General features: G+C 40.8%; 2 long non-coding RNA genes across 2 annotated transcripts; both read right to left on the bottom strand.

Annotated features, from left to right (window-relative positions):
- Window positions 1-115,233: 115,233 nt before the first annotated feature.
- On the bottom strand, window positions 115,234-559,020 carry LOC105868592 (uncharacterized). Its single transcript, XR_012919252.1, has 6 exons — window positions 558,935-559,020; window positions 500,578-500,745; window positions 399,341-399,434; window positions 318,118-318,163; window positions 215,553-215,746; window positions 115,234-116,845 (listed from the first exon to the last, which is right to left on the bottom strand). It is a non-coding gene; the product is annotated as an uncharacterized LOC105868592 (long non-coding RNA).
- Window positions 450,834-470,721, bottom strand: LOC105868594 (uncharacterized). The gene is made up of 3 exons (XR_001152789.2): window positions 469,874-470,721; window positions 461,971-462,097; window positions 450,834-452,014 (listed from the first exon to the last, which is right to left on the bottom strand). It is a non-coding gene; the product is annotated as an uncharacterized LOC105868594 (long non-coding RNA).
- Window positions 559,021-576,716: the final 17,696 nt, after the last annotated feature.

Raw genomic sequence — 576,716 nt, 5'->3', positions numbered from 1 at the left:
TTGTCACACACTCAACTCTCTGTCTCCCTCCTGAGAAAAAGAGTGACAGCAAAAGAGAGAGAGAAAGGCAGAAATAGCTTTGCAACCCTGGTAAGGTTGTCTGAACATTTTTAGAAAATTCCAAACAGAACAGATACAATAAATCACCAATGGCTCAGAAAGACATGCTATAGTATGACAGGTCTTGCTATAACCACAGAGAAGTAAATGCCATCAGACAAAAACTTTCTGAATGTAAATTTGCAAAACCACATGCAAATGCATTAACTAAAGTACCATGTGATAAACAGGTAGATGAAGAATTAAAACTAGATATATACCATCCCTTATATATCTACTCAGACCATCATTTGAAATGAGATGCTCTAGCACATCTATACAAAGAATAATAATAAACTCTAAAGAAATCCATATGGCGATGGGTTGGAAGTGTAATGTAGATCCTGACACAGGACAAATGATATGTCTTCCTGTCATCAACTCCCCTACATCACGGAAAAGACCATAGAATCAGAGTACGGCACAAAGAACTATTTCCTCTTCTCCTTCGCCCCCTTCCTTCCACCATGACCACCCACAGGCTCATAGAAACACTTGCGCACACCCGAGATGTTGGGATTTGACACACGGAGAGAAAGCAGCAAGACAGGAAGAGCACAGTCTCTGGAATGACACCAATCTGGGCTTGAATCTCATTTCTGTGACTTATCTGTAATTTCTGACGCAGTTTCTGACCATACATCCTCATCTTTAGAATGCAAATAATAATGATGACTTTGCAGATTTTTGAGCCAATAAAATAACATAAAGTTCTCAAAACAGTGCTCAATATGGTAATTTCCTGCCATCAGCACAGATCAAAGATCACCCTCCCTCAGCCCACCCATTATGTTTTAGGAACAAGGAAGCATAGAGCATAAGCAGAAAAGAGGCGATCAGAAGATTCCATATAACCCTGTTAAGCAATCTAAAATGAAAGCCTTTTTATTCAGTTAACAATTGTCTATTATATGCCAAAAATCACCTCTATGTCTCAGACCCCTCACCTTTTCTAACAAGACTACCATAACAGAGGGGTGATGACTTGCTGTATTAGTCATAATTTGTATTAGTTAGATGTACTTATAACTGTATATATTGGATTAATGTTCATTTAGTTGCATATTTTTAGAGAGATAAAGAGGGAGGGAAAAAGACAAAGAGAGAGAGAAAAAGAATGAGAGAGAGAAAGACAAGACAGACCTATATATTTAGGGATCTTGAACCCAAGGCAGCAATGTTATTAATCTATAATATGTATTCCAGAGTCCCTAAGAACATACCTGATTATTAAATATGTATGTGCACAAGGTTATAATAGTCATAAAGGAGTGTTGAATGGTTAAGGCTCAGATAAGGAGTGCCAAAGAAAATTTTGGGGGGAAGTTTCGCACATAAACAAACAAATAAAGTAGATTCTGGGGCCTCACCACCTACTTTACAGAAAGGAGACTTGGATGGATTTGACTGGTGGTCTCCATTACTCTTCTAGTAATTTTCTCTAACACCTTATTAGTCTGTCATGGAGTTGGTACCATCCCGGTTCTAGAACTGTCAAGGAATAGTGGCATACTCACAGCAAACACCTTTTGAAGGAAACCCAGGAATACCCAGGCAATAGATTACTGGGACTCAACTCAGAAGGCATCACTCTTCTTCTCTATATTTCTGTTGTGATTTGGAGAATGAATTCCCTGATTTTTCTAACTCTACTTTCTTTCCTTTTCTTAATAAAATAAAAGTAGTTGTTTCCTAGATTGGACTCAGAGAAAGTCATGAGCACATACACAGCAATTTTATAAGGAAGTTTTAATAGATCAGAAGTAAAAGTGTGGATGGGGCAGCACCCAGCATTGGTTGGCACTGCCGTTCCATCTGCTAGAGACTGGAGGATTCCACAGTCCAGTCACAAACTACTCCTGAACCTGCAGGCTCTGAGAAGAGACACGTATATCAGCTCATCAACGTTCTGTAGTAAAACCAGGGTAAGAATTCAGAGCCACCACACAAAGCTACCAAATGACAGAAGAACTGGTCACACCAGGAATGCTGTGGGCTTCCACCTATCTGAGAAAATAGGAATCAGAGTGGGTAGGTTTTCTTGGCATGCCCCTAAATAAGAGGTGGTAAAACGCTCCTGTTCCCTACTTCTTTTATAAACCAGGGAGAAGCATGATTCAAGGGAAAGGCTTGATAGAAGATCTAATGGGATGGGGAACCTTGGCCTTGGGGCCACATGTGGCTTTCTCAATCCCTGAGTGTGGCTTTTTGACTGAATCCAAATGGAACAGAACAAATCCTTTTAATAAAGGGATTTGTTCTGTGAAGTTTGGATTCAGTCTAGGGGCTGCACTTAAGCCATACATTTGTGTCTGTCCCTGGGTTGATACCTCACTGGAAGTGTCTCTGGGCTCTAATTCAAATTCATGTTGATGCCTAGAAAGAGATATTACTTGTTACAAAGCCATGCCAAGATTGTTTCCAGCCCAAACACTTCTTTTTCTAAACCCAGGAACCCATGTTGGGATGTCTTTAGCTAAAAAGTGACAAAGATTTAAAAATACAGGCCTGATGCTGCAGAATTTAAAATTATATACACATGACTTTTCAGAAATCTTTTTAAAGATACAGTAAATCCAACTTTCTAAATGCCCTAGGCTGCAATGATCTCTAACTATCTTTGGGTAAAGCATGATGCCTATTAATCTACTTTTCTGCTTCCTTAGCCCTGGGTTTATTTAGTACTACACAAACTACCCCCTTTGGAAGCCTGTTACAAGACAGGCCTTCCCTTAACTTCTTCAGCCATTGTGGAAGGGTCTAAGAATGTGGGGATACTAACTATGATGCTATAACACACTGCCAGAAATAAGTTTCCTATAATAAAGATATATTTCTTTGTCTATTAGGAAGATTGTGATCACTGAGCTTAGAGGATTTTCTTAAAAAGGTCTTTTTAAAAAGGTAGATAAGGTAAAAATGAGTGCACAAAATAAATTTGGGTTTCCAAATGATTTCAGTGACTTTTTGAGGGAAAACTTGTTGACTACATAAGGCAAAATGGAAAATCCCATTATGGATTTTTAAACTGGTTAAGAGACAGAAACTAAGGAGCAGAAATCAATGGTCATTTCTCAGCCTCAGACAAAGTTAATAGTTACTGCCTTAAGAATCTGATTATAGTTAATCCTCTAGTGCTAATTTTCTTCAATATATTTATTAACAACCTGGAAGTGAAAATGTGCTGATAAAAATAATTACACAGTCTGTCAAGGCTCAGAGAAACTGTAAGCAGGGCAGAAATAAGTCACAAAGATAGCCAAGGAAAGAAATTCAGCTTAGCTAAGGGAAAGTGATGTCCCACTGGAAATCATTTCCTATAATCTTCCCAAAATCCCTTAAAGTGAATAGGAGATACTAGGCAGATGCCATTACATGTAGCGAAAGCACAATCTCCCATGATTCTAAGAAGTTCAGTTTTAGCAAGGTCAGTTAACACAAGACACAGCAGAATGCAGAATTAGCCCGAAAAGGATGACCCAAGTAATAACAGGAAGAAGATGAGAAAAAAAAAAAAAAAAAGCTAAAAGCTTAGATATGCTATTCTGGGAAGGATGTTAACATATAATAAGCTCATCTAGCTATACCTTGACTCCCAAGAACTGTATCGAATAATAGGAAACAATAGCAAATGCAAAAGTTACACCTGAACAACTGGGTACTTGTGGGAACACATATGGTTGTACATGTTCCTGTAAGTTGGACCCAAAGACAATACACACATTACTGATAGAAATATCAAATTAATACTTAAAGCACTATACTCATCAGATCTGTAACTTTTGATTATTCAAATATTCCACATTCTCCATAATAATGTATTCCTTTGTTTTTGTTTTTTAGAAAAAATAATTTCCACTTGGGAAAACTACTTTAAACCAAAGTAATTTATTTTCTAAAAATATTTGAGTAGGTTGCAAAACAAATATTTAAAGGGAATGGAATTATATTTGCAAAAACCACAGCAATTTCCTATAATATTAAAAAATAAATTCCTCAACATTTTCTCTTAAGCCCCACCACACAAAGCCAACCTCTGGCTAATCCTTTAGTGGACCTTGTACTTGTTCCTTTACCAGCCACTGAAACCACCGAGATGCATAGGTAACTGGAGAAGAATCCCATGTCTATCAACTCCTGGGAAATTAGATTCAAGAGTTGATTCATGAATAAGTATTTACTGAGTGCCTGTTTGGTGATTTGCCAGCCAAGGGCTAAGGATGAGAAACACCGAACTCTAAATAAAGCAAAGGAATCACATGGAGAAGTGGTTGGTGACCTGAAAGGAAAGAGGAGGTGGAGAAATGACCAGAGATAGTGGCATAAAAGCAACAACAGCAGGAACTGAGTTATCATGTGTGCAAAACCACATATCATAACTCAGAGGTACTGAATAGGTTGTCCAAGGGGGTAATGTACAAAAATGTGGCAGGTCCAGGATTTCAATCCAAGTTGGTCAACCTCCAAATGAGCGTTTGCACATGGCTAATTAGAGTTTTCCATGCCATGGAAGGCTGAGGCACGTTCTTTATGAGAACTTTGCTTCGGAACATGGAGATCCAATGATGGGGTAATTCCTGGACTGCAAAGGAAAGGACTGGATGGTTAAAGAAAAACTAACCATCACCTGGTAATCATCGACAGTGAGTATAGCACTGTTTTAAACCCTGGGCAGAAACAGCAAATCCAAGAGAAAAGACTTGATAATCGAGTCACCGCACACGTAATAGTTGTGATCTCTAAATCTTTGTTGAATTAGTGCAGACAAATGGGTGAATGTCCAGATAAATACTGTGACCCTTACACCCCGAGTTTACTAGAATATGTCTGTCTGATGGAATCACTGCTGATGTTACTGAAGAAGCAAGCACCAAAGTACTTATTAGAAGATCTCTCTAATTTCTCTCTCTCTCTTTCTCTCTCTCTCTCTCTCTCACACACACACACACACACACACACACACACACACACACACACGGGCACACACAGCAGCAGCAAGGTGCACGTCCTTTCCTGTAGACACAAGTCCTGCCCCACACTTGGCAAACTGCCTTTTCTGCCCAACCCACAGGATTGAGAATCTGAAATGAAGTGGAAAATAAGGGCTGAAATAAAGCCATATTTGGGCACAAACCTTGAGAGATGGAAAGAAGAGAGGAAGCGCAAGCACAATTAGAGAGCATTAAATACAAAGTGTTATCAGACAGAGGGAGAAGAACATCGAGCTGCAACCTGTCAGCCCAAGTGAACAAATTCCAGGTGTTCGGTGCTTCTCGCTGCCTCCCCCACTTCTCTCTCTCCCTCTGCTAGACTAATAAGACCGAGGAGACACCCTCCAAATCTCTGCAATGTGTTTGGGTGGGATTATTTCCCTGCTGACAGGCAGGCATTGTGCTAATGCGCCGGCACTGTCATGAGGAAAGATTAGGGTTACTCAAATTCGTTCCTCGCCCTGTTGAAGCCTTGGCTGCGATCATTTTTTCCCAACAGAATAACCTGAACTGAGAAAGCGAGAGAATGACGCCTCCTCACTCAGGGCAAGAAGGATGCTCTCGGGGCAAATTGGAAGTGCTCAAGGCTGTTGGGGAAAATGTCGTATTCATCCTGGAAAGGCATTCTGTTGTCAAATACCGGCCAGGAAGGACAGGGATAAAAAGACACGGAAAGAGAGAAAAGGGAAGGTAGACTTCACTATGGTGGAGGCTCTCTGCAAGACAGGAGCGAGTGTGCCTTCCACGAAACAGAACATTCGGGAGGAAAGGCCTCTTATAATTCTGCCGCCCGATGCTGACAGCTTTTGGCATATTTTCAGCATGAGGTACATTAACAAATAAGGAAAAGCATCCCCCTGGGCCACTAATAACATTTATTTCATGCATCATTTCCTCAGAGGAATAGTAGGCTGTGTATTTTTTATTCCCGGTGTGTCCTGTCTAAGAAATAATGGCCAAGCTCACCTGCTTCCTTGTGTGTATTTTACAACCCTCCTTAAGCTTTGTTTGTCTTTCCCCGGCTCTTCTTCTTTCCATGCGCTCCACACTATGCAGGTCTACATAAAAGGGACACAGACGCTAATACACAAGCTGGAATTTCTGAACCTGTGGTATCTAGGGCAAGACATCTCGAATCTTTTCTGGGAGGAGGCAGAGTAAGGATCCGGAATAAATAAATCAAATAGCTTATGCAGTGTTTACTGAAATTAGAATAAATAAGCAAAAATGAGAGTGATTCCCAAGGCTTCTTCAATTCTGTTAGCTCTAGACACCTGCCAGGCCCTCGGGGCTCCTCTGCTGACCAGAGTTAGCCTGAATCTCGACATGGGCCCCCATCCCTGGCTGCACAGAATTCCTGGCAACTCGAGCCTCTGCTTGGCCCTGTGGTCAGGCTACTCTGCTCCTGAGGCCCAAGCCTGGTGATTGGGGGAGTAGTTCAAGGTCTGCATTCTCTCTTCTCCATCTTCCCATCAGACCCATTGGCAATATAACCCTAGCAAACCCCAACAGGGCCCCTGCTGGAAAGAAAATGGAAAAGTTGATCTTTCCATGCAAACTCAAGGACCCTCGTCCCCCAATCCTCAGTCCCCATGATAAAATAAGCCCCTACCAAGCATTCAGGCAGAGTGGGCAATAGGCAGGCCCTGCTGACCCCAAAGGACAGACCTCACCCAGCCCTGTCTGACGTCTCCTCGAGGGAAATGGCAAAGCAAGATGCAACACATGCTCCAGTGTTGCATCTTGGGGCTGCAGAGCCTGGGGCTGCAGTCATGACATAGAAAAATGGCTGTGATAAAATGTTAAATGAAAAACAGAATATGGAACTGTGCCTACATTATAGCTATAACCACATAAAATGTATTCATTTGGTAAGAGAACATAGAACACGAAAAAATGAAAATGGCCATTTATTGCAATGGTGAATCACAGGCAAAGTTTTTCTTTCATTTCAATTTTCATTAACGTGTTGTAATATTATTTGTGCGACATGGAAAATAAATGAAGTGTCCAATCACGCCAAGCTGCATACTAAAGTTCGTCCTGTTGTGAGCTGAGCTTGCAGTTCAATTTCCTGAAACCTGCAAATATACTGAAGATATAACCAGCTCACCACCACACCAGTCCTGCAACTCAGGCCACAGATATAACTGACTTCAGACCCTCTTATCTTTTCAAACCATCTCATGTCCATGTTGTCCCTTACTGCTGTGGTTTGTGTATTTGTCCCCTCCAAACCTCATCTTGAAATTTGATTCCCAGTGTTGGAGGTGGGGTCTAATGGGAGGTGGTTTTTTGACCAGGTTAATCACTCTTGAGTGGCTTGGTGTCCTCCTTGGGGTAATAACTGAGCTTTCACTCTATTAGTTCACCAAGAACTGGTTGTTTAAAAGAGCCGGGCACTCCTCCTTCTCACTCTTGCTCCTTCTCTCACCTGTGACACGCCTGTGACACTCCTGCTCCCCTCCCCCTTCCGCCTTGCCTGGAAGCTCCCTGAGGCCCCCACCAGAAGCAGATGCCAGAACCATACTTCTGGTACAGTCTGCCAAACCATGAGCCAAATAACCCTCTTTTCTTTATTTATCACCCAGCCTCAGGTCTTCCATTATAGCAGCAGACAATAGACTAAGAAACTTAGCTTATCCCAAAATTTATACCAGAACCAAAGCATTTGTCTTCTGCTGCCTTTTCAACCCACCCAGACTTTGGTGAGTGCGTTGTGTTGAATAAAAAGTCACTTCTGCATCACTTATTAATTGCCCGGTCTTATTTAATGTCATGTTAAGTTCTACACAAGATAATTTTCTGTCAGTTTAAAAAATCTTTGAAAATCATACCATGTCCTCAGAATGGCACCAGGTAGTGCCAGGGACCTGAAAGAAATAAAAGGAGAAAGGCTCCTGCCCTTGGCAATGTCCATCCAGTAAGGGAGAATTTGTGTTTGCAGGGGGCAGATGTCGGCGGGGGTGCTGGTCTTGGGCGATTGGGAGGAGGAGAGCTGCTCTCATGCAAGGTGAGCTTTTCCCCACGTGCTGGGGAAGCAGAATCACTGTTGTAACTTCAGAGCTGTGCTCTTTATGGCATCGTTTTTAAGAAGGACTTCAGAGCAGTGCTGTAAATCACCCACTGGGCACACATTGCATGGTAAGAAAGGAGAGAGAAGGAGGAAAGTAGATGGCAGAATAATATTTATGGAAGGATTAAAAAATAAGTAAAGCACAAAGTGAGTAATTAGGTTGAGAAAGAATTAGTATAAAGGCAGTCCCGAAAGATATACAGCAGTAATCCCTAATTTTTTTTCACCACTAAGGGTCACCTTTATTACATTCCTCAGTAGGATGCGCATTTTCACAAATTTTTGTCTATTAACCACAAAACAGTTATTGCTTACTAATTTTTTTCCTCATTTGTGTTCACTGAAAACATGCAGAATTGCCAGTTGGAGCTTTTAACCATCACAAACGAACTTATATTAGTACAACTGATTTAAAATGATTTCTTCCTCCCCAAATGGTGAGTCCATGTGTAGCCATCACAGCCTCACTGCAGATTCTCACTAAGCTTTCTGAAATATTGAAAATAGCTCAAGAGTCCAGTTACTACCTCTCAGTCCCTAAAGGTACAGGGTTAGAAATCCTCATGGTAAGGTCTGTAGCAATGGAGAATACCAGAGACTATCACAGACAGACTCAGGCCAGGAGGCAGCTGGGCTTGAGTGTGGTGAATTTGCTCAGGGGAAGATAATTATGAGACCCCTGAATAGTCTCACAGCCACCAGTGGGTGTCTGCAAATGGCTGGGAGGCCAAGGAAGTCTGGTGAGAGGCAGATGGCCTACCTGTGCGTAGATGAGTTTCATTTTCAAATCTCCTCCCCAAATCTATCTTTCCTGATGTTACTTTAGCTAATCACATTTTTAAGAATTGTATTTGCTTTGTTTTTAATGAAACAACGACTTAGTATTTTTCTAGAGACTTAAGGTGTGTTAGATTGTCATTATTGGCCGGGCATGGTGGCTCATGCCTGTAATCCTAGCACTCTGGGAGGCAGAGGTAGGAGGATTGCTTGAGCTCAGGAGTTCAAAACCAGCCTGAGCAAGAGTGAGACCTCATCTTTTATAAAAATAAATAAATAAAAATTTAATATATATATATATATGAAAAAGATTGTCATTATTGCTTTCAAATTTAGGCTCTTTCTGTTCCTACTCTGGACCTGATTGTACCTCGTATACTATTAATACAAAGGGGGAAGAAAGAAGAAAATTTTTTATGTGCTTCAACCCTAGTAGCCTCACAAATAGGACTATGGACTCTAATTGAAGTGCAGAATTTGGCATGAAGAAGGATAAAGCCTGAGCCCATTGGGGGCAGCAAGGTAGAAGAAGGGTGGCTCTAGCAGAGAGTAGGGAACAGGGAAGGGGATGGAGAAGGTCGTATTTTCTGTAGACAAAGCTCATGCATAAAGAGGCTCTCAGGACAGGAACTGGGGTTTAATCCACAATGAAATTACCACTGCGAGAGCCATTTCCCAAGGAATACTCCACAACAAGTCAAGAAGAAGTCCTATAATAAAGAACTATCATTCTTTCACTTTGTTTCACCCAGAAATTCTCAAGGTAATTCAACCATAAGAACCTTCTTATGTGCAATATGTATTAACACCCCTCACATCCTATTAAGTCAATGGAAACAGTGAGCAGGGGGATAGAATACAGAAAGCCCACAAGCTAGCTACATGGCAGTTGGAATCCTGTCACCAGAGATACTGATTTAGGAACTCATAGGATTCACAGGCTAAGACATGGACACTTAGGGAAGAGAATACAGAAAAAGAGAAGTTGAATAAAACCAGGAGCTTAAATTCTCACTTCTATTTGGATATCCTCAAAAACAAACAAAAAGCAAAGGAGAGAGAGAGAGAGGAAAAGTGAGAAGGAACTGCCAGAGAGTGTGTATCGGTGTCTTACAGCTGCTGTAACAAATCACCACAAAGTGGCTGGCTTAAAACAACAGAAACTTACTCTCTCACAGTTTTGAAGGTTAGAAGCCCAAACTCAGTGTCGCTGGACTGAAATCAAGGTGTCAAAAGGGTCACATTCCTTCTAGGAGAGAATTTGTTGTTTGCTTCTGGCTTCTGGCAGCTGCTGGTATTCCTTGGCTGTGGCCACATTTCTCCAGTCTTCAAACCAGCTTCTCAAGTCTCTTTCTGCTCTGTCTTCACATGGCCTATCCCACGTGTGTGTTGTTGAATCCCCTACTACCTTTCTCTTTTAAAGACACCTGTGTTTGCATTTAGGGCCCACCTGCGTAATCCAGGGCACTGTCTCCATTTTAAGATTCTTAAATCAATTGCATCTGAAAAGACACCCTGCTCCTTTTTTAGGAATTAGGACATGAATGTCTTTGGGGGCCATTTTTTATCCTACCACTGAGGCTAAATAAAATGATTTGGAAACAAAGGGAGAAGTATCTTTTAAGAAGCTTCTTGGAAGCCTGGTCAGGATTATCAAATGCAGCAAGGTTAACAAGAGAGAGGAGAATTTAAAGAGAAGCTCCGATTGGGCAGAGCGTTCCAGGGAGATGCTGTGGGCAGAGCCACACTTCAGCGTGCCGGGGAGAGATGGGAGATGAGGAGGTAGAAACAGAGAGACCCCTTTCCTTTTCTCTTTGTATTTTGGGGACCACAACCCACAACCAAATTGTATTTCATAAACATAACTATGGTTGTATAATAGGTTTTTAGGTAGCTTTTTTAATATGAAAAGAACAGAAACGTTGGAGTTAGGTGTATGCTTCTTTCCTTGTGAGTATTGCCGAGTAATATTTTCGCTATGCCTCTGCCCTCGGTAGGTAAGAACGTTTTCATGTCTTCTCTAATTGGTGCTCTACTTTGCTGTCACAGTTCCCTGCCTTCCTCCTTTCTCTCTCTTACATCCTGTTCTCTGTCCTCCCAGGGGACCTGGCCTCCCCCGTCTCCCAGTAAGGCACCCTGAGTGTGCGGCCCGCACCTGAGCATAGGTGGGAAGGAGGGGTAATGGAAGTCATGGGAAGAAAGGGATTTGCAAGAGTAAGAAAGATTTTATTATAATTCTTTTGGAAGGGCTAAAATCAGTAAGAAATAGGAAGGAAAATGAAGAGGAAAATAGTTGTAAAAAAACATTTGGCACCAATCACAGATAAACATGCATAATCAAGTAGGTAGAAATATAGCAGAATTAGCTAAAGATAATGATTACTGAATCAAAATAATATTTGTATCAGTCTCCTCCAGAACACATATCTTTGTAGTTGTTTTGTTCCATTTGATTTGGATATTTATTCTTAGCAAAAAATGAAAATCCAGTGATGTAGAGGAGCTCATCTAAGAAATACTATATGGTATCTAAGAGGTTAAGGGCTTTGGAATCCCAAAACTTTTGGAATAGAGAAAAGGAGAATTCATAGAAAAATTTGGGGAATGGATAAACAGACCATGGCACATCCACACAATCAAAAACCACTTAGCAGTAAAGAGGAATGAACTACTGATACGCACAGCAACATGGGCAGATCTCCAAACCATTATGCTGAGTGAGTGAAGGCAGGCCCAAACGCATACGTTCTGTATGATTTCACTTATAGAATGGATAGGAAAGATACATGTAATCTATAATGACAGAAAACACATCAGTGGTTGCCTGTGGCCACGGGTTTCAGGGGCATTGGCAAGGAAGAGCACACGGAACAATTTAAGCATGATGAAAACATTCAGTGTCTTCATGTAGTGGTGGTTATGCATGTGGATAAATTTGTCGAAACACACTAGAAGGTACATTTAAAATGGGTGCATTTAATTATGTGCACATTATGCCTCCATAAAGCTGACCTTTAATTGTATGTACTTTTGGGGGGGAGGAATACCATACATATTTCTTAGAAAAATACTCATGGTTTTCCCTCCGCTTTGGAAAAGATGAAGTAGGCTGACTACTGAGTCTAACCCGAGTGAGGGAGCATGTATTCTAGCCCCGGCAACCTGGGGCAGGCAGTGCAGTCAGCATGGCACACGTCCCTCGTCCTCTGGGGCTGTGAGGGCTTTGCTGGCAGAGGGGCCAAGGTATCCCAAAATCACCCACCAACATGAAGGACACAAATCATCCACAAAACAGGGACAGGGAGAATTCACAAATTGCTGCTTTCACAGAAAGAAAAATAATTATCTTTAATGGCAATAATAATATTTTTATGAAGCAGTCCCATCTGAAGCCCTCATGCCTGTCTTCTGTTCTGGCATTTTGGTGATCTATATAATTTAAAAAAAAAACAAAAAACCCTATTGCTATGAAACATCTAAAAATATTGAAATAAATATAGAAAACATTCCTTTAATGCAAAGCTGAACTCATGAGACCACCAGGGAAATTTTCAGAGGCAAATAAGAAATGAAAAGCGAGTGGTGATGGGCCGTGATATGACAGGGGCTTTATTAACTAAGCAAGGACAGGAGGTGACGATTTGTGGTTGCATAATGTGGGGAATCAGACTGTGAGGCAGAGTTTAGCATGCAAGAGAGCTTGCCTGGGCTGCTGTTAGGATCGATGGCTGTGCGGGGAGGAATGGAGCAGAACTGGGTAGAGGAAGAGGCCGGACTGCCGCACCATCACAGCAAGGCCTTGGCCAGCCCCACAGGGAGTTCTGAAGCTGGATGGCCCTTCAGGGGTGTCCTCAGCTGGCATACAGGGGTCCCAGCTTTTGTACCCCATTGGATGCAGGCTGTTCCTGGGGAAGGGGCCTGACCTTTGGCTGAGGACAATTCCCAGGCCTCAGCTATCAGTGGGTAGAACTCCCAGTAGCTGGGAAAATAAGTCCTTCGGGCCTGAAAGGAGGTATGTAAGTGAAGAAATCTGCATAAACTGTGTGGTTTCTATCAAGGCCAATTTTCTGGGGTTGTAGATCACATCCCAGCATACATTATATTGTCTTAGTCTGTCTCTCTTAGCCTGAGGAGACAAAAAAATAAAAATAAAAAATAAATCCCTAGAATTATTAACAAAATGGTCTACTCTTAGGTAGGTTTCAGGTTTGAATTTACACTAACTAATTGGTCTGCAAACTTTCAAGCAGAGGACTCAGTATAAAAGCAGTTCCAGACTAGTAATGCCCTGGGGTATCTGATTTAAACAAACAGAAAACCTCTCTGCAAGGGTACAGATTCAGCCCAGGCAGCAGAAGAGTCCCATAGATAAGGCCCCAAACAACATGAGCTCACAATGCAAAATAACGAAGACATGGGAAAGTCTGCTATAAGCAAATATAACAAGTTGAAGAATTCAGTGCCTAAGGAACCCACCTAATAAAATTCTTAAAGATATATAATAAAGGATATTCTATTACTTAAGACACGAAGAAGAATTTACAAAATTAAAATCATGAAAAAGGCAACAGAAACTATTAAAGGAATCAACATATATGAAAATTAAAAAATAATTTAAAAAGTAAACACAAGTGTAGATACAGAGAGGGAGAAATTTGGAAACTAGAAGATATAACTAAAGAAATAATAACCCAGGATAAAGAGATGAAAATTTCTCAAGAGGCATTAAAAGACATGGGAAATAGAAGGAGAAAACTCAAAATTCAAACCCTTTCTCAATTAGGAGAAAACAGGAGAAATGAGGAGAGGCAAAATTGGAAGTGATTAATGACTGCGATTTTGTAGGAAGCATGAAATATATGCATCCTGTGATTCATGGAACTAAATATTCTAAACAGGAAAAGTGTGTCTATGGATCACCAAAACAAAAAGATCTTAACAGCAACCAGAAGAAAAAAGAATCTTTCAACAACAGAAAAATAACTAAAAGTAACTTCCCAACAGCAAAAAAGAAGATAGAATACAGCAATAAATTTAAATTTTATTTTTTAAAAATTTACAACAGCTAAACTGCACTTTAAAGATGTGAGCGTGAATATGACACACCAGTTGCACTTTTGGGCATTTGCCCTAGAGAAACTTATGCCTACATGAAAATTTGTACATGAGTGTCCATAGCCATTCATAATATCCAAAAACGATTAACTCCCAAATGTTCTTCAATATATGAAAGGTTAAATTATTGTCCACCCATGCTACAGAATACTACTCAGCAACAAAAAGAAATGAACTATTGATCCACACGAAAACCTGGATGAGTCTCCACAGAATCACACTGAGTGAATGAAGGCAATTCTAGAAGGTTACACACTGCTTGATTTCATTTAGAAAACATTGTTGAAATAAAATTATGGAGATGAAATGGAGAGATCATTGGCTGGACACACCAGGGGTTATGGTGGGGAAAGGGTAGGTGTGTCCTTAAAGGGTCATATAAGGGAGCCTGTGGTGATGTTCCAGTTAGTTATCTTGACCTGGTGGTGTTACATTTAGCTACACATGTGATAGCAATGGGGGCCGGGTAGAAAAAGAGGAAGAGAAATGAATGCATGGGTAGGGGATGGAATCTGAATGACCTGTGGTTTGTACCAACACCAATTTCCTGGTATTGATACTATACTATACCTAGGTAACATGTTCCCTCAGGGGAGGCTGGGGCAAGGGTGCACAGGACTTCTCTGTACTATTTTTGCAACTTCCTGTAAATCTATAATTATTTTAAAATAAAAACACAGCATAGAAGAAATAAAAAATGGAATAAAGGCATGTTTAGAACAGAAGTAATAATTTATTTTCCACTGAAAGACTCTCCCTGAGGGAACTTCTAGTGGGTACATTTCAAGAGAAAGGAAAGTTATCCCAGAGGAAAAAAAGCAATTGTGAACAAAGAAACTGGTATAAATGTAGATCAATCTCAATAATAGTTGACTTTTTAAGAGGATAACAATACTATTGTTTTACCATTAATTTTGAGTGGTATAATAATAATAAGATAGAGTTGAAGCATTATAACAACATAGAAGATGAAAAAGAGTTTATCCAAAATAAAGGATTTTAAGATCCATAGGACATGCTTGAGGAAGCCGGAGATAGTAATTGATTTTAGACTTTGTTAGCTCCATTATTTGTGTTAACATTTAACGGGTAAACACTAGAATAAAAAATGAGCAAGCCGAAAAAGAAGACAGAAAATGAGGGGAAAAGGAAGAGTGAAAAGAACAAAATATGTTGGCAGAAGCAAATCCAAAAATTCAAAATCACAATGAATATAAATGGAATAAATTCCCCAGTTAAAGATTCGAGATCATCAGATCAAATTATTGTAATAAATAAAAATGAAAATAAACTCTAGCTATGTTCTCTTTATAGAAGTCCCAATTAAAACATAAAGATATAGAAAGTTTGAAATTAAAAGGAAAATATTAACCAAAATAAATTTGATGCAGCCATATTAATATCAGACAACAGAGATTTTAAGGCAAATTATAAAAGAATCAATATTGTTTGTATTAGTGACAAACTTGTAACAACCTATGTACTTGTCACTAAAAGGATGAATAAATATTGACAGATTTCTTTAATGAATACCATGCAATCTTTAAAATTGTTGAACTGGAACAACATATATCAATGTTGAAATTTCAAAAACGTATTGGTGTGGAAGAAAAAATCCAATTGCATTAAAACATTTAATAGATAAACTATGATACTTTTAATATGAAGTTTAAGAACAAGTAACAGTTTTTTCAACCTGCTACATTGTCAGTGACATTCGACTTCTCTTATAGCTGCATGCCCACAGAAACTGCAAAGCTAAGTCTCATCTCTTCACCCCGATCTCTATTAGGATAGGGGTCAAAAGTTTTTGAATAGTCCAAGGCCGGGCCAACTGGACTAAAAGGAAAGTAAAGTAAATCTCAAATTATCAGCATGGTGAGAACATGAGCACCAAGGACTGACCAAAACCAGCCTACGTTCTAAGTGGACAGCTTAGCTTGGAAATACGGGTAGCAAAGGCTGATGGTGGCATTTGATCAAGTAACAGAAAACATCAGATCATCCAACGTGAGACCTTCATCATGGGTAATTCCAACCCCTTCCACATTTGAATAAGGCAATGCCATTCCACAGTTATCAGGACAGATTAGGATAAATCGAGTAAGTATGCGTAATAATGATGTTATCAGTGCCAGCAGATGTTTACTTTCTTTGGCTATTACTGTAACACATTTAAGTGGAAGAGGTTTCACCCTGACCCCTCCTTCTATCTACCAATTCTCTATCCTGCTTTAAAAATTACTATAGAAATTCAGTCCTATACAGAAGTCTGTTTGGAATGTAGCTTCTACAAACAATCTCCCCTAATCCCTGTCCTTTTGGGAATTATTAAGGAATTGCTTTATTTAATGGCTAGCTTTTTGCATGCAGAAACTCCAAACTCAGCAAGCGCAAAACAGAATTCATTTCTCCTCCCTCCACCCAGCCAAGACACTTGTAAAAGTTGCGGGGGGGGGGGTTCTATACTCTCACATCCAGTTAAAGCCTCCACCCTCTACTCAGGCTCTCACATCGGGATGCTGGCTGCCAGCCTGCCCCTCCCCCACTCCTGTCCACTCCCAGGGACAACAGCCCTGACACTGCCTCTTCTGCCCGTCTCTGCTCCCTGCCTTAACTCATCTCTTCATGTCTTTCTTTCTCCTGGGTCTAGTGTCCTCTTAAATTCTAATTCTATGTGACCAAGAGTGACCAGTGGGTAGGGTCTGGCTATGCCACTTCCCTTGGAAAATCTTTCAGTGGCTTCCACTGCCCACAGAATAAAGTCCGAACTCCTTAGATGGACATGCGTGGCCTTTCATCACCTGGCCCTGCCAATTTCTCCAGCCCCACTCCATGCCCCTCATTTTCTTCTTCATCCAAACCAAATCGGTCACAATGTTACCAATGGAACTAGGTCTTTGTTCACATGGGACCCTCTCCTGGAATGCCCACTCACATTGTCTTTCTCTTCTGGCTTTCTCTCGACTTTCAAGACAGGCCCCAGGCTTCACGTCCTGCAGGAATGCTTCCCCCTGACCACCACAGCTGGGAAAAGGATTGGCCTCTCCACCCCAAAGCACCCGGAGGGGAGGGGGGCTGGGATGTGCAAGGAGCGCATGAATGGTTCACTCTCAGAACACACACCCTTGCATGGAAATGATCTATCAAAGTGATTTTCCATAGTGCAAGTTCTTTTTCATCTCATTCTGCCCAGGAAGCATAGCAGTTTTTGAATAGAGAGACACATGCCCTGCACTCTTTCAGGGCATTTTGGGTATGTTTTCTTATTCGCTTAAGATGCTAATTACCTGCTGATCAGGTTTTTCCACTCAATGTGTGGGAAGATCTAACAGGAGTCGGGCATTTCTCATCCAAGGCAAGTGGGTCCTCAGCCTCCTCCTGCCGAACGCAAGAAGGTCCCCAATGCCTCTCACATTTCAGGATCTCAAAACAGGTTGAGGTGGAGACGGGAAGAAAACAGTCGAAATGAAAATGGTTAAGTTAATTAATTGCAAGCTCGCTTGTAGGACCAGCACGTTTATTTAATCAGTTGCCTAGTAACCCTGCCTGTGTATGATGTGAATCTGATCAGCTGCCGCGCCAGCAAATGATGGGCCATTTTTTTCTTGCAGCCGCCAGTGCTCCCAGCGTCATGTGTCCCTGTGCTTTGGGGGTCTGCAAAACCCAAATTCCCCTCCTGCCCACCAGCAGGGAGGTGGTGAGGTGGAAACAAACCCTTATCCTTTTTTTCTCTTTTTGTCCTCTGGGTGTCTCTCTCCACAGACTGAGGGAAGAAGGTCTTTGCATGAACATGCCCTTTCAGCTGGTGAATCATATGACAAGAAAAATCACCCACTTCCATTTGCTTTATGGAGTAGCCTACCCACCAGGTGCCCAGTGAGAAGAGCTGCTCAGCACTCCTGTCCTCATATATGTACCCAGGTCGATAAACAAGTCATATTTCCACCAAACACTGCAGGTTGGGTCGTCTGCCCGTGGCAGAATAGAGAGGGCGAAATAAAGAGGCAGCTTTGGGCTGTTGGTTTTGTGTCGTGTGAGCTTTTTTTAGCGACCTTTAATGGGGAGAGAGGCTAGATGCTGAGTTTAATCACGTAAGACTAGCTCAAGACAAACTGTGCACTTTTGTTTCCTGTCTGAAAAGAAAAAAATAAATAACTCATGCACTAACAGGCAACTGAATGCTGAGCACTCCTTTGGTGCTCGATTTATTGGAGGATTTGACAACAAGAATTTCCTCCTAGTTTTTCACCTTCCGTATGCTATTTTCTTAGCTGGTCGTTTTGAACACCCCTCCCCCGTCTTTATCCCCCAAAAATCCCTGTTCTTAAGCCAAATAAAAAGGAAACATCAATGAAATAAAGACCCATGTTTCTGCTTTGACACACCATGACCACATTTTTATACTATTATGAGGTGGGGTATTTTTTTTTCCTATTCGTCAGTCTCTGCGGATAAAAGACTCCATCTTCCATAAAGAATTCCCACCAGAAATCTTTATAAACCCTCCATCAGAGAGACACTCTGCCATCGTGCTGTGCAAAAGCTAATCTAATTAAGACAGGATCTGCTAAATTTAATAGCCTGCTATGAATTTTTACAGACATCTGGTAGCTGGAAGTTGGAACAGCTCTAACATATAAAATTCACATTGTCCAGATGACCAATATCAGGGTCAAATATTTTCTTTCTTTAGGGAACTCATATTGTTTTGGTATAAATGCTATTTCCAAATCATGATATCCTACAGGTAAATGCACTGCAAAGAAGATTGAGGATTGAAATGTCTAAATCTTGGCTTTCCATCTGCACAGTAAAGGCAATGATATTGACATTGTCAGGTCATTTTATGGACAAGTCTGAAAATGTACACACAGTGCACGCAGCCTGTGCCACCACACAGCACCCCATGTTAGAAAGCCCTTATCTGCTCTCCGGTCTTGAAATTCTTAATTTTTGAACAAGGAGACCTGCATTTTTTATTTCCCACTGGAGCCCACAAATTATGTAGCCTGTCCTGTGTATATAAAATTCTTTTCATGATGCCTGTTGCATCGTAGACACACAAAAATTATTAGAAGCCCCTCTTCCCCATCTTGGCCTTCAGTATAAAATTATGAAATCCAAGCTAGTAGGTTTTCTCCCATTTCTAAGTAGAACAGCCTCTTAACCAATGGTCCTGTCTAAGAACCCCTACCACCACTCTCCCAACAAGGTCTACATCCATTTGTGTGAAATAAGCAATCATACTTACAAAAAATGTCAAATTTCATATATACCCTATATGCTCATATGAGCAAAAGTGAACCATTATACAAAAACTGACAATGCTTATCTCTGAGGCAGAGAACTGGTATCAGGGGCTGGGTTCTGAAAGAGAAATTATTTTCCATTCCCTGTTGTCCTTCTTGTTTTTATTGTTGTTTGTTGTTGTTGTTGTTTTGCCATGTGTATGTTCTGCCCTTAAAATGTAAAACAAAACCTAATTAGGCTCCAGTCATCCTCTCTATGCACATATGTGAGTATATAATCAGTCCTAACTTTAACTTGTCTGGAAAGGCAAAGCCAAGTAAGGCATACTTCCTAAAAATCCAAGAGATTGTCCTGAGTTCTAGAAGCATGAGTTCTGTTCCAGACCCAAGGCACTCACTGGGGGTGTTGGAGATTTCCTCTACTTCCCTTGTGGTCCATAGCCCCGTTGCCAGGGGAAAATGAGAAAAGGGTGTCAGTGTGTGTTCTTCAAGCAAAGACTCTGCCCCACAAAATCTCTCAGGCCTCAGAAAGCACGAGCACGCCCAGGAAACTTTCCAGTGCCGGAAAACAAAGAAAAGTAGAGCAACCCATTAAAAACGTATGTTCTGACAATATTTTGCTCTGGGGCTGCTAAGAAACATAGCATCTAATAGGCTTTGAAGTGAGAAGCAGAATTCCTGTGAAATGAGATTTTTCCAAAGTATCTGATGAAGCAGCTCCTTCCCCTGGCCCCCAGCACGGCATGAATGACCTTGGGCAATGACAAACAATATGACACACCCCCAATCAGCCTGGATAATTACCATGCTTAATAATTAAGCATGTGGTCTAAATTTGTGTTCAGCATTTCTGTAGAATTCTGTGGGGCACCCAGGGGTGACTCGGGTACAGAGTCGGGCTGACTGGCCCGTTCTCCACATGCCAGTGAAGAAATCTCCCGCCTCTTTTCATCCAAAGAGTTCCAGTCGCCCACGATGGAACCCGAGCTGTCTACTACTGAAAGGAGGAATAAAATTGCTCCGGTATTCTTTTAATCCATTCCTCTGGGGCAGCTAGGTATTGAAAACAAACAAACAAGAAAACACACCAAAGAAGATGAGGGCTACTCACCCTGTTGCAGAAGTGTTATGTATTTTCTGATTCTTCTGTCTGACAAAAATGCTACATAGGCTATTCAACTCTCTCACTGCTCAGTCTGTTGCTGCTTCTCTGCTGCGGATTGTGGGGGACCAGGCACAATTGGGGTGCCCTAGAAAACAGCTGCAGGAGGCTGGAGGATCACCTTGCCCAAGAACGCACCGAGACAGTCGATGCGTGTTGGGCAATGAACACGCAGGTCACCCCTGCTCCTCTCAGTCCCTCCCGGCTGTAGTCCCAGCACGTTTGCCATTCTGGTTTCCCAAAAAATCCTGTCCAGGGACATCAAATATATCTGTTGTTGTTGTAGCTGGCAGTTCTAGGAATTAAGGTGAGCTCTCATAAAAGCGACTGTTTGTGTGTCTGAAGTGACACTTGGCAGGATGGAACTGTTTTGTGCTTCACTTGGCTCAACGCTTGCTTTTCCTTCCCAGCAGTGCCTGGAACATCGAGAGGGCAGAATGGATATTTGTTAAAGGAATAAATCAAGACGGAGATTGGTATCGTTCCCTTGTGTGCTAAGAGGCCCGGCGTACTTTAAATTCCAAGTCGCATCTGCTTCAGCCTGTTCCTTTCTGCTGCTTGTCAGAAAGGAGGTGTTGACTTTCGTAGCTTCTTCATAAAGAGATGCATTTTAATCATTTTAGGCCATGGAGGAGTGCTAATGGAGAAGAGTGTGGACTCAGGGGCCAGATTCTCTGGAGTAATGTCCTCCCCCCCCCACCACCACCACTTAATAGCTGTGTGACCTTGGACAAGTCACTTTGCCTTTCTGTGCCTCAGTTTCCACATCTGTAAAATGGACATAATGCAAGATCTAACATCACACGATTGCAATAAAGATAAAGTAGTTAATACTTCAGATGATCAGAATGATGCTAGTACATAGCAAGTGCCATATAAGTGTTTACTGAAAAAACAAAATGCTATTCTTGGGAAAGGGCAATACTAACTCATGGATGATAAATAACTTTCAGCATAAGAGTGAACTTATACATATTGGCAGGAAATAACTGGAACCACGTTAGGAAGGAGTCCAAGGCCACATGTGGGCTCCGGTAAAAGTAGAAACCTGGTGAAAGTAGAAACTGAATATCGGCTGTGGGCTCTGATAGGGGAATTGGGAAGACACGTGCTCCATTGCTGCTATTCTTGGTTTGCATATAATTTTTGCAACCTCACATGTTCCAGGGATCCAAGAAAATGGGTCACAAGACTAAAAAGTTTGAAAAAAAGTTTTGAGAACATTCGTGTGCCAGATATTATTCTAAGTCTTAAAACACAAAGATAAATAAGGCCTCCACTGCTTTCAATGTGTCTAGAGACCAGACGGAGATATGGACCTGCAAACTCTAAGTTAAAATACAGTGTGTAACGGTGGAGTGTAAGCATAGAGCTTTGGGGGCACAGAGAGGTGGCAACTATCATACTCCAGTGTCAGGGGAGATGGAAGAATCTTTGGGGGATTCCACTTCCTCATATAAAAGCTCACATACTCCTCAAATTGCCCTCTTGTTGTAAACAACTATATTAATGAGCAAGATGCATGAAACAGTGTTTCTCCAACACCGGGCACCAATTAGCATTGGACTGTGATCTCAGAGAGAATGAAACGAGGCGATTGTTGCAACTGTTCTGGCCTAATGCTGGAAGCAGAGCCAGGCCACAGCACAGGCTTAGCAGGCTTAGCAGCCTAGGGCCAGTGGTGTTCCTGAGTGCGGAGATAGAGGTGGGAGTCAAGAAAGGCCAAAGCAGCCAGAATGGTAGGACTGAGCCTCAGAAAGAAGGTGCTTCATGGACAGAAAGCTAAGATCTGCAAAGGGCAACCTGGAGTCTTTGGCTGACAACTACTTTGCCCACAAGCCATAAAATATGTTCAAAGATATTTTTTTAAAAACATAAGCATGAGGAGGAGAAAAATAAAAGACACGTGCAACGTACACAAATTGAAACTCTAGAGACGAAGGAAAATACCTGAACTGAAAATTACTCAGGACTGGTTCACGATACATTATTAACTTATAAGCATGTACCTTCAAACAATACTCCACCCTGGATATATAAGAAGCTTCCAACAGCACACTTCTAACCCCCTCTTTGTGCATTATTATATACTTTATCTCTACATAGATAACAAATCCCACAGTACATTGTTATTGTTTTTTGTCTTGACAATTGATTACATTTTAAAGAAATTTTAAAATAAGGAGTGAAGTGCCTTTTATGTTGACACACATATTTACCACTTGGGGCACTAATAATTGCTTTAGGTCCTTCTAATCATCTGGCATAATTTCCCTTATGCTTGGATAAGTTTTTTTAAAACATTTCTTTTAGTGCTTGTCTTCAGTGATGAATTCTCTTACCTTTTGTTTTGGTCTTAAAGTCCTTAATTTGCTTTTATTTTTAAGAGGAATTTCTGCTGGATATAAAATTCTGAGTTGACAGGTTTGACCCCCAACACTTTAAAGATGTCTTTCCATTGTCTAATGGCCTATATGTTTTCTAGTATGAAATATGCTGTCATTCTTTTCTTTGTTTCTCTGTACAAAATGTGTCTTTCAACTCTGGCTGATTTTTAAATTGTCTTCTTATCACTTGTGTTCATAAATTTGGTGATGAAATGCCCTTTGTACTTTTTCTTATGTGTCTTCTGTTTAGGATCCATTGAACTTCCTGGATCTGTAGATTTTTTGTTTACATCAATTGAATTTTTTTTCAGGTATTACTCTTTCAAATATTTTTTCTTCACTCACTACATTCCCCCTACCACCACACACATATACATACATTTTTGGTCTTTTTGTTCTCTGTGTGTTTATTTTTAATAATTTCTGTTGCTATTTTTTCAAAGTCTCTAATCTTTTTTCTTACAGCATGTAATTTGTTCGGTAATTGACATACCAATTAAACAAAAGAAAAGAGGATATAAATTACTTGAACAAGACTTTAACTTTTTTTTTTCTAATTAAAATTTTGTAGGACTCTTCATCCAACAGCAAAAAACACATTCTTTTTAAGTGCACATAAAACATTCCTCAGGATCGACCATATTCTGGACCATAAAACAAAACTCAATAAAGTTTCAAAGCTTAAAATAATACAAAGCATGTCATCTGACTACATAAAAGTAAATTAAAAATCAATAAAAGACAGATTTCTGAAAAATTTCCTAATATTGGAACATTTTTAAAAACCAGTCAAAAAACTAGAAAACTATTTTTAACTAGATGAAGAAAAAATCAACACATCGAAACTTGTGGAAAACAACTAATAAAGTGTTTAGAGGGAAATTTATTGCATTAAATTCCTCTATCAGAAAATTTTAAAAAACCTCTAAACTCAATTATTTATACATAAAGAAATTGGAAAAAAGAAGGGCAATTAAAACCCAAAGTAAGCAGGAGAAAGGAAATAATAAAGATAAAAATGGAGTGAAATACAATAGAAAACAGAAAACCATACAAAAATATCAGTGACAGAAAGCTGGCGTTTTATGGAAATATCAATAAAACTGATAAAACTCCAATGAGTGATTAAGAAAAAAAGACAAAAATTACCAACTTAAGTAAACTGAAAATTACTGACTTAAAGAAAGAACACTCCTATAGTTTACACATGATTTAAAACCATAATAAGAGAATATCATGAACAATTCGATGCCAATAAATTAGATAATTTAGATGAAATGGAAAAATTCCTGAGAGATACAAACTACCAAAGTTCCTTCAAAAAGAAATAAGATACATTGACTAGCTCTAGATCTATTGAAGAAATTGAATTTATGGTTAAAATCTTCACATAAAGGAAACTCCAGGTCCAGATTATTTGATTGATAAATTCTACCAAACATTTAAAAAAGCAATAAGCAATTCTACAGACACTTTTCTGGAAAATAGAAGAGGCTGGACTACTTTCCAACCTATTTTATAAAACCAGCACTGCCTTGGTATCATAACCAGATGAAGATACTACAAGAAAAGAAAATTCTAGGCCAGTAGTACAACAAACATTGTGGCAAAAATGCTTTAAAAATTACTAAAAAAATAAACTCATCAGTAAATGGAAAATCAAAATATTATGACCAACTGAGGTTAATCTGAGGAATCAGAGGTTAGATTAACTTTTTTTTAAAATTACTTTTATTCACCATATCAACAAACTGAAAAAAGAAAAAATATATTTTCATTTCAATAGATGCAGCAAAACAATTTGACACATGTCCATTTATAATAAAAACTCTCAGTAAACAAGGAACAGGAGGGAATTTCCTCAACAGGAACAAGAATATTTACAAAAATCCTATCCCTAGTGCAACACTTACGGTAAAAGGTTGAAAGCTTTTCTCTTAAGGTTGGGAACAAGGTAAGACTCTGTTCTCACAACTATATTCAACATTGTACTGGAGAACATCAGTGTAATAGGGCAAGAAAAAGGAAAAAAGGCATCAGATTGGAAAAAATGAAGTAAAACTGTTTTTCTTCACATATAATATGATTGTATTTATACAAAATCCTCAAGAATCTTTTTAAAGAATGAATCTACAAAGACGTTAGGAGAACTAATAAATGAGTTTAGTAAGATCAAAAGATAAAATATCAATATAAAAATTCAATCATACTTCTATACACTAGCAATACAGATTTGGAAAATGAAATGAAGAAAAACCTACAATAGTGTCAAAACCTTAAAACAGGGATCAACTTACAATACATGTGCAAAGACTTTTACTTGTGAATTACAAAGCAGGGCTATGAGATGTTTGAAAAGATCTAAACAAATATAAAACTATATCATGTTTATGGGTCCAGCAGGGTTAATAATGTTAAAATGTGAATTCTCCCTAAATTGATCCATAGGCTCAATGCAATCTCAATCAAAATCCTGGGCTGTTTGTTGTAAAACCTGACAAGCTAATTCTAAAAATAGAGAGTAATGCAAAGAACCTAAACTAACCTCCAAAATTTTAAAAATAAGAATTAAGTTGTAAGTCGTACACTACCTTATTTCCTCACTTCCTTTAAGACAATGTGGTATTGGTGTAATTTAACCATATAGATCTATTGTACAGAATAGGAAGTCCAATAATAAACCTATGCATACGTAGCTAATTAACTTTGACAAGAGTGATGATGCAATTCAATGGGGAAAGGATCGTTTTCTTCAGCCAATGGTACTAGAATAATTGGATGCCCATGTGCAAACCAGCCTACGAGACGACCCGCAATAACCTTTGCTCCTTGGCATCCAGGTCTCTGTGTGGTGCCCTCCCATTGAATTGGAGCTGGTGTATGCGACCAATAGAATACAGCAGAAGTGAGGGGGTGTGACTTCTCAAAGCATGGCAAGCAGATCTCTTTGCTTTCTTGCTCAAAATATTTGAATAGCTTCCTGTCTCACTCCATAAAATTTGAATTCTTTACCTTGCCTTAATAACATCTTTGATGAATTCTGACTTCATCTTCCACCCCTCTCTTCCTTCCTTTGTCGGCACATTGACTTCACTGCCCCTCGCATCCACCTTGACCCTGACATCAGCGCGGTTTGCTCTCTCTGGTCTCTGCTCACAGTGAATGTCACGTTGACAGTGAGTCCCTCGTGACTACTAGTCTGAAATAACCCAGCCCCACCAAAATCACAGACACTCTATGCCTTACTCTGCTTTCCCCTGTAGCATGCATCAAGTGGCACATGTGACACGTGGTATATGTGCACGTTTGCTTGTCTGTTGCCAGCTGCCTCCACCTCCATGCATCACACCGGGGTGTGAGCTCCGTGAAAGCAGTGACTTCATTCTGTTCTATAAACGCGAATCCCCGATGCCTACAAAAACGCCCGGCACGTGGTAGGTGCTCTTTAAATGTGCTGAATAAACAAATAAACCTTTGTACTTCATCAGGCTGGGAGAACAGAGGACAATTAGAAGTTAAAATGAGCCTAAAATTCAAAAGATGATAAATGCAGAAAAAAAAGAAAATGGGGCCGACAACTAGGGGTTTAAGCACAGGATCACCCCTCTTCCAGAGAGTGTTTAAAAGCTTAGTCTGGGTCAGCTAATGAGGGTTAACTAAAGAAGTATTCCAGAAGCAAAGCCAAGATAGAAAGTCTAGAACCATCCAAGCGGCCCAGCTTGCAGGTATGTGGCCCTGTTGAGAAGACCCCAAAACAGAAAACAAAGTGGTCCAGGAACAGCGTTGGTACCACCTGCTGGAACAGTCATCACTCCGACACTGACCAATTCCTGGGTTTCATGAGGAAAGGGCAAGTCATGCGAAAGAGCCAGTTAACTTAGGTGAAATGGAAATTTGGGACCAGATCATGCTCTGCTCTTGACAAGCATAAAGAAGCAGCATCTTAAAATCCAGGATTCAGGAGCTTTCCTCAGTTCTGGTTTCTTCAGTGCCTTTCTTGCTGAAGCCCCAGCTATTCCTGCACTGATTCTTCCGCCACTGTGGGGGGCAGAGACACTGTGGGGTGCCTTCGCTGAGGTGACAGTTGTCTCCCAGTATCCATTCCCCCGTTCCTTTTTGTCGGGGAACCCTCTGGGTTTTGCCTGGGCACCTGACCACCAACTCTAAGCCACAATGCCTCGCCCCCATGGATGCTACGGGTCGACTTGATTTCAAGGCAGTGGGATTCAGGTGGAACTGATCTGTTCATATCCTCGGTCATCTTCTTGGGCACACTTGCCACAGACTGGAGGAGCACAGCAGAGCCACTGGGCCAGCCTGGATCCCTAGATGACTTTGTGGAGGAAAACCCTCTGACCTACACTGGTCCGTTTAGCAAGAGAGAAACAAACTTTCTCCTTAGGTCTCTTTGTTATGGCTTCGGAGCTGGGATCCTAAACACTACAATGGTGCAACAGTGTAGAGGAAAACGTCAGAAAGTCAGGAAATCCCAAGTTCACAGCCTAGACCTACCACTCACCGGGCATGTGTTACCAAATCTGGTTTCCCCAAAGTAAAGAGTGATAATAAAACCTGCCTTACAAGGGGTTACATGTTTACAACTTTAAAAATATGGACAATGCCCGATCTTTGGTATTCACTCAGTAAAGTGATATACCTGTTACTGGTTTTATTGGCCACACACAGATTCCTACCGGAAGTGATAGAACTTAGCATGTCAGGGAAGACAGGGACAATGGAGAAGATAGTCAGGAAGTTCCTTGGGTCTTCTTGTCCAGTTCACCACGTTGAGTCACACTCAACCAGGTATTTCATGGCGAACGGTGAAGACCCTCCTCACGGGTCAGCATGGCAAGTCCTCATGGCCTTTCCCTCCTCCAGCTTTCTTAATCTCACTGAAGTAAAGTTATTTTCCATCACTACTGCCTTGGTGATGATTCACCGCATCCTGCTTTTAGTTATGTGCTTTACCTTTAACTCCAAAAGCTAAAAACCGAAGACAAAGCAGTATTTCCATGATCCTCCAAACACGATGGCTGTGGTTTCAAAGCCCTCAATGAAGAAATGCCTGAAAATAACTTCTCAGCTGGAACAAGACCAGTGCCGTGCGAGTCCTCCAAAAATCCCTGGGGGTGCTCTCACTTTCCCTCTCTCTAACTTTCCCTTTTAAAAAATCTGTGCTTCGTTCGGATTTGCAACTTTCACATCAACTGCGGAAATCTCAGACAAACACAGGGCAAAAACAAAAAAATCTTTCCAGATATGATGTACTGTAATGTTTACCATTTTAAAAGAGTCACTTCTTAGTGTGCTGCACAGTAAATAACCCATTTGTTTCACTCAAATCACTTCACATAATAAAGGACTTGTGTAAATTCAGCAGGAGTTCTGCCATCCCCAGGTGATGAGTTGGCGTGGGAGGATTTATCTCCACCATCCACCAGTATGAGAAGCTGGTGCTGCGCTTTTTTAACACGACAAAAACAGTGAGAAAGTTGCAGTTCTGGCTTGTGAATTCATCAAGAGCTGACTTCATGAAATCTTAATGAACAGATTCAAGCAAGGGCTGGGAATAACTCATTCAGGCAAACAAAAATGCATTAATGCAACATTAAGCCCAAGAAATATAAACCTATAGAGCCTAAAAATTTACTCATTGCAGGTGAAATAAATAGTATCTCTTTGTATATGCATATTTATGCATATGTATATAGAGAGACAGACAGAAACAGAGACAGAAAGAGCAAGAGTGTGTAAATAAGCATAATCCAGGGTACAATGATCTAACGTGGTACTTTGAAACTTTCTGTAATGATGGGTTCATAACCTCAGGTCAAAAGCTGCCCTTGGACTTGCTCAAAAAAAATGCTATCAACAAGGGAGAATTTGACCTAGCATTATAGTAAAAACTCCTGAAAGTAGAATTTACTCCAACATATGCAGGTATATATACATAACACATTGAAGGTGCCCAATTTGTGGGTTTTCTCCTGGCCAAAGATTATTTTCCTATGCCAATGAACCCATCTGCCTTTCTCAGCCAGCATCTTTGAGGTGTGCTCTGTAGACACTAATGGTCTTCGAGGCCTTCAGAAGCCCATCCTTTCATCTGGAACTTGCAGTGGGATAGGATGAAGTCTGGGTGAGGTCTCCAGCAAAAATGGTGTTGGGAGGGTAAAACCTTGTAACAGGGCTATTTATCTCACATACCAATAACAGAGTGAAATTATGGCAGACTCTGAGCTTCAACAAATATTTATGGTCCACTATCTAGTATGCCAGATGGTCACTTCTTACCTCAACACCATGGAGGGAAGTTTCACTGTCCTTGCCTTTTCCCAGATGAGGGCCCCAAGACTGGCCAGGCGAGTTGCCTACCCATGCACAGATAGCAAGCTGCCTGACCAGGACCTAAACTTTCTCCTGCCAGATCTGCTTTTTCGCTTGTCCATGCTGCATCATGTAATTCTTGCCCAGTTCTGCTGTCCCCATGGAAGCCCTTACCATTGCCAAGAACACGTGGCTCCTTCCTTCCCAGCAGCACCTGCGAAGTAGCAAAGCTCTGGAGTTGAGAATGCAAATGCAAAGGCACTGGCCTCAAGGAATTCATTAGAATTGCAAGGAGGGTTGGACTAGGGCAGGTTTTGTCCCTGCATCCATATGCACCAGGCTGCCACAGCTCCTTTCTCTAAGCTGCTCCCATACCCAGTGGAAATCAGTCTAAGCAGCGAGCTGGCACGAACTGCTTTTTAAATAAAAGCGACTCACATCCGGAATTTCTCAAAATGACATAGAATAGAACAGAGCCATAGAGATACCAATTGGGCTGTTTGAGCTCATGGTCATTTTAGCTTCCTATAAACATTTTATTTTTAATTTTGTAAGTGGTTAGTATGAAAACCTTTATAGGTGCTTTCATTTAGAAGGACTTGCTAAAATCATCCACTTGTTAGGTATATAACTGGGAGAATTACAATGCAAATATAAATGTTCATATTTTGGTCACATGTGGTTAATTTTTCTTAGATAAAACACCAAGGAACCCAATATGAAAATGTCAAAATTGCCTCAGAGTGAAAAAACTCAATTTGAATATTTATGTACATGCTCCAAGTTGAGGCAATCCGGCAAACTGTTTAATAAAGACAAAAGGATTCGGCTGTTTGTGCATTTTAATTTGCGAAACAAAGAACATCCCATAAATGTGATTTAGTTATATTATTACACACTTTAATTTATTATTCATGCATCTTATTTTCTATAACCAAAACAATAAGACATGTGTTGGAAAATATCAGCATTACCACAATTCAAACCGCTCACAGCAAAACTTTGGTTCACCAGTGCACAGGCCAGCTGGCAGCCTAGTGCCACAAGGGCTGTGTCTGTGCACATCCGTGTGTGTGTGAAAGAGAAAAAGAAAGGACATTTTTATCAGTAAAGGTAGAAATAAAATGAAATAGGCCAGAATGTAGAAAATACTTTCTGAGCCCTGAGGCACCACCAGCTATTCCCTTATGTAATGTGTCTGTTTATCATCTCTAGCCCCGACTAGCATGTCCATTCTGGAAACCGAGGCCTTGCTGCTCTTGTTCTCTGTTGTTTCTCATCTCCTGCAGCAGTACGGGCCTCTTCACAGGCGCTCAGTCTCCGGGTTGCATGAAGGAATGAATGAGCAGTCTCTCCAGCTCAGTGCGTGCTCTAGACTTAGCGTCTGCACAGCCAGGAAGAAATGACACCATCATGACCTCAGGCCCCAGTTGGCCCACAGACACATTTGTGCTGTTTTTCTTAATTGTGGCAAAATATATACATAACATGAAATTTACTATTTTAACCATTTTCAAGTATACAGTTCAGTGGCATTAGGTACACTCACATTGTTGTGCAGCCATCAAGACCATCCTCACCAGAAACGCTTCATCTTGCAAAACTGAAACTCTGGAACCATGAATGACACCCGCTCATGTCCCCCTGTCCCCAGCCCTGGGCAACCACCATTCTATTTTCTGTCTCTATGATTTTGACTACATTAAGTGCTCCATATGAGTGGAATCATGTAATAGTGACTGGCTTATGTCACTGATGTCCCCATGTTGTACCATGTTTCAGAATTTCCTCTCCTTTTAAGGTTGGGTAACATTCCATTGTATGTGTACACCACATTTTGCTTATCTGTTCATCTGTCAGTGGTCACTTGGGTCACATTTGGTTTTGATGGCATGTCCTGTCTGGCATGTGCTTGTTTTATTTCATTTAATTCATTTTGAATGTCTTTATAGAGGGCACGTCTTCTCCAATTATTCAGCCCCACCCCCACCCCACCCCCGATCCTCCCCCAGGTGTACTATTCACTCCATCTGCTCATGCCTTCAATGAAGATTAAATTACGCTGATGATATTCTACTGCTAAGGCAGGAATAGGGATAATCCCTATTATATATCAAGAATCAGAGGGATTTTCACTTAACCTGCAGTTAATTTTGGTAACCACTTAGGAAAAACATTTATTCCTTGAGCACCTCAGGCATTTGAGGTTTCAATAGGTAAAAATCAAAGGGGATTCTCTTCTGACTACTAATTCCTAAATTATTTTATATCTAAGATGGTCAAATTGGCATTTTTGTGCACCTAGTATACTCTGACATAAATAAGGTAGGTTGTCTGAACTTCTTTTCATTTATTCATTCATTCATTCCATAGATTTTTATTGAGTACTTATGACTTGTGAGGCTTTGTACTAGTTTTGCAGACATAAGCATTTAGCAAAACTTATGGAGCTTTGGCCCTTGTGATGATCACTATCTCTAGTGATGCCAATAGTACTCAAAGTGGTGCAAAATTTCAACATGAAAGCATGCCAGGTGGATTCAAAACAGTGAAAGGAGTCAAATGCTGCAGTAGCAAATAGCAGATGACTCTGCCATAGACACACACATGAGCGTGTGTTGGGGAGGGCGGGGGTGAGCGTTCTTCTGCCGGTCTGACAGTGAGCATGGAGTGTCCGTGGGGGCAATAATGGCATGGGTATCCTCACTTCCTTCCCTTTCCATTCATTCATTCAGACAGTCAGAGTCAATCAGTCAATCAAGTTTAACACACATCTACTGCGTGTCAGGCACTGGGGATAAAATGATAAACAAGATACATGTGGCCCTCACCTGTATGGCGCTTCCATCCTATGGGAGAAACCCAATAAAACACAAGTAAAACAACAAAAACACAAAGAAACAAACAAAATAATGGCAAATGCTGCAGGTGCTGTGAAGGGAAGCAACCAAGGCTGAGATAGAGAATAACCTGGGGGAAACCACTTTAAACGGGTGGTCAGGCAAAGCTTCTTTGAGACGGTGTCAGTTCAGTGGAGCCTGAAAAGATGAGAAATACTAGTTGTTCAATGAAATGGACTGTGGAAAGGCAATGGAAAAGCATTGTGACCCAAAGAGAACAGTCTGGTTGCAAGATGAGGTATGCAACATGGGCAACAGAATTTTAGGCCTTGGCAATGAGTTTAGGGACTGCTGTTGGCTGTTTCACTGTTTGTTTGTTTGGGGTTTTCGACATACTCAGAAAAGTGACGAAATGAGACCTTGTGTCTTAGGAAGACTGCTGGTGCTGCTGTGTGGAGCGTGGATTGGGGACGCCATTGGGTGCAGCCCAAGCAAGAGGTGGCTGTCCCGGCCTCTGCCTGCCCATTGCTTTGTTTTCGTTGGACGCCCTCTCCCGCCAGGACGTAAGCTCCACAAGGGAAGTACTTCTGTCTGGTTTTGGTCACTGCCATGTCCCCAGAGCCCGACAGTGCCTGGAATGCAAAGGCTGTTCCTCAACAGATATTTATTGTTATTGTTAAGTAAGATCAGGAGCCCTCTGAATAATGCTCTTGACGTGTTGACTTTAACACGCTGAGATACTGACCAGGATAAATTTACTGAAACATTATCTGTGGTGGGTGTTCTTATCATTTTCACTCGGCCTGGGAATTCTCGGCGAACATGCCGGCAGTCTCACTCTACTTTCAAGCAAAGATTTAATATCTAGAAGCAGCAGTAAGATTGCAGATAGCTAAGGCTTCATTACCTTTACAAAACAGACTACAGGGCATTTACTTGTGTGCTCTGAAATATTATCATAAAACTAAACTGCACTTGTCAAAACAAACAAGCAAAGTAAATTCCACGAGGCATTATAGCCTCAATAGCAATTGCATTATTTTTACAAGCTAATTCATAAAACCAGATAATTCATAATGGTGCACCCTTTTACAAATGTGAATGTGTGAGACCCTATAGCATTAATACATCAATGCAGATGTGTAAATAACTATATGGAACCCTCAATAAAAATGTTTTATTCTCATCACTATTGGGTAAACATGCCACTTGAATAATTTACTTCTTCTTTTGCCTCTTGAAATAATATTTCTAAAGGTAAAAATTTAGATTCAGAAAAATTTTTTAAACTATGTTAGATTACAGTCTGCCACATTTCAAAAGAGGAATATGAAGGATAACTAATAATCATAACAGTAATAATAAGAAAGCCTTTGGTATGGAAAGCTCAATACTTCACATACTTCAGCCAATTAGTAACCTGAATGTTTCCAATTATTCATGTGTTTTGGCAGTGCACAAATTAAACATCCGAATGACTGACTGCATTTTTCTTTTCTCATTCAAATGGTTTTACTCAAAGTTATTGCAACTTTCAGAGGAGAGGCAGTGCTGTTAAAAGGTACTTATGCACAACATGCTTTGATTTGATTTATCATCACAGTAAAAAAACCTATTAGTCATTTAGCTAATCTCTTTCTCTACAACTCTGAGTTCTACTCGATGTATGGCATAGGATGGGTAAATCTTACAGATACTAACATAAAATAATGCCTAACATGCGTATGATCATTTCAATTCCAGTATCCTTTCATATTCCAAATTGAGTACATATAAAAAGAGTCGAACTTATTTGAGATCCAGTTGGAGACTTCTAGAAAATGATACTTCATACACATATGATGTGGAAAAGCAAACTCATTGTAAGACATAAAAATATATATCCTGATTGTCATTAAGGGCCCACTGGATTATATTTCCAGTTTAGTTGACCAGAAGTCCTTACCTGAAATGGCTTGCTGGAATCATAAGAGCTTCTGTAATTAAAGCTTATGGTTAAAATGAATAGCAACTTTGTTTCTAAGATTTAGTCATAACTGCAATTTTGCATCCAGTAGGTGTAATGGACCTTATTTCTGAATCTTTGTGCAACATTTGCTTCATTTGGAATGTAAATTGGTATTTTCAACTGAAATGATCATATGCTTATTAAGAGCTATTTCAAACTAGTATCTAGTAGGAAGCATTTGACTGCCTACAATACAGTATAATGTGTACTGGGGAGTGTGGGGGTGGGGTGGGAGTAATATTTGAAAAGGTGAGAGATTATTCAATAGAATTGTGAAAAGAAGAAACAGGAAGGTTTAAAATAAATAAAATCAGAAAGGAATGAACAATATCCACAAGTATTCTTGAAACATTCTTGTAAGACTCTATAATACAATATGATTTTGTTCCTGAAAATACCTTGACTTGAAAGCTTTTGAAATTCTTTGATGCAAATTGCCATATGAGTACAAAGCATTATTAGTAATTATTACTATAAAATGTTAGTAAAAAAGAGCAATGCAGGAATGTGTAGTAAGTTTCACAAGTGTAAGTATTACATATCTCGCTAACACATTGGCAAAAAAAAAAAATTAATGAACAGAAACACTGATTATTATTGTTACTCTTTCTGTACCTGGAAAACAAACATTACAACCAGAGGAGTAAAACTATCAAATGCATCAAGTGACATTCAATAGCCTAGAAATAGGATTCTTCAAAGAAGGGTTTCTTTTCTTACTGTGATTTCTTTGCACCCGTTTTATTTATTCAGCAATTGCGTTTTGAGCACTGACTACCTTCCAGGCCCTGCTCTAGGACAGGCTGACTGGCAGAGCACCTGAACAAGGTCCTACCTCCAAGATGCTAAGAGCTCAGTGGAATATTCACACATTTAACTACAACAGTTTTATTTTTATTAGTTGTAATAGCAGTAGAAGCATTAGTATTTGGTTGAGCCTCAACTCTGTATTAGTAAAAATATGACATGTTCCAGAGCACAGATAGAATGGAAATCCCAGGGGAGGTTCCTAACCCAACCCCAGGGGCTTAGGGAAGACTGAGGTCTGAACTGACTCACGGGATCACATATCCACAGTACAAACTAATATCAATACTTAATATTCCTCATGTCTATCATGTGTACTGTTCACATGAGGAAATGTACTTCTAATCTGAATAGTTCTCCTAGGCCTCTCTCAAATTTTTGTTATGGTGGAGGTTTAGAGGAGTGAAGGATAATTCAAGGAAGGATCATTTATCTCATTTCTGCCAGGGGAGTCAATTATCCTGTGAACAGAGGAAGAACTCTGGTTTCAGAGCTTTCTGGATGCAACATGGGAATAGCTGGTGGAGTAAAATGTTGCTGCCTGTGGGGTTGGTGGGGGGAACAGAGTAAGGCAAATGTCATCATGTATAAACCAGGGTGTGGACGGGAGAGACCTCAAGTGACTCCTCTGACTCTACTAATTAGATGACAGTGTTGTGGCTTTGCACTACAGCCAGGTGCGGACGCTTGGAAGGGGCGCGGAGGGGCGCAGTGCTGGTATTCTCCAGTCTAGAGGACGGGGGATATTGCTGCGGCTGGAGGAAAGCCAAGATTCAGTTTTAACTCGGTGTGTCAGCGTGGTAAAGAGAGTTATAGGCAGGACACCAGACAAGCTGACAGGGTGAGGCGTCAAGAGCAGGATTGAGGTCGTGCTGCTTCCAGAAATACTCCCCTGCTCACCTGCTTGGGGACACATCCACCAGATGGAGAGGATTTGATTACCTCCCCCGGGCAGGGGAGGTCACAGCCCCGACGCCAGAGAGAGCTGCCCAAAGCCCTTGGGAGTCCCTTGCCCGAGTCACAGTCCCAAGAGACAAGAACAGCACTCTTGCTCCTCTGCTGACCCTGGCCCGCCAGAAGCGTTTGCCAAACACCCACATCAATAACGACATCCCGGAGCCCAGAAGAGCAGAAACACAGGCTTTCGGCTGGTGATGGGCCTAGACGAGTCTCCCTTTTTTTTTTTCCTTAAGAATAGGATAGGCTCTGGTCCTTTGAATTTGCTTTTTTTTTTTTTTTTTTGGTTTTGATATTTTTTAATAATAAAAGAAACACAAAAATATAATCATAAATAGCTCAAAAGAAAGGCAGCAGTACATAAAATATAGAACTGCACTATCCAGTATGGTAGCCAATAGATACATGTGGCTTTTGAGCATGTGACATATGGTTACTCCAAACTGAGATGTGCTATAAGTCTAAAATACACCTGGATTTAAAAGTCTCTGGATGAAAAAAAAAGATTTAAAAATATTACATTAATAATTGTTTTATACTGATTGTGATTGTATATTGAAATGGTAATATTTTGTATATCCTAGATTAAAAATATATACTACTAAAAGCGTCACCTGTTTCGTTTTACTTGTTTAAATGTGGCTACTAGAACATTTAAAATTAAATATGTGGTTCACATATGTGGCTCTCGTTACTCTTCTGTAGAACAGTGCTAAAACAGAAGATGAAAGTTCCCGAAAGTTCCCCTTTACTCTCAGTATTTCTGTCCCCAGAAAAGGTACTCATAACATTTTGTGTATTCTTGGAGACCTTCTCTCATACCTACATATATAATTAAAAACAAAATGAAACCATTTTATGTGCATTTTACTGAAATTGGCTTTGTTTCTCACCTAACAGTATGTCTGGGAGATGGTTCAATGTCAGCACATACTTCTTCCTCATTCTTCGTTATTGCTGCATGAATGTTGCATTTGTGTCCCCAAGACTCATTTAATATTCCCTTATTAATGGAATTTAGGTTTTTCCCATATTTTTCTTCGTAATAACATTGTGGAAATATTGTTGGAATTGTTGGCCAAAGAGAATAGGAATTTTTACTTTTGATAGCAACTGTGAAGTTTTTCAAAAAGTATTCATCAAATTATATCACCCATTGGTATGAAAATATCCATTTTTCACCCCTTTGCCACATTTTAAAATTTTGTCCCATTTGATGGATGATATATATATATCATTTGAATTTGGATTTCCCTGATAACTGATGAGGTTGAGTTTTTTTTTTTCACCTGGTTATAATTAGTACAACAACTAAGCAAAAAAAAAAAAAAAAAAAAAAAAAACAACTTTATCCATTCTCAAACTTTCTGTTGAAAACCCAATGTGGGACCTAGACTTTTTCACATTTTCTTCTGGGACTTCACTTTTTGAGTGCAATCTGAGATAACCCCTTCGTGCTTCCATAATTAACAGAAGTAAAAGTCTTCCCATCTCTTTTGGTCACAAGAACAATCTTGTTTCGGGAACTAAAATGTCCAGTCCAAGCTTGTAAGCACACAGAAAAGTGTGTACTTTTCAACTGAAAGCTGATCTGCCCTCCAGCTCAGCCTCCTTGGACTCAAACATCTTCACATCTTCCCTCCTATCCACAAGCCCCATGGAGGAGCTGGTGTCCTCCTCCCATGCCCACCTCCCAGTCACACTCACTGGTTATCAGTTGCTTGGGTCCTTTTGTTCATGTTGACAGAAGCTCTCCACAGAGTCTGGATTGTCTGACATCTACGCCGCAACTATCTTTTCTCCCAGCCTGCCACTTCTGTGATTTTTTTTTAACTTTATCATATCTTCTACCAAATATAGATTTTGAATGTTGATTTATCAAGCTGTTCTTTTAACTTCTTCAGTTTATGTGCTTAGCGAAGCTTTCTATAACTTCAAGATTGCAGAAATAGACTCCTATTTTTATTTTTGTGAAACCATTTTTATTGAGATGTAATTCACATGCATTATAATTCTCCCATTAGAGTATACAGTTCAATGATTTTTAATATATTCACAGAGTTGCACAATCATCAGCACAATACATTTTAGAGCATTTTTTTTATCACCTTAAAAAGAAATCCCATACCCTTTAGCTATTACCCGCTAATCCTCCCATCCCAACCAGTCCTGGGCAATTAATGAATTAATTAATGGCTATTAATCAATTTTCTGTCTCTATGGATTTGCCTAAATTGGACAATTTATACAAATGGAATCATTCATGTGGTCTTCTGTAACTGACTTCTTTCAGTTAGCATAATATTTTCACGATTTATCCATGCTGTAGCAAGTGTTGGCCTTCTATTCCTTTTTATGGTTGAATACTATTCCATTGTATGAATATGCCACATTTTATTTATGCTTTCATCAGTTGATGGATATTTGGGTTGTTTCCACCGTTTTTGCTATTATGAATGATGCTGACATGAACATTCCTGCACAAGTTGTTGCATGGACATATGTTTTTAGTATTCTTGGGTATATATCAAGAATTACTGAGTCAAATGGCAACTCTATGTTTATCTGCTAGGCTTTTTTCCAAAGTGGCTACATCAGCAGTACATGGGTTCCAATTTCTCTACATCCTTTCTAACACTTGTTATTACCTGACTTTTTAATTCTAAGCCACCCTAGTGGCTGTACAGTGGTATCTCATTGCATTAATAGTTTTGATTTGCATTTCCATATGACTAGTGATGTCAGCATATTTCTCATATGTTTATTGGTCATTTATATAATTTCTTTGCAGAAATATCTATATGATTACTTTGTCAATTTTTTAATTAGGTTATTTGTCTTTTTATTACTGCGTTGTGAGAATTCTTTATATATTCTAAACACAAGCCCATGGCGGTCAGATATATGGTTTGCAAATATTTTCTCCCATTCACTGGGTTGTCTTTTCACTTTCTGGATTGTATTCCATGATGGACAAAAGTTTTAATACCCAATATCTCTGGGGTTGTTTTTGTTTTTTGTTTTTTGTTTTTTTTGTTTGGTTTTGTGCTTTTGGTGTCACATCTAAAAAATAATCACCAAATCCGAGGTCACAAAGATTTACTCCTATATTCGCCTCTAAGAGTTTTGTAGTTTTAGCTGTTACCTTTAGGACTTTGATCATTTTAGATTAATTTTTGTAGATGCTTTGAGGTGGAGTCCAAATTCATTCTGTGCATGTAGATATGCAGTTGTCCCAGCACCATTTGTTAAAAAGATTATGCTTTCCCCCATAGAATTGTATGAGTACCCTGGTCAAAATCAACTGAACATAAATGAGAAACAAGACTCCTATATTTTAAATCTCATATTCTTATAGATATTTTGTTTTCTTTTTTTTGAGACAGAGTCTCGCTTTGTTGCCCAGGCTGGAGTGAATGCCATGGCGTCAGCCTAGCTCACAGCAACCTCAAACTCCCGGGCTCAAGCAATCCTGCTGCCTCAGCCTCCCGAGTAGCTGGGACTACAGGCATGCGCCACCATGCCCCGCTCATTTTTTCTATATATATTAGTTGGCCAATTAATTTCTTTCTATTTATAGTAAAGACGGGGTCTCTCTCTTGCTCAGGCTGGTTTCGAACTCCTGACCTCGAGCAATCCGCCCGCCTCGGCCTCCCAGAATGCTGGGATTACAGGCGTGAGCCACCGAGCCCGGCCCGATATTTTGTTTTCATTTAGATTTATTTTTAAGTATGATGTGAAGTAGAGATCTGCTTTATTATTTTCTAAGTTGATGGCTAATTGTGACAATAATATGTTTGAATATCTTTCCTTACTAACTTGAAATTTCATTTTGTCACTTACAGTATTCTACATGTTTAAGAACTGTGTTTAAGAATTTTCTGTGAGGAAATCTTTATGTCCAACTGTTTGTCTTTGTAACATTATCTGTGTTAGCACTTTGACATAGTGGTTCAAGAACTCGGTTCTTTCTCAGCAATAAGATTGTCTTCTCTTATTTACTCAGTGATTTCTCTCCCCAGTCATCTCTCTTCTCTTCTTCTGGAAGAGATAGATATAAGAACTCTGGGATCCATCCCTTATCCTCAAATTTTATCCCATGCTTTCTAAACTCTTTGTGCTTTTCCATTATTTTCTGAGAGAATTCTTCAATGTAATCTTTATACTAGTTTATTCTTTATTTGTGATTTTTTCTATTTCCAAATCCTCTACTTGTTTTCTTTAAGACAGTGAAAGTGATTTCTTTTCACATCTTTCTGTGGATATTAATTTATTGTAAAAGTCAGGAGCATGCTCTGTCTCCATGCCCATGCGTATCTCCTCATTCTTAACACAATGTGCACCCAAGCCAATTGCTGGCACCTGTATTTCTTTGCATGAGACTTTTCTTTTACTTCTGAAGCCAATCTTGCTGCCAAAATCAGGGGCTAAAGGTTATGAGGAATTAATGTCCCTTGGAAGCAGCCCTCAACCAATGACTGATGGGAGTGGGCATATAATTTCCCTGAGCTCCCTCCCCCTCGGGTGGGATAATACTGACTCACGTGTTCCGCACCAGTTCCCACCCAAGGTTGCCCCAGAGGACTGTGGCCCAGTTGCCCATGGTGGTTGCTAGCTTGACCCTTTACTGGCTGCCTTCCCTCCCTTGTTTCACTTCCTCACTCCCCTCCTGCTGTGTCCTTCACCTCACAGATGAATTACTTCCACTGAGTTCTTGTCCTGGGGTCTGCTCCTTGGGGAACCCAAACTAGCACACCCTCCCTCTATTGACTCCATCTCTCTGGGCTTTGGTTTGTCTGTATTTCATATTTAATGCTTCTACTTTTGGTGGCTGTTAATTCTTATTTGCTTATATTTGTATTTGAGATTCCCTGCTACTTTAGCTATTTAGGCTAGGAAGTTCACCTTGGAGGACATTATGCAATTAAGCATTATGCAGTTAAGCATTTCTTTCTCACCCTTGTCTCTTCTTATGCACCCAACCCTGGGTCCATAGCCTCAGTTTCTGACACCTCCCCTGTTGAGGGGCGGGGCTAGGGGCAGAGAGTAAACACTAGAAACAAGGGAAGTGTTATTTGATCAGCACAGATATAATGTGGTATATTCCCAGCATGAGTTTTTAACACATGGGGCAGTTTGGTGGATTTCTCTGAGAGCTCCATGACAAACCTCTGGCTGCAATTCCTTTGATGCAGAGCGACAGCTGAAGACTCCAACCCTCTGATTTGGGGCTCCCACACAGGCTTTCTTTGTTGGGAATCATTGCTGTCTAGGGCTCCTTTCTGGGCATAGTCCCTTTTAAGCTCTAGGTGGGCTAGCAGATCTAATTGACCCACAGGTAAAATAATTTACAAAGCAACCATGTAAACAAACAAACAAAAATAAACCTTTACTCACTGTTGGGGTAACATGGCTTGCTACCAATGTAGCTACCAGAACATTTTCATCTTCACTCTCACCAGAACATTTTTAAAACTTTCAATTTCTCAGATGTAGTTCAAACACCAGCCTCTTGTTTTCCCACCAAATTACAAGGGAAACACATCAGACTATCCAAGTAGTTCCTGTAGTTGACTTAGAGTAAGAAGGAAGCCACCCTTCCCATGTCTCCCTCCTCAACCTTTTTATGTCCTCAAGGTTTCTTTTTGGTACAGTTTTGGGTTTCTTATTTAAGGAATCTTTCCTACCCTAATGTCATAAAAAGATATTCTTTTTATTTTCTTCTAAAAGTTTTGTTTCTGACATTTAGGATGTGAATAAACCAGTACTTTCTTCATTTCCTTTAAGAATCACACAGCCCTGAGGTTCCCTAGGCATTCCTCTGCTATCCTTCCAAGCTTCAGGAAAAGGGCGAACTCCAGAAACAGGTAACTTCAGCAAGAGCAAGGCAGGTATTGTTCAGCTTTGGTTTTAACTACCTTTTTCTTTTAAATATAAAATGAAATAATTGTCTTGGAATCTAGGGTTTGTTATGAGAGAAATTATTTCTAGGTTCCAAAGTCACCGTTATGTATTCGAAGAAATGCCTAACTCACTTGGTTTATAGAGCTTGATCCAGGGAAGTTTTTCCCCAGGTTGGAAAGAAGTGAAGAGCTTTTCTAGTCTTGGATGTGGAAAAGGGAGAAAAGAGGAAGAGCTGGAGAAGAGGCCAAATACCAGCATCTAGTTTCTTTGGCTGGATGAGTGGAGCATGGGGCAGAGGTGGGAGGGGGAGAGTCCCAGAGCTGTGGCCATGCTACCACTCCCTCTGGTGCAGAATGAAAACACTAAGTGTCCCTAAATAAGCACCATGTCCAACATGGCACCAACCACACAGTTGGTCAACCAGACTAAAGAAGAATCTTGTTATGAAAAGGACTGCAGATAATGCCCCCTGTGTCTCTTCAGCCCAAAGAAACTTTCCATGTTTTCAGTAGATGCACAGGACAGGCCAGGACAATCCCAAAGTTTCCGTAGGACTTGGGGTGCAAACTGAAGACTCTTGATGCTCTGATACAAAGATGCCAACATGAAACTACAAATGGGCACATTCTTAGACATTTATATTTCTCTAGGAAGCATTCCTGGTCTGAAATACTTGTTCTGGACTTAATGCTTCTGTCCAATACTCCCATCATCATTCCTCCTTTAACTCTACTGCCAATTTTAGGGAAGTCTCGGGGAGTTCCTAGTAGAAGAAGAGTAAGGCCGCAGAGTTGAGGTGCAGTGGACCTGCCAGCATGAAGCCTGCGGATGATGTCACAGGTGCTGCGGGGAGCTCAGCTAACCCAGGAACTGAATGGAAGATGGGGCTGAGATTTAGAGGAGAGATGACCAATGCCAAGGTCAAGGGTGTCGGTCACGCTGTAGAAAGGGTTCGTGTTCCCCCAGGGGAGATGCTCACATGGACCCTACTCTGTGGCGAGGTCAGGGAGACACTGCTCCTGTGGCCAGGGAGGACCAGAGGAGGACACTGTGACATGAGGACAAGTAGTCTTCTCCCCATACCCAGATACCATCCTGACAAGGAGAAGGAAAAGGTAGAAAAGCTGTAAAAGCCTAAGCATTTATCTAAGAGAGACCAAATTCACCCAAAGACACTTTCATAGCAACAAAATTGATCTATCTTTCATGGTCAGGTTTTTCTCCATCCACAGCAGAATGGGGCTCCAAGCAGAAGTTGAGATCAATTATAGAAAATTAAAGAAAACACATTTTCTTTTGTGACAAAAACTCATTTCTGTGTAACATTAGCTCCACTGCATAGAATAGACCTGTGACAAATACCTCTAGACACTGCTTGGCTCTGGTCTGATATTTTTTAAAGAAATGTTTAAATGCTAGATTTTATTAATAATATTGATGATGAAATGTTCTATATCTTTAGTGTCCCAAATGTCAGGAAAATAAGATGTGCTCCGCTCTGCACTTGTTTCTGATGTCCGCTGTGGTTACTAGACCACCGGGTGGAAACCCGTGGTTGAAGGTACAAAGCCCACCGTCTCTGCACACGGCCGATTGCTTTCCTTAACTGCAATTATAGTGGGGGACCAAAACGTTTATCCTTCTCTTAGCTTCCTTATTTGTCTCTTCCTTAGGAGGCATCGGATAGATGGGCACTTTGGGATGCTGCTGTCGACGGTCTCCCCCCAGTAAAAGGCTATTAGTGGGATTGCGAGTCGGCTGACGTCCCAGCAAAGTGCACCTTCCCTTGCGTGAAGGGCGTGGCGTGGTCTAATGGACGGCATTAGGGGAGCGGGCTCGGTGTGGGCCTGGGAGTGCTCTGCAGTATCAGAATGAAAGGCCCTCGATTATGCTGGACCCTGACCACCCAGGTCGGGGAGGGCTGAGGCGACTGCTCAGGCTGGAAAGGAAGGGACTGTTCAGGCCGATGACAGGCTACAGGGGAAAGATGAAGTGATGGAGAGAGATAAAAAGAGTTGGGAGTTGGAATTGTAAAAGCAGGTGAAGGAGAGAGAAAGTGATAGGCAGACGAGAAAATGCTTTTAGGGAAAATATTCTGCTTCCAAAGAGCCAAGCAATTAAAGAGAAAAAAAATAAAACTAAAATGTGGCCTCCTTGCTTCTCCCAACTCACAAGACCAGTGCCTTAGAACCCTTGCAAAAAAGAAAACAGCCACAGAGCTCCATCCCAGGGGTCGGTTAGTTACCCTCTCTCCCACCCCAGCCCTGAGTTCCCCTGGCTCCAGCGTCAGGCCATTAGGAGCAGCTTGTTCTCAACTTCTAGAGGGTTTATCCTGTCCGCATGCAAATATAATGAAGTGTTGAGCATTAAGGGTCATATTCCTATTCATTGTCTCCCTGGTCACTAAAAGTTACAGAATGAACTATCTTGTAAACCCCACACCCTTAGAAGCAGCCCAAGGGACTCCGGACTGGGCTACAGAAAAAAGTAAGAGAAGGAACCATCCTACCAGGCTTCTAAAATAATGTTCCCCTAATCGGGTATTTCCTGGCAGTCCCTGACCAGCTGTGCTAACTTCTACTCTAGTCATTAAGTTCACAGTGACCATCCCAGTTGCCAGGGATGCTTAATTACTTTAACAGATAATAAGTAGAATAAATAGCACATGTACCCTAAAATTGGCAGTAGAGTTAAAGAAAGTATGATACAATTTAGTTTTCGTATATTGGACAGAAACATCAAGTCCAGCACAAGGATTTCAAACCAGGACTCTTCCTAGAGAGACATAACTGTCTTAGAATGTGCTCCTAGTGGGAGATTTGTATCAGATGCAGTGAGAGTCCTTGGTTTGCACCTCCAGTCCAAGGAAAACTTTGAGATTATCAGGGCCTGTCTTTTACAATAAATGGAAGATATGGCAAGTCTCTTTGGCCTAAAGAAAAACAAAGAAAAGGAGAATTTAGAATCTGTAGGAACCAGCCAGAAGGGGTGGCTCCAGCATTGCCCAGGAATAGGGTCCAGCTCTTCTTCAGCCCCTTATCTCATCTGTTGTTGAATACTACACTACTATACTACTTTTGAGCTGGGAACAGTGCTGTACATTTTTGATGTATTATCTGATTTAATTATTTCACCAATGCTATGGTTTAATTAAGATTTTCACTTTTCAGAAGACAGTGAAACTGAGGGAGGTGAATAAACTTATCTACAATAGCACACATAGCTAAGAGGAGAGCAGTGTTTCAAATCCAGTCTGTCTGGCTCCAAAGCCTGCACCCATACAACCATACCTCAAAGTTGGACAATACATGCTGGCCCCCACTGCTGGGCCTGAAGATGACCTGGTACAGACCCTTTTACTGACCTGGCCCTCGGGGTAACCTAAGCAGAACCTCAAGAGCACACCTGAGAGCACCTGTCCTGGGCATAAGGATATTCCATGTTGAAGACCTAAACCTCCCCCCAAAACATCACACTGTGGCTGGTGCCAGAGTACAAAAGCAAAAAGGATCCTACACACAGCTTTAGGATTTATATTTACTTATAGCTTTTATAAACTACAATATATACCAATATACCATTCACCATTTTATGGATACTTGTATTTTTCACATCAGAATGGATGTTCTGCTGATACGCTGGTCACTACAGCTATTAGCTTATGGTTCCATGTGATGCCCAATTGACAAATATTACTTATGCTCCTCTCTGGGATAATTTCATTACCAATTAAAGGACCCTGTCTTTAGCAGCCTGGCTCATTCACAGATTTTTCCTGGTCTGGCTATTTGGAAAGCTTTACCTTTTAGTGGGCAAGTTAAAAATGTATATGCAAACTTTTGCTCTCATTTTATTTCTTAATATTCTCTGCTGTACCTGGCCAACAAGTGCTCCACAGGTTTCAGGTGCTCTGAGAGGAATAAAATGTACTCTGGGTTGAGTGCACACCCTGCAATGGATGAGGAAAGATATTGACGAAGAAAGGAAAACAAAAGAATTTGCTCATAATCTTGTGGACCTTAGTTTGGAAGACAGGGAGTCTGGAATCTTTGACGAGTTTCAGAGTTCAAAAATTGGCAACATTTTGGATAAATGATTCTTAAAATAAGAACATCTATGGCTATTTCTTCTACCCAAAAAAAACACATTTCTGCAGAGAAATAAGGAGAGTCTGTAATGGAATAAGGAATAATAACAATACAGGCAACAACAACAGCCACCACAGACCCTGTTAAATGTAAGGACAGACTGCAGTAAGTTAGGGGACGCTAAGATGTGAAACACATATGAATTGGGTATTAATCCAACAGGACACTATGTGAGTGTCTAACCAGAGAAACAGAACACATTCCAGGTGTGTCAAACACAGGGGATTTAATGTAGGGAATGAGTGACACAGGGGATGGATGAACTGAAATGCCAGACAAGGGTCAGTGCAGCAGCTCAGACACACATAACTGTCAGTAGCTGCCATCACTCCTAGAGCCACAGGGCCTAAGGAGGAGGTGCCCACAGAAGGGAGGCCGTGCAGCGTGAGTCAGACCTCCAGAGAGGCAGATCTCCACTGGAGGTGTCACCCAAAGCAGAGACGCGGGGAGGGAACTCCTGGCTTCCCCTCAGATCCCACCCACCAATCTCCTGCCGGCACCGCCCATTGCTCGAGCCTCCCTGGCAACTAGAAGGTGGGAACGTGGGGACTAGCATTCCCTGCAATCCAGGGGAAACAGGGAAAGGCCAGGAAAAGACCCGGGAAGAAACAGGTGAATGGCCAGCACCGAACCTGATGGTTTTCTTCATTTGCCAGGAAATAGATTTAATCGTTTCTCACTCAGAAGTGAGAAATGGCATTTTTCAAAAGTAACCAATTAAAATTTTTAGGTGTAAAAATGTTTACGTTGTAATGGCTGGCATTTAACTTAGTAAAAACACTAATACAGTCATGCACCGCGCAATGATGTTTTCAGTCAAGGACGAGCCACATATACAGCCTATGTGCATACGGTAGTTCTATAAGATTGCAATGGCACTGAAAAGTTCCTGTCACCTAGCGATGGTGTAGCCAACGTGACGGCGGTGACACTAGTGTAAACAAACCCACTGTGCCGCCAGTCCTATAAAAATATAGTCCCTACAACTATGTATAGTATATAATACTTGATAATGATAAGAAAAAACTATGGGACTAGTGTACATATTTTTCATCCTATACTTTTTATTGTTATTTTAGAGTGTAAGCCTTCTACTTATTAAAAAAAAAAGTGAACGGTAAGACAGCCTCAGGCAGGTCCGTCAGGAGGTATCCCAGCAGATAGCACCATTAGCATAGCAGGTGACAGCTCCATGCCTGTTTTTGCCCTCGAAGACCATCCAGTGGGACAAGACGTTGGGGTGGAAGACAGCGACATTGATGAGCCTGACTGCGTGCAGACTTGGCTAATGTGTGTTTTTGTGTCTTAGTAACAAAAAAGTTTAAAAATTAAAAAAAAAAATTAAGAATTTTAAAAAGAGGAAAAAGCTTATAGAATAAGAATATAAAGAAAATATTTTTGTACAGCTGTACAATGTGTATTTTAAGCTTGATGCTATTACAAAAGAGTCACAAAGTTGAAAACAATTTGAAAGTTTATAAAGGTAAAAAGTTACAGTCAGCTAAGGTTAATGTATTATGGAAGAAAGAGAAATATATTTTTTATAAGTTTGGCGTAGCCTCTGTGTAGAGCGTCTATACAGTCTGAGTAGTGCGCAGTGACGTCCGAGCTGGGCCTTCACATTCACTCCCCGCTCAGTCGTTGACTCACCCAGAGCACTAACGCCCTGCAAGCTCCATTCACCGTGAGTGCCCTATCCAGGTGTGCCACTCACTTCCATCTGTTACACCACGTTTTTACTGTACCTTGTCCATGCTGAAATCTGTTTAGATACATGAATACGTCCCATTGTGTTGCAGCTGCCTGCAGCATTCAGTGCAGGGACAGGCGTGCAGGCTTGTGGCCGAGGAGCAAGGGGCTGTACCAGGTAACTTAGGGATAGTAGGCTGCACCAGCTCAGTTGGTGCAAGTAACCTCTATGACGTTCATAGGACCACACCGTTCTTAGAACATGTTATTTACTCTCAGAAAGAAAAAACGAATTTGCTTCCCAAACACACGTCCTCCATGAAGTCCCTGGCCACCAAATCTTCCAAAATTTTTCTCTGTGACCCACGTCTCTCCCAGGCTCATAGAATAACATCTCTCTGAAGGACACCATCAATGGAAACGCTTTTATTAACATTATTTTCCAGAGGTGAAAGGGATTATTATAACGAACACTTACTGGCTTTATTAGTGGTTAAAAATAAAAATAATTACCAATCAGTGAATCTCAAGTTTATTTTTAATGATCAGGTAGCATTCAATGCAAAATCAACCGCCTTGTTAGCTTTTAGTGAAATCCTTTTAAAAGGCACAACTGAAAATACATCAGAAAAAAATCTTTAATGTGAATTTCCTGGGACCCTGTGTCTACTCAGCATTTCCCTTTATCCCGATTGTGCAGGGTCACCTGCTGCTTCAGCAGTGAGTCCTTCATGCCTTTGATCACTACACTGATGGGGCTATTAGAACACTTGATATTTATAATCAGAGAGCTGCATGCAGGTTATTGTTACATATTCAGAATGTGCTTTTCCTTTCAATGAGAAAGAGAATTATTCCCCCGATAACAGTGGGAGTGATGGAAGTGTTCGGTGGAAAAAGTGAGGTTCCAATAGGACCACCTTGAATTGAAGTGCCCGGGACGGCATCCTTCTTTGCCCAGAATGATGGACATAGGCTGGTATCTACTGAAGAGGAAAATGAAATGAGATCACATGAAATGAAGGCAAACTTTTATCTACTACAGAGAAAGAACCTCCTGGGAAAATATGGGCCTGCTAGGAAATAGTACTGGGTATCAAAGGTGATTTATGTTTCCTGTAGTCAGTTCTGAACTAATTCCCAGAATGGCATGAAGGGATGCCAATTTGAACAGAAGACAAACTGTGCTCTCTGTCCATTTGAAATCACATCACCTACAAGAGTAATACAAATGGCTTGGATTTTTTATAGTCACTTACTTCTAAGGAGGTCCAAGGGCTTCCTACCCATGATCTCATTTACTAGCACACTGTGAACTCTGTTCTCCCATGTGCAAGAGAAGTGCCACTTCCCCGGGTAGAAGAGAGAGGAACTTCCTCTACTCCCCTCTCTACTTAACCCTCTCTGGACAAGAAAAGAGAAAAATAGGCTGGCTGTGCCCAAACTGGTATCATAAAAAAATAGCAGGGTCTTTCAAATCAGAAGACATACACTTAGATTTGGGTTTGCTCTGCCGCGTTCATCTGGGTGAACTTGGCCAAGTCATTTCATCTTTCTGGATCTTAGAGTCTATGTCTATAAAATGGGTACAGCGACTCTTACCTTGAGAGACTGTTGCATGAAATAGAATTAATGCTGGTAAAACGCCTTGAACAGTGTTTGGCATATAATTGATGCTTAATAAATGGTATCATTTGTTTTTATTATATATTTAGTTGACCCTAAGCCCAACACCAGGCCTGTTTCCCTTCTCCCATTACTACCCTGCCATTTCCTCCCTTTCGGGCTCACTTTGGTATAACTTCAGAGAAATGACAGAGCAGAGACATGGACCTGCATAGGAGAAGCCCAGGCGAGGAGTTTTCTTACCCTAATCAGAAATGTGCATAGGTGGCAGGTCCCTCCTCTCCACCTCTCTGCTCTTACCTTGAGAAAGGCCGCATTCACCCACCAAAAGTCATTCAACCAGTAATCCCAGGCCCATAGCTGTCAGAGAGATATGGGAATTTCCAGGAAATGAAAAGAAAAGGAAAAAAATCAATCCTTAAAAACTCCCTAAGACTAGGAATATAGAACTTGTTGAAATTGGCATGGCTTGCTAAGTAGATCTCAGACATGCTAACTTCTTAGCTGTCTCCTATCATCGGTCCCTGCAATATCCGAGACACTGTCCTAGACCCTGGGAGCCAAGGCCCTCCCCTTGGGAACCTCAGTCCACTGGGAAGATAACATTTCTGCACATGTGTGAAATGAAGTGAGAAGTAGGCACATGGGTCTATAGGACTACATGTTTTCTTTCTTTCAAAACCAACCCCAGCTTGCTGCAGAATTGAGCTGGAGGAGGAGAGCCATGGTATTTAGAGCCCTGTTTTGTCATTCAACATTTCGAAATTATGTCCTAAGATTTTTTGAAGAAGAGTGACTGTTAACTTTGGAAGAAAAATCACACATAAATCATCATTGTTGCTTTCTCATTTTTTCTCCATACTCCTTCTTGGCATTACAAATTCATTCTCACATTACTTACTAAAGTAGTCTGAACTTTATAAACACAATACAACTTAATTATCCCTTTCTAAAGTGGTTTCTGCAGTTTAAGGAGTCTTTGAATGAAAGTGTATTTTCACAGCTATATGTTCACATAGGAAAAAAATAGCTATTATTATCATCAGAAGTTTCATGGGATTTTTTTTTTTTGGTGCCAAATATATTTACTTTCTAGAGAACAAAAATAAAAACCTCATTGCGTTTATGTGCCTCTACTGCAGATTGAACGCCAGTATTGCAAATCCGTCTGTAAAGAGTGTGTCCCTAACAGACACAGCCCCTCCAGCAGGCATCTGGGAGCATTCCCGAAGCCCTGCTAGAAAATTTCAGGATAAGCTCAACATCAAGAGCCCCCAACCCTCCTTCCCCATTGAGATGCCACTCTGCAGGATCCGCCCTGACACCTTCTACGCAGACTGCAGGAAAGGGATGTCTTGTCTGCTCTGGCTGGTTATCATTCTCGTTTCACAACGATTTCAGAAAAGACCATAAGCTTGTGACAGAGTGAATTTGTGATCTTATCCAATCATCTGGGCTGTTTGCAAAACTTCAGTAGGTGGCAGCGTTTTGTTGATAAATGTTTTGTTAGCCAAGTGATCTCATTTAGTGCAACTGTTGCAATATTAATAAACTGAACTTATGATCGTGTTTGCCAGGACTGAAAATATTGCCATTCTATCCAGCGGGTGCTCTTATTTGAACTGACAGCCACATTCATCGTATCAGAGAGCGGGGTGGGTGTTTGTGGGATTGTGTGTGTGCTATTACAGGAGAAAGTGGCGGAGGCAGAGGAAGGGGTTGGGAAGGGAGACCAGAGATGAAGAAAGAGGAGATAGTGGAACTAAGGTAAGATGCCATGCCCACTACCTGGCTGATTCTAACAAAACCCTGGTCTGGCTCAAATGTTCACTCCTTCCCTGGGCGCCCTGAGTGGTCCACAACAACCTAAAGGTGATCCCTGCATCTTAGGGAAACTGAGTGAGGGTTGTCGGCTCAGCCGGCAGCTCAGACCCTTCGCAGCAAACATGGGAAAGTGCACAGAGGTTAAACCCCCTAACACCCAGTTTATGAGTCCAAGTTAGAATGTTCCAGATGTGTCCCCAAGCTCCCCAGGGCTGGGACAGACAATGTCCCATTACCTTTCCAAATTAAAATAACTTCTTCCAGGCAAAAGGACAGATCCAGAGGGACCTCAGAAAGCAGACAGCAAATCCTTTGCCAAAAGCTCCAGCCTGTCACTCAAGTCTCTTAGAATCTGACCACATCAATCTCTGTCACCTCACTTTTCCTCATTCTTGTATGCAAACCCTCCTTTGAGGGTTGTGAAGCCCTGGCTGGGAAACAGAGAATCACACCCTCTCATTCTCAGAGGACTCGAGGAATATAGCCACACTCAAAATTTTTCAGGGTCACCTAGGCCAGCATTTCAGGGGGGGTTCTTGTGGCAATAATGGACATTATCTGCTTTGGCTGGTTGCCATTCCTCATTCCATAACCTCACCACCTTTTATTTCTCTGATTCCAGAACCTCGCTGTTGCTGTTCCCTTGGTCCATTTGAGATGTCCCATATTCCATCACCTTGACCCATGAGCAAGACGGATTTCATGAGTAGACTCAAGTCCTAACTCAGAGACAAAGGCTTCTCTGATCACCCAGCTGGAATGAATGTCTTTGCTTTGTGAATACCCACTGCGATTATTACTATGCCAACTGCAGGGCCTTCACTGCCTTGTAACAAACAGTAAGGTAACCTGTCATTGCTGCAGCAGGACTACACTTTCTCAAAGTCGGAGGACTATGTCCTGTATGTGCCCATAGGTACTCATTTCAAACTTAGCTAGTGCATTGGTTGCTTTGCTTTCCATTTCCACCTTTGACACCACTTCTTTTTACCTGGTACTAAAAATATCACATGCACAATGCCTACCTCTCCAGACTATAAGCTCCTTGCTCTCAAAAGCCTACTTTAGTTATCTTTGTGCATCCCCAACACCTAGCACAATGGCTTAAAAAATATCTTTTGATTCATTGATGCCTTTATATTCAAATTGACATGCTAGTCAGTCTCATTGCTATCTGTGAAGGACTCTTTCAATTCTTTTTGTAAAGTCATTCCCCTGAGATACCATGGTTAAATTCCTTACCAAGAAAAGATACACAAATACCACTTCAGCCATTGTAGCACAAGACATAGGCCCGTGAACAGCTCCTGTAACTATCTGAACAGGTAAAACAGGTAAAATTATTGAGCCCCTTAGCCTGCAAATCAGCAAAGGCCTTTTTGTTAATACCAATTAGTAATCTTTCTTATTTCTATTTATGATATCTTATCAAGGCAAAGAGATGACCATTTACATGAAGAAGATCATCTCTTCCTCCCTTGCCAAATCCTCTTATTAAAATCAATTGAGAACTTTAGAAGATTCTTTATCTGGTAACAGAATATATTGTATAGTCTCCTGTGGCCCCAAAGAACACAGCATCTTCCCTAAGAGTACTCCAAGTTACTACTTGGAGTAAATTAGAACTGAAGGCCATTTTCCTTGCCTAATGCATATTGCCCAATGTGAAATGCTACACACTAACACTGGTTTATTAGTCAGTCCATCACGTCAGAATGAGTGAGGGAAACTTAAGAGTGCATGGCATTCCCTGTACAGCAAACACCATCCTTACGCCCAATTACTTGCTGAGAACCCACAGTGAGCACAGTGACGTGTATGCTAAAGATGATACATAGAGTTGAAAAAGATAGCATGGTTTGGAGAAAGGATTTGGACAATGAGAATATTGGAGCAACACATATTTCTAAAACAACCATTATTTCTGTTAGACATATAGTATGAGGCAGGAAGGGAAATCAGGGCACTCTGGTGGCATTAATAAGTCCTTCAAGTACATGTGAGACCTTACTATACAAACTACAGGTTCATGACAAAGCTGGGAGCAGAGCTGACCCTCACAACGACCCCCCTGTCATGTATCCTATAGCAACAAAACCGTGTGGGCACTCCCACCCCAGAGGGATCCACGATCACACTCATTTGACACTAAATCACCATTGTTGTTTCAAATGTCTACACTCACCAATAAAATCATGCTCATTCGTTTTACTTCAAACTTCCAAGCCATGCTTCTCTGGACACTTTGCATCCAAGTTCCCTCTGTAGTGATCACTGGTGTAGTCACGTCCCGTCAGGTAATTTGCTATCAGGTTCAAGGAACAATCCATTGCTCCACTCGTCCATGCTTCAGGCCACACAAATCCCAACATGTTAAAGCCATGAAATAGCTACACTATGGACTAAAGAAAAAAACACAACACAGAAAATGTTAATCCCTTCACCATGATGACACAAATAAACCATATAATTATGGGAGACCAAGCAGAAGTGTTTTTCATAATTTGTTTCCATAAGATTTTCTCCTTCATGTTGTCATCCCCCATGTAGGGGCACCATTATTACTAGGGAATTAAAGTTACTGTGTAATGGATAGTATGGTATTCTCCTACTATTTCACATTTAACAATAATCAGCCTGTGGAAGGTATAGATTCACATGGCCAACCCAACATCAGTGGGTACTGGATATGTTAGAAGTAGAAATCTCAAGTTTAGGGTGTAGCCTTATGACATGGCATGACATGGAAAGGAGGGGAAGGAGAGATGGACCCCATTACCAGTTTTAAGATTCTCACCATTTCCCTGATTAGTAATGAAATCTTAAAATCTGACATTTTAGCTAGTTCTCTCAAGGTGGCATTATTTAAATCACTCATTATTACAGCACTGGCAATCAAATGAAATTAATTTCATATCAGTGTGGTCCATTTGTCTGTCATAAAGTGACACTGTAAGATACATCACAAGAACCACTTTCACTTCACAATTGAGAGAAGTTGTGCAGTTGTCTCGAGTCCAAGAAACCAGCTGAGACACGTGCCAGCAGGAGCCGTGGGCAGGAGACAAACATCTGGGTACCAGTTCCCTTTCTATTCCAAAGTAGTTGCTTTATGTAAATCACTTTTCCTCTCTGGGCTTCTGTTGGCTTATTGGCAAGATGAGGCCAGACCTTTGCTAAGGGCCTTCCGGTTTTAACGTTCTCTAACACCATTAACATTCCATGATACTGACTCAGGAAGTTACAAAAATTGTGGTTGATCACTAAAGCCTACAAAAATTTTTAGAATCTTTTCCAGATATGAAGCTAAAGGTGACCAGGTGATCAGAGTGCTGCCTGAGTTATGCCTACAACGACTCAACTTGACTAGGTGATAGTGGTGAAGAAAAAATGAAGACTCTTGACAATGAAAGTTTATACAAGGGTGTGTCTGTGTGTGTGTGTGTGTGTGTGTGTGTGTGTGTGTAGCACCATCTCTGGAGATGATGTCGAGATGAGCAAATCTTGACTTTGGTCCACCAACCTCTTCCCCGCATCAGCCCTCTTCCAGGCTTCCAGGGCCTTTAGTGTTTGGAACGTGTTTGGGGCAGAGTGGAATTGCCCTATCATGTTTTCTTGCCTTAATCTCTCACCTGCTATTTTTCACTTAAAATTCATGATCACTGGTGTTCAGGAGGCCCTGACTGCTGCCTGAGAATCATTCTAGATGTCTCTATTTTATTGATACCCTTCTTCTCTGGACAATTATTTCTTATCTCCCCAAGGCTCTATCACTTCCTCCCTCAGCTTCACTCTCATGTGATAACTTTCTTTCCTACACCGGTGGAAAAACAGAAGCTGATAGTTGGGTAGCAGCTTCAATAAGTTCTCACTGCCATATGTTGCCACGCAGCAGCAGCAGCAGCAGCAGCAGCAGTGCCCACGGACTCTGCTTCCTTTCCTCATACCATGGAGAAACGCAGTGCTCTGAGCTAAGACCAATCCCTTTCCATTTTCCTGCCCACTGTCCTTTGCTTTCTCTCCCACATCTCTCCAACCATCTCTTCGACCTTTTATTTTTGTTGTGCCCCAAGGCTCATTCCTTGAATTTCTTCTTACCTACACCTTTATTTTAAATGCCATATACATACACTAATGACCTCCAACCTTTTATCACCAGCTCAAATATCTCCCCTTAACTCCAGACCCAAATATTCAGTTGCCTATTAATATTTGGAAATCTAGCAGAATCACAGATTTAGCATATTCAAAGGGAAATCCCTGATGTCCCTGCTTAAATCTGCACCATCTCAGTGAGGGCTACTTCATCCTTTCAAATATTTAGACAAAAATCATGGAGTTAGCCTTGACGCTTCACTCTCTGTCACCCCACACGCACAGTCGGTCAACAAATCCCACTGGCTTTCTCTTCCAGATGTACGAATAATAAAATTACTTCTCACCCCCTCCACCACAACCACCCTGATCTGAGTTTATATTATGTCTCAACTGAGTGACCACAGTCCCCTTCTGACAGGTTTTTCTGCCTCTATCTTTGCTTTCTGCAGACTACAGACAAATACAGCAATCAGTGTGATCCTACCATAAGGAACTCAAGTGAGGTCATTCCTCTGCTTAAAATCCTGTAATGAGTTCTTGTCTCTCTCAGATTAGAAACCAAAACCCTCTCTGTGGCCTGCCAGCAACTAAGTAATCTCCCCCTTCATCATGAATTCACTGATCTCATCTTCTAGTATCCCCTCCCCATTCCTCGCCCAGCTCCACTGCCAGCCCTGCTGACCACGCCTAGCACACTGCTGCCTGCAGGCCTGTGTCAGTCTTTGCTTTCCTGAAGCTATCTGTTCAGGGCTTGCTCCTGCATATCTGCTCAACCATCACCTTCTCAGTAAAGGCTACCTGGCCTCCTACAAATGATTTATAATTACAATCCACCCCTTTGTTCTATTGCTCTTCCCTGATTATCTTTCCCATAGCAATAGTAAACTTCTAATATACCACATATATATAACAAAATGTAAGCTTTGCAGATACTTCAAGTCTCTGTTCTGTTGACTGCTCTATTCCCAGCAACTAGGAAAGTTCCTGGCACACAATAGGCACTCAATATTATTGAATGACTGAATCCCTTCAATTCCCAATAATATTCAGGTGTTATAGTTTTTAATGATATTCCCTAATATAAATTGAGGGCAGTAGATGCTTGAAGGGACTCATTTTTTTTTAATCTAAGTACCTTATGTATAGTGTTTGTGGTTTTATTACATTTTGTCTAGTGGAAAGGCCTTACATTTGAAGCCACGTTAGACTGGCATCAAATTCTGATCATGTCGCTTGTCACCCTAAGTCATTCTCAGAAAAGTTTTTGAGCCAATTATGAAATTGATGTGATGAGGTAACCTGAGAAAATGATGCGCTTTGATTAGTACAAAGCATGTAGCACAGCGGCAGGCACAGACTAGCTGCTCAGTAAAAGCCATGTTGAATGTTCGAATTGCATGAAGTAACCAGGTGTGCCAAGGCTCTTACGAGGTTCAGTTCATCACCCTTCTCTCCCCAAGAGGACACTTTGATCCAAAGGACAACATCTTAGGGAGAAATCTGTAGCATCAGCAGTAATGAGAGGGATTTTCACTGGTGCTGAAAGGAAAGTTGAAGGAGAGAGACAGGTTGGGAGAACCCCACACACACACACCCCTCACACTTCCTAGAAAACCAGGCTCATTAGAAACTCGGTCTCCAGGTGCCTTAATAGAGGGAGAGAGCGATTCAAGAGACCATCCGTCACTTCTGTGACATGGAGAAGGGCTGTCTTTGATGATGAACATCCCACCAGCATGCCCCCCCCCAAGAGATAAATGCTGAAGGGAGGGAAGGCAGCATGCTGGGGAAGGGAAGAGTTTAGAGAGAGAAAAGAAACAAAAACTAAGAAGTCATTTCTGGTGCAATCATTCCCATATTAACACCTGAATGGCTGATGTGCACGCCAGGTGGAATGCTAAATGAGAAATTTCAAATACTGTAAATATAAGAAGAATGAGCATATTCGACCCTAACAGTGGGGATCCATGGGGCAGCGCAGTTGGCATACAGCGACTTCTATTCGCCAGCCCGCACGAGTAGAGAGACACTTGTTCCCAACATCCCCCCTTCCGCTAATAAGCCAATAAATATTGATTCTGACCTGGTTGCCACTTGTTCTCCTAACATCTTCTTTCATTCCAAGGCTTCTCGAAACTATAAAAAGTTAATTTCCAGATTCCCAGTCTGGCCAGAAGGGACTCAGTTTTTCAATCAGATCTCCCAGAGGCCTGAGAGCAATCACCATGAATGAGCAAAGGTGTTTCGCATTCTCGCCGGCTCGCTCGCGGCAGGAGAAGCAGGGATGGTTACCTACCGAGGCAAGGCTGGAATTAAAACACTTGTGCCTGCTACTCATCGCGGGAGGGTCACAGAAGGCATGGGGTGGCGGCCTGGCGTCTAAATGCAGGGTCAGCTGTCACTGGCAGTGCCGCTGTCAGACTAAACTTATGACCAAAAAGTTAAAAGGGATCCTAATTTCTCACCACCAGGCAATTTCTCTCAGGCAGTGCAATTCTAAAGAGTATGATTTTGAACGACACATGTGATGATTAAATTTGAGTTTTAGAAAAAACTATGACGAGAAGGGGAAATTTGACCTACATTTTGAAGCAAAGTTTTCATTTCTCAGGGTTCCTCAGTAACGGATAAGAATGCTTTGACAACCTACTATGTGCGTCGCAGTAGGAGTAGGTCATCTGGGCAATGGAAGAGGATTGTAAGACTCAGTTCTCCAACTCAAAGAGATTTCACTAATTGTAAAGACAGAGAAGCACAAACACTTGGAGTTTGGCTTCTTAACATTTTGGGGGGTCATGGAGCTCTTAGAGAATCTGATGACAGTTGCTGAGACCTGTTTCAGGAAAATTCAAATATGCACACACTTCTCTGCTACATTTTAGAGATTTCCCATCCTTCATGGGACCCTCTATGGCCCCAGAGGAGGTTGAATTTCCTACCACGCTTTCCTGCAGTGCCCTTACTTCCTCTTTGGAAACAGACATCACATGTTTAAAGTGTATATTTCCCATTTTGTCACCAGCACCTACTGAAGTTCTGTCACATAGTAAATACTGTTGAATAAATAACTGACTCAATGAACATGCACTTCCAGGAGAGCTCTCTGCACTGCAGAGCACAAGCAGAGTGTTGGCGCTCGACAGTTCAGCTCCACGTGGGGTACAATAGATTACAGCAACACAAAGTCCTCGCAGACGAGTGTGTTAGCCAAGGCAGAGTGAGAGGATCTGAGCTGGAACTTGACAAATAGATAGACAGGGTTTATATAGGAACAGCAAGGAAAGGAATAAATGATATCACCAAATCATGACCTAAGAATGTAGACCTTTTATCTGTGGGAGGGTGAACTCATGCCCTGAACTTAAGGATCAAGGTATCAGTTGTTCTCTGGCTATGTTGAAAAGGAGGACTTTTAAAAGAGGTTATCTGGGGTGCCTGGAATCAGTGAAAGCCACAAAGGCTGGACTTGGAAAGCAGGCAGGAACCAAGGGAACCCCAGCCACTGGACACCTTGGACTATAGACAAGGTTGTACCGCTGCTGTGATGAATCTCTCCTCCCATCGTGCTTTGCATTGCGTGACCAGGACTCAAATTCTGGGGAGACAACACTGACAGGATGAACTCAGAGTGCATGTCTGCCCCAGGGGTACCAGATTCATGTAAACAAAGGCTCTGCTTCTGTAGTCATACGTGGCATCGAGAGACAGGCAGAATAGGAGGCACTACAAGCTGCTCTCCTGCAAACTCATTGATCCATTCATTTATCCAGCTGGAAGTCAGGGACTAACAGGCAGCAAAGGCACAGAGATGGATATTAGAAGCCCACACCACCAGGCATGGTGGCACATCTGTAATCCCAGCAGCTCAGGAGGCTGAGGCAGGAGGATAACTTGAGTCTCAGAGTTTGAGGCTGCAGTGAGCTATGATGGTGCCACTGCACCCAGCCTGGGTGACAGAGCAAGGCCTCATCTAAAAAAGAAGAAAAAGAAAGAAAAGGAAGGAAGGAGGGAAGGAAGGAAGGAAGGAAGGAAGGAAGGAAGGAAGGAAGGAAGGAAGGAAGGAAGGAAGGAAGGAAGGAAGGGAGGGAGGGAGGGAGGGAGGGAGGGAGGGAGGGAGGGAGGGAGGGAGGGAGGGAGGGAGGGAGGGAGGGGGAGGAGGGAGGAAGGAAGGAAGGAGAGAGAAAGAAAGAAGGAAGAAAGAGAAAAAGAAAAACAAAGAAAGAAGGAAAGAAAGAAAGAGAGAGAGAGAGAGGAAGGAAGGGAGGGAGGGAGGAAGAAAGGAAGAAAGAAAAAACAAAAGCCAAAACCCACAAATTTCTGAGTGATCTTGAGTAAGGTACCTAAGGTACCTTCCCAAGCCTGTTACATCAAATGTAAAAACAGGCATAATAATAATAACAGCCTAAGTGTTTGGGGAAGCTGATTGAGGTAATTCATGGAAAGCTCTTAGCTTGGTTCCTGGTGCACACTCCACAAATGTCCACTGCTACTGCTATTGTTATCGTTGCTGCCGTATTATTTGGCTGGACATGTAGAACACGATGTGGACACCCAAGCATATTTGACTTCAGACTTCCGGTGTTTCCCATTCTGTATTTAAGTCTACATCCTGAAGACACAGAGGGGACGGAAGGAAGCAAATGCTGGTGAATCAGTGAACACTCTAGAGAAAGAGTTGCACACTCAGTCAATTTCTAAGAAAAAGTTAATCACCGTCATCTCCCTTGGGAAGAACTCTTTGCTCTGCTCCATCCTAACGCCAGGGACTTCTTCCAAGCGTACTATTTTATCTCCCAGACCCTGGAACGGCTTTTTACTTGTTCTTTTATCACTTTTTCAAAGTGTAGGAGGGTGGCTTGCCCTCCGGAGGGCTGTCCAGACGGCAGGAGGGGATTTATGCTCGCCCACGCTCACCTCTACTTCCTTGCCTCACCTGCCATTCGAGTATGTGTTGACCCGATATCCAACCCGACCTACTCAGACTGGGGAGACTCGGAGCAAAGTTGAGTCCTGTACAGATCGGATAAACCCTTTAAACTTTAAGTGTTATTTACCTGACACTTGTGTTTCAGTCGTGCCCCTGAGACACAGTCATGCATTGCATAAAGATGTATCAGTCAACGACAGACCACGTACACAATGATGGTCACATGAGAGTATGATGGAGCTGAGAAATTCCCATCATCCAGTGCAGTTAAAGCCACTGTCACACCGTAGGGCAGCACATCACTCAGAGGGCTGTGGTGATGCCCATGCCTCAAACCCACTGCACTGCCAGTCATACAGTCTAGCACATACAGCACCGAACACATGCACAGTGCAGAATACTTGATAGTGATAATAAATATGTTACTACATTACCGTTACTGATATATTGTTAATATGTGTGTTTACTATACTATACTTTTTATTGATTATTTTTATTATTTTAAAGTGTATTCTTTCTAGTGATGAAAAAAATAAAAGTAACTGTAAAACAGCCTCAGGCAGGTCTGTCAGGAGGCATTCCAGAAGAAGGCATTATTAAGGTAGGAGATGATGGCTCTGTGCATATTATTGCCTTTGAAGACCTTCCAGTGGGACGACAGGTGGAGATGGAAGACAGTGATATTGACGACCCTGACTCTGTGTAGGTCTAGGCTAATGTGTGTCTGTGTCTTAGGTTTTAAAAAAAAGTTTTAAAAATAAAAATTAAATTTAAAAATGTTTAAATAGAAAAAGACTTCTAGATTAAGGATATACAGAAAAAATATTTTGGTACAGCTGTACAAAATTTGCATTTTAAGCTATTTGCATTTTAAGCTAAGTGTTATTACAAAAGTCAAAAAGTTAAGTTATAATAAGCTAAAGTTAATTTATTATTGAAGAAAGAAAAATATTTTTATAAGTATAGGGTAGTCCAAATGTACCCCATTTGTTAAATCTACCACAGTGTACAGTAATGTCCTAGGCCTTCACATTCACTCATCACTGACTCACCCAGAACAACTTCCAGTCTTGCAAGCTCCACTTACGGCGAGTTACTTATAGAGGTGACCATTTTTCATCTTCTATGCAGTATTTTTACTGTACCTTTTCTATGTTTAGATACACAAATAGTTACCATTGTGTTACAGTTGCCTGCAGTGTTCAGTGCAGTACATGCCGTACATGTGTGTAGCCCAGAAGCAGTCGGCTGGACCATCTAGGTTTGTGTAAGTAGGTTCTATGATGTTCACATGATTACAAAATCTCCTAAGAATGCACTTTCCAGAAAATATCCCCTCGGATGACTGCATGGCTATATTCACACACTTCCTCCCATGCTTCTTGAGGGTGGGCTCCTCACTCTCAGGCAGCAATGTGGTCCTATCCCTTGATTGGGAGGCTGTGATTAAGGATTGTTCGTAAACAGTTTAGCTGGTCCCCCTCATTTCTGAGTGGATGCAATTCACTCCAGAGACAATTTCCCACCATCCTCTCTCCTGTTCCTCCTCTGCCTCTGGCCCTGGGAGGGTGTGGGTGGCGGGAAGGCTGAGGGATGGCTAGAAGACAGCATCGGGATTTGGGGAATGATGTCAAATTCGAGAGGAAGTAGAGGAAATCTTACACTGATTCCCTTTCCCCAATTTCTATACCCTATCCCCTTAACACAAATAATGGGAAGCAATATAACTGAATAGTTTTTCTCATACTTGTTAGAGACAAACACATCCAATATCAAATTGTAGCCATCTTCATAACTGCATGTTACTTAACAGCCAAGGAGTAGTTACAAAAGTTTCCATATATTCCTAAAAATCTAAAATTATGCTATAATTCCTAAAAATTGTGCAGTCAAAACCTTGCATACTGACTCAAAGGCATTTTGTTGAAAGCAGGTCCCATCCAATAAGTAAGGTGAGAATACCTATCCTATTATTTACGGCCAAAGATGAACAGAGACTTAGGCCTGTGATGTACATTAATAAAGATTTTCTGTCATCTTGATTTGTCCATATACAGCCTTCTCTAAATCAGACGGACGGACACCATCAAAATGTGGACTGTCGTAATCCACAAACCAGGGCATACTCTGGAAGTACAAGGCTGCTGATCACTCACAAACATGTTGATGTCCTTATGTCTGTTCATTTATCTGCTGGAATCAAAGGGTTAGTGGAGGAGGAGGGGGAAGGAGGGAGGAAGCCTGGGCATGATTAACAATAGGTGCAAGGCAGGGTGAGCTAGATTAAACTGCTCCATATGCAAATTATACAAGTCTGATTGCATCAAACCATGCACAGTTTAATGAGTATAGTAAGACGCCTTTATCTCTGCTTGGATATGTTCCTAAAAGGAAGACTGTTCCCAGATAAAGGGCAGCTTAATAAGAAGATTTTTCATTACGGAGTCAATGAGCATTTGCATATCTCACCCTCAGCTTCGGGCCCCTTCTCTGTGTTGTGTCTCTGCCTCTCTCAATCTCTCGCCCGTGTTTCTCTCCCTCTGTCGAATCCTCTCCCCTCGCACCCACCAGCCTGCCTCTCATCCACATGGCTATTCTGATTCCTCTTTTTTTTTTCCTGTAAATTGAAGTCAGTAAACATTTGCATGTTGTTGGCATATATTTTAGGAATGTGTATACTCAGTGCAAATTACAGAGAGTACTACACAGATGAGATTAAAATCTTTAAAATATGATTTGAGCGGTTATTTATTTCAGAGGATTTTCAATTTGTTTAGCGTTGCCATGTTTCAAAAATTCTGTAAATGGTTATTTAAATATGTTCTGGTAATTTACTATTTATGTATTTTTTTAGTTTTATTTTTTTTATTCTCATCTCACTGAATTGCCGTGTAGGTTTGGAGCACATGCTAAGAACACAGGCTCTGGAGTTTGTACCCTGCTCTACGGCCTACACACATCTGGTCTTGGACAAGTCCGTTAAGCTCTCTGCCCTCGTTCTCCTCATCTATGAAATGGTGACAGTAATATATGTTTGTAGAATTATTTAAGAGTAAAATTATATAAGGTATGTAAGTTAATCAACACAGAGCTCAGCACATAGGACATGCTCAGTAATGGTCATTTTGCTTAATAGTACAGTTTCTCCAAAAAGTACTGACCATATAACTACATATCTGATATACACTACACATACACACACATAAATATACATGTACATGCATAAACATATATACATATATATGTGTGTGTGTGGTTTAATTATATCAACATAGGTAAACTGAACTTCACGTCTTTCAAATTCTCTTCCTGATACACGAGGGACATTTTACACAAGATTTGGAAGGCAGCAGTTGCATGGAAGCCATCTTGCTTTTAACTCTTGGAAGGCCAGAACAGAGCTTGGGGCACTATATGCAATTTGCTGCGTGCTGTCTCTTATTTATTGCCTTAGTGGATCAGCATTGGGCTGACTTGCTCATCTCTAGACCAGATGTGTGTTTAGCTCCATAGTGAAGTACACCCCTATTGTCAAAGTCATAGGCTTAGAGGTGGTGAGAGATCAGCTCAGGTTTGAGGCTACTCCCACTTTCTGTCTGTGGCCATCTTCTCTTCCTGCATACGGGGACGTCCAAACAGAAATAAGTTCCTGCACCAAATAGAAATGAGATTCACAGAGACTGCATTAGCTGTTCCCAGCATCGCATGTAAGCCCAAAGCCTTAAAATATATATATATATATACATATATATGTGTGTGTGTATATATATATATATATATCCCTTTGAAACATAATTAAGGCCTTAGATTTAAAATAATCACTCTCAGATGAGCTAATGGTGTGGAAATCAATATTTTACAGATTACCAAGCACTGCATAGAAGTTGCTTCCATATATTTTTTGTAAGACTGAAAACTCACTGAAGGCAAAAGCATGTCTGATTTGTTTCCATTTCCTGCTCCTAACACTGAGTGTTAGTATGCTCTTTTTCGTAAGTGGAAAATTTTACATAACAATTAGTATTTTAGAAAAACTACAGTGGTAGATTTCTTTTGGAGGGTGGATTAAGTACAAGTGGCAAACAATACACTGCATACATTTAAAGTGTGTAATTTTGACATGTGCATAAAACCACGAAACCATCGCCACAACCAAGATAGTGAACATAACCATTTTTCCCAAAGCCACTTTTTCCCTTTGTTGTCCTTTCCTTTTCTCCTCTTCCCCTCCTCCTCAAGAAACCACTGATCTGCTTTCAGTCATGCAGATTAGGATGCTATTTCTAGAATTTCATATAATGGAATCATAAACTCTGTACCCTTTTTGCTTTGGTATGGCTTTTTTCACTCTGCATGTTTAGTTTGACATTCATCTCTGTCATGTGTATCAATGACTCATAGTATTTATTAAGGAGTAATATTCCACTATATGAATATGCCACCATTTATTTATTCATTCATCAGTTTATGACTTTGGTTGTTTATAAATAAAGCTGCCATGAATATTTCTCTAGAAGTCTTTCTGTGGACATATGCTTCTGTTTCTCTAGAGTAAATACCTTAGAGTAGAATTGTTGCGTCATATTGTAAGTGTGTGTTTAAGGTTTTAAGAAACCAAAGTGATTGCATCATTTTATATTTTCACCAGCATTTCCTACGCATTCCAGTTCCTCTACATCTTCACCAACTTGATATTGTCTGTCTTTCTAAGTTTAGTCATTATGAATATATGCATAGTGGTTTTTCTTTCTCTTAACTCTTAAGATGGAAGCTGAGGTTATAATGTTTATTAAGATCTTTCTCTAATAGGTGTTTAATACCACAAGTTTTGCCCTAAATGTGACTTTGTATCCCACAAATATTGATATGCTATGTTTTCAATTTTTTTTCAGATCAAAGTAGTTTCTAATTTCACCTCTGATTTCTTCTTTAACCCATGAGTTATTTAGAACTGTGTTAATGAGTTTTCAAATATTTTAGGACTTCGCAGAGATCTTTGTTTCTAGTTTAATTCAATTGCAATAAAAAAAACCTACTTTATATTATTTACATCCTTTTAAGTGTATTGAGACTTGTTTTATGACCCAGAATATGATTTCTCTTGGTAAATGCTCTGTTCATGTTTGAAAATAAATAAATAAAATGCTGCTATTGGATGGAGTTCTATAAATATAAATTGGTTAGGTTTGGTTGACAGTGTTGTTCATCTTCTATGTCCTTCCTGATTTTCTATCAACTTGTTCTATCAATTATTGACAGAGGAATATTAAAATTTCTGAAATAGTAATGGATTTGTCTATTTTCCTTGTAGTTCTATCAGTTTTTGCTTCATGTATCTTGAAGATTTATTATTGGGTGCATGTGCATTTAGCACTTTATGTCCTCTTGGTAAAATGACCCCTTTATTATAAAATGATCTTCTTTGTCCCTGGTAATAGTCTTTGCTCTAAAATATACTTTGATAACAATATAGTCCCTCCAGATTTCCTTTGAATGTTATATTGCTTTATGTTATTTATGTTTATATTGTTTTATTTACTTATTTATTTATTATTTTTTTCCAGCATATTATGGGGGTACAAATGTTAAGATTATATATATTGCCCTTGCCCCCCTCCCCCCTCGAGTCAGAGCTTCAACCATGTCCATCCCCCAGTTGGTGCCTGTCACACTCATTATGTATGTATATATCCATCCCCTCCCCCCATATTGTTTTCCATCCTTTTCCTTTTAATCTATTTTTTCCTCGCATGTAAAGTGTTTCTTACAAGCACCATACAGTTAGGTCTTGCTTTTATATACAATCTCATAATATCTGTGTGGTGGTTAATGACTAGACTATTAACATTTAATGTGACTTTCAATATGGTTATGTCTATAATCTTGCTATTTTTTTCTGTTTGTTCTTGTTCTCCCTTTTTATTGGATTATTTTTAAAATTTCACTTTATCTCTTTTGTCAGCTCATTAGGTGTAAATATATTGTTACTGTAGTGGTGATTGTAGAGTTTATAGTATACTCTTTTAACTTATAACAGTTTACATAAAGTGTTTATTATACCTTTCCTTTTATAGTATAAGAACCTTCCATTTTTCCCACCATGGCCTTTATGCTAATGCTGCCAAACATCTTTTATATACATTTATATTATGTTTGTTTAAACATTCAATTATATTTTAAAGACTTTTAAATAATAAATAAAAAACTTGCCTATTTACTTCTGTCTTTACTATTTCTGGTGCTCTTTATTTCTCTATATCAATCCACATATTTACCTGATACCATTCTTCTGACTAAAATACTACCACTAACATTTTTTACATTGTTCTGTTGGTGATGAATTCTTTTAGCTTTTGTGTGTGTGTGAAGAAGTTCCTATTTTGCTTTTCTTTTCAAAAAATAATTTTGCTGGGTACAAAATTTTGGGTTGACTTTTTATTTCAGTATTAAAAGGTAGTGCTCCACCATCTTCCCATAAGGTATCAGGAACCCACCAAGCAGAGCCTGAATTCAGAGTAAGCCTCCAGTCTCAGGAAAGAACACAAGTGCTAAACAAGCAAACTAAACAAACACCCAACCTGGAAAACAAAGTGAGGATTCAAGCTATAAGAACAGCCAGGGCAACCCCAGAATATGAGTCACTAAATCTGTTGGCACCAAGACTAATTGAAGATCCAGTCACAGGATGGAATTTGGAATCCCACCTCTGCCCTGACTGACTCAATTCTGGGCCTACAAATAGAAACTATCCATTGGTGGGTAGCACTTGGGGAGCTAGAGAAGACAGACAAGGGAACACCTGAGAATAAAATGTTCAACATATGATATGTATTTAAAATGTAAATAGAATGCAAATGACAGATTCAGCACATTTCTATTCTTTCATGGTTTACATGAGGCTTTCCCTATATGAGCAGAAGATGAATTTGCCTTATGCAATTTATACAGTAATTGCTACCTCAGCATACTCAGAGTAAATATCAATATACTGTACTGCCTGGTGCTGTTTACCTGAGCTATGCATGAGCTTAGCTCTACTATTATAAGTAACTGTACCTCCAATGATACCACTCAGTATTTGGATTGGGATTAGCAAACACAGTGTACCATTGTGATCATAGACCATTTTGATTGAGGATTTCAATCAAAATCTTCCTCTATCTCAAGATGGTAAGCAATGGATAGAGCTTTGAGGGGTAACATTTCATGTATTTGCAAAGTGTTTGATTATTCAAAACTATTTTGTTCTTATTGGGGAGGATATTGATGATAATTTGATTGCTGCATGAGCTTTAGAAGAACTGAGAAAATCAATTTCATTTGTTTGGATGTTGTCGTTGAGTTATTAAATTATTTTAAAATGTAATTGTATTTGAAGAGTTATTTCTGTGCTGTGATAAATTCCAAGTTACCTAGAAAAGCATGTGGAAGGTGTCAGCCAATCAAGAAACCTATAAGGAAGAAACCAAATCTCTTAGCAAGAGCAACTGACTTTTCTGAGTGAATCCTAAACCTAGCTTCAGGCCCAAGGTAAAGTGAAGAGAGGCTACTGCATTCATTCCTTCATTCCATAGATTTTTATCATTGTTATGCATTTCAAACAAAGTTTCTAATGGAAGCTGCTGGAAACAATCTATGGTATCTTATATATCTGCAGATATTTATATTTATGAGACAGGATGTTATGTTGCCCTCATTTTTAGAATCTCTTTTTTGCCTTTTCATGTTATTGAAACTAAGTAGACAGAAAGGCCTCCATGGATAAGAATCGTATGTTATAGTTCTACTGAGTCTGTGCACATAAATACATACTTCTTAATTTATAAAATGATGCTTGCCTTTATAAATTAATTACTTTCTTAATGCTCTTCTTAGGTCTATCAGAGAACACATTACTCAAATGAGGAATTCAACTAGGATTGCTGAACTATTGTACCCAGAAACCAAAACAAAGTCTCAAATCTTCTTCTTAGGAGAAGTGAACAACCCTTACCCTCAAAGCCCAAAGCTAAAATGCTAATTAACCTATCTTTTGGCAACTCTAGCCCCTGTGCAAGTTGTACACTCTTTGCTGAAGTTCATGAAATATTTAGTAATTCCAAGTTATCTAGAAAAGAGTAAATAAAAATAAAATATGCTGCGTTGTGCATGTGGTGTTCTTCTCTTTATGATATTTTAGACAGCTATATAACTAATAAATCTGAGGCCTCGTGTGGCCCGGTCTCTGAAAGGAATCTTAACAAAGACACACAGCCCAGCAGCCAAGATGTAAACTTTAAAAGGGAACTCTAATCTTTGCTTATGCTTCTAGAAGCACATCAAAACACAGCGAATTGATAATACCCAACAACACCACTCAAATTCCTTTTCCCCTTCCCTCATTTCTCTCCTACACAGCTTCCCACAGCCTAAAATTCAAAACTGACCCCACAGTCGCAGCCATCATGACCCCCCTGTCTTCTCTCCTTCTCCAATCTTCACAGGTGGAGCAGCTTCCCTTGTCTGGCTGTGTCCTTCCTCCACTCTCTGTGCCTCCAAGGTATTAGCTTTCTCCCAATTCAAGATCAGAAAAGACCCAGGAACTGAGCTGGAAAAGAGTCTCCTTTAGTGAGAGGAAGGGGTAGGGAGAAGAATATGGTAGAAAAGACCTTTCAAAAAAAAAATCACATCCCTACCACACAGAGTAAATAGAACTAGAATCTGACAGAACCAGGCAGTTCTCATTTTGATTTTGGTTGCATGTGGCAGAAAATCAAAGTCCTGATACTACAAATCAATTATCTAGACATTCCAGTGTATTACCATTTAGGTGAGAATCACTACCTTAGTTCCCCGATTCTAATCAATCATGTGACATACCCCTCAATAGCATAACTCCACCACTAAGGCCACACAAGCTTTCACCCCAAGGGTCAGTAAATAAAAGTGCATAGGCCCGTTTTTGTGCAACCCACAAGCTAAGAATATTTTTTACATTTTTTAGATGGTTAGAAAAAAGTCAAAGGAAGAGTAATATTTTGTGACACATGAAAATTATGCGTAGTTCAAATTTCAGTCTCCATAGATAAAAGTTCTATTGGAACACAGCCACACCCATTCATTTACAGTTGACCTTGAAGAAGAAGGGTTGGACCTGCATGGGTCCAATTATAGGAGGATTTTCCTCCACCTCTGCCACCCCTGAGACAGCAAGACCAACCCCTCCCCTTCCTCCTCCCAGCCTACTCAACACGAAGATGATGAGCATGAAGACCTTTACAGTGATCCGCTGTCACTTAATGAATAGCAAATATATTTCTTTTCCCTATGATTTTTCTTACTAACTTTTCTTTTCTCTTGCTTTATTGTACAAATACAATATATAATACATATAACATACAAAACACATGTTAACGGAATGTCCAGGCTATCAGTAAGGCTTCTGCAGCCTATTAGTAGTTAAGCTTTTGAGGAGTTAAAAGTTAACAAATTTTTTCAACTGCTCTGGGTTTGGTGCCCCTGACCACTGTGTTCTTCAAGGGTCAACTGGACATGTTGTTTATGGCTGCTTTTGTACTATGAAGGCAGAGGTGAGTGAAGATAGAGACCATATGACCCACAAAGCCCCAAATATTTACTATTTGGCCTTTTACAGAAAAAAGCCTGCTGACCCCTGCTTGTCTCATAAAACTCCAGTCCTATTTGGTTCAGGAAATCACACTAGTGTCTGCTGAATATTTAGACAGCAAAAGGTCACTGTATGTATCTAACATGAACTTTTTCATCCTATGAAAAAACAGGGCACCACAGAATTATTTGCCCAGAAAAGCTTCAAGCCTCAAAATGGCTAGGTCTATGAAGAAAGTACAAATTTAAAGAAGTACAGCCGCAGATACTCGCAATAGTATTTTTGTCTTTATTCAAACGGAATAAAAGACTTTTTAAAATTTTTGTTATTATAACAAATTTAGTTAACAGCTAGGCCAGAATTCATTTGCCAGAATGAGTGCTTTTACTATTCATTGGATCCCAAGTCTCTTTCTTTCTGCTCATCATTGAAGAAGGAGTCCAATTATTTTCTATTAACTAGTAGCCCTACTCTAGCCTAGAGATGGCTATGCTGCATGCAGAGGTGACACTTGTGAGAAAGAAAAAAGATACATGTGAAGTCATCTGCACTCCTTCCAGAAGAAAAGCACCATGAGCTACTGAATATATTAGGAAATTAAGAGTTTCTGTTCATAGTACAATATTCAAATGCTGTATCATGTGCATCTTAAATTATAAAATTATTTCCCTCTGTTTTTTTTTTCCTCCTCACTTCTGCTTACTTCTCTTAATTTGAGTTTTGAATATCCCAAGTCTTCTTTTTATTTCATGTAAAAACCAGGCTCACTCCCTGTGCACCGTCTCCCTCCCCTGGTCTCCTTAAGTCACTTGAAAACAGTCACTTACCTGGCCTTGGAGGTAAAAGTACTTCAAGGTGACCAAATGCAAAAGCTGTCTTTTATTTATTTCACAGTCAGTAAACTGAGAGCACAGAGAGGAAATTTTAGTTGTACAGATCTGCCTGTGCTTAGAAGCAGCATTTAAAAAAAAAGCAGTAGGACTCCTTAGGACATTTTTTTAAAAAAGCAATATTATTCAGTTAATAGCCTTGTTTATACCAGCATAGCAGGCAAAGATGTACAGTTAAAACTGAGAAAAAGAACAAATAAACAAAAAGTATATGATTACAAAGGTATCTGAAAAGCTAAACCACCAGCGAGTAATAAGTGTTTGGTGTGTAAGGGGAAAACATTTGAAGCTATCAAAGCAGAAAGTCTTGAAGTCAAAGAGAAAGAAGCTCCAGTTTGAAGAATAATGGAAGCTACTACTTTTAAATGGTGTGAATTTTGAAGTCATGGAAAAAGACATAGAAGAAACCAAAATATTTGCGAGCTGACAGCTGAAGGGAAAGGAATAATTGGTGAGATCTGAGCAATGAATCAGAAAGTTCCAGGGAGTTTTGAGAGATCAACTACCCTCAACTGTTATCCAAGTCCCTGAAGTACAAACTTACCCTTCGTATAAGTCGTTTGTTCCTAACAACCCATGAACATACCACACCCACACGCGTGCACACACATGCCCCCGCGTCCCAGCAGTGCTGTGTCCAGTCTTGCTCTGGTAGACAAGCGGAAACACGTGCTAGGCTCTGACAACAGGTCAGAAGAGCAGAGGCGAATCCAGGCCTGACTACCTGCCATCTGTGCAGCTTTAGGTGGGTGTCATGGGATGAACTGTGTCCTCCAAAATTTTTACGTGGAATCCCTAAACCCCAGTTGCTCGGTCTGTGACTTTATCTGGAGATAGGGCCTTTAAAGAGGTGATTACGGTAAAATGAGTCTGTTGAGTGGGCCCTAATCCAATCTGACCGGTGTCCTTATAAGGAGAGAAAATGTGGACACAGCTCCCTGAGGGCAGAGATTTCGTCTCATTTGTCCGCAGTTGTATCCTTGGCAACCTGAACAGGCCATGGCCATAGCAGGTTCCCACTAAGCACGTACTGAATGAATGAATGAGTGAATGAATGAGTGAATGAACGCAAGCTTCCTGAGCCTGCGTTTCCTCATCTGTGAAGACAGAGCCATCATCATCCTACTGCACTGGTCCTGGTCAGCATCCGAGAGAGCACACAGCGTGTGTTTCTTTTACCCACGAAGGACCATACCGTACGTAATCTTCACTGCTGCCCCACCACTGGCGTCAGGGCAGTGTGTGGACCGTGAGTTTTCCAGATCTCAGTTTCACCGTAAAATGAATATAAGAGAACGGTTTGTCTCGGAGATGCTATGGGGGAAAATGAACTATCGGTTAGTATCTAGAAAGAGTGTATGAGTTTTTAGACGACAGGCATTTTGGAATCATCATCGTTGCTTTGTGTATTCCAAGGCTGAAAAGACACAGAGGTTGGGACATAGAGTTGTCATCACACCTCAAAGCAGGTGCAAGTGCTTCTTGAAATGAGCATCTGAATAAACAACTATGGACCACAGGCAATGGGAAATCTCCATAAAATGGGGTCATTTTCACAAATGTTGCTGTGCTTGTTGTACCCAAGTGTATTTTGGTATAACTCCTGTAATAATGCGGAATTGCCCTCTGTTTTATAGGTAATGCTACCCAGTTATTCTAAAGGAAAAGAAATATCAAATTTTCAAGCTAGGCATTTTCTTTCGGCATTCAAAATATGGCCACCAGAAATGTGATGACAATTTAATTGCTTCAAAGTCATATTCTGAGACATACAGTTGATAATTTTAAAGCAATCCATCCATGTTCAACCCTTGAATTACTGGCCCACAATTTCTTGCATTCTGTCATATTTTTGCCACTTAAAATTACTGAGGTTAATTTGATTTTAGGAAAGTGAGTGAGATTTGGAGACAGACATCTTGAGTTTCATTTTCCTTTACATTACTCCTGATTTCCAGTGATGAGCAAATTGCTTTACACCCTTGGAGCTTCAGTTTCCTTATCTATAAAAGTTGGCATGCGAAGGCCACCCACGCCATTGCAAACATGGGCTTTCGAAGTAGCTGACAGCCAGGATGCAAATCCTGGCTCTTCTCTCACTAGGCAGGTACTGGGACAAACTAATTAATGAACATTGCTAGCTTTGGGGTCCTCAGTTGACAGGTTTTCAAGCACAATGGACGGCTTGGCATCACACAAAGGCATCCGCCAAAGACATAAGGGAGAACTGACACCCTCTGCTTGCACAGCTGCCTAACCAGAGTGGGTTTTACCCACTCAGTCGCCATCTTCTCTCAACCACACTCTGAGCCTAAGGAGGCACTGCCTACTTCACTTAAAGCCTTATGTGGGCTAACTCCATCCCAACACCTGTCTCATTTTGTGCCTGCCCAGCTTTGAGGATTAAATGAGTTGTGCATAGGTAAAGTGCCTGCCCATGCTGGTCACCCCAAGTCAGCTTTGGGCTAGGACACGGCACTTCTCCTGCCCAATCACCTCCTTTCCATCCTCACTGCCAGTGCCAAAAGTGGTCCAGCTTCTCACCATTTTGCCACAGCAGCTTCTGTGGCTTCCAGAAGCTTCCCTGCCTCCTTTGTGGCCCTACTTCATTCTCATTTACTGTGCAAGTCTGAAGACGATGTCTCATGCCTGCCGGGATCCCACCAGGGCTTACCCAGCTCTCTGAGTGCGGCTTACAGGGTCTCTGTCATCTGCTCAGCTTCACCAGCCCAGGCCCTCTGCTCCGCCGCCTCTTGACCGACTCAGCTCCCTGCCGCCATGCCTTGGAACCAGTGAGGGTCCGGAAAGCCTTTCCAGACACTTCCTCTTCCAGAGCAGCGGCTACTCACTCTTCAAGATTCATCATCCACCACCCATCTCTGGATGCTTGCCCCAAGCCAGCCCTTCCACCCCTGCCCCCTCCTACCTTAAAGTAAGTTGCCCAAAGCCACCCAGATAGTAAATGAAGTTCAGATTTGATCCTCGAGCTACCTCACTCCAATTTCATCCCTCCTTCCATTGTGCTGTTCTGCTTCCTTTTACACACCAAACTCCTCGATTCTGATTAGTTTAACAACGCCTCTGGTTTCTAGTCATGAAGCAGACTTGGGTTAACCTGAGATGAATCACCTTTCTCTAGAAACCTGGTTTTTAACCTCTGACATCTAACCTAACAGTACTAGGATTGGTGACTTTTCTCATTTGTTTCTTCCCCCAACTGCTGGAAGCCTGAGTAGAAAACATCCCATTCGTGGGTACCCCGGGTCTTGCTGTGGCTCAAAGGAAGGGGGTGCATTGTGGTGGAGGTCAATGAGGAAATAGATAAAACGTTTTTAATTAGCTACCAAGCACTACTAAGGGATCATTTTGTTGCCTTGCGTTTTCTTGATCCCACACCCAGGGCATCATTCTTCTTCCCAGTGGGGCCCACAGTGCCGATACACATGAGGAGAAAATTTTGGAGTCGCCTGTGCACTGAAGAAGTGAAAAGTCACAAATTTCTACAGATTACATTTAATATTAAAGATGTTAAGCTCATTAAGATCAGGGACTATACCTTAAACATTTTTGCATCTCCACAAGCACCTAATTCAAAATAGGAGCTCCCCAAGTACTGACAGTTGACAGTCTTGTGTGGAGTTGTGTATGATTTACACCAGAATTCTAATGTTGTGCTATTTTCCACAACTCCTAAGGTAAAGATTCAACGGCCAACTAACATTAAACAAACAAAACAAAAATAAAAACAGTGCTGTTCGGATAATTTGGTAGTTCAGAGGCCATAAAAGACAGAGAGAGAGAGAGAGAGAGAGAGAGAGAGAGAAGAAGAGAGAGAAGAAGAGAGAGAGAGAACATGACTGCCTTTCAAGGAATAGAATTGGGAAGCTCTAGACTTATTAATGAATACGTATCCCTAACAACGTTTGCATTTAAGGGGAAAAAAATAAGAAAGTTTTAGACTCCCTTAGAACAAGATGTTAAATGTTTTGCAAGATTTAGGAGAAACACCTTATGGAATAGGAGAGCAGAATGTCATTGCTCAGGTAGGCGAGTCTGTGACCCGTGTCACCGGCCAAGGGGAAGGGAGGTTTGGGGTGTTGACATGTGCACGTGGCCATGAGCAGTGGTCCCCTGAGTGAGTCAGGGGAACAGTGCTGAGGACCCCACTTGTCAAGGTCGGAAGGCAGGATGTGCGGGAGCACAGACCGCAGCCTGGCGTCTGCCGGCTAAGCCGGTCAGGCAGTCTCTTCCACTGGGCCTCCCAAGGCGAGGCTGCCAGCCCCCACGTGGAAGGAAGCGCTGGCGTCCACAGGAGGAAGGAGGCTCAGAATTCAGTTGTTGTAGCCTTTCTGTGGCCAAGGGAGCACATGTCAAAGACGGTTGGCAGGGTGCCCCAGGAGGTGCACACGGGAGGGGAGACTCTTAAGACACACAACATTGGGAATCTGGGCTGTTTGAAAAGGCCCTGGGAACCCTATGTCTGCAGAAAGATTGCAAACTCAAGGCCACAGCACACAACCAAGCAGGCTGCGCAGTGCTGACACCTAGAGGTACCATTCACATTGACTGCACCCTCTGGAATTGTGCAGTGCACAACTTGCATGACTGACCATGATGGCCTTGAGTCATATTCTCCTGGGAGAACTGGCCTCTTGGGAGATGGCAGGCCATCAGAGCGGCTGCGCTGTGTTGGGACAGTGCTTCCCTGCCTGGTCTATTACCTATGAGTGAATTACAAGAAAATTAAGTCACTGAGGGTGAGGATTTTAAGAACTTGCTTTGCTTAATAACATTCTCAGCTCCGATTTCTCAGAAATGAACTTTCCACTGATAGGAAGCTTTCCTGCAGGAGCCTAGCCTGACCTAGCAGACAGCATTGACTCCTGTCACAACCCAGGACTGGCACCAAGAGCACCCAACGGGATTTAGTGGGAATGCCAATGTTTGAGAACCAAGAAAACCTGGGAGCCTTTCTCCGAAGAGAACCTGACAACTGTTACGCGATTTCCGCTCACTGCATTCCCATGTGGCAAGTCTTCCCATCATCCTGACGCGAACGAAGACTGGCGCTGCTTAACTCCTTTGCTCAAAGCCCCACAGCCAAACACAGCGAAGTCCAACCTGAGCCTCACGCTACCTGGCTTCATCTCTATCTTTCTTCCTACGGTGCTATTCTGCTGCCTCCTGAAATCAAAGTAGATTCTGATTAGTTTAACAGTGCTTCTGATTTTGATTCATTAATTAGAGCTGAGGGTAAACTGGGTCCAAAGTTGCCATCCAGCTATCCGTGGATAATCCACCATCTGCTGGTCAAGAACAGTCAATGTTCAAAGATAAACAAAAGTATCCACTGTCTCCTGGCCCTCTCACATCTATTTCAGCAACTATTTCATTTGGTCTTTAACCAGTGCTGCATTTGGAGTTCCACCTCGGGCTTATGAGATGTAGCTGCTTCATCTCCTGACCTCAGAAACGTGCGGGAACATCCTTGAGCTGGAATATGAGCAGGCTCGATTGCTTTTCTCCTTCCAGGTCAAAGTGACTGTCACAGCAGCGATAACCATAGCATTTTTTGACATGCATCCTTTTTACCTGCTGGTATTCAAAATCACTTTAACTTAAGTGGTTGAGGAAAACTCTGAAGAGTTGCCACAGTTTAAATAAAATTTAACAGGAAAAAAAAAACAGCAGAAGAAACCATCTTAATTTAACATACAAAGAGCTATATTTCAGTTCTATCTAATTAGCAGTGTTCAATATTATTAAAATCTGTTGACAAAAAAGTAGCAGATGCTCCATTTTCCTTGATGTTAATTAATGAAGTTTTTACCTCTAAAAAATTTGGAGAAACCGGATCTTTTATAATCAAATCACTTTCGCCTACACAAAATCTACGTCTGGAAAAACATGTAAGTGTGTCAATATTCAAAAAGGATAATTATCCTTTGAGTTCTCTAGAGCTACATTTCTCTTTCTTAGTGTTCCAACTCCAAATAGGCACCAGTTTCCACCAAGAAAAACAGCGATAATAATGACACAGTGGAGATTATTAGATATCTCAGGCTAATTCTTTTGTGGCAGGGATGGCTCATTGGCAATGCTCTAAAATTAAAAGATTCTAATAATCCTAACAAGCTACTCCACCAATTTTTAACCCACAGAGAATAATTTTTGTGAGTGTTGACTTTCTAATATCCTTATCCGTGGAAAATGTCAAGCATACACAAAAGTAAAATAATGTGGTGAAGTCCCAATGACACATTGTCCATCTGCAACAGTTAAACAACTCCCAGGCATTCTTACGTAGTTTATAACTCTGCCCACTTCCCTGTCGCCGGGTAATATGGCTTCATGCATAAGTATTGCAGCATGGATCACTAAAGATAAGGATTCTTAAACACAGGCAAACCAGTTCTGTTACATCTTGTAAAAGTGACATTGATTTCTTAATGTTAGTGTATAAATTTCCCTGATTATCTCTTCATTTTGAAGAGTTGTTTGGTTGCTTTGACTCAGAAGCCAAACAAAGTTTATAGATTACACTTAGTAATCTATAAACTAGACCCAAATCTTCCGTGTTTACAGTGACTAACGTTTACTTTTTGCTCGTGTTACGTGAGCAGTGACCTGGCTCGGCCCGGCTGGGCTGGGAACAGCCCCATGTGTCCCTGGTCCTGGAGGCCTGGCCGAAGGAGCAGCTCCTCTGTAGGGCATGTTGTTCTCCAGGTGCAGAGAGGAGCGAAGAGACAATGCCAAACCACGCAAGCACACGGAAGGTTCTGCTTGGACCCAATGCCCGTCCCTTCCACTTCCATTTCAATGACCAGAGCAAGCCAACGACCAAGCCCAAATTCAATTGCCTCCCAAGTCAAGGCCAAAGATTTGTATTCCACTGAAGGTGGGTGGATGGGGAAAAGGAAGTTTCTGTGCCCACTGAAGGGCACATGACTTCATACATGAAGACATCCCAGAACCAAGGATCAAAGCATGGTGGTTCATTCACATGGAGAGAGGCCCATTTCCACTCACCCCTCAAGCCCCATCATTTTAAAACTGAAGTATGGAAACTGGAATTCCGAGGTCTAGATCCCTCACTCCCTGGCACGTGATGGAGAGGAGCCTAAGCCACATGCCACGCCCGGATGGGCCTCAGTACTTGTCCTCCTCACCTCAGTTCATTGTTTCTGGAGCTCTGCAGGGTGTTAGTAGATGCTATGAAAATCAAAAGTGGTTTCCATGGAAAACTACTGGACTAAACCAAGGTTGACGGTTTTCTTGGCCATAGGTTTTCTCAGAGACAATAATATGGTCCATGTATGTAAGTCTCAAAGGTGGGAGTAGGTAGTAGGCAGCATTTCTCAAATTTATTTTCTCACAGAATTGTTTTCGGAGCATCTTGAGGAGGTAGTGTTCTGAGGAAAGTCTTTGGGAAACGTTAGCCGGTCTGGATGATGCGCCATCGTTCACAGCATCTGACTGTGCCTCGTATTGGAAGCTTGCTGACTGTGCTGTTAGTCCCACCCCACCCTGGCTGTGTCACCTGGGCTGCCTTTCAAAGAACACTGAGGCCTGAGTTTCCTTCAGGTTTCAGATGCAGATTTAATCAGTTGATGTGGGCCCTGGGAAGTAGGTATTGTATAAGAGCTTCTCCAGGTTCTTCTAGTGGAGCCCTGACCTAAAAACTGTCCATTATCTTGCTCATTTGCTCCTTGCTACACATGTGACTAGCAAGTTGCTTATTTTATCCTCTCTGATGTTCCAATGTCCTCAAGTCGGAAGACAGCCTTAGCTATCCTAGCTTAGTTTTTGGTCATTACTTAAACCATAAGGACTTAAGCCACCTCAAGGCCTATCACAGTGCTTCCAAACTTGGCTGATCATAAGAATTAACTAGAGTGCTTTGAAAAATGCATATTCCTGGGCGTCAACTCCAGACATTCTGGCCTATCGGGTTCATGATGGTTGGAAGCCAGGGAATCTGCATTTTCCCAAAGCTCTCCAGGTGCCTGTGATTAGTCAGCTTCGGCCCCCACTGGCCTTCCTGGCCCCAGCCTCGCCTTCCTGCCATCACTAGAAGGCAAAATCAATCTAATCCTGGCACATCCCAGCATGGAAGCATCACAGCTTTGAACCTACAGACTCTTATGTACATAAATCTGAAGTTTTAAAAACTCAAGTAGTATTATCTTGCAATGCCATGTCAATCAACAGTAAACATTTGTGACTGGTGCTTCATGGTAACATTATAAAGTTGAAGACACAATGTTTTGGTAAATTTCAGGGCAAAAAATGGCAAAGAAATGCTATGATTTTCATCATCTTTTTCTTGCTAATAACTATATAAATATAGTTGGCCCTTGAGCAATATGGATTTGAACTACGCTGGTCCACTTAAACTCAGATTTTTTTTTCAAGCAAACGTGGATCAAAAATACAGTATTCCTTGCATTCAAAACCCAAGTATATGGAGAACTGACTTTTTCTATATACAGGTTCCGCGGGGAAGTATGTGTGGATTTTGGTATATGCGGAGATCCTGAAACCAATCCCTGGCATATACCAAGAAACTACTGTAAATGTCAGATTAGCCCTGAATCAGAAGACACTTGGCTCAGGAGAGCAATTTATTTGGGGAATTTCTATAAACTCCTGTCCCAGGAGGAAGTAACAGACACAACACCAATAATTACAGCAGCATAAATAAGAATTATCCAATGGATATGCATCAAGTTGGTAAGAGTATTTAATGCAGATTTAGAGAGGAGGTCAGGAAGGGCTTTCCCAAGCAACTGATATTTGAGATGAGTTCTCAGCGTATACAGGAGGTGGCTTGGTGAGGAGAGGGCTAGCCCTATGGGCACCGCAAGTGCAAAGGCAAGAAAAGATTATGGCTGAGTTGAGAAAAAGCTGGTAGAACTTAACCAAGGATTAAAGGATTAAATCACGTCCTTAGCAGAGAGTGTTTAAAAACAAGGCCAGTCAAGTACTAAGAGCTCAGTTACCTGTTAGCTAGTGTTATCTGTCGCTTGTTCTCTATGGCATTAGAATGAATGAGGAAGGATGCAAATATGTAATGCAAAAACATCATTTTTATGAAAGTCTCTAACGAAAAACTTCGGAGCATGATATTATTAAAAACAAAAACAAACCATGTGGCATTCAAGGGCACTAAACTGCAGGGTCAAGACGTGACAGTCTGTACTGTTTTTAAAAATTGAACTTTTTGTGGGTTGTTTTTTTTTTTTTTTTTATTCGCAGAATGACATGTCTGTGTGAGAGTTCAGATGCGATTCGTGGCACGGAGGTGACATTGGCTGGCTGCGCCTCTGATCTCCCATGCCTGAGGAATGTGAGTTGGTGTCGGAGTGTGCGGCCGGCCTCTGCTTCCAGAGCCGGGAGGGGAAGGAGAGGAGAGGCCGGGGCCGTCTGTGCGCAGGCAGCAATTATGCTCTGAAACCCGGAGCCTGACAGTCGCCGCTCCTGGGCAATCGACACGCTTCCTGCCTGGCGCTGAATGCCGCGGAGGTGATGGCACCTGCAGGGAGCGCGCGCACAGGTGGTAATTGTGACTGACACGGGAGCGAGGAACACAACACGCAGTTAGCTAACAAGGGATCGGTGGAAGGTTTTTCTGCTGGCACTGTGTCTCCTGCCTGACACTTCTGGAATTGGAGGGAGGGAGGGGAAGCTTCGCAAGGCTCCGGATTCCGAGGGATAATAGGCCAGCAGCTGAAGGGAGGATGCTTAACATTTCTTCCTCTTGCAGCGATTAGATCAGCCACTGTTTTCATGTTGATCTGTCCACGGTGCTCTTTGCCCGCAATGCTTCCCTTTGAAAATGTGTCCTTTGGATTCTTTCTTTGATACGGTGCAGCTTTCACGCACGCCCGGCATTCGCAGCAGTTTTCAGACTGTTCGTGTATTTCTGGATGTCACAGTTCAGACCATACACAAGAGAGGTTTGACAGTGTGGGCCCACTTTTTTCCTCCCTCTGCCTTCAAGGTCCCGTGGACATACTTCACCCCACTCTGAAGATAAGGGAAAGAAACACGGGCCGTGCGCTCCCACCAGGACTTCTGCTGGTCCCTGTGAAGCTGGTGGATGTCACCTCAAGGCGGGTCAACTGCTGAGTCTGAAACAAACTAGTTAACAAATTCTATAATACCCCGTAAATGCATGTAAAGATTATTATACCAGATCCCTTCCCTAAGCTAGTTTTCCTTTAACGCCATTTTTGTCATCTCCTCCCCCGTGCTAGTTTGTCTGGCCCGGCCAGTTCCAGGCCTCCACCGATTGGTCTGGAAGCTGCAAGATTGGACTCCTGCTTCTGCCCCAGGGTGCCCCGCACACTCCCACGTGCTGAAGACAGCGGTCCTCGTGTTTTCTTTGAAGAACTAGACTGAATGCCATCTGCATGGAAACACGACATCAACAGTTGTTTGGAGGAAGAATGAATACACATTCTTTGTGCGAGAACAATAGTTTATTAACCCCTCCATCATGGGGGGGGGGCGTGTCCTGAGAATAATCCGTTAAAAAAATCTACCTGAAATAATTAGCATATGTTTGTCCCAATGATTGTGACAGTTGAAGTATAATTTAATTCTTTTCCGATCCCATTTGGAACTTTCTGTCCTGTAAGCGCATCATACTATAGTAAAAAGTAAAAAAAAGACCTATGCTGACAACTTTGCATGGGGGGGTCATGTGGCAAAAGGATCAACACTAGCCCATGGGCTGTGAGCAGTTTGTAGATCCATCCAAATGAAACTCCACTTTCTTACTGTGACCTGTAAGCACCACATTGTTTCTGCAAAACGTCCCTTGATTTGTTCTTTTCTTTAGGTTCTTATGGGGTGGTGCTTCTCTGAGTCTCTTCCGTCCCTGTTTGTCCTTCCTGTTAGGAGGGCTCCTCCTTTTCCACCCACCGACTCTCAGTACACTTTCGCACTCCGTCTTTAGTATTTGGCTTTATTCTCTCTAAATCAACTTCATTATCTACCTTCTATCACTTGTATGAAGGTAACCCCCAAATTTCCAACTTAAACCTGACATACAAACTGGCCTTTAATTGGATATGTTCCCTTTTTCTCAGATAAACATTCCCAAAAAGTTCTTCTCAAGCGTCTCAATTGTCACCCCTACCTAAAATTAGTTCAGTCTGCTGGTGCCGCTATTTTCCCGTATTCTTTTAAGTTTACGACTACCAGTATCACGATTGATTCTTTCTGCTAGTTGATTCTTCTTTTCTTACACTTACTGCATCAGGAGTTTGTAGTTCAAAAGGAACTTAGAAACCTAGGAATCGAGACCCATACTTCGACAACTGAGAAAATTGCGGCCCAAATAAAGTCAACTGTCAAAGAAAGCGCCACCCTCGCAGGCCTGGCAGCAGACCCGAGACTCATTCATCCTTGTAGACGCATCTCCAGAACACATGCGGTGGGCCGGGAGCTGTCCTAGGTGCTCATATGCCAACAGGCATATGAATCCCTGACTTCCCAGTGCTGAGGCTCTACTTCAGAAGGTAAGTTGCAATCAGATAACCAAAGAATGATTTCCATAAGGGCAGCAATGAGTTGGGCAGGGAATTGGCATGAGAGCTCTGTGCAAGGACATCTGATGGTAGGGAAGAAAAGGGTAGCCAAGACAGAGGCAGGAGCTCACTTTTCTCTTTCCTCTGAAGTATCCCTTATGCCACTGCTAGACACATCTTCCTAGCACAATACAATTAATGTGACAGCTCCAAAATTTCTCAGGGACAATGAATATAGGTGAAGTCAGAAGATTTACATAACTGACCATGTCTTTATTTTTATTGTATCTTTATTTGGGGACGACTTGAAGTTGCATTTTATATAGCCATTTTGTTGAACAAGCATCTATATGCCGCAAACAGAAGCCAACTTTATATTTTCTACTACATTCCTTTCAAATTAGTTCCCTGGACTTATTTTTTCCTGACTCTGAATGAAATGTCCATCCCTCTTTTAGGGTCCAATTGCCCCTCGGGTGGCCTTGTTGGGAAAGACATTTTTTAAGATGGCCCCAGGTTGGTTCCTTCTGTCAGGCCCTTGTCTTGTCTGGAGAGAGCCCATTGCCCTGCCACTGGGGTGTGCCTCTCGCTGGGACCTCAGGCCTCTCTTTCTCTGCCAGCTTCTGCCAGCAGGCACCTTGACAGAGTCTTTGCTTGCTCCAAACTCCAGGAGAAACGGCAAGCTCCCTGCTTGTTCTCTTGAAGCTCCCTCCTCCAGCTGGCTTCAGGGAAGGGGACACGTGTCCTTCTCACTGCTGGGGGTGGTGGAGGATGGACAACACATGGCCAGCCTCTCCCACGTCTCTTTTTGAAAGGCTGGAATCACAATTCCCCAGCATGCACAAGATGGTCTTGCAAATAGCTTTAGACGGGGAGACACCTGACACCTTTCATAGTGTCCTAAACATTTGAGGCTTCCACAGAATAAAGCAGAGACCTCAGGACAAATCATATTGAGCATCCTATTATGTAGGAAGAAATCTAGTCTAACCAGAAGAGACTGTAGGGGACTCCTGTTTTTACCCATTATTGGGGATGAAATCATGTTGACAGTAACAAAAACCGGCTCCCACCACCACCACTGGGCAGCTCTTGGTACAGACTCAACATCAGTTCCACAACTCGCTTGGTGAGAAAACCACAATGTCCTTTTTTTTTAAATCCAAAACAAAGTTCAAGGAGCAAATTATTTTGCTGAATTTTGGGGGCATATGTAATTCAACCAGACCCAACTATCCAAGTTTATTCCCTACTTCTCCACAACATGAGGCTTCTCCTTTTTTGTTGAATTAAATCTAATATAAACTAGCCAAATGTACATACTACCTTTCAAAATTCCCACCTCTCTGATATGTCTTCAGATTCACAACGGATACCATTTGCTAATAAGTTAACAAAGGATGGATAAAATGCCTTTATTCGAACTAGTAGTCACCATATTCTAAGAACTAGTAACATGGACTTCAATAGGGTTTTTATTGGACATTTTTTAGATCCAAGCATTCAAAAACAGCAGTTTCCAGGGAAGTTCCAAGGAAATTTTGGAGCCAGGGCTGCCAGCAGGGGGATTCCAAGGTCACACTCATGGCCTTCACAGGAAGAACATACAAATGATTGGTTAAATAGGTAGATGTCCTTACATCATTAGTGTTAGAGGAGAATTTGAAGCCGGATCAGTGAGAGACCCAAATTCTCCCTTTTTTTTTTTTTTAATGATTTTGAAGTCCATGAAAACTGGGCCATGAAATACACTGTAGGTGAGATATTGGAATGCAATTATAATCCTTAGCTTCAAGGTGGTACATCCCAGGCTTAAAACTATTGAGGAGAAAAGAGTGAGTTGAGACAAAAAGGGTTGAAGTCCCTTGAGTTCTGAAATGCAAACTATATATTGAATACACTAAATTCCATACACTCGAAAATCATAAAAGGTCTCAAACATTTTAATTCAGGAGAGCTCATGGTAAATCAGTGTGAAAGTGGGGAGCAGTGGCTCCCGGTGAGCCAGGGCCCTCTGCCCCTCCCCCACAGCCTGAGCTGTCCTTGCTGCCCCTGCCTCCTCCCTTCGGCTGGGCTGTGGGACCACCGGCACACCTGCTGTTACCCTGCGTCCCCTCACACAACACGGCTCACAAGTCCCAAGAAAAGAAACTTTAAAGTGTATAAGTCAAGGAGGGAAAAGCTTCTCAGACATCAAATGGACATTATTTTCAACTCAAAGAAATATAAATGATAACCCAGAGGAAATACTATTTAAAACAGAAAAGTAAAGGGAAACAGCCTGCCAGTTGTAATCATCCTGTTTGGTACTATCCCCAAACATTTGGCAGAGTATCTAGATCTTCTGTAGACAGAAGCCACTGACTACATTCGCTTAGTACTAATAAAACTTACGTTTCTATTTTTCTCTAAAAATGAGGAAGTTGTATTCAACTAAACGAGGGGGCAAGAGAGAGTAAACTCACGGTTCTAGTTGAAGGGACATTTGAATCAAAGTTAAGTCACAAGTCAGACAAGAGGATAACACAGAAAGATCAGGTCTCAGAATTAGTTGTTTCATCTTCAACTCAGTGTCCTTGCTGCGGCAAAACTGAGGTTGGCGGACCAACTATCCGAGTTTCAACTACACTTTCTGCAAAATAGCAGTATCTGTCTCCCAGGGTTACAAGGATTAAGGTAATCTTTTTGAGTGTGTCTGCCTCACACCATTGCAGATATCTTATGGGTATTAGCACACCTTCCTTTTTCCCGTTACCAAAGGAAAAGGTGGTTCCTACTTCAATCGGGACTTTGTCTACCCCAGTGATTTTTTAAAGCTGGCTACACATTATAACAACTTGGAAAGATTTTTTTTGAAATACCATTGCCCATGCCCTACTCCAGGCCAATTAAATGAGATTCCCTGGGGTGGGACCTCAGCATTGGTGGTTTTGAGAGGTCCCCCTAGTGATTCTGGGGTGCAGCCAAGGTTGAAACCCACTGACAATCTCTCTAAGCCCTTTCTTTGCAACGTGATGTACTAGAACATTTGTTCTCAACTTTCTCATATAGTAGCTTGTAGCCACGTGTGGTGGTGAAGTGCTTGGGGTGTGACCAGTCTTAATTGTCACACACTAGAATGTGCTATCATCATTAAATATGCTCCAGCTTTCAAAGACTTCTTATGAAAAAAAAGAACATAAAATATCTCATTAATAATTTTAATATTGACTCTGTTGATAATATTTTGGATATTTTAGGCTAGATAAAATGTATTATTATACTTAAGGCCACTTATTCCTTTTTGCTTTTTTATGAGACTACTAGATAACTTAAAATTGTCTGTGCACCTCATGTTATTTTTCTAGCGGACAGCACTACTCTAGATCAGCGGTTCTTCAAGCGGGCTCCCTAGGCTATAGGCATCAGCATCACCTGGGAACTTATTAGAAATACGGATTCCCAGCTGCCACCCAGACCTACTGTGTCTGAGACTCTGAGCATGGGGCTGAGCATTCTAGTTGTAAAAGCCCTCCAGATGATTGTGACGTGTTAAATTTGAGACCCACTGCCCTAGATGATGGTCAAGCCATGTACACCTTTTCAACTGAGTTCCTATTCTTTTGCAAAATCTCTACAATTTGTTTGGGAACAACATGCCAAGTGGCTCTCTTTACAGACCTTCTGGTGGCATGAGAGATAAGGGAACCTTGTAGAAAGAACAGCTTCTTCTTTATGACTGCAGGGAAAACTTTTATTGAACTAAAAAAATAAAAGATGCACAATTGTATTTTAAATGAAATATTAGACTCTTGATAACCTTGAATTTCTATTCATTTTTTAATACCATCTACCCAATTTTTTTGTAGAATTTGTTAAATAGCAAGAACTTTTGTATGGGAAATCATTAAAAAATAAAATACATACTGCAAAATTTGTATGGCACGAGATATAATCATCAAAAAAGGTGAGATGTTGTTTCTGTCGTGAATTTGACACCCTCGGTCTGTGACTTACTTGCTCCCTGATCTATGTATTTATGCTCATGAGCTCTTGCTGGCTTCTCCAGAGCACATTAAATCTCATCTGTCAACCCCTTTGTCATCTCTCTTTCAAAAAGGAAAAAGAAAATGACTCAAGGTCAAGCAGCTCCCTCATCACAAGCAGTTTAACCTAATTTGCTTGAAAGGAGATTTGAATTCTCAAAAATAAGCCTAAATTGGAAGCTAGCAAATTAGACATTGACATTCAGTGAAAGCTAAGCGCTGTGTCCTTCTAAATTGAAAGAACAGGTATTCCGAGCATCTCTGGAAGTCCTCGGGGTCACAGGTGGCCACCAGGCATTAATGACCAGACGCTCTGCTGTGTGTCGAGGAGACTGTCCCTTGGGCACGCTGGCGGGAAGGGAAGCAGCCAGACTTGACTACTGAAGGGAGGAGAAGAGCACAGCAGACCCAAAGTGAAATTCGAACAAGTGAAGGGAGACTGACGATAAAACTCACTAATCCATAATTTTGTCTAGATCATAGTGCCTGGAATGTTTTCCCATGCAAATTAATAATCTGAGAACAACAAATTTATAGTTTTGGTTCAATATCATAAGCAAGACATATATGTGGCAGGAAGCAACAGAATAGCAAGGAGTCCCCAGTCATTGCCCTACCTATCAAAATCTACAGGAGTTGAGACTACAAAAAGACAGTAGGACCTGAAAATTCAGCTACACCGAAACAAAAAACATCTCAGCTCAGTCAGATGAAAATGAGAATATCAACTACCCTAAGTATAAAATACCATTAACATTGCTTCATTTCTTCCAAAGATTCTTTTAGAATATTAACTAAGCAATGTAGAGTAAGAGTTAAAACTCAGGCACCTGAATCAGCCTGTCCTGGGTCCGAAACCCATTTCTGCAACATATAAGCTATGGGATCTTTAGGAAGTGAACTTCTCACAGTGTCAGTTTCTTCACTTGTCAAGCAACCTTTCCACCATAGAGCTGTTGATAAAATTAAGAGAGTTGATGTATTTTAAATGAATGCTCAGTCTAGTATTCAGCACACAGGAATATCTACCATATAATCAATGGTAGATATTAATTTAATAGCTATTGCTATCATCAATACAATCCCTATCGTCATTTCAAGAATGCACAGGTTCACACATATCCAAGAGGGAAGCCACATTTTTAAAACATCCATTGTGTGCAAGGCACCATGTTGATATTATTTCATCCTCACAAAACACTTGAAAAGTAGGCACCACTCCCTGCCTTTTACAGGTGGGATAACAAGTTTCGAGGATATTAAACAATGTGTCCACGATCTCGCAGGTAGAAATAGAGAGAAAGGCAGAACTTATCCCCAAATCTAGTTAAGCCAAATATTTGATCTCCCCACTGTTCCATGTGGTCTACTTGGAACTCTTATCATTAAGGACGAAAAAAAATCCCACTATAGTTTTTTGAGGGGAGGGCATACTTTCCCAATTTTATAAATAGTTTAATTTTAACCAGAATGAGAAGTGCATTACGTGCAGGACTTAGTATAAGTTTTTTTTCAACTTTCACTGGGCACTCTGAGACTTAAGGCCCTGAAACTCTGGGCTAACACTGGATCTCATCCAACAGCAACAGGAAAATTGGTTCTTGAGAGATTTGATACATCAGAACAGATGCCCAGTTGCATATACATTTAATTTTAACAAATAGTTTTTCATAACTATAGGGTTTTCTATATTTATTAAAAAAATCTGGCACACGAGAAAATATCAAATTGTGCTATTCCACCTCCATATGTGCCAGTTATCTATAAATATAGAAATGCAATAATTATCACTAAAACTGTTACTTGTTAAATTTTTAAAAACAGATAAATTATGAATACGAATCTGAAAAATAGTTTAAGGAGTTAAGAAATGAATAAAGATCTAGAATCACCGACTCTGTAACTCAGAAAGGGACCCCGAAAGCCACCTAGTCCAGATGCAATGTTTGAATCCACTCAACCAAGTGGTTTTGAAGCCTCCATTTAAACACCTACAGTAATACCAAGCACATTACTTGTAAAGACTCTCATTTGCTTGGATAGCCCTAGTTGTTGACAATGCCTTCCTTATGTGTATGCAAAGCCTGCTAATACTAATGCTAGCATGCATGAAGCCACCACGATATGGCAGGCATCCTACAAGCAGCAATCGGTTGCTTGCCTCATGGACTCTTTAACATAACCTTCTGAAATGCTCACATGTTCACATGTGCCCCATTGGTCAGGGTGCCAAATATGTCACAGCCAAGGAATGGCCTGGTCTGCCTGGCTCTAAGGCCTGTGCTCTTTCCTCTGCACAGCAGGGCCTGCTGGTGACGTGTCACAGGTGGTGTTGGAGCCAGTTTGTCCCACTAAGCGAGGGTAAGTTAAGTTCAGTCCTATTTCCACAGGACACCTCCTCCTGGAATACATAACAGACACCTGTCATGTCTCCATAAATATCCTCTTCTCCAGGCTAAACATCCCTGGTCCTTCCTCATGTGGTGCACATGATAAAAGTTCGCGTTTCTTCACCTTTCTGGGAACTCTCTTATTTCTAATTTGCTAACGTTTGTTTTCAAGCACAAAGGACAGAGCCAGATATGATAATCCAGGAATGACCAGAAGAGCGAAGAATGGACAGAACAATCATGTTCTCACTCTGGATACTCTAGTTCCTTCAAGGGAAACTTCTAGATGTACTGACAATCCCATATTACCATCAACTTCTACCAACTTTAGAGTTAACAAATCTTCCCAGTCTTTCTTGTTTTTTACCCTTCATCTAATACTCCCTCTCATTCTAGAAAAACTGTGTAACCATGTGACTCACATGAGGGGTGACTGCTTTTTATACACTTGCCTTCTTGGCTACTGCATTTGGCCTAGAGCAGAACCTGACCCAGGCCAATTAAAATCCTTCCCAGGAATTTTTTTGACAGAGACAAGAAAGCTATTTCCTTTATTTTCACTAAGCTGGAAACATGTGAGTATGAGGGTTCTTAGAGGCAGAGTTCCTCCCTCGTAGAGAAAACTAAAAAATCCACAAGGAGAATCAGAAATGAGACTGACTGAGAGAGTCTAGCGGCACTCAAGTTTTGAGGTCCCTGTGATTTGCTTACAAGAGCCAAAACTTCCCTCTTTTGTTTCCAAACAATGAAAGGTTTCTGTCACTTACCACCCCAGGAGTCCTGACTAATTCACTGTTACCATGTCTGTGCTTGAACAATTAGGTGGCAGTTTGGGTCCAAATGCTACACTGACATCTACTTAATATTCTTAGACTCAGGACACATTTCCAGCTGATAAAAATATTTTGGGGTCCTAATTTTGTTATCTTTTCCAGCTTCATGTTATCTTCAAGTTTGATCATTTCGTTAGCAGACTCTTCATCCCAACAATTAACTATAGCATATAAAAAAATTAACTATAGCATATAAAAAAACTATAGCATGAGGTAAGAATGTAGGACAGGCCCCAAGCCAACCACAGACTCCCCATCAAAACTGAATTAGTCTATCTGTTAGCAATATTCCTACGGCTTAGTTGTTCAGCCAGTAACTGAGTTCAAGTGTTGATGTGTCTACAGTTAGTCTATGGTATGAGCTCCCAGAACACCAATACAACCTTTCTTTTCTATGATTCAGTATTCTGATCACTGAGGTACCTTCCAGGATGGTAAAATATAATGGAAACAAATGACAATGTAATTGATAAATATCAAGCATTGGGTTGACTAGAAAGAGAGGAGGGAAGTTTAAGACTTGGAGAGATCTGGTTTTCATGTTGTGTATGAAGAATCTGAGCCTAAGGGACCTGTCTACTGTCATTCAGTTTGCTAAATGTTTGAGCTTTTTAAAAAAATATTAAAATAATGAATGTGAAGAATTAAAATGCTTTTCAGTATCTTTTAAAATAATCAGGCAGTTTTCCTTATTCAACTATGTGCTTTTTCAATAAAAGAAAATGATTCCTGTTTAATGGTGCTAGAACCAGAGCTGACTTATATGATGGGTCACCTGAGGGTGGAGGAGGGGGTATTGAAAGTGGGGAGATGGTAAAAGTATAAAAAATAGCCAAAGATAAACTTCATGCATTTAAAAAATAGCACAGTGTCAGCTTTCTCTGGGATTTGCCCCATGCACGGAGGGAAATGAATGGGCTTTGCAGAGAAATGAGCTTGGGTACAGACCACTCCACTTTCCCCACCTGAATTTTCTGTGATAATGCCTACTTCATATAAGACTGTTGTGAGACTTAAACAGTTACAGTGTCTAAAGAATATTGCCCAGTGCCAGACACACCTCTCTACTTTATTTTTCTTCTGATGATATGTAAAAAGATACAAAAAATCCACATGCACCTTGAGAAGTAGGCATAATTAATTTTTAAAAATTAAATGTGGTCTATGCATACAATGGAATATTACTCACCCTTAAAAAGGAAGGAAGTTCTGACACCTGCTACAACGTGGAGGAAACTTGAGGACATCACTCTAAGTGAAATAAACCAGGCACAAAAGGACAAATACTGCATGATTCCACTTACATAAGGTACCTAGAGGAGCCAAATTCATAAAGACAGAAAGTGGGATGACAATTGTCAGGGGATGGGGCAGAGTGGAAGGGGGGGTTAGTGTTTAATGGGTACAGAATTTCAGTTTGGGAAGATGAAAAGTTTTAGAGATGCATGGTGGTGATGTTTGTACAACACGTGAGTGTACTTAGTGCCACTGAACTGTACACTTCAAAATGGTTAAATTGGGGGATTTTATGTGCATCTCACTGCGATAAAAAAAAAAGTTACCACTTTTTTTTTTAAGTTAAACTTTTGGGGGTTGATTTCTGTCAATTCTGAATTTAAAATTTAACCCAAGGATTTCCAAACCACATATTCCCCCATCCATAAATTCCCCAGAAAGCCCAAGGTCGGTTTCGTCCGAGTCCTGCAGCACGTCCTCTTGGCTGGAGCCGGGCCCGGCGCGCACACAGGCAGGGCCCACTGTGAAGGACCGGTGGCTTCCAAGAGCCTGCAATTTGCTGCAGCCTACGGAGCTATTCTGAGCTCAGCGGTGCTGATCGTCATAGCTCTCCACGCTTTCACTCGCTTCCCTCCTCACTGCTGATTCCAAGCCTGAGAGACAGTAGGAACAGCAAGTTTCATCTTTTGCATTTTCTCACTCAATTTACCCTAATTCCACATTTGAAATAATATTTCTATTATCATATTTTTTAAAAAAAAAATCATGTCAGTTAACATCTTAATATTAGGGAAAAGTCTTTACTAGTAAAATCCTGATGATTATGGCTCACGATAATCACTACCTCCTCTAAACTCTTAGCACTTAATATCAGTACTATTCAATTGGCATTTGTCATCTGGGGCTGTATGACATGTCTTTTTTGTTGTCTTTTATCGTCATCTTTCTCTGAGTCAGATACAGTGAATTGGCTAATAACATTTGACATCATCATTGCCTGGGGTTGACTGAGTAGCCCTTAGATGAAGAGGCACAGGCAGACCTTTCCTGTTATTGCTCAGCATATTTTCTCTGGATTTGCTGTCTAAGCCAGCGTAGTCTAAATTGCCACTTCATATTTGCAATCTCTAGCCTTTTTCTCCATTCTGCTGCCAGAATTATCTACTTAAAATGCAAATCTGGTCATGTCTCTTCTATGCTTAAAATCCTCTATCCATTTATTTGCTTAATATGTATTTTTGAGCAATGAGTAAGCGGGCTGCATTTTGAGGATATATGGATAAGATAATATCTCTTGTCCTCAAGAAGCTCTTAGCCTAGTGAAGACACTGGCATGACACTGACTGCAATATAATGTGATCAGGGTGCAAAGAGAAGCGTGTACAAAGCCCTCTAAGATATAGGGTGTGAGGGTTCATAGGAATGTCCCTTCCCGGGGGTGTTGGGAATCTCCATTTCACCTCAGGCTCCCCTTGCTTCCTCTGCACGTCAGGACTGGAAGATTAGAATTAGGCATAATTCCATCAGCATTAGCAAGAGACAATCCTCAAAAGACTACACTTTTGAGGCAACTGATAATCTGGAAGAAGATACTTAAACACTTGACAAAGAACCCCTAGAATGTATACAGAATTACTATAAATCTACAAGGAAAAGCCAAACAACCCAACTTTTCAAAATGAGCAAAACACCTGAGCAGGCACTACATAAAAGAGTTATCCAAATGGCCAATAAGTACATGAAAAGAGGCTTAATGCAAGATATGTATATTCATCAGGAAAATGCAAATTAAAACCACAATGAGATAGCATTACATACTTGCCAGGATAGCCAAAAATTAAAAGACTGAAAATGCTAAGTAATGGTGAAAATATAAAACATCTGAGTCTCTCCTCCATTGCTGGTGGAAATGTAAATTGTTACAAACACTGGAAAACTTTTTGGCAGTGTACAAGACTGGTATAAGAATATTCATAGTAGTTTTTTCGTAAGAGCCAAGAATTGGAAATAATTGCAATGTCCATCAACAGTTGAATGGTAAAAATACTTTGGTGTATTCCTATAATGGAATACTAAACAGCAACAGAAAAGAACGAACTTATACTGCACACACTATCGTGTGTGAATCTCATAAACATAATGTTAAGCAAAAGAAAGCAAAATACAATAGAATTGAAATACCCGCAAAACTAATCTATGGTGATAAGAGCCAAAATACTGGTAAGAGTTTAAGGGGTATTTACTGGGAGAAAGCAGGAGTGAGCCTTCTGGGATTATGGCAATATTCTATAGCTTGATATGTATGTGTGTGTGTGTGTGTGTGTGTGTGTGTGAATAAGTGAATTCATGAAGCTATATACTTAATATTTGTGTATTTTATTGTATATAGATTATTCCTTAATAGAATCAATTTTTAAATAATCTATTATTATTATTATTTTTTTTTTTTTTTTTTTTTTTTTGAGACAGAGTCTCGCTTTGTTGCCCAGGCTAGAGTGAGTGCCGTGGCGTCAGCCTAGCTCACAGCAACCTCAAACTCCTGGGCTCGAGTGATCCTTCTGCCTCAGCCTCCCGGGTAGCTGGGACTACAGGCATGCGCCACCATGCCCGGCTAATTTTTTATATATATATCAGTTGGCCAATTAATTTCTTTCTATTTTTATAGTAGAGACGGGGTCTCGCTCTTGCTCAGGCTGGTTTTGAACTCCTACCTTGAGCAATCCGCCCGCCTCGGCCTCCCAAGAGCTAGGATTACAGGCGTGAGCCACAGCGCCCGGCCTAAATAATCTATTAATACCACTTTTGAGCCCTGGGTATGGTAGTCGGCCCTGCCCACACCTGTCAGGATCTCTGCGTATGGTCCCATGCTCATCTGGGATTGGGGGCTGCTCTGTCCACAGCAGGCTGTGAGAGTTTGTATGCAGGAATCCACGTTGTTTCCTACATATGCACTGAAACCCTTAAGCTGCTCTGCAGGATGGCACACCTTTGATGATCACCCCTCCTGATCGTAGGCAGAAGGCCCTGATGTTAGGAGACAGCTTCAATGGACCACTGTTTCCTTGATGGAAGCCACGTTGTAAGAAGAACTTGGACAGAGAGACGCTCTTCCCAGCAGGCAGGAAGGACACTCTGTTCTGCACCACACACAGTTCCCTTGCATATTTCAAACGCTGGGCTTCAAGTCAGGGGACAAGGCCCAAATTTCCTCTTCTAAAGTAATTCTGCAGCCAGATTTAGTAGGAGACAGAAGTCTGTTACGGGAACTCTGGGGCTCCGACCAGCAGTGTGTGTGTCCACTCCATCTTCTTAATTGAATGAGAAAGTATCTGTAAATCTGAAATCCTGCAGCAGTGTCTCCAAGAATGGTTCCTCACTTAAAAGTAGTCGTTATTGATTGGGCTGTGTCAATTCCAAGGCCTTACAGAGCAGATACAATTAGAACAATAAGAACTGAAGGCAAGGATTTGGGTGACATTACTGCCTCGTGGGACGTTCTCATCTGCATTGACTGAGTCAGAGTAAGATAAATTGTCGAGTCCAAAAGATCGGGGAGCATCCAGACTGACACGCTGCGGGAGCACGGCATGAGGCTCCGTGTGTCCCATCAGGAAGTGTCCTCCAGGGCGTGAGTGCAGCTGCGCCTCCCTCCGGTCTCAGCTCAGCCCCCACAGAGCAGCGTGAGTGTCCCCTACGTGGGGCAGCTGTTTTGCATGGATCTCCTCAAACACACCTTCAAATTTGGGTCTGGATAAAAATATTAAAGACAGAAAGAAAGCATTTTGCCCATCATCAAATCACTTTCCCATTGAGACAGGAAGGTCTCTGCGTTCCTAGAACGACTGCCACATCCACAGGTGAACCACGCACAGGTGGACACCAGCCTCCAATACGAAACCACGAGAAAGACTGATGTGAATGTGGCCCACGTATATGCTTAATCATTATCAGACCTGATGTTGCACAAAACCAAAAAGAAGGTGAAGTTTTCAAACTTCCCATTATTTGGAGCACCATTCTTATCAAATGAATAGAATGTCGCTCCTGAGGTGAACAATGAGTCTTAGATCCTTGTTGATTTCTTAGCTCTCTGTGCCAGCACAGCAAGCAGGGCTCGGGGACCTTGGGGTGGTTTTGCCGACCCTAAGAAACATAGTGCAGTAGGGTCTGATTGTCTCTGTGCCCCTGGATGCCTCCTCCTATTCTTGACTTTTCTTTTCATTGGCCCAGGACGTTCTCTCTTTTTTAGGTATCATTCTACCCCAAAGAACCTATGAAACACTTCAAGTGGTTATCAACCAGCCACGGCCAATGTTAACTTTTAATATAAATAGATAATAGCTCAAGATATGACCCCCTGATGGGCATATCCTCATTTTAAATGAGATTGGGAGAGCCCAAGGGTTTTACCCCCACCCTAACCTGCCCCACCTCCCCAGATAACTTTCTACCGCTTTGCTCTCTGGGATCTCATCTGAGGAGAGCACAGTACCACCTGCTGACGGAGTGTCCCTCTCTGCCTCCCAAAATCTTGGATGGAGGCTGAATTGTCAATCTTTTCCAGAAGGGACAATGAACCTGAACTAATAACTTGAATTACCTGTACCAAGAGATTAGCCTTGACACAAGACACTGCAATATCCACAGCAGAATTCCAGAGCTAGGATTTCCATGATGTTCTTATTATCTCTTTGCAGAAAAGTAACAAGTACAGATTAAGGCACATAGAGATAATATTAAAGCATCTAGTGACTGTGCTGGCCCAGAAGTTGGGCTGTTTGAGGCCGTCTGGTCCTCCTGCAAAGCTGGCCAACACATCTGTTTCCACAAGAGTTTGCATTCATTATTTTATCTTCTCTGTTTTCTGTAATTACAGAATTGGTGGAGGTTTTGAAGATAAGTCAGGATGGGAATTACCAGTTTGCATCTGCCTAATTTCTAGCTCTCGGGGGGAAAGGGGAGGATGCAGATGTGACCTGGCCTGGAAACTCTATGTTCTGACCTGCCTGGAACTTCTCTTCTGCTTCAGCAAGGCTGTCCCATGCCAAGCACCATGCCAGAGTCTGGGATAATGAGTTCAGTTTTGACAGCTTGAATTTGAAAACCCAAAGACAACTGGAAACACTCGAGAGGCGTTCAGGCATGAGGTCATGATTGCAGAAATGATTTTAACATGGAAAAGAGATGCCTGAAGTCATGGAACCAGATAAACCTGTCCAGAGAGAGCCTGTAGAATGAAGAGAGATACAGGGTGAGGCTGGTTCCAAGGGGAGTGTCCACATTTAAGTAGAGGATAAAGGGGAAGGAGCCAGTGAAGATAAAATGGGTATCAAAGTGGGGTGTAAACAGGAGAAAAGAGTGCCAAGGAGGAAAAGTTAATACTGATGTCAGACCATAGACAGGCCAGGTGGTAGGAAGATGAAAGCAAGTGATTTGATTTGACAGTTAGGAGCTGATCGTGGTTGGCCTTTCTCAGAGCAATTTCTATGACAAGGGGCTGCATGGGGTGGGGCAGAGACAGAATCAAATTGTCCCGATGAGTCAAGAGTAGGTCAAGAAATAGAGGTCGTCGTTTCAGAGAAGTTGAAAAGGATTGTAGCTCAGGGAGACACAAAAGTTTTTGGAGAATATGTTTTTCTCCTAAGATGAAGGAGATCTAAGTGTGTTTGTAGCCAGAGGGGGAAGGAGCCAGTACAGAGAAAGAGTAATTGAAGATTTTAGAAAAAGAGGGAATAATTGATGTAGCAGAAACTTTGGAGAAACAAAAGGAGATGGGATTGAGAGTTCACAAGAGCAGGGTTAGCCTGAAAAAAAGAGAAGGGACGTATGTGAGAAAAATAAAAAGCTGGCAAATCAGAGGGGCAGAGTAGACAAAATTCCTTCTCCCTGGGTTTAAAGTAGCAAAGACAGAAAACAAGAGGCAGCAGGCTCCTTTGCTCAGACCGTCTCTGTTCCCCCGGTTTGAATGAGTTCCAGGAGCCTAGGGGTGGGAGGAGAAGATTGGAGGGGAGCCGGAAGAGGAGCCCATAATCAGAAAGTAGGATTTCTGAGTAGATGATTTCAGGAGTGAAAGTTGGACATATTTCCCCATGTCTTCATGGTGAACACCAGAATTTTCCCTAATCCTATGGGAAACGCAGCACCATGACAGCCAAGTGGGGAGAAAAAGCAAATATTTTGAATCAAGAGTTGAAAACAAGTAGGGAATTGATCAGACATTGATATACTGATGAGCACATCACTTAGCCCCATTCTATTTTTCCAATTCAGTGAGTGACACTAATGTTAACTTAGTCATCAGGCCAAAACCCGGCTTGGAGCACTGAATACAATATTATCAGAACCTAGAAAAGACCTGCCACAAGGTCACTACATGTCACTTGTTCTGATTTTTGTATTTGGTGCCTTGCATTGCATTTTCCCATCTATGAATGTGTATTCGTAGCACTAAGTATATTTTCATCCTTTCCTCTTTCTTCTTTTCCATTTTAATATTTTCCCCATTTTAAAATGTTTTTATGTAACTTTTCATTTACCACCTCTCTGCAAAGCCATAAATTCTAGGATGGCTATTGAAAATGAACAGGCTCAGGGAAAAAAAGAGAAAAAAATGAGAGCCAGAAACAATTCCTTTTATCTCAGTTCTCCCATCCTTGTTCTGTCTTAACCCTTGGTACATTCCCCTTGCCCATGGGTGTCCCCTAACCAGTGTCCATTACTGAGGGAAATGGTCAGTAATGGTTTGAAGGGAAAATATTTCTCCCACTTGTCTTTTCTCACAAACTCTGTCTTCCACCTTTGAATCTGTTTGCCATTTACTGACTATGATGTCATTCCCGTGAGCTCTTGCTAGGGGGATGAACACAACAGAGCAACTCTGGGATGACTATCTTGAGCTTCCAAATATATATTCCCCAAATCACCCCAATAATGATTGGGGTGCCATGAGGCTTAGGAAGCTGAGACCAGGAAGTGACAAGTCAGTCACTCTCCTACCTCTCTCCAAGCCAACGAGACTGTAGCTGAACCGCGTAACTCACACCCAGCGGGTCACCAGTTCTGGGAGTCGCCCCCTGAGGGCCAACTCTGACAAGGCAACAGCTCCAACCCTAGTGCCAATTAGGGTGCAGCTGGGACTTGCCGTTTTTCTCTGCGGGGTCATCAGTCTAGTGCCTTTTGTGACAACTAAATTCACTGGGAAAAAAAATTCAAAATTATATCAGTGCCAGGCAGCTTCTGAAATTTTCCAAATGTGCTTTTTTAGCTCTCTATTTCCCTTAAGCCATATGATGTCATTTGCCTCTCAATCCCTGAGTGCCAAAAATGCTGCTTTCATATCTCTGAAATTTGCCAAACTATAAAAACCTCAGATCTCAGTTTGGGTTTTTATATTCCCCCCCGCCAAAAAGGCAAAAATTACTTTCTACGCTTCTCAAAGTAAGAATATCAGCCGCACACACACAAAAAAAATCTCAGTTCACAAATCCTTTAAGTCTCTTGCTGGGGTTCCCCCTGTTTGGGCTAATGGGCTGCCCTGATTTTATTCAGAATTTTTATTTCAATAGCTTGTCATCTGCTGCTTCAGGACATCCCTAAGAATCCTGAAGCCCCCGACTTGACAAGTAACTAGGAGACTGATTTTCCAACGCAGTTTCACTTTGCTTTAGGACATATTCATTAGTGATTTTTGAAGTTAGAACATCTTCCTACTGATTTGGAAGTTTTGTAGGTTCTTGTTATGTATTTACTGGAGCTTTTAGTTCACCTAAGAGAGAGAGAGAGAGTGAGAAGCCCGCTTCCCTTTCTAATTACAGTCGCATTTCCTTTGCAAGTCCTCGAAAAAAGAATTCCCCAAGTCTCTAATCATCTCTCTAGTCGTAATCCCCGTAACTGTGTCCCTTCCAGACTCCCTTCTTGGCACAGCCCAGAGACTGATTTGCTCCATGCGGTTAAAAAGCTTTTATTGTATGCCAGTTCCGACTTGTTTCCCCGGCGCACTTTCTCGAGCCTTAATGCGACACTGGGTGGGATTGATCTCTCCAGGCTGCTGTGCCATCCCCGATGAGTGATTGCAGCCCTCGTTCCATCTTCTTAATGCAGGGCCAGACGACACTCTGCCTGACAGCATGACGGCCATGGGGTTCCACCAGGTGACCGCCTCCTTTCCATTTGCTGTTTCCCACTTGGTTGATCGGTTCAATAGAAAGCCATTGTGGACAGAATTATTTCTGCCATAACACAACATCAGTTTAAAAAAAATGGGGTTCACTGATCGTAATCCATCCTTCGATGAGTGGTTCTGAACCTCAGTTTTGCTCTCACAGCTTTCCCCCAGGGACATTTAGAAATGTCTGGAAACATTTTTGTTGTCACAATTCTAGGGAGGGGCTGCCACTGGTATCTAGTGGGTAGAGGCCAGAGGTGCTGCTTAACACCCTGACATGTCTGCGACAGCCCCACAACAAACCATTATCTGCCCCCAAATGTCAATGGGGGGGTTGAGAAACCCTGCTTTAGAGGACCTACCCTGTTTCCCCCAAAATAAGACAGGGTCTTATATTTATTTTTCCTCAAGAAGACACCCTAGGGCTTATTTTCAGGGAATGTGTTATTTTTTTTTTAAGTATGGTACAACAATCTACATTTATTCAAATATAGTTAAGTCGTCTTCTTCTGGAACATCATCATAACTCTCCAAACCCCGAATTCCATCCTGAATTTCTTGCGATTCTATTTCCTTTAGAACCATTGGCCCCAATCTCTCATGTGGAGCACTAGAGCTCTCATGGGGCAGATGAGAGGGGCTGCTGGTCTTCTTTACCGCTCTGCGAGGAAATGCATGGGTTGTGCAGTTACGTTGCGTAGCCACACCCATCACTAGGGCTTATTTTCGGGGTAGGGCTTATATTGCACAAATGCTTAGAGATCCTATTAGGGCTTATTTTATGGGTAGGTCTTATTTTCAGGGAAACATGGTATAACCTAACCACTACCACAAGCTCATGGTATGACTATCCTTTAGATATCTGTGTCCTTGTCCCTAGAAGACTTCCTGACACTTGATCATTCTTTGTGGAAGAGCCTATGTTGCCTAAAACCTTTCATTGGCATTCTAATGATTAGCAATCTTCAATAGTAGAGCACTGTTACAGTCTGGGAGGAATTCTTCATGCTGCAGTCTAGAGCTTTCTTCCTTGTCCCCTCCTCACTGGAGGGGAAGTAGCCGCACACACTCTTCTGTGTCATGTGGCAAAGGTCTTGACACCCACCCTTTGACCCTGGGGATAGTAAGCGGGGCCACTTAGGTGGGTACTACTATTCCTGAGGGCCCCTAGTCTGTTGGGGGAAGCTACCAAAGACCCCCCTGGGACTGGCAATGAGGTCCTCTGGTACTCAGACTGAGGCCCCCATAGAGGAGGGGGAAACTATCCTAACTAACCACGGAGAGGAGTCTCTGAGGAGGTGGGAGGTATGGAAGGCATCGGTGGTATGAGAAAGTCAAGGTTAGTGCTGTGGACAAAGGTTTAGCAGGACAGCCCAGAGGAGCGTCCCTTTAGCACTGTCCCCAACCAGGCCCAGGGACAGAAACTCCTGAAAGGAGGGGTTATTAACGGAAAGTATGAGTTCAGGGGCACGAGGGACGTGGAAGCAGCGTCGAGAGGTGGGGGGCTGCGGGGCAGGTGGAGGTGAGGCGGGAGGTGGGGTCCGCACAGTAGGGGCGCAGGGCGGGAGAGGTGCTGTGGGCCTGGGGGGCCGTGACCCCCGAAGGGCTCTCTTAGGGGCACTTGGGGACTTGTCCTACCTGTCCCGGGTCGCGGAGTCCGGACTGAGCCGGGTCGGCTCTCCCTGGGGGCGCTCCGGGACGCCCCCTCGGCCAAGGCAGAGCAGAGCCCACCGACTCCGGCGTCCCGTCCGCACCGCTGGGGTTTAAACACGTTATTAAATAGGCATGTGAGCTGTAAACCAGTACATTTTTCCTTTGCTAATTACCTGCCACTGAGGGTCTCCCCTAATAGAAGACAGGGCTTGCAATATAAAAACCATATATACATGGTTCCCGCACCAAACACTTCACCAGACCGGCCGTTAGATGACCAGGGCAGCAGCCGGGGCTCCGTCTTGCAAACCCAGTCGCTCCCTATAAAGAAGCTCTGGGGAATGACGGAAGGGACTCGTGCGGGGCTGCTTACTGAACCTCTCTACTTCCTTTGCGACAAATGGTCTGGGACCGGATTCCTGTTCTGACGGCCGCTCTCCTCGCATCTCCTTCTTTGCGAGAGATTTCCTCACGTGTTTAGGGATTTTAAGTGGGAAGTTGTCCGTTATTCTCATTCATATTGTCCCTCTCCCCCAACCTCCTTCCTCTTGTATTAACACCCCCAGCCCACCCCCACCCCCAGCCCCACCCCCACCCCTGCCCCCAGCCCCACCCCCACCCCTGCCCCCAGCCCCACCCCCACCCCCACACTCCCGGTCTGGAATTTTTCACTCCTCCCTGCCTCCCTCCCACCCCACCCGCCACCCCCCAGCTAGTTCTTATGACAGTTCTGGGCGATACCGGGTACCCAGGACCCAGCCCCCAGGTGGGCCACCCGACTCGTTCCCTGCTCCGCACTGTCACTGTGGGACCAGGCGGTAGACCCCAGTGTGGTCGGATCCCGCCCTGTCCTCTGGGCCTGGGGATGGTGGTGGGTGGAGGCAGCCCCGAGCAGCCTCCGCTTCACCCCAGGGTCTGGTTTTGGTGACCTGCCCCCCAAGGCGCCTGCGCAGAGGTTATTTCCTGCAGAAGCGAAGCCCTCAGCCCCACGCCCCTCCGCTGACTTCCAGACTCTGGTAGGCCAACCCCGCACTGCACCTTAAAGGGCTGCTGTTTTTTTGAGTGCAGTTATTTATTTTCTATGATCTTTTTCTTTATATTTTGACTCGTATTGCTGTGTATTTGGAAAGAGGGGGTGCTCTGAGGCATAGCCCCTGTGCCCTCTCCACAGGGAGACTTCCAGAGAAGGCTTAATTTTTTATTAATATTTAATTTTTCCTAATTATAGGGATGATGGATACTCATCATGAAAAATATGGGAAGCTTAAATGACAAATCTCTTATCTCTGGGATAACTACTGTTAATATTTTAGCATATTTATTCTAAACCTTTGGCTCTATAAACTTATATGCACATGAACTCATACACTTACAAAAGATTCATACTGTACATTCAGTTCGGTTTTCTGCTTTTATCATCAATTTTTTCCATATATTCTAAATACAATAACTAATCTCTGTAGAAAATTCATAAAACACAGAACAAAGATGTCTTCTCTAATTTCAACATCCAAGGGTAACCACTGTGAAAATAAAGTATTTCATTCTGAAACTTTAGAAATTCAGATAAAAAGATGTATAATTTTTCACAATGCTTTTTTACTTAACATAATGTCATCAGTACTTTTCCAGATCATCAAAATATGGTTTGTAGTGACCATGCAGCTCTAGTTTCATGTTTTGGGGTTTTTCCCTTTGAATAAAGATCAGAATATATAACATATGCATGTTATAATTTTTTTAACTTAGTTTTGAAAATGTACTCAACCCTCAAAAAGAATATGTATTCTCAGCTTAATATATAATCATTATTTCAGTCTCATCAAGTACATCATTCAAATTGTCGATGCCGTTATTTTTCTTTTTTTCATCTCAATGATCTCTGAAGGCTTGGAAGATTGTGTTAAGGGCTCTCACAAAAGTCTCTCAACCATTTATCTTCTTTCCTCTAAGAAATTTTGGTTGATGTATTTAGTTTAGGTAGATAGCTCTTAAAAGAATATTTTCATAATTCATTGTTTCTTTTATCAAAATGAAAGACCCTCTTTGGTTTAATGTTTTGACCTTAATTTCTATTTTGTCTGCTATTAACTTTGCTACCATAATTGCTTTCCTTTGTTGATTCCCTGACAAATTATTTGAAATACTTTTAATCTTAACTTTTTTTTTTATTGGTTCTTTATTGAAAAGCGACTCCTGGAAGCAGGTTACAGTGAGATTTTATTTTACATTTTTAAAAACCTTGCCCTCTGTTTGTGGTCATACCTGACACATGTGGCCTTATTTTTATCGTTTCATCATTTTTATTGTGATATTCTTCAGATGCGTCTCTTGTTGTTTGCTGTGTAGACAACATTTTGCTGCCCTTACCTTCTGTAGTAGTTTGGTAAGTATATATCTTATGTATGATTCTACTGATGGTTAGATTTGTGCTTTCAAAAACACTGGTAGTTAGAGATTGGGTGAAGATTTCAATTTCCTTGCAATAGGAAATTGACTAGAGTGGTCTTCCCAGACCAGGACTTACTGTTCTCACATAGCAGGGAATGGTCCCAGAGGAACACAGGGTGCTCCCTGGAGTCATCCCCCACCCGAGTTCCTTCCCTCTCTGTAGCCTAAGCACCAGACTTGCATGCATGGAGGCCCCAAGAGAGCAGAACATTCCATGCATGTTCCAAATAGAAAGAGAAACCAGGCCGGGGTGCAGGGTGCACACAGAGGGAGGAAGAAACAAGAAAGGAAATGGCAGTTAGTGTGTATCAGTATGGTAAGACTTACCTGAACTTCCAGCAAACTCTCTCTTATGTCTCATTGACCAGAATTGTGTCACAGGGCCACCTCTAGCTATAAGGAGGCTGGGAAATAGATGATTTTTATCTGGGTAGTTTGCCACCCTGAACAAAACTGAGTTTTTGTAAGCAAGGAAGAAGGAGACTATATTTTAGGCAAAAAATTAGAAATTGCCATTATTTCTAAGCTTGTCAAAGTTAAGAGCAAAACAGTGTGTTTTGTCTGCCTGCGGTTCTTCTCCCCCAGCCTCACCCACAACCACACTCCTGCATAACCACATTTTAACTCTGTGTATCAATGAATTTAAACACATTTCAAAACCATTTTCTTACCTAATTATAGTTTTACATTATATGACATCTCTTTCAAAAGTTTTAAAATCACATTCAGTTTTTAAAACACTTTGAGCATTATAAATCCTAAAATTAATAATTATTGAGTTTCTCTGTTTACTTCATATTCTTATATACCATGAAATTGCCTTTCTTACATTTTGAATTTGGGTTCTTTTTACAAGTGTCTAAGGTAGATGTTCAAGTGATTTTTGAAAATATGTGTTCTTAATTGCTGCATGTTCTGAGCTCTTGCATTTCAGAAATTTTCTTCGTGACCCAAAACTCCAGTGCCTAAATTGTGGGTCACACCTGAAAATAGTTGTCATTAAAAAAAATAACTCATGTAGGTCTATGATCACTTTATGACCAAAAATATAATTTTGTCTTAAGAACAGAGTAAATAATTTTTGAATTTCCAAAACAAAAGTATTATTCCAAAAGCATTGACAAAAGGTGCAGATCTTCATTGAAGTTATCTTGTAATATGAAGGCAAAAGCCTCATTTGCATTCAACTCAACAAGACTACTAAAAATGCTCTCCACTGCTCTCTTTCCTTAAAGTTTCATCCTTTATAGCAGGTGCCAGGTCACTTCTCTCACTGCATCTTTGACCTTCCTTGAACATCTGGCTTTCTGTTTTTCTCTCCCATACTTTCCTGATTCCGACCATACATTTTTTATTCTTAATTTTATTTTTAATTTACTCTTTTTGATATATTGTGTATGGATTTTAACAAGTGCATGGACTGTTGTTAACTATCATCCCAAACAGGATACAGGAAACCTCACCCCAAAGGTTCCCTCATGCTGCACCTTTGTAGTCAAACCCTCCCTCTTCCCCTAACCCCTGGCAACCACTGCTCTGTTCTTCCTCCCTATCATTGGGCTTTTTCCAGAATATCATATAAAGGGATCACATAATGTGTAGCTATCTGAATATGGCTTTTTTCATTAGCATAATGCATTTCAGATTCATCCAAGTTGTTGCAACTGTTCCTTTATATTTCTGAGTAATTCCATCGAATAGAGGCACCACAGTGTAAGCATCCATTCCCCAGTGTAATGGGTGGATTTGTGTCTCCACAAAAGACATGTTCAAATCCTAACCCCAGATACCTGTAAATGTAATGTTATTTGAAAATAGGGTCTTGGTATATGCAATCAAGGGAAAATGAAGCCACACCAGATTAGGGTGGGTCCTGAATCCAATGGCTGGTATCTTTATTAAAGAAAGGAGAGAGAGAGAGATTTGGATACAGAGCTACAGAAGAGACACAGGAGAGAAAGATGGAAGATGTGAAGATGGAGACACAGGTTGGAGTGATGTGTCTACAAGCCAGGGAGCACCAAGGATCACTGGAAGCCATGGGAGCTAGGAGGAGGCCAGTAAGGATTTCTCCCTACAGCCTTTTGGGGGAGATTGGCTCTGCCAACACCCTGACTCTGGACTTCTAGCCTCCAGAACTGTGAGAAAATTAATTTTTGCCATTTTAAGCCTCCTAGTTTGTGATATTTTGTTATAGCAGCCCTAGGAAACTAATAAAACTAGTTGAAGGATATTTGGGCTGTTTACAATTTGGGGAATAAATTGTGAATAAAGTTGTGATAAAAATTCACATACAGGCTTTTGTGTGAACATAGGTTTTCATTTCTCTTGAGTAAATTAGGAGTGAGATTGCTACATCATATGTCAAATGTATGTTTAAGTTTAAAAAAAAAACTGCCATCCTGTTTATTGAAGCAGCTCTATCATTTTGCATTCCTTCTAGCAATGAATAAGAATTCTAGTCGCTCTTGATCCTCACCAGTGCTTGTTTTCCTCTGTTTTATTTTGTTTTTTAAATTTTAGCCATTCTGTTAGCTGTATGGTGGTATATTGTGGTAGTTTAATTTGAATTACCTCTAATGAGTCTCCTTACATGTACTTTATCAAATATATGTTTTACAAATGTTTTCTCCTAATCTCTATCTAATCTTTTCATTACTTTATTAGTGTCTTTTTAAAAGCAAAATTTTTAATTTTGATGAAGTCCAATTTATCAATTTTTTTCTTTTATGGATCAAGTTTTTGGTGTCATATCAAAGAACTCTCTGTCAGACCCAAGGTCACAAAGATATTGTCCTGTGTTTTACCCTAAAGTTTTATAATTTCATGTTTACATTTAGTTCACTGATCCATTTAGAATTATTTCATATAATGTGTGAGATATGAATTGTGGTTTCCTTTTTTGGCTAATTGGTTATCCAATTAGCCCAGCATCATTTGTTGAAAATACTGTAATTTCTCCATCAAATTGCCTTTGTTCTTTTTCAAAAATCAATTGAACATGTTTGTGTAAATTTATATCCAGACTCTCTATTCCAATGATCAATGCATTACTTTATAATGCCTTGAAATCAGATAGTGTAACTTCTCTAATTTTGTTTCTTTTTTCCTAATATTCTTTTGTTTATTCTAGTTCCTGGTATTGCAATGTAAACTTTAGAATTAACTTTTTGATACAACATATACACTGAAATTTGTGATTGAGATTGTGTTAAAGCTACAGCTCAAATTGGAGGGAATTGAGATTTTAACAATATTGAATCTTTCAATAATTTCAATATTTCAATCTATGAACATAATATATATCTTCATTTATTCAGATCTTATTTGATTACTTTCATAAGTATTTTATAGTTCTCTGAATACAGATTTTGCATATATTTTGTTAAATTAATACTTAACCATTTCATGTTTTCAGTTTTTATAATTTTGATTTCTCATTGTTCATTACAAATATGTGGAAATATAATTGGTTTTTATACTTGCATTCTGTGTGCTTGCTAAAATAATGTATCAGTTCTAGGAGGTTATGTAGATTCTTTGGGGTTTCCCATGTAAATAATCATGTTATATACAAACAAAGATAGCTTTATTTCTTTTCTTACCAATATTTATGCCTTTTATTTCTTTGTCTTGTCTTATTGTGCTGACTAGGACTTCTAGTAGAATGCTGAACAGAATTAGTGAGAGCAGAAATCCTTGCCTTATTCCTGATTATAGGGGAAAAGCGTTCAGTATTTCACAAATAATGATGATGCTAGCTATAGATTTTTGTAGATGTTCTTTATCAGGTTAAAGAGGTTCCCTTATTCCTAGTTTGCTGAAAGCTTTTTCCATAAATGGATGTTGACTTGTGTCAAATACTTTTTTGTGCATCTGGTGAGATGACCATGAAGTTTTTCTAGTTTAATCTGTTAAGATGGTGAATTATATTGATTAGTTTTAGAATATTAGGCTATTTGTTTGTGATGTAGAATTTCTTTCTACATATTGTACATATTGTAGAATTTATTCCTATTTTCTTAAGAAATTTTTGTGTGCTTATTCATTAGGGATATTATTCTGCAATTTTCTTTATTTGTAAAATCTTTGGTTTTGGTATTAGTGTAATGTTGATCTCATAAATGAGTTGGAAATTGCTTTCTCATCTTCTTTTTTATTAAAGATATTGCATAGAATTGGTATCATTTCTTCCTTAAATGTATGTAAAATTCTCCGGTGAAACCAGTCAGGCCTAGAGTCAATGGTGAAAGTCCTGGTCCAAACCCAAAGGTCCCAGAACCAGGAGGGCCAATTTCTGAGGGCAGGAGACGATGGATGTCACAAATCAAGCTGAGAACAAGTTTGCCCACCCTTCATCTATTGTTCTGTTTAGGCCCTGGACAGATTGGATGATGTCCACCCACATTGGTGAGGGCTATCTTCTTTACTCAAATGCCAATCTCTTCTGAAAACTCTGTCACATATACATCCAGAAATAATGTTTTACCACCTATCTGGGCATTCCTTAGCCCAGCTGAATTGACACACAAAATTAACCATCACAATTATTAACTTATTATTCTTTTAATGTCCTCTCTTTTATTTCTGATTTTGATAATTTGTATACTCTTTATTCCTTGGTCAGTATGGTTAGAGGTTTATTCCTTTTTTTTTTTCTTTCAGTTTTCTCTATCATTGTTATGTTTTCAATTTCACTGATTCCTTTTTTAACTTCATTATTTCCTTTATTATGCTTAATTTTGGTTTACTTTGCTCTTTTTTCCTAGCTTCTAATGTAGAAGTTTAGATTATTTATTTCAGGTCTTTCTTTATTCTAATAGAAGCATACAATATACTTGTAAATAATTCATAGGCCTAAGAGGGAATCTTAACAGAAATTAGGAAATATTTTGAACCAAATAAAAATGAAATATCAAAATTTGGGGGATGCAGCTAAAGTAGTACTTAGAGGGAAATTCGTAGCATTAAATGCTTTTGGATATATAACCAGAAGTAGAGTTGCTGGCTCATATTATAGTTCTACTTTTAATTTTTTTAGAAACCTCCATATTGTTTTCTATAGCTGCTGTACCATTTTGCATTCCTACCAAAAGTGTACAAAAGTTCCAATTTGTCTACATTTTTTCCAACATTTGTTATCTTTTGGGTTTTTTAAATAATAGCCATCCAAATGAATGTGAGGTGATATTTCATTAAAGTTCTAGTTTTCATTTCCCTGATAATTAATGATATTCTGCATCTTTTCATAGACTTGTTGGTCATCTGTATGTCCTCATTGATGAAATATCTGTTTAAGTCCTTTGCTCACTTTTTAATCAGGTTATTTTTTACTATTGAGTTGTATAAGTTCCTTATAAATTTTAGAAATTAATCTTTTATCAGATATATGGTTTGCACACATTTTCTCCCATTCTGTAGGTTGCCTTTCATTCTGTTGATTGTTTCCTTTGCTGTACCGAAGATTTCAGTTGATTTAATCCCACTTGTTGATATTTGCTACTGTTGCCTATGCTTTTAGTGTCATATCTAAGAAATCATTGCCAATACCAATATTTAGAAATTTCTCCACTATGTTTTGGTTTAGGAATTTTACAGTTACAGGTCTTACATTTAAGTCTTTAACTCATTTTGAGCTGATCTTGGTGCATGATGTAAGGTAGGGGTCCAATTTCACTTTTTTACATGTCAATATTCACTTTTTCAAATACCAGTTGTTGAAGAGACTGTCTTTTCACCATTATATACTCTTAGCACCTTTGTCAAAGATCTTGATGAATTGACCCTTTTATTATAATGTAATGCCTGTCTCTATTCCTGGTAAATTTTTTTTTGTTTGAATTCTGCTTAATCTGATATTAATATAGTACCTTCTCCTTTCCTTTGATTAGTTTTTTCAGGGCATATAATTTTCCATCTTTTTACTTTTTTTACCTATCTATGACATTTTATTTGTTATGGAATTGTTGTAAACATGATATACTTGAATTTTGCTCTAATTGAATAAGCTCTATCTTTAATTTGGTTTATTTAAACAATTTACATTTATTGAAATTATTGATATGTTTGAATTTAAATCTACATTTTATTTTTTGTTTTTCTCTAGTGTGCCCTGGTTTTGTTGCCTGACTCACCTTTTCCCTGTCTTCTTTTGGATTACTTAAATATTCTTAACATATCCTTATAATTTATCTATTGGATTTTTGTCTCTACTTTTTGTACTGTTTTTTTAGTTGTTGCTTTTTCATGGTACTCTTAAAGTTAATATTTTACAGTGTGTAGGATATAAGTGCCTTTTTCCTCTCCCCTCTATGTTATACTTAAGACTTATATTACAATTACATACATTTAAAACTGCATCATAAATATTGGAGTTTTTGTTCTCAATATTCATAGTTATTTTTTAAAACTCAAAATGAGAATAGTCTTTTCACCCTTATATTTACCAATTCTCTTGCTTTCTTTCACCCCTGATGTTCCATTTTTTTCTCTTATATTGTTTCTTTTCACTCTAAAGAAATTCCTTTAGCTGCTTACAATATTTTTGTTTCCCCTTCATTTCTGAAAGAGTCATTTCTTGATTATAAAATTCTGGGTTCAAAGTTCTTTTTGATTCCACTTTGAAAATGGTGTTCTACTGTCTTTTGGCTTACATGGTTTCTGGTGACAAATGTAGAGTCCATCAAATCTTTCCCTATATGTCATACTTTTTTCTCCTCCGGCTACTTTCAAGATTAGTGTTTTAATCTTTGGTATTCAGCACTTTGATTCTGATCTGTCTGGGCGTGCATTTCATTGGAATGTATTGAGCTTCTTTCCCTTTCCTCCTGGTACCTCAATAACATAAATATTAGAGGTTTTGATATTTTCCCACATATCCCTGAGCCCCCGTTCAGTTTCTTTCCATTTTTTTCTGTTTCAGATTAAATAATTTTATTCTATCATTATGTTCACTGATTTTTCTCTGACATCTCCATCATAATATTGAGGCCAGGTAATACTTTATTTCAGGTACTATATATTTTTATTCTAAAACTTCCATTTTCACAAGTGTATATATGTATGTCAAAAAAAATTAATAAAAAAAAATAAATAAAACTTCCATTTAGTTACTTTTTAATTGTTTCTCTTTTTCCTGCTGAGAGATTCTATTTTTCTACTCATTTCAAGTGTGTTTGCTTTCACCTCGTGATGCATGGTCATGAAAGGTACCTTAAAATTTTTATTTGATCATTCCAGTATCTGGGTCTTCCTAGGTTTGGGCTCATTGATTGTCTTTCCCTTAAGAATTGGTCTAATTTTCCCAGCTCTTTGTATGTTGAATTATTTTGTATGGTATCATGGACACATTGAACATATGAATATGAAGACTCTGCATCCTGTTAAAATCCTCCGGATAATGTTTATTTTTGGTTGGTTTGTTTTGGTTTCAATTTATTCAGTTAATAGAATCTTTACTATTCTTCTTTGGGTATGTTCTGCACATACATCTCAGGTGTGCTCCCAGGACCTAGATTGGTTCATGCCCCATCATTAGAATATATTCTTCTCTATCTATCTCCTGTCAAAGATTGCCAGACTCTTTGGCTCCCAGAGACCTCTTTTACCAGTTCTTCTGGCCAGAATGATGAGTTACTCTCTGGGTTTTAGGCCCTATGGTGTTTCACTGTTCTCTGCAATGGGGGCCACACTTGGGATGAAGGGATAAAGAGTACACGTGAGAGAACAAATAAAGGATTCCCACCAACACATAATTCAGGATACTGGGGCCTCTTTTTCCAGGTCCTCTGGCCATGGAGATGAGTGTATCTCTTGGGATTTACACACTCCACCACCACCACGTCTAGGCAGTACAGCACCATGACGGGGGCTGAACTCAAGCATGGCTAAGGAAGGAAAAGGAGCAACAACAAAATGGCGGAATTTCATCCCATATTCTCTGACTTTCAGTGACCTATTTTACTCATCTTCCAATCAAGATGACGGCTTTATTTGGGGTTTTGTCCTCTCCACACCTGTGGTACAGTTTCACCTCTCAGACTGTGGGCCTTCTGTGAATCAAAGCTGAGACATAAAGGAGGGGGAAAACAGAGAACTTACCAGTACTGGCTTATTATTGAGTGAGTGAGTGAGTGTACTCCCCCAAAGTTCTTATGTTGAAATCCTGACCACCAATGTGATGGTATCAGGAGGTGGAGTCTTTGGGAGATAATTAGGACATGATGGTGGAGCCCTCTAGAATGGGATTACTGCCTTATAAGAAGATACATGAGGGCTTACCTCTCTCTAAATATATATCAATTTTTCTTTCTCTCTCTAGAGTTAGGGTGAGGCTATAACAAAGGTGACCATCTGTAAACCAGGAAGTGCACCCTCACCAGATATGGATTTGCTGGCATCTTGACCTTGGACTTCCCAGCCTCCAGAATGGTGAGAAAGAAATGTTTGTTGTTTAAGCCCCCTCCCCATCTATGGTATTCTATTATAGCAACCCAAACTGATTAAGACATGACTGTTTTTTTCCAGTTTTAACCTCCCTCCTGTGTTTACCTCTTATTGATTACTTTTCTGAGTCTTCAAGTAGTTGTCTCTTTTATTCTTTCCAGAGGTTTGAGTTTTAACCAATGGAAAAGAGAAGAAATAGTGGGCTTACTCTACCTTGGCCAGCACCAGAAGTCTGTCATATGCTCATTATTTAGAACAATTTGTCTCTTGGCTTCTATTCTATTCTTTATTCACCAACTAAATGACAATTTTTTTCTCTGTCATAATGCCACTGATTATATTGAAATAAGGAGAAAACAATGTCCCTTTAAGAATTATGCCTACCTGTCCACCATGGCTTTTGATTTTCCAGTTTGTTAAAGGGTGTCTTTGTATTAAAACCTTTGTAAAGTTAAATTAATGCAATCTTTATGGTATGTTCATCTTTCAATTTACTTGTAAAGGAGGTTTAAAAGCCCAGCAGAAGAACATGAAAACTATAAAACTTTAAATCAACTATCTGCTCCTAAGTTAGAATTGTCATTTTATACAGCTAAAGGATCAGTAGTCTGTAATAATATGTCTCTTCCTCTCCTACAAGAATGTGATTAGAAAGACACCATATGGTAGCAGTCTGTGTTTTATATATAAACGGGGCAGGGGGAGGAGGAGGAGTGAGAGAGATGAAGGTAGTTTGATTGTTAATGAAGGATGGTATGATAAGTCCAGATGAATTCCACTTCTCTAACAAACAGAACACCAACTACGCAAGGCAGACTGCTTGTTCCATGCTGAAGAAGATTTTTAAAATGCATAAGACAAATATCCCTGTTTCTTAGGAGCTTGGTAGGATAACTTATATGCCATCGTTGGTAAGATAACTTATATGCCATCGTTTTAAAAGAAGTTAACGAGTGAGAATGCCCAAACACTGGTCAGTATAAACCTCAATGGGTGTTCTACACTGAAAGAGAGAATAAGAGAGTCATGAAAGAGATGGGATCCTTAAAGAAGAGGTGGGATATGGGGAAGACAGAGATTGAGGAAAGTACAAAGAGAATAAAACGGGTAGAATTAAGCAGAAAAGATAGAAAGGATAGAAAGGAAGTCTCACGAGGTTCAGTGGTAGGAGGTAAAGCTGTAAAAGCAGACTAGGACCGGATCATTGAGTGTATTGAAAGACATGGCAAAAAAATTTAACTTAGGAGTTCATGAAAAACCACAGTAGAATGTTGTTGAGTAGCGAGAGTGGCGTCATCAGAGCTATGATGTGGGGGGCCCCATCTGTAGTGTGAGCTGTGACGATGCTTTAGCAGAGAGGGACATGGAGGAAAGAATGTCACCTGATTACTACAGCAATCTGGAAGAGAGCTGGCAAGTGTGTAACTAGGATAATGGAAATGGAAATGGGATGGAAAGGTGAATTTAAGGTACAAGCGACGATGGTCCTGAGTGCCTTGGAAATCGGGAGCACAGCAGGGTGGTAGGTTGGGGAGAAAAGTGGGCAAGTCCGGCCAGAAATATTGAGTTCGAGTTGCTTATAAGATAGTCTGTTGGAGAATCCCATCAGGCAGGTAGGACAGACAGGCTCAAAAGCACAGGAGAAAAGCCAACTCTGGAAATGGGGAGGCAGGGGATGAGGTTGAGGATGTATGGAATTGCCACGGGGGTGATCAAAAAAGGAAGAAGAGAGAACCATGGGAGATACCCGACTTTTTAGGGCAGAAGGAAGAGGAGAGAGGTATGCTTTGAAAAAAGGTGAACTACAATCAATTCTGTGCAAGGTCTCAGAAGACAAGGGAAGAGACAGTTTAAGAAAGAGTGACAGCATTGCAGAGAGTTCTGGAGGGCCAGCACTGAGACAGTTTGCAGCTCAGAGACCAGCAGCGACCATTGCAGGGGCAGTTCCAATAGAGTCCTGACGGCAGCAGCAGGGGCATGAGGATTAAGGGGGACGGGACTGGGAACAAGGGGCACAGGGAATGCGTCTCTCTTGAGAAAGTCTAGCTGTGAGGAGCCAGGTGCCACCAACCGACCTGAGAGGAACGTGGCTGCCACTGGGCAGACCTAACCAGGAAGAGAATGGGGCAGCTACAATTCGAGGGAAGTAACTGTGCCATGGTGTCATTCACGTCCTAGGTAATGAAGACAAAAAATAATGCAGAAAACAAGAAATGGTAGAGACAAGCAGAAGAGAGGTTTTCCTCATACTGAGTGATGCAGGTTTTCTTTGCTTCTAAAATCGCTCTCCTCTCATTTCAGAGAAAGATGTGTTTCCCTGCCCCCTCGTCTTTACTGGGCGTAGGTTGCCACGGAAGGCAAGGGAACGATGTTATATTCCCAAGACGCAGACTACAAGGATAGCGCTCTCTTTCCTAGCAGCTGGAGGTTGGGGGGGGGGGAGCAAAGCAATGATCTGGGAAGGTTTGATGGCAACCAGATGTACCTAACGTTTAAACTCGAAGCCAAATCCTTGCTCCGACAGCTTCCCTGCTCGGGAGTTTCCAGTGGGAAGTCAACTGCGCCTCTAGTTCTTCTCCACTCCGCTCCCCAGCTGGCTTTATCGCCGGCGCCTCCTCCTGGCCCCTCTCAGCCCGCAGCCGCCCGCCGCCACCTGACAGCCGGAGAGCGGCAGGCGGGGCCTGCCGAGCGGAGCGGGGAAACCGCCCTTGACTGGTAAACGCGGACCTTGCCCCCCACCCCCCACCCCCCGCTTTGATGCTGGGGACCTAGACTGTCCCCTTTAAGCACTTCTTGCCCAAAAACTCTATGAAAGTGTGAAAGGAGGGCTTGGGGAAAACCTGGAAGGCCTGCAGTATCTGATTTTGGGGCCCTCCCCAGCTCTCACTCGGGTGCTGCTGACGCTGACACTCCCAGGGAGCCACCACGGCGCCCCATTTCAACACGTCTCTGAAGTTACTCAGCACCCATTTTTAAAACTGCAATGACATGGGACGTGAGTCAACGGCAAGGTCAGCCTCACTCTTCTCGGCGCCCTTACCGAGGCCGCAGGGAGCTGGCGTGCGCGTGCGTCTCCTCCAGGACCCAGGGCTTCGGAACTGCGGCAGGGTAGGGCCTCGGTGGGGGTGTGGACTGGAGAGGTGACCCATTCCCCCCTCTTTCCTCCTCCTCTGTCTCTCCCGCTGTCATCTTACTGCAGAGACATTGGAGATGCTGTGATGCAGGGCCAGGAATGCCTTCTGCCTAAGTTGTGCCTTTAACTCTGGAGGGGTACGGAGAGCCGGGGGAGGGGAGGGTGGGCAGGACGTCGGCACAGAGAGGAACAAAGCGCCAGCAGCCCTGCGGAGGGACAGCTCAGGTCACTAGACCAGACACACACACGGGGTAGGGACCGGACATAGAGGGAAACCCAAAGAGGAGACTATGATGACATTGGCCAAAGCTTCCATCTCTTTCTCTGCAAAAAAGCCTCTCAGCAACCTGAGGAAGAGGTGAGCAGCTGGGCAGGGCGCTGATGCAGCCGGGAACAAAAGCCCTAAGCTACTGCCTCCCGGGGGGGGGGGGGGGGGGGGGGACTCAAGGGTTTTCACAGGCTGCTCCACTGAGTCACTGGGAGAGAGGTCAGGAAGGATGACGGAAGCATAGAAAGTCAGCGATGTGCCACGTTCTCCCAGCTAAGGCGCGCGCGCACACATGCACACACACACACACACACACACACAGAATGATGAATCCTGTAACCCAAATAGTCTGCCTTGTCAATGAAATAGCAAACCTGTGCTCTTCAAAACGAGGGCTGTGGAGGGCGCCCTCGGGGAGGCCGGGAGGCTCCTGCAGAGGGCTCTGGTGGCTGCAGGTGGGAGCAGGAGGCTCAGCCCTGCTGGCAGGTGCCCTCTCCAGGCTGCCGAGGGGCCCACGCTGCTCGGGGTTGCACTCAGACGAGCCTGAAAGAACATAAACAATCCGTTATTAAACATCCCTATGCTAATAGCATGACTCTGTATTTATCCAGCACTCTGCCAAGAGCCCAAACCTTTATCCAGGAGACCAGAACAGTTGATCTTAACACCTTGGAACAGATGGAAACTGCACAAATGGGAAAAGCAGGAATAGAAAAGAAAACTATACCTCTTCGGCACTAACCTTGGCCCAGAAAGGACATAATGTGGAAAGGGGAACTGTCAAGAGAAAAATTGCAATCTCTTCAGAAGCCAATGTACCTTTAATTTCAAAAGTACAACTGAGTACCATTTTCTAGACAGATGATTCCCCACTTCATATCTCTTGCTGTTCTTTGGATAACTTCTGTTATTTCTCTTCCATCTGTTATTTTCATTTATTTCAGCTAGATTTTTCCAAATTGGAGGATCTTATTTTGGGAACGATATATTCCAGAAATGTTACCCCATTTAAAAAGAATGATTGTTTTTTTGCAACTTGGAAGAGCATTTTCTGGGTCCAGGAGTCAATTTATTTTCTAGGTTCAGAAATTAACAGTCTTCTTTTCAGAAACCTGCTGCCGGACCATTTCCCAGCCCCAGGAAGAGTGGCGTGTTGGCTCTCCTTGTCCTGCCCCTTGGAAAGGGTCTCGCCTGCATATTTCTCCCAGAGCACTTCAAGTCCCCCTTGAGGAAGGTCTTCCATGATGCTTAAAGCTCCATCTGAGATTTTTGCAGGCAAAGGAACTGAAATACAACTAAGTGGGTATCTGTGCCATATCCAAGGAGCCAGATCTCATCAGACGGACCAGAACTTTCATCAGAAAAGCGGGGAGGAAGAAAGGGGTGAGCAAAGCATGCACCACCCTGGAGCACACAAAACAGAGGTAAGGGAGGGCGTGGGAGCAAAGTAAGGACCAGGGAATTAAGAGATGCAGCAGGTTCACCTGAAAACTAAGTTAAAGGAAAAAGGCATCAAAAGGACCCAATTTCTCACCTGTGGGCAACATTTTCGCTCTGAGTCTTCTCCTAGATGTTAACATCTTGAGTATATGAAACTTGAGATGTCCTGCTTCTCTGCAGTTACCTTCTCAAGCCTCATCTCCCTTCTCCTCTCAACTCACTCTGGCTCTACCCGTGACAGATGACTGCTGATTCCAAACGTGCCTTGTGCTTTCCCATGAACACGGTTTTGTCTGCAGCGAGCCTGGCTGCATGCCACTTGCTCTTTCTATGCCTGGCACACTCCTGCCCATTCCCTCAAGCCAGCTGCGGTGCTGTCTTCTCCGCGGAGCCTTCTCGGGCTCCCAAACCCTTCTCGGGTTCCCCCTGCCTGCTCCCTTGGGCGCAACTCACATCCCCCTTGCACCCAGAGCTTCAAAAGTACAGCTGAGTACCATTTTCTAGGCACTTCTGACAGGTCATCCTTACTGTCCGCCTGTTTCCCCGCTGGACTGTCCTAACCTCAGGAGCTCTGTCAGTGCTCGCGGGTGGAATGAATGGAGGGAAATCTCCAGGTCTCCATGTGTGGTGGGCCGGCGTGCATTGCAGAAAAAGACAACGCCCCCGAGAACCAAGCAGGGCCGAGAGAGGAGGACTCTGTCACCACGTGTCACTGCAGCAGCCATGTCTGAAAACAGCCATGGCTGGGCCATCTCACTGCAACAGGGAGAAAAATCGTAAGACTCAGACCTGAGACACCATTAACCAGTTAGGTGATGTCCTGAAATCCACTCGCCCTCAGTTTCCTCATCTGTCAGCGTCACTAATGTTATGTCCTTTACCTTTTCTCATGTATTTTGAGGTTAAAAACATGAACTGTTTAACAACACATGTGAAGGCACCTAACGGTTGTACAGGCAAATGACAGTCTACCGAATGTCCCTGAACTCTGCATCCTCGTCGTGACTCACAGTCTTTCCCTGTCAACTCGCCAATAACAAAATAATAATAATAGTGAGATTTAAAATATTTCATTGTAGTTCAGTTTCTTGCTTGTGTTTTTCACATGTATGTTGAAGGTACAGTGCACATATTAGTATCAGATTAAGCAGAATTCAAACAAAAAAATTTACCCATAATATGCTGAAATTAAAAAAAAAAACACCTAAAATCAAATACTTATAGAAAAAAAAATTTACCAGGAATAAAGACAGGCATTACAGAATAATAAGAAGAATTATATTAGCATACGAAGTAAAATCCTATCACACTAAGGTGTGTTTTTGCAAGAACCCTTGAACTTCAGTGATGAGAAGAGCTGGAAATTGGCCAGCCCAAGCCCCAATCTTATGGTGAGGAAACCAAGGCCAGAAAAGGTCACGTGGCTACATGAATTGGGGGCACACTGGGACTCTAACCCAGGTCACCCGGGGCCAGGTCAGGGCTCAGTGGCCCATAGAGGAGTGGGATAAGGGAGGTGACCAGGACAAAGGGTGTCAGTGTGACTCCTCAAACCAGGAGGGCTGGGGGTTTGCGGGGTCCGGCAGTGATGAAGGCAGGGCTCCTGCTCTCTCTCCCCTCACCCTCCTCACTGTCCAGCCATGCGGGCTCCTCCCCACCCCTCCAACACTCCAGGCTGTCCCGGCCTCGGGAGCCGTGCACGGTCCTCCTCCCTCCTGCAGCCGTGTTTGTGTGTCTGCTTCCGTCACCTCCTTTAAGTCTTCCCTTGAATGTCACCCTCTCATTGAGAATGTCCTTTCACTACCCTTTTCAAACTGCAACCCTTCCCCTGACATTCCCTTTTTCTCTTTTTTATATGTTTTTATATAAATATTTTAAAATTTTGTGTTTTTTTGTTTGTCACCTTTCTCTGGCCACTCACATGTCAACTCTGTGACTGGGATATTTGTCTATTTTGTCAACTGCTATAACCCCAGTTCCTGGAACAATGCCTGGCGTTGGCTCAAAACTATTTGTTGAATGGATGAATGAGTGAATAAGGAATGAGTGGGTGGATGGCCTGCAGCAGAAATCACTCCTGAGAGGCCCTGAGGGCGTGTCATTCCTCATTGGTGTCTTGTCTCCTCTCTTCCTAGGTAAGAACTTTGTCATCAAACACCTGGAAGGTTCTACTATTCACAGTCAGCTCTTCAACCAAAACTGAGGCTTAACTAATTACACACAGCTCAGAGAACCTGTCTTTGGAAAACTGCCACCATTTACCTGCCCTGCCCAAAGGCAACCTTCGGGTTACTGAGGTTCCCCACAGCAGCTTGCCAGGATTAGAATGCTTAAACTTCCCTGGACATCTTGTGCCTCCTTAATGAACTGGGTAGTGTTCCAGGCTTTAGTTCTTCCTATGGGCAGATAATTGGTTTGAATTTGAACTTAAAGATTATTACCACAATTGTTTTACTCTTAATATCCACTCATTAACTGGTCATTAATGGATGCCCAGCTTGCCTGAGCCTTGAGGGGCAGCACCTTGTGAGTGAGGAACCAGAATTTGCCAAGCCAAGGGCCACAAAAATACTGACCAGAATGAGAAAGCAGGGACAGAAAATACAACCTGGGGTTTCAGATCTAGCAGGTCTCAGCAGAGGCAAGAGCCAGAATTGGGAATGGTTAGCAACGAGACATTGTCAAAGTAAAACCAGGTATGAGCTGGAGAACCTGTAGAGTTCACTGGTGGGTTCAAGAATTCAGGGGGTTCATGACAAGCCCCTCTTAAGCCAGCCTTTGCTGAGTTTCTTTGAGCCAAAGACAGAGTCTTCGGGGGACTACTCTGGGCAGAAGGTGAGAGGACAGAGGTGAGGATGCTGGCAGGATAATCAACTCACCCCAGGGGTGTTCTTGGTTTCGGCACTGAAAGCCTGACATTCCAATGACACTCTAGTGACCACCTCAGTCCCAGGAAACCAGGACAGTCGGGTTCCCCTGGTGCTTGGCTGCACGTAAGCATAACATGAGACGCAGAGGTGGTCTCTGTAGTAGGCCCCATCTCATAGACAGACAAGCAAAGGCCCCGCTGAGGGCTGGGATGGACTATGGAGGCTGACAGAAGAGCCTCCAGGTGAGGAATAACTTGCACAAGGAAGGAAAAAATGTTGGAAGGGGCCTGTGCTGAGGGACGTCTCCAAAGTTCTTGCTAAAACTGAGATCTACAGATGTGTTCAAATGTCCATACAGGTGTCCTTCAACCATCTGGTGTCCTTAGGAAAGAGAAGAATAATTTTATATTTATACTTCGCTAATTTAAGGCAGAGTTTAACGAGCCCAGTCACCCTCAGTGTCTGTTTTATCTGCATGTTAAATATTTGGGGATTCGCAGTCAGCCTTCTTTAGGTCACTGTAGCAATTCAGAAGATCATAAATCTCTTTGTCCTAAACCACCCCACCCCCATCCTTCCCAGTGCTCCAAACTCACAAATAAAGTGGTGGAAAATGGTTTCGCTGCTAAGAAAAGAAGCAATTACCTATTTTCTTTACTTTGACCCATGACATATAAAGACATTAATCTGTGATACAGCAAATGCTCTACAATACTGATAATGTTTATCCACACTCAGTACAACCTACATTAGTGGCCGTTTTTCCAATTGTAGTCATGGGTTTACCCTATACCAGCACTTTTCAATTTATTGATTTTACCTTACAGCAGCAGAGTCCTTTTGCTTGAACAGAATGTACATAATACTCTGATATATAAAAAAGACAAAATGTGATCTGCTGTGAGTCAAGGGAGCAAGTAGAATGATCAGGAACCATCTCACTCTCCCCTGCAAAGCGTAAGACACCTCTGTGAGATCCTACAGAATTTGAAAAGCTCTGCACCAAGGCCTTGGTACCCATTTGTCCAGGCCTTGGTGAAAATGGGCAAATACATGCACAAGGGATGAGCAAACTTGTGTAGGAAAAACAAATATTTTGCCAATAATATAAAGAGCCATAACATCCATCAATATGAATGACCAACTACCAACAGAGGCATCTCCTGATCCAGAGCTATTCAGAGCCCTGCTGTTCCAACCCTTGAACTTTAAAAAATTTCAAAGAGATGCCCACAAGTCAGCATGGAAGGAATTGTTCAGCGGGATCAATCCTCACTCTACAGGCAGCCAGAGCTTAGACACACATGAAAGCTCTGATTGGCCATCAGAGTATAGCCATGTACAGGAAGAATTGAGCCCTAAATGAATGAGAAGAAGCTTCTATTTTTTGAAGATTCCTTTTTATGTTCTTTTTAGTAAATACAGTCAGGTGTCTTAGTCTGTTCTAGCTGCTATAACAAAATATAACAGACTGAGTAGCTTATAAACAATGGAAATTCATTTCTTAACAGTTTGGAGGTCGAGAAGTCCAAGACCATGGTGCTGACAGATTCAGTGTGTGGTGGCCGCCCACTTTCTGGTCCATGGATGGCGCCTTCTCGCCATATCCTCACATGGTAGAAGGGAAAAGAACCTTTCTGTAGCCTCTTGTGTAAGGATACTAATCCAGCCCTCATGATCTAATGACCTCCCAAAGGCCCCACTTTCTAATACCATCACATTGAAGATTATGGTTCAACAACTAAACTTTGAGGGGACATGAACATTCAGACCATAGCATCAGACGACCACTTCTTTCTGTCTTCTCTAAGCTAAAGGCACATTTTGGTCACTACTAAATAAATCATTAATGCTGTGTGAATTAGAAATGTTGAGGCAAAACAGACTACAGTACTTGTTAAACTTACCACTAGGATGGAGAGGTTTTCTTCCCTATGATGAGTTAATTTTGTGTAAACACACACACACACACAAAAACAACTTTGATTCCAAAGATAGACAAGGAAAGTAAGGAGGACCCACCCCAGTCCATAAACACCCTACTTTATTCTGCCTTCTGTTGTGGTACTTTTGTATATTCATGCATAAAATCTAATTAGCTGCACGGTACATTCTAAAACACAATGCATTTATATGTGGCTTTCTCCATACACAAATTGAGATATAGATTGACTATGTCAGCACAGTAATTAAAAATCCTACCAAATCTAGGACTTTAATTCTCCATTATAACTGAATAATTTAGGGTTTGGTTTGGCTGTATATGTCAGGGAAAAAAATAGATAAATGAAAGTGGCTTAAACAAGAGAGTAAGTTGTTCTCTCTTTCCCATCAATGAAGCCCAGAGGTAAGCTATGCAGGCCCCCTCCGTCCTGTCAGTTCACGAGCCTCACGCCTCCTCCTCACAATCCAGGTGGCTGCACCCATCTTCCGGGCAACAGAACCAACAGCGATGGAGAGGAAGAAGGCAGAGGTGCCTGCCAGCTTTCTCTTAAGAAAGGTTTCCAAAATATGCCATGGATACATCTGCTTTCATGCCATTGGCCACCATTCCTGATTGGCAATTGCAAAATATCACAATTAGTGGTTTATTATGTAATGCTGCCTCATTCTCCTGGAAATGTTACATAAGTTATAAAATCAGAGAAATGCTGTACTCTGAAACACAACTGGCACTAAGTTTTTCAGAAAAGAGAGAGTGGAATGGTATTGACAAATCTGCATTTAAAAGTTCAGTGGTGAATAAAGAGAAGGTCATTACTAATATTATCCACTGTTATGTTGTTCTAAATCTTTCCCTGCCTTCAAAGTCTGTGTGGTGGTAATACATATATACATAGTCTCTAACTTCTTTTCTTATCAGCTTTTCTCAAATACGGCATCCATCCCGCACTTAGAAGCCTTCCCATCCGGTATGGGGTGTGCCACCAGTCATTTGAGTATGAGTCTCCCGGTAGATATGAAAAATTTGATGACTGAGTATATCTCCTGCAAAGGAGAATGGAATTTGGAAATAATATCCCAGTGTTCCTGGTGGGAATATTTTAGGGATTCCCTTCAGTTATACCAAAATAAACATCCTTCCCTGAATAGCAAGCTGAGATGTCAGCCGGCAAAGAGCTAAATTTTAATAATGTAAAAAAAGGCACCACGATGCACATGGTTTCATTTAGAATAAAATATTTTATTCTATGGGGAGCCCGGGAGGGTTCATTAAAGGTCTGAGAGGTCCTTATAAGGCAGCCATTTCCAGTGTCAAGTTTTTGGATTTTTGTTTCCTGCTTTGCAATATAGTCCGTGGGCCCTCTCCACACTTTCAGCGCAGTGCACCAGAAATATAACTCAGCCTGGGAATTCAGATACGAGGCGGCAGAGCGTGACCAGCATGAAGAAAAACAGTGCATATTAGGTGCCAAGTGACACTGACCAAACTGGTCAGTGACAAAAGGAAATACAAAGGCCTTCTTCAGAGAGTTCCAGAAACACTTAGGAAAGCACCTACAAAATGTCAGTGATAGGTGAAGCCAGGGAAAAGAAAGGTATTAATACTAGAGGGTCTCAGCTGAGATGAAGACTGGCCTCACGCCTTGGTTGAATTGGATAAACCAGTTGGTGGTCCCTCTCGAGTCTCCGCGTGGGAGTTGATTTGCAGACAAAACAAAAATAACCAGGTGTCTGCTTCTCAGCCTGGCCCTGTGGACCCACGGTGAATGCTGAGAAGTAAAAAACATTGCCCCCATTGCTACACAGAACACAGGGACCTTCTGGCACCTGCAATGGAAGACAATGCAGACATTTGAGGGCCTTGAAGGTTTGGAGCCCTAGGACCGAGCACCCTACATAAAGGCACTGTCTCCACGAGAGTATGGACAGGAGGACTGGCAATGGGGTGACCTCCTCCCATAGGAGACACTGCCAGAGGTCCGAGAAGTGGCAAAGAGAGACTCAGTCAGGAAAGCTAAGTAATTTCATCTCATCTCACACAAAACAGACATTCGCGCTGCTGGCCTGTCCTCTGCAGGCTAGTGAGGACTGTTACCTGGGAGGGAGCATGAGGGTCTCCGAGTGTGAAGGGTCGCGTTTGTAGCTGCGGGAACTCACAGTCTAGAGGTGGAGCAGACGTGAGAACCAGGACAGGACAACGTGGAGTGCTAAGTGGGGCAGGTAGGAAATATCTGAGAGCAGAGGAGGGTGCAGGGGACCACAAAGAAGGTGTGAGACTGGGGAAGGTTTCCCGGGGAGGCAACATTTGAAAGTACAGGTAAGTGAAAAAAAAAAGGGAGACATCTGTGACAGAGGGACACATGTACCAGGGCACGGAGGCTTGACGGAGCCTGAAACAGCTGAAAGCAGCTCACGGTGGCAGGACATGGGCACAGCCACTGCATGGGTCTCATCAGGAAAGACAGCTCCTGTCACAGGGAGCGTCATGGAAACGCTGGGGACAGCACAGCAGGGAGACAGTTAGAAACCACCTCAGGGGCACGGCTGAGGGGCAAGGCCTGCCCGAAGAGCACTCTCCTTTTTATTTTGAAACAGAAAATAGAGACTATTCCCTGGATTATATCGCCAGCCCCCACCCCCAGACCTTCTACTGGGCACGTGTGGACTGCACAGCCTTGCGACATTTGATTTGTTTGTTTTCCTAAATTAGGAAGAAAAGTTATGTGAGCCACCTGCTCTGACAATCAGTCATTTTCATACAGGGCTGAAGTCACACGCGGGTTGCGGGGGGCACGGACTCCCCGCTAACCCCAATGCACGGAGATCCTCTCACAGATTAAGTTTTTTGTTGAAAGACCATTTTAGAAAACTGAAATTCATGGTGAGGAAGAAGTGTTTTGCTTAACAGTTTCAAGTTTCCTATGGGCCTTCCTGAGTCATCAACTGACTCATTCCACCTGCTCGATTTTATTATTAATTCAAAAAAAAAAAAAAAAACCCTGATAACAATAGAGTCTAAATTATGTTACATGTTTTGATTTCTTTCCTCTCATTGCATAATTCTCTAGTTTTGCCCACATTTTGGCAGTTGCTCTCACTATCCATGCAACAATGAGAAACATTCGTTTAAAAATATTTCCAACCCCCTCACATTCACATGAAATCGCTTCAATTCTAACTTTTTTCCTGTTCTTATATAAGCTCCATTGCTAGTTAATATTAGAGCAATGTATTATACGTGACTTACTTCTAATACATGGTAGAAGTTTGAAAAAGATCTTTGATTTGGTTCTTCTGTGAAGTGGGAAAAAAAGAATTTTGTGATGTGAGTAATCAATCCCAATTTAATTATATTTGTTAGATATTTTAGTTAAAATTTGGTTACTTTGAGAAACAATACATTTGTTGTAATTATTTATATAGGTAAGTGTGAGTGTGTGTGTGTGTAGTGTATGCTATAAATTTAGAAATATAATCATCTGATTAATGTCCAAAAGTCAGTAAAACTGTCATGAAAAAGCCCAAGTTGCCTCATTCATCCTTCAGGTGTGAGCTCTGGGAACAGGTAAGGTATCTGGAAACGGCTGCAAATTGAGCAGGCATTTGCACCTCACGTGAATGTTTCCCCTTAGCCTTCAGAATTTGGGTAAAAACTATTTGCTATGTTATTGTTTCTCTTTTTGTGCTTTCCCCTGCATCTGTAACTGAGGTCTTTGAACTCCGAGAAAGATGCTCCGGGGGTGGGGGGACTATCACAAGCTGAAGGCTATCTGCAAACCTTGTACAAAGCTCCTCTGGCATCTCCTCCAGACGTGAGCTTCTCTTCTAACTGGGCAATCTTTCATCCACTGTTAGGTAAAAAGACAAATGAATACATTTAGGCTTACTAACATTTCTTCTCAACTAGAATGTGTCTGCTGTTTCTCCTCTTCTCTTTGTTTTCCCGTCAGAATAAAACATTCATCCATTTAGTCAGAAATATATACTGTGTTTTATTTGCAAGGCACTAGGGACAGGTCCTCAGAGATGCAGTGAGGCCAGCTGAACCTATAGTAGCTTAGTCAAGAGGGCTGGGGCTTGGTGAGCTGTGAGTTTGAGCCCTATTTTAAGTAATAATTAGGACTAAGACTCTGATAATCCTTCTGGGAAAAGTTAAGACCGGAAATCTAGGAGATGCCCTCCAATTGCGGGCAAAGGCAAAATATTTTTCATGGAAGTGTGAGTAATCACCTGTTATTCTCGAGACAAACATGGGGGTAGGTAGAAAAAAAACCTGGAGTTGAAACCAGGCAAAGCATAAAGAAGAAATATCAGGTAAGGGAGAAAAGAGAGTCCATGAACCAGTCTGTCCACACTGAGGATCCTGGTGATGGTCAGACTCCGTGTGGCCCCAACTGTAAGCAGACAGATGGTAGGACCTCAGCCTCTGGAAGATTCTGCAGCCCTTTGTGGCAGACTGCAATCAATGTGGACCCCAAATATCAGTTGCTGTGATGTTCTAGATCCTGCTGTCACTGGTTGGTGTGGTGAGAAGAACTGAAAATCTCCCTGTTCTCACAGGAGCCATTCTGGGATCAGACAAGACTGGGAATAGCGTTGGCTCAGATAGAGGCCTTCTCAGCTAAGGCGGGAGCTCTGTGTAATACCAAGAATTGAAAGAAGGCGCTTTGGACACTAAAACAAACAATATTACTTCTCGAGAAGTAGAGTACCTTTCCCACCTGCTCTCTCTTCACTGTGCCCTGGTCTATCCAGAAGGGAACACAGCCTCTTTCCCCCGATGCCCCAAAGGCCTAGAGAGATGGAAAGGAAAGGAATTAAATAGCACCAAAAGTTCTCTAGCAATGTATTTTATTTAAATAAAAGAATATCCAGTACAAGAATATGTTATGCTACTCCCTTTTGGACTAAAGCAACTGAAGTTGGTTTTAATAGCATTTTTTTCTTTCCTATTATAAATTTTTTGCTGTTCATACACTTTAGAATTCCAAAACAAGCCTAGAATGCAGCGTGAGATACAATATGAAAATGCACATATATGTGTTCGTGTATGTGTGTGTGTGCGTGTGTGTGTGTGTGTGTGTGTGTGTGTGTGTGCACAGTTGACCCTGGAACAAGGTGGGGGTTAGGGGCCCATCTTGACCTCCTAAGCAGTCAAAAATCCTCTTATAACTGTTGACTCCCTGAAAACTTAACTACTAATAGCCTACTGTTGGAAAGAAGGCTTACTGATAACAATCGATCAACAAATATTTTCTATGTTATATATGTATATATTATACACTGTATTCTTACAATAAAGTAAGCTAAAGAAAAGAAAACGTTATTAAGAAAATCATAAGGAAGAGAAAATATATTTCTATTCATTAAGTAGAGGTTGATCATCATAAAGGTCTTCCTCTTCATCACCCCCACACTGAGTAGGCTGAGGAGGAGGAGGAAGAGTAGGAAGGGCTGGTCTTGCTGTCTCAGGGGTGGCAGAGGCAGAATCAAATTGCATAGTTCCAGCCCCTGTAGTTCAAGGGTCAAATTTAGATACATACATATAAAATGTATATGTTACATATATTTAGCTCATAAAGCAGGAAGCCTGATTGCTTAACTCCGTGGTATGGTTCTGGACTCAGAAGAGGACCAGAATGAAGGCCTACTGAATCTTGGAGTCAGTGGACGAAGATTGAACTCACTGTCCTATTTTTCTAAGGCCAGGACTCCTAAGTCAGAAGTCAGGACTCCTAAGTAAGAAGAGGCCAGAAAGAACACTGACATTAAAGAGATGTAGGATTGAGGACCCAGACAGACTCTGTCTGAGTTTGGGGCCAACTTCAAGCTTGCTATAAAATAGGAGAATTGGAAAAACACAATTAATTTTATACAAACTATAATCACATTGCTTAACTAAAATCCTTTTTGCCTGCCCTCAACTGAAACCTCCCAGATTTCATTATAATAAGTAACTGATATAAAGTAGATGTGATTTAAAACACATACCATTGAAGATATATATATATATTTTGAAATATAATGTCTCCTTAAATCATATATAGAATCTTAAATGTACACATTTCAGAAATCTGATGTACAAGTAAATTTCTAATCATGCATATTACACTATAGTCTAAGTCATAATGTAATCTGATAAACTGGCAAATTAATTTAGCAAGCAGCCATTTTAGAAAAGTGAGTGTTAAGCTAGTAATTTTATTTACTAAAGCTAATGCTAATTTAAATAGATACTTATGAATTCATTAAGGGGTGAATCATCTTCCATTCAACAAGTTTATAGTAATTATTTAGGACATGTGTTTACCATGGTAAACTAGAGGAAAAGCACCACTACCAAGCACAGTAGACATTTAAATAATGCTATTTAATTCAAATAAGAAATTATGTATACTGGGTCTTTTGTTCTAACAGATTTAGATTTATACTAATAACACAAGCCTATATTTTTTAAATTTTAGCTATTTTAAGTATGACATTTGAAAATACTGGCATTAGGAACAAAAAAGTGTTGCAGCCATATCAACTCAGGAAACTTTAAATATTGGATTATGCAACTAATTCAGTCTAACTTCCTTCTCATGTGTTTTTAACAACTGTGAAAGAAAGATAAGCTGTCCTATTTTTTTTTCAGTTCCCAGATGATTTTAATGTTTAAAAGAAATACATTTGAAAAGTGTTTGACCATGATAATAATGAAGTTAAAATGAAAACAATAAGAAACTATTTAAAATGAAATTTTAAATGATCAGCTTGCTGATACCAATGTTGGAGTGATTCTGGCACAATTTCTGACAGCAAAATCTATACCAAACAATAGGCTCTCAAGATACACAAAAATATATTCTTTTAGAAATCCCTCATAGAAAAAAATTCAAAGGAAGAAAAAAGATATAAGCACACATATTCATGGCAGTACTAAAGCAAAAGAAAAAAATGGAAAGAACTTAAGTCCCAAATACAAGAATGGTTAAATTATGTATCTTCAATTTGGTGAAATATTATGAGGAAGGTTAAAAAATAAGCAAAGCTTTTGTAAAGACATAGAGAAATCCTGGCTGTACAGTATTAATTGTAAATGTCAACTCTATGATCACTTCTATGCTATTGTTTTAACTATTATGAACAAGTAGTGGAAAAGGAGTTTAGAAGAGAAAATAAAAAGGGGTCTACTATAAAATAAAAAGTCTATCATGAGAACTGCTCCACCTCAATTCCAGGCCTCTCAAGTGTGGTGTTATCTGCCTGTTATTATAGGGGAAACATCTGCTGGTAGATTAGATGCTGTTTTAAGGAATGAATAAAAGAATTATGCACATGTGTTGGAGGAAAAAGAAAGACACTGCATGAGGAAAGCATTTTTCTTGTTTTATTCTCAGAACTAGAACATGGGAGAAAATATGAGCTAAGAAGACATGTGTATTGTTGTGGGTTGAATTGTGTCCCTCGGGAAGATATCCTCAAAATCTGATCTCCAGTACCTGTGAGTGTGACCTTATTTGGAAATAGGGTTCTTGCAGGTGTAACCAAGTTAAGATGAAGTCATATTGGGATTAGTGTGGGCATGAATCCAATGACTAGTGTCCTTGGGAGAAGAGAAAAATTTGAACATAGACACACACACTGGGAGAACATCATGTGATGAGGGAGGCAGACGTTGGAGAGAGGCATTCACAAGCCAAGGAGTGCCAGGGACTGCTGGCGACCAGCAGAAGCCAGGATGAGGCAAGGAAAGATCCTCCCCTAGAGACTTCTGAGAGATCATGGCCCTGCCAACAGCTTGACTTCAGACTTCCAGCCTGCAGAACGGGGAAAGAATACCTTTCTATTGTTTTAAACCACCCAGTTTGTGGTACTTCATTACAGCAGCAAGCAAGGTAACTAACATGCAAGGATACTATATTCTAAAGTATGACTTTCTGATTATTAATATTTCTGGGGCAAGAAATTCAAATATTGTTCTTTACATAAGAACAGTTCTTGCAAAACTCTTCAAAAGTTAAAGGGCCAGAGTTAGAATCGTTCTGGAACTGTGCTGGCAGAGTGGCTCTCTGGGGAGTAAGAGGGCTCGGGTCCCAGTACCAACCCATCACCCACATTGAGAGAGGTCCCACCTCTCTGGGCCTGTGTCTTGCTTTGTAGGATGGTGATCGGAATTGTCTCGTTGGGCTACTGTGAGAACTACATTAGCTGATAAACGTAAAGCAATTAGAACAGTAGCTGGCCTGTTACAAGCTTTCAATAAATGTTAGCTATAATTACCACGTCTGACTAAACATTTTGGTTCCATTCCCATTTTAGAATTACAAAAATTTCACAAGCGTATTTTTAGAATGCATATATCAATTTGTAAATTACTTATATTCCACTGTGTCAACACCTCTTCCTTCCGAACTCTGAGTGATTCCTACCCAAATTAGCTTTCACAAGCTCAGGAGCCCTGATCCTAGGACCACAAAAAAACGTGAGTGGGCAGGAGGGGAAAAGAAAGGGAATAAAAAGAAAAGATTGCTGATTTGAGTTCCTGTGGAATTTAAATTCTATGGAGCAGCGTCAGAAAGGATCAAAGAGGATCAGAAGTTTGAAGGCGGCTGCTTGACGAGTCAGGCGCTGCGAGAAGCAGCATCCTCCGCAGTCAATACAGCGAATGTGCGGCTGGTCTGGGTTCCTGTCTTTAGCATCCACAACCCAGAGAGAGTTGCTCAGAAGACTGGGTTACCCTCAGGCCATGATTCTGCAGTCTGCCCCGGGAAGTACATTCTGGCATCAGAGGAGAGGTTCTACCCAACACCATTCAAGTGAAAGGAGCAACTATTTGGGGGATGATTCAGGTAAACAGGTCGCAGATTAGTCAAATGCCAGTCCCAGCCATCAGCGGGCACAGTGGTCACCAGCACCTGCTAAAGAGTTGTCACTATCCTGTTCTTAAGAGCTTCCCAGATATCTTAAATATTTATTGTCGCTGTAACCACCTTACCCACCTCTCTGGTAATTATGCCTGCGGTTCCCCAGGCCTCCTCCTTTTATCACACCTGGGAGGCCAGAATGAGTCTTGGCCTCCAGCTAGGAAAAGGCGTAAGTGCTCAGCTCTCCCAGGAGGAAGCATAGCACCACTCAGGGGCGGAGATTTTTGAAAGAATAGTTCGTATTTCTGAAGGCCAAATCCAAAATTTACTCCTGTTGAGAAACTAATTAGCTATTTAAGTGTCCCTGACTAATCTTCTAGGCTTTCTTCTATAAATTAAGTATAAAATAAGATCACCCTGATAACTCGGATACTGTGTCATTTATTTTTTTTTAAAGTGTGCAACTTGCAATAATATCCAAATAGTATCCAAATGGGATTCAGTCCCGTGTGCTAGTCCAGGCTCGTGGCTCCCGAGAAAGAATGCGTGGGGAAGCAAGCTTGACAGACACCTGTGTTGTCAGTAGAACCAAGACAAGGGTCTTTGCAGAGAAAGGGCAGGGCCTGCAAAGGTATTGGTGCTGACATGCTGCTGGCACCTGAAAGAAATAGCTTTTATTGGATGTCAGCTCACGAAGAAGGAAAGAAAGGAAACAGGAAAAAAAAAATGAGCTGAATGAGTACAAGGGAAAAGATCAATAACTCCCTCTGATGTTTTTTTGGCAAATTGGCCAAGAAAGGGCTGAAGTCTTCACTGGCTGACAATTCTGGCAACTTTCCCAAATAGAAATGTTGCAGCCAGAAAATGCACTTAGTGAATTTAGTGAGACAATTAGTTTGGGAATTTGTATTAAAGGGAAAAGCACAGACTAACAAATTGTCATCAAAGCACCGAGGTCCACCCTGGTACCGTGCACTGATGACGGGTTTATGGTTCCTGGGCCAGACCTCTCTGCTGATGAGGACTCAGGAATCCTAATGCCCAGATTGTGTGCACGGCGTCCGGTGTGAGCAGCGGGACCGAGTAATTTATCACGTAAACCTGCACACTTTAGGAATGAAAAGAGATACAATCAATAATCACACTGGGCCATACGTGTACACTTGGACGGTCCCGGGCAAACCAGGGCATAGTGACACCCTAAACAGGACACTTTCCTCTCTCTGGAAATCTGATGGTTTGTAGTCCTCACCTATAAATGCTGATCCAGCCGTTAGTCACAAAAAAGGGGCAGGTAACTTGAGTTAAATTTGTCACTCCTGCTGGAAAATTACCTCAAATCACTTGCTTGCCCTTCTGGCTTGGGGACAGCAATACTAATTTTCTGTGTTTCTTATACTTTTCCTTTTTATCCAATCAAGGAGATTTTCAACCCAGAGTTCTCATTATGGCTTAAATGGGGACAGGTGAGTGTCACCATTATTAATTAAAATGCAAACATAACTGAACAGAAACAACACAGCAGTGTTTAGTTCTATGAAGCTGTGGCATCCAGTGATTCGAAAAGAGAGAAAACAGTCACTGAGTTCTAGTTTTCTACCAAATTCAGTCAGTTGTATCATATGATTTTCATTAGTTCCATTTTCACAGTTTTCAGTTTTGTAAAAACTACTTTTTTATTACCATGGAAATGTAAGCTTTCCTCTCCCTCATTTCAATCGCTGCTCCTCCCACCCCATGCCACCCAGCTAGCTCCATTTTGAATTGTAATAGATGTACATTTGTTTTCATTAACTTTTGAATCAAGCCATGGAAATAAACTTAAAATAGATGAGTTGAGACACCAGCGAAATGTTGCTCACGGTCTGGAATATGGAAAATTGTCATTTAGCCACTGGGACTTTCTGACCCAAACCTGCACTTCACCCCGAGTATGTCCCCCAGAGGCCAAGAGTTCCGGCAACCTCGAGGCCGCTGCCACAAAACTGCAGCACACTGTTGTAAGTACAGCGTGGGTAATGTGTGTAATATATTTGACTTTCAAAGCACTATCCCAAACAGGTGCCTGTTTTACCTTTATGAGCATTCCGTGAGAAGTCATAGAGAAAGTGCACTTATGTCCATTTTGCAGATTAGGAAACTGACACATGGGCAAAGAAATCCGGTGGCCCAGAGCCACACAGTTGATTAGAGACAAACTTAGCAGCAGACACTGATGCATCTGACTTTTGTGCTGACCCTTTAAAAAAAAAAAAATAGAAACTCCGAACTCAATTTTGGCACCATCTTAAGATGTTACGGTAAGATTAGTTATCTTTAACTCATACTCTTCCAATTTTCAAAGGTATCTACTGTTGTTATTTAGTCTCTGGAACACAGAATGTATTATTTTGTGAGTAACAAAATCATGCCTGGGTTTTCTGTGTTCCCCAGCTGGTACTCAACCCAAATACGCAACCTACATTTGGAACCCAAATACAAGAGTCCTTACAACTATTTACATGCCCTACTGAATTCAAAACCTTTACATTTCTTAGAAACAACATCTTCATATATTACCTCAGCCACACATACGGAAAAATGGTATGAACTCCAATGTGCCACATTAAAAAAAATAATAATATGGATTCAAACATATATTTGATTAACCGATTCACCTTATGAAAATTTTAAGCCACTGTAAGTTTTTGGTTCCTCATTTTTCCACATCACCAGTATACTGACAGCATCAGAAAAATTTGATATAAATTATTAGAATAATGGTAAATCTTTTCAAAAACACTTGCTAAGGAGAGGGTGGTCATATAGCATATTATCAAAATCAGCAAACAGAACATCAGGACCAAGGTATAAGCTGGACCACAGGTATCAACTGGGACTTCCCTGTTGCCACATTGGGACCTATTGCCTGTCACTCAGCTAAGACCAAAAGAAATTGCAGGGGAGATTTTTATAGATCATGTTCACTTAGTACAGATTTTAATAGGAGATGCTGTAAGTATTCTTTTATAACAACTTACAAAACTCAAACAATGATCTTCTTTGGTGATAGCAGTTCATGGGTAAAAGAAGTTAAAAGACTGAAAATAATATTTTACCCATTTCTGCTAATCTGAAAAACATAGTCAGGGTAAGTGGCTGGGGGAAAGAATGAAGACGAAAATGTCTTTCCGTTGGGCTAAAGCCAACGACAACTCAAAGGGGATATTCTTCAGAGATCAAAAATCAGAGGAACTGCTCGAGGAATGTGACCCAAACCCCATGCGGCACGTGATGTATGGGGTGGAAGGTTTTTAACACAAGGGGCCTACTGAACTCTTTGGGGTGGGCTCTGAGGCCCGGCCCTTTTTTTAAGGCTCTTTGTTTTTCATTTTTGTGTGTGGGCTCTTCATGCTTTGAAGTTCCAGCCAGCAGTGGAGAGAAAAACTTGCTCTGGTGTTTCTCGTTTGGCTGAGAACTGCGATTTCACTAAGGCGTCCCCAACACACGGGCTGCAAGCAGATGCTGCAGGGGCTGCAGAGCACGGACTAAGCCTCTAAGTGCATCTCTGAAACGGACACAGACTTGGGACCTTGTAAGGTAACTTGCGAAGCCATCGTTACCAGGCAGCTGCAAAATTCATGAACACAACTAGAAAGAATATCCTGTTGCCACTTATCGGAAGAGGTTAAAAAACACCCAACACGCTGCCTATTAAAGGGCAAGAGCAGCACTGAGTTCTTTCGTTTCCATTCCAAATTCCCTGGCACTGGCCTCCTGATCCTGTAGGGACCTTCTCGTTAGGACTTGTTGCTTCCACTTTCAATGTTATTAGTGGCGAACCGTTAGGCCAACAGTTATGCCCTGTTCTTTTGTTCCTGTAGGAAACATCTGTTCTTTTGTCAGGGAGCACATGCCAAAAACTCTGCGATTATGAGCAGAGGGCTCTTCAGGGAGTAGTCAGTGCATCACAGCCTGGAGCACAGACCTTGAAAACTTCCCCACTCCAGCCCTGGTCCCCCGCAGCCCCCTGGAGCTAGAGGATTGCTGTGCTAGTCACAGTGAGACCCCCACCCCAGGCCCCCCATGCACCCCTGCTGGAGGGAGGGAGGAAGGCAAGGGGGGCCGTGTGGGTTGGAGCAGAGAGTGGGGGTTAATTATGGAGGAGGCTACATAAAAACTTCTTTATATACTCGCTTGTCAAGAGTGTCTAAGCCACCCGTATGTATCTGAACCCTCTAAGCCAGTGCGAGCCGTGGTCCCAAGGTACGATATCTTACAATCTGCTTGTGCTAAAGGGAGAAAGGAGCCGGAGGCAACAACACACCGAGAGATGTGCAGAAAGTATCTAAAGAAACCACTCAGGAGTCCTCGAGGTTCTGACCTTAGCATTCTCTCAAAGGTGCAACACCTGCATCTCACCTTGCTTTCAAGGGCCCACAGGCAGGCTTAGCTGCCCGGGTCGGAATCCAAGCTCGACCCATTCTAGCCCCCTGATCCTGGAAGAGTTACAAGTGCCCTGAGCCGCAGCTTCTTTATCTATAAAATGGGAGTAATAATGGGACCCACAGCATAAATGTGCTAACATGTAAAATATCTATACTACAAAATAAGAAAGGTATAAAATCCATAATCTGAGTTTCTATCTTAAGAAGCAAAAAAAAAAAAGAAGAGTAAATTAAACCCAAGAAAAACAGAAGCAAAGAAATAATAAAAATTAGACTGAAAATAAATGAAATAAAAAAGAGAAAAACTTAATTCATTAAAAATATTAGTAAAACCGACAGACCCCTAGCTATACTTAAAAGAAAAAAAGAAAGAGAAAATACAAATTACCTAATTCAGAAATTAAAAGAGATATAATTAAAATTCTTTCAGATGTTAGAAGGTTTAAAAACATATATTACAAACAAGTCTATGCCAATACATTTGATAATAAATAAAATGAATGATCTCCTTAAAAAACACAAGGAAAGAAAATTGTAGAAGAAATATAAAATTTAAGTAGTTCTGTATCTATTTAAAAAATTGAATTCACAATCAACATCTTTTCACAAAGAAGCATTTAAGAGCTGAATAATACCAATCTTTAGACAAAAACACTTTCAGAAAATAGAGGAGGCATGAATATTTCTCAACTCTTTATGAATCCAGCATTACTCTGATACCAAACCCAACAGAAACATTCCAAGAAAAGAAAATTATAGATAAAAATCATTGGTGAATATACACATAAAAATTATCAATAAAATATTAGCAAACAGAATTCAGCAATGTATATATAAAAAAAATTACACCGTAGCCAGGTATGGTTTATCCAAGGAGTGCAAGACAGAGTCCACCATTTGAGAATCAATCAATATAAAATGCAATCATTAATAAAGAAAAACCACATAAGCATTTCAATAGGTGCAGAAGTTGCACTTTAGAAAATTCAAAACCTGTTCATAATAAAAGTTCTCAGCAGTTTAGAAATAGAAAAACATCCTCATCCAGATATAAGGCATCTATGAAAACCCTATAGTCCTATCATACTACATGGTGAACAAATGGAAGCTTTCCCCTGAAGACTGGAGAAGGACATCTGCTCTCACCACTCACTGCTATTATGCAATATTGTGCTCAGGCTATTATGCTGTGCAATAAGGCAAGTAAAAGAAATAAAGGGCATAAAATTTGAAAGCAAGAATTTTATTTGCAGAAAACACAATTGTCTATCTAGACAATTCTAAGAAATTAACAAAAAGCTACAAAAATTAATAAGTGAATTTAATAAGATCAAAGGATATCAAGTTAATGGGGTGTGGGAAATGCTACCACAAAATATGACACCTTGGCATACTGAGTATTTTCAGCTGAAGGAAACAGAAAACCACAAAAGCAGAAATATCTCTCTGACTTTCTCGTTTTCTTTCTCTGATCTTCTTCCTCCTCTGAAGCATGGTCAAAAAATAATTCTCTGATTTATCTCCTCTGAAAGTAGGTCATAAAACCCTCATTCCAGAGGAGTCCTCCCCCATACCCAGAGGGCAATAAGAATCTGAACAAAGAGGCATTGCTAAGATTATACTCTCTTTTTGTCCAGTTATACTTCATACATTCATCCAATCACACATGACTTTCCATTCTTCATCAAACCCAGCCATAAAAATGCGTGGTTTTTTCCTCTTACTATATCACAATTACTATACACTACAATAAACAATTTGAATAGAAATTTAAGAACAATAATATTCACACTAGCACAAAAAACAAAACAAAAAATGCACTCAGGAATAAATTTAACAGAAGATATGAATGACCTATACACTGAAAACTATAAAATATTGCTGAAAAAAATAAAAGATATAAATAAATGGAGCAATATATTATATTCATGCAATATTATTAAAGTAAACATTTTTCCAAATTGATCACAGCTTTAAGGCATTTGTGGTTAAAATCCCATCAGATTATTTTATAAAAATTAACAAAGTATGCTAAAACATATGTAAATACACGAAGGACCTAGAATACAGCCAAAATAATTTTGAAAAAAAAAAAGAACAAAATTAGAAGACTTTCACTACCTGAGTTCAGGACTTACTATATAAAGGTACAGAAATCAAGACACCATGATTTTGGTATAAGCACAGATACATAGAATAATGAAACAGAATTAATTCCAGAAATAGATCCAAACTCATATGGTCAATTAATTTTCACAAAGCCACCAAAGCATTTCAATAAAGTATAGACTTTTTGTTTACTTGTCAATGCTGGAACAACTGGATATTGGCACAGAAAAAATGGATCCCAATCCCTGTCTCACACCATACACAAAAATTTGAAATGTATTAAAGAACTCAATAAAAGTTAAAATCATAAAACTTCTAGAAAAATATACAGTAGAAAAAAAGTCTTCACTATCTTGAGATAGGAAAAGGTCTCTTAGGACACAAAAAGCATTTTATGGAAAAATCAACAAATTGTACTTCATCAAAATATTTACCTGATCTGGTCCATCCTTGGTAGCAGAAGCCAGATATTACACATAACAATGACTGAAAGTGTTCTTATAATCAGAAATTTTCCATTTTTATTACATTTTGAGTGCCTAGCATTGATCTGAGTACTTGAAAAATATTAGCTCATTTAATACAATGACCTTATGAAGTAGGTGCTATTACGTTATTTCTATTTTACAAGTGAGTAAAATGAGCCACAGAGCTTTGAAATTATCTGCCCCAAATCACAAAGTTAGTAAGCAGCAGACCCAAAATCCAATCCCAGGCAGCTGGACTACAGTGTCTCTGGTCCTAACTCATTGATAAAGAATGATGCCCCTCCTCTCTGCCTGGTTCTAAAATAAGGGCGACACAGTTTACGGACATATGTGTAGGTCATCAAGTGGCTTCACTCTCAGTCTCCTGGACTCCTCACTGAGAAGCAATGTCAACCTTTTAGCAGATTAAGTAAGAGAGTCATTTTAGCTGAACCGAGTCGTCTTCTTCGTGTCTCATATAGTTCTTGCTCCTCATGACCTAACAATGGTTCTCACAGTGTCATCTCAAAAACGGCAGCATCTGGGAATGGTTAAAACTGCAACTTCTTCGGCCCGACCCCAGACTCACAGAATCAGAAGCTGCGGGGGTGGGTCCCAGCACCCAGACTTAGCAAGCGCTCTCCAGGTGATTACCACGGGACTGAAGTACAACAATCACCAATCGCCTTCTTGCTTAAAGGCCATGGTCACACGCGGTATTTACTATCCATTTTGTCAAACTTCTATCTTGAAGTTCTAAACCTTTAAATTTTGGTTTGGAGTGAAGGCTTCATTTTCTTTGAATTCTGCCAAAGCAGGTTGTAGCTGGTGACACTTGGTGCAGCTGGTGAAGAGGGGCTCACTGCAGCTACATTAATGGGTAGGATGCTCGCCTTGCCTCTGCATTCTTATTGGCATATCAGTTTTTTCTTACCAGGACCATAGAAGAAGGGTTGCAAAGTCCCCCTGGCAGGACAATATTCTACCTGTTTAAAGAAATAACTGAAAGTGAGCCCATCAAATAAGAATGTCATGTAACTTCCTATGTGACCCCCTTAAACACCTTCCTGGCAAAAAATATGTCAGTCATTATTATTCTGTCACTTGGGAGCCTCAAGAACTCTATAGAAGAGGGAAGTTCGAGTGGGCTAAGGTTGGTAAGGGGCAGATGGAGAAGGAGGATCAAGCAGCACAATGAATGCAAGTTTTGTTTTTCATTCTAAAATAATATAGGTCTTCTCCTTATGAGCACCAAGCGGGAAACGATCTGTGCATTGGAACAAACACAAGAGTTCCACTTTAATAAAACAAGAACACACACCACCACCCACACAAGAGGTGTTTGATGGTAGATCCTGGCTGCAGGATTTACAGGAAGCACTGAAATAAAGGAGGGAGGGGGAACAGGACTCAAAGCACTAGCCCAGAGACTGCAGAACTCATTATAAATATCTGTCTTTAATTAAGAAATGAATAGCTTTGAGAAGAAAATAATGGGTTGTGGAAATGAGTTAAGAGAAGGAAAGAGGTTCTGATTAAAGCTACTCTCTCAAGGAGCTAGAAGAAACATTAGAGATCTTCTAGTACACCCTCCCAATTTTACAGGAGACTGAGTCACTCTGGTGGAAGCCAAGTAATTTTCAAATCCAGGTCAACTGCTCCTTAGGCTTGGAGCTGAGGACTCAGATTCAGATTGCTTGGCTTCAATTTATTTGGGGTGATTAAAGTCTCTGTTTTTTCTGAAAAGTGCCAAATGATTGAACTTCAGACAAGAGCAAGATCACAATGGACTAGGTGCCCAGAGGACCATTCAATTAGAAAAGTGAAGCTTGATTTAAGTTGTAAGTGTGATGAACATCAGAGCTGATACAAGAACCTGGTACCATATGAGGCCCTTAAAAGACCTCATAAAGTGTGAAAAATGTATCCACAGCCCAAGGAAACAAGACCATAAGAGGCTCTCTCCTAAAAAGAAATAGGCTAAGTTTTCATCTGGTGAGAAGCCTCCCATAGACACAAATTCTACTTTATTATCAGCCTAACAAAAGGCACAAGTCACAAACACAACTTCAATGCTTGTATCCATGAGTCATGCCTGCCCCTGAGTGAAAATGGAGCCTTCATCGTATCTACTAAGAGAATTTTAAAAATCAAGCAAGCAAGAAAGAAAAATGTCATTGTGATGCTAATGGGAGATGCTATGTTTTGGAGTTGTTTCATACAGTTCTTTAAATTTTTATAAATAGGGTTTCTGCCCCTATTTGCATTCAAAAAGGTGGTCCTTTTTTTTCCCCAACATTAACATTAGATCGCTCCCAAATTCAAAACTAAAATGAAAAGAACAGTTAAGGTTCAAAATGTTTAAATTATGCACAAACAAAGGGAAATAAGAATAAAAAGCAATACCTCTTTGTTTCAGCCTGTCCTTGTTCCTGTGAAAATCCACCTCATTATATTCATAGGTCCTAATTTAAAGAATAACAGACTCGGTAGGAGTCCAATGACTGTTAATGCTGCTATTGTTAACATCATGAATGGTGTGGGGCTTTTTCCTACCCAGGCACTACATTTTGGAACAAAGCAAAGGAACAAGGTGGTTCTGCTATTATCCAAATTGGCCTCTGGCATCCACGGGGAAGTGGCTGAGGTCCGCTGCTCTTTCTCAGGTACCCCTGGGGAATCTACACGTGCGATTAGCCTAACTGGCCACTGGGTGTGACCACGCTCCGCAAAAAAGGAAGCACAGGCTGTTCTCTGGGGATTTTCCTGGCAGAGTTTAGATGCACGCACACACCAGGAAGAATTCACCCTCCGAAAGGAAAGTTTAAAAAGTCAGTTCTTGCTTGTTTTTAACTTCCAAGTATATACCAGGTCCACTGTATTCCTTCTCCTTTTCCTCCAAATAGAATATAACTTATCTTTCCATTAGGTCCCGAGTAAAAAATAAAAAGTACACCAGTTCTGCTCCCAACAACACAAATCAGAAGAGATTACCCCCTAAATAGAATCTAACCACCCTCTGCAGCAGAATCTGTCCATCCAAAAATCATATGTCACTGATTCCCACAGCTAATGGTGTCTGTGTCTGAATTTGCAAAGACGAGTATTTGCATGTTTCTTTTGAATGGCAGAGCCAAATATATTCACTGGAACGAATGAGACCCACATCCACGGCAGTGTTAAACTGATTCAGCTACATATGACGAGGACTTGGGTCAAAAAGAAATGTAAAAGAGCTATGTGCCACAGCTTCTCATGATGCTATTGGCAGATTAAGATTTTTCCTTTCTCTTCCCACACTGAACAGTCTTTAAATGGCAGAGCAAGGGGAGGAGGGAGACAATCCAGTATTTCAAAGAAATATAAAAAGGTTAACCACTCACATTGTTTGTTTTCCAGCTTTATTGAAGTCTAATTGAAAAATTAAATTGTATATATTGAAGATGTACAGAATGATGCTATAATGTGTGTATACATTGTGAAATGAGTACCAGAATCAAGTTAATTAACACATCCTCCCTCTCTTCACATAGTTACCATTCTTTGTGTGTGTGGTGAGAACACTGAAGATCCACTCTTTTAGCAAATTTCAAGTATGCAATACGGTATTATCAACTATAATCACAATTATGTGTATTAGATCCCCAGAACTTACTCATCTTGTAACTGAAAGTCTGTGCCCTTTGACCAACCTCTCCCCAGTTCACCAGCCCCCAACCCTTGGTAACCACAATTCTACTCTTCTACTATGAGTCTGACTTTTTTAGATTCCACACAAAAATGAGATCATACAGTATTTATCAATATCTTTTCTTATCTGGCTTATTTCACTTAGCATACTATCCTCCAGGTTCATCTATACTGTTGCAAATGGCAGGATTAACTTCTTTTTTATGGTTACATAATGTTCTGATGTATATGTCTATACCACATTTTCTTTATTTATCCATCGATAGACAGTAACATTGTTTCCATACGTTGGCTATTATGAATAAATCTACAATGAACATGAGATTGTAGATATCTCTTCAAGGTACTGATTTCATTTCCTTTGACTATATACTCAATAGTGGGATTGCTAGGATCATATGATAGTTTTATTTTTAACTTTTTGAGGAACCTCTATACTGGTTTTCACAATGGCTGTACCATGATTAATGATGTTGAACACCTTTTCATTTACCTGTTGTCCATTTGTATGCTTCCTCCAGAAAATTGTCTATTCAGGTCCTTTGCCCATTTTTAAACTACGTTATTTACTTTTTGGTTTGGGGGCTGTTTTTGTTGTTTCCTGGGGATATTTTGTTGCTATTGAGTAGTATGTGTTCCTTACATATTTTGGATATTAATCTCTTATCAGATATATGGCTTGCAAATATTTTCTTCCATTTTATAGATTGCTTGTTCATTATGTTGACTTTTTTTTCTGTGTAGAAACGTTTTAGTTTGATGCGGTTGCAATTGTCTTCTTTTACTTTTGTCTTCTATGCTGTTAGGGTCATACCCAAAAATACCATCACTAAGACCAATGTCAAGGAGCTTTTCTCTATGTTTTATTCTAGGAATTTTATGGTTTCAGATCTTATGTTTACATCTTTAATCCACGTGTGTGTGTGTGTGTATGTGTGTAGTTTAAGATAAGGGTCCAATTTCATTCTTTTGCATGTGGATATCCAGTTTTCCCACCACCATTTGTTAAACATACTATCCTTTCCCCATTGTGTATTCTTGGCACCTTTGTCAAAGACTAGTTGACTGTTTATGTGTGGGTTTATTTCTGGGCTCTCTATTTTGTTCCATTGGTCTATATGCCTGTTTTTATATTAGTACTACACTGTTTTGATTGCTATAACTCTGTAATATGGAGTATACAGTATTACAGAGTATAGTCTGTAGAGTGATGCCTATAGCTTTGTTCTTATTAATCCAGATTTCTTTGACTCTTGAGAATTTCTGTGATTCTATATGAATTTTAGGATTATTTGTACTAATTCTATGAAACATGCCATCGGAATTTTGATAGAGATTGCACTGAATCTGTAGATAGATCACTTTAGGTAGTATGGACATTTGAATAATATTAATTATTCCAATCCATGGACATGGGATATTTTCATCTTCTTCAATTTCTTTCATCAATGTTTTATAGCTTCCAGTATACAGATATTTAACCTCCTTGGTTAAATTTATTCCTAAGTATTTTATTCTTTTCAAGGCTATTCACTGACATCGTTTTAAACCTAACCTTCTAACTACCTTCATCCTCAGTTTCCAAACAGGCACATGCACACACACACCCACATACACACAGGCACACAAGCAGGTGCACACACATGATGGAAACTTTAATACTGACTTATAGTTTAAATTGCATCTTTCTCTTTGAGCATACACAAATGGGTACTCATTTGATTTATACCATTTCTGCCCTAAAGTTTCATTTGCCACTTTCACAAAGCTGTATGAGAGAGTAGGAATAGGCACATTATGTCTCCAAGAAGAAGCAGGGTCCAACATCACCCTTAAGAGCACATCCTATTTTTCTAGCATCTTATTTCAAAGAAATTCTTCATGTGTATGTGCAATGCTCAGAAAATATTTGTTGATTGCTAATGCTGTGTCTGAAAATCAGTTGGAAGATGTTTTTCTAAGCCTGCCAATTTACAAAGATCAGCTAAGTGCCTGGCGTTCCTCCATGTTCCTTAGCTGAGGATATTTTTCTTTATAGAAATGTTTTTGTGGAGAGTCTAAAAACTGAACAAGATAAACCACAGCCTCAGAGCTCAGACTGAATATCTTCAATGGGTCCTGGAATCATTATGGTCTTATACCAAGCACAACAACTGGCATTTAACTTTGAAATAAGTAAAGTATTCCATCCTAAATAATTTCTTAGTTCTTAAAAAGAGACTTGGACACAGCCATTAATGAAATTAACAACAACAAAAAAATAAATCTCTTGGTCCTTAAGATCGTTATCCATATTATTCCTTACCTTAATTTTTTTCAGAAAAAAAAATTAAAGTCATGCTTATGGCCAAGAGTGTATTGATAGGTATTTTAATATCCCAGGATAGTAAAAGCATTGTTGTTGTTTTTTAAGAAGGAAGCTTTAAACATATATTATCCTTGTTGAAATGAAGCACAGAGACCAGATTCACTTTGTGCCATTTTCTGGTCTACTCTGGACTCAAATCAATACTAACAGTAATGAGCTAGCGAGTAGCAGGGTGGTTGCTTTTAAAGTTATTTTCTACGTCAAATTACAATGGGGGTTATAAGTGCCAAAAATAAATATCGATTCAAAGACTACTAGTTGTTAATTTTTATCAATTAATAATCAATGGGAACCATTAGAATTACTATGCTAGAATTAGGAAGGTCTCTGATCAATGGGTTCAAGTTTAAATAAAAGGAACCCTGACTTCCGCCGATAGAATGGACCCTTCCTTATCTGACCGTCGCTTGATTTTCCAGCCTCACCTTCCAGCAAGTCTGCTGTGGACCCTGCCTGGCATTCCCTGAACAGACCCACTCGCAAACATCCATATTCTTTGCATGTGTTGTTCCCTGCACTGAAGAGCTCTACCCCAGGCTCACCCTGACTGCTCAACTTAACAAATTCCTACTCGCCCTTTCAGCCAAGGTTAAAAGGTTACCTCTTACATGAAACCTTCTCCAAATATGCTCTCCTGAGTGGTCCCATGGGATTGGACATATATTCCTCCTACAAAGCATGAACCCATTGTTTATATAATGATTAGGTGTAATCACATCTGTCTCCACAGCAGACTGTGAGCAAGACACGTATTTTCACACTTGTGTCCCCAGGGTGCCTGGAACAATATGCACTACTTTGCAGGAGCTCAATGCACATCGGAAGAATGAAGGGATGAAGGAGGCATGATTGGAGTGAATCATAAATTAATTAAGTAATGGATGGACAAAGGAATAAATGCAGATTTGGGAATGGCACTCTGGCAGGCAGGAGCTCGCCTGAAAACCAGACTATAATGAAGGCAGAGATCTAATGCTGTCTCTTACAGGGTGGAAACGTACTCCAATGCCGCTCCAGGAGACAGAATCTGAACATGCCCTTGAAGAGTACATCCCACTGCACAGGTCGTTCCCCTGCCAGAAACCAGTCTCTCTGGCCTAACACTACAGTTCTAACCATGAATTTTGGTTCAACCTCTGAACACTAATATAAGTGCCACATGATATGATTTTAGCTTTACAATTTCCAAACTCCTGTTTTCCTATAATTTGGTTTAAAAATTTACTCTGATATTTTTTTTTCTATGACTTCTCATTCTAGAGCATTCCATATGGTTTCTAAGCCAAAAGCTCCATGGGGCTTCAAAGCCAATATAAAGTGGTGTGGACAGAATTCCAATCTTTTTAATTTTAAATATAAGTTGTAAATCTGCTTCAACTTGAAAAAATTCACCTGATTCAAATTTTCACGGCCTCAAATTTAGAAGATTGACTCTCCCTTCATCAATCCCGTTACACAAACAAATGCAATCCAATCATTGCTTCTGTATCCATGGCGATGACCCTAGCTCCAACGGTCATCCCTGTGAGAGCGTGTCCTGGATCAATAGTGCCGGCTCTGGGATCTTCCTCAAGCCCCAATTCTGTGTGTCTAACAGGCTATTAGACATAGCTACTGGGATGATCGGTTGGAATTTTAAAATAGAATTCTCCCTCAAAACAAATGCATCTTCCCCTAAAGGGCTCTGCCGCCTTTTAGTTGTTATTTGCACATCACCTTCCTTAGTCATGTACGTTGAACATCTTTGCCTTCTTTCTCCACCCAAATCTGATTTTGTCCTCACGTCCTCCCAACTATACTCTCATTGTCCCTGCATCAAAAATTACCTGCAAGCCAAGTTCAGTTACAGAGCACATACCACATCGACTCCTTTCCATGGCTTTATGTAATAGCTACAAGACTTCCACGCCCTTGTGCCCATGTTGGTTTCCCACCACAAGACTGTAGGCCACTTAAATACCTCTATCTCATTCCTCTAGCCTTTAACTCAGTGCTAGAATTTATGTGATTAGTAAAAATGTGTTTATCTAAGATTAAATCACAACCTTGTTTACATCACTGTTTTCCAAGTTCACACTAAGTAGTACTTCTTGCTTGGACCATTGTATTGGCTCACATAACTCTTCTCCCTGCCTCTAAATCTGTTATTTTATCTAATCCATTACACACTACATTAATTTTCCTATGTTATTTCATCTTGTCCAAAAACACGTAACGGTTCCTCCTTGCGTAATGAAGTGAGAAAATCTCCTTTGCCTAGCATTTGGGGCACTTTTAACATTGAAGACCCAACCCATCCTTCCATCTTCAACTGCCACTGATCTCCTAATTTTTCCTTTGCTTGCTGTTTCCTGAACATGGCTCTGTCATTCGAAGAATATTATTTTCCCATCTTCTCCCACTCCCTTGGTCCCCAGCGGAATTCCTGGGATAGGAGAACACGGGACAGAGTGAGTCCTGGGAGCTGAGCAAGTGCCTGCCTTGTAGGGCAGCAGGGGTCCTAGAATGCACCCAGGACTTGAAGTCCTGGCAAACACCCCCTTCCTCAACTGAGCACTTTGGACAAACACACAACCTTCTCGTCCTTCATTTCTTCCTGCATAAAAAGAGTATACAGACTTTGTTTGCAAAATTATTTTGGAGATGAATTATAAAAATACAAATAAATACTAAAGTTATTATTCCAAAATGACAGGGGTTAACTGCAGTCATGAACTCACTCCCCTGCTTTAAAGCAAGTGCTCAGGATAAGACTAAATTGGGGCAGGGGCAGTTCTGAAGATGACAACCTCTCTCTCGATCTGAGGCATTTCTTTTATCAAGATAATCACAACTTTGAAACTAATCTAACGACTTTCAGAAGAGAAAAACAGTGAAATCTACCCAATCCTTAACTAAGCAACTAATTTTTATTTAGGAAAATAAATATCTATGCCTTTCGAATTCATTTGAAACTGGTTTTCTGGACAATTTCATTTAAAATTTAAATTATTTGGTTTAGCTGAAATTTGTCCACTTCCAACCTTCTCTTTCTTTTTCTCAAGGGCCCAAGTCCTGTCATCTGACACATGGGAGCAATTTCCTCTGGCATCATCCTGAAGCTGTGCAGCAGGAGCGGAACAGGTCTAAATGATGGCTCATGTCACTCCCAGAGCACGCGAACCTCAGTGGGGTATGGGTTAGTCCGGAATCCTCATACGTCCACTTGCACTGACCTGCCGCAGAGATGCACCCCTGGCTGCTTCAGCTCTCAGGAGGAAGGGTGGGGTTTACTCTCGGGGCATAACCTTGCTTGGACTCACTCTCTCAATGTGATAGGTCCAAGAAGCTACTCAACCCACCCAAACTGGAAGAAAACTCAGAGACAGGACAATTAGGCTGTGAGCTGTACCAGGTTGTGTGTTTGTTTGTTTCTTGTGCCACTAAGTTCCCCGCACATCAAACATAGCAGATGCTCGGTAAATATTTGATGAATGAATAAATACAGTAAAGAGCTCTGGAAATTCAGATTTTATTCCATGTACTACAAATGTAAGGACATGTGGTAAACAAACTATATGTGGTTTTTTTTTACATATGTGTATCAATATACATAGATATAGATTTGAATGTTATTTTGAGAAACAGTGAAGCAGGCAAAAGACAGCAGGTTTTCACCAAAACAGTCTATGAGCATTGCAAAAAAAAAACGTTGAAATTAACTCTAAATCAATGTACTGATAGAGGTCAGGGCTCCGTACCCCAAAATATGTCACCTGGCATTTGAGAAAATAGCAGATTAAGGAGTCACTCTTACCTTCCCCTCGCCCTTTTCCCATGAAGCAGGTCATAAGAGGTGCCCTTCCCATACACAGAGAAAAGGACGCTTTAAAGAATCTGAACAAACAGGCCTCACTAAATTCCCTCCAGTTTATTACCGTTAGATCATATTTTTTTGTCTTCCAATCATATTTCTCCATGACTGTCCACTCTCCATCAAGTCTAAGCATAAAAATACACAAATTTGCTTGTTTCTTTGGGTCTTCATTACCTTATAAAGCCTCCTATAAAACTTTTAAAGTAAATGTGCATGGCTTTTCTCTTACTAATCTGTCTTTTGTTATTGGTGTTTCAGCCATGAACCTTATGATGGAAGAGAAAAGATATTTTCCTTTCCTCTGCAGTACTAAAAAAGTGCATAGTGACAAATAAAAAAAATCATTAAAATTATCCATCAGTACTTTTTGGGTTTTTCAGAACACATTTGCTTATTGATTATCATGAAACGCACAAACTAGTGAGTTTTGTTTTATTTTTCACATCTGTAGGAAATATGCCATTTGTTCATTCACTCATTCATTTTCTTCAGTAAACAATTATTATATGCCGGCTAAAAGCTCAAGCACTATGTCAGGTAATTAATGAGAAATTTAAATATTCCTCTGCCCTCAGAGACACTGTAGTCTCTTAGAGGAAGCAGACAGCTGCACAGGTGACTATGACACAGTGGGTTACGAACGACGACAGATGCAGCAACAGTCTAAACAGTAGCACACGGGCACAGTACCTGGTCTGCAAGCAAAGAAAGCAGAAAAACGATTTCTCTAGGAAGATGAATCTTCACTCAATCTTGAAATTCAAATAAAACTAAACTGGGGAAAGAAGTTGGAAAGAGGATGATCCAGGTAGAGGGACAGTAAGTGCAAAAAGCTTGGAGACAAATATGTCCTCTTAGGAAACTAGAAGAAATTCTATCCTACTAGACAGCAGAATATTGCATGGAGGTGCACGTATGGCCTGGCAAAGATTCGATCACGTCCTCTAAACACCACATACACATCGCCACGCCCCTTCCTATATGTCCGTGGCAGACATAACTAATGGATCACAGCATCTCCATGGAACTCCGATGCAACCTCAGAATCCTTTTAGCATGGGTGCTGTCAATCCCAATCCGCCAGAATGTAAGATGAGATCTTGCCATCTTTGCTACAGATGATGCAGAGCCTTTGAAGGCTACACACAAGGAAGGGCAATAGCCAGATTGGTAAATAAAAAGATGCCTGTGCTAGAAGCATAGACAGTGGATTTGGGGGGGGGGGGTGTCAAAACAAAAATGAAAGGACAATTTTATCTTATACATGAATCATTATAGGCCATAAATTCTTCCCATAGCCTGTATTCAGAAGGGAATTAGAAAGCAAAGGCATAGAGGCCACAGAAAGGAGTGAGCCGGTACTGTGTTTGGCCCTATAATTAATAAAAATTCCCAAAAGAAAAAACTTCAGAATTTTCCTTCAGAATTTTCCACATCTCAGCTATGCTAACATTTGCTCCAGGAGGATGAAGGTGCTAGTGTTTATTTAGAAAAACAAACAAACAAAAATCATCTCAGAATGAATGCCACCACCTTGCTAAGGAAGAAAGAATTGTTATTTGTAGCTGCTGTTTTACCATCAGAGAGTCCAGATCTAGAAACTTCAATAAGAAAAATTCAACAAGAAGGGGATAATAATTTAGTTTGGTCTATACTGCTGTTATAGCCAGAGCAGTCGATGACTTTCAAAATAACCTCAACTGGGCTCCTTGAATTAAGAGACTGAACCTTTTTTTTTCCCCCCTCTTTTTTTCACATCCCAGCTGAACTGCCACTTGTCAGTCGATTTGTTTTTAATTCCCAGGTTTCCCTGGTTTGTTTGTAGCTACTATGTTTTTTTCCTTTTTAAGTGCATGAGGAGGGTTAGAGTTTTGATAATCTGTGTCCCCCAAAGGCCCCAGGGATACAGGGAAACAAACAGAGCTGAGCTGAGAGGGAACCACCAGGAGGAAGAAACACCAGCTAGGGCGGCTCCTTCTCACTGCGCAGGTGAGGTTTTCACAGGAATGCCAGGAGGTGACAAATCAAGAAGGAATCAGATATTTGACACCAGGCATTTAACAGGAAGAAGAGATTTCTCAAGCTTGTATGTTTGAGTAGGATTCTGCAGGCTTGAGGCCCCTGGGCGAAGCTGTCCTCTGGCGCCCATTGCTGTCAGGGCTGGACTGCAGGGCAGACCCCAGTCCAAGGAGGGGAAGGGCATGTGGGGAAGCGGAGGCAGCAGGCATGGCAAGGAGGGGAGACTGCGTTCTCAAAGGACAGAAACCAAAAAAGTGAGACCAGAACAAAGAGTTGTGCTGTTTCAGGAGGGAGAGAGGGAGAGAGAGAGGGAGGGAGGGATGGAGGGAGGGAGAGAAGGAGAGAGGGAGGGAGAGAAGGAGAGAGGGAGGGAGGGAAGGAGGGAGAGAGGGAGGGAGGGAGGGAGAGAAGGAGAGAGGGAGAGAGGGAGGGAGGGAGAGAGGGAGAGAGGGAGGGAGGGAAGGAGGGAGAGAGGGAGGGAGGGAGGGAGGGAGGGAAGGAGGGAGGGAGGGAGGAAAGGAGGGAGGGAAGGAGGAAAGGAGGGAGGGAGGGAGGGAAGGAGGGAGAGAGGGAGGGAGGGAGGGAGAGAAGGAGAGAGGGAGAGAGGGAGGGAGGGAGAGAGGGAGAGAGGGAGGGAAGGAGGGAGAGAGGGAGGGAGGGAAAGAGGGAGGGAAGGAGGGAGGGAGGGAGGAAAGGAAGGAGGGAAGGAGGGAGGGAGAGATTACTGTTTAAAAGTGACAGAGCAGGTTGCTCCAGGGAACTCCCATCCCACCCTCCCACACTGTACCACTCTTAACTACGATACATTTCCACTGCCACTCTGTTTGCTATGTTTGTTTGGGTTCCTTCGAGAGAACCCAGGAGATGCTATTAAGAATTTAACATTCATATTTATGCTTTATTCTAGAAAGGATTTAAGAAAAATTTTAACAGCAATATGTAGCCCCAAAACAAGTTTATCAAAACTTGCGGAGTCATTTTTTTTACTTTCCACACCCCAAAACAAACCCTTTTGACTGACACTTATTTCTTCTGTTCTTTCTCTGAAAACACAGCAGGTACAGTCCGGAGACCAGGGTTTCTGGGCTTGCAGAAGCGAATGGGGAGGGAACATGGTGTCACATAAGCTCTGCCTTCGGTCCTGTGCAGGACTCAATTCCACACGAGCTGTTTTATGAGTGATTCAACAAACAAGCAAGGTCTAGAATAAGATGGAAGTCCACAAAATGATTACTCCATTTATAGTCTTACTAAAACCTCTCTTCTTAGAGGGAAGGGAGGAAAGGAGATGAGAAAGATGCAGCAACCTCACCCGGGAGCTCTGTTTTCTAACTGTGCCATGTTGCTATTTCTCTTCATTGCCACACCAGGGACATGCGTAGTAAGGCAGACAGGGTTTCTGTTTGTTTGCTTGTTTGATTGTTCTGGATGGTTTCTGTTTTGACAAGACCTCTTTAAAGACCTGCCAGCTCATTTGTAAAAACTTTGCTCTGGATTAAGACTTGGCATTTCTAGTTGCAGTCTTAGGGAAGCCTTTTATTTTTACACTAAATCTGTGAAGACTCTTCTCAAAATTTTAACTGTAAAAATAAATTTCAAGAGCTTTATGAGTTCCTTGCTATTTTGTGTTCCTACTGTGTGAGGAAAAGAGATTTAATCTTGCCAGTCTGTGTTAGCATTCATTTCTTCCTGAGGCCCGTGCCTGCGTCTGTGGGTGAACGTGTACCACACATTCATCCATGCGTTGCATGTGCACGTTCAAATCATGAATATTCAGCAAACAACCAGCCCCCATCGCAAGCCCCATTGGGAGCCTGTTTTCTGTCAGGCCCCGAAGGATGAAGGAAGAAAGAGAGCCCGCCTTGGGTCCTTCCCTCTCTACAATGAGACCATGAGCAGGTGAAGGTGACAGAAGCCTGTTGTCCCCTCCAGGAGCCCAAGTCCACTCTTGGCAGCAGGCCCAGCATGGAGCAGTGTCTGTCCACAGAATACTCTGCTCAACTTGTCAAGAGAGCAGTTTGGTTCCTTTCATCCCATTTATGTCTCTCCCATCTGCAACCGCCCGCCCAAGAGTAATGACGTCCTTGTTATCAATCAACCTCTTAACCATCTCTTCTTTATGTCTTGGCCTAGATATTTAGAAAAAAATATTTCTCTTACCTGCTCTCACTTTGTTCACATTTTTATCGTGATTTTACTATATTGAGAGGGTCCTCAAATTAAAACATTTAAAGATGTGTAAAGTGAGAACCACCCCTCATTCACCCTGTGCTGTCACCGTTCCCTGCAAGAAACCATTTGTGTTGGTTTCTCCTTAGTCCTTCCAAGGCTTCTTTATGCAAAAACTAGTATGGGGAAGTGGGTTTTTCTTTTCCCCTCTTTTATATCACACCATTCTGCACTTAGCTTTATCAATTAACAATATAATTCTACATCGATACCTACAGATCATCCTCATTCACTTTTTACACCTGCACGATGTCACATTATGTGGACATACGGTCAGATGTTCACTTTGTTCTCTGCACTTGTGCTGTTTCCAATATTTCCTTATTATAGATATGGCAGCAAAAATGTATGCTTTTATCTTTATTACTTCATCTCCTTGCTCTCTTTTCTCCAACATTTTGAGTCATATATTTAATTAATTTGTTTTATTGTTTCATTTTTTTATTTATATAGATATTTCAGGCTATGGCTTTTTTCCTTAGCAATGATTTAGTTATATTCCAAAATTCTGATATGTGTTTTCATCACTATTAAATTCTGTATTTTGGCTTACATTTATTTCTTCTTTGACCCAAGAATTGATTAACAGTTTTGTTTTTATTTCCAAGTGAAAAGGCCTTGTTCTATATTGAATTGTAATTTCGTTGCATTATTTTCAGATAATTTTGCTGTGCTATTTCTATTTCATTAGAATTTATTGAGATATTCTTTGTGGTATAATTAATACGTGATCAATTTGTGTGAAACATCTATGGGCACTTAAAAAGTTTGGAAGGGGGGCTCATTTGATATATACCCAGGGGAGCTAACTAATTATGTTGTTTAGGTCTTCTCTATCCTTGTTTTTTTTTTTTTTAAATCACTTGATAAATCTTGCACTGAGAGAGGTTAGTTCACAGCCTCCAGTTATTAGCAAGGTTCTTGTATCTGCCGTGGTTTCTGCGTCATGAAGGTTCTCAATGTCATTTGCTGTACAGACATTCTTAATTATTGCATCTTGTGTGAATTACAGCCTTCGGCACTACAAAGTTTCCTGTCTGTCATTGTTAATGCTCTTTGCCCTGAACCATCCCTTGTTTGATAATAAGATTGTGACTTCTATTTCCTTTCGTTTGCATTTTCCTCATGTAACTTTATTCATCTTTTTGTCTAACTTTTCTTATTCACTTTTGTTTCCCTTATATACAGCAAAGAGTTGTATGTACTCTGTAATCTGATCTGAAATTTCTTTTAATAGACAAGTGAGTTTATTTTCAGTTATTCATGTACCAGATATACATGGTCTCTAGTCTGTAACGTTACTGTGTTCACACATGTATACATACACATGAATGTGTATATATAATTTTCACAATATGGTCTGTTTTCTTTGCTATTTTGTCTGCTATTGTCAGTATTACTCTAATATTTATAAAGTTATTTTTCTTCTCAGTTACTTTTATATCTAATTTTATAAAATGTCCTCAACTCCCTCTTTGCTTTAGACATTTTTTATACTAGTTTTCTATTATAAACAAGTTTGTAAGTTCTTCCTTTTCCTTCACCACCTAATTTTAAACAATACAATTATTGCCTTTTCTATTTGTACTATTCAGTAAAATAAAACTTTTACTACCTGACATGTCAGCTTTAAAGTGTTTGTTTGTTTATTTATTTATTTGAGACAGAGTCTCACTTTGTTGTCCAGGCTACAGTGAGTGCCATGGTGTCAGCCTAGCTCACAGCAACCTCAAACTCCTGGGCTCAAGCAATCCTACTACTTCAGCCTCCCGAGTATCTTGGACTACAGGCATGCGCCACCATGCCCGCCTAATTTTTTCTATATATATTAGTTGGCCAATTAATTTATTTCTATTTATAGTAGAGACAGGGTCTCTCTCTTGCTCAGGCTGGTTTCAATCTCCTGACCTCGAGCAATCCTCCCACCTCGGCCTACCAGAGTCCTAGGATTACAGGCGTGAGCCACTACACCCAGCCTGACATGTCAGCTCTAAAGAATAACTTTTGATTCCAAGATATTTCCTATGAGGCAAACAATGATCTTAAACTACTTTCTACCTTTGTTTCCTGTTTCCATTTTTGTTGGTATATTCACCAACATTTTCAAAGCACAGAGAATGTACATATTATTTTGTTATGCTTACTTATAACTTTCCTTTAATCTGACTTTCAAAGATAAATATATTTAATATAGTTTCCATTTCCTAAAACCTTCCCAATCTTCTCTTGGTTGGTCAAAGCTCCTTCTCTAGTAGATTCATCAGCAAGACATGGTCACCACTATTTGTCAGTATCCTTTATAACTGAGCAGAAACTTGGCCAGATATAAACTCCTGGGCTCATCTTTTTATCTTCTTGGGCATCTCATAGGTCGTTTCATGGCTTTGCTGTTGCGAAGCCCGATGCCAACCTGCTCTAGCCCATTTCATGTTGCTCTAACAGAATACCACCGACTGGGTAGTTTATAATGAATAGAAATTTATTTCTCACAGTTCTGGAGGTTGGGAAGTCCAAGATCAAGGTGCCAACATCCGGTGAGAGCCTTCTTGCTGTACCATGACGTGGCAGAAGGCATCACATGGCAAGCAGTCAAAGAGAGAAAGATGAAGGGGGATTGAACTTGTCCTGTTATAAGGCACTCACTCCTATAATAAGGAAACCACTCCCATGATAACAGCATTAATCGACTCATAAGGACAGAGTCATGAGACTAGAGTTTCATCAGACTCATGAGACTAGAGTTTCATGCCATTTTTTGTTTGTTTTTGTATAAATTACACTCATAATGCAATGTGTATTACTTTCAATTTCAGTTTCTTTAAAGTTGACAGAATGCAAGCACACTTGGGGAACAGTATGAGGGGAGGAGTGATCTCTCACAATTTTCCTGACATCTTGAAGTCATCTCACTGACACCAAAAACAATAGGAATAGTCCAATAGCTTTACCAAATCTTTACTTAATATTTATGGCCTTAATATTCATGGCCTAATCACATCTTAAAGGTCCCACCTCTTAATACGGTTACAATGGGAATTAAATTTCAACATGAATTTGGGAAGGCACAAACATTCAAACTCTAGCATGATGTGATTTTTCTTTCTGTCAAAAGAACTTCTTTTTTCTCTGACGGTCATAAAAGATACTAGCTTTATCTTCAAAATCAAATATTGTAATATGTCAGTGTTAACAGTTTGGGGTCAATTTTCACTTTTTATATATACATATAAATCTTATTTCAAGAAAGGGGTCATGAATCATAGTTTAAATATTTGTTCTGTTCCAGTATGTTCATTTTCTTCTTTGGGAATTGTGATTATAGAAATGTTAAATTTCCTCTGCCTCTCCTCTATATCATTTTTTCTATATCTATTTTTTACATTTATTTTTTTTCTCTGATTGCTTCAGTTCTAACTGAATGATTAGGGATTATGTCCCTAACCATTCCGCAACCATGACTATTTTATTTTGTTCTGTGTAATTTAGTCTTCAGTTCTGAAATGGCCTTTTTCTTCTTTTCTTGTAAGCATATATTGATGTGGCATTTTTAAACACTGAAACTTCACTCCTGCAAGTATGGCAAGACCTATGTAAATTAGTGTGAATAAAACCTGAGGCCTCACAATTACCTTTTGTACCATGCTAAGCTGTCAGCCTTAGGAATGCTCTGAAAAACCTGTCTGTTTCACTGGAGACCCATACAGGAAACACAATGTAATACTGTAGAATACCATAGTCATTAATCAAAATGGTCCATTAGATAATCAGTTATAAAATTACATATATGTAATATATGTGAAAAATATATGTGAATATAAACATATATCATTTAAATATTTTATTTTAATTAAAAATATTGATTCATCAATCTTTTCATGGGTCAATAATTTTTGCTTTCAGATGAGTGACCAGTGATTAGAGTTTCATGTTTTTTTTGTTTGTTTTTATATAAATTAAACTCATAATACAATGTAACTTCAATTTCAGTTTCTTTAAAGTTAACAGAATGCAAGTAAACTTGGGGAACAATATGAGGCGAGGAGTGATCTCTCACAATTTTCCTGACATCTTGCAGTCATCTCATTGACACCAAAACCAAGAGAATAGTCCAATAACTTTATCAAATCTTTACTGAATATTTAACTTTGCTTTCATAGACATGGCTATTCTTTTCACAGTTATGTTTTATTATATTACATAGTTCAATTAACATATATTATTACAATAATAAATTCAACTAGCATAAACCAAAGGGACTTTTAGATCTGCAGGGGTTTGGGTGAGTACATGAAAAGTAGCCCACTGTACATGCGGGCCTCAGTCTGCGTGTCTTACAAAAAGAGTTAAAAGAATTGGCTAATTTGGCGAGTCATTTTTGTGTGTGTCAATTAAGAGGGTTTCTACTGCTTTGTGAGTTTATATAGTTCCTTCCAGGGCACACCAAGGTTTTCTAGAGCCTTTCTCTTGGTATAGTTGTAGAGTAAGTCATTCTCTGTAAAGAGAACAAAAGCATATCTATTTTCTATTTAACACTTTACAGCTGAGAAATATAAATTCAGAACAATCCTGTGATATGCTCAGTGTTACAAAATTATGACACTTCCCCCCTTACCCTTGTGTTCCTGCAGAATATTGGGTTATTTCTCTGTCCAAGCAGATTTCTGTGGCATCATTGTTTCCTGCTCCAGCAGCTTTATTATCTTTTTAAGAGAGTTTGTTGTGCTCAGGCCACTCTAAGATATGCTGGCGCCATTTTATTCCTTTACTTTATTCCTCAGCATAAAGCCTACATTCAAATTACTTTCACTGCTAATTTTCTGTTTTATTTGTAGTGAGGTAGCTAAGTTGCATTGATGAGTTCTCTTTATGAGAATATTGGCTTTAAGATTCATAGGTTGCCAAGGAGTTCCAAACTTTGAAGGGTTAAGAGAGTGTTTAGAACAATTTGAAAGTCGTGTAAATTAGCATCATATTAGCGTCCCTCACCAGTCAAGGAAAGAAAGAAGAGGGTAGCAAGGCCAGAAGGGGCAGACTCAAGCCATTGCATGTGTAGACATGTCAGAGTAGGAGAATAGGAGACAGGGCTGAGACGGACACAGGGGCGTGAAAATCAGATGCAGGTGTTAAAGTAACAACGGCTCATGCAGAAGCTCACTAGAGGGGCTGATAACCACAGGCAAAAACCAGCCTTGATCATCTTGTCATCTATCTCTGCCACCACATATGAACTTTGGCTAATTTTAACATCATTTACATTGTGGTTTAAAAATTTCTCTGTTCTTGAAATCACCATGACAGTTCTGAGGCAATCATATAAATTAGGAAAACGAGAGGGAACCCAATTCCAGGGATTACTACCCAAAGTCTTAGTAAAAGCCAACCTTCTGACCTTGAATATTGCCCCCCTCAATTAATAAAACTAGAAAAGATCTGAACAACTTCCTCTCTGGGCAGCTGCTCTTTTTGAGCTTATACGCTCTCCTCCCTGAGAGTGTATTCTCACTTTCAATAAAGCCTTTGCTCACTTGTCTTACATAGTGTGTCCCCAAATTCTTTTCTGTGATGAACACCAAAAACTTGGAAAAACTTCCACTTGGAGGCCAGTAACAGGTAGGGATGCCTCTAGCATTGGGGAAACATCTATGAAGAGAAGAATGCATTACTGCCTTGTGGTATAACAGAGTTAAATCAAATAACTTTTTTTGTTGTTGTTTTAGAATCAAAGGAATCGAGATCCTAAGATTCTCAAAGAAAATGATGCACCCCTTCCCAACTTCCCATGCTATATATGGTCTCTTCCTTTTTTCTTCATTTCTACATACTTGCTTTCTTTCTCACTTATCTTCATATTTCCATTACTCCTTTTGGAAGTTTTCATTTAAAAAATTCACAAACTGTAGCTGTGCTCTCTTAGCAAAGAGGTGCTACAAAATGGTATATAACAAACACAAAAAAGCCTTAGGAGAAAAATGTGTTTTGATGGTAAAAGAGCTAAATGGTAAAATAATTGCTGATAAAGAGGCACATTGGTTCAGATTTGGATGAAAGATCTCAGTGGAAAAAATCGGTTAAACTCTGTGCATATTATGATCACGTTTCTTGTAAATATAATGTCTATGAATATGTATGTATATATGTTTGTGTGTGTTTTAGTGGGTGTTAACCTAAGAAAGAAACATAACCTGGACAAATGTATGCAAAAATATTAATAGTTATCTCAAAGTGTTAGAATTTAAAAAGTCTTCTTATTTTTCCTCCTTTATATTTTCTGTATTTTCTTAATTTTTAAAATAAGGATGAATTATTTTTAATAAAAAACTGTTTACATTTGCTGGCATAAAAGGAAACTCAAATGGATATATGCTACAAGTATATCAAAACACATTTCTATATAAAGCAGACAAAAATATACAATGGGGAAAATAATCTCTCTTCAATAAATGGTGTTGGGGAAACTGGTTAGCTACATGCGGAAGGTTGAAACAGGATCCCTACCTCTCACAAAAATTCACTCAAGATGGATAACAAACTTAAAACTAAGGCACGAAACCTTAAGAATCCTAGAAGAAGATGTTAGGAAAACCCTATTGGACATTGGTCTAGGCAAACAATTTTTGAGGAAGACCCCCAAGGCAATCACCATGGCATCAAAAATAAACAAATGGTATCTCATCAAATTAAAAAGTTTCTGGACAGCCAAGGAAACTATCATTAGAGCAAATAGACGACCCACAAAATGGGAGAAAATATTTGCTCTCTATACTTCTGATAAAGGTCAAATAATAAGAATCTATCTAGAACTTAAAAGAATTAACAAATCAAGCAACCCCATTAAGAAATGGGCAATGGAAATGAATAGGAACTTCTCCAAAGAAGACAGAATAATGGCCTGCAAACATAAAAGAATGCTCAACATCTCTAACCATCAGAGAAATGCAAATCAAAACCACAATGAGATACCACCTAACCCCAGTGAGAATGGCCTGTATCAAGAAATCCCAAAACAAAAAAGGCTGGCGAGGATATGGAGAGACAGGAACACTCTTACACAGCTGGTGGGATTGCAAATTAGTGCAACCTTTGTGGAAATGAAGATACCTCAAACAGCTAGAAATAGAAATACCATTTGACCTAGCAATAGCATTGATGGGCATCTACCCAAAAAAGCATAAGACATTCTATTATACAGATATCTGCACCCGAATGTTTATGGCAGCACAATTCACTATTGCAAGATCATGGAAACAACCCAAGTGCCCTTCAATTCATGAGTGGATAATTAAAATTTGGTATATGCTCACAATGGAATATTACTCAATTCTAAGAAATGACAGTGAGCTAGCACCATTTATGCTATCCTGGATTAAATTTAAGCCCATATCCAAAGTTAGGCGACACAAGATCAGGAAAATGGGCTCTACATCTACTCGCCATCAAATTGGTACTGATTGATTAAAACTATGGTGCTCAAATGGTGGTAGTGTTCACCAGGAATTGGGGGGGGAGACCCACATCTTAGGGTTGCGGCAAGCATTGTGGGGGAGGGGAGGGAATATCTCTAACCCTTCTTAGGGAGAGGCAAAGATATACAATGTAACCAAAATGTCAAAAAAAAAACCAAAAAACTTTTATCAGGTGGTAGGCAGGTGGGAGGGGGGAGGAGGGGAAGGATGTATACTTACATAATGGGTGCGGTGGGCACCATCTGGGGGTTGGACACGCTTGATGCTCTGGCATGGCCAGGGGGAGGGGTGGCAGGGGCAATACATGCAACCCTAACAATATTTGTACCCCCATAATATGATAAAATAAAAGTATTAAAAAAAACCACAATTCTAACACACTGCGAGTCAATGTTGGACAGGTCTCTCTTGTACCCCTTCTAGGGAAATTTACTCATTGAAATACCAAAATTCTGCTAATCTCCTGGGAATGTACTTGAGGACATTAGTGTCAGTCTTCAATGTGTACATGAATATAGACCAGTATTATAGGGAAATATAAAAATATCAGAGGAAATCATTAGTCACAATGAAAGTCCACAAAAAGTAAAAAACCATATTTGAAAGTCAGAAAAAAAAAATAAAAAAGAGACTACATTCATCAAATACAAGCATCACTGACACAAAGTATAGTATATCTTCTTTCTACTCATGTGTCACTCAACTAGAGAGGTCATGTGCAACCAGTATCAATCTGCCTGAAGCAAACGCTACTAAAACACAAAAATTGTCTTTGTCAGCACATTGCCAAAATCAAAGAGTAAGAAATTGTTAATACAGGGAAAATTCTAGGGTCTTACATCGATTCATAAAACTATATTTTTTTGTAGACATGGGCCTAAAGCAAAACTTGGAAAACAAGAAGTTCAAGAGCCCATGAAAGTATACATTGAGATTAAAGTGGGAATACTGAAGAGAACCAGAAGGGCCACATGAGCCCCTTTCTGAGCTGCGGGTGCAGAGTCCCAAGATAGTCTGTGTTGTGGGGGATGGGACAAAGGAAAGCTGGTGATATATGGTTGATTTCATATTTATTTCCAATGTATTAAACTGAAAAAAGAATGTCCAACCCTTTCTGGTTCATTCAGCTAAACTGAAAGGATTCTTCCTACTTACTGATTTGGGAGAGGTGAAGAAGAGTGCTGCAGGAGAGATGAGAATAGGTAAAGAGAAGAGCACCTGATGTGATTCTGATTTACAGATTGTAATGCCAATTAGAAAGCAAGTGCTGATTTTCTAGAGTTTTGATAGCCTATGATCCCCCTTCAAATAAGAAGGGTGGAAGTACATCTGGTTTAAACATTTAACAAAAACAAGTGGCCATTCATTCCTCCAACAAATATTCATCCAGTCATTACCATGTGCCAAGCAAAGTGCTAAAGACATACCAGTGTCCAAGTCAAGGAATTTACTTTAAGTTCAAGGAGAAGTTAATTAAATCAGTATTTTTGTAACTATCTCCTTTCTTAATTTTTGAAATGTCTATTTTAAAATTCACCCATTCATGAAACATTTTAAAAGGTTCTTCAATATGCTAGGTTCTATGTCTAAAAATACAGACATAAAAAATAAAACCTGACTTCTGTTCTCAAGGATATAATAATCTGGTACAAATTCAGATATTTTTAACAATTAAACTAAAAAAAATAAAAATAAACCTCCAGATTTCATAATATGACATTGTAGATCCAACCCCATCCCTCATCTGCAAACATGTTGAAGGAATGGATAAAACAGTTTAACAACAAAATAAAGAACTCAAAAGAAATCAAGGAAATTCCCCAGGTACTCACAATTAGAGAATTCATAATTCTTTTAAAGATAGAGTGTTAATGAAAAAAAAAACAAAAACAGACTCTGTAAAATAATTTAAAGAGATTTATTCTGAGCCAAATATATGTGACTGCCAGCCCACAGATTTACAAATCCAAGAAACCTTGAATAAATGGTCCTGAGGTAGTTGGGTTATAGTTTGGTTTTATACATATTAGGGAGACAGGAATTGTAGGTAAAATCATAAATCAATACATGGAAAGTATGCATTGGTTTGGCCTGAAAAGATGGCATATCTAAAACCAGGGGATGCCTGATAGGTCATAGGTGGTTTCAGAGATTCTTTGGTTTGTAAATGTTTAAAGAAATAAAGCTTTGTCTAAAGTCTTGGAGTCAATAGAAAGGAATGGTTGAGTTAAGCTAAGGGGGTCTTCTAATCAGAGAACAAAGCCACAATATACTTAAAGTGATCTGTTAAGCAAATTGATGGCCTGCAGGTGTGACTTAACCTTTGTCTTGCATGGCCTTAGGTTCTGTTTGCAATTAGTCTAAACTCCAAAAGGGAGGAGGTATAACAAGGTGTGTCAGATTCATGGCCAGGAACTCAGTCAGCAGGGGGCTTAAGATTTTATTTTTAGCTTACAACAGAAACTTATAATATCTAATCACATATTTGCATTAAAATTCATGCTAAGGGAATTAATGGTATTTTAAACACTTTTATGTTTTTCTTTAGTATTTCAATAAGTAAATGCTGAACTCTAAAATTTGCAGATGGTTAGAAATGGGTTCTTATATGCAGGTAGTATATATTCATCTTGTTAATGGGGAAAAAAAGCCAAACTCTGTAAAATAATTTTTAAAAGATTTATTCTGAGCCAAATTTGAGGATCATGATCCGGAGCCATGCCCAAGAAGCCTTGAGCAACTGGACTCGGTGTGACTGGGTTACAGTTTGGTCTTATACATTTCAGGAAGATAGAGGTTACAGGCGAAGTCATAAATCAATACATGGGAGGCAGACATTGGTTTGGCCCAAAAAGGTGGGCCATCTTGAAGGGGTGGAAGGATTACAGGTTATAGGTGGGTTTAAGATTCTTTGACTTGTAATTGGTTAAAGACATGAAAGTTTGTCTAAAGACTTGGAATGTTTTAAGATAAGGAGCTGTTTATCAGAGACAAGCCACCTGACATATTTGTTGTGTAAACTGAGGACCTGCAGGTTTGTCTTGCATAACCTTAGGCTTGTTAATGGGTTACATAGGCTGTCTCCAAGAAGTAGGGGGGCATGGTGAGGCATGTCTGACCTTCCTTCTCATGGCAGGCAATTAAGTTTTGGGATATCCCCTTGGCCAAGAGGGGGTCCATTCAGTCAGCCTGTGGGTGGCGGGGGAAGCCTTAGGTTTTATTTCAGTTCACACTGTGAACTCTTTTTTATCCCCAATATATGTAAATATCTTTGTTTTTCTAGTAAAAAATAATATATATACACATTTCAAATGTAGAAGATACAAAAATTGAAAGAAAGAAAAAAACTTTTAAAATTCTAACACTTGGGATAACTACTATTAACAATTTTGATATATAAACTTCAAAAATTTTTCTTTGCATTCACAAACATAGTATGAGTATATATATGCTTATACATTTTCATATTTGTAAAAACTTAATATCATGCAGATAATCTTCTCTGACCATTGTTAATTAAAATTATAAATCAAACACTATACATTTAGAATTTTAAAATCATTAAGTTATTCACAGGTTTATCAAAAAGTCATAATGCAGAATTTATAGATTATCTAAAATACAACAACAAAATCAACAAAACTCTTCTGTGTAAAACTTGTAGAATGCTGCTAGAGCTGTACATGGAAAGAAATATTATCCTCATAAATTAATAAAGGAAACATTAGAAAAAAGTAATAGGCTGAGCATTCAAATTAAGAAGTTAGAAAACTAACCAGAGAGTAAACCCAAAAGAAGCCTGAAAGGAGGAAATAAAAATGTAAAAACAATTTAATAAAATAGAAACAATATTTATCTGGAGGATCAGCAAAAAGGAAAACGTATTTGAAAAGTCTAATAAAATCAACAAACCATTGGTAAGGCTGATCAAGGAGAAAAAAATGAATGTCACAAATGACAACCCAACATCAGTGACTGGGGCAAAAACCTCAATCAATAGAGGTTTATTAAGCCAACGTCTGAGGATGTGCATGGGAAAAATACAAACTATAGATAAATCTGTGGCTGTTTTTTTTTTCCAAAGGAGAATTTGGGAGCTTCAGCATTTAAAGGGGATAGGCCTTTCCAGAAAGAAAAAAAGAACAAGAGGTTAGGCAGTGAGGTAAAATGGTTACATTCTTGTGAGGCTCAGGAAATCTGCACAAAAGTAGGATAAGGCAAATCTTAGAAGAGAAAAAGGGAGTGAAGGAAGCATCAATTATGTAGATGTCCTGGGGAGGTGAAAGAATGTTTGATCTTGTCTCTGTTCTGCATCTGGGAAGATAAACTCCTGATTGGATTAATGTGATCTGCCTCTACTCTAAACACCTGAGAAGCCCAAATATAAACCTTTCATAGAGAGAAAGATCATTACCAAGAACCTCTACAATTTTTATACTAGTATCCAGCATTCAATAAACAATTACCCTGCATATAATAAAACAGGACTAAGAGAAATCCAGACAAGAAAGAGGCACACAGATATTGAGACATTAGAGTTATCAGTAATGAACTTTAAAATAACTCTGTTTAATATATTTTTTACAAAAACAATTGAAAAGAGGAGAACATCAATAGAAAATTGAAATCTCTGAAAATTAACCAAATGCAAATTCTAGGGAAGGTATTAATATTTACATATTTTAACTTAATAAATCAGTAGGTGAGTTTCATAGCAGCTTTATACAAATAAATAAACAATAAATGAACTGGAAAACAGGTGAATAGAAAATATTTAGAAAGACACTATCTCTAGAAGAAAATATCTATCAAGAAAATGTCTAGGAAATGTCACAGAGAGAAATAAGGATGTATAATACAGAAAAGAGTGCAAAAGATATAGAGGATAAAGAACTAACATGCCTTCTCTTCCCAAATTATCTAAGTGATTTTCTAAGTAATTTAAGTCTAAAAGGAAAGAGAGAGAAGAGGAGGTAAAAGTAAATATTACAGAGATAATAACCAGGAATTTGTCAGCAATAATTAAAAAAGAATCAAGCCAATGATTTAAGTCCTGCTGTGAACTCAAGCAAGATAAAAATAAAGAAAATCATTCATAGGCAAATTGAGAAAAAACTGCTAAATACCAATTAAATAGAAAAAAACTCTTTGTTTTCTAGAGAGGAAAAGACATAGCACAAAAGAGCAACATTAACAGTAACAGATAAATTCTGACAGAAGGAATGGAAGTCAAAGACTATAGAATGATACCTTTAAAGATTTGAAATAAAATAACTAGAACCTGTATTTCTATACCCTGTATAAACATCTGTCAAAAATAATTTCAAAATAAGTACATTTTAAAATAAACAAATATTGACACATTTCCTCACTTGCAGAGCTGTCATATAAATAAATATGGCAGAAATAATAATCTCTGATGATTTCACAGAAACCCAGGAAGAATAAGGAACAACAAAAGGCTAAATATCTGAACAAACTTCAATGAATATTCACTGCACAAAATAATTATAATAGTAATAATTTGAAAATATGTACATTTAAAAAAATCAATTCACTACAGATGGCAAGGAGAGGGGAAGTGGAGGTGGTAAACAGAATTCAAGTATTCTAAAGTCCCTTCCTGCACTATATAAGAAGTGAAAAATATTGGTTTATGTTAGAGCCTAATAAATCAAGGACACCTATCATAAAGAAATGGTAACAAGAAATGGGGAAAATACAATCACAAATAAATACTTGGTTAACCAAAAAGTAAACAAGAAAAGGAAATAAACAACAGATATGATATATGAAAAGAGAGTAGTATGGTAGATTTAAAACCAAGCATCCCAGTAATTACATTTTATATATAAATGTAATAAAGATTCTACTTAAAATGCAAAGATTGTCAGGCTGAAGTTAAAAAATTGATATGCTGCTAACAAGAGACGACTTTAAATATAAGGACACCCAAGGATTAAAGGTAAGATAATAAAAGAAAATATACCATGTAAATACTAACTAAAAGAAAGCTGTGATACCTGCACTAATATCAGGCAAAGTAGACTTTAAGGCAAGAAGAGTTACTAGAGAAAAAGAAGAACAATTCATAATGTTAATAAGGTCAATTTACAAGGAAGATGTAACAATACTAAAGTTGAATGTACCTAAAACTATAGCTTTAAAATATGTGATGTAAAACAGGTTATAAAAAAAAGAAAATAAACTGCCAGCTTAATGAGAAATTGTAATACATTATTAGCCTATTTTATTTCATATGCAGTTAAACAGTTTCCTGTACACTGACAACATCCCATATCAAATGCCTACACAACTTTGCTTTCCTCCCTGAAGGCTTTAAAATCTTGGGAGCCCAAGTATACACCTTCATGTATACATACAATGTATACATACAATCTAGAAATATAGAAGAGTTAACGCCTCTGGGTACAGCCCTCAACTAAGGGAAGATGGGAGTTAGTAGACATTTTTTTTTTTTTAACCATTCTGTTTAAGAGAGGGAAAATTCTGAAGCAAGAGCTCCACATTATTTTTAGAAGGTTCCAAATGGCATTAAACCCTAGTTTGCAAGAATGGTAACCAGCTCAATAATGTGCCCTTTATTGATGTTTTTCCTCTTTCTTGTCTCACTTTCTTTAGTCTCTTCTTGTGATTCCTAGGATTACCACTCAAATTTCCTGAGCCCAAGTTTTTTTCCCAGTGTATGATTTGAAGAGAACCCGAACTAAAACAATAACTGTCTCATTAAGAAACAGTAAAAACACTAGTAAAAATGTAGAATTTGAACAACATAATGAACAAATTTGATGTAACTGAAATATATAGAACACTATACCCAGAAGCCACAAAATATAAACAGCATTTTTAAGAAATGTATATTTAAATTTCCAAACATTATTTTTCTCTTTGATATTGATTTCTAGACTACTTTCATTCTGATTAAAGAACATATGCTTTAAATTCTTTAAAATATTCTATGACTTGTTTTATAGCCCAGCATATGTTCAATTTTGGTAAATATTCCATATGTATCTGAAAAGACTTTGTATTTAGATGAGCAAATGTAATATGATAACCTAGATGGGATTCTGAAACAGAAAAAAGGCCTTAAGTGAAAACTAAGGAAATTTGAAAGTATACACTTTAGCTTATAATTATGTATCTATATTTGCTCATTAATTATACCAAATGTACCATAATTATACAAGATGTTAATAATAGAGAAAACTGGGTTTGGAGTATATGGAAACTCTATAATATCTTCATAATTTTTTCTAACAATTTTAGTTAATGTAAAATTGTTATAGCAAATCTAAAATTGTTCTACAAAATAAAGTTTATTTTAAAATGCAATAACAACTATAATCAATCAAAAAAATAGAACCCCTAGGCATAAATCTAATAAAATCTATACAGGATCTATATGCTAAAACTAACAAAACTGTAATGAAATCAATTAAAGATTATCAAAATAAATGGAGAGATATATCATGTTCATTAATTGGAAAACTCAATATAATATAGATATAAATTTCCCTTAAATCAACATACAGGTTAACATAATTTCTATAAAATTCCCACCAACATTCTAATAAATATAGAAAAGATTATTCTAAAATTTATATAAAAAGGCCAAAAAACTATAATAGCTAAAAAAAATTTAAAGAAAAATTAAGTCATTCTGTCCAATTTCAAGATTCATTATATAGTAATAATAATCAATACCATATGAAACTGGCTGATAAATAAACATATAGATCAATATAAAAAAATAGAAATCTGAGAAAGAAATGACATAAGCATAGCCAACTGATTTTTGGCAAAGGCAAAAAAAGTAATTAAATGGAGAAAAGATGTAGTTTTTAACAAGGGGTGCTGGAACAATTTGATATCATTAGACAACTAATAACTTCCACCTAACTCTCACACCTTATACAAAAACTAAAAATTGATCACAAATTTATTTATTTTTACATTATTTCATGTTTATTTTTGTTACTATACAATATTCCACAGTATGATAGTAGTACAGTTTGTTTAATTCTTTACCTCTTGAAGGACACTGGTTTTTTTCTAGGTTTTAGTATATATAATTAAAGCTGCTTTAAAGATTTGTGTACAGGCTTTTGTGGGGAGGTAAGTTTTTCCTCCTCTGGGAAAAACACCTGGGAGTGCAATCTCTAGGGAATATGATTAAGTATATGTTTAGTTTTTTAAGAGATTGCCAGACTAATTTTCAGAGAAATTGTACCATTATACATTCCAACTGGCAATGTATGAGAAAAATATTTTCTCCACATCCTCACCAGCATATAGTATTGTCATTAATTTTTATTTTAGCCAATTTGATATGTGTATAGTGATGTCTCATTGTGACATTGTGGTTTTAACCTGAATTTCCCTAATATGTAGCAATGCTGAACATTGTTTTATGTGCATATTTGCCATTCATATATCCTTTTCAGTAAAATCTCTCTTCATGCTTTGGTCCATTTTCTAATTGGCTTGTTATGTTTTTTGCTGTTGTTATGACTTTTGACTTCTCGGCGTCCTATTCTGGATATATAAATCTCTTGTTAGATTTGGGAAGTTTTCATCTATTATTTTATTAAATATGTATTTTAAACCTTTAATTTTCTCTTTGCCTCTGGAACTCCAAAAACTCAAGTATTTGTTCACTTTATGGTATCCCATATGTCATATAGTCATTGTGCATTCTTTTTTATTCATTTCTATTTTTGTGTAACTGGGTTATTGCAAAAGACGTGTCTTCAAGTTCTAAGATTCTCTCTTCTGCTTGATCTAGTCTATTGTTGAAGCTTTCAAATATATTTTGTATTTCATTCAATAAATTCATCAGTTCCAGAATTTCTGGGGATTGTTTATTTTTGTTTTATAATATCTCTTTCATGAATTTCTCATTCATTTCCTAAATTGTTTTTCTGATGTCTTTGTAATGTTTTTAAGTTTTCTCTTGTATCTCACTGAGCTTCTTTAAAATCAGTATTTTAAATTCTTTTTCTGGGATTTCATAAAGTTCTTTTTGATAGGAAATCTGTTGCTGAAAAATTGTGTTCCTTTGAAAGGGACATATTCTTGCTTTTTCATGTTTGTTTTGTCTTTTTGTTGATATCTGTGAATCAGCTATAACAGTCACTTCTTCCAATTTTTTTGAATCTGCTTTCATAGAAGAGAAGTTGTTCCTGAAGATGTATCTGTGGTGTTGGTTAGGAAGGACACTTTGGCTTTGATTCTGGGTGTAAATAGTAGTGTAGTTTCCTATGATTTCTTTGACTGCAAACACAGTCAGTAGTGTCTGTGATTTCCTCACTGGCTTAGGGTATAGTTGTTAGTAGAGTCTGTGATGAAGTTTTACTGGGGACTGGGATGCCAGGTGGGCCATTCTTTCAGGCCCCAATGGTGACAGTGGTGGTGGGCTGTGAGTGCCTGTCCTTGGGCCCTAAGATGGTATACACTGGCACTGGTGTTAATGGGTCCAGGCAGGCCAATTCTTGGGCTTCCAGGCAACTTGCTCAAGAGCTGGGAATGGCAGCAATTGGCTAAGCAGGTAGATGGTTTCTCAGGCCCCAGGGCAGCAACATGGGTGATGGCAGTAGCAATGGTGAGACAAACCTTTGGGTCCCAAACAGCCTGTGTTGGTGTTAGCATTGGTTGCTACAAGCTGGGCAGGCCAGTCCCCACATATGCACGTGGCATATGTGGGTGGGTGTCAGCTATGGTGGGGGAAGAACATTGGGTGGGCCTAATTTTAGGCCCCCAGGAGTTTGCTTAGGTGCCAATGGTAGTGGACAGGGCTAGGTGAACCCCAGGCCACAGATGGCAGGCTTAGATAGTGGCTGAGGGGTCTAGCTGGGCCAGGAAAAGCTGTCCTCAGGCCCCCTTCTAGTGCATGCAGACACCGGCTGTGGTAGGCAGGGATGGGGTAATTCCTAGGCCACCAGAGGAATGCTCAGGTGGAGGTAAACTGTGGCCCTGCTAGAGGGGCAGTGTTGTTTTCAATGGGAACAGACATAGGCAGGCAGCTGGGGTTGTGCGTTTTGCCCATGCTTTGGTCCTGTAGCAGCAGCCCATAGTAGCAGTGGCTATTGGCAGCAGAGTTTGTCTTTGGGATATATAAAAATGTACAGTCATCAGTGGATCACACTTTGGCCCCAGCAGCAGTCACAGCCAACAGTGACTACAGATGCAGGCCAGGTATATTTCTTCATGACTGCCCCTCTCCTGGGTGCGGGGGGATGTTCACTGCCAGCTCCAAGGATGTGAGATGCAGAGTCTGTTGGGACCCAGGGCAAGATGCAGTCTGCTGGGGACTGGGCCCTCAAAATGGTGCCTTGCTGTAGCTGCTTAGGAATCAGAGGTGTGAGACCCAACAAGAGTTCCTTTTCTGCAGCAATGCCATTGTGTGGTCTCTGGGCAGCTACCTATGTTTGTCTTGGGACTCATAAGAGCTAAGGATCTCTCCTGTGGCTAGGATTTTCAAGAGTCTACAGTCAAAATGCGGACCATTTGCTCTTTCCCCACAATGGAAAGTCTTTCTAGGTTCCCAGCTAATCCTTGCTGAGCAGGCTGCCTCATTTCCCTCTCTCCTTCCTTGCTTTGTGTATTTCCTGTGACTTCTCTGTTGAACTCTCTTAGATGATCTATTTGAGGTGTGATTATCTACTTGCTAATTTGGTTCCTCTTTGTGGAGAAGGTGAATGCCAGATGCCTCTGGTCAGGCCCCTTGAAACTCCTCTAGATCATAAATTTAAATGTAAAACTGTAAACCTTTCAGAAGAAAACAAGATAAAATATTTGGAACCAAAGGCTTGATAAAGACTTCTTAGACATAATACCAAAGACATGAACCATAAAAGAGAAAAAAATTCTACAAATTGGAATTAATCAAAATTAAAAACTTTTGCTATGAGAAAGACCCCTTTAAGAACATGAAAAAAACAATTTTCAATCCATGTAACTTACAAAGGAATTATATCTAGACTATGTAAAAACTCTCAAAACTCAATAATTTTTTTTAGGTTTTAGACCTTTCATTTAAGTTTTTAATTCACATTGAGTTCATTTTTGTATATAGTGTAAAGCAAGGATCCAATTTCATTCTTTTCATGTGGATATCTAGTTTTTCCAGAAGCATTTATTTAAGAGACTTTCTTTTTGGATATGACAATAAAAGCATAGGCAAAGGGCAAAAATAGACATATGGGATTGCATCAAATGAATAAGCTTCTGCACAACACAGGAAATAATCAACAAAATAAAAAGGCAATCTATGAAATGGGAGAAAATATTTGCAAACCAGGTATCTGATAAGGGGTTTATAATCCAAAAAAAAAAATAAGGAACTCATACAACTCAATAACAAAAATACAAATAGTCCAATTAAAAAATGGGGAAAAGAACCAAATAGACATTTTTCCAAAGAACATACAAATTAACACTGAGTATATGAAAAAGTACTCAACATTACTAATCATCAGAGAAATGTAAATCAAAACCACAGTGAGATATCACCTCATACATGTTAGGAAGGCTATAAAAAAAGACAAGTAAACAGTGAAAGCATGGAGAAAAGGAAATTCTCATACACTATTGGTAGGAAAATAAATTGTTACAGTCAATTATGGAAAACAGTATGGAAGTTCCTCACAAAATTTTAAGTATAACTACTGTATGATCCAGCAATCCCACTTCTGGGTCGATATCCAAAGAAAATGAAATCAGTACTTTGAAGCTATCTCTGTACCCCATGTTTATTGTAGCATTAGTCACAATAGCTAAGATATGGAAACAACTTAATGTCCACAGATGGATAAAGAAATTATCGTACATACATACAATGAACTATTAGTTAGCCATAAAAAATGAAGAAATAATGTCATTCACAACAACTTGGGCAAACCTGGAGAACATTATGCTAAGTGAAATGAGCCAGAAAACAGAAAGACACATGCTGTATGATCATACTCATAAGTGGAATCTAAAACAGTGGAACTCATAGAAGCAGAGAATAGAATTGTAGTTGTCCGGGACCAGGAAATGGAGGAAATCAGGCAATGGTCAAAGGGCATAAACTTTCAGTTATAAGGTCAATAAGTTCTGAGGACCTAATACACAACATGAGTGGTGATGGATTGGATGTGTTTATTAATTTAATTGTGGCAATCATTACACAATATATGTATTCCAAATAATCACATTGTTTTACACCTTGAATATGTTCAATCTCGATTTGACAAATATTTTAAAATAAGGAAAAAACTCAATAGTAAAAAAAAAATCTAATAAGAAAGGGGGAAAATCACATGAAAAGACATTTCACCAAAGAAGAATACGGATGCTAAATAAACACAAGATGATGTTCAACCTCACCCGGCATTAAGGAAGTACACATTAAGACTGTGATGAGGTATCATTATACAACCATTGGGTAGTTAAAATAAAATAGTGACAATACCAAGTGCTAGCAAAGATGCAGAGAAACTGGATCCCTCATCCATGAATGGTAGAAATGCAAATGGTAGAGCCACTCTGGAAAATGGTTTGGTAGTTTCATAAAAACCTAAAATGTGCTCACCACAGGACTCAGTAAATAGGCTTCTGTGTATTTGTCTCTGAAAAAATGAAAAGTAATGTTCACAAAACAATCTGTATGTGAATGTTCAACTGACTCAGATCTGGGGAAATCAGTTGGCTCCCTAGATAATTTAGCATTAGTTTCAGTTTAGCCACATTTGGAGTAACTCGCCACTCCAATTGTGGATTCCAGTTTAACTCAGTGTTATATGCCTGGAATGAAACTCTTCCATTCTACTGGGGTGGGTCAGCATTGAAGGCAGAATTCACACAGATCAGAATGGAAGATTCAGTTCATGAGAACTGCAAGAAAATTTTGATTTTAACATGAGTGATGGTTATACATTTTTTAAATAAAGGTAAAATCAGACATTAAAAAAAATAAATGGAATGACAACATGGAAACTGTTCTTAAAGAATCATATGCCAGGCCGGGCGCTGTGGGTCACGCCTGTAATCCTAGCTCTTGGGAGGCCGAGGCGGGCGGATTGCTCAAGGTCAGGAGTTCAAAACCAGCCTGAGCCTGAGCGAGACCCCGTCTCTACTATAAATAGAAAGAAATTAATTGGCCAACTGATATATATAGAAAAAATTAGCCGGGCATGGTGGCACATGCCTGTAGTCCCAGCTACCCGGGAGGCTGAGGCAGAAGGATCACTCGAGCCCAGGAGTTTGAGGTTGCTGTGAGCTAGGCTGACGCCACGGCACTCACTCTAGCCTGGGCAACAAAGCGAGACTCTGTCTCAAAAAAAAAAAAAAAAAAAAAAAGAATCATATGCCAAACCTATGGCATATTATTTTCCAAAATAACTCTTAATGGCTGCTACTAGTTAGTACTGTTTAGTATGAACTTTTGAATTTTGTCTGGCAGTAACACCATCTGAGTAGCTCCCTTTTTCTCATAGAAATAGTCAGAAATATGACAAAGTATAAGAAAGAACAGAAGATTTAACAAGGCTACAGAATATGTCATTTATTCCATGTTCAAAGGCAACAGAAAAGAAACCAAGAAGATGTCTTTATTCTTCTGTGAGAATTCTATTGTTCATCGTGTTCTAATTATGAAATTTGAACTTAAAAGGATGAAAGAGAAGCTCAATCCACAATATAAAGTGTATCTTTTCTGGAAATAGTTCTTAACAACTTAAATGGCAAGTTTATGCACCCCAGATTGACCCAAGAGTTAAAGCAATATACGGCAATACTCAAAATAGTCTGCAAAGCTGCATTTCTTGATTCATTTGTGTTCCAGATAAATTAGAAGGCTGTATCGCAGAGAGAGAAAACACTGCTAATCTATCATGACTATTAGGTGGTTTCATTGAAATGGAATTGTAAATACAAATTTCTCAGGTAGAAAAAATATCTATTTTGTACCATTTTCCTCAATGCAAAATGAATTCATTTACTCCTTAATCACAGAAAATAAAAAGCTCTCCAAATTGAACGAAAGGAAATGTAGGGAATTTCCACAAAAGAGAATTTTTAAATAAAATGAAAATAGACTTCAAGAATATTTTCATTCCTTTGAAGCACACAAGGGAGTTAATGGAAATTGTGGCCACAGCAATCCAGAAATAATACCTTATATTTGGGAAATCAACATGTTTGGGAATATGAGAAGAAGAAAGCTACGTGAAATGAAATCATCTTGGGTCATTATGTATCTACAATATTCTCCTCACTCAGACACACTCAGACGTATGTTAAAGACTTAACCGTCTCTACTTCCATTTGAGGATTTTTTTCAATAAATGAAACTCCAACTACAAAAGCAGTTGACAATGTGAAATTACAAACAAGCTGTCAGAAGGCCTGTGTGGAAGATACACTCACCATAAGCACAAGTGCTAGGAATCTGAGAAGCTTTTTTTAATGGATTCAGAGACCTTTGAAAAAAAAAGGTCTTCTCCAGTAATTGAATTTGACACCAAAGTTCTTTGGATGCTAGGGCTGTACAGGGTATTTTCCCATCCACATCTAGGCTAAATTGGAGATGGTGACCTCTGATAGACTAGAGCAATCCAGGAAGTAATAGAAACTTCACTTCATAGAAACCGGTGACAGGTTGGGATTAAATGCTAGGCTGGCCAGGAACAGTCAAACTCCTTCTCAGGGAACCCACAGGCTTCCTATGGAATGAAGATTTTTTAAACCATGCTATAAATGCTTCTTTTTTCAACTTTCTCTAAATACACTGACAATTACAAACTAAAATCACCTTGGATTTGGGTCTCAGGCAAGACTTAAATCCAAATGAGATGCCCTGGATTCCTCAGTTTGATGCCATTTTACAGAACTTCATAACAATGGTTAAGGAGAAATACAATGGGATGCAGACCAGCATTTATGCATAAGGATGTTCCTTGCACTGTTGTTTAAAATAGTGAAAAAGCAGACATACCTGCATATTCAAGACCAAGGAACTGGGTAAGCCAAGGTATATCACAGATGGAAGTTTATATACTCATTAAAAAGAAACATTTGAAAGGATATTTAATTAAAGTAAAATTTTCAAGCTACATTACTGTGAAAGCAAGATATACAATTATACATATAATGGATATACATATATCTGGATACATAATATATACATAGATTAAACAATCAAATTATGGAGTGATGGTCACTAGGCAATATGATTCCAAATGGTTCTTTTTAAAATATTCTTTTGCATGAACCTAACAATGGAGCTTCAAGACAGGTGAAGAAAAACTTGGAAGAACTAAAAGGAAAATAGGCAAATTCACACTGATAAAGATTTTTAACACCATTTTTCTCAGTAATTCAGAGAAAGAGCTAGGAACAATTCAGGAGGAATATAGAAGATATGAACAATACTACAAACCAAATTGACCTCATTCTCACGGATAGAAAAATATATTCAACGATTACAAAATATACATTCTTTTAAGTACACAGTAAACATACAGCTTTTTAAATTTTTATGACACTTAAATCATAAAATAAGTTCTATTAATAATACATTTCAAAGATTGAAATATGTTCTCTGATCAAAATAGAACTGAGTTTTAGAAATAAAAAATAAGATATCTACAAAGCCCTTAGTATTTAAAAGTTAAAGAATATGCTTCTGAATAATACAGGAATCAAAAAATGTTATGAGAGAAATTAGAAAATATTTAAACTGAAATATAATTTTAAAACAACATATCAACATGTGAGATATAACTAGGGCAATGATGACAGAGAAATTTATAGCTTTATACAGTTACATTTAAGAAGAAGAAAGGTAAAAATTACTTTCTACTATAAGAAGTGACTAGAAAAATTAAATTGAAAGAGTTAGGAGAAAGGAAATAATAAAAGCCAATGAAATAGAAAACAAATAATAGAGGGATTTAACAAATTCAGAAATTGGTTCTTTGAAAAAAATTAATAAAACTGATAAATTCCTATGAAGAATGATCGAGAAAAATAAGACCCAAAATCATGAAATAGAAAGCAGATAGACAATAGGAAAAATTAACAGTCAAAAGTTGGTTCTTTGAAAATATTAATAAGATGGATAACTCTAGCAAGACTGATGGGAAAAAAAGAGAAAATACCAATTACTAAAATTAGGATTAGAAAAGGGGATATTCCTCCATATCCTACAGACATTTATAAGCTAATGAGGAAATACCGTGAACAACTTTAGGTTAATAAATTTGACAACATAAACTAACAAATGTCTTGGCAAAACATTATATATAAAACAAGATGAAACAGAAAATCTAAATATACTCTATTCAGGAATTTCAATTTGTTATCAAAATTTTCCCATATAGGAAACTCCAGGCCCAGTTGGTTTCACTGGTGAAAATTTATAAATTGACTTCATCAAATTAAAAACTTTTGCTCACAAAATTCACCATTAACAAAATAAATAGGTAACAGTAAGAGAAAATACATACAAATCATCTATCTGATAAAAGGCTAACATATAGAAATAGAAATCACAACTCAATAAAAAGGAAAACAATTCAATTAAAAATGGGCAAGAACAGACACATTACAAAGTGCTCAATAGCCTTAGCTATTAGACAAATGCAAACTAAAACCACCACACACCCATGAGACTAGCTAACATTAAAACGACTTTTATTTCCAAATATCAGTGAGGATGTAGAATGAAACTCACCTTGTTGGCAGAAGTATACCATGATACAACTCATTGGTAAATCATTGCCAGTTTCTTATTAAATAACTACTCAACCCAATAGCCTAGTGATTCTATTCATATGCATTTACCCACATGAAATAAAAATATTCAGCTACAAAAAGACTTGTAGAAGAAGTAACTCTCTTCACAACAGCCCCTTACTGGAAACTACCCAAATGCCCATCAACAAGAGAATGGATAAACACATTGCGGTTTACACACACAATGGAATATGCTCAGTAGGAACAGGTAATAGACTGGTGGCCATAATGCCACGAAGAATCTCACAGACATTGTGCTGAGTACAAGAAGAAGAACACACATACCACAAGCTTTATGATCCCACTGATGTAAAGTTCTGAAGAGGAAACATGACATAAAACTAATCAGAAAGTGGCTGTCTTGGAGAGATGTATTGACAGGAAGGGCCACAAGGGACCTTTGCAGGTGATGACTACAACCTGGTAGTGTCAGCGCTGGGAGTCGTGTTGAGACGTGACCACACCCAGAAGCAGAGCAGAGACTCTCTCTCATCGGTGACTCTTTTTCAAAGTAAATACTGATAAACTGGACCACATAATGTTTCTAAAAAGTTCTGCTTATAAAGAACAATCGCCACTAATAAAATCAATGGAAAAATGACAGACTGGGAAAAGGATGATTTATGAAAACATGCAAGGTACAATGGGGTTAATATCCAAAGACATTCTGAAAATCAGTATGAAACAAAATAAACATCCCAATAGAAAAACCAGCAGGCAATTATCAGAGGAAGAACTCAAATAGGGAAAAAAATGTTTTTAAATGTAGGAAAAGTTTCTGCCACTTACAAATTAAAGTGCAAATCAAAATAAGGAGATACAAATGGTCCATCCAAAATGTGGCTCTGCTGAAAATTAGGAATATCATGCTGATATGGAAAGTTTTCCAAGTTATGTTAAGTAGGGAGAAAGTGACAAAATACCATGTATAGTACGATTCACTATTTTAGAAATATATTTAATGCTAATATATTATATTATAATATAATTATTATTATTAATAATATAATATAATATTTATATATAATCATTATTTATATGTATATTATTATAGTATAAATGTTGTACTAGTATATTACTTATATAGCAAAGCATAATTAATTACATATTTGTATCAATTGTTTATATAATAAATATTTACATAAATTATAAATTATGCTTAATTGTCTATTAACTTACATAAAATAAATATAATATAATAAATATTATATTTATTATAATTTGTTTCTAGGATATACCCAGGTCTATATTTCCATATAAATCATCAACAAAATGTTAAAATGGTTACTTGTGGGCTCCAGTGTAGGTGTGGGTAATATAGGGTATTTCTACTTTCTAATTTTATGCCTCATATTTTGAAAACTTAAGGCACATACCTAGTGAGACCAGAGTTAAAGTAATAAAAAGACATGGTGATAATTATTCTAAAGCTTTTCAGGAAATCAGTGGGGTGAGGACCGTTTGCTGCGCCTCTGCCAGGTGTGACAGGGGTGCTACGGATGCCAGGGGCAAGGTCTGGTCTCTGGACAGTGGAGATGTGGAACAAGGACTAACTGTGAGGGAATTAGAAAAGAATTCAAATGAGAGGAAGTAGGTGAAGATAAAAAGGACAGAATTTCCACTGAAATCAGAGGTGAGGATTTCAAAGTGGGACTTTCACTTTCATTCCTTAATCGCCCCTCATCCCTGCCCACAGCCTGGGCAGGTGAGCAGGTTTGGCACCTGCCTGACACCCTACACTGTGGAACCAATGCTGACAGAGCCAGGTCTTAGCCCTTTATTGTTTGGAATTTGGATAATTCATCTGGTTTGGCACTCAGGAATTTTAAGCCTATATTTTTTTGAAGAATAAAATGTATTTTGTCTAATTATAATATGTTCATCCTTCATTTTCTAAAATTAGAAATAAAAATAGAAAATAAATCACTTCTTATCATTACCTGGGAAGACAACCACTAATAAAATATAGGATTCCTGGGCCACAGTGTATGAATGAAAATACATATTTCTTAATGGTTTCCCCAAAGGATTATACTAATAAATATTTCAATCAACAATTAACCTACATTGACTATAACCAATTAAAACTTTTATCCTTCCCTTCTAAACTAAATGAGCAAAGTCCCAGCCCCCATCCTGGGTGGACAACATATAGCCCTTATCTTCTACTGCAGCGGTCCCCAACGTTTTTGGCACCAGAGACTGGTTTCATGGAAGACAATTTTTCCACAGATTGGGGCTGGGGTTGGGGGAATGGTTTGGGGATGATTCAAGCACATTACATTTATTGTGCAGCCAAACCTCTCTACTAATGATAATCTGTATTTGCAGCCACTGCCCAGCAGTAGCATCACCACCTCAGCTCCACCTCAGATCATCAGGCGTTGCATTCTCATAAGGAGCACAACCTAGATCCTTTGCATGCGCAGTTTACAGTAGGGTTCCCGCTCCTATGAGAATCTCATGCCCCTGATGATCTGACAGGAGGCGGAGCTTATGCAGTGATGCCAGGACAGGGAACAGCTGTAAATACAGATGAAGCTTTGATCTCTCTCCTCCCACTCACCTGCTGCTGTGTAGCCCAGTTCCTAACAGGCCACGGACTTGTACCAGTTCATGGCCTGGGGGTTGAGGTCCACAGTTCTATTGAGTTCATTGTCTTTGATGTTTCAGAGACTCCTCAGAGTTCTCTTATGGTACCCACAAGTTCATCCCAGGAGTTGGTGGTCCCTCCCATTCCAGACTACTGCTCTGTATGTCACTGCTGCCACCTGTTCATTTCTTTCTTATACAGCTATAGCTCACCCAATCTGTATCATTCCAAGTATAAATACAGGCTTGACCTTTAATTCCCTAAGGCACAGCTAAAATGAATGTAGCATATAACTATTAATAACTTTACTATTAACAAAACTGGGGAGTCAATAAGAGAAGAATAGAGTATCAGAGGAAAAAATGTTTTAACTAATTCTTTAAATTCTTTGCTCCTCTAGTCTTCTGGCCATGCCTCCTTTGGAACCACTTGTGGCCTTATCTCTCCTTAGCCCCTATAAGGTATTACTCTATCTCAGTTTAATTCCCACAAAAAGGAAGGGGTCTCAGCCATGCCCCCAGGTTTTCAGTCCAGACCCAACTCCTCTTTCTTGTGCTCAGCCAAAGGAAAATATTCTTATAAAAATCTTTACAGAAATCCAGTTTTCCACCCAAATGAGACCAGTTTTCTATTATGTGCATTTTACTTAATATATCGATCTAAAGCATCTTCGTTCAGATTATGGTACTGCTCCCAAGAATTCTGGGAGCCTTACCTGTCTCAACACACCAAAGCAATCACTTCCAGAACACAGGGACAGCCTGATGGGGACAAACTCCAGCTGCTACCTTAGCATGCAGAAACTTCTTAAGACTCACCAAACGGTAATTCTTTTTATTGCCAACAATTTTAAGTTCCAGATTTTACCCTAGTCACAGGAAACTGCTCCTGGCAGTTTTATAGCATTCATTTGTGCTATATGAAGAGATGAAAATAAGAGCTCGTTTTTGTTTGAATTCACACTTCTTTGATGACATTCAACTATTTGTTCTTGATTTATGTTGTTCATCTAGCCTCCGACTCGGTTATCCTTTTCATATATGCCCACGTTTCCCAGGGCCCTGCTCTGGGTGGTTATTTTAGAGCTTCCTGCCACACACAGACCATCAGAACATGACATCAGAAAGCAGGAGCCACTAGGCAAAGAGAGGGAAAATAGCATGAAATTTAGGGAATGGTTTCGTTCATCTCCCAAGGAGATTGTGTAGGGACTGGTGAATTTCGCTGCCTTGGGTCACTGCAGGTATTACCATCGATCAGAAACCAGGTGCCATTGTCTAATTTCACAGAGTTCTATGGTATAAAACACAGCATAAGATACCCACATAACTCATACTAACAATTTTTTATTAATGGGTCAGCTTGCTGTGGAGTACTGGCTTGAGAGGGGTGAAAGGTGGTATTTCCGATCTTATTTTTTAACACAGGTTATAAAGGTCTGCATCATTCATCAAGAGGAGAGACATATACAAGCTTATAATGTAGTAAAATATATGTGCTGATTTTTAAAACTTTGACCATCCATAAGTCCAATAAAGAGGAAATTAACTTGTAGTTGACAGAGCAAACTAAAGCCACAAACGATAAACTTTGTTGTGGCAATGCAGCATTGCAATGCAACGTGGAGTGATTGGCATGTAGTCGTCACAGGTATTTATTTGCTAAGATCTGCTGATTTTATCCCTTTATATACAGAAGCAGCAGCAAATAAACATCCAGTATGACATTGGAAGAGCATCACTGAAATTTTACGTGCTCAAGGCTTCAGGAATATGTCTTTTCCCCGATTTGATCAGTATAGAGTATAATATTTTATCTTACTCTACAAGTGAACATCCATCAAAGCCTTACAAGAGGTATGTAATCGTACTCTAATAGAGAATTTTTCTCTTTTCCATTCTGCCATTGTTACTACTCTGTCATCAACCGGCAGCTTCTGCTTTCCTCTCATGCTTGCCTAAAAGCTCTCCTTGAAGCCACAGGCCAGAAATCTGGTCTGCAACAAGGAAGAACAGCCTGAGTCTCATGAAAAGGACTCTGCCAGGTATTTTTAACAATTGATATTTCAAGGACTAGACTTTGGAGGTGACATCTCTCAGATAATTGTCGGAGAGATTCAGGATTTCCAGGACGCTTTTGAATTCAGCAGCAGATAATTTCATGAAGGCTGTTTGAGGACTCAAGATCCAATGGAACAAGAGCAAGTAAATACTGAATCAACTTAAGAGAACAACAAATTGTGATTATTGATTTTGAAATAAGGTTGGTAGAGTTTTCAATGTTCTATTTTCTGATGGCTACATGAGAAAGCCCTTTCTTTTTCTCCTTGATCTCTATTCTTTTTCTTTTTGTTTTAATCGTGGTAAAATATATATAGCATAACATTTACCATTTTAACCATTTTTAAGTGAACAATTCCGTGGCATTAATCACTTTCACAGTACTGTGCAAACAACACCATCTCTGTTTCCAAAACTTTTTCTTCCTCCAACTAGAAACTCTGTATGCATTAATATTTCTCCAATCTCCTTGCCTTACACCCCAGCCCCTAGTAACCTCTAAGCTACTTTCTTTCTCTGTGGATTTGCCTATTTTAGACATTTAATATAAGTAGAAATATACAATATTTGACCATGTGTGTCTGGCTTATTTCACTTAGCATAATACCTTCAAGGTCCATCCATGTTGTATTTAATAGGATGTATCAGAGTTTCCTCCCCTTTTAAGCCTGAATAATATTCCACCATATGTATATACCACATTTTATTTATCCATTCGTGAACACTGGGGTTGTTCCCACCTTTTGGCTACTGTGAATAATTCTGCAATGAACATTTGCACATAAGTATCTTTTTGAGTCTGCTTTCAATTCTTTAAGGTATATACCTAAAAATAAAATTGTTGGATCATCTTCTTTGATCTATGCCTAACCTAACTTTTATTACTATGCTTTTGTATCTTGTTCTCCCTGACTCCTCAAAATTCAGAAAGAAATACTTCTGTTGAGTTTCTTTTAATGGCAATGTAATTATTTGTATTTGGTTCATAAAATTTGATCATATTTTCTATCATAATGTAATTGAACAAATTGAATGTGTGATCAAGACCATACATGGAATATCATATTTCAGAATAAATCTCATTCAATCAGCTATGAGATGCCCACTACTAAGGGTCAAGGGTTGTACCTCATGGGTGGAACCAATGCCTACAAAGTTTGCCCAGGAAACTATTCTCCTGTCTGTTCTATGGATTGCAGGGTCCTAGCCCTACAGGTAGTAAGACAGGTCACCTCCTGTCAGGCCAGAAACCTTAGGACACTAGGCAGACACTGCAGAGAGAAGAATTCACACAAATTTGAAGGTACTACAGCACAATTTAATGGAGATAAATTTCTTGGGTTTGGCATCTTAGCCACATAATTAAATGAATATAAGCAACGTTTCATTTAATCTAGAGAGAATAAAGATTATTGAAAATCCAATCCTAGATTTCTTACAAAATCTTCAATGGAGTTTTTTTTTTTTTTTTTTGGTCTTAATAATTGCTTGATGCCATATGACTCTAGACATCATGATCATAAGATAGCTTATATATGATAATTAGTGCTGAATGCTGAACCTATGAGAGTAGCCAAAACGCAATGAGACCAATCTTTTTTGAACCAGGAGCAATCCTTAGAGATAATTTATAAACACAAGGAGGGACTATGAAGAAAAAAATCTACAAATTGGAAACAGACAAAAAGATGACTCATGTCCTTTCAAAGTCAAATCTAAAGCTTTAACTAACAGGACTATGGAAGAATTGTCTGATTTTCTAGGAGTATATAGCTTTAACTATTCATTTACTATTAATTAGGAAATTTTACAAATCCCTAAGGATATACTTCAATCTGTACAAAAGTAGTAACTATGCAAATGATTTTTGCACCATGGCAATGCAAATGAAGTCTGCCATGTGGTAAAAGGTCTGTGTCAAATGAGTTCTGTCTGGTAGAGCAGAGTTCATCTCACAGGTAAGAGCCAGACTGCCTATAATTGACATTAACCAGTTTTGTGTGTGTTATAGTATTCTTTCTTTTAGTGAATATAAATACTTCTGCCTCTCCTATACTTCTTAGAGCCAGCTCACCATCCTGTTGGTGTCCTCACTCATGAATCAAATAAATCTGTGGCATGTGCTCACTGGGGGAAAAAAAAAAAGACAAATCTATAAAAGAGTGGCAAATTAGGCTAGCTGTATACTTTCATGGAAAACTAGGAAGTCCAGCTTACACTGGAATAATATCTTTAAAGTGCTCAGAGAAAATAACTGTCAACTTAGAAGTTAGACTTAGTTCATATATCATTCATAACTGAGGTAAAAATAAAAATATTCTCAGACACGCAGAGATAAAGGGAGTTAACCACCTCTTTAAAATGACTACTAAAAGAAATATTTTAACAAGAAGAAAAGTAAACTAAGGAGCATGGATGAGTTTCCTTTTTAAAAAGAAATGGTGAAACTAAAGTTATAGACAGCAATAAAAAGAAAATTTGGGAATTAAAAGAGAGATTAATACATATGTAAACATTTTCTGCTCTAAGGAATGAAAAAATAATGAATTAATCTTAGATTTTATTTGCAAAATGCATAGTTATCCATGTACTTTTAAAATTTAAGGTTACTAAAACTATTAGAGATTTAATTTATAACTTCTAAACCAGTAAGGGGAAAAATAAAGAAATAAAGACAACTCTATCAGTCTAGTAGAAGAGAGCATGAAAGGGGAAAGAGGCTAAGAAATATTACAGCAAACCAAAGAGGCTAACTTAGATGTTGGAGATAAATACGAATCTATCAGAAATCACAAAAAAATGTAAATAAATTAAACTAATCTATTAAAAAATAGAGAATATCAGATGGACTTTAATTCAGCTATATATGGTCTCGAGAGATACTAAAAAAAGAAAAAAAATGCCCAGCAGAGAGATTTAAAATAACGTTACCAAGAAATACCGCAGGTAAACATGGAAAGCAATAAAAAGTCAATATAGCAAATTGTTACCAAATATAATTTAAGGCAAAATAATAGAAATAAAGAACTACACTACAGAAAAACAAAGGAAAATTATCTAGCAATGAAGTATGAAAATCGTGAACTTGCACACACCTACCCACATAACTTCGAAATATATAAAGGCAAAATTGATGGGCAAGATTGATACACTTCTATCAAACAGAACTAGTCAAGAAACTATTACTGAGGCTAAATATTTGAATGACAAACAACTTTAATCTAAGAGCAAACATAAAATATTTGCAAAAACATGTTCTGTCTACTAGATCACAAAGGATTTTATGAGAAATAAAAGACAATTGATACTGTTGAGACTACATTCTCTGATGACAATGCAATTTAATTGGAAATCAAACAATAAAGAGATGACCAAAATTATATATGCCTGGATTTATCTTGGTCTCTTTTAGCCCATGAATTATGGAATAATTTATTAATTAAAGAGAATATTCACAATAAAAATAAGAACATATTTGGAACAAAACATTATTAAAACTACTATCATATAAAATCCTATGTAGTAGAACTAAAATGTGACTTAGTTAGAAAATGTATGGTTAGACATGTTTTTTAAAATGAAGATAAATTTTATAATTTATTAAAAATAAATGAACTCAGATTCAGGTCATGAACCTAAGACAAAAATCAGTAAATTCAAAGATAAGAAGAAAGGAAATAAGAGATATAAGAGTTAAAATTAATAAGATTGGTTGGAATATGTATAGAACATTTGAGACACAAGCATTTCTAAGAAATTAATTATATAGCACAAAAATTCAACACTGATCAAGAAAAAAAGAGGATACAGAAATAACAGTTTTAGGGGAAAACAATAGGCTAGAACTATATGTATATTTGTGATTTTTAAAGCCTAACAATTTCATGCCAATATATTTAAAGTCAACAATTTTATGCCAATAAATTTGAAAACTTAGTCAAGATGTACAATTTTCTAGGAAAATACGAATCACCAAAAGTTACTCTATATTTACAGTGGTTCATAAACCATTATGTAAATGTACTTTTGGTATCTTCCCCCAAGTGTAGATACAAAACCCAGATCAGTTAAGAAATATCCAAATGAAGAAATAATTTTATGTAATAGATGAAACAATTTCAAAAATAGAAAAAGGGAGAAATTTTTCTCAATATTAAAACATGACAAGAACAGTTCAAGAAAGGAAAATTATAGCTTAATATCATAGAAATAGACATAAAATAATAAATAAAATATTAGAAAACATAATCCATTAGTGTAGCAAAAAATACTTAAAAATAACAAAATATGACAAAAATTCAGCATGACCAAGTAAAATTTATCTCAGAAATGCAAGGATAATTTTCTATTAGAAAACAACAATTCACTCATGACCAGATTAAGGAAGAAAAACTAGATGACCATCTCAATGAATAAAAATCAGAATTTAATCAAATTCAACAGCTGATTAATAATGAGTAAATACTCTTAATATCCTAAAAATAGAAGATAGCTTTTTTTTAAGTCTCAAGGATTTCTACTCAAAACCTACAGAAAATTTTACAGATAATGGTGACACTTTAAAAATACCCTCTGTTATCACCATTTTATTGTACATAGTACTGGAAACTTACTACTGCAAAAACAATAATAAACAAAAAATGATATATAAGAACTGGTAAGGAAAAATTATAATTTTCATTACTTACAGATAATGCAATCATCTACATAGAAGATCCAAGACAATTTCCAAAAACATCATTACAACCAGTAAAAAATTTCATCAAAATTTCTAGATTCAAGATTATGTGAAATTAGTAGTTTTTCTCTGTAATAGAATAAAACATTGTCTGAATGCAATAAATAAAAACAAACAACAAAAATCTACTCCATAGCCGATGTGTTCTATCTGCCTAGAAGCCTACAGGCATTTTTATTCTTTACCATCTACATTCTTGAATTTTGTGAAGATGTGCTTTTTTTCTCTTCTATCCTCCTTGGAACTGTGAACCTTTTGAATTTCATGATTAAGTCTTCCCTTAGCTAACAGATATTTTCTTTTAGTATTTGTTTAGTAATATGGAATATGTAATATTCACACATTAATTCCCCTGGATCTATCCCTGTCTTTTTTCCCTCATGATTTCTGTCTCTTTATAGCTTATTTTAAAGTCAAAATAATTAAGACACTGTGATACTAAATGTAGTGATAGAATTATAGATAATTTTAATAACAGAGACAGGCAAGAAATAAATTCCAGTCTATTTGGGACTTCAGCATATGACAGTGGGATCAAACCACCAGTGGATGAAATTAACATTTTTAAACTTCTATGTCAATTTTAGCTAAAACTGAAAGAGAAATTAATCTTGATGAATACTCAATATGCAAACTGACACTAGCATCCTAACCAGGTCTTTATGTCAGTAGACAGGGGCCACTTACAATGGTAGTAACACAACAGAGAGGAGTTGTCCTCAGCTACCATAAACAGACCCTCAAAATGCCCCACATTAAGCTTATAGAGATAATACCATATATAAAGTACATTCACCATATCATTTATAGAAAGAGCATTGCAGCAAAAACATTGAAGCCAGAAATGCATGAAGTGCTACAGAATGTCATCAATGTGGTTAATGTTATTAACATAAAGACTTTAAAATACAGTAAAAAATTTACGATGTTTCATAATAAAATAGGAGAGAGATGATGAAAATCTGTTGTTCTACAAAGAGATTCATTGTTTAGCTATGGCTATTTAAAATAATTGTCAAATTTACAGATGAGCTACACATTTCCTTTTACTAAACGATGTGTTTGCAGTTTCCTGACCTTTTCAATGATGAAAATGACTTCTAAGTCGTTTGCTACTAAAATAAATGTTTCCAAAAGAAAAATCACATTCAATCTGTCCCTTAAGATAGTTTTTTTTAACAACAGTTGAAAAAAGAACTCATTTTATAAAAAAGACACCTGCACCCATTTGTTGATTGCAGCACAATTCACAATTGCAGATATTGAACCAAACTAAGTGCCTGACACCTGATGACTAGATAAAGAAACTGTGGAATACACATACACACATACACACACATACATATGCACACATCATGGACTACTACTCAGCCATTAAAAAGAATTAAATAATGTCTTTTGCAGAGACTTGGATGAAACTGGAGGCCATTATTCTAAGTGAAGTAACCCAGGGACAGAGAACCAAATACTGCACCTTCTCACCTGTAAGTGGGAGCTAAGCACTGGGTACACATGATGATCATACAGAGTGATTGAATGGGCATTGGAGATTCAGAAAGTGAAGGATGAGAGAGGGGTGCAGGATAAAAAATGACGTTAGGTACAATGTACACTACTCAGATGATGAGTATGTTAAAAGACTAGACTTCTCTGCTATGCAATTCAGCCATGTAACAAAAAAACATTTGTACCCCCTAATACTATTTGAATTTAAAAGAAAAAACCAATTAAGTTTTAAAAAGCAAAAAGAAACTGCTTTTTAAAACTCAGTCTATGGATTAAACGTTTTGAAAACAGATATTTAGGGATGTTTCCATCGCTGTGAAATTTTATTGCAACAGCAATACAGGTACATCTTCTATAAAATTTATCATGTATCATATTTAAAACTGTAGCAATATAATTTTCTAACCTGTTTGACATTTCATGGGTTAGATGGAACACAAAGCCCAGGTCATGACAGAGTGTGGTGGGAAAGAGAGATGAGTAGATTGGCCGTTACTGCAAAGCTTGGTAAGTGCTGCGTGGGAAGGGCTTCTAATTCAGTCTCAAGAGCGACAAGGAAGCTGAAATCTGAGGGATACACATAAAAAGGTGTGTTAGAGGAGGAGGAGTAAAGAAAGGGATGGAGAAAGCTAAAGTTTCACCCAAATGGACCAGCGCATAGCAGGCCCTCTGGTTTTAGGAGCAATTTTGCTCTTCCTGTTCTTACATCACAGAACCTGACCCTGAACCTTCTTGGTGTGTTTTCAACTGCAAGATGAGGCTAATAACGTCGCTGAGGGAGTCGTGGGGAAAGAAGGCAGCTGAGATCAAAACCAGGATGGACGCAGGAGAGCCTACCTCTCCTCCACACCATCACATGACGACACTCTCTTCCGCCCCAAATCTCTCCCTGTTCCTTAACATACTGCACCCACACATCGGGAACGGCAACCTGACCCAAGACCAGCCATATCAATCTTACCACTCTTTGTTTTTCTCTCTCTTCCTCCCTTATGGTTGACAAGAAAAGTTATATCTAAGATTGACATTTGGCTGCAGGAAGAATACGGTGATTCTGCTTCTGTCTTCACACTCAATCCAGGGTGCCAAGGAGCTCTCTTTCTCCTCAACAGGTTTTGCCATTGGATTCCTTTGCCATTGTCCCTTACGTATGTCTCCCTTGGGAACTGCTTGGGAATATGAGGTTATCACCTGTGGGTTCCACTAGCCCAGAAACTCTCAAACTTTAGTGGGCACATGAATCAGCTTGGGGGCCTTGTTAAATACATATTCCAATTCAGTACATCTAGAGTGAGACCTGGCATCGAGTGGATTTGTGGCTCGTTGAAATCCATAACCCTAGAGTGTTAATCAAGGAAGCACCTCTAAACAAACTCCCAAGTGAGCGAGGCCCTCAGCCATTGTACTGCCTTCCTAAAACTCTAATTTCCTAAAATAAGAAGGTACCCAACTTTTAAAAATAAAATTATGACTTTAATCCCCAGAAAATATTATACCACCCATTATGGCTGAATTGTGTCTCTAAAACTCATATGTTAAAGACCTAGCCCCCAGTATCACAGAATGTGACTGTATTTGGAGATAGAGCATTTAAAGGGGGGGGGTTGAGTTAAAATGAGGCCATTAGGCTGGATCCCAAGTCAATTTTACTCATATTCTTATAAGAAGAGGACTTTGGACACATGGAGACATAAGGTTGCACCTGCATGGAGATAAAACCATATGAGGACCCTGCAAAAACACAGTCTGCAAGCCCAAGGAGAGAGATCTCAGCAGAAACCAAATCTGCTGACACTTTGATCTTGGACTTCAAGCCTTCAGACCTGTGGGAAATAAATTTCCGTTGTTTAAGCCACTCAGTCTGTGATGTTTTATGTTGATATGTTGTGGCAGGCTAAGTAAATTAGTATGCCATGGTATTAAAAGAATTTGCTTATCATGAATGTCTATAATCTTTGAGAAGTAATAAAATAGTACAGATATCTATGAGTTAGAAGTAGGCACTTTCAAAATAGTCCATTTGACTTTCAAAAGTGGGAACAGCATGAATTCCAAAAATTACAGATGGGTACAGTTAAAACGCATTCCCTTGACAAAATTTTGGACAAGATTGTTAAACAGGTGGTTGGGGAGCTTTTAGAATACAGAGCCGTAGTTACTAAAGAAAAGCTAGGTTTACATGGATTGAGTCAAGCTGAGCTAACTTCCTTTCCTGTATGGATAGGGTAGTGGATGGATACCCTGAAATATCTAGATTTCAGTAGGACATTTGGAAAAAGGCTGTGATGTGATCCTTCGGGGAAAGAAAGAGAAATGTGGACTTAACGTGATTTGGCATTGAGTGGATTTGTGGCTCACTGGAATCCATAACCCTGGAGTGTTAATCAAGGAAGCATCGTAAACAAGAAGATTAAGACCCACAGTTATGCCCATAACAATGGCTAGTTAAGACTCTCACTAATTGCACACAGGCAAATGCAGAAATCATGCATGGCAAAGATTGCTCATTGTCTGCCAATAACTATTTTCCCATTTCAGATAATAGAATTTTTTAGCTGAGCAGATGAATGTACAGAAAAAAAAAAAAAAGACTACTTTTCTCAGCCTTCTTTGCAAGTCAGTATAGCCACGTGACTAAGTTCTGTGCAAAGTTCTGCGAGTGCGAAAAGGTGTGATGTGTGATGTGCTCTGGGGGTCAGGTCCTTAGAATGTGCCCCCTTCTCTGTTTGCCGCTGCTTATCAACTAGACTGTGAACATGCTGGTGAGCCCCGTTGGCCCTCAGAGATAAGACAGAAGGCACCCGGATTTCCGGCCCCACGCAGCTTTCCTAGCAGTCCTTGACTGCTACACGCAGACAGTTAAGAAAGAGAAGTAAACTTCCATCTTGTTTAAGCCTCTGTTATGCTGAGGCTCAGTCTGAGCACCTGAACCTGCACATCCTAAGTAATTGAGAGTGTTTATCTGATCGGCAGAGAACGCTAAGCTGGGAGAATAACCAATACGGTCAGCATCAGTCAGGAGGCCAAGAAAATCTTAATAGGCTGGAATGAAGAGCCTAAACCCACATGATGCGTTTTCACAGCCAGGCATTTATGTTAAAATAATCAATTGCATACTAAAGTCTAGGAAGACGCACCATGAAAGAAGTTCAGGTGTTTTAAAAAAAAAGGGGGAGGGGGGAGTTACTGACTTCAAAGTTTAATAGGACACAGACTTAGGCTGCAGCAAGGAAGGGTGATGTCCCCATTGATGACATGAAGATCCCTGCTTGTTCCATTCTGATCAGACCACACAGGAGAGCAGCTGGAGGGTGACCAGACACAAAGTGAAATGAAAACCGTGTGGTCCTTTTCCTGAACGGGCTGATCTTCGCTGGCATCCCCGAAAATGGGTCTATTTCCTCACGGCCATTCAACCTACCAGGTGGAATCTCTCCCTTCATCACCAGTTGACATCTCACACAAACTCCATAGCTGTAGGGTTACTTTTACTTACAACAGTAGTCTTACTATGACCATTCAAAATGATTTTCAAGTATCAGACGTTTTAGTCTTGATGAAGGACAGTGGTAAGAGGGAGATGTTTCACCATATACCTTTGGTTTTTGAACCATGTGAATGTATTATCTGGTAACAAAATTAAATATATAACATTTTAAAGTTCAGTATAAAGCAGAAGTTCAATATCATATCCAACTCAAAGCTTCTTCCCACCCCCAGTTCAGACTCGGGGCAGCAAGGCAGAGGTAGGATCTGTTCTAGCACTTTCTTTCCTGGCTCTTGCCATCCTCTTCTCTTTCAGACAGGTCAGAAAAGGGGTGGAGAGACAGAGAAATGAGAAGTCTCGTCACTTAGCTGGAACTGTGGGTGTTCTCTCTCTTGGCAGGTGCCGGCTGTCCTCCTCCGTGGCAGGAGTCCCAACCCTGGCCCACTCACAGAGCCCATTTCAGGGATTCCTTGGAGACCACAGAGGAATCTCTAAGCTGCACATCTCTGTGACCTGGGCATGGACTCCCCTGAAGTTTTGTCAGCCTCCCTCAGGCCCCAGTACCCGTGATACAGCCCACGGGCTGTCACTGCCCACTTCAGCAAGGGCTCAGCAGGGTGGCTGGCCCCACTCTCTCTGTGGGCCACACCCAGGACACAGCTTTGGCCATTCAGACACTGGGAGGACAGGCCATTCCCACTGCTGCCTCCGCTTCTGCTCGGTCACCACAGGCAGACCCCACCAGCCTCCAGGATTCAGTCTGCTTCAGGCAGGAAGCAAACACCAGTCTCCATGTTCACATATCCGCCCAGACTCGGAATACGGATATTATGTTCCTTCAAGAACATTCTCACTCCTCTACTTGGATGTACCAGGGTGAACCATGTGCCAGCATCACCTTCTTACAGATCCCCCAATCCTGTGAGCAACTCTCTTGCAGCCCTTCACAATCGGTTTAGGGACACCCCTTTGTTCCCTATGGGAAAGGAAGAAGAAAAGCCAAATATTTCACCCATGTCTGTGGACTCTATGCTAATCCCATCAATTGTCTCTTTGAACTCTCTTTTCTGCCTATCCAGGCTGGGTGGCTCGCAGGAGGCAAGGACAGAAGGATCCGTGTTTTCACCTCTTAAGTCCTGCAAGGTTGTGTCTGGCAGCTCTTCTGCAGAACGTGAAGGGATTTGGCTTCAAAGAGACTGCCATCCCCAAAATATGTTTTCCTTTCTTTCCTAGCAACAGACTGTCAGCACACAGCTAAAAGCACACAGTTGCACAACCGGTAACTACTCCCCTCACTTCTTCACAGCTAAGGTCCTGGATCCAAACTTAGATCTAAGGATCAGATGGGCTTGCCCGAGATTAGAAGGCAGAAGGTAGGGACCGCCCTTCTGCCCACGGCGGCTGGCTGTGAGGCCGAGGCTGCCTTCCTAGACCATGTCTTCCTGACAGTGCCCAGATTGATGCTTGCCTGGATGTCATTCCTTAATTCCAGCATCATTTCCCACCTGAAGAGGCAGGGGATTTTCAGAACCATCAAGTCCTGCCCCCTTTCTGATTAACAATCTTTCTCTCCATCTCTCTGTCTCCTCTTGCATTTTAGCGTGAGTGGCAAGCAGCAGCCAGAGACATCTTCTTCAATGTTTGAAAACTCCTTAGCCGTCGACCACCCCGTTCATTAGCAGGCTTTTTATTTTATTTTTTTCAGTATACTATGGGGGTACAAATGTTAAGGTTACGTATCTTGCCCTTGCCCCCCGCCTTGAATCAGAGCTTCAAGCGTGTCCATCCCCCAGATGGTGCGCATCACACTCATTATGTATGTGTATACCCACCCCCTTCCCCCCACCTGCCCGACACCCGATAAATGTTATTCCTGTATGTCCACTGAGGTGTTGATCAGTTAATACCAATTTGCTGGCGAGTACATGTGGTGATTATTTTTTCATTCTTGGGATACTTCACTTAGTAGAATGCGTTCCAGCTCTATCCAGGAAAATGCAAGAGGCGCTAGATCACTGTTGTTTCTTATAGCTGAATAGTACTCCATGGTATACATATACCACATTTTATTAATCCACTCATGTATTGATGGGCACTTGGGTTGTTTCCACATCTTTGCAATTGTGAGTTGTGCTGCTATAAACATTCAAGTGCAGGTGTCTTTTTCATAGAGTAACTTTTGTTCTTTTGGGTAGATGCCCAGTAATGGGATTGCTGGATCAAATGTAGATCCACTTGTATTGCTTTAAGGTATCTCCATATTGCTTTTTTTATGTTCGAGTTAACTGGTGGCAACCTTGTAAACTTCCTACCGCTACACAACAAGCAGTTTCCAGTCAGGTCTTCCTCATCTTCCTGTACACCCTCACCATAGCCTCAGAGTCCATCATATTTCTACAAACAATCTCTTTAAGGCTCTTTAAACTTTCATTAACTCTCTTCTAAAAGTCCTTCCAGCCTCTGCCCACCGACCAGTTCCAAGGCCACATCCACCTTTGAGGTGGTTGTTACAGAAGCACCCCATTTCCAAACACCAGACTCTGCCCTGGTTCTCTATTGCTGGGTAATAAGTTACCCCAAAATGGAGTGTATTAAAACAACAAACACTTCTTATCTCACAGTTGCTTTGGGTCAGAAATTTGGGAGCTACTTAATTGCATGGTTCTGGCTGGGGTATCTCATGAGTTTGCCCTGAGGATGTCTGCAGGGATAGAAGTGGCCTCAGAGCTTGGCAGGGCTTCAAGGGCTAATGTCAAGGCGGCTCACCTTCGTGGCTGGCAGGCGGAAGACTCTGCTATTCACACATGAGCCTCTCTAGGATCCTGGGGCCAAGGCAAGGAAAATACAAGATGATCCTGGAACATCTCTCAGTGCCAGAAGGCAATGACATGCTCAAAAAAAAAATTTTTTTTTTTTAATATGAGGGCATGTCAAAAGGACCGAAGAACAACCAATCTGAAAAAGCTCCCAGTGGTCACAGCTAATGTAATTTGAGCAATGTAATAAATCATAATCACCTAAATAAGGTGATTCAATAATGTTCCTTCAAAAGTATTCAGTATTCATTACTTCTTCTTTCAAAAGTATTCCCTCAATAGTAAGAAATCACCTAAGGAATAAAATAAGTATCCATGAGCCCATACTGATATAAATAAATAATAAAATGAGTAAATAAGCAAAGAAGAAAGGACCAATCCTTGTTTCAGAAGAATTCCAATTAGTAAGTGTGGAAGGAATCAGAGAAATAGAGAATCACTATTAGAACACAGCAGCAGTAATCATTGCTGCAGGCAAGACTGATAGATAATTGCTAAGATTAGTGGTTGAACTTTGAGAAGCAGCAGGATATTTAGATCACATCTTAATCTTTGCCAATGTTTACTAATTACAGTTGAGGTTCTAAAACATGACTGCAAGTTCTTTGATACTCCCCTCTCTACAAGGTGGAGTTTAATGTCCTATTTTCGCATGTAGGCTGAACTTCATGACCTGCTTCTCATGAATAGACTCCAGAAGAGGGATGGTTGTACAGTTACAATCAGTGGAGAAACCTAACAGACATCACCCTACCCAAGTGATCAAAGTCAATGTTACCTGTAGATAGTGATGTTGCTAATATGTGCCCATTGATATGATACAAGAAGGGCCCATCACCTCTGTGATATTTTTTCCCCAAATCCACAACCTCAGTATATTGATAAGAAAACACTAGTTAAACCTATGTCGAAGGGCATTCTACAAAACACCTGACCACTACTCTACAAAATGTTTAAAGTCACAAAAGAAAAGACAGAAAAGCTATCACAGCTTGGAGGAAACTAAGGAGACAAGATGACTAAGTGTAGTCTGGTGTTCTGAATGGGATCTTGGAACAGAAAAAGTACACTTGTGGAAAAACACAATAAATCTAAATAAAGTCAGCAGTTCAGTTGGAAGTATTTTACCAATGCTAATGTCTTAATTTTGATAAACATATAAAATGTAAACATTAGGGGAAACTGAGTAAAGGGTATATAGGAACACTTTGTACTGTCTTAGTAACTCTAGTAATTCTAAAATTATTCCAAACTAAAAACTTAAAGAATATAGGTAGAGTTACAAATAATTTGGTGAGAGGTGCAGAAGGAGGTATCTCTCATCTGTGATAAAGTCAAGTAATTTGCTGAGAAAAATGTGAGTAGGAGAAAGAGGCTACAGAAAGCCCTTATTGTGACTTCTTGAAAGTCTATTCTGCATTGTAACAAATTAAATATCAAAAAGCAACCACACTGTGCTGTAATTGTGCTATGTCTCCATCTATCTGCTACCCTGGTGTTCTCTTGGCATGTAGTCATGATATAAGGGGTTCAAATCCAACTCTTCAGCCAAAGGAGATGTTTTCTGATGGGTAGTCTTAAGCAAGAAGGGAAGTCTTTTCCCTGGGCTGAGCGTGGCTTCCGATGCCCCTGTGTTTGATGCCAAGGAGCATCATCTCTGATCATAGAAACCTGGGATCCTAGATTTAGCCATGTAATGCCTCTGTCATGTGGGCTGCAAATCATCAACACAGAACTAAGATTAATAAGAAAAATATACTGTTTATCCCGATTGCATATTTATAATGTGCTATTATATGGGTGTGCAGTGCATATCCTCTACATTCAGCAGGTATCTCACTAACATCTATTTGAAATCCAAAAACTAAATAACATTTAGTAGTTGCTTCATGGTTTCTCTAGAACGGTGTCTTTATTTTTCTTAAACATTTGATATGTTACACCACCCAGAGAGAAAAAGAGAACACAGAGTGTAGGATACACACACACTCACCATAAAAACAACCATATTGTAACACCAAAATATATTTATAAAATTGGTCAAGGAAATTGAATTTAACATATGCTGTTATCATACAAGTATTTTTAATGAAATAACACTTTGTATTTATATAGCACTTTTCTACTAAGGAGCAAAAATATGGCTCAGATATTATTACTCATTCTCACACCATCCTTGACAGGTGGGTAAGTAGCAACATTTATCCCAAGTTTTAATCACTGGGAAACCAAGACATGCAGACAGAGAGCAAATAAACCACACACAGCAAGTCAGAAACTTGGAATTTTCCAACCACCAATGCCCACTGTGGTCTACCCACTCTCATCTCTGAAATCATAAAAGCTGCTTTAAATACTAATGAAAAGAAAATCAAGGGATGAACAGGTGTGTACCAGCCTACTCAGGAACCTGCTGGTGGAATTGAGACTGGAAGCTGCTGAAAGTTAAAAACAATGCCCAAGCCTTGATCATCAACTTGGATAAACTAAATTTGTACCAGGGACAAATTAAAGTATCTTTACAAAGTATGTCCCAAATTGTTGTCAAGGCTTTCTGTAGCAAAGGCCCATTTTCTAAGCAATTGTCACACAACGTGTAGGTGACCAACAGCAAATCAATTACTAACATGGGATAAAGAAATGTGAGCAGCCCAGGAATTCTTACATAAAACATAACTGCAACAAGATAGGACATTTTGCCTGATGCATCTCTGAGAAGCTCTTTAAAAATTTATTCAGGGGAATAAAAAAAGTCTCTTTAAAGATAAATGCAAATTATAGACATAGTTGGAGCCTAAAAGTACATCTTGAATAAGAAAATTATCAGAGGATAAATTCCTTAAGAGCATGAATGTCTCTTAGAAGGTTTTAATATGTTTAATCTCCAGTGAACTCTAAGCTATCCAAAGGTATAGTGCCCTTTTTTTAATTCAGGTAACATGTAGCGTCTGAGAACCTTTTATCAGATCCAACCAATGTCAGTAGAACTAAGGGGGAAATCATGCACAAAGGGAAGGATGAAAATGTTTAGGGGTAAACTTCTGGGTCAAAGGGACAAGGAGGAGAAGTTACATTATATTCTAATAACAAATTACAATAATGTGAAAAATAACAGTCAACACTTATGAAGCACATCTATGCATGAGGCTGGGCATGGTGCCAGGTGCATTACATGCAGTTATCTCATTTCCTTGTCACCAAACCCCCTTTGGATATTCCCATTTTATAGACTTAGGGAGGTCAAGACACTTGCCAGGGCCAGACAGGTACAAATAGCTGCAAGCCCCTTCACTGATGCTGCCTCGCTCTTTCTCTGGTCCTTCACTTCTCAATTAGTGTGGAGAACAGAGCTCTGCCTTTCATTTTCTTCCCCTGCGCTGAAGAAAAATCTAAAAGCTATCCTTTTGTAACACTGAAAACTTGGAATCAAAAATCCATTAAAATGTTATCTATAGAAACACTTCCCAAAGCCTCATAGCAAGAAATTCAGATAAAAGCACATATTTCCACTACTTTGATGTTCAGAAGTTTAAACTATTCCCATTTTGATCTTCATCTTTCCCTATTTGACTGATTTTTAACCTATCATATTATACCAAGAAGCTGCAAATACCATCAAGAAACCCCAAAACTCCAAAAAAGCAAAGCCTTCAACAATCTAACCTACATGGAATATAGTAAATTACAACGATACCTCTCTAATTAATTAATTTGATTAGTTAATTAATTAATGCCCATGGCAGGTAAAGGGTTGTTTTGGGGGGGTGAATAGAGGTGGGGTTCTACTCTGTCACCCAGGCTGGAGTGCAGTGGCACGCTCATAGCTCACTGCAGCCTCGAACTCCTGGGCTCTATCAATTCTCTTGTCTCAGGCTCCGAAGTAGCTCGGATTACAGGTGCACACCACAAAACACAGCTAAACTTTAAAACATATTTTGTAGAGATGGGGTCTCACTATGATACCCAGGCTATCCTGGAACTCATAGCCTCAAGTGATCCTCCCACCTCAGCCTCCCAAAGTGCGGGGATTACAGATATGAGCCACTGCGCCTGGACAGTTTTCTTAACCAGAGAGCTTCCTGACTCACAAAGAAGAGGAAAAAGTAACGATCCTTCAGCAGTCTCTGAACTCCAGGACAGCAGACAAAATTAAACCTTCAAGAACACACAATACAGTCCCCATACTTGCCTCCAGTGAATCAATTAGGACAGACCCATTGTTATCAATAAGCAATCAGACTGCACATCAAGAGATTGTACATCAAGGCCTGATGTTTCGTCTTACCTCCTCCACTGAACAGATTTGCTTTTAATCTCTCTAGCTGCCGAGGAGTAAGACCTTCCCCTCCCCAGGCCCCAATGCAAGGAAATGGGGTGGAGGAGAGGCCATCTCCAGAGATCTCACCCTTGGAATTAAGGGCCTTTTCCCTCAGCCCCTCACTGTCTACCACCACCGGGCTGTTTTTAGTTTACTGCCCCATGCTCCAACAGCTTTAAAACACAGAACAACCTTTCTGCCACCTATGGAAACCTCAGGACAAAAATGTATTTAAGTTATAAAAACTGTCTTCCAAGCTGAATGAACTCAACCTAACTAGTTAAATCAGGCTTTGGACAGGCTCTGCCTCCTGCAGGTTGGTTCATGCATTTGTGCTGCTCAGGTCTCCCTCCTGGCACTGACGACCCCACCGTGTTGGGTCTGTGACGGGATTTCTCCTCCCACCTGAGCTACTCTTAAATGGTCCTCTCCTTCTTTTCATCTTGAAGAATGCGGCACCTTTCTGCCATCATTCTCCAGCTCTTAGACTCAGGTTCCAGCCACCAATATTGCACTCCTAGGCATCCGTGGACGCACGATGCTCCCAAATTCTCTTTCTCTTAGCACATGGACCAAAGCCTTCTTCCTTCCCTTTCCCCGACCTTCTTGCTAATTCTCACCTTTCCTGGCATTTGTTCACTTGTTCAGTTTGCTCACAAGTGTTTACTTAACAAACATTGACTATGGTGGCGGCACTAAACCAAGCACCAAGATACAAAGCTGAGCAAGACACAGCCATTGCTCCTAAGGAGAGCAACAATCAGACCGTTAGAGAACAAGATGGAAGGGCAGGGGGAGAGAGAGAGAGTAGTCAAGCCCAGGACATGACAGGGCCCCCAAAAGAGCCAAGTCACCCAGCTAGGACCCTGTGTCTTTCTCCTTACTCTTCAAGTTCCATGTGTTTTCAGGATTTAGTTTTATTGAAATGTTTAAATATTTTTCTTTCTATGAACCACTCCCACAAAGAACCCCAACTCCTCAGCTTCTCATTATCAATACTACCACAAAAATCAGACTGGTTCAAACCCCATAGGCCAATCCACTTCAGCCCACGTTTGAGTTTTCTTAATCCACATATGATTTGTGGTATGCTTTGAAATTAATAGGCTTTCATTTTGTCCTTTTGCCTCAATTTCTGATCTTCATAAAGATGGGAAAAGCGGAAGTCCTCAGTTCACCTTCACTCTCTTAGTCCCTAACATGATATTCCTCATGCATCCTCAGTGCCTGGCCTCTCTTTTACCTATCTGGTTTTGAATTACATGGATTAACTTCAGAAAAATCATCTTTACTAAATTGTCTCTGAAAGTAAGTGAGGCAGAAGATATATTCAGTCTCTCAGCAATTGTTTTAGCTGCCCTGCCAGTTTTGAAATAAACAGCCTAATAAGAGGTCAGATACGTGGGTTTTAAAAGCCCTATTTATCATATGATATTCAAAATCTTTCATCATTTTATAAGCCTCACATTAAATGTCAGTTGTCATTCTTTTTCTCATCATGATTCTGTAATAAACCAAAATACCATTATGTTGCTGCTTTTCTAGAAAAAAAGAATTAACAGAAATAAAGCTACAGAGAGACAGGGATAGACCAGGGGACCTGGACCCAGAGAACCAGTTTCCAATCCTGCCCCACCTCTCATTTATTGTGTGATTGGAGGCAAATTACCTAAATTCTTTGAGCTTCAGTTCTCGAGTCTATTAAATGAAGATAATAACAATTCCTGCCTGGCTAGTGCTTTCAAGGATGGTGAGGATGAGAGACGACCATCCCCTTGGTGGTCTCAGTCGCATCCTCATCCCACCTCCAGCCCTTCTCCTGAAACAGCCTCTCCCGCCCCTCGCTGCCCCACTCTCCAGGGGTTTTCTGCTCCTCTGGCACCTCTACACGGTCTGCTCCACGGCCTGTTCACGCGCAGGGTTCTCACGTCTCCATTTTCAATTCAGAGCGTCTCTCAGACATCTCATCATGCTGCCAGCTTCAATTTTCAGATGCCTCCAGTCCTTCATTTGAACTTGTTTGCACATTACCGCCTTTTGGGGGTATCTCCCACTCAACAAGTCTAGATGAAATTCACATTCGCTCCTAAGTCTAGCAGTCCTCCTGTGTTCTCCTGCTGAGCGATGGCACCACCCTTCCTCCAGCCGTGTGAGCCAGGAGCCAAGGAGTCATTCCTGACCCCTCAGCACCCCCAACCCCAGCCATCATAAGCCCTGTCCATTCTTCCTCCTAAAGAGCTAGGAATACGCCTTCAGACCTACATCCTCATTCGACCGCCCTGGTGTGGGTTATGCTTATCTGTCTCCTAAACCAGCAGTCCTCAACCTTTTTAGACCAGGGACCAGTTTCATGGAAGACAATTTTTCCATGGACCAGGGTAGGAGGATGGTTTCAGGATGATTCAAGCACACTACATTTGTTGAATTTGCAGCCACTCCCCAGCACTAGCATCACCACCTCAGATCACAAGGCACTGCATTCCTCATAAAGAACGAGCAACCTAGATCCCTTGAATGCACAGTTTATAGTAGGGTTTTTGCTCCTATGAGAATCTAATGCTGCTGCTGATCCGACAGAAGGTGAAGCTCAGGTGGTGACAGGAGTGATGGGGATCGGCTGTAAATACAGAGGAAGCTTCACTAGCTCAACCACTGCTCACCTCTTGCTATGCAGCCCAGTTCCTAACAGGCCATAGACTAGTATCACTCTGTGCAACCTGGGATTTGGGGTCCACAGCCCTAAGCCATCCCATCACGCTCACTCCTGTGCTGCAGCAGGGTGCCCTTCCCAAGGTGCATATGCCACAGTGTCATTCCCCTGCTCATGTCCTTTCACAGCTCAGCACTGCTCTTTGGGTCAGAAATAAATCCCTTAATGAGAACTATACGACCCTGTGTGACCTGGCCATGGCTCCCTACCAGACTTGTTTTGCATAGTTTTCCTGCCCCTGTACCACCAGGCCTCTTTCCTCCCCTTAGCCACCCTCAGACCTCAGTCCAAGTTCACTTCTTCGGGATGGTACTCTATGATCCCTTAATGATTTTAGACTTTCTCATCTTGCTGCACGATTTTCTTTCCTGACACTCAGCACGTTTGCTGTTGTGTGGCAATATGGTTCTTCTCATCAGTGGCAGTCTCCTGTGTTAGAATGAACCATCCACTAGGGCAGTACACCTTGTTTCTGCTTGAATTCTACCGTGGCAAGCCCCGGTAGAATTTTAATATGTATCTACTGAATTATTGATGGAATTATTTATTAAATTATTAATCAGGTTTTTAAATTAACATCGAGGTAGGCTAGCAGAGTGGTTAAGAGCCCCAGTTCCCCAGTCAAACTGCCAGCCTCCATTTCTGGCTCTACCACTCACTGGTTATGTGATATTGGGGACATTGCCACTGTCCACAATTCCTCCTCTCCAAAACTAGATAGCTTGCCTAGGAAAGTCAGGAAGGCAAGAGTTAGCCTCACAGCAAAAACCATGCTCTTAGTAAACGTTCATTCATTCGTTCACCCATTCATCAGAGGATATTTCAAAAGAAGAAAATGTAGAGTCACCGCCTATTGCTAACAAATAACAATCCTGACAATACCTTACAAGGACAGGATCAACCAGCACCATTTCCAATACAGGTGACTCAGTGGGCATTTATGTCCCATCAAGTCCCTTTCCTCTGGTACCCAATCCTTCCTGCAGCCTGCCACTGACACAGGCTGGTGGCCGAGGCTGCTCCTCCAAGCGAAACTCAGCCAGGCCCTGCGCCCCTGGCGCCGTGCAAGGCTGGGCTGTGCCCCTCTCCTGCAAGCAATCAGCACAGGCCCTCAAGCATGAGATTTAATTGCCTGTTCATTATTTCAGCTCTCAGGGGCTACAAGGAAGCATGGCATTTCCGAGCACATGATCCAAGGGAACCCTGGGAGCTTTCAGATTAAAAAATAACAACAGAAACGAGAAAGGAGCCTGTCTTTAGCAAAACGGCTTCAGGTGCTGGTGACTCGATGAGAAGGCCCCCATCAAAACGCATGGCGGCCCCTTGCTGTTTTCTCTGCCCTTTTCAATTCTGTCTGAGCAGGGAGGAGAGTGCCACAAAGAGATGAGAATTTGAACTCGCAGCCCCTGAGTGCACCAATGTCCCTTTTCTGCCTGATTGTATACTTAAAGTGCCTGTAAAGTCAATAACTTCCCATGGTTTCACAGCAAAGCCAAAAGATTAAAAAAGAGACATTGTCCTTTTGAAGATGTGGAAAGTAATAAGTGAGCAGGCTGAATCCTCTTTGGGTTTAAAAGCCTGTGCAGTTCTGCTTTAAGGTGTCAAAATTGCCTTAAATCTTTAGCTTTGTTATACCCTGCTGCTACACAGATATAATAGAACCAGGCTGACTCTCTCAAACAATTTGGAGATCATTTTTTCTCTCTAAAAACTTTGTTGAAATATATATGTTAGCACAGACTTTTTCCTTAACATTTTCTGTTTAAAAAGTAGTATTTTTTTTTTCAGATGCAACTTAAGAGATCAGAATAGACAAGCAGTAACTCTGTTTAAAAAAAAAAATCGTGCATCATCTTCAGGTTTTGAGCACAAAGGTTACAGCTAGTTCTCCTCCCCCATTTTATTTCCACTGTTGGAACAGATTTGACCTCGTCTCTCTAAAGGCAGAAAACTTCAACAAAGGCAGGAGGACTATTTAAAGTGATGAAAAAGATTCTGAATGAAGGATTATGCCTTTGATGAAGCCTGAAAGAAATGCAGTGCTTAGGAAGTGGATAAAAGTCAATAGCAACAATTCTTTGCTTTGGATGAAACCTTGAAGGTGCACTTTTCCCCAATGATATTAAAAATAAAAAAAAAAATAAAAACAACCAACCATAACTCCTCTGGTTCTATGGTATCTGCACATTCACATGATGGAAACTTACTAAATTCCAAGGGGTCCCTGGCAAAGCCCAGGCCTGGCACAGGCTTGGTTCCCTGCACCTGCACCAAGAGCGAATGGAGTAACTAGACTCTGGATGGGGAGGGGGGAAGCCTCCTTGCTCTCTGCAATCTCAAAAGAGAAGGAAAAACCTACACAGACAGATCCAAGCAGCCCCGAGACATTGCTCTAGAGGAGAAAAGGTAGGAAAAACGTCATCCAGAAATAAAGCCCTGAAAGGGTGCTACAAAGACCTGCCCTTTCTCCCTCCTCTCTTGCATCTCTCCCCACAGCACCTCCTCTCTCCAACCCCCCCCACCCACGCCTCTTCAGGTGCTCCTCTCTACCTGGGACCTCACAGACACATTTCCCAAAAGCAGGTGACAAAAAGCAGGGGTCTTGGGCTTTGCCACTTCCAACTCATGCTTATGTGCCAGGGAGGCACAGAATGGCGTGTTGTGTAATTGCTGGGCTGTGAGCTATGGCTCAAGCACAGACGGGCATGTTCTGAGCAGTGAGGTGCCTCTCAGGCGTCAGCTAGGTGCTTACAGATGAACAGTCACTCAAAAGTCATCAGGCAGCAGATCTGGTCTCTGGCCCTGGAACTGGCAGGATGGGTGTGCACAGGAGATGTCCAGCCAGACTTGTCCCCAGCTTCTAGCCTGGCTGTGGGCCTTTGCTGTGTTCTGTTGTCACCCCTGGGGCGTGCTGGGCTCTTGTCATGATGGCCCAAAGCGGGCGCAATCATTTTACTAGCAGACCCAATCACTCTGCCGGCGTCTGCAGTGCCTGCGTCCCTTCAGAAGCCAGGCTCACCGGAGAGAGCAATTTCTTAATGGGAAGGATTTGTTATCAGTTGAGGCCACAGGCCTGAGTCTTTGAAACAGCATGACGCAGATAGCTCAACACTCAGAGAGTTAAGCTTTTGTGTCCCTTGGTTCTAGGTGAGGTTTTCTCCCTCTCTTGAGGATGATAGAATTAAATTACTGGAGCTGTCTCACTGGCGATTAATTCAGTATTTACTAGCTCCTACTATGTGCAAGAGATAGCAGAAGCATAAAGAATAAATTTCAAGAAAATAAAAAGCTTCTACCCTCAAGGGGGTTAATAGCTGACAGACCTTAGAATCTCAAGAGTTAGAAAAAGTATTGACTATATGTAATCCAACTGCTTCCTTTCACAGATGAGGAAATAAGACCCTGAACTATTTTATACCTTCTCCGACAACTGGCAGCAGAAATTCCCAAACTCACATCTTCTGACTATAATTAGGCTCGTGCCTTTCCATTCCGTTCCTGACAGCCAAGAGGCTCCCGCGTCACCAGATCCTACCTAGAGGCCTGTGGGGTCTGGGTGAGTGGTGCGTGTCACGAGCACACGCACCACTCACCGCACACCCACGCCGCGCTGCCCGCACCTGGAGGTTTGCGCACGCGCACTCGCACACGCATGTGATAGTCGCTGCGAGCGCTGGAGGCAAGGATTAGCACTCGGGACCTCAGCTCGGTGCAGCGCGGTTAAGGAACCCGTCCAAAGATGAAGGGCAGGAGCAGCGAATGGGGGACTCGACCTCAGTCCATCCTCTGCAGCCACACACCAGTCACCTGGCCTCCCGTCTCCTTCGGTTGTTCCCGCTTAGAGACTAAATGCTTGTGTCCCCTTCCCCCACCCCCACGTTCATGTGTTGAAATCCCAAACCCCATGTTGTGGTATCAGGAGGTGGGGCTTTGGGGGGGTTATCAGAGCATGAGGGTGGAGCCCGCACGGTGAGATTAGTGCCTTTATCAGAAGAGACACAAGAGAGAGGATTTTTTTCCTCTGGGCCATGTGAAGATACCACGACGAGACAGCCATCTGCACACCAGAAGGAGGGCCCTCCCCAGACACTGAATCTGCGGGCGCCTTGATCTTGGACTTCATGGTCTTCCCAGAGCTCTGAGAAATACGTGCTTGTTGCGTAAGCCAGCCGTTCCATGGTATTCTGTTATGTGAATAACAACCCAAACTGACTAACATGTTCCCTTTATTTCGTCTCTATTTATTTCTGGAATCCTAGTTTGTATCAAATAATGAACTCAAAGAATTTTAGAGATGGAAATGTTCTAAGAGACCATCTGGTCCAGATCTCTAATTTTGCAGGTAAGAAAATCGGCCCAGCGACCTACCTGTGCTCACATCACTGGAGCTGTGCGAACCCTAGAGAGAATGAGAGAAAGTGAGCCCCTGCCCCTGCAGACACTAGCCCATCACAGTCTCGTGCAACACGAGCGTCGGCCTGGTGTCCCCAAGCCTCAGCAGCCAGTGGGTGTTAATAAAGTCACGTTATTAATAAAGACAAGAATCAATAAATAGCTGTATATTGATTCAAACATATACATTTGCCTAACGCAGAACCTCCTGCCCCTCTCAAAGTCTTCATCTAGTAATAGTTGCTCCGCAGTCTTACTGCTGGACTCACTACCCCCTTGTTTGTGCTCAATACTCCAGTGTCCTCGGAGGGCTGTCTGCAATCATGACCACAGATCCTCTCTGACAGAGTCTGCTGCCTCTCGGAAGAGTTCCCTCTCCTGACTCTGCCAGTGTCTACACTGTCTGAATTTGAGGTCCCTGGTCTCCAAGGAACCCGGGCTGTGCAGTGATTCATCCTTCTCCTTCCACCTCCAAGTACCACTTGTCTTATCAGGCACCAACACCACCTACATCCTTGTGTATCATAAAGTCTCTCATTAAAAACAGCTCTTTAAACTCCAGTTTAAGAGGAAATAAATCCACTGGGCCACAATAATGGCCCATTTGAGAGATAGACATCCTCCTACTTTCTCTTGAGCCCAGGTATTCTCTGCCAAACCACAAGTCCTCGAGGAAATCAGCCCCTAGCAGCACCCATCCCCACCCCAACCCACGGGGCAGGTCTGAAGAGCTCTGAAGCCCGAGTTAGGCTTGGGCTGGAACCCCTACCAAACAGGGATCACTAGATTTAATTTACACTTGTCTTACATTTTACAAAGTATGCAACAGGAATAAAAGCATAATTCAACAAAACTTTTCCAAGAATGTCCTTGGTGTTTTCTCTCTCCTGGAAATCACAGGTGAATGAGCATGTTGCATGAGGGAGCAAAACTCAAGCTGTTTTTCTTTAAGGGAAAAATAGTCATTTAATTGCTCAATAAGAAGTATACTGTGGGCAGAAAACGTCCTGCTCAGTGTACATGTCAACTTATTTAGGTATCTATGGAAGGTGGATGTACCGAAAACTTAGGCTAAGTGTAATTGTTGAATGGAGCATAAAATTGAGCTCTAGTTTTCCTAGAGGCCAAGATAAAAAGTTAAACAGATGAGTAATATAGTTCTCCCCTGGTACCATCTCAAAGAGTAACAGAGTATCTCGTCTAAAAGCCAAACTCCTGTCATCACATGAAGAAATGAATTGATTGTATGGATCTCTGCATAAGGAAACAAATCACCCCAGAGAACAAGGTCTTCAAAGGCACTGTTTGGGTGGTCCCCACCGCGTACCCCAATAGGCAGAAACAGACTTACCGACTTCTCCTTATGCAAAGTCCAGGAAAAAAAGCAACACTGCTTTATTTCCTGATCATTTTGAGGTGATATTTTACAAAGACCCAGTGCTCTGAATGCCGCTTGCCCTGCCTCTGAAGGGCCTAGCTTCCTAGCACAGGGCTGGCACGAAGCATGGCATGATATCCATCAAAGCCTGACTTATAGATGCCTGTCATGTGCATTTTCCTCAACATTTGCAGCTGAGGCCAGCTCTCCTGTATCTCTAAGACACAGAAAGATGCCCTGTCACCCCCTGTCACTTTACACCCCTTGTGCCCTTTCCCATAACCAGAGCACAAAAAGATGCTTAGGCCCTGGGTCTGAACCAAAAAAAACCATGCAGCTTCTTTAGTCTAGATCCACTGTGGCCCACTTAGTCAAGCCCAGTTATCCAGATGCAGCCTCAAGAGGAAGATAATATATGTCCAACAGCAGATTTCCATCATATGATATTGACGAGTGGACATGGAGGAAATCGGGGATGGTGTCCCCAGCCTTCAGGAGCCCAGCTGGGGAGGCAGGACCATGAAGGAACACCTGGAAACACACACCAATTTATTTATGCACCTATCACAGAAAGACAAATGTACCCCAAACATACATGCAACATATACATCATCCTTCTTATGTCCTTGGCCTTAACGGACCCTCAGTGAGCAAGCACTAGTGTGAATAATACGAAGCAGCTAGATTCAAGAACAGCCTCAAAGAATACGCAGAACGAGAATGGTAAATTGAGTGGAGAGGATCTTTCTGAATGAGGGGACAGCATGAGAATCAGCAGAGAAGGAGGATTAAGCTCATCAGATATGAGCGGAATTTAGGAGGACAGTCTGCATTTTGACAGGAATTCGTCGGGAGCAGCGAATGGTAAGATTGCATGAAGGAGCAGACCCGAAGGCCAGGATGCAGGATGAGGAGTTAGCAGAAGGCCACCATTGTGAGCTTGCGAGCAGGGGAGTAGCTTGATGCGATCAGTTATAAAACACCAACCTTGCCATGATATGCAGAATGGATAGGGCAAGGAGCAGCTTGCTCCATCCGATCTTCAATACTTGCGGATAATATATTAGTACAATTATGAACAATTCCAGCATGTACAGCCCAACTTTCTGTTTCTAACCTAATTGGATTCTGTGTGGATTTTCACCTCCCCATTACTGCTGTCACTGTTCTGCATGGTAAAGATTTCTTTTCCAAGACCCAAGGGATTTGTAGATATGGATTCCATAAGGATTCTAGTCACTCACCTTCTACTGATTTTTAGCTTAAAACACAGTAGAAAATTATTGACGTTATTTCCTTGAAAACCCTTCCCTGCCTGTACATGTCTGTGTCAATAATTGTCATGTCGAAATTGGAAATGGGCCTTTGGCAGCTCGCCTAGGAATGTCAAATAGTCTCCATTAGGTTTGAAAGCTCTGAGTTTCAGTAATGGGTTGATACTCTACCTGATATGATTGTACAAAATTACATAATTGATTTCTGGGACACTGTGCCACACAAATTTTATAGGTTTCTTTTATTTTGTGCCTCAAAAGGCAAGTGTGCTTTCGTTCATTTTCCTCAGTAAGAAGATTTCAAGTCTTGCTCTCGGCTGGTCCAGATTAAACGCAGGTATTTTATAAGGCTCTACACCCTTTTTCGCAGTTATTTTACACATCAAAGCCTGTGATTTTTCCATTGGCTTCTAAGAGTTGGTGACTAACTAAAAAGTAGGCCTGAGAATGTTGAGTCTCACCAACTATACAGTGCACAAAAACATCATTCCCAGCATAAAATAAGAAATGAACATTTCTTAATTGTGTCAGTCAGTACGTTTGCAGTGTTCCTTTTTCTTTCAGCTCTATGACGGTTACACACACAGTATTTGTTACAGACCTTTAGAGTGTATTTGGTTAATGCAGGAATTCTCTTTTAAAGAACCACTTATTTCTAACCTTGAGAAAGCCTACGGTCAGGGAACAATGACAAGGTAAAAAAGAGTTGGCTTCTGTGCAATCTATTCTCTCCGTGTCAATGGTGGCGAGGACTAATGGGGATCCTATTCAGCACTATTGTACTGTCTGGGCCAGAGCAGAGAGGAAAAGCTGCACCAACCACATTTGGTGACACTGGGTAATTGTCCCTAATATTTAAACAATGGCCATGACAACTCCAATGCTTAGGGGAGAGAGAAAGGCTGAACGGGTGCCAGGGGACCTGTGAGTACGTTTCAAAAGCAACATCTTACATGAAGAGAGAGGAGTATTATCAAATGCAAAAGGCATATAAGAAGAATAAGATACTGAAAGGCAAGAAGAACTGAATTCGAAAAGAAACCTTACCTTCATTAAAATTATTTCATTTGTTTAATTTGGCTCACAAGCTTAATGCTAAACCGAGTCACTTAACCCTTATTCAAGTGTCCTGATTTTGAGACGCGGTTTTCATACTGAAAGACTTAAGAAAACTTCTCGTTTCCTTCTCCTTGAGCAATGCATTCTTTTATACAGCACTTTACAAATGAGTAATAAAATAGATGGCCGCCAATCGACAAACCCAAAAATATTTCCAAGAAAAGTGAAAACCTGGAAAATACCACGTGATTAGGACCTAGCATGATACCTTGTTTAGTCATATGCCTGCACACACTCGAGAATCTAATTGACAGCACTCTTGCCAAAGATGTGATACATACTCATGCAAGTGTTCAAGGGGACCCTGAGGGTGTGATCATCACTAAGACTCCATAACCTGTATGGTTTCACCATTTGATAGTGTGACATTACAAGAATTCTCATATTATTTCTTAAATGAAAATCATTTAAAATTAATTTTGTTTTAGAATTTTCACAGCTTCCTCAGAAATCCTTGGGAGATACAGAGATATGCTGAGCTGTTATAAAACCAATGCTTATTCATTTTCATGCTGGTCATCATCCCATGCTTGTCCCAGTCAATATGGATACATTGACTATTCTACTCTAGGCACAGTTGGGTAGGCAGTAAGGACACAAGAACTAAATATTCAGAACTATCCCCACCCACATGGAGCAGAGAAACAATCAAATAAGGTAAGACAAAAAGTCTATTTGTTCTTAAAGGCAAGAAATAGCTACCCAAATTTTAGATAGATAAAAGAAAATAGAGAAATGCCAATTTCTCTGTTTGCCCAATTTCATGAATTTTGGAAGGAAACTCCTCTTCAGAGGCTAATGTTTGAATAACTTTCCAGCGTAACTTTGGGGTAGGAGGCCTTTCCTTGACATATTGCCTGTGATGGCCATGCTTGTTTGCTTGGTTGGTTGTTTTTTCTCAGATACTTATATCACCTTAGGCAGGTGTTTGAAATTCAGACATTGCTTCGACATTCGAGTCTCTGTAATAGCCAGTAGTTCTCCTCATCCGCAGCCAGTTCTCCTCTTATTCTGGGCACACAAAAGACCTAACTTTCCAACCCCTCATGGGGTGCTGAGGAAGTTGTTGTGCATCTGGCTCAGGCCAATGCGCCATGACGCAGACTGTCCTGTCTATGCTGGAGCCTTTAACTGTCCACACCAGACATGTCCAGCATTCTCTTTCCAAAATTATGCCATCTTCCTTTTGGTGACTGACTTTTCCATCTGGGTCCTAGGGAGAGAACGGCAGAGACCGGACTCCCGATCCACTTGAGTGACATGTAACAAGAGCAAGAAATAACCTGTTGTAATTAGCCGGTGAGATTTGGGGATTGTTTGCTACTGCAGCATAACTCACTCTATCCCTATTTATACCTTATTTTAGTTTCATATTGAAATGCCCTCAGCGTTTTCTGTCTGAGTGGAGTTGAGAAGAAGAAGAAGATTAAAACCCCCAGCACACCACCGCTGGGCTTGGGGGCCCTTGGAGACCTAACTTTTTTTATGTTTCATAAGAAGAAAGATGAATTCTCAGAACCGGAACACACTGATCTATGTCTATTATCCTACAGGGAAAAGGAAGATGTTTTTCCCTCTTTCATAAAGTGGTTGTTTCCAACTACCTACATCCCTCCTAGGCAGGTGGCTTTGGACTGGAGGAGGCTGGATCAGGAGATAGTGCTGGAAAGAGGACTAAAAAGCAGCACTTGTGGGGAACATGACCAGCAGTGAGCGGGTCGGCTCCTGCAGCTGTCTCACATTTTTATCCAGGCTGTTTTTCCTAACGTCTTTAGTGATCCACAGTGCTGAACGCTGGATCCCTCTCCTCTGTGACATGCTGCAGTTTCCTTCTGTCTTCTGCCTTCTGACTCACCTTGGAGACTCATATTGGACAGGCTCTTCCTCTAATGCTCTTGTTCTCCGGGCCTTTGGAATCCCCTCGGCCACCTTGTGTGGGGTGCAGACCAGTGGCTCCAGTCCTGACCGGGCAGCAGCTCCACCTGCATGGCTTTGCCAACATTCGGCCCCTCTGGGTGTTACCCTCCCTCCCCCACGTGTGCTTAAAAAAATCTCACTAGTGACTCTGTTATGTAGTCAGGATTGAAAACCACTGTGAAACAAATCCCTTTCCTCTCAGATCACTGGAGACATAAACAACTTTTAATAGTACTAATAACAATAATTGTTAACATATATTGAGCACATATAAGCAATTTCTGAGTCATTCATTTAATTCTCATACCAATTCTGTGAGCTAAATACTAGTATTTTCCCCATTTTATAAACTTATCCAACATCACATAGGAGTAAGTGGCAGAACAAGAGCTAGAATCCCAATCAACCAAATTCTGAAGGCCTTCCTTCCCAAAGCAGAATTCAACCTTTTTACTTTAAACTATCTTTCTTTGTTTCCTGTTGAAACACGGCCACACCCAGTAGAGGTATGACACTATGAAAGCTGCACAAGTCTCCTAAGTGCAGACTGGCTCGATGCTACCCATATTACCTGTCCTGAGTGAGCACGCAGCAAGACCACGTTTCCCAGCCTCGCTTGAAGAGAGGCTGGGCCTCCAGGGCGTTACTCTGGCCAGTCAAACCTGGATCCCCCTTCCGGGCCTGGCCAGAAAACGGGCTGTCCACACTAGCACTCTTTCTTCTTCTGCATCGGTGGAGGCCGTGTGCTTCAGATGGTGGCATCACAGGTTACAAAGGGCCTGGATTTCTGAGCCACCTCTTAGAGAAGAGCATCCCAGGAAAGCAGCCCAACCTGCACCAAGCTTTTACAGGAGCAAGGAGTAATCCTTGGTTTTGTTACGTCACTAAGATTTGGAGGTTGATCATTTAGCAGCTAGTGTTCCTTATTCTGACAAATATACTCACCTGTAGTAATAAAATGGAAATACTCATGAATGACTAATAGTTCAATTTCTCAAATTCAATGTAAATATGGCAAATCTCATCATCACCAAGAAGTCTAAGTTTAGCAACTCCTGAGCCAAGACTCCCTTCAGTTAACTAACAAAACAAACAGCAATCCAACAACTCAGCTGCAGCACACCCAAGAACCCCCTCTACCACGAGAAACTCTCTCTTCTGGAGTGCTTCTAAGACAATCAGTTTATTCATGTCATCTCATTTTACCAGACTATTTGGGTCTTTATCCTAGAAAATCATTTTAGAAAGCCCCCCCCCCCCCCCCCCCGTTAAAAGGCTCCTGGAACCAGAGCCCATGTGAGTAGGTGAAGTGTACCAGTTTATTCCAAGTGCTCACAAGTCACAGAGGTTGAAGATGCCATTCCAGCTAATCAATTACAATCCAGATGGGGCTGTTTAAATCAGGGCTTCAGGAAGCACCTGGAAACAATTAACTCTCGTTGGTAACAATAGCAGGAATATAGAAAGTGTTCCTACACTGTTGCAGATGGCACCTTCATTTATGTCATCTGAGATTCTTAGGTGTGTCACAAGAGCAAGGCCCAGCAGTAGCACATTCTGAAAGGAAATGATGATTATTATAATAATGATGATTATTTCTAACGCTAGTGACCATTGTACAAAACTCTGAGGACCACCACATGGTGGCCAGTGGGACTTAAATTCATAGTGGATGATGGCTTAGGATATTACACACACACACAGTCTAAATTTGTCACAGAGATGTTCATCCACTTAAAATATTTTTAAAGAAAGTTTGGCAAAATGCAAGTCTGGGATGTGACAGCTCTGTGACAGATCTCTCAAATAAAAAAGATAACAATGGAGGCTCTACATCACTTATGGCACAAAAATTAGTAACGGGCTGAGCGATCTGAAGACTCAATTCAGGGTTTAATGTTCTCATATTTTTAAGTTATTAAGTGAATATTCAGATTTATTTTTTGCCTTATAATAGGGTACCCAGAGGCAGAGAGAGAAAACTCTTCTGATAAAAGTATTTGAAAATAAAAAATGACATCTCAACCTGGATATATTGTACATGAATGGTATGTAGGAAAGAGGGGGAACAAAAATCTATATACAATGCACTGCTCTAATGGTGTTTCAGCTCAGGAACTTTTTAAAACAAGCTCTTTGGGTTAAAGCAGTGTTTCTCAAAGAGGGGGGGTCTTAAGATACCCTAAAAGAGAGCCACCTGGGATGTTAAATAAAAGTCAGATTCCTCAGCCTTGTCCCCAATCTCATGAGTCAGAACATCTGGGGCTTTGGCATCTAGCATTTCAACAATCACCGTGTAACTCTGAGAATCACTAGTAGGGGCAGACTACTTGTGAGAGATCAAGTGGGAGAAATAAAATGCATCAAAAACAGAATTTTTCTGCACAAGAACCCAGAGAAGTTAAACCCCAATAGAAGTGATATTTTTTTTGAAACTGTGATTTTAAAGATCAGGATAAATAAGAAGTAATTGAATGTGCCTGTCTAAATTAAACATAGATCAGGTGAAAGGGTAGTGTGAGAAAATCATTCTGCTTCCAATAGAGATAAATTTGAGGTTTTAACCTTTTATTCTACTAAATAGAAATAAAGATCTTAAAATTTATATAGGTAATAACTAGACAGATAGACTGATATTACAGTCCCCACTGTGATTAGCAAGCAGCTTAAGAGAATACCTTTTATCCTTTATTTTATATTCTCCATACTTTTAGCTTCCTTCTGTTTTTAACAAGGAAGACTCCACATGGGTCAAAGGGGAGAGATTTTGAAGTAGCTATTAGACAGACAGTTTTTCCCCCTAAAACAGCCAGCACAATTCATCCTTCACATATCAGAAGGGCTCAGTTGGAGGTTAAATTCTGAAAGCTGTTTGGTCGGGATTTCATATTACATGCTTCCATTTATAGTTCTGCTTTCCAAACTACCGCCTTGAACTGTCCAATCCCTCTACCATTGCTGGGGGCCTGCCGCCAAGTGCCACTAGAAATGGATGTAACTCGAGCAATCAAAACCATATTCTCAAAGGACAAAGATGAGATGGACCCCACTTTTTCAACCACAAGGAAGTTTCAGTACAGTTTGAACAAGAATGGAGGATAAGAGCAAGAGAGAAACTCCCAAATGAAAATATTATTAGTAAGTTGGTTATCTGTACATGAAACACATTTTAGCCGCTTGATACACTTCATGATGACAAATGATGCAATGCCAAATTGTCTCCCTGGCATTCTGAGGTGTAGTTTGAGACAAACAAATAAAAAATATGAATACAGAAGGGAGAATTCAATGCCCTATAAAGAAAGTGACCGTATCAGCCAGTTGTAAGCCCATGAAGGCTCTTCATGAAATGCCCCAGTGCCTGGCACACTCCTTAACTCTTGCGGGTATGCATAAATACATAAATAAATTTCTTTTGAAAGGTTTGAAAATAAAAAATCAGTACAAATAAGATGAGCTTTCCTAAAACTATCAGAAGAAACTCCAAGGTATGATCTATCTTTGCATGGTGTCTTGCCAAGTGCCTTCCTGAATTTCTTTCAAAGCCTTTCACCTTCCCCAGCTCTGCCATGCGAACCTTGATCTCAACAACCAGCAGCTCTTTGTTGGACAACTAGAATTACCTTTTAAAGGAGCCCCATGCATTGACTCAAGCCCACCTTCAATCTTCTGTTTATACACAACAGTCAGCCACAGTCAGCGTTTCCAAATGCAAATCTGATCTTGTCACACACACACCTCACAAGCTGGATCAAACCATTTCAATGATTCTCATTAGCCTCAGAATCAAGACAAAACCTCTTCAGATGGCTACCAAGACCTACACAGTCTGGCTTCTCTCTGTCCCTGCATGGTCATTTTGTAGCAGGCTCCAGCCACACCGGATGGCTCTCAGGCTCTCTAACATCCCATGTCCCCTCTGACACAGGGCCTTGGCACTTGTTGCATCCTCTGGCTGGAATCCTTCTCCCTCTACCCGCTGCCTTTGCCTTTCTTCCTATTTGTAATTACAAATCTCTTTTAGATCTCAGGCTTCTTCAGGGAGATTTTGTCAGAATCCATGTCCAGATCACTTTCTCTATTATTTATTCTTAAAGTCACCATGGACTTCTCCTTGTAGCTGTTATTTATGTGATTCTTTGATTAAAATCTATCCTTTTTATGATACTGAATGTTCTATGAGGGCAGGGATGATGTCTTTGATTTTTACTCATAACTCTATCTACCACCTAGCAAAGTGCTTATTAGCATTATAGTTGTTTCTCAATAAATATTGTTAAATCCATGAATCAATAGGGAGACCAATGGTTCAAGGGTATCCCATGTATCTGTTGGTTCCATATTCCTAGCACCAAGTTTTTTGGTGGTATTGTTTTCTTTTTACATCATGGAAGTTTCCTTATTTTTTTGTCAAATGATGCACATTTAAATGATTTAACCAAGTTAGTAATGAATTGTAAAAATCAGATTCAGACATTTGTTAGAACCAGAAATCCAAAGGATTCCCAAGCAAAGGAATCAGAGTAAAGAATTTCCAATAACAACATCCACAACATTTTTGGGTCCTTAGGAAGCTTCTTGTGTATTGAAGCTAAAGCAACTGGCTCCAGAATGGCTACAGTGGAATCTGACTTCATAAAGTTCAAAAAACAAAGTGTGGAATTGCAAGTCAGATAGCAGGATACTATCAGTGGAAACGATTGGCATTTGCATAGGGCTAAAATAAGAAAATTCAATCCTGAGACGCAGCTGACAAGCTGAATGCCCATCTGATGTTGCCTCACCCCTAGATGGGCTATTATACCAAGCATAGGCAGAAAGTTTCCAAATATTTTTTTCCCTTTTTTAAATAAAATGCTCTCTTAGTCTTATGAACACAACTGCATGATATCCACCAGAATATTGGTTCAGTTAATAAGTAGCTCAGCAGATTTTTTAACTTATAAAAATCCACCAAAATATTTATTTTTAATAAATACTTAACAAATAATAAAAAACATTTATACATATATATATATATATATACATATATATATATATATAGAGAGAGAGAGAGAGAGAACACTTAGGAATTAGCTTTACACAAAAACATTTTAAGATAGGTAAGTTGTTGGTACTATTTTCACAACTATATGTATGAAAAATCTAAGGCTCAGTCATATAACTGATAAGTAGCCTAAATGGAATTCAAACCTATCTCAATATCCCATAACCACCACCATCCCCACCGCCCCTGAAAAAAAGAGAAAATTATGCTGATTAGCTTTTGCAATATGGTATATTCAATGTTTTAGTTATGATCTAAATTATATAAAAGTGATCAATTTCAACCACCTAGGTTTTTTCATTTGAGGTATTTTTCATAAATTTTTCCTAAAAGAAAGTCTTAAGCAGACTTTACAGAATTTCATTTCACACCGAGACAAAGGATAACACGTCTTCAGAGTTCCAGGCACGTTCCTTGCTATTTCACTCACACAGAGGTCTGCTCTTAATTTTTTCTTTTTTTCTGTTTCATTCAAAAAGCAATTCCACTACCAACCCGAGGTTAGCTACATTAATCTAATGTCAACTCCATTATTGTTAATTATTTTATGGTGGCTATATTTTAACAGAAGGGGTACAAAGATCCCTCATGTCATTTGATAGCCCACCAAGAATTATATTGAAATAACTACATTGATTTCCAGATCTCAGCAAGCAACTAGGACATAATTAAACTTTTATCTCTGCAAATTTTGCTCTCTCTTTTTTTTTTCTAACCTGGTTACCTATTGTTCGGTAGACTAATCTTATTTTGCTTCTCAGGTGGGCCTACAATTTCATTCAATGCTTAAGAAATAAATTAAAATGAAAGACATGTAATATCTGGACATTTCTCAAATAAGAATTTCCATTGGCATATTTTCTCCGGGTTCATCTTTTTTCTATTTCTTATTTGACTTTAATAAAGCTATACTCTACTGAAGTTAAATAAAAGTGTTCCTCTAAGCACTTGGAGTTAAATTAAAATAGCTATAAGTCTGAAGAAGCAGCCATTTAAAGATCCTACTTGACCTACCTTAGAAGAGATAACCCGTAGCTATAGAGAAGTGGCTCCACCGGGACCGCTCTGTGAAGCGCGCCGCGCTGCCAGGTTCTTCCCTCCCGCGACAGTCGCTCACCTCACCTTGCTCCCTCCTCACCTGCCACTATGGGCCTTAAACTTGATGAGAAGGAAACTTTCCCCAGACTTCAGGAAATTTTTTCTTCCATCTTAAAGGAAAAAAAAGAAAAAAACTTAGCAAGTGAAGGAGCAATATGATGAAGTAGGAAAGGAAAAAAAAAAAAACCCAAAAGGTTGAACATAAACTTTAATTCATATTTCCATTAATTATCTATGTCACACTGGGTAAGTCCCTTTGTGCTCCCTGCCTCAGTTTTCTCATCTGAAAACCTAAGGAGCTAGATTAGATCCAGGCCCCGGGACTAGGATGGAGTGCGTGAGGGGTTCACCTACGGGGCAAAATTGACAGGGGTGCCACAAATTGAAATGTATGCCAAAAAAATCCATGATGGACAGAATATCAATTTTAAATACAGTGTCGGTATGGCTGATTTTCCTCTGGTCTTGGCACAACTCAGTAACGGACCCAATTGAGATCCATTTCCCTCTTACACCTGTGACTCAGGTGTACTCCGTGTGCCCCTAAAAGCTGTAGCGTGAGGTCCGACCTGGCACAGCCCAGTAGGAACAAGTGACGGGTGGGGGGCCTTCCTTTGAATGCTCCTCCTGTTTTCCCAGGGAGACAGTGACTTCATCCTCCTTCATATCGGGGACTCTGCAGGCCATGGAGATTGAAATCACAATCTCATTTCCGTAAGAGCTGGGGAGGGCACAGATTTCCTGCAAACTGCCCCAGGCCACCCTGCACCCTGATGCACGCTGACTTGATTAAGCTGCCACTGCAGACTAAAGCCTGCCTGGGGGACACTTTCAAGGAGTTTCTGAGGCTGTCCTCTTTCCTTCCTCCTCTTCTACCAGGCAGGTCCCCTGGGGCATCCCCTGCTCACTGCCTCTAGTGACCGGTGGCTCAGCACAGATGGAGGATGAGAACACAGGCAAGTGGTGACTTTCCAAGGCATGGTTTCCAGTCCCCTGAGGGTAGATCAAAGCTCCTCCTCTCCTTCCTGACCTGGGATGAGAGGAGGGTGAGTAAAATACCACAGTAGGCACATAGTGAGATGACTCAAAGCAAAAGAAGGGGACCTCATGGAGATCCTTCAAGCCCCAGGGAGTGCAAGGAAGTGGGGAGGGGGCCTTGGAATGTCCCCAAGCCGGCAAGGGAGCAGTGAGATGATGTCCATGCTCCTGTGAGTTATTTAAAAAGAGAAAGAAAGCCACATCTGGCTCACAACCAAGCTAGCAGCCTATACTCTGTTTCTTCCTGGGGTCTCTCCCTAAACACCCTGTCTACACAGCATAGTAACCTTTTTTCAGAAACTATAGTTACTTAGACAATCTGATCTGCTTCCTCTATTGCTCCAGTGTAGCTCTTGCCTTGTGATTTATAAGGACTTCAATATTCTCCTTTCATATTTAAAAACCCTTATGCAAATCATGTCAGCAGCACAGCCAATGAAAGTTTTTGCACTAATGCTCCATATTATTCACACACAAAAATTCCATTTAAATCTCATTAAGCTTGTGACATAAATCCAAACAAACTAGAAAATGCCCTGTTAAGGTGGAAAAGTGACATATGTCTTCCAGTCCCTGGCAGAGCAGCGAGGAATGAAAAAAAATGATTAAGGTACTACCCATTTGGGACAACGTAGCAATGGACACATATGTTACTTTTCTGCCTTTAACTATTCACAGCCTCCCTGCTTTTATCTCAACAGCATTTAAATGAAGTATTTGTCAGCAACTATTTCTGGTAATGTGACGTATGTGATTCAGTGGGGCTGTGAGCCGGTTTCTGGAAACATAGCAGTATCCTGGGAAAATTATAAAAGGTCTGCCTGCTCACGGCATTTTTTGATTTCCCTCTAGGCGTTTCTTGGGGTTTGAGATATAATTTATCTGTCATGTAGTATTAACAATATACTTTTCAGGGACTTCAAGATTAGTGGGGCCCCTGAGCTGCCTGTCTCGACTTGCTGAACGCTGAGTGTCCTTCGTGTTGTCATGCCTCAGCCCTAATCTGGTTTTTCCTTTAAAACAATTATAATAATACCAGAGGGCTACACACAGGCTTTACAACAGCACCCTGCACTCTTTATGACCATCGCTAATTTGCAATTAGTCTAAATTTTAATTCTGTAATGTGTTTAGGTTAGAGATTCGTCCAGTGGGGAAGGAGTGGCTTTGGCCTTTGGCACTTGTAAATCCGAGTTTATCTCCCCTCTTGATGTGAATAAGAATATTGCAGTCCAGACTGCCACTCTGAATAGCAGTATTACCATAGCATAGTCATTTATGGATCTTCCTCAAATTAAAACACGGATTTTGGCACAGCTTTCAGCAGCTGCAGGACTCCCTCCAAAAGGCTTCAGAAAAGCATCTACAAAAGTATGGAAACCCTTGGTGGCTGAAAGTACAGTGCAACTCGAGAGGGGAAGGGGGGCATGGGCAATATACATAACCTTAACATTTGTACCCCCATAATATGCTGAAATTTTTAAAAAATGGAAAAAAAAAGTAAACTGCAGTTGGCAGCCAGTGTTTACAGCTCCACTATTGCTTGGGTTGAGCCTTCAGAGACTCCGCCAGGAGAGAGTTTGCTTCCAGGCCCTAGGGGCTCAGATCTGTTCTCCGTGATTATCAAGTGCAATAGGCACACGAGTCCCCACCTCTGCCCATTTTAGAGAAAGAGAAATAGAGAGAGTGACTAGAAAGACACAAGACCCACACACGTGCTGCCTGGAAGGCACTTGCCTTCCTTCACCCCAGACTGCCCAGGGCAACCCTTTCCTGTTTCTCCCACCTCACCCTGGGGAGCCCTGCCGGAACACGTGGTCACTTCGCAGCCCTTCTCAGGCTGTCCTTGTGAAGGCAGGGCAGTGAGGTGGGTGGGAGCACAAACCCTGCAGCCGCCTGCCTGGGTTTGGATCTCAGCTCTGCCACATACTGAGTGACCTCAGGCAAGGCTCTCACCCTCTGTACCTCCGTGCCCACATCAGTAAAATAATGCATTAAGCACATGGGACACTTTAAAAAAAAATGCCTGTCATGCAGAAAGAGCTCAAGTGTTACGTAGTGTTATTGTTTTATATATACAATTATCTCTCTCTCCCATTAGACTGAAAGCCAGTGGAGTTAGGGACTGGAACACGGGACAGTGCTTGGCTGAATAGATACTGATGGATGCACATGTACCAGTGATCTGAAAGCATTGTTGAAATTATTAGAAATGTGTAATTTCAGATATATGTATGATGTCTTTTTAAATTTAAAAAATGTTACCAAAGTATAACTGATATAAGAACTGCACATAATCAAAGTGTACAGTTTTGATAGACTTTGACACATGTATACATCCATGAGACCATCATGACTTCAAGACAGAGAGCCCTTTATAACTCCTATCTGGAGCCCCTCACCCCCACCCCAGGCAGCCACCACTGATTTGTTTCCTGTCACTATGGATTAGTTTGCATTATCCAGAATTTTATATAAATGGACTCATGCAGTATATAATCATTTTTGTCTGGCTTCTTTCACTCAGTATACTAACTTTGAGATTCATTCACATTATGTGTAGCAATATTTTGCTCCTTTCCACTAGTGAGCGGTATGGATGGTGTATGGATATACCATAGTTTATTCATTTATCTATTGATAAACATTTGGGTTGTTTCTAGGACTTCGCTATCAGAAAAAAATTAGTAAGAGCATGTGTACAAGCCTTTGTATGTGTATATACTTTCTTTTCTCTTGGGTAAATGGTGGAATTGTTGGAACATATAATAAGTGCAGGTTTAACTTTTTAACACACTGACATCTTACATTCCCACCAGCTATATGAGAGTTCCAGGTCCTCTACATCTTTGATAATACTTGATATAGTCAGTCTATTTAATTTTTCATTGTAATAGATGTGAAGTATTCTCTCACTATGGCTTTTATTTGCATTTCTCTAATGACTAATGATGTTGAACATCTTTTCATGTGCTTAATTGCCATCCCTATATCGTTTTTATTAAATTGTCTGTTCATATCTTTGGCCAATTTTTTAAATGGAGTTGTTTGTTTTCTTACTGTTGAGTTTTGAGAGCTCTTTGTGTAGTTTGCTTAAATGTTTTTCATCAAATATGTGTTTTGCAAATATTTGCTCCCAAACTGTGGCTTGCCTTTTCATACTCTTATGAAAGAGCCAAAAGATTTTTATTTTGATAAAATTTAGTTTATAAATCAATTTTTTAAGAATCAGGCTTTTAGTGATTTATCTAAGAAATCTTTAACTAACCCAAGATCACAAAGATTTCCTTCTATGTTTTCCTCTAGAAGTTTTATAGTTTTGAGTTTTACATTTAGGTCTATATTTTATTTTTAAGAGTTTCTATTAACCCTTTGCACTCGGATGTCGAGTGTGGATAATGTTGAGTGGAAGATGAGAAAAAAGCAAGCAAGTGCAAAGGGTTAATATGTCTTCAAGTTCAGTAGTTACAGTTTCTCATTGTCTCTGACATGTCTAATAACATACTCTGAGGATAAAATAATAATTTCAGGAATGCAAGAAATAAAAAATTTTACTTCCATGTATTTGTGTTTAACATGCTCTCTTAGGACATGGAATCTTGGAAAGTGAGCTAACACAGAAAAAGTATTGGAAAGTTCTAGATTAAGCCTTGTTCAAAAGGCACAGCCAACAAACAGATCAGAGTAAGAGGATGGAGGAAGAAGAAATGTTTCCAGGAAAGAGAGGAGAAAAAAAGAGAGGGAGACTGAAAACAGATGGTTGGATGTGTTTGATTATTTGAAAGATTTTACAAAGCATTTGACAAGTTTTGATCTCAAGAAAGTTTAAATACATACATAAAAATAAGCAAACAAAAGTTGTACAGTTATTAACTTCTGGAAAAACAAAAATGTTGCACAGGGAAGGAAATCCAATAATACCATGCTACATGGCTTGACAAAAAATATTTACCTATTATTATATGTAAAAACTGTCAGTAATTAACTGAAAAATGTAATAAAACTCAGTTGAATGAATTAATTAGTTGGGGGAGGAGTTCCAGGCAAGCCAAATCCTCAACTAATTAAAGAACAGTGAGAGATATTATCTAAAATTAAATAAAGTGGCAACACTATATGCATATTTCTTAGAAATATGGAGTTAGGCTGGGCAAAATGACTTACTCCTGTAATCCTAGCACTTCCAGAGGCTGAGGTGGAAGGACTGCTTGAGGTCAGAAGTTCAAGATCATCCTGAGCAGGAATAAGACCCTGTCAATACAAAAAATAGAAAAATTATCCAGGCGTGTGGAGTGCCTATAGTCCCAGCTACTTGGGAGGCTGAGGCAACAGGATCACTTGAGCCCAGAAGTTTGAGGTTGCAGTGAGCCATGATGACACCACTGCACTTTAGCCTGGGCAACAGAGCAAGACTCTGTCTCAAAAAAACAAAAAAGAAATATGGAGGTAAACACCTGAAGTTAACAGCTAGGAGAATTTGAAGTGATTGCTTCTGGGTGTAGCAGGGGAGAGAGTGGGTGTCCTGAAAGGATTAAACCAAAGGACTCCTCATAGAGTGGAGAAACAAATATTTGGAAAATGTTTTATTTTTTTCAAATTATGTACATATATTTCTTTCTAAAAAATTGATTTTAAAAACAAATGGTTAGTTACCCTTCCAATTCTTATCAGTGAGTCTTGTAAACAGAGGCTTTGACTGAAGAATCAGCAGGACCCTGTGGCTGCCCAGGGGGAGGGCACTGAAGCGCCGTCTGCTGCTTTCTCTGTGCTGTGGAAGCATCTTTCACATTCTATTTCCTCTCTTAGCCCTCTTTGACTTCTCTTCCCATCTTTGCAATCCTCCCTACCCGAAAAGAGTCCCTGAGAGAGGTCACTCTAGTCTAAAATTGGAATAAATCATTGCTTTCAAAGGAAGTAAGACCTTTGAAAGAATTAAATGCAAGAGGGAAGGGAATGGGAGTTGTGGATTGTACCCGAAGTGCAACCACAGTTTATCCCAAATGATGTCATCCAGCAATAGGCTTTGGGCTGCTGCAGACAAATGCAGTTCTCTCTGGGCTGTGGGGTGATGGTGACAGCGATGTTGCTGTGGTCTTCTCTGGCCACTCTGTCAGAGGAAGGGGTGTTGTTGGTAAAAACAGCCCAGCTCAGACAATGCAGCAGCTGCCTTGACTAAGAATAGAATCCGTGTTTGATTTGAATTAGCCATTTGAAACAAGAGCAAAACAGCTCTGAAAGTAGTACCATCTGTTTTCCTTTAAGGCTGGGTCATAAATAACAAGATGAAAATATATTTCCTGTTCTGGATTTGTGACCTGAACTGCCTTCCACTGCGTTGTCACTGGCCACTTCTGCTGTTAACGCATATGACTTTAATTGGGCAGCTGTTGGCTGTGAGACGTGGAAGCTTTGTTGTTGCTTTGTTCTGTTTTGTTTTCTAATCTCTGTACTTAGGAAGAGCTCCTTTATTTCACCTCTCACTTGTTAAACCAAAAAAAAAAAAAAAAAAAAAAAAACATAAATGAGTTATTCTCCACATATTTTTTTAAAAAGCAACTCACACTGCAAATAGCCAAGTGATCAAACAGTGCAAAACTAGCTGAAAACTCCCATGTGGTAGAAGGATCTCTTCCAGGTCAAGGCCACAGTGAGTGAAGAAGTAGGGGAGAGGACAGGGAACTGACCCAGTGTCTATGACTCACCAGGCTGGACCTGCTAATCCCACTGATGCACAAATAGAGAGGAGAAAGGAGCGTGGACAGAAGAGAGGGAGTAGATTCCATGAAAGCAACAATTGTTCTTCCCATGGAAATTGCCAGACTCTTCTTGAGTTTTTCTGAGCTGGGCTTTCCAGCAATTGTAAATTGTGATTAATCACCTCTTTGCTCAGTTATCTTTTTAACTCTTGTTCATGCTGAAAAGACTCTGTTTTTACTTCCTCGATAACTCCAAGGGGAAAGGCCATACAGACTGGTTGGTTCTCCAGTTTGTGTGCTCAGCCCGGCCAGCTGCCAGTATAGTCTGGGAGGCATTTCAAATGACAGACACACAAACATGCAACCCACCATGAGAGCTGTGGTCGACACTTCACCTAACAGTGAACATCTCCACATGTTCACATGTTTTTTAAGAAAGGGATTTGAAGCAAAAGACAGACTTAGAGCAACAGAAATGTTCTAAGGCGTGCCCATGAATTAATAAAGGTGTTGTCTTAGAGGCCTGCTACAAATGCTGGGTCCCTGGGATGATGCTGGACAGTCGGCAGTGATGGAGCCCCAGCACAGCAGGGACCACACAGCCATGGCTGAGAGAGTGTAATGAGAAACCAGGTTGGGAAGGACCTGGCCATCCCATGCTCAGACTAACACAAAAGACTCTGGATGAGTGTTCTTCCCTGCAGGTTCAGCCCACCCAGACCACTCTGGACCATGTTGTCAGAGTAAGATGAATATTCCTTTAACAAAAAAACTCTGCTACTAAAACAAACCAACTAACCCTACCACCACCTCTACTCATTCCCCATTTTTGCAAAACAGTCCTTTCTCCCCAGGTTGTCCCCAATCTGCCCCTTCAGCTGATCCCTGTAGCTCACCATACTTCACCTTTGCTCCTTCTAAAGCCTGTGCTCCTAATTGCCCAACTCTTGCCCTGTTTCCACCCATCAGAGGCCCACCGTCCTCCAAGGCAGGGTCTCACTTCACATTTCCCAGAGTTTGCTCCACCGCACCAGCCCATGGGAACACCATGAAAGAATAGAATGATCCAGTATGCTTGAGAATCACTGCATCTTGAGCTTTCTTCCTTTTAGAGTTATTATCTATTTATCGTACAAGGCTCTGAGGAGTCACACAGTGAAGGAACCTGTTGACCTTTAGTAGCCAGTGCTGCCTAAATATATTTGACCCCAGAACCCTGTTAATCCTACCAAATTAGGGATGTTTTTAAGAATCTACTTTGGAAAGCACTGACTTAAACCCATCTCTTGCAGAAAAATCTCTTCTGAATACACTATCCCATTATTCTTGCTCCCTGAACTTAACACACAGTTACCGTTTGCACCTCTATGTTGACATCTGTCATGGCTGGTTATTTTCTTATGTCTGTATGTCAAAATAATACTAATGGCAATCATAATAGATACCATTTAATAAAAACCATTTAAACTTCCAGGAATATAACTACTATAGTGACTGCCAATTATTAAACCAGTGGCTTTTCTTTAGCACATCGTCACAGTCCTTTTCCTATGCTGAATTTTTCTCTCCGTGTTTTGCTAGGGAGCCACGTGTCCTTCATATTCACCTTCTATCTGATTTTGTTTCATTTCAACGTATAAACTAGGTCTTATATCATTGGTAAAAGAAAAAGAACAAAGTTTTATGCAATGGTTACTTTTTAAAGATGAAAGAAAAATGAGAGTTAGGGAAAAGTCTTCAAAGTTAATTTACCAAAATCCAACTATATCCTTGACCTGTGAAGACCCCAATAAGGCATTAATTACAAAAGGATTAACACTTTTCTCTACTTTAACAATAGAGTCCTCTGTCAATGGAAGGTGATAACAATATTTGCATTCATCCATTAGCATGGGATTCATAGATTATGAGAAAGGTCTTAACACTCTTTCTAAATGAAGTTAAGCATCCCCTATTAAGGGACAGAACTTCTTTCAGAGCCTAAAAAGATGAACAATTTTGAAAAATCCCAGCAGCATCTTGCTTAGTGCTCTGCCCAAAGCTAGTAGGGGCGCTAGGAATGTGCTGACTGGCAGTATTTATCCTGCTTGTACATAACTGGCTACATGGCATCAGCAACTCTTTCCAATGATACCGTACGAGACACTATTTTCTGCATTATAAACTCAGCATTCCCCCCTCTTCTGCTGCCCACTCGGATGACTGTCAAATTTCAGAGTGGATGCAACGGCTTAGCAAGAGAGATAGAAATAAACGCTATTTATTCCCTGAATCATTCAACATGTCGCAAGTATGTTGGACTAAGGAATACCATTAGCATGGTAAATTTTAGTTATAAACATTTAGAGTTATCTTTTTTTCTTAATTAAATTCCAACACCAGCTCTACTTTCTATGCCCTGAAATAGGATTTTGTAGTATTTGTGGAATGGCATGACTCTTTAAAAATGTAGTAAATATAAGGATACTTGGGCCAGGAGAAGAAAAAAAGGATTTATGAATAGTATACACACCCTCAGGGGAATTATTCTGACTCTTTCTAGTTCATCCTCCCATCTAGGTCAAGTCAGTAACACTGCCCAAGTCTTCAGGGGCATAAGGAAACCTTTCACATGCTTATAACCTTGAAAGATGAATGGAAGTATATTGAAGAACTTTCCTTAAAGATTCATTTTTCCTCTATGAAAAGGACAGTTGGTTGAAAATAAAACAGAGTTGACAAAAGTGCCAAATTCTACATTCTGTCACCTTTGGAACTAGTCACTTTATGCTCATATACACTCCCCCTGAGTTTGAGCCTTTAGACAATACACAGGGACATGACAGCATTATGTCACAGGCATGGCATGGTGGGCAGAGTACTCAGCTGCCCCCCATGATCGTCTCCTTGTGTTTTTCCCATGATTACATTGCTAATACATTGCATGGCAAAAGAGCTCTGCAGATGTAATTAAGGTTACTAATCAGTTGATCTTGAATTAATCAACAGAGAGATTATCTGGGAGCCTTAGCTAATCACAGGATACCTTTAAAAGCAGGGAGTTTTCACCAGCTGGTAACAGAAGAAGTAGTCAGGGAGATTCAAAGAGTAATAGTGAGTCAACATGAGGGAGGTCCTCTGTCCCTGAGGTGGAGGGAAACATGTGGAAAGGACATGAGTATGTCCTCTAGGATCTCAGAGTGATCCTTGGCTAACAGCAACCAAGAAAACAAGGATTTCACTCGTAGAACCACAAAGACCTGAATTCTGCCAACAGTGTGAATGAGCTTGGAAAGGAATTATTTGCTGACCCCTTGATCTTGGTCCTGTGAGACTCTAAGCAAGGGACCTGGTCATATCTTTTGACCTACAGAACTACAGACCTATGTGATAATAAATGGGTGTTGTTTTTAGCTGTTGCACTGGTGGTACTTTGTTACACAGCAGGAACATGAGTGCACTGGGTATCAACAGGTCTCCGGACTTTTCCCACTGTTATCCTGCTCAGTCTCCTCTCTAACCAAATTTATTCATTGGTTACTAAACATACTTTTACTTTCTTCCAATCAGTCTTTACACAGGTTATTTCACCATCCTGGAAGGCCCTTTTCTGTTTAGCCAAGGCCTTTGAGACTAATTCAAATACCATCAACTGAAGGAAAGAATCCTGGCATGGCCCTACCGTTCTCTCTCCAAAATCAGGTACCCTTTATTTATAGAATTCATGGACAATCAATACTGTCCCACTTTGTGGTGCCTTTTCCTGTGTGGTCTGACATCCTTACTTTATTACTATTTATTTCTTGTTAATTAGATAGTGAGGCTCTTCAAAGCAAGAGCTTCTAATTTTTATATCCTGCTTCACCTAGCATACACCTGGCACATCACAGGCACCCAATAAATATTTGTTCATTTGTTTTGTTCTAAAGTATCTCTCTTTAATGTTAATGAGATTAAATGACACCAAAAGTCCAAAGAAAACCTCATTAGCCAAGCAGTGGGAATCTCAGCAGTGACCTGCCCCACATTCCACTTGGCCTTTAACTATCATGAACCCTAAACACACTTAAACTGTCAAAATTAAAAATGTAACTGCAAAAACAAGATAATCACAGAAAATGATTTTTTGCCAATTGATTTGTGTGACTTTCAATGACATTGTAAGTGCCTAACTATTCCCTAAGCTGCCAATTTGCATAGAAAGGGATGTTCTCCCTGTGGGCTCTGTTTGCAGCAGATGCCCTATTCGCACGCACGTGCGGGAGAGCAACAGACCAGCAAAAAATACAAAGAGTTTTGAGTTGAACGTTGCTAACAATTAAGAATAATCAACAGAACAAGCACGAAGAAGCAAAGACTGGACGTTATTCCTGGTGTTGCAAGTTATGCCGATTTTGTATAATCCGTTGAAATTCAAACACGGCTTAAAAATCCCAGCTAACACATCTCCCAAACTAAATGAACCTATCTAAGTTTTAGGGAAAAGCAACAAGAATGTAATTTGGAAAAAAAAAAAAAAAAAAAAGTCAACTTGGTCAAGGCCCAGTGCCTCCTCTCTGATATGATGATCCAACCCCACAGCCACGTGTTGTTCCGTAACCCTCTGAAAATTAAACTCAAGCCTTAAAAATCGCACTACCTATTTTTCTTTCTCTAAGGAAAATGTAAAATAAAAATCAATTTTACATGTATTTTATGTGCTCTGTAAAATATAGAGAATCATAGAACCTGAGTGCTAGCTGAAACTCTGCCAGGCTATTTTGTTTATTCTTCTACATTAAGCAGGCCCACGCTTAATCCTTCCTTGATAGGAAATCTCTATCATTTTTAAGGACTTTCAGAGAAGGAGATTTCTTAGACTCTCTCAAACCCACTAGGGTAGTTAATAACTTTTCTTATTATCTAGCCTAAATCCTTCACACTATGCTTAAGACTCATTTCTTCTTCTCCAATGTTCACTAGAGGTAGGAGAAAAATTTATCACTCTCTTTCGTATAAAAAAATACTTACATACTGATAATAATTATGGCATCAGCTCTGCAATCTCCTAATGAAATACTCCAGGGCTATTGTGGTTCTCCGCTAAATTTTCCGCAACTTCTCCTGCCCTCCTTTATCTCTATAAACCTCAAAAATGGTTGCCAACCTCTGTTAAGGATTTAATTACCTGATACTGAAGTCTTTGATAGTTCTTGTATGTTACACCATAGGCATCTGTCCAGAGCCATATCTCAGGAATATAGGATGAAATAAATCATCTTAGGCTTTCCTCACTCCTACAAATAATTTTATGAAGATAATTTGGTTGAAATGAGTATTGAGGGCAGCTATGAAATGTGAAAATAAGTCACAGAAAGGTTGCCTATACAGAAAAAATGACTGAAAGTAAATATATTACAATGTTAATAGCAGTTGTCCCCAGATGATAGGGGACTATGTGCATGTGGTTTGTCCTTCTTCATACTTTTCTATATTTTCCAAGCTTCTTATGTGCATGTACTGATTTTTAATGAGAAAAGAGTGTGTGGGGGGCACACTGGAAGGAGTAAGGAGAAGCTGCCTGAGAGAGTTACTCGGGAGGGGGTGTTAGGTGACCAACTGCTGCAGTTTGCAGGGAAGTGTCCCCAGTGTCAGCACTAAAAGTTTTGCATCTCAGGAAAGTACTCAGACCCAAGCTAATCTGGATGGTAGGTCACCCTAGAAGCACACCAGGTGAGGGGACATCACAGATGCTGTCTGTGGCCAGCTGAGAGTGGGAGCAGCACCCAAGTCATCATTTTTCCACCAGCCAGAAACCACTTACCTCCTCCCCGGGGGCTGCTAAGGATCCTGAAATTTGGGGAAAAGTAGAAATAACTCTGTTCCAACCATGTTCCCTTTTACATCGACACAGCCACTTTGCAGATTCAGGTCAAAGTAATAAAACCATTGTAGATTGCATCAGAACAGAAGATTCTAGGCTTGTTTGTTTTGCTTTCTTATTTCTGCTTTGTTGTTGTTGTTGTTGTTATTGTTTTTAATCTTTCTATTCAGGAACTCAGAAAGATGTGGGAAGGACCCAGCCTGAGAATGCATGAGTGAATTTACAGAAGATGGGGACCGACCGTGGGGGCTAAGGCAGGGGAAGGGCCAGGCCTTGACTTGGAGCTTTATCTCCCGGACGCTTATTCACAGAGGCAGAGAACCCGAGAACAGGGTGTCTGGGGTGATGTGGACATCCTGAGTTCATTTCGGGACACACTGACGTTGAAGCCACATGTGACACATTAACTCAGTGACAGTTAGTCACGATATTGATACATGTGTCTGCAGCTCCAGATTAGGTCCTGGGTAGAGAAGCAGCTTTGGAAGTTTCTAGCATGACTAAAAGGGTGAAGCCTTGGGAATGGAAAAGATGATGCAAGGAGGGTGTGAAGGTGTGCAGAAGGACAGGTGGGGCCAGATTCAAAAGGAACAGTGCAATTTAAGACTCAGCCACTGAGTCTGAGATGCAGGCAGGAGTGCCCCAAGGGGGGCATAAAGAGTAACTGTCACTGGAAAAGAGCCCTAAAACGGTCTACCTGTGGGACAGCCTCATGCTGCCTGCGGACTGGGAAAATACCCGGGAACTGGTTAGTTTTTCTGTGCACACACTCTTCCCTATTGCAAGCCATGCAAGGGGCAGCCACCATGGATGACTCAGTGATAAATGTGCAAGCCTTATCCACTATTAGAAGGCCAGCAGTGACAGTGGAGGATGGAGCACTGAAATACTCCAGTGGGGAGGAACACACTCAATAAAAGAGAGTGAACGGGAAAAACTTATATTGTCAAATAAGCTTGGGAACATGGAGGTAAGCCTTTTAATAGGACTCTTTAGTGTAGGAATTTTCAGAGGCTTAAATATCCACTTTGGTGTTGTGCTTCTCCAAGGGAGAAATGTGGGGTGTAGCATCGTCCAAACTTGTGCAACCTCAGACTTCTCTCCACAGGGACACCTGTTGACGGCTCAGAGCTCGCCAGCGTTGTTCTGACAATGCAGCAAGGGGACAGCTGGCCTCAAGGAAGGCCGGGCGGTACTCCATAGAACCCCGAACTCAATTTCTTACAATCACAAAACAAAGCAGCTAATCGACTCTGTCTCCAACAAAATAGGTCAAATACCAAGCGGAGAAGAGCAATAAAGGGAATAAAGTCTGTCGGTGCCATCTTTCATCAGTTCTGAGACACAGTTCCTTTTACATCTCTGAAACCTGAAATCAGGATGTGTCTCAGAGTCGCAGGAGTCTGACAATTTCCGAGTGCCCCATGACAATAGAAAGAGAGAGCTCATCATCTGAGCTAACCAAACATCAGCAACTTGGGAAAACATCCCGGAAAAATAGAGGCACACTCTTGAGTTCTTATAAAGACACAGAATCAGGTGGCCAAGCTGTGGGGTGACCACAAGTTTTGGGTCGCGTGGCTTACCCAGAAGCAAAGCAGGCTAGCTCTACTTAATTACAAAGCCAAGTAAAGAGTTCTGTATCAATGGTTTTAACTATCTTACAGGTTCTTTTAAGAAAGGAGTTGCCAGTGTCCTCAATGGCACAGACATGTACAAAATCGCGAACATCAGGGACATTAAATAAGAAGTAGGGCTGAAGAACTGGGCTTGACATGAAGAAGCTTTAGGAAAACCTTAAGCACCATTGGTCCCTTTTATTTTCCTTGTTCCTATATGCATGAGAGTGATCAATGATAAAAAAAAAAAACCTTTGTCTAAATTCAATTTTAAGTGGCTGCATAGTATTCTACCATAATGTATGCATTTTTTTTTCTTACCCATCCCTCTAACAATTTCCAGCTGGGTTATGCTGAACACTCTTATTCCACAGGAAATATAGATTTATTTAAGAGGATGAGTTTAAGTTCCAAGAGCTCTTTAAATAAACATAAATTCTAAGTGATAAGAAAACATTGGATCATAGCTTCATGGGCTGTTATTTCGTCCTTCTTAGTGATATACAACATGGCGGGGCATTTAAAATCAATTGTGGGCCAAGCACGCGGGCTCACGCCTGTAATCCTAGCACTCTGGGAGGCCGAGGCGGGAAGATCACTTGAGCTCAGGAGTTCGAGACCAACCTAAGCAAGAGTAAGACCCGGTCTCTACTAAAAAAATGGAAAAAATTAGTTGGGTGTGGTGGTATGTGCCTGTAGTCCCAGCTACTTGGGAGGCTGAGGCAAGAGGATGGCCTGAGCCCAGGAATTTGAGGTTGCTGTGAGCTATGGTGATGCCATGGCACTTTAGCCAGGGTGACAGAGTGAGACTCTGCCTCAAAAATAAATAAATCAATAAATAAATTTTAAAAGATAAAATAAAAAAATATAATTAATTGTGAATTAGAATTAATGAAATAGGTAACTGGCTTTTAATAAATGTATTTTAACCAATGCTCCCTTTTTCTCTAAAACTTTTTCTATTTTATTCTTAAATGGCTAAAATTCCCAAGAAAATTCAATTCACTTCCTTTAGAGGGAAATTTCGAGTACTTCCCTTGGTTCCTTTATTCTTTAAGGTTTCAAAATTGTCACTCTGCTCTTTCTGGAAGTCACAAGCAACCTACCTCCTAAAGCAAATCTCTTTAACAGGCTTCTGCCTCCAAGCTTTCCTCAAGAACAAGTCTTTGCACTAGACCAATTCTCTGGAGATAACCTAGCCTCTTCTAAGTTTTTGTTTTCTTCTCCAATTCCCTTTTTATAGTTGAAGCCAGTGTGAGGTCATGCAGCCTCAGCTGGTCTCAATTACACCCCTCAGTCTGCAGTGGGGGCCAGGGGGGCCAGCATTGTCTCTCCCTCTTTCATTTCCTCTCTATAAAATGACAGAATTAGATAAGATATTCTCCAGGTTTCTGCAGAATGAACATTCTAGGCTTCATGTAGACTTCTCAAAAATGCCAAAGGTATTATTGATATTTTCTTTGTATTGTATATAAAGCAAACATATTATACTAAAATTAACCACTTAGCCTTAATAAAGAGAGATAGTTCTTTACAACTCTCACACCATACTGCTGAACACTGAAACATAGCACAAACTCACATTTTTCAAGAAGTCGTATAACATATCTCAGCACCACTCTGAATTATTTGCCTTCTGTTTTTTAAAATTATATATTTTCTCATCCTCAACGTAACCAGAAGTGCTGGGTCTTAACAAGATTCCTAAACTGAGATGAGCAGTTACTATGAGGTTAACTACTAATGTTATTTTACAGCCACTAGGCTACAAGGCTGTGAGGTCAAGTTCACATTCTCCTTGTTTGCTGTGGTATAGGATTTACTGACTGAAATTTATGAAAATTAATGACTCAGTGGCATTGAGAAACAGAAAATGAGGGTAAAAGGAGTTGTTAAGTGCCTGCTACATACATCCGTTGTATATCACTACAAGTAAGTACAGATGATTTAATTAGACTAATGTTTCTTCTGAACTTTCTTCCCTCTAGGACACAGTCTTGAATATACCGGAAGTCACAAAACTTCCATTGTTATGGGCCCCAGGGCAATGGGTGATTAATGTTGAAATCTGTAGGATAATTTGCAATATACATGCACATGTATCTTCTCAATCACTAATTACAGACCAGACAATTTCAACTGTAGCAGAAGGGGTGTCCTTAATATGGATATTTAAATTCTTTTTTATTCTTACTTTTTAATTTTTGAAGACTCACCAGCCTCTTGTTAGCTTCTTAGGAAGAAAGATGACCTGTAACTACCAAGATTAACACTCCCTAAAAAAGAGAATGTTGGATTCTCCCCAATGACAGGAAACGCTCTTTGGGGACAGAAAATGCACTCTTCAGGAGGAAAAAGCTGAAGTCCTGGAGGGTCTTATGACAAAGGCGAGATGTGCTTTGGCGTGTGGTGCTGGGAAATGGCCTCGCAGAGCCCCTCACCACCCCCAGGAAGTTTCTCGGCAGTGACTGGGAGCTGATCCTGGACGCCTGCCCCCTCGTGACCAGAGGAGGAAGGAACAGAGCAAAAACATCAGGTGCCCAGAGCTGGCCAGGATGACAAGAAAAACAGGAAAGTGCCAGGCTGCCAAGGGACCCAGCGAGAAAGGAGGAAATGGCAGGGTTTGAATCCCTGTAACTTTACTGGCTTGGGCACTGAGACAGAAAAAACACTGGCATTTTTATTGAGGCATTTATTTATTCCTGGCATTTATTTATTCCTGGTTTTAGTATGTCTTGGAAAGAGAAGAAGAATACCAAAATTACTTAGCATTTTATATGTACATTCAAATCCTTACTATCTTCCCTACCCAGCTTGCAGAAGTCCCAGAATTCTTATAAAAGTTACCTGTCTCACCAGAGTCCATGAAATTCATCCACCGAACTAATCTGGAAATTCAGTCAGAACAAGCATTTTCTCATATGTCAGCATTTCTGGGTCTTCCCATGTTCAAAAAAAGAAAAAAAAAAAAAAAAGAAAAGAAACCTGATATGCAGAAAAACAAAGAAAAGAAATGGAAGGGTGGTGAGGAAGGAAGAATGTAATTCTGATACTTTTCAAACTATAAAAAATATTTCAATCAGGAAATGCTATATCTTCTACCAGAACAGAAATCATCTTAGGTCTATACTATTTTGATTGTATGCATTATACCTATGCATTAGCTACCGATAAGCACCACACCATACATTTTTTGTCAGGTTGGGTAACTTAATTGGTCATCTGTAACTAAATATTATAGTTGAGTGATGTAACTTGTTACAATCACTCAAATCCTCTCTATTGGTCAGAGAGATGTATGTTCAATAGATGCATATTCAGAATCCTACAACCAGTCTCACAGTTTTTAACACTATGAAGTTATTTGGCGGGGTAAGGGAGAGATAGAAATAAATATTTATTTTATCCAACAATTCTAATATTTATCCCGAAGGAAAAAAAAAAAGCAACCATTCTATTATGTCACGGGACTTTAGAATGTCTATCTTCACTGAGAGTGTCTGTCTGTCTTCACCATTCTTTCATTGGCAGAAAGTTGGGTTGGGGAGAGATGCACTCAGGGAACAAGATGGCATCCTTCTCCCCACATGTGCCATCTTTCCACCCTCCTTTCCGCTATTCTGTGTGTGTGGCTCCAACAAGCTTCATCTGTCTCTGTGCTGAGGCCTGTAGGAAAAAGGTTTAACTGACGGCCTCAGACCAGGCCTAGGGTCCTTTGTTGACTTATCTCTGTGCCTTCCCACATAGGCCTGCTCGGAGACCAGGAGACGTGGGGTAGGACCCAGTGAGGGACAGCCTGGAAACACACACCAAATGCAACCCAGGGATGCTTGTCTGTTTAACGCTCTCCTCCCCAGTAAAATATGAGGTAGCCTTCCAAACCCCTCTCTGAGGAAAATATGACAACCAATGGCCACTCTGAGTTGGAAGCAGTCAACATAAAAACTTTGCCAATTCTGAAAGGCCCAAGACTTTCTAGACATTTCATTAAGAAGAAATAAATACCAGACTCCACGGAGTTTCACATGAACAGATCAATGGGTAATCATGACACCGTGGCATTTCACCTCATTGGAAGCAGGAAAATTGAGAGACAAGTCAGAGGAAACATTGAGAAAGTCTAGAGATTAACTAAATCCCAATGTAAACAGATTTATTTCTCCACTTCTTCACAGCTCTACCCCATAGTATATAGTTTATTGAATACTTTTAAGAATGTATTCCAAATGATTAAAGCTCTCCAAGCATGCAGATAAATTATATCACCAGAATGAACCCCATCTGGGTGTCCCCCACCACTAGAAGATCCCTGGCAAAGAATCAGTCCCTCCATAGTCTTCCCTAAACAGCATTCCATGAGTCAGCAATAGCCATTCTGTGGGTAAAAAATATTAGAAGATAAATAAATGTTCAAACTGGCAGTATTTTTTCATATATATAGCATCCTAAGCACATTTATATATGTGTTCCAATGATAAGGGTCTCTGCCTTTAGATGCAGACCATGCTGCAAAACAGCATGAGAAATCGCCTGGCATACAAATTTTACCCACTTACCTCTGGCCTATGTTACTACACGGCTATATATTTTCAATATAGATTTGGGATGTTGCAGTTTACTTAGTATTAAACATTACTATTAATTATTTCCATGACTGAAAGACAGTTTATGATAAAATGTTTTAAGAAGTCATCTTTCATTGTCAAACTATCTGAACAAAACAAGAAAAATGTTGGAATACTTAAAGGAAGATAAACTATAGCTCGCAGTTCTAAAAAATCAGTAGGGTAGCTATACAAGATAAAACAGTAACTTTTAGAGCAGCTTAATTAAAAAGAACTCAACTGCTATAAAAATGTGCAGTGATGTTTCTCTTCCACTTATTAAGGCAAAAGTCCTGTGAAATGACAGAATTTTGAGCTATGAATCAAAAGAAGTATTTGGGTGTGGGAGATGGATCTGAGTCTATACCTACTATAATGATCCAACCTGACTGCTGAGATTGGGTGACTATGTAAACCTAAAAATGTTACAAATACAGTATACTGTTCTCATTGTTCTGATGGAGATATTTTTGTATACCACATGAAAGAGCAGAAAAAATAAAAAGAATGATGTTTTACTATTTCTAAATACACTTAGCTCTTAATAAAATACAAATGATTACATTTACTTAATTTGTTTTTGTTCTCTTTTGATAAATTAAATTTGATCACTTCTTGTAGCAATTAATTTATCTAAGCAATCTTTTTCTGCTATTTTAATCCACACTCACATTATATCTAATGAACTCCTATTGCAGTCCCAGCAACAGATTATAATTTTAAATTGCATTATATTCAAAATAAAATGAGTCTAGCTTTGCCTTAAAACATAGCCAGAGTACCTATGCATGGCCCAGCAGACAGGTGAAAAGTCCACAGGACTTCCAGTGTCTGGTCTGGCACAGAAACAGCTCAGAAGTTGTCATTTTGTCCTAACAACAAGCAAAAATCTAAATGAAGTGAAAAAATCAACAACTCTCCTTAGATCTGTCAGAAAAGTGAGGTCACAGGGCAAACCGCTGCCCCCAAAATTGAAGCGACAGACAGGCAGACATGGAGAACCACAATTTACCGGAGAAGCATCTGTGGGAACCAGTACCAATGTAGGAAAACCTGAGCTGTAATTGACAAATTGCTAGAAGTTTGGTATGGACAATCTGAGAGATAAAAATTCCAAGGGGACCCAGTCATGTTGGGGACTCCACACTTTTGAGAGTTTTACTTTCAGTTCTCACAGTGGCTATCAAGGGGAGAAAAAACCTTTATGCTTCCAATAGGAAGAGGAGAAAAGGAACCATTTGGAAATATGCCAGAGCATTCAATTCTTAATAAGGCCTATCCACAGGAAAAACTGTTTAAGAGCCTAAAGTATTGGGATTTCACCAGTGCTTAACCAAACTGTGGGAAAGAAAACATTTAATGCCAGCTTAGTCTAGACTTCCACGTGGGAAAAGGGAGATACCCAACTCCAGCCCAGGGTAGCTGTGCTGGCGCCTGTCGGGCAGGAGGGTGGCCGAGAGGTACATTTACAGTCCAGGGGCACAGGCTCACTAAAGGACTGAGACCTAATCATAGGACTACAGAATGCGTCTTCTCCCTCTACACCGCACCACCAAACTATTAAAAGCCTATTTACCTTGGTTTCTTTTACCGCTACATCGTATCTGGCTATCACGAAAAAAAAAAAAAAAAATACAGGGCAAGCAACAGAACTTGAGTCAAATACAGCAGGGATGTTGGAATTACCAGACTGAGAAATTGAAAACAATTATGTTTAACATGCTGATATGGGTTTGAAGTTGTTGTTCCCTCCAAAATTCATGTGTTGGAAACTTCATCCCCAATTCGACAGTGTTGGGAGGTGGGACTCAAGGGAAAGTGTTTTGGTCATAAGGGCTCTGGCCTCATGAATGGATTACTGTTATGGTTAAAAGGCTTTGGAGAAGTGTGATCATTGTCTTCTGCTCTTCTTTTTTTTTTTATTTTAGCGTGTTATGGGGATACAAGTGTTAAGGTTACATATATTGCCCGTGCCCCCCTCTTCTCTCGAGACAGAGCCTCAAGTGTGACCATCCCCCAAACGTTGCACATCTCACTCATTGTGTTTGTATATACCCATCCTCTCCTTCCCTCTCCCACCCACCCAACACCCAATAAATGTTATTCCTATATGTCCACTGAGGTGTTGATTCATTAATACCAATTTGCTGGTGAGTACATGTTGGTGCTGGTTTTTCCATTCTTGAGATACTTCACTTAGTATAATGGGTTCCAGCTCTATTCAGGAAAATACAAGAGGTGCTATATCACCATTGTTTCTTAAAGCTGAATAGTACTCCATGGTATACATATACCATATTTTATTAATCCACTCATGAATTGATGAGCACTTGGGTTGTTTCCACAACTTTGAAATTGTGAATTATCTTCTGCTCTTCTGCCATGTGAGGACATAGAGTTTGTCTGTTTTTGCCTCCTGCCATGTGAGGATGCAACAAGAAGGCCCTCGCCAGACACCAGATGCTCAGGACCTTGATTTTGGACTTCCCAGCCACCAGAACTGTGAGTGAATAAATTTCTCTTTTTTAGAAATTTTCACTTATTCATTATCAAATATTCTGTTATAGTAGCACAAAACAGACTAATACACACTAAAGTTATAATGGATAAAGTAGACAGCATGCAAGAACAGATGGGCAATGTAAAAACAGAGATGGGAATTTTAAGAAACAATAAAAAAGAAATGCTACAGATCAAAAACATTAGGCAGAAATGAAGACTACTTTAATGGGTCCATTAATAGACTTGGACACAGCTGAAGATGAAATTTCTGACCTTGAGGATATGTTGCTAGAAACTTCCAAAACAGAAAAAAGACTGGGAAAAAGTGGAACAGAATATCCAAGAAGTGTGGGACAACTACAAAAGATGTAATGTATGTGTAATGGAAATACCAGGAGGGAAATAAAGAGAGAAACGAACAGGCAAAGGCAAAATATTTGAAACGATAATGATTGATAAGTTCCACAAATTTATGTTAAATACCAAACCACAGTTTCAGGAAGTTTAGGGAATACCAGAAAAATAAATTAAAAAAAAAATTACACATAGGCATACTATATTCAAAGAGCAGAAAATAATAATAATAAACAACAATTCTTGAAAGAACCCCGAAAAAAAAAACTAAACTACAGAGGAGCGAACATAAAAATTACATCCAATTTCTCCTCAAAAACCATGCAAGCAAGAAGAGAGCAGAGTGAAATATTTAAAGCATTGAGAGAAAAAAACCCTGCCAACCTAGAATTCTGTGCCCTGAGAAATTATCCTTCAGAAGTGAAAGGGAAATACAGACTTTCTCAGACAAACAAAAATTGAGGGAATTTGCTGCCAGTAAAATTGCCTTCCAATAAATGTTAAAAGAAATTCTTCAGAGAGAAGGAAAACAATATGGATTAAAAACTCAAATCTAAATAAAGAAAAGAAGAGTATCAGAGAAGAAATAAGTGAGGGTAAAATACTTCTACTTCACTTATTCTTAATTTGCCTAGCAATAACATTTGTTCAAAATAATAACACCAGTGTATTTGAATATACACACATACATTTTACATTTCTGTATAATGAAATGAATAACAGCAATGATACAAGGGACAGGAGGGAGGAATTAGGGTTATTATTATAGGTAGTTGTACTATCCATAAATTGGTAAAGTGGACTTGAATTAATTATAAATGTATACTGCAAATTCTGGGGCAACCATCATAAAATGTAGAATGGATATGCTATAAAGGAAGAGAAAAAAATGATATAAAGTACACAATTGATACCATAAAAAGCATAAAATGAGGGGAAGACAAAAGTAGAAACAAACAAGAGTGGCAACACATAGAAAACAGTAACGAATATGGAAGATATTAATCCTGCTATATCAATAGCCACTTTAAATGTCATAGGTCTAAATACACCAATTAAACAACAGAAATTGTCAGAGTGGATCAAAAAATAAGACCCAACTACATGTTGTCTACACACAATTCACTTTAAATATAATGATACATATAAATCAGAGATAAAGGGATAGAGAAAAGATATACCATGCTGACACTAGTCAAAAGACAGCAGGAGTAGCTATAATAATTTCAAATAGAGCAGGATTCAGAGCAAGGAAATATCATCAGGAACAAGGAGGAGCATTACATAATGACAAAGAGGTCAATACTCCAAGAAGACAACAATCTTTAATGTGTATGCACCTAAACAACAGAGCATCAACATATTGTAAGGCAAAAACTGAGGACTATTAATATAAAAAGAAATAGATAAATCCTCTATTATACTGACAGAACTCAACACTCTTCTGTCAGAAATTAACAGATCCAGTTGGCATAAAATCAGTAAGGATATAGTTGAACTCCTTAGCACCACTGAACAACTGATATAATTGACATCTGTTGACTACTTGATCCAACAACAGCAGAATATACATTATTCTCAAGATCATAGGGAATATTCACCAAGATAGGCCACATCCTGGGTCATGAGACACACCTTAACAAATTTAAAAGAATAGAAATCATATGCTGTCTGCTCTCAGACTATAATGAAATTAAAGTAGAAATCAGTAACAGAAAGATATGGAAATCGCCAAATACTTGAATATTAAACAATGGATTTATAAATAACATGAGTTAAAAAGAAATCTCAAGAGGAATTTTAAAATATTTTGAAAGAAATGAAAACAAAAATACAACTTATCAACATTTATAGGATGCAGCTAAAACAGTGCTTAGAGAAAAGTGTATAGCATTGAATGAATATTTTAGAAAAGAAAGATTTAAATCAATAATCTAAGTTTCCAACTTAGAAACTATAAAAATAAAAGCAAATTAAATCCAAAGTAAGCAGAAAAAATACAAATTAAAGAAGAAATCAATGAAATTAAAAACAGGAAATCAATAGAGAAAATCAACAAAACCAAAAACTGGGTCTTTAAGACCAATAAAATTGATAAGCCTCTAGCCAGGCCAAGGAAGAAGACAGAAGACACAAATTACAAATATCAGAGATGAAAGAGGGGACATTACTACAGATCCCATAGACATTAAAAAGATAATAAAGGAATATTATGAACAACTCTATGCCATAAATATGATCACCCAGATGAAATAGACCAATTTCTTGAAAGACATAATCTTCCCAAACTCAAACTAAAAGACAAAGAGAATTTGAATAGGTATATATATATATATATATATATATATATATATATGAAATATCTATTAAAGAAATTAAATCAATACTTAACCTTCCAAAACAGAAAACATCAAGCCCAAATGGGTTCACTGGTGAATTCCACCAAACATTTGAGGAAGAAATTATACCAATTCTTTATAGCTTCTTCTAAAAGACAGAAGCAGGGAGCAAATACTTTCTAACTCATATATGAGGCCATCATTGCCCAAATACCAAACCTATATGTGTATCTCTGTCTCCAAATTTTTACTTTTTATAAGGACACTACTCATATTGGATTAGGGGCCCACCCTTTAATTCCTCTTATTTAACTAATTACTCCAACAGCCCTATTTTTAAATGCCAAGGTCATGTTCTAAGGTACTCAGTGTTAGAACTTTAACATATGAATTTGAGGGACGACACAATTCCAACCAAAACACGTGTCTACACACATAACACTGTGCTAGGCTCTGTTGGGAATTCAAAACAGTAAATGCCATCTGCTCTTAAGAACAACAAAAACATACAACACATAGCAGTACAATTAATATCACAGGAAAGCATAGGAATAATGGAAAAATGAAAAGTACAGATATTGAATGATATGGGTATAAAAGAAAGGTGTTAGAGCCCCCTAACAGGTTGAGATAGACCACTTACTTGTTGGAAGCTTGCTCAGAAGCTTCACAGAGGCCGTAACGATTAAGTGAGGACACATGTGATGTCCGTAAGTAGAGCAAGGTAAGAAAACTGCCACTATTGCACCTTGCACCGCCCTCCCAGGGTAAGTAGCCAGAGCCAAAGGAGAGGGATTTTCTATATGCACAGTGAGCAGTCAATTAACCTAGAAACCTCAGAGGTAAGGCCAAATTACAATAAACCCCAAATAATAAATATAGACTCTGCCAGGAAATACACTCAACAAACATTTATTGAGCAGAGCTAATATATAAATATTCTTTCTGAAAGAAAAGATCACGTGCAATTTAAGTACCCATTTATAGAAAAAGGTACGGCTGGGATCTCCCCGAGAGGGGAGCAATCTCAGGAAACTGGCTGGCTGGCCTGTTCTTATCCCTTTGTGTTTTTTCTTAAGTGCCATGTGCTGGAGCTTTATTCATGAATCCTTGAAACTTGCTACTGTTTTCACTCTTCAGCAAACTGCACGTTCTGACACTCAGTGGCCGACAAAGACTATGCTAATAGATCCTAAATTGTACCCCAGAGAAGGACGGGGTGCAAGGCACAGCAGCTCTGCAAGAATCATAACCATCCCCTAGTCATCAGAGACGCAGGCTTTTGAGAAGGGAAAACAAACATAAGTAAAATTGTATTGTTCAAATTTCCAATTATATAAATCAATGATATTTTCCTCGATACTGTACTGTATATTGTATATCACATGGATTTATAGGTTTTAGAATTGATTGAGCCAAGTACCGTCTGTGTTACATCAGCATGTTCTGTATCTCTTGGTGTCAGCAAAAAAAAAAAAAGACAGCTACTTTTACATTCCAGATGAAATCACATTGTATTTTCAAAGCACATGTCATCTCAAAAAATTATGCTTAGGCAGAATTTTTCATATAAATAATTCTCTACTGGGCAATCTATCAGAGGCTGTTTTTTTCTTTCTCCCTCTTTTTTTTTTTTTAAGTTGGCGTAGTGTGTTTTTCAAAAAAAATAAATAAGAGGATAAACCTTAAAAGCTCATCTCTAATAGCAGGCTTGATAAGAAAGAACAGGGAAACTTTTTTCAAGAAAATAATTTTCTTAAATGGTTAGTATTTATCATCTAGGTTCTTAATTCAATAGACAGAAAAGTTTTAATCCTTATCATTCATTAACATGCACTTCTTACGGCATATTATGTTTGCACATACCTATGGCTGCAAATAATCTATTAGCTTCTTCATCCTTTTATTTCCTCTTGACATTTCTACTTTTTTATTTTTGTGAAACCAGAGAATTTTAAATTTGGATTATTAGAGATCTTTTTGACCAACTACCATTGGTCCAGAGCTTAACTAATTAAAAAAAAAAGACTATTTTTCTTTTGTTTTAGTGTAATTATCAAAATAATATAAACAATTACAGGAAAGTTACAACAAAATAGAGAATTTCATTGATTTCTACTTTCTAATACAGCTAATATTATTTTTAGTTATTTTTAGAATACTTCTTTCTATTATTCCCCACATGTAAATATTTTATTGTAATGGTAGTAATTATAAAATTTGGCAACCCACTTTTTTAAATTATAGGAGGTTTCTAGTGGCAATAACCATTCTTGGTAACAGGCTTGCTGGCTTCGGCACCCATCAGCATCTCCTTGGAGAGAATTCTGCTGGCCTGGACCAAGAGGGGCACACTGGGGAATCCCCCAAAATAACCCTGGAGCAGCACAGCACCAGATGTGCAAGTTGAGGGTGGGGTGGGTGTTGAAGGCCGGATGGGGAAGTCGAGGCCTGTTGCAGTGGACTTCATGAAGCCATGATTTCTGGCCAGGTGTGTGAGCTCCGGAGAGGTATGGCTGGCAGCTGAATACGGGATAGCGGAGGGAGGGGGCACAGACATAGGGAATGATCCTAGACAGGAAACGGCAACTCCTTGGTTTAAGGTTGTAGACAAGTAGTGAAGAAAGCGTGACTCTGAGACATCTGAAGTTATAAAATGGCAAGACTGGCCAGAAGACTTTATTTAGAGGCTGAAGAAAAAAGTGACCCAAAGATCAAATTTGTTCTCACCCCTCACCCCAAGAATATTTCTCCTCCCCACAGTTCCCTCTGAGCCTCCAAGACAGGAGAGGCCCCTGATCGCCGGTTGGCCGAGGCACGCGTGGAGCCACAGCCGGGCCCACACGTGCCAGTGGGAGGGGGTCACTGGGCCCCCCAAGGCAGGGACCCAGGCCCCATTCTCTCATGCACTTGCTCCTTCTCCCCTTTTCACAGCACTGGTAAACGCCACCCCAGCCCTCCCGCGTTCTGTGTGGGCCAGTGAAACAATGGACTTGGGGCACTCGGGGACCTTGTGCTCTGGGTCTTACCACAGGCACAGGCAGGAGCGGGGCCAGGGAAGGGCAGAAAGGCCAGGGAAGGGGAGGCCAGGGTGGGGAGGGAGAGCCCACCTAGCCTCTAGCCTGAGGACCCACCAGATGCACCTGCCATCAGGAGCTACCCTGCTAGTAACCCATACACTCCACATCCCACTTAAATGTTAGCTCAAGTCTGTGTCTCCACCTCAGAAATCCCAAAGGGAGGACAGGGCAGGATTAGACGGGCAGGGTCTCCCTCAGTAATTCCACTGTAGCACCAAGCTTTCCCTCCAGCACCCACCTGGTCTCCTGCAGCTTCCAGACGCTGAGTGTGAGGCCCAGACCTGCTCTAGCGTGTCTAATTCAGCCCCCAGACATGCTGCTGGCTACCTACCCATTTGTAAAAACAGACTCCACGCTTGATATTGGAAGTTTCCATAAAAAAATTTGGGGGACTTCCACCTCCTTTTAAAAATTGTGCCATCTAATAACACGGGACCCTAATCTGCAATATTTGGCTGGAACAGAGCAGGGCTGTTCCTTGAGGGCTATTCCCTGCCCCCCAGGGTCCCTGCCTCCAGCCTCTCCTTGCCCACCAAGGCCAAAGACAGTTGCCTCTTACTGTCATGCTCTGGATGATGTTTTTCTTGTAGGAGCTAAGACACAGACGTATTTCTTATACCCATGTCTCTAGAAAAAGTGGAAACATGAAAGATAGATTAAGAAAGCCCATATTTCAAGAAAATGAAGGTAGGTCTACATGTTTAATATTTAAAAGAAGGTCCCTTTCATTTAATTTTCTCCCTTGTTGATTTAGGCATTTAGGCAAGGTGATACCACTTTTAAAATGATAATATGGACAAGTGATGTTTTGAAAGAAATTAACATAGTCTATGTCATTGGCGTCTGCACAATAAAGAAACTCCAAAAAGTTTGGGCCATATTATTATTATTCACTAATTTATGCAGGGCTCTCTACTAGGAACTTTTACGTGTAAATATCATCTGAACTTTGGAGGTAGGCTTCATTCTTCCCACTTTGCAAAGAAACAGACTGAGAGAGGTTAGTTAGCGTGTCTCCAACTGTGAAATTAATAAGAGACAAGGGAGGATTTGAACACAGGCCTGCCTGGCCCTAAGCCCAAGCTCTTCCCCATATTGCACTGCTAGTGGCTTTAATATGCAAAGCAGAACCACAGATGGAAAAGTATCACCACAATTATTTTTGTTTGTTGTTCAAAGTGATATATTTTGTTGTACAAAAATTATGATGTGGGCCAAAACTTGCATATTATAGAACATAAGTAGACTGGCAAGTTTAGTTACCAATCTAGTTTCCTATTCCAGCCACCTGGCAAGTAGTAAACAGGAAGGTCACCAATACCCATTGTTAATGGAATGTTAGGATCTCAGAGCTGTGCTAGCTCAGGGATCTCCAAACCATGTTCCTGGAAATCCCAAGGGTCCAGCAGAGGAGCTTCAGGTCATTCACCCCCTTTTCCAGTCAGAACAGTTCACTGTCACCCACTCCATTTCCTTACACTTCCTAGTAAATGTAAGTAAGAAAATCTTTGAGAGCTACAATAAGATTAAAAATTACTGAGTTAGTCTGATCTTCTCATTTTTGTAAAAGAAAAAGAATATGAAATTTTAGACAGCTGAATTTACTTTCCTCAAATGATACACAGCTATCAGAGAGAGCCTTAGTCCTAAAACTCCAGGAGAGTGTTGAGATTATTCAGTGGAGACCGGGGACACAGGCGGTGCTGGTGGCAGTGAGTTCTGCTTTGCACCTTGTCGTGCACTTTCACTGGTTAAATGCTTTTCTGCCCAGTGCTACGCTAGATTATGTGTGTGGAGGCCCAGAGAAGTTAAAAAATATTGCTCATTTCTTTCTAGGAATGTCAAGGTTTCTTTGATGTGCTCAATCGTTTTCACTTTGACTCATTTCTGAATTCTGTAATAAGTAATGCTCATTCCTTTCCAAATATGACACCAGCCTTCATTGTCCGCAAAAAGTGATGAAACTTACATGGGGAGAAAGCCTCCTATTTATTGGAAGGGCAGGCCATGTAGAATTAGCCAGCAAAATGTGATCTGGAATGTAACCAGTTAGTAACCTATACATACATATGACAAGGGAGCCCCAAAAAGTAATATAAAGGAGGGGGAAAAGTAAAGAAAATGTTCAAAAAATATTAAATGTGAGAGCAATTATGATCAGATACTTTATAACACTAAAGTGTGATGATTATTTATCATGGTCAGTGCTATGTAAAATGCAAAGGCAATTTTGACCAAAGTCAAACATGCAATTTAGTAATTCTAACCATGCATACAGTTGTCTTTTTGAATTGGCACAACAGCAGTTTTTCTCACCACTTTGAAATTGGCTCAGAGCCATGATATCGTAAGGATTAATGACTGTGCCCCAGAGCCCAAACCCTCACCACACTACCAGAGACTTGCTTCAATGTTATTGCTTCTAGCATAGTTAATGAAATTAAATTTCTTATATTACTGCAGCATTCTATTAAAACACTTTCCACTTTCTGTGTGATAATCTATCAAATAAAAGGCCATCCAACAAAACCAAATTTTGTTACTTAAAGGAAGCACAGAGCTCAAAGTCTGCCCTCATCAAGCTGGGCAGACTACTTGGGAGGCTGAGGCAGGAGGATCACTCAAGCCCAGGAATTTGAGGTTGCAGTGAGCTAAAATGATGCCTCTGCACTCTACCCTGGGGGACCAGAGCAAGACTGTGTCTCAAAAAAAAGAAGAAAATTCTATTCCGAATAAACCTTGGTGTGGGCCCCATTGCCTACCACCTCTGTGTCTACATCTATAAAGTGAGAACTTCCTTTGTAATTAAATCCTAGGAATGATGTAGGGAATCTAAATAAGTGAGTCCCTCCATGCCCTGTGAACCTGTTAAAGTGTTCGTCACTGGGGCTAGGCAGGAAAGGGCTCTCTCCTCTGCCCCATCTTGTGTCCACCGCTTGACATGCCAATGAGCTGAATGAGTCTTCTCCCCACCCCCACCAAGCGCTGACTCGGGTGCACAAGGGCAGGCACCCAGCAGGAACCAGAGGTGTCCTTGATGGATGTTAGTCCCCAGCATGGACCCTGAGTATCTGGCCAAGGACTCTGAGGCCCTTGAGAGATAAAGTGGAGGGCGACGAAAATCAAAATTAAGAAGCAGGTGAAGGTCATTTTGGGGACATTCCAATCACTAAGTGCTTCCTTCTTCTGGTCCTGTCTCAACATCTCTGTACAGCCCCAGAATGAGCATCCTGAAGGACGTTGGACACTGTATGGCCCTGCAGACTTCCCTCCCTCTCATCCCGCTCACCATCCCTTGGCCCCAGCAAAACTCCTTTGACAGTGGGGAATAAGTTACAAGCATCACTGTCCACCTTGTTCTTTGCATCATGTCCACATGCTTTAGCTTTACCCGCTGGACTGTACGCCCTTTGAGGAGAGAAACCCTCCCTCCCACAATGCCTCACACATATTTGTTGAATAAATGAAGGAGTGCATTATCTCATCTCCTGCCCCCAGGCCAGAAGGAAACAATGTCTGCTGAGTAGCTACCGAGTATCAGGCTCGGTATTACTTCATCATCTCACACCCTTTAATAACCCACCACCCGTCTGGGGCATACTGCTTTACAGAGGAGGAAATGGAGACTCGCCGAGGCTCAGGGGCTTTGCACTCTCTGCTTCCTCTGTCTGGAATGTCACGTCTAGGCTGGATCCTCTCATCATTTGGTCTGAACACAAAGGCCACCTTCTCAGAGAGGTCTTCCCTGACCACTCAGTCTACAAGGGCACTCTGGCACCTATCCCATCACTCTGATGTATTTCCCACTCCCGTTCTGGAAGAGGCATTTATCTTATCTGGAATTACTTTGTTCATTTATTTGTCTCTCCCCAGCTAAGCCCCATGGAACAGGCACCTTATGGATCTTGCTCATGGCTGTACTCCAATTGCCAAAAGTTATATCTAAACATAGCAGATGCTCGACAAAGATTCATTAAATCAATGAATGAGTGAGTGAGTGAGTGAATGAATGACTGAGGGCAGGCAGGAGGAAGAGAAAAGGTCACTCAGCCAGCAAGACCCAGGATAGAACTGAAACTGACACTGTTCGATTCCCAAACCCATGCTCTTCTCACCTCTGCAGGGCCTCCCCTGCCTGCCAATCATAAAAATCACTGGGGTATTTGCTTAAATATAGATTCTGAGTCAATAGCACCCAGGCTACATGTTTTCCTAATATGAGTGATTCTTGTGTTCAGGCAAGTTTAGAGAACACTGTACTGTATCACTCTGTGTTTTGTTGGGTCAGGATGGCAACAGCACTGGGGGCAGGAGGCCATCCTTCAAACTGTGCCCTCTGTGCAGCCACTTGTGAGTAGGACAAGCCCTGAGAGATCCAATCCTCTTTCCTTACTCAGCGGGGATTTGTTGAATATTTACTAAACTCCTACTGTGAGCCAGGCATTGGTCTAGGAGCTAGACACGTTATCAGTGCACCAAGGAGACAACATCTTTGTCAATAAATAAGAGAGATGCTAGAGGGAACTAAGAGGTGTTTGTGATGGGAAGAGCAGGGACAGTGCTTAGGAGAAAGTGGTCAGGGAAGGTTCTCAAGGAGGAGGCAAAATCTGACCTGAGACCTGAAAGAGGAAAACAAGCCCACCAGGCAAAGAGCCAGAGGGAACGTGAGCGGGCAATGACAACAGCAAGTGCAATAATCCTGAATGGGAAGGAAGCTGGCATACGCAGGGCAGAGGCTATGGCCATGGGGCTGAAACACAGTGTGCAAGGCGGAATGAAAGGAGACCAGCTCACCAAAACATTGCCAGGGACCAGATCAGGTTGCCTGGTAAGCCATGGCAAGCTACAGAGCTTGGATCTCACTCCACATGCGTAGAAAGCTGTTATCTAGTGATGTTAGCGTGATCCAATTTATGACTTAAAAGATCTTTCTGGCTACAGTATGATAGAGAAATCAAAAGAGGAAGGAGAGACATTGGAAAGTGAGAGACATTGTGGAGGGCACTATAGTAACCCAGACGTGGAACAAAGGTGGTGTATCAGTTAGCTCTTGCTGTTTAACAAATTATTCCCCAAAACTTGGAGGCTTAAAGCACAATCATTTATTTTCTGCATAATTCTGTGAGTTGGTAGTTTGGCTGGGTTCAGTCAGGTAGGTCTTGTGCTGGTCTCGGCTGGTCTCACTCACATATCTATGGTCATCACCAGTCACTAGACTGAGACAGTGATGAAAGAGACTGAGCCACAGATCTCTTGTCGTCTGGGTCTGTTCATATCATGGTGATTGCTGGGCTCCGAAAGCATTCAGAGAGGAAAGTAACAATAATATAATCTTAACACACCATATAATCTTAATAAGTAATATAATCTTACGAAAAAATAGCTATTGTCTAGAACAGAAAATAGTGACAAGAATTTCACTTTTTAATATTTTCACAAATCTCTTTAAGATCTGGCTTAATAGAACATGGCTGAATTCTCATTTCTGCTTCTGCATTTAATCTGTTGAGATATTTGTTTTGATTGATGAATATGAAGAAAATACAGTCTGACACAGACATGTAGTTGAAAAAGGGCAGAGTATTTTAGTTTTTCAGATAATTGTGAATATTCTTCAATACTATGCCAAAACTCAACAAGTAGTCATTTCTTAAAGGTTAATTGTGATGTGGAATCTGAAGCTATATTGATAAACTTTTCCCTACTTGGTTATATTAAAATCCATTTGCCTATTTTGTACATTGAATGGATCTTTTACTCATGCATTGATTATGTGGAAAATACCAATACATTAATTGGTGCAAATCTTCCAATTGTTGACATAAGTTATGTAATATCCCAAAAAACCAATGTGCATTAATACCACCCCCAATCTCACAAAAAAGTCTGCAAGCATCAAGAAGCTGTCAAGCTCACAGTGGCGGATACAAGTTTTCCAAAATTCTAATTTTCTCTTGAAAGCTCAGATTTTATCATTGGCAACAAACACTGTCAGTTGTTTTCCTAGAAGTGACAGGCTCCCTTCATTCATTTTTAAAAGAAAATGTCTGCCAATACCCAAGTCTGAATAACCAGTTTGTCTGTCAGACATTTTCAAGTAAAAAATAGTGCTTCATGAAAAAAGCAACTAGTTCAGCTCACAACTCAATCGCACGAGAGCCTGCCATCCAGACAGCCACCGCCCGCGCCATGCGGCGGGGTGTTTTACGTGTGCCACCCACGTTTTCACACATCATTTTAAAGAGATGCAAACTCAAAGTCTAAGGTTTGATAAAACTAATCATTTTTACTGCTGGGTCAAGGACATTCTTAAGTGAAGCTGGGTTGTTTTTTTTTTTTTTTTTTATCTTTTTACTGCACGTGCTTGGTGGTGTGGCAGGCCACGGACGCTGGCACACTGTGGGCCACTGCCCTGGTCCACGTGAAGGCTCCAGCGTCCTGTCCCATCCTTTCTTTCCCACCATCAGTAGAAATGTCAACACCGTGAAAAGGGCAAACGACATCTAATGCTATTATGAAAATAGTTTTGACCCCACAGACACCCCCCTTAAATGATCTTGGATGCCCCCAAGAGTCTGTGGATCACACTTTGAGAACCAACCCAGTGGGTGCAAATTTGCATAGATGGAATCTGTACATTTAAACATGAGTTTTAAAGGCAGAGTTTGCGTTCGCCTACCCTTCTCACTATGAAAGAACACACTGTAAAGCTAAGTCACTGGTTTGACAAGCATTGGACACCTATCGATCTAAGCAAATTGTGTGCATAAAAAGGCAAAAGCATTCTAAAGGTGAAAAGATGGGACATCCTAGATGAAAAAAAGCAGGGGACAGCAACATGGGCCTGGGGACAAGGCCAGAGAGAGCAAAGGAGTACGGAATGTGAGGATGATCCGAATGGGTGGTGTTAGGTAAGAAAGCCAAATTTTGAAGGGCAAAAGGGACAACGATGAAATAAAGAAAAGACCTTTCAGTAAAAGTAAAAATCATTGTGTGAGCCAAAGCAGAGCCTGCTATACCATACAAACGTGGAGAATGATTGGTGGTTAAGAATACTGCCTCTGGAGAGCTGCTGACCTAAATGTGAATTCTGGTTCTGCCACCTTTTGGTCTGTAGTATTGTGACTTTGGGTGAGTAATATTACTTCCCTCTGCCTCAGGGTTCCCAGCCACAAAATGGATATAATAATAGTACCTATTCCATAGGGCGGTCGTGAGGGTTAATGTGATGATGGATATCAAATATGTGGCAGAATATCTAACCATATGACAGCTTCTCGATAGATACTTGCTGGTAGCAGTGGCCATAGCAGGCAGTGGAAGAGGAGGAAAGAGGTTGAAGCAGGATTTGACAAAGTGAAACAGCTGAGTTGGAATGGGAAGGGCTCCCAGAGTATTGAGAGAGGATGCCGGAGACGGGGAAGAGGTGGAGGCACAGGTTAAGGAGAACTCAGAGTGCCTCGTTCGGAGTTGGATTAAATATATGACACAGAAATCAGACACTGAGAGATCTTGGCCAGGAGAGTGAAGTGATATTTAAAAAAAAAATACAGTATTTGCGGAAAGCTTACACTGACCTGGTGTCAGTCAGTCTTTCCCTGCTCACTCTCTACCTGTCAGCTCACCTGTTTGCTCCAACCCAGCCCCACCCCTCCCCCATGCTGAAGTGTCCTCCTTCTTTCCTGTCTCCAGCAAGCCCAGTGGCAACCTCTACTGTGACCTTGTCCTCCCAGAATGGTCCCAGCATTGCTTGCAAGCATGGTAGGAATGTAGAACCTGGGCTCTATTCCAGACCTGCCAACTCAAAATCTTCATTTTAAGGCTTCCCAGGGCAATTCCCAGCACACTACATTTGACAAACACTATGAGACACACACATGAGAGAGTTCGGGCAATTCGTGTGACATTTACTTATTTGCGTATCCCTCTCCCTGAGGACAAGCATTTGTTTGTTTCTAGTGGAATATCTCGCTAAGGGCCTGCTACATAGTAGGTGTTCAATAAAATGCTTGCTGGATCTGTGAAGGAATAACAAAGGAACACAGTGAATGTGATTTGTTCTCACGCATTTAGGAATAATTTCTAAATAAAGATTCGAATAGTTACACAGCAGAGGATGCATTTAACTTTGTCAGTAGCAGAAATACTTAAACATATTGGTAATACATTTATTTTAAGGTGCTTATTTTTAAATGCCTACTTATTTATGTCAGCCACAACTGTCCCTTTACTGAGAAATCCTCTTTGGTCTTACAGAGAAATTAAAATACCCTGGTAGTAAGAAAATGCATATGCTTTAGGAAAAAAACCATCAAAAATATGTGTGTGTGTGTGTATATATATATATATATATATATATATATATATATATATATATATATAATATATATATTGAATTAGGCCTTAAATGTTGACCAATGAATCTTTATGACAATTATTGACTTTGTAAAGCTCCCCCTAGATTAATGTGTAGTAGAATCTATGCATCTAAATTTTTTTCAATCAATGTTTTTCATTTGTTTTTTTCCCCCCTATTTTATCTTTTCAACAATCAGAGGCAGTGGTAAGAGCAGTTTGTCATTTTTAAGTCACGAGGATTAGGCTCTGACTAATTGGAAGATTTGCCCATTATTTAAATGAAACTTGTTTGCAGTTTCATCATCCGTGTGGATCCAGAAAGGCAGCCGACTGGCCCATCAATTTGTTTGGAAAAGAATAAATGATTAGGAGACTGACAGTGTTCTCTTGAGGGAGACTCTCTGTCACTGTACTGCTTCTCCAGTATTAATTATCCACGTAAAAATACTTCACTGGGCTGCACCATCATCTGCCCCGCTCTAAGCTCCCTAGCCTGCAGCCTCCTGGCTTCCTCTGCCCACATTTGCCTCCCCCATTTCAGCAAGTGCTGTGTTCACTGTCAACAACACACCGGGAACTCTTGCTGTGGGCGGCCAAGACTTATTTCAGCTTTAGGCTGCCTCTGAAAGGGAGGTCAGCTCTCAGCCACACTGTAGGAAAGACTCATTTGCAATCCTGGCACCCCTTCCTGGTTACAGTTTTAAAAGATGCTGCCAGCACTTTGTGCATGAGCTTTGAGACTGGATATGCAGGGAGGTGTCACTGACGGGTCGCTCAGGAGTTCAGACCACCGGTGCCACAGCAGTGATGAGAAGGGAGAGGGCTGGGAGGATGAGGAGGAGGAGAGAGGATGAGACCCCACTGGCCATCTAAGGAAGGGTTCTAAACCATTAGCATTAAAGATTCTACCTCCCCTTCCAGGTGCTGTTCAAACAGTGCATGCAAGAGTGGATTCTAAGGACAAGGCAGTACAGGGCAGGGTAAATGAGACTGGAAATGTCAGATGAGGCCTGAAGCCAGAGGGTCCTCATACTGTAGATATTAAGGGGCTATTTCTTCCTGCCCACTTGCATTGTCAAGTACAACTTGCACTCCACAGTACAACCAATTCACCAACACTAGTGCAAGCTTACCTACCACTAGTTAGTATACTATTAATAGATTTTTTTTAACCCTAAATCAAAGTCATTCTCTGGATACTTCGCATAGACACCTGTGGACAAGAGAGCATGGAGCTCCACCTTCTGAGAGGCTGCCGAGACCTCCTCCCACCTTGGTGCTCCCCCTGCCCACAGGGCTCTCTCCCACCTGGGGGGTTACTCCTCCATCTTGCAATGCCCCCCCAGAAGGTTGCTCCCCACCATTGCATCCCAGGACAAAGCACAGTGCCTGGCCCTGGACAGCCTTCAAAGCAGTTTTATTTCATGAAATAATCATGGTCACCTCCTGAAACCCAGCTATAACAGATGAAAGAAAAGGTGAAGGAGTCAGAGACATGGGTGTCTGTCTGTCTGTCTGTCTGTCTGTCTGTCTGTCTCTCTCTCTCTCTCTGTCTGGAAGGGAGAACAGATGGGGACAAGCAGACAGAAGGAGCAGGTCCCAATCTTGGTCTTCCTCCCCTACCCTCACCTTCCCATCAAGGCCCAGCTGAGGAGAGGAGGGAGACCTTTCTCTGCAGGGATCTCCTCCTCCCTATTCCCCTGTGCCCCCACCCCTACCCCAACTGGAGCAGGATGTCCCCCTTGCTCCCCCTGCCTTCCTCGCAGGCACACTTGCATGTCTCCCTGGTGTGGGAGTAGCCCCGGCTACAGAAGGAAAGCTTCGGGAGCTGCACAGAAGGCTTCAGGAAACTCTCCCTGCTTTTAGCATCTGCACTACTGAGAGTCAGCACCTCTGCTCTCCTTAAATGTGTTTCAACTCCTGTTTCTGCTAATGTTTCTTTTTCAATCTCCAGACGAGTGTGCCTTCTTGCCTGATCTCCAGTTTTCAGAAGTAGCTTGTCTGGTCTTGGGCATGTTTTCCGTGCCTGATCGTGGTATGTTTCAGAGCCTGGTCCCTCACAATCCACCCCATGACCCTCAAAAAGCCCTGTGGTCTTGCATATACTTAACACTACTGTACTGTATGCTTAAAAATAGTTAAGATGGTATATTTTATATTATGTGGTTTTTACCATAATAACAGTGTTTCAATTAAATTAGAGCAGTTTCAGGTTCACAGGAGAATTGAGTGGAAGGTACACAGATTCCCATATATCCCCTTATCCTAGAGACACTCAGTCTCCCTCACTATCAATGTCCCCCACTAGAGTGATACACTTGTTACAATGAATGAACTCACACCAACACATCATCATCACCCAAAGTCCACAGTCTGCATTAGGGCTTGGTGTTGTTCATTCTGTGAGTTTTGACAAAGATATAACGACATATTTCCACCAGTGCAGTGTCATGTGGGATAGTGTCACTGCCCTAAAAATCCTGTGCTTCACCTATTCATTCCTCCTGCCCACTAACCCCTGGTAACTACTCATCTTTTCCACTATCTCCATAGTTTTGCCTTTTCTAGAATGGCATATAGTTAGAATCAGTATGTAGTCTTTTCAGATTGGCTTCTTTTACTTAGTAGCATGCATTTAAATTTCCTACAAGTCTTTTCATAGCTTGATAGCTCATTTCCTCTTAGCACTGGATAATATTCCATTGTCTGGATGTACCACCGTTTTATTTATCCATTTACTTACTGAAGGACATCTTGGTTGCTTCCCAGTTTGAGCAGTTATGGAGAAAGATGCTATAGACATCCATGTGCAGGTTTTTATGTGGCCATACGTTTTCCACTAATTTGGGTAAATACCAAGGAGCACAATTGTTAGATCATATGGTAAGCGTATGTTTAGTTTTGTAGGAAACTGCCAAACTCTCCTCCAAAGTGGCGGTATCGTTTTGCATTCCTGCTAGCAACCAATGAGAGTTCCTGTTGCTCCACATCCTTGCTAGCATTTGGTGTTGTCAGTGTCCTGGACTTTGGCCATTCTAATAGGTGTGCAGTGGTATTCTCACTGTTATTTTAATCTGCAATTCCCTAATAATGTAAGATGTTGAGAATATTTTCATATACTTCTTTTCCATCTGTATATCTTCTTTGGTGAGCTGTCTGTTTAGGCATTTGGCTGACTTTTTGGTTAGGTTGTTTTCTCATCATTGAGTTTTAAAAGTTCTTTGTATATTTTTGATAATAGTCCTTTTTCAGACATGTCTTTTGCAAATATTTTCTCCTAGTTTGTGGCTCGCCATCTTCTCATTCTTTGGACAGTGTATTTTGCAGAGCAGAAGTTTATAATTTTAATGAAATACAGTTTATCAATGATTGCTCTCATAGATCTTGCACGCTAGCCCACATCTAAGATCCCCTAGAATTTCTCCTATGTTATTTTCCAGTATTTACATAATTTTGCATTTTATAGTTAGGTCTATAATCCATGTTGAGTTATTTTGTGAAGAGTATAAGGTCTATGTCTGTGTCTAGATTCTTTTTTTTTTTTTTTGGATATGGATATTCAGTTGTTCTAGCACCAGTTGTTTAAAAAACTCTCTTGCTCTAGTCTGTTACCTTTGCTTCTTCATCAAAGATAAGCTGACTGAATTTATGTGGGTCTATTTGTAGGCTTTCTATTCTGTTCCATTAATTGATTTGTCTATTCTTTTACCAACACTAGACTGTCCTTTTAAAATATTTTTATTGATATATAATAGACGTATATATTTTCAGGGTATATAATTTAATACATTCATATAATTTGTAAAGATCAAGTCAGTGTAATTGGGATAGTCATCACCTTAAATATTTATCTTTTCTTTATGCTTGCCACATTCAAATTATTCTCTGCTATCTGTTTTAAAATGTACAATAGATTATTGCAAACTCTAGTCATCGTACTGATTTAGTCTTACCTCTATCAAACTGTATATTTGTGCCCATTAATCAACCTCTCTTCATTGCTCCCTAACCTTCCTGGCCTCTGGTGACCATCAATCTACTCTCTACCCTTGTGAGATCCACTCTTTTAGCTCCCAGATATCAGTGAGAACATGTATTCTTTGTCTTTTTGTGCTTGGCTTTATTTCACTTAACATAATGACCTCCAGTTTCATCCATGTTGCTGTAAATGACAGGATTTTATTCTTTTTGTGGCTGAACAATATTCCATTGTGTATATATACCACATTTTCTTTATCAATTCATCCAGTGGTAGGCACTTAGGTTGATTTTATATTTTGGCTATTGTGAATAGTGCTTCAATAAACACAGGAGTGCAGATATCTCTTTGATATACTGATTTCCCATCTTTTGGATACATAGCCAGCAGCAGAATTGGTGGATCATATGGTCCTTCTATTTTTAATTTTTTGAGGAACCTAGACTGCCCTTTCCCCAATGTATGTTCTTAATGTCTTTGTCAAAATTGAGTTGTCTGTAATTATATCTGCATTCTCTGTTCTGTTCCATTGGTCTGTGTGTCTATTTATAATTATGTCAGTACCATGCTGATTTGGCTACTATAGTTTTATAGTATATTTTGAAGCCAGGTAGTGCAGTGCCTGCAACTTTGTTCTTTTTGAGCAGGATTACTTTGACTATTCGGGGTCTTTTGTGGTTCCATATAAATTTCACGATTGTTTTTTCTATATCTGTGAAGAATGTAATTGGTATTTTGATAGAGATTACATTGAATCTTTTTCAGATTGTTTCACGGTGTCATATATAAATGCTACAAATTTTTGTATGTTAATTTTTTATCCTACAACTTTACTGAATTTATCAGTTCTAACACTTTTTGGGTGCAGTTTTTATGTTTTTATAAGATCATGTCATCTGTAAACAAGGCTAATTTTACTTCTTTCTTTCCAATTTGGATGCTTTTTATTTCTATCTCTTGCCCAACTGATCTTACCTGGACTTCTAGTATTATGTTGAAAAAAAGTGGTGAAAGTGGGCATTCTTGTCTTGTTCCAGATCTTAGAAAGGCAGCTTTCAATTTTTCCTTGTTGGTTACGATGTTAGCTATGGTTTTGTGATACGTAGCCTTTATTATTTTGGGGTTTATTCCTTCCATATCCAGTTTGTTGGGGATTTTTATTATAAAAGTATATTGAATTTTATTGACTGTTTTTTCAGCACCTATTGAAATGATTATATGATTTTTATTCTTGGTTCTGTTAATGTCTTGGATCATTTTTATTGATTTGAGTATGTAGAACCACCCTTACATCCCTGAGATGAATCCCATTTGACTGTGTTGAATGATTTTTTGAATGTGTTGTTGGATTTGGTTTGCTAGTATTTTGGTGAGGACTTTTTCACCAATGTTCATCAATGATATTAACCTATAGTCTTCTATTTTTGTTCTGTCCTTATCTGGTTTTGGTATCAGGGCAATACTGGCAGCTTAGAATGGATTTGAAAGTATTTCACCTTTTCAAATATTTTAAAAAAAATTTAGGTAGAATGGGTATTATTTCTGTATTAAATGTTTGATAGAATTCAATAGTGAAGCCATCAGGTCTTGGGCTTTTCTTTGATGGGCGACTTTTATTATGACTTTGATCTCATTCTTCATTATTGGTTTGTTGAGGTTTTTTATTTCTTCATGGTTAATCTTGATAGGTTATATGTATCCAGGAATTTATCAATTTCCTTCAGGTTTTCTAATTTGTTAGCATATAGTTGTTTGTAATAGTTTCTAATGATTCTTTTTATTTCTGTGGTCTCAGTTGTTATGTCTCATTTTTCACTTCTGGTTTTATTTATTTAAGTCTGATCTCTTTTTTTTTTTTTTTTGATCTCTTATTTTTAGATAGTTTAGCTAAAATTTGTCAATTTTAAGTCTTTCTTTTCAAAAAACAAACTTTTTGTTTCATTGACATTCTGTAGTTTTTCAGTCTCAATTTCATTTATTTCTGCTCTGATATTTGTTATTTATTTTCTTCTAACAGATTACATTTGGTTTGTTCTTGCTTTCCTAGTTCTTTGAGGTACATTGTTAGGTTGTTTACTTGAAGTCTTCCTATTTTTTTGGTATAGGTGTTTATTGCTAAAACTTCCTTTTTAGTATTGTTTTTACTGCATCCCATAGATTCTTGGTGTGTTGTATTTCCACTTTCATTTGTTTTGAAAATTTTTAAATTTCCCTCTTATTTATTGACCCATTGGTTAGTCAGGAGCATGTTAATTTCATTGTGTTGGTGTATTTTCCAATGTTCCTTCTTATTTCTAGTTTTATTCCATTTGTGTATTTTGTATTTGATATGATTTCTACTTTTTAAAATTTGTTGGAACTTATTTTGCGGCCTAAGATATAGTCTATTCTGGGGAATGTTCCAAGTGTTGATGAAAAGAATGTGTATGCTGTAGCAGTTGGGTAAAATATTCTGTAAATGTCAGTTAGGCCTATGTGGTCTAGTGTGTAGTTTATCTCCAATGTTTCTTGGGTGATTTCTGTCTGGATGATCTTTCCATTACTGAGAGTGGGGTGTTGGTGTCCCCTGCTATTATTGTATTGCAGTCTATCTCTCCCCTTAGATCCATTAATGTTTGCCTCATATACCTGGGATCCCTGGTGTTGTGTACCTAGATATTGATCATTGTTATATCCTCTTGCTGATTGATCCCTTTATCATTATATAGTGACCTGCTTTGTCTCTTTTTACAATGTATGATTTGCAGCCTATTTTATCTGATATAAGTATAGCTACTTCTGCTCTTTTTTGGTTTCTAGTTGCATAAAATATCTTTTTCCACCTCTTAACCTTCAGTCTATATGTCTTTATAGGTGAAGTGGATTGACTGTAGGCAGCATATAGTTGAGTCTTCTTTCTTTACACATTTAGCCACTCTATGCCTTTTTTATTTTATTTATTTATTTTTATTATTATTTATTTATTTATTGAGACAGAGTTTCACTCTGTTGCCCAAGCTATAATGCCATGGCGTCAGCCTAGCTCACAACAACCTCCAACTCCTGGGCTCAAACAATCCTTCTGCCTCAGCCTCCCCAGTAGCTGGGACTACAGGCATGCACCACCATGCCTGGCTAATTTTTCTATTTTTAGTTGACTGGCTACTTTTTTTTCTAATTTTAGTAGAGACAGGGTCTCACTCTTGCTCAGGCTGGTCTCAAACTCCTGACCTCAAGCAACCCTCCCACCTCGGTCTCCCATTATAGGCATCAGCTAGCCCTCCCAGCCATACTCTGTGCCTTTTAATTAGAAACTTGAGTCTGTTTACATTCAGCATTATTATTGATAAGTAAGAACTTACTACTAACATTTTGTTGCTTGTTTTCCTGTTATTTTGTAACTCCTCTCTTCCTTTCTTCCTTACATATTGTCTTCCTTTGTGGTTAATTGATTTTCTCTAGTAGTATGTTTTAATTCATTGCTGTTTATTTTTAGTGAATCTATTATAGGTTTTTGCATTGTGGTTGCCATGAGGCTTACAAAAAATATCTTATAGATATAACAAGTTAATTTAAAGAGATGAAAACTTATTTTAGATCACAAAGAAAGAATAAAAACAAAGAAAAACTGAAAAAAACCTCTACACTTTAATTTCACCCCACATTTTGACTTTATGTTGCTTCAATTTACATATTTTATATTCCCTATCTCTTAACAGGTTGCTGTAGCTATTATTATTTTTGATAGATTAACTTTTGGGCTTCATACTAGAGTTATGAGTATATTGCACACAATTACAGCATTAGAATATTCTGGGTTTGTCCATGTGCTTAATTTTATCATTGGGTTTTATACTTTCAAATGTTCTCTTTTTGCACATTAGTGGTTTTCATTCTTTCAAAGTGAAGAACTCCCTTTAGCATTTCTTATAAGATGGGTCTGATGGTATTGAATTCTCTCATCTTTTGTTAGGCTGGGAAAGACTTTATCTCTCCTTAGTTTAAGGATTCCTTTCCTGGATATAGTATTCTTGAATAACAGTTTTGTCTTTCAGTACTTAGAAAATTTCATCCCACTCCCTTCTGTTCTATATGGCTCCCATTAAGAAGTCTGCTGGCAGACAAATTGGAGCTCATTTATATGTTATTTGCTTCTTTTCTCTTGCTGCTTTTAAGATCCTCTCTTTGTCCTTGATTTTGAGAATTTGATCATTATCACCTTGGGGTAATCTTATTTGGGTTGAATCTATTTGGTGTCTTCAGACCTTCCCATACCTGGATATTTATTTGTTTCTCAAATTTTGGCAAGTTTTCTGTTATTTCTTTTAATAAGTTTTCTACTCCTTGCTCTTGCCCAACTCCCCCTTGAACACTAATAATTCTTAGATTTGCTCATTCGAGGTAATTTTCTACATCTTTTAGATAATCTACATTCTTTTCCATTCTTGTTCCCTTTTTTTCCCTCTGATGGTATATTTTCAAATTGCCTGTCTTCAAGCTCAGAGATTCTTTCCCCCTCTTGATCCATTCTGCTCTTAAGAACCTCTAACCACTTTTTCAGTTTAGCATATGTATTTCTCAGATGCAAGATTTCTGTTTGATTTTTTTTATTATTTAGATCCCTTTGCTAAATTTATCTGATAAATTTCTGAATTGATTTTCTGTGTTTTCTTGGAAATCACTGCGTTTCCTTAAAATTGCTATTTTGAATTCTTGGTCAAAGAGTTCACATATTACCATCTCATTAGGGTCAGTCACTGGTTCCTTGCTTTGTCCATTTGGGGAGGTCCCTATTTACTGCTGTTTCTTGTGGGTGTACAGCTAGGTATTTTCATTGAAGGGTTAGTTATTTGTGTGTGTGTCTGTATGTGTGTAATAGACACTTATTGGAGGTTTGGGAATGGATAACATTGGAGGGAAGGGTTGAATTACAGAACCACAGACCAGATAATTTAAAACTAAATCTTTGATCTCTCTATTCTTAAAGAGCTTCTCCAATTTCCCACCTACCATAGCTTTAGCTTCTAACCATATTGCTTAGATTTCCTTTTTCCTTTCTCCTTTGTTCTATATCCTCAAATTCCTGTTCATTTCTTAGGTAGAGCTATTTAGCTATTATTTTTATCCTCCCAACCCATGTCATCGGGTCCTTACTTTCCATGCCCAAGGGGCCTATCAAGGTATTTTCCTAAACAAAGACACTTCTTAAAAGGAACTCTGTTACCAGCTGATAAAATGATTTCTTATTTTCTACAACAATGTTATTTATTCAAGTTTTCTCTGTCTAGCTTGATGTTTTTTGTATGTATTTGTTTAGAAAAATTCTTTGTATCTTACCTATTGATTTTTTCCCACTAGTCTGCTGCCTCCTTTGTGGCACTAGATAGTACTTTAAGCCCAGGTTTGCCTCGGTTCTAGTAATCAGAGTGCCACCTGGCCTGAAGGAGGTCCAAAAGAGGACATTTCAATAGTGTGGGAAGGCTGGCTAAAGATTCGTGCCCAGGAGACCTGTGTAACAAACCTCTTACGGCACAGTGCTGCTGAACAACCACTCTGATTTGGCATCTCCTTTGGCTGAGTTACAGACCTGCCAGTTCCAGAGCTGTAGACGGTAGTCCCACCTCCCCCACCCCCTTGTCTCTGGCTATCCTCAGGGATATTTCTCCCTTCAGTCATTCCTAATGCTTCCCATGAGTTGGGACAGGGAATGGTCTCCTGCCAGAGAACCCAAGATGGTAAGGAAGCTGGTTGTCCACCTTGATCTCACTTTTCTCAATGTAGAAACCATAAGTGGGAAATTTTTCACATGTTTGATGCAAGACAGAATGGGGGGAGGGATGTTGTGGATATGGAAGTATTATTCTCTTGCTATATGCTTAGAGTATTTTCACTTCTCTGTGGCTCTAGGAATTATCTCCTCCTCATGTTTGGGTTCTGGGATGTTACTAGTGATAATCTCAGTGCTGTATTTTTTAATGGTTTTCTGTGAGTAGGGGGATAGGGAAGCCAGCTTGCTGCCATGTTGCAATAAGAAATCCATATTATCTTGATTACTGTAGTTTTATTTTGTAGGTCTTAAAGTTGAACAGTGACAATCCCCCAACTTTGTTCTTCTACTTAAATATTGAGTTAGCTATTCTGAGTCTTTTGCCTCTCTATATAAACTTCAGAATCAGTTTGTTAATATCCATAAAGTATCTTGCTAGGATTTTGATTGTGATTGCCTTGAATCTATAGATCAATTGGGAAGAACTGACATCTTGATAATAGTGAGTCTGCCTATCCATGAACATGGAATATCTCTCCATTTTTTTAGTTCTTTGATTTCTTTCATCAGAATTTTGTAGTTTTCCTCATATAGATCTGGTTTGTATCTTGTTACATTTATACGTAAGTATTTTGTTCTTCATTGTGATAATTTAAATGGAAGTATGTTTTAAATTTCAAATTCCATTCATCTTTTGCTAGTAGGCAAGAAAGTGATTAACTGCTGTATATTAGCCTTGTATTCTATAACCATGCTATAATTATATATTAGTTCCAGGAGGGTATTTTTTTATAGTTCTTTTGGACTTTCTATGTAGATGATCATGTCATCTGTGAATAAAGACAGTTTGATTTCTACCTTCCTAATCTGTATATTTTTATTTCCTTTTACTGTCTTAATGTATTAACTAGGATTTACAGTTGAAAATGAGTGGTGAATGGGGACATTCTTACTTTATTTCTGATTTTATTTGGAAATCCTTGAGTTTCTATCCAATAAAAAAAAAAAAAGAAAAAAAAATTTCCAGAAACCTCCATGGTTACCTTCCTGGTAATAGAGGGTAATTTTTATTGGACAGCTCTATGAATTATCTCTACGTGTTGTGAGTTGAATTGTGTGCACCAAAAATATATTTTCAAGTTCTAATCCCTGGTCCCCCAGAATGTGATATTATTTGGAAATAGGATCATTGCAAATATAATTAGTTACAATAGGTCACACTGGAGTAAAATGGGCCTTTAATCCAATATGGCTGGTGTCCTTAGAAAAGGAGAAGAGACACAGAGACAGACACAGGGAAGAAGGTCATGTGGAGATGGAGGCAGAGATTGGGGTAATACAACTGTAAACCAAGGGACACCAAGGATTGGGAATAGCCAATAGAAGTTGCAAAATGGTGGGGAAGAATTCTACCCCTCAGAGAGAGCATGGCCCTACTAAAATCTAGCCTCCAGAACTATGAGAGAACAAATTTCTATTGTTTTAAGTTACCCAACTTATAGTACTCCAGGTTTGGCAGCTCTATGACCCTAATATACTATGCACATAAACGCCCAGAATCATAGGGAATTTGCTTCCATCTTGTGTAAAACTTAGTTTCTGCCCACTACAATATCCCTTCTCTCATATGCATAAATGCAGTAGCCTTGTAGGCAGTGATCCAAAGGCTTGCTTGCCTAGGCCTCAGTTATCTCTCCTTATGTTCTCTTTTTAAGCCAACACAAGCCTAGATCCTTTGGCTTTCCATGTCACCAAGTTCCCTGAGTCCCTGAAGCATTTTCATTGCTTTTTCTTTACTTCTCCATTGCTACAATATCCTTTTTATACCAAAGAGATAAGAATTGAAAATTATATTCTAAATGAGACTCTGCTAGTCCTTTTATATAATAGTAGAATAATTCTCTTTGACTCAAATTCAATACGCTCTATTCACAACTCTCAAGGCTGTTGGTACATTTTTGTATTGCTTTATCATTGTGGTTTCAAGTCCTAGCTATTGTCACACAGGATCCACAGACTGCTGGAGGTTTATAGGTTATGACCCATTTGCTTTTTGCCTCTCACTTCATCTTGTCACTATTGTCTGAAATTGCACACTAATAACATGTATTTAATAAGTACTTCATTCAATATTATAAGTTTTCCATAGTAATTAGGTCTAATACTGAAGTCAAGGCCTCCTCACTCCAAGGATAGAGCAGGAACAAAAACTGACATTTTTCCAACATCAACCATGCCAAAAACTCTTTATACGTGATTGCCATAACCCAGTGAGGTAGATATGATTGCTGTTATTAGTATTAGTATTTTTATTATTTCCATTTCATAGATAATAGACTCAAAAAAGGAAAATAACTTTACCCAAAGCCACTGCTATTATCAGGCCAAAGGCTGGCATTCAAGTCGGCCTGACACCAAGGCTACACTCTTCCCCTGGGCCACGATGCCAGCAAGCACAGGACAGGTGACATTTTTCTCCTCTGCCTGGGAGAAACTGAGACCCAAAAGAACATAAATAATAAGTCAAAGAGGCAGTGCATTACATCAGAAAGAGCACTGTAGTAAGAATAAGAAATGTTGAGCTCTAGAATCAGCCCTTCTCTCAAGCTTCTGTAAGCCATAAGCTTCTAGAGATCATAAACCGAGTTTACTTTTCCCATTGCTCTGTGATCTTGAGCAAATCGCAGAACATCTCTGGGCTTCAGACATGTCATCTGTAAAATGAGGCACTTGGAGGAGGCAATACCTTAGCTCCCCTTGAGCATTCATCTTGTCTAGCTCCAAACCAGAGGTTCCAGGGAAAGGGGGGTCCTCTTTGTCCCTTTAGTTCCTACCTATGTTACGTGCTTCACATTCATCATACTCAGCACAGAATACTTTCAATTTCATATTAATTTATTTTTATTCTATTCTCTTAGATTTCTTGGTTTTCCCTAGAGTGAAGGACATAGAGCCAAACAAGGATCAAGAAAGCTCGCTTCTGCCTCTCGGTCAAATTCCCATGGGGGTGGGGCCAAACCGCACTTTGTACCGCTGCGTCAGCAAGAGGAGGACACTGGGGAGGGGCCCCTGATCCAATTCCTGCAGCTCAGCTAGTCACCTCTGACCACGCACAGCAGTTACCATGGCAACCATTGCACTGTGCTCCATGGAGGCCAGGGGTCACAACTGCAGATGCCAACACCAGCAGACACACGCTCTTCTCTACTCCCCTGCACGCTCTGACTCAGCGGCACTGTCCACGCACCCGGCAACAGGCTACCAAAAGCAATTAGAGTGAGATCAAAAGTAGATCTGAGTGGGCAGCTTCTATCCCCATATTTCTATCATAGCTATAATAAGCACTGCACATACAGCAGAGACCTCTTTCAGATGATGGAAGGGAAAACAAAGATGCTCCCCAGCACACCCCATGACAGATATATCTGCCCAAAAAAGAAAATTATAAAAGTGTCAGCATTTATATCTTGCAGTTTGAAGATGAAGGCCTAACCTTCCCAGACCTGCCAATGCCTTTGGTGTATATACAAATAACCAGGAGATATTGTTTAAATGCTGATTCTGGTTCAGAGATTGGGCGAGGGCCTGAGAGCCTGGATTTCTTGCAAGTTCCCTGGTAATGCCGATGCCCTGGTCCACGTCACCCAAAGCTTTGAGTAGCAAAACCTTAGACCACACTGGCTCCTACTGCATATAAAGCTAACCCTGCCCAATCTCTGACATTTATCATTTAATAAGGAATCAGAGTAAATATTACTTGGTTCAAAGCACACATTTCTACAAGGCAGAGACGAAATCTGCTTGGAAAAACATAATAGCTACAATTTATTGAGGACCTGCTCTTTGCCAGTATACACACGCGCATGCGCGCATGAACCACACATCAGCCTTGTTACTTAATCAGAATTTAAAGATGAGGGAATTGAGTCTCAGACCTGTCCCGTGACTTACCTAGAGTCACACTGTCAGTAAGTGATCAAACAGGATTCACACCTATCTGCCTCCAAACCATGTGCCTTCCTCCCACCACACTGTGTCCCTGCACATCCACGCAGCACACGGCAGCACCCAGAATGGGTCTCGGTGCACGCTGCTTCCCAAGAGCAATGGTTGGTCTTATCATGAGTTTGTGTGTCCACCCCCCCACTGATTGGCTTCATTGCAGCCACCTCCACAACACCCCTGCCGACCAGGGAGGGAGCAGGGAGAACAGACGCTCTCATGTGCTCCATAACTAGGAGCTGAACACCCCACCCACACTGGGGAACTCTAACAGAGCAGGCGCCAATGCCACCTGAGAAGTCCCATAGCTACAAAGAAAATAAAATACATAGGAATATGCTTCACCAAGGAGATGAAAGGTCTCTGCAAGAAGGACTACAAAACACTGATGAAAGAAATAACAGATGCCACAAACAAATGGAAGACCATCCCATGCTCCCAGATTGGTAGAATTAACATCGTTAAAATGTCCAGACTGCCCAAAGTGACTAACAGATTCAATGCAATTCCTATCAAAATACCAATGTCATATTTTGCATAATCCTAAACTTCATTTGGAACCAAAAAAGAGCCTAAATAGCCAAAGCAACCTTAAGCAAAATATACCATAAGGCTATCATAATCAAAACAGCACAGTACTAGTATAAAAGTACAGCTATAGACCAATAAAACAGAATAGAGAACACAGAAATAAAACCATATAGCTACAACCAAATGATCCTTGACAAAGTACGCAAAAACATGCACTGGGTAAAGGACACTCTATTTAGCAAATGGTACTGAGAAAATTGGTTAACCACATGCAGAAGAATGAAATAAGACCTACCTATCTTTTGCCTTGTACAAAAATTACTTCAAGGTAGAATAAGACTTAAATATAAGGCATAAAACCATAAAAATTCTAGAAGAAAACATAGGAAAAACTCTGTAGACATTGGCCTAGGCAAAGAATTTATGACTAACACCCCAAAGATGAATATAGCAACAACAAAAATAAATAAATGGGACTTAATTAAAAAGCTTCTACACAGCAAAAGGAATAACTAACAGAGTAAATAGACAACCTATACAACAGGAGAAAATATTCACAAACTATACATGTATCTGAAAATGGCTAATATTCAGAATCTATAAGGAATTCAAATAAATCAGCAAGAGAAAAATAACGCCATCAAAAAGTGGGCAAAAGACATGAACAGAATGTTTTCAAAAGAAGATAGACAAATAAATGACCAACAAACATGAAAAATGAAACATTTTTCATAAGAGAAATTTGCAAATTTTAATTTGCATTTTTCATAAGAGAAATGCAAATTAAAACCACAATGAGATTCTACCTTCCCTCTGTCAGAGGGATCATTATTAACAATTCAAAAAACAATAGATGCTGGTGTAGATGCAGAGAAAAAGGAATTGCTTATACACTCTTGGTGGGACTCCAAATTAGTACAACCTCTATGGAAAATAGCCTGGAGGTTCCTCAAAGAAATAAAAGTAGACCTACCAGTGAATCCAGAAATCCCACTATGGGTATCTACCCAAAAGAAAAGAAGTCATTTTATCAAAAAGACACCTGTACTCAAATGTTTATCACAACACAATTCAGTTACAAAGATATGGAATCAACCTAAGTGCCCACTGATTCATTAGAATAGAAAGAAAAAGTGAGATAGATACACACACACACCACACAGTACTACATAGCCATATAAAGGAATGAAATAACATCTTTTGTAGCAACTTGGTTGGAACTGGAGACCATCCTAAGTGAAGTATCTCAGAAATGGAAAAACAAACACCACATGTTCTCACTAATGACTGGGAGCTAAATTATGGGTACACAAGGGCACATAGAGATGTAAAGGACATTGGAAACCAAGAAAGGGGGATGAGTGGGGGATTAGGGGTAAAAACTTACCTGTTGAGTACAGTGAACACTATCCTAGTGATGGATACACTAGAAGCCCTGACTTCAGCATTATATAATACAATGAATGAATCCATGTTACAAAATTATTTGTACCCCCTTAATATTTTGAAACTAAAAAAAATTGAAAAAAAATTTAACCTCTCTCAGCATCAGGATTTTCTTTGTTTGATTTTTCTTCTTAGTGTTAGGATTTCTAATACCCACTTCAAAGGTTTTATTATACATCTATGCCAGTTTTATAATCCCAGACACATGATGGGCACTCAGTGAGGACTAGTTTCCTTCCTTCTGTCATTGCACTGGCATGGTTTGAAAGTAAGAAATTCAAGGCGAATCAAGGAGTAGAAAGAAAGGAAGCAACAGCAAGACAGAGCTGAGACAGAAACTACATCCAGTGCTGCTTATGAGAGCAAGATGACCAGCCAGGGAAAGGTCAGAGGAAGACATAGAGCAGACATGTAGACACCAGTCGTGTGACCAAACCATGCCTGGCGACCAGGAAGCAGAACAAGGAAGCAGAGACTGAGCCAGCCAGATCCAACAACCAGATTCTTCCTGGAAGTGAGTTGTACCAATGAGGTTGTTGGAGCAGTCATTTCTCCCTCCCTCCCTCCCTCCCTCCCTTCCTTTCTTCTCTCTCTTATCATTTACACACACAGTCTCTTTTAAAAGTCTAAACCTTGTTTGGTACATTTTAAAAGAGCACGTTGAAGGGCTTATGGGATTCTTGCTGTACCCTAACACCTCCCAGTGGTCCTCAGATAAACTCCCCAGTGTTCAATCTTTACCCATCAATTCTAGGAAATTATAAAGTTTGCATTCCTCGCTCTCACTTACATAGAACACATGCATAAAAGTAACATTTTGTCTCATACAAATCAGTTTCACCTCAATAAACAGAAAGAAGAAAGGACTTTTCCATCACTTTTTGGCATGAGCCAGTACTGATTTCTCTGTTTACTCAGACAATGACAGATTCTTCTAGATGACCACCAAACCTATTTCCTCTCAGTGATATCTCCCAGTCTCTCTGACAATTGAGTAGGGCCATGTGACAAAATTCCAGATGATGGAACGTGGGTCAAAATGGTGGATGCCAATTTAGGCCTGGCCCGTGAAAGCATCCCACACGACCCTGTGTTTAGTTCTGAATGAGGCCAAGTGACCTGAAGCTACCAATAGCACATCTGCAAAAATGAAGCAGTCTGGGTCCCTGATCTGGTGCTTGGCGTAGGTAGCCACCTGACCCACATAGACTGTGACATGAGCGAAAAATAAAGTTCTGTTAGGCTAAGCCCTGAGAGGTGGGGTGTCTGCCACGGCCACTAGTGTGACTTATTCTAACTAAGACAGCAACAAAAGCTCTTAACTAGTGTTTACCATAGACTACCGCCATCACTTGCTATCTGCACTCCTGCTCAACTGTAGGTACTGAGGATATTTGGTCTTCATGGAAGCTTAGCCCGGCAGCCCCACTTCAGCTATCTTTAGCTAATAAAGAGCCTTTCTATCCACATTTGTTGTTCAGACACCAAGAAGTGACTGACAACAAGGGTGGTCCATTGCCTCAATGCCCCAACTGGTCACAAATTTCTCTGCATCCTCAATGGTCTGCCCCTTATATCCCAACACAGAGCTCCACATCACAACCACCAATCTGGGCATTCTAGCAAGCACCTGCCTATTAGTTAGGACTATGGAAAATGGAAAGTAGAGGAGAGAAGGGGGGCACTGCATTATAAGGCATGATCTACCCTTGTTGTTGCTAAGTTTCACAATACATTTTCATTTAGTTTTTTGGACCATCTAGCATCTAAGACAAATCTGCCATTCTCTCACTCTATCACAGGCTTCTGATCCTACATGCCAAGATGTTTCAGTATTACTCAAGGGCAGGAATTCCAAAACTTCAATGTGCATACACATTTAATGGGAAGCTTCTTAATATGAACATTTTGAGTCAATAGATCTAGTGTACACCCAAGATTCTGCATTTCTAAGAAGCTCCCTGGCAATGTTCATGAGGCTGATCTGTGAATAGCAAGGCTCTGGATGGAAAAAGAGTAGATAAAATGGGACATATTATACTTCTGAATTCATCTTTTACATCTTTGCCTCCTATGTCCTCAAATAAAGAGAATCCCACCAGATTACATAGTATTATCTTGTTGTGAATCCATTCCCACACGGGGGCTTCCACTTCTGTCATCTTCTACTGATACATCAGAGTGGTGCCTAATACTGCCACACCCAAGCAGTAGCACCCAAGAAGTCTCCTCTCCTATCTGTTGTGCTTTTCATAGCAGCGGACTGATGAGAAGGAGAAAGGTCACCTGCCAAAACCATGGCAGAGAGCATATGTATTTCTCAGTCAGGAGCCTCAGAGCCAATTCGGAGATCTAGAATCCTCAAATCATAGTGATGGGAAGGAACTTGGAGACCACCTTAGAAATCATCTAGTCCTGTAGTTTTTGAACTTCATTTTAGTTATAGAATTCTTTCTTTCAACATAGGCTACGTGAAGCTCAAAGTAAAAAGAAATGAAAAATAAAAAGGTTCAGGTTAAAGAAAGACGAGGCTTTCAGACTCAGCCTTCTTAATAGAAACTAAAGGGTTGTGCACATCTTGCGTCTTGTTAATGGCAGTAGCAGGATAAAAACACAGATGCCTTTGCTGCCTTTGCCTTAGCGCCCACTACCCCCATTCATTTAGGGCAGTTTCCAGGGATATGGGGTAGTGTAGTGGAAAACGGCACAGGATTCATGGTCAGGTAGATGTGGATTTATGGATTTCAGTTCTGACTTTGCCACTTTTGGCCTATAGGGCCTTGGACAGGTTACTTATCCTCTTTGCACTTCTGTTTTCTCATCGGTAAACTAGAAATAATTCCTGCATTGCTGGGTTTCTCCTCTGTTACAAAGCCAGACAAATAAATAAAAGGACCCCAGAATTGGTGGTTCTGATGTACTGTCCACATATGAGTGTACTCAATTGCAAAAATCATTTCCAGTTTGGAAAAGTTTCACTCAATTGCCTCAGATCTCACCCATGCTATAGAAAATTCCCAGATATGGAGTGTGGACACTGTCTCACCGCTTTCTGAATTTACTCATTCACCCAAACCCATGGATCAGGATGATGAAGAAAGTCATATTCTGCCCCTATGAAACATATTTTACATCTATAGGGATACCTAAGCATGGACTGAGGGGCTAAGACCCCAGGCCATACTCTCTCCATAAATACCCTTGAGATCTATATATCAGGGGCCAGTGATGTCCCTAATGTAGGCCCTATCCAAGCCAGCTGTAGAGGGTGTCCATCTGGGGACAGGGAAGAGGGTTTTCTATAAGGCATCGGCCAACCATTACTAGGAGAACCATATTGAAGAGAAAATTACCTTATTGCTCTGCTCCTTGTGCTTTATAAGAATTATATTGAGATTGTTGCATAGCTTGTTCAGGCACACTTTGGGGAGAGGCTCTAGTATAAAGGAACTGGGGATTAGGGACAAGTGCCAATTACACACTTAGGTCATACACAGCTTACAACGTAGGCAACTGCAAATGTCATAGAAATACACAATAGATGTGGCCTTGAACTCTGATTCCTGTAGAAATAGCTAGATATTGAAGATGGAAATCAAATGTGGTATAAGGGACGAACAACAGAGCTTCTTTTGGGTTATCAGTCACTTTGTTCTAAAGGTCAGCAACCTGCATGGGATTCAACACCGGTTTCCTGCATGCTTGAAATCTGAAAACTAAGGCCACAGGCCGCTGGGAATGTCTGGGGGAAGATGCAGATTCTGGCCACTCCAGACCTACTGAGTCAGGATCTGAGACGGGCAGCCAGGTACCTGCAAGTCAAACAAACTCACAAGGAATTCCTATGTCAATACACAGAATTTAAAAATCTACTTTGTGCAGGGGTAATGATTATTTACTCTTTACTGAAGATGAGTTTGCCATGATTGCCACTGCTTTGATTTGGTAGCTGGGTGTTTCTGGGGAGGGCTGGCTGGGGTGAGCTGTTCGGGTAGCCAGAGATCCTCTGGAAGGGGGAGAAGGGTGCCGCGTGGCAGAAGAGTGAAGAAACGAGAGTGGAAGGAGGTGAAGGCTCACTGTGAGAAATCTCCAGATTCAGAGCCCCTGCTGCCATTCCTCCCTGCCCAATGTTGCCACTGCAGGGAAATCCTGCCTCATTGATTCCCTTCCTGATGCCACCACTGTCCCTTCCCTGTTCCTCCCCATGGGTGTCACGTGCCCTCCTAACTTCGTAAAAATCCCGACTCCTTAACCTGCAGATTAGAGACATCAATTCTTCATTTCTTGTTAGGTCCTAGGGATTTTTCCTCCACGACAAGGCCAGCCCTCTTGGAGTCCTCCCTGGACACACATCTCATCATCACTAGGTGTTTCTCACATCTGGGCTGTCCTCCTGCATGGACCCCACACCACTCTATATCTGTGATTATTAACCTTGGCTGCACATCCGAATCATCTACAGAGTTTTTTAAAATAACAATTCCTGGATCCCAGCTCCAGGGCTTCTGATTTAATTGGACAGGAGTGCGCCCTGGACATGGGCATTTTTCAAAGCTCCTCAGGTGAGAAGTGCAGCCAAAGTTAAGAGTCATGTCTCTAGACCCAATAACTGCTAAACTGCAAAGAAGCGTTTACAGTCAATGCTTCCCAACACCAACTACACATTAGAATCACCAGGGAAGCTTGAAAAATTACCAAGCCCTGGGCTCCACCCTAGACCAAATAAATTGGAATCACTGGAGGTACTGACTATGTGTTAGTAGCTTTCAAAACCACCCAGGTGATTCTAACCTGCAGCCAGGATTGAAAACCGCTGGTGTAGACCAAAGTTGTCGCCAGAAGCAATCACAGGAGGAAGAAAGACCCGAATGTTGCCCTGTGGGCGAAAGCAAAGGAATAAGGAAAATATTCTCCACTTACATTGCCACAACAATGACAGTCTTCTTTTCAGACTCTGATTTGACTGCATCTATTTGCCTACCTTTTCCAACTGTTAGTTGGTTACCTGCCTGCCAATATTTGTGCGTAGGCTCTAGGAGTTTATAGTCAATAAAGTATCCCACCTGCAGACTTAAACAGGGCTATTATCTGGTGCGATTGCTTCTGTACTGCAAAGTGATTTTATCTGCTGGCCTTTCATTCTATCAGTTTGAGAGAGAAGAAAGACCAGAAAACTTGGAGCAAGTTAACAAGCCTGGCCTCAGGAATTTGAGGTTTCTGAACACCCGCTGACTACTGTTAGTCTTTTCCTAACATTTGGGATCATTGCTAACTCTTTTCAACACACTTTTTCCTTTACAGTGGATATTTAGGACTATTTGGAAATGTCTTGAACTAGTTTATTTACCTGTTTATCACATGAACCAAGGGGAGGAGGTTAGTAAGGTATTCTGTTTTTAAAGGGGAAACATCTGGCACTAAAAACCCAGGTATACACATTAAGAAATAAAGCTCAGGGAGTGATATGATTACTCAAGACTATACAATAAGACTTTTAAAAAGCCAGAGTCATTAAAATGGCCTATAATTTTTTACTTTCTAGACTCACTGGTTATCCCTTTTGTTCTCATATTTATTTTTGTTCATATTTCCTGACTAAAACACGAGACAGCTCATTCTTCATTTATTACAACACTAGGACTTAGTTTATAGTCTTGTAATCTCCCTTGATGTCCCTCTCTCTGTTCTCTTCCCACTGCCCTATGTTCACTTTACCACTTAGCTCCTTCTCCATAGATTAGGTGATGGAGGGAAGAGGAGTTCTGGAACTCTTAGCCCCTTTTCTATGGAGCGACTATTCTGATGAAGTCTTGATGTTGAGGAGTAGAAAATATTAATTTAGTTTGGAGAGTGATCTGTAGAATCTGGATAGAATTAGTTCCAAGCTATGTGTTAGCATTATAGACATTTTTTGAGTGTCTCCTTCAAATCAATCCCTCCTTTTCACCAGCATTGTGTTCACCGGGCAATATGCCCTTCCAGTTTTGCTCAACCTGGTGCAGAATAGCTGAATCTGAACAAAGAATTACACAAACAAGCCATCTTCGCAGGAAGTGGTCTGTCCATGAGATGTGGTGAAGGGGAAAGTCAGATCTATGATTGCCAAATTTTGCTAACTGGGAAGTAAGAAGTAATGGGATTTTCTTTAACACACTACCCTATAGAATAAGAAGAATTACTAACAACCATGATCCTGTCCTCTCTACTAGAGGAACTCTTGCAAATAGCTGTGAGTGATAGTTAAAAAAAAAAAAAAAAAGGAATCCGCACAGAAGCTATGCAAAAATATTATAGCAAAGGAGGAGAAAAGAATCAGGAAAAAATGATAGAAAATACGAGGGGAAAAAGTTGCCTGAGAACAAACTTTTAAATTATTTTTAATTTAAAAACACTTAAAAGGTTTTGATTTAATTTTCTATGTATAAAATCTCATATAAATATTTTTGAATGCTTCAAAATTCACTGACAGTGAATGCAAAGTTTTTAAGACATCTATTCTAAGAAACTCTTCCACCCAGTGGAACGTTTTGATCTGCTCCAGCAGGGCACTAAATTCTACTTGGTGCAACCTCGGAGGAAGAAGAAAGTTGTCATATTTAAATTTCAGAATATCATCAGTGGAAATATCTGCTTAAAAATGCTTCTCTCTTCCTGTAGAGGGATTGGAAACTTAAATTTTCCATTATGGAAAATGGTGCATTTTCATACTTATTGCAGTTTCTTTTTCTTCCTCTCCAAGGAAGGAAGGGAATTATGAGAGAATTGAAAACCACTAGAGAATGGCGTCTGCTAGTAAGTCAGGCATGATGTGGTTCAACATATAATTCTTTAAACTGTTCATGTCCATCTCATATGCAACTCTGTTGCTGCAACCAGACCTCAAATGCAGCCACCTCCAAGGTAAGCAGAAGGCTGACAGGGGAAGATCCAGGCTAGGAGTTTCTGATAACTCCGTGCCTAGATTAAGCTGTGGCTAATCAATCACATTTTCAAATCAAAGAGAGAGAAAGCAAATTGATCCTTAAAAGCTGTTTTCATTAAAATCTTGCTTTCAATGTATCATTATTAAACCTGATCCTTGGAAAATATTGTCATCTCCATAGAATTTATTTCTGCAAATAAGGTTTGGAAAATTCATGGGTATGAAAGTAGTGAGCTTGAATAGATATCTGAGACAGGAATCTTAGCATCCCTAATTACAGGTTCTATTATTTAGCCAGTGAATAAACCAATTCAAATCATTTCAACAAACAGTTTATTGAGATTGTGCAATATGAAGAGATCTATGATTTTACAAACCTAAATATACAAATAATGGTGAATATTATTCTCTATTAAGCTAGTTAAAAACTAGAAGAGATTCTAATGAACCCAGAAAACATATTTTTTAAAGAGGGGGGAGAGAGAGAGAGAGGCAGAGAGAGAGAAATATTTCAGTTTTTGCAAAATGACAGAAACACAGTTCTGCTATAATGTGACATGGGTTCCTAAATATCACTGCACTATGCAAAAGTACAAAATGAAAACCTCAGGACCTATAGAGAAATTGGTGTTAGGGACATAACACTCAAAAACTTTTTCAGAGATGTGTTAAAAAAAATTTTTAAATAAGAATCTAAGAAAAATAGTAGTGCATATGTTACACAGGCCTGTGGTCCCAACTACTTACTTGTAGTCCCAACTACCTCCCAACTACTTGGGAGGCTGAGGTGGGAGGATCACTCCAGTCCAGGAGTTCAATTCATCTTGGGCAACATATCAAGACCCTGTCTCTAAAAACTGTTTCTTTATTTTTTTAATAGTTAAGAAATCATATATACTATAGTAAATATGGATTTTACCTTAAAAGAGATTTGACATTTGCTGGTGGATGTGAACATCCCGAGGTATGCTACATGTGAGCTTTTGTGAAGTGGTGGAAGAAATGCTGTCTGAATAGGAGGGAAGTTGTAACACCTTCCGCCACATACACGAGTATGGCAGGGTGTGGTGCATCACACATCTGGTGGAAGGAGGTAGCTGGCAGAGATTTGAGGTGTATGCGTTTTGTGTTCCTTCCGAGGCTTGATTCAGCTGGATGCAGTTTTCTGGATTTACCTTGTGTTTCTCAAAATTGCACAGAAGCCAATACCAAATTCATATTGTGTTCAAATTGTTCCCTAACATATCAGTTGTGCTGGAACAAATTCAGTTTCAAAGTAAGTGTTATAGGGGGAACTGACTTTATGTACATGATCATACTCTAGTCTTTTGCAAAGTAATGTTCTTCCTCATCTACCACAAAGTTTATCCGATTATTTTTGTCTAAGCGATTCAAAAAAATTCCAAAAAAATCATTCGTGATTTTAAAGTAAGAACAGCAATAACACAAATTGCTAAAACTGGGTACTAGCCCCAGCCCCAGCAGAGGGTTCAGCATTCCTCCGGCTTTTTCAGGCTCCAAGGCAACATGACTTAGAGCTGGCTTGAAGATCCAGAAGCCAGGGCCCTCAGCCCCCACCTTTTGTCTCTGACAATGAGCTAACCTGACTAACTTGTAGAGCACTTCCGTGTAAAAGCATCGCATATTGGGGGTGAGTACTCAACATAGATACCATCCTGCAATTCATCTTCCCTTCATTCTCTTGTAACTTTTCCTTGCACAGCCTTGAGACAAAAATCATCCTTTGCCTTTATGTATTAGTTTAACATTGGCCATCTCACATCTAATATGTGGTGGGCATTTTGGCGCAACAAGCACAACAAGCAGTTAAAGCAGACCCTTTAATATTTATGTAGGAGCCTAACTTTCCCCTATTACCTTAATTATTTACCCTGAGTAACTGCACACTAAGTTAGAGGGTAATGGGTGGCATATTTTTTAATAGGAACTGATATCCCAAGAAAGTATTATTACTGTCTGGTAGTGGTGATTCCTCAGGGCATATGAGTGAGTCCGTTCTTTCCTGGGTCCTTCCGTCCAAGCTTTCCTGGGTTAGATCAGAAAGAAACGCAGAAGGCAGTACCCAAAGCACCACGGCTACAGCATAGTCTGCAAACATTTCTTTCCCAAGGAACGTGGGTCATCCAAAGAAAGGATGGCACCGAGCACAAACACCATTTGGACAGGGCATTTGCCTCGAGAAAACTCCACCAACTTCTCTTTATATATTTTGGCTTAATTTTGCTTGGCTGTACACAAATTATTCTATGGGGTTTAATTCCTACAAAAGAGAATATAATCCAACCTTCTGCTATAAATGCAGCTACAATTTCATTCCTGTGCCAAGCAGCAGGGAGAGAAATCAAACAGTTGGCCCCTAGTGAATTAATCTATATGCCCCAGTTTCCTAACACTAAGCACGCCTCAGACAATAGAGTGGGTTTTAACTCTTTCTCGTCAAGTCTTCATCATAAGCAGTCAGATTGCATTCTTCTTCTCACTTCTCACCCCATTACTCACAAAGAATATCTTTTCCCATGAAACCTGAGCTAACATTCTCAGCAACCAACGCCGGAGTTAGCAGTAAAAAGTCAGGCCTCCCTGTCAGAAGCACATTAGCATACAAAATATTTCTATAGGAAGAAAAAAAAACATCCTTCCATTGCAGGAGCTGCACACTCCATTGTCTTAAATGTTGCTGTTCTCAGTCAGAATGTTCACCGACTTCTACTTCGAGATAATGCGTGTTCAGATCCTGGTAACCTTTTATAGGGATTGTGTAGGAAGGAAACGTTAAAACTACATTCCAATTAGATTCAACGGAAATGGGCGGGGGGTCTTTTAGACAGAAAGTGAGACAAATGGGGGAAACAATTACCGTACACTTTGTGAGGACTGATAGTTTCCGTAAACCTCGCCTGGTGAAGGATAAAGGCCAACACCAGCCCGTCCTGCGACGTGGCGAGGAAAACTGGGTAAAGGAATCCCAATTAAAGGGAACCAGGAGTCATTTCACAATGTCCTGGATTTATCACACCCCGCCCAGCGGTCAGTTAGGCAGGCAAATGAACAGTTAAAAGGCTCCACTGAACCATAATCCCCAATCGTTATACTTAAATGGCTCCTCTCAATATGAAGGAGGCTCTTCAATAACCATAGATCTAATTTCTGTTAATTTTATGTAACTCTAACAGAGTCATTAACATTCGTGGAACCCACTCCGCACGCAGCCCCTCCCCCCTTCATTTCTCCTACGAGCGTATCTCTTGAAAATTTAATTACCACCAGTGGAATTCCTGCACTAACTAAAGGCTTTTGCAATCAAATCAATAGTTGATGAAAGAGTGGTCCGAAAAAGCCATGTTAAATGCATTATCCTCCTTCCATTTCCACATCATCCGCGTGGCTCCTTTCATGATGCTATAATCGGAGACCCTCAAAATAACATCACTTTCAGAGAGTTAAAATGTCTAAGTGTTATCCAGAGATTGTGATTATATATTTATAAAGACTACCCTATATGCCTCTTCTAGATTTATTAAGTGCTCTAAGGATCTGTTTGGCTTATACCAACTAGCACAGACTGATGTGAGAAATCGGGAGGAAACACTCACGTGCAAATAACTGGGCAGGTAGGGAAATGTTTCTGGCTATCACGACTGCTATAGGGAGAGAGGCCAATTTTATGTGTTACTTAGAAAAGGAAATAAGTCATCTGCCCCCAACACACACACACTTTTCTACCCCCCGTGTTGGCTCTAGTGGAAAAGCCCAAATGCTGTGCTGTCTCTCTTTGTGCTTTTCCACCTATGAAGAGTCTCCAGCACAAAATAACGTGCCTTTGGGGAGAAAGAGATGCTTCGGTGTTGTTGCATCCTTTGCTGCTATGGACGAAATGGGCTTTGGTGCTTTAATTAGAGGACTATTGTCATACCAGAGACAGTTCTGTAAAGAAAGCATTTTACACAGGCCACCTGTAGTATACCTCATTGCAGTTGCAATATTCCCCATGTATAAGCATTTTTTAAGCATCTGACACACGTATATTTATTAATGGTTACCTGGTTTTCCAACAGGGTAGTCAGGGGGAATTGCAGACAGTGCAATGCATGGTTGTATTGTGTACATTACTAGACTACGAGAGGCCAGGGTGGAGAGGCGAATTTAGATGCATTCTCCGGATAAACAAGCAGAGCCCTTGCCTAAACAGCTGACAGTCTAAATGGATAAGTTAAAATCCTGATATAATAGATAGCTGCGGTCCACAATCCGCAGGCTGTGGCCTGGTGCTAGTTCATGGACTGTTTGCATATTAACTGCCTATGAGTTGTATTTAACTCATGCTAGTTTTGATCCCAGGGCCTCATGAAGCACATGTAACTCATGTCTCTTCACCTTGGTAGCAGTGTGAACAATTTTTCAAGCTGTGCATAGCTCACACACATAAAACAATAAAAAAATAACAAATTTGTCATTAAATTAGAAAGGATTGTTTTTTGTTCACAGTTTTTATTCTACTTTCTTAATGAAACACCATGACCCCAAGGAAAAAAAATTTTTTTTCTAGTGTGGCAATGTATTAGGAACCCAGCCGCACATCACTGCCTGAGCTCCGCCCCTACCCCACCGCAACTTCCGTGGAAAAATTGTCTTCCATGAACCTTGGGAAACAGACCCCACAGCAGGAGGTGAGCAGCAGGCCAGCAAGCGGGTTTCACCTATATTTACAGCCACTCCCCATCCCTCACACGGTGGCATACGCTCCATCTCCCCCTCCTCATACCCCCAGTCTGTGGAAAAACTATCTTTCATGAAACCGGTCCCTGGTGCCAAAAAGGTTGGGGACTGCTGAATAGGACCAGGTGTACGAACATAGTTCAGGTCTTCTCATCTAAGTGATATGGGCTACAGTCACACTTTGTCTGGAAAATTCAGCCTGCCACTATGTTCCTGCTAAATTGTCCAGATAATTACTTCGCTCTTCCATTTCACTTTTGACTTAGAAACTTAGTCACAGGATAATAACAGGTCATACAGGGCAGAAGCTTATTTGCTTATTTATAATGCTCGCCTATCAACAACAGACTCCCATGTGCCTTGTACTGCCCTCGGAAAGTTTCATTTAAAGAAAGTTGAAACTAGGACTCTAGAAAGAGAAATGTAACCAAAAGGCAAAGCCTCAGAAAGTAGTGTTGTTCCGTGATTAGGTGGCCAGGCTTTAGAATGTTCTGGGTTTTAGACTCTGCCCAACCACTAAATAGCTATGTGCCCTTAGGCAAATTATTTAAATTCTCTATGTTTCCTTTTCCTAATCAGAATAATTGGGGTTTCATAGTCCCTATCTATTAATACAATTGTTCCTACCAACCTATGTTGTTAAGAATAAATGAAACAATGTAAATAAAGCACTTTGCACAGAGCCTGGCACACAGAATGTTCAATAAAAGCCAGTGATGATATTAGTAATATAAGCATTGATAGTGATAGTGTTCAATGATGTTTGAAGCTACAAGCCAGCAGCTTAGGGGATAGAAATGAAGAATATAACTTTTAGAAAATAGGGATATGTAAACATTTTGTGTATTTGCTCGTGCAGAAAAAAATATAGGAAAAAAGAAACAATTATGTCAGAGGCAGAAGCTCTGACCAAATCAGAGGAACAACGAATGCTTTTGACAGCTGTCTTGGGCCAATTAGGACTTCTGTTTCAGATGACACATTCACATGCTTATCTGCAGAGTAGCCCCATTTTCCATTCTCCTGTGTGTTCACTTTTGCAGATGCCTGGACAAGCAGATAAAAAGTTTAATGCAATTGCCAAAGGAGCTGCTCATCACTGTCTCTCTGACTGTACTGTCCTCACTAAGGGACCAAGTGCCATTGTATTACTGTGGGGACAAGAATAATAGATCATAAATATTTGAGAACTATCCAGCAAAAGTATAAGGGATTATCTATTATCCTTTGTGCAGCCAAACCTAAGTAAAAGTTAGTTATGCAATTTGAGATAAAGTTGAATTTCCCTGAAACATAAGAGAACATAATTTGTAGCCCCGTCAGTTGTGGCAAAAAAAAAAATACACATAATCTCCAAAAGGAGAAAATAAATGATAAATTATCAGCACCTAGCAGGGCACCACATACTAAGTAAGTGATCAATTTAGATTGGCAATAGATAGCACCTCCCTATGTGCAGTATATATTCATCAAAATTTCTCAGGAAGAAAAAAGGTTTGCAATTGCAAGATGTCATTAGTTGTACATTTTGTCTTATTATTTAGAAATAGACATTTCACTGCCTAAAGTGAAATGTCCACATAAAACACATTTATAAAGCACTTCATTTACAAGTTACTCTACGTCTATTTATCACTCTGAACTTCCTCATCACTCAGCAAAAACTGCAAGAGCATTTTTTAACTCCATTTTACCGGTGAAGAAATTGAACCTAAAGAAATTAAGTGACTGTAGACCATGTGATTTGGAAAGCACAGAGCCAAGACTCTGGCCCAGGTCTTCTAACTTCTGTCCACTCCTCAGCATCCATTGACCTCATCATATATTCTCATGAAGACATTGTTTCAGGAGCAGTGAAAATCAAGGCTGAGTATGAGGGAATACAACTGTCCCCTCACGGGAGCCGGAGAGGTCAGTCCATGTCTAGAAAGCCATAAGGCAGGGTCGGGTGCAGTGGCTCACGCCTGTAATCCTGGCACTCTGGGAGGCTGAGGTGGGAGGATGGCTTTTAGCTCAGGAGTTCAAGACCAGCCTAAGCAAGAGCGAGACCTTGTCTCTACCAAAAATAGAAAACTTAGCCGCTGGGCATGGTGGCATGCTCCTATAGTCCCAACTCGGGAGGCTGAGGTAGGAGGACAGCTTGAGTCCAGAAGTTGGAGCTTACAGTGAACTATGATGATGCCACTGAACTCTACCCAGGCGACAATACAGGACTGCCTCAAAAAAAAAAAAAAAGCCACAAGGCAAAGCTTCTGGAGCAAGTGGAGACATTGTTTCAGGAGCAGTGAAAATCAAGGCTGCGTATGAGGGAGTACAACTGTCCCCTCATGGCAGCCGTGACATGGCACAGGCTGCCATGGCAGTGACAGCCTGTCACATGGACTGGCTCCATCTCCGTGTTGGAAGGGCGTGGGGAACACGAGCCCTGGGGAGCCAAAGATGCCACACTGAGGAGTCTGGGATTTATCCCAGAGGCAACTGATAGCCATCAAAGGGTTTTGAATTGGGGAATGATGCAGTTGAATATGTGTTCCAAAAAGATAAGTCTGGCCAGGCCTAGAGCCTGGATGTCAGGAACTAGGAGCACTACGGAGGAGCTGGAGGCAGAATGACAAATGGAAACAGCTCCTTGGGAACATTGTCTATTACAGCTCGGGGTTAGCTCTGGCTTATGTTTTCCCATAACGTGGACAACTCACTCTTCCACTGGATTGTGAATTCTTTGCAGGAGCTCATGTTTTATTCATCTTCATGTCCCTGTGAATTATACATTGCAAAAATGGCCTGTAGGGCTTCCCCGCCTGGATAGTCCATCAGCACCTCAACCTCAGCCGGAACAAAACTGAATGTATCACTGGGCACCCAGACACCACTTCTCTTCCAGCTTTCTCTCTCCTGGTAAATACAGCACTGCATCCCCAATCCTCATGCATCCTAAGAACCTTCCTCTCCCTCACCCCCACCTCTTATTCAACTCATTCCTATGTAATGCCTTCTCCTTTCACATCCCTCATGGCTTCCCTTCTTTACTTATTGTGGTTTGCACCAAATCCTTGTTTGCAAACCTACCCCTTTCAAGTCTATCCTCAACACTATTATCAGAGGCATCATTATAAAACAAAAATATGCTTGCTCATGTCACTGACCTGCTTAAAACTCTTCATTGGCCCACCACTGCCTACAGTCCAAGCTGGAGTCCAAGCTGGTCCTCATAACACACCTGCAAAGCTCTCTCTGAACTGGTCCCTCATCTGCAGCTCATCCAATCAAATGACCTGCCTAGGAGACTTCACACTCATCCTGCGGCTTGGTCCCACCCACACCCATTATCTGTCTGGACATCTCCAAATCATCTCATCACATCTACCATCTTCTCTTCTGAGAAAGCCTCATTCATTCACATAGTCACCATCATTTGTCAGGACCTCAAGGGAGAAGTCACCTCTTCCACCTTGTGAGAAACCATTCTACCCATTGTTTACTGCCACAAGAATTTTTATCACATGGTATTAAAGGCAATTATTTTCATCCTACTTAAGGGCAAGAATGCTGCCTAATTCAATTCTCTTCAGCACCCAGTACTTAGTAATAGGTGCTCTTTAAACATTATATAAATCTGTGTACATGTGATTTTAAAAATAAAAAGATTGAATAAAAAACTGCGTGAATGCCAGAAGATTTTTCCTTCTCTATCCTAAACTGCATGAATTCAGTAACCTTACCTACAGAATCTGACAAGAGACATTTGAGAGATGTGTGAATACATATACACCCATATATAGATGTGTGTGTGTCCTAGTAAATTACAATCAACTTCATTATGATATGTTTACATTTTATGCATAAAATGAAGCTTGGCACCTGAAAGTTGTGTGTGGATATGTATGTAATGTTACAGAGCCCATGATTATGATATAAATCTCCACATTCCTTTAAATAAGCTAGAAGAAATTTAACTTACATTGGGTTAATTTCTCTTTTCTATATCAAAACTTCAGCCTCTATATCTTGAAAGCAGACAGTTAGAGACTTCTTTGGTGAATGACTAGTAAGTGGGTTAATGGCTTGCCAACCCAGATGCCCAGTTTACCAGGATCAACTCTATGTACTGAGGCTGTTGAATGACTAATGGTTATTAAGTCTACGATGGTGACTTTCAAAGTCTTTTATTTTTCCCCCTTACAATTTCAAATTGGAGATTTTTGTGAGTTACCTTGAGATATCCAAAATAAAATACAACTGTACAGTCTTGAATAATACAATGCCTGGCATGGCACAGAGGAGACATTTGGTAAATATTTGTTATTATTGAATAATTCCTCCTTGCTTGACTATATAATCTCTGAGTGCAGGAAGAGAGCCTTATTAACAGTGCAGTCCCCAGTCAATCACTTTGCTCAATGTTTAATAAGTGGGTGCTCCTGGGCACTCGAACTTGGGCAAGACAGACACATTCTTCAAGTGGTATTTTTATTGGTTCCATTACCTTAAAAACCAAATTCACTGGTCTCCGCAGGGACCAATCACTATTAAATCGAGCATCTAGTTAACTATTCCAGGTGCAAACCAAGCATACACGTGCGAAAGCTAGCTTCCATCTGGCACTAGAGGCCTAAATGTGAAATCCAAGGTATTGTCTAAGGAGAAGTCAGCCTCGAAATCAGGGAATAGAAACGGTGACCCATAAATGTTGTTTCTCCATCTGAGACAGTGATAAGTCACAAATAAGTAAAGTGAAGAATATTATTATGGTTAACTGTTTCAGATCACCATCTGCACAAAGAACACAGAGGCATGGAAATTGCTTTTATAAACAATTCAATACGATTTAAACGTCTCATGATATGCAATGGGACTCTCCTAAATGTGCAGATGCTACTAAATACAGCATGCTCTATGAAAAGTCATGCAAAATGCACCAATTGAATTATATTGCAGGGCATCAAGGGCCAAATACATAAACAAACCTCCATTACTTTGGTCTGTGGGCATTTTTCCTTATAAATTTCAGATATGAAACATGAAAGATAAGAATAATATAATGTTTTTATTTTTTAACCAATAATATGCTTTTGAGGCACCCAGAGTTATACCACAAAATACACCATGGAGTGTACCCATTTCTCATTTAACAGGAATAAGATTTACTATTCACATTTACATTGTTTTTGTCTAATACCATAGCCTTGGAAATTGTTTACTGAAGAAGCCACAATGGGAAGGATGCACAGAGGCTGAAAATAATTACAGGCACTCATTCATTTGTGAGAACTATTTTTAAAATTAACAAATAATGATTAAATGCAGAGAAGTTGTTTTAATCTGGATGTAGCAATTAACATTTATAAAAATCTTTATATTTTGTATAGAATTTTCACTTTTTCAGTATTCCCTAAAAAAGGATCTTATCTACAAGTAGCACAAGTCTTATTCTGTAGGCTAATTGTAAGCACAAGGAAACTCAGGAGCCTAAAAATAAGTGCTTTACCCAAGGACACCAAGGAATAAGACCCCACACCAAAATGCTCTAAGACACATGTCCCTTCCACACCCTGTGTTTGTGGGCACCTCCCCAGGACATGCCTGGGGGAGGAAGCAGGGGCTGCACAGGACCCCCAGGTCCCCAATCTCTGAGGATGTATCTCTTTTATGTATCATTCACTTGAAAACAAAATCTTTCATTAAAAAGAGAGTTTTTCTTAAGCTTAAAAATTTATACACTGAATTATGCATTTAAGTCAGTTTAGGATTAAGAATAAAGAACAGGAAATTCATGTGCTAAAATGGTAAGGAAGGGGGAGGTAAAATCCAGGATAGAGACTACTGAACCAAGACCAGGTGTGAGAGCAGGAGTGTGAGCCAACTCACCAAAACCAGGGCTCTCCACCACTGTCTGCCAAGAAGCCCCGGCCTCAGAACCCACTTCCCGACCCTCTCTGCAGTGGTCTAGTCTTCCAGCCGGGCACACAGCAGGCCCATCAATCCCATCTCACAGGAAAATGCTTTGCCCAATGCCCTGTCAATCAAATAGAATTGGTTTGCTTCAAGCAGGGTTGGAAACTAACTCACAAAGCCAATGACCTCTTTTTGTAAAGGTAACTGGAAGATAATTTTCCAAAGTTGTAGGCATTTTTGCTTAAGGCGTAGCCCAGCCAAGACACTTGCTCACAGACACATAGAGTAAAAAGAGTCCTAAAGATGGAGCCACCCTTTGGTGATATACCAAACACAGAGGAATTGGCCAGAGAGCCCACCCTACGGGAAATATTTTATTTATACATCATGCGTTGTCTTTGTTGTGGATAGGAATCGGGTATAGAGACCAGTGAGGAGGATAAATACTAAGTATGAGGCAGAGTGATAGCAGTGGAGATGCTGTGTTGAGAAGATAGAACTTACAGGTCAATCTGATATAGAAACATCAACGGCAATGCCACGTTCAGAAGCAGGTGGGGCCGTTAGCAATGGTGGGATGTCAGGTCGGTAAGATCATGGGTCAGGGTCAGGGGTGGGAGGAGGGAGTGGAAGACACAGTCTCCCTGTAACACACTGTGGGGATGTTGGCAGGCACCACAGCTGCCGGGTTGAGATGGGAGTGTGCGCCCCGAAGGAAGAAAGGGTCCAGATGCTGGTGGCACTCAGAGTGGGTTTAAAGCCTAGGAATATGGGAGGCAGCATGGAAACCTCAAGGTGAGTGAAAAAAGACGATGAGCACCACCGAGACTCCAGGGTCAGAATCCTAGCTCTGCCATTTTCCATCTGGTGAACTTGGTCCATCATTTAACTTTGCCGTCCCTCACCGGCCCTATCAGTGAAATGGAGGCAACAGTAGCCTATACTGCATATGGTGTGGTTACCATTAACTGTGTCAGTAGATGGAACGCACTTGGAACAGGGGCTGGTGGATACTTAGTGCTATAGAAAGAGGTATTCGTGAGAATAGTGACGGGCAATGCTATTCTAACAATGTAAATGGATGCTTACATTTGGGAAAGAAGAGGAAAGAAAAAGGGTAAAATAAGAAGGACAAAAATAAGACCAAAGGAAACCAAATAGGGGAGAACCTATAAAATAAGTTGTCATGGAAACAAAGAGCCAAGAAGGTTTTAAGCTGGAGAGGTTAATTAACACTATGAAACCCTAGAGCAAGGTCAAGGGACATCGTACCAGAGAAGACAGTCCTAGATCTGGGAAGTTGGAGGTCACTGATGATCTTCCAGAAAACAGTTACAATAGAAGATTGGAAGCAGAAGCCAAGGCTTCCAGGCTAGGTTGAGGAGTACAGGATAAGAAATGGGAAGCATAGCATATTTTTTCAGGAGTTTTAAAGCTAAAAAGCAGGGGAATTAAGAGAGCTACTAATGTGACAGCAGACTGCAGTGAAGATTTGTTTTAAGGTTGGAAAATCTTAATCTATCAAAAGACAGAGAAGAAGAGGCCCATGGAAAGAGACAGAAGTTGCAACAAGTTAAAAGTGTAGAAAATTGATGAAGCCAGAAGTGTGAGGAGGCAGCAGGGGGTTTAGTCTGTGGCACAAGGAGAGGAGTGTGGGAGAGGGAGGGGCCAGGTCTGTCCTGGAGACAGGAAAGAAGGAAAAGACCGGAACATAGCAGAGAGTATTGAAGGGGAGAGGAGGCCCGTTGAGGGAGCTGGATTTGAATGGGAACATTCATCCTGTTAAAGTTGAGTCAGGGCCATTTTCCACAGATACTTGATGGGTATTGGGCTGAAGGTTTGAGAAAAATAGAGTTTAATTTTAAGAAAACAATCCTTGTTTCTGAATGACATATCAAATAATGCATAGGAGACTCAATTGTCACATTTTTGTGGGCATCTTCAACTCTTGGTAGTGAGAAGCCAGAAGTCATGGAAGGCTGGCAAGTGAGGGGTGGCTGACAGTCCAGCACGGGTGCACCAGGACAACAGGAAGGGCACAGTGGTGATGACTGACCAGACTGGGCAGAGGACTTTGAAGCCAGGAGAGACTGCAGGGACCTGAAGAGCAGCGTTAGCACCATACTAAAAGTTGTATTCAGAATAAAATACACAAAAGTCATATATAGGTAGTGAGTGATCAGGAAGGTGGCTCTAAGTAGGAAGAGAGGTGGGGTAGGATCACAGAACTGGAAGCCCTAGAAGTCAAGAACTGCCAGTTAGGGATGACCCCTTGGCTGTGGGGATGAGCCAGGGAGTAGTTCCAAGGAGAACATGTCCCGGAACAGCAGGCCAGCCCAGCTGTCCTCAATTCCTGCTTGTAGCTCTCAGGATAACTGTAGCATGTGCTGAGAACACAACATCCTGAGATAGGGAGGAACAGTCTGGAACAGCCCAGGCTCTGTTCTCATCCTTCCCAGAACAGGACGTCCTGCAATGCTTCAGCCCAGCAATCCCAGGTGCCCCCAGGGATATATTATTAAAACCCACAGAGGAGTACTAACAGGGTCCCTCAGCTGTGGGGCACACACAGACAAGATTCCATCAGCCATGGGCAACTTCCCTAAGCCTTGGGGGACTGGCTCGCCATGAATCCTAGGCTTCTGCTGTCCCCTGTCTATCTGTGAGTATTAAAGTTGCTTGGTTTAGTTGTTGTGCATGTGCTCTGTCTCACCAGACTGGTGCAGGTGTTAGAAACTGCATGTGGTAACTGGTGGGCGGTGAACCTGATTCACAGCGGTGGATGCCAACGAACCGCCAGGGATGTCCTGTTTCATCCAAGAGGGAAACCCTACTGACTCTTTTCCTATTTATGATTCTTTTTCCAGTTTCAGTCCAGAAACCAAAATTAAAAAGTAAAAGGTGGGATCATAGAAGATAATCCCATGTTTTATCATTTGTGTCTTTATTATTGTGGTTATTATCCCTTTACTGTCATTTTAAAGACAACCCTGAGAGAAAGGGGATTCAAATGCATGGGCTCAGAGCCCATCTCAGGCTGCAGCCATACCTTCGGATTTCCAGTATAGAGCTCATCAGCGCTGCCTGGGCCACCCCGCCAACAAAAATAACTTTAGTCCAGGGCTGTCTAAAATCACAGAGGCCAAAAACTCTTTTTTCCTGAGCTTGCCAAACTCATGTGCTTACATGACTTTGAAAATACTTGTGCTCTAGCCTGGGATGCTCTCCCTACTCCTGTCTACTTACTTTTCTAGTCTAATGTATCCCCCAAGTCTCAGTTAAAGAATTACTTGTTCTGTGAAGCTTCTACTGATTCACCCAGATAGCCAGTAGCACAGAAACAGTGTGTGTGACGTAGTTCCTGATATGTGCCCCATAGATTGCAGGCCTGCCCCCTCCCTGAATGCCATCTACCGCCAAAGTCAAGCCAACAAAGCTTAGCTCCCCATTCTATCAGTTTTGTGCTGCTGTAACAGAATCCTGCAGACTGGGTAATTCATAAATAACACAAGTTCACTTGACTCGTGGTTCTAGAGGCTGCAAGTTTAAGATTAAGGGGCCACATCTGGGGATGGCCTCCTTGCTGTGTCATAACATGGGGGAGCCCAGCAGCAGAGGAAGACCACGAGGCCAGGAGAACAGAGGCCACGAGTAAATCAGCCTGTCATCATCCTCAGTGAGCAGGGGGGCAGAGGACATTGCGTGCAGAGTCTGGGGACTTAAAGGAAAACCAAGGGACGAGCAAACATGCCTATGAGGTATTTCTCTTCCCCACCTCCATGAGACCACAATGAGCCAACCCTCACAACCACATACTCAAGTCATTTTAGAATAGGTCGCAATGAGGGGGCAGCCATTTAATTTAGTAACTAAATTCACAAGCTAGATTGAGATAACTAGCCAGTTGAAGCCAGTGCACACAGATGCACAGGCACACAACACAAATCAAGTTTCATGAGAAGCACGGAAAAGACCATTAAAGAACACAGAACGGCTAAATTCCACCCTTTAAATACTGTACGTTTATGATCCTGTTATACGAAGCCCTCTCCATATTGTAATTGTTTATTGGTCCATCTATTTCCCATATTGAGGTTTTGAGAGTCAAGACATCGTATTTTCATCTTCCATTTCCAGCATACTCCCTGGCATACAACAAGGCCCTAATAAATATTTGCAGAATAAAGGAATGGGTTATTAAGGCCGTGTGAGAATGACCACTGAGCACTCCAGCAAAGCAGACTTAAGAATACAACCGAGGAAATCTACCTCTGTCTTGGCTTTCATGAGCCTTAGCTCTGAGTTTACTTAGTACCTGTTCTTCTTTATTTATTTTTCCCTTCTTGCTCCACCAAAGCAATGGGAAGAAAGAAAAATGGAAGAGTTGACTTATTGAGCTCTTTAGAATATATCTGAGCAGCCCCTCCTCACATCTACGTCCAGATGGAATTCGATGTTGCCCTGCAGGTGAAAGAATGCCAGGGAGGCAGGTGAGCAGTGCAGGGAAGTGAACACACACACATACACACACACACACACACTCTCTCTCTCTCTCTCTCTCTCTCTCTCTCTCTCTCTCACACACACACACACACACACACACACATACTGTCACACACACTCATGCCAGAAGAGACTGAGATACAATTACAAGTTATCCATTCATATCTATATTTTAAAAACGATACAGATATAAATGTGCATATATATATACATGCTAAAAAAATATATAAGGCAGGTAAAAGTGAGTCTATCTGCAGCCCAGTAAGTTAGTTCACGATATAGTCTACCCAGCCTTGCTCTATAATAATAGAAAACAATAAGAAACATTGCTAAGTATTTTTAGCAATAAGTTTAGAATTATTCTTTGCAACTGCTTATGGGAGTTCCCTGATGAATTTTGACCAAATTCTGTTAAAAAGAATCTTGTAAAATAAGACCAGAGAGTCTCTGCAGAAATTGGAAGGGAGAAGAGAGGGAGGGACGGAGGGAGGGAGGATTCACCTGACTCAGACTGCTGTCCATTACTCAGCACCATTTTCTCCTCCTATCATCCCGTGTTACAGTACTGGGCGTCTAAAATCTACACTTCCCAGAATCCTAGTCAGATTCTACCCAGGAGAAGCACTCGCGTGTGATTTGGAAGGCAGAAGAGAAGCAGTCCTCGTGGTAGTGCTCCTGGAACAGTGAGGGGCAAACGAGGGCTTTGGCAGACATGGTTTTTTTGGTGAGCCCCACGTGTGCTGGAGGCAGCTGTATCTGAGAGTTTCCTGGAGACCTTACAACCACCTGCCCCTCTAAATGCTAAGATTCCCCTGTATTAAATCCCTTCCTTCTTGAAATACCTGGGCTTGTTTCTATTTCTTTGAACACCCGATACTATGGAATTTAACAGTACATCTTACGCTACTGTGGAACAGAGAAAACATCTTTAGGAAATGCTGCCACAGGATTATAGACCCGTCCCTTCCTCTCCGGCAACTAACCCATCAGCAAATCCTTTTGCTTTGTCTTACAAGTGAGCTTGCATAGCCACCTCCTGATCCCCTGGTGATCACTCCACCATGGGGCGGCCTCAGCCCCACCCAGTCCCCGTCATCCAGCCTCACTGCTTCTCCTTTGTCTCCGACATTGCTCTTGCAGTCAAAGGTCTTCGTGGCTATTTTCTCCCACCTCAGAGCTGAAGTTCTCCTGCCGTCCAGTCCCTCCAGAGCCTGGCTGTCTCCTACCGCCCTTATGGCACTTCCCCAGGGCAGTCATGTCTCCAGCCAGACTCTCCCTCCTGTCACCAACACACCACGTGCATTTGCCTTGCCTCTTGCATCCAGACGTTCCCCTCCCCGAGAACCCACCACACTTTCAGCGACAGCTCCCGTCTCAGCTCCTCCATGAAGACTTCTCTAACCACACAAAATTTCATCCGTACCTTGCTCCTCCAGACTAAAATATTTAAGCATAGCAGAGACTGGCTGCCAAGTCCAGCCCAAACTGCTGACCCACCCAAAGACTTGTGGGCTAAATGCATGGCTGTTGTTTTCAACTACAGTCGGGCCTCTGTATCCACAGCTTCTGCCTCTGTGGAGTCAACCAACTGTGGGCAGAAAATATTTCTTATAAAAAATTGAACATATACAGACCTTTTTCCCTTGTCATTATTCACAAAAAATACAGTGTAACAGCTATTTACATGGCATTTACATTATATTTGGTATTATAAATAATCTAGAGACGATTTAAAGTATACAGGAGGATGTGCATAGGTTATATACAAATTCTACAGCATTTAATACCATGGGTTTTGGTATCCAAGGAGGGAGTTCTGGAACCAATTCCCCCGCCAAGGCTAAGGGACAACTGCACTACATTTTGGGAAGGTTTCTCAGCAGACGCTAATGAGTAAATGCTGCTCCAACTGCGATGGATTCTTCTCCAGTGATCTTGTTCGCACTATCAAAGCCCACCCTGCTCTGCCTGGCTGCCCTGCCATCATGGTCCCTGGCGCCAGCAGCCTGCCACCCTCTCCATTCTGGTCATTCTGGTTTGTTGCTATTCCTGGAATAAGCCATGCTTGTCCCCACTTGGAGACACTGCCATATGATGTTCCCTCCATCGGGAAAGCTCTTTCCTTGGAACCTCAGATGACTCCCTCCTTCCTGCACACAAATCTCTTCCCAAATGTCGCCGCCTCAGAGCAGCCTTCCGGGCTAATTCTCTCTACAGCACCCTCTCCTTCTGCCTCCGTCCCCTTACTCTGCTTTATCTTTCATTATTGTTGTGAAACTTCTACCGTGTTTCCCCGAAAATAAGACCTACCCATAAAATAAGCCCTAGCAGGATTTCTAAGCATTTGCGCAATATAAGCCCTACCCCGAAAATAAGACCTAGTGATGGGCGTGGCTACACAGCGTATCTGTACAACCCATGCATTTCGTCGCGGAGTGGTAAGGACGATGAACAGCCCTTCTCATCTGCCCCATGCTGACAGCTACTGTCCCAGAGGTAACCGGAAGGGTGCGGGCAGCCCCACCAACAAGGTCGGCTCCCCCTGTGAGGTCTTGGCCATCCTGTGTGTGCTGCAAGCTGGGGCTTTGAGGAGAAAATAACACATCCCCTGAAAATAAGCCCTAGGGTTCCTTCTTGAGGAAAAATAAATATAAAACCCTGTCTTATTTTCGGGGAAACACAGTATTACATATGCATTTGTTCACTGGGTTTTTTCCACCACCCAAAAAGTGAAGCTTTCTGAGGGCAGGGTCCCTAGTCTCCCACTGATCCTATCTTCCTAGTGTTGAAAACTGTGTGGAACACACACAGAGGGTCAGGAAAGATTCCAGGATTGAACACATGAATGATTCTATATCAATTGTTGGGGAATGTTTGGGATATACTGAGTCTCATCTTCTAGAACTCAAGTTAGGCAGTATGACTAGAAAGCTTCCTGTATCTAAAAGCATGTTGCCAATAATGAAGGAATAAAATCAAATTTTAAAGGTTGTTTTTCTTTTGATATGGCATTATAGTCACTTTGATGTGACACTGACATAGCTCTTGTTATGTTGTTTCCTTTTTATAACACAATTTGCATAATTTAAGGACAACTCCATGAGATTTACACGATTGAAGGCAACGCCAGAAAATGTTATTTCAAGAGTCTCATGATGTTCAATCCTCACCAACTCCATGTAATTCTGTTGTGACTTGTGGTAAAGGCATAAGGTAGAATGCGTAGTCCACTCTAGGAGGAGGACCAGGGGCAAATGTTTAAACATTCAAACAAGGACTGGCTGCCCCAATAGTCGGTAATACTCAGGATGTCACAGAATTGAAGGTAGCCCAGCCTTTTCTAGCTGTTTGAACTAGCCATTTAAAGACCTAAAATCCTCTTATGTCTCTTTTTAAAAGCAAAATACATGAATCCTTATCTTTCTAAAGCTAAGAATACCCATACAAAATGACGTTGAAATGTGTTCAGCTCAAGTAAAATAAGCGAATATAATCTCTAATAACAAACAAATGACCACGAGAGTGGGTTTGGGGGAACAGAGCTGCTTAGAAACTTGTTTCAATTTTTTCTAACTATGAAAGAGGCCCAGTCCTAACAGCATGTTCTGTAGACAAATAATGTCATTATTTATGACCTTTTTCAACATGCTATGAATAAGAAACAAGTATAGAAACAGTTTATTAACTAAATAAAAATATAGTCAACAATAGTTAAATGTCGCCTAGTTATAATAGGGCTAGAACTCACGTCATAACAGAAGATCAATAATTTATCTGAACATTAATAAAACATAGGAGTTCTTGCAGAATTAAGAAAACACTGTTTAATTGCTCCATGAGTGCAACAGCAACTCACACTATTAATAGATAACCACTCCCTCCCTCCCTCCGTACTGAGGTGTTCAGCAGCCACAGGAAAGACAGTTGCCACAGACGCCCTCACATGGGGTAAGGCTATGAGGGCAGGAAGTACTCAAGAGTATGTCCCCCTTTACCCACTGCTGCCATTAATTTCTCTGTGAGTCAAGAGCCTATTACAAAAATGTTCACTTTTTTTTTTTTTTGAGACAGTCTTACTCCCTCATCCCAGCTAGAGTGCAGTGGCATCATCATAGCTCACAGCAACCTCAAACTCCTGGGCTCAAATAATCCTCCTGCCTCAGCCTCCCGAATAGTTGGGACTACAGGTGTGCACCACAATACCTGGCTAATTTTTTCTATTTTTAGTAGAGATGGGGTCTCACTCTTGCTCAGGTTGGTCTCCAACTCCTGGCCTCAAGCAATCCTCCTGCCTTGGCCTCCCAGAGTGCTGGGATTACAGGCATGAGCCACCTCGCCTGGCATGTTCACTTTATTGTTGGATATTAAAATGGCCTGAATATGACAAACAGAACTGGCTGGATGCCATGAAAAACAGCCAGATCTTAAGAGAAAGAAGCCGAGAGCTGAGTCATGGAAGGATCAAGGCTTTTTAGGTTAAAAGGCATTACAATCTTACAGCCCCTCTTTAAGAAAAAGAATAAAAAATTATAAATATAGAATTATTCTGGAAGTATATTTTATATATAACTGAGAAAAGAAATCTCAACAAATTACACAATTGAAGTTGGCAAATTCAACACAGTGCGAGCATAAAACCCCAACAAAACCATAATATTTTATTAACTAAATAACTTGATAACTAGTATACATCACTAATACTTTTCTTCTTTTTTTTTTTTTTGCTGGATGCTCTCTGAGCATCTTTTTATAAGACAAAAACTAGACAGATAGTTTAGTCTTTCCTCTAGCATGGTTGAGAGAAAGATGCTGTACTAGCAAATATATTCCTGACGAGAGACAACTTCCATTTCCACTAGGTGTTGAGAAGAACCAAACCTTCTCCTTACAATGCCATACACTGGTTGACATTTTCACAAAGTGGCCTCTGGCTCCATACACCTCAAGCCTCATTTCTCTAGCACGCAATCCCGGGACGGGCGAGGGCTTGCACTCCTGCTGCAAGACGGCCGGGCTGTGCCCCTCACGTCACGGGGCCTGCACGCTGTTTCTGCGCTTGGCAACTGGCAACCCGTGATGTGATCATACGTGGAAGCGACTGCAAATCACACAAGCATAATCTGCCAAATCCAAAGTCAACATACTCCCATCTCTCCTTCCTCTAAGGTTATTTCAAACTTGTTCAGGGCCACTCCCATACGGCCCAAGACATGTGGGAGGAGACGTTAGAGCACAGAGACTCTGTTTTAATTGACTGAGATTAAAATGTGTTCTTTGTGCACGTTCTAAAAAGCGAATATCCATGTGCATACATGTCTGGGGGCCTCTCCCAGGGCCTTGGAAAGGTCCCTCGCAAAGTGGCAGGCCTGACCGGTTAGGCTTGGGCAGTTCCACAGTAAATCCATGTCATGCAGATGATGAAGATTAAAGAAGGAATCCCAGAACTGAGACAGAAAATTGGCCGGAACGGAAGAGGCAGCGTGAGTCAGCACAGCAACCCTCTTCCTGCCTGCACCACAACCCGCCTCACAAGCTGCCTAGAAAATGAAGAGCCACATCGCAGACAGAGAGCATCAAGATAGAGACTGCCAAAAAGCAGCAAAGAGAAAATATGTGAAATCATATTACAGGACCATTCCAGTAGGTAAAATGATCAAATATCAGCAATTTTATATGTATTAAGCCAATAATTATTATCCAGATTTAATGAATGCTACTATGTTCTAGGGAACTGTAATTCCCAGAGATGTTATTAGTTTATTTATACACACACACACACACACACACATACACACATATATATATATGACAGATAAGAAGGGAGTGGGGGAAGTATGGTTAAGCACATTTAGGAAATGCTGAGTTAAACATAGAGAAATGAATTTGCTATAAGAATTCTCTGAGACTATAATGTACTTCCAATGTATATTTTGAATCTCTAAGAGCTAGACACAATATGTAGTGTTTTCCAAACATTGTTTATTTGATGGTAAAACTGTCTTTTCTGGCACTGGATATGGATCAGTGTTCAGAAGAGCACATTTTAGGAAATGCTGCCTTAGAAAATCCTTTCTATGTATCTGGCACAAGATTACACTTTAGTAAACTTAAGGTGGATGATCATAAATTCTAACTCTAGGACTTCCAAATTAATATGACTTCATTTTGTTAAATAGTAATGCCCAGAGCTCAGCTTCAAATGCTTTTGAGATTAGTGGCTTTCCTCTGACATTCCATGGGCCCAGACTAAAAGGAAAGTTTACACAGTCCTCATGTTTTGGGGGCCTTGACTTTGTTGGTCAACGGGGTAGAGTGGTTAATCCCTAAGGTTCCTTGCGGCAGAGTAGAACCAGAACTAATGGAAAGGCAGGGCATGGAGCAGCAGAAGACACTAAGGACAGGCAGGTAGGGGAGGACCTTGTCAACATTAGTACCTTTAAAACCAATCATTTCAGAAGCTATGAAACTGAAAGCACAAGATTTCTCCCCTCCTTCCTCTGGTTTGTCATAGCAAAGGGACAACCAATAGGCAGATTTCTTGGCAAAGGAATTAACCTATTTTAAGGGACGTTTATGACCAAGCCTTTGGCAAGGGCAAAAGCAGAATTGGAGAAGGGAGAAGAGGTACTGTGAGGAAGGGTGGAGGATGTCAGTCCACGAGGAGCGAAGCAGCCGAGAAATAAAGTGATGCTGGGAAAACCGCTCACATCTATGGGAACCAACAGCAAACTACACAAAGTAGCCCAACGAGGCAGTCGTTTACTCACTCACACCACAGCAGCAGGTGCTCTATGGTAGTAAAAAGTCAATAACCTTAAAACTCCTCATCTCTTTCTTCACTTGTTATTTATTTTTCATTTCTGCTTTGCCCACATCCCCAAGGAGGGGAGTTGTCTTACATTACTAAATGATACGGAAAAATTCAAGGTAACAGACAGATCAAAACCAATTAAGACGGAGGCATTTGGGTTTCATTAGTCACTGCAACTGAGCACTCCAATAGGCCTGCTAGTAAAAGGAAGTATCCAAGTTCATCAAAAAGAGATTAATTTTCCAGGTATTATATTCCAAGACGACTATATTGCTGGCTGTTTATACAAAAAGTGATAAATAAGTAAAATCTTCACCTTTAATATGCTGGTCCCTCCCTATACCTTTCATTTTTCCTTCAGCCCTACTCCGTACAAGGCCTCTAACACAGGTTGCCAGGGCCTGGCATTCACTCTCCCATTCTTCGGAATCTCCAGGAAAGAGTTTCACCTTCCTCCCTCTGAATGCTGAAACGCTGGACTCAGGGTGCCTTCCCTTTGGGGGAGCAATGGGCCTGGATTCTGAGGGGTGGGGAGGTAGGGAGCAGAAGCTTCAAGCTGGCTGTGGTCGAGGCTGTGAAAGCAACTGAGGTTTCTGGGCCACCCAGACTCAGTAGAAGAGGAAGCAGTCTTGGATTTAGGCTCCATCGCTTCCTTGTGCCGTCTCTCTCAGGAACTTAATGCCATTAGGTTTTCAGATGTGTACAGTTCTGCTAAAGTCACGGAAATACTCTTAATATCAATGCTCCCCAAATAACACCACACCAAAAAACAGCTACAAGAGGAACTTTAGATTACCATCATCACAACTTTTATGGCATTCAGTAATTATCTTTCTTCAATTCGACCCTTCTCAAGAGCTTATCATTGCATCACCTCAATTTGGAAATATTTGGAAAACTAAGATAAAATGCATATACATTAGCTTGCATTTTGTTTTGTTTTGTTTTGTTTTTTTCTCTCATGATCTGCTCCCTGCAGGGAAACATTTTAGAAACACTGGCAGAAAGAATGGGCATAATTTTCTTTGGATTGTCCCTTCAAATTAAAACTCAGTTGACCTTTTGGAAAATTCTTACTTATTTTTTGAGTTGACATCCCTGACAAGGGCCTCAGTATTAATAAGTCACAGAGTCAATTAAAGAGGCATCTCTCCAGATGATTTGAATTGGTGTGACAGCTAATATCATGTTAGAGTTCTGATGGAGAAAAAGAAAAGAGGAATCTCTGAGTCTTTGATGCCAGATGCAGAACTTAAGTCCTTCTGAGAAAACAAGAGAAGCCTGGTTCTCACCTTTATGAAATGGTAGCCCAGAACCACACCCTGTGAGGTCCTGGAATGGCCTGGGGCAGGGATTCTCAACCTCAGCATTACTGACATTTGGGCCCAGAGAATTCCTTGGCTGGGGGTGAGGGAGGACACCTGTCACCTGTCATGTGCATAGTAAGATATAGGAAGTTCAGCACCCTACGAGATGCCCACTATGTGTCCCCACTATGTGTCGGTAGCCCCTTCCACCCCTACCGCCCAGTTGTGACAAGCAAAAATGCCAAATGTTCCCTGCAAGTAGACAGAAGAACAACCCCAGTTGAGAACCGCTGGCCCAGAGGTAGGGCCAAAGCCTTTTATAAAAACTGGATTTTAAATCTGCTCAAGTACTGAGATTTTGGATTGCAACCTCCAGATTTCTAGGCCAAAGAAGAAAAGAAAATATCTTGGTCTGAAAATTTTTAAGGTTAAATCTTACTGGTTGGGCACCTCAAAAATTTTAAAATCCCAATATGACCCCAGGAGAATTTCAGATTTTTCAATAGCTCTAAATTCTGATGACCCCACTGGGATGTGAGCTGCCAGAGGTAGCCCCTAAGAACCACAAAAATAATCCTTAACATTTTACCCAAAATTCTTACATTCATTATCTTATTTAAGTCTGAATGAGTTGTTCATTTAGAACTTCCCAGTTAGGACAAAGTTCAGATCATCTCTGAGAAATCTTGGCCAGCCACAATTATTTTAGTTTTTATATAATAGATACCAATCCTTTCTGATAGTAAATAGGCAATAGGTTCATTAGTGATTTATGGGCATTCTGATAAGGGGATAGTAAGATTTTGCCATCAACAAAGAAGTGGATGTGTGTATTCCTAGTTCCTATGACAGAGAAATATCCAAGTGATCTAATTGTTGCATCATTCCTTAAAAAAACATTTAATAGAAGAATGGCATTGATTTACACCACTTATATTAGATCTTCATCTGACAAAACACATTTCTTTCTTCCCCACTTAGATTTTGACAATAAAATTGTGAGTTGGACTTTGAGGAACACTAATAGCTTGGGATATACAATAAGGTTTAACAGATCATCCCATAAAAAATTCTTATCTACATATTAAAGACCAACAAAATAACAATGAGCTTTGAGAAAAGTTCCATGTTATTCTTAATCATTTTGTCAGCAGCCTGAAAGTACAGCAGTGATCAGTACTAAACTAGTTTTGCATAAAATCTAAACCATTTTAGGATTAGGTTAAGTACAAGGCTACAATTTACATAAACGTCCCATGGAGTGCTGACTCTGTAATTTATGGGCAATTTTGATTTCCCCATCCTATCCTGATGGAATAACACCTGAAGAGTTAATTTAGCAAAGATTGAGGCCCATTCCTCATGGGAGGCTCTAAGCTCTGTGGGACAGAAAGAAATAACCTCCTTGGACACTTTTAAGGTGAATGAAGGGCTTTTAGCATGCAGTTGGTTTACTGTATCCCAGATAATAATAGGAAAGAAATACGTGACACTCAGCAGGACTCTCGCAGAGAAGTCCAGTGTAATTAGTCACCTGATAGTCAACAAAGATTTATATTCTTGCAATTACAGAATCCATTGCTTAGGTGGCAATGTCCCCAAATCTACACTTGGTATTGTTTTTGACAAGCAAACTCAAAGACTCCTTCCCAAATCTATTATAACCTAATTTTTGGAAAGGATAAGTTGCTTATGAAAACATTTGAACTTAATAAGTTTATGTATGACTCATCTGGGCTTCGTTTGCAGCGTTATCTTGATAACACAGCCAGGCTGTGTGGTTTACTGGCAGGCTTTATCTGGCAAGGGGACAGCCAGGCCCATGTGCTGCACAGAAACAGAGCCTTCTAGGCCAGTGGTTTTGAAGGTGGGTCTGAACACACACAGTATCAGAATCATCTGAGTACTAGCTAAAAATGCAGATTCCAGGTCCCCAACACAGATCTACTGAGTCTGAATCTTGGGGAGAGAAGTCCCTGGAATCTGGATTCTAAAGTTGACTCTTAAGCACACTAGCGTTTGACTCTGAAAAGGGTAATATATGAAATTTGAGGAAAACTGTTCTTATCTTTAATTTGCCTGTGTCCATACCCTCAGCTATTTGATTTAAGATGGGACCAGTTTTTAGTTGCCTGTTTGGTCAGTCATGGCGACTACATGCCAGATTCAGTTTAAGAGAAAGGTGCTAAATTGAAGACCCAGAGGTCTTTAGCCCCTTCCCTGGTTCCCACTCTCAACCACAACCACCCTTATTTGAGGCACTATTTTAAATCAAATGCATGTGTGCGCACACACACACCTAGAAAAGACAATGAAAACGTGTACTGGCTCTCTTCATGCATGGACCTCAGCTGTGACTTTTCTAGAGATGTTAAACAAGTGTTGCATTTACCAGAAAAAGTCATAGACTTGCCTCTTCTTTTCTCTACCTTCCAAGAGCAGTAATTATTTCATTTTGAAAGAGGCTCTCCATCCCTCCATGAAAGGCTTACAGAAAATACTCACCATACCTTCTTGAGTTAGCACTGCTCTCATGCCTAAACTTACAAATGCTAATAAATAAATAGCAACTTCTCTTTTCTCTTTCTTATTGGCCATACTGCAATCTACAGTTATTGTTACCATACAGCAAGATATATAACAAAAACCAGGAAAAACCTTTGTGAAAAGAAAGTGTGTGCAAGGAATGAAAAGAGCTTAACATCTCTTTATTACTAAACCTTTACATCCTATCAACATAACATAGTGTCATTTGATTAAAGAAGGACAACACATTCTTCTAGTAAAAGAATAAAACTTGAGAAATATCTATTTAAAGCAGTCATCTTAAACCAGATCTTTTTGGAGAGAGAAAGACAATAGATTAAATCTTCCTCCTAATTTTAGCCAACTAGCAAATTACTAAGCATCCACTTTCTACCATACAAATTAAATACCATCTCTGACTTTGAGAGACATCAAAACTAAGACTGTGTTTTAGAATATCAAAGTCTTCCAAAAGCTTTGTGAGGTTAAAAATTAGAACCCCACCCTATGCCACAGCTCATTAGTATGAGCATGGCCACCAAATGCAGCAGAGCATAGCTCCCTAAGTCTAGGGATGTGTGCAGGGGTGGAGCCGACAGTGCAAGGCAATCTGTCCCCGGCAGGCCTCTGTTAGGCTCAATGCAGCTAGCAACTGGCACAGAATGAATGATATGAGACCCTCATCTTACAAAACTCCGTAAAACAGAAATTATGTGGTCAAATTCATTAGGAGAACACAATCAACTACAGACTCTCAAAGATACAGCCATATCATAGGTAGCATTCCTCTAACTTACCTGACCCCAGAACTCTTTTCTTATCATATCTATTCATCTCCCATGGACTTGCAGTTCTGCAGTGCACACCGTTAGGTGATCCTGCCAGCACCTAGGCCCTCCCACAGCATGTTTCCAAGGAGCTAGCAACTGAAGGATCAGTAAAGAGAGGAGAAGGATCTAGAGAGAGAGAAGGACATAAGTCCCTTACATAAAGGAAGAGAGAAGAGTTCAGCTTTCTAATTTTTTCCCATAAAAAGTTCCTTGGTTGAAGTAACAATTACTATTGAGCACTTGTTACATGCCAGACAGTATTCTGGGCACCATATATTTAATAAATAATTCAATCCCTCAGCATTACTGTGAGGTGGGTACTATCATTATCATTTTACAGAGGAGGAAGCTGAAGCACACAGAGCTTAATGTACTTGCCTATAGTCACACAGCTAGTAAATGGCAGAACTAGAATTTGACCCTGGTATTTTGCCTCTAGCATTCACTTTTTTTTTTTTTTTTTTTTTTTTTTGAGACAGAGTCTCATTCTGTGGGTCACAGTAACCTCAAACTACTGGGCTCTAACAATCCTCCTGCCTCAGCCTCCCGAGTAGCTTGGACTACAGGTGCACAGCATGACACCCAGATAACTGTTCTATTTTTAGCAAAGACAGAGGTCTCACTCTTGCTCAGGCTGGTCTCCAACTCCTGGCCTCAAGCGATCCTCCCAGAGTGCTAAGATTACAGGCATGAGCCACCATGCCCGGGCAGCATTCACTTTCTTAACCAGTATACTCTATACTTCTCAACCCTCAGCATCCTTCTAGAACTGCTGCTTTTGTAAGTAGGTCTAGATGGCAAGTCACAATTCATTTAATCAAAAATTTACCTCCCATGTTCAGTTTGACTTGAATGTCTGAAATATTTATATACATTGTATAAGTATTGTTCTCTTTATGATGCTCTGTTAAAATGTAAATAGACTAGGGACAGATAGCTTATTGAGTCATTTACATCTTAGCATGAATTAGTTTGATAAAACACTTTCTTATCTCAGTGAAGCAACCTGGGGCCGTATAGATGTGCTAAGTGCATGAAATGCTACAAATAGAACAGCTGAGAAGAGACAGGATTGAGAACAAACTTTTCCCCTTCACAATTCACTTGTGAATCAAGCCTTTTTTTCCTCCTATCCAGCTTCTATCACCTTAAGCACAAGACTACATGTCCTGCTGAGCACAGGTTAAAAGATCATCATAAAGGTTGGTCTCACCGTTTGTGAGCCCGGCTCCACAGGATGCTTACAGAAGCAAGTCTTGGGTGTTTATTTTAAATGCATATCTGTCTCCCCTGGGATGAGGGGTTCTAGTAATATCACAAATTAGTATGGCCCTTATGGAAAAAAGCAAGGCGTTTCCTCAGAAAACTAAAAATAGAATTACCATGTGATCCAGCAATTCCACTTCTGGGTATTTTACCCAAACCATTCAAAATCAGCTTGTGGAAGAGATGTCTTAGCCCCACAGTCACTGCAGCACTATTCGTAACAGCCAAGTCACAGAATCAACCTAAGTGTCCCTCGACAGATGAAATAAGAAAATATGAAATATATACATGATGGAATACTATTCAATCTTTAAAAAGAATGAAATTCTGTCATTTGTGACAACATGGATAGAACCAGAGATCATTATGTTAACTGAAATAAATCAGGCATAGAAAGACAAATATCACATGTTCTCACTTACAGGTAGAATCTAAAACAACTGAACTCACAGAAGCAGAGAGCAGAGCAGTGGTTTGTAGAGGCTGAGAGAGAAGGGAAGATGATGTTCAAAGAGTAGAAAGCCTCAGACACAAGGAGCATAATTTTTAAAAACTGTTATATAATGTGGTGAATATAGTTAATAATAGTGTATTATACAATTTAAAATTGCTAAAAGTAAATTTCAAATGTTCTCACCACCAAAAAAATGTTGAGTATGTGAGATGATAGATATGTTAATTATATTGATTTAATTATTCCACATTGTATGCATAAATCATAATAACATCACTTTGTACCTCATAAATTTATATAATTGTAAACTGTCAATTTACAATAAATAAAAGTTCTAAAATAAAGAAAAAAATCAAAAATAAAAACTTTGGGGCAGACTTTCCACGTAAAACACCAAAGGTAGAAAATACATAGGAAAGTAAATACTAATAGATTTTACTACTTTAAAAACCTTGAGATGTCAACATAAACCATGAGCTAAGGTTTTTTGGTTTTTTTTTTAAAAAAAAAAAAAAAGCAAAGAACAAACTAGAAAGAAATATTTCCAACCTACATTCCTAGAACTCCTGTCTACGTGGTCTATACCTGACTAACTCCTCTTTCTCCAGCATCTCCTCACTCATCACTGTCTCAGGGAAGCCTTCCAGGATCAACCCACCCAAATAGTCTACTCTGCAACCCCCTTGTTGCAGGTTTTCATCATTTCTTTCCTATCCATTTTCCTGCCCGCACCTTACACCCACAATGGCAAGGACAGGGACTGTCTCATTCACCACCGGCTCTTAGCCCCAGCACTTGGGTATGAAACTGGCTCTCGTGAATAAATGAAAGGGTTGCAATTCTAAAATGTATAAATATTCTTACAAATCAACAATAAGCAAGCAAACACTCCAACAGAAAAATGTTTATAAAAATAAATGTTAAATGAAACAACACATTCTCCCATCTCTTTAAATTCAAAAAACAAAATAAAATCAAAGGAAAACTAACACATATAAACCCTAGGTATGGGGAATAGTCACAGACTGTCACACCCTACCTCTAAGTATATTGACATCTTGGAAATGTGTCTGTCCTTTAGCTCAGTAATTCTGCTTTTAGGAATATATCCTAAGAATATACACAAATATATACAAATATTTATCTATAAATGATCAGTGCAGCATCATGTATAATAGCAAAGAGAAATCTAAATAAGCAATAATGGAAGGTTGGTTAAATTATGCACATTAGTAAAATGAAATGATATGCAGCATTTTTAGTGAACATTTATTGGACCCTTACATGGGCCAGACACTGCACTAAGTACTTAACATGCACTGTCTGATTTAATCCCCAGAACACTTTATGAAGTGGGTATTACTATTACGGCCATTTTCCGCAGAAGTAAATTGTGATTTAGAGAGATGAGGCAACTTGCTCAAGGTTACACAGTCGGAAAGGGCAGAACCAGAGGTGTCCTCGAGGCCACAAAACCATCTTCCCCCATGTTAAAGGTGTCATTTAGTGGCACAGAAAGGCATTCCTGTGTTCCTGAGATGTTAACCAAAGAGACAGATCACCAGACAGTATACAATATAATCCTTTTTGTAAAATACATATTATATAAAAAAAATACGTGTTTATGTGCACACACCCATATTCATGTGTTTATCTTTGCACAAGAACTAGAAGAATTTACATTTAAGATTGTCTCAGGGAGGCAGGGTATAAGAAAAAAAGGAATTTTTTTTTTTTTTTTTTTTTTTGCTTACCTCAGTGTTCATTGTATTCGGTAGCTTGTGCAATACTTAAAAACAAAAAATTTTTAAGTTGAACTCAAAGTAGCCTAGAACTTCAGAGGACTTTATACATTATCCGATCTAATCTTCTTACTAGTATGAAGACCAAAGCCCAGAGAAATCAAGTGAGTACCTTATTAGTCCCTTGGCTAATTAACACCAGAGCCAGGATTGGGATCAGCCTATCACCAATCCTGGCACTCAGGACTGCCATTGATTGCCCCAGGAGGACACCTAGCATGCTCATCTGCACAGTGCAGAATGACAGAACCTGAATGCAAGCTTGTTTTCCCGAGCACTAAACAGCTCACCTGCCCGCGCTGTGACAAGCCTTCTGAGCACTACCCTGGTGCCCCAAAAAGAAGACACACCCTGCGAGACGAAAGGCCTGGAGGGAAAGACACCACAGTCTGAATGTCAGATGGCCTCCAAACAGCCTGGATCACTTTTCTAAACCAGTGGCTCTTCACAGAGATGTCTGCCCGCATCCCCCGACAACTTATTCCAAACACAAGGCCCGCATGGAGCTTCTGACTCACTGGGTGTAGAGAGGGCCTACGTCAGAATATTCCGAAAAACATTTCCATGTGATACTCATGTACATCCCAATTAAGGAACACGGGTCTATATAAATCTTCAAGTGTCAGCGTCTTAACTGGGAACTAGACACAGTTGTTTTCATCCAAATTTAAAACTCTCTCTGCTGTTAGGAAGAACAGACGCATCCCTCTCTGCTAGAAGCCTTGACGTGGCTCTGAATTCCTTTTTGGTTGTCATTTCTAATCCCAAGGAGACGAATGTTGTGAAGGGCAGAGGGGCGCTAGCACGCTCCCAGGCGCTGCTCAGTAGATCCAGCCAAACCCTCATGAGGGCACTCGGAACTCAAGTCTGATCAGCAGTGAACAGGTGCAGAGAAGACCTGCAACCTGCTGAGAACCAGAGCTGGGGACCCAGGCATCACCCCCAAGGGAGGACTGACCAGCGTGGGCCCTCCAAGTGCCCACAGGGTTAGGACAGATGTCTGGGCTCCCGAAAGAACTCAGGGTGCTCAACTCATTCTCAGCATCCATAAGCACAGGCAGTGAAAGTGATTCTGAAGCAAACCTTCTCCTGAAGTGAGAGGAGCTTGATCCTCTCTCATTCCTCTTAAACTTGAAGGCAGAATTATGATGTCTTCGGGGATTTTGTTTTCTAGCTGCTTCTTCCTATCAGAAAGGATGGATGGCACAGGGACATTTCCACATTTTATTAAAATGGAGAAGAGAGAAGGGACACTGGAGGCAGGGTCCAGATGGCCCCCAGCCATTGCTGCTAAAGCATCCTTCTCACCAAAGGAGCAAGGACAAAAATACAGAAGATGGCCCCATTTGAAAGAGAACATAAAGCTTTTACCATGAAACAGGATGCAAAGGTAGAAAGCAGAAGGAAAGGAACACATGAAAATTAAAATGCACTTGTAAAATTGTGAAATACATTATGCTATATTGCCAGCGATTTTAGTGACTGCTCATTTAGGAATGTTTTTCTTTAAAAAGAAAAATAGAACAGCTTTTTCTTAGTTGAATATTAATAGAATTTTAAATGCTTGATTGTGTTTCTTGCTTTTTAACATTGTTTATATTTGTTATTTGTATATATTAATATACAAATAGATTTTAAATAAATCCTACCTGAGAACCATTTTTAGAAATTTTTATTTTTTTAATGTTACCATATTTAACTATACTATTGAACTCGGTAAAATTTACAGATACATTATGTTTGTAAAGAACATTACAGCTAAAAACACAAATTAAAATAATTAGTGTCTTGTTTGAAATTATATCCAATTCCTCTAACACAGGAAGTGATAGTGGTTTCCTGAGTTAAAAGAATGTGCTCCCTTGTTCAGTAACAAACACAACTTGGATGATATTTTTACATTCGTAGTAACTTCACAGTACCCAGAACTGCTATGGGTGGAGATACCCTAAACCAACTCAGTGCAGTTTAAAGAATGCAACCTCGAGCCCAGGTGTGGGCTCAGCTTCCAGTGCATTTCCAGCCTGGAGGCTGCATCAGCGCATGTCCCTGGTCTACACAACTTCCACAAAACAGCATGAGCAAGTCCCCTGGGCAGAGACCTAACCTCTCCTCCTCTTCCCCCTCTGATGAAATCTCCATTGACATCTAGGGAAGTTCAAACCCAAACATCTCAGCCTTTCTCTGACTCAAGACTTCTATTTCACAGCTAGGAAGCATTCGCCCCAGGGATTAATTTAAGCCAGCAAAATGCTGTGGAAAGAACACTAGCCATAGAGGCATAAGGCAAAGGTTCAAGTCACAGTGAAGTCTCTTACTTGCATTGGTGCTATGAATTCTCTCTGAGCCGTAATCTCTCCCCTGTAGGCAGGGGTAACACCAGCTCAGCATCCTTCATAAGGCTGGGGAGAGGCAAATGTATGTTGAGAAGCACTTGGTCCACTGCACAGCGCCTACACACACAGGGGATGGGTGGCCAAATGAAGATAGACATCAGCTCTCCACGGTCCCCGTGTCCCATGTGGTCCACAGCCTTGCCTGCTGTGCAGCGTGCCTCCTCCTTGAATAAGCAGGCCCAGCCACAGGCTTCTCAGCAGGCCCCGAGAGAAGGCTAAAAAGGCTGGTTTCCTGGCCGTCCACCTGGAGGGCTTGCGAGCTGCCCTTTTGTGTCGAAGACTTTGCAGACCCCTGGGCAGCACATACTGAGCTTTCCTCTCCCTAAAATCGGCCAGTTAGTGGTGCTCCTGTTTTATGGATTCTCATTCATTGTAATCTTTGCTTTCTGCAGCGGGGGTAGGTTTAGTCAAAAAGAGGCCTCTGCAACAACAGAGTTAAACAAATAGCGCCAGGCCTGATATTTTTAGATACGTTCAAATTCTCTCTAAGCACAGTGTGAGGGCCTGGAAAACTCAGGCCATTTCCTATGGCTGGGCGAACACTGATAAGAGCTTTATCCAATTTATAAGGCAAGAGAAGGAAATAATCATGTGTGATGGAATTGGACAAATAATCCAGCGCCAAACAATTATGAAATATAACATAATTACAGAGTGCTGTGCCAAGGTCCTGGCAGTACCAGATTTTCCTCTTTCATGAATCAACGATAATCTAGAATTTTGATGTTCCCAGGCCTCGTGAGTAACTGAAAACTGTAGGCAATGGAAAACCAGGACAAAGCCAACATACACACGTGCGGACGGCACACTCCCCTTTCTTTTATATTTCTGTGAACTGATTTCACGCGCTCCATGGACACACCCCTGCATTCCCCACAGAGCAAGAGAAGGCACTTCAATTAATGCCAAGCCCTCCCCTAAATTCAATGCTGCATTTTCAGGGAGAAACTCATATTCTAGTTCTGATTTCTTAGAAGAGGAAGAAGTTTCATTCTAGAATCCACATGGCAGCAATGGATGCAATTCCCCAAGGGATTTTCGGTTTTCCACCAGGAAGCTGCTCCTCCTTGGCCCTCTCCCACTCTGCATCCTTCACTCTCCAGAGTGGGTTAGTGCCCCCAGCTTCAGAGTTTGTAACTAAAAACCAGATTTCTTCCATCTTGTGATGTCTGCTGATGGGATGAGGCCCTAACTCCAGAGGTCAAAGGTTAGGTGAGTGTTTAAGGCTGAACATTTAATTCTTCATTTTACCAGTTGTAGTCTGGACTCTGGTTTGGGAAAACAAAAGAAGGCTGAGAACAATGGGAAGGAAATAGAGGAAGAGGGTTAGAGAAGGCCCATCCCTCCCAAGCCTGGGAACAAACCCACCCTGCCTCCTCACCTAACCCTGGATCCTCAATTTTAAGAAAGGCACTAGCCGCTAAGCCAAACTGAGAACAGCAGGGATTATGGTGATAACTGCCATTCCATGCGACCTTCATTCATCTCACCTCTTGCTTCTCCTGTTTCCCACCACTAACTCAGGAAGATTCAGGCACATACCTATCATGTTTTCAGGCTCCTCCTCAAAATACAGCTGCTCTTTTCCTGGGAGTCACTGGTACCATAGTGTAGGTGACTTTCCAGGTCCCCAGAGGAGGGAGCAAGACATTGGGAGAAACGGCTCAGTGGCCCTGGATCTGAGGTGCTGGCTCTTGTCCAAGACAGTTCTTCATTCTCCCCAAGCTTCTTCCCAACAAGCCCTCCCCACCAGGTGGGTTCGCCACGCACTCTCCTGTGGGGGTCTCACTCCCCCCACGTGTCCCTGAGGGGGAAGAATGAGCTCTGACCAGGCAGCTGTGCTCACCACCACCTCCTCCCCCACCACGGCAGCCTCACAGGGCTGGACGCACAGAATGTTCTCCACACTGCTCCAGGGAGACTGAGTGAAGCCTCTTCATATTCTCTCTCCCTCACACACACACACTTCTGCTTAAATGCCTTCAGAACAGAACCTCCTTCTACTTTTAGGGAAAAGCTCAAATTTTTAAATGGCTGTGAAGCCCGTCATGATGTGACATCTTCCCTTAACATCGGCTCTGCTCCGGCCCCTTCCAGCTTCTTTAGGCCTCTTGAGAGACTAAGCTCTTACTCGCCGCACATCTTTGCACATCTGTCCTCTTCCTCTATCTCCTCCACCTCCTCCTCCTCTACTCTGCAAAGAGCCGGTTTCTTATCATCCTTCAGGTATCACTTTAACACTGTCTCCCGAAGGAGGCCCTTTCCTGACAAGTCCGTCTAAATCAGGGTTCCCACATACAGACCTATACCCCGTCATGATTCTCTGGCACAGCAACCTGGGGCTTCCAGCTTCATGACTCTCACCAAAATTTGCAATCAATAATTTCTTCGTTTGCTGTTATATTTTCCAGGTGAGCAGCTTACTGTTATTTCCACAATGGCACAGGCTATGATGCCTCACCCGGCATCAGCACCATGCGTATGGCAGGTTCCTGAAACCATGATATTATCCTAAGATATTATCATAGCTCATACTTCCCTTTAAGCTTTCAGACAGACCAAAGGGAGAATTATTGTGCTGTATTTACAGAAGAGTGAAGAAACGGCCAGTGTGAATCAGGTGACTCTGTACTGCGAAGTCCTAGAGACAAATGTGGATGGACATGGGGGACAGGCCCACAGAGTAGCTCCAGAAATCCCAGACAAGTCTAGCCTCGATCTGACTCTTCACCCGAGGGGAACAGTGACCTACACCACAGCATACTCAGAGGCTGACACTGAGTCGAGGCCATGCCCCATGGACCAGGGAAGGCCTCTGAGCCTGAACTGGTAAAGAACGAGACAGGGCAATGTCTTCTACCACAGGAGGAATTATCAGATCCAAAAGAAAGAAGTTTGTTATTGTCCCTGTGGGCAAAATTGGGTCCAAACTTCAAGGAAATGGATTCTACTTCAATACAGAAACAAACATATTAATACCCCTACCTGTGCAACGATGAAACTGATTACTTCCTGAGGTAGTGAAGTCCCTGTGGCTACAGGCTATAGGCTGGGACAGAACAAGACTGTTGGGGAGATAAATGTCTATATCCAGCAGGAGACAGCATCTCTCTGATCCCTTTCCATGACAAGACGCAGAGTTCAATGGAGAGCCATCAAAACTTTTGAGCCAAGGGTAATGTGATTTTTTTAAAATAATGTGTTGTCTTAGAAAGATCTGTGAAAGTTTTTGTAAACTAAATAGTTTTCAGTCCCAAATGAAAGAATTAGAGGCACCCTGAGATATCATAAGGCCAGGATGGAGAATTATTACTCCAATGAAATCTGATTTGACACAAAGCTGCCTAAGAAAATAGTGCTTGCAAGATTTGTAATAGCTATCAAAGTCTCCAAGACAAGTACTTTCTTCACGACTAGCATCTTTAATGATAAGTAGATAAAGCCTTCTGCCACAGAAATTTTAGAATGTATTTCAATAAAAATGACCCCTCACCTACACATTCTATGTGGGATCCTCAGTTATGGCCATGTTCAAGATCAAACACTTGTGGGATGTCTGATGTTTACATGTATTCCAACTAGCAGTTAAAGAGATTTCTGCACTATAGTCATTAAAATAAGGCTCTCTTATACCATATTAACGCTTCTAAAAGGGCCATCAGCTATCTGTGCTACATGTGGCACAGTTGGTACAAAACCCTTACTTAAAAATTTCAAAGATGCCAGCTTCCTTTTGGGCTCACCATCACCTGAGAGTTCCTTACCTGTCAGTTGTGGAGGAAAACACAATGTTTCCATGAAGTCTGTAGGGACGAGTCCTTCAGGTATGCCCTGGGCATGGGTCAGTGCACCTGCTCTATCTTCTTCCTTTTCTTTTTTCTTTCCTTTTCTTTTGCTATGTAACTAGAAGAAGGGCCTCTGGAGTGAAGATGTCACCTGTCACCTTGGGTGGTAATTCAAATATGTGCCAGACATTCCAATTGCTGGAACTAAATGGGCTTTGCTCAGGGGTGGTAATGGTTCCAATTTCAACCTGCCCTAGATACACAAGGCCGCATACCCACGGCACTTCCTCCATGCATGATGGAACCTGCACCTGTGGCCAACTGACTTTAATTCTCTTTTATCATTCAAAGAAAAAGCAACAAACATGTTTTCCACCATTTGCTGTTAAAGGCAATGCTTTGCCTTCTATAGGAGAAGGGGTAGTGAGGGAGGGGAAGGATGCTAACAGATGTGAATAGTCTACACAGCTTCCTATCGTCTGGCCGTGACCAGGTCAGTCAAACCCCCAGTAAATGGTAAATTCAAGTTTATGATGCTAACCAAGGCCATCACTAGTAAAACTCTAACCTCACTGACTGAATACTGAAATGTGTGTTGACACTTTCGCAAGAGCTATAAAGTGAAAATGGAATATAAAAGGAAAGCCCAAGCTTTTTGCATTTTCTTTTCATGATTCTGTCAGCAAAGACATATTTTTAAAACTTAATAGAGGGTGACACCAGATTTATTTAGTCTGAGGAATGGCCCGCCTCTAAGTACATGAAGTAATCCTGTCCAAACAATAGCACAAGTGCCTCACTTGTCTGAGGCAACTGATTTTGGAAACAGCAAGAGGGCTTTAGGTTAAATATCAGAAAATATTCTTATTCATATGACATCATAGCCACTGAAACAGGATTGAACTAAAAATCTGTGCCAAAGCCAATATGCAAATCACAGCTGGTGATTTCTGTTAAAAATTTTGGTTTGGGAGGTTTCACAGCTTCGTCTCCAAAGCCCTGATTCAAAACCACAACATTCAGCACGTCAGTGAGATTTCATGCTTTCATCTGAAACCCAAGCCAACAAATGCATCTCTTGATGCAACATGGGATCTTAGAATCTTCACTAAAGAACCAAGCTGAACCATGGACTCAATCTCAAAGCCTTGCTCCTACCCAGAGCAGCACAGGTTCCACTTAAAAGTTCAATAAAAAGCTGAGAGGTGGAGAAATGCTGGCTGGAAGCGCACATTAGTTGCTACATTTAAACCCCTACCACAGTATCCAAATGTGATTGAGGTTTCAGAAGGAAACCTACATGGTTTGAAATGTAGCAATTATTGGTCTATTAATATAGGATGTTATTCGCTGTCAAGTACTTTCTCTAAAAGCAGGGTGGGGGGAATTCTTACTGCAAAGGTAGGTTACAGGATGGTTTTTTTTTTTTTCAACCAGAAAAAAATTAAGACATTTGCTGGGGCACAATCTTATAATGTCTCAAATGGAAACACTTTCTGCTGCACAGAAAGCAAAAGCTGGCAAAACAACAGCCATGTCAGCATCTCTCCTATCATGTCAAGCTTGGAAGCCAAAGGAGAATTGTTCAAATCCTGGGATTAGTGAGGGACAGAAAAAGAAAATGTAGGGGAGGGAAAAAATTTCTTACAGAAGATTTTCGCTGCAACGACCGACCTTCAGACTGGAGAAGGCGGTGACGTCCTGGCCCCAACACAAAGTGGAACGCAGCCATGTGTCCTGGGAGGCCAGGCGAAGGCCGCCAGCAGGTGCACTGCATCCCAGGTCACGGTCCCCCGCCCCCCACGACTGGCCCAGTTTTCCCCATTGTTCGCACGCACCTGGGTGCCCGTCCTTGGAGGGAAATTCATGCCGGCACTTAGGCCCTACGGAGGTCCAGGAGCTGGTGGGTGAGGCGGGGGCGCCCCAGGCCCCCCACCTCCTGGCAGGCAGGCAGGGGGCCAGAAACAGGGCCCCACCGCTGAGCTCTCCGCTTTAACAGAGGACAGCTCAAAGGCGTCCTGGGGGGAGGAGCTGGCTTAAAAGAGGGTCGAGACTTCCACCTGTGGTTAAGCAGAGACAAGGGAGGACTGGTTAATTCCTCAGGTGCCCCAAATCACAACAGATCTCCAAAAGGATGAACAGTGTGACAGAGAAAGAAAAGGGGACAGGATGCTGATCAGGAAGGATTTCTGCAGACCCTGGGGTTGGGGGAGCGGGTACTAACCAGGGAAGGTAATTCTGCAAAATTGGAACACACAGGCACTCTGTCTGTAGGCAACAGACAAAGGGCACAATCTAGGAAATTGAATAGAGATTTGTCCCCTGTCTCTCAGCCTACTGACCCACTTTCCTTGGGCTACATCTCCCCCAGATCCTTGCCCCTCCTTGAATCTTCCTGTTTGCCAAGAGGGAAAAAGGGTAGGCCTGGGGATAATAATGTAGGTGGAATAAGCAACGTGGGTCTGTTTGACAGTTTTAGAGAGACAGAAGTCTCTCCTTCTCTCTCCCCCGCCCAAAAATCCTTTCTGAGCCGCCCCTCATTCCCACTGTACATACACAATACACCTAAAGATATCTCCTCCAGCTCCCTGTCAAGAAACCTGAAATTCCACGTGTTGTCGCTTATTCTGTTGAAAGCACTGAAAACACCTGCACCTAAAAAAAAAAATGTGAACGTGCCATTCTGGGATGAGCCGCCTTTGATCCACTCTTTCGTGTTAAAACTGTGGTACCAAGTATTTTCTCAGATTCCGGTCAGTTATATGAATGAGATAAAGGCTAAGTAAGTTAAATGAATATGGAAAGAAAGTTCTGGAGCATGAGATGCTGTCCAGTTGGGAGTACCACAGGATAAGGAAGCTGTACATACACACACACACACACACACACACACACACACACACGCATGCACACACACACTTTCATACATGTAAATTCCCCATGATTTTGCCTCAGATTGGCCTTAGTCAATTGTCAGAAGTATAATGTGACTATTTAATACTAATAATTTTGTTACATCCAGGCTGTGGGCTATAAAGAAACACAAGTCACATGACCATCGGCCAGCGAGCACAGTGGCCTCTGCCCTGCAGATGGCCGTGGACGCAGGGGGTTGCAGTGGTACCAGCATGTGCTGTGCATCAAGTGCATACAGGCTCCAACCCTAATTCTCACACCTTCTGACACACTGCCTAAATTCAAGTTCCTCGTAGCAGCTACATAACCCCGGGCAAATTATCTGAACTCCCTGCTCTGTTTTCTCCTCTATGGTGACTATAGTAACACCACACAACCCATGAAAGCATTTACATGGTGCCTGGCACATGCTCAATGAAAATGAACTAATATTGCTTTGATGATTTTGGCCAATTTTCCTGCTTTGAGCCTCAGATTCCTCATCTGTTACACTGAGATGATTATATCTATTTTTACAGGAATGTTGCGCAGGTTGCAGGAAATATGACATAGAGTAAGGAAGCACTCCACAGACGATAGCAGCGATGGCGGTAAGGACAGTAAGGATGACTTTGATGTTAATGATGTTCAAACCCAGCCAGAAAATTCACAGGCATCAGCCCTTGCCCAGTTGTTCCCAGAGAAAAAGAGCACCACTCACCCCTGCCTGTCCCTGGGTGATGGTGATGTTTGTCTCACCAGATGGCATCTCTTTTGCCAAATCAGTTTTAAGCCATGGTAGCAAAGATCAAGTGATCTGGTCTGAAACTACGTAGGACATAACCCATGTTCAAGGGATGTCAGATATTTAATTGCCGCTTTCCTGTTTCTCTTTTCTCTAAGCTCCGATGTGAGGTGGTATCGCAGAGAACTGACTCGTCTGCCCATATTTGTTCATTACAGCTGCTGCTAGGAAGTGATTATGCAAACGGCCCCACTCCTCCATCTCCATTATGCTTCCTTCTCGTTATTGTGAGATGGAATTAAGTGCTAGCCCTGTGCCCAGTTTTTATTAGAGTCTTTTTATACTCTTTTCTATTTTTCTCTCCCCCTTTATCAGTAACTGTAGAAGTTAATCCTTTTATATTTTAAGGAATTTAAAGAAGATGTAGAAAGTCCTGAGCATCTTAGTCAGGGAGGGGCCAGATTTCAAAGTGAATTGAGCCTCTCCCTCTTCATTGTGTCAATATTTAGTACCTGGCTTCTTTAATTTTCAAAATTCAAATTAAAACATCATCATGCTCCTATAAGCTTCACTACCTCGAATAATCAGAGAACAAGTTTCAACTTGACATATGGATAATATAGTGCGAAGCCACATCCATTACCATCCCTTCCATTGGACTAGGTAATCGAGTCTAATAAAGATAAAAAGCTTCCAAAATAAAAGGAAAAAAATAAACACTAATACTAAAAGTAAACAACAAATTAATTAAATACCACAGAACCAATTTGGAAATATAGGACTTAGGTGGTTGTTTTCTTTTTTGCCACATTCCATAAGATATTTGTTACATGTTCCAAAGTGCAGCATCAATATCATTTTTACCCCCTGAAGGTCTACCACACATGTATGAAGATTTCAAAACCAGCCCAGCGGGCTTTCCAACAAATGGAAAGTGAAGCTGCACATTTCATTTCAGATACCTGTTTCTAAATCATTGATTTTTGTAGAAATGTCACACTACACCAAAGAGAAGTCTCTCTTTCTCAATAAGCACACAGCCAGCTTCCCAGAAAAATGCCAACATTTTTAGTTAAGACAGAAAGCTGCAGAAAAGCCCATGAAATTCAACTCACTCTCCCACCTTATGCACACAATATCCGGCAACTTCAATTACACACCAGCCTTCATCCTTGCACTTCAGGGGGAGTTTTAAGCCTAAAACAAGCAGTGAATTGGCCTTACCCTGCTGAAAATTTGTGGGAAGAACAGTGGGAACCAACTACTTACTCTTTAGCTTCAATACACCGAGGGAAAAGGGTTAGACTTATTGCTTGAGGTAATAAGGCCAACCCTGTAAGGGGTAAAAAGACTGCAGGTTTACGCCTGTAGTTTTATTTTTTCATGACGCTTTAACCTTCAGGCCAAATCTTCAAAGACTAGACCCAGTGCTCTAAGAATAGACACATGTTCAAATTCAGTGTCCCAACCAGAACTGTATACTTTTAACCTAATTTTCTGCCATTAAAAAAAGAGAGAGATGATGGCTGGAATCTACTTTTAAATAGTAAAGCACAAAGGGCAAAAGTGAATAGAGGAACAAGAATGGGGAACTCTAGATAAATGAGTGAAGAGTATGTGAATACTCATTATGACTGTTCTCACTGTTAATACTTTTGTGTTTCAGAATTTTCACAATGAAACATTTAATGGAGCTCTTCTTTCTCAGAAAAGATTTGGAATCACTAGACCAGGGGTAGAACAGTGACTCAAGCATTTATCTGGTAGAGGGAGAAAGTAATAGCCCCACCCACTAGAGCTCAAATAGCCCTGAGGCTCTCAGACATCAGGGTAAAGACGTTCAATGCCCTTTGGTTAAGAAGACCACACATCTTGGGAAACGTGGGATTATGACTTCTGCCCCATGGAGGCTGAGCTCAGCGTTCTTATTGACCTAATATCACTTGCAGGGGAAAAAAAATGGACAAAGACTATTAATTATGGCTAACTGAAGCACAAAGTTTGAGGCAGAGTGAATAAAACAGGCAGTAGGAGTGGAGACAGGTGGTCAGTTAATAAAGCGCTGAAGTGTTGGGAGCACCACATAGGGGTACAGAGGAGACGGGTCTTTCTACCTGAGGATCAGAAAAGGTTTCTTAAAGGAGGTGACTTTTTAGCCCCTTCCTGTACACACTGCTGCACCTGTCACAATACCTGGTACGTGTAGGCTATCAGTAAGTACTTACTGAATGTTACTGAACACTCTTGCCACTTCTTCCTTAAAAACTGTGTGTGGCTTAACTCTGTATACAAAATGAAATCCAAATTCTTTAGCCAGTCATTCAAGCCCCTCATGGCCAGACCACAACCTCCTTTCCAACCTCTCCAGTCTTATCTCCTATGATCCCATCTCTGCCTCCAGTACCATCCCAGGGAACCCGTTTCTCCAAACTTTCTCCAACCCCAATCGCTCAGCATGTCCAGGTTGCGCATGTGCCCAACCCAGCACCTCCAAAAGTGAGAGGAAAAGAGATGGCTGCAGAGCCTCAGGTACGGGCAGGTGGGCACTGTCTGCAGCTACAGGGAGAGTTGCGAGGGGACCAATGGCATCTGCTGTAGAACCTGACCATAAAGTAGGCAAATCTGTCAATAATTAAGAAAAATGTTTTCCATTATTGGGTCTTTGCAATCAAATAAAATCATCCATAATCAGTTCCACAGAGGGAAGCCTGTCCTACCGGAGAAAGATTTTCCACACCATCTCTTAATCAGTTTTTAGGAATTCACGTCTAGAGTTTATGTCCTCCAGACCCAAAACATTATACTGTCTTGGTTTGCATTCCTCCAGAAGTGAATAGTAATACAAAGATCTGAGTACAAGCAGATGATTGTGAGGTGTCCATGTACTTGTAGGTGAGAAGGGTAGATGAGACAGAGAAGGAAAGAAGCCAATAAGGAGTGTATTGTGAAGCATGTTACAACTGTAGTCAATTGAACTTAACCCCACTGGGAACTCAGAGACAGTCCATAGAACTCATGCTGAGAGTGATCTCTCCCAAGGGGTGAAAGAGCTGTAACACTTATCTGCCAACTCCTGTTGGGCATTGGTTGGGAGCATCAAGGAGGCGAGAGTCATATTAATTCCCAGCACACCTGTCCTCCTCCCCATGCATGGCCTCGCAGCTCTGGTAGCCAGAGAAAACCTTCAGGCTATGAGTTGTAAGTGTGGGAGTTGGAAGCTGGGCCAGTATGCCTGGAGATTGTAAGACTGTAGGAATATGAACAGTTTATTCTGATGCACACCCCCAGGTTTGGACATATATATAAATCTGTGAAGTCATGTTTATTAAAATTCTAAAGAGGAAAAAAAAAGTACCAAGATAATCTTAGCAGTTGATGAAGTTCATCTTTGCATATTGTCTTTCTACAGCAGGAGTCAGCAAACTAAAATCCACAGGCCAAACCTGGCTCTCTACCTGTTTTCGTAAATAGGGTTTTATTAGAACATGGCCATGCCCATTTGTTTACTATTGCTGTTTGCATGCTACAATGTCAGAATAGAGCAGTTGCAACAGAAAACATGTGGCTTCCAAAGCCAGAAATATTTACTATCTGACCCTTTGCATAGAACACCCTTGCTCCCTATTGGCCTTTTTTCCCTGGACCCATATGCAAGACTGAGTTCAAAAGCAATCTCCTTCAACTTCCTCTGGTGGGTCCTTCTACTCCTAAATGAAATGGCTTCCTAATCTGTGTGACCCTCATGCTAATATCCATTTCTCATTATGTGGCTTACTACACAGCTTTATAAATGTTCACTTTCAGATCACCACCACCACAAGAATGGAGCTTTATTCCTGTTTAGATCTCTCTTGTCTAGATAGTCAATAAATGCATATTTAAATAAAATGAATCCATTTGGGGATTTTGATTTCAGTTAGTCACTGATCTATTGTTTAAGTTTCAGAAAGTGCAGAGGACTTGCTCAAGATCACAGAAGTGGCCAGCATCAGACCCAGGTAGGTCCTGAGTTGCCAGTCCAGGGTTTTCAGTTATATGGGTGTAATGAAGCCACTTACTACCTCTGCAATGCATGTGCCATATTTAACACACAAGCATTTTGAGGACAGCAACTCAAGGTTGTGACCTTTATCCACACATCCTCTCATTGGCCATGCCCTCAATACCTGGTGACCACTTCTCTGTATGTGCCCCAGAGTGTCCATGGTCTACATCTCTGAAAATTCTCCTCTACATACTAACCCATTGCTCCCAAGATCAAACCTCAAAAGTCTCTCACAGTGATGGCTCCATGACCTGCTATCTTTCAAAACCACCTGAGGTGTCAGTAATAAATCTTTCACCTTCTGAAAAGGTAAATCAAAGCTTTGGACATCACTAGCAACTAGTGTTCAGTTGTACCTTTCAGAGCTGCTGAAATAGTAAACAATAACACAACATCTTTACTGCCTGATAACTAGAAGCAACTTACCTTCATCAAAATAAATCTCAGCAGATTTCAACACCCTTGGAAAGAGCTGGGGAGGATAAAAGGGAAAACAAACCTTAGTGGAATGGTATTTTATTTATCTCCTTTATTTATGTCCTACTTTTTAACAATAGGCATCTCAAACCCTAAATGTAGGTGAAATCTGCATGCAGTTAAGGAAATTTATTACCTACTTAGTAATTTTTTTTGTTTTTATGTAAGCCAGAAAAAATTAAGCCAAACTACAGACTAAAGCCTTGCCACAAACTCTGTATTGGCCTAATCAGAGGTCCATTTAAAGAATCAAATGTCAAGGATTTTTTTTAAATAACCAGGTTCTGGTGGATTTTAATGGGTATTTTTCCCTCTTCAAAAACGATAAGGCTTAATTTTCAAGACTTACAAAAATAGCTATTCCTCCACCCTTCAAGTTATATCCTACCTTGAAAAAAAATTGGCAATAATCTGTGTCAAATATTTATATTCAAAGCAATGCTTTGCATCCTATAGACATTTTAAAGACGCTTTTATACTTGTCATTGCATATCTTTAAAATAATCATGTATGAGTAGAACACAGAGGGAAGAAAAAATTCTGGGAAGGTAGTCTAGCTCAATTTACAGGGGAAAAAAGGTTCATAATGGGTAAAGTGAGCAGTAATATCTTCATTTTTCAAATAAGAATGGCATAGCCCTGAAAATGTTAAGTAGCTTTCCCAAAGTCACAATGAGCACAGAAAAATAACTAAAATCCAGGCCTTCAGCCTTCCAGTGTAAGTTTCTTTCTTTGGTATTAGCTGACATCTGTGTCTAACAATGCTAACTTCTCTTAATTATACTCTATATGCGTTAAATACATTTTAATTAAAATGGAAACAGTCACAATAGAGATCTTAAGGTTGGAACCAAAAGTACAAAACGAAATGACGGTGTGGCATTTATATGAGAAGTCCTCTGGTTTTCAACAGTTGGTCCCCAAAACTTGTTTAATAACTGGGCCCAGACTTTGCAGGGACAGCGTGCGAGAGACCATTATGAAGAGGACTGCAGCAGGTTGGAGAGAATTACATGATAAAGGTCAGTCTCCTCTCCACCGTGGTTTCTTAAGTGGTATTTTAGCCACCCCTCAGTGAGGACAGGTCTGTGATCATTTAAGGACCCACCAATAACACTGCTTAACCTGAAACAAAAAGTGTGCAGAAAAATATAACCTCCAAATGCACTTCAAATCATTCAATCAAGAGCCACTATATGGATGATGCATACGCTAATATTTTAAGACAAATGTTTGAAGAAATTTATTCATCCTATGAGAAAAGTACAATATTCCAGTGGGAACTTTTCTTCCTATCTCTCTCTCTCTTTGGAAAAAGATTTTTATTTGTGGGATTGAAAACAAGAAAAGCTATCCATGCATTAATAAGGATAGGCAGAACCCGCTGTTGCTCACTTAGCCACAAAGAGTAGCCCCTGAGAAAATGATCCATTCAAATAATAATCTCTTAAAATGATATTTGACTATTATACACCCGATGTGGTTTGTGCTGAATTTAATTTCCATCTAAATTTAAAATACAGGAGACATCTAAAGCCATTATTTCATTTGGAGTTGAATGAAGTAAGTCATTTGGAAGTACAGTTTAATTTTTTAAAGTCATGGCATAACTTGGAGAGGTTTAGTCAGTCGACATCTACTTTGGAAATACACAAGAGCAGCCTGGGATGCTTAAATGTAAAGTGCTATATTATAAAAAGGAGCAAAATTAAGTAGTCGGATGTATTTGCTACATTAAGGCAAAATGAAAACTACTGTGATCAGAGCAGTTTGAGAAAAATGGATGTAAAATACTTTCTGTTTAAATTACAGCAACAGCTACAATTAAAAGAACACTTTGCTACTCGTGCTGGATAGCAGGCAGATGGTTTTCGTTTGCAGTTTGGTGCTTTTTGCTTTTTTAGTGTGAGTTGGTAGCTTCAAAGCAGGGCCAGTCCTACAGCCCAGCCTGGGCTGGTCTATCCCCAGGCCTCCTGACTGGCCCTCCTGAAAGGCAGGGACTCTTCCCAGCTCCTGAAAAAGGTAAAGGAAGGCTGAGGCTCTGGAAATCTAATCAAGCCTGTGTGGCCCCAGAGAACTAGTCACCAGAATGAACACGTCAGTCAAATTCAGTACGCGCTCTGTTATCACTTGCAAACAGCTACATTGGCTTCTCCAAGGTGGAGAAATTTTAACCCACTAATATTGAGAAAGGCAAATGTAAATCTTTTTTTTAAATTCCTAATTAGTTTTTTAAAGAAATACCTGGTTTTTTTTTTTTTTGCAAAGTATCAATAGAAATCAATCAAGATTGAACAATGGAAGTGGAGACTGAAAATCCAATCTGTCCTGTGCCCCTGGTTGCAGTTGGTTGTATCCCACAGAGGTTCCTGTGAATTTTCACACACAAGAGTGAAACCGTCCGCAACATACCCTTTTATGCAGCACACACCCTCGTGCCCTTTTGCTGACCAAGAGCCTCAGGACACAAATGTAAAGAAGCCTCTAGAACTTCTGAAGAAGTTTGCAGGCTGTGAGCGAGTATGTGAGCAGAAATAATAAGTCTAGCATTTCCCCTGGGCTGGAAATAAGCCTCATTTGCATTCGTGTGCACCGTCGCCATTATCTCACTTACTAACGGGCCCACCAGTAAATAGGAAATTGGAGAGGAACTTTTACTTGATCCTATAGGCAGGTCTAGACAGTGGGTCCCAAGTTGGTCTGAAAATATAAATTATCTGAGCAATTATCTAAAACAGAAAATCAGGGTCTCTCCTCTGGAGACTTGGGCTTTTTACATCTTGGACGGGGCCATTTGATCTGTAAGGGAGAGTTTTTCCACTCCCTTCCTAACAGTAGCATAACTGCAAATTAGCATGACTAAGCAACTAAAGAGTGACCTTTGACTGGATTTCAATCTTGTGCATGACTGCAAAATAGCATGACTAAGCAACTATAGAGTAACACGTGACTAGACCATGGTCTTGTGCAGGCTTTGTAACCATTTGCTTCCATAACCTATAAAACCTACCATGCTTAGACCCCAGGTTGCGCCGAATTTGGAGTCGAGACCCCTTTGAGCCCGCCAGCTTAATAAAAGCCTGTTTTGCAGTACTTTCGTGTGGCTTTTCGTTTGTTTCCCGGTCCAGTTTGCTGTAACAGATCCATATTTTTACCAAGTGCTTAAGCTGGTTCCTATAATCAGGAGATTTGGTAAACTGTGCTCTCTGCAAGAAGGCAAATTCAGGATTGACTAGACCTGAAGAAAAAACATGGAAGGGGTACTGTACTGAGTCTAGAAATGACTCAGAGGGGAAGAAAAATGTCATAAAGAAGTAGACAAGATCTAAGAAATATCCTGCCTCACTCTATTTTTGCTTCTGTGTAGACCAGGGAAAAGGGGACACCTGTGATTCTGCTTTTTTTAGACTTCTTACAAGTTCTCTGTTTGTCACCTTATATTATAGCTATCTCTCTGTAGTTATCAGCAAAACCATTTTTAAATTCTCAAAAATGGGTAGTCTGAATAATTAAGGGTAGGAGATGGTATCTCCTCCTTTGTGGTCAACCTAGAATAAGGAGGTAGCCTGAGTCATGAGACCAACAGCAAGAAAAGAAATGCAGACAGGGTTTCCAGAAATGATTCTAGGAATTTGTGCACTGACAGAAGTTCTGGAAAGTTCTTGTGACAGGAGAGCAGTAAAGAGGAATACACCATGGAAGCAGCTTCCCTTTGTGGTTTGTTACGATGGGAAAGTGACTCGAAGTCCCAAGAATCTTGCAGGCTTCCCAACTGTCCTGGGCCTCTCAGTGGAGAAGGCACGGTAGCCGGCTGAGAGCATATCAGCTGAGATGCGTGGTGAGTGGCGACAGCAAAGTGGCGTTTCTGAAGGACTTGATGCAACTCTATCCCAGAAGGCACCACATGTCTGGGGTGCCTACAGTCGCACCAACAGTTGCTGGGTGTTTCACCTGAGCTTCAGTAAGTGAAAAGCCCTCTTTCCCTTGTTATTTATGCAGGTGACTCCACATGCCCCCTTTTCAAGCCTGAGGATCTAGGATATATTTCATTTTATGATAAAAACGAGTATCTGTTCATTTTAGCAGTTGCCACTGCAAGGAAATATTTCAAACACCTTTATAGTGAATGATCACACTGTACGGCACAGTCAAATTGGTACTTGAAGTTCCCAGAACAGTGAGCAATTAATACTCAGTGTACTACAGATCGCTGAGCCCAGACCGAAGATGGCATCCTTCTTCTGCACACTGAGAAGTGAATTTGTGCTACAGACATGTAAGAGAAACTCACTGATGGGCCCAGGCTGTGGCTGTGTCACTTAGTGATGTACTATTGAACAGGTTAGTGCTACTAACCAGAGATAGGACAGTCAGCACAAGAGAGGTGAGACAGAGTCGAGCCACCTTTTCCTGTATGTAGGGCAGTGTTCAGGGAACATGAGCTGGCCTGTGACATACTGCAAGCTGCCCAGGAATCCACGTTGTAACAGGGTTCGACTTTATAGAAAAGACTGTGTGCTTTTATTGGAATCCTGTTGAAGGGCTCATTTCACATTCACTTGTCATGTGGTTTTTGAATTTTTAAATAGGTCAGCTTTTAAATAGAGCTCGCTGTCTATCTATGAATTCTGCCTTCTTCTGTGACTATTCTAACTACACCTAGCCCAGGACAAGCAAAATTACAAACACAGCTACAATAAAGTGGGATTATTTTATTTTAAATAATAATTGCTCAAAATGACAATTTGTAACCTGGAAGTTAATCATTACTGGCTTCTGACCTTAGTTCACATAATGGTGATTTAATAAATGTCCTGAAGGAAAAAATACTCACTTCCCAAGGGCTTAACCTACTCCCACAAAGTAACCCCTACCTTTTAATAATATGCTTAGATACTTGTGGTTAATTGTAATGAATAATCAAAGAACTATCTCCTCTCAATGAAAAAACATAATTATTGTGAATTCCAACACTAAAAAATAAAGTGCATTAGACAAATAAGGTGCAGATACATCATGAAGTACTCATAGCTACATTGCTCATACAAATTTTCATTTTGAAAAAGCAATGATAGTTAGTATATGAAATATATTTATTTGTAGAATACCAAACATTAAAATTGAGAAAATCGTTATAATAAATATTGATACGATACTTAATCATATTGTTTTTTTCTATGTTTTCTATCATTAAGAAAAATTAACATCATTTTAACATGCCTGTTTAATCATTTCACCTTAACTGGAATATAATGAATATAACATGATGCAACACATTTTTTTAAACTTTACATAATAGTATTAAAAGAATGTTATATTTCTTTACATACTATTTAAGTGTTGATATATTTTAAGGTATATTTACTCTTTGCAATTACAAAGTAATACATGCTCACTGAAGAAATACTAGAAAAAAACAGAAAAGAATGAAGAAGAAAATAAGAAACTCCCATAATCATCACCCAAAGAGAACCACTATTAACATTTTGTACCAGGTGGCCCATGAATATGAATAAGAAAAAAATACATCTTTACATTCTCACTGAAATTTTGCATTTCCTTTCATTATCAATATAGACAACAAACCACACTAGTATTAGCAGACAGGGAACCTTAACAGAAATGGAGACTTAAAAAAAGAACCAAATGGAATTTCTAAAACTAAAAAATATGATATCTGAAATAAAAATATCACTAGATGGGCTTAATAGCAAATTGAGCACTGAAGATCAGTGAACTTGCAGCCAGGTCACACAGAAACTATAAACCATAATAGTAGTAGCAATGCCTGTGACCTTATCATCAATAAAAATCATATATTTTCATGCTGCATAATGGTTGCTGGAGATATCTTAGCACATCATTTATACTCACCAATACTTTGAAATTATATCATTAGACCTATCAGTAAATAGCACATGATAATACTATCTGTCATTATTATAACAGATATATGACATACTTGGCCTACTATTAGGCAAACTATACCTGGTGTGGTATTAGTCAGGGTTCTCCAGAGAAACAGAACTAATAGAGGAGATATGTATATAGCTGGGGTTACAGTTACATAGTTATATTTATATATAAGTATATATAATACACAGGTGAAATCTGTTATAAGGAATTGGCTCATGCAGTTATGGAGTCTGAGGAGTCCTACAATCTGTTGTCTGCAAGCTGGAGACCAAGGAAAGCCAGTGGTGTAATTTAAGAGTCAAAGGGATGATGGTGTAAGTCCCAAGTGAGGACAGAAGAAAACAGATGTCTCAGCTCAAGTGGTTGGGCAGAGAGAGTGGATCTCCCCTTCCTCTGCCTTTTTGTTCTATTTAGGCCCTCAATGGAGTACATGAGGCCCACCACACTGGGGAGGGCCACCTGCTTTATAGTTTGCAGAATCAAATGCTAATTGCATCTAGAAAGAGGCTTACAAACACACTCAGAAATAATGTTTAATCTGGGCATCCTGTGTTCCAGTCAATTTGACATATAAAATCAATCATCACATTGAGCCATGAAGGAGTGAAGTTGCGTCATAACATCACTGAAACTGAATTTAAAAAGCTTTGATGAGAGACTCCCAATGTGAGCCATGATAGAGTAATAAGGATCAGACTTGCTCTTAATGGTTTTAACAAAACCATTAAACTTCACAAACTGTACAGAGCAATTATTTCCAGGCATAGGCAACATCTGTCACAAGGCTGTGATCCAGGAGATAAGGGAAACACATGAGGTGACCTCCACATTCACCCCAGTTTTCTGCCTGGAAGTACTTTACAAAGTGCAGCATTTAGAAATGAAGCAGAGGTCAGTGGTCTCCCTGGGAAAAAGAAACAAAATCAGTGTGTGGGGGCACTGAGACAACTGGAATTTACAAGTCAGGAGAAGTTGAGCAATGAAGAATCCCCAGAAATCTGCATGGGGTCACAATGAGTCTTGGCTAAAAACTAAGCTGTACATGGTCAGGGGAAGATTCCAAGAATCCTGGCATAAAAGAGCCACTTGGGGTACTGACTATGATTCTGGAGGTTTCACCTCCATCTCATGATAGAAGATGGAGTATTGGCTAGGCAAAGTAGAAATCCCATGGTACCTCACAAAGTTCACACTTTTAAGAGTAGTGCTACTCCAGATTTAACTGAGCCCCTTAATTTCTCACAGAAAAAAAGTAAATATTTTTTAGAAGTAAATAATATAATCCAAACTATCAACAGCTTAGCATCTATGATATCCAGCAGACAACTTTAAAACACTAGACATATGAAAAAGCAACAAAAATGTGACTCATAGCCAAGAGTGAAAAATCAACGTAAATAGTCCTAGAGATGACACTGCTATTAGAATTAAAAGACAAAAACTTAAAAATATTTTTATAAATATGTTCAAAGACATAAAGGAAAATACAGACAAATGAATGAACAGATAAGAAATCGAAACTGACAAAAAATATTTTTAAAAACCAGATGAAAATGAAGTTTCTGGAATTGAAAAATAACATATCTGAAGTAAAATATTCATTTTATGGACTTAAAAGCATATTGAACACTTCAGAAGAGAATATTAGTGAATTTGAAGAAAAACAAAAAGATAGGAAGGGAACTGAGGCACACAGAGAAAACAGGCTGTATGAAATGAACAGAGCTTTAGTGACCTGTGGGACAATATCACGTAGTCTAACACATGTAATTGGAGTCAAAGAAAATGAAGAGAAAGAACTTGTAACAGGAAAATTTAAAGAAATAATGGCAAAATTTCTTTCCAAATATGTTACAAATTTCAAATGCAAAGAACAAAAAAAAATTTTAACAAAACCCAAGAATATACACAAAACATCCACACATAGGTATGTCAGATTCAAACTGCTGAAAACCAAAGATAAAGAAAATACAACCTCCCCCCAAAAAGACAAATTACAGTGGTCCCCTCTCTCATTCATGGTTTCATTTTCTGTGGTTTTAGATACCTATGGTCAAATGAGGTTTGAAAGTAATGGAAAATTCCAGTTTGAAAGTAAATGGAAAATTCCAGAAATAAAAACTTTGTAAGTTTTAACTTGTGCACTGTTCTAAGTAGTGTGATGAACTCTCACACCATCCCACTCTGTCTTGCCCCTGGTACATAAATCATTCCTTTGCCCAGTGTATCCATACTGCATACACTACCTACCCAGTAGTCACTTAGTAGTTGACTGGGTTATTAGATTAACTGTTACAATAGCGCAGTGCTTGTGTTCAAGTAATCCTTGTTTTACTTAGCAATGGCCCCAAAGCGCAAGAGTAGTAAGGTTGGCATATTGTTATAATTATTCTTTTTTATTATTAATTACTGTTATTAATCTCTTACTGTGGCTAATTTGTAAATTAAGATTTATCATAGGTGTGTATGTATAGAGAAAAAAAAGTGCTATATATAGAGTTCAATACTATTTATAGTTTTAGGCATCCATTGGGGGTCTTGGAAGATATCCTCCAAGGATAAGGGGGGATCAGTGTAATATAATTACTGGTTTGAAGATGAAAGGAGGCATGAGCCAGAGAATAGGGCAGCCTCAAGAGGCTAGGAAAGAGATTTTTCCTTAACATCTATGGGAAGAAATGCAGCCGTGCTACTGACACCTTTGTTTAGGCTCATTTCAGACTTCTGACCTCCATAGCTATAACCATAATAAATTTGTGTTGTTTTAAGCCACTAAGTTTATGGTAATTTGTTATTACAGCAATAAGAAACTAATACAGTGACATAGCTAAAATGCTAATAGGAGAGATAAAATCATATATGAAAAAAACTAGATTAACTCTAAAAATGCATATAAGAGCAAAAGGAGAACAAGAAGCAGATGAGAAAAACAAATATCAATAAATTTCAAAAGACTGAAATCACATAAAGTATGTCCTGTGACCACAATATACTTAATCTGAAATCAATAAAGAAAACTAGAAATTTCCCCAAATACTTAGAAATAGTACTTCATACTTCTAAACTACCCTTGAATCAAGGAGGAAATCTCAAGGGAAATTAGAAGACATTTCAAATCAAACAATAATGTAAATCTAACATAATGTGTGGGATACAGCTAAAGCAGTGCATAGAGAAAAACTTATAGCTTTAAATATTTATTTTTTAAAAAAAATTCAAAATTAATGATCTAGATTTTCACCTCAAGAAAGTAGAAAGCCATGAGCCCTTTGAACCCAAAGTAAATAGAGGGAAAAAATCATAAAGAACAGAAATAAATAAAATGAAAAATAGATAAATGATAGGGAAAATTAGCAAAGCCAAAAGATTTTTTCTTAAAAAGAATAGTAAAATTGATTAACCTCTAGCAAGTCTGATCAATTAAAAAGTGAAAGAAAAAAAAACACAAAATACCAAACTATTTGGCAATTTGTAATAAAGTTAAATATAAATCTACCCTGTGGCCCAGAAATTCCACTCCTAGGTATTTACCCAAGTAAAATTAAAACATATTTCCCTAAAAATATTCACACAAGAATGATAATAGCAGCTTTATTAATAATAACCACTTACTGGAAATAACACAAAAGTCCATCAAGAGGAGAATAGGTAATTTGTTTATAATAAAATATACTTGTCAATAAAGAATGAATAATTGATATACACATAACATGAATGGAGCTTAAAAATAATCATCTAAAGAAAGCCAGATACCAAAAGGTACATACTATATGACTCCATTTGTATAAAGTTCAAAAATGGGCAAAAGGAATCTATAGTAACAGAAATCAGAAAATGGTTGAGGGGAAGGAAACAGAATCATACATTAGTCAAAACTCATTGAACTTAACTTTAAGACTGTGCTTTTCACTATATAAAAATAATATTATAGTTTTTAAAAATCTAAATAACATGTAAGAAAAAAATCAAAGTCATAGAAAGAAAATAAATGAAGAATTCTGGTGTTTCTTATAGAAGCCTATTGTCATCTTATCAATTAAGATATGGAAGCAATTTATTCTACATACAAAAGTAGGTCTTTGCAAATTTAGATTTTCACCACTTGTAACAATCAAAAAGAAATCAAAATTGATTGGATGCTCAACATAAATGAATGTTGCCTTGGTAAAGACCACCCCATAGTTTAACATCCTAATTCAAGCTAAGCCACTATAGCCTTCACACTGATATGTCATTAAAAAATAAAATTTAACTTTATTATACCTGTGTTTAAGTATATTATCATTTAGTATGGCAATTAAAAAGCATATATATATAATTATAGCAAGAGTTTGTCTTTTAACATTTAATAAGGGCATTTACCTTAGTTCATTTGTGCTGCTATAATATAATACCAAAGATGGGGTAATTTACAAATAACAGACATTTATTTCTCACAGGAGACATTTATTTATTTCTGGAGGCTGGGAAGTCCAAGATCAAAGCACCTGCAGCTTTGGTACCATGAGGGCTGCGTCCTCCAGAGGGGAGAACACTGTGACCTCACGTGGCTGAGGGCAAAAGGGCAAGAGAGCTGACTACTGGCTAAAGGACCTTAGTCCTCCTTCCATTCACAAGGGAGGAGTCCTCATGGAAGCCCCACCTCTTAATACTATCACATTGGTAACGCCTGAATTTTGGAGGGGACACATTCAAACCATAGCAGCACTTTAAATATAATTAGCTTCTTTTGTTATCCTATTTTTTATGCATTTAAAAACATTCATTTTAGAAGGAGTACATAGGCTTCATGAGACCCCATGGCATGAAACAGGTTAAGAATTCATGAAAATAATTTTAAACTTTACTTGAAACATATATACAAAAATGAATCATTTTATACTATTTTATAACTTGCTTTTTAGACTTTTGCTTAATAATATAAAATGATATAATTTCATGTAATTAGTCTTCTACAATACTATTCTTTTTTATTATTCTTTTTTTTAATTTTTTATTTTAGCGTATTATGGGGGTACTTTATTTAACTACATCATTTTTCATTCATCAGATATTCCATAATTTTCCAGTTCCTTGTATCTGCATAACCAAGTTGCATCCAATCCTATGACTATGTTGAAAAATATACTTTTCAATTAATTCTAGCAGAACATCTTTCTGTCTTTACATGGTTGCGCCAACCTATTTGTGATTGGTGAGAAATGTGATCCTCACCAAATACAAATCCTAAGTTACAAATGCCATGTGGTTAAGGAGAGAAGATTCCTGGGTTCCTATAGCCCTTCAGTTAAACATCTTCATAGCATCAATTGCATTCCTCCAAATAATATATTTCTTTTATTCAATTTCCAACAAGTATTTGAGTGCCTATTACATGCCAGGCATCTGAAGAGTGGGAGGCACTGCAATTTTAAAGAAAGTGGATGAGAGCAAAAAAATATCATGTCAGTGCAGCAACGAATACCGGACTGCTCAGGGCTTTATAAGCCACCAAGAGGGCCCTGGCTGGTACGCAAGGTGAGATGGGAAGCCACTGGAGGATTTAAGCAGAGAAGAGACTTGGTCTTCTTTCTTATCTATCAACAAAATAACTCTGGTGCTGTGCAAAGAAAAGCCTAAAAGGGGGTGAAGGCCAAAGCGAGGGGTATAGTTAAGAAGCTAAGGTAATAATTCAAGTTGCATGCATCTGCTTCTCCTCTGGGATGTCAGCTTCTGGGAGCGGGGAATCATATTTTGCTCCTCCTACCATCCTCCAGTGGATAGGAATCAAAATGAATTGAACATTCCAGAAGGATCTAGGGGCACCTGTCAGTCATTAGAGGTAGGCACGATCCTATAATATGATGGAAGAAACAAACAGATCCTGGTTCTGACTAGGTTATTTAACCTTTCTGAGAGTCAACTGCCTCGTTTTTGAAAATATGGATGATGCACCCAATTTATAAAGCTGTTGTAGGATTAATGAAATAAGGTCAACATAGTGTTTGGTAACAGCGTCCAATACATGAGAGGGTCCAATAAACCTCTCTAGATATCAGTTTCCTCATCTATAAAATAGAAAGTTTTGAGAAAATGGTCTCTGAGGTCCCTTTTGGTTTTATGAATCCTTGAATCTATGAGCATTCAGTCTGTTCAATCAATAACCATGACTTCTGTGCTAAAGACTGAAGCTACAACGTGAATTAAACATCTTTTCCAACTCTCAAGGTCCAGTGGAAAGAGAAAAATAGCAAATGCTGGAATAGCTGTAAATAAAAGGTGGTAAGCGTATAAAGACAGTGGGAGACATGCTAGTACATCTGTGAGTCAATTGCCCCATTTTATAGATGAATAAGAAACAAGCCCATGACACAGCTAGATAGAGGAAGTGCAAAATGAGGGTCTTGTCCTTATAACTTCTGGTTCTAATGGGCTCTGCGACCTAAACAGAATCAATGACTCATGCATGCCTTGACATTCACTGCACTATGCCATGCCTGGTCACACCTGCAGAAGTAACCAGGTTTGCAAAAGCCAATTATTGACCAAAAAGATTTGCACCATTTTGATAGATGGATGTGCCAGGTGCAGCACCATCTGCCAAAATTCATTTACACAAAAAGAGTAGAGAAAAGGTCATTATGGGAAAGATTAATGTTGATGTACCTGGCTTTCCTTGGGTTTAAAATCAGAAACTTAACTCTTCATTAACACAGGTGATTAAGAGTGCTTGATTAGACTAATTCACTGTCATTGTTCAGACATGCATTTCTTGGAGGTGTTCCTCCATCAACACAGACAAAAGAAAAAGAGGAATTTGTGTTCATTTGCCCAAAATCCCTCATCAGAAATTCTCTGTGTCAGATGGTTTCAGAATTTAGAATTTGTGGAATTTCAGACAGGTAATTTGCTACGTATACTTTTCAGTATGTAACACTCCTAGCAGAGGCTGACACGGTGCCCTGTGACCAAGCAGCACAACATATCAGTTGTCATACTAAGCAGGATAAGTAAAGATCACAAAGATAAGTAAAGATCATGTCCACTCAGGTCAGTTTGCTGCCAAATGAGTCCAAGGTCAGCTCAAGTTTTGCCACTAAATTAGAAAAAAAACAACTTTGGATTTTGAGAGCTTTTTTGGAGTTCAGAATTGTGGATAAAAGACAATGGACTGTATTACTTTTATATAGAAAACAATGGGCCAATTCTTAATTAGAGCCTCTATTGCTATATCTAGATTATACTCACTGACCATTAACCAGAATCATGAGCAGAATTCTTTCTCACTGAGTGCTGTGTGGGGAGGAAAGGCAGATGGTTGGTGTCGATGGCACCATTTCCTGCTTTCACGCCCACAGCAGAGAAAGCGAATCAGCCATGACCTTTCTTGAGTCGCGGGCAGGGGCTGGCAAAGTGTCCTACTGGCCAAATCCAGCCACTACTAATAAAGTTTTATTGGGACACAGCATACTCTTTGGCTTGCCTGTTGTCTTTATGTTTCAACAGCAAGGTTGAGTAGCTGCAACAGAGACCATATAGCCCACAAAGCCTAAACTATCTGCTACATGACTCTATACCAAAGAAAGTTTATTGACTCCTATTCTAGAGGTAGTATCATAATCCTGATCCTGAGTGCTACGGTCAGTCACTACCAATAGATCAGAGTTTGACAATCAATAATAAACCTATTTCCCCCTGGAATAGCAGGTCAAAAGTACTCACAGTAGCCTCCATTGGTATATAAGGTGTAATTACCCTGCTTAAAAGAAATAAAATGGCTTCAATTATTTTATGATTAATTGATAACATTCACTGAAAATAGTAATTACCCCCTGTATTTTCATGGCATAATATGCACCAATATCTCAAGTCTCCATACCCATAATTAGAATTATTTCCATCTTTAAAAAGATGAGAAATATGGGACAAGAAAGGTTGGAAGTTTTTATCAGAACCACCTGGCACAAGATCTGTTTCATTTTGTATTTAAAAATAAGAAAAACAAAGGCTCTGAGTTTTCTCCCATGGCTTATCTTAGTGTGATACCTCATTACCCTGAGGTGGGTGTGCAGGCGGAACAGTACAGGTAATATCCCCAGTATTAGATTCATCTCAAAGTGAGGCATGAATTATCTTGACAAAATATAGCTCAACATCAGTGGTTAATAGCTGGCCTATTCAAGTTTGTGTCAACATGAAAGAGCTTTTTATCTTGTCTCTGTTTTTATTCAATGTAACACCACAGTGGGAACCTGTAGGGTTAATTACAACCTAATGAATGAATGGATGTTCTTCACATAACCTAGAGCTATTTCCACACATAATTCACTTTCCAAGGCCACTCTGCTCACTGGCCGTCCACCAGCCAACACAAATACCAGTTCTTAGAGAAGGGTGGTGCTATGCCCATTGTGTCCTGAGCTTTGTGCTAGGCACTGTGGAGAACTTCTGGAACCTTAACCCTTTCTTACTGACCTCAATAATCTTACAGATTAATTGGGAAAGCAAGGCACACACTCTTAAAAATGAAATGATCAAGAAGAGCTAAATAACTCTAGGCAGTCTGTGATCATTTGCCAAACTTCAGCCCAACTTTCCAAATACTTCAGCATAAATCACGTTGTAGCAAGAGTTCAAAACTGTCTGGAAAAATCCTTCTCATCTAATATCATTAATGCATGTTTCAAGCAGTGAGATTTCTATTTATTTTGACAACTATTCCCAGTGTTGGGATATGGCAAGCAAGTATGAAAAGATGAGTAGACAGAAACTTGACAACTTGATTTTATAATATGGATTTTAAAAGTGTTTATCAGAAAAATTTTTACCCTATTTACTATCCATTCTTAGAGACAATCTTGGAACCCCCAAATATTATAGGTTGAGGCAGTTTAAACATAGGAAATGCCACAGCTTCATTTATAAAGGTTGAAGTGAAGAATGAGAGAGTTCAGAGACTTCCTCATAATCCACACTGACAGTGGCAAACTAGCCTGAATTACAGGTGCTCTAACTCCTACCTGGTGGAAGGAAAGGATGGGTTACATTGGCTTGAACCCTATAAAATCACAATACTCTTCCTGGTAGGAAAAGGCCCCACGTGGGTCCAGAAGGTCTGCAAAAAGAACAGAAGGGATCAGCCAGGCAGCTGGAGAAACCAGTCCAATATTCAAGATAACAGGTAAAAGAACATCTGGGTTTCCAGGTGGTAGGATATCTAACACTGCTTTTGGGGGCCAAGTATCTGCGACTAATTCCAATTCGAAGGACAGGATAATAGTAAGCAAGCCAGAGAGCAGAGTCTGAATTCATGGCTCTCTTTTCTATGGACAGAGCTAAAACAAGGATTTTCCTAACATGGAGTAAAAAGAGACATTTCCCAACAAATCTCAGTGTTTAGGGAGACCAACCATCTCAGCTTTCCCAGAACTCTCGGTTTGGCACTGAAAGTCCCACATACCAGGAAACCGGTCAGTCCCAGGATGGTTGGTCACCCTAGAGGGGTGCCAGGGTACAAACATCATGAGGACATTCACCAAGCTCGGAACTGGACAGACACACTGGCCACTTCCTAACAGTCCTCTCTGGTGCTCAGGGCATGCAGCAAAGTCACCTCTACTCTCCCTATTAAAAACTGCTCACACCTCCAATGTTGTTCAACTTTCGACCAAAAAGCTATCACAGTACAGCTAGCCCACATCTGCGGAGTGGCAGCCAAATCACACAAGAAAAACACTCTCTTTTGGAATAATCTTTGCACAAGTCAATCTGGGATTTTTTTCTTTTTAACCAATTTAACATGGAAAAAGATATCTTTGTTTCTCTTTCTCCTCTTTCTTGCTTAAATGGTACCTTTGTCAAAACGTCTGTGATTATACAGTGACAAGCACAATGTTAAGTCCTTATAGGTACTTTTCCCTTAAAGTTTCTCAGTATCTTAGAAACTTTATTTTTAGCAAAGTGCTTTCAATAAGAGGGTTTTGAAAGGAAAGCATCAAATGCACAGGTGAGAACAATTCAGTTCTGTGCTCTGCAGGGCTAGCCTCCTTTCACAGCAGCCCCCTCCTAGGGTCCCGGTACCATCCCTGTCGCTATCAGTCCATTCTAAAGAAATTTGAGCTGACACCGATACTGGCCCAAATCCAGCATCACCACAGAGAAGACTCTTCTGTTCCCAAAACAATACTTGGTGCCAAAACCAAATAGAAATGGGCAAATGGCGTTCGGCTTATACACTCCTTGTAGTTGACCAATACAGGCTGGTCTGGGTGAGAGTTCTGGCCCCACCTCTGAAACTCACCATCTGTGTGGTCAGAGGAAGTCATTTGACATGCTTTGGTTTGGGCGTTTATAAAGCAAAACTGTTGAGCTAAAACGATCTCTAACTTCTTTGTAGCCACAAAAACAGTGGATAATATAATTTACACCTTTGCACCGACTCACATGATCAAGATTTGGCTTGTGTATTCATGCAGCCAACACTGGAGACCCTCCTCTCTGCTGTAGGGTGCCCAGGCCCTGCACTAAGTGTTGTTTACGCTGGTGAATAAACAACATGACCCTCCTGCCCACAGAGTTCACGGTCTCATGGGAAAAAGACAAGAAGCAAGAAAACAAATGACGTCTAAATATGGGTTGGGATGACTATGAGCTGAAATGATCCCACCAAACACATGGAAGGGGAATAGGAGAGGAGATGAGGGGCCCCCATCTGTCACCAGCTGAGTGTGCAGTGGAGAGAGGGGGAAGGAAAGAAAATTGGAGAAGAGAGAGTAAGTGTAAAGTAGTCGTCTCAGAGAGGGAAAGCGAGCTCACAGAGAAGGGTGGTAAGAAGGCCAGGTGGTATTGGGCACCCTTCTAAAGCCAGAGACCAAGACTCTGAAAGGAACATGGCCTGCTCAGGGTGGCTCCCCAGGCTCAGCAGCTCAGGCGCAGGCTGACAAGGTGGATGCTGAGTTCACGGGCAGTAGGTCTCAGCCCTGTCTGGGCACTGCAACCACCTGGAGCTTCTAACAACTCCCAATGCTGGGCTCCACCCCCAGAGACTCTGGTCAGTTGACCTGCGGCAGGTGGGGCCAAGTCCTGGGTAATTTTTAAAGCCCTCCGATATTGTTAATGTGCTTTGGGTTATAGTTTTGAAGAAAGGGTAGGATAGCCAAAAGAAGCAGATGTCCACAATAATGCTGGTTGAGCAGGGAGCCTAAACTGGACAAAAAAAGAGGTAGTTAATGAACCATGAGAAATTAGGGGGTTCCATGGATCACAGTGAGGCCAATGAATGATTATAGTAGGGGTTCCTGGAACAGTTAAGCTGCAGGAAGAAAGCATTTGGCAGGGGTATGAGGATTAGCATTTGAGATATTTAACGGATATTTTAAAGTTGTTATTATGCAGAAATCTAAGATGTGGCCATGGGAGTGGGAGGCTGATCAACTTAGGAAAAAGAAAAACACTTGCAAAGAGAAGATTAAGGAGCTGAGAGGCCAGGATGTGGGGTGCACCCTCCACCTGGATGCTGAGGCTGCCCAGAGTAGGGGCAGAGCAGAAGACTTTGAAGTGGAAATTAGGTCTACAGTGACCGAGAGGGCACAATTAGGGTACATCAGTGTCCCGGAGTTGGCAGAGCTATCGGGAGTTCTAGGAAATCACGCTGGAAATGAGGGGTCTTCAGGGGTCCAAGGGTCTGAACTGGGTAGATAACAGGCCTCAGACAAATGGGCTGAGGTCCAGGACCTAATCTGAGAAAGCGTGTAGGGTTTATACCTCCAGTTGGCACTGCATCCCAGGCTCAGCAACCCAGAGGTGTGTGCCGCATCTGCAGTGGATGTCCAACAGCATCTCAGCTGAACATGTCAACACTGAGCCCCAGATATCACACCCACACCCCCAGAACCCATACCCCCCAGAGCCTGCCAGCCCAGTTGATGGCACTTGTATCCTTACCTCCAACTCAGGCCCACACCAACTCCTATGGAGTCACCTCAAGTCTTCTCTCTCCCACACTCCCTGCATCTACGTTTCCACCTCTCCTGCATGCACGCCAGCACTGCCTTTCTCTGAAAGTGCAGCAGACTCTAGTCTCCCCATCCTGACCCTAAGCCCCTACAGTCTGTTCTCAACCCAGCAGCCAGAGTAGTGCTTTCAAAGCTAAACCAGCTTGCTCTCCTATGCAAAACCCTCAACGACTTTCCATCTTGCTCAGAGTGAAATTCCGAGTCTACACTGCCCTTCTAGGCCCTATACACTACGGCCCTGAAGTTTTTGACTCACTTCCACTCCTCTTGCCCTGCTCTCTCAGCTGCAGCCAGCCAGTCTCATCCTCAAGCTGATATCCCAGGCATACCTGCATCCCAGGACACTTGCACTTGCTGTTTTCTCTTCCTGAAACGCCCTTTGTCTAAAGAGCCCCTGGCTGGCTTGAAGACGCCTTCTCATTGAGGCCTCCCCAGACCACCCAATTAAAATCACACCCCTTGGTCCTGTTACTCTTTATCCTGTCTCCTGGTGTACTTTTCTCATAACTCTTGTCACCAACTCACTGATGATGCTAATGTTACAAAATGTGTGTAATATGCTATATATATTATATTATTCATCATGTTTACAGTGCGTATTCCCACCCTGGATATAAACTTCCTGAGGACAGGGACTTTGTGTTTGATACCTGTGGTATTTCCTGGGCAGTGCCAGACACGTAGGAGTTTCTCAACACCTATTTGATAAACAGGAGAACAAATAAATCAATGAGTAAGACCACTCAGAAAAATTAATCAATGTTAGAGTTCACCCAAAACATGTTGGATTTGGGTTTTTATTGGGGATAACAAGACTTAGGACAAAGAGCATTAGGTAGAACCAAAGTCATGATAAAAACTTTATATCCTTGACTAGAGAATATGACTTTATTCTCATACCCATAAGTTGAGGGAGTAAAGAATATTAATGTGCACATCCTGCCTCCCTCTGTGGGGCTCATGAGTGACTAAAATGCGGGTGGGAGGTAAAAGAAATAAGGCAAGGACTAACAGAATTCTGCTCTAAGAAAAATACTTAGACATTTTTAAGCATAATGTAGTGCTGGGTGCTTTAGTTGAGAAAGAGGTGGTCATGTGAATGGTACGGTTTGCTGGATAAAATGTGGTCTCAAAACATGAGTCAGAGTCCCCTAGAAAGTCTGGAATTTCTAATAATTAAGTTTCCTCAGTGCACTAGAAAAACATGATCTCATCTTTTCCTTATACACAGCTATGTTTTCCAGGGTAACAAAGCTCAAAATTTCACTTAAAAGGATTTTACTGGCTGAGATAAAAGAAAACGAATGCTCATGTACATTTCCCTGCCTAATGTCATCATTATTGCTTGGTTATAATCCTTGAACAGTTTCCTTCATTTATGATTTGCTGCCATTACTTAAGCTCCCAAAAACATTAAAAAACTCAAAGAGTCCAAAAACCAACAACCCTGCATGATTAAGATTTTTTTTACAACAAAGGTGTTGTGGGTGATGCCAGCTCATCCCTTGGGATTTCATGTCCCAGTAAGCAAACCCCATACCTTGATTGACTGTTGATCTATAGTCAATAGAAGACCAACCAAAGCCTAAATACAGTTAAGAAGCTTCAATACAGCCAAGGCTCAAATACAGAAATGAAGCATTGGGATGGCCCTTGCAGAGACAGTAGTTTGGCGGAAGAAGAGAATAGGAGTGCTGGGTTTAGGGCTGTGTGTGTGTGTGTGTGTGTGTTTAATGCAAAGTTTAATTGGGCTAGTTTCCACCAAGAATACAATGGCTTTTAGTTAAATATTATCAATTCTAAAAGACCTAAAAATTAAAATAAGCTATTAAATACATGCATATGTGTATATAAATCACACACACACATCATTTAAAAAGCATAAATATATAAGATTTAAGAAGCTAATCACCCTGGGTAGAGGCAAACTATGGAGAGATGGGGGGGAGTGATAAAGCAGGTTGTGATTGAACTACTGCAGGAGCTTTCAGAGGTCCCAAAAATTCAGAAAATCTACACTAAAGGAAGTAAAAAAGTGCTACATAGAAACCTCCAAGGGAGAGAAGAAGGAGATAAGTGGTTATTGCCTTTAGGAAATGAGTAAATCTGTAAGGGGCCCCAAATTAAGGAAGGGCCCTGTGTCTCCACAGGCAGGTCCAGGAATCAGGAGTGAAGTCAGATAGCCCAGGGGCTGTGAGGTGGGTGGTGCAGGTGGGAAGGAACTTGAAGCTAGGCCTCCTCTGGGGCAAGAAACTATTTTTCCACAATTGAGTCTGGAAATGAACGAACTGGTTATAGTGCACTCATTTGTACATTTACTAAGCATTCATGGAAAACTATTAATTTCCATAGCAAACCATTCCCCCACCTTCGTGGAATCCTCCCATACTGATTTTGCTGGGTGACTGGCTTTGGCCAACAGAACATGGGCAACTATAGCACAAGCATAGGGTTGATAAGCCCGGAGGCTTAGAGAGCTCTCTTGGGGGTCCTGAGCTGCCAGGTAAGACGTCTCCCTACCCTACTGAAGAGACTACATGGAGGAGATGCCCTCAGAGTACGTGGAGAGAACTAAGGAACCAACTAACAGGGAGAACCAAGACCCGAGATGTATGGCCACAGTCAAGCCTTACAGCTGATGCATCATCATGTGAGTGAAGAAGACATTTTGGACATTCCAGCATGTGCAGACAGAAAGACAGCAGAGACAAGATTTGGGTACTCTTGGGAGGGTGAGAGTGACATAAATTGTTGTAACCAGAGGACAAACTATAGCAGGTGGTCTCCAAAGATGGCCCCAAATTTCTCCCCTCCTTGTACATATGCCGCACATCAGAGATAGAGTTTATTTTTCCTCCCCTTGAATGTGGCATTGTTCTGTGACTGTTTTAACTAGTAGAAAGAGGCATACAGGACATCCCGGGCCTTCTGAGGCCAGGTCTGAAGGAACTCGCAGCTCCTCCTTCTTTCTTCTTAGAAAGATTACTCTTGGGACACTCCCTCTCATATACCAGTTTCCACACTCGAAGCAGCTTAAGCCACAAGATGAGGGCACATGGAGGACAACTGTAGGAACAGGGCCAAAGCCACAGCTCAACTGCCAGTTGACAGTCATCTTCAACTACTAGCCACATAAGTGAGTCCTCTCAGAAATTCCAGCCCAGACAGCCCCCAGATGACTGCGGCTGCAGCCAGCATCATGAGATGTAGACGTGCTACCCAGCTAAGCTCAGCCAACACAAGGAATAGCTAACATAATGTTTGACAGATAATGAACTGGTGTTTCTTCAAGCAACTAGATTTAAGGGTGGTTTGTTACACAGCTTTTTGTTTCCAAACTCCTGACACATATTAATCTCTTGGATGCAGTAATGAAAATTTGAAATTCCTGGGAATTCTCGCAAAATTCCTAAAATATATTGTTATTTTTAAAACACTTCCAACAATCTTCACTCATTATTATGGATAGATTTAAACAAGTGCTAATAAATAAGAAATATTAAATGTAGTAGTATTTTCAAAATATCTACAGAGAATATTCTAACACTGGAAAATGCCAGCAAACATTATTGGGTAGTATTCAAATAATATAACATTTAAATCTCCTAGCAAGCATTAACAGAATCATGTGTCTAAATAGCCAATTTAAGGGCTTGTTTTGCTCCAAAATATGTTACTTCTTGGAGCACCACTCATAGGATTTGTATAAAATATACTGTATATAAACTTATTCATATTTATTCTACTTTCAAGAAAGATTCACCATGAGAAGCAGACAAGAATACACACACTTATAGCATGGCAATGGCTATGGCAAGGATGACTGATAAAATTGTGACCAATTCTCTACAATCTGTCCCTTCCCAGTTTCCAGAAATGCTGACATGTACATTTGACTTTGTATATTGGTGTTTTCTGCTCTTACTTTCTACTTGACATAGGTAGATTCCTTTGAATCAGTAAAAGTGTTAAACATTAACTCTTGCAAAAATGTTATTTTTCCAATTTTCTCAATTTTGTAACTGATTTTTCCTGGGACTCATGATTTTGAAAAACATAGAAATTTCCCAAGACATGCCAAGAAAGAATCCCCACACGGAAACACTAGCAGTGATAAATAACAGCATCCACAATCAGCCTGAGTTTCTAGGTTCTCTGCTAACAAACGGAACAAAACAGAGATAGTTCCCAGTTACAGAGCTTACCGCTCTGTAAGGGAGCAGATACTGGGCAAATGAGCAGAGAAATAGCCTCAGTCGTGTTTCACTTAACGAGGTGATACACTCTAAGAGATGCACCCTCAGGCAATTTTCACTGTTGTGTGAACATCACAGAACGTGCTTACAGAGACCTAGATGGTGTAGCCTACCACACACCCTGGCTGTATGGTAGAGCCAACTTCTCCTGGGCTACAAACCTGTACAGCAGGTTACTGTACTGAACACTGTAGACAATTTTAACACAATGGCAAGTATTTGTGTATCTAAACAGATCTAAACATAGAAAAGATACAGTAAAAATATGGTGTTATAATCTTATGGGCCACTGTCATGTGTGCAGTCTGTCACTGACCAAAACATCATTATGTGGCACTTGACTGTGTATGATTACAGACCACCATGGGTCCCGCGTGGCCGTGTCCAGGTGAAGATGAGAAGCTGCCAAATGAGAGGACAGAGAAAAAGGTGGATTCTAGGAAGGCAATTTTAAAGAGAAGCCCACAGATCTTTGTATCATCAAAATAGTGACTACAAAGTTACCCAGAAGAAGCAACAACTTCGAATTCAGTTGAGAAGAGATTTGGGTTTGGAAGCTATTCTTAGAAGAGCCATTTGCCATGAAGAACCTCACACTGGCCACCATCCTAGGTCAACCAGAACCGGCATTTGCAGACCCCCTCAGCCTTCCTGCAAGGTGAAGGGGCTACTCAGCAAAGTGCTACAGTGAATTCCTTATTTACATTATCACTATTTACACTTCCTCACAATTTGCACCTCTTTCTTCAGGCCCATTACTTTTCCTTTATGGATGCAATGCACTATGACAATTAATGCTACATTTCTTGTAATTTGTGGAATTCTCAATTCTCATAAATCCTTAACAAATACCTCTGTTGTTGCTAGTAATTAGTCTAGAAGGAAAGGCAAAGTTTCTTGTTTAAGCTCCTAATAGGCATATAGCACCTTCCTTAGAGATGCCTGGTTCACCAAGTTAGTCTCAAAGAGATGATTCATTCCGTCGCTTGGATGCCTTCTTAGTTAATGGCCCATCTGACGATAAAGTTACCCCTCTATAGCCCGACCCCTGAGGCCTTGAGAAGGTTCCATCATGTGAACTCTTCTAGGCATTTGCTGTGGGTTTAATTATGGCTGACTATAAAGTGTGATAAGAAAACGACCTGGTTAATTTAAGAGTTCCACCGGTTTATGCTTTCTTGCTACTTACAGAAATCCGCTTACACCACCCGGTAATTTCCCATAGGCAGAGGACAAATTTAATAGTGACCAGAAAAGAACTTGATGCCATAAAACAACCTAGTCCAGCGAGCTGCAGTCACTCCTGTCGCTAAGCCTTGCTCTCCCGTTGTAAAATGCTCCATCATACCCATGAGCTACCACCACTTAGGACTAATTTTGAGATCCCTGAGATATAAGCTGAACTGACACGAGAAGAATGAAAAAGAGGAAGAGAAGGAAGTGCACAAAGAGAATTAAGGGAATGGATTTTTTTCCCCAAGCCATGGCTAGGGAATCTGACTCAATTAACATTTGCATGTTTTGAGAAGCTAGCATGGCTCTATGAAATCCTCTCAAAGATTTGGCATAGCTAATGAAAATATCCTGGGCTTATATAATGAATTTCTTTCCAAGAACACCATGCAATTTACAGCTGATCCTCATAATATCTCAGCATGATGGAGGAAGGGGAAAGAGAAAGCAGTTGGCAACAAAGGAGCCTGCCTGAGGACCTGCAGGCGGCATCAGGGCATCAGAGGTTTCGGTCTCCAGCTCACATTTCGTGATCTTCACTGCCAAGTGCCATCCTCCCAGCACACAGCTCTAGAAAAGTGGTTCAGAATAACGACTTCATTCACCCCTTCACTTCATTCAAAATAATCCCATGTGCTTGGGGCTTGGGAAGTCCCTACACCTACCTCTCCTGACCCTGCCTCGGAACACTAACCGTGATCATAGGCTAACCTGACAGTGAACTTGGGGAAGACTTCAGGGGAGTCAGTTTATTTGGAATTTAACCAGATGAATTTCAATCTCAATTAGACATCTTGAAACGACGTAAAATTTTATATAGGTTATTTGATCCTCACACCTCGTAAATTTACTGGAATGAATTTTGATCTGCCCAACTCCTCCCGGTAAGACTGGTGAGGGTGGGCAGAGGGGTTTCCAGTATGTCTGGCATAAATGCCCCTCAGGGAAAGCCCTGCAGAGCCTAGTTCCAAACCCACATGTGCAAGCACAGGTAGAGTGTCCTGTCAGGGTGGATCGGTGCACACCTCTTTGATGGGGCCAGAAGGGAAATGGCACGCCTAAGCTTATTCTCACCTCTGTCCCTTGGGACATCATGGGCTAACACATTATGTGCAAGTGCATAAGAGGGAAGTGTTAGCCATGCTTTCCAATACCTGCTTACAATCCCATACTACCATTAAGTGACCTATCTTCCCAAACTTCTCACATGTGGACTTTTCAACCCAACCAAGCCCAAGCTTTTGCAGTTACTCTACTCTGTCACCTCAGGACTAGGTGTGTCACCAACATTTACCCTCACAGGACCAACCACATCATTTGTGGGGTCTATTGCAAAATAAAAATGTAGGGCCTCTTGTGTAAAAAATTATTAAAAATTCAAGATGGTGACAGCAAAGCAGTAAACCAAGCTTGGCAGCTTTCTCCGTACAGGGCCTGTGTGACTGCAGAGTCCCCGTGGCCCTGAAGCCCGTGAAGCCCATGCTGTGGCTTCCTTCTCTCTGTCAGAGATAAGAACGTGCCCCTCCAGCAAGCTTCGCGAGATAAATCCAATCCAATCCCCACTCAACCAGAGTTGCCTGGGTTATGTGGATCTTTGTATTTAAATATTTTCTTGCCAACAAGAGATTTAAAATCCTCTTTCAAAATAACCGTGCCTTTTCATGTTTATGCCTCTGTTGGACCTAGTACAATGCTTTTTACTTAGCAGGTATCGATGAAATGTTTGTTCTCTAAATAAGACTATATAACAATCATGAATCATACCCTGACTCGATAGAATTTCTGTGCTTGGCTCCAGCTCAACTGACAACACCTCTCCTGGTTAACAAGTGGTGTCTTATGACCTGGGTCCTCTAGGTAGCACTCTTATGGCCATGGGAGGTGGGCATGTTGCAAAGGGGCTTTGCACCTGAACTCCACCTATTAGGGCCTGCAGAAGTCCCTGACTGGAAGCCAGACATCCAACCTTGTTTGAACATAGACTCACAGGCTGTGGCAGTAAGAAAGAGGGATGGGCTCAAGTAAAGGGACAGCGTGGCTCCTCAGGGACCAGCTGCAATGCCACGGGGGTCATGTCCACCAAGCGTTTCCCTTTTAAAGCTCATGTTCATTCTTGTTGTCACAGGCTCTAACTTTCCTATTGAAACACCTGGCGGGGGCCCCTCAGGGTGTATGTCTGCAGGCTGATGTGGGCCATTTGTCTAAAGCCCCTCACCCATGGGTGCTCACAGCGTCGTGGTGGTTCTTGCTCCCTGCTCTGTTGATGTTGCTTGTTTTTATGATATTTTTCTCTGATGCTTTGATGCCTATCAAGGTCTTAAATCTGCAGTGAGCAGGGAGGTTATCCAAGACTTAAAGCACAGAGTTGGTGCAGATGGAAGAATGTGAATGGGAGAGGTTATGACTTATTTCAAAGAGATTTGCCACCGTCCATCATTCCAGAAAAACACCAATGTTCTTGCGTCTGACAGCACCCTTCACAGAAAGATCGTCAAATGGTTTGTAAATGCTGATTCACTCATCCTCCACCACGAGTGTGAGTTGTATTTTAACTGTTGATGTCTCTGTTTGGCCTTCAGGGAAACAACTGTTCTTCTAAAGGTCACCTTGTTCTTATGAGGGTCATCTCTCTACCAGCCTCCATCATCAAATATGCAACTGAGAGCCAGAAGGTCTCCAAACGAATGGCCAAAATAGATGCACCAGAGCCCTTACACTTTATTCCTAGAGGAAGCCCCCCTTGGAACCTGAATATTCATATTTTAAATGCTATTCTGACAAGTTTCATAGTCAAGTTGCACAGACAACAAAGGATGAAGGGCTGTAAGATAGGAAAGAGAGGAGAGTGCAGGGAGGCAAAGGACAGCAGAGATGTATAATGAATTAGAGTCTTGGGAGCAGGGGATAGTTTCCAGCCTCACCCTCAGAATCCCAGGCATGGTCATACCTCCAGAAAATGTGTGCCTTCCCCAATGTGGCAATATTTTTCACATCCACCTACCTTTGCACATGCTGGATTCAGTGCCTAGATGCCTTTTCCTAGGGTCTCTAGTCATCAACCACCTAGTCATCCTTTAGGACCCAATCCAATTGCCCCCCTATGTGAGACCCTCCCACCTGCAAATATTACATGTTTGTCCCACCTGCAACACTGAACTAAATGTAGATCTTAATGCATGTCTGTTTCCCAGACCAAACCCACCAATGCCTAAGGGCAGAGATCATCTTAAGTATGAATATATCTTTGTAACCACACTGCCTGTGGCATACACTAGTGGTGTATGCCACACACCATAGCAAGTGCTCAATAAGTACTTGCTCAGAGAAAGAAGGAAATACCTATGGCAAGTAGACAGAAAAAGTATAGCAACCAAAGTCCCTGAAATATAGCTATTGGATTGAATGACAACCACATGATTCCATTAAATTATTTATAAAAGGTTAAAATATGTTCCATATCCTTTGTTTTGAAAGGCAATTACGTGTAGATTTTGATAATAGCTATAGAAAAGTCATTTATTTGAAACACTTCATCTGAGTTAATATTTAATAGGTGAGGTGCTTCTAGCAACATTATTTATTTCATGTTTGAACTAAAAGGAATTGGTGTTTCTAAGATAGGAACTCTGAACCGTAACTTTAAGCTTTGCTTCTCCTCTTGGCCCAGGAAGCATCTTGTCACCTCCCCAGAGGTAGACCCAAGAAGCATGCCTTATTTAAGTGACAGCAATGAGATGAGCTTCAGTAAAAATGTATTCATCAAAACAGGTGGCAACGGCAAACAAAAGGAAGTTTTCTGCTCCTAGGGTGAGGGATTTTGTTCCTTTCTTTCTTTCGGCACAGTTTTGTTTATAGTTCAGCCTTGTTTACGGTGCTATCGAAATATTTATTAATAACCATAATACTTGTTCAAACAAATAAGCTATTTTTGTTCTGCTTTTCAAAAGGCAGCAGGGATGGCAGGGCGGGAGGGCAGGTGCACCTGAATGCATCTGCTGCCTCATCCCCTCACCTTCAAACACAGAGTAGAACATTTGAGTCAACCCTAACCCCACCAGGAACTGACAGCACATTATAGAATAATAAATACAGTACCGTTAGGGTAGGTGACAAAACCCATTGTTTGTTTTCTAGGCATCCTACATGTTTGGCAGCACCATCCCACAAGTTTGGGATCATTTCAATTCAGCAGTAAGCCTGCCTGATAAAACAAAATACAAATACCGCACCTGATATCCATTCAAGTTAACTATTCTATGATTATAACAGTAGAAAGGAATCATCTTTTTGTCAACCACATTACTTAAACTCAGTTACCTCTAGGTCTACACCTTTGTCTCCTGGCTCTGACTTCCGTGGTCCAGAGCAGGTGGGATAAATAGAAAGTGACCAGGAGACATGACCCAGCAAGGCTGTGCAGAGCCAAGGAACCCACACATCTGGCGGCCTCCCCTGCATGCCATTCCCATCCTTAATGACTTTCAAGGTTAAAACACACTGCTTTCAAAGTCACAGCCGTGGGCAGATTCATGGCAGCTCTGCAAAGCACACTCCAGTTCTGAAAATCTGCCCACTGCCACCGCGTTGAAAGAAAGAGCTGCTTTAATCTCCAGCTGATCGTCAGACTTAGAGAAAGTCACGCCGGGCTGTAGCCAAGCCAAGCCAGGCTGGCTGCACTTATAAAGAGAAGAGCACCTGGACACCCAGCTTAAAGCAAATAGCCGAGACTATGAGAAGAGTGGCCAGAGCATCTTAACAGGATTCGAGCAACACAGGCACTCCACAGACACCCTGCATAGACCTCCAAGCGTCACCCAAAGTGATGGGAGGAAGGGCCTTGTGCTCAGGCACCAGGGACAACCATGGCTGGAGGTGCTGGGAAAAGGCATTTGAAGAGTGCTATTATAACTGCCATTTCCAAACCCTCTAAATGTAAGCAAAATGATATTTTAAGAATAAAAAATACAGTGCTCAAAACGTTCTAATTCTATGACCAGGAAATGAGGAACACAAGAAGAATGGGAAAAAGTCATCCGCAATTCCCACCCTTATATCATAGAGCCTCTGAAATAATGTACAAGGAGAACATTCCATCAAGTATTCTATCAAGTGGTACCAGATGGTGAGCAATGTCCCTGAAACAACAGGGTGGAATTGGTCAACTTGCTTTCTAGGTGTTTGATGGTCTCTTTTTCTAGGAATGGACTGATGCTGGCTAGCAGGGATGTCTTAAAACAATAGAATGTAGAGCTTTATGTTTGTCGGACTTGAAAGGAAATTCAGGGTTCGTCTGGTCCAAATGCCCACTGTGCAGATGGGCTGGGAGGCTGCCCTCAGGCCCACCCTCCAGCCTCTGCCCCTGCCCAGGTTGCCTTGCCAACAGACGCCGTGGGGATAGCCAATGGGCAGAAGGGACAGAAGGAAAGGGCAAGGTGTTTCTCCTCCTGTCTCGGTGTCAACAGGAGGTCCTTGGCATTGGCTGCATCGCCTCTGAGGCTCCAGGCATAGACAAGACCTCTCTCCATGGCCCTAGTGCCCTCTGGGAAGCCTCCACCATGGTTTTAGCACTGGTGAGAAGGACACATTTTCCAGGCCCTGGGATACCACCTTTCCCCTTTGTCCCTCCAGCCCTAGGGCTGGTAGACACTTCTTGTTCATTGTAATCTTCAGATCGCCTCCTGGACCAAGGTTTCCAGCTCCCAGTGTATGAAATCTCCTTGCTCTAGGCTACACAGAGCGGGTCTGGGCTCCATGGATCAATGCTGAGTGATGTACTTACTCCTCTCTATGATGTCTCTTAAGTAGCTGTCTAAGCTTTGCTTAAATGCTTCCAAAGACTTAGAACTTAGTACCTCACAAAGCATCCTTGTCCAAACAGATTGGTTTAAAATACCTTCCTTCCGTTGTGCCAAATGGTGCCTCCCACTTACCCATAGCCCCTGATCTTCACAGAATTAGTCCAAGCTCTGTCTGGGCATCAGGGCCTACGGGTGACCTCCATGCAAAGGCAAGGTTGGGGTGAGTTTGTGGTCTGATTTGAAGGGCAGTTAGAAGGTCCTTCCTGAAATCTCACCATTCATGATTCATTTCTTAAGGCTAAAACATTGACACCTCAAAGTACTCACTTTATAAAAATACTGCATTAGTGAGTAGATGCATGAAGCTGCTATCATTTACTGAAAGATTCAGAGGAATTTATGCTGTGCCTTCCCTTACAACAGTCAGTTGAGAGCAGGACTCTTTGGAAGTGGGGTCCTAATGAAATGACGGCTGGAAAAGCAATGCCTTTGGTGCAGCCAGGATTCCTGGGGGAGAGGCAGCCTGGGACAGTGGCCCCGGCTGGGGCTCTGAGCAGCCAAATGGGAGCAAAGTCACTGGGCAGAGAGACACACCAAGGCACGCAGAGGGGAGAGGCCCTCCGACAGCAACCACTGGGCAGCGATGCTGGGGACAGGGCCCTGCTCACTCCTCCTCCGCCCGCCTCCCAGGCCACCCTCCTGCCCCTCTGTGCCTTTGCACAGACAGAAGCTGCAGGCAGGCCAGCTGTCACCCTAACAGAAAGAAAGAAGGAAAACACCAACACAATTATTACTTTCATTTCTATGTGCTGGTCCTGCAAGTTTTAGCATATTTCATTGGTAAGCACTGCAGGAAGTGAAAAATACAGCTCAAGGAGAGATTTTTTTCCAGCTGCCCTCTTCCCAGAAAGTGAACAAATAATAAAATAAATCTAATCAGTGTTCCTTTTCACTTAACTGAAATTAAATTTTACTCATCACGGGTAAGTGCCTAATTACATGTTTAGTGTAAAGAAAATTCCGAGGACATTACCTTATTTACTTTTTTCTTGTGTCAATAGATGAGGGGACATCGGCATTCATATGGAGGTGGCAACAGCTGGCTGCTGATGCCACCTTACCTTTTACGGCCTGAATTCGGAGCTAGACAAAGCAAACAGTGGAGACACTGGAATTAAATTGCCTTCACAGCCCCAAATCCAGGCAATCTGCCCATTGATTTACAGCAACTGCAAGTTCTGATGAAATTGCTTCTAAAACGGATTGATCCCTGAGGTCTAAGAGGCTTTCTCTTTTTTAAAGCCAAAATTTCTTGAGTGCTTACTATGCCCTGGGCTTTCCTTATGTGTAGACTCTGCATCACAACCCATGAGGTGAGTTTTATTTTCATACCCATTTTGCTGCAGTAGAAACCAAAGCTGAAAGGCTGGACAAGACCCCCAAGGTCAGTCAGCTGGGAAGAGGAAACCCAAATCTGTCTGGTATCAGAGGCCAGACTTTGCACTGTGCCATTGCCCCTGTGGCAAAGGTGCCCCTTTTGTGACACAGCACAGCTCCTGCATTTTCATGTGAGCAAGCCCAAGAGTGCTGAGGCCCTACGGCAATAATGAAAGATCACCTGAAAGAAAACTCAAAATGCTAAGCTTAACCGTAACACTAGTCACCTCTCACCTGCTCAAACTTCCTCCTTTGACCTTGTCCCAAGAAAACATCTAGTTCCAAAGCCACCTCTTAGGTGGCAGACCTCCCGTACAGCCGCTCGCCTTCCAGTGTGATGTCACCCCCCTAAGCTTTCCCTTCTGGAAGTCGTGGCCACATACAGTATGCTGGCAGAGAGAACGCTTTCTGCAAAGCATTGAGGGAATTAAGCAGACTGTACAATTCACAGGATTGTTAATGAGAGTTGTATGTTTAATTCCCCATGCTCTGAGCAGGCAGGACCTGAGGGTATTCTTTTTTAACTCTGGAAAAACATAAATGCAAATAATGCCATACAAAGAGAACTATCCTGAATTAGCAATGCTCAAATGAGTCTATACACAATTATTCCAGCTCCTGATCATTACTAATCAAAGCTTATGTTTATGTCATTACATTTTACTTACAATACACTCCAAACAAATGTACCCAATCTCTGGAAAAGGGACTTTTGCTGTCCCTTTTCTTCCATTCAGTTTTATACATCCTAAGTCATCATCAATATCCCACCAGGTTTTTAATTCAATCTATTTTCCTCTATAACTATTTTGAATTTTACCTGGAGATGTAATTAAATAAAATCTGCTTGAACCTAAAGAACTGAAATTTGTCACATATAGCCTCTAGACAATAAATAAGAAGGAACAAGTCTAATCACACTGTCTGGATGATAGCTACTAATACTGAAGGAAAGTGTTTTCCCTCCATGACGAAGCTTACTGCTCAGCAATGAATGTTTGCATCAAAACATACCCCCAAAGAATTTCTCCCAGGTTTAGCATAAAGGATGGAGGATATAATACCTTTATTTACAGTGACCTGGGAGGTGGATAAGCTCATTTAGACGATATTAAAGACCATAACAGAAGTCATCTACTTTTTGGATGGTGTCAAATCTTCCCCAGGGAACAAATTCTTTCCTTTTTATGCTTCTGGAGTCCAACTAGGGACACAGGGATAAAAGGTGTCCCCATGCCACTTAAATGCAGACTGCAAGAAGACAATAGCTGGGTCCTGCTGAAAATCATATTCTGTGAATGACTTACCCCAAGGGGAGAAGGTGGGTGGGCAGGGATACCATTTTGGGTACCTATTGAACTGAAACTGCAACTTCAGAGATTCCACCAAAATACATTTTACATCATGTTGCCTAAAACCACCCAATCTGGTATAGAAATCTGAGTGTTGGGGAGGGAGTGATCCACAGATTTCGGTTTTACTCAGTCTCATCCTGCAAGGTCTCCTTTCTTCCCCCTACTGGCACCTGTTCTTGCCTATAAATTAGTAGGCAAAATTTACCACCACTTCCCAAAGACTGAAGTAGCCTTTGAGTTTCCTTCCCTTGTGTACATCAGCTATGATTTAACATTTGGGGAAAATAGAAATCATCTGTCTTCCACCTGCCTCGTCTTTCTGACTCTTTGGCCACCTTCCTAGCCAGCCCACTCTGTTTTCATTCAGGTTGGCTCACTCACTTCTCCCCACAACCAGGTTCCCCATTTTCCCTCCTTTCCTCTCCCTCCTGGATTTTCCCTTCTGGATAAAAAAAAAAAAAAGTAAATCAGTTTACTGCTTATAATTTCTTAGTACTCTCTTGCCTCTTTAATAACTTCTATTGTTTAGTATTTGGAAATTTTGTAAGATAAATTTGGAAAATTCAAGACTTTATTTCCAATCTTGCCCCTGATTTGAAATACATGCCAGAGTGGTCTAGTATCTACGAGAAATGAACCCCTGAACATAAGATTGATAGGTTCCTAAACCTTAGAAACTGATTATGGGTTGACAAATCAAATTGCAGTGATTTCTCCTAAAACAATGGGTATGTGTTCCTAAAACTCTTCATGTTATGGAATTTTATGTAATAAAAAGACAAAATGTAGCAGATGCCATCAGTACCTCAACCATATCCCCTCACCTTTGTCCTTTAGTTCATGTGGGCCAGACTTACCATGACTGGTCCCTGTATTCCTTTGGCTGAGGGCCTCTCTGGCCTCTGAAGCCCTCTTTGCCTGTCCTTGGAGGGGATTAGAAGGGCTGGGGAATTAATGCTTCCCAGGAGCAGCTCTAACCAATGTGCAGCAGGAGTTGCAGTACACATGCCCCAGGCCCTTGCCCCTTCCTTATGCAGGATAACTCAGGAGCAGCCCAGAGAGGTTGGGTCCACTTGCAGTGTCCGAACACTATGCTGGCTGCCTCCCCTTCATTTCTCCACTCTCCTTCTAGTATTTCCTTCACTTCTCAGTTACACTACTTGTACTCAAATTCTTATCTCAGGATCTTGTCCTGGAGAACCCAAACTAAAACACAGGGCCATTCAAAATCTTTTCTATTTCCTGAGTGATACACTAAAAAATAGAAAAAGAAGAATAATGAGAAACTAGCACCAGCAAAATACCACCATACTTTTAAACATCTTACATTCTTAATAAATTTTAAAAATCATATTATTTGGTAAGTTACTGTAACAAATAGCATGGATTTTGCTTAGTGGAAGTTGGTGTGTGAAATGTGGCTCTGATGTATGAAGATGAGGTGGAAACATCTTGATTTTTAGGAGAGAATGTTGCAAAACCAGAGGTGGATAGCTATGGCTCACTCTCCTATATTTGTTTCTTCTACATTGATTTGAAATAGAAATCCAGCTTTGTTTTCTGCCAGTTTCCTCTTTTCATGACACAGAATGCTAGCCTGCTATCTTTGGCATTAAGCCATCACCTTCAATTCAGTGCAAGTGATTTTAAACCACACTTAAAGTAGATGACAACTGCCACACAAGTTACTTCAGGAGTGAGAATTTAATACAGGGGATTGGTTAAATTGGTAAAGAGATGATTGTGAAGGCAAAAGGGAAACACTGAGGCAACTTCAGGAAGAATCTGTCACTCCTGGGGCTAGGGGGAAAAGGAAGGAAGCAGAACCCAGAAGGAGGATCATCACATAGCTGGACCCAGACCTCTGGGAAGAAGTAGTGTGGCCAACACAGACTTTCAGTGTTCAGACCAGGAAGCTCTCAGGAAAAGTTGGAAGGTGGGTCATCCCAGAGGAGGAATGACACCTGGCTGGATCTGATGCCACCTGCACTTGGGGGAGGGGAACCATGGAGCTGGAACTCAGATCTCTCATCAGGGGAACCCACCAGCTGCTGCTGGTACCTGTGAGCTGGTAAAACAAGTCAGGTTTCAGAAATTCAGGAAAAGACTGGAAACCAACCAAATGCTACTTCTCTAGGCTTCTAGGCTTCTAGTCTCTAGGCATCTCCGCTGATTGAGTCTAGCAAGAAGCAGCTGACAGAAGGCAAAGGAGAAATGTGGTTTGGTTCACAAAACAAGGTACAAAAGGTGGGTCTGGAACCAAGAGCAATAGCTTAATAACTAACACAGTCACTGGATGCATGGATGTGTTCAACTCCACTTTAATATCTCACTCTCTCTCTCTCCCCACCCACACTACCTCCCTCCCTCCCTCTCCTAGCATTGTCTCTCGTAAGGATTCCTTTATACCTATTACCTACCTTCTCATTCTCATATCTTTTAAAACATTTTATTTTCAGTTCCTCTTCAATTCTTAAGGCCTTTCTTTTTTGCTCACATTTTGCTAACCCTTTGCATTTTTACAACCAGTATTCTTACTCATGTTCCAATTGCCATATTAAATCATTTTATCAACAAAAATACGCAAACTTAGGAGAACAGCATGATACACACTCATAGAAAATGCATAGGGAGATAGTGGGGTACAGGAGAGGTTGCAGTAAGTGCTGTTGATTCCTCTGTGGGTTATTCCAACTGCCTGCGGGGCATTTCTTCCCTTCACCTGCTGTTTCCGAGTTGTGCAAAGCTTAGTTACCTGATAAAAAAATCTCATTTGAGCAAACATGATTTTGCGTTTTGGTAATTTTATTCCCCTATGTATCTAACACAGAAGAACAAATTCATGCACCAAGATGGATATTTTAATCAAAGAGATGGTGTGAGAACTGGGGCCATCTCCCAGACCTGAAGTTGAGAAGGACAGGACTCCTGACTTCATCACACTTGGGAGTTTCTCAATGTCTCTCTGCTGGTAATACCTTTATATTCTCTCTTATCTTTCTCATGTACCTAAAAGAGTAGTAAGTCAAAATATCTCTCAGGATTTACTTAATAACTGCTTATGTAATGTGCTGTGGATATGTAGGATTCACACAGTGTGACTGTTGGATCCTTATTTCCCAGGCATTCTAGGAACACTTCAACCACAAACACAGCTCAGCTGGGGCAGTAGGACCAACCACTGAACTCACGACCCAAGTGACATTGCCAGGTCCCCTGACTCCCCACTTCTACCTGCCTGTGTCTCCACACTCTTGAGTCAAATGCCTGCCACCCACCTACATCCCAGGGTCTCATAATCAGGCAAAAAACTAGAATCCTTGATTTATTTTTTTCAAACTATTTTAAAAAGCATGATGTATTACAACAAAAACCTTCAACAACTTTCATCTTCAAAGAAACACCAAATAATGTTGTAATTTATCTGAAACTTTAAGTTATTTCTGAATTGTTTCATGTTTTCAGCGTCTTGCTCCACACACATTATTCACAATTCCTGTGAGGGTCTGGGACGTGAGCGCGGCATTGCAAAATAGGTCACTGGCAGGCTCAAGCCTGATTCCTGCAGCCCGAAAACATTTTTAGTTCAAATGTAAGCAGCTGTAAACTATGATTATGAAAGTCAAATTTTCAGAGGCTTCCGCTGCTTGTTTGAGAAATCTTCAGGGTGCTGCTGCCCAGGCCACCCCTGTATGTCACAGAGGGCTGGTCACACCAAGACCGCCATTAAGTCTAGACATAAAATGTCATTATCACTCTATTTGCATTTAACTTTTTAGTTAATGATTTATTCATTGGATGGGCACACACTGTGCAATGGAAACAAATACATCCCTTGACCTGAAGACAAAAGGAAAGCTGAAAGAACTTTAAATAAGTTTCTCCAGATCATCCTTCCATTGTATTTTAATGGGGAATATTTTCTTGCTTCTTCACAAGAGGTTTTTCTCTGGCTTTGTACTCTTTGACCTTTACCCACAGCAATCAAAAGCCCATCTGGGCTTTAAGACTTTAAAGTCTAGGCCACCATGAAGGTAAAATCCAAATCCAAGACATGAAAACAATCCCCTAGCCACAAGTCAAGCAGAGAATAGGGACCAGTGACAACCAGCAGCAGCAAACACTTGCATCTGGCACTGAATCAAGGGCAAATTGGGGAAGCCAGCCCATTCTTAGTTCTTCTTAGACTAGGAGTTCCTACCTGGACCAAATATTTCAGATAGGCTCCCCTTCTCATCCTTTAAAGGTAGCAAGAAGTTGCAGCCATCCTTAGAAATACCCAGTGACCAGAATCTTAGGAACAGGCTCAAATATCTTTGGGTACAAAATTCACAGAAGTAGCATCTACCTGGGATGCTGAGAACAAATCCTAATGTTCCTCCTCACTCTGCCCTCCTTGCTATTCTATACTCTAAAGGTGGTATGAGCAATCTGCAGGTGAAGAAAACCTGCCCTCCTTTCCCGTGGCCAGCATGGCATGCCCCTCTCCCCATTAGGAGCCACTGGTTATAGCCTACTCTCCACACTAACCATCAAGCAAATCCTGCTTCTGTACCAAACACTGGTCATATCCTATGCTTTACATCAACATACTCTCCATACTAACCTCTCAGAATCCAAATGGCGCATCTAATAAGAATGCAAACATTCTGAGTATATGATGTTTCTTGTGGTTTCTTTGTGTATTTCATTGCTTTGTTTTATTTTAACTCAGTCCAATAAAATATAACCTCCATGAGGATAAGGACTCTATTGATCTCAATGCTATATGTCCATTGCCTGTCCAGCACAATATCTCTCAGGTAGTAGACTCAATAATATTTCAATTTAAATTTCTTTTTAATTTTAATAGACTTAGGGAGTACAAGTTAAATTCTGTTACATATGTGCAGAGTGGTTGATTCTGGGCTTTTGGTGTACCCATCACCAGAGTAGTGTAGACTGTACTCCATAGATAATTTTTCATCTCTCCCCATTTCCTCCTCTCCTCTTTGAGTCTTAATGTCCATTATATCACTCTGTATGCCCTTCTGTAACCATAGTTTAGCTCCCACTTGTAAGTGAGAACATGTGGCATTTATTTTTCCATTCTTGAGTTACTTCATTTAGGATAATGTCCTCCTGTTCCATCCAAATTGCTGCAAAAGACATTATTTCATTCCTTCTTATCACTGAGTAGTACTTCATGGAATGTATACCACATTTTCTTAATCCACTCATCAGTTGATGGTCAGTTAGGTGGATTTCATATCTTTGAGATTGTAAATTGTGCTGCAATAAACCTATGAGTGCAGGTATCTTTTTGATATAATAATTTCTTTTCCTCTGGGCAGAGAACTAGAACTGGGATTGCAGGAGCAAATGGTAGATCTACTTTTAGTTTTTTGAGAAATCTCCAGTTACATTCCCATCAACAGTGTATAAATATTCTCTTTTCACCACATTTGCACCAACATCTATTGTTTCTGGACTTTTGAATGATGGCCATTCTAATTGGAGTAAGATGGTATTTCATTGTGATTTTAATTTGAATTTCCCTGATGATTAGTGATGTTCAGCCTTTCTTCATATGTTTGTTGGCCATTTGTATATCTTCTTTTGAAAAATGCCTGTTCACGTCACTCATCTACTTTTTAAGGGGTTGGTTTGTTTGTTTTTTGCTCAGTTGTTTGAATTCCATATATATTTTGGATATTAGTCTTTTGTTAGACACATAGTTTGTGAATGTTTTTCTCTCATTCCATAGGTAGTCTCTTTATTATTTCTTTTGCTGTGTAGAAGCTTTTTGATTTAATTAGGTCCCATTTGTCTGTTTTTCTTCTTAATGCATTTGATTTTAGAAACTGAGTCATAAATTCTTTGCATAGACCAGTGTCCAGAAGAGTTTTTCCTAGGAATTCTTCTAGGATTTTCATTGTTTTTGATCTTACATTTAAGTCTTTAATCCATCTTGAGTTAATTTTTGTATATGGTGAGAAACAGCAATCCAGTTTCATTCTTCTGCACATGGATCTTCAGTTTCTCCAGCACCATTTTATTGAAAAGGGTGTCCTTTCCCCAACATATGCTCTTGTCAGTTTAGTCAAAGATCTGTGGGCTATAAGTATATGGCTTTATTTCTGGGTTCTCTACTCTTTTACATTGATCTATGTTTCTATTTTTATATGAATACCATGTTGTTTTGTTTAGCATAGCTTTGAAGTATAATTTGAAGTCAGGTAATATTATGTCTCCAGCTTTGTTGTTTTTGCTTAGGATTGCTTTGGCTATTCAGGCTCTTTTTTAGTTCCATATGAATTTTAGAATTGTTTCTTCTAATTCTGTGAAAAGTGATGTTGGTATTTTGATAGAAATTGCATTGCATCTGTAGATTTTTTGGGGCAGTATGGTCATTTTAACAATAGTGATTCTTCCGATCCATGAGCATGGGAGATTTTTCTATTGTTGTCTATGATTTCTTTCATCAGTGGCTTGTAGTTCTCCTTGTAGAAATCTTTCACCTCTTTGGTTAAATTTATTCCTAGGTATTTTTTTTCAGCTGTTGTAAATAGGATCGAGTTCCTGATTTGGTGCTCAGCTTGATCACTGTTGGTGTACAGGGATGCTATTAATTTTTATACATTGATTTTATAACCTTAGACTTTGCTAAATTTGTTTATCAAATGAGTCATTTGGAGGATTCCTTAGGGTTTTCTAGGTATAAGATCAAATAGGGATAATTTGACTTCCTCCTTTCCAATTTGGATGCCCTTTCTTTCTTTCCCTTGCCTGATTGCTCTGGCTAGGAGTTCAAGTACTATGTTCAATAAAAGTGGTGAAAGTGGGTATCCTTGTCTTGTTCCAGTTCTCAGGAGAAATGCTTTCAACTTTTCCCCATGCAGTATGATGTTGGCTGTGGCTTTCTCATATATGGCTTTTATTATTTTGGGTATGTTTCTGCAACACCAAGTTTATTGAGGGTTTTTTATAAATTATTTTATAATTGTTTTAAATTATTTTATAAATTATATAATTTATTGAGGGTTTTATCATGGATTTTATCATATGCTTTTTCTGCATCTATTGATCATATAGTTTTTGTTTTAATTCTATTTATATGGTGAATCACATTAATTGACTTGCATATGTTGAACCATCCTTGCATCTCTGGAATAAAACCCAAAGGCAAATAATCTTTTTGATGTGCTGTTGGACTCAGTTTGCTAGAATTTTGTTGAGGATTTTTGCATCTGTGTTAATCAGAGACACTGATCTGTAATTTTCTTTTTTTGTTGCATCCTTTCATGGTCTGGTAGCAGGGTAATACTGGCTTTGTAAAATGAATTAGGGAGAATTCCCTCCTTCTTAATCTTTTGGAAGAGTTTCAGTAGGATTGGCACCAATTCTTCTTTGTATGTCTGATAGAATTCAGCTGTGAATCCATCTGCTCCTGAGCTTATTTTCTGTTGTTGTTGTTGATTATTTTATGACTGATTCAATTTCACTACTCGCTTTTTATCTATTCAGGAGTTCTATTTCTTCCTGGTTCACTCTCAGGAGGTTTTATGTGTTCAGGAATTCATTCATTTCCTCTAGGTTATCTAGTTTGTGAGCATAGAGTTGTTCATAATAGTCTCTAATGATCTTTTATGTTTCTGTGGCAAAAGTTATAATGTCTATTTCATTCTGATTGTGTTTGTTTAGATATCGCCTCTTCTTAGTTAGTCTAGCTAGTGGTTTATCTTTTCAAAGAATCAACTCTTCATTTTGTTGATCCTTTCATATTTTTTTATCTCTATTTCATTTAGTTCTGCCCTGATTTTTGTTATGTCTTTTCTTCTGCTAACTCTGGGTTTGGTGTGTTCTCACTTTTCTAGTTCCTTGAAGCGTGACATTAGGTTGTTAATTTGTGATCTTTCTACTTTTATAATGTCAGATTTTAATATTATAAACTTCCCTCTTAGCACAACTTTTTCTGTATCCCACAGGCTTATTTATGTTTTATTTTCATTTATTTCAAAAAATAATTTAATTTCCATTTTCATTCCTTCATTGGCCCAGTGATCATTCAGGAGCATGTTTAATTTCCATGTGTTTGTATAGTTTTTGAAGTTCCTCTTCATATTGATTTCTAGCTTTATTCCACTATGGTCTGAGAAGATGCTTGATATGGTTTTGATTTTTTTAATTTTTTTAAGACTTGTTTTGTGCCCTAAAACGTGGTCTATCTTGGAGAACGTTACACATGCTGATGAAAAGAATGTATATTTTGTAGGTGTTGAGTAGAATATTCTGCAAATGTCTGTTAAGTCCATTTGATCTAATGTCCAATTTAAATGCACTATTTCTTTGCTAATTTTCTGTCTTGATGATCTGTCCAGTGCTGTGAATGAGGTGTTGAAGACCCCGATGATTATTGTGCTGCTGTCTGTTTCTTTAGGTCTAGTAATATTTATTTTGTGAATGTCAGTGCTCCAGTGTTGGGTGCATATATATTTAGGAGCCTTATAGCCTCTTGATGAATGGTTCCCTTTATCATTATATAATGACCTTCTTTGTCTTTACTATTTTTGATGTAAATTCTATTTTATCTGACAGAGGTATAACTACTCCTGCTTGCTTTTGGATTCTGTTTGCATTGAATATCTTTTTCTACCCTTTTCCTTTCAGTCTGTATAAGCACCATATAGTCAGATTTTTTTAATCCATTTTACCAATCTCTGTCTTTTATGTGGAACAATTTAACACATTTATGCTCTAGGTTAATAATATGTGAGGCTTTGTTCTTGTCATATTGTTAGTTGATTTCTAGTTATTTTATAATTTATTTTATTTCTTTTTCTCCTTTTGCTTTGTGGTTTGCTGAACTTCTGCCATGTTGCCATTTAGTTCCTTTCTATTCTTCCTTTGGGTGATTGTTTTATAAAACCTATAAAATTTTTTATACTTTATATTTTTGTATGTTTTCACAATGGTGAATATTAACCTTTTGTTTCCATGTTTAAGATTCCTTCGATTGTTTCCTGTAGGGCTGGTCTAGTGGTGACAAATTCTCTCAGCATTTGCTTATCTAGGAAAGACTATTTCTCCTTCATTTATGAAGCTTAGTCTCACAGGAAATAAAATTTTTGGCTGGCAGGTCTTTTCTTTCACCTCTTTGAAAATGCCATCCCATTTTCTTCTGGCTTATAAAGTTTCTGCCGAGAGGTCCACTGTTAGTCTGATGGGGTTTCCTTTGCAGATGACTAGATGCTTTTCTCTTGATAATTTCAAAATTCTTTTACTTCAGCTATAGTCATTCTGATTATAATGTGCTGTGGTGAAGTCCTTTTTGCAATGTATTTGCCTGAAGATCATTGGGTCCCCCATATCTGAATGTCTAACTCTCTTGATAGTCCTGGGATGTTTTCATTGATTATTTCCTTAAATAGATTTTCTAAACTTTTTGATCTCTCTATCCCCTTTGGAATACTAATAATTCATTAGTTTGGTCACTTTATGTAGTCCTAGATGTCTTGGAGGCTTTGTTCAATTTTTTTAATTCTTTTTTTCCCTATTTTTGTCTGGCTGGATTATTTCAAAAGATCTGTCTTCAAGTTCTAAGATTCTTTCTTGTGCTTGATCTAGTCTATTCTTGAAGCTTTCGAATGTGTTTTATATTTCCTTCAATGACTTTTTCAGTTCTAAAATTTCTGGGGTTTTCTTTAATGATATTTATTTCCTTACTAAATTTCTCATTCATATTAATTATTTTCTGACTTCTTTATATTGGTTTTCAGATATCTCTTCCATCTCACTGAGTTTCTTTAGAATCAATATTTGGAATTCTTTATCTGGAATTACAAGGAATTCTTTTTAGATTGGGATCCATTGCTGGACAATTGTTGTGGTCCTTTGGTGGTATCATATTTCCTTGCTTTTTCATATTTCCTGTGTCCTTCCATTGATATCTCACATCTGATGTAGCAGTCACTTGTTCCAATTCTTTGAAATTGCTTTCGAAGGGAAGAATTTCTTCCTGAAGGTTTATATACATTGTTGGTTGAGTAGGACACTCTGGATTTGATTTGGGGTACCTGTAGTAGTGTGATCTTTATGTGATTTCTTAGGCAACACACAGGGTCAGCAGTATCTGATTTGCTTGGTGCCTTAGGAAACAACAGTTATTAGCTGAGGCTATGGTTAAGTTTTGCTGTTGACTTGAATAGCAGCTGAGCCAGTCTTTGAGATCCAGTGCTGGAAGCAGTGGGCTGATTATGCCTGATTTTAGGTCCCAGTGCAGCTCATACTGGTAGCAATATTAGTGTGTCCCCGGGAGCCAATTCTTGGGCTTTCAGGGGTCTTTCTCAGAAGCTAGTAGTGGGAGCAGAGGGCTGGGTATGTGGATGGGTTCTTAGGCCCCTGTGCAGCTGTTGTGATGTGGGAGGTGGCAGTAGCAACGGTGGCACCACCCACCAGGACCCAAGTGGCCCATGTTGGTGTTACTGGTAGCTGCAATAGATTGGGCAGGCTAGTCCCTAGCCCCACAGCTGCCTGCAACAGGGTAGTGTGTATTGTCCTTGATGTGGTTAGGACAGCTTGGTCTCTCTACGTTGTCCCCCTACATTGTCCTTAGCAAGGTGGCAAATATAGTCAGGTCACCTTGAACTCAACCCAAGATGGAGGCAGGGGCCAGTATAAAACTCTCAAAATGGTACCAGGTATAGGTCTGCAATCAAAGAGGGCATGGCTCCTTTCAGGCAAGCAGCATGGACAAAAAACTGTGGGGATACTGTTTGCCCATGTCTCAGTCTCACAGGACCCTGTAGCAGGGTGGTACAAGTTGTCCTAGGTGTGTGTAGGAGAGTTTGTGCTTCTCTGTCTCTCCTAAGCTGAATGGGGCTCCAGTTGCATCAGCCCCAGCACAGCCCAAGAGTAGGGTGCTCTATCCCCAGCTTTAAACTCCAAACTGGTACCTTGGACCTGTGATCAGAAAAAGTGGGGTCTCTTCCAGGCAAACAGCACATGCAAGATACTGTGAGTAGTACAGTCCACTCACAACTCAGTCCCCTAGGTGTGTATAGGAGAGCCTAGGCTCCCCTGTCCCTCCTTAACTGGGTGGGGCCCCAGCTGTGTCAACCCAAACTCAGTCCAATGGTGGGGCACCGTCCAAGGTCTCAAAATGGCACACTGGACCTGCAACTAGAAAGGCTGGGGCCCCACCCAGCCAAGCAGCACAGGTGAGAAACTGGAAAATGCTGTATTCTCATGACTTAGTCTCGATAGTAGCCCACACCAGGGTGGTGGGGACCTGGCCAGGGGTTCATGGGAGCACCTAGGCTCTTCTGTCTTTTCCTGGAGTCGTGCAGTGGCTGTAGGCACACCCACAGTTGCCTAGTATCTAGGCTCTCAGAACAGCACCCAGCTCAAGCTGCTCTAGGCCTCCACACCTGTGGGATTCCATGTGAGTTCCCTTTCTAGAACAACGTCTCTGTGCATCCTCCAAGCAGCTCCTTATGTTAGTCCCTAGACCTGCATGGGTCAAAAGGTTTACTTGTAACCAAGATTGTAAAAGCTCATCTTGGTGAGTAGAGCTCTGTGCCCAGGAGCTTATGGGCTCCTGTTTCCCTTCTCTTACTATTTCCCCCAAGTCCAGGAGCTTCTCTGGCTATCAGCCAGTCCCTGGCCAACCAAGTTGCCCTAAACCCTCACCTTACCCACTTTGGTGCTTCCTATCTCTTCCCTGGTGAATCCCAGCATTCTCTCCTAGATTATCTGTTCAAAATGTGAGAATGTGGTTACCATCTTGGTTCATCTTCGTGGAGGAGGCACATACTACCTGTTTCTGGTCTGCTATCTTGATTTTATCCCCTCAATAATATTTATTGAATGAATGATGTCAAATGGAAGAAGGGGCCTGGTATGGTGGCTCATGCCTGCAATCCCAGTGCTTTGGGTAGCCAAGACAGGAGGATTACTTGAGGCCAGAAGTTTGAGGTTACAGTAAGCTATGATTACGACCACCACACTCCAGGCTGGATGACAGAGCAAGACCCTGTCTCTTAAAAGACAAATTGAAGAAGAAAGGCCTAAAAAACATAATTCCAAATGTGAGGTATTGACATATAAAACTAATCTAGGTTAAAATTCTTTTCCATATTAAAAGGCATTTGGTTTTAAACACACTAAAACATCTCTCAGAAAGGAGGTTTGTTTTGATGATAAGCTCCATGCAGGCAATAACCTATTTTTTTTTAAAACTAGTATTACCAGCACCTAACACATTGCCTAGCATACAATAATAGGTATTCGATAAATATTAGATAAATGTATAAGCTATATGTAAGTTGCCCAGGCAGTTGCTTCTTCCCATCCTCACTGTGGAAGATCTGAGTCTTTTATAATTTAGGCTAAATTTCATTTTCTCCAATAAACTATCCACTCAAAAATAATCTTTCCTTTCCTTATTCTGTCGTAACATGTGGTTTATATCTATCAATTAGAATGTGAGCTCCTAGATGACAAGGACGTTCCCATTTTTAAATTTTTATTTACTTCACAGTAATCAGCACAGTGCTTTGAATGTAGAAGGGGCTTTAACAAGAGCTAACTTTTTAAATTCCTATTTTATTATAACTGATGGGCCTTGTACTACTTTAGGAGCTTTACCAGATGGATTCACTTAATCCTTATAACTCTATGAGGTATTACAGTTTTGATCAAGATCCTATTTTATAGATGAGGAAAGTGAACCCCAGACACACCACCTAATAAATGGCCAAAATTCAAATTCACACATTCTGACTCCGAGTCCATCTCCCTTAACCAGAACACAAAGTGTACCTCTAAAAGCCAGCTAAACATAGTCTATGACCAATCAGAGCTTGTAGATTAAGCAGTCTTCACACTCACAGGCACACAAAAAGATGAAGCAATGAGGAAATAAAAATCCTATAACTTACATGTCTTTTATAATAAGCAAAGAAAAGTAGATGACTTTTGAGGAGAAGATTTTGTAAGGTTATGAAATGCTTCCATTACATATTTCCTGTCCTCGTACTTTTCTGATTTGGGGTACATGTTGATACACAATGGACTTTTTCTTACATTCATAATTACACAGTACACTAGACTTTTCAATATGAATTGTTTTAATTCAACATGAAATGTCTAACAACTCAACAAATAACTCAACAAATAACAAATAACTCAACAAATAGGAAATGCTGTTGGATACATACTTTTTCCATACTTGGAAAGTAAATATACATTTTTCTCTTCTTTGTCAAATACACTTTGTCACCTTTAAATAAAGGGAAATTGAATAGGTCAAAAATTTGTGCTGAGCCTTAACTATAACCTAAATGGCTTCAACTGAAATGCTCTTGTGTCTCTCATGTCTTCAAACAGTACTAAAATACAAGTGTGCTGCTTCTAAATCCTTTCATTTCAAGGATTACAGAGACACATAATGATGGAATTTACTTACACTTCACAAAGATCCTAGAATATTCTGTGTAATCAAAATCAATATGTACTAGTTTCAATTACAAATATTAATAGATCCTTACCAAGCACATGGTTGATGTTCACATTTTCATTTCTTTATGACAGATCCCAAATACTGATATCATGTAGTGATTTATAATAGGATAATAACACCTGCTGCATAGGTTTGTTTTCAGAGTTTAAGAAGATGCTATATGGGAAGCATTCTATATGAATTTAAGGAATGCATACTACAAGGCCAACATGTTTGGTAGAGCCAAGATACCAGTGAGTGAGCTTAGCCTGACCACCTCACCTCAGCTGGTGTTATTCTGAGATTTCACGATGCACAAAAGTTTCTGTATGTAACCCACTCCAAGGACAAAAGTCTACTTTCATTACAATCTTAAACTATGCAATATTTGAGGGAGGCAATTTTTCAATATCTATGAAAATTAAGATGTAGATCCCCTCTAACCAAACAAATCCACTTCAAGTAATTTATGCTGTAGATCTATTCACACCTGTGCCCAAAGACGAGTCTTCACATAAGCACAGATGTCCAGCAATGAGATGGCTCAAATGAGTAGATATGACTCATCCAAAGAGTGGATAACTATGGAGCCATTAAAAGAATCTATGGTTGATTTGGAACCTCAAATTTAAAAAAAATGGATAAAATGAACTAAGCATAATAGTTGTCAAACAGTATAGATAGGATGCCCTGTGGTTGTTTTTAAATTAAAGAGAGGCATACATATAGAACTTGTATATGCACAGACTATTTCATAAAGGATTCCCAAGAATGTGGGAAGAATGGTTGCCCCTGGGAAGCAGAAGTACAGATTGAGATCAGGTGGAAGGGAGACCTATTTTCAGTATAGACCTTTTTGCACGGCTGAAGTGCTTTCACCACATTGAAGTATTATATTTTTAACTGAAAAACTAGACAAATTTTTCCCTACATGATAAGGATCAACAGTCATCTATTCAATTGTATGACTGGAGACCAGCTAGGCCTCCTTCTGTTTCAGATAGGTGTAATGTGGAGCCGTAAGAGAGGACCAGGAAACATGGCTTACGGTAGGACAAGGACACATACACACTCTTCAACTGGTTTGTGCAAAATCCCCTGGTCAGGTTGCTTGCTGACCTGAGTAGCCATACTTTCAGGTATAATATGTCCACCTGGAGGGAAGTTAAAAGCAAGTAAGGCAAGAAGATTGCCCTGAAACAGCCTCGTAAAAAAATACATAGTTTTGGCAGGTTGAAGCTTTCATTACTACTCAAATCACATCTCGCCAACACTGCCTATAGGGTGGGCCTAGCCGAATAACAAAACTTGTGCAGCTAGAACATTAAAATTTTAATAATATGCACTTGATGTTACGTTCTATCTCATAGAGAGTGGTGTGAAACACTTAAGGAATGTGTCCATATTTTAAAACATAAGCATGTGGCATAACTTAACTCTCTAATTATACAAGAATGAATTATTAAATGAAAAATGTAATTCAATGTTTAAAATGTTACTAATAGCTCACACTAACAAAACAAACTATAAATTATATTTTTGAGCATATAATTCAGGCACCATTCATATAGATTTAATGTCCTTGAGGAATATCAGATGTCCTCAAGATCTGGAATTTGATTTAATTGAAAGATATAGGGGAAATCTTTGTAGCCGGACAATTCCCCATTGACTCCATATCTAAAGAGGATCAAAAGCATACATTATTCCAGCTAAGGTTAGCAATAATTTATGCTGAATAAATTATCTGCAGTTTAGCTTCTTTCAGCCAGGGGCACAAGAAGTTATGCAATGGAAAAGGCTGTGTACATGCTAGTCAGCATGTTCTTGCATGCTGGGACGAAACCAGGCTGGGACTGGAAAATTTGAGCCTTGGCCCAGTTTGATACTAACTTGGTACAAAGCCAAGTCACAGGTTCAACTATGAGCAGAAGCAAATTCCCAGCCTCCACCCACCCACCTTGCCTGACCTGCCCTTAGGAAGTGTAGAACACATACCTTAGAAATAAAATGAAATAATAATGCACCATTTAGAAGTACAAATAAACACATCTAAATCAGAGGTGCATGACGGAAAAGATGTTACTGATACCGGTGACAAAATATAATTAATTCTCTGAACCAGAAGGAATTCCAAATCTAAGGGGCACCTACAAATGCTGAGCCAAAACTTACACAGAAGTAGCAGGCAGCAAAAGAAAGGTTCCAGACAGATCTACCCCAAGAATCTCCTTCCAAGAGCTGGAGTCACATGGGGATTGAAGGAAGGTAGGTTGGGCTCGCTGTCCTTGTCATTTTTGAGAGAGCCCAGCCCACACGCTCCTTTCTATGATTGAGTCAGACAAAGGCGAGACCTTATTAGGAGCACGGGCTTAAACTGTCTAAGAGGCAAACGCATTAGTATGTTCAGTCACCTTGCAAGCTAATGACTAGACACTTTAGAGCACAGGGGATCATTATTCCAGCATATCATCAGTGAACTTTCCAGAAAAGCTAATTAAAAGATCCATTAAAATGCTTACCAGAAAGTTAGGGGTTTATCACAGAATCTTATTCGCATTTGAAGAATTTGCAAGACTTTTGCTTTGCCTTCTCCTACCACCTTTCATTTCCTTTCCTGTGATCTCTACAGATGAACAAAATTAATTAGGGAGATTCTTATTTTCCTTTTATCATAATTTAAGCATCTCATTATTTTCCCCCTTCTGTAATACTGTTTGCTACCAACCTGACATGGTAACCCCAAAAGAATTAGAGGCGGACAAGTCCTGTGCAGAGATTCCTCTAGAAGGAGTCTCTGTCTAGGGCAGCAGCAGTCCACGCTTGCCCAGAAAATTTCTTTGGGGCTAAAGCCCTATGTGCTGCTTTCACATCAGAAGTTTTCTTAGATCATTTTTAGATATTTCAATATCCTTTATTTGATGTCCTCCAAAGCAGGTGCACAGAAGCTGGGGACTACAAAGGTAACTCATTAGGGTGTGAGAAGAAAATGTTAGACTTTATGTTTCTTTTTTTTTGCCTCATTTTCATTTTGTATATGGTTTATAATAAATAAAATACATTAGGAGAGTACTACTTACACATCACTTGTAAAGTAAAAATAAATAACCATAAATCAGCAATATGGGCTCAAAAAGGTTTTACCGATGAGGTGAGCAATGAGAAGAGACCCCAATGCAGGCCTGGAAGGAAACCACAGCAGTGTGGGGTGACCCAAGAGGTGCTGGCAGAGCATTCGAAACCCTCCTATAAGACCAGCTGTGTGCACATTGGACCTGTTCAAACCTCCCCAAGGAACAGGCTGTATGCCTAAAAGAAATAAAAGGTGCTGGAGTCACCTGTGAGTTAACCTTGCTTGTCTCACGCTGAAATCTTCAAAGATGAGCAAGTGAAATTGCTGAAAGGCCCAGAGTGATTCTTTTGCCTGAACTGGGAAAACTGCAGAAAACAGAAAATGCCAAACTACCCTGTACATTTGATTAACTGAAAGTGCAGAGCAACAACCTGGCCTTCCTCCTTCCCCAAGAGCAAGGTCCACATTAACACCAACTCTTCTTTTTGATTGATTCATTTGGATTTTTTTGTTCTTGTTGTTTATAAAATAATATGTGTCTCTTACAGAAAATCCAGAAAATTAAGAATAAAGAAAAAAATTGCCTGTGATGGCATTTTCCCCCCCAAATAAAAATCCCCGAGTCAAGAATCTATTGAAAACCTGTACTGTAGATGTCATCATAATTATTACTCTGCTTGCCTGGCTTCCCCTAACAGGGGAGAGGAGGCCTGTGTTCAGTGGGACTGCAGGTGCCAGGAGGGCACAGAGTTCATCCTTCACTGTGGGCTCCCCAGTGCCACTCAGGCACTGACACACAGAAGTAAGTTCAGTACGTATCGGTGGGATGAACAACATTGCTGCTCATTTGTTCACATTTGGTTTTGTAAAGAAAAAAAAACCAAAAAAACATTGCTACTCTGTGTGATGAAGCCCACATATCCTCTTTGTAAAAATATGACAGTGAAGAAACTAGAAATGGGGAAATGAACAAGTCAAACTAACCTGCCTGAGATTCCATTTCCTCATTCATTCCTTGAACAAACATTTATTGGGATCAACTCTAGGTCAGGCTCCATGCCAGGCACAAGGTTAATTCACACATGGCCTCCTGGGAGTGACAGACAAGGAAGGTGGTAGCTAAAATGCAGAGTGTGATAGTCGACATGATAAACTGTGCTCTACTAGCGGAGCCCAGAGACAAGCATCCCATTGCCCAGGAAGCCTTCCTAGGGGCGGTGATTTCTGGCTGGTTGAATAGACGTATTAGTAGCTTCTTCTGGGAAGAAGAGTGAGAATGGGAAGTAAGAAGAAGAGACTTTAACAGTATCTGCAATGTGTTATTTTAAAAGACAGTAAATTAAGCCAAGATGTCAATGGCTGTTAACTCAGGATGGCCAGACATAGATGTTTGATACATTGTTTTTGTACTGTTCTTAATTTCTTGGGGTGTGCAGAAAGGGGAGGAGGAGTAAGTGGGAGTTAGCTAACTCCTAGGATTAAACTTTCTTGAGGTTGGGAGAACAGGGGCTGGTAAATGGGAGTTAGCTAACTCCTAGGATTAAATTTACTTTCTTGAGGTTGGGAGAAGAGGCGGTGGTAAGTGGGAGTTAGCTAGCTCCTAGCAAAGAGCAGGAATTACTGGGCAAAGGCAGTGTGAGCAAAAGTACACACAAGGGCAACGTGGTGAGTCGTGTCTGCCTGCTCATGAGGTTGTTATGCAGATAGAGTGAAAGAAGAAATATGAAATCACTTTGCAAAGCATACGGCTCTGTTGTAGGTTTTTTTAATTCTTTAATAAAGATAGCATTTTATTGACTTATTTTTATTTTATTATATAATTAATATATGATGACTTTCACGCAGATCAAACAACTTTCGCCATCAATTCTAGAAACCTGGAGGTATCAGTAGTTACAGCTCCCCTTAATAAGCCAGAGACTGAAAGGGAGCTGCTGTCACTCACACAGTGGTAAACTTTTAGGGACCAATAAGGCCTCAGACATCAAATTCTACATCAATGAATAACCCCTGATGAGAATATTTCTATGCCAGTCGTGTCACAAAAGACCCCGGTGACTTATGACAATGACAAAATCTTTCTGAATACTGAAAGTATTGCTCCTTCCCTTAATCTCTGCATTCACTACACTATCAACTATTAATGGAAAATTGATTTTGTTATTTCTGACGCTTATTCTGTCTTATCTACGGAGAAGCCAAAGGGAAATCCCTACAGATACAGATGGAGGGAACCATTCTTTACACATTTTTTTGGATAAGATTTTGAAAGCCAAAGAAAACGGAAAAATCACAAGAGAAAGAAATTTGTGTCATGCAGAGTATAACTCAGTACCTGGAAATTTCACCGCAGGAAGTTGAAATTGACAGATAGAAACTAGACCAGTTTCATAATGTCACTCCACAAACTCACAGTGAAAAACTGTTCTGAAAGTCTAGCTTTTTTCCTCACAAATATGATAAAAATGACAGAACTGAAGGGGCATTAGAAGGTCAACTTCTCCAGCCTAATGTCTCAGGCAAAGGAGTATATTACCAGACAAGATAAACACCTGCATGTACTGTTTTGTTGTGCTTTTTTTTTAATATTTAAAAATTATGTTTCCTTTAATTACTTTATCAGTGTCCATTCCATTCAATCTTTTAGTCAGAAAAATTTTAATTGGACTCATTTTCTTTGCTCAATTCTCTATAAACGATGAATTAACTATTGGTATTGTAAGAATATCATTTTATATACTTGAAATGAGTTTCTGCCTTTTATTTACAATAATATGGAAAGCTAGATATTCTAAACAAGTTGGCTGTAAAAAACTACAAATGCTTAATAAAATCTGAAACCTCTTTACCTATACTGATGAGCCAATAAGACAGGAAGGAAACACTCAGAAGCCAAAATTCAGGTAAAAGCCAGTCTCTGAATGATTAGAAAAGCCCCAAAGGTGTCTCTTGGCTGAGGTCATTTGCCAAACCAGATGAACTTGAACTTGGTCTTCAAGGTCATGAGGGGGACTAGGGACAGCTGACAATGCCTAAGATGGAAATGGCCTAAGAGAGATACATACCACCCAACAAGGATAGAACCCCAAAGGGCTGTGCTCTCAATAAGGGTAAAACAAAAAATAAACCCTCCCCCTTCCACAAGGCCACAAGAAAGGCCATGTCTTAACCTTAGAGCTAAAAAAAAACATCTTCCCTGAGAATTTGTAACCACAAAGAAGCCCTCCTCAGATGAGCTTGCATTTCAAAATTATAGTATCTGGCATTCTGGAAAATTAAGACATTTCCTTTAAAGGGATCCCGGGTTGGCTGTGCCCCCTAAGCAAATATGAGTCGTTTCTGATGTAACAACAAACTCAACACAGATACAGACCCAGAAACTGCGGACCACAGGGAAACCACCACACTCAAGGGAACAAGGCACCCTCATTTTGGACTGAGTTTCTAGCATACAATGAGTTTCTAGTAAACAACATGAAAAAAGGAAAGAAATATCATGAGTTATTAAGCATTTGTTTTCCAAATATCAATCTCAATTTTATCCACGTTTCATAAGCTCTAACAAACACACATCAATATTATTTACCAAATGCTGAAAATTATCATATAAGCTATTATTTCTATAATATGTTTTTCCTAACAACATTTCACCCAGAGCCTTCTGTCCTCCTGCATGGTATATTTTTAGAAGTATAGACATGTGGCAAAATTATAAGGAAAGCAAGGGAATGCTAAACATAAAAGTCAGGATGTTGGTCATATTTGAAAGAGGGAGGAAGGGCAGGACCACGCAATGGCCAGGAACCAACTGATCTCTAGGCCTGGGAATCCTTGGCCACCCAGGACCTCCTTTACCCACTTCCTTGTGTTTCAGCCCCCGATGCTGGGCCCCAGTCATCCTCTTTTTTGGTTTCTCTTCTCACTTTGCCAGAGCAGCCTCCTTAAAAAAATGTTTTTAAATATATATAATGTATATACATATATAATAAGATTATATATATATAATGAAAAATACATTTTGAGTCATTTCGCATCAGGAATTTTTTTTTATTCTGCCTTCACACACACAATAGTTTCTCCAGGTACAAAATTCTAATTGATAAGACATTCCCCTTAGAATGCTGAGGGTCTTCTCTCACCCAGGATTGCTGTTAGGAAAATCCAATGCCATTCTGATTCCCAGTATGACTTTGTCACTCTGGAAACTTTTAGGATCTTCTCTTTCCCTGTATTCTGGTACATCATAATAATATGCCTCAATATCAAGCGTTTACTCACTTACTGTGCTGGATACTCAACAAAAGAGTCATGTTATGGAGTTGTAGTATTAGACCATTAATATTTCCATTTTTGTAGTATTAGACCATTAATATTTCCTTCTGCTCCACTTACACTGTTCTTTTCCTTTTAGAGCTTTTAATAGTCACATGTTAGACCCCCCTGGAATAATCCTCCAATTCTTATCTTTCCTCTCTTATTTTACATCTCTTAATATTGTTTTTTATGGAGTTTTTTTTTTGGGGGGGAGGGATGTTTTGTTCTGTTTGGGAGGAAGTTCCTCAACATTATCTTTAATCTCAGTATTGGAACTTTATTTCAGCTACCTTATTTTTAATTTTCCAATAACATTTCACCCTTTCTGGTTGCTCCTTTTTCACCATATTCTAGTCCTTTTTCATAGATGCAATATCTTTCCCGCTCTCCTGAATTGATTAAAATTAATTTTTATATTTTTGACATTTTCTTAAGTTCCCTGTCTTGCCTCTGTTTCCTCTAAAATTATTTTTTTTAATCTGTTTGTTTTAGTCTCTCTCATTTCAGAGACTCTCCACAAATGGTAATTCTTAGCTGTTCCCTTTTATGTAAGACTGAAGCTGTAAAAATCGAGATGGAAGCTCTCATGGCCTAGACAGGACTTGCCGGGTTGTGGGCTCACTATATTGTGATGGGATGGCAAGTCAGTCCCTTCACTAGAATAACCTGAATGTCAATATGCAAAGGTCTTTTCTCCATGGCTATACTGTTTCTTCAGAGAAGAATCTACCAATCTTCTGCCCTGGCTGGACAAATGCTGGAGCAGGCAGAGGTTAGGATGAAATGCCTGCCTTCCAATGTTTGGGGAGCAGAGCAGGGGTGAGGACAAACAGACCAGTCACAGGCATCCTCTTCATCCCCCTGTATTCAATTCCCCACTCCCTCCCTGCCCTTCACTGTGCCTTATTGTCACTAACTCCTAATTCTCTCTAGTTTCACTTATTCAGAAAATAAACCTCTTATCTCCTGCCTGTGGGGGCGGTAAACTGGATGCATTGGCTGGCACAGGGACTCAGGTCCAGCTACCGCACAGCCAGCCTCCCAGCCCGTCTCCTCCTTCCAGCCTGGTGCCTCCTCACTCCTGGCCTCCCACAGCAACTGAACCCTGAAGTCCTCACTCTGTCCAGTTTCTATAGCTGTAGGGCAGAGCACACTGTACAGTGGGGTGGACTGGCTCCCTCCTCACAGTGTCCCTGATGAAGGCCCTTGGATTGTCACTCTGCTCATTCATTTGCCACGCCAGGCTTCTGGAAATAGTCTCTTATTTGCTGGTGTCTCCAACTGCCCTCTCTTCGTGCTTGTGGGTTTATCCATTTCTATTCTTTAGCTGCCATTGTAATTAGATTTGAGGAAAGAAAAGAGATAAAGATGTGTGGATATTCTGCCACATTTAACCAGACAAAGTCAAGTTGCCCTTTGAATGTCCTGGCTGGCAATGTGTGGCCATCACATGGTTCAGACTGTATCTCAGAGCCCTTAGCCTTAAACTTCCTATTCAAATATCTGGCTCTTCCCTGAAAAGGCAGACACTGTGACTTACCTTAATTATATTCCTAGAACTTAAAACAGTAGATATTTGTTGAATGAATTCAATTAGATGGTTTAATTCTTGATCATCTATAATAAAAATGTCTTATTTGTTAAGCACCGTGTATATGCCAAAGCCTGAACTAAGCACTTCACAGTTGTTATTTTATTCACTTTTACTCTCATGATAGTGCTATAATGTAGTTAGGATGTAGTCATGTTCACAGATGATAAAGCTGTGTCTCAACTGGGCTGAGTGATTTGATTACAGCCATACCACTGGCTTAAGTGTGACCCAATATTCACATCTAAACTTCCCTCAAGCCACAGACTTTGATACTTCATACTATACTGCTCCCCAAAATATAACAACAAGAGAAAAGGAGTGGCAAGACTTCCAACACATAGAAATGGCATTAAAGAAGGCCTTATTTCCAGAAAGCATGTCCCCTGCAAAAATGGGACACAAAAGATTATCTGAACCAAGATTAAATGCTGTTGAGTACTTATTTGCATTTAGTGGTTCAGAGTTGAAGACAGCTTTTCAAACTTCATAATTAGTATGTATTGCACATGGCAGTTCTAAAAGTGCTTTTAAACACATTATCTTGTACAAATAGCTAAACAAAATGATCAAAAGTCAACTAGATGTGAATAAGGTGCTTTTAAAGTCCTGAATAAAGAGTTTTAAAGGCATATTTTTATTATGAAAGTATAATATATTTCAGAAAAATATTTGACTAACTAATACCCATAAAAACAGACAAATCAAGTGCATACTGATTAACACAGTGAATTAAGTATCCCCAACTGTAAGTATGATTCAACATCATATTCCCCTGGAAAGTATTTGGACTTGGAATCATCCACTGAACAACATATTTTCATTCAAAAACATATTGAAATATAAGCAGCTCTCATAATGCTTGCTTTTAGAATCATCAAATTTTGGCTTTGCTGAAATTAGTTCTCCCAAGGCTTCAATTTCTTCTGCATACACAATTTGATACCCTAATTGTGAAACAAAAACAGAATTTTTCTCATAGCAAAGGATGCCATGCAATTAGAGTCAACATATTTGGAAACCTGACTGTAGACGAAGGTCTGTGCTAAGCATTCTGGCAAATTTAAAGATGAACAAGACATGTTTCCAAACATCATGGCACCTCTACTGTAAGAGAGGAAATAAATACCTGTATCTTAATACAAGGCAGACACAAGCAGCATGATACTGGATATCGATGCAACATGCTGCTATCATGTATATCTCTCTCCGAAACTCTTGTGTTAGAACTAAACGCCCAAGGTGATGGTGGCAAGAGGTGTTTACGCCCTGAGGGCTCCACCCTCACTGATGGGATTAGTGCGCTTATAAAAGGGCTGGAGGAAGCAGACTTGTCCCCTTTTTTACTCTTTTGCCTTCTGTCCCTTCTGCCATGTGAGGACACAGCATTCATCCCCTCCACAATCAGAAATCTCCTGGAAGCAGAGAGAAGCCCTCACCAGACACTGAATCTGCCTACACCTTGATCTTGGACTTTCCAGCCTCCAGAACTGTGAGAAATAAACTTGTATTGTTCAGAAATTACCCAGCCCAAGATATTTTGTTGTAGCAGCATGAACAGACTGAGACATATGCTGTGGACACCCAGAGAAAAGAAAGATTAAGGAAGTGGGCAAATGAGGAGGTGGATGAGCTGGCCTTAGAAGCATGGGGGGGGGAGCATCTCAGCAGGCAGAGGTGGGAGCAGCTGGCCCCCAGTGAGGACCGGGGTGAGCAGCCTCCCCGAGGGCAGGGGGTGTCTAAAGTGAAGCAGCACCGGCTGGCGTTTCGGACATAAGTGTCTGGGGAAATGGATCATTCCCTACAGCTGCCATAGCAAATTACCATAAACTTGGTGGGTTAACAACAAAACTTTATTTGCTCACAGTTCTGGAGGCCAGAAGTACAAAACAGAGGTGTCAGAAGACTGGTTCCCTGGGAGGCTCTAAGAGAGATGCCGTCCCCTTCCTCTCTCCGGCTTTTGGCGCTGCCACGAGCCCTGGCACAGGGCTGCTTAACTCCGGTCTCTGCCTCTGTCTTCATGGGGCCTTCCTCACTCTATATTTCTGTCTCTTTTCTCTCCTCTTCTCTTCCCAGGACTTAGGTTTGGATTTGAGATCCAGCCCACTCCAGAGTGATCTCATCTCAAAGTCCTTACCTGAAAAGACCCTTATTCCATAAGCCACATTCTGAAGTTCTATGTGGACGTATCTTTTGGGGAACACAATTAATTTAACCCTCTACAAAGCATCTCCCACATAAATATGTATTTAAAAAATAAATTTTCCTTGAACTTATATTTGATTATGAGTTGAATTTTTAAAATAGCCAAGCAATAAATACTTAGAGACAATTTAATTACCATGTTTTCCTCTGAATTTAGTTTTCAACTGGTGAGCAGGGTTTTGAGATCATGCCCAAGTCCAGGTGACCGATTGCTGAGGGAGGACTCTCCAAACACACACCTCCCACAATGCCAGCCACTCCATATTCCTGGACCCACAGCTGCCCCAGAACTTGGCCGTGAGTAATGCAGCCCTGTGTAACCCTTCACCTTTGGTACCAAGAGGAGAACAGATCTCTACATCTGAAAAAATGCCCTACAAAATCTTAAACAGGAGACATGAATCAAAAGCATGGTAAAAATTAGGGAAAAAAATAAAGTCTGAACTAATCCAAAAATGTGCTTTATGCACAGGAGGCATTTAGGAGCTGAACCCTAAGAATGGATTTTGTAATGCATTTTGTAATTGCCTTAATTATGGAAAACACTTTTTATTGGATTAGAGGAGCAATTTGATGCTCTTTCGGCGTTGGGTAAAGAACTCGGTAATTGCATAAAATGATGGACAAGCTTTCAGGCTCCTGCACTTGTTTTTTGACTCTGTGATTTAAGTGTGAAATTGATCTGAAGTCTGTGTGGGTCTTCTATCAAGTTATGCTCAAATGTAAGCAATGCAGTTTCATTTGCACTAATTCAGTACAAAATATCCTTTCGGTGTGTAAAACTCAAATGCATCTCCTAGAATAGAAGAGTCCAATTTATGTCATGCTCTAATCATAGCAGTTCTAAACTAATTTAACACCCTGAAGAAGTTAATTAACATCATTAAAAAGTGCATCCAGTCAAGTATAACATGTGACCCAAATAAATAATTGAATGAACTTTCCTACTCCAGTGGTGACATGTTCCAAGGCTGTCCTCTTTCATCAGACCTGGTCAACAATTGTTTGAAACATCTGACACCGACCACATTAGATGATTTTCATGAAGGTGTAAACCTACATGGCAGCCTAATAAACAACTTAAGTTTCATTGCTGACATTGATTTATACATCTTCTAAAGAGATGGTGCATGAAATGATCAGAACAGTCAATAATGCAAGCAAAATGTATGGGCTTGAGATAAGAGAGCAGAAAACAAAATCAATGCCTTCCAGCTATTAACAGCATGCAGCAGAGTTCATAATAGATAGCATTAAACTTGAACAAGTTGCATCATTCAAATATCTCAGAGAAACTGTCACTCCAACAGTAATTGCAAGAATAGCATTCACATAAATGACTATATATGGCTTTAGCTTGGTCACTGAAGGCATCTTACCAACTAAAAACTACTTAGATGAGTTGTTTGGGGTGTATTCTTATTGCAAAAAATTTAGAGAAGGTCACTAAGCATACTAATAAGTATCATTAGGTGCATACAACTTAGATGATGAAGAAAGTCAATACATTGCTATGAACCTTCACACGAAAACAGATACACAAAGAGCAAAGCAATCAGCTGCACGTGGACTAATTTTTTCTTTTAAAGGAATGAAGTTGAATGGAATTAAATATTGCTATCTTGTAACCAACACAGTCATTTTTAAGCCCGACAAGTCAGGTAACTTTCTGTATCAAAAAAAAAAGAGTTTTAGTAAAATAGCACAGCAAAGTGGGTTAGCACACTGGCTTGAGATCATATAGACCTGTATTTGATTCACACCTTTGCCACTTATTAGCTTTATCACTTAACCTCTATGGGTCTCTGTTTATTCATCCGTAAAATGAGATTAGTTATAAGTATCTTGCAGTATTGTTGTAGAAATGTAATAACATAGGTTGGAAACCTGGGTGTATAGTAGTCCCTGAATAAACTATCTTTATCTTCAATATATGCATGAATGTGTTTGTCTTCATACCAAATTTCTTAGGGACTGTAAATTAACATAAGCATTTCAGAGCAATGTCAGTCCTTAATAATATTTATTTATTATGAAAATTATAATGCTCAAATCTATAGCAGTTAAGCAAATGGTCAACCTGCTTTCTAGCACTTTAAATTCATTCTGGAGAATTACACACTAACAGTGACACTCATATGCACAGGTTAATTCTTCACTTTATCTTACTTTACACATTATCCAGGTAAACGAGTATTCATTTAATCCTAGCTCAGATTTTCCATTTAATTTTGAAGCTATTTCAAGTATCAGGGGATCCTTCTTAGTTCCCTGACTGCCACCACAGCTTTGCATCTCGGTAGCATTAGTATTGATTAGTATTGCTGCACCTTCAAACACAGCTCCACCATTTTTAATTCCTACTGATTTTTTTTTTTGTAGGCAATATACATTAGAGGAGAGTCACATGGCACATCTCTAATGCAATTGGTAATTTTCACCACACAACTGTATAAAGTACTAATAGCCTTTCTTTCTTCGTTGGTGTCAAGAACAACTGTTGAACTATATATGCAATTTGTTGAAATACCACATGTGAAAAATTATCATAATGTTAGAAGTGCAAATGGCTGTGTCTCAGGGCATGAAGGCTGAAATATTGGCCTTTTCTGGGTAGGAAAGCATCCGTGGCCCTGGCCCTGTGCCGTTATTCAACCATGGAAATGGAAACACAGCCTCTCGGTTAGCTGGGAAGGTGACTGTCCAGCAGTCAAAGCCTTAAAGCACAGCTGCTGTTGGGCCCCAAGTCCTCAGTATAGGAACTTCCAGTTGATCCAAATATTTTTCCATTGAGCTCCACAAAGAGCTAATGGCGGCCTTTTCACCTGACTTTATGCTTCGTTTGGTACAGGCCAGCACAAGAAGCCATAGGATGACAGCTCTTGAGAATAAGTTATTAATAAATATCATCTATCACCCCACTGGAAAAAGGCCACACACAGATCCCGATTTTCCAGTCCTGCTTCTGAGCACCCAGGGCTTGCAATGGCAATCCTGCCCCATTGGGATTGGGAAGTACAATACTCAAATTGGGAAACTGAGGGTCGCTGAAATGCCCAAAAGTAATAAAATCAAAAACAGGATCACTGATTTGATCATTTGGGTTGAATCTTTAAATTGCTAGGTTAAAAAAAAATGGTGCACAGCTGATGTTTCATAATCCCAGATCTCTCTCCTAAACAAAATCACCTATAAAAGAAAAATGAAATGAGCAAAACTACTGGATCCCCCATAATATGTTGAAATAAAATAAAAAATAAAAATAAAAAAAACTATTGGAATTCAAAGGCAGACAGGGGCAGCTCAGTCCATGGGGTGAGTTTTCAAACCTCTGCTAGTCAGCCTCTCTCTGCTTTGACCATGCTGGGTTCTCGGGGCACTTGTGTTGTTCCTTGCCCTGGAGAACTTATAATCCTGTTGGGAAAACACCACCAACAAATATTCAATGGCAGAGCATCATGAGAGAATAGGTAGTTTTATTATGTTAAAGGGTATGATATAATGTGAATCCTATAGGAGTTCAAAGAAAGGAGAGGTCATTGGGACAGACACACAGCAAGTTCCACCTGCTACACAGCCACCTGTTGGTCACTGCTCAGGCTAGCCTGCTTATTTCAGTGCCTTTGTGTCTCTGACTGTGTCATTCCCCAACCACAGGTGCTCTGCTCCCTGCTCAGGACACCTTCTCGGTCTTGCTGGATCTGTCCCAGATCACCACCACCAGCAGGTGCTCAACGACTTGCAACACCCACTCCCCATTTTCCTTCAACCATCTCTGTGCAGCTGTAAACATCTAAAAAGCATCTGGACATAGCCATTGCTGAGGGTAGAAAGCAAGTCAGTCTCTTTCACATACTGCTTGTATTGAATAATAGCAGAAATCAGCTGGCCCTCTTCTGCACAAACCCTTTAAACCATTAATCCTTCTAATAATTTTACCTAAAGAAGTTTTCATAGATGTTGATAAGGTCTTAGCCACAAGGATATGCATTGCAGCAGTGTTTATGTAGTAAAAATTTGAAAGTAATCTAAATGTCCAACAATAGGGAACACAAGTAATGGAATATAAGGCAGCTATCAAATATGGTGCAGTAAATGAATATTTATGAACATAAAAATATGTTTAACATATATTAAGTGAGAAAAAACAGGACACTACACAGTAGGCACAACATGATTCTATATATACATAATACCTATAATTCATATATAAATATAGAGATCTAATATATAAGTTTTATATCATTTATATATGATTATGTACATAAAAGCAATCTACCATTGGCTGGGGTGTATTCATGTTTTTATTAATACATTATTGCTTTTGATATTTTTCTGATTTTTATTTGATAGAGAAAGCAACCCAAAGATGTTTATAAACTATTCCAGGAAAACTAGCATTCTCTTTTTTATTATGAAATATTTCATACCTACAAATAACTTTATGGGAGATAGTAAATACCGAAGTACCTAACACCAAGCTTGCACAGCTCTATTTTTGGGCAACTTTGCTTTTAACACAGGGATATGAGAAATGAATGAAAGTAGGTCAGAATGCTGAAATGCTACATGTGTTTACCCTCCAGTAATGAGAGGTTTATTTCTGACCCTCTTAAACTCAGTTTTTAACTGCCCAGAGTATCTCTAAAAACACCCTTTCACCCAGCCTGTGCACCAGTAATAGTAACATATAATGCAGTACAAAGAACCATGATTTTCCCTGTTCAAGGGAACTGTTATCATCTGCTGTGGTACACTGGCTGTGGAGCCTGTGCCCAAGTCTGCACACTGCTCACCTCCTGATTTACTTAAATCTTTTTGCTTCTATCAACCACAGGGAATGGGGACACTTACAGGTAACAACTGACAATTTGAACAGAAAATACAGAGAAAAGCTGTGTAAAGCAAGTGGCTCAGATTATAGCTGTTGACTTCTAATATTATTTGATAGATGAGGCTGCTACAATTATCTACTGCTCATGGGTTCCATTACTGGAACAAGAAGCACACAAAATAAGGGCAATTTCCCAAACAATATATAGGACCACTTAACTTTGTCAAGAGCCATTTCTGCAAGTGAAGTCCTCCTTGTTAAGACACAAAGATAATGTGCTGGCAACTTGACACAAGCATTTAGTTCATACCACATTAACTGCCTTTTGTTATTTCTGCCATGCTCTAGTTAAGGCCAAATTGGATATTATTTTTAACTATACGTTTGTTTTAAAACGCAGTCATGGAATCTACCATTGTCCCCTAAAATAAAGTAAAAGGGGAAAAAAGCCCTAAGAAAAATCTGAAATCCCCTAAACAAGTAAAAGAGTGGGCAAAGTTGCCATCTTACATTTACAAGAAGCTTCTTTGCAACCAGCTAACCCAAAATTATTAAGACAGTTTTCATTCTTTAACAAAAAAAAAAAATTACTCTATGGTTTAACCTTATGTTACTATTTAAAGATCAAAATGAAATTCTGTCTCTAGAAGAAGAAAAAAGGCAATACGTTTTTGAAAGACAAAAATAAAGTGCCTGCGCAGTGAACTGAATTATTGCATCTGTGTTAACTAGTAATTCATTTTGCATTTTGCATTTTGCTCATCCCCAGCCCCACCTCCTTACCCACTTTGGAGAGTGGAAAGGGAAAGGAAAAACATGAGGAAGATAAGAACATATTTAAGTCAGGAGAGCACTGGATAACTGCTATAGGGATACTGTCTGATGATTTTATGATAAATAAATCTCTATCAAGGATACTCTAGAATAAGGGAGGGGGTAGCCACCAGCAAGCTCACCCCAAAGCCACTTATCTTCATCTCTAAGACAGTCCACACGTGTAAATTCAAATGTGCCTTATTTTCTAAATTAAAACCCCCTGGGTTTTTTTTTCTCTCTCTTTATTCTTATTGCTTTGATGCATTTCCAAACCAAAATATGGGAAAGTCTCAGTGGCATACAGGATATTGGACTCCTTTCCTTCCCTTTCCTTTTCTTCTTTATCGCCACTTTCAACTGGTAAGCAATTGACCAGCCTGACTGCTGGCAGGGCTGGTTGCTCCCTAGACCAGATGCTCTGAATTCTCCTGGGTGTTTATCTGAGAAGTGCCCGAGTCCCCTGAAATCTGGGTCACTGTGAGCATCAGCAGACGGAGCTGGTCGAAAAGCATGCTCCTCTTCAATAATATTCAAGAGAGATGGTTAAGCCTGTACAGTTTAATTATAACATTCAGGAAATTTTTTTTATTATTCTTTCTCAGCTCCTGAAGTCTTTCAAGTCTCTCTTAAAAGGGCCTCGACACAAAAGGTAACTTCATCCTGGAGAGAAAGAAACTCACACTTGGCCATACCACTTCCACTTGGGCATTGATTAGATGTCTTTTTTTTTTTTTAACAAATTCAAAAAGAAAGGGGACACGATTTAAAACTAAAATAGAACCAGGCACATTGTACAAAGGATTATTTCAAGTAATTCTCCTTGAAACCATAACAAAGGAATGTTTCCTGGGGATTAAATGGACTGTCAGGTAATCAGAAAAGTTCTTTTAGGTTTTTCCTCAGGAAGAAAAAGAGCACTTTGGATGGATTTTGTTCCTGGCATTTTGTGACACTTTACAGCTTATTCCCTGGTGTCACACCGATTTATTTCATTATTCATGAGCTCCGTGAAGGAAGGAATGATCTTAGAGGTCCGCAGCTGGACCACACTAATAGATCCTTTTCCTATCCTCATCTTCTGTTACTTTAATATGGATAAGATTGTTTTATTAATGAGAGCAAATGGATTTCCTGAATATCAGCCTCTCCTTTGGTCACTCTGGAACCTGATATTCTTGATTAATTTATTTTCAACTTTTTGAGCACCCACACTATTTTTGACACTGTACTTTAAATAAATTCAGACATAAATGAACAAAAGCTGTACCTCCAGGAAGTTATATTCTAATGAAATAAGACTGACCTCCATTACTAATTGATGATGCCACAGTCAACTGTCAATTATTCATGTAAAGATTATCCATGACACACTTTATAGAGCACCCATTGTGAATTTCTAAATCCCAGGTTTTCCTGCTTCTCAACCATACAGATTTAGGACCTGCAATGTGAGACACTTCATTACACTGTAGATTTAGTTACAGTGCAAATAAAGCCAACTGCCTCCAACCTCCTGTAGATCTCCATCTTCATTCAGTAAGCAGGCATGGAGTACTTCGAATAAGGTGCTATGCTAGGCACTACAGAAACACATGAATTAAGTGTGTACAAGGTGTGCCAGGTATCCACAGAGAGGAGTGGCTGATTCTACCCGTGGAAAGAAACAGGAAAGGTTTCAATGGGAAGACAACACTTGATTTGAGTATTGAAAATTGAGTGGGTGTGGAGGGGTAGACAGAATGACAAGACATTCTGTCTGAGAAGAGTATAAGCAGAGGCATAGAATTCTGAAATAGCACAATGCACTATGAAATTTGTGTGTTATTGAGCGCGACCATGAAGTTGGCAGGTGAGATGAACATAATGCAGTTTCTAAGACGAGACAGAGCTGAAATGATAAGCAGAGAAGTGGCTTCAACAAGACTTCATTACTTTGGGATCTGAAGGGAAGTGAAGGAGTTTAACATGACCCCCCCCCCCCCCCCCCGCCCTGCTATGTATGGCTTAGGCAACAAAGCACTCGGCTGCCATCACTAAGACCGGGAATACTGGAGTAGAAACGTTTTGGGAGGAAGATAATGAGTTCAGTTTTGGACATTTCTCTCACTATCATGCTGATATCCATGAATAGATTACAACCCTTAAAATCATCCAGGTTCCACAATTAACTATTAAGCTAATAGTCAACTAAAACCAACAGATTATTCTCTCCTACACCTCCATTACATGAGCTGGGTGGTTTTTTAGCCTAAATGCTAAAGGGAATTCAGACTGGAAAAAGATCCCCAAACCAAGGATTAGTTATTTATCTTGTCTAATTTCATTTTTTTTAAATTTAGTATACTTATTATTCTGCTTTGCCTTGGACATCTTGACACTACATAGGTTGTGTTGTGAGATGACTTGTCAGGTCCAAAAAAAAAAAAAAAAAAAACACAGCATCACAATTAGCCTTAAAGTTGGCCCACATTGACCTCAGAGGGAAATGGTGCCAAAATGTCTAGCAAATGTCACTAGGAAAGTAATATATTCGCTCATTGATTCGTTTGTTCCTTCATTCAACAAATACATATTGAGGGCTTACTACAAAGCCAGGCCCAGGAATGCCATAGAGAACGAGGTAGCCTGTTGTGGTGTTTACATTCTAGTGGGTGAGCAGACCCCAGACACCTCACACCTGGTGCTGTGGAGAAAATGAAGTGGGGTGCGAAGACTGAGGGTGAAGGCAGTCTTAGACAGGGAGCAGAGTCGGGAAGTGGTGGGATGAAAGGAGCTGAGAGGAACAGGCCAGCAGACCCCAGAGACCCGGGCAGAAAGGAGGGGACACCCGTTGGCTGCCTCAGCCCCAACCCCAGTGTCCACTCTCAGTAGGGAACCTCGGCCATGTGACTTAACCTCTCAGGAACTTCTCTATCCATATTTATCAAAATTGCAGTGGGAATGTGTCTATCACTTGAGAAGAGTAAACAAGATAAATGAGGGGAAGTGTCCAATAAATATTCACCCTGCCCTCCTTCTTCTCCTCTTTTAATAGCAATCAGGGAAGACAATGTTGGTTGTGCAGTTCAAAAAAGAAAAAAAATGAGCCTTCTCTGGTCTAAGTTGGCGAGGTCTTCCTTCACACAGCTCCCAGCTAACTCCCATGCTGACCTTAGGGACACCCTCCTCCCTAGAGCCCCAGGGGACAGAGGTCAACGTTGCTGAGATGGTCAGGCCATGTGATGGTGAAAAACTTCCCCCCGTGTGCCGGGAGACCTTCAAATTAATTTCCTAGGTAACCCCGGCATTGATGAGCTGAGGTCTGAAAAAATGAAAATAAAACCATAGCTAACTCTGCAAGATAAATGCCTTTTAAAATCAGCAACCAACTTTGAGGTCCATGGAGAAAGGTACTTTAAAATGCACATTTTTCTGCTCCATCATCACCCATCCCCTGCCTCCTGGGGCTTGGGGAGTGGGGACGGCAGGGAATATGAAATATGCCCCATGTGCCAACAACGTGCTCACCGAACTCCCCTTGATGGCAGACTGAGTCATTTCTGAGATCTTCTTTAAGAACCTCTCTCCTCCCTCGCCCCATCCCCATCATCTCTCCAACTTTGACATCCCCAGAAGCTCCAGACAGGTCTGGCTCTGCCCCAGGGTTCCCACTCCCTCCGCATTTAGTTCCTCCTTTCAGAGATGGAGGCATCTCCTTTTCTCCAAGACTAACACCCTACAATTCCATTTCCTCCCCACACACAGGCACACTCCCACCAGGGCCAGACACCGCAGTTACAGTCCCCAACCTCTCTTGCCACCTGCATTTCGGCAGGGTCCCCTTGCTGAAGAGTGGGGTGGGAAAAAGTTACAGCTCACTCATTCACTCACTGTCGCAATTAGTGACAGTGCTTGCTGACTTTCTTTAAATGTTGGCTTAAAAAAGTGGAGGTCGATCCATATATAACCTTTGTTTACATTCTCATGAATACTAGAGCCTTGGTCTTATTCAATAAATGTGACTATGGTGGGATTTAGTCATACAAAGTTAATTGCTATACATAAAATCTGTTAAGAAATTGTGTGTGGTGGGTTGAACAGTCTCCCCAAAAAAGATATGTCTACAACCTAATCTCCAGAACGTGTGGATATGACCTTATTTTAAAAAGGGATCTTTGCAGATATAATTTTTTAAAGGATCTTGCTGGGCATGGTGGCTCACACCTGTAATCCCAGCACTTTGGGAGGCTGAGGCAGGAGGATCCTTTGAGGCCAGGAGTTTGAGACCAGCCTAAGCCACACAGTGAGACCTATCTCTACAAAAAATTTTTAAAAATTAGCAGGACATGGTGGTGCATGCCTGTAGTCCCAGCTACTCAGGAGCTTGAGGCAGGAGAATCGCCTGAGCACAGGAATCGGAGGCTGCCGTGAGCTGTGATTGCACCACTGCATCCCAGCCTGAGTGACAGAAAGAGACCCTATCCAAAAAGCAAAGCAAAGCAAAGCAAAGCAAAGCAAAAAGCAAAGCAAAGCAAAGAAAAGGGCAAAAAGAGAATGAAAGAAAAGAACACACAGGGATGGAAGACAAGGGGGCAATGTGATGAACGGCTGGAATGATGCAGCCACATGCCAAGGAATGTGGCAGCCACCAGGAGCTGGACAAGACAAAGAAGATTCTTCCCTAGACCCTCCAGAAGTGTGACCTTGATTTCAGGCTCTGGCCTCCAGACCTGTGAGAAAATACATTTCTGTTGTTTTAAGTCACCTGGTTGGTGATAATCTCTTACACCAGTCACAGAAAACTAATACATTATGTTTCCAGGCAGCACCTAAGATACTGTGATTTCTTTCTTTATAGAATGGCTCCTCCTGTCCGTGGACATCTCAACTTGGTTCTCAAAACCGCAGACTCTAGTGTCAGAACACAATCCTTCACGTTCTGGCAGGGGAACACTGGTTCGGAAAACCCAAGGAAGAAATCGTTGCAATACTCATTTGTTTTAAATCACAGTCATCAGAAGGTTGAGAAATCCGTCACTGAGGAGACCTGGGGATTAACTCGTTAAATGCTAAACTATTTTATTTTAACACCATTTAGAGATCTTCTACAATGAGCCTTAAATTTACCTGCCAATTAGAGATTACATAAAATATAATTAAACTTTTCTTAATAAAAGAATAATTGAATACATTTAAAATAAATATCCATTACTGTGATATGCTATGACTGCGGCTCTACAGGTACAAATTTTTATATGGTAAATGACCCTTCCCTTCTCCCATTGTCTCACTGCCCCAGGTTTCTAGACTCTGTTAATTGACAGTGATACCTTTGAGGGTTCCTGAACTACAGCACCATTCTCTTTCTCTCTTTCTCTCTCTCTCTCTCATCCCTTTCTCTCCCCACTCACTGTCTTACACACACACACATACACACTCCCTTCATTCTTTCTCTGACCATTTACTGGAATTCCCAGCAAACCACTGAGTAAGAAGGGAGTGCAGTGTGATACGAAGAGTTCTGGTAGGTGAAGCCCCCACTGTCAAATAGCGTAGGCTAAGGCAGATACAAAAGTTTCAGGCACACTGGTAATTACTGCCTTTATCTGCTAGGTTCTCTTGATGTACCTAAGAACAGGAATACAGTGGAGGAGAGAAATCCCCCTGAGTAGAGCCTAGGATGGAAATCCACAGCCAACTACACACCAGACGGAGAGGCACTCGGCCATCCCTGTGGCTGTGGCCATCCCTGAAAAGAGGATTCCAATAGCACACGTGAAGGCTGAGAGACCAAGGATCATTTAGACCCCATTTATGGACAAAAACAGAGTCTGTACACTGTTTGAGGATGAGTCAAGAGGGAAAAACATCAATATACAGAACAAAGGGGAAGCACCCACACCTGAGACGCACAGCAGGAGACTGATACTTTGAGAAGTATCTAGTGCAGGACCCTGAAACATTTTAGAAAATTCTTTTTGCACTAATAGTACAAATAAAATGGGTTTCTATGTATAACAAAAAATAATGCCAACAGGGGAATCTTACTGCTTAGCATATAATAAAATAAATGGAATGAAAGCTAGTAGAGGTAAGAGGAACAAAGTGTCCTCTCCACCTCCAGGGGAGGAGATAAGAAAAGCTCTTCACCGCTGACCGTGGCACTCACAGACACAGGCTGGGTAATTTCAATGGAAACAGGAAACACTAGGAGAATTATAAAGAGAACACGTCTGGTTTTCCACACCATTGGCTGCATACTAGTGTGATGCCAGGGGTTGTTCTGAGCAGAAACTGGAAAGATAGGGATATTGTGAAACTTTGGAATAAATGGAAAAAAATATAGCTTGTATCCAAAAAACAAAAATCAAAGAAAGCAGCAAACAAGCATAAAATAACAGAAAACCAAACACACTGCATATAACAATAATTTAAATGGATTAAACTCCCTAATGAGCTAAGAACTGGCAGGTTATAGATGAGGAAAAGAAAAGGAGAAAAAGATAGGGAAACAGAGTGGCAGGGAGGGAGGGAAGAAAGGTAACATAAAGCAAAGTGTCCCTCAAAGAAGTTAAGGACTAGGCAAAGAGGTATCAGGCAAAAAAAAAAAAAAATACTAAGAATTTTTGAAAGAACAAGTCCATTTCCAAAAATTCATCTTCAGTAAGTTATTATGCACACATTCAAAGAAAAACCTACAATAAGAGTCATTGCTCTCTTTATATTGAGGAAAAATTGAAGATAACCTAAATGGCTAAACAATTCATTTTTAAAATATTGCACATCTACAAACAAGATATTATGTAACCATTAAAACTACATTTCATACCAAAACTGCATGGTATTGGTATAAAAACAGACACACAGACCAATGGAACAGAATAGAGAACTCAGAATAAATCCATGTATTTACAGCCAACTGATCTTTGACAAAGGTGCCAAGAACATATTAATACACTGGATAAAGGACACCCTCTTCCATAAATGATGCTGTGAAAATTAGATATCCATAAGCAGAAGAATGAAACTGGACCCCAATCTTTCACCATATATAAAAATCAACTCAAAATGTATTAAAGACTTAAATGTAAGACCCAAAACCATAAAAGTACTAGAATAAAACAGGGGAATGCTTCAGGACATTGGCCTAGGCAAAGAATTTATAGCTAAGACTTCAAAAGCACAGGCAACAAAAACAAAAATAGACAAACAGGGCTATCTGAAACTAAAAAGCACAGCAAAGGAAACAATCGACAAAGCAAAGAGACAACTATTGAATGGGAGAAAATATTTGCAAATTATTCATCCTACAAGGGACTAATATCCAGAACATATGAAGAACTCAAATAACTCAACATTAAAAAAATAAATAAAATAATCACATTAAAAAGTGGATGAAGTACATAAATAGACATTTCTCAAAAGAAGACATACAAATGGCCAACAGGTATATGGAAAAATGCTCAACATCACTATCAGGGAAATGCAAATCAAAAATACAATGAGATATGATTCTCACCCCAGTTAGTATGGCTAATACTAAGAAGACAAAAAATAACAAGTGCAGGTGAGGATGTGGAGAAAAGGGAACTCTTATACACTGTTGGTGGGAATGTAAATTAGTAAAGCCATTTACCATACAACCCAGCAATCCTACTGCTGGATATTTATCCAAAGGAAAGGAAATCAATATATCAAAGGGATACTTAAACCCCCATGTTTATTACTGTACTAATCGCAATAGAAAAGACACGGAATCAACTTAAGTGTCATCAACAGATGAACAGATAAAGAGAATGTGGTATATATACACAGTGGAATACTATTCAGCCATAGAAAAGAATGAAATACTGTCAACTGCAGCAACATGGATGGAACTGGAGGTCATTATGTTAAGTGAAATAAGGCACAGAAAGACAAACGTCACATGTTCTCACTCCCATGTGGGAGCTTAAAAAGCTGATCTCGTGGAGGTAGAGAGTAGAGTGGTAGTTTCCAAAGACTAGAAAGTGTTGTGGGGAGGAGATGAAGAGAAGTCGGTTAATGGGTAATTCAATTAGATAGAAGGAACAAATTCTAGTGTTCAATAGCACAGTAGGGTGACGTATGGTTAACAACAATGTATTGTATATTTCAAAAATACCTAGAACAGAAGATGTGACATGTCTCCAACATAAAGAAATGATAAATGTTCCAAGTGATAGCTGCCTTAAATACCTTGATTTGTTACACGTTTGTACTTATGTATCAGAATTTCACATGTACCCCATAAATATATAAAAATATTATGTATCAATTAAACATTTAAAAATATGTTTTACAAGCATAATTTGTGATGTGAGAAAATGCTCCTGGTATGTTTTACAGGGACTCAAAAACAAGCTACCCATCAGCCTACATTATGTCATCTGATTTTTTTTTTTAAAAAATAGTTTATTCCATAAACTCCAAAAAGTGCAATCCCAGCAAATTACATGCGTTCTTTGATACCTCTTTCCTTGCTGAGCTTTCTTTTTCCTGCTCTGCTCATCACCTATACTTTTGTCAGCAAATAATTTTGAGTTGGCCTATGTCTAAATATTTTTAAGCTAAATACTGTCTTTACTTGTTTTTCTTTAGAGAAAATATGTTTAACAGAGAAGGGAAAGGAAGTTGTTTTCCTCCTGACTCCCTGCTGTCCTCGAGGGCCGTCATGGGTCCTGGGGCCACCCTCCTGCTCACGAGATGAGCCTGGACACCAGCCTGGGCCCTCTCCTCCCCTGATGCCCCATCTCTAAGGTGTACTGCTTCTTGCTCCAAAATGTCTGGCATCTGTTCTCTCCTTGCTTCACCACTGCCACCATCCTGGGCTGTCCCCCCTCCTGCCCCCTGCCACAAGGGGGACCGACCTGCATACTGTCACCCTCACCTCCAAGCCTACGTGTACCCCATAACCAAGAGGTCTTTGAAGGAAATCAGGCCAGGGTCCTCCCCTGCTGAGATCCATCCAGAGGCTTCTTGGAGCCCTGGAATAAATGCCACCAGACACCCTCGTCTGGCCCCCCCTATGCTCCCGCTTCCCCTGAGCTGCTCCTCCTTGGCTCACTGGGCACCAGCGCTCTGGCCACCTCCTCCGTACCCAGCACTCAGCCTCAGGATGGTCACACACGTGCTGTCCCTTTCTGCACTCCATGAGACTCATATTTCATATCTCTGATTGAATGTCACTTCAGCCTGGAGGCATTCTGTGACTACACAGTCTGACTAGGTTCTCCCCCAGTTATTCTGTCTAAAAACACTATATCATTTTTCTTCACAGCATTTATCATGCTTTTTCATTATTGATCTAAGTGATTATTTGGGGATTGTTCATTTCCTCCTCTAGACTGAGTTTGCTGTCTTTTTCTTTTATCAATGTACACCCAGCAATTAGCACAACTAAAATAATAAGTGATAAAATTTATATAGCACTTCTTATGTACCAAGCAGATTTTAAATACTTCAGACATATTAACTTATGTAATCCTCACAACAACTCCATTGTCTAAGTGCCATTATTGTTCCCATTCTACAGGTGAGAAAACTGAGGTGCAAAGAATTAAATAAATGTCCAAAGTCTTACTAATAATGAATGGTTGAGTCTGGCTTCAAATTCCACAATGTTTTTCATTACACTATGCTGTTTTTCACAGCAGCTCAATAAGTTTTGTTCAACAAATCTTACCACCCTAAGGAACTAGTTATTTCAGTCTTCTTTCCAGGCACATACATATATATAGGTATAGCATTATGTTTTTTAAATTGGGGTGACATTCTGTGTGCAATTTGGACTTCCACTATTTTAAATAATTGCTATAAAAATATTAGTACTTTCATGGCAGCATAGTATCCCATGGTACAAATCTATCTGAATTTAATCATTACCTTGCTTTTTGAGCAGAGGGTTCTTTCTTCAATGTATTGCTATTTTAAATGGCTTTGTAATGACATTATTAAATATAAATATTGTGTAATTCCTTATGATAAATTCCATGAAGTAGTTCAAAACATATTAATTTCAAAGTTTTTGAGGTATATTAACAAACTGCCTTCCCAAAAGGATGTTGGAGGAGACCCACTTCCCCACAGTCATGCCTAATGAGGCTATATTGTATATTCATCTAGAATAGTAATAGAGGCATAACTGTTCCCTAAAATACCTGTGGATAGAAGGAGTTTATAGCATATTTGGGCTATCTCCTAATTTAGGTCCTGATTTTGATAATATTAAAATCAATTTACATTCCTTGATTAATTGGTTGAAGGGAATGACAACTTAAGAGTTTGCATAAATATTAAAGAGTAGACTCTACTCCAGTACTTGAATAATACTTATGCTATTTAATAATTATAGCCACTGTCTTTGGGGAGGGTCATCAATTTAGATTTAAAGTAAAATTCAAGTTTAAAATTATAATCCAAAATATGATCTGTTATGCTTTCCTTTTCCATGTGAAAACTCAAGCAAAATATATATATTTATCACCTGCTGCTAGTTCTATACTATTTCTAAAATTAAGCAATATTTTAAAACAATTTCCAGAACAGAGACCCAAACAGAAAGATAAGCTCTGTATGTAGGCTAGACCACAACAGTAACAGTAACAGTAAAGTGTGATTAAACTACATATAGAGGATCTAGCTGCCTGTTTTTCTCCTATATTTCCATGCTTCTACAAACAACATGTGGAATATTTTTTGATAAACCATACCTTTTTATTGCATTGCTTTCCCAATGGATTGCAGTAAAATCTTGGAGCTGAGTGACAGATAGCTCATCCCAGCACTGGACTATGATAAATTTTAAGAAAAACACCTGAACCCAATATATACCATAGTAAGGGACATTACAATTCCAAAAACAGAGCAAATTGGAACATATTCAATTATCAAAGAAGGAAGAAGAATTAACCTCCCAAAATTAAAAACTTGACTACTTAAAGTAAACATAAAACAAACAACAAAAATGGAAATCCATGACAAATGACATACCTATTACAAAACATGTTATCTATTTAAATAAAAGTTAGTTGCACTCATGAAATTTTACTGGTCAGCATTCTCAAGGATTAGACTATAAAAACCAATCCATTTGAATGATGAGGAAATGTACTGTGATATTTGTAATACACATGGATGCCAGCTATACATACTGTATATGGTTTATAATCAACAAAATCTCGGTATTTAGACAGTCTCTGAATTCTTAGAAGTAGAAATATTTAATTTAAAACATACAGACAAATAAAAGAAGCCCTCTAGCACCCCTCAAATTACACCAGGACTTCTTGTTCAACTGCTGTCTCCAAATGGCAGCAACTTGTACGTGGGATCTACAAACAGACAGTGTAGGTTAAAATCATCCAGAAGAGAAAGATCTCTTTTCTTGGTATGAAAAAGCATTATATTTAAAAACCATTTGTTAAGCATGATTAAAAAGTTGAATCCTTTTTTTAAAGTCTCTATAAGAAATAGTTGTCAGCAGAAATGTAGAAAACCCTAGGAACGGAAGCCTAGAGATACGTAGATGGAAGCTCAAACTCTTATGAGTCACAGTGGAAGAAAATCCCCTGTGTCTGTAACTTAGTTGTTCTGGTAAAACTGTCTAAAAGGAAGGTGAGGAGAAGGGAGGGAGGGAGCAGAAAAACCCTGATCTCCCTGAACAAGTATGTCAGCCCCCCCGTTTCTGGCTATCTGGTAAAGAAGAGGCAGAACATCAAGTCTGGGGAAGAACTTACTGGAAAAGACGAGACTTCTTAGAAGAAGAGGTATCCTTAACTCTGTGAAAACGGGAGTGGAGAAGTAAAGGCTGTGCCTGTGGCTGTGATGACCCTGACTGAAGTGTCCTGAAGCCTTCCACACTGAACCTGCACAAGTTTGTGAAAGGCTACGAACACTGGCACAACAATTGCTTTACGATAATTGGAAACTGCAGGTGGATTCAAGTTCAAAACTCAAATTTTACTTTGACTAAAACAAGCAGTAATTGATAACAACGTAAGATTAGTGAGTGGTCTTGTTTATGTGCCTGTATAAAAACTGTCACTGTGCTAGAACTGGGCTTTCATATTATATACAATAGTTCAATGGTTTGATTATTCCAGTCACCAGAATAGTTTTTTCTGAAGAAATATTGCGCAGAAGATCATGACAGCTTCACTGATGAAAAAGAAAAAGAGAATGGTCCAGGCAAGAATGGAAGGTCCAGAGTTCATCCACTTGGGTAATTATTGGTTCAACAATACCCAAATTGACTCTTTAGAGCATAGTTTGAAAACCACTAATCTGGTCTAGCACTTTCATTTTATAAATGAAGAGATTGATACAGAGGGATGGGGGGCGGGGGGGTCAGTGACTTGTCCAAGCTCACACCAGAAGAACTGGAATTGGAAGTCAGTGCCTCTAAGTCAGGCGTCCTCAAACTATGGCCCAGCCTGCAGGCCACATGCCACCCGCCGCTGAGAATATTTACCTGGCCCACCAGGTGTTTTTGCCGCTGCTGCCTGTCCTGCTTAGCAGCCGACTTGTCCTGGGCCCACAGAGTGCACTCTCCAACAATCTGAGGGACAGAGAACTGGCCCCGTTTAAAAAGTTTGAGGACCCCTGCAAGTCCTAGCTTCATGTTTTTTCCAATAACACAATTCTGCTTACAAAGGTAAGTCTTCATATCTTGTTTCAGTTCCTATTTTCTTTTTATTAATATATAAATGTATCTAAGTTATGTATTTGCAATATTTTAAATAAAGTACAAGAAATCATAAACATTGTATATGAATTAAGTAATCAAAGAGAATATACTATTGATTTTTTTTAAGACAGAGTCTTACTCTGTTGCCCAGGCTAGAGTGCCGTGGCGTCAGCCTGCCTCACAGCAACCTCAAACTCCTGGGCTCAAGCAATCTTCCTGCCTCAGCCTCCTGAGTAGCTGGGAGTACAGGCATGCATCACCATGTCCAGCTATCTTTTTCTATATATTTTTAGTTGTCCAGATAATTTCTATTTTTAGTAGAAATGGGGTTTTGCTCTTAACCCCAGTCATACACTGCTTGCAAGACACATACCTAGAGCGAAACCACACAGAAGAATGAAAATGAAGGACTAGAAAGATATATACCCCCTCAAATACTAGACAAAATAAAGCTACCATAGCAATATTAATATCACACAAATAGATTTAAAGTCCAAAAAGTAGTAATGCAAATAAATGGGAACAGTATGTAATAATAAAAGATACAATTCAACATGAAAATAATAAACATAAAATTATTGTACTTATCATCATTAAATTATACAAAGCAGAAATTGGCAAAATTACATGGAAATATTGATAAGTTTATAATCATAGAGAGAGGAATTAGTACTAGTTAGAATAGAATTTTGGCACAGAAAAATCAACAATCTTAGTCTAATAGATATAAAGAGAATTCCACACCACAAAAAAAGACTATATTATCTTTTTGTGAACATGTGGAACATTTACAAACATTGGCACAATACCAGAATTTCAAAGAACTTAAATCACACATATCCCTCCTGATAGTGATATAATTAAATCAAAAATCAATGTTCCAAAGTGACAAAAGCATAACAAAATCATATGTTTGGATACCTTAAAATGAACTCTTATTTAAATAAAGCCTGAATTAATAAGAAATTGCCGCACATTAAAATATGTGGATGAAGCTAAATTACTATTTAGAGATAAGTTTATAGCATTAAATTCACTTACTAGAAAACAGAAAGATTAAAATAAATGTTCAACTCACAAAACTAGAAAAATAACAGAAAAGTAAATCTGAAGAAAGTAAAATCAAGAAAAAAATAATATTGCAATAATCAAAGAAACAGAAACAAGATAATACAAAGGACATATACAATCCAAAGTTGATTCTTTGAAAGCTAATAAATAGATTGCTAGCAAGTCTGATGAAAAAGCAGAAGATGAACATAATAAACAGGAGGACAAAAATACACCTATATGTTAAACATCAAAAGAGACTACCATGAACATTAATAAATTTGAAACTTAAAAGAAATAGACACATTTTAGATAAACATAAATTTCTAAAACTGACCCAAGAAGAAACAGAAAAGGTGAATAAACAAAAAATCACTGGAGAACTTGAATTAATAATCAAGAATCAACCCAAGTGCCCATCAATTAATGAGTGTATTAATAAAATGTGGTATATATATATATATATATATATATATATATATACACCATGGAGTACTAGTCAGCCATAAAAAGGATGAATTAATGCCTTTTGCAACAATTTGGATGGAACTGGACACCATTCTCCTAAGTGAAGTGTCTCAAGAATGGAAAAACTAGCACCACATATACTCATTATTAAATTGGAACTAACTGATGAGCACACATGTGCACAGAGGGAAGGAAAACTCAGTGGAAATCAAGCAAGGGGGAGAGGGAAGGAGAGGAGGGGCAAAAATCTACCTAACTGGTACAATGAACACTATTTGGGCGATGGGCACACCTATGGCTGCAACTCAAGCATTACAAAAGCAATCTATGTAACCCCTTAATATTCTGAAATAAATAAATAAATATTTTTTAAAAGTCCATCAAATCAAAAGACACTAGAGCCAGGATATTTTACAAGTGGATTTACCCCAAACTTCAAGGAACAAAAAAACCAGACAAAACCTTTATAATCCAAGCAGATTCTGAAAACAGAAAAAGAGGGAAGTTATCCAGTTTATTTTATGAAGTTGGTAAAATCAGAATATCAAAACAGGGAAAGTCAGTATAAGAAAAGAAAGTTATACAGCAATCATTTTAGTAAGCATAGATAGAAAAATCCCAAATAAAACATCAGAAAATTAATTTCAGCAGTATAAAAATAATTATTAATAATTTTTAAAACATCATGCCCAAGTAGATTTTATTTCAAAAATGCAAAGAAGGCTCAATATCATACTTATTAATATGTACACCATCAGAAAAGCTATTAATATATAACATAGTAAGAGTTTAAAAAAAACTATCATCTCAATAGATGCATACAAATATAAGTGGCATAATCATTGATAAACATGCTTAGCTAACTTAAATTAGGTAAATTGTCTTTCTAGCAGGTACTCTTTATTGGGAAGTTGCATAAGCAATATACATAAGCTTTAATAAGTATTTCCATTAAAATAAGAAATAATACAAAAGTAATTATCACTTTTTATCCACTTTTTTATCCACCAATTATCCACCTACCATTGTATCAGAGGTCCTAGAAATTTAATAAAGTGATAAGCTATATAAAGTTTATTCACAAATGATATGATTATCTACCTTGAAACTCCAAATAACCTACAAATTATTAAAATAAAATGAATTTTTAGAAAGGTTGCTGTACATAAAAATCAGCATACATGGGGAAAAACACCCCACTACCCCACTCAAAATATTAGTGAATATTTCTTAGGTTATTTTAAGAATAGCATTGCTAGGAATAAATTTATCAAAAGATATGCAAGATCCCAATACATAAAATTAAAAATATTTATTGAAGAATTAAAATAAGACTGAAGCATTGCAAGATTAAACACATTAATTATTTCTATTGCCCCCAAATAAATCTATAAATTCAAAACTAAAGTTCCAAGCAAGGTTTATCATGGAACACTATAGAAGATGGTTACATTTTTTTTCTGGGGAAAAGAAGAAGGCCTAAAATAGGCCAGAGAATTTTAAAGAACAACAAAGATGGGGGACGTCCTTACCATATATTTAGAATTATTATAAAAACATAATAATTAGGAAAATGGGATCTTTGTATAGAAATAGGCAAATGATCCCAATTCAAGGTGATTACAAGGTAATTGTGAAAAGCATGACTCTAAACGTTTTAGGAAAAAAATATAGAAATAGACACATGTGGACTTTCAAATAGAAAACAATTTTTAGACAAGATAAAAAACACAAAACCAAAAAGGAAAGGTTAATAAATCTGATGTATTAAAATAAAAGTGTCTGTTCAACAAAAGACATAATAAGTAAAATCAAAAGACAAGCCACAATCTGAAAGAAAATATTTGTAACATATAATTGACAAATAATTAAAAACCAAGAAATACAAAGAACTCCTCCTGGAAAGTCTGTTCTAGAGAAAAAAAGAAAAGACGACTTAAAGGATATGACGAATGATGAATGCGCAAAGGATATGAATGGGTAATATTAGGTAAAATTAAATAAATAAAATTTAGTCTTGCACTTGGAATAGATATTTTACACACACATAATGTTGTAACATCATGGATTGGTCATTCAGAAAATACTGGTTCACCAAATTATACAGATCTTCCAAATGTGGACATACTTCACCATACAATATCAAAAAAATATTCTTTGGTAATATTATTGCTATTCTTTGGTAACCTTACTGGAAGATCTTTAAGTATTAGGAAGTAGGCAAGTCCATGGTGGAAGATTTTACCAAAATTCCAGTTTTTCTTGAACGCTCACATTTTATCATTGGAAGAAACACTGACAATTTTCCTTGAGGCAAAGGGCTCATCTTTTATTCATTTTTGAGAAAATCTCTGTGCTATGATCTGAATGTGTCCTTCAAAATTCATGTATTGAAACTTAATGGCCAATATGATAGTATTAATATTAAGAGGCGGGCCTTTTGAAGGTGGATAAAGTAAACAAGAAAACTAGTACCTTGAGCAGGGGAATATACACGGCTTTTACTAACAGCATAGGAAGTTTCCTGGTTACAATTCAGACACATCAAGAAGAACCAAGAGTATAGAAGCAAGTTATATAGGAGGAAGACATTTTTTTCTACGTCTTCAAGATAACGTATTTCAGTGGCAGTAGAGTTATAATTAGAAAGGAAAAAAAAAGTTACAGGAGCTGATGAAAAGGTAGAAAGACAGAGCTATCACCCCAGCCAAGTAAAAAGATACTCCTCCTTAAGGGGAGGAAGAACTGAAGGCAGTTGTGCATGACCTGCACGTCTTGTGCAGCAAGCTACAGCAAGAGTGGAGCCTCTGAGACATGAATTCAAGAAGTTTCAAAAATATTTTACCTTGAGAAATGAAATTACCATTCTGAGTTAAAAAGACAACATTTCCAACCTGAAATTAGGGAAATCAAATAGATCTCAGGAAGAAATATAGCAAAAATAGACACTGTCTGCAGTTTAGCAGATGGCTGTTGAAGAAACAGATTTCGGAATTAAAAATCAAAACCTCCTGCAATTTTACCATGAACAAATCAGTATTTTAATAAAACCATTTTTCTAACATAGCAGACCTAATTTTTAGTTTTATATAAGTGTGTTTTAATAGTAAAGCTCACTCTTTAGAAATACTAATAAATATTTTCCTCCTAATTATAGCCAACTTAATCACACAAAATGTCTTTCACAAATTTCCCCTTCATGAACTTTTTTATGACTTACTCAGATCACTGACAACATGGTTGGACTTTCTGCTGTATCCTCTATTTCCTCTTTTTAAAATAACCAGTTATAAATTATAATGCAAGATTTTTTTCTCAAACAAAATTATTTTTCTTTTTCTTTTTAACCTCTTAAATACCAAAATTACATCTTAATGCCCATAACTTTCTTCACAATTCATTCTCCTACTTACTGGTTCCTTTGTATCTTGCTTCTTTCTTTTAATTTATTTATATTTTGAAATAATCTTTTTTTTTTTTTTTTTTTTTTTTTTGAGACAGAGTCTCGCTTTGTTGCCCAGGCTAGAGTGAGTGCCGTGGCGTCAGCCTAGCTCACAGCAACCTCAAACTCCTGGCTCAAGCAATCCTCCTGCCTCAGCCTCCCAAGTAGCTGGGACTACAGGCATTCACCACCATGCCCGGCTAATTTTTTGTATATATATATTAGTTGGCCAATTAATTTCTTTCTATTTATAGTAGAGACGGGGTCTCGCTCTTGCTCAGGCTGGTTTCGAACTCCTGACCTCGAGCAATCCGCCCGCCTCAGCCTCCCAGAGAGCTAGGATTACAGGCGTGAGCCACCGCGCCCGGCAATATTTTGAAATAATCTTTAAATAACCTCCAGAATGGAAAAAATTATTCTTTTTTCAATAAAAACACATTTTTATGCCTTTCTTATCATTTTTTTATCACAAACACATCTTTTGATGTTCATTTTACATACAGGATTATATATATTAATTAGAATTTCAATGCTCAGTAACATTAATTTTAGCAAGCAATTCTGAACTATCACATATCAGAATTTTATAGATGAGAACAATTTTATAATTTTTAAAAACACATTTATTCATAGCATAATTTGTGTATTAATAGATCCAAATATACTTAGTCTTTATATAACATTTAAGAAGTCAAGAACAAACATATTTATGTTCAGTAATTTGTTTTAGTTTCTTAATATTATTTGGAAATGATCCAGATATTTAGCAAGTATCTTATTTAATTTAACATAACTTTAAGACTTTAAATTACATGAAGAGTTTGTTTATAGACATTTATCCAATTTCCATTTATATAATTTTTAACAGTTCACCTAGATTACTTATGAAAACTGAGATATTAGACAAAGCTAGTCATCTTTTCAAGTTAGGTCCCTGTTAACAATTTTTATTGTGAATATCAGTTGCTCACCTAAGTAAGAAACTTAAAGTTAAATATATGGGTGTTTTGTCAATAACTCAGAAGATACAGCTGTTTTTATTAAACCAACACATTAGTCTAACCTATCAAGCTGGGTGTGGTGGCTCATGCCTGTGTTCCCAGCTACTCAGGAGGCTGGGGCAGCAGGATCAACTAAGGCCAGGAGGTCAAGACCAGCCTGGGAAATTTAGCAAGACACAATTTCTAAAAAATATAAAAATGTGCACCAGCCATAGGGGCTCATACCTGTAGTCCCAGCTACTTGGGAGGTTGTGGTGGGAGGAACGCTTGAGGCCAGGAGTTTGTGACCAGCCTGAGTCACATAGTGAGACCCCCATCTCTACAAAAAGAAAAGAATTACACAAAGATCATTCTGCTTTAGGTGTACAGTTTTATAAACTTTGTGTCAAACCCTGACAAATTAAGACATCTAGCAGAGACAAATATAAAACTGACTTACCAGTAAACCCAAGCAAAAATGTATGCTGACAATTCTAAATACATTTCTATGTTTATTTTACCAATAATTTTAAAACCATATTATTAATTAAATATTTACTTAAGTCTTGTGAACTAAAAGTCCTTTGCTTTAATTACTATATATTTTATATTCTATATGAGTCCTAATTTATCTAAGCCCTAAACCAATCTGAATAAAATTTCATAATGCATTTTTGGCTGACTATGCCAGATTTTACCATTTAGACATAGCATACAATATAATACACACCTAAATACACACACAGAGATCTTACAGCTTTCATTATAGAATTTTTGTCATAAGATAGTAATATAAACTCAACAGTTCATAAAAGACTGTTGGATCCAAATTATATTTCTGACAAACTTGGGACCTGTTCACATGGCTAAACTTCATTTACCCTAATAGGTAATCTAATGAAGGTTGTGAACCAATATTTTGAATAAAAAAGTTTCCATGGCAGTTTCACTTGTAAAAACCTCTTTTACCCTTTTTATCCTTTTTTAAATCAGTTTCAAATGAGTTCAGGGTTAAATTTTTAATGTTTACATTTTACCTAGGACCTGGCTGAATTGTATGAGGAAAATAAAATCTCCAAGTAGCCTAGAACTAACAACAAATCTGTCTTTTGTACTCTAGTAGGTTTGCTTGCATATCAATGGAAGTGAGGAAGAATTTTAGCAGTTTTTGTTTTTTGGTTTTACTTTTGGCCCCTGGATGGCAGACAAAAAAAAAATTTTATGCCAGACATAAATACCTTATATTATTGCTCTGAGTTCAAGGTTTTGACCCGTATGATCTAAAAGCCTCACCTTTAGAAACATTTATTTTGTTCTTTTTAAAGGCTATCATCCTAAGCAATTGCTAGTCAAGTAAACCTAAATTTATATTTCTTAAAGATGTCTAGGTTATTACTTAGCATAGAGCTGTAAAAATGTGTAAAGACATTCATTTGAAAGCCCTTTAAGACTTTCATTTTATCTTGGCTTGGAATGCCATAACCAGTGAGTTTTACCTCAACACCATTAAAAACAATCAGCAAATTCAAAGTAGATATTTAAAAAATAGAGAGAGACAGAGAACTTAGAAGGCTCTACATTTTAACTCTATAGTTGCAGGTTTTTTTAGACCAGGGTTTTAGATCTTTGCAACCACCCTAGTGGCTTTTAATTAGCCATCCTGCATGTACAACTTAAAATGTTTATTTTGTTCTTGGAAGATTATCAGAAACAAGCAAGGGAAAAGAGCCAAATAAGACACATGTAACCAAAATAAAACCAATATAGGAGTTTTCACAAAAAAATGTTAATGCAGGCATACAGATCAAACAAAAGCTTAAACTAGGCACACATACCAAAAGTAAATTCACCAGAAAAGACATGCCCACAGACAGAATGTAAATGTAAATTCTGTAGAAACCAGAGTACTCAACCCAAAAGACCCCAGAAGGGACTTATCAGAAAATACAAAAAGTCTTTTATCATCCCAAAAAGGACGTAAGGTTCTTTATTTAAGGTGACCTTATAACCACACCAGTTTCTGAATAACATAAAAAGGCCTCCACCAAAAAGGAGGGAAGCTCAGCCCAAGAGAAGATTCACCAGGGCAGAAAAGGCAAGCCATGGAAGGAGAGAGCTCAAAGGACTCAGGTGAATACTGAACACCAGTTCCATGAATTATCAATTCCTTCTAAAAGTGATTGTGCTACAGATCCCACTTCTGACACCATTTATGTCAACCTAAATAACAAACAGAGAGAGACTCTCTAAAAGAAAAATGTATTTATTCAGTAGGGCATTGAAATGGTAATATGTGTGCCATAAGTAAACCATGTGCATTTTCAGGGAGATAAAGGAAGACAAAGGTTTTTAAAAGAAAAAATGAGGATTATATAATTGTTTTAAAAAGATTATCCTTGGCTACAAGGATCAATAACAACAGTGACAACAGTCTAAGGTTAGAGAGGAAGTTGCTGGGCAGATGTTCCTGCAGAAGTATTTTTTGTGTAAGGTTGTGATGTCCTTTGTGCAAGGCTGTGATTCTTGCAGAGTCTTTGTGATATCACCGTTGTCAGGCATACAAGCATGAGAACCCTCTCTTTTTAGCCTTCATCAGCTCTATCAGGGCGTTTTTAAAAAATTAGTGGCTCCATTTTGATTCTGACAACTTTCATAGGCCTTTAGGAAGTGATTAAGTTATGAGGGTGGAGGTCTCATGGATGGGATTAGGGTCCTTATTAAGGGGCTTGAAAGAATAGGTTGTTGTCTGCTGCTCTTCTACCAAGTGAGGACACAGCACTCCTCCCCTTTTGTCCTTCCATTCTTTCCATTCTGTGAGGACACTGCACTCAAGGTGTCATCTCAGAAGCAAAGACCAGTGCCCTCGCCAGACACCAAACAGTGAATTGATTTTTGACACCCCAGTCTTCAGAACTGTAAATACATTTCTATTATTTATAAATTACCTATTCTATTTTGTCATACCAGCACAAATGGACTGAGAGAGTCTGCTAAATGCCCAATAGTTTATCTGTTAGTACAGTTTAACTATAGTTTATCTGTCAGTCATTCTTTCAAGTAAAAATGGTATCCCATGGAAAATCAGCTAGTTTAGCTTATAAAAAATTCCACTAGTATGAATAGAAATTCTTTATGCATAAACCCTACTGTAGCACACAGAATTTTAAAAACACATGTATTCAAGAGTTGAGATTTAATAAAATTAATCATTTTTAGTGCTTTGCCAATGATATTTTTAAATAAATGGATTTTTTTCCTGCCAGTGCATTGTGCTGAAAGATAAAATGACAACTAATACAGTTTGTGCCATTGCTTTGATTCATGCTAAATGGTTTGACCAATTGTTGCTTTTTGCCATCAATGCAAATATCAGTACCGTGAAAAAAGCAAATAAAACCTCAGCATTATCATTAAAATGGTTTCAACCTTGAAGACTCCCTGAAAAAGACATTATGGATCATAGGGGGTTCATGAACCACACTTTGAGAATCACTGCTCTAGAGAAACTCTTATACATATGCACAAGCAGGTGCAATCAGTTCAGCATTACTTGTAAAAGAAAAAATTAGAAATATCCCAAATGTTCATCAGCAGGAGAATGGACAAACAAAATAGTGCACATTCAATGGAACAATAGATAGCATTTAATACTGAATGAACTAAAGCTATATTCATCAACATGAATAATTCTCAGCAACATAATGTTGAATGAACCAAAACAGTTAGCAGAAGAATAAGTATAATATTATGCCACTAATAAAAAGTTTAAATTTTAAAAAAAAATAATATTATATTATACCATATACTATAGCAAAAGTACAAAAGCACCCCTGGGAATGATAAATATTGAATTCATGATAATAGTTTGGAGAAGAAAAGAAATGACATAATGGAGAAGTTTGTAAGGGTATTTTATTCAATTGTCTCTTCATGTTTTATATCACTAAAAAATATCTGAAGCAAATATGGCACCATGTTAAGACTTAATAAAGATGTGTAGTAGGTATATATGTACACTTTGCATTACGACTGTTCATTTTTAAATGTTTGAAATCTTTCATAATTTAAAATATAAGTTTTTAAATAAATTAACTCTGTTTATGATTTTTTAAAATGGAGAGTCTTCTCTGCTTTTTAAAATCACCTTTACTGAATGTAAAATACAATTAAATTTATGTTCCATAAATTTAGATGTGGAGAAGTATTAAAATTTTAAAAACAGGCACATTATATTGACAAAGGATTACCTTTAGAGATTAAGTGGGGAAGCAGACATTTCCCCACATCACCAGAAACCATTACACAGCCAGGGAGAAATACTCTAGGACAATTACCAACATTCACACTGTTCCATTATTGATCCAGCCCAAAGCCTACTTGGTTATTTGTGAAATTCACTATGATTAACTCACATTGATGATTTTGAAAAGAAAGAGAAGCATCTTGGGGAAGCGGGGGTGGAACAGGGAGAAGAGGAAGGTACCCCATAGTATGAAAACCACCGTACTACGTGTAAGCTCATAAACTTCCACAAAAATATTAATAGGAATTAATCTCTTTGTATACTCTAAATTCAGTGAACTTAAGTCTTAACTCTCACCTAATTGAGTTTTTTGCATATACTGATTTGCTATACATCTAATTTTTTATTTTTAAAGAGATAGTATTATATTCTTCAAGTATTACTAATGACTCCTTAATGAATCAAGGAAATATTAGGCAATCTTTTTGATTCTCTTCCTTATTGTTTTATCTATCTCCCATTTCATTTTTAATAGGGCAGTTCCCAGGATGTGAACAGAAAAAGGCAAAGGAAATTAAGGATAATAACAGGAATTTTACTAAGGAGGTTGACATGAGTAGAAACTGAAGCTATTAAATATTTTAATTTTAAGGTAACATTTATGTATTCATTTTCTGTATTTTGTTCTATACCAACAACTAACTCATCATTAATTTTGGTATAAATACCCCATAATATTTATAAATGACCTGCATATTGTTTATTCCTCACAAACACCTTATAGCAAAGATGGAATATTTGAGCAGTGGATCAGCTGATGATGAGCTCTATTATCCTGCTCAAATCATATCCTCCCTGATGCCGCAATCTATGTTTTCCTTTCGTTCATGAAATTCTGTCCCATCACGATGCTTATCACCACGGCAACTCAAGAAGAATCAGAGGGTAAATGAGATTAAGAGGGAGAATTGTGCTTGGTCTAGTGGGAAGATGTATATTAAATAAGTAATTGTCAAAGTAACAGATTATTTTAAGTGACTTTTTCCTGGGACTCAAAGCTAAGGACAAAGATAAGTCACATACATACACACACACACAGCTGAAATCAGACCAGATAAATCCTCAGGACTTATTAAGAATCAACTGAGTTTACTGGGAAAAAAAAAAAAAAAAAGACTAGTGAGTGCAGAGAGGCTGAGAAGGCCATTGATGGTCATAAGGAGGGCTCCAAGAGAATGTCTCATAGATGTGGAGCTTGTCTTCAAAAAGAGGAAACAGGCCCCTCCTCGCCAGGCTGGCCGTGTGCTGGTGCAGTGCGCTGTGCGGGGCAGGGGTGACGAGGACAGGAAAGGATCAGGAGGGGAACAGCAAAGCAGGACGTGAAAGCTGCACAGATGAGCACTCTGTTCCCCACCACGAGGCATGACAAAGATGTATGGTTCTTCCTCATGTAGCGCCAAAGAAGGGACCACTCTTGAGCCATGTTGCAGATGTGCTACCCAAGGGCCTGGCCTGGCCATCCAGGCAACTTTCGTACTCAGCCAGAGGCTATAGGGCATTCCACAGAGGCAGAGCTGGAGGAGGGTTCCAAGATGTCAAGAAAGAGATGACCTCCCAAAGAAGAACTGTGCAGTGGGGCCGGAGCCCGAGGAAGAATTCACACAGCTAGAGAAAGCCCACACACTTTAAGAAAAAAAGGTTGGGGCCAGTGTCAGCCAGAGGAGCCAGCATCAGCCTGGAGAGGAGCTCCAGCTGTGGCCAGACACCCAAGAGGACCCTGGACTGCTCTCCTGTCCCTTCTCTCATCCCTAGACCAGGGGAGCTGATACCAGGGGAAGGGGAAGAAAGAGTAAAAGAGGAGGCACCCCTGGAAATCCCAGGCCTAAGCTGAGGGTGGGGAGGTTCAGATAGACGGGGGTGGGGAACATGTTTTAAACTGAACTGGTGTGGATTTTTATTAACAAAGGGATCACAGGTCTCAGAAATATGCCTGACATATAATTAAGGGATGGGACTGAGAGAGTAAAAAAAAGTTGATTGTCAATAATTAAAATAAATAAACAAAACAAAATAAAATCATGTCTTGTTCATACTTGTACCAACTTCAGGCTGTGCAATAAACATCAACTGGTTGGGTATTGGGAAAGAAGCCAGGGTGATGTGGAAACTGTAGAAACAGGCAGTTCAAGGTCAAGAGCTGTAGGATGAGGAGGACTTTACCGGGCAGGCTGACACCGGGAGAGGGAAGGAGAAGAAATAGCAGCTCTGAGTAATTGGGCCAATATGGCTGTTTTGCTCCATTAATCCAATCAGATAAACCACATTAAACAGATAAACCAACCATTTGCTCAATTTTTTTTTTTTTTGCTTCTATATTCCCCTGCACTCTACCTTCAGCCATAAAAGAGCAAATTATATTCAATGCCAACTTTTAGAATAAGCCTGAGTTGGAGGGAGTGTCATGTAATGAGAAAGAATACACACCCTAGAGCCCAAATACCCAAGTTCAAATCCTGGCTCTTCCACTTAGTAACTGGGGGCTTCAGTTTCCTCATCTGTAAAATGGGATAACAAGAGTATCTTCCCCTTAGTGTGGTTGAAAGGATTAAATGGTCACTAAAACAATGCTTGCCATTTGGCAAAAGTACAATACATGCCATTAGAGGATTAACTGATTTATGTAGGGCAAAGCCCTTTAAAAACTTAAATTACAGATGTCTAAGACATCATCATGCTTGAATTTTGACTCTAATGACATAAGGCAATTCTCTCATGGAAATGAACTTTCTGAAGGAAAACATTAAGTATTTGTGTGCAGGTGCTATACAAAACTCACATAGCAGAGAGAATTCTTTCAAGAAACTTCTAATTTTCTTGGTCTTTTTCCTTTTATTTTATCATATTATGGGGGTACAAATATTGTTAGGGTTACATATATTGCCCCTGCCATTCCTCCACCCACCCCTCACCTTGTCAAAACATCAAGCGTGTCCAACCCCCAGGTGGTGCGCATCGCACCTATTTTGTAAGTATATATCCTTCCCCTCCTCCCCGCTCCCATCTGCCCACCACCCGATAACAGTTTTTTTGTTTGTTTGTTTGTTTGTTTTCCTTTCTTAACCTTTTGGTTACATTGTATATCTTTGGCTTTCCCTACAAAGGGTTAGAGGTATTCCCTTCCCCCCCAACAATGCTTGCCACAACCCTAAGATGTGTATCTCCCCCTCCCCCAAACCCTGGTGAATAAGAAAATTAGAAGTTTTGTCATGAAGGAGCAGAAAAAACTTCTAATTTTCTTGACAAGAAATCTATTCCCACGTGGTTATTTTCAATATATGAAACATAATCAAACACATAAATACATATATAATAGCCAATAACCTATGGCAGGTACAAATAATATACTTTGAATAGATGTACATAATGAACATAATACACAAATGGACCTTCATTGTAACATTCTGATGAAATCAACCCATTGCTAAAATGGTATTAGAGTTACTTGAATCATAACTAAGCACATAGTAGGTGCTCATTAAATCTTTGTTGAGGATGAGAATGACATAATGACTCCTATAAATTAAAGGAAATTTGGGGAGCTTTACCTCAATGAATGACTTCTTTGAAACTGGATTCCAAAATTGTGTTTACATCTTACATGAATTGCATTTAATAGAGGGCCATACTGCATCACTGTCCTGAGTAAGATAAGGACAAAAATCAGAATCACCATTTATTTTTCCTATATCGGGTTAAAAATAAAACTGCATCATGAATTTTAAACAAATCTAATGCATAAATACATATTTCGTATGATTTGAAGCCAGCATATCCAATTCAAATGCTACTATATTATAAACCCAACTGTCAGTCATCATTTGTTTACACTTTCAATGTCTGTGAGTTATTTCACATCCCTGTTCATTTTCCTTAAAAGGTAGAAACTGAAACCTAATCATCAATATCTCCTTCCACCTACCCTCAAGGAACAATACTCTGAGCCTGTGATCCAACAACCGCAAAGTGCCATCAGTATGTGTGCCCTGCTCCCTCCTCTGGGCATTCAGCTTCGTGGCCTGGAATCAGTACCTCTATGTCCTCCTCAAGCAATCAAAAGCAACATATATTTAATAGCAAAAGTGCACAGTTGTAATCTATCTATTGCACACATATAATCTCTTGCTATTTTTGATACATGGATGTATGACACTTTGTAGAACTAATATGGCCCTGGACTAGAAAAAATTGGAGATGAACTAGAATAAGAGAACTTCAGAGTGACAGGCAAGTTAGTCTGCAAGTTTGCAGATGATGTGAAAGAAAGATGATTGATTGATTGGTTGATGAAAATGATAGATGATAGGTAGATAGATTATTGATAGGTATAGATAGATATGTAGATACATGATTGATTGACAGATAATAGATAATAGGTAGATGATATGTAGAAACATTTTAGATGAAATTAACAGGTCACAAGGCTAAAAGATGAATCAGAAAGTTCACCTATATTACAACCCAACTCAAAAGTATTGATTGATTGAGTTGTCAGGTCATCAGAATGTGCCAGATGATATTAACAATGCTCATTTACTAAGAGTTTACTCAGCTGCAGGCTCTGGACTGAGAACTTCACCTAAGCTCTGTGTGGATTATCTCATTGACTCTTTGGAACTTTTCAACTACATGAAGACTTCAAAGCAGCTTGGAAGGAAGGGAGACATTCAGAAGCTAAGCTGACATACCTTGGTCAATGGGCTCCAGGGAACAAGTTCCATACTCCTTCCCCCCAAAAAAGTATCAGGGCTTTGTGATTAGTAGGGCTGGAATTGAGGCAGAAACAGTGTTGTGCACCCAAGAAATATTAGTACAGTTTTTCTGCTCGCTCTTTGATTGGCAAGATACTTAAAACACTACCATGAATTCAGAAAACATTTTAAGGAAATTTTATTTTCTTAATTACAAAACACCTATGTAAATTTGAGATTGGTAATACACATATGGTGCCACAAATGTCACGACTCAAATGGCAGAAAATGCCTGCTACACACAGAGTGTTCATCAAGCCCCGTGCTGGAGCCCAGAGGTGCTGGACAGATCGGTTCCAGACTCTGCTTTCTGCATCTTGACCACTTGGAGCCTCTGCTTTCTCTATCTGGACAAGGAGGACAGCAATACCGCATAAGTCACTTCAGAGATTAAATAAGATAGCAGTTATTAGCTTAACCATAGAAAATTGCTTATATGCAACCATTTTTGACTTACAAAAATGGCCATTTGACTTACAAAAATAGGTTTAGCCTATTACTTATTAAGTGCTCCACACAGTCTGGTGCATAATAAGGACTCATTAAACACTGGCACGGAGGGTGGGGGGATGAAGAGTTGTTGGTTTATGTGCCCTCAGCAATAACACCAAGCTGCCCCCTTCCCCGCCCACCCAGGAGTCTGTGGCCATCAGGAGACAACAGGAAGCCATAGAATCAGTTAGAAAAAACTTTATACAGTTGGTTCAGTTGGCTTTGCTACCACAGTTGAAATTGTTAGTTGAGTAAAAAGTTGGATTTGTTAAAAGGGGCTCAAGGTTAATTGAATGTATGTATTACCCAGGTCATCTCTGCTCCACGGCTGTGTACCACAGGCTGGCATTGTCAACTAAGCACATTTCTATTGCTCGTGAAACTCTTGTGGGTGAGAGGAGGACTGGAGGGGGACACAAATACTGGGACAAGGGTGGTGGCACTTCTGTGTGGAGTCACATGGAGAAAGCCAGCCAAAGATGGGTGTAAAAGCTCCAGATTTCACAGTCTGCCAAGCTCACAAAGGCACATTCTTGGGGTGCTTTTGTTGTGATGAGACCTGTCCTCCTTTTCCTCCTTCCCAGCAAAAACTGCCAATGGGCCAATCACTATTTAATTCTATCCCAGAGGGCATATTGGAAAGGAGAGGGAGAGACGGGGCACACGCGTGCAGGGCGGAAGGCAGCTGGGTTCTGGGCTACTGACTGCCGTGGGTTCTACTATTCTATTCCACTTCATAACCCTGTTTTGCTTCACTTTTTAAATATTATTGCAAGTACAAACTCAGGATTTTTATCAGTTATGTACCACCTGCCAGGACTCACTATATCTTATTCACTGACAAATAGACAAATCCCTTGATTTCTTCCTTTTTTTGTCATATAGAAAATGCATTTGTCAACATAAAAAATGCTTGGAAGCAAATCTTCCTGAGCGGAAGACGTTCACATCAGACTGACTTATTTATGTTGAACAGCCATCAGAGTGTTACAGTGTGTTTTTACTAATAAGCTTCATAAATTCCTAATTTTTCAAAAACCCACAAAGTGATATTTACATAATAATCCCGACATTTGCACAAAAATCATAGTTGCTACTATAAAATTATTTAAATATCATAACCTTATCATTTACCTTATTGTTAGCTCAGTACAGTAATGATTAAGAGATTCATTCCACACATGCAGTACTTTTCTGAGAGCCTGACATACAAAATGCTGTGCATATAAAAATGAATAATATCTAATTCCCATCAAATAGCTTACAGTTAAATTTAATAGTTTAATTTAGTAGTTTTCAAACAAGGATACATGAGAAAATGTAGAGTCTAGGGCCCCATTTCGCGTGCCTGAGGTGGCTGCAAAAATTGGCATTGATGGGGGGTCAGGGCTCATGGCACTCTTGGAGAAGCACTGATCTATGAATGAGGATCACCTGAAAAGCCTTTGGTTACACGGACACTCCACTGTCAGTGCTTTGAGATTTTCCCTGCGTTTTCTCACAGCATACAAGGTAACAGTAGGTCATAGACACTAACAGCAAAAATCCCTCCTCTAAGAAGGTCCTACTTTGTTATGAAATCAGTGCCACATTAGGACTTACTCACAGCAAAGCTCCACTTAAGCAATTTTATCTGAGTTAAGTAGAAATACTTTAAGTCCATGCAATGTAAGCCCATTTCATCTCACAGTGTCCTTTGGTGGACACCAAGAAGAGCCATGAACCAATGCCTATACACCACCCCTTCAGATTCTGCTTGACATTCTTTTTTCCTGGCTCTATAACTCTATTCCTTTAGCATCTCCTCTGAAGTTTTATTTCCCAAAGTCATCCTCTCCCCTGCTCCTCTCTGAACCTGGACTGCACTATCTAAATCTTAAGCTAACTGGCAACCAAAGCTACCACTAGCCCATACAGCGACTGGGTGCAAATTAGAAAATGACACCCCTTCCTAAAACGCTTTACTTCTGCTTCATGGAAAATTGTCACAAATACTGATTTTGTTAAGACAAGTAACTGCTCTGCCAGAAATTTGTCCATATACATAATCTAACTATAACTATAGAATGACTCCAGTTTGCCATGGTATGCCCGTACACCACCATATAGGGTGGCCTGGCAGATGAACTTTGGGGACATCTGTGATGTTTGTTGAAAAATTTCCACTCTGGGTCCAAACACTGATATTTCCCCCAACCAATGAAAGGGAGGTGGAATAGAATAGATCTTTGATGATAATTATGACTGGCATCTTCAGGCAGAATTCTATTTCTCCCTAACTTACTGCCTTGTGGGTGGAATGTTTGGAATAAGTTGGATTACTGGGAAATTAGTCTTTTTGCAGGCATCCTATTTAAGGGAAAAAAGGATAGTGTCAGTTCAAGTTCTCACCATTTAACTAGAGAAAAACGTAGGGTGGGTAAAATCTGCATATACACAATGGCAAAGAAATATTTTGTCAAGAAGTAAACCGCAGTATACAGGGATGAGTAATAACGTCTATAGATGTGCCTTAATCTACAAAATGAAGTGGAGAATTAACGCAATCAAGCTTTCTTTCTTCCCTCCCTCCCCTATTCTCCCCCTCTCCTCAGTTTCAAAGAAAAGTACTATATGAATAATTGAGGCAAGGGAAATTTTTTTTCCTTGAATAACTCAGGAAATTGCCTCAATTTTCCTCTTCACTTTTCACTACATTTCCTTGTGTAGACTCAGACCACATCTACATAATGAGACTTTATTGCTACAGCACAATCAACAAGGTATTTTTTTCTTTCACCTTAATTTTTCAATTGATTATGTGACACTTAAGTGTATCAACCATACATTGATCTGATTTCTTAAGGGTAAAAAAAGGAAAAAAGAAAAAACTAGCCTAGCCTTGCCTTGCTCAGGGCTTGCTCAGCCCCACCCCCTTAGCTCTAGGGGTCTGAGCCAGGTGGCTGATGATTTTAAGGTAATGAGCACTATTCTCTCCAATAGTATATTTTATTATGTTATTAACAATGCAGGCCTGTTCATTTATAAATCAGTAAGATCTCAATTTAATTCTGGGGAAAGTGGACAGGAGATGATGTAAGAATGTTTGCAAGCTTCTTTTGAAAGCCAATAGAAAGTTGATTGGCATAAGACTCATTGTAGATTGTGTATGAGAAATTGCGTTTTGAATTCAGAAATGGCTTTGGGTCACCACCAGATGCTTGTCTCCATTTAGTGAGCTTGGCTTATATGGGGATATCAGTCATATTTTTTGATGCCAGACCAAACCAACATATAGATTCCTGTTTACATCTATTTAGATACTTTCTCATTATTTCAAAGTGTTTCAAAATGTCCCACGTGGTTAAAAATATTTCAACATATGTTTTCACTCTTGTTCATGGGAACTTTCCCATTTTATTGCTTCTGAGTAATTCTTACTCACTAATTAAGCACCCACAAGACCAGCACAAATGCTGCTTGGTCCAGAGGCTGCCTCCGGACCACACAGCCATAGTTGTTGATGCAAACGGAAGCATTTCCTGCAGACTGTCAAGCACTTTTCCCCAGACACAGAATGTGGCTTGGTTTCCCCCTTTCTTTGCTTTAAGCCTGGCCCAGCAGGGGGCTGAGTTACTATATAGTGCCACTGTTAATGTCTGCACAGTACTTGTGTGTTTACTCTGGAAAAGCCAATTCTCGGTCTCCAGGTTTGAACACTTTGCTCTTTCTTCCTCATTGTCTATTGCTCCCTCCAGCCCCGTTTATTTTTTAATTCAATTTATTTTTCTTTTCTGTCTTTCCTTTTTCCACCTTTCTTTCCTTTAACATTATAAACAATTATTTTCCCTTTCAGTTCTTCTTTGTATCTTCAATACACTTTTTCCTTTAATTTTTTTTTTTTTTTTTTTTTTTTGAGACAGTGTCTTACTCTGTTGCCCAGGCTAGAGTGCCATGGCATCAACCTAGCTCATAGCAACCTCAGACTCCTGGGCTCAAGAGATTCTCCTGCCTCAGCCTCCCAAGTAGTTGGGACTACAGGTATGTGCCACCATGCTCGGCTAACTTTTTCTATATATTTTTAGTTGGCCAATTAATTTCCTTCTATTTTTAGTAGAGATGGGGTCTCGCTCTTGCTCAGGCTGATCTCGAACTCCTAACCTTGAGTGATCCGCCCGCCTCGGCCTCCCAGAGTGCTAGAATTACAGGTGTGAGCCACTGCACCCAGCCATCCTTTAATTTTCTTGCTGTAAAAAATATTTCTTAGCCCTTGACCCCACTCCAGCATGCACAGGAATGCTCTAGAGCCTCTTACTGTCCTATTGGAAGGGATGTACAAGTTCCCTCGGCTTTCCTCAACCCAAAGGCATTTATACCTGCAGGCTGAGGAAGCACTTGCTCACCTCCTCAACTCTCAGCCCCACCCACTCCCAGTGTCCTTACTTGTCATGTGTGATTGTTAAAGGCACAGACCTCAGAGTCAGGTAAACCTGAGCTGGACCCCCAGCTTTGTGATCATCAGCAAGTCACATAAACCCCAGGCCCTTAGTTTCCTCCTCTGTAGAATAGGGATAATTACAGTTGTTGTGAAGATTAAGTGAAGCAATGAATGAGAAGCACTTAGCACGGTCCTGGACAAATACTAATCCTGACGTCAGAGCTAATGTTTGGTGAATGCTTTCATGTGCCAAGCAGTGAGCTAAGCTAAGCACTGGAGGTGCACCCTGTCACAGCAACACCATGGGTTATGTATTTCCTTATACACATCCTCTAAATGAGATCGATGAAAACCAAAGGCAGTGATCTAATGAAGATCCTGATGATAATCACAACCATACCTGCTGGCCCCTAGAGAGCAGTAGCTCTATACCAGGCACAGTTGTGATGGCCCAGGCCATAAGCCTCCCAGGGCAACCACTTCTGCACTCAGTGCACATCTGTCTCAGCTACCTGGCAGCCTCCTCTGCCTGCTTCGGTCTGTGGAAACTAGATCTGAGCTGCCATAGGGAGGGGAGCAGCAGCCTCACAGGTGCCAACAGAAGTGTGGCACCACATTCAGAGCACTAGGGCAGGGCACAGACAGCCTCAAGGCCTGCAGAGCAAAGAAAACATGTGTCTAACCAAGGCCCATCCAGGCAGTGCTGTTTGCCTGGTCTGCCCTGTCACGGTACCCAAATTTTGACTATAGGTGCTGCTTCTGATGGGCCCCCCACGCAGCAGGACATAGTTTGCAGACTTCAGCTACAGATGAATGTAGACGCTTTCAACATCACTCACAGTAAGATGTCTTTGAAAGTTTAACCTCTGGTCCACTATGGCCTATCCTAAATGGGTAATCAGACCTGCAGGTATTAATTAAACTTATGGTTCTATTTATCGTAGGACTCTGGGGAATGAACAGACAGCAAATAGCAATAAGTACTTCTGAATGTTCTCTTTGGCTTAATTACTGTTCCATAGTTAGTCCATCAAATTGATGTACAATCAACAAGGCTGTACTTACTCTTACTGCTCGTTTAGAGTGAGAACACTCAGGAGCTGCCAACATCTTTCTCTGATATTGTCTGCGTCCACTAGAGGATCCAAACAGGACAGATCTGCAGAGGCCTTTAATCTAAACTATCACATAGCCATTTGGCAGAGGGTGGCTCTTCCCCCAGCCAGCACCTTGCTTTTCAGACAGAACCTTGATTGGCACCAGAAGCTCCTGTGGACAAACCACATGGTCAGACCCAGCCCAAGCATGATAAAGAGAAAGGCAGTGTCACCAAGCATCCCATGGGTTCTGAGGCTTCATATACAGCCAATATAGATCATTAAAAGTATAGATTCCTGAAATCTAGAGGGACTTTAGGGGTTATCTAATTCAATGGCCTCATTTTATACAAGATGAAACTGAGAGCAGAGAAGCAAAATGGCTTGACCAAGGTCACACGATGTCTGAGTAAAGGGATTTTATGTTGCAATAAAGAGAGACCCACTCAAGCTAGCTTAATTAAGTAAAGGAGGACTTACTACAAGAGCACAGGGGACTCTCGAAGGATCCTATCGGGGACTTGCAGGAAGTGGAATGTCACCAACTCTCTGCTTCCTCCTGAGTATTGCTCCCTCTCGTATCTGCCAAGCTCTTAATAATTCTTCTCCCTCGTGACTTTGGCTTGCATATGGCTTTGAGTTGCTATGGCTCCAAAATCTGATGCCACCTGTGCGTGACCTAGCTTCAATGCCCAGCACCTTCTAACCAAGGTTCTGTGTCTCTTCAAATTCTGCAAATTATGAATCTGATTGGCTCATCTTGGGGGCTAAAGATCAGGCATGATGACACAATAGTTTATGGCCAGGAGCAGGGGCCACCTACCTGCCCTTCAGCACAGATTGGGGGTGGGGGAGTTCAATGCAGACACCCAAAACAGTGGTGGAGCCAACACCAAGATCCAGATTTTCCAACTAAGCCTCCATACCCTTCCTACCACATTGTGCCACCTCTGAATTTCAGGCCAAGGATTTCCTTTCAGTTGAAGGAAAACACTTTGCAGCTAGAATTACTTAGGAAATTGTGGTTACATAATAGGGGCCTTAGAGTGGCCACGTGTAAAACATGAAGAAAGCGCTGCAGCAGTTACCTCACCTATTGAATCCCCCTTCATAAATACAGTTAGAGAAAGAACATCACGAACAAATAAGAATAATCAAAGGACCCATGCCAGACTTCCTTCTCCATACTCCCACAACAATCGCATGTTTCAGTTGCGTCAGGAGATGGCTTACCAGGTCAAGTAATCCAAGATATGAGCAGAATGCCATAAAATCACTTTGCTCTCCTAGAAGAATCCAATTATGACATTCACATTTCATCTTCAAGTATCTCAGCTAGTTCAATTTACTATTACTCTTTAGGAAGGAACAAACTGTGCTGTTTTAAATTCAGATTTCGGTTCTATTTCTTCCCTCACATCAGATAAAACTTCCTTCTACTTAGTGAATGAGTCCAGATACAATCCATCCATTCATATTTCTCTCTTGACCTCACTCTTTTCCTTACTGCCTCTTCCCTTCCACTCTCTAATTTATGGGTAAAATAAGAGAGAACTTGAACCCCTACAAGTAGTAATGGCATAAATAAATAAATATTGGTTGAGAGCTCAAGTTGCTGTCTTCATCAGGAAAGTCACGTCAGTGGGGAAGGCGCTAGGCTGGTGGTTAGGAGAATGCAGCTCTCGTCCTGGATGTGGAACACTCTAGCTGGTCCTGAGCTGTGGTATTGTGCAGTGTTCAATCCATGATCTCCTGGACGTCTTTTCAGAAATGCCCAGCTATACTGTCATGAGCCCTGGTCACTCCAGAAAGTCCTATTCACCACCCCATCCCCACCACAGGCGCACCATGAGGAGTTACCACTGTGTGGCTGAGGGAGTATGGACCGAAAACCAAAAACTGTTGTTCAGCTCCTGGCTCTGGGACCAATGAGCTTCTGCAACACATTTACCTTCTTGCCCTCTTTCCCCACTGAGAAACAGGGAATGGCCTTTCCAGACTTCGGGCTCCTTTGAAAAACAAGATGCATGCCACGGATGCTCTCCCCAGAGAAATGCACGAACACCTCAAGTGCTGTGCACACTTTTAAGGGGTTCATTTGATTTCCTGATACCTATGCTTGAACTTGGTATTGATTGCTATGTTTCAAGTTAATATCCCTTGAACTAGACACCCTTTAAGGCATTTCTAGCTCTGAGAGTCTGTGAATACCCATTATCCCCAAATCCACCTATGGCATAAAAGAATTTCAGCATTTTGTGGGACATGAGAGATCCACTCTCCCTTCTCCTTTTACAGATGAAGAAACTAAGGGCCATAGACCCTGAACCAGTTTTCTGTGACTACAGAGTATGTACGGCAGAGACGAGAAGCCACATCCTCTGGCATGGGTTGCACGGTTGCTCCCAGGCCCAAGCACTGCAAAGCACTGGCAATGCCTGGCTTCCAGGGGCTCCTCTCTCAGCAGCTCTCATTCTCCAGGCATTTGTTGTTGCGGTCTCTTGACTTAAAAGGGCTGACAGGACGTTGTCCTGGAGTTCCCTGCATTCCAGTGAGAGAGACTGGAGGCCACCTTGAGATATACTGGTTGTTGTAATATGAGCCAGTACCAGGAGTCCATGAGCAGAATGTGCAACCAGTGCGTGGCCGGCAAATAAAACTGCTCTGCACCAGACATGGTTTTATTTCCAAAAGCAGACAAAAGCGATGCTCATATGTGGTTCCTAATGGCAACATCAGAATTCCACTGATGCCCGCCAATCCAGGAAGAGAAAACACGCATCTTCTCTCATTAGAGAGATCTGTAGCTTGAGAAAATAACAGAAAGTTCATTTATGCCCTGCCTCCCCTGAAACCTCGGCTTTTTGATAACTATACTACAGAATCGTGTCACATTCCATAAATCATACTTATGGAGAGAGGCTTGAAGCGTTTTCTCAAGTGTGTATAAAATCCAGATTTTTTTTTTCTTTTTTGCCAGTCTCGACGAGCAGTGGGTGTCTGGGTGGGTGGATTGAGTGACACCTTAGTGAAAGTTCCCTCCCCTTGAAGAGCTCTTCGAAAAAGGAGTCAGAGAGATTCATTTGAGAAAGTGACAGGCAGATCATGCAGCACTACCGCTGATGAAAAAGGGTTTAAATCTGTCAGAATCCTGAATTCAGAACAGCACTGGTACCTAGAAGGGAGTGAACGGAACTTCACTAACCTCTGTCAGCACCGTGTTTTTATTTCATGCAAAGCCCTGGAGGAGCATCTCAGATCGCTTCTTCCCCTCTTTCAACATCCTGCAGCTAAAAAAGAGACCCCAGCAGTCACATGGCAATAGGAGCACTCCCCCCTCCCTACACTGGCTGCAAAGGTCTCCCAATTATCTCTTCTACCTGCCACATTAGAAAGTAAAGTGTGTGAGTTGCCAGAAATTTAGAGAGTCTGAGGACATGCCACGGTGGCAACAGCCATGACATGAGAACAGATGGAAAACTTCTCAGGAACAAAATGTGCACACAAAAAAATGGATTCTGGCTTTGAAGTGGATATTCACGGTACAGCTTTCAAGTCTTCTGAAAAGCCCAAACTCAAATCTGACCTACTTAGGCAGTGTTCTTATTTATGTCTCAGACGGAAGAGCTGTATATTTAGCAAAGGAGAACTATTCATCCCCATGCCCGCTGCTTTGTGTTTATAGAGCCACACAATCTTTGCTTTTTAATTTTCCCCCAGATTGACTTCATAAAAGTGGATATATACATTAAACACTGTCAAAAATCTGTAAGTTCCAGGAATTCTGCCTAAATGCATTCAGATCTTCATTGAATATGTGGGTTAATATCATCTAAAAGAAAAAGAATGAGACTGCAGTTGAACTGTGTTTGTCTCGTTAGTTGGCAAACCAGCCGGATGGCTTGTCTGCTATTAATGCTGCAGTCCAGATTTACTGATATTCCAACATGCAAACACCGTAAGTTTCCACTAGGAGAGTCTATGTGTGCAAGTGAAGTATAGAATTGAAGCTATTATCTAGCTGACTCAAGCCAAAATAGACATTAGTTTCAATTATCTGGGTTTTCAGGAGAAAGACTTTTTAACCTTCATTATCAGGATAATTACCTCAACTCTCACCCTTTGTGTACGTAATCGAAACCGTAAAGTTTTAATCCCCTGTAACAAACAGCCACCTCAGATCTGCTTTGGAAGCAGCAGGTATGGGAATCAGTGCTCCATACAGGCAAAGAGCACACCTTTGAAGAGAATGTGGATTCTGGCAGCCTGGTTTACAGGAGTCCTCCAAAGAGAAATTGCTCTTTAGCAAAGCAGTTGACACAGGATGTCACACCCCTCAGAAGTGAGATTCAGACCCTTTCAGATTTTGTCAGAAACAGAAAAGGCCAACTTTAGGAAATCCAGGGCCCACTATTTCCGTGCACGATAGAACACACTCTTTTCCTTCTTGATTGACTTGTCAATCCCACCCATTCCTACTGAATAGGGAAGAGTTGGATGGATGGTGGGTGACAGTGAGAAAATAATGATATGAGTGTTAAGATGCTATATACTTCCTCTCCTAATTCTCAAAACAAGTTTATGTTCAGTGTTTAATAGCACAGTTTTATCAGTCCAGCTTTCGTCTTTTCAATGGAACAAATGTGTGCAGAGGACCCAGGGCATGCTCCTTGCTGTGTCTCCAAGCACCAATGTTCTCCTGAGCTGTGGCCACAAAAGCCAGAGTATATGTATATGGTGAAACGGCATCATCTTCACCATCACCACAAGGACTCTCGGCAATGATCTCACCTGAAAGGGTAACTTTGGTGTACACGTCTCCCTCTCCCTCACTCCTGGTCTGGACCATATCCCCTTCCCAAGAAGTTGCTCTAGCCTGAGTATAAAGTCCTCCCCCATTTCAGAAAAACAAGAGCTCCATTTCTAGGCGATACTGTTGAGCTGAGGTCCTCAACTCAATATATTTAGCCCAGCATGGTTAGATGGAAATAAATGCAGGCACCCTGAGTGTTTCCCTTAGCTCCAGCTGGCCCCCAGGTCATGCTACGTCAGAACTAACACTTGATCTTGTACTACCTCCAGACAGAAAGAAATAACATTCTGCGTTTAAGCCACCCAGTTGATGATACTCTGCAACAACAGCCCGAGCAGACTCCAGCAAATACCCTCTCAGTTCTTCAGTCCACCTCACCCCTAGCCCCACACTCCTCTTTTCCCAGTTACTGTAACATTCTCACATGCTAAGTTGCATGTTTCAAAGCTCTCTTCCTTCCTGAATCAATCTGAATATCTACACTTGTGCCAAACCCAAAGATTGACCAGGAATCTACTATGTGCTTGATGTGTGGGGCCAACTCTTATAAGACCCTGTGCCCTCCACTTAAACAACTGCTATTGGTGTCCCTGGGAGATGCTTGTGGTCCTGCTAACATCAGCTGTGACGCTGGGTTCAGAGAGCAAAGTAAATGAAATATAGCTATGTTGGCTTCTGCTCCATTAGGAAAGGGAAAAATCAATGTTTGCCAAATGTAGAAGGACAAAATCAATAGAGAAAGAAATTTTATTTTCAACCTTCTTGGGGAGTATTACAAAGAAGAGAGAGTGAAAATTATTATTATTTATTAATGTATATAGCACCTTCTGAAAGCCTCAAAGTGTTTTATAGAATTACAAACTGCCTTCGTCCTTTTCTGCGTACAGATTGCTTTGTCCTGTCCCTGTATGGTGCTCAGAGAGGGGGTGAATGCAGCCTTAGGGCAACATGACGCCACAGCTATAGGGCCATTAGTTAGAGTTGGAATCCTATTTAGTTATTTTTTTTAAAATGCAGAAAGGAATAACCAGTAGTGCAATGAGGTTAGCACACCCTAATCTTGTGAAAAGTTCCCGGGGAAAGAAGCCTCCTCTTTAGGTTTTAGATGGCATCATAATATATGTTGGTTGGCAGAAAGAGGGGAAAAAAACCTCTCTCCACCCTTCTCCAATGTTCCTTCACTGGAACAAGCAGCACATTTGGGGACCTGCTGCCAACATCTTAATGCAGTTCCTGGCAGAGGAGGTTTGATAGATGGCTTCAAAGCCACAAGTGTAAATGACGGAACCAAACTTTACCGGGGATGGAACGTCCAAGGGGTGAGGCTGCCGCAAGCAGAGCCACTGGGGGTGGCAGCTGTCTAGAAAACCCACAAAGGGAACAGTCAGAATGAAATCCTACAAGAACAAGAGCGATTTCAATTTTCCTATCTCCTCTCAACTGTTCTCTCACATTTGAACTTGAGAAAGAGAGGATACGAATTATTAATCCATTTTATATGGGTTCATACAGTATACGTGACTTGCCCAAAATCATTCTGCTGTTTATTGGCAGAGCAAAGACCGGAACCTGGTCTCCAGGATTCTTAGAGTCAGAAGGAAGACAGGAGGTTAAGTAGCTCAAGTTTTTGTCAAACAAGAATCCCCTCCACCGCATCCCTGAGCAGCAGGCAAACCTAGGGACAGCGAATTCACCACTTGGCAAGAACTACATTCACTTGTTAAAATATTATTTGATCTCTTAGTTATTAAAACACAAAAATCTACCTCCACATAATATCCTCTGATTTCGCCTCATTTTGCCATCCAGGAACTACCCAATTTGTCTCTCGTCCATGCAGGACCCTGCATGTAGGGAAGACTGGATGTGTTTCTCTATCTACTCTGGCACAAACCTCTCCAGGTCTCTCAAGAATTGTTCTTAGATTGTGATTTCCAGACATTTCCCTCTCCTACCCTGTATAGTTCCAATTTGTCTCTATTACATATTAAAATATGATACTAAGAATTCAACAAAAATTCCAAATATCATCTGACTTCATGAGATGGTCAGACTGTTTTCTCCAGTTTTCTGGATACTATTAGACTTGCTCTGAAGGGAATCTTCATTTGCACTGCTGACTTCAAGTCACTAACTCAAAATCCAAGGTCTTTTCAGAGTAACTACCCAATTTTCCAACCACCAACACCCGATCTTGTACCTTTGCAGTCAATCTTTAAACCTCAGTGAAGGGGTTTACATGTAGAAGTATTAATATTATATTCTCTCTTATTCACACCTATTAGTTCTGCCTATTGAGTTTTTGTGACTCCTGATTCTATCTTCTAGCACACTGTTTATCCTGCATAGATTTGTGGATCTGACCTTCTATGTCTTCATTCAAATTATTAATAAATCAATTCAATGAAATGGAGCCTAGAGTAGAGCCCTATGACAGGCTTTAGTGAGCTCCTTGTTGGTTGGTATTAGCTCATTAATCCACACACTGGTCACTCAACAGCAAAGAACTTACCCAGCTAGTATTCAGTTCACATCCATCTTGTTAGGCACTGCTTTATGGTTAGCCACAGGCAATAGCTACCTCAAGAATAAGAGGGATGAAGTATAAAAACATCTCCCTGAATCCACCCTCTTGTTCCCCCTGTGCTTTCTGCCCATGGCTCTATAGGCCGGGTTCCCCTCCCAGGGCTCCATTTGCCACCCCAGCTTCTCCTAAAGCCTGATGTTCCACCCTCCGTTCCTGGAATCAGCCTTCCTCAGAGCTTGAAGTCCCTAGTTCCCCACTGCAGTGAACCAACTTGCCCAGTACAGACTTCAGCGTCTCCTTGAAATCAGCTGGCTTTGCTCCATTTTTCCCTTTGCCTCCTATGGTGTCCCTTGTCCCTGAGGCTCACACAACTTCATCTTGTCTATACTAATATTAGAAGAAACTTAGTCAAAATCCTTGATAAAATCCAGATATACCATATAATAACATTCTGCTATCTATTAAGTTTAGTTACTTTATCAGAAAAAAAAATGCTCATCTATATGAATTGAAAGACTTGTTGGATTATAGTTTGTGCATGTGGAGTAAACCCCTGCATAGGCTGAGCCTCTGTTTCTTCTGGAAACCACCCCTCTCCTTCACAACCAGCACCCTGGCTCTCACCTAGAGCAATGTGATGCCACACCCAGCCTCAGCTGATTGGTCCAGATGGCCACCAAGCTGAGCCAATCACATTTCTTCTACAGAAACTAACACTGAAACTGAAGCGGAGAAACTCATTTCTCCTTGGTGACTGGACTCAAAAAACATGGTGCTTGGAAACAGGTGGCCACCATGTTCACTGTCCGGTGGGCCAGGAAGAAGCCCCTACTGGCAAAAAGAAAAAACACAGAAATGGGCAACAGAAATGAAAAGAAACTTCTCCAAAGAAGACAGAATAATGGCCTGCAAACATATAAAAAAAATGCTCAACTTCTCTAATTATTAGAGAAATGCAAATCAAAACCACAATGAGATACTACCTAACCCCAGTAAGAATGGCCTATATCAAGAAACCCCAAAACAACAAATGCTGGCGAGGATGCGGAGAGACAGGAACACTCCTAGACTGCTGGTGGGACTGCAAATTCGTGCAACCTTTGTGGAAGAGAATTTGGAGATACCTCAAACAGCTAGAAATAGAAATACCATTTAACCCTGCAATAGCATTGTTGGGCATCTACCCAAAAGAGCATGAGACATTCTATTATAAAGACATTCTATTATATTATCTGCACCGGAATGTTTACAGCAGCACAATTCACTATTGCATGGTCATCGAAACAACCCAAGAGCACGTCAATTCATGAGTGGATAATTAAAATGTGGTGTATGCTCACAATGGAATATTACTCGATCCTAAGAAATGACTGTGTGCTAGCATCGTTTATGCTATCCTGGATTAAGCTTAAGCCCATTATCCAAAGTGAGGAGACACAAGACATGGAAAATGGGCCCCACATCTACTCGCCATCAAATTGGTACTGACTAAAACCATGGTTTTCAAATGGTGGCAATGCTCACCAGGGATGGGGGGGGACCCAATCTTAGGGATGTGGCGAGCATTTTGGAGGGGAAGGGCATAACTCTAACCCTTCTTAGGGAGAGGCAAAGATATACAATGTAACCAAAATGTCAAAAAAAAAAAAAAGGAAAAAAAAAACTTTTTATCGGGTGGTGGGCAGGTGGGAGGGGGGAGGAGGAGAGGGGTGTATGCTTACATAACGTGTGTGGTGCACACCACCAGGAGATTGGACACATCGGGGGGAGGGAGGGAGGAGCAGGGGCAATATTTGTAACCCTAACAATATTTGTACCTCCATAATATGATGAAATAAAAGGGGAAGAAAAAAAAGAAAAAAGACAGATGCGGAAGTGTAGGGTGTATGGAGACAACAAACCAAGCAAATCCTAAAAGCGCAAGACCCTGGACTCTGTTTTTCCTGAGATGAGCCACGCGTTACTCAATATCTTTAAAAGAAATCCTCCTTTTTACTTAAGCTTAAGTTTGAGCTGAGTTTCAGTCATCTGCCACCAGAGTCCTCAGTGACAGCGATAAGCATGAGCCCCGCCCCCACGCCCAGAGCCACCTCGCTGCCCCAGCCTTTCAGGACTGCACCAGTCGTTCACACACATGCAATTCCACAAAGAGCTCTAAGCCTGAAAAAACGAAAGATAAGTGAATAAATGTACCTCCTTTTCACCCTCTGGTTGAGGTGAGGGCAGTAGATAATAGATAAAGAGTTATATTCTTTCATTTACTCCAGCAATACAATTCCTTTTTTTATCATGCCATTTATTTCAGGGTCTACTTTCTTTTTCCTTTTCTTTCTTGAAGGCCTCCTGTTCATGGCCAAGGAAAGTCCCTCTACCAAGCCACAGTCCAAACCATGAACTCTTACAGACCACAGGGAGAGAAAACCCAGTGGGCCAGAAGCAGCTGAGAGTCTATGCCACTGTGGTCACTTCGTGTTGGGCAGTGGAGGAGATGTCCAGTTGAATAGCCCCTCTGAGCACAGCGCAAATGTTTTATGATCCTCCTGTTCACAGCCTGGGCAGGTCCCCTGGTAAATACTTGAGATAGTCACCTTTTTATTAAACTTCCTTGGTTGAGTCCAAACAGCTTCTACAAGGGAGGTGGGGGGAAAATTGAATGAACTCTGCACAGTCCTAAATTTGGTCAAACGCACAAACACGGTCACCACAGCTAAATATAGAAACATTTCATCCATTCAAGGTCCACAAAGTGTGACCAGAATCTGCTCTTGGAATCTCCATGTCATATGGGAGTTACTAGGCTCCCAGTTCGGAAAAGGGAAACTTTCCCTCTAGACCAAATTGTGCATTGCTAGGCCACATTAACACCCCAACTGTCAGACTCGGGGAATGCTGCGATACGCCCTGCAATTTTCTTGAGGATATGCTGAGAGAGCACCACGGGGCATAGATTTTAACTAGAACAGATATATATTATAAATTCGTTAGGGTCATGATCCCTGTTTGGTTTATTATTTTTTCCCTCTAGCATCTCCTGAAATCAAGACCAGCTAAATAATTTGCAGGGTCCACTACAGAATAAAAATACAGGGCCCCTTATTCAAAAATTATAAACAATATCAAGACAATGACAGCAGAGTATTTAAACCAAGTGCAGGGCCCGGCATGACTACACAGGCTGCATATCCATGAGGGCAGCCTTGTCCATAACACCTTGGACATGATTTGTGTAGAATAAAGGCTTCTTAATGAATCAGCGAATTGAATAAGTAGGACCAGGATCAGAAGAGAACCAAAGGAGGAGGATGCTCCTGCTTCAAGAAAGCAAGCCATTTTTATCTCTTTTGGGCTTCTGCTTCGAAACCTTGTAGGAACCTTGTAAGACACCTTGTAAGAAAGGTTCCCACTGTTAAATAAAGTTTGAAAAACAATGCTCCGTGAAAGCATTTTTGTAGAATGTAGAGCACAGTGTCACTCATAACTAGGTTCTTACTAAATCAATTCAGATGTAGATTGAATAGACAAAGTCGTCAAGACAAAGCATCATAGAATTTAAATCTCTTTTAGAGCATGCTGTTCATAAATAATCTGTGAGTTCATGGGTTGCGCTGCCCACCCTCTGCACAAAACCACCTCCTATCAACAAGGTTTCATGCCACTTTCCCAATTTGTTGCTTTAAATTTTCATTTCTATGCACACAGCCTTGGACCCTATTATTAGCACCTTGTATCAAAGTAACTGTCTGTAGAATTGTTGCAAGAAAATGTCCAATCCTTAAAGAAGTTAGATGCTTGCAGTAACCTTGGTCTGCTCTTTAAAAGCAAAGGATGGGGATGCTTACCAAGCATTTTCTGAGAAATGAGTGTAAATTGCAGGAAACAGTGTATAAATTAAAGGAACTGCCTAATATAATTAGCCACACAGGAAATGTAATGGGTCTGGAAAACAAAAGTGTAATTTATGAGGAAATATCAATTGGAATAATGTAAATAATGGGGTTTTCACTGTGGTTTCTAGTTACTTATGGAACTAAGGTAGTAATTAGGCAAGGAAGTGCTTATCAAAATCTAGAAAGATCCTCTAAAGATTCTGTCGTAGAATGTCATACCACCTTCAGGGAAGATCCTTAATTAACTGTATGATTTTTATAAGATACATAATGGGCTGGGCTAAGTTTCCCACTCCTCCTATTACACCAAGTAGGCCTATAAAACACAGCCTCACTCTCAGCTAAGATTTTCAGGGGAAAGCTCTCTCTGCTATGTTTTTATTTCACAGTGAATTCTCATCCATTTTTGACTCACACTTCTTACTCTTTCCTTCTGAAGTAGTCAGATATTGGCAACATTTACTTGTTTAGTATCTCATATATAAGTGAAATTATTATTGGTGTTCTGGCATGCCTCTCCATAAATTAATTTAGTCAATTTCCTTTTTAGCCTCACCTTTTCTATCTTTTGAAGCAGTCAGCCTCTTGACATGAAAAAATACATACTCAGATACAGACCTTTTTTAATTAAAGAAAAACAACCTTAACATGTATTTTTAGGGCATATTATTTACTATAAAAACCTGATGGTTACTTACCCTGATTACCTTAACTCCATCCTCCAGTACAGCAAAGGATTTAACCAGGGTAACCCACAAAAATAATGGCAGTGACACGAAGACACTCTCATTATCAGTGCTTCTTAAGTTCTGTAGGTCCGGATTCCTAATGATAGCAAATTGAGCCACCTGCTAAATGTAGCAGGAAGGTACCTGAGCAACAGGTATGCTTTGAATCTGTTTCTATTCCTGCCAACCAGTCTGCCATGGCCCCTGCCTGGCCCTCCTCTCATCCTCCACTCTTGTCTGCTGGGTGGGTCCTGCCGGCCGTGCACCCTAGACACACAGGGCCTGCCCCCGAGGGGTCTAGCTTCCCTCTCCTAGGGGCAGGGGCTGCAGAACTGCTCCCCATCCTGCTGCATGCACAGCAGGCCCTGTCCCCGCCCTGCTCCTCTCTTCATGGAGCAATTAAGGGGTCTGGAAAATAATCCTGCCTCCCCAAAACACTCCAACTGTAATCTCCTAAAATGAGCACTTTTTCATCTTGAATGACTCAAAATAAGAGAATGAGAAAGTACATTCTAGAATCGTCTTTTATTCCTTGGTCAAGAAATGGTCAAAGGTTAAAAATTCAGTTCAGCAGACCTTGCTCGTCTTATCCATGGGTCTTTTCTGACTCTGACAAGGAGGGGCGATGGGGTTCTTGGTATCAGCGGGGTTTTAAAGGTAGAGGTAGTGACATGTTTCTACACAAAGGAAGAAAAAAATTGCTCTTCCTTATTCGTGTCTGGCTATCGCGGATATCCTTCTTTATAATTACTTGGGCTATTGCTATTATGGCCATCATTTTCACTGTTTACTATTATGGGTATTTAGAGGCTCATAAAAATGTGAGCTTCCTCAACGCTCAGACAGCGCGAGAGATAAATCAGAGCACTGGCTGACGGACCGAAACCTGACTGAGAACAGCTGGGTTGCTCTCTTGACTAAATATTTACAAAAGGCATGATTATATCAGCAAGTGACACTGTGCGAATATAACAATTTATCAGTCATTTTGTTTAACGCCAATCCCCACAGGAAGGGCTGCATTCCCACTTAACAATAAGAATCTACTGTATGCTAATTAATTTACTTATTTTCACTTAAGATTATCTCAGACACATACGCCCCTGTGCTTTTATAACAGAACATTTTGCACGGAGACTAAATAAATGTTTTATAAGCAAAAAGGGGGTGGAGGAAGCAAGGTTAGCTATCAATCTTGGCTCACACTCAGTTGTCTAGGGTGGAGTCAGGAAGAACAGGCATGTTAAGGCATTTTCTGGGGATCCAGTTGCAGAAGATGCTGCTAATTCTGGAGAATTTAAGAAATGAAAAGACAGGGGCCAGTGGCCTCTTGAATTTTAATAGAGAAATGTGAACCAGTTGTGATTCACCATACAAGCAGTCACTGTGAGGCAGCCCCACCATTGCCATTCAGAGCATTAATTACTCAGCCTAGTAACAAGTTTTAGTGGAAGGAGAGGGGAGCTTGGTCTCTGTCCTCCAGAGTCCATCCACCCCATGGGAGCAGCTGGATGGACCCAGGCTGACATGCACAACATCAAGAGCGAACAGATGTGAGTGAACATCTACCACACCAGTTAGTGGAGGAACTCTAGGGTGATGGCTGTGGCCTCAACAGCAGTTTTGGATCTTGCAAAATCTTCACATAAAACAGAGCATGTATTAATAAATAGCAAAACCAAGACATGTAGACATAATCTGTAACAAAACTAGATGATAAGGTTTCTCTGCAAATCCTGAAATACAAATGGAGAGGCCTAAAGTCCCTACTCCCATTGGTCTCTTTGAGGGAGGAAACAGAGAAAAGGAACAGGGCAGGCCTGTGAGCAGGACAGCCCCAGACAGACAGCAGGTATTCATGGGAAAGTCTGCTGGGCCAGTCTAAAGAAAGCAGATGATGCTGAAAATGGTTCTCATCTCCATAGTGGTCAAGTACAGGAGCTATGGCTAAGAGGTCTGAAGGGGCCCGTGCCAGCCAGCTCCTCTGAACCCTCCAAACTTACTAGCCAAGTATCCCTTGCAGGAAGGGGCCCACCCTGAGGAGACACTGTCAGGAATGCAACCCAAATTAAGCAGCACAGAGCCAATAGGGATAAAGGAAAGAGAAGGTACAGAAAAAGTGGGACAGGGCAGAGGGGAAACAAAGTCAGGGAATCTAGAGAGGAAGGTGCCACTTGTTTTCTAACACTATGCAGAAACAACACAATGGGGAGAGCCACCAAGTTAGCAACTCTCTAAGAGCTCATCCTCCTTAAAAAATTTAGGAAAAGCTAGATTCTCATAAAAATGAACATTGAAAGACATACAGGTAAATTCCCATACAAAGTGTTTATAAGAAAAAATAAAATAGGTATCTGAATGACATCCTTAAAGACAATGAAAACATGCCAGAAAGACATACTGAAAAAGACCAAAACTGTAATATACTTTATACTTTTACAAAACAAGCCAAAAGACATCAAGAAAATGATATGATGAAAGACCAACATAAATCAGAATTAGAAAAACTCAAACAAGGGTATAAAACTCAAGAAAAAATTACACATAAAAGAAAAAATTATTTAAGAAATAAGGCCAAACTATAAGGAACATTAGCAAATAAACACAATAAATAGTGCCTTCTAAAGGTAAAAGGGAAGGAATTTTTTAAAGAAATTTTCAAAAAAGATTTTAAAAGATATAAGAAATGACAAATATTGGAGATAACCAAAGAAAATCTAATGTAACAGTCCCTGAAAAAGAAAATCAAAGCAAGAGAGAATAATAAAACTATAACTCAAAAATCATTCTTCAAATTAAAAGAAAAAAAGGTATGAGATCATATTTTGAAAAGCTCTGTGTATACTTGAGAATATAAACCCATAATGATCAATACTAAGACATATTCTAATAAAATTACTGTACTTTAAAGAAACAAAATCATTTGAATATTGGACAAAAAGAGCATGTGGCTTATAAAATAATGAAATTAGATTTCATCAGATAATTAAGTATCAAATCTTATGCCAAAAGAAAATATAAAAACATATTTAAGATATTTAAGGAAAGAAAATATGAGTCAAAGATTTTATACCCAGCAAACCTGACCTTCAAGTTAAAAGGAGTCAGATTCTTATTAACATGCAAAACTCAGGAAATCTTGTGTCCATGAGCCCTTGCTTAGCAATCTATTAGACAACAAGATTCAGACCAACAAAATGACTAGAGGGACATTCACAAAAGGACTTGTGATGAACATTAAATATATAACTACTTGTAGAACCAAAACTAAATGAGAACTAAAAGGGAGAGATTATAATATGCAATAACCTAATGATATGGCAGTGTGGATAAAGAACAGCCATTTTTTTAAATGGGAGAAGAATGAGGATATGATATTTCTTATAAATTGGTAGGAATTTACAAGTTTCTGGATTCAGATACTTGATCAAACTTGGGTTTGAGTTCTTTGTAAACATAATAAATGCTGTTATATTCTTTCATCTATAGCAACATAATGTCAGGTTTTCATTCTTTTTTAATGAAAGCTTTTATTTAATGATTTTTAGTAATTTTATTAAACTGTTTTCAGTAATCATAGTTGGTAGTGGTACTACTGGTATTGCTATTCCTAGATTTTTTATGTATAATATGGGATAAAGCAAGTGATATTTTAATTTTATCATCTCCTATGTCCTTCTTGATATGGAAGAAAGAATATACAAATGTATCCTGTAGTCTTGAATTTGGCGTGGAGGTATCAGTATGAACTTGTGAGGTATTTTAATTCTAAATATAAGCAACCATGCACTGGTTTATTACCTAGCTCTGTCCAATGGAAAAGCCTAGGAAGAATGAGCAACCCAGAAACAATGAGTATTTTTGGTTCCTAGACTGTCGTCTTGAAATGTCATTTTCTATTATTTAAAAAGGGAGAAGTGCCTCTCAGAGAAACAGGTGGGGCAAGAAACATAAAGCTAAGATGAGGCTGGCGCACCCCAACATCCCAGACAGCAAGGAAGCTAGCAGGCCTGTTGGGCTTCAGTCAGGATGACAGTAGTCATGGATTGAAACCCAACATACATATTTAAATCCATGGGTTTATAATGATGTATTTTTTAAAGCGGTCACCTCCTGAAGATGACAGAGAATCAGTATATTATCTTTAAAAAAAATAGCTAAATAAAAGCAGGGGATCGTGCACTGATGCTGCTTTTCCTATAGGAACTGTACCTCTGGGTAACCAATAATATTAATAGTTGACAGTAAATATATTACAAACTTATTCCAGCTAATAAATAAGAACAAAATAGTAAAATTAGAACACTGCCATTTGCTGACATCACAACAGAGTAAAACAGGTATTACATTCCTCATGATGAAAACCACAAGGCCATCTGCGGTCTTCCAAAGGTGTCAAACCCGAGTCCCCTCCAACCTCTGGATTCAGCTGGCGATTCACAGGGAATGTGGAGGACAAAAAGATGTGTCGAAATGTCCTATGCTTATATACAAGCAGCAAAATCTTGACTCTGGGAAACTCAATAAACTTCAATGTATAAATTTTAAGGAAAATAAAAGGATGGAGGGCAACCTACTGTGTTTCCCCAAAATTAAGACCTACCCATAAAATAAGCCCTAGCAGGATTTCTAAGCATTTGAGCAATATAAGCCCTACCCCGAAAATAAGACCTAGTGATGGGCGTGGCTACGCAGCATACGGACACAACCCATGCCTTTTTGTTGCGGAGAGGTAAAGAAGATGAGCAACCCTTCTCATCTGCCCCATGAGAGCTCTATTGCTCCACATGAGAAATTAGGGCCAATGGTTCCAAATGAAATAGAGTCACAAGAAATTCAGGATGGAATTCGGGGTTTGGAGAGTTATGATGATGTTCCAGAAGACGACGACTTAACTGTATTTGAATAAATGTAGACTGCTGTACCATACTTAAAAAAAATGACACATCCCCTGAAAATAAGCCCTAGGGTGTATTCTTGAGGAAAAATAAATATAACACCCTGTTTTCAGGGAAACATGGTATAGATTATAAAAAGCATATCAAATGCGTAGTTGAGTGATAAAACCATAAAAAATAATGCAAGGAAGTGATGATGCCTGGAAGTCGAAGTAGTGGTTACTCTTGGCAGGAGTGGGCAGTGCTGGGGAGGGTGCCCAGGGAGGGCCCCCTAGGGTGCCTGGCAAAGTCTTATTTCTCAACTTGCATGGCATTTACAAGGATATTTGTTCACCTCATGAAACTCCACTAAGCTACATATTTGTTTTATGTGATTTTCTATATCTGTGTTTTATTTTACAATGAACAAGTTTAGAAGAAAACAATAATCTCAGCAAAAAGCTACAAGTACTAATACTGTGTAAAGAACATGGGCCTTTGAGTCAAGACAGATTTAACTTTAAGGCCTGATTTGTCAAAAAATAAACAAATAAAAAACCACAACCCTGTGGGACCCTTGACTTCTCTGAGTCTCAGCTTCTACTTTGGAAAATGGTAATAATAGAACCTAAAATTGTCAGCTATCTAGTAGGTACTCAGTAAATATTAGTTGTAGTTTCCCCCCACCCCCTTTCTTCTCTTCTTCAGTGCTTCTGGAAGGTTTAGTATGATTGAAACCAGGTAGGGTTAGTTAATGAAGCATTCATGGAGAGGTCTTGAGCAAGACTTTTACATGAAGGAGACAGGATATTAACCAAAGAATGTGGGTGGTGACCCAGGTGGGAGGTGGAAGAGCATTTAGGGAAGAGCAGCTGAGCTATATACCTGGGAGGCCTGTAATGGATTTGCCTGGATGTGGCGACTAAGGTGGCGTTCACCAACTCCAAAACCCACAGAGGATGGGGACAACACAATGAGGGAAGCAGGCCCAGTGTACATAAAGGCCATCAGCACAAGTATGATAATAAATGGGGACTGTCCCTCACACTCAGTGAACCAAGAAGGAGTGGGTAGGGTTGTATGATGTCTAAATCCATGTTTAATCACAGTTTTTTAAAAAGTCTGGTAACGGTGGCTCACATCTGTAATCCTAGCACTCTGGGAGGCCAAGGCTGGTGGACTATTTGAGCTCAGGAGTTCAAGACCTGCCTGAGCAAGAGTGAGATCCCATCTCTACTAAAAATAGAACGAAATTAGCTAGACAACTAAAAATATATAGAAAACATTAGCCAGGCATGGTTGTGAATGCTGGTAGTCCCAGCTACTCAGGAGGCTGAGGCAGAAGGATTGCTTGAGCCCAGGAGTCTGACGTTGCTGTGAGCTAGGCTGGCGCCATGGCACTCTAGCCCAGGCAACAGATCTAGACTCTGTCTCAAAAAAAAGTCTAACTACCAGAACACACATTCTATGAGTCCCCCATTTGCCCTTCAAATCCTTGACAGGTAAAGTAGCAATATATTCCCACATTAGGACCTTGTGCATTCTGGGATCCCTCCCAGCAGGGGAGCCTTCTATCACAGAGCATTGGCACATTAAGAAGTCTTTACTCCACACCAGAGATGGAGCATAAATATACCAAGTCCTAATCCCCAAACTACAAGAGTGAGGCTCACTGGAAAATAAACACAGGTCCATGTAATAATATTTATTCATGTTTACACTGCTGCAAGTTTAAATGAATGTTCATCCTTACTGGGTTTTCTTTTAGAATACAACAGCCTTCCAGGCAATTCCTACATTCTATAAATAATCAATGAATAAGCTTGATACACGGGCAAGAATGAAGAAACCAGGACTGCAAGTTGGCCTCTTAGACAACAAAGGCAAGAGAAAAACCAACTTAAGTGAAGAGGCATTTGGAAAAATCCATACCTGTTGAATTAATTCAATTTACTCTATGTAATAACAACACCTAACTCCATTTAATGCTTTCCACATACTAGGCACTGTGCTAAGCACTTATTTGCATTCTCTCCTTTAATCTTCATCAAAAACCCTTTGAGGTACAACCCAATAAAGGCCCCATTTCACTGAAGGAGAACTGAATTCAGAGAGACCAAGGTCATACCACTTGTAAACAGCTGCGACAAGATTCAAACCCGCGTTCTCTGACACCAAAGACACATACTCTGTACTGTCTGATGTGGCTGCTAAGGAAACAACTCAGGTTGTCACTGTGGTTCTTCCCAATTTGTTTCTGAGGGTCTCAGATTAAAGAATGCCATCTATGGTCTTATGGTGGAAGCGTCTGAACCCAAGTGGACCCAACCAAGAAGCCCAATCCCAGCCCAGATGCTAAGGTGGGACAGCCGTGGAGACGTCTCCCGGGCCACTGGCAACAACCAGGAAGGAAGAGAGCAGAGAATGGGAAGTTTCCAAACTAGGCTCAAATCCCAGTTCCAGCATTGACTAGCTGTGACTTGGACAAGTGGCTGAACCTCTCTGATCCTATTTTCTCATATATAAAACAGAAGTCTAAAATACCCCACTCCATGGGGAATCATTGTTCAATGGGTATAGAGTCATACAAGATGAGTAAGCTGTAGAGATCTGCTGTAGGACTTAGTGCCTATAGTTAACAGTGACGCATTGTGTACTTAAAAATGTGTTAAGAAGGTGGATTTCATACTGTGTAAATTCCATTAAAAAAAAGAAAGGACATAAGGATATCTTGGGAAATGACAGATATTTTTATTACCTGGATTGTGGTGATAATAACATATATTGTATATATATGCACAAACTCACCAAACTGTGTACATTAATTATGTGCAGTTTTCTTGTATACCAATTATATTGCAATAAAGCTGGGGGTAAAATAAATGAAAAATAAAAGAAAGTATCCTATTCCACAACAGTCGTTGGGAAGATTAAATAAGATCATGAGTTCACAACAACCTACAAATACTCAAAGTCCATTTCCTCCTCCTTGCTTTGCACTGCCACAAACTTTACCCTCCTATACACAGCATATTGTCCAAGTAGAAGGCCATTATTATGGTTTGTTTGGTTTTGCTCCTTTTAAAGTAGCCACACATCATCCCAAGTTCAACACATCTGAGAATGTTTATCTCTACGGCATTTTCAAAATTGGTCCAAAATCTCCATTAGAATCTGTTCTGGAAATAGTCTCATTCCTCACATAAGTCGTGGTCATGAGAAGACACAGAATGTTACAGACAGACTTCTCCAAATGCTGTCTGGAGATTATCCTTTGAACAAGAAAACTGCGCTAATTCAAAGAGTCCCCTGCCTGCTACAGTGGAATGTAAAAGAGAGAGAGAGACATCAGCCACTCAGACATTTCCTTTGGCTCCCTTTCTATCCAGTCTGGGAGCAGGAGGGATTTGAGAAAGCAAAGCGTTTCTTTGTTCTGCACCCAGGCCAAGCTGAAGGGGAGGAGCAGGCAGGGCTAAGAAGGGACACATCCCACCCTGCCCAGGTCCCTGGGTGCGTACACATCTCCCAGTGATGGGCTGATACCTGCCCCTCTAAGACCTCGTGTCCTAAGATTCCACCATGCTAAGGAAAAGAAAGAGGAAATATTAAATGTCGTCTAAGGTGCCCTTGCCTTACAGAAAGCCCTTGTAGGAGGTTACTAACTTCAAAAGAAAACTAGAACTTATCCTTATTTCTGCCCCTATGAACCTCCAAGAAGGCCTGTGCTGGGACTGCTTATGTCACGTGGGCTTCCGGGGTAAAAATACAATTATTTTGCAGACGTCTTCTAGGTAAAGAATTGGAATAAAAGAAACAGAACTTAATAAACTACACTGCAAATGTTTTAGCTTCTTGGGTCTTCCAATCACCAAACTTTATCTTAATGAGAAAATTCTGAACCCAGACAAAACTCTGGCTCTTACTACTTGCTACAAATAAAGTATATTTTAAAACATTTCGGATGATAATATATAATTACTATACAGATTTAATTGAGGAAAGAACATTTTTCCCATCCCTCCTTTTGTGTGTATAAATTTAATTCATGTATGTAAATTTAAATAATGTTACTTTTAAATTATACATTTACTATCAAAGTATTAGTTTGGAGACTTTTACCTTAAAAGGAGTATTCACTCTTTGCCCATCCAGATTTTGCTTCTACGCCATAGTCACTCTGACGCCAGTATCTCACACCTCCCTGTTCTCTCTAGAATCACCATTTCCATCAGATTCTCAAATCTCCTCTCATGGTTCTTGGATGTAGCTGTTTTTCACAGATGTAACCTCAAAACAGCCTTAGCTGCATTGCTATGTATGGCTCTACGAACTCCCTCCACCCAAGCTTGGGACCCAGCCAAGGTGGGCACATGACGTTATGAGTCTCTTGGTGCCATTGGCCCAGCAAAATGCAAACGGGCCCCCCTCCTCAGGCCTCATGTTCCTTTAGGCCTGTCCTGAGGCATTCAATGTTGGAGGGTGGTGGCGTAGGCATATTGTGCCCCTCAAAGAGTTCCCTCAAACAACTGACAGAGACAAATCCCAGAAGGGTACCACTATGGTGAGTCATGCATGCACCGTCTGCCTCCAGCTGGCCCTGAAGGCTGTGCATCCTCTGACCCCAGCTATGTCACTAGAAAAGAGGAACCATCATTAGGTCTCTCAAGAGACCCTTTGCTGCCCTCCCAACACCTAAGTGTGTTGGAGCTTCTCAAGTCCCGGCTTAAAGTAGGCCTTAATGAACAGCTCCCTAGATCTCCTATCCTCAGGCATCCCCAACAGGAGTCACGCACCTCTCGGTTTCCTCTGCTCCTGGAGACACTTTGGTCATTTGCCGTGTCTGCATCTCACGCTCCAGCCTGAACGAGCTCTCCTGCCACAGTTCCTCTGCTGCCATTAGCAACATTTTTCCAGTTATGTCATAAGGAAAGGGTATTTTGAGTCCTGCCTTAATTGGAATGGTCAGCTTCTGCCCAAAGTCAAAGCGAACTGTTTTGAGGCGCCGTGGCCACCCGCCCCTGGCAGCTACAGCCTTTACTGTTCAGTCACTGACTGTGATTAACACCACAGAGGCTGCTTGTATATATCCTCTGAAACAAGCCAGCAAGATGCTGAATTACAGTAAAATCCACCCAATCTCTCTGCTCCTTGACATTTCTATACTATAAATTAATGAGGTGTGTCCAATTGAAAATTCAAAACCGAATATATTTGTTAGCACTCTAAAAATAGATGCCTTCCTATGTGATTTTAAAGCCTGTAGGCTCTCCTTACACTGTTGATTGCCTTGGTTTTGCTATAATAAAAACAAAATATATATATATTTTAAGGTTAATAGCTTTGAACAATTAGTATAAATAACCACACACTTTGATATTTTCTGCAATATTAATTTCAGAACCAAGCATACTATTTTGCTGAGCCAAAGAACTAAACTAAGAACTATTTTTCATTCTCATTTCATCCATGAAAGTGAACCATGACATTTACCATCTTAGACCAATGGTTGGAGCCATCCTGCCTCTGTTAGACTGACGGTTAATAGTCATGTCTACATGAGGCTAAGGAGTCTAGCCAAGCTTTGCCATCTGACTAAGAAATAGTCTTCTCTCCCTTAAGCTCTGACTGTGCAGAAGACACTCAACAAATGTTTATTGAGCACAGGAATGGAGCAAAACAATGTTGCAGGTGCTTTAAGAAATAGTGTCACCCTGATTTTTGTAGCCCCAGGGCCTCCCACAGTACCTGGCCCATGGCAGGAGCTCAGGGCTTAATTGTGAATGTTGCATTAGACATAGGCAGCACCTACACAAACAAATGGTCCCCACATTTAGCCATTCCCAACCACCCCAGCTGGGTTAACACTGTGCCAGAGACAAAACTTGCATTTCTAGTTTCCTCTGGAACCACGATAAAGCAAATGGACTTACGTATTGATCCTGTTCGTGGAGCCATAACTAAAACCCCAGACAGAGGACTGAAGCCCAGTGCTTTGAAGTCAGGGAAGCCACTTTGAGAAACTGCCCTCAACACCTCACAGGTGGATGGTGCCCTTTGACCAGGCTGAGTACAAGGGAATTGAGAAGCTGCCTCCTTGCCCCAGACAGAGATAAGACATGGCAGCTAAGCACCCTGGCATCTGTGGGAGGCGTCGAAAGAATTACAAGCAGTGGAGGAAGTGAGATGAAGTTCTCAGACTCCAGAACACCCATGGTGTCAGCATGTTAGTGAGACTTTGAGAGTATTTAGATGTCCTTAACAGCCACTTAGGAACTGATCAAGGGCTGCTGAGACTACCGTGCTCCGAAAGCTAATCCACTAGAAACTTTTTCAAGTCTGTGTTTTCCCTAACAGTTTGAGGCTTCATGTATAGTTCAGCAGTTATCACTGAAGTCATAATTATTTGGTTTGATCCTACTGGCAACTAGAATAAGTAAAGTAATTTCTAAGGGTAAAATGGGATAAACAAATTCTTGGCAGGTAACATTCTATAATCCTTTTTTATTTTTGGAAGTATAAATGCCATGTTCAATATTGCTAAAAAGTAATGTTTCTGAATCTCAATACACTAAAAACATATTCATATTTAATAACCAAAGTTTATAATTTAATCATCATGATATAGCCACTTTAACTTATTCCATATCTGATTTCTAAACAGCCCATATTTTATCTATATTATCCCTATTTATTATAGGGTAATGTAAATAATGAAGGAATAAAACCCTAAAAGGCCATTTATTTTTAATGCAGTATAACCATTTTCCCAATTTGGATTAGGATTATAACCCTCATAATATTGCTATCACATGAAATATGAGTCATATTGAAAAGAAAGAAAAAGAAAGAGGAGAGGCAGCCTTTATTAATGAGAAATATAGTTTAAAAGTATTTTTGTACAGAAAGAAGGTTGTGCTATTATGTTGTATATCGAAACTTAAAAAGTAATTTCTTACATAAATTTTGTCATTGAATTCAGAAATCTTACAATTACAAACAATTGGCTCTTTAAAGTATTGGTCAGTTTACTACTAATACCTATAAAAGTAGTCAAATTCCCTTCACTTTTATCTTTGGATGGTGAAGGAATCCTATAAACCGCAGAAGAAATAAAAATCTGACAAGATGAGTGTTATCCTGAGAATTCAAGAATAGTTTAATAATAGGGAATCTATCATAATACATAACATCAATAGGTCACTTAAGAAAAATCTAAGTGCCATCAATGCCAAAAAATCATTTGGTAATATGCTGCCCATTTCCTATTAGAAAGATAAAGAAAGAAGCAAGGAAGGAAGGAGGCCTGGCTCAGTAGCTCATGCCTGTAATCCCAGTGACTTGGGAGGCTGAGATGGGAAGATCACTTGAAGCCAGGAGTTCAAGACTACCCTGGCATATAGCAAGATCCTGTATCTAAAAAAAAATATTAGCTTGGCATGGTGGTGCATGCCTGTAATCCCAGCTACTCAGAAGGCTGAAGCAGGAGGATCCCTTGAGCCAAGGAGCTGGCGGCTACAGTGACTTATGATTGCACCGTTGTACTCCAGCCTAGGTGACAGAGTGAGATACCATCTCTAAAAAATAAATAGATAAAAAGGAAGGAAGGACAGAATAGTAGGACAGAAAAATTATCAATTTAATAAAGACTTTCTACCTTATACTACCAGTTAATATTTCATTGCAAACACCAGAAGAACCTAGATAAGAATGCCTGCTATCACCATAACTACTTACCATCCTGCTATAGATTCTAATTAATCAATAATACATGAGACAAAATATACATCTTATAGTAGATATTTTATATAATATAGCACATATCATCTATAGGTATGTGTACATGTATAAAACAAATAGATTATGTTTTATATTATATATATGAATAGATTAAACAAATTACAGTAATTTATACTGTAAAGAGATGTTTCTATAAACTTTGAAAGTTTGAGCTGGAGTTCAACTGTGCACCAACATAAAATCCAGATATATAAAAAAGTTAAATGTTAAAGACAGAGACAGAGAGAGAGGGAGACAGAAGAAAGGGTGCAAGGGAGAATGAAGAAAAAGAAAACTAAGGAAAAGAGAAAGAAAAAGAATTTAAACTCAAGCCAGGGATGGACCTTCTAAGCATAAAAGCAAGGGAAGAAAATTTTTCCAAAACAGGCAAATAAAACTGACCACATAAAAATTTTCACAAAATATTTTCAGCATATTTTTAATTAAAAAAAATCAAATAAACCATAAAAAAATTTGAAACAAGTCTGATAGACAAATGTTACAGACCTCATAAATCCAAAGGAAAAAATACTAATCCCCCACTTTTAAAAATCCAAAGGACATGAACAGCAACTCACAGAATGAAAATTCAATTTTCTAAAAACCATAGTTGTTACTTATCAATGAGTATGCAAAACTTCTTAAATTGTATACCACTTCACCCTATCAAATTGTCAAAATTTAATTAAGTTGAAAATAAAACAATTTTAAATGCTGGCAAATGTGTGTGCCATAAAATGGACATTCTCATACACTCCTGAAAAACAACATAATGGAAACAAATGTTCCAAATAGCAACTTGGACATATGCATAAAGAGCTTTTTGCCCCTGTAATTATTCTTTCACAAATTTATTCTAAGAAAATAATCAGAGATATGGACAAAGATTTATGTACAGAAATGCTAATTATGCATTATTTATAGTGGTGAAAAGAGGACCGAACCTAAAGGGGAAGAGTTAAATTTATTATAGCTCATATTGACTACATAATGGAATATAAGTAATATTAATACAGTAGAGCCACAAAAAATCATGTTTCATAAGACTACATAATGGATTGCTCAGAATACGTTACACAATGTAGAGCACCGTATAAGGACCAAATATGTACACAGACACAAACACATAAATTGTAAAGAAATACAGTAACTGGTAACCAATGGCTATTTTTGAGTAGTTTTATCATGGATGACTTTAATTTCTTCCCAATAGTTTTCCTTATTTTCTAAATTTTCTAAAATAAGTATACATTGCATTTGAAACACTGTCATGAGCTAATAACCATTCAGTAATTACTCTGTGTGAAGCCCTACTCAAAGTGTTAATATCTAGTATGTATTATCTCATTTAATTCTCTCAACAAATCTATGCAGTATGTAATGAGTGTTACCATTATTCTCATTTTACCAGTTAAGAAACTGAGGCGAGGAAGAGTAGATAACTGACCTAAAGCAATAAGTGGTGAAGCCAGGATTCAAACTCAGGCCCCGTGACCCATACACTTAATCCTCAGTCTACATCAATGATTCTCAAACATTCTGGGCTGGGACCCTCTAGTATCTTAAAAATTATTGAAACCCCCAAAGAGCTTGTGTGTATGTGGGCTATCTCGACTGATATGCCTTGATACTTACTGTATTGGAAATATTTAAAACTAAGAAATGTTAATTTATTTAAAAATAACAATGATAAATCCATTACATGTTAACATAAATAATACATTATTGATTTTCAATAAAAATCACTCTAATTCCAAAACAAAAAATATTGTAGTGAGAATAGTGTTATTATTTTATCTTTCTGCAAATCTCTTAATGTCTGCCTTAATAGAAGAGAACTGAATACACACATCTGCTTCTGCACCTAATTTATTGCAATATTACATGCCATGTAGCCCCTGGAAAACTCCCCTGTAAATTCATGAGAAAATGGGTGTGAAAAGATCAAACATCTTAGTACTATTATGATGATCTAGATCTTATGAACACCTTGACAGAGTCTCAGAGACCTCCAGATATCCTGGAACCATTCTTGGAGAAACACCGGTCTATGCTGAGTTTCGAAAAAGAATACATAAATTGACTGCTGGTATTTACTGAATGTTAAATACTCATTGGTAATCTAGAAAACAGAGTTACTTCAGAGTCTCAAAGGGCACCAGCCCAACAGTCCATAGAGGATGGAGAGGCATTGTGCCTTGACCCAATCCACCTACTGAGCTGCAACCAAAATTTGGATCAGAGAACATCTGGAACTCTGTTAGCCTTGGGCACATCAGATCAGAAGAGGCAGAGACAGGAGAGTATACATGGGCAGCAGGGAAAACCAGCTCCAAGGAGCAGACACTGCTATAGACAATCAGGAAATTCACACAAGACACTAGAGCACTGTGTCATGAGTAGATTGTAGCAAGTCATTAGTTCATTCATTCACTAATACTTATTGACCAATCACTAGTTGGAGGCAATGTGCTTGAGGATGTTGCTACAAAGGGAAAAGGAAAATGCTGGATGAGAGATGGATGGGTGGACATTGGAATGGATGAAGAAATGATCCAGTAACTTCCCTCAGGGAACAGTGTACTGAAGAAGACAGACACATAAACAAAGAATCACAATGCCTGAGGCCAGTGCTTGAGCTGGGCTGTGCAAAAAGTTGTTTAACAGAATGTGATTTTTCAGCAATCACTCATGTACACCATCACCTTTGAAGACTCTGAGAGAAGGCAAATGGAAGAAGTCAAGGTGAGGCTCATTTCATTTCTGGGAGAAGGAATGCTGGCAGGAGCTGGGCCCATGCGAGGAGGCCTGGGTACTGGCATGATGCAGGCACCTGGACCATAGTGAGGGTCCAGTCCCTAGAACCAAGTCTGGTATTGTGTCTGATTTACAGGACTAGAGCAGATACAGGAATAGGGCAGAGGCCTAGTTACTAGAACTATGGTAGAACAGTGAAGAATAATGAGTAATAAATTCAACCTGATCTGATGGTGAGTTATCTGAACTCCTAAACCAGGGCTCCTAATAGCCCCTTGGCATGTGTCTGCTCCAGCTGCTGCAACAATATGCTTCTTCACCCTCGGGGATGCCTGTGATTCTTATATTTGGCCATTTTGCATAATCCCATATTCCCTGTAGGCTTTGTTCATTCCTCTTAATTCTTTATTTTTGATTGACTGAGTTAGTATGAAAGAATTGTCTTCAAGCTCTGAGGTTCTTTCTTCTGCCTGCTCTAGTTTATTCTTAAAACTTTCCCCTGTGTTTCTTATTTCCTTAAATTTCCTTAAATGAAATTTTCATTTCCAGAAGTTCTGTTGTTGTTGTTGTTGTTGTTGTTATTTTGAATATATCAATTTCTTTAATGAATTTTTCATTCATTTCCCCAATTGTTTTTCTGGTTTGAGTTAGTTTTTCATTTTCTCTTGAATTTCACTGAGCTTCCTTACAATCCATATTTAGAATTCTTTATCTGTCATTTCAATATTTTCACTTTGGTTGGTATCCATTACTAGAGAGCTGGTGTTCCTTTTTGGGGGTGTCCTTCTGCTCTGATTTTTCATATTTCCTGAGTTATTTTATTGATGATTTCTTCTCATCTGGGGTAGCTGTCCTTCTTATTTGGGGATGTTCTTTTGTTTAGATAGGGCTTTTTTTTCTTCCCCCCCAGTCACAAGGGAGTGTCTGTAGCATATGTTAGATAAGAACCTTTGGCTTTGCTTGTGGGTGCTTTGATGGTGATCTAGGTTCTGGGTGGATGCCCTGGTTATAGATATCCTTAGTGCGGTGGTTTTCTCAGGTGCTGTTTGTAGGCTGTAGCAATGGTGAGCTATGTGTGCAGGCAGATTCCCTGTCTCTCTTTGATGAGAGAAGATGGAAGTCTTTGATATCCTTTCTCTTTCTTAGCGTGGTGATGATCTTCACAGTGTGAATTGCTTTGGCACACCCAGTTTAATCTCTGGGACAGTAGCTGGTGCTTGTGGGTAAGAATCAATGACATCCTGTATGATTGAGGCAGTAAATGCTGTAAGGGGCATGCAAATTGACCTGTCAGTAAGTACTGCTTGCCAGAAGGAATAAGCTGCAATGTTGTTTGGGGGACCTATGATGAATTCTAGCCCCTCGGGAGAAGCACTTGAATGCCCCAGGTGGTAGGTGTGGCCCTGGAACTTCCAGGTGAGTTCTTATTCTCCACCAGAACAGAGGTGAGTGGGGGAGTGAAGCTGAGTAGGACTGGGTTGGGTGAGCTTGCCCTCAGGCTCCACAAAATCTGATAAGGTAGCTATTTGGGTGGGGGTCAAAGGTCCACTCCCAGATTCTAGGGAAAGCTGCCAGGGAGGGACTGAGGTGGCTCCACCCAGCCAGAAAGTCTGCTTGTGGAGGCAGGGCTGGTATGAGATTCACAATCTGGCTGTCAAGAGCAGGTTTCACTCTTCTCCCCCCTGCCCTGCTCTGTGCTCAAACTAGTTGAGCTCCCCAGCAATGGCACTGCAGGCTGGGGCCTTTCCCATCCAGGATTCCACCCTGGGCTGAGAGCATGACATTCCTGTGGAGGGAGGTGCTCCACAGTACACTATGACTAGGACCCACACTGCACCCTCTTTTCAGTTCTACTCATGTGAGTGCCTGAGATTAGTTCCCACATCTCCCCTTTGTGCCACCAAGCAACGTGATTGAGACCTGGGAGTATGGGATCTGGCCTATGAGCCTGTTCTGGGTCCTTAAAGATAAATCTCTGACCATGCCAGGGAGAAGCATGCTGGTCCTCAGTTCCCTATGGGGTGCTCAAGCAGGTTTCATGTCCTTCCACTTCCAGGTGTGGAATCTCTGGTAGGTTCTGGTACTTTTCCCTCAGCATTACACTCGATCTATGTTTGTTTGTTTTTCCTTTTCATCTAAAACTTTTCCTTCTATCTGAGATGATCTGGCAGCTGGTATGTCTCTAGCCAGTCATATTCCCCTATCTCCCTGTATAGAACTCTTCATATCAACCTTCCCAAGCTACCGCACCCAGAAACTAGAGCAGCACAAGTGTTTGAGAATGTGGCACATTAAATAGACATGCCTCCTGCCACAACCAAAAGCAGAAACTGCCCAGCCCACAGGGGCAAGAGAGGAAAATGGGTCTAGAACCATCAGAACTCCATAAATAACCACTCCCATGTGTATGAGCTGACGGTGTTGGCTTGCTGCTGCATTCCAGAACCTTCTGGGGTCTGCCCTACCAGGAGAAGCACCTGAGATGCTTATGTAAGGAATTCACTATGACAATAATAAGACCTGTGTTTTCAATGCCTTGTAAGAAAGAAAATCAATCACAACTATGACAAATGAATACATAAGAAGGAACTGATCATCAGTTGGAGAAAGGAAAAACAACTGCCCTGGCCAGTCTGGCTTCTCCGACTAGAAGGTTTTATTAACCTCAGCCAGCATGCCCACCATACAAAAAATATATAGTATTAAAAAAAAATTTTTTTTAAGAGATGGAGGTCCCATTGAGTGAGAACAAGGTTATGGACATCAAAATATGTCCCCAAGAGACACAGTAATGGACAAAGTGTCCTGAACTTCATATGTGAGCTCCATTTCTTTAAAAAGAAGGTTGATTCCAAGGCTACATCTCAGTGAGAACTGCCACAAACTAGCGGGTCCCCCCATTTACATTATATCCTTCAGCCACGACCACAGTTCCTAAATCTCAGCCTCTTAAAAGCTTAAGAGAAAACTTAGGGTCACTGATGGCAGGGAGAGATGAAAGAAGAAAGAGAAATACCTGAAAATCAAAACGATTTCCCCCCTTTGGGGTGACCTCTGTCAGTTCTCTTTCCCAAGGTAAATTCCATCTCTGCTAATTTCACAGGCTAATATTAAAATTAAATATGGCAAACTGCTTCATATAACATTTCTCTCTGTGTGGCGATCCTCAAGACTGTATATTTACCTAAGACACTCCCATCGGACTTCCAAATTGGACTAGATCTTACAGCCCAAGAAAACAGGATTACTGCTATTTACATATGACTTCATCACACTTGCAGACTAGCTGTCCTTTAAGCATATAACTCACTTTGGGCAGATGGGCAGAGAATCAGCCGTCAGCTCCAGGATCTACTCAAGATGCTTTCAATTAACTAAAGCTGCAGCACAGTAAATAATACTTTAGGAACCTCAAAGAGAGCACATACCTTCCAAAGGGCCCCATGTTTTTGGAAGTGGGAGCATATTTAGGCACCAGAAACACTTGGCTCAAAATAAAGGAGAAAACAGGCTTGCGAAACCCGTTCACTTCAGATCTGCTTCCCAACTTTGACATGCTTTATTAGACCTAATTGAAATTGTGGGTAGATATTGGAGGGAAAGTTTCCTGAAAGACACAGGAAACCACATTAGATTAGAAAGGATTTAAGTATTTTCCTTTATGTACAACTCTTTGGCTCATATACAAAATGTGGAATAGTTTTGTATATGAATTCTTGGAGCACTGACTTTTGGAGGGGAGGTGAAGTAGGCTAAATTGGCCTATCGATTAGCAAGAATAATCCAACAACAACAACAAAAAAAAAAGAATTAAAAAAGGGAAGAAGGCAGCAAACCTACAGAGATAGAAAAGAGATCAGTGGTTGTCAGGAATTCAAAGGACAAAGGGAGAAGCACTAGGAAAACCATTCTGTAGGACACGGTAGTGGTGGATGTATGACATTATACATTTTTCAAAATCCATAAACAGTACAAATAAAGAAAGAACACCATTTAAACTAGGACTTTAGTTAACAACAATGTCTCAGTATTGGTTCATCAATTGGAACAAATGTAGCACACTAATGCAAGATGTTAATAATAATAAAGAAAACTTTAAAGAGTGGGGCATATGGGAGATTTACTTTCTGTTCAATTTTTCTGTAAACTAGAAACTACTCCAAAAACTAAAGTCTATTAATTTTTTAAAGGGGGGTAGTTGTTGCAGAGAATGAGAGAAAGGGAAGACTGAAGTCAGGTTAAATGACAAGTATAGAATCTAGTCTAGACTCGTATAGAATCCATGTTGGAAAGAAAATAATATTACAAATCACTGTCGGTTGGGGTATAAAACGTCAAAGCAAGGCATATAGATTAGCAGTTGGGTGCCCTATGCTTATATTTAACTTTCTCCAGGCCTGTGCACTGCCTTAGGAATACATATGTTCAGAATCTGGGAGCCATGCCGTTTTTGCTAAATACCTTTAACAGGGCAACAATAATTATCAATGAGTACACCTTGGAATACACAAAGAAAAAACATACCACTCAAAGTTATTTAGAAGAGACACAAACCTTCCTTACGCCTTAACACTGATACTAACATTAAGAAACAAAAACAAAATAAGAAAATGTCTGTTTTTGGTTAACTTGAAGACCCAATTCTGCTCCATGCCCTGAATTTAAAGACTAGCAATTTATAAAGTTGATTCTTCCCTACTGCTTTTCTGACTTTCTTAAGCTTCATATAAGCTAGTATCATCATCATTGATACATACTTGGGCCTAAATTATCTAATTTCATTAAGCATTTTTTGAAATCTAGAAATCTAAACATGGCATGAGCCGATGTTTCCTTTATTTTGACCTAATTTTTCTTTTAATTCCAGTTGGAAATTTATTGTAAAATCTGGATGGCCAGTTTCTTCTATTTATTAACAATGATAGCTCACCTTTATTGAGAGCTTGGTTCAAAAACCAAGCACTGCCCTAAATAGGAGAAACAGGTGGCCAGATAATTCTCCAAATGAGTAATTCCTATTTTATTTTTACTGCAGGTGGACTCTCAGGAGAATGAGAAGTGTTATTTTTCCCTTCCCTTTTCTTCTCTGCCTGGGTGTGGGGTAATGGGATGGCAGGACATGGGGAATGTTGTAGAACGGGGGCCTTAACATCCCTCCTATATGAGGGACAATGAAAAACACAAGTCCACCAGGTATCTGGAAGATGAACCTTTCCTGCTTTTGTTTGCAAGTGCAGCCTAAGAGGAAAGGTTCCCCCAGGTGATACTGCTGGAGGCAGAGATGGCTGTACCTGGAACAGGAGGGAAGCTCCAGATAGGAGAAAGCAGAGATGATTGAGAAGGTGTGTTCCACAGGGGACTAGGTCCATAGGCAACTCTAATGAGGCTGGACATGAGTCCTGGAGAGACAAAACACTAAGAACTGATGCCTGGGGAGCCAGGTAAGATGTCTACACCCCTCTTGTCTGTTCTGAAGAGCAGAACCACCAACCTGGGCCAGGAAGTCTCATTGGCACTGTTGGGTGGCAGACTTAGAGCTGCTTCTCTTGTTTTCCAGCACCTTGTATGCCTGGGAATTTTATACGACCCTTTGAGGGGAGAAGGTAACCAGTGCCCTACTGGAGCTGGCCATGCTGGCTCAGAGCCAGTTGTTAAACTTGCAGGAATTTTGTGAGCCAGTTGTTAAGCACAGCCATTATTAAATCATATAAACTTATAATTAACATAATTCATATTAAATACAAAAGCAATAAATGCTCAACATTCATCACTTTCTGAGTATTTGACTATATTTTATTATTATCTGTGCTCTTGCTGTTATTTGCCTTACTATAGCTAAATGGTGGAAATGCTGTTACAGGGTGAGTGATATTGTGATGTATAATAAGAAATGCACATTTGGTCTTTGTCCCAGTTCCTGTTACACATCTCCTAAAACTCCTGAAATTGCCTAAGTGATAGGAGCGTCTTTTATCATTCATAACCAGCCTCTTTTACCTGCACCTGAGTTTATGTTAATGAGGTGGCTTTTGGAAAGCCCCCAGATAACCAGAGGATGGGGCTGGTTGCCAGAGGAACCATCCACGTGATTACAGGTTGGAACTTCCAGCACCACCCCAGACCTCTAGGGAGCAGCGAGGGTCTGGAGAGTGACTTAGTCACCAATGGCCAATGATTTAACCAATCATACCTACATAATGTAGCCTCCATCAAAACCTGAAAGGACAGGGTTTGGAGAGCTTCTGGGCTGGTGAACACAGGGACAACACAGGGACGTGCTGAGGGTGGCCCATCCAGAGAGGATGAGGAAGCTCTCTGCCCTTCCCTCATGCCTTGCCTCAGGCATCTCTTCCTTCTGGCTTTTCCTGAATTGTCTCCTTTTATAATAAAATAGTAATCTATTAAGGAAACTATTTTTCTGAGTTCCATGAGCCTTTCTAGCAAATGATCAAACCTGATGTGGGGGTTGCAGGAACCTCTGATTTATAACCAGCGGATCAGAAGCACAGGTGACAGCCTGGACTTGCTGTTTGCATCTGAAGTAAGGGCAGTCTTGTGGGACTGAGCCCTTAATCTGTGGGATCTGATACTATCTCCAGGTACACAGTGTCAGAACTGTGTTAAATTGGAGGCCCCCCAGTCTGCGTCCACTAAGAGGTAGAACTGTTTGGTGTGGGAACACCCCCTATCCCCAACATCTGCTGTCAGAAGTGCAGAAGTGTAGAGTGAATAGAGAGAAACAGTGAGTTGTCCTACTTAGGGTGCCACTGCACATCCTTGCCAGCTCCACATGGAGGAACGCATCACATTGGTGGCTTATTGTCAGTCTTAGTGAGAGTGTTTATACTATAGAAATTGACAAAGCCTACAGGTCAGGGTTTGATCTATTGTTCTGGACCAGGAGTCAGCAAACCATGGTCTGCGAGACAAATCTAGCCCACCATGTGTTTTTGTAAATAAAGTTTTATTCGCATACAACAACACCCATTCGTTTATGCATTGTCTCTGACTACTTTGGCCATTTTTACTGCTTTCTCTCCAACAGTAGAGTAGTTGAAGCAGAGACTGAAAGGTCTCCAAAGCCTTAAATATTTACCAAAAAGTTTTGCTGACCCCTGGTCTAAACTTAAGAAAGGGGTTTAAAAAAAACAGTTGATCTCATAGAAGTAAAAAGTAGAACAGAGGATACTAGAGGCCGGGAAGTGTAGCAGGAGAGATTTGTTAAAGGATACAAAAATTACAGCTAGATAGGAAAAATGAGTTCTAGCATTCTGTAGCAGCAGTCCCCAATATTTTTGGCACCAGAGACCAGTTTCATGGAAGATAATTTTTCCACAGACCAGGTGGCAGGTGGATGGTTCAGGATAACTCAAGCACATTACAGTTATTGTGCACTTTCTGTTATTATTTCATTGTAATATATAGTGAAATAATTATACCACTTACCATAGTGCAGAGTCAGTACAGCTTGTTTTCCTGCACTGTGATCCCAACTGGGGGTGATAGGAGACAGTTGATTTATTATGGTCTCTGTGCAGTCAAACCTCTCTGCTAACAATAATCTGTATTTGCAGCCACTCCCCAGTGCCAGCATCACCGCCTCAGCTCCACTTCAGATCATCAGGCAGTAGATTCTCATAGGGAGCACACAACCTAGATCCCTCGATTGTGCAGTTTACAGTAGGGTTCCCAATCCTATGAGAATCTAATGTCACCACAGATCTGACAGGAGGCGGAGTTACTCAGTGATGCAAGAAATGGGGAGTGGCTGTAAATACAGATGAAGCTTTGCTCACTCACGCACCTGCCACTCACCTCCTGCTGTGTAGCTCGGTTCCTAATAGGCCCCAGACCAGTACTGGTCAACAGCCTGGGGCTTGGGGACTGCAGTTTTATAGCACTGTAGGATGACTATAGTTAACACTAATAGTTTCAAATAGCTAGGAGAAGGATAACAAATGTTCTCAAGACAAAGAAATTGTAAATGTTTGAGATGATGGATATGCTAATTATGCTCATTTGATCATATGTATCAAAACATCACCATGTACCTTATAAATATGTACAATTATTATGTCAAATTAAAAACTTTTTAAAAGAGAATCTATGAAAATATCAAAAATTGGTAATACCTTTTGCCTCTGGAGAGGATGGGTGGGGATTAGAATCTTAGGTAAGATTTCTTCATTGCATATTTTAAAATAATTTCTGCTTTTACCACACATATTTTTTTCAATAAAAAGTTAATTTTTGGAAAGAAAACAAAGTGATAGAGAAATGCTAATAATGCACTTAAATTTAAAAGTGTGTTGTATCTGTGGCCTATAGTTGTGTTTGAATAGCATAAAAAATTAAAGAAATATTATTCCAATAATCAAAACTGTTTTCCAATTCAGTAACAAGATAGTCACATCTAGTCATGTTGCAAACTAGTGAAGTTCTGAAATACATCTTCATTATTTCATTTTCATATAACTCAGTAACATAAATGAAAGTATCAACCAACATCAGTCTCAAAACTATACACAGGGAGCCAGCTGTTACACATTTAGCAATGAGGCCATCACCGAATCCAACTGAATAATTCCATTCAACTCACACCACTTTGGTAATGGTATGCCTTTCTGCTGAATCTGTTTGCTTTTCAAAAAAAGAACCTTCCACATTTCTTGCAAGTGTTGTGAAACATATTCATAACATGCTATTTAAACTTCACAACCATATGATGATGCTGGTACTACAAACCCCACTCAATAGGTGAAGTAATAAATAGAGAGGTTAAGAAACATCACACAGTATTGAAAGCCAGGATTCAAACCTAGAGTTATTGATGATCTGAGTACACACATTTGAAAAATATAGCTTCATTAGCCATTGTTTGAGAAAAGAAAAGCAACAGTGAACTCAGTTATACTTTAAAAATTTGTATTTTATTACAATATCAATGTATTAATATATTTGAAAAAGTTAGATGTGAAACATTTATTCATTCTCCAGGCAATGTTTCACATGGATTCACAAACCTTCGTAATAATTCAGCACTGACCTCAGAGTTCCGCAGCCAATGGCTAAAAACTTTGGAAACAATTCTTGTGGCTCATCTTTAGCTCCCTCTTGCTGAGAGACCGGATTCCCCACCATACACTCGACCCCAGACTTTGCTCCCTTCCCCATGAACCACAACTGAAGCAACAAGGAGCTACTTTTAAACTGGAGAAAATAAACAGTGTTTAGGATGTATTTGCCCATGGCAAGGACTGGACTGCAGGGAGGGGAGCTCGCACCACCTGGAGGCTGGACAGGCTAGAAGCTCTGGCATAGCGGGGTGGGGGAGGGGGGCAGGGGCAAGATATATAACCCTAACAATATCTGTACCCCCATAATATGAAGTAATAAAAAACATTCAGAAAGACTGTGTGGTCAGTCTTTCTGGACCACAACCACCTTCATCAGATCCCCCAAGCCTGAATGCATGGTTTGGCGGCCATGGGATGTCCCTCCACCGAGCAGGCCTTCCCAGCGTTGGGGACCTCCCGGGGTGGCAATGGGGTAGGGAGTTTCCTTGCAAAGGCTCGGTGGTGAGAGTGAGCCAGCACATGAACACTCCAGCAGGCAGGCTGGAGTGACTAGAGTAAAGGACTTCAGCAGGGAGAGGTAAGAGGTCTCTGGGATCAGTTCTAAGCTGATAAGCTCCAAGTCTGACTTGTGTATTTTTCTAAATGATGTCACAAATAACAGTAACACAGTGAGTCCCACCACATCCTGACCTGCACCTCACCCCAGAGAGTGGTATTCCCTGGGCCAAGACCAGGCCCAGAGACCTCTGCATAGGCAACATGGGAAGGCAGGTGAGCAGAGGTGACTGGAACTTTCTGTCCAAGAAGCCGACGGGGAAGTCGGAGTGGTCACAGACCAGGGAAGTCCCTGGCAAGTGTGCAGCCATGAATCCAAGAGCCAGGGCTCAAAGAGCAAGGACAAGTCACATGGAGAGGAAGCCTGGGGGACCTGGAGTGACGACTGAAAGAGGCACCACTGTCGGCGGCCCGCTGTGGTGTGCTGCCTGGGTGGAGGCTGAGTGGAAGGAGACCACACAGACAGAGGAGAGCATTATGGTGCACAAGAAAATTGAATTTTCAGTTTTCTCTCTTTTGCCTTCTTGGGTCATTAATTATTGTGGTTTTGAGAACAACGGACTACAAAAACCACAATAAATTCCATAGAATGCTTTAAAGTTAATTATGTAGTTCAAAAAGGCAAATAATCTGGACAAAAGCAACGTGGAGAGGGGAAATTGTGGTGTTTTTTACTATCTGGACCTTATGTAATGCCAAGCCCTTACTGGGCACGTAGCCCAACATGTAGCCCAGATTTCTCCATGCAGTAGTGAAGTTCAGGTGCATGTTTCGTTTCTGCAGACAGACGGCAGGACAGAGTACTCCTCCTCCACCTGCCACCATCACCGTCCGAGGAAGACAGGAATGAGAGGTATGAGGCTGACCTGCAATCTCAGATGAAAAGAATCTTTTCAGTTCCTTGCCCTTGGAATGAACAAACATCTTATCAGAAACCATACAAAGTGCTATACCGTTCTCATCCACGTTTTGTCTACAAATCCCTTCCTAGCCGCTTATGGTCTCACACAAACTCCTATCGTTACACTGAAAACACTTACAAGAGAGTTGCCAATCATTACCTTATTGCCAAATCTGCTGGCTTCTTTTAAGTTCTTATTCTCCTTAGTTTTCATAACACTAGACTGCCTCTCTCTGCAACCAGGCCTTTGTCAAAAGAAAAAACCAAAATGATTTGATGTCTACAATATGGAGATAGAGGGAGAGGCATGGGGCCAAGACAACACTGGTATTTCGTGTGTGTGTGTCTGAAACGTGTTGCCAAAACAGACACTGGGAAGTTGGGAAGGAAGCAGGGTGTGGGGGAGAGTTTTATATGTGTTCCACAGGCTCTTGGAGAGCTGGAAGTCCAAATCCGGGTAGGGGGCCATCTATATAAAAAGAGTTGTTCAAGTTGTGGAAAAGAATGTGGCCACATAGAGAAAAAATACAGGATGCCCTGAATTCAGCTTCCCTCCCTGCAGCCCAGTCCCTGCCACTGACAAATACGTCCTAAACACTGTTTATTTTCTCCAGTTCAAAAGAGGCTCCTTGTTGCTTCAATTCTAAAGCCCTGTGCCTGGCATTCAAGGCTCTGTGAAAGCTTCTAATTTTCCCACTGGATTACTCACTACTTTGAGGCAGCTCACCCCTTCCGGGAGCTCACCCCTGCCCAAGCCCAGCCCATTTCTCTCACCTTAAATGGGCTTCTCTTTTGTCCTCCCCTACACAGGCTGCCTTCCCCTCACACTTCTCCCTCATTTTCCCATTTGATTAATGCCCCTGCCTGTTTGTCAGCTGTCATGAGTAGCACATAATTTATTACTTCAAGATCATCTTCGGCCAGGCACAGTGGCTCATGCCTGTAATCCTAGCACTCTGGGAGGCCAAGGCAGGAGGATTGCTCGAGGTTAGGAGTTCGAAACCAGCCTGAGCAAGAGTGAGCCCCCGTCTCTACTATAAATAGAAAGAAATTAATTGGCCAACTAATATATATAGAAAAAATTAGCTGGGCATTGTGGCACATGCCTATAGTCCCAGCTAGTCGGGAGGCTGAGGCAGGAGGATTGCTTGAGCCCAGGGGTTTGAGGTTGCTGTGAGCTAGGCTGACACCACGGCACTCACTCTAGCCTGGGCAACAAAGTAAGACTCTGTCTCAAAAAAAAAATAAAAATAAAAAAAAAGGTCATCTTCTATTTCTTCTCCCTTCATCTGAGTGCACCCTTTTCCCCAACCAAATTGGCAAGAGGGCCGTGTCTTTACTACCTTTATGATTTTGCCACAGCAAAACTAAAAAACTGATTATTTGCAGTAGCAAAGGAGATTCTCTTTGCAAATTTATTCATTCCATATTCTTTATCGTGATAAAATATGTATAACATAAAATTTACCATCTTAACCAATTTAAATGTAAAATTTAGTGACATTAAATGCATTCATATTATTGAGCAACCATCACCACCATCCAACTCCAGAACGTTTTTTACCATACCAAACTGCAACTCTGTGCCCATTAAACAGTAACTCCCCACTCCCCTCTCCTCCCAGCCCTGGTCACCTCTATTCTACTTTCTGTCTCTATGAATTTAACTGCTCTAGGTATCTTGTATAAGTAGAATCGTACATATTTGTTTTTTGTGACTGGCTTATTTCACTTAGCATAATGTCCTCAAGGTGACTATATATGCTTTTAACTAGTTCCCAGCCAAACTTAAAATCCATTCTTTTCTACATATTTAACAATTGGTATGGCATGAGCATTGACCGTGGGGAAAGACACTGGGACCTATCACAACAGGTGCCACCCACAAATGCCCCACACCCCAGGCCCCCCAACCGTTACCACCCTGGGACCCTTACAACAGCTTGTCAGAAACATATCTGCTTTGGAATATGAGGAACTGCATCTAAAAGTAACAGCCTGGAAACAGCATTATGCAAACTTCTTTATCATCTCACCGAATCTTCAGAGCAACTTAACAACCTAGACCTGTAGTCTTCCCATTTTAAACATGAGGAAACCAAAGTGCAATGAGGCCAAGTAATTTGTCCCAAATCGCAGCCAGAAAATATTGGAGCTGAAACTCAAGACACACAAGCTGGTGTCCATTTGACCTCAAATGCCTCGCTCCTAAACACCCACCACAATTGCCCAATACCGCCCACCCAGTGTAGAGAAAAGCAAGGAAATCAACCAGAGGGTCCCAAAAATAAGACTTGAGCAAAATGGTTTGCAGCATTGAAGAAAGAATGCTGAGAAGGTGACTTTAAAACAGTCTGAGTGTATAAATTGTGATCAGACTATTAAAGTCTATTTTAAAGAGAGGAGAACAAATGGGCTTCAAGGGTAGCAGGAGGAATCTCATTAGTTAGGTGGGTTATCTGAGGGTTGCGAGTTCCCTTCCTGGGAGATGGCAGAAGAAGGAGGGGCTCGAACTTGTCTCCATGCAGCCCGCCTGGAGGCAGAGAGCAAACCGGGTGATCCTGTGCGACTCCCCCAGCAGGAGAAGTCCCTGAGGTAACACTTGTGAAGCCTTTGAGTTCCTGGAAGAAAGGCTCTCTAGAAACACTAGGCAAGTGTCATAAATATGCATGTGTATTTTATTCTCTGTTATCATTATAGTCCTACTGGGTGGGGTGCATGTCTGACACTCTCAAAATTTAAGGGGCAATGTCCCCTTTGATTACAGGGCATTCTGCAGTGAACTAACTTCCAAACTCTCTCCAACTTGCATTCAAGCGATATCTTTTAAATTCAAGCCAAGTGGTGAATTTGCCTTGAAGTGACTATTTCACTGCACAGGGAAGATGCCCGCTTTTCATTTCCATGCCTTTATAGCTGGTTCTCTATGCATTGCCTCAGAGGCTGAGTTTGTCAAGATAAGTAAACAGCAAAACCCAGTGTGCTTCTTCTCAGGGTGACCCGGTCTTCTGAGGCAGATTAAGTCTAGTGAAAGGTGACACCCGAGTCATCCTACCTTCAGAATTTCTCTGAGAGAAAAAATGAAACCGAAAGCATGCCCATTCCAGATGACAGGAGGCATCTAAACGTTGCAATCATTCTTACTGATAAATTTATGCTCAGATCTGGGATGGGATTTTTCTATAGCAGACACATCACCTTTGTCTTATATTCCTTCTGTCAAATCTATAAGCCTTTGTAGTTCATGTTCAATTTCCACTCCTCTTTCTATTTTAAAGGGACTCCAAGTGAGTGGGCAAGCTTCTACCAAGCATTTAATTCCTTACAATGCATTGTGTCCACCTTCTCCTCCGGGTTGTCTACTGCTGATCGTCATCCTGTAATCCTCAGCATGATGTAAATAGAGTTTCAAAGCTGCCTGCATTCTGTGGCCGCTGAGGTCACTTCACCACAGGGATTATTCAGATTTTCATTGTCTAAAAATGTTATTTCGTATGTGGTAATTGTATAAACATCTGGATGAATTCAGACTGGTATTTGCTAACTTTTCTACAAAATGAAATTGGCTTCAATGCACTGGTATATATGGAAGAAATGAAAAATAATGGAGTTATTTCTGTTAGTATCAAAATCTGGAAATTCTGTCTTCTAAAAATGTGGTTATACTTCATTCCTAAATTAATGCCTTCCCAGTATATACAAAGCAGCCAATGTCTATGACAGACCTCTCACCCTAAAATGTAGTCTTTTTTAGTATGTATTTGACGCACTGACAAGCGCTGTAGGAGGCTTTTGATCTATTGGCAATGTTGTATTCAGAGGAGTCAGAACATATATACACGCCACCAAAATCAACCTTGGCACAGTCAACCCTACCTTTCCAATGAGGCACAGGATAGAACCACAGAGAGCTCCTAATGGTGCAGCAATACATATTGATCATTGAGAGGGACAGAAGACTGGAATACCCAAGAAGTGACCCAGTCACTTCTGCTCTGGAGACATGTCCTGTGCCTTCCCCCAAGAACACATCAATTCATTTACGTTCACATACCACCACGTGGTATGTCACGTATGTGACGTATGTTACATACGTTCACATATCGTCATAGTGGCTGAATTAAACAGGTAAAGATAATCTCCCAGAAATTCACCCCAAACCCAGACATAAGCCAACCTTAAAATTCGCACTTGTTACTCACTGAGCAGATGAAGCACTGGTGTCCTGGTGAACATGGAGACTTCCACGGTTGATACTGTCTACTCTAGTATAGCACAGTGGGCACACGGTGACTAATTATCATGAAGCAGAGGGTAACAGAGACACACCAAGACACAAAACCGAGACACACAAATTGGGAGACAACACTGCCTCATGCAGTTGAACTGTCACATTGACATCTGCAGACCAAGGAGTCATGTGAAGCCTCCAAAAATCAGACAAGCAAAACCCAAAGGCCTGTATAGCAAGACCATAATCCGGTGACTAGGTTAAATATCTAAAGATAGACTATAAGTCAGGAGGACTTTGACAATCGTGGTAACACAGAGGAAGAACCTCCAATTCCGACTGAGAAGGGAGGGCTGCCTGGCCCAGGGACAGAACAGTTAGCCCCAGAGGCAGGTTATATTCCCTAAGGAAGACAACTAACTCATGCTGGTTCTCAGTCTGATGCCAGTAAGCATTCAAATTCTTTCACCAGGCCCCTTGTTGGAAGTCCATGCTAACCTACAACCTTCTGATTATACTGTGTCTTCCCAGGTCACATGCACATTTCTAAACAATAAATTGGTATTCTGGTCCATACATCATCCTTTTGAGTTTTGTTAATGTTGGTCCATCCCCCTGAGACAAATCCAGTGAAAACTCTCTTCCCTTGTTTTTAAGCTCCCCAACCTCCACCATGGTTTTAAACAATGAACACATATTACTTACAAAAGTGGGTAAATATTTAATAATACATTGATTTCAATTATGATGTATGAAACATTGTGATACACCACAGAGTAACAACAAGAATAAAATAATCCCATCTGGGGGGAAAATGTAAATTAAGTAAATTATTTTGTCGACTGGCTTGTAGACAGTTTGAGGGCAGAGGCTGGGTTTTTATACATTTTATATCTGTTCTTTGTGTTTATTTTATTCTCTACCACCCCTGGCCCAGTGCTGGGTTTGTGAGCATGCAAGTGTTTGTTAGTTTATCAAGTGAACAAACCACAGCTGTCAACTGCAACCGTGTGACACAAACTAAGCCAAATGTCCTGACCTGTGAAGCCAAAGGGCAAAGCCTCAAACACCAGTGGGCCCAAGAGGGACGGTCCTGACTCCTAAATAAGACCCAAGACATCCTGTCCTCAGAAAGCAACAACTGGCTCATGGGCTGGGTTTCTTTCAACTACATCATCTTTGGCTCCGGTGCAGCATGTGAAGGAGGAAGGAAATCTCGGGACTTTGTGAGCTCTTTGTGTGCCCTTCCCTGACTCCTTCTGAGATCACCGTGGGTATGGGGATGTCCCCATGTCTAGATGTTCTTGCAAGTAGCAGCAGCAGTGACGAAGCATTGTCAGCTCTCCCTACTCACTGGGCGAGAAAAGATTTTTCATTTCATACATCATTTACAACTTGCTGCTGTGATTCTAGAAAACCAGTGGGCTTTATGGAGTTAATGAGCAAGAAAAACATATTTGGTGGACGTGTTAATTTTTTGAAAGTTCTGTAGAGCCCAGGACATTAGGCAACGTACATGGGACGGCTGGAAAACTCGGGAAGCCCTCTCCCCTGAATTAATTCCACCCAGCTCTGGGGGCACCTGGCTATTTACTAATCATAATTCAGCAAATGTGTCTTAATAGAAATTAAACAGCAAATACATCACTCACTTTGTATTCTAAGTGTCTTTATGTGGGAACATTTGGGACCATGGGCAAAAGTCACCACTGGCCTGACCGAGTGTGTCTTCCACATACTGGTCTCAACAAGAGAGAAGGACGTGGAGGAGTGCTGCAATGACAATTCAGATCTAAGGGGGGAGGAAAGCCCACAGAATCACAGTGCTCATGACTTCCAACATGAAGTAGGACAATCCATCTAAAGAATAACGCAGTAATGAAGGTGAAAGACTAGACATATGGATGAAATGGCTCTGCCCAAGGACCAAAATAAGATACTGAAATAAGTCTTGATTTATTAAAGGATCCTTTTTAGAGTTCTTATCCTTATCTATCAAAATCTCTGATACTTTAAGCTGGTTAAATACATCTAAGAATTAATCTAGCCATGAAACCACTGAACCAGGAATTTTATTTTCACAGTCTCTGTCTTTGAGTTTCATCTTAAGTTACACATTTGAGATTGATCCCCCTAGCACTGTGCTAGCAGAATTCACACCCAAAACTGAGAGATAGAACACGCATTTTTCTCATCTCTTTTCCACACAGAGGAGATGTGTAGATTTGTGTCTTATTAGAGATGGGGGAATGTTTGCAGCACTATTAAACTGCAACTATGTGAATTGAATTGAATTTTAAATTGAAACACAGAATGATAGCTATTACTAATATTCCCCTGTAAAATTGACAATGGACAGGGGAAACATTTTAATGTTATAAAATTCACTTAAAGAGAGTCAATTTCTGGACTCCCGCCTATCACAAAGATTACCACCTATAAACACACACACATATACACAATTCAAAACTCCCAGAGAATGTAAATAGAATAGATAGTTCCGATTAAGCGAACAGCTCAGGAGACGGGATACTTTTGCTGAGAATTGTTGTACAAAACTAGTTGTTTTCTAGATAAGACAAAATGCAAAACAATCTATTTCTGAAAAGATACAAAATAAGTATCACTATTTTGGGGAGGAACATAATTAAGTTGGAGAATATAAACCCAGGAAACACTTTTGTATTTTGACATTTAATGGCATTTTGTGTTCCTTCTTGCTGTGGGTGTGATAAACCTCTACTTAACAATTGAGAAGCGGTTTTCAGTAACTGAGCCTGTAGCCAAGGCTTCAGCTCAGAAAGATGGGGTCTGTCTCTGGTCCCCAGTGAATGCTTAGGAAGGTCAGTAAGAAATTTCTGAATTTGCAAATCACTTTCAGAGAAATGAAGAGAAGGGATCTGAGAAATGCGACCAACGAGAACAAGGCTATGGATAATGAACAACCAGCACAGTCCCTGGGGGGCCACTCTAAATGCCTGCCTTGGGTGTCTCCCCTCTAGGAAGGACCATGCTGCCCCCTCCCTCCTCTCAGCATCTCAGTCTCCTCCCCAGGCTATACTGAGCAGACAGTGGCCCCTACAGGGTGCACCACATGTCCTCTAGCACGACCCTCAAGCACCAATAATTCCCCCACCTAAACCTCAGACTCACTTTTCCCAGGCTGATGTGATAGATTCTGCAGGTCTACATTATATAACTAAGGCCTGGCCAGTCTGCTCCATGGCAATCTCAAAATTCCCAGCAGAACCCCCGCATAGGTGGGGGAAAACAGTACCAAATGAAGACATGGGAGAGTCTGGCAAGAGACAGCTGTCTGAAGCTGACCTGCAGTGAGGAAAGAAGACTCTGGAAAGGTTGGAAGAAAGCCTCCCTCCCTCCCTCACTATAGCACAAGTCTGAAAGGCCACCTGGCCTTTCACCTGCAAGGCCACCAAGAACCCCATCCCTCTAGCCTCCAGCTCAGTGAGGATGCACCCTAGGCTTAGTCCACTGGGCCACGCCCTCCGCTGCGTGCGGAAAGAAGCTGCGACTTACTTCTCACCCAGAGAAAACGGCAGAGGTGATTGGATAGTCCTTTCTGTGACTTTGTCATACTACGTATGACTCCATTTTAGTGGACTAGAATGAGAGATTATCCCCTTGCCAGCTGGAGTGGAGAGAATAATACAACAAAGATGTCTACAATTAGACAAGATGTCTAATTCCAAGAACCTGTGACATGGCAAAAAGGACTGTGCAGATGTAATTAAGAGTATAAGTAAGATGTAATTAAGAGACCCCCAACCAGGAGAGTATTTTGGATTATCCAGAGGGGTCCAATCTAATCACATAAGGCCTTAAAAGCAGACAACTTTCTCCAGTTGGAGCCAGGGAGACGCGGAGTCAGAATAAGAAGGATTCGAGGTGTGCTTACTGGTCCTGAGATGTAGGATCCACGTGCAGGGTCCAGAGAAGTGCTTCTAAGAGCCAAGGGCAGTCCTGGCTGACACCCAGCCAGAAGTAGCCAGGGGACCCCTATCCTACAACTACAAGGAACTGAATCCTGCCAAAACCTAAATGATCCTGGAAGCTGCTGCTTCCCCAGAACTTCTGGCACCTTGCAGGACCCAGAGCAGAGAAAGCAGCTGAGCCAAGTGACACCCAGACATATGACACCCAGAAAGCAGGAAATATTACGTTGGTGGTATTTTAAGACACCAACTTTGTTATAGCAGCATTAAGAAACTAATACAGTGGGCTTGAAGACGTAGGCTGCCATGTTGTAAAAGGGCCATCTGGCAAGATGTGGAGAGCAGCCCCACTTGACAGCCACCCAGGAAACAGGACCTCAGCCCCACAGTCACATGTAACTCAATTCTGCCAACCACCACGAGCTAGAAAGATGACCCCCAACTCCAGATAGGAATTCAGCCTGACCAACACCTTCATGGTAGCCTTTTAAGCCCAAACTCCTGTGGCTTGGAAACTATGAGATGGCAAATGCAGGTTGTTTTAAGCCACCAAGGTCTGGCGTTACTGGTGACATGGCAATCTATAACTACACCCCCTCCAGGATTGTGGTTTGTGCTTCTTCCTGTCCACATGCTCCCAACACCTAAACCAACTTTTACTAATTCAGGGCTGGGGGAGTAGAGGCTGGTCTGTAGCATATAAGGGCTTAGGATAAAGATCTGACATGATAGAACACCTACTATATGCAAATATAGAGTCTCTCTTTTCCACCAGAATGTAAAATCGTGTCTCTGTAAGTCTAGAGACCATGCCCTGCGCTTCCCTGCACATCGTCGCCACTCCACCCAATGATGGCCATACGGGTTCTCCAGTGTGGACGCCAAACAATAGCTAACTTCTGTTTACGGCATTTGCCTTTGGAGTCTGCTTCTGAGTCATGCAGGAATATCATTCTATTACTTTACTTCAAATGTTTCTTTCCTAAAGTATTTTATCTAGTTTGGTGACAATGTCAGACAGAATCCTTTGATGTATGAGTTCAAACAGGCCCGAACAAAACAAACGGATGAAAAACAAGAGGATTGAAAAGTCCAGTGCAGGCAGGGTGGGCTGCCTTGGCTTCTCCCCCCTCGGTCCTGCCCTCCTCTGCACTTGTTATATTCTCTGATAGGCTCTTCTCGTGGGCAAGATAGCAGCCAGCAGTCCTGGTTCTCCCTCTCCTCTCACCCCAAGAAGTCACAAGGTCTGGCCCAACTCTACCTGGCTTATTGGGTCATGTCAGTCCTTCTGGACAATCGCTACAGAGGAGAGGACCGAATTTCCTGCCTGGCTGAAGCCGGGGCATCCACCCCCTACCAGAGAGTGAGGGGGGTCCGGCCTGTGCAAGCCGTGTGGACTCTGAGTCGGGGGGATGCTTTCCCTAAAGGACAGGCAGGGAGCAGCAAATGCTAAATGGGCAAAACCGGCAGCTCTCCACTCCTCTGAGCCACCTTATTTATTGAATTTGGCTCCAGCTGATGTTAAACAATTTTAAACACCAAATCAATTTTCCTAGAAAAAAGCTGTCACACCATAAAGACATCCATATATTGTGTCTGGACTAGACTATAGCCTGGAAGGTCCCTTCCATCTTTGGACTCGATGAGTCTAATTGTTATTGGAGCCTAATTGGAATACATGTTTAGTCTCTCAACGTAAGTACCTTTGAAATTATTTTTGAAAGGAAAAACATTCACCTGTTTGAAAAACCAGTCCCATCTCTTCCAGGTTGCATCTTGAGGGCCATCTCCTGGCTTGCACAGAGTTAAATGGTCACCCTCTGGCCACTGCTGCAGACACTCAGGCCCTGTCTCTCTGAACATCCTGCAAGGGGAGAGGGAAGGTGCCGGGCAGTGCTGAGTGTGCACTTTCTCAACTCCCCAAACTTCATTGTTCAAAAGCAAATGTCTTCAAACAAAGCAGTTACAAGTCCTTAGTCAGTTGAAGTTTAAAAACAAAGGTACCTTTGAGTTGTCTAAACACATACTAAAAGAAAAGGTTATTTTTTAACTTTCAAAAAAGACGGATGGATCCTTTTGGTGTTCAAATACAAGCCAAGTAGAATTTCGCTAAAACTTTCCCCTGAGTACTATTTTGCGACAGAGACCAGGCACCAGGATTTTTTAATCTGAAAGAATTTTTTTCTTTCAAAAGAGAAAAAGACATAGTTAGAAGAAAATGAATAACGGAGCTAAATAGGAAAGACTTACCAACCATATAAGTACCTAATATTAAGATATCGTCAAATGAATTGTTCATACCTTTCTCGTTAGATGTCATTTTGGGATCCAGATGATAAGTTTAGTGGAAATCACTCAAACTTCCTTGAGGTAGAACAGTCACTAAATCTTTAACCCATTTCAGAGATATATTGTACGATTCTCCTATTTTTAGTGCCCTGCATCTTTTTAGCATAATCTGGGGAGGCGACGGGGAGAATGTTTAATCTTCTTGCAGGCGCACCATATGTGTTATTTTCTAGTACCTATGTATAATTATCAGTGTTATTTTAATAATCAATTTCAGTGTAACGGCAGGATTTGCTTCAGTTGCATTTAAATCATAATAAAGCTCAATAAAAAGAAAATGCGAAAGAAAGAGAAAATATCATTCAGAGGATTAACAAAACACTCCAACAAAAGCGACCTTTTTAATTTTCATGACGTGATAAAGTGATAGCCTTTTGAATAGACAATTAGGCTCATAAACCTGATACACTAAGGGCTTAATTCACAAACACACATCACCACTAATACATTTGCAGAGGAACTGTATGCTTAACAGGATTAGAATACAGCAAATCATTCATTATTAATGGGAATCTACATTGCCTAGGTCTTCATCCCTAGATAGACCAGTATTTAAATCAAATAATTTAGCACAATTTTAGGAGCTTAATTCTGCACATAGATAGCTCATGGGTAGCTCTGTATTTCCTTGCATAGAACTGGGAATCTTTACTAAGGGCATTGTTAACCTGCCTAAGCTCCTGTATGGGGTGGATTTAGATTCTAGAAGCCCTGTGCCTTGCCGTGTTCACCAATAAAATGAGAAGGAACCACCTGATAAGGGGAGTTCTGTATTTCCTTGCATATTAGCAAACAGGATGAGTTGATCACCCCAGCAAGGCAATGTGCTTTCCATTATTTCATGATATCCTCAACCTTATGAAAGAGATACCCCCATTTTCAGATGTGAAAAATGAGCCTCAAAGAAGTTAAATAATCTGCCCCAAGTCACAGGCAGCAGAGCTGGTATCAAGCCCAGGTTTCTCTGGCTGCTCTGCCTGTTACCTCCAGTTCTGCCCAGGCAGGCAAATGCCCAGCCCCGCCAAAGTACCTTGTAACTAAGGCTACTGCTGCTGCAGTCACCCACCTGGGGAAAGCAAGGCTTGCTAGGTCTTAAATTTAAGCTTCAGAGGATCTCACGCCTAACCAGACCTTTGAGAAGGGCTAAACTAAAGGCCAACTCAATCAGCATCTCACCTCCAACCCAAGGGTCCTGCAGAGACTGTTGTCTATTGGAAGAAGGGTGTACATCAAAACCGCCAGGGATCTCTTCCAAAATAAAAATCTCTCCCACTCCTAGGCAGGAGATTCTGATTCAGAAGGCTTAGTGGTGTGCCTGGACACACTTAGTGGTGTTTGCAGATAAAAGATCCCAACGTCCCCCTGATGATCCAGTTCGGCTGCCCTGGGCTAGGTAAGAACTGTGCCTTTATTCCACATCCTGGTCAGCCTCTATGCCTCGTAAATGTGACTTAGATGGGCCTAAGAAAGCTTCCTTCAGTAGTCAGTTAAACTACATTGAGGGTAAACTTTGAGGAAGAAAAAAAAATCCTGGCTCTGCTGTGCAATCTTGGGCAGATCCCTAATTTCTTAGAGCTTCCACATCCTCATTGGTAGCGTGAGGACCACACTCCCACCCACCCCAGGACAGCATTTGTGAGGGACTGAGCATGCTGACTCACCAAGTGTTTGTTCCTACCCCCTTTCCACCTTGGCACCCACTCAACTTCAATCAAGATCCTGAACAATCACATTATTTTGTTTTAAAGGAGGTTCTACCCAGTGGGCAGACAGCATGGAAATGTGCCCATTTTGTTCTGGCCTCTGTACAACTGTCCATTTTCATTTCACTGTGCATCTCAATTATCAATGGCTTTGGAATAATAGTGTCCTTTGTTACCTCCCAGAAGCCAGGACAGCAAGAGAGACTTCAGTGGGTACCACTGATAGATGAAATTATAAACTCAAAATATAATGTGTTAAGTGGTGGAATGTTCTTATTAGAAAAGGAGTACTCACATTACAAAAGGATTAATGAAAGTTTTTAAAATACTAACAGCCTGAATTGCATTAATCATTGATTATGAGTAAAAGTAAGTAGTAATATATATCCAACTTCTGAAATCCAGAATTCTTAAGACCTTAGCAGGTCTCAGACAAGAAACTTTCTAGTTTGTAGAAGAAAAACAAGGTTCGATGTTCATAATTCCCTTCCCTTTTCAGCCTACTTTGCAAGTTCCTGGGCCTCTGTAGGTCTTCAGGACTGAATCTGGGGCCCTCTTCCTTCACCCCCTACCTTCTCTCCCCAGGGGATCTCATCCATTTTCATGTTGTATCTACACTGAGACCACATTTCTGAATGCCAACCACCAATCTTGACCTGGAGGTCTACGTGCATCTCAATGGTGATACGCCGTAATGGGTTGAATTGTGTCCCAAAAAGAAGATATTTTGAAGTCCTAACTCCCAGGTCCTCTGAAATGTGATCTTACTTGGAAATAGGGTTGGTGAAGGGTAATTGATTAAGATGGTATCATCCTGGGGTACAGTGGGCTCCTAATCGAGTGTGACTGACATCTCTGTAAAGAGATGACCATGTGAAGACACAGACACAGGGGGAAGAACACAACATGGAGAGGGACGCAGAGACTGGAGCGATGCTGCCACGAGGCCACCAGAAGCTGGAAGAGGTGAGAAAGGATCCTCTCCCAGAGGTCTCAGAGACAGCAAGGCCCTGCTGACACCTCGATTTCAGATTTCTGGATTCCAGAATTCCAGACTACTAAATTTCTGTTGTTTTTGAGCCACCTGGTTTGTGGCACTTTGTTACATCAGCCCAAGGAAACTCACACAACTTGCAAGCCTGGATGCTGGCGTCCCGTCAGTAAGTGGCACCTCCTGCATTCGGCTACAGGGAGCAGAGACCCGGGCGATGCCCTCGAGCCTCCTTACCCCCCACCCTGTGGATCTAGCCCAGTCCAGATCCTTCCAATTACCGCCACAGCCACCTCCCACCTGGTGACCCGGCAGCCTCCTAACTGTTGCCCGAGTCTACTTGGGCCACTCTGGTCCACCCTCCACACAGCATCAACTGACCCTTGTACACTTTGGGCCATGTCACCCCCCTGTTGAATAACCCTCTGTGGCTTCCACCGCATGTCAGATGAAACTCAAACCTCCGATGGCTTGCAGAGCCCAGCTCCGGCTAGCGTCTGCCATCCTTCCTGGCACCGTCTGCCTCTCTCCCCTCAGTGGTTAAACCCGACTCGTGAGCCCTCATGTCTTCTCCACATGGCTGTTCTTTTTGCTGAAGTGTCCATGATTCTCCACCAGGTCTCAGCCCCAAAGCCACATCCTCAGAGAAGCGTTCGCTGTTTCCAGCCCTCTGCTATAATCTCTCCTCACACTCCTCGTTTTTCCCTCGCTGCATTTGTCACAGTTCTTAGTCACGTATTTATTAGTGTGGGGGTTATTTGCTGTTGCTATTTTTTTTTTATGTCTTTCTCTCCCTCACTACAGGCCCCATATGAGCAGAGACAATATCTATTTGTTCTCCTGGTGTTGGCAGAAAGTAGAACAATGCCTGGCTCCTAGGAGGTGCTCTATAAATATTTGTGGAATAGTCCAACCTAAATGCCTCTCTTTGTGGCATGATGAAGTATGGGGATGTGTTGACTCTAAAATAAACACTATTAGCACCAGCACTAACTCTGCTCGCACCAGGAGGGCTGTGGGAACTCGGAGCTGCTGGGAAACATGACATCAGGGACTACCGCCCATGGGGAGATGGCTGCTCATCTGCTTCCTGGACACCCTACAGTTTATGGAGAGCCCAGGCCATAGATTCCTGACTTAGGATATTGCCTAATTGACTCTTGATGCTTTGCAAGACGCTTCCTCAAGTATGATCTCAATGAGGGAGGCCGTGCAGGTGTTAACTATCCCCATTCACAGAAGGACAGGGTTCACATGGATAATGATGCCAGGTCTGGACTCCACGCTGCAGGATAATAATACAACAGAAAGTAGTGCTGCTTTTAAAGAATGACTTTTGACCAGGCACAATGGCTCACACCTGTAATCCCAGCACTTCAGGAGGCCAGGAGTTCAAGGCCAGCCTGGGCAATAGTGAGACTCCGTCTCTACAAAAAATTAAAAAAAAAAAAAAATAGCCAGGCATGGTGTTGCACACCTGTAGTCCCTGCTGCTTAGGAGGCTGAGACAGGAGGATCGCTGGAGCCCAGGAATTTCAGGTTGCAGTGAGCTATGATGATGCCTCTGTACTGTAGCCCAGGCAACACAGTAAGACACTGTCTCAAAAGAAAACAAAACAGAAAAAAAGAATGACTTTCAAATAAAGCAACATATAAGTCTAGCAGGGAATTGATCCTATCATATGGGTGTATCACCTGGATTCCATCAGAGCCACATCTGTGATCACATGACCATTTTTAACAGTAGCAGCTGTATGTAACTTTTGGAACAAGAACAGAAGAAATCAGTCCAAGTGTTTCCTGCCTACCAGTCATTAAGGCAATTTCAACTATCCATTAAGATTTAGATAAAACACTGGATTTTTTTTTTTTTACTGAATCTCTAACAACAAAGGAAATTTTAATTCTACCGATTTAGTAAATAAGAGTATCCTAACACAGTCAGGATCCCCACCCCAAAATTAAACTTGTTACCTCTCTGGTGCCAACAACACTCAACTGTCTCTCCTCTGCTCTTCCAGGCAGAAGATCCAGACTACAGCAAAGCACAATTGGTTGATTTGCCAGACTTTTTATCTGTCAAGTACCTTGTAAGGTTAAAAAGGATTGACGCTGCATTTGAGAACTCCTCAAAGATGGTGACAGAGGTTGCCCCGATGCCTGGCCTCAGCCTGGCCAGATGGACTGGTCTACTGCTATTTAGAGACCAAAATCAGCCACCATACAACATTTTCCTGTCAACTTCAGGCCCTGGCAACTCTGGATGAGGTACAGTCCGCTAACAGAACACTCACCTTACTGACAATCACTCCAGTCACTCCCTCCCTCTCCAATATAGCTGCCTCAGCTCCAGCCACCTGCATCTCTCTCCTGCATTGCCAACAAGGCCACTGGCTGGGTCCCCAGCCTCCTCAGCCCCCTCCAGCCCAGATGGTCTTTTCAAATACAATCCTGCAATTCCCAGACTTGACTGTGGCTGAGGCACCTGGACACTGCTGGGAGCTCACAGGGCTGCCACAGAAGATTTTAAGTTTTTGAAGGAAAACACAGTACCCAACATCTGCCTAGCGCTGTCCAAACTACTAGCTCAAGGCAGTTCTCGCTTTTCTCATTAGATCAAGCTACTTTCCTTTCAATGATGTCATATATTAGTGAGGCGTGGTTATCCAGGTTGCTGTGATAAAAAGTGCCTTCTTATATATACCCAAAAGAATTGAACATGGGAACTCAAACAGATGCCTGTACACCGATGTTCATAGCAGCATTATTCACAATAGCCAAGAGGTTAAAAACAACCCAAATGTTCACCAACAGATGAATGGATGAACAAAATGTGGTGTATCCATGCAATGGAATATTATTCGGCCTTATAAAGGAAGGAAATTCTGATATATGCTATAACATGGATGAACCTTGAAAACATCATGCTTAGTGAAAAAAGCCAAACACAAAAGGACAAATAGTATATCACTCTACTACACTTATATGAGGTAGCTAGAGCAGTCAAATTCATAGAGACAGAAAGTAGCACAGTAAACAGCAGGGACTGAGGGAGGGGAGTTCTAGCTGTTTGAATATGACTACTTAATCTACTGACCTGTTCTTTTGGCCTAGGGGCACCATGAAAAAAATTACTGACCCTAAAGTGCCATGAACCAAGACACCACCTGTGAGGTTTACTTATACCAAAAGCCAAGCCTGAATCTCATCCACTCTACAATTTAAAGTAACTACAGGGGACAGAGGAACATGTTAAAAGACACCACCAGGGAAAAGACACCACAAGCAAATCCAAACTGTGGGGAACAAAACAGGACAAAGGAAACTCTGTTCTTCAACAAATACCCTGCTGAGAAATAAAAAGAGAGATGACTTAAGAGACTTAGCAACCAATTGCAATGTATGAACCGTATTGGATCCCGATTCAAATAAACTGTAAAAACATTTTTTTTGGAGAAAATCAGGGCAGATTTAAGAACTGCCTGAGTGGCTGATGTTATTCAGAAATTGTTAATTTTTTTGATATGGCAATGATATTATGGTTCTGGGGTTTTTTAAACAAGTTCTTGTCTTTCACAGATACATAATAAAATGTTGACAGAGAAATGGTATCCGTGACTTACTTGAAAATAATCTAAGGGGGGAAGGGGAGTGAGTGGGAGAAGAGATAAAACAAAATTGGCCATGAATTGATGGGTATCAAACTGGGTGAGGGGATACATGGAAGTTCAATCCATTATTCATCTACTTACACACATGGGTTGAAGCTTCCCATTTCCAAGTTTAATACATAGATACTTTACAACCTTGTCTCTGCGGCTCCCTCTCCTACTGACTCCTTGGATGTACTCCCAGAATGAAGTTCAGACTTGGGAACACAGCACCATCCCTCGCCCACATTTCGTGTCTACTTACTCACTACGCCAGAGACAGGCTCGCCCCAGACATATGCCCCCTCTCAACTCGAAGCCTTCAGTTAAGCTGTTTCCTTCTTATCCTCTTCTCCGTCCCCATCAGACACCCTGCACATCATGCAGCTCTCAGCATGGCCCCTGCCCCTCCTGGGAGACTCCAGCTGCCGCCCTCCCGGTGGCTGGATTGGGAGCTTTTCCTCAAGGCTTCCACAGCAATATATCTTCCCAATCATAGAGCTTCATAGCTTGTACTTTAATTTCCTATTAACTCATTAGACCGAGTGTTTGGTACATAGTAGATACTCAATAAACATTGTCCAATTAAGAAACAAATAAACAAACCACTGAATAAATATTATCGTTGTCATTACTAATAGGTCTCTCCTGTGAGTTTGCCGTCTACCTAGTCGCGTTGTAAAGCTTTGTTACAGGGAGAAATGGGCCTTCCCTCTCACCTGGGAGGAAGGGCTTGAGGCATCCCTGAGAATGAAAAGGCACATACATGTAAGGCCACCTGTCTGCGTCACAAGTTGGAGATATGAGGAATTGTGCCAATGTCACAGCTCCCAGAAAAGCCAGAACAGCAAGACCCCTAATCAAAGAGCAGCTGGGTTTTAAGGGGACCTGGCCTGGTTATGGAAATCATGACGGGGAGAAATCCAGTCCTCACCCTCCAGACAGTACCTGGCTCACGCTGGTCCTGAGTCTCCTCAGGTGTCTCCTGGAAGCCTCTTCCAGGCCTGATGTCTTCGGATCGTACCCCCATTTCTGACAGACATCCACGCCTTCATCTGTTCGTTACATAACAACTGTATTGATCGCTGACTGCGGAGCCTCCTCCCCCAGGCTGTGTGCTAGGCAGTGTGACAAATTCAGACGTGCACACTGACAGAGGAAGACAGGTACAGAAATAACTGCACCGCGAAACAGAACGTGCTAAGCACAGGAGAGGAACAGGCAGGGCGCTGGGGAGGCGGCGGCGGAGCTGGGGCCCTGCCAGCCAGGAGCCTGAGCAGAAGCGGCGGGGTAGAGTCGAGCTGCAGCCGTGGGCGGCGGGCGGCTCGGCGGCCGCACCTGCCAGCCGGCGGCGCCGGGCTCCTCGCAGGGCCGGCCCGCTCGCCTCCCTGCGTGTCCGTGGGCCGCCGTGGAGCCGGGCGGCGCGGCCTCACTGCCAGACACAGCGCGGTCCACAGGGGCGGAGGGACCGTGGGTTATCCGCTGTCTCTTCCCGGGGCCCTCTTTAGAGGGAAATGAAACCGCCCGGAAGGCCGCAGCCGGCCGGTCAGCCACGTGGCGAAGACCGGATGTCAGGCCCACGCCGGCCGGGTGAGCGCCGCACCGCGCCAGGGCCGCGTGGGGCCTGCGCGCTCGCCGCTGCCAATTCCGACTCCTGCGTCGGGTCGGAGACGTCTTAGCGCCCGCTCCTCACCCGGAGCAGGCCGCGGGCGTGAGGAGCGGAGGCCTGGGGAGGAGAACGCAGGCCTGAGCGCAGCCCCTCGGCCTCTACGAGCGCCGCCAGGAGCAGCGCCGGCCCGCTCAGGCCGGTGACATCTACGTCCGGGTGGGGCTGTCGTCCGGGCCTCTGTGGTGTCACTTGCTAAACTGCCCAGCGCCTGAGAACCAGCGCTCCACAGCGCGGCTGCCCACCTTGGACCTGAACACCGCCACAGCGCCCCGGCGCGTGGCATCGCAGCTCGCGTGCGCGTGCGCGGCCGCGCTGCTGACTGGAGGCCGGGAGGCCTCGCCGCCGACGGGTCCAGTCACTGCCGGCTGGGAGCACGCCGTCCCCGGTCTCGGTCCAGTCACAGGCCTCTCGGAGCCTGGCCCCTCCTCGTCTGTCAAGTGAGGCAGCAAGGCCACCCACCGCTGTCACCACAGGATTGAAGACAATGTCCCCAAAGTACACAGAGCACCAGCAGGCCTCCCGGAATGGAAGGCGCTGTCGTGGGTTAGGGGACAAGGGATGTGTCAGCTGCTGCCTGGGGTCACCCTGCCCCGGCCCTGTCCCCTCCCTCAGTGTTTCTCCGCCCTCTCAAGCCGCGCAAGCACCAGAAGGGCGCGCGTTCGGGCTTCCTGCCCCCGTCCTCGCTCTCTGGAGTTTTCTTATACAGTGATGCTTATCTGAGGAAAAACATCTGTTCCACTTTCTTTAATCTCTAATTTATCTAATCTCTCTTTGTAAGATAGGTATATGGCTAATGAGTGAATTCCTGCCAAGGGAGCCGAAGTGCTTGTTTCAATTACTTCTTATCCTCGTTGGCGTTGCCCTCTGTGGTACAATATCACACAACATAAATAGAATGAATGGGCCACTTCTTTCCGGCATCTTCATCACTGGCCACTAACAGAGAGCCTTCCAGAATAGGGAGATGTCATTTTCCATGTCTCTACCCGAAGCACCTCACACACGTGCGTCGGAATAAATCTCTTCCTCTGACAAGTGTCCTCACCCCGCCCAAGGCTCAGCCCCAGAGCCCTCTGCGGACGGTGGCCGTGATGGGCAGGGGCCACCAGAGGGCGCCGAAGAGCAGCACAGGCTGCCCCCTCCAAGGCCTGGGCCGCACCAGCCCCGCCGGGGCGTTTACTGTTCGAAAGGGTACTTTTCAGCATCTGTAGACACCTACGTGGTTTTTTACTTTTCCTCTTTTTAATTTAGGTTAGTAAGCAAATATGATTTGCTCCCTTGTGTCCATAAAAGGAAGCAAAGATGATATTATTTGAAAGAATAGATTTGGATCAAAAGAAAGTGAATGGAATTTGAGAATTGAAATGAAATTTGAGAAATTTATATTGCTGTGGGGCTGGGGGGAGTGGACCCCTCCTTGCGCAGATGAGGAAATGAGGATCAGAGCTCACAGTGTCACGACCACTAAATGGAAGGCCAGGCCAGGCCTCTGACTTCAGTTTTTCAATCCTCCACACGGCCCTGTCAGAGCCAGAAAACACAAAGGACCACCAGACATGCCAAGTAGCCCAATGTCCTCCTTTTCTGTCCTCTAGTCTCTCTTACCCTGCAAAAAAGACAATCCACATTTCATATTATACCCTGAGTTTTCACTTTACATTCCCATGTTTACCTTTTTTGGTTTTTTTGGGGTTTTTTTTTTGCAATTTTTTTTATTGAGGTAGAGTATACATAACATACAATTTACACTTCAGCCATCCTCTGGTTCAGTTCAGCATACATTCACGTCATTATGCAACCATCACCACCATCCCTCTCAGGAATTTTTTCATCTTCCCTAGAGGGAACTCTGTCCCCAATAAACAGTAACTGGTCCCTGATAACCACCATTCTACTTTCTGCCTCTATGAATCTGCCTATTCTAGGAATCTCATGTAAGTGGAGTCACACAATATTTGTCCTGTTGTATTCGGCATCTTTCATTTAGCATGATGTTTCCAAGGTTCAGCCATGTGGCCCATGGCAGAACTTCATTCCTGTTATAGCTGAATAACATTCTGGGACTTTCTTTCTTACAAGTCGATATGCAGAAAAATGCTACAAGGCAAATGGAGGTTAACGCTGGTCCTTACCTTTCAGAGGAGTAGTCTAAGCTGAGGTTCCATTGCCTACATCTGCACAACCTACCTGCAGATTCTGGAGGCAACGGGGGATTAATTTCACAAGTGGGCTATTTCTCACACCTACCTGTGTTTTATAAACAAAGCCATTATGGGTTTTATCGTGTTCCCATTATTGAGGTGACTATTATTAGTTATCTATGTGCTTTTTGTGTATCATTTAATCCCTGCATACACTCTGTGAGGAAATTAAGGTTTAAAGATTATGTAACCAGCTCAGGGTTACACAGCTGGGAAGCCACATCTGGGGTTCCAGCTCAGTTTCACTGCATCAGAGCCAAGCTATGGCTGAGGTAAATTAGCTCACAGGAAACCCCTTCCCCAGCCCAGCAGGTGGAAGCTGTCCTCAGAGGAGTACTGTACTCTCTCCCCAAACCAAAGCTCAGGCTACTGATTTATTTCAACAGGCCGTATCTGGGCACCTTCTTTTGTCCTTAGATGCTTTGAGGAGGCACTATGAAGAGGACCAGCCTTCCTGGGGCTCATATCCAATAAACAAAGACTTGTTGAGTTGTATCTTTGACTTGTTGGACTTACATTTAGGAGTAATATGGAATTTTGAGTGTACTAATTTTCTGATGTGTTTTGACCAAAATTGAGAAATAGTTTGCTGGATGGCATTCAGGTGGGAAAACATAATACCCTGATTCTTACTCAAACACTCTGCCCGGGCATTTCCAAACTTCACTTGAGGTTGCAGAGATATCTGACATTCCATGAGATCTGTGATGTTGGTCCAATAACTCCACTCATGTATGAAAAGGGCAGGAGTTGGAGAAGGGGAGGTGTTGCCAAGATTCCAGCCAAAATGTGTTTTTAAATCATATGGCATGTTTTCTGAAACCGTATTTACTCCAGGAATACTGAGGGAAACAAAAAAGGAAGCTCGGACCATCCTGTTTTGTATTCTAAATACCGAATTTTCTTCAACTCTAGTAATTTCCATAAGATGAAGCAACACTCAGAAAAGCTTGGCTGATCCTAAAAGGATTAAAATCTGTCTCCGTGGTCCAAGAGCCCTTTGTAATTTCAGCTGCTCATTGTCCTTGACTGTATTTGCCAATTTTCTGATATGAAAATGCTGGAGGTATTCAGCACCACGCCTCGGTTTGGGAGGTCTGCAGACACAGCGGTGGGAAGAGATGCTGTCTGATTTTCACACTTTGATTCCCTCAGCTCCCACCCAATGTGTTACCAAGGAAAAGGAGGCGTGTTCTCTAGTTTGTGGTTAAGCAGAAACACTTGTACCAATAAATGGGAAATATAAAGGAAAAGTGCTTTTGCTCCTGCTAAAGAACCTAAGACAAAAGTAGGAAAAATCTGTTACCCATGAACAATGTTTTATTTTAATATCTTTGTATGCTAAGAGTGACACAACGATAACGCAAAGGTTATTTCCACTAAGAAAGTTCCACTAAGAAAGTAATTTGTAGGTAATATTCCAAAGGAAGTTGGGAAAAAATGAAACTTTTCATACAAATAATGTAGTAAATGCCCAGCTACTTACTTGGCATGATAGAACCACATGGATGGTTCCAAAGTATCTCAAATGGAACCATCTCATGATACTTTCTGTCAACCACATTCATCTCCAGCTGCACAAGGCACAAACCAAGGGGTTGTCCTTAACACTCAAGCCCCCCCCCCACCCTGTATTGATCACTAGGCTTATTCATTTTGCCTTCAAAATCTTTCTCAACTCTCCTCTCTCCATCCACACCCCTAGGCGACATCCCCTCCCCTGGAGCACAAAGTGAGCCTCCTTCACTTATTTTCTCTTGCACCTGCCTCCACCCAATCACAACACCTTTGAGAACAGACCTGACTGTTCCCGCCAGCCCCATGTAGACTCAAAACTCTCCAAGAGCCTATGGAAAGGGGCCCTAATCCTAATTATTGCTGCCCTTCTTTATCTGCCCAGCCCCCCACCCCAAATCCCCTCATTGGGGTTTGCCCATGGGACCTGTTTTGACCCACAGGATGTGATCAGAGGTGGCACACGTACATTTCTAACAAGTCACAGGGGTGTCCAAGGCTGCAGGTCCAGGGACCACCCGGGAGAGCCACTGCCTCACAGTTCACAAAGCACTGTCACTTGGAGAGGTCAGAAGAGAAGACAAGCAACTTCTGGGCCCCAGGGCACATGCTGCCTGTCACATTGACGCCTGATACACTGGGAGGCTTGACATGGATGCTCTCCGTCCACACCCACCCACATCCACACACCAGCGCTTCCGGAATTCAGAAGCTCCATGCCGAAACGTCCATTCTTAAATAGGCCACATTTTCACAATGAGGCAGAAACATGCCACGAATCACACTCCAATGTTTATAAATGCCAGGTTTGCTCAGTAGCATTGGGAAAGTGAGGGGAAAGGAGACCGTCACCTCCAGCTGCATCGAAGTGAAGTTCATCTGTGCTGGGAGAATGAGGTGTGAGCACGGGGTCCCCCAATGGGGGAGCAGCCCCTGAAAACACAGGCCAGGTGAGCTGGACCTGGCCTGGCCGCTCCTGCCTGGCTGGAGGGGCTCCTGCCCCCACTGCAGGCTCAGGAACTCCCTGTGCCCTTCCAAGCATCCCAGCCCACACCTCAGCTGCCACCACAGCCAGCCCTCAGGTTCAAGGCCCCACCACAGAGCACCATGACGGCATAAAGGCAGAAGCAATTTTTTACAGGATTCTATACCTTAAGCTAAAAGGATTAAAATTTGAACTGGAATTTCAGGGTAGCCAAGACCACTCTTCTGGGAGCTCCAGGTAGAGAGCAGGCATGCATGGGGTTAGGGCCAGTCGGCACGGACAGAAGGTGGAAGGGGTACATGGCCAGGCAGGGAGTAGGACGAGGTCACGTGAGCAAAGGTATGTAGGCAGTGGTCAGGTGGGCCGGGGCTCACACAAGAGTGGTCTCTCTGTCCCCACAGTCTCACTCCCGGCCATCTACATGTCACTACCCCCTGGCAACTTGGCCATTTCTATTTGGTTAGTGCTAATGGCTGAGTCATGGCCCCACAAAATTCATGTGTTGAAGTCCCACCCCCTGGGACCTCAAAATGTGTCCGTACTTGGAGATGTATCTTTAAAGAAGTGACTAAGGTAAACTGAGGTCATTAGGGTGGGCCCTGATCCAACATGACTGGGGGGCCTATCAGAAGAGGGGATTAGGACACAGACACACAGAGGGACGACCACGTGAAGACGCAGGGAGAAGACGGCCGTCTACAAGCCCAGGACAGAGGCCTCAGAAGAAACCAGCCCTGCCACACACTAATGTCAGACTTCCAGACGGCAGAACTGTGAGAAGCCTCGGCTGGGTAAGCCACCCGGCCTGCGGTACTTTGTTGTGGCAACCCAAGCAGTACAATTAGCAGTGAAAATCTGCAGATCACGCAAAGGGAGCAGACCGGAGCTGGGGCTGAGGGAGGTGCAGAGGAGAAGCCCTGCCCCACCCTTCCCTACCCTGCCCTACCCCGCCCCACCCCGCCCTGCCGGCTGAGGGACGCAGCCTAGGTGTGAGCACATGGGGGCCTTGTCAGAGCTCTGAATCCATGGGGTAAACGAGAGCCACGTTTTCTGCAAAATCCTACTGGATAGGGTTGAGGTCATGATGCTGGCATCCAAGGACCAGTGAGTCCCCTCTGATGGGGGACCCCACCCTGTCACTGAAGCCTGGGTGAGTGACCAGGAAGGGGAACCCGGACACCCCTGGGCGATCGATAACATGTCTTGCACTACCTGGATTCACAGGGCTGTCCCTTATTTACGTGTCAGGCACACACACAGCGTCAGGGAAACCTCGTACAGAAACCTGAATGGAAAAAAAAATTGGTTTTCACCAAGTGATTCTACAGTGTTTGCTATAGAATTACAACATTAAAAAAAAAACCTCAATAATCTCTTAGTTAAATAAGCAAACACTCAAGCACTATAAGGAGGGAGGAACTAAAAACAAGCTGCCTCCTTTCAGCACAGGCAGAGCCCTGCGGATCCGCTCCCCATTCGGTCTCACCTGTCCCCTGGCCCCCTCCCCTGGGCACTGGGCTCCCTGACTGGCAGTGGTGTGTGTCCTCTCCCCAACCCCGGGGGCCAGGCCCCCTTCCCTGGGCATCCAGAGCACTGCATTTCTCTGAGACCACTGTAACTCCAGTTCACAGCTGGGAAACCCAGGGAATACAGGGAGGATGTGCTCAGGTCCTGCTTCTGCACCAGGGCCACCCTGCGATGGTGACATGTGACACACACCCACTCATATAGAAACCACCAAGCCCCAGGATGAAAGCAAGCAGCGTGGGTTCTCGCAGATCTCCGTGCATTGCTTGTGACGGCCACCAGGACACTGGCATGCTCGCTGCTCCACGAGGACAAGCATCAGGTTAACACTGGCCGGCTGTGCGGCTCTTAGTCACTCCACGACTGAGTGACGCTTTGCCTTGCACTACTCTCCTTCTTCTGTTTATTTTTATGCACACAGAAATATCTTTTCTTGAGCCCCAAACCATACTTTATCTCCCTGAGCCTGGAAGGCCGGGTGTGACCAGCACAGTCCCCGCACCCGCCCACCTCGCCACCCCGCGATGTTCCACGCATCTGCCGTGCAATCCGCACACAGGACGGGATGTCCGGACTCCCCCAGAGAAGGTGGGACAGGGCAGGGTGCCTGCTGGATTTCACCCTGATCAGACCCCATTTCAATCCCTGAAGTGTGTGTTTCTCACTTAATCCCAATTCTTCACACTTGTTTTTGGATATGATTTAACATGAAATGTGAAATATTTGTTTTGTGACACTGGGGTTTGGTCTATACACGGTGGATTCCACGGTGCTAATCCCCTCGGAGTGCTGCAGCCTAAGACTGCAGCTGGCAGGAGCGCCTCACTCCCTGGGGTCTGCGGAAAACCTGCTCAGGGAGAAGTGGGGGTGCAGAGCAGGGAAGCAGCCACGTCCAAACTGCTCCCGCAGGGAGCCCTGTGCTCCTCGGACCCTCCAAGGACCAAAGGGAGGAGGCATCTCTCTACGAGAGGCACGAAATACAGCATTGCATACACTTTCCCATCTTTCTCTCATTTTTCAGAGAGGCGGCAGTGGTCAAGAATGCAGGTTTTAAAGTCCTGTATTAGGTTCAAATCCTGAATCTACCAAATTCCGTGACACCTTGGACAAATCACGTCCCTCTTTGAGCAGATCTTGTTCCCTTCTCCAGAAACTGGGATGATAGCGGCACCCATCCCATAGGGCCCCATAACCATTAAACAGGGTAATCTGTGTAAAGCGCCCAGGATGGTGAGGGCAGATAAAAAGTAACCAATCAGTGGTAGCTGCTCAAACTATTTTATGGTTATTAGCATAGCGGGTTCCTATAACGATGAAATAAGGTAATGAGTACTATTGGGGTTGTTATAAAAGACAGAAAAGCCAACAAAGATTGTATTCATTTTATAGGTAGAAAAGCAGAGATAGCACAAGTTTCCATCTCTTGTGCGTGGCTCATCAAGGTGAAGAATGAATCCCAGCTTTGTGGCTCACCATGCACTAGTCCTAGCTGTGGGATGCTCTGGGGCCCCAGAGAGAAAGCCCACGATGCTGGCACAGCAGGAACGGCAGCGATCTTCCCGTTAGCTGTTGACAGTCTGCCTGGGGACCCGGAGGCTCATACATGCAGCTGCAGTGAAATATTCAATATTCACTTTGTGCCCCTCAGTTTAGTCTGTGCCCCAATACTGTGGTGCTGGAGAACTGAGGCAGACCTGGTAACAGGTCACCGTTGGGACCGGGGGTGTGGACTGGACACCACTGCCTGCACCAGGCCAAGGCATTCCATCCACATGCTCTGGGACACGATGCCCTGTGAGGGACGCTCCCTGGCATTGTGCAAACTGTGGGCTGAAGGAAAAATCAGAAGAGGAGTGACTTGAGCCTTACTGTTCCCAGCCACCCACGTGAGAGGCCAGAGCCCAAACACAAGAGAAAGGAGCTCCCAGTGTATGGAAGCAGGGATAATAAAGGGATTCGTTTCATGAACGAGAAGAGTTATTAATAACAGTCCATCCTCATTCTGTCTGTGATGCCCAATGGTGATGCCGCTCCTCTCGGCCACGGCAGATCTCCATCCCCCTTTCAGTGGCAGCATCTGCTCCAGGGAGGTGTGTGTGTGCCAGCCAGTGCTTCGTGATTTGCTCTCTGGGAACAAAAGCCTGGCTTGTGGTGTTTCCCAGTTTCCCTGGTGTAAATGCTCCCACTATGGTCATTTCCAAGTTACCAACACGATGCCACTGAACGCAGAGTTTGGATGGAATATGAACTATTACTTAGGGTCACGGCTGGCGAGGACATGGAGACAACAGGGGAAAGGATAACAAACATAGGAGTCAAATAAACAAGAACTCAACAAAATCAAAATCTGAAGACAGGGCGACTAGGAGAAACGTAAATCACTCCCAAGAATCCCTGCATATGTTTGAAAGGATGCTGATTTTTCTGCAACGTACAGGTTTACACAAGATGATTTCAGTGAGCTAAAGATCCAAGAGTCGCCCGCACAATGCAGAGACCAGGAACCCAGGAGAGCCAAAGCCTCGGCAAAATCTCAGCTAGAAGCATCCCGACAGCCTACTGAGGGGAAGGGCCCAGAATGTGTTTCTTATTTATGAATATAAGCAAAAAACCATAAGAAAATCAGAAGGTATAAGATTTTCTGAGTTTAAGGTTGGAGCATACAAACCCAAAATTTATTTCTCTCTCTTCAAATGTTTCTTAAAACTTCATGACTTTCCCCCAAGACTTCCAACTGCTCTTGCCTCAGTTTCTTCCTCCATGAAATGAACACATTGATCTTGAATTTCCTAGCCCACAGCATGGCATGACTACCTTTCATTTGTTTGTTGATACTTAATATTTGTACATACCTATGGAGAACATGTGATGTTTTATTACATGCATACTATGTGTAAGGGTCAAGTTGGGATATTTAGGATGTCCATCACCTTGAGAATTTATCATTTTTATGTGTTGGGAACATCTCAAGTCCTCCCTTCTAGCCACTTTGAAATGTACAACACATTGTTCTTAACTATGGTCATCCTACTCCATATCGAACATTACAACTTATGCCTTCTTTCTAACTGTATGTTTGTACCCCTTAACCAACTCTCTTCATCTCCTCCCCACATACAAACACCCTCTGCAGCCCCTGGTATCTATCATTCTACTCTCCACCTCCATGAGATCTACTTGTTCAGCTCCCACATATGAGTGAGGACATATGATATTTGTCTCTCTGTGCCTGGCTTATTCACTTAACATAATGACCTCCAATTACATCTATGTTGCTGCCAATGACAGTATTTCATTCTCTTTATGGCTGAATAGTATTCCATAGTGTGTATATATACCACATTTTCTTTATCCACTCGTCCACTGAGGGACACTCAGGTTGATTCCACGTCTTGGCTACTGAGATTGGTGCTGCAATAAACCTGGAGTGCAAGTACCCCATTGATGCATTGATTTCCTCACCTTTGGATAAATACCCAGTCATGGGATTGCTGGGTTGTATGGTATTAATGGTTCTATTTTGGATTTTCTGAGAAATCTCCATACTGTTTTCCATAAAGGCTGTACTAATTTACATTCTCACCAATACTGCATATGAGTTTCCTTTTCTCCACATCCTTGCCAGCATCTGTTATTTTCCATCTTTTTAATAATAGCCATTCTTATTGGGATAAGATGATAATACATTATGATTTTGATTTGAATTTCCCTGATGATTAGTGATCTTGACCATTTTTTCATATATCTGTTGGCCATTTGTATGTCTTCTTTTGAGAAATGTCTGCTCATTCTTTTGCACATATTTTTTTGTTTGAGACAGGGTCTCACTCTGTCATCCAGACTGAGCACAGCAATGCAATCATGGCTCACTGCAGCCTTGAACTCCTGGACTTGAGCAATCCCCCCACCTCAACCTCCCAAGTTGCTGGGACCTTAGGCACATGCCACCACACTCAGCTAATTTTTTTATATTTTGTAGAGATAGGATCTCACTATACTACCCAGGCTGATCTAGAACTCCTGGCCTCAAGCAATCCTCACACCTCAGCCTCCCAAGTTGCTGGGACCACAGGCACATGCCATCACACCCAGCTAATTTTTTTATATTTTGTAGAGATGGTATCTCACGATACTACCCAGGCTGGTCTGGAACTCCTGGCCTCAAGCAATCCTCACACCTCAGCCTCCCAGAGTGCAGAGATTACAAGTGTGAGCCACAAGGCCTGGCCATCCTTTGCCCATTTTAATGGGATTATTATTATTATTATTCCATTGTTGAGCTGTTTGGGTTCCTTGTATATTCTGGATATACAGATGAATAGTTTGCAAATATTCTCTCCCATTCAACAGGTTGTGTCTTCACTCAGATATAAGATCATATTATCTGCAAAGAAGAGCAATTTGACTTACTCTTTTCCAATTTGGATGCCTTTTATTTCTTTCTCTTGCCTGACTGCTCTGGCTAGGACTTTCAGTACTATGTTGAACAAGGGTGGTGAAAGTGAGCATTCTTGTCTTGTTCCAGTTCTTAGTGGAAAGACTTTCAGCTTTTTCCCATTCAGTATGTTAGCTATGGGTTTGTCATATAGGTATAGCCTTTATTATGTTAAGGTGTGTTCCTTCTATGACTACTTTGTTGAGATTTTATCATGAAGGGATGTTGAATTTTATCAAAGATTTTTCTGCATCAATCGAGATGATTATATGGTTTTTGTCCTTCTGTTGATATGATGTATCACTTTTATTTCTTTATATACATTGAACTATTCTTGCATCCCTGGGATAAATCCCACTTGACCATGGTGTATTATATTTTTGATGGCTGTGGGATTCAGTTTGCTAGTATTTTGTTGAGGATTTTTGTGTCTATGATCATCAGGGATATTGGCCAGGAATTTTGTTGTTTTGACTGACTGGTTTTGGTATCAGAGTAACACTGGCCTCATAGAATGAGTTAGGAAGAATTCCCTCATCTTCAATTTTTTCGAATAGTTTGAGAAGAATTAACATTAGTTCTTCTTTGAAAGTTTGGTAGAATATGGCAGTAAAGCCATCTGGTCCTATGCTTTTCTTTGTTGAGAGATTTAATTACTGATTCAATTTCATTACTCATTATTGGTCTGTTCAAGTTTTCTATTTCTTCCTGGTTCAATCTTGGCACATTGTTATATGTCAAAGAATTTATCCATTTCCTCCAGCTTTTCCAGCTTGTTAGCATATAGTTGTTCATAATAGTCTCTGATGGCCTTTTGCATTTCTGTGGCATCAGTTGTAACAACTCTTTTTTCATCCCTGATTTTGTTTGAATCTTCTGTATATTCTTCTTGTTTAGTCTAGCTAACAGTTCATCAATTTTGTTTATCTTTTAGAAAAACCAACTCTTCATTTCATTGATCCTTTATACTTTTTTACTCTTTAGTTTTGTTTAGTTCTGCTCTCATCTCTCAGTTCTGATATGGTGTTAGTGACCAAAGACATAGATTATAACACTCAGTTGCTTTTAAATACCTAGAAAGCTCTCTCAAGCAGGGAAGGTACAAACAAGCCCTGACTGTGAATACTATAATGAATACCTAACTCTTCAATACCCAGACACTGGTGAGCATCTACAAACATCAAGAACATTGAAGAAAACATGACCTCACCAAATAGCCTAAATAAGGCACCAGTGATTCATCCCAGAGTGACAGAGATATGTGACCTCTTAGATAGGGAATTCAAAATAGCTGTCTTGAGGAAGCTCAACAAACCACAAGATAACACAGAGAAGAAAATCAGAATTCTATTGGTGAAATTTAACAAAGAGATTGAAATAATTTTTTAAAAAGCAGAAATTCTAGAGCTGAAAATTTTAATAGACAAAATGAAAAAATGCATCAGAGTCTCTCAACAGCAGAACTGATCAAGCAAAAGAAAGAATTAGTGAGTTTATAGACAGGCCATATGAAAATACACAGAGGAGAAAAAAGAAAAACAAAGAAAAGAGCATGTCTCCAAAATCTAGAAAATAGCCTTAAAATGGCAAATCTAAAAGTTATTGGGCTTAAAGAAGGTACAGAAAGAGAGAGCTCAGAATAGGAAGTTTATTCAAAAAAATAATAACAGAGAACTTCCAAACATAGATACAGATATGAATATAAATTACACAAGTTCAAAGAACACAAGTAGATTTAAGTACTTAACTAAGACTATCTCATGGCATACAATAATCAAACTTTCAACAGTCAAGGATAAAGAAAGATCCTAAAAGTAGCAAGAGAAAAGAAGCAAATAACATATGAAGAAGCTCTGATAGGTCTGGCAACAGACATCTCAGTGGATACCTTACAGGCCAGGAGAGAGTAGGATGACATTTCTAAAGTGTTATAAGAAAAATAACTTCCAACCTAAAATATTATATCCAGAAATACTTCAAATTATACTTCAAACATGAAGGAGAAATAAAGACTTTTCCAGACAAATAAAAGCTGAGGGATTTCACCTACACCAGACCTGTCTTACAAGAAATGCTAAAGGGAGTTCTTCAATCTGACAGAAAAGGACATTAAGAGTGACAAGAAATCATCTGAAAATATAAAACTCACTGGTAAAAGTAAGTACACAGACAAATAGAGAGAACGTTAAGACTAATTGCTGTGTGTAAACCATTCATATCTTTAGTAGGAAGACTAAAGACTAAACCGACCAAAAATAATAACTACAACAACTTTTTAAGGGATAAACAATATAAAAAAGATATAAATAGAGACAATAAAAACTCAAAAAAACATGAAGATGGAATTAAAGTGTAGAGTTTTTAAATTGTCTTTTTTCTTGTTTGGGTTTTTTTCTTTTTAAATCATCATCAGTTTAAAATAATTAGTTGTAAAATGTTATTTGTAAGCCTCATGGTAAACACAAAACAAAACAAAAACCCTATAATAGATACACAGAAAAATAAAAAGCAAGTAATTAAAACATACCACCAGAAAATATCGCTTTCACACAAAGGAAAATTGAAGGGACAGAAGGAGGGATAGCCAAAAAAAACAACAAGAAAACAAATAAAATGACAATAGTAAGTCCTTATCTATCAATGATAACATTGAATGTAAATGAACTAAATTCTCCAATCAAAAAACAGAGTGGCTAAATGGATTAGATTTTTTCCTTCAGCCACTTCAACTCCTGGGCCAGGTGCATTTTTAGCTCCAGGTAAAGAGGTGCCAGCTTCTTCTGCAGGATACTTCATCATCAAAGTTGTAGTCTTGTAGACATTGAGAAAATGTTATCAGTTCCATTCCATCCTTGGAAGATCCCCATCTTCTCTTCCTACTTGTCTGTCCTGTAGACTTCTGGCTGTAGTGCCAGAAACAGGGGGCAGTTCACTGTCCCTCAGACCATTGGAGAGTGCACATTGTGGGCTCAGGACGAGTCAGCTGCTAAGCAGGACAGGCAGTGGCGGCAAAAACACCTGGAGGGCCAGATAAATGTGCTACGTGGCCCACATGTGGCCCCTGGTGTCGCGCCCGCCTCGCCAGCAAGGAAGACGCGGCAACCGGAGTTCTTCTGACAGTGCTTTAATGGGGTTCCCTTTAGACTTACATGATGCGGAAGACCCAGCCCGGCAGCGCGCAGGCTGCTATATACCCTAGAAGCACAACCCCTAAGCTGGGATAGGCCGCTCAGCTGCCGAGCCACCAAAGCATTAGTCCATAGCAGGACCCTTCGTTTGCATGCTCGCACCACAGGGCAACCGACAATTGCGCGTGCGCTGAACTTGTTTGCTGCTCTAGGCAAAGCCGGAAACAGGCGCCAACTTGTAATGGCGTTGACACCGCGCCCCACACCCTGGGCCATAGTTTGAGGATGCCTGTTCTAGACTGTTGAACCAGCTTGGTCAATTTTATAAAGTCAATTCCCTATAATAAATCTGTGTGTATGTGTATATATCTCCAAGTGGCTCTGCTTCTCTAAGTGGAACTTAATGCAGGACAGAAGCTATATTTAAAGAGATGGTGGCTGATACTTTTCCAAAACTGATGAAAGACATCAAAACACAGATTCAAGAATCATGATAGATTGAATCCCCAAGCATTATAAATACAAAGAAGCACACATCATAGAAAAATGCTAAAAACCAAATAGAAATAAATTTTTAAAAGCAGCAGAACACCAACAAACATTGGTAAAGATGTGGAGCAACAGGGACTCTCATTCATTACTGGCGGGAATACAAAATGGCACAGCTACTTTGGAGGACAGTTTGGCAGTTTCGTATAAATCTAAACATACTCTTACCATCTGATTCAACAATCATCCTCCTTGATATTTACGCAAATGAGTTTAAAACCTATGTCCACACAAAAACTTGCACATGAATATTTATAGCAGTTTACTCATAAAATTGCCAAAACATGGAAGCAACCAAGATGTCCTTCAGTAGGTGAATCCAGAAATAAAATGTGGTACATCTGGATAATGGAATATTATTCAGCACTGAAAAGAAATGAGTTATCCTTCCTCCATGAAAAGACATGGAGGAAACTTAAATGCATATCTCTAAGTGAAGGAAGCTAATATGAAAAGATAACATACTGTATGATTCCAACTAGATGACATTATGGAAAAGGCAAAATGATACAAACAGTAAAAAGATTGGTGGTTGCCGGAGGTTAGTAGGGATTGAGGGATGAATAGGCACAGCAGAGAAAAAATTTTAGGACAGTGAAACAATTCTGTATGATATTGTAATGGTGGACATATGTCATTATACATTTGTCAAAATCCATAGAATGTAGAACTCCAAGAGTGAACCCTAATGTAAACTATGGACTTTGAGTTATAATGATATATCAATGCAGGTTCATCAGTTCTGATAGATGTACTACTCTGGAATGGGATGTTGATAGTGAAGGAGGGTAGGCATGAGTTGGGGGCAAGAGGTAATGGGAATTCTGTACTTTCAGCTCAATGCTACTGTGAACCTAAAACAGCTTTAAAAAATAAAATACATTTTTTTAAAAGCAGCAGAAGTAGGAAAGCATATTACCATCAAAGAAGCAATAATAAGACAGACAACACACTTTACAATAGAAACAGTGGAAACCAACAAACAATAAAATAGTATTATCAAAGGGGAAAAACCCCTGCGAACCTCTAGAATTAGATTTGAATTCTATACCCAGCAAAACTGTCCAATAAAACAATGAAAAATGAAAACAATGTGCTTGGGCATGTAGAGAGCTGGATAGAGCATTGCTCCCACATTAAAATGAAAAAGCTGAACAATATGAAAGTTCATTACTTTCTGGAAACCATTAGAGAACTCAGGTTGTAGAGAAACCAAATAGCCCAAATCTAAAGAGATACAGACCTATGGGGAAAGATTAGCTGTGAGCAGTGGTTTGCCTGCGGTAGATGCCAATGGACACTAGCAAAGCTGAGTGTGAACCGGCAAGTGTGTGAAGCCCCTAGGAGTCAAAGAAATTGGGGGAATCTGTACCTTCTCCATGTTTTTTCTCCATGGACTCAACTGGGGGCTCACAAAAATTGGAACAAGTCCTACAAAAGTGTTGCTTGCAATGTAAAACTAGAGAGGAGAACAGGCACCGTGGGAGGGGTGAGTAACTCCATCCACAGCCTTCTCTTCTATCTCCTCTCCAAAATAAAAGCCTTAATCTGTGAAGGGAAGGGCAAATAACAGTTTTCCTTAGAGCACTAGTGAAAATACATTTCAGGTGGTGGAAAAGAACTAGGAAAAAAATGCCCTATCACTATGAGGAGGCTGTGTGCTGGGCCCAGAACTAAAGCCAGCAGAGGAGCAGGCACACTGAAAAAGGAACACTCTGAGACTTAGGGACACAGTTATTGCACAAGGCTGAGGTTCAATCAGAACAGTGAGAACACTTCCCCCATTACCTCACTACTTCAATAACAAGCAATATTGTAGAACTCCCAGGGAAAGCAAAGAAGGGGGAAAACAGCATAAAAAGAGACTTTCTCTGTAAAAAAGAGAAGACCTAAAAATGAGCATGAAACACACCTTGAAGAGAAAAAAAAAAAACCTCTGGAAAAGCTGTCCCTACTCTAAGCTGTAGATAACATTAGAGAAATTTGAAATCTGTGATGCACTGAAGTTAACCACAGCAACAACAAACCTCCAGTCCAGCCTCATTTCTATTTAGCTTAATGTAAATCCCTGCACAAAAGGCAGAGCAGGAAAAAAAAGTGTGCTCAGTCCAACCTAAAAAACTGTTGACCTCAGTCTACTGCATATACACAATCCTGGCTTTCCACAAGAAACGATGAAACATATGAAAAGGCAAGAAAAAGAAAAAAAGCAGGCAAGCAATCATGGGACCCAGGCTTAACTATGACACAGGTGTTTGAACTATCTAATAAGAAATTTTAAATAACTGATTAATATGTCAAAAGCTCTAATGGAGAAGGTAGACAACATGCAAGATCAGATGGGCAATTTCAGCAGAGATTGAAACTGGAAGAAAGAATCAACTGCAAATGCTAGAAATTTAAAAAACAACAGCAAAACAACAAGTAACAGAGATAAAGAATGTCTTCAATGGACTCATCAGTAGATTTGACTCAGCTGAGAAGTGAACCAGCGAGGCTAGGTCAATAGAAATTACCCAACAAAACACAAAGAGAAAAATGAGTACAAACACACACCCTTTGCATATTGTGTTAGTCTGTTTTGCACCACTATAAAGGAATGCCTGAGGCTAGGCGATTTATAAGAAAAAGGGGGTCTATATGGCTCACAGTTCTGCAGACTGTACAAGAAGCATTATGCCAGCATCTCCTTCTGGCGCTGGATTCAGGGAGCTTCCAACCAGACTGGAAGGTGAAAGGGGAGCAGGCATGTCACGTGGCAAGAGAAGGAGCAAAGAGAGGAAGGAGGTGCTGCCAGACTCTTTTAAACAACCAGCTCTCACGTGAACCAATAAAGCAAGAACTCACTCGTTATTGTGGGGAGGGCACAAAGCCATTCATGAGGGATCTGCCCCCGTGACCCAAACACCTCTCACCAGGTCCCACCTCCAACTCTGGGGATCAAATTTCAGTATGAGATTTGGAGGGGCCGAACATCCAACTGTATCATGTATCATATAAGTCTGTGCATTTTCCAGGAGAAGATGCGTGTGCAACTTTATATTAGATTTTAAGAAGGCCGTTCTGTTGTAATCTCTAGGCTCTTGGGTAAAGGAATGTATAATTTAACAGCTGATGGAGGGGGACATGGAATAATTTTTAAATACCTAATTAATAAAAAATGGGCAAGAAAGGAGATAAAAGTGGAACAGGTAGAAAACAAATTGTAAGATGACAGATTTAAGTTTGAAGAATGCATCTGAGAAATTTATGGCTCAGAAATTTTGAGTAAATTGCCTACAGTCACAGGGCTTATTGGTGGCAGAGAGCAGTCCTGAATTCCAGTCTCCCTCAACCAAACCCCATGGTACCCAAGCCCTGGCCACCTGTGGGAGCTCCCTGGGCTCCTCCACAATCACCTGGGCTCTCTTGGTGACGGGACCTTCTCGCCTCCAAGGCACCCACATCTTTTGGGGACTGTTTCAGGTTGATGGGAAATTCTTTGGTTCTGTATCTGTTTATTTGGTTCTGTATCAGACACACCTGTGGTTATGTACAGGTGTGTCTGCTAAGATTTAAAGCCATAAGCGTCCGTCGCTGAGCCCTTTGGAAGTGGCAGCTGAGATGGCTGTCCTAGTGCAGCAGGGGCGCATGGGAACGTATCTCACAGAATAAATCACGCATCCGAAGTGAAGTAACTGTTCCCAGGCACAGACAGAATCCATTTTGCACTCAGAAACATCCCACACACCACCATGAATACTTATATTAGTGCCAATTACTCTAAGGTGGTACCAACTCAGAGAGGTGCTGAATTTGCTGTCAGGGATAAAAGTGGGGGTGGGGAGGTAAGGAAGGAGAAAAGAAAAAAATATAGTTTTGCCTGCTAGATGCTAAATGGAAACACCTATGGGAGAGTCCAGTGGCTTAATGACTTTGTTAAGAATGAGTGACACCCGCCCCTGCCATTTCTTCAATTGGATATTTTACTTTCACCATCTGAACCACAACAACAAACAGAAAAGGAGAGGGGCAGGGAAGGATCTAGAAGCAAGATCACTGATATTGCAGGGAGGAGCGGCGTGGAGCAGACTTCTCCCCGTGCAGGTCTCGGCAGAGCTTCCTGTATTTCAGCCAGGGCGGAATCCCAACTCTGCTTTCCCCTCCCAGATATATCCAGGCCCACGAGTGGGGTGAGGCACACACGGGCTGAGGCAATTAAAGTATAGGGTAGCAAACAAATCTCTTGTAACTCTTGATTCTTTTCACTGGAATAGGCTCAATGTTTATGTTTTTCAATAGTCTTCACTTCAGTAGAGCCATCCCACAGCCTTCACTTTTGTTCCACATTTACTGTGTTTCTAGATGAAATCCATGGCCGTGGGTGCCTTCTCCACCACGAAAGTTGAGAAGTCAAGGAGGAGACAACACCCCCCTCAGCCTTCCTTTCCTGGACACCATCCTGGCACCGGTGGTATTTGCTGTTTGGTTCAACCAACACGGGCTGAAGCCCCATCCCAGACACTGCTGGGAGGTGGGACAACAAAAGTGGCTAAGACCTGGCCCCCAGGCCCCAAGAAGCTCTCAGGCCAGGAGGACAGACAGACCTGCAAGCAGATCTTGCAGTGGTGATGAAGGTTCCACTTGCTTGCGTAGGGCTGCTTCATTCAGAGGTGGTGGTTGCTAGCAACAACTCACCCCAGAGTTGGGCACATCATCCTTACGCACACCAGGGTACCCCTTCCTCATGTGCTTCCATCAGAAACTGTTCCAAATAGCAACTAGAACCCTCGCACGCTGCCAGTAGGAAGACAAAATGGTGTGGCCAATTTGCAAAACTGTTTTGCAATGTCTTTAAAAGTTAGATATACACTCACCATATGATCGAGCAATGCTCCTAGTTTTTTTCCCAACAGAAATGAAAACTTATGGCCACACAAACACCTATACTTAAATGTTTACAGCAGCTGTGCTCACTGTAGCTAAACCTAGAAACAGCACAGATGTCCGGCAATCATGGATAAGACAAACGGCAGTACAGTCATAAAACAGAATACTACTCGCGACACACAGCACAGATGAAAGAAGCCACATTCACATGCACATTCAGTTTCAAGAAAGACATTATTAAGTGTATACACCATTTTATATTTGCAATCATTTGGGATCCAAAAACTAAATGAATATTTCAGAGTTTATTCCTAAATGCTGAAACTAAGAACATTTTTTTGGAACCAGAATAGCAGCACAATAATGACCAAAAATACCGGTAACTCAACTGAGTGATGGGCAATCCGGGTTTAATTTACAACTGATGTGGATACTGTTTTCCTAAAAACTATGAAGGGCCCACATACTGATAGGGCAATTTTAAGGAGGCCAGACAAGTGCCTACCAAATTATATGAGCAAAATTAATTCATGCTATAGTATTAATATAATACCAATCCTGAGTGTCTTAGAAAGAACCCAAATTAGGGTTGACTTCCAGGTATTTGCCTCTGTAAACACATATAATATCAATACCAGCAAAGTCTCAAGGCCTCAAGAGGTCTGGACCAAAGACTTTTACCTCTCTTTTTCTGTAATCAATACAGTTTCAAGAAAAAGTCAATTCATACTACTGAAATACGGGGTTTTTTTCTAAATGTCTGAATAATCCTGGTTTATGCAGCTGGCACGGCCTACTTGGTCTTGGGAGATAGATATAGAGAGGTTTTCCATGGACTTGGTCTGACAAGTATCCAGGTAGGGGAAACGGTGGAAGGTTCTAGTTCTTTTTATTCCCTTTTTGGGGAAGAGACAGGAATTTAGGACATGCAATTATTTGAGATGCTGGTGGACAGTTGACTCCCTGTTCTTCAACTGAATCATAAAACAACAAATTGGTACATTTTTTAAACAAAGAGGGACTTTGACAAAGGAAATGTTCAGATGTGACTGTTCTCTCATGTTACAAGATCTAAGTATCTTTGGAAAAAATTCATACATCTTAGTGTAATTTGAATAAAAATGGTGACTATTTATTTTTCTTGTTCTCAAAAGAATCCCAAAAAGATTGTGACATGGTAATAGCAGAGCATCTTGAGAATTGCTCAGGGATTTTTCCAGTAACATCAAGCAATTGCATTTAAAAATACAAAAATAGGATACTCCAGGTAACAGGAAAGAATTAACCCATGATGATAAGGGTTTTAAGCACATTTGCAGCCTAGGGACTTGGGAGATGAGAATAAGCCATTTTAAATCTCTTCAGATAAACGGAAAAACAAACATGTCAATTTTTTACCATAACTTCATCTCAAGTGACTGCCCAGATATGAATCTGTTAGGTCTTAACCCTTGATGAGTCACTAACTGCTCTTGTTTCAGTTTCCTCCACAATAGAATGAGATTTGGAACAGATCAGTTTTTCTCAAAATGTAAATATGAACCACAGTCACATGGGAGGTTGTATAAAATGCAGACTCTTGGGCTTCCACCCAATAATCTCATTCATTAGGTCAGGTATGGAGCCCAGGAATCTACACTTTATAAAGTCTCCTTAGGTGATTCCATGCAGACGGTCCATGAGTCTGAAACACATTCAACTAAATTATATTGGATAGTTATTCCAGCTCTAACAGTTTATTATGAAGCCATTTACAAGTGAGGCTTTGGAAGTGGTATCGCTGAAGCCAATATTGCTATCAACACTTGAATGAGAATAAAACATAAAGAAATAAAAGTTTTAGGAAAAGGACTTTAGGTCCATAGCCAGAAAATATTCTGATTAATTTTTTATCACTTTATATTTAAACAACTAGATAACTTAAAAGCACATTATGTTAAATGTCATCATATTCAATCTTTGCAAATGGAAGATTTACTCTTAAACAGAAAATCTGCATTTAACCATAGGGATGAAAAATAACATCCTTGGTGAAGTAAGTGACTCCTGAGTCCCCACGTCCCCAGCCCCTGTCCATGCAGTCTTTGATAATTGATCACAGCACCCCTCCCACTGAGCCAAGATGAGGCTTCAACTCAATGCCCTGAGCAGCCACTTTCCTTTGTCTGGACTTACCCTAAATTTTATCTGTCACAATATTCATTCAATAAACATTTGTTGTGGACCACTGAGTGCCAGGCAGGGTGCTCATATGATTCTCTAAGAACACAATAATGAAGGGTAGAAAAATATATTAAAAAGCACTGGAAACAAACTCTGTACTACTTTTTGTTCCACAGTTTTGCCAAGAGTTGGCCACAGCAAAGATGCAGATTGTGCCCATTTTGGGTAGCAAAATTAAGACATAAATTATACTATATCCACAGAAAAAAATAATATCCAGCAGTAAAAATTAACTACAGCTACTGATGACAATATGAATGAATCTTAAAACATGATGAATGATTAAAAGAAAAAAATGGAAAGAAAAAAATAATGCTAGTCTCAGAAAACCACACAAAGAATGTAGAGGGAAAAATGGGGAAAACATATAAATAAACATAAGTTATTATCAATGTTCTATTTATTGGGTTGGGTGGCAAATCTTCAGTATCCGTTATATTACAGTCGATAATAAGACCCATGCATGAATTAATACTGAAACTGTATCATAAAACAAGGATTATGGTTACTCCAATTCTGTGCACTGAGGTCCCTTCTGAGAGAGAAAGGATACATTGTAGCAACTTTGTCAAGAAAGCCAGTCTAAGGACCATAAAAGCTACTGCCTACAGGCTCCTTAAACCAACACCAGGAATCCACCTCACCACAAGAATTTTACAAGGGTGGAATCTTATAAGGATAGACAAGAGAAGTTGCAGAAAGGCCAATGCATGAAGTTCAAGTTACTAGCATGAAAAAAATACCAGAAGCCAAAAAGTCTTCAGCCAATTTGATGAATTAATTCATGTTACTCATATTTTCTTTACTTTTGAAAGGAAATTTAGAATACCCTAAGGAGCACTTTAGTTCTGAAATTGCTAGAGTAAATAAAAGAAATGTTATATAACTCATTTCTAAAAGAACAAGAGAACTATATTAACAGATTGACAGTATTCATAGGTTAATTAGAAAATCTGTTGGTGCTGTTAAGAAACTTGGCATATTTTAATTTAGATTGACATTCCTCAAGATATAGGTATAAGTGATGTTCATTCAATAATAGTGAGATGTCACAGGGTCTGTGAGAGACTGATGTCTAGAAAGAGCTTACAGCCAAGCAGTACATAAAATGTGCTCTGGATCATGACGGATGTTTTCAAATCAGAGCTATGTCTTTGAAAAAGGATGCAGGATGTGACACTGATGCACACTTGAGATCAAAGAAAGGAGTTAAAAGAAAAGGGTTATAAGCCTATTTGAAACTGGTTAAAAAGGAATCGTCTAACCAGGTTTGTACTGTGGCTAACATTTTAAATATGGTGACCACAGCTGTAAGGAAAGGGTTAGAAAAGCCCTCTTAATGATTTATTACGTTATCTATTCGACTGAATTCTAAAAAGTCAGATAAAAGAATAGATTCTTGGCAGGAGCACCAAAAAACCTTTCTATACAGACCCTCAAAAACCAAGAAGACGGCTTTCAGAAATAGTTGGATCTTTTTATAGAGATATTATACCCATCACCTCGCTTAGTCCTCAACAAGTCTGTAAGATGAAAGCTCTTCGTACCCACAATTTCAGGTGAGGTTAGAGAGATTAAGTGACTTGCTCTAAGTCATGCAACTAGGGAGCAGCACGTCAAAGACAGGAGTGGGTCCACCTGACCCAAAGCCGGGATCCACCAGTATCAGGCCCACGTGGCGCAGGGGTTGGAGCTGCCCCTGCAGAGAGATTTCGGGATTGGGTGCCGCTACTGCACTGGAGCGGAAAAGAAGCCCTGGAGCGGATGCTCAGTACGTGGACGTTTACTGGATTCCTTGTTTTATCACTGTGGCCTCTGCCTTCAGCGAAGCCCGGTGTCCCCACGTTGAAGGCTTCTCTGCTTCAGTCTCTTCAGACCACAGAATGCTCATCTCCTTCTCTGCTCCAAGAGGTATGCTTGCTTCACTGCGGGAGAAGGGGACGGGTTCTCACCGCTTCATGGGAAGACTCAACCACTCTTCCTGTTTTTGCCACCACCTGCACCTCCAGGAAGTTACTGGTAACTCCAATTTTTGAGGCTTCCTATGGGTGTGGCTCAACTCAGCCTGCGTCTGGGGTTCTTCCTGGCCAGCTGAGGTTGTAGTTTTCTCTCTTCTGCAAAAGCAGCGACCATTATCCATTTAATTTAGAGCTTCCCCAGTGTGGTTGCTTATAGTGAGCGTGCTCTCCTATTCTTTGTCCTTGTAGGCCTATGTCTTATTTTATTCCTTTATTAGCAATTTAATGCAATTTTTGGTGGAAGCAGCAATAAACATATCTGTTAAATCCACCATGCTTAACTGCCTCTTCTGAAACAAAAATCTGTTCATAGGCAAGAAAAATTTATGCCTAATACCACATGTGAGCTAAGAGTTTTACACAGTCTACGTTCATTATGCAAAACATTAAAGCCCACAAGCTCCAACTGTAAACAGATGTGCTGTGTCCTCACTGCAGATATTTTTGCAAATACGACCACCTGCAATTATATGGTCCTTTTTCAAGCATGGAGAAAGAAAATTGAGAAAAGCCAGTCCCAGCCATCTTCAACTGTTCATGTCTCCATTAACATGACCATCATCTGCAGCATGAGTTAGATCACTTTTCCACAAAGTTCAGGTACTGCTATTTTAGAGCAAGACTATGAAATGGTGCAGCCTGCTAAATGCCATTGCCAAAGCCCTGGACACTTTGTAACCTCTAAATTTTTGAACTGTAAAATAGAAGAATAATATATCAATTGTAAAGAGAATGGTTGGAATTTCTTGCCATAGTCCTTTAACACCAAAGCCAAGTTAGCCAAGCCAATCATCTGGCTTGTGTTTCGGTAACCCAGAGGGAGAATGTAGCTGATTTTGGACATTAACTGGGCAGTTCCTTCACTTGACCTTGTCCCTGGCATGGGCATTAAGACAATGGGCAAGAAGAGCCTCAAGCAGACAATGATCACAAAGCCTATTGTCCTGACTTTCCCCCATACCCACTGGAAAATAAAAGTTGTAACAAAAACAATTTTGCAAGCGGCTACCTTCACTGATCACTCCCATAGTAGGAGACCCTGGGAAAACCTAGTCCTGAAAATGTCCTGAGAGCCTTTTTGTCAACTTACGACGTCACAATCCTCCCTTCATTTGGAATTATAAGGTCTATGCCGTTCTATGTCCTAAATAAAATTTATATAAATTATAATAAAGAATAGGAATAAAACATGAAGACATTCTGCAAATTTTTAGCAACATGCTCTCTTGTCCTAACACATTATGCATGCTTGCTGCTTTGTAATATTTTCACTGGAGAATAGAAAAGGCCCACCTCTCAGAGCCCCATAGAAAGAAGGAAAAGTCACAATGGATTTCATCACCGGCAGTCATCTCAGATAAAAAAAGAAGTGAGTAAAGATGCTTCACACCACACATCATTAGGAATTTGCAAATTAAAACAACAATGAAGCACTCTTAGATGCCTTTTTAAATGGCCACAACAAAGATTTAGTGCAACAAAGAACTCTAATTTATTGCTGGTGGGAACACAAAATGGCACAGCTACTTTGGAAGACAGTTTGGCAGTTTCTTACAAAGATAAACATACTCTTACCATGTGATCCAGCAATCATGCTCCTTGGCATTTACTCAAAAGAACTGAAAACTAACGTTCACATAAAAACCTGAGAGATATTATAGCAACTTTATTCGTAATTACCAAAACTTGGAAGCAAAAAAGATATCCTTCAGGAGGTGAATGGATAAATAAATTTGGTACATCCAGACAATGGAATACTATTCAGCACTAAAAGAAACGAGCTACCAAGCCATGAGAAGACATGGAGGAAACTTAAATTCATATTACTAAGTGAATAAGCCAATCTGAAAAGGCTATATACTGTATGATTCCAACTATGACATTTCTGAAAAAGGCAAAATGATGAAGACAGTAAAAAGACCAGTGGTTGCAGGGGTTGTGGTGTGGGAGGGACGGATAGGCAGAGCACAGAGAGTTCTTTAGGGCAGTGAAATCTTTCTGTATGATACTATAATGGTGGGTACATGTCATCACACATTTGCCAAACCCATAGAATGTACAACACCAAGAGTGAGCCCTAATGTACACTATGGACTTTGGATGCTACTGATGTGTCAATATAGGTTCATTTGTTCTATCAACTGTACCACTCTGGTGCAAGATACTGATAATAGGGGAGATCGTGCCTACGGGGGGATATATGGGAATCTCTGTACTTTTTGCTCAGTTTTGCTGTGAACCTGAAACTGTTCTAAAAAAATAAAGTCTCTTTAAAAATAAATAAATAAATAACTTCATCTCATCTTGGGGAAGCAGCGACCAGGTTCCATCCACAGAACTTGATTGAGCTCAGTCTCCTTTCCCCCTCTCCTGGGGAGGGAGATCATTATCATCCAGAGTTTTTAAAAGAGAAGAGAGAAAGGAAGGAGGGAACGAAGCGGAGGAAGGAAAGGGAAGGAGGAGGGGAGAAGAAACCTCATTACCAGAGAGCTGAGAAACCAGGTAGGGTGGTAGCTGATTATTGCTACAGTTCACCCTTGGACAGTATGGGCTTAACTGTGCAGGTCCAATATATGGATTTTTTTCAATAAAAGCTATACCAAGTGAGTGAGCCTCCCCTTCCACCTCCTCCACCTCCTCCACCTCTTCCACCCCTGCCACACCTGAAACGGCAGGACCAACCCTCCTCTTCCTCCTCCTCCTCAGCCTACTCAACATGAAGACTATGAGGATAAAGGCCTTTATAATGATTCACTTCCATTTAATGAACGAGTGATAAGTCTACAAACCTGTGCACATCCCTAATGACGAATGAAATAGCCAAATGTAACAGAAGGTCCATCATGTCACCAACACGTGAGGGTATTTTCTTCTCTATTCTCTGTGCTCCTGCACATCTCCGTGGGGAAAATGCAATCGCTTCTGCCCTCTAGAGTAGCTGGGCGTGGGAGCAGCCTCACCTCTCTCCGCCGCTAACCTGGCACTCTGCCACAGCACCACAAAGAAGCATCAGCCGGACTCGAAGATCCCTGCAAAGCCATTTACTGACGACTCTAAAAGAGTCTCCAAAGGGAGTCCTCACATGGACATACAAGGAGCAGAACTTCCCCCAAATCTCACGTCCCTATTTCTCTCGACACGCCTGGCGCCACCCCCAGCCTCTCCCCTCCCCCATCGCCCCTTCGTCCCCTCTCGCTCTGCCTCTTCTTCCAGTTTTCCTGATCTTTTCCATCTTCAGAGAGCAGTGACCTCATACTTTCTTAAATTACTGTAGACTATTAAATTCACACTCTTCACACAATGAACGCCGTCCGCATCCTAGACTTCTCCCTTCACCCTTTCCAGATCAGCTGAGGAGGTCCAGGGCATCGTAAGGAAGAACCTTCCCAAAGGCACAAGAGGGGCAGGAGCTATGAATTCCTTGAAATGAGTAGTTTGTCCCTGTGGTCGGTCAAAATGAGGTTAATAATCTCTATGTTTTCAAGCCCTGGCCCCTTCTGGAAGTTTCCTGCCCTTTCCCCAATCACCACCCTCCCAACATCCACAGGACTCTCTCTTCCTGTCAACTTGACTGTCCTGTGCTGATTACTGCGTTGTCCACAATCGCTCCCGGTCGGCTTCACTGTGCGTGTTTCTTCCCTCGGGGAGACTGTAAGATTCTTGAGGGAAGAATTGCTTCTCATGCTGCTCGTGGCTGGCTTCTGCTTTTTCTCGTCTTTTGCTTGTTCATGGCTTCTGGACGCCTTCCACCACTGGTCTCCACCAGACAGTCCCGACCCACAGTGGTTCCGCTTACAATTAATTTTTCAACTTCAAGATGGTGGGAAAGCAATGGGCACTCAGTAGAAACCGCACTTCGACTACCCACTTTCAGTGCAATAAATCACATGAGAAATTCGACGCTTATTATAAAATAGCTTTGTATCAGATGATTTCGCCCAACTGTGGGCTAATGTACGTGTCCTGAGCATGCGGAAGGTAGGATAGGCTAAGCTATGATGTAGGTCAGGTGGATTAAATGCATTTTTGACTTACATTTTCGATTCACAATGGGTTTATTGGGACATAACCTTGGTCGTAAATTGAGGAGCATCTGTATTTGCAGATTAGGTGCTGGATAAATATTTGCTAATTTCCAAAAGAGCTTCAGGTAACACTTCCACCTTTCTTTTCCAAAAAGAATCTGCCTGGGGAGTAAAAAGGCAACCAAGTCATCTCTGAATACAAAGGACAACTGTGTATGTAAATATATGATAGGAATAGTCATTCAAACATGAAATTGATCCTGGAGGACTCATAAAATAAACTGTAGGCGATCTGAACGTCCCCTGTGGATTAGCAGCCAATTAATTCTACTGGCACTGTACAAGGAATGGTTTATATTAAAGCAGGTTTTGAAAGGAGGCGATGCTAAGTCATCGCCCATTATCTACCTTCCTAATGTGAGAAGCGTGTCTGGCCACTGGGCCAGATTTGGAACCACGACTGTGCCCTGTTGTCAGTGGATAAACTCCAGCTGGACAGGACGATGCCTGAGGAGCCCAGTTCAGGGAATCGGTCTCTTCCCTCTGGTCCCCAAAATACCTGAGAAAGAGCTACCAGAGGAGGAGGAGGAGGGAGATCAGTGTGGCATAAAGGAAGAACTTAGCAGGGGGTTTAGGCTCATTAGTACCGAATGGTGCAAAATAGTCAAATGCAAGAAAGTAGGTCAGTGAGAAAGAAGAGAGAGACTCCCTGAGAAAATCATACGTGCTCTTAGCCCTGACACAGCCGTTCCTGAGAGTCAAAGCGAAATGTTGTTGTTGTTGTTGTTGTTTCTCTCACACACTCTCTGAAATGCAAATCGGCACAAATCGCCCGGCAGGCCAGCGAGAGCAGCCACACTCTCAGCCCTCAGAGCCCTGTCAAGTGTGGTTCACGCGGAGCAGAATTAATGCTGTAAACGGGAGGCAAAGTTCACTTATGAGCAACTCTCTAATGGGCAATTACCTCTTCTCTTTGCTTCCATTCCTTTTTCCTTTTTTTTTTTTTCCTTCTCCCTAGCGTTAAGGTATAGTAGGCAATAGAGGATATGAAGGAGACTGCAGTTTTATTTAGTCTGGCTAAGAAGGCAGCTTTTATGCATTTTCTGAGGTGTGTATAATTACAGGTGCAGTTAATGTGCTTAAGAGCTTAGGGGAAGCAATTGTATATGAAAGATAACTTCCTAACAGACAGCTTTATTACAGCCGGGCCCCGCAGCCTCTCGGCTCCGGAATTATGCACACTTCTCCGTACTTCCCGTCCCTCTTGTCCTAGCAGTGCTTAGCCCTGGAACGACGCTGTCACCTGTGGAAATATTTGACTGGGAGTTCAGCTAGGCCCCGAGAGCTGCGCATGTGCTCGCGCATGTGCTCAGAGATCACATTGCCCACTGGAAACGGGACGCCCAAAAAAGAGCAGGCTGGGACTACAGAGCCTACGACCAACACCTCCCTGGAAACTGGCAGGCAGCAGCCTCGTGCGAGGAATTTAAGAACACAGCCGAGAAGCTCCATTCACGCCATCTTCAAATGAAGAGGAGACTGCAGTGGGAGCAGCAGCCTTAGATTTTAGCAGCAGCATCAACAGGGCAGATCAGACTGGCGAGGGGGGAGCAGCTTCCCACCACGGCTGCTGACCACGGGGGAAAGGAATCGAGGATATCATTCAGGAAAATGCAACCTGGCTCAGTTTTCTGGGGGGACTGATGCAGGGATCAAGTCAGATGGAAGCAAAAATCTAGAAGGAAATAAAGAGCCAGGAAGAGGGAGAGGGAAAAAATGAGAGAGAAGAAAACCAACCAACTGACATAGTCTCCTCTTTCTGTCTCTCTCTCTCTCTCTCTCTCTCACACACACACACACACACACACACACACACACACACACGCTTGCTCAGAGATGTGCCAAAACCACCATGTAACTGGGTAAAAGACACAGATATAATGTACTGGGAGACATAAAGACACACAGGAAAAGAACTTCAATTTTAACTATCTTTTGCCCTTTAGAGACTGAGACAGGCTGTTATTATTATTTTTTTTTTAATTTCTGGGCCATTGTGATTTTGTGAATGTGTGCACAATTAATGACATCATCTCTTGGTACTTACTACATGTTCTGGCTAAAACAGAGCTAAGAACACCCTGTCCCTGTCTATACACCAGGCATTAATGGTCAGGGAAAAGCAACGGGCCAAAGCCTAGACTAGACGTGGTGGTTTACAGCCTGCCTTTTCCAGTGTTTTCTCACACTTATTCTCTATAACTTTCTGAAGAAGTAGAAAGAAAATCTAGTCCGTGACTTATTTTTTGAGTCTGTTACCTTATTCCTCATCTAACCAAGACCCACTGACATGGCTTTTAATCTGGATCCTTCCCTCAAACAAAAATCCTGTTTTCACAGGGAATCCAAGACTTCCACCCTTCAATCCCAGCACCCTCACGCCAGTTCCTTCCCTCCCAAAGTACTGTGTTGGTTAAGCATTATGAAAAAAGAGATCCGGGATGATACCGTTCACGTTGCTTAACCCAGTGCTGCACAGGAACCAAGGACGACAACTGCCTTTCTGCTCTTCTGTGCGGGCCTGGAGCTGTCACCCTCAGTGTCACCTCACGGTCCAAAATGGCTGCTGGACCTCGATCGTCATGTCCACTTGTTACTCCAAGTAAAACGAGGATTCTGTTATTCAGGAAGAAAAGAAAATTGGACATTGAGAAGCAACTGATTAAATCGTGTTTTACATACGGCGTAAATGAAATACCTTCATTCATTCAACAAATGTTTATCTTCTGCAGGGTCCACGCCAGCCCTCGGGGAACCCTGCCAGCCTGCCCTGTGCAGCTGTTCCCAGCAGCCTGGCTCGGAGATACGCCAGCAGGCAGGGCAGCCACGCTCCCAGTAGTTCCTGTGTCCCCAAATTCCAGGGGACGCATGTCGAGCCTTCTGAGTGATTTCCGGAAGCCCCCTCTTCGATATACCCTGACGAAGTCCCCCATGGCGGGAGGGCAGAGCACACTGACAGTCTCTCAAAACACATCCTCGCTCTCAACCTTGGCCTCTGTGGTGGCTTTGTGCTACATTTTCCATGTATGGTTCTCTCTTCCATGTATGGTTCTGGGCTAGGGCTGCCCACAAGACCTTTTGCACAAGATATAGAAGACACAAGTGACACGGTAGCCTTAGATTTTATGAAGGCAGGCTGGCCGCTGGCTGATCTGCTGTCCCACCTCTTTGCTGTGGGGCGACACCCACACGCCGCCTGCCCAGTTCCCATCCCCCCACTCAGCCTGTCCCAGCCCTGTGCCCAGTGGGTGTGCAGCCCCATGGCAGGGGCGCCAACGTGTCCTGTGGGTCACCCACAGCGTTGAGTTGCCGGTGAGAGTCAGGGGCAGGTTCTAATTCGTCCTCGCAGGTTCCAATGGTCCTTGCAAGTCCCCGTCTCCCTCCTGGGTTTCATTTTCTCCTTGCTCTCATCCACATCCAGTGTTCCTTCCCACTGTCGGCCTCAGGCTCAACAGCAGATGCAGAGACAACAGCCTGCACAGACCGCCACCGCGCATGGCCGCATCCCGTCCAACCCTGCGACAAGCCCCTTCTTCCACATAGGCCACTGGGGTCCCACTTCCCTGACCAGACACCTCCTATGAATTCTCCTCCACTCCTGCTACAGAGCTTGACACAGGTGGGCAATGGGCTCGTGCTGGCAGAAGCCATGTATTCACCCTCCCCGTTGCAAGTCCTACCTAGCGGGTCTAGCATCTCGCTTCAGAATGTGGTTACACATGACAACTCATGCTTGCTCTCAGCCTTTGGGGCATCAGCTGAAAGTCCGAGACTGGAAGAATTGTATTTAGCATGCTGTCATAGGTGATCACAGAGAGATGGTAGATTAGATAGATAGATAGATAGATAGATAGATAGATAGATAGATAGATAGATAGATATAGACAGAAAGGAAGGAAGGAAGGGAGGGAGGGAGGGAGGAAGGAAGGAAGGAAGGAAGGAAGGAAGGAAGGAAGGAAGGAAGGAAGGAAGGAAGGAAGGAAGGAAGGAAGGAAGGAAGGAAGGAAGGAAGGAAAGGAAGGAAGGAAGGTAGACAGGTAGATAGAATTTTAAAAATAAAAATGCTCGGGCTTCTCCATCGAACTGTCCCAAGAGCTCAGACCACAGGACTATCTAAAAAGTCAAAGACTATAATAACAAGGTCCATGCCATTGCAAACTCCTGTGTCTCAGATGTTATCAATGAAAATATGAGACAATGCCATTTTCTGTTAATCTCCCCATTACATTGAGTAATTTAATAGTGATGGTATAAAACATCCTAAATATGATTTGACTAAACTTTAAATATCATTTTTAATTTCAAAAAATGAAATTCATACTTTGAATGTTTTCTTACCAATATGTTAGCTTTTATAGATATTTACTTACTTTAAAAAATTATGATTAATAAACTTAAGTGCTTTTATAGATAACAAAATGAATGCATTTGGAGAGAGAAATTTGTTATTTAATTTTATATATCCATTTAATTTTACTTTAAATAAATAAGACTCATAGTATAAGATTATATGCAATACTTCCTGTTTGGAAATGGAATAAAAATTTAAAGATTATCTTTAAAAAAGCATATGCCCACAGAACAACATTTCCCAAGTTCAGTTTTACAGAATGGAATACTAATAAGTGTTTCTCAAAATAAGAAAGAGTATTTCTTTGATTAAATAGGTTTGGGACATATTAGGTTAAAACAAATCCAAATGGATTTCTTCACCTCAGGAATCCTCAGTGAGTTCTATAAGTGGGCATGCTTATAACTTACCAAGAAGTATAAGGAGAAGCAGGATTTTCCAAATTTATTTGCCAATGGAACACTTTTTGGCAAAATATTTTGAGGAACTAGTGTACTAAGGAACACACTTTGGGAAAATATCCTAGAAAGTTAAACAGTATCTCAAGACAAGTTTTAAATCAATAATGAACAACTTTGAATATATGATATATATATATTAAACACATACACTTGAAATTTATAAGTTCTATGTACCATACAAGTTATATTTATATATAACTTATATAAGCTATATATTATATAGTAAATATATCATAATATCTATTAAATACTATATACTATATATTATATACATACATAAAATTCAAATTATATACTGACTACATGTCTTGACTTTGTTTTATTGAAATCAATATAACATCTTCATTTTTTTTTTTTTTTTGAGACAGAGTCTCACTTTGTTGCCCCAGGCTAGAGTGAGTGCTGTGGCGTCAGCCTAGCTCACAGCAACCTCAAACTCCTGGGCTCAGCGATCCTACTGCCTCAGCCTCCCGAGTAGCTGGGACTACAGGCATGTGCCACCATGCCCGGCTAATTTTTTTTTTTTTTTGTATATATATTTTTAGTTGGTCAATTAATTTCTTTCTATTTTTGGTAGAGACGGGGTCTCGCTCAGGCTGGTTTCGAACTCCTGACCTTGAGCAATCCGCCCGCCTCGGCCTCCCAAAGTGCTAGGATTACAGGCATGAGCCACCGCGCCCGGCAACATCTTCATTTTTTATCATAATGTCCCCATATTATTACTCCAACAAACAAAATGTCAACAGTACTAACATACATGCTAAAATCAAACATAAATAACTAATGTGTTTCACATCTAATAACACAATAATTTGTGCAGAGTTGACTGCCAATACGTGATTTTATACTTTATCTACCAAATTCTTTCTCTCCAGCCTACATGACACTAGAAAGCCAGGAGGTCAGTGTTAACATGTAAGAAATGATTATGATAATTCTATTTCTAAGTATTAGATGGAATAAATAACCTGAAAACCCTCCCATAAAAATATGCCTTAAAATGTGGATAAAGTACCTTCTTTATTCAGTTTCTCCATTCACAGATTCAACTAACTACAGATTGAAAATATGCAGAAAAAATTAAAAATGACAAACAATTAGAAACTAATACAAATTTTAAATAGCAATATAGTATAACAACTATTTACATAGTACTTACATTGTGTTAGGTATTATAAGTAATCTAGAGATTACTTAAAGTATACAGGAGGATGTGCATAAGTTATATGCAAATAATACAGCATTTTATATAAGGGACTTAGGCATGCATGTTTTGGTATCCTCAGGAGTCCTAGAAGCAATCCCCTGCAGATACCAAGAAACAACTATATAGAAAATATCCTGTAAAATTCATAGCAAAATGTATAATAAAATAAAAAGATTCCCCAAGGGCTAAAAATGAACTGGGAATTACAAACTAGAAAGTGAAGGCTGTCTATGTTGGAGCAGAAGTTGTTCCAATCAAACTGAGAAACTCAAATTTTCATGTCTCACAGACACAATAAGACCTTAGCCGCCAACAAGACTGGCAGTGAGAACTGAGACCCCTGATGAAGACAGGACCCTCAAATGGCTACATTCTCAATGAGAGGATGATTTTTTTTAAAAATCCATTTACTGGCTCAGAGAAACACCAAGGAAACTTTTTAATTATTAACTGAGCTTTGGCCAGAAATAGACTACCTATAGAATTTGCAACAATGGACCTGCTCTCATTCCTGTTTTTGGTTTGAATTTATAGGCTCACATGATCCAGACACTTCCATGACAGCAAGTTATTAATAAGATAAAAATGTTTCTAAAACACTAATATTTTTAAGATGTCTTACAGAAACAAACTCAAAACTACTCCAGGATGGGGGTGTGGTTGCATCACAAACTCATTCTGCAGAGAAATTCACAAAGATAAACCCCACCAAAGACATGATCACAACCTAGAATTTAAACATACATAAAGAAATAAGCCATCACGTGGCAAAAGGATCAACAAGCACCAAAAACAGCATAATTAAATCCCCAACAACTTTAGATGATAGAACAATTAGATATTCAATGAATGAGTATATTTAAAATCATGGATCACAAAGGAGGAAACAAAGAAATAATAACAAGAAACTATGAAAAATAACAGATATTTAAAAAGCTATCCAAATAGTGCTCCTAGGAATGAAAAATATCATCAGTAATTTAAAATTCAATGGATAGATAGATAAGATAGCAAATTAGACACAGCTGAAGAAGAAAATTGGTAAATTGGAAGATATTTCTGTGAAAATTACCCAGATTGAATCACAAAGAGATTTTTAAAAATTGAAAGTGTTTTATTTGAGAAACACTGAGGATAAAATGGCAAGACTCAACAAATTTCTTAAAAAAAGGCCCAGAGAGAGAAAATAGAAAGAAGAAGCAATATTTCCAGAATTGAAGAAAGGCAGGAATCCTGTGTAGTTCAGGAATCATTTCAAATACCAAACAGAGTAAATAAAAATAACTCCATACTTAATACATTGTAGAGAAAAATTGCAAAATACCACAGACAAAGAGAAAATTTTTATAGGCACATAGAGAAAACACAAATTGCACATAAAGGAACAACAATCAGATTGACAACAGACTTTTCAATTATCATAGTAGGACCTAGAAAACAATAGAAAATATTTTCAAACTGTTAAGAGGGAAAAAAGTCATCTTAGCTAAACCCAGCTAAACTATAAATGAAAAGTGAGGACAAATAAAGACATTTTCAGACAAACTAAGACAGTGTTCTACTACCAAAACCTCACTTGAAAAAAAATTAAACTAGACTCCCACTTCAGCAAGAAAAAAATTAAACACAGAAGTAAACATTAAGATGCAAGAAAGTTAATCAAAGAAATTAGAAAATATGTGGGTATGTATTTTTTTAAAAGCTTGGGCTAGTATAAAGCAATGGTAATAATGACATATGGGGTGAAAATAAATAAGACTAAAATATTGAACATAAATATCATGAAAGATGGGAAGAGTGGTTGAAGTTTAAATATTCTAAGGTACTAGTCAGGTATTATTAGTCAGGAAGTGTACAAATAATGTTTAACTTAACACTAATATGAAGTATCCTATTATACTTTTAGGATATCCAGCAAAAAAATAGGAATAGGATGCATAACTGCTAATGAAATTGAAGCATAGGGAGGAAAAAAATAAAGAAAACTAAATTAATTAATACAGTGGAAGATAGGAAAGTCAAAGCAGAGAAAACACAGGGCAAGTACAAAGGAAAAGCAAATCTATAATTGTAATATATATATATATATTGGGTAAAAGAGTCTCAGATTACTTTTTAAAAATCAAAATCAGCTATGAATTTTGATAAGAGATATGTTTAAAACATAATATTAAAGAAAACTTAATGAAATTGAGAAAAGGCTTACCAAAAAATACAAAGCAAATGAATGCTGGCACTGCTACATAAAATGAGACTACACAAACTTTAAGGCAAAAAGCTTAAAACAGGGGAAAAGGTGTTCACTACATAGTGAGAAAGGAAAAGCTCATTGGGAAAATACTGTAATTTTAAACTTATATTTATTTAATAAAACAGCCTCAGAATACATATAATTATTAGGATTATAAGGAGAAAGAGACTAATTTTAAAACATTGTGGGAGATTCTAGCCCACATCTGTGAGTGTTTAGTAGATTACCTGAATTAAAAACATAGAAATGATTTAGGAGATTCACACAGAAGGATATAAAAGGATGGAGAACAACACAATTACCACAGGGGATATATATAGATATATAACACATAAAATTAGTTTCTAAATGGTGTCCATGTATTTGAAAATAATGTATGTTTTCTAATTTGAGAATTCAGTAAAGCTTTTTAAATGACTATGGCAGTGGGTAATAAGACCAAGACATAAACGGGTCAGGACTTTGAGGTTCTCTTCTCATGCTAAACAGCAACTGTGAGCCTGTCATTGGAAGCATCACGTTCTTTTCAGGGTACTGCTCAGAGGCAAAGAAAGAGAATGTGAGAGCGGCTACAGTAGACTTGGAAGCTTTAGAAAGCGACTCTTTCAACTCAAACCAGTGGCCATGAGCTCATACAGGTTTTGCTTAAAGGGGCTACAGAGGCGAGTTTGTTTACGTGCTAGAACAAGATGATAGGATGTGGGAAGAGTCTTTGCAAGAGCACTCTTCACTAAGGTAAGCTCGAGTAAGATGGAGAGAAATTTAAAGTATAGACACAGAAATGTCTCAGAATCCGAGAAACCCTGTGCAGGTGGGACCTGTGATGTCCTTGGGAGCCAAGCCCCTCTCTCAGGCCACGCACCATCCACCCATTTTCCTCTGCCCACCTGCGCCCCCCTCCTCCCTGCAGACGGCTGCCCCCGTGCCCTGCCAAGGGCCGAGAGGGTCCCTCCAGAAGCAAAGTCCACACAGCCTGCACGCTGGCAGCCCTCTTCCTCGTTTTCATAATTTCGAATGACCGGCAAAGAGCCAAGCCAGGCAAGACCTAAGTTCCCAGACAGCTTGGAGCCGGGAGTCCGACCCTGCCCAGTCACCCAAGGCAAGGAGAAGTGGCAGGTGCTAATGGCGCGTGGCCATTTGGAGCAGGAAAAGCTGTGGGCAGAAAAGCCGTAACAGACCTACCCTCTACATTGACTAACGTGACTCACTCTATTCAGCTGCCAAGAATGAAATAAGGATGTGATTTTCCAGAAGAGGCATTAAAATTGATAAATGAGAAGAACGTACTTAGTGGAGCAACTATAATCACTTTGATATTCATTCAACAAGTGTTTATTGAACACTTACTATGTGCTGGGAATGAAAGGTAGGAAGCTCTGCCTGCGTAGAATTCACACCGTAATGGAATACATTACCAAGAAAAGCAGTGCCATTTCCTCCTCTAGCAAACGTAAGGATCAATCCTTCCAGAGAACTTTGAATACACTCAAACTACGCTCGAATGCACCCTTGAAATTTTACCCATCTCTTGCTTGTACGGTACTCTATGCATTAGCAGTAGGTTTCTTGTTACCTCTGGAAATAGCCACTTCATCTCAGGGAACCACTTGTGGAAAGGCGGCTGGAATCAAGCACCTTTGTGTTTTGTTGTGTTTATTTGAACCAAGTTCGTAAACCATTTAGTGAATTTTCTCTTAAAGTGTGTAGTACGGCAACCTAAGATTTACCAGCACACATGATCCAAAGTAGACAAGGCCAGCGTGCCTTCAGCCTGTTACACTTTTGCTGCCACGGCCATGGGCTCTGCAGACGCAGTGCTGCTGGGCTTGTGCAGTAGCTCTCTGCAACGGGCTGCTCAGAGAATGTCACAAACATGTTAGTCCTAGTGCAGTGCATCGTTTCTACAAGGAAATAAAATACTCTTTCCTTGCAGAAAGTTAAAGCACAGTGAGAGGACTTAACTCACTGCACGGAATCAGTGAGCAGAGAATCCTGAGCACCCAACTCCCAGTCTCACGTGAGAAACAGAAAACCCACAGCCCAACATCGGGAACTCTCTAGGCACCATCCCAGAATCACTTGCTTCTCATTATCACGGCTTGTGGCGATTAGTTACTTATTAAGGTCAGAATCGGGAGAACAGAACCAGAAGAAAGCAGAGGTAAAATTTTCTTTTCCTTAAAAGGGCCTGGCAGGAGCTCAGGGCAGTCCTGGGGGGACCCGGGTGACGCCAGTCTCATTCCTCCCCTCCCTCTGCACTGACAAGCTTTGGAGGCGCCCCTGTACCGTGCTGGCCAGAACCCGGCTCGCGCGGGCCTTGGGCTGTTGGCCACAGAAGCCCCTCCGAGAGGCTTGTCTGCATGCCGTGCCTCTTTGATTGGCTGAGAGGGGTTAGAGGAGCTCAGTGGGAAAAGAGAGATGGATGCTTAATGCGAATTCACTGGGGCTTTGGGGCGTCCGATGGCTGTAGTGTGAAACCTGAGCTCGCACACGCCGCGTGGAGGTCCTGTTACCGAAAGCGGCCGCAGGGCTGCTTCCCAGCACGCTCCCCTGTCAGCCGGCTCTGCCTGGGGACCCTGAGGTAAGCGACGGAGCTGCCCGAACAGGGGCTCACCGAAGTGCCACTTGCCTTTCCGTGACAAAGACCCTCTTCAGAGTTGGCAATTTTGACCATGACTTTGTTCTGCTGTTCTATTCCTAGACTTCATCACTGTGACGGGATTTTTCCTCATAATGGGTTTATTTCCTCACACACACACACACACACATACACACGCACACACGCACTGGATCAAACTTGACACAGCATCTCATCGAATAAAATCCACTGACCTTTCTGTTTTTCTCTAAGAACAGCTAGCACGTGCCCCGCAAACCATGTGCACGTGCCCCGAGACTCTTGCACGCTGTGGTCCCTCCGCACCTGTTAGCTGTGGGAGCCCGGGGAGGTTATTTGGTTTATGTAAGCCTGTTTCCCCATCTGTGACATGAGGATGACACCACCACCCATCTCGTGGTTGTGAGGATTAAATGAGGAAGTATAACCATTTGGCAACCACCGCAGTAACGAGTGTTTCAAACAGAGTCATCGACAACTGCTACAGCTAGTTAGTGGATGGAGAAGGCAGGGCGGGAAAGGAGGACGGGAGGCAGGTATCACACAGTCTTAAAGAATCTCTCCAAGAGATGTCAATTAATTATGAAGCGCAAAATAGTAACTTTACAAAGAAGAAAACAGCAAGGCGCTGCCCGGACCGGGGATCAGCGTTAATGGCGCCGCAGTCACGGGCAGAGTCGCGTCCTGCTCCTCCCGGCCAACAGTGCAGAGGACACGGCAGCGCCACAGCCGCCAGCCCGGCCGGAGTAGCACAACCTGAATCTCACCACGTGGAAACACAAGCAAACTCGAAGCAAGATAAATTCTGCAAAATGACTGGCCTGCGTTCTTCAGAAATGTCAGTTGTAGTGGGAGGCAGAGTGATGGCTCCCCAAAGACTTGGGCCTTGTGACCAGGTCGCCGTGTGTGGCAAAGGGTCTTCACAGAGGCAGAGGTAATCCTGGGTTGTCAGGCAGACCCAGTGTAACACGTGAGGCCTTGAAGGGAGAACCGGCTTTCCCAGCTGTGATCGGAGACGTGAGGATGAGAGAAAGAAGCATCAGAGAGATGTGACCACATGAGACGGGCTCAACCAGCCATCACTGGCTTCGAAGATGGAGGAAGAAGGGGCCACACACGTCGCAGGATGCAGGTGCCAGCTAAAAGCTGGAAAAGGCAAGGAAACGGATTCCTCCCCGCAGCCTCCAGAAGGGAACGGGAACGCAGTCCTACCCACATCTTGGTGTTAGCCCAGGGAGAGCACCTTAGACTTCTGGCTGACACAACTATAACATGATGAACGTGTGTTGTAAAGCCACCTATTTTATGGTAAATTGTCACAGCAGCAATAGGAAACTAATACGGTCACGAAAAACAAAGAATGAGGAACTGTGTCAGATTAAAGGCAGTAAAGAGACATGGTGACCAGAGGGGAGGTGTGACCCTAGACTGGATCCTGGACCAAAACGAGGACATCAGTGGGGCAACTGGAAAACTCTGAGATCTGTAGCACAGGTAATATCATTGCATCAATGTCAGTGTTCTGATTTGGGTCGTTGTGCTGGCGGAGGAAGAGAATGACCTTGTTTTAGGAAATTCATGCTGAGGTATTTGGGGGTAAAGGACATCAATGTCTGCTACTTATTCTTAAATGTTTCAGAGAAAAATTGCATGTGTGTTATGTAAAGTACATAGGACGGTGCTGAGCATGTAATGAATGGGCTGCTCCACAGTGGGTTCTAAGAGGGAGTCAGAACGACTGCTGTCTTAGCAATCACCTGCAAGTCTTAGCAATCACCTGCAAGGTACTCCAGCTTGCCACTGGGGCTCCGCCATTGGGGTTTCATCTCCGTCTGCAGGGTTCATTCATTGCCTAAATTCACTGAGCCTTAGCCATTACTTAGAGTTTGGTATGCAAATTTGTCTGTTGGATCTTTCTAACAGCAGATCCCCATGATAAGAGAAAGAAAGACAATGCAAAGGAGCTTTTGTACATAGTGCATCTCACTCCAAGGACAAGAATAACACCAAAGGTAGATGCCAGGTGCTTGGTTTGGATGTGGTTTTCTTGGCCCCACCAAGTTTCATCATGAAATTTGATCCTCAGTGTTGGAGGTGAGGCCTCTCGGGAGGTGTTTGGGTCCAGGGGCAGATCCCTCATGCAGGGCTGGGTACCATTCTTGCAGGGGTGAGTGAGGTCTCAGTTCCCATGAGAACCAGTTGTTGAAAAGAGCCTGGCACCTCCCTGTTTCTCTTCTTCTCTCACCCTGTGGCGCTGCATGCCAGCTCCCCTTCGCCTTCTGCCAGGAGTGGAAGATGCATGAAGCCCTCACCAGAAGCAGATGTCACCACCGTGCTTCTTGTACAGCCTGCAGAACTGCGAGTCCAATAAAATTCTTTTCTTTATAGCTTACCCAGCCTCCGGTATTCCTTTGTAGCAACACAAATGGCCTGAGACACCAGAATAAAAGATAAGCTGATTACTACAAATCAATTCTATTTTATTCTCTCAAAGCATAACATGAAGTTACATACAAAGGAACAAGAATCAGACTGATATCAGACTTCTCAACAGCAACACTGAATTCAAGAAGACAGTGGAGTAATACGTGTCAAGTATTGAAAGAAAAGAACTTTAAACCTAGTATATTTATCTGAATTGTCATTTAAATGCAAAGGTATAATAAAAGTATTCTTAGCACTACATGGCCTCCAAGGTTTGCAACAAAAAGACGCTTATTAAAAACATTTTTGAAGAAAGAACTCAAATATGAAATATGAAAAGAAGTAAGAGCAAGAGAGGCTGAAATAAGTAAGGAGAGGAAAGATAATCAAAGTTTATTATCTTAAATTTTAAAAAAATTAAACAAAATCTAGGGCTAGATAAGAAAAGAAAGTGTATAATAACAAAAAATAAAATCCTAGCCAATATTTCCCCAGTAGTCTTTTAGAACAAGAATATAGAATTAATTAGCTTAAGAAACCAGTGGGGATAAATACCCAAGAGCATGATCTTAAGTTAAAGGCAAACACGAGAAGAACAAAAATAGAATGCAAAATTTCCAAGGTAGAAGAAGAAATTTTAACTCTTCTAATGGAAAATAGGAAGATAAAAATTCAGAATAACAAATGGAAAATATAAAATAGCAGAAATAAATCTTATATCTATATGATATGATAGCAGAAACAAATCCTATTATAGTAATTACATTAAGTCTGAATGAGTAAAACTTCTGAAAGAACAAGAGTCTTACTGTTGTCTAAAATGACATGTTTAAAACAAAAAGTCACAGAAAATGACAGTAAAATTATATATATATAATATATATATATCATCTTACTGTTGCCTAAAGTGACATGTTTAAAACAAAAAGTCACAGAAAGGTTGGCAGTAAAATTATATTTATATATAAAATGTATATAAAATAGAAATGATATATGTATGTGTGTGTATATATATATATATATATATATCATCTCTATTTTAAACACTTGGTCCGTCTTCCCAAAAATTCTACTTCAGAGGGCATATGAGGCCAGTTTTTTGAACCATTATATTCCTCAGGTGTCTAGTTATCTTGACTTCTGAGTCCACACTTCCTGGCAGTATCACTTCCTCAAGGCCGTGATTTATGTGGGGAGGCAGGGCAGGGAGTGGTAGTGGCCAAAGGCACCCCGCAGTCCAAGTAGGAGTAGACATAGCCGCAGGAGAGACACCCCGGCACCAAAGAATCACTTGGATCCCTGTATTCTGCAGGCCCCTGGCAACTCTTCAGGTTGGGACTTCACTTGCCAACCGCAGGGAGAGTAGTTCTCCAAGTCAGTGTCCCTCACCAGCCATGCAATGGAATCACCCGGGAGGATTTCAAAAGTCCTGGTCCCATACTCAGAGGTCTGATTAGTTCATTGGTCCGGGGTGAGGCCTCGGAGATGAATCTGTAAAGCTCCCCAGGCAATTCTAAAGGGCAGCCAAGGCTGAAAGTCATCTCCATAGGTCGTAACACACTAGTCCTGGACACCGACTGTCTAGTACGGAGGGAGGAGAGTAGTGGGGAGGTACCTAAACAGGTGGCCTGGAGGTGGTGAAGAAGAGGGTATCCAGCCCAGGTAGGTGCCTGTCCTTCTGCCAGCACCCTGCTGCGGCCTCTGAGCAGGAAGACAGAGCATAGTAAGCAAGGCAGGACACACAGACTCTATCCAATTTGCTCAGATTTCAGTATCCTGCCTCAGAGTGAGTGAGTGTGTGTGTGTGTGTGTGTGTGTGTGTTTAGTGACTATGAATTCAGTGCCACTCTGTGTGGATTGCTGACTCAAGCGCCACACATGGATACCTGTGAGTAACAGATGACCCTTGCCCTAAATATTCTCAGGTTTTAGTGGAGAGGAGAGTCGTCCTTAGCAGCAATTGAAGAGCTGGGAGGAGGGTGAGGAGCTGAAACGGAAGTAATCAGACTCACATTCTGTTGAGAGTAACAGCACGGGACCCTTGGCACAGAAGATATTAGAGACACGCTGGTTCTCAGAAGCAGAAAACAAATTGGCTCCACTAGAGAAAGATCACTAGTAAATTTCTAACCAGTGGGGCTGTACTCTGTATCTTTCCTGGTTTCTGTTTTAAGATATTCTATAAACTGAAAAGGGTGGGGAGGGGTCTCCCTTCACCTTCCAGGCAAGCAACTAAATATTTTACCTCTTTCACAGTGCTCGGCATGCCAAAGGTGTTCATTATGTGATAAACTCTGGATGTTTCTGAAAATATGAGCAGATCATTAAAAACCTCGATGTGACTCAGGCAATATGTTGCACTGAAGATATTGCAGCCTCTTTACTCTAAAAGATCAATTAAAATCTATTAGTTCAACAATTCTCGTCCCATCGAAATTAAAAAATAAAAAGATTTTACATGGCTAATGAGCTATTCTGCTCCATTGGGTCATAATCTGCATTTTTAAAGTGTCTGTATTCACAAGAGTAGGGTAAACTGAACTCCACCAGTGTCATTGTTACTGACTTTGTGGTAATTAATGGGAATTTTTCAAATTGTCTGAATCTCTATTTAAATGATTTATTTAATGGACTTTCAGAGTTGCTGTTACAATCTATCACACTGTAGTGAAGTATCTTAGGTGTGTTTATTACCAATTTATAGGGAATATGGCAGACTGGAGGTGACGAAACTCTTTTTCTCTCTTGGTTTTCTTACCGTTCTGACATTCTGTGATTGGAATAAACAGGACACAGCACGTGAGACATTTGCAGTCGAAAGCCAGGTATTTTATTTTGGGTGCTGGCCAGTCTGTTGTGATTTATGACATTATTTCATTACAAATTGCTGTAAGGACAAGCATTGCTCACCCACGAAGTGTTGTGCATTTACTCATAAATTTTCAGGAATGAGACAGTGTGTGTGCCAGGAATGATAGCGTACTGTTTACTCTTCCCTCCTCCAATTCTGTTAAAACCAAAGGATGTTTTAGGAAATTGGGGTTTGGGAGTCCAGCTTGAGCAAAAGGGAATAATCCAAGCTAGCACATACGTGTCTTAGCTGCGTCTCAAAGCGGAGACACAGAGAGGAGTAAAGATATTCTCCAACTATCAGTTGGCAGGAATCTACAGTAAAGGAACAGAGTTCTTGGAGAAATAGAAGCTCCTCCAGGGTTAAGACCAAGTCTTATTCAAATTTCTTATGCCCAAGGTCTATTGAGTGCAGTGCCTGGCAAAAGGTAGTTGCTCAATGAACACAGAATTTGAATTAATCTATATAAGAGTTTAAATGTAATATATATTTGAGGATTAAAATCAATGTCCAAGAATATTTATTTGAAAGGTGCATGTAATAGGGAGGTCTTTTGCAAATTACAAGATATTTTAATATGATTTGAGGTATTGAGTATAATACCAATCCAAATTCTTGATATCCTAGTTATCTTTCAGGTTTCTTAAATATTGCATATATGCAAAATGATAATTTTTTTATCTGGCACATTTTGAGAGAAGATAAAGGAAATAACCTTTTTAAACAGAGAATTCTATGTAATGATTAACAAATACAATATTTCCTAATTAAAGCAAGCTAAATGTATGAAAATAAGGATTTTTCTAGGTTTATGGGAATTCTATTATCTTAAATTTTTAAGATAGGAAGAAAGAACTCAAATATGAAATATGAAAAGAAGTAAGAGCAAGAGAGGCTGAAATAAGTAAGGAGAGGAAAGATAATCAAAGTTTATTATCTTAAATTTTAAAAAAATTAAACAAAATCTAGGGCTAGATAAGAAAAGAAAGTGTATAATAACAAAAAATAAAATCCTAGCCAATATTTTGGGCATTTAACATTTTTTTTGAGACAGGGTCTCATGTTGCCCAGGCTGGTTTCAAATGCCTGGTCTCAAGGGATCTTCCCACCTCAGCCTCCCAAATAGCTGGTACTACAAGGTGTGCACCAGCATGCCCAGGTCTTGACATTTTTAATATTTAAAAATGTCTTAAGTTAGAACAGTTGAGTTTTACAGTCTGTCGTGTTACACAGAGAATCACCCAGGATTATAAGACCCTCAAAGCATTCTTTTTTCATCAAAACATTACATTTCTTAGAATATATTCCTTCCTTTTGGGTTCATTGGTTTTCTGTCCTCCAAAGTATTTTACAAGTTCTTTTATCAAGGTTTAATAAAATTTAAACTCTCTTTGTGTCTCTCAAAATGTCTTTTTTTTTTTTTTTTTTTTTTGAGTCAGAGTCTCACTCTGTTGCCCAGGCTAGAGTGCCGTGGCATCAGCCTAGCTCACAGCAACCTCAAACTCCTCGGCTCAAGCTATCCTACTGCCTCAGCCTCCCAAGTAGCTGGGACTACAGGCACGTGCCACCATGGTTGGCTAATTTTTTCTATATATTTTTAGTTGACCAATTAATTTCTATCTATTTTTTTAGTAGAGACGGGGTCTCGCTCTTGCTCAGGCTGGTTTCAAACTTCTAACCTTGAGCGATCCTCCGGTCTCGGCCTCCCAGAGTGCTAGGATTACAGGCGTGAGCCACCATGCCCGGCCAAAATGTCTTTTCTTAATACCCACATATTTCTCCTTATCACCTTTATTTAGTAATAATTTACATCCAACAAACTTCAACCAGTTAAATGAGTTTCACTAGATGTAAATACCCATAAAACCCACCACAATCAAGATACAGAACATTTCCATCACCCCCAAAAGATTCTCTGTGCCCCTCTGGAGCTCATCCCTGCCCCAACCCCAGCCCTGGGCAACCACAGATCTGCTTTATGTCACTACAAATTAATTTGTAGTGACATATAAATAAAACAACACAGTATGCCCTCTTTTGGATCTGGGTTCAGCATGATTTTGTGTCTGTATTCAGCATGATTTAAAGATTTTTCCATGTTGCTATATGTTTTAGTAGTTTGTTCCTTTTAACTGCTGAGTGATATTCCACATATTGGATTTACCTTATACTATCTATTTACCAGTCGATGGATATTTATGGACTGTTTCCAGGTGTTGACTACTGTGATTAAAGCTGCCATGAACATTCTTGGAAGTATTAGTGTAGACATATGTTTTCATTTCTTTGGGGTAAATACCTAAGAGTAGAATGCTCAAATCATAGAGTAGTTATATGTTTAACTTTTTAGAAAACTTCCAAACAGATTCCTGAAGTGGTTATAACATTTTATATTCCTGACAGCAGATTATGAGAGTTCTCCTTGTCCTACAAGTTTGCCAACACTTGGTTTTGTCAGTCTTTTTAGTTTTAGCAATTCTTGTGGGAAAACAATGGTTTGTCATTGTGGTTTTAGCTTTGCATTTCCCTGATAGCTAACAACATTAAGCATCTTTCCACACTATTTTCATTTACTGGCCATTCATTTATCTTCTTTTGAACAGTATTCTAATATTTTATCTATTTTGTGTTGGGTTGTTTTTTTGTTACTGAATTTTAAGAGTTCTGTATATTCTGGATACAAACCATTTGTCAGATATGTGTATAGCACCCATTTTATTCCATTTTGTAGCTTTTTATTTTCTTAATGGTATCTTTTGCAGAGCAAAAGTTTCTAATTTTTATGAAGTTCAATTTATCAATTTTTTCCTTTTACAGTTCATACTTCTTTATTTACTATTAATATATGAGAAACCTTTGTCCTTCTGAAGGTCACAAAGATTTTCACCCATGTTTTCTTCTAGTTCTATAGTTTCAGCTTTTCTGTTCAGGTCTATGGGGTGTTTTTGTTTTATTTTTGTTGTTTCATTTTTGTATGTTTTACCTACTCTGAAAAGATGATTTAGCCAAGTACAGAATCTAGCTTTGCAGTTGTTTTCCCTCAGCACTTTTGAGATATTATTTCATCATCATCTGGCATCTGAGGTTGCTGATGAAAAATCTGCTATCAGTCTGATTGCTGTTCTTTTGTAGGTACTATATTGCTCTCTGGTACCTTTTAATTTATTTCTCTATCCTTGTCTTTCTGCAGTTTCACGAAGATGTATCTAGCTGTGAGGGTTTCTTGCTCTGTTTAACAATCAAAATGCCCTTTTCATGCCAGGATGATGTCTGCATTTAACTCTAGAAAAGCCTTGGCCATTTTCTTTTCAAACACTGTCTCTCTCCTATATTGCTATTGTCTTTTAGAAATATTTATTGTAACAACTTGTAATTTTTCAACTTACCCTCCATGTCCCTCTTAAATTTCCTTTCTTATTTCACCTTTTTTTTTTTTAATCTCTCAATGCTGTATTCCAGGTGATATGCAAAGTTCTGGGTTCCATTTCATGTTTTCAACTATATTCACTGCAGCATTTTATTTATAAGGGTTGCTTTTTATTATACTGATGACTATATTTTTCATTTCCAAGATTTCTCATTGGTCTTTTTTTATATCCATCTATTGTTGATGTAATTACCTACTTAATTTATATTTTATAGTTGTTGCTCATCATACTTAAGATGGTAAATGCATTTATTTTAAAGTAGTTTTAAGATTCCTCTATTATTTATAGTTTCCCAGGTATGAACTTTTCCAGTGTTGTTTGAGAGTTCACACTGCACGGGAGTTTCCTGCCTAACAGCCATTCCCCCTTTCTTTGCTAATAAAACCCCGTATTATCTTGAGTGGCAATGTGTTCAGCCAATAGATCAGGACTGGTCTAAGCAGTTGTAATCATTTGTTTCCCTTTAGGATAACATAGTTCATCCTAACAATATGTAATAGAGATTTAGTTTGGGAGCTTCTGAGAAGGCAGGAAATATGATACACAGAGCTACAGAAGCCATCTGAGAAGCCCCAGGCAACAAACAGCAAACTAAGCAGAAAAGAGAACATTAGAGAGCCTAAATCCCTGATGCTTCCTTGAGCTGCTACACCATCCCGGAGCAGCCTCCGCCTCAGCCTGGCTCCTCGGACATCAGAGCTCAGAAGTGCGACCTCATCCTGCTGGGTCTTTGTGGTTCCCGACCCTAAGCCGGAACAAAAGTTGGTCCAGCTCCCAGTCACACAGGTGCCTCTGCGTCACCCCCTGCCACAGGTAAGCAGCTTGTTACCTGCTGAAAGCCCAGGTGGGTTAGTTGGAGTCTCGCCAGCTTCCTGTCACCTGCATAGAAGCACACTCCCAGCACTGGCGTGGGGACAGGAGTCTGAAGTGAGACTCAGCACTCAGCCCCACCGTTCCACTCGCACTTTGAAATCCTGGATCCCAAACTCACTTCCCTCATCCCCACCTCCCACAGGCCTCCAGCCCCGCAACCTCTCACTGCTGCGGGACCGCTTCCACTCTGGCCCTAGATCCGCCTCTTCCTCTAGCGCAGCTGTGCAGCTCTAACTGTGTTGTCTGAGCTCCCCGATTCCCGCGTCTATGGAACAGAACTTCTCGCGTCTGCTCACTTTGACATCTTGCCTGAAGGCCATCTCAGTGCATTTTTAATTGTTGTATTTGAGCTTTTTACAAACAGGCTTACTCTTGTAAAAATTTGGAAACACAAACGTAAAAATAAAAATCAACAATAACCCACCACTACTATTAACATTTGAATACATTTCGCTCTAGTCTTTTTCTATGCATATCTATAAACATTCTGTTTTAGAAAATTGTGGTACTAATATAATAGACAGGGTTATAGCTCACCTTTTTTATTTAATATATTATAGACATTTTCATAAATATAAATTATAAATCTACCATAATTTCCCTGCTCCCCTATTATGGATATTTTGTTGTTTCTAATTTGTACCTTCTATACATAACGTTGCATTACAAATATTTCAGTGTTTCCTTAGGATAAAGTCCTAGAAGTAGGATTAAAGACAAAGGGTATGAACGTTTAAAATATATACATACATATTGCCAAAGCATTCTCAAATGATTATCCTGAACATTTAAAAAATATAGATACATATTGCCAAAGCATTCTCAAATGATTATCCTCTCAAATTCTGAGCATAATAATGTTTTAAACTTGCCAATTTGATAAACAAAAAAGTCTCAGTGTTATTTTAATTTACATTTCTTTGATACTCATAAGTTTGAACATTTTTCATATGTTAATTAGCCATTTGTCTTTCTTTCCAGTGCATTTTAAATAAGATAGTGTTTACAACTTTGCAGAAACAGTTATTTCACAAATCAAATCAAAATACACTTGTATGCACAGTAAGTGTATAAGCCAAAGCCAATCTCAAAAGAATCCATGTTGATCTGTTTTATAACGGAGATCTCTGTTTTTCAGGTTGGAATGTCATATTCATTTTACTTGGGGTCCAAATTCTAACTGGACTCGGTCTTCAGGTAATTTATAATCAAAGATATGGGACTATAGAGAAGACTTGTATATGAAAACAAGTAATAAAATTATGTGTGTGTGTGTGTGTGTGTGTATGTGTGTATGTGTATGTATATACACACACAGTTATGTGCTGCATAACAACGTAATGGTGGTTTCATAAGATTTTGATGGAGCTGAGAAATTCCTATCGCCTACTTATATCATAGTTGTCATCAAGTTATAAGCAACACACCTATTTGTAGTGATGCTACTATAAACCAACCTACTGCACTCCCAGCCATATAAAAGTATAGTATGTACAATTATGTACGGTACATAATACTTGGTAATGATAATAAAAGGCTATATTACTAGTTTATGTATTTACTATACTATACTTTTTATGGTTATTTTAGAGTATACTTCTAATTATTAAAAAACAAAGTTAACTGTAAAACAGCCTCGGGCAGGTTGGTCAGCAGGTAGGCGGAGGAGGAAGGCATTGTTATCACAGGAGACGACAGTTCCATGCGTGTTATTGCCCTTGAAGGCCTTCCGGTGGGACGAGATGTGGAGGGAAGACAGAGATATTGATGACCCTGACCCTTTGTAGGCCTAGGCTGATGTGTATGTTTGTGTCTTGGTTTTTAACAAAAATGTTTAAAAAGTAAAATAAATAAAATAATTTTTATAAAAGATAAAAGCTTATAGAATAAGTATTTAGAGAAAAATATGTTTGTACTACTGTATAATGAGTTTGTGTTTTAAGCTAAGTGTTAGTACAAGAGTCAAAAAGCTTAAAATATCAAAAGATTATAAAGTAAAAAAGTTACAGTAAGCCAAGATTAATTTATTAATGAGGAAAGAAAAAATTTGTTTCTAAATTTAGTGTAGCCTAAGTGTACATAAGTCTGTAGTAGCGTACAGTCATGCCCTGGGCCTTCACACTCACTCACTCACTCACTTACCCAGAGCAATTTCCAGTCCCACCAGCTCCATTCACTGTAAGTCCCCTATATGGGTGCACTAATTTTTATCTTTTATACTATATTTTTACTGTACCTTTTCTATGTTTAGATACACAAAAACTTCCCATCGTGTTCCAGTTGCCCACAGCATTCAGTGCACTCACATGCTGCACAGGTTTGTAGCCTGAAGCAGCAGGCTGTCCCACATAGCCTAGGTGTGCAGTCGTCTATACCACCTAGGTCTGTGTAAGTACACTCTATGGTGTTCACACAGTGACAGAAGCACCTAATGACGCACTTCTCAGAACATATCCCTGTCATTAAGCAATGCAATACTGTATATATGCACATACACACACACACACACACACACATACATAAATAATTCGTATATATAATGAAACACAGGTATAAATAATATTTTATCTGTACACATCAATATAATTATATATTTCCATAATCTCTGATCATGTACAAACTTGCTTTGAAATCCTTTAAAAACTGCAATTGATACACTCGTTTGAAAATTTTACCATTTTTGCCTCATAAGCCACTAATCAAACCTCAGATGTATCAGAATGAGCTAAAGCCAAATGCTACGTGGTTGTCTGATGAGAGTCAGCACTTCATACTTTCAATGATAAAGCAGTGGGTTTAAAAGTTAAATTGTGTTTATGGAAACTGAAATGCTAAATTATTCAGAGAGACTATTACGGGCAAAATGAGTCCAATTGTAGGTAGGGATTAAGGGTAGTTGTGAGGAGATGGGGGGCTCGCCTGCCCCCATATGAGAAAGGCCTTGTGTTTGAGAAGACGGTAGAAGGTCACAGTCAGGTGTAAGTAAGGGCTTGGGCGAGCTGGGGGTCAAGTCCTGACTCAGTCCTGTGCGGAGTGCGTCCCTGCCCACAGCACTGGACATCTCTACGGATAACGGGTTAATGACGGTAGCCGCGTCACAGTTGTGCTTTCAGGATATACGTGAATCAAGTCAGCACAACGTCCAGCATATGGGAGGGCCCTGGAGTTGTAGCTCTCATTAACGATGGCAGCATGGCTGGGCTGGGGCGAGGGGCAGAGTCTGGGCCGCAGGGGGCCACTAGAGAGTGCAGCCAAGGAGCTTTAGGGTGACGCTTGGGCAGCTAAGCCCCTTCAGGGTTCATGGGGCATGACGTGACGGAAACAAATCAAGAGACTGTCCCACTGCTGTAACGAAAACAGCGTGCTGGGAAGCGTTTTACTGCCTCGTGAAAACGCACCTGGCCCAGTGTAAGGGACTGTGACCTCACAGGATAAACAGGACCCGAGCGCCCAGGCCCAGGTGTGGAGCCCGCGAGCCTCAGCAGTGTGGGGACGGCCTCCGTGGGCTGCGTGTGTCTTTTTCCCGTGACTGCTCAGGTTTGGGGTAGGCTGCTGGGGTGGGACAGGAGGTAACGGTGACGCCCAGTGTGCTCACACCAGGGCCCTCACATGCCTGGATTGGGTCCCACGCTTATCACAAACGACTCGGCATACCCGAGTATCTGGTGGTGGCACAGGATTCTCAGATCCCGCACACCTTCCTGAGGGGGCCAGTCCATCCCGGGGGCTTCCTGAAACAACCTGGTATTTCTAGATTTCAAGACAACCTGTTGCTCTAAAATTTTGTCTATTGGGCTTACAAGTGCTCACACAGGGGCCTACTAGGTAATGTACCTAGAGGAAGACTTAGAGCTAAAAGACACACAATTACAATGGATTTTAGAAGTCTATGACATTCCCCAGGTAAGCAGACAAACTCTGCTCTGTGAAGCCCCTACCCAAGGCTGTGAGCATAGATCTGCCCCCTTTTGCCAAACTTAGGTGGCATCCTTATATTAACTCAGAGTGAAGGGAAATACTTTATCAGGTTTTGTTGATTTATTCTTTGAAACCCTGTAACTTTTCATCTCTTCTTTCCTCCTCTAATCTGTTCTTTTCTGCTTTTAGACACACTGTAATACATAAACATTCAAATTATTGGGCCGATTTCTTAACATATTATTTTGTTCCCCCTCCATGGATATCTGGAAAAATTATACCGAAAAGTGAAAATGAACATTTGATCTGATACTCCAACCACCATTTTAAATGCATCTCTTGATCATTACCAAAATATTTCATAAAAGAATCAACCCAAAGAACCTGGAGTTATTCTTCCAATTTTCTTTTCATGAAAAAAAGCCTAAATAAATGTTTCTTAAGAATTTTCTTCACATCTTCAGGGCAAGTTAGAAATTCTCCCTCAGGACAGTCTCGTGCATCTTCTATCTGGTTAAGTGGAGAAGAAGAGTGTCTGCCTCTCTCGGGCCAAGTATAATTGTTTGTAGTTGAAGTTTTTATTAATAAAACTTAGTTTAGATGTTTCTTAAATAGGATAGAATCATTATGAAGTCACAGAAGGGCCTAGGTATGACATGTATGAAAATCATACTTTGTAATCTTAGTTACTTCATCTATAAGATGGTATTAATAATAATACCTGCTTCATATGATTTTGTCAGGACTAAGATTTTATATATATGTATGTATATATGTATGTGTGTGTGTATATATAGAGAAAGAGAGAGACTGGTTGCCTGACATGCAGTGGGCATGCCATCATTGTTGTCTCCCTCCCTGTTTTTTCATTATTGTGACCTACTTTTTTGAAATCTGAACATGGGACTTCTCATCAGAGGGCCTTGAAAAATCATGATCTATACAAATACCTACGAGCACACCTGCAGTCTCCATTCCAGGACCCCTGTCTAACCTTATGAGGACTCAGGCTTGCAGCCAGAGGCGCTTAATAAATCTTGATGGATGCTGAGCCAATATCTCTCGTATCCTAGCAGCTTTAAATGGACCGGCCTCACTCACAGAAGCAAGGACTGGAAGCGTGGAAAATGACAGCAGAAGTGTGGCACCTGCTCTCTGGATTTCATACGGACCGCCTCCCAGGCCCACATTCTTTCCTGGTCATACTGCACCCCACCCTCCTGCAGTGCTCTGAGCATTCTCTGAGCTCTCAGTGCCCAGTGCACAGTCAGGGCCCGTTTGGGACCCCCATTTCTAGTGCGACCTCTAACCTCTCCCTTGCTCTTGGTAGTGGCAGTGGCTCTCTGCTCTCTTACCCTACAGCCTCAGCGACGACCCACCCTTCCAACTCCCCTGTACAGGAGATGGGGACCAGACACTCAGACACTTCAGGACATTGTTAGTTGTGGTGCAACCAAATAACGCAAAAGTCTTTATAGGTTCTATAAAGACTGGATGCAAGAGCATCCGGATGGGCCAGAACAAGGAAGGTCTGAGCTGGTCATCTGCAGACCATGAAACCAAAGTCACAGTCACACAAATGAAGAGTTGGCACACAAGGCCAAGAGTCCAAAGAAGAAGCAAAACCAGGAAGCCATCTTCAGCCAAAGATCCAGACCCAGGCCAAACCCAAAGATCTCCTTTAGCTGGGGAAGAAAGGGGATCCAAGGGGGTTCAAGAGGGCACTCAGGTGGTTCAAAAAGAAATGGCCCAGAAATAGGTTGGGAAGGCCAAGTCCTGCAGATGCCGGGGACAGGAAAAAGAAGCACATGGCTGTAATTTGAGCACCAAGAACAGAGCGAGGCCAGGTCTCCTCAGATGAAGGCTCCTACAGATGAAGAAAAGGATTGGTTCAGAGCTGAAGGCAGAGCCAAAGCCACAACTTCCAGGCCTAACAGGTTGGATGCTAGAACAGGCGCCACACAGGCCATTATACAGCATGGCTCCACGTCCGCATCAGGCCTGAGTTGTGCAGGTACATGGTCCTCGCTGAGGAGGTCTCTGCCCAGGGCCCAGCCTGCACCCTGGCAGATGAAGCAAGGTCCAAGGAGGAGGTGCCAAACTCTAGGAGCACTTGGGTTCCCCTGGGGGCCTTCCTCTCTCTGCCAAAGGGAGAGACTGTGGAGGGCGAGTGGGAAACCAGGGAGGGCTGGCAGGCTCACCGCTGTCGGGGCGGCAGGCAAGCAGGGTTCTCTGAGCCACAGGACTTCAGAGGAAGCTGATACCGCAAACTTCCCGGACTTCTCCTGGGGGGTCTAGGCCAGCAGGAAACACATCAGCAGCTTGGTAAGACACAAAATATAATCAGAGGTAACCCCCAGGCACACACAGGCCTGATGGCAGAGGTGGCCATAAAACCAAGTTAAGAGACCTGCTCTTGTTTTCCCTCCTGGAGCCATCCTGCCATGACCTGGCAAGAACATGCTGAATGGTGGGCTTTCCAGAGCCCACTCCTGAGGCAGACCACAGTTGCTATCAACCCACACCTGCTCCCTGCATCCTCTCCACCCACAAAGGATAAAAATGCAGGCGCTCCTGCTCAATCCTGGTTTTTCATTAGGCTCTCTGTTCTTACCTATTCTCGATTCAATGACCATTCGCAATCAGATTTCTCACCTAAATGAATGACGGCCACTGTTTGTTTAGCTGCCCCCTCTCCAGGGCTTTGGCTGCACACAACTCACATCCAGCCTTTTAACTAAAGTTAGATTCAGCTTGTGTCTTGGCTCTTAAGATTTTGACAAGTTGGCTGCCCTTGCTTGAACTCATATCTCTGCAAATACAAGGTCTATTGGAAATCTGGAGTTGTCACTTTTTTCCCCTGGGCAATCAACTGTACAATCACAAGGAATGCTCGCGATGGCTATTACTGTAACTCTCGGAACACAGACGCCATATAACTCTGCTGAAGACAAAAAGGAGAAGAAGAAAAAGGAAAAGAGTCATAACTTAAGAAGCTGCCAGGGTTTCAAGTGTGGCCTTCAGGAGCCCAGCACCGCTGAGCCCCCAACGCCTGACACGCTACGGTCTAAAAAGGGACATAATATACATTAGCATTCTCAGCAAAAGCGCTTTAGCCAGCTCTGTTTTCATATCCCTCAACCCAGTTGCTTTGAAAATGAAAGTAAAAATAAAGCAGTACTCCTTATAATTTCCTCAAGACCTTGGAGTGTGGGTTAAAGCAAACCTGCTGACTCCGCTGACCTTCACAGGGGTGCCGTGGGGGCAGGGAGAGGGAGTCGGCGCGTTTGGGTCTTGTGCGGGCCCTAATGGCCGAGCTCTGCCTGTGCTCTCGATATTTTCTTTCAAACTTGCCATTTTGCTGTTGCAGCTGGGCTTGTCAGTTTTCAGTACTAATGGGTTGTGATGGGGTGTCAGGGGAAGTCAACAATCAATGCTCGAAAAAAATGGTGGTGGGGGCTGGGGGGGCCCATCACCGCTGACATGGCCAGGAATGGAAACACAATGGCCTTCTTTTGTAGAAAAATAGACAAGAAATTCTGAGCTGTGTTTTGCTTTTAAGATTAGTATAGATTTTTATCCTTTGATGACTGGGCCGTCTGCCCTTCCCCCACGTTGAGTTTGGCTATCAAAAACATAGATTCTGGTTTTTTAAATAAACACTTCACAATGGAGTTAAATTTATAATTCCTGGTGTGAGTTGTAGTTGTTTCTTGCAAGAAGATGAAAGAAAATAGGGAAATGTCTGCTGGAACGGAGGCATGAGAGACAGGGTGTGGAACGGCTGGGCCTACCTCGTGAGTAGGCCTCTTTTAGGAAAAACTCATTTAGACCCCAATGTTGTGTGACAGGAGAATACCATTACTGTGACACTCAGCGTGATGGTGCTAATGGGAAAAACATCAATGCCTGACTGCAGTTTACATCCAGGGCAAGAAAGCTCATTGAAAATGTTTTTTACTAATAATTCAGTAGAACTCTATTATGACACTGTTGTCAGAACGCAAGAATAATATTTGCCTCACAGGTTGTTTTATTCACATCGTACATCACAGAGAATATGTGGGAAATGATTTGACCAACAATCAAATGTAACATAATCTATGATGGCAGAGCGCTTTCAAAACATGGGTTTACTGTACTTATTTACATGAATTATATTTATGCCAAGAATCCCAAAGTGGTTATGAAGTAAAATTATTCCAAGTTGACTTTATATAGCAGACGAGTTCCTGAAAAGTTCTGTGTGACTCAGAGCAAGACTCAGAATCACATCCTGATCTATTCCCTTTGTAAGTCCAAATCTGCATGTATCAGGGTTTCTTAAAGGAAAGTCCATCTCTATTCATCTTTCTTTTTAAAATCGAAAAAATTTAGTTACAGAGAAAAATGTGAACAGAAAGCATCTTAAGTTGCAGTGAATTAAAAGGAAGCTCTGCTAATCCCGCATCCCTGCCACGATCTTACCCAGCCCAGTTATTACTTGCAATTTTATCCTTTCTGTAGTACCAGGACTTTAATAAGCAGATAGTATTTTAATAATGCCAGTAAAATAACACAAGTTTAATCTTTTAAAACATCAGCCACCAGGAAGATAACGTAGATGTACTTTTCCTATTATGCCCCCTGCTAATTGCAACCAAAACCCCTAGACATTATACATGTATATAAAAATCAAACACAAGAAGACTCTGAAAGGTGGATGGAAGGAGGCAGACTGAACAGGGACCTTGGAACTCGAGGAATGACACAGTGTTGAGTTCCCTGGGTTTTCTTTCTTGTCTCATATATCCCAGACTTGGAACGGAACAAACTGGCGACGCTGAAACACCAAAGGGTACAGACAAAAATAGCCCCAATGCAAGTCTCACTGCCCTTTTACCTATTTGCAGAAAAGTCTTAAGTCTTCACTGACATGCTTGCTCCATGTACATTAAATATAGATTGATAATGCCACCTCTGTGCAGCTAGCTATCCTACAATGCATGTTGAAAACAAAAACCTGCCTGTCCTTTCCTATTGACACACGATGGCTTCCCTCCTTTCCAGCGCGTGTTGCTCCAGGTCTTCTCTGCAGCCTCGGCGCTCAGTGCTCGGGTCTGTCTTCTCCGTGCTCTGAGCCGGGGTGCTCCACAAGGGCTCAGCGTAAGGAGAGGCTGACTCTGAGGATTTGGTAGGAAGAGAACCCTTTTCTGTTTAGGGTCCAAGCTAAAACGGATCTCACTGCCCCAATGAACAGCAGCATCTATACGATGCCATGTCGTGTACCATGAATGATCATCTTCCCTAGTAACAGGAGTTCGGAAGATTAGTTTTTAGTCGTTTTAGGCTTATCATTGCGTAGGCCATAAATGCTCAAAAAATGTTGAACGAATAAATAAATATCTATTGGCACCATAGGACCAGCAGAATTAAAAGGACACACACACTCCAAATGCTGGATAAACTTTTTTTTTATAATGCATGCTCAAAATCAAGGAAAGGAAATCCTCAGATGTCAGAAATAAAGAACAACTCAAAGAAAAAGAAGTGGGTGGGAGCTGAGGGCAAACAGATGATGGGGCGTTGTAAACAGACACAGCCTCACAGGCTTGGGACTGGGGTTTTAATGCCTGCATGGGAACAGGAGATGAGGCCTTGAGCCCATGCAAGGCAGGAAGCTGAAACTAAGCTCCCGTATAAAACTGGAAGCCAGGAAGCTTTGCCTGGACTGTGACTGGATTTAGAAACTCGGCACCCCGGCGTAGGGACTCAGCAAGGAAGCTTGCCATCGGCTGCGGGCGATGGGAGATGGAGACCTGCCCGCAGGAGTGGGAGCCGGGCCTCTGGTATGCACGCGGTGCAGTGTTTACATGTGCATTACCTACACGGTGCGAGAACCCCAGCTGAGAAATTAAGGCAGACACTGGTACGGCAATTCCCACTCCTGGGTATATCCAAAAGAATGGAAAGCAGGGTCTCGAAGAGGTATTTGTACGTCCTTTCTCATGGCAGCATTATTCACAGTAGCCAAAAAGTGAAAGTGACCCACGTGTCCAACAGTGGATGAATGGGCAAATAAAATGTGGCGTATACATAGGAGAAATATTATTCAGCCTTTAAAAGAAAGAAAATCCTGTCGTATGCTATAACATGGATGAAACTCAAGAGTATTATGCTAAGTGAAATAAGCCAATCATAAGACAATAAAGATTCCACTTATATGAGGAATATACCTAGAGCGGTCAAACTACGGAAAGTAGTATAGGGGTTGCCAGGGGTTGGGGGTGGGAAACGGAAAGTCACTGCTTAATGAGTAAAACAGTTCAGTTTTGCAAGATGAAAAAGTTCTGGAAATTGGTTGCACAGCATTGTGAATACACTTAATACCAACGGACTATACACTTAAAAATTAAGATGGTGGCCAGGTATGATGGTTCATGCCTGTAATCCCAGCACTTTGGAAGGCCAAGGCAGGAGGAGCAAGAGCGAGAGAGCCCATCTCTACAAAAAATAGACAAATTAGCTGGGCGTGGTGGTACATGCCTATGGTCCCAACTGCTCGGGAGGCGGACGCAGGAGAATCACTTGATTAAGCCTAGGCGTTTGAGGTTGCAGTGAGCTATGATGATGCCACTGCACTCTACCCCAGGTGACAGAGCAAGACTCTGTCTCAAAAAAAAAAATTAACATGGTAAGTTTTATATCATATGTGTTTCACTGCAATTTTAAAAATTTAAGGAAAAATAAGACGTGTACAGAATCACCGAAACCTTTTGGGCCCCAGAAGAGCAAATGGGAAAACAAGACTATCTAGACAGGAGCACAGTTGGGAACCTGTGTCACCTCAGAAAACAATCCCTGCCACAGATGAGCTCACACTCAAAGACGGGGAAATGAGTCACCATGGAATAAGCAGCAGAGACAGCAAACGGAAGAATATGTTCTCCAAGAGACAATAGAATGATCTGAGAGCGTGTAAAGCAAATATTCCTACCCAAGACACAAAAGACTGTCTGTAAACCATAGTAAAAGTCAGAGTTCTCATGTGCCTGCATGTGTGCGTGTGTGTGTGTGCGCGTGTGCGTGTGTATGTGTTTAGAGAAAGTAAGAGAAAGACTGACTGATTTTAAGGAATTAGCTCCTGCAATTATGGAGGCTGAGACATCCCACAGTCTGCCGTCTGCAATCTAGAGACCCAGGAAATCTGGTAGTGTAACTCAGTCCCTGTCCGAAGGCCTGAGATCAGGAGCACCTGGCGTAAGTCCCAGTCTGAGCACAGGGGAAGACAGATGTCCCAGCTCAAGCAGTCAGGCAGAGACAGTGAATTTGCCCTAACCCCACCTTTTGTTCTGCTCAGCCTCCAGCAGATTGGATGAGGCCCACCCACGTTGGGGAGGGCAGTTTGCTTTGCTCAGTCTCCCGATCCAGATACTAACTCAAATTGCTTCCAGAAACACCTTCACAGACACACCCGAAATAATGTTTAACCAGATATCTGGGCACCCCATGTCCCAGTCAAGTGGACACCTAAAATTAACCATCACAGCTATTCAAAAAAGATAAATTAATGTTTAAATTATTAATTTCTCATCCCATTTATTTATAGTTTCAGTATGTTTCATGACGTGTGTAATATAATTTTTATATATAATAAGCATATATTAGGGGGGTACTCACAGTGTTCTTTTTAACAGACGGGCACGGAGTCAAAGCAAGTTTGGAGACGCCTGGTACAAAGGGCCCAACAGGTAGGAGAAAGAGCTTGCCTGTTCTTGTTTCTACTCGCAGTAACAGCTGTCAGGGCATCTATCTGGTGGTCGGTAAGCAATATCAAAATATAGTCACCAGCTTGACTGCCTTAGGGGAAGCGGCAGAAAATGACGTGGTTTCTGAGGGGAAGTAAATGGAAAACTCCCATCAAGGAAGAAGAGGTGGTCACTGCAGGGAGCATTTAGCCTGCTCTTGAAGATGAACAGAAGATTTAGAAGCAAGGACAAATTTCCCTTTTAAAAAACCAGTAAACACATGACCTGTGTACAAGACTAGAGCCACAAATACCTAAGAAAAGTACCTAGGGAAGACTTTAAGAGGGGAAAAGTTGATCCTTTCCTGCAAAGATTGTGGCTTATTTTTCAAAGGGAGGGGGATGTAGAGATTTGGTGGGAGGAAGAGAAAGGAAGGAGGGTGGGAGCAATGGAGGGAGGAAGGTGGGAAGGAGGAAAATTATCAGTGTTGAGCACCATTGGCTGCCAGCTGCTTATCCAAAATATTTCCTTCTCTTCTCCCTTTGCTTCTCCCTTTCCTTGAAATTTTCTGTTTATAGGATGAAGGATCACAAGAACAACTGGACTGCAGTCCTTTGCCAGCACAGCCCCGCACTGCGGAGGCTCAACCAAAGGCTTTGTCCAGTCACCGTAGACACTCAAGAATCCTGTTCTTATAAGCCTACTGCTGGCACCTAGTTAGCCTCTGTGGACCCATGCAGAATGTCCCAATCAAATTGTTCCTCCAGGGGCCAGCTCACCATGGCCTGGACACTTGCACACCCAGCTAGTACTACATGTATTTATAGTGTACATTGTGCGGTAAGTAGTGTAAGCTGGTGCATCTGACCACGAAAATGTGTATATAATTGAAAGATGTCTTAGTTACATCATTGTCTTTAAGAAGTATAGTCTAGGCTATAAACAAAGAAATCTATCATTTACTGAGCCCTTATTTTGAGCCAAACACTCTGTGTACATGATTTTCATACATTGTAGCATTTCACCCTCATAATAATTATAGGAGGTACCATCCCATTTTACAGAAGAGGAAACTAAGGCTAAAGCAATTTGCCATAGGCCAAATAAGTGGCAGAGGCAGAATTTGACCTCCGTGACTGCCCTCTTAAATACTATACAGGTAGTTTCCAAACTTTATTTTTTTTAGAGACAGAGTGTTGCTCTGTCATAGGCTAGAGTGCAGTGTCATGATCAGTTTCCTATAGCCTTGAACTCTCGGGCTCAAGTGATCCTCCTGCCTCAGCCTCCAGAGTAGTTGGGAGTACAGTTGCATATCACCACACCCGGCTAGAGTGTTTTTGTTTTTGTTTTTGGACTTGAGGTCTCATTATGTTGCCCAGGCTGGTCTCAAACTCCCGGCCTCAAGTAATCCTCCTGCCTTGGCTTCCCAAAGTGCTGGGATTATGGGCATGAGCCGCCACACGTGGCAGTTCCCAGACTTTGATGTGTATAAGAATCACAGGAACTATTGCTTAAAATGCATATTCCTGGGCCCCAGATTCTGATCCAGCAGGCTAAGGTCTGCCTTGGGAATCTGCTTTTCTCATGCAACCCCCCAGGTGCTGCTATTAATAATTTGGGCAGTTGGCCGGGCATGGTGGCTCATGCCTGTAATCCTAGCACTCTGGGAGGCCAAGATGGGTAGATCACTCAAGGTCAGGAGTTCAAAACCAGCCTGAGCAAGAGCAAGACCCCATCTCTACTAAAAATAGAAAGCAATTAATTGGCCAACTAATATATATAGAAAAAATTAGCTGGGCATGGTGGCTCATGCCTGCAGTCCCAGATACTCAGGAGGCTGAAGCAGAAGGACTGCTTAAGCCCTGAGGCAGAAGGATTGCTTTGAGGTTGCTGTGAGCTAGGCTGATGCCACGGCGCTCTAGCCTGGGCAACAGAGTGAGACTCTGTCTCAAATAATAATAATAATAATAATTTGGGCAGTTAGTAGTTTTCTAGGATGCATAGTATACTGTATTATAAGATGTTTCTTAAATTGGCATCCTACTATAACCAAATAAGTTTAATTATGTCTTAGAGGTTAGGAGTTACTTTGTAAGGACCTATCACCTCTGATATGACAAATTAAGGGGGAAGAATACACACACACACACACACACACACACACACACACACACATTTTCAAACTTACAAAAGCGATAAACCAGAGGCTGGGATTTGAATTACAAAATTATTCTTAGGTTTACAAAATGATTCTTTGCAGTGAGTCCTCTTACAACAGAAACTTCCAAAACGAGTGCCAAACACTGCCCATAAATTAAACAAAAATGTTTAGCCACTAAACCTGAAAAAAAAATCATGGCAGAATTCCCAATGCATAGAAAAACATTTAGACTATTGGATATAATTTTAACCATTTTAATCTTGTCTCCCATACATTCTCCTTAAACATCCGGTACTTGTCCCACGTACCTGCTCTTTTTTTTTTTTTTTTTTTGAGACAGAGTCTCGCTTTGTTGCCCAGGCTAGAGTGAGTGCCATGGCGGTCAGCCTAGCTCACAGCAACCTCAAACTCCTGGGCTCAAGCGATCCTACTACCTCAGCTGCCCAAGAAGCTGGGACTACAGGCATGCGCCACCATGCCCGGCTAATTTTTTCTATATATATTAGTTGACCAATTAATTTATTTCTATTTATAATAGAGACGGGGTCTCACCCTTGCTCAGGCTGGTTTCAAACTCCTGACCTTGAGCAATCCGCCCGCCTCGGCCTCCCAGAGTGCTAGGATTACAGGCATGAGCCACCGCGCCCAGCCTCCACTTATCTGCTCTTAAGGGAGAGTTGACAACAAAGCAAATAGACAAGCACTAGGCAATTATTAAAGAAAACTGAGAAAGAACCAGTTATGTCTCATTTGACTGCCTGGTGTTTTTTGAGGATTTTCTGCTCGTGGTTCTACCTTGTACCTATATGGTGCAGTCACGGGCTCTGCTGGTAGAGCTGTCCCTGGCCCACGTGCTATTACTGGACGTGTCTCTATCCGAGGTCTACACTGGACACAGCAGGGAGACTCCCAGTTACACCCCCATCAGAACGAGTGTGTGAGCAGCTGGTCGAGGTCCCTTCCAACATGGTTTTATTCATACCACTTCAATGACATGCTTTTCAGAGAACATTTATAATGAGCGATAGAATGTGAAAAACAGCCCTTCTCCCGCTATTAGTTAAAACTGTGGTCCTCACAATTATTTTCCTGGTGGCAGGGCAAGAGTGATACAAGCCAGGAAGGCCACTTCCCCGAGGGGCATGAACAGGAGTCAGCAGGAGAACCCGTGACTGGGCTCCCGGATGTCATCACCTCTGCTCTGCGGAACAAGCGATATCTCTCAGCAGAGAGAGGACATTAATGGGAGGACGGGGCGGGGAGGGGACATGCCGCGAACACAAAGCCAGCTGTGCTGCTGGCAGAGTGAACAGAATGTGAAGAGGCTCCAGAGATGACTACATCTAGATTCTGGTTGCAAATTGAGAAACTGAGCTCCACTTCTAGACGGAGTCGGCTTAACCACCAAGTACGTGCCAAGCCGGAGAGTCAGTTCTAGCGAACGGCTCAGGATGGGGGAACGGACCTTGAGAAACCTGCAAGAGTGCAGAGGAGGTGGGGGCCGCGAGTACGGGGCCTCCAGGAGCCAGGGAGGAGCAGCGCTCCCCACGCAGCGGAGGTGCAGGGCCCCACGAAGCCCTGCCCACCACCCACCCTCAGTGCCCCAGCTGCCTGGTCCCTGGGACAGTCTGCACATGGGGATGGAAACAGTGAGCCACGTTGCTCACTCCATTTCCACTCTCAAAGCGCCGTTTGTGCACATTAGAATCTGCCCTCCCCTCCCATCCAGGCTGGTTACAAACCTGTCTTCCTCTTTTCCATTCTGTGCATCCCAGACGAACAAGTCCAAGAGGATGTGGAGTGGTGCAGACGGGCATTTGGAAACCTTGACTTGGCTAAGCCCACAGGTCCACAGCCACATTCACAACCAAAGATGCCCGACAAAGCAACTGTCTACAAAGGGAACAAACCGCACGCGTGGGGCTGAGAGGATTCTAAGTACCAAAGTGGGCCAAGTGTGAGCGAGTTGAGTCAAAAAAGAAGGAGGCTGGGCACCATGGCTCACACCTATAATCCTAGAACTTTGGGAGGCCAAGGCATAAGGATGCCTTGAGGTTATGAGTTCAAGACCAGCCAGAGCAAGAGCAGGACTCTATCTCTACAAAAAATAGAAAATTAGCCAAGTGTGGTGGTGCATACCTATAGTCCCAACCACTCGGGAGGCTGAGGCAGAAGGATCTCTTGAGCCCAGGAGTTTGAGGTTGCCGTGAGCTATGATTGCACCACTGTGCTCTAGCCTAGGAGACAGAGCAAGACCCTGACTCAAAAAAACAAACTATGTTGGAGAAAAATAGCTGTACAAGTCTTTAAAGTATTCTATGTATATATACCAATGTCCTCCTTATTGCATTATTGTTGTGGTGGCTAATTCCTCCCTTAAAGTAAGAATGGCTTACATGTATGGACACTTGCCACATGCCATGCAACATGCCAAGCATTTCACATATATTATTTCATGTAATTCTCCCATCAGCCCAGTAAGGTAGGCACTACTGTCTCCCTTTTACAGATACAGCAGATTGAGGCCAAGAATAATGAAGTAACTTGCACTAACTCAGAATGAGCCACTCAGCACAGCCATGCAGTCCTAGGTAATGCCGTGCCTGGAGGGGCAGCCTGAGTTTATGGCGCAGATAATCGGCGTACTTAAAAGTACCCCCAGATCACTGAGGTAAGGTTACATCATGCTTGTGGAAGCTACTCAAGAAGGCAAGAGTTTAAAATATTTTAGGAAGGTTGCTATCCAAAATCATGAAAACAAACTAAATTATGGCACTCAAAGAAGTGAAGTTCGGTCAGCCAGAAAATGCAGTTACGTGGAACAGTTCACCCCTTGATGCTAGATGAATGAAGTGTCACCATTTAGTAACAGGAAGAGAGGAGATGAATACTATTAGTCAAACTGCAATGGTTGGGCGGACTGGTGCAGGGTAGAAGGGAGAATTGGAGAAACAGAGAAGTCATCTATCCATGACATGGCTTCAGAGAGACTGGGACTACCCAGGCCCTTCCCGCCGGATTCCTCTCACTGTCACTGACTGCTCAGAACGTAACAACGGAAGCTGGGTGCAGTGGCACACCCCCGTCGTCCCAGCGACTCAGAAGGCTGAGGTGATGGGATCGCTTGAGCCATGAGTTCAAGGCCAGCCTGGGCAACACAGCAAGACCTCATCTCTGGAAAAAAAAAAAAAAAAAGGAAGAATGTAATGATGGAAGGACCAGGTGTTTCCAGGTAATATAACCAGGTAATAGATTTACTTCCTGCAAAAAAACACTTGGCTATTCTCCTGTAATTTTGAAACCCCTGACTCTGAGCTCCTCTGTACTTTGGCACTGCCGGCGGTAGAAAATATATATGTGCCGCAGCCTTTGTGCACAGTACAAGGCTATAGTAAAAGCAAACTGATTCTCCTTGTCTGGTATATTTATGCTGTGCAGCAGAAAACCAATAAGTGCATGACCTTGTTCCACACACAAATATGTTCTTTTAACGGGCTTCTCCTTTAAGGCAGCAAGTCTGCCCTGGTTGGGAGAACAGAATGACTTTTCCTTTTAAGAAACGTGTAAGATGGTACTCTTTTATTTCCAGCCATTTTTTTTTCCTTTTATTTTCTCGTTTCACAAAATATACTTGCAAAAGCATATTCCTTTTTTCACATGATGACATTAGCAAAACCGTCACGCCGAAGGGTCTTCCTCCCAGGCTGCTGGTTTGGTTTTATCTGGTGCTGGAAACGGCCCCCAGCCACAGAGATTCACACCAATTCAGATTCTTATCCGTTGCATTAGAGGCACCATATTTCTGGCTGTGTTTCCTATCTGACCTCTTGACTATATCAGACACATGGATATATGGATGGACAGAAAGACAAATAATGAGATTCTACAGGTCAATAACTGCTTTCAAACCAATGCTATAATTAAGAAAGCACTGGTTTGATTTTCTTGCTCCTACATAACTCTTGTTTGGGGTTGAGCAAAGTTGAAACTGATTTATGCCACAGCACACCAGGAATAAAGCTTTTGAAGTAGAGAAGGTTAGCCACAAATGTTGTATTTAATTTGCACACATATTAATAAGTACTTAGGTTCATGTGATGGCCCCTTTGTGCTGCACAGGATGGCGTATACTATCAGCATTCCATGTTCTACACTTGCCAGACACCCGCTATGTGCCAAGCACCGTGCAGGTGCTGGGCATTCAAAGATGGGTAGAAAAAGGAAAAGGAGGAAAAAAAGAACCCGCCACTAATGGGGCAGTGCCACACAATGATTAGTGAACACCATTTGTTAAAGCTGCTTGAACATCGTTCTATGTTTCAAACTGAAAACCACCCCTTCTTCCCTCCACCCATGAATCAGTCAAGAACAAAAGGAAATGATTGTGAATTTTTCCTTTCTTTCCAAGCACCTTGGGAAGAGCCAGGCATGGTGCCAAAAAGAAGAGGGGTTTTACTAAGGAAAAACACCACCCTGTGTTTGGCTTTGACGAAGAAAAAAAAAAAAGAGCAACTGCATCATGTACAGGGACTTGAGTGATTTGTATGAGAAAGGAGTGTTTTTATGGATAACAGCCATGGGCAAAACAGCAGATCTAATCAAAAGCACTACACACATGGATGTTCTCGGCTTCTGGGAGAAGGGAACTCTTACAAGGCTGGGTCTCTCTGTCTTTCTTCTTCAATTCAACACAGAGGTAGACAGCCTTACTGCGCATAAAATATTCCTCGGAGCCTCCCTGGCCTCCGCAAGAAAATAAAAGACTCATCACTAAGACAAGCCATTAATTCCAAATTAATTCCAGACTAACAAAATGTTCTTCTCCCGACCCACAGGTGAGTTGTGGTGTGAACACCTCCACGGCTCCACGCACGTGAGCAGCGGGCATGGCCACTGCCCTCCGCTTCCGTCCTGACTGTGGGAAGCAAGACGCTGAGTCACCCCCTCACCTTCTCTCCACCCCCCTCCCCATGTGCCCGCTTGTTTCCCTGTGGAAACAGAGACTGATCCTGCAGGGGAACCCACCATGGGGAGCAGCAGCAACCAGGAGGCAGCGGCTGCTAGCGCCCCCTGCAGGGCGCTGTGTGCTCCAGGCTCAGGACAGGTCACCTGTCCAGGTTCCTCTCCTGTCCCATGGGCTCGAGACACAGGTTCCATGTTTTGAAAGTCTAGACATCCAACGGAGCTGAAGAGGCAGGAGTCAGGGAGGAAGCGGTGAGAGGCGGTGGGCCTGGCACTCCTAGTGGCAGGGAGGAGAGGGGCTCTCCCAGGAATGGGCAGAACAGGACAGAAGGCAAGGCTGACCAGGCAAGCAGGACAGGGAGAACCGATACTATCACAGTCCTGTCCAAGGAGAATTCTGGTATTGAGAATCAGATAAAGGATATCAAATCTACCAGGAAACTTCTTTCCCAGACCCCAGATGGATGCATTTTAAAACCAGATCCACACTCAAGTATTTCCCAAATCTCCCTGGACTGTCCCCAAATAATCTGACAGCAATGGCTAATAATAATCACTGCACACATGTGGCTGGCCAGGCACCGTGCCATGGGTTCACATGGGTCATCCCATGTACTCCTCACGTCACCCTCTGGGGCTGTGCTGTGACGGCCCCACTGAGAGGTGAGGTGACAGAGACTCAGGTAAAAACTGGTCCAAGTTAACCCAGCCAGCAAGTCCCAGAGGCGGGATTTGTACCCGCTTGTCTGACTCCCACGGCCACATCCTAACCAGGCTCCCGCCAAGCTTTCAGAAACAGCCAGAAACACTCAATGAGTTTCTGAGCCTAAATATTAAAATGCAACTAGGTTGAACTCCAGCGTTCCTGCCAGGATGGTAGAGGGACGACGTCCCCAGGTGTCTCCTTCCTTATTTAGCAGATGCCAAAGGGTACGGAACCCAGAAATTAGGTTCCTAATAGTGTAATCCTTATTAGAAGAATAAAATATGTAAGCTAAGCCTATGAAATCAATCTCTTGTAATTGTACTAAGACCCAACATCCAAGATTTTGATATTTAAAAGATTTTGAACCAATTTCTGCCCACTGCGGACCACACAGGCCAGCCCACCTCCCATCGGAGCGGCTCTCCGCCTCCCCTTGACCATATTCCTCTGTCCTTGTCTTCTCCCTGCCTCGTCTTCACTCTTTGGCGTTTTTTTGTTTGTTTGTTTTAGCAGAAGAGATGTCATCCCTCCTTTCCAGAACTAAACGCTCCTGTCTTGCGTCTTCGTCTGTCCTCCTCTCAGCCTTTGCCACTCTCTCATAGACCTGTGCGCCCTGGCATCTTAATAAACACAATAAATAAATGAATAAGAAAGGAAAACCTTCCCGCCACCCATGCTCCTCCACATAGCAAAGTTTTCAAAACTTGCTGAGTCATGAGAGTCCGGTGACCCTGCTAACCGCACAGATGCCCTGGCCCAGGCCCGCTCCCCTGGGGCTCAGTAGGGGATGTCGGGCCGGTGTGGAAACAGCCGCCCCCAGCTCTCCCCGTCTCTGCACACGGGGAGCCCGGGGGCTTCCTCGCCTCCCACTCAGACACCAGCAAAGCTCCCACCCAGGACGCGTCTCTCCGGCGGGTGCTTCCTAATGTGGTGACACAGCTGGGTTGAACTGCAAGTCAGAGCATTTCCTAACCTGCGTGGATCTGGCGTAGGCTGGCCGCCAGGGACAGGGGTGTGGGACGGGTGAGGCTGCAGTGCGGCAGCAGGTGAAGGGCGGGGAGGCCTGGCCCGGTGCGGTCACACGCTGGTGCAGACCTGCGGGCTTCTGCCTCTGCTGCCGCTCCCCGACCCTCCTTCCTGGGCTCCTCTCTTCCTTTCTAGGCCCTGAATATGAGAATTTCTGCGTTTTTGTTCCGGTCCCTTTTCTTGTCTCCTGAATATCTGTATTTCCTCTAGGTAGAGATTCCAAACCTCCCTCTCCAACCCCAACCAACCTCTTCTCACCGCTGCTTTTCCATTAGCCAAACACCACACACCGGTGCACTACTGCCGGCTCAGAACCGCCCCCCATTCTCCTGTTTCCGTGTCCCCATCGGTCATACGTGAAGCATCAGACATCCGTGGTCCACCTCTCTTCTTGTCCCACGTCTAATCACTCATAAAATGTTAGCCACTTTATTTGCACAATGTCTTACCTTTCTGTTACTGGAACCGCAGCCCTAGCTCGAGGCTGTGCTGTCTCTGAGGGACCCACAACAGGCTTCCCTTTCCAGTCTCCCCCCAATCCAGCCTCCTCTTCTCAAGGCGTGTTCTGGTTTAGTGTGTGCAGCTCCACTGTTCAAAACCCACCATGATTCCTGCTTGTCCACACACTACATCCCAAGCTTCAGAATTTAGTACTTTTGCGCTTTATTCATTCAGTCCTTCAACCTACATTTTTCATGACGTGACATTTTCACACCTTTTACGTAACCAATATTCCAACTAAACTCGACCATTCCCAGAATATAACCCACAGTTTCCACGTCGGCATCTTAATTCACAGCATTCCCGGTACCTACCACACCTTCCTCCCTCCACCTGCGCGCTGCCTGGACCTCTCCCACGTGCGAGCGTCAGGGCGTTGTTCTCCTCAGGTGCTTAGGATCGAGCCTGTTGAAATCCTATGGATCCTTCAAGGTTAGGTCCACATGCCACCACCTCCACGGACTCCTCCGTCATCTCCTGGCCAGAGGTGACCACAGGGCCATTGCACCTTCCCTTGCTCATGGCGCTTAGCAGTGCCAGGCGCAGTGTCATCTTTCACCCGTTAGAGTCTTCCAGACCGCAGGTGGCCAAATGCCTCCCTTCCCTCGGCCTCTGCTCAAATGTCACAACCTCAGAGGCCTTCCCTGTCCCCCACAAAATATCCTCTAAACTTTACCCTGCTTCATTTCTTTTCCTTGAAGTTGCTAGTACACATACAGAAGTGTGTGTGTGTGTGGTCTGTCGTTCGTATATCATACGTCTTCCCACTGGGCTACAGCCCTGTGACAACATGGGCTCTGTGTCCAAGAGTTGTCCTTTAGAAACAGCAACCACCTTCCCCTAATCTTCCCTCTTAATTTCACAAAGAACATTCAACTCCAAAATTGTAGTTTATAGGTCCTTCAGGCCAGATCGAATTCTTAGACAAGGCTTTGTTTCCCCAGTAATTGTTTCCACGAGCAGAAAGGGGAGAAATGCATTTATCGTCTCCTCTCCAGCGCATCGCTTTGGATCCTGGTTACATCTAAAGCAACTGCTGCCCTCCCCCCACGCTTAGCACAGCCTACAACAAGAACCTGATAAACGTCTCTCGAATGGGTCCCCCTACCCAAGAAACAACTTGTTCCGTAGCTGTCCCACAGCTCGGTATTCTCCTGGTGGCCTGAGCTGTTGACGGTGCTAATCGCTGACCACGGTTCTCTTTTTGCTACCACAGTCCCTTTCCTCACAGGACAGCCAGGGGACCCAGGAGCTGCAAAAGCAGAGAACAACGGAAGCCGTAAAAAGGTGTTCAGCCCCATGCCTGCCTGGCCTTAAGTCAGCCACCCCTTGGTGTCCTGTTTCCTTTAGGAGGAACCAACACCGGACGCAGCCTCGCCCACTGACGCCCGGATTCTCAGGAGGCGCTATCCTTTCATTTTCCGCAGCACTTGCAGTCGGTATTTTTTTTTAACCATCACTGACTGGATACAAGGGCTGTGTTTGGAGCTTCTGTTGTCCTAAGTGGCAGTGACAGCTTGTTCTTCCACGATGTATCTGTCTGAGAACAGCAGATTGGTAGCAAAGGTTTGTTATGTTCACTCCTTTTTCCCCGGCCTGATCTTGAGCGCCCCGTGGAAAAAGCCAGCCTCAGCCTCTCCACCGCAGCGGCCCGGCACCCACGGCCCGACAGCACCCGACACCCAGAGCACAGGTGTGAAGAGAACGGGCTCTGCAACACAGGCTCTCCAGGAGACAGCAACACTGGGCCAATTCCCTTTTGCGACCTGCAGCGTCAGTCGTGCCCAAAGGCTTTATTCATGGCCCATCGAGGGCTCCGAGTTACTATTACTGGTCTCTGTGACACGGCCGGTCTCCATGGCACACACCTCCGAGGCCTCCGTCACCAGCCCTCTGATCCGCCAGGCAGGTGCCTCCTGCTTCTCTAATATCTGGTCTGTATCTATGACTTAATTATCTAGCCCAGATTAATTTAATTCACCACAGAATCCAGCCAACTGAAAATTGTCAATCCAAAGAAATTCTTTGCAGTTCCTCTGATGTATATCCGAAAGTAATAACAGCCTGTCACTTTCAGACAAGCCGCCTGATTCTCGGGGCCTGGGCTCCCTCGCCAACGGAAGGGGGAGGTGGATGAGTTGGTGGCGCTAGCCCTGGCTGCATATTAGCATCGCCTGGGGATCTTGTAAACCAACTGCGGTGCCTGGGCCCCTCCTTCCCAGACCAATTAAGTCAGAGTCTGGGGGAGAAGGGTGGAGGCCAAAGCCCTAGTATTTCTTAAAAGCTCCCCGGGGAATCCTAATGTGCAGCCAACATCGGGGAACCACCAGATTGGACGGTCCGCAGGTCCCCTGGCGCTCACCTCACTCTACTCCGCAAGGCCCCGGCGACGCACCCATGAATGGCCGTTGCTGTCTGAGTGACTGAGCGTTCAGAGGCGTCTCTCACAGTGGCTCGCTCTGGAGGGAAAGGAAGTCACAGGATGGTTGACCCACCCAGTGACGTCTTTGTTGTCCAAAGTAAAAACATTCAGTTACAATCAAAATGGCCCCCAAGGCGCTTAATATATCCGTGGAGAGCACAGGGTCTGGGGTCTTCAGGATTTTCCCTGGAACTTCATCTCATCCAGAACTTCCCAGAAGACAGACTCCTGGACCCAACAGTGTAGGGGCCCTGTCTGTTACAGGTGGCCTCACGCCCTCCCCGCTGAGGTTATCATGCCAACCTTGGCGGCCCACCGAAATCCCACCTCTCTGTATCCGCTCTGTCCCCCGGTTTCCCTCATTCCTCCATTCATTCATTCAACTAATATCCACTAAGTGCCACCTAATTTATTGAGACATTTGGGATATATCGGTAAACAAAACCAGAGGGAAAAAAGAGAGAAAGTAGGCGAAGGCTGATGAGAAGAGCTGGAGGAAGCGCCAGGAGTAAAGTTGCAATAATTAAGAAGTCCAGGCAGGGCGTGGTGGGTCACACCTGTAATCCTAGCACTCACGGCGGGAGGATGGTTTGAGCTCAGGAGTTCGAGACCAGCCTGACCAAGAGTGAGACCCATGGTGGCGCATGCCTGTAGTCCCAGCTACTCAGGAGGCTGAGGCAGGAGGATCGCTTGAGCCCAGGAGTTTGAGATTGCTGTGAGCTAGGCTGACGCCACGGCACTCACTCTAGCCCGGGCAACAGAGTGAGACTCTGTCTCAAAAAATAAAAAAAGTCCAGCTCAGGCCATTGACACTGAAATCTGAGCAAAATCTTGAGCCTGTTCCTCTCAGTTCTGCTCCATGGCTCTGTCCCACACAGAATTATCTGTGGCTCCATATTGTTACAATTGCATGTGTTAGTCATTTCCTCCATGAAATGTTAAGCACCTTAAGGGAAGGACCGTGGCTTATGCTTTTCTGAACCTACTCGGCACAGAGTGCATCGTAGGCACTAAGTGAAAAAACCTTTGAGATGGAAAAAAGAAAATAAAAAGCAAAAATAAGGCTGAAAGAAGTGTTTTATCTTACCTGCAATACAATCCATTCCTCTATCATGCACACGCCCAGAAGGTTTTCAGTTCCAATGTTAGATCAAATGGGCTTAATTTCATAGAATCATAGTATTTGAGAATAGAAAGAGACCTTGGGAATCATAACCCAAATGGCTCATTTTATAGGTGAGGAGCCTGTGGCCTGAAAGTCTGGGATTCTCCCACATGGGCAAGTGGCAGCCATTTCCCCGAAGGTCACACTGCTGCTGAATGAGCTGTCACTGCCACTTAGGAGCACCATAGGCTGCAGCGTCAGCCTGGGCTACCCCTCACCCCCTCGCTGGCTCCTTGGAACACACAGGACCTGCAGTGCCACCTCGGAGATGGGGGCAGCCCAGAGTGTCTGCACATCTCCCGCGCTGACGCCACTGCGCTCAACCTGGCGCCAACGCTCCCTTCCAGTTCCCTTCAAATCCAGAATTTGGCCAAATCAATTTCTAAAACAAGAAGTTTGTTTTTTTTTTTTCAATGTACTCTGTTTTTCCGTAATGAACCTGCCTGCACCTTGGCTTCCCTCTTAGAGAAGACAATAGATGGTGATTATCACTTGAAATGATTAATGAATTAATAAGAAAACTGAAATCTACAACATGTTTTTCAACTTTTATTATCACATGCCCTATACAATAAGCACAAAATCACATACTCCTTTAGTGTCATTAAAGTTGTGAAATAAACCACATACCGTGGCTAAACGCAAAACGGTAATATTTAAAATACATTTTTATCTTGAAAGATACTTTAACTTAGAAATCATGTACTATTAATACGAACACTAGGTCTGCTTGCCTACTTGCTCCTTAGCTTGTTTAGGAGGAAATGGATTTTTTTTTCATTTTCCAAATATAAAATACCATAATATTGACAGCGCTTTTCTGAAACTACATAGGGTCTTATTACTAGGCGTTAACAGGAGAAGGCAAAGTTTTATTTTAAACTCTGTTGACCCAAGAGTTAAATGATGCCAGAAAACATAGGAGTTTTTAGAATGAGCAGACAGTTTGGAATCAGGCACCATGTTTTTTAATTCAGATAATAGGGCACTTGGCAGAGACGGCTTTGCCAAGTCTGCATGATTTGACTCTGCAATCACGAGTTCTGAAACCTCAACCTAATTCCCAAGATTACTGCGATCTTAGGGTCTGTCGTCAGCACCATCTCTGACCAGAGTGGACAAAAGATGAATGGAAACCAAGTACCACGTGCATAGCCTTTAAAAAAAAAAAAGGTTTATATGTCTGCAGTCTGCCCGAGACTTATAATAGAACTTCAAATAATAGCCAAGCGGGGAAAGAGGCAGGGGCCTGTGGCTTCATCCCCTGTAGGAAGAAATCATAATATTGTCAAGTAGTGAGAAAAATAAAAAATTGAAAATGGTACCGACAAGAATGTTCGACTGAACTGCAGACTGTATTACACTTTGTTGTCCTTTGTATTCAAGGATAATGTGCCTGACAGTGATTGTTCTCTGAGTCCCAGAATGTGGTTTATATTCAAAGGGGAAACTCAAGAGTCTTTTCCATGCTCCATAAATTGTTCCACGGTTTGCTGCTGCCATGTCACTCTCCGATGCTCTGCTCCTTAGATTCATGGTGACCTGAAGCCTGTGGTTCCACGGGAGGGATCTCACGCCTTCCTGCCCACGGTGGGACAGTCGCTCATGGCTCTGGTTTGACACAAGTTGACGCTACAAAGAGTAGCTTGAGGAGTCATCCTTGCTGCAGGAGGGACATACCTCTCTCCGCCCCAGTAACCCAGGAAACAGCAAGGGGACCTTGAAACCACTGAGAACACAATGATAAGGGCACAGAGCAGAGAGCAGGGACAAGCGCCAGCCCCACCGCCCTGCCTAAAGGAAAGGTCGAGCTTCAGAGAAAAGAGTCCCCCCCCACACCTGCCACTGATCAAGCACCTACGCCAGATTTACGTACACGACTGATTCAGTCTTCACAACCACCACGCCACATGCACGTGACAAGCCTCATTGACACGTGAGGAAACTGAGGTTCAGAGGACTTCAGGTTGCTGGTCCAGCATGTAAGGAGCTTCCATCCTAACAAGTAGAAAGCCGAACAGACGGAAAAATCAACCACTTTTCTTAGATCCCTCAGAGAAGTAAGTTCACAGGGCAAACTGCTGCTCTAAAATGTAGAGAGACAGGCAGGCAGATACAGAGAGTCACAGCGTAGTGGAGCAGAGAGCTCGCGGGTACCTGTACCGGGGTAGGAAAACCTAAACTGTGACTGACGGATTGCTGGAGGCTCCGTGTGCGCAAGTCTGAGAGGTAAAAATGTCAGGAGGCCCCAGTCGCACTTCCGTCTGTTATACCTCTAGAAGCTCACCCAGATCCTCACAGTGAGTAGCAAAGAAATGTCCCTTTGGGCCACCAGCAGGGGGAGGAGAAAAGGGGCCATTTAGAAATACACCAGAACATTCTGTTCTTCTTAACAAGGCCTGCCCTCAAGAGGAACTATTTCACCAGAGCCTAACCTGCTGGACGTTTCTCCAGAGCCTAGAAGACCGGTGGGGGAGGAAAGACCCAAGTCCTGCCCACTTATCCATCCTCTCCCAATGAAGGAAGTGGGGGTGGGTGGGAATAAAACAAAACAAAACTGAGAAGCACTCGTGAAGTTCATGGTCAGCGGCACATGCTCAGCAAAAGCCTAAGAACCTAATCGTAGGACTATAGAATGTTAGCCCTCCTGTACACCTTATCACTACATTACTAAAGGCCAGTTCCTTTTACCCAGTATAATATGTCCAACTTTCAAGAAAAAATTACAAGACATACAAAGAGGCCAAATACACAGAAGAGACTAAATCAGTATCAGAACCAGAGTCAGATACAGCAGTAATGTTAGACTTACAAAACTAATAATGTTTTAAAAGCCATGATGAATGCTAAGGGCTTTAATGAAAAAAGTAGACAGCCTGAAAGAACAGATGGATAATGTAAGCATAGAGATAGAAATTCTAAGAAAGAATGAAAAAGAAATGTTAGAGATTAAAAACACTGTAACAGAAATGAAGAATGTCTTTGATGGGCTCAGAAGAAGACTGGACATGGCCAAGGAAAAAAATCTCTGAGCTGGAGGATATAATATAATAGAAACTTCCAAGCTGAAATGCAAAAAAAAGACTAGAAAAAAAATGAACACAATATTAAAAAACTATGGGACAACTACAAAAGGAGTAACACATGCATAATGGGAATACCAGAAGGAGAAAAAAAAAAAGGAACAGAAGCAATATTTGAAGTAATGACTGTGAATTTCCTCAAATTAATATCAAACACTAACCCACAGATGTAGAAGTTCAGAGAACACAAGGCAGGATAAATGCAAAAACAAGAAAAAGTATACCCAGGCATAATATATTCAAACTTCAGAAAAATCAAAGATAATGAAAAAAAATCCTGAAATAAAAGCCAAAAGAAAAAAACACCTTACCTGTAGAGGGGCAAAGATAAGAATTACATCAGACTTCTCAGAAACCGTGCAAGCAAGCAGAGAGTGGAATGAAATATTTAAAGTGTTAAGAGACACAACAACAACAACAAAACCAAACTAGAATTCTACCCTGCGAAATTATCCTTCAAAAGTGAAGGAGAAATGAAGACTTTCTCAGACAAACAAAATTTGAGGGAAATTCTTGCAAATAACCCCGATCTGTAATAAACTTTGAAAGAAGCTCTTCAGAGAGAAGGAAAATGATATAGGTCAGGAACTCAGATCTACATTAAGGAAAAGAAAGAGCATCAGAGAAGCAATAAGTAAAGGTAAAATAAAAATTCATTTTTCTTCTTCTTAGCTGGGCATGTTGGCTCATACCTGTAATCCCAGCACTTTGGGAGGCCAAGGCAGGAGGATCACTTGAGCCCAGGAGTTTGAGACCAGCCTAGGCAATATAGTGAGACCCCATCTGTACAAAAAATTTAAAAATTAGCCAGGCATGGTGGCACACAGGATTGCTTGAGCAGGAGTTTGAGGCTACAGTGAGCTATGACTGAGCTACTGTAGTCCAGCCTGGGTGACAAAGTGAGATCCTGTCTCAAAAAATGAAATTATTTTTCTCATTCTTAATTGATCTAAAAGATGATAGTTTGTTTAAAACAATAATAATAACAATGTATTGATGTATGCTTTTGTATGTCTATATGTATGCTTATGTATACATATATATGTATATGCTTCTTCATGCTTATGTATAAGTGAAAAGAATGGCAGCAATGATACAATGGACAGAAGGGAAGAATTAGGAATATTTTGTTGTTTTAAAATATTTGCACTATCCATGAAGCAGTCTAGTGTTATTTGAAAGTAGTGCTGGATTAATTGTAAATGTACATTGCAAACTTCTAGGCAACCCAATAGAAAGGAAAGTATAATTCATATGCTGAAAAAGGAGATAAAATGGAATCATATAAAATGTTTAATTAAAACCACAAAAGGCAAAAAAAGACATGGAAGACAAGAATAGGAACAATGATCAAGAGCAACAAATATGGTAGATATTAATCCAACTATGCCAATAGTCACTCAAAAGGTCATGATCTAAGTACACCACTTAAAAGACAGATGGTCAGAGTGGATCAAAAAACATGACCCAAATACATGTTATATACAAGAAACCCACTTTAAATATAAAGACATAAATAGATTATAAGTAAAAGGATGGAGAAATATATACATGCCAACACTAATCAAAAGAAGGTGAGAGTAGATATGTTAATTTCAACAGAACAGACTTCTGAGCAAGAAAAGTTATCAAGGAAAAGGAGGGCATTACACAATGATAACAAGGGTCAATACTACAAGAAGACTTAACAATCTTAAAGTACACACACCTCATAGAGTGCCAAAATACATGAGACAAAAACTGCTCAACCTGCAAGGATGAATAAATCAAAGCACTATTATATTTGGAACTCTTTAACACTCCTTTATCAGAAATGGACGGATCCAACAGGCATAAAATCAGTTAAGGACATGGTTGAACTCAACAGCACCATCAATCAACTGGATCCAACTGACATCTACAGACTACTTCATCCAACAACAGCAAATTACACATTCTTCTCAAGTTCACATGGAACAGTCACCAAGATAGACCACATTCTGGCCCATAAAATATATCTTAACAAGTTTAACAGAATAGAAATTATATAAAGTAGGCTCTCAGACCACAATGGAGTTAAACTAGAAATCAATAACAGAAAGATAGCTTTAAAATCTCAAAGTATTTGGATATTTAACAATACACATATATATAACACACAGGTCAAAGAAGAAATCTCAAGAAAAATTTTTAATATTTTGATATAAATGAAAATTAAAATATAATTTATCAAAATTTGTGGGATGCAGGAAAAGCAATGCTTAGAAGGGAATTTATAGCATTTGAATGCATATATTTAAAAAGCAGAAGGATTAAAAATTAATAATCTAAGTTTCCACCTTAGGATACTAGGAAAAGAAGAAAAAATCCAAAGTAAGTAGAATAAATAATAAAAACTAGAGCAGAAATCAATGAAATTGAAAACAGAAAATCAACAAAACTAAAATCTTCTTCAAAAAGTTCAATAAAATTGATAAGCCTCTCACCAGGCTAAGAAAAAAAGAGCAAAACCACAAATTACTGATATCAGAAATGAAAGAGGGAACATCACTACAGATCCCTTGGACATTAAAAAGATAATAAAGTAATATTATGAGCAACATTTGCCCAAATTTGATGACCTAAATGAAACGGATCAATTTCTTGAAAGGCACAATCTGCCAAAATTCACACAAGAGGAAATAGACAATCTGAACAGACCTATATCAATTAAATAAATTGAATCAATAATTTAAAACTTTCCAAAACAAGAAGCACCAGACCCTGATGGATTCACTAGTAAATTTTACCAGATACTTAAATTGGGAATTATACCAGTTCTCTACACTCTTTTCCAGAAGATAGAAGCAGAGCAAATACTACCTAACTCATTCTATGAGGTCAGTATTAGTATTACTCTAATACCAAAACCAGACAAAGACATTACAAGAAAAGAAATCTACAGACCAATACCTCTCATGAGCATAGATGCAAATATCCTCAACAAAATATTAGCAAAGGAAATCCAATGATACATAAAAAAATTATACATGAACAAGTGGAATTTACCCCAGGTAAACAAAGCTGGTTTACCATTTAAAAATCAACTAATGGTATTGTAATCCATCACATCAACAAGTTAAAGAAGAAAAATCACATGATCATATCAGTAAAGGCAGAAAATCATTTGACAAAATCCAATACCCATTAATGTTTAAAAGCTCTCAGCAGTCTACGGCCACACAACCCTGAATGTGCCCAATCTCATCTAAAAACTCTCAGCAAACTAGGAATAGAGAGAAGTTCCTCAACCTAATAAAGAATATCTACCAAAAAACCTACTTCATACATCATATTTAATGATGAAAAACTCAGCATTTTCCCACTAAGATCAGGAACAAGACAAGTATGTCCCCTGTCACCACTGCTTTTCACTATGGTAGTAGAGGTCCTAGCTAATGCAACAAGACAAGAAAAGGAAATAAAAGGTATACAGATTGGGAAGGGAGAAATAAAGCTGTGTTTACTTGCAGATAACATGATTGTCTAGAAAATCCAAGATAATCAACAAAAAAACTTTCTGAAAATAATAAGTGATTATAGCAAGGTTTCAGGACACAAGGTTAATATTAAAAAGTCAGCAAAAATCCTCAACAAAATGCTAGCAAACTAATTCAACAACACATTAAAAAGATCAGTCATCGTGATGGAGTGGGATTCATCACAGGAATGCAAGGATGGTTCCACATATGCAAATCAATAGATGTGATACATTATATCATCAGAATGAATGACAAAAACTATATGATCATTTCAATAGATGCCAAAAAAGGATTTCATAAAATTCAACATCCCTTCATGATAAAAACTCCAAACAAATTGGGTATAGAAGGAACATACTTCAACACAATAAAAGCCAAAAATGACAAATCCACACCTAGTATCATACCGAACAGGATAAAACTGAAAGCCTTTCCTCCAAGCTCTGGAATAAGAAAGACAAGGATGCCCCTTTCCACCACTTTCATTCAACACAGTACTAGATGTTTTAGCCAGAGCAATTGGACAAGAGAAACATATAAAGGGCATCTCAATTAGAAAGGTAGAATTCAAATTACTCTTGTTTGCAGATTATATGATCTTATATTTAGAAAAGCCTAAAGAATCAACTCTCAGCTCTTGGCTCTGCCCTCTAGACTTGCGGCTCTACCTTCTGAAACACCTTTCATTCATTACCAAAATGGGCCTATGTTTGCAGCTGAGCAGCTTCCTTGGTCTTCTTTCTGTCCAGAGAAAGTCAGGAGCCCAGAGGCCCCTTCTTAATTTTGAATTCTCTCTCTCCCTTTTAGTCCAAGCTGATAGTGTTCTCATAAATACAATATTCTCAAAAAATGTTATGGGCTTCCTATGAATTTTACAGAGTTTCTCTACATGCCCTAAAGGCATATTTATAATTCTTTTCAAGACATATCTCTATTTGGGACATGTCAAGTTGCTATTCAGTAATTCCCTTAAGATCCTTAGAAACAATTTGTCTGACTGACAAAAATCTATTAGGCACCCCCTCAAATTATTCTGAAATTTTAACAAAGGTCTTATGGCCACAGTCTTGATTCAATCTTTACCCTGAGACCATTTCTTATTTTGAGAATCTTTTGCCTACTGGATAGACTAGAAATTTGAAATACTTTTATTTCCAACCCAAAAAGTCCTGGCTATCTTACAGTCCCTGTAAATTCTAATTATAAACTAAACATTTCATTCTTTGGCTTATTTATCTCTTCCCAGGTTAAAAATTAAAAAAAAAAAAATAGTCACATTCACCACTTTGTCTGGAAATCTCCTTAGCCAAGTCCACAAGTTCATTAGTTACATTTTCTGGCATCTAAGCCACTGGGGCCATGAGTTTGCTCATCACATGACACAGGTCATCCCCTTACAGCCTTCTATAGCCATTTCCTCACTGTTCTCATAGTATCTGCTAACAAAATCCTTGCTGCCATTGCAGCCTGCGCTTGCCACTCAGTTGCCAAACCAATGTCACATGTTTTAGGATTTTGCTACACTTGCACCTACTGTTACATACCAATTTCTGTGTCAGTTTCTTTGACAAGGAACAAAAGCAACACAATTGAACAAAGGTAGCCTTTTCCACAAATGGTGCTAGAATAACTGGACATTCTCATGCAAAATACCCCAAAACATAGTGTTTTAAAACAACCATAATTTATTATTTCTCATGATTCTATAGGCTGACTGGGGAGTTCTTTGCCAGTCTTACCTGGATACAATCAGTGGGCAGGTTGCCTAGGGCTGGGCTTACCTGGGCCTTTCTCTCCAGAAGATCTTTCATCCTAAACATAACTCTTCACAGCATGGCAGGCTCAGGGTGACAAGAGAGCAAAAGCAGAGGCTCCACAGCTTGGATAATCCTAGACTCATAGGCACCCAATGTCACTTCTGCCATATTCTATTCGTCAAATCAAGTCACAAGGCCAGCCCATGGTCAAAAGATGGAAAAAAATGTACTTCTATTATTTAAAGGAGTAGCAAAGACACATGAATAGAGGAAAATGTGATTATTAGCGGCTATTATTGTAACAATATATCACATTTATATATGTGTATATAATGTATGGAAATATGCAAATATGTGCACATGATTGTTTTACATTTGAATTTGGAGTCATGATATTTGCTTTACTAGTTTATTTAGATAAATGTAATTCAGTCATAATATTTTGTGATAGCTAGTGAATGGCCTGTAATATATTTGGCAAAAGTAATGAATTCTTAGCGATTTGAGATTTGCCTACAGCTCTTGGCTATAAAATGTTTCCTGTGAAGTAAAATGATATTGCTGAGGAATTTTTGTGGAAATTATAGGGTTTATGGATTAGCAAAGTGAGAATTAATGAGGTTCCTCTATCTTTACTGCAACCTAAGAACTAGAATTCTTATAAAGAAATTAGTTCTAAGAGTGAAGACCTTTTTCAAATCATTCTGGCAAAGATGACATCATATTGAAAGCAGAAGGCTATAAAAGCCTAAATTTTGCCATTATAGAGATCATTTTTATTGTAATGTATAATTTATATTAATTAAATTTTCACATGGATAACTTGGCAATAAAATTATTTATAATGCAAGTATATGCCTGTAATCTTACTGTAAAAATTTTTTAAAGGGTTGAGGACAATGTAAACTGTAGTTTCCTATCTTTACTTCTCAGAATCATTTTTACTAAATAGGAAATTAAGAAATTTTTATACACTAGAGTATAAAGTGTTATTTCTTGATATTTGTGACTGAAACAAAATGTTATTTTTGCTATTTTCAGTAAAGTGTAAAATGAGTGATTATAAAATACATCATAATATTTACCATCTTCTTTCATGCATTACGAGAGCTACTAACAAAGTTGTATTGAGAGATATTGAATAAGATTGTTTCAGCTGGCGGACACAGTTTTACATATTGGAGAAAGATCCAACCAAATTAGATAGGGTGTCATGAAAAAATGTATACCTATAGTACTATCATGCCATCCTAATTGTTTAATAATCTTTATAAGGCAAAACGTTGTCGCCCCCTCCATCGATGACAACTTAAGATACATTGACATAACCAGCTCCAGAATAAATTTCACATTCACAGAAAATTTAAAAATCTGTGTGCAGAATACCTAAATACATTAAAATTTTCAGTAATTCATCTTGCAAAATCTTTCCCCAACACTATTTCAAGTCTGACAGCCATTCTGCCAAAAAGTTCAAAATGTAAAATGGCTATATGAGGTAGCTAGAATAGTCAAGTTCAGAAAGTAGAATGGTGGTTTTCAGGAGATGGAAGAGGGGGAAATGGGGAATTACTAGAGAATGGAGGGTGACTGGTGGTTGCACAACAATGTAAATGTACTTAATGCCACTGAGCTATACTCTTAAAAATGGTTAAAATTGTAAATTCTATGTGGTGTATATTTTACCACAATTAAAAATAGATACTATGAAATTAAAGTACTGCAACTACAAAATAAATGCAAACATGATTGTAGGTACAAAACATATAATATTATGGAACATAATCAACATCAACAATGACATTAAGGTACAACCATAAAAGTAGATGAAAAACATCACTTTTCCAAAATGACAGCTACAGCCACTAATACAGATGGAACTCTGCCTCAGTGTTAGTCAGATTCAGGAGAAGCCATTGCTAAGACACATAGTGAAAGTGGGGCACAGTTAATCTGCAAAACAGCTCAGAGCTTAAAAGGTGACTGAGTCGTACAGTAATTACTCCATCTAAATTTTCTGAAAAGTCAAGACTAGCTTAAGCAAGTGTCTTTACAGACCTTAGGACAAAATTAATAATCTCCACACCACATCTCAAATACTTGCAATTCCCATCTTTCTCCTTACTATGTTTTCCTAAGCTATAGTCTTCCCCTAGCTATTCCCAGCCATTTTTCTAGGTCTCAACTCAGGCTCTCTGAGGATGCTCCCCACTTTTCCCTTTTCTTATGGTTTCCTCAGTGTTCAGAATCACTCCAGTTTTCCTTCCAGTGCTCACCCGATTACCTGTGGGTCTTTCCAATAAACCTGGAAGCTGTTGGAAGGCTACAACTGTGCTTTGCTCATCAATGTAGCCCCAGCTCTTAGTACAGTGTTTGCCCCATAATAGACAGATAATGCATGTTTGTTGAATGAATGAATGAAGAATTAAATGAATGGAACACACAGATTAGCTTCATGAAAAAGAGGGCTCAATTTCAAGAGACATGTTCAACTCCAAAGACAAATCTGGGGACCCAATCATCCAATTAGAATGAAGTATACAATCTACCATACAGATGACACAAACCAAGTTGCAGATAACAGGAAGGGGTTGAATGCAACTTCAGCCAATCCCCTATGAGATGACATTACACTTCCCAACTGGTACATTCCAGAAAGTAATTTCTGTTCTGGAAGGTTGTAACTATTGCATTCGGAATATAATTCTTAAAAGGCCTATGAAGAGCTGTGAAGAGTAGCTGACCCATTTTTCACTGGGGTTATTATGTGTATGTATAGTATATTCATATATATTAACATCAACCAAATCAAAAAGGCTCTGTGTTTTATCTATGTAAAATTTTATTGTAGATGTAAGAAAAAAACACATAAACATCCAACTAAAGGTATTCCCAGAATCTCTCCACTCCTAATTCAAGCATCAAAGTAACAGACTCATCCTGGAGTCCTTCAAGCCACCTCTCCCTGTCCTCTCCACACTCTCTGTGCTCACCTTTCTCTTCTCCATGTCCATCGCTGCCTTTAAATTGCCATTGTTGAGATTTATACGTTTTCTTTTCATTTTCATTTGTATTCATTCAATTTGTAAAACAAGTTGGTAAGTTTACAATTTCTCTTTCAAAAATAAAAAAACTAAATTAAGTTGCACTTTACTTGTGAACCCCAATTATTTCCTGCGCACACCTTCTCTTCCCTCACATCATTCTTGAGTAGAATCATCTGTGATGGAAAAAAAGCCTCTCATAACTACTGCAGGCCTAGCAAATGAAGTGCATGGCAGATGCAGCCCAAAGCTCTAGCCCTACCACATAAAAACCATTCTTGAATGAATGAATGAAGAATTAAATGAATGGAACACACAGATTAGCTTCATGCCAAAGGGCACTGACTATATTATTAATACAAAGAAGGAGTGTATCTTCCAAGTCATCGCTTAGTAGCATAAATACTAAAATAAGACACTACATCTGCCCATTTTGATGGCTCCTAAACTACTAGAAATTTGTCCCCTTAAACTCTAACATTTTGAAAATCCCAGAAAAGGTAGAACTATATCAGAAAGAAGCTGAAAAGAAAAATCCTTACAAGCAAAGACCAGCTCAAACCCTAGATCACTTTTCCTCCCTCCAATCAGCATGTTATAGAAAATAAACAATATTTTCATTTAAGAACATATGGTTCCACACTCATTTTACTCTATGCCAGGACCTACCAGTGCATAAATGGCTTCCCCTTCTTGGGAAAAGTGTCTTCTCTCCCCATTTGGACTCTAAGCCCCTGAGGAAAGGGCTTACACCATCTGTCTTTGTGTAGCCAGCACCTAGCTTTCTACCCTCAGCAACAAGGGCTGAGGCACCACTGGGGGTGCTGAGGAATAAAAGGGGTTGGGAGGATGGGTAAGGAAGAGCCTGCCAAGCAGCTAGTTTATTTCATTTATGTTTATTCAATAGGCAGGTTTAGTACCTACTATAAAATTAAGATATCAATAAAAAGCTTGCATTTGCTCATTTTATATATTTATTATTTATTATCTCTCATGGTTCTGTGGGTTGACTGAGCTCAGCTAGGAAGTTCTTGCTTGAGGTCTTTCTGACTGCAATTGCAGTCAGATAGCAGCTGGGGAGTCAACAGAAGGTTCAACAGGACTGGACATCCAAGACAGCTAGTTCACACGTCACAGGCTGGCAGTTGATGTTATCTGTTGGCTGGGAGTTCATTGCTGGGAACAATTTGCATGCTATCAACCTGCCCACCTGCATGTGATCTCATCTACACACAAATCCTGATTCTTGAAGATTGTAGCTGCATCCTGAGAGGGAGTGTCCTAAGAGCAAGCATTCCAATAGACCCAGATAGAAGCATCATTCTTATGATCGAATCTTGAAAGTCACAGTGTCATTTCAGCTACAGCCCAGATTCAACGAGGAGACTACACAAAAGTGTGAATAAAGGAGGCAGAGCTCCTGAGTGGGGGAAATCTGTGGAAAAGGAACAAGATAGATAGAATTTCTATACATTAATTTATATTTATATATATCCAGATATTAGACAATGTGCCTTACTAACATTGTTTCATTCACACAAAAAGAGTGAGTCCTCGTAGATAACTATAAGCAACCCACTTTTATAGATGAGGAACCTGAAGCTCAGAGAAGCTAAGAAATTTGTCTGAGGTTACCCAGAAATATTTTTCCTCTCTGAAATCTCATGGGTCATCTGCCGCTATTAACCCAAAGCACTCAATCAACTTTCTCTACTACTTCCCAGGTGCAAGCTTTTGTTCTAAGGAGCATTGTTCAAAATAATGAGAAAGGCCATCCCTTGCCTTCAAAGATTTTATAATCTAGTAGAAATGGGAAATATTGAGGTTAAGAAAATTCGTGGCTGAACAAGGAAACCGCAATTGTGATAGATCCCCCTTAATCCAAACTGCTGAAATTAAATATTGGGAATATCCAAGGGAAAATGCCCTGAAAACCCTCCATGATCCTTTTTATGTTCTTCAGAGAGGTTGAAAGAAAAAGTGAGACTAAGGAAGACAGAGGTAAAGGGTAGGACTAGCATGCAGGAGTCCCTTGAGGGTCCCATAAAAGGCTATTGAAAGGAAGGACAGGCCAACACTGCTCTTTGGATTCTCTCACAATAATGAAGGACCTTTGTTAAATATGTAAAAATTTAAATGCTATTGATTCCTTTCCAAAAATCTATGTAAGCAGAGTGTGTAGCTGTGTTTTTGTGTCCAAGAGTGGGTTTAAAAAGCCTTTTTCCCTTTCCCCTGTAGTAGGTGGATAGTCATAAAACCCCCAACCATTTTATCACATTGTTGATCACTTTCCCAACCTACAGGGCAATAATTTTCCACTCTGTAACCCAATCAATATGCTATCTACCACTGACTCCCCTTGCTACCCTTCTCGCCCTCTCGGTTACCAGATATTTTTAAATTACAACTTTTTTAAAGTTTTAGACAATTTAAGTCTGTGTATCTTTCCAAGCTATTAGTTTAGTTTTTTATTTTTTTAAAAAACTAAAGTGTGTGTGTACTTGCTCTCAACTGTTAAAAGCCAGAGTTTAGTCTTAAGAACTCGAGTCACAGTACACCTTATTTGTCCCCTTATGTCTCGCTACCGCAGCCCTAGGTGTTTTGTATAATGCATGAGTGAACCCCGCTTAGAAATAGAAATGCATTTTCAATAAGTATTTATTATGTTGTTCTGAGCATACAGCTTTAAATTTGCCCGCTGTAGCTTGAAGCATTACACAAACTGTTGGTCTGCTGACTGCCTCTCTGGCAGCAACACACAGAGAAAATAGATTGCTAAGGGTTTTTTCCCCTCCTCCTCTCCCTCTCCTATCTCTCTCTCTCTCTCTCTCTCTCTCTCTCTCTCTCTCTCTCTCTCTCTTTCCTTTTTCTCCTTTTTTAGAACCAGTTGTGAACATTTTTTAATCTTGTGGCATTTTTAATCAACACGTATTTCCTTCCAGGACCTGTGATCCTCTATTGATTCCCATTAAAATGCTTTTCTTTTCTTTGCCCCCTCTGCTGATCGAATTTCAGATCAGCCACAGGATATGCAACTAACCTTCCGGCACTACTGAACCCAACCGAGCGAGGGTGATCAAAAGGCTTGATGCATTCATTAAACATTCCCATCGCCGGGGCAGGAGCTCTAATGGAAGCTATCTCTTTGCATTACAATTTTTTTTTCCCTTTTTGTCTTCCCCCCACCTCCAAAAAATGTTTTTTGCCTTTGATCACAAGGGGGGTGGGGGGAGAAAACATGAGAACAAAAGAGACCTATCTTTTTTCCCCGGGGCTGACGTCAGTTTGATTTTACTGACAACTATTCGAGCGTGTGTAGCAGTTGGAAGCGGCCCCACGCCCGCCCCCCTTCCACTTTTGGGAGAAAACAAGACTTTTAGCGGCTCCAGAGACGCGCCCTGAAAATGGCCCGCTCGGGCTCCGCGCTCGCGGCCCTCCGCCCGCTCGGCAAAGGGCATTCGAGGCTTATTTGTGTGGCACGATCTTTACTGGGGCGGAAAACACGCGGCGGGGGAGGAGCGGGAACAGACGCAGCCGGGCGGGGAGAGCCAGGAATGTTCCTTCCCGGAGTGGGGCGAGGACACGGGCAGAGGAAATAGTCCCTGCCGGGCGCGGGGCGCGCGGGGTCCGGGTCCCGGGCGGCTCCGGGCTGGGCGGCGGCGCGAGGGTTCCGGCCCCGCGGAGTCGGGGCGCAGGGAGCCTTCGACCCCGCGGGCGCGCGTGCGCGGTGCGGCCCCCACGCCCGGGCCGCCGCGGCCTCGGCGGCGCCAGCCTCCGGCTAGGAGAGCGCTGCGGCGGGCGGGCCGCAAAACCCGGGCCGGAGCCGAGCGCGGATCGGGCGGCGCCGCGGAGTTCGGAGGCAGCGCGCGGCCCGGCGAAGAGCCCGGGGAGCCCGCGCCGGCGGCGGAGGGCGCGCGGCCCGTCCGACAGGCCCCGCTCCTGCGTCTCCCACCTGGCCCCGGGGCCGGGGAGTGTGGCTCGCGGTGCCCGCGCAAAACTCCCAGTCGGGCCTGGCAGGAAGTGGATCCAGTTAGGGCACGGCCCCGTCCTGCAGTTGCCAGGAACCTAAGATCTATGACCGACTTAAGCCATTTCTGGAAAAGTCATATTTTCCAGGCTTTCGTGAAATAGTCATTGCTCCCATTCTAAATCTGGAGGCGAATGTGCATCTATTTCAGGGAGGAGGAAAGATGTGAAAAGTAGACCGGACTCCGGGAAATGTGGGTGCTGGGGTTGGGCCTGTGCCTGGTGTCCGCCCGCTCAGCGGCCCTGAGATGCGGATTCCGTGGCGTAAGGCCTGTCGGGCGCTACCACAAAGCCCCGGGCGACTTTGCCAGGGGTAAAAAGATGGATGAAGGACGATCACTTACCTCTCAGGGCCTTGAAGTCACCAAGGGAAACCGCGCATCCAATGAGAGTCCACCCGAGCTGGCCCCTGGCACCTCGCGCCTGCCCCCAGCTGCGCATGTACCGCACTGGAGTCCAGTTTCGTGTGTCCGAGCTATCTGCCCAGGGCCCAAGGTTCCTGGAGGGGCGTACTAAGGCTCATTGTTCTGTGTATCTGCCCCAGCTCTTCAGGGCACACCATAGGCGCTCAATAAATGCTTTCCCATGAATGCATGTTGGAAGTGCCAGTAAAGTGCTGCGAAGCACAGAGGAAAGAACAATTGTGACTAAGGGGTCCCAGGATGCTTGGTGAAGGGCCAGGCGTTTGTGCTGGACCCCGAAGAGCAGCCGTGGGTGACAGTAAAAAGGCGATTCCACATTGAGAGAACAACATGAGCAAAGGAGGCAACGTCCGGCAGGTGGGAACGCAGGGGTTGTGCACCGGAAGTTCTCGGGGCGTGGAAAAGGAAGCTGGGAGGCCTTGAGTACCTTGCCATATATATAAGTAGCAGCCAGGAAAGCACAGAACATGTTCTGCAGTTCTGGAATATGGGCAGGCAAATGTATAATAAAATAGGGAATATGGGCATACAAAAACAAAAATAATACGAAGAAAAATAAAAGAGGACGGTTTATAGGGGAATTTCAGGAAAATTATATGAAATAAAAAAGAAATGCTAAGGAAAATCCCTGGCCTGACACTCTCAGAACAAAACATTTTAATACCATTTGAGGGAAGCTTCTATGGAAGAGGGAGAGAAAAGAGGTAACAATGGAATTACTGTTTTGATTAAAGATCTTTGACCATTACAATATTTCTCATCAGTGACAGCATGAACTGGTTAAGAAACATAGGAGAAGATATGAGACATCAATATCGAGAAAGAGCTGGAACTCAGAAATATCAAGAGAACAGCAATACATTAAAAACAAGATAAATGTGCATCATTAAGGAATTTTAAATAAATTGTGGCATACTCAATAGACTATTATGCAGTCATTAAAAATGCAGCATATGTATTGGAAAGATGTTCACAATGTATTGTTATGTGAAAAAGCAAGTTACAAATCAGCATGTCTAGAAAGACATATCTAAAATATTAGCAGTGACTCTAGATGTTTTGATTTTTAGTGATTTTTTGCTTTCTCCTTCATAGCTGTAAGTATTGTCTGAATTTTTACAATGAGAAATTAATCAAAAATAAATAAACACGATTAAGCAAAGTTTTAATCTTTTGAAAATGTATGTGGTCCTGTTGTTGTGAAAATAAAGTGATGTCTGCAGCATTGGAAATCCTCCTGGCAAATGGTAAGAAGACAGTCTCCGGAGTCAGACTGATCAAGACTGCACAGGCGCCATTTTTATTGCCTGTGCTATCCATCTGGCTCAAGCTACTTCAAGATCTGTCTGGGCTTCAATAACTTCATCTATGAAATGAAGATAATAGCATCTACCTAACAGGTTGTTGTGAGAGATAGTATCTGTAAGACACTTAGTGCCTGGCCCCCACAAGGCACTCAGGGCTCAGCCAGTGGAAGCTTTTAGGAGGGCAGAGCACAGGCTTTAGAAAACACCTTCCTTACCTGATCCTTCTTCTACTGCCTGCAAATATTCCTCCTCCCCCGTCAGATGGTAAGATTGTATTTCCTCGCCCATTCAAAGTTAGGGGTGGCCATGTGACAGGTTCTGGCCAACAAAATGAGTAGAAGTAACATGTGTCACCAGTGAGCACTTTGCCATTTCTCTCTTTCCAACTGCCATGACAACCAGAAGTGCCCAGGTAGTATCTGCCAACGTCCCAGTTTGAGGACGACACACACCCTCTGGTGACATTTGAGAGACGTTCAGCATGAGAGACGAATAACCCTTTGTTATTGTAAGCCACTAGGATTGGGGGCTCTTTGTTACCAAAGCCTAGTTCAACTCATCCTGACTGACACAGACACTTAATAGTTTTACTTGAGAAAGTTACTTACCTGTTCCAGGTTGCCATCTCTTCCCGTATAAAATGTAGGTGTTAGTATTCCCACTCCACAGAGCTGGAGGAGAAAATGAGTTAAATGTCTATAAATTTCTTGGCACTGCCTGGCACCTGGTAAGTACACATGAAATGACAGGGACTATCATCGTCTCCACCACACCTGCCTCATTCCACATCTATCAAATGGGAGCAGGTATCCATGCGAGGGAATCAGTTGGTGCTTGCATCTCGTCTCCCTACCACTGGATATGCCTGTACTGCAGCTGTGTGCATAGAGATACTTACACATGAATAAGAGATAGAGTCAATGCAGGTAAGAAAACTCATTCAGACATTGAGTATCTGATATCATTCGTCCTTGGAAGAAATGCTGTATGTTCAAGTCCTTGTAGAGTCAGCAGCCACATGACCGATAGGACGTGTCTCCACCATTGATGGCCAAGAGAGTGCCTGGAGAGCTAAGGCCACTAGAAGGTTCCATGGACTCTCAGAGCACACAAAGAATGTGAATGTGATTGAGAGAGATGGCTATAAAGATAGTGACCACCAGTTTCTTCTAGAATAAACCAATTTTTTTGTCCTCTTAGAGTCATAAAAACACACAAGTGGTATCTAATGCAAAAGAGAAAGAGCTGTGGGTCTGGGTTGTTCTAATGCTCTGTGGGCTCCCCTGCTTAGATTGGGGAGTAAAGAGAGCATGTGGCCATAAAATATCTAGTTTTCAGGGACTAGGAAAGCTGTGTTTCCGTGGCTACATAATCAGGAAGGCTGGCAATTCTGACAGAAAAGGAACAGTCCTCTCTCTAAGGGTGTTTGGGCATGAGGCCAGACACCTCAGAGAATCCATGAGTGTAATGAGTGGGGCGCAGCGGGGTGTATTATAGCATCTTCCAGAATTGGACAGGGATAGAAGCCCCGTGAAATTCTCAGGCACTGCACAAAAGAGCCTCTATTACCTGGATTTCAGTTACTCAAGGCTCATGTTAAATGTGGCACTCAGAAAACCTCTTCACTCCCTCTGAGCAAGAGTAGCATGCAACAAGAAGAGCAATGAGTAATGAGCGGTCATACCTTTACATTTGCAGGGCACTTCACAATTCACCAAGTGTTTTCACATTCGTTTCATTTCATCCTCACAATGAAAGGATCAATCGAGTCATAGAGAAATTGTGCCCCTGTTGTACTTCTGCTTGACTTGCTGGAAAGCACGTGGTCTTCCAGATTTTGAGTACCCCGATACAGAAGGCGGCCACAAAGCAGGGGAAAGGCAGGGAGCTGACCCTGGGACTTGGCAGCCCACCTGAAACGAAGATCGTTCAGCAGCAGGCACACAATCTAACTGCGACAGGAGCACTTGGTTTCTGTTTCCATCACAGCAAACACCATTTCCAGGACTATCACTCCCCTGGAGCACTTCTGCCCCAGCTCTGCACACACCCACCCAGTCTCCTGTTGAAGCCCAGCTAATCCCCCTGAGCACCACCTCCTCATGCCATGTGCTCATGAAAGCTTCCTAATACCTGAGTACAGCTCCTAGGCCTGTAATTGCAGGACCCCTGTGGGCTGCTCCCACCCTACTAACTCCTAACTTAGTCAAAGTCCATTCCCAAACTTCCTTCACCCTGGCTGGAATGCCCATCCTTCTCCTTGCCACAAGTCAAAGTTCTACACATGAGGCCAGCAGCTGTCATATCCTCCATGAAAATGTCATTGTCACCTCCAGTTGACAAAGGTTTTCCCACATCCCTGAATTACAGTAGGTTTTCTGTGGTTCCACGCAACCGTCTTCAAACTAAGTACACCTCTCCCTCCAGGGCTGACTTCCCAAAGGCATCCACAGTCAAGGATATTTTGAAGGAAAGCAACATGCAGATCTTCAAATTAAATGTCTGCTTTTTATTAAACCCCCTTGCTCTCCTTTTACAATGGCTCTTCCTCTGCTTTTCAAAAGAAAAGAGTCCCTCTCACTCATTCCCAATCTTACTGTGGTACATGCTTGCTCTGGGGTTTAAAGAACCCTCCTGGATACCAAAGAGAAGAAAAATGGAAAGTATTGCTGTAGGTGTAGGGAGGTGACTGGTTCTAAGGACCATGTATCAGTTTGCCAGGGCTGACTTAATAGGATACCACAGACTGCAGGGCTTAAACAGTCTCCCTTAAATTGTCTTGCAGTTCTAGAAGCCAGAAGTCCAAAATCAAGGTGTTGGCAGTGTTGGTTCCTTTTGAGGGCTAAGCAGAAAGGCCTCTTCCAGACCTCTATCTTTGGTTTGTGGGTGTCCATCTTTTCCCTGTGTCTCTTTACAGCATCCTTCCTCGGTGCGTGTCTGTCTCTATGTTCACATTTCCCCTTTTTTTACTTTCTTTTTCTTTTTCTTTTCTTTTTTTTTTTTTTTTTTTTTTTTTTTTTTTTTTTTTGTTGCCCAGGCTAGAGTGAGTGCTGTGGCATCACCCTAGCTCACAGCAACCTCAAACTCCTGGGCTGAAGCGATCCTCCTGCCTCAGCCTCCTGAGTAGCTGGGACTACAGGCATGCGCCATCATGCTCAGCTAATTTTTTCTATATATATGAGTTGGCCAATTAATTTCTTTCTATTTATAGTACAGACGGGGTCTCGCTCTTGCTCAGGCTGGTTTCGAACTCCTGAGCTCGAGCAATAGGCCCGCCTCGGCCTCCCAGAGTGCTAGGATTACAGGCGTGAGCCACCGCGCCGGGCCTACATTTCCCCTTTCTATAAGAACACCAGCCATAGAGGTTTAGGGACCACCCTAATGACCTCCTCTTAACTAATTTCATCTACAATGACCCTATTTCCAAACAAGGTCATATTCTGAGGTACTAGGGGTTAGGACATCAACATATAAATTTAGAGAGGACAAAATTCAACCCATAACAGATTGGATAACAAATCCTTCACAAATTAGGTGGTTTCCAATACTTTGATTTCGACAAAACTGAAACTGAAAGAGGATCTAGTAAAATTGTTAGCTGACAGATCATTAAGAATAATCCTTGACAAAAGATTACCATAGGATTTGGAGCAGATAAGTCAGGAGCTCCAAAAATTGCAAGACATTTCTATAACAAAACTTTTTCCATTCTCAACTACCTATCTGCAAGAAGAACAGGATTTCTCATATCTAAAATATGAAAAATAGAAATAGAACTAATGCCACACACTTTGTCATTCTAGCAATCTAGCAATAAGTAATACATATCCACTATCATATATTGTTTCAGAAAAGGACAGCATCATCTATCTCATTAAGAAATGCAAACTTCCAATAAAACTTTATTTTTTATGTTAGCATTTATCAAAGTTTGCTATTCATTTAGGTTGTTTTGATCAATTGTATAATAGTACTCATTGCAATGATAACTCTACCCAGAAAACACTTAAAACCTACGGGCATGAGAATTTTAAGGTGTATAAATTTTAAATTTTACACATGTTTGATAGATAAAAGTACAATGGGATATTCAGCAAAGACTTTCTATCATAATTATATTACATTAGCATAAAATTCTGAAGGGGAAGTAGAATGGAAATAAAATTGCAAAGAGAAAATGAAATACAATTTTTGCTTGCTAAAGATGAGTTGTTTGTGTATTTCTTAAGTGAACGATGGTGAGTAACAAACCATGATGGGATTTAGATTCCATTTAGATACATTTAAAAGAGTGATGTCACAGATTTATTTTTAAATGTCAATATTTACAATATGCTAGAATTTACATTTTTTACAATTATTTAAATTCATGATATAATTATAGATATTGATTTTAAAATGTGCAAAGAAGAACATAGTTTTCTAAACTATTTTAGTGTCCTTAAGCAAAAAAAAAAAATTACAAACTGATTCAGCATGCAGGACCAAATTTTGCATTGTTCTTTAGGTGTCTTGGGGGATGTTTAGAATGTAGTCTTCTGTAGCTCACTGTTAATCCAGGGAAATTAACTGAGCCTGGGTCTAGACCCCGTGTTGTCACCATTTTCACCCACAAGTGGAGTGATGGGATCGGATAAAAGCTCAAAATCTTTGATTCCTTGCTGAGAGACAGCGTGGTGGCATGGAAAGAGCTTGGTCTTAAAACCACAGTGAGATGCTACTTCACACCCAATTAGGATGGCTATTATCAAAAAAAGAAAGAAGCCTCTGAAAAAAGCACTATGATGATTCCTCAAAAAATTAAAAATAGCACTACCATATGGTCCAGCAATCTCACTTCTGGGTACACACCCAAAAGAATTGAGAGCAGGATCATGAAGAGATACGACCATGTTCATACGACCATCATTTGCTATGGTTATAAGGTGGGAATAACTCAAACGCCCATCAGCAAATAAACAGATACATAAAGTATGGTCTATCCATACCGTGGAGTATTACTGAGCATCAAAAAGGAAGGAAATTCTGACACATGCTACACGATATGAAGGGACCTTGAGGATATCACACCAAGTGAAATAAGCCGGTCACAGAGGGGCAAATACTGTGTGATTTCACTCACATGAGGTTCCTAGAATAGTCAAACTCATACAGACAGAAAGTAGAATGGTGGTTAGCAGGGACTGGGGCGGGGGGAGGAATGAGGAGTTATTGTTTAATGGGCACAGAGTTTTAGTTGGCAAGATTTAAGACGTTCCGGAGGTGAAGCTGGGTGCAGTGACACACCCTGTAGTCCCAGTTACTCGGGAGGCTGCAGCTAGAGAATCTCTTGAACCAGGAGTTCTCTAACTCCAGCCCAGATAACATTACGAGCTGCCAGCTCTAAAGAAAAAAGTCTGCGAATGGACGCTGAGATGATCGAATGACAACACGTGAATGCACATAATGCCACCAAACTGCACACCGAAACAAAGTTAAAACAGTAAATTTTGTTTATGAATATTTTACCACAATTTTTTAGATATGTGACCTTGAATGTGTTGCCTAAACTCCTTGAGCCTCAGTTTCCTCCTGACCAAAGAAAGAAAAATGCCTAACTTGGAGGATTGTTATGAGAATGAAAACATAGACAGATGTCCAGCGGCTGCTGTGGTGTGCCACCCCTACAGGGCCGAGGGGCCACTGTCCTTGCCACTGGGGGTGTTGACTGCTGGCGCCAACAGCTGCGTCCCTCTCTAGGCACCGGCCCCAAAGGGAGCTGCCTGGCCCAAGGGTATAACCCCTCTTGGGGAACAGCAGCTGGTTGATGCCAGCTTCCAAGGTCTAGCCCTCTCGCCTCAATTCAGGACACTCTGAAGGGCCATCCCAACCCCGAAGCTTCCAGAAGAGTCTGCTGAGGGCTCCCTCCTCCCAGTTCTGCTTCTGTCACATTCTTAGGTGATGAGAGAACAGGTCTCCTGCATGTGGACGTCCAGCTCAGGGTCTGTTTCCAGGTACCCTACCTGCTCAACAGCTCTGGGAGCTGCCCGTTGGCCTCAGAAGGAAGCCTGCAATGCTTGTCATGTCCCATGGGGCCCAACATGGCCGACCCCTTCCTTGTTTACCCTGCTCCTCCTCTGCCCCTCCTCCTGCCTCGCCCCTTTACCTCTTTCTCAGCCTCGAGGATTCCAAGGTTGATTCACCTCGGCACTCTGCAGCAGCTGTTCTCATGCCTACAGGTCACCTTCCCAGAGAGGCCTGCCCCAAAATACCCACTACGTGCACCCAGCCCCCTTCTGTCCCTTTACCCTGCTTTGTTTTTCCTCATGGCTTTTATCACTACCTGAAATGACAGTATATACTCATTTGCTTAAAAGCACTAGAACATTCTCCAAAGGCAGGGACTTTTCCCTGCCTTGTGCCCTGTGGTACTCCCAGCAACTAATAGAATGGCTGGCACATAATAGGCACTCCAGAAACATTTGTGGAAAAAATTAATGAATTAGAGATAACATACACTGAGCATATAGACCCGTGTATACCATATGTCAGGGACTCACAGATGGTACATTATTATTTTATTATATTTCTTGTGTGTCCAACTCAGACAGTGGATGTCAGACAGGGTCCTTCCTTTGTATCTTTTTCTACAGTGCTAGGCACAAAATCACTCCGTGGATACTTCTTAACTAGACTCGACATGTTCCAAAGCCAATGGCAAGTGAGAACTGAGATTTTTTTTGTTGAAGTTGGCTGGTTGGTTCTGTTTCATTTGAATGGTCAAGATTCTATCACAGTACATCAAGTCTCTATTAAAATTAATTATGGTCAGACTGTATCCATCCATCACTCTGCAGGGAGAGAAGGTGACGGGGCTCCCCTCCAACATTATCCTGGCCACTGGTGGAGGCAGGGGTTGCCTCCCCAAGGCAAGGGTTGTCACATGAGGCCCCATGTGACATTTCTTTACTCATCAGAAAATTGTAAATATTACTCAATAATCTCTTAAAAACTACAAAAAGGGAGGTAATAGATGTCATATCTGTCCCCAAACCACATAACGTCCAAACTCATGAGCGCAGAAGAGAGGCCCGATTATCTCGCACCTGTCCCCTAACTGTACTCATCGCCCCGGGCAATTTCCTCTTTCGTTTCTGTCAAAGTCTGACAGACATGCACCGCCTGGCATTCCCGCCTATGTGACATCCCATGTTCTTGGCTGCACAATGACTGTGTATTGTATGAATTCTGTGGCGTGCAGCAGCTCCTGCTTTGCCATATTCATGGAGGAGGGAACACACATGTACAACCTAAATGCCCTGTCTCCTCACCATACAGTTATCATGTGCTTCTGTGCAGTGAAACAAGCTTCCAGAATGTTGTGATAACTCTGCTCTTCTTCCCTTTTTGCAGATGCAAGAAAACCCATGACAAGGAGGCCATGTTGCTAGCAATAGGAATGCCTTCAAAGGAGGGGACGATGGCACAGTGCTAGGGAAATTCACATCTATTTTGTAATTTAATCCATGCCACAATCCTTTGAGGTAGCTGGTATTGTCCTCAATTTTACAGACGAGAAAAGAGGTTAAAGAGATTAAGTAATATACTTCGGGTAACCCAGAAGGTAAGTAATAAACCAGGATTTGAACTAAGCTTCCTTTGATTCCAGAGTCTCTTGTAAGAATCTGCGATCCTGTAATTCACCCTCGGGCTGGGTACTGACTCCCTCGGGCCCAGGCTTGGATATCCTCCTAAAAATAGCTCCTTCTCTTTCCTGGATCCTATTTCAAAACAACAACAACCATAAAAAGTTGCCCTACCCAATTAAAAATCATTATCAATATGCAATAATTAAAACATAATGTGAGCAGTGAAATGGTAGAGTTCAGAATAAACTCAGGTATGTGATAAAAGTGGGCCTTTCAAATCAATGAAGGAGAAGTAGCTTGTTCTATAAGTGTTACTGGAAAACCTGGTTAGAGAAACAAATAGTGGATGCCCAATAAGTGCTTATAATTAGTTTATTGCAAAATTAAATGAGATAACACATATTCTCCAGCTTCCACAGTAACTGCTGAGAAAAGAGACTCAGGAAAACTTTTTGAGTTCTGGACTTCTTAATTTTCTAGTCTATATCGCACTCTGACCTTGATTTCTCACACAGTCTCCTATAATACTTTCAGATTTGCAAAAGTACTTTCACTACCCCATTAGTGCAGGGCAGATGTTATTATTCTCACTTTCTAAATATGGACACTGAGGCTCAGAGAGGTAATGATCACAGCTGGTATGGCCGTGTGAAACTTAAACACGGCTTCCTGACTCCTTGTGTCATGATCTTAACGCTAGACTTATCATATATGGTCTCTCCCCACCCCCACCCTCACCTTCACACCACACAATTTAACAATGGAAAACAAAGAACATCAATACATTAACATCAACATGATAACTGTGTTAATTTCTGTGTATTCCCAGTTAGTCTTTGTCCATAGGACACACATTCCACATAATTATGACCATTAATTACAGTTTAGTGGTCCACTTTCCCACTTAAGATAGTATCCTAATCACCAATGTCAGGTCCAGTTTTGTAGCAAATGACAAATGTACATTGTGCAGGCTCTTCTTTAACACGTCTACTGCCACACTAGAATAAAATGATTTTCCTTGGGGCCATGGTGTTTTATTACAAAACTAGAATAAAAACTTCAACAACAAAACAATCCTTTCTAATTTAATGAAAAATTTGTTTTTTTTATTGTTTTCTGGTTTTTTTCAATACAAAAGCATATAAAACCTTGAAAATTAGTAATGTAAAAAGTAATGTGAAAACATGAAAAATAGTTCATAACGGTAAAGCGTTTTTCTTGACTTGTCAGGCTTATGTGCAATTTAAAGGCAAACATAAATAGAAAAATGAAATGTATTGACTTCTATTCATTTAATCCATGTTTTTAGAATTAAAATTGTCAATATTAACTGCAATAGTAAGAACATCTACAAGTAAGATTTTCACCAGCCAACTGCAGGATTTTGCCCAGGTTTTGCTTCATGAGGCCCCAGGCTCAAAACTAGTGTGAGTTAAATCCAACTCACATGGCAGTTAATGTGTTAGAGTCATAATGTAAGTGTCCATGTCTATCCAATTGCTCTTAGATGAATTTTGTTCACTTGCGTGAGTGTATTCAGTTGTGTTCCTCTTTAGAGGCAGCTGTGTATCTCTCTCCCCTTTCAACAAGAAGTCCACTTTCTTTTCCCGCTCCATGGATAACTTTCAGTGCTGTGGTTGGTTTCCTCTGCTGTCCGGATTTCTCTCCCGCAGGGGAACCGCCAGCAGCTGGCTTTTGCAGGTCAATGCCCAGGTGCAGGCAGCATAAGGAGGTGTCTGTTGCCTTCTCGGAGTTTATGACCATTGCATTCCTGTTGGAAAAGGAGGATCCACTCCTCCTTTTTTTAACCTGTGGCTTCCCAATTTAGCTTCCCCAGGACAGTCATCACTAAAATTATGATTCACCCCCATGGTTTCCTCCCTTGGCCAGGGAGAAATTTCAAACTGAACGTTTTCATCACCGTTATGTATACAGTATGATTCACGGGGGGACAGACTCTACTTAGCGTATTAAATAAAATGTTGTTTTCACTCGTTCACACTGAATGTTAAAAAAGAGAGACATTTTACATACTTAATATTCTACTCTCCCCATTTCAGGAGCTAGAAGTGGTATCATGGAAACATATGGTGACTTGACCGGTCTCTGTTTGGAAACAATATAGACAGAAGCACAGAAAAGATACATTTTGGTCAGTGCCTGTCCTAAATGCTCCCTAAGGTAAAGTTCAGTTGACTTAAAATAAGAAGCTATGAGGTCTTAAAAAAGTAACATTCAAATAGTCTTTTAATAAATATCTACCGAATGTCTACCCGTAACTCTAAAGAGATCCCTGAAGGAAGAAGTAGATTCTTGAAGCCAAGTTGTCTGGCAGACAGACACACTGGCAAAATCTGGTGGAAAGGGGTGATACAAAGTGTCGTCAGTTGTAATGTTGTTGCAAAAGGCTAGTTTTGATCAGGTTATAACTACGAGTACCTTTACTTAATTAAAATAGAGATGGCAGAGCTACAGAATAAACAGCAATGACAATAATAATTAGGAAAGATTCTAGTGTGACTTGGTTTTGTTTTCAGACATCTCATTGTAAATGCTTTGTACAAGGGGAAGGTCAAGAATGATTTTTTCCTATGAACTAATTTTATCTATCAACAAATCCAACCTATGTTCTTTTTCACCATTAAGGAGCTTTTCCTGGAGAAAAGAAATCCTAATTTCATTCTGGGAGCCAAGAAAGAAAGTAACAAATTTATAATTTAGTATATTTATAATATACTCAGACTGAGTCTGCCTGTCATGACTCAGCTAACATAGGTTAGGAACGGCCAGCAGTGTTTGAATATTATGCTTTAGTGAGGTGTGGGCATTGCCAATAGTTGAAAGTTATGGTAGCTATAATTCAGAGGCAGGAATAGTAGTGTTGACCTGAGAAAAATGTAGCACTACAGTCACAAGCCAAATTGCTGGCATTGTCAGCAGCTGTGATGTCACTGTATTGATTGTCCCCTGTGAAACATGAGGCTCTTTATTTGAATCATTTGTATAGGTATCATATTGGGTTAATTGCAAAGCAATTGGATTTAATAATAATATAACCATGTGTCCGTGTACATTGATTCCTAGAATTGTGAGGTGTGAATTGCACTTGATCATGAGGTTGTGCTTCCCCATGCTACAGGATGAGCAAGTCCCAGGCTAATCGTGTAAAATTTAAGCTGCCTAGGGTGAGCTTTAACTTATATGCCAGTTTGGATTGCTACTGCAAAGGCTTTATAGGCCTGGAACATGACTGGTTATAAATGGGATGCCCTTGAACTCGAATTGTTTGAAAAAGCATAGCTTCATTTTGAGTTAACAGCATGTCTTAAGATCAGCACCAATGTAAACGCAGTCATCTAAGGCTTTCTGTTGGCCATGCTTTCTTGCAGAATTTCATAGTTGCTGAAATTACTTCACTCTTGGCTAAGTTAATTAGTCCCCTGAATAAAGAATGCAAGAAAGGTAGTTCTCAAAGTGGGCAGAAATTCCCTGAAAAGCAGGATGCATGCCAAATAAATCAGTGACTGAGTTAATGATTTCATAATAACTAAAGATACAATATAGTCTTATACTTGCATAGCTGTTTTTAATGTTTAAAATTGGTGGATATTTTCTACTTTTCTAGTTGAAGCATGTTTCTTTCTAAGAGGGATGAAGCAAGGTTAAAAGTATATTTTTATGGGAAAATTTCACATCCAAATGATGAAAGAAAAAAATTCAAGACAAATCTGAGTAGGAAAATGTAGGAGGTTTTAGAGAAAGAGGAAAAAAGAAAAAAGTGAAAAGGAAAAAGAGGAGGAAGAAGAGAATGAGAAACAGAGGAGTTAGAAATTGAGAAGATTGGGCCAGGCATGATGGCTCATTTCGGTAATCGCAGCACTTTGGGAGGCCAAGGTGGAAGGATGGTTTGAGGCCAGGATTTTGAGACCAGTCTGGGCAATAGGTCTCTATGGAAAAGGTAAATTATCCAGGCATGGTGATACACATCTGTAGTTCCAGCTACTCAGGAAGCTGAGGCAGGAAAATTGTTTAAGCCCGAGAATTGGAGGTTACAGTGAGCTATGATCATGCCACTGCACTCCAGCCTGGACAACAAAGCAAGACCCTAGCTCTAAAAATATATTTTTTTAATTTTTAAAAAAGTAAGAAAATGAGAAAATTGATTAACACAGTAAATGTTATCTGACACAAAACAGGTACTCAATAAATCTTTTTGAATATATTATTCAATTAACCAGGATTTAAAAAAACATAAAAAAGTGAGTAATTAATCAAAATGTATTGTCTAGATTGTTGTCTTTGATGTGTCTAAATAGGAACAATAAATATTCTTTGTTTAAGCCAAATGTTGCTACATGAATTTACCTTAAAATATCATTTCCATCAGTTATATTTACTTTGTCCATTGTTTGAACTAGTACAATTGGTGTGACACTTTCTTCATATCATTCAACTTCATGGTCAAGTTAGAGAGGTGACTGGGAGAACCACTGACTTTTACAATTCATCCAAACTCAGAATGTAAACTCGTTCACCCAAAGCTAGTACTACTGCAACCAAATGCTTCTTTCTCATTTCCCTCCTGCTTTGGCGAAGGTGACTTTCTTGTCAACTTAAAGATAATTTTTTGACACCAACTCAAAAATAAAACTAAATACACTTAGTAAGCATATTTATCTATTAAGACATTAGCTATGTTTACCAGTTCCCTACAGGTTGGTCTTTCTATGAGCACAGACCAATGCTACAGGATGGTTTTTAAATGTTTTCCAGGAAGGTGTTTGCATGAATGTGTTAATGGCTGAGATGGAGGCCCTTTCTAAATGCTAATGAATTGTGTGGCTATATGTTCAGAGCGGGCTCTGGACCAAAGTTGACAGCTGAATCAACTGAAAAGCAACTGCAGCAACAGAAGAGAAAAGAAACTACTTCTTTTATAGATCTTTATTTTAATTTGATATGGATGTAGTGATAATATTGCAGATTTAGGAGGACTTTAAGAATCTAGCAAATTCTAAAAGAGAGGCCTACGGGAGATTAAACATACTACTACCGAGAGGAAAATTCGTATTTACGGGTAAAGTTCCATGCATGGTGTTTTGTCGTGCAATGTGCTCAGCAGGAGTCAGCACCCTCTGTCTTGGCAACAGTTCCAATCTCTTTGGCCTTGTGATTTCACCATGTTGATGCCAGACGTTAAACTTTCTTAATCAAAGCAAGACTCTGGTTAAGTCAAAATAATAAAATGAAAAGATTTAAATAAGAATCAACAAAAGAAAAGCAATATTAACACAATGAATCTTGCCCTACTACTGAAAAAATTTATATAGCTCCTCATAAACACCCGTCCTTTATAAAAAGTGCAGATATTTTTCAGCTATTATGATGAAATTTGGACCCTAGGTCCAAGAAAAGTTAAAAATGATGAAATACTCTTCTCATTCCAAGGAGATCCTTCCTGTGAATGGGTTAATGTTATTTACACTTTATGTACTTAATAGGCACTTTTTTCTTCATTCATAAGCATTTTATTCATCATCTGGAGAAACAAAAAATTGAAAACTCTCTTTGCTTTTAGTTCCTCCAACTCCATGTGATTCCCACCCTCCCACTCTACCACCTTGACACCATAATATCAAAGAGAAACAAGACACCTACCATGTTCATGCAAAATCTCAGCAAACTGCTCTGCCCTCCAAAACCTGTGTCCTATGTCTCAGGGCAGACAGTGAAGAAAAAAATGAGACTGGGAGAGAGAGAAGGAGGGAGAAGATTGCAAAATATAACCTGGTGACACAGTGCAGGAAATGGTGCTGGGGTCTCTCTCAGGCTTGAGTTCCTATCTTATAAAAGCTTTGCAGTTTTTATCCTGTCACAGAACAAATAGGACCATGATTATTGTTTCACAATCTGTGCAGCTGATTGCACGTACTGATTGCATGTTTCTGTTCTATCACATTTCCAGCAGTTGCAAATATTTCTCCCTCTGGGACATCAGGATGTTATATTGGTTTATTATTGGGGGAAAGGACATTATAACAGGGAGAAATTTTAATAGCTGGAGATCGGGGGATGGGAGATGACACACACTTGCTACTCCACCTGGTTCATTGCTTGGCCATCTCCTTTTTGCTTCCATGCACTTCGTCATGTCCATATAGACTGTATTTCAAATGCAAAAGTGAGGCACTTGCTCTAGTAATTATGATCATGCTTGCATAATCGTGGTCATATTTGAAATCAAAACTGTCCCAGAAGATCTAGAATGTGAGGTGGCCAAATTCACGGCATTTCTTCCTGTCCATACATCTATAAAAATCTACTCCATTATTTAGGGACTCATCCAAGTGTCCTTCCTTCAAGAAAAGTCCTGTAACTATTGCAATGTAGTATGAGTCTCCTGAACCAATAGTTTGAAAATATTGTCTTGTATTTATTATAATGTTGATTTATATCTATTGAATGTATTATGATGTTATGATATAACTTCCTCAGTACAATTTTTAAATTTTTACCATGTAAAATAAATCATGCATCTGTTACTTTGATAAAAATGTAAAAGAGGGAAATTTTTTTAAAAGTATATGCTATAGTATTAGAAGATGGAACTAACTTTCATGCATTCATATGATGCATGAATGTTGACCATTATTTAAGCACTGTTGAACGTGGCATGCTACAGTGTTGCAGTTCTTAGTTTCTAAGGCAGTTTATGTGTATAAACTACATTGCCTACTTCTGTGGCCCTCCAAAAGAGATACATCTATAATCAATTTAATTCAGCAATTATAGATGAAGGCATGGATTAGGAGATAACCTATCTAAAGATCCTTTTTGTGACAAGTTTAAAAATCATGAGCCAAGACAGGAGCATCAGCATGGCACTCAGGGCTGTGCCACTGTCTATACACAATTACACTGCCTTGTAATTGGTGCCTTATGTTTTCTTATCTCCTTGTTTACTATCTCTATGTTTTATAACAGAATTATACCACTTCGAAGTTTGAAAGGACCATATCATGCCTTTCTTCCACTACTGCTGCTATCTAGAATGTTCACTGACATTTTCTACATCTGATCATCTAGTCTTTGCTTGAGTAAATACAATGAATATAACATTTCTAATACTGACCCTCACATTGTCAGAAAGCTTATTCTTATGATGAACCAAAATTTGATTCATTACCTCTAATTTCTAAACTTTTGTTAGAAATACGCTCTCTGAAGAAATAAAAAAATAAATCTACTCCAACTTTTCCAAGGAAGCCCTTCACATATGGATAGCTTTTTAGCTTGTTCCACATAAATATTCTCTTCTCCAAGTCCAACAGGCTCAATTCTTCCAATGGTTCTTTCAGTCATTTCAACTTTCTTCTCTTTCATTCACTCAGTCACCCTTTGCTGAAGATCCACTACGTATAAAGCATTGCGCTGCATGCTGTCTATAGACAGATGAGCAAAAACAGACATGGTTCCTGTTCTTATGGATCTTGGAAGACAGACATTTATAACATTACCACCCAATGGACTGATAATTAAAACTCAGAGATAAGCACTCTGAAGGAGAAGAACACCATTCTATGCAGGCATATGACAAAGGAACCTGATCTCGTCTGAGGGCCCAGGGATTTCTCTGACAAAGTGATGATTGAGCTGAGATATGAAGAAATGGCAGAGTAAAGAGGCAATGGAGGACACACAAAAGAAAGAAGGAGGGAGCAGCACATTCAAGGATGCTAAAAAGAGAGGGCACCTGGTGTGTGCACAGAATGAAAGACTAGTGTGGTTGGGGTACAGAGAGCCAGGGATAGATGGTGAGAGGGAAAGCTGGAGAGCTCAGCAGAAGGAACATCACGAGGAGCCTGGAAGGCCTGTTGGAGTTTTGGTTTTCATCCTCAAAATAGTAGGAAGTCACTTACAGGTGTGTTACATTGTATTATTGGCCACCAAATATTCCGGCTGCACTTCCTCTGGTGATTTCCCCAGGGTTTATGCGGCCCCTCCTTGTTGAACTCAGAAGAGACTTGAATTGCTCTGGCCAATGATATGTGGGCAGTAGTGGTATGTGTCCCTTCTAGGAAGAAGCTTTAAGAGCCGGCATGTGGTGGCCCCTTTCTCTTTTCCCTCTACCACAACCGGCAGTGTTACACTGAGAGGCCGTGTTAACAGCTTGAATTCCCAAGTGAAGTTTCCATGGAGCAGAGACAGAGACATACTGTGAATGAGCAATAAACTGTTGTTATTGAAAGCTAATGAGATTTCTGAGGTTGTCTGTTTCTATAGTATTACCTACCTTATTCTGACAAATAAAAGGGTTTCATGAGGCCTGAGGGAACATGACTGTCTTAGTCCATTCCAGCTGCTATAATAAAGTATAGACTGGATGGTTTAAACAACAGAAATGTATTTCTCACAGTTCTAGAGGATGGGAAGTCCAAGATCAAGATGCTGGCAGAACCAATGTCTGCTAAGGACCGGCTCCTTGGTTTGCAGATGGCTGTCTTGTGTCCTCACTTGGTGCAGAGCAGACAGAGAGGAAGTCTCATGTCTCTTGGTATAAGGGCACCAATGCCATTCGTGCAGGCTCCTCCCTCATGACCTAATCACCTCCCAAAGGGCCCACCTCCAAATACCATCACAATGGGTATTAGGCTTTCAACATATAAATTGGGGTGGAGGGGAGAGGGACTCAAACATTCTGTCCCTAACAACGATGAAATGAAATTCATGTTTTGAAAAGGTGAGTAATTGCTATTCAGAAAGTAG

The sequence above is a fragment of the Microcebus murinus genome, chromosome 5 (assembly GCF_040939455.1).
Source record: "Microcebus murinus isolate Inina chromosome 5, M.murinus_Inina_mat1.0, whole genome shotgun sequence".
Taxonomy (NCBI): domain Eukaryota; kingdom Metazoa; phylum Chordata; class Mammalia; order Primates; family Cheirogaleidae; genus Microcebus; species Microcebus murinus.
The sequence above is the reverse complement of the archived record's forward strand: the minus strand, read 5'-3'. Positions and strand labels throughout refer to the sequence as shown.